Below are 576,716 nucleotides of genomic sequence, written 5' to 3'. Positions count from 1 at the left end.
CGCGCTCTTTGGGGCAGTCCTTAACCTTTGACCCAATAGTTCGACAGGGCTCTGATCACTCGCTTCGATTTCGGCCAATAAAGGGACAGGTGCCTTGGTAGCTGGGCGGTACTTAGCAATCATTGACCTTGGCAGTTGTGCTTTCTGAGTAATGGGAGTGGTGCCGATCAGTCTGTAGCTGTACCGGTTGCTTGAATGGAGTTCTATTGTCCTGGGAAAATGGGCCATTAAAATGCAAACGAGCTGGGGTTTTGATCAGGTCTGGTTACCTGTGCTTTAGATATACATAGGCTGTGTATCTGTCTGAGGCCTGGGTTGGCCATAGTTCCCATGGTCCTTTGCAGGTAGCCATCTTAGATGGCTACAACCGTGCCACCCTTATGTAGTGGCTCATTAACAAGTTGTCCAAAACAATTTGCTGGCCACAATGTATGCTGAGTGAAGAGTTTATTTTCTAGAAAATGAACTTATTCCAGGGGGAGCCCTGCTTTTGATGGACAGGGACGGCCAGGCCTGCAGTGGAATTATGCTGTACTCCTCAGACCACCATCTTCAAGTCTAGCTGGGAAAATATTTGCTGCATTATAACTTGCAGCTGGCATTTGAGCTTTGCAAATTAATCTATTAAAATAGTCTCTCTCCTTAAAAGGAATCCGTTCGGCAATTTAACCTGGGTGAAAACTACAGGAGGGTGGAAATGCAAATGTACAACAATTACACACTGCACAGTTAGATTATCAAACGGTGGGACATTTGTACTGATTAAGAGGCTCATTACCTACTTGAAGAGTGTTAAAGGATCATTGTAACAGGTGTATATTGTTTCTGTGCTACATTTTTGGCACCACTAACACAATATTATCTCAGAATCATCCAAATGGTTTCCTTGGCAGGTCATAAATTAGAAAGGAAATGCTTTTTCAAACAAACGGAAAACAGATATTGCCTTAGCTTTGTCTATTGCCACCCTCATTGTTTAAATGAAGCATACTCCTTACATTACATGGGTCTCAGTCGATTTCGGCGGGAGAGGAGCTGGTTTGTCAATTTCAGCGGTGGCAGTGCGGAAGTGATTGCTGGGAGGTAAGTCTGTGCTTTAAAAACACTTGTCTTTGCAGGGGCAGGCCAGTCGATTTCGGCGGGAGAACAGCTGGTTTGTCAATTTCAGCGGGGGCAGTGCGGAAGTGATTGCTGGGAGGTAAGTCTGTGCTTTAAAAACACTTGTCTTTGCAGGGGCAGGCCAGTCGATTTCGGCGGGAGAACAGCTGGTTTGTCAATTTCAGCGGGGGCAGTGCGGAAGTGATTGCTGGGAGGTAAGTCTGTGCTTTAAAAACACTTGTCTTTGCAGGGGCAGGCCAGTCGATTTCGGCGGGAGAACAGCTGGTTTGTCAATTTCAGCGGGGGCAGTGCGGAAGTGATTGCTGGGAGGTAAGTCTGTGCTTTAAAAACACTTGTCTTTGCAGGGGCAGGCCAGTCGATTTCGGCGGGAGAACAGCTGGTTTGTCAATTTCAGCGGGGGCAGTGCGGAAGTGATTGCTGGGAGGTAAGTCTGTGCTTTAAAAACACTTGCCTTTGCAGGGGCAGGCCAGTCGATTTCGGCGGGAGAACAGCTGGTTTGTCAATTTCAGCGGGGGCAGTGCGGAAGTGATTGCTGGGAGGTAGGTCTGTGCTTTAAAAACACTTACCTGGTCCCTTTTTCGGTCCCTCTTTTCTGTTTTTTTTTATATTTTAGTATTTAAGGCGGGAACAGGAAGTTCGACCAGCGGACCTCTGGGAAGACCCTCACCAATAAATTCTGGTGGAGAGGAAACCCGAGACACTACACGTGTAGTGTCTCCCACCCGTCCTCCTCCTCTAACCTAATAATAAAACCCATTGGTGTGAGGTAAGTACCATATTTTATTATTAACACGAAGAAGGTAAGTAAGTGATTTTTACGCATTTTTACTTTTGTACCTTTTTCAAATTGTGTGTGTGTCGGGGGGGAAACTGAAGTGAAATCACAGAAAAGCTGTGGCCTGAGTGGCTGGTTGGGATTCTACACTAAATTAAAAAAACTGAGCATTGGTAACTAATTAAACATAATTACTTAATTATAATTTAGAGGGATATCTAAGCCAGAGATCGGAGAGTACTATATTTAGCTTTCGCATTTCTATTAGAAATCTAGTGCTAGGAAACAGATAGTCAACAGTAACTTTGAAATTAAAAAAAAATATTCAAAAAAAAATTTTTTTTTAATTTAAATTTTAATTAATTGACGCAATGTCAGTTAGAGGGGTGCTGTGCTCTGACTGTGAGATGTGGCAGGTCCGGGAGGCTTCCAGCGTCCCGGATGGCTTCATCTGCAGAAAGTGCACCCAACTGGAGCTCCTCACAGACCGCATGGTTCGGTTGGAGCGGCAATTGGATGCACTTAGGAGCATGCAGGTGGCGGAAAGCGTCATAGATCGCAGTTATGTAGATGTGGTCACACCCAAGGTGCAGGCAGAGAAATGGGTGACCACCAGAAAGGGCAGGCAGTCAGTGCAGGAATCCCCTGTGGTTGTCCCCCTCTCGAACAGATATACCCCTTTGGATACTGTCGGGGGGGATAGCCTATCAGGGGAAAACAGCAGCAGCCAGAGCAGTGGCACCACGGCTGGCTCTGATGTTCAGAAGGGAGGGTCAAAGCGCAGAAGAGTAATAGTAATAGGGGACTCTATAGTCAGGGGCACAGATAGGCGCTTCTGTGGACGTGAAAGAGACTCCAGGATGGTATGTTGCCTCCCTGGTGCCAGGGTCCAGGATGTCTCCGAACGGGTAGAGGGCATCCTGAAGGGGGAGGGCAAACAGGCAGAGGTCGTTGTACATATTGGTACTAACGACATAGGCAGGAAGGGGAATGAGGTCCTGCAGCAGGAGTTCAGGGAGCTAGGCAGAAAGTTAAAAGACAGGACCTTGAGGGTTGTAATCTCGGGATTACTCCCTGTGCCACGTGCCAGTGAGGCTAGAAATAGGAAGATAGAGCAGCTAAACACGTGGCTAAACAGCTGGTGTAGGAGGGAGGGCTTCCGTGGCTAAACAGCTGGTGTAGGAGGGAGGGCTTCCGTTATCTGGACCACTGGGAGCTCTTCCGGGGCAGGTGTGAGCTGTATAAGAAGGACGGGTTGCATCTAAACCGGAGAGGCATAAATATCCTGGCCGCGAAGTTTGCTAGTGTCACACGGGAGGGTTTAAACTAGTATGGCAGGGGGGGTGGGCACGGGAGCAATAGGTCAGAAGGTGAGAGCATTGAGGGAGAACTAGGGAATAGGGACAGTGTGGCTCTGAGGCAGAGCAGACAGGGAGAAGTTGCTGAACACAGTGGGTCTGGTGGCCTGAAGTGTGTATGTTTTAATGCAAGAAGTATTACGGGTAAGGCAGATGAACTTAGAGCTTGGATTAGTACTTGGAACTATGATATTGTTGCCATTACAGAGACCTGGTTGAGGGAAGGGCAGGATTGGCAGCTAAACGTTCCAGGATTTAGATGTTTCAGGCGGGATAGAGGGGGATGTAAAAGGGGAGGCGGAGTTGCACTACTGGTTCGGGAGAATATCACAGCTGTACTGCGAGAGGACACCTCAGAGGGCAGTGAGGCTATATGGGTAGAGATCAGGAATAAGAAGGGTGCAGTCACAATGCTGGGGGTTTACTATAGGCCTCCCAACAGCCAGCGGGAGATAGAGGAGCAGATAGGTAGACAGATTTTGGAAAAGAGTAAAAACAACAGGGTTGTGGTGATGGAAGACTTCAACTTCCCCAATATTGACTGGGACTCACTTAGTGCCAGGGGCTTAGACGGGGCGGAGTTTGTAAGGAGCATCCAGGAGGGCTTCTTAAAACAATATGTAGACAGTCCAACTAGGGAAGGGCGGTACTGGACCTGGTATTGGGGAATGAGCCCGGCCAGGTGGTAGATGTTTCAGTAGGGGAGCATTTCGGTAACAGTAACCACAATTCAGTAAGTTTTAAAGTACTGGTGGACAAGGATAAGAGTGGTCCTAGGATGAATGTGCTAAATTGGGGGAAGGCTAATTATAACAATATTAGGCAGGAACTGAAGAACATAGATTGGGGGCGGATGTTTGAGGGCAAATCAACATCTGACATGTGGGAGGCTTTCAAGTGGCAGTTGAAAGGGATTCAGGACCGGCATGTTCCTGTGAGGAAGAAGGATAAATACGGCAATTTTCGGGAACCGTGGATGACGAGAGATATTGTAGGCCTCGTCAAAAAGAAAAAGGAGGCATTTATCAGGGCTAAAAGGCTGGGAACAGACGAAGCCTGCGTGGAATATAAGGAAAGTAGGAAGGAACTTAAGCAAGGAGTCAGGAGGGCTAGAAGGGATCATGAAAAGTCATTGGCAAATAGGGTTAAGGAAAATCCCAAGGCTTTTTACACGTACATAAAAAGCAAAAGGGTAGCCAGGGAAAGGGTTGGCCCACTGAAGGATAGGCAAGGGAATCTATGTGTGGAGCCAGAGGAAATGGGCGAGGTACTAAATGAATACTTTGCATCAGTATTCACCAAAGAGAAGGAATTGGTAGATGTTGAGTCTGGAGAAGGGTGTGTAGATAGCCTGGGTCACATTGAGATCCAAAAAGAAGAGGTGTTGGGTGTCTTAAAAAATATTAAGGTAGATAAGTCCCCAGGGCCTGATGGGATCTATCCCAGAATACTGAAGGAGGCTGGAGAGGAAATTGCTGAGGCCTTGACGGAAATCTTTGGATCCTCGCTGTCTTCGGGGGATGTCCCGGAGGACTGGAGAATAGCCAATGTTGTTCCTCTGTTTAAGAAGGGTAGCAAGGATAATCCCGGGAACTACAGGCCGGTGAGCCTTACTTCAGTGGTAGGGAAATTACTGGAGAGAATTCTTCGAGACAGGATCTACTCCCATTTGGAAGCAAATGGACGTATTAGTGAGAGGCAGCACGGTTTTGTGAAGGGGAGGTCGTGTCTCACTAACTTGATAGAGTTTTTCGAGGAGGTCACTAAGATGATTGATGCAGGTAGGGCAGTGGATGTTGTCTATATGGACTTCAGTAAGGCCTTTGACAAAGTCCCTCATGGTAGACTAGTACAAAAGGTGAAGTCACACGGGATCAGGGGTGAGCTGGCAAGGTGGATACAGAACTGGCTAGGCCATAGAAGGCAGAGAGTAGCAATGGAAGGATGCTTTTCTAATTGGAGGGCTGTGACCAGTGGTGTTCCACAGGGATCAGTGCTGGGGCCTTTGCTCTTTGTAGTATATATAAATGATTTGGAGGAAAATGTAACTGGTCTGATTAGTAAGTTTGCAGACGACACAAAGGTTGGTGGAATTGCGGATAGCAATGAGGACTGTCGGAGGATACAGCAGGATTTAGATTGTTTGGAGACTTGGGCGGAGAGATGGCAGATGGAGTTTAATCCGGACAAATGTGAGGTAATGCATTTTGGAAGGTCTAATGCAGGTAGGGAATATACGGTGAATGGTAGAACCCTCAAGAGTATTGAAAGTCAAAGAGATCTAGGAGTACAGGTCCACAGGTCACTGAAAGGGGCAACACAGGTGGAGAAGGTAGTCAAGAAGGCATATGGCATGCTTGCCTTCATTGGCCGGGGCATTGAGTATAAGAATTGGCAAGTCATGTTGCAGCTGTATAGAACCTTAGTTAGGCCACACTTGGAGTATAGTGTTCAATTCTGGTCGCCACACTACCAGAAGGACGTGGAGGCTTTAGAGAGGGTGCAGAAGAGATTTACCAGAATGTTGCCTGGTATGGAGGGCATTAGCTATGAGGAGCGGTTGAATAAACTCGGTTTGTTCTCACTGGAACGAAGGAGGTTGAGGGGAGACCTGATAGAGGTATACAAAATTATGAGGGGCATAGACAGAGTGGATAGTCAGAGGCTTTTCCCCAGGGTAGAGGGGTCAATTACTAGGGGGCATAGGTTTAAGGTGAGAGGGGCAATGTTTAGAGTAGATGTACGAGGCAAGTTTTTTACGCAGAGGGTAGTGGGTGCCTGGAACTCGCTATCGGAGGAGGTGGTGGAAGCAGGGACGATAGTGACATTTAAGGGGCATCTTGACAAATACATGAATAGGATGGGAATAGAGGGATACGGACCCAGGAAGTGTAGAAGATTGTAGTTTAGTCGGGCAGCATGGTCGGCACGGGCTTGGAGGGCCGAAGGGCCTGTTCCTGTGCTGTACATTTCTTTGTTCTTTGTTCTCCCAAGCGTAATGGGGAATCTCAGTTGCTTATTACTTTCCTGTTCCAAGATGGCATATTTAAAAAACAATTACTAATTCTATAGTACGAATACCTACTTGAGTTTGCCTCTTTCTATGCTTTCCTATCAGAGCTGCAAACACTCGTTGATTTAATTGCTGAAAAAAAGACATTTTGTTGAAGCTTTTCATCTTGCACTCATCAGCACCATCGCAAGAATACCAATGTCAGGGAAATAACAACTTTATGCTGTATGGGAAGACAGTGCTGATTGCTTGGCAAGTGGACTCTTTCTACTATGTTACTGGTCATTGACTTCAGGAAGCGAAGGGTCGGATACACCCCTGTCTGCATCAATGATGCCGAGGTGGAGATGGTTGACAGCTTCAAATTCTTAAGTGTGCACATCACCAACAATCTGTCCTGGTCCACCCACGTTGACAATATGACCAAGAAAGCATTCTAGCGCCTCTACTTCCTCAGGAAACTAAGGAAATTCGGCATGTCCACATCGACTCATCCCAATTTTTACGGATGGGCCGTAGAAAGTATCCTATCTTGCTGCATCATGGCATGGTATGGCAACTGCTCGGCCCGAGACTGACAGAGTCGTGAGCACAGCCCAGTCCATCAAGCGAATACGCCTCCCATCCATTGACTGAGTCTACACCTCCCGCTGCCTTGGGAAAGCGGGCAGCATAATCAAAGACCCCTCCCACCTGGGTTATTCTCTCTTCCAACCTCTTCCAATGGGCAGAAGATACAAAAGCCTGAGAATATGCAGTAACAGATTCAAAAACAGCTTCTTCCCCGTTTTTACCAGTCAACTGAATGACCCTTTTATGGATTGAACTGATCTCTCCGCGCATCTTCTCTATTGAGTGGCACTTCACTCCGTATGTTTCACCCGATGTCTGTGTCTATTTATTTACATTGTGCATTTATCGTATGTCCTATGTTTTCCATGTGTGGAGCGATCTGCCTGGACTGTACGCAGAACAATACTTTTCACTGTATCTCGGTACACGTGACAATAAATCGAAATCTAATCTCAACCTAATCTGAAATATTAGTCCAACTGTTCGGTCAAAATAGCAAACAACTGCCATAGAAATCAGAGAATCACTATAGGGCAGAAGGGGGCCATTTGGAGCATCGAATCTGCATCGACCCTCTGAAAGAGCACCCTACATAGGATCAGGCTCCGCCCTATCCCCGTAAACCAGTAGCCCCCACATAACCTTTTGGATACTAAGGGGCAATTTAACATGGCCAATCCACCTAATCTATGGGAGGAAACTGGAGCACCCGCAGGAAACCCACACAGAAACAAGGGGAAAGTGCAGACTCCACGCAGTCACCGAAGGCCAGAAGAACCCGGGTCCCTGGCACTGAGAGACTGCAGTGCTAACCACTGTGCCACTGTGCTGCCATATAGGCATTTTAAGCATCATGCAACCCTAACACAGACAGTAACTTACATGTTTATAGATTAATAGAACCAGAATCATGCACAATTGGCCATCAATTTCTGCAATGTTCTAAAATGTTAGTTGCCTATTTCAATTGGGCTGGTAGGGCTGACATTTGTTTTGTAACAGCATGAACAGACATGAACGGACATTAATCAGTACTACTTGTGCCCTTCAATCTAAGAAGGGAATCAAATCTAGTACAAAATCCAACTAAATTGAAAGAAACTTAATGTAAAATTAAATCTGGATATTACAGTAAAAATCCATTCTACAAGCGATGTCTTGCCGTGCCCACTGGTCATAGGAGACTGTAAATGTGCCGGTGTAGTTTCAAAATTGTTTGCAGTTTCAATTAATATAGTCTTAAGCATGTTTTCTAAAATTGGTGGAAGGCATTTTCATAAAAACTAAGCGGGTAAGCGTTCTCCAAGGCGGCCTTCAGGACGCGCGACAACGCAGAATCGCCGAGCAGAAACTTATAGCCAAGTTCCACACACATGAGTGCGGCCTCAACCGGGACCTGGGATTCATGTCACATTACATTCATCCCCCACCATCTGGCCTGTGAAATCCTACCAACTGTCCTGGCTTGATACAATTCACACCTCTTTAACCTGGGGTTACCCCATCTCTGGATCTGTAAAGATTTAATCACATGCTAATGGTCGCATTCCAAGCATTGTTTGGCATCTTTGAAATTGTCTATATATATGTTTCTGGAACATACCTCTTCATTCACCTGAGGAAGGAGCAGCGCTCCGAAAGCTAGTGACATCGAAACAAACCTGTTGGACTTTAACCTGGTGTTGTAAGACTTCTTACTATAAAAACTAACCCAGTGTTAATGGAAATGAGCCAGATTGGTATCACGGTGGCACAGTGGTCTGCATTTCTGCCTACGGCATCGAGGTTCCAGGTTCAATCCCAGCTCTGGGTCACTGTCCGTGTGGAGTTTGCACATTCTCCCCTTGTTTGCATGGGTTTCACAACCACAACCCAAAGATATGCAGGGTCGGTGGATTGGCCACGCTAAATTGCCCTTAATTGGAAAAAATGAATTGGGCACTCTAAATTTAAAAAGAAAAGGAAATGAGTCAGATTAATCAAGTAAGACAGCCTTAATTGTGAGGCAGTTAAAGAATAAATAATTTATTAACGCTGTTAGAAAGATTGGAAATGTAATTTGGAACACAAAAGTTTATAACTTTTATAATTGGAAACATATTGGGCGTTATTCTCCGACCCCCCGCCGGGTTGGAGAATCGCTGGGGGCTACCGTGAATCCCGCCCCCGCCGGTTGCCGAAGTCTCCGGCACCGGATATTCGGCGGGGGCGGGAATCGGGCTGCGCCGGTTGGCGGGCCCCCCCCCCGCTCGATTCTCCGGCCCGGATGGGCCGAAGTCCCGCTGATAAATTGCCTGTCCCGCCGGCGTGGATTAAACCACCTTTTGAATGGCGGGACAAGGCGGCGTGGGCGGGCTCCGGGGTCCTGGGTTTCGGGAGAATTTCGCCCATTGGCCTGGATTTTCCATTCCGGAGACTCTGTGCTCCTGCCAGCGGAGAATCAGGGCGATCTGGCCCCGGGGGGTGCCCCCACGGTGGCCTGGCCCGCGATCGGGGCCCACCAATCCACGGGCGGGCCTGTGCCGTGGGGGCACTCTTTCCCTTCCGCCTCCGCCACGGTCCCCACCATGGCAGAGGTGGAAGAGACTCCCTCCACTGCGCATGCGTGGGAAACTGTCAGCGACCGCTGACGCTCCCGCGCATGCGCCGCCCGGGGATGTCATTTCCACGCCAGCTGGCGGGGCAACAAAGGCCGTTTCCGCCAGCTGGCGGGGCGGAAATTCCTCCGGCGTCGGCCTAGCCCCTCAATGTTGGGGCTCGGCCCCCAAAGATGCAGAGAATTCCGCACCTTTGGGGCGGCGCGATGCCCGTCTGATTGGCTCCGTTTTGGGTGCCAGTCGGCGGACATCGCGCCGTTTCGGGAGAATTTCGCCCATTGGCCTGGATTTTCCATTCCGGAGACACTGTGCTCCTGCCAGCGGAGAATCGGGGCTGGTCTCCACTGGTGCTAGGCGTGCCATCCAGACATGAGAGCGGAGATTCGGGGCTGGTCTCCACTGGTGCGAGGCGTGCCATCCAGACATGAGTCTTCCTTCTGAACCATGCAGATTATTGCATGCCCGAGAGCTCGCCAGATTCCACTGAGATCCCAGGAGCAGACCATCATTTTGACCAGGTGGCCAGATCATAAAGTCCGACAGCAGGCCCCCTCCCCACAAAATGCAAACCCTGAACCCCCCTGCTAACAAGGAGGGGCATTCTAGCCCGCACCACGAATAACCTGTTGCCTCCCCACCCCAGCTCCCCTATTAACCTCCCAATCAGTGTCCCCTTCAGCCACCCCCTTCAGCAAACCCTTCAGCCACACCCTTCAGTCCACGCCCCCTGGAATTGCCAATGGCGCACTGCCCCCTGGCACCAGTGACACCTGCACCTGGTGCTGGGGAACACAAATGGTGGTCATGGAGATCAGGGCACTGATAATTTGCCCCTCTGCCACTGCCATGTGAGTCCCCCAAGTGTCCTGGGGATTGGCTGGGTTGGGTTTGTGGATGAGGGGTTGACTCCAGGACCTCCCTCGAGAAAGCTTCAGCACAGTAGCACAGTAGTTAGCACTGTTGCTTCACAGCACCAGGGTCCCAGGTTCAATTCCCAGCTTGGATCACTGCCTGTGCAGAGTCTGCACATTCTCCTTGTGTCTGCGTGGGTTTCCTCCGGGTGCTCCGGTTTTCTCCCACAAGTCCTGAAAGACGTGCTGTTAGGTAAATTGGACATTCTCAGTTCTCCCTCAGTGTACCCGAACAGGCGCCGGAATGTGGCGACTAGGGACTTTTCAAAGTAACTTCATTGCAGTGCTAATGTAAGCCTACTTGTGATAATGAAGATTATTATATTACAACAAAAAAATCCCCTGACAGCTTTTGGAATGCTAAGCATCCATTCAAGTTCACAAAACAATACCTCACTGGCCTGCGATTGACAGGTTCATGGATCAGACACATTGGGCGGGATTCTCCCCTAACCGGCGGGGCGGGCTGTACCGGTGCCGAGGGGTGGCATGAACCACTCCGGCGTCGGGCCGCCCGAATCCTCCGCACCTTCAGGGGCTAGGCCAGCGCCGGCGGGGTTGGCGGCGTGCCTGCCGGTGGCGAAGGGCTTGGCGCCGCGCCAAAGGGCCTCCGCCGGCTGGCGCAAGTTGGCGCATGCATGGGAGCGCCAGCATGTGCTGGCGTCATCCCAGCGCATGCACAGGGGGGTTCTTATCCGCGCCGGCCATGTTGGACCTTTACACCAGCTGGCGCGGAGGGAAAATGTGCCCCCACAGTACAGGCCTGCCCGCAGGTTGGTGGGCCCTGATCGCGGGCCAGGCCACCGTGGGGGCCCCCCAGGGCCAGATCCCCCTGCACCCCCCAGAGGCCTCTGCAGGCTGCCCACAGAGCCAGGTCCCGCCGGTCCAGACCTGGTGTATTTTACGCCGGTGAGACCCACCGAAAACAGGGGGCCACTCGGCCCATCGCGGGCCAGAGAATAGCCGGGAGGGCTGCTGCCAACGGCCCCCGACCGGCGCGGCATGATTCCTGCCCCTGCCGAAAAGCCGGCGCCAGAGAATCCGGCAGCCATCGTCGGGGCGGGATTCACGCCGCCCCCCGGTGATTCTCCGGTCTGGCGGGGGGTCGGTGCATCCCGCCCATTGTTTATTTGTGGTTTCACTTCCTCTTTTCTCTTGGCAGAAAGCACTTAGCTGCTTTTGATGTAGTTGGAGCTGTCAGTCATAGCAAGAGTGTTTATGAACATTGTGGTTAGCATTAAAGCAAGGTACTTGAGATGCATTCAGGCATGAAGGGACAGATAAATAAACAATGCACCATGCAGGTTTTAAGAGCCACTGTGGTTTTATCATCGCAATATGCCTGCTTTTATCCCTTAATACTTGCTTGTTTTGGGGGCTGGTTTAGCTTGGTTGACTGGACAGTGATGCAGAGTGAGGCCAATTGCACAGGTTCAATCCCTGTACTTGCTGAGGTTATTCATGAAGGCCTGCCTTCTCAACCTTGCACCTTGCCTGAGGTGTGGTGATCCTCAGGCTAAAACACCACCAGCCAGCTCTCCTCTTCAAAGTGGACCTATGGTCACCTGGGATTATGGAGACTTTACTTTGGTTTACTTGCTTGGTTATGTGCAATTCCACATCCCTTTGACTTTTCTGAGCCTCTGTGGTTTAGCCTGCTGCTGCCTGATTGATAGGAGATACAGAGATTGTTCATTTACACTGCATTTCATGCCCCAATAACTCTCAACAGTTTCCTCGAATGCACAGCTGGGGCCTGGCTGAACTCAGTCTTTTTACAATGGTTTATTTTTCACTCTCCTTTATTGCAGTGCTCTGTGGCTTGCTTGAAAGTTTCCTTCAATGCATACCTGGACTCCACTGGGGAGTGTGGGGTGGCTTGAAGGCCATTGCAGTGACCGGTGATCAGGTACATGGCAGGGTATGTACACTGCCAAGGAACTGGGCCTGAAGGGATGGGACCTAACAGCGGGACCTGAAGGAGCAGGGCCTGTAGGGTGATCCTGGGGTGGGGGATGTTGGTGCCAGTGATTCTGCAGGGCATGTGGGCTGGAGGGGTTGATATTGGCGATCATGTTTGCATGTCTGTGGTGGAGGGGGGGCGAGGGTGGGGGTGGGGGGGGGGGGGGGTGGAAGTATTTAAATTAATTTTGAAATCAGGGCACCCTTTTTAAAGGGCGCTCCAATCTCTTTGAAGGCAGATGTGTTGATTTGTTTAGACCCTGCCCCTCACGATGCTGACCCAAAATGGACTCTATAGCCACTTACATTATGGGAGGAGAAATTGTATCTCTATTGCTGCTCATCGATCTTAACCCTTGCTTCTCAGGCCTTTATAATGAACCAACCTCACCGTGAATTCAAATGAAATTTGGAACTGGGATTACTCCCAACCCAAGTAATTTTTTTTAAATGGCAATGTGTGGGAAGATCCCATCGGGAAATCTGTCTGTTTCTCTGGGGAGAAACACGCCGGTTTTCTCATGGAACCTGACACTTTTGTGTTTTGGGGGGAAATTCCGTCCGTATTTTGAGAAGAAGCATTGCCTTGAAGCTGAGACAAAGTGCGGAATTAGCCAAAAACCAATGGGCTAATTCTTATTTCATTATTGACAAGTTATTTTCCAGGCTAATTTCCAGCATAGGCTAAGGTGGACTTTCAATTTGTAAGTTATGAAAGAAAGGGTCTCATTTTGGGTAAGGGCAACAGAAAGGAAGGGAGGTCAAGAGAGCTCAGAGGGAGGGATGTGAAGAGAGGTTGAGAGAAAGATGTGGGTAGCGAGGTGGAGAGAGATGTTGACGGAGAGGTGTTGAGAGTGGTTTTCGATGTTTTTCCGAGTCGTCACTTCATGATTTGGTCTGAGAAGGGTTGCAATAAGTCTGTTCAATTGCGAAGGTTAAGCTTCCTCCTCTTACTGTTAATTACTTTTAATTGCCATTAATTGACACTTTTCTTTTTGTCTTTCCTACTTATTACCTTTTTAATGGTTAAGAAGCTTTTTGAATTTATCATATAAAGTGTTCTTTCTTGTCATTTGGTTAACTCTTTAGAACTTGCTGTGATTTACAATTGGGGGTTTATTGCAAATAAATGAACCCCGTAAATCTTAGTTCATAAAAATCAAAAGAAACCTTATACGGGGTGAATGCAGATGATCACAAACCAACTTGGGTGCATAGCATGTTTGGAAGTAAGTATAGAATACTTAAGCCTAAAAGTAAATTCTCTATTTAGTTAAGGTGTGGCAGGGATAGGGTTGGGGAGTGGGCCTAGTTAGGGTGCTCTTTCAGAGGGTCGGTGTAGACTCGATGGGCCGAATTACCTCTTTTTGCACTGTAGGGATTCTATGATCTTCGTTTGTGCTCGGTATGACTCCAAACAGTGGTGAGTTTCCCCTTGATTTCCATTGACTCCAGTTTTGTGAGGGCTCCTTGATGGCACACTTGGTCAAATGCTTTCTTGATGTCAAGAGCAGTCACTCCCACCTTCACCTCCTAAATTCAATCCTTTCGTCTCTGTTGAGCCAAGTCTGTAATGAGGTCAGGAGCTGAGTGACCCTGGCAGAACCCAAATTGAGTACGTGAGTTGGCCCATTCCTAAGAAAGTGATGCTTGACAGCACCGTTGATGATTCCTTTGTTGTTAGAGCTCTTTTCACCAAGCCGGTAAGTTTCATAAACACTAAAATAATCATGATACATGGGCTGATGCCAAGTATCATTCCCAGGACAGATTAACCTCTACTACTAACAAAGTAGCATGGAAAAGAGTGGGTCCCATAAAACCCTCGGGTCTCTCTTATAAATGGTGGTCACATTGCATTTATGTTTTCCCTTCCACACTTCCTCCAAAGTTCCGTTACATTAATTTGTTCAGGTACACAAGGTGCATAGATTTAACTGCAACATGGACATACCAGGAATATCCATTGATGATGATGGATCAGGGAGGCTGATAATGCACACAATTATTGAAATATTCAAGGGAGAGTTAGACAGATTTTTGATAGACAAGGGAGTCAAAGATTATGACAACGTGAAGTTGAGACCACAGTCAAAACAGCTATGAATGGCGGAGCAGTCTCGAAGAGCTGAATGGCCAGCTCCTGCTCCTAGGTCCCATATTCTTATTATTTTGTGATTTTTAAAAAAAAGAAATCCGACGGGATTTTGTCTAATTCCTAGCTCCAACCCATTCCTGCCTCTCCGGAGGTGCCCAGCTGTAGCCACAGCTCACAGTGCTGCTCTCAACTTTATTTTTCATTTTCAGTTTATTTGCTGCCACGCTGACAGAATTTTGGAACCTGAAGTATTTCATTCAAACTATGATACAAAAGACTGCCCAAGCCACAGGTTCAGTCATGATTAATCCAAAATCTCTACCATGGCTCAGGCACTGTGGACCACTCTGTCCTGATAAGCCAAAGCATCTATTTTATAAATGAAGTTCTTTTTTAAGTGCTTCTTTGAAATAGATATTTTTAATTACCCTTGTAATGATTAATTGAAGTGAAGAGGCCCGCACCTCATTAATTTTTAAATGAGTTTAAGTCATGGTCAGTGCTATATTTTTAAAGTGGCGACACAGGTTTCAAAAGTTATCGCTCAGCAAATGTAGAAAAATAAGCAAAAGATATTTGCGTCATCGAGATCAATCAGTGGATCTCATGGGAAAGAAAACAGTAACCAAGGGTATTTTTCTACCCCGGTTTCAAAGTACCATAAAGAAGCATCCGGCAGATAGGGCAGAATTTTACCGGCACTGTGGAGGTAGGAATAGCGTGCCGGTAAAATGGTGAGTAGCTGCCTCAGGCCATTTCCCTGACAACTTTTGACCGTTGACCAATTGTACTTCATGTGGGAGCGGGAAAGGATTGACAGATCGGCGGTGGGCAGTTAATTCAGGTCTATACAGCCAATTGTCAGGTATTCTCCTACCTTTTCCTAATTTTATCAATGACACCCGGGATACATGGCTTTGAGCCTTGCCTACTCAAATGAGGTAAGATCTCAGCGGTGGAAGAAACCGGTAGCCATATTGTGAATAAAAGCAAAATACTGCGGATACCGGAACTCAATAAACAGAGACTGCTGGAAAAACAGAGCAAGTCTGGCAGCATCAACGGTTACTGTTTCGAGTCTAAATGTTTCTTCTTCAGATATGGATAATTTGTACTCGAGAGCTGAGTCATACAAACTCGAAACATTAACCCCCATTCACCATATTGTGAATCTGTCAGCAGGCTATATGTTAAAGGAGTGATGTTATCAAGTTTGGAGGCAGCACAGAGAGTGGGGTTCCTGGTGTTGCTACTGGAATTGTGTCTCCCAGGTCCACAGCAGCCACTGGGGGTAGTATAACATTCTTGAGAGGCTCATTGCACTGGAAGCTTCATCTGGCTTTGGACATTAATGCTTTCAGATGTTGACTCCTCCAATGAGGTGGAGAGCAGAAGAGCAATGGGGTTGCAGCCACATGGAGCACTGTGCAACAGCGAGGGCAGCTCCAGGAGTCTGAATAAGCCGCTGGATATGGACGAGGAGGGCACTTGGGGGCAAGAGGACAGTTTCATGCTCACAGAAGGCATTACCCAGCTCAAAGTGTATACAGTCTGAGGGTCGCCTTCATCAAGATGTATAAGCATCAATGTCTATGAAGGTGGAATCTCTCCAGGGAGGTGATGGCAGAGATGTGCGATATGCTTGAATCGAAGTCGATGCCAATGGGAAGTGACAGACCCAATATCTGTAACCTCAAAGGTGACGTTGGCACTCAATTTTGTTTTGCCTGTGGTTCATTCCAGGGATGGTGTAGAGGTCTATTTGCCTCTCTCAGGCAGCAGCCCCTCTCAGTCAGCACCCCATTACTGTACAAAGATGGTCACAATCAATCAGACCAGTCAGGCCAAGAGGGCAGATAGCTTCGATGTCATGATTGGATTTCCTGCAGGTGAAGGGAGTCATTGATTGAACTCAGTTGACCATCAAGATGATCTCAGAGCAGCAAAGCGCCTTTGTGAACAAGCAAGAGTTCCATTCCCTCATTTTTCAAATTGTCTGTGACCACCATAAACAGATAGTGCAGGTGTGTGAGGTTTTGATAGTATAAGGGTCTGGCACAAGGACAACTGAGTACCAAATCACCCACACAGTAATGTAAGAGAACACATGACCCACACCTAGGGGTCAGTGTAGTGTTGGACAGAGCTGTGTGTAGGAGAAAGCATGGAAGCAGCTCTTAGCTTGGACCTTACTTATCCTAGTGGTACAATCATGGAACAACTCAAAACCTCACAGAGACGGCAGGAGAAAATTAAAAGCCTCGAAAACTGAAGGAAAAATCTAAAAGGTTTCATGAGCTGAAGAAAGGCTCAAGCAGCTAAAGCACAGAAGTAAACCACCAGAGCAAAGTTCAAAGAAAAGGCTTGGAAGCTGAAGGCAGTAATTAAATTCCGCACTGAAGCAGAATACTCAAATGAATTCCACGGAAGTCCAGCTTCACTACCTAGTGTATGCAGAGTCAGAAGACCTAGCAAGGATGCGCCAAACCTTTAAATTCCTGGACAATACAAGTTGTGAATGAAAGTTAATTAAATACTGCAGTGGTCAAAAATTATTATTTATATCACATTCCGAGAAACCGGGGGCGAAATTCTCCGATCCCCCGCCGGGTCGGAGAATCGCCGGGGGCTGGCGTGAATCCCGCCCCCGCCGGTTGCCGAAGTCTCCGGCACCAGAGATTCGGCGGGGGCGGGAATCGCGCCGCGCCGGTTGGCGGGCCCCCCCGCTCGATTCTCCGGCCCGAATGGGCCGAAGTCCCGCCGCTAAAATGCCTGTCCCGCCGGCGTAAATTAAACCACCTACCTTACCGGCGGAACAAGGCGGCGGGGTCCTGGGGGGGGGCGCGGGGCGATCTGGCCCCGGGGGGGTGTCCCCACGGTGGCCTGGCCTGCGATCGGGGCCCACCGATCCGCGGGCGGGCCTGTGCCGTGGGGGCACTCTTTCCCTTCCGCCTCTGCCACGGTCTCCACCATGGCGGAGGCAGAAGAGACTCCCTCCACTGCGCATGTGTGGGAAGCTGTCAGCGGCCGCTGACGCTCCCGCGCATGCGCCGCCCGGAGATGTCATTTCCGCGCCAGCTGGCGGGGCACTAAAGGCCGTTTCCGCCAGCTGGCGGGGCGGAAATTCGTCCGGCGCCAACCTAGCCCCTCAATGTTGGGGCTTGGCCCACAAAGATGCGGAGCATTCCGCACCTTTGGGGCAGCGCGATGCCCATCTGATTTGTGCCGTTTTGGGCGCCAGTCGGGCGCCGTTTCCGGAGAATTTCGCCCCTGATCACAAAATCGCAACATTGTGGATGGGCACTGGAGAAAGCAATTCCTTTGATACATGATTGCTCAGGTTTGGATAAAAAGACAGAAACTGAACAAATTGAAACACTGCTTTATTCACCACAGATCCCTATTAAAGGGAGAAAGCAAAACATGCTACAAAGTCAACCCCACTATCCAGTTAGTGAAACAGTACAGAAACAGGGACATACTTGGCCAAAGGAAGCAATACACTAACCAACCAGTAGAGTGACCATGTTAGTCCTGTGTAACAAAGTGCCCCACACGCATAATCAGTAACTGGCAATTTCAGCCCAATGCTTTCACTGTAACAGAATAGGACACTTCGGGAAGCTGTGCAAAGCCAAAACATACAGAAAATCCAAGAGGATTCACAAGGTCAAGGCAGCACACCAAGAGGATACACAACCATGCTTTTTGGCTGAGGAATTATTATATCTCGGTTAATATCCATCATACAAACTTCAAGTTGGACATGCAAGCCAATGTTAAGTATCGTTGCTGAGACACCTCTGATGAAGATGGTATTGTGAGATTCAGCTTATCAGGCAATGATTTGTATGGCAGGGAGATCATTGATGCTTTGACCAGCAGACATTTCACATGTGGACATGCGCAAGGGGCCACTGAAACAAGAAATTCTCTCCCAAAGGTAGCCAGGAATGGCTGACTAGTAATCTCTACCACTCTTACCTCCTGTTACTGACGTGTTAGAAGGATTTTGAGGTTGACCCTCAACCTGTTTGGCCGATTTGTAAATGCACTTTCCTTGGCCATCAAGTCCTAGGGTGGGACTTGAACCTGGAGCTGCTGGCTCAGAGGCAGGGGGCGAAATTCTCCCCCAACGGCGGGATGTCCGCCGACTTGCGCCAAAGCCGGCGCCAATCAGACGGGCATCGCGCCGGCCCAAAGGTGCGGAAGGCTCCGCATCTTTGGGGGCCGAGCCCCAACATTGAGGGGCTAGGCCGACGCCGGAGGGATTTCCGCCCCGCCAGCTGGCGGAAATGGCGTTTGTTTCCCCGCCAGCTGGCGCGGAAATGCGGCGCATGCGCGGGAGCGTCAGCGGCCGCTGTCAGTTTCGCAGCGCATGGCCGCCGTGAATCCCGCCCCCGCCCCCGCCGAAGTCTCCGGTACCGGAGATTGGGCGGGGGCGGGAATCGGGCTGCGCCGGTTGGCGGGACCCCCTGCTCAATTCTCCGGCCCGGATGGGCCGAAGTCCCGCCCAGAAATTGCCTGTCCCGCCGGCATAAATCAAACCTGGTATTTACCGGCGGGACCAGGCAACGTTGGCGGGCTCCGGGGTCCTGGGGGTGAGGCGCGGGGCGATCTGACCCCGGGGGGTGCCCCACGGTGGCCTGGCCCGCGATCGGGGCCCACCGATCCGCGGGCGGGCCTGTGCCGTGGGGGCACTCTTTCCCTTCCGCCTCCGCCACAGCCTCCACCATGGCGGAGGCGGAAGAAACTCTCCCCACTGCGCATACGCGGGAAACTGACAGCGGCCGCTGACGCTCCCGCACATGCGCCGCATTTCCGCGCCAGCTGGCGGGGCAACAAACGCCATTTCCGCCAGCTGGCGGGGCGGAAATCCCTCCGGCGTCGGCCTAGCCCCTCAATGTTGGGGCTAGGCCGCCAAAGATGCGGAACATTCCGCACCTTTGGGCCGGCGCGATGCCCGTCTGATTGGCGCCTTTCTTGGCGCCAGTCGGCGGACATCGCGCCGTTGGGGGAGAATTTCGCCCAAGCAGTGTCACCCTTGCCTCATGGCCCAAGTTTGCTTGCCACTCTGATCCATGCTAAGCTGCTGGGGTGGCATGGAAATGTGGGCATTCAGCCATCACAATGCAGCATTCAACCATCATTGACCATAGGGTTTAGGTGCCAATGAAATGGGCTTTTCTCAATGGATGTTGTTTCATATTTTTGCTCCATGCATGAGTCTACCACTTGGCCTCACATTTTATGGGCCGGTTTTCGGGTTTGCAATTCTAAATGCCACTTACCTTTCCAGAGTGCACTCGCTCATTACATTTCTTCCTGCACAGGATCCAACTTCTCTCAGCCACCCCTCGGCTACTCACTATGTCTGCCACTTCCAGCCTCGTCTTCTTGATGGGACTTGCTAGCCTCCTCCTCTCATCTTCTGGAAACAAGAAGACACCTCTCCTTTCTCTGACTGAGTGTAGAAACACTTCCAGGAAACAGCTGCTGAATCATGAACTGACCTTTCCTTCTACTCAAGCCATTCCTCCGCGGCCTCCATTACTGTAGACTATCTCCTTCTTCCCTGTGTCTTCAAAGTGCCTGACTGCTGTACACGTGCCTTTAAAAATGGCGCCTCTGAACGAACTGCCACACTAGGGTCTGCTTGACACCATTAATTGGCTCTACCCTTGATTACACTTCATGGTAAAATCTTGTGAGGCATCCACCACTTGTCCATGCACACACCACTGAACCGTATTTCCACCCGGCATCGAGCGGTCGGTCCAATTAAGGCCATAGATGTAGGTTCTTTAAAGTACTGGAACTTTAAAAAATGTCCTTATTAATTCTTACATCAGTGCAATTTCCTCATAATTAGCCAAAGGATGCAAAGGTCCTCTCTTACCCAGTGGGATTTTTGTTTGTGAGGAAAATAGTCTAATTGCCCCATCACAACCTTGGAGATATCTCAAAAATGCATATGCTCCCCAGAGTGACAGGGTTTTTATTTATGTATTTGATTGTATAAAGATATGTAGCTGAAAGCAGCTATTACAAGGACAGCTTTGCTCCTGCTGGCTGCTGAGAATTTATCTCCAGATGTAACGAGACAATGCCAAAGACCTCTTTTTGCTAATAAATGCCGCAACAACCTTGGTTAATCAAATGATGCTTAACTCTGCATTCAAACCATTGCATTCAAGGATAAAAGTGCCACAGGATGCTGCAGTCAGGAAATAAGAGTGTGCGACTGTTTGCCGAACACAGACCAGAAGCATGAACATGGAAACATGACATGGGCCCAGCAAGTCTAGCAATACTGCTCTTGTGATTGTACGTGATTGTCTGACAGCCTGGTCACACCTTTGTTGCAGAGGATGGATTTTGACAAGAAATGAGCAATCTTCACTTAACGGCTTTGAACTGCACTCACAAGAGATAGCTCTGTGGCCTTCCAAGCAGGATTATAAAGTTTCATTACTTCACAAGGCATGACTCGCTCATGCAAGAATACATTTTCTTGAGGGTTCACTCAGTTTTTGGAGTGACTTTTGCTGCCGGCTTCATTTAAATGCAAATGCTCCCTTTTCTCCTGCTTGCTGATCACCACGTTGTGGAGATGGATGCTTGAAATCGACAGCTTGTCAGAGATGAGTATGGAACATTACAATCAGGCTTTTCCCTCAGATGTATTGGCCTGATAAAGAGAGCACTGAGGATAAAACAGCACTTCTAAACAAGTTTCATCCTTATTTATCTTGACTGTTTCATCGCCGATGCATTTCTGACAACAAATCAAATCCAGCAGCAATTCTGAGGAGGCTGTAGCGTGTTGTGTTTTTTATTCCAGATGCTTCTTTCTGCGCTAACCACATAGTGGGCAGACATGTTGATGCACGATCAATTGCACAAAGACGAGAGTTGAATACAACTGAGGCTTTATTCCACTGAGATGTGTGGCCTCCTACAGCAGCTGGTGAAATGGTTGCTGTACGGGGAGCACACATATTTATACTCTGCCAACCCGGCGGAGCCAGCAGGCAGGGACTACCCCCGCACCTGTAGTACAGGGCCTTACCACACATCTCCTAATATATACAACAGTGGTGATTACCACATTCACCCCCTGTTAAAATTGAGTCCGGCGGGGGTGGCGGAGAACTATATACAGAAGAAGTTTTAATATACAAAGGCAAAAAAAAATTTGGGAGTCCAGTACATGGTGCTTTAACAGTCCCGAACCAATTACAGGTTTAGCCGCTCCGGGGCCTTGATCTGACGTTGGGAGCGACGCAGTGGTGGTGGCGATTCCGGTGTCAGTCTGGTTCTCGGTGACTCCGGGAGCGTGCCAAAATCCTCCTCATCCTCGGGCGTGGGTAGGGGGAGAACTGATGGTCCCGGGGGGGTTGCTGCTGGGTGCGCCGGGGGAGGGAAGGGTGGCGCCGGGCCGGAGGGGTGTGTGTGTGGGAAACCTGCTGGTGCCAGGTCCCTGAGGGAGACAGTATCCTGGCAGCCGTCGGGGTACGCTATGTAGGCATATTGGGGGTTAGCGTGGAGCAACTGCACCCTTTCAACCAACGGGTCCGCCTTGTGGAGTCGTATTGCTTATGGAGGAGTATGGGTCCTGGAGCTGCGAGCCAAGTCGGGGGCGACACCCCGGATGCGGACTTCCTGGGGAAGGCGAAGAGACGTTCATGGGGTGTGTCGTTAGTCGTAGTGCATAGGAGTGACCGAATGGAGTGCAGTGCATCGTGGAGGACCTCCTGCCAGCGGGAGGCCGGGAGATTTCTGGACCATAGGGCCAGCTGGATGGCCCTCCAGACCGTCCCGTTCTCCCTCTCAACCGTTTCCCCGGGGCTTATAGCTGGTCATCCTGCTGGAGGCGATACCCCTGCTGAGCAGGAACTGATGCAGCTCATCACTCATGAATGAGGATCCCCTGTCACTGTGGATGTAGGCGGGGAAGCCGAACAGAGCGAAGATGGTGTTGAGGGCTCTGATGACGGTGGCAGACATCATGTCGGGGCATGGGATGGCAAAGTGGAATCTGGAGTACTCATCAACCACACTGAGGAAATACGTGTTACGGTCGACGGAAGGGAGGGGTCCTTTGAAATCCACGCTGAGGTGTTCAAAGGGGCGGGAGGCCTTCACCAGGCGCGTGTGGTCTGGCTGGTAGAAGTGCGGCTTGCACTCCGCACAGACCTGGCAGTCTCTGGTGATTGCCCGTACTTCCTCGACGGAGTAGGGCAGGTTGCGGGCCTTGATGAAGTGGTACAACCGTGTGACTCCCGAGTGACAAAGGTTGTCGTGCAGAGTCCGGAGACGGTCCACCTGTGCGCTGGCACATATACCTCGGGATAGGGCATCGGGGGGCTCGTTGAGCTTACCGGGGCGATACAAAATCTCGTAGTTGTAGGTGGAAAGCTCGATCCTCCACTGCAAGATTTTATCATTTTTGATCTTGCCCCGCTGTGTGTTATTAAACATGAAGGCTACCAACCATTGGTCAGTGACGAGAGTGAATCTCCTGCTGGCCAGATAATGCCTCCAATGCCGCACAGCTTCAACGATGGCCTGGGCCTCTTTTTTAACAGAGGAATGTCGAATTTCGGAGGCATGAAACGTTTGTGAAAAGAATGCCACGGGCCTGCCTGCCTGGTTGAGGGTGGCGGCTAGAGCGACGTCTGATGCATCGCTCTCCACTTGAAAGGGTAACATCTCGTCGACTGCGTGCATCGCGGCCTTGGCGATGTCGGCCTTGATATGGTTGAAACCCTGGTGAGCCTCGGCCATCAGGGGGAAAAGAGTGGACTGGATGAGTGGGCGGACCTTGTCCGCATAGTTTGGAACCCACTGGGCGTAATACGAGAAGAACCCCAGGCAGCGTTTGAGGGCTTTGGGGCAGTGGGGAAGGGGGTGTTCCATGAGGGGGTGCATGCGATCGGGGTTGGGCCCCTGAACTCCGTTCTGGACCACATAGCCGAGTTGCTGAGCTGGAGTCTGAGCTGCAGACATTGCGGGGCATTTGGGAGGGAAATATTTACTGAGGTGCTTTGTTCCAGGAGGCAGTCACACACCTTCAGTTAGGTCAATGGTCAGAGACAGGAGGATGTGACAGGCGTGGGGAATCAGCATGTAGTAATGGAGGAGCTTCAGCCCCTGACTTTGTCCAACAGGTCCGTGTGCTTGCTACGGTATCATGGTAAAGGACACTATCAAGTGGAGCAAGTGAAGAGGACTGTGGTATTGAAAGGCAGTATAGTCAGGGGAATAGATAGTGTCCTTGTCAGCCATGACCAGAAGCTCTGAAGGATGTGTTGCCTGCCCTGTGCCAGGGTTAAGGACATCTCCTTGTGACTAGAGAGGAGCTTGAAGTACAAGGGGGAGGATCCAGTTATCATGGTCCATGTGGGAACCGACGACATATGTATAAACAGGAATGATGCTCTGTCAAGAGAATTTGAGGAATTAGGGTCCAAATTAAAAAGCAGAACATATATAGAACCTCTACAATGCAGAAGGAGGCCATGCGGCCCATATAGTCCGCACCGACCCTCTGCCCTATCCCCGTATCACCGTTACCCCACCTAACCTGCACATCCCTGGACACTAGGGGGCAATTTTTTTTTTATCATGGCCAATCCACCTAAACTGTACATCTTTGGACTGTGGGATGAAACTGGAGCACCTGGAGGAAACCCATGCAGTCAAGGGGAGAATATGCAAACTCAACACAAACAGTCATCCAAGGTTGGAATTGAACCCGGGTCCCTGGTGCTGTGAGGCAGCAGTGCTAACCACTGTGCCAGCATGCTGCCCCAATATCATAGGGAATCATCTCTGGATTGTTACCTGAGCTACGTGGCAATTAGCAGATTAGAGAATTGAATGCATTGCATAAATAAAAATGGGGATTTACTTCATTGGGCACTGGCAACAGTACTGAGGAAGGGGTAGCTATGCTGTTGGGATGGGCTCCACTTCAATCAGGTTGGAACCAGTGTCTTGGCCAATCATATAACTAGGGCTGTGGACAGGACTTTAAACCAAAAACGGCAGAGGGGGTATGGTTCAGGTGAAGTGATACTTAGAAATCCAAAGAGAAAGGCTGAGGTATCAGAACAGTACACAATGTGGGTAAAGACAATCAGAGTGGCACAGGAAGGGACAGAGCATTTAGAAACCAGCAAAGGGCCACCAAAAAGTTGATAAAAAATGGAAAAAATAGAACGTGAGAGTAAACAAGCCAAATTGTAAGAGCTTTTATAAGTATAGAAAAAGAAAGAGAGTAGCTCAACTAAATGTTGGTCCAATAGTGTTATTTGAGTTAAGCTTAGAACTTTAACATATCTCATTTTATTTTATTCACATCTCATGTAAGACTCGATTGCCCTCCCATTCACAGGCTCACATTGTCCTGGCCCACCTCAGGATCTTCTCCTTGTCCAAAAACCTGTGCATCCTCACACTCACTGCCCGCGGCGGCTCCCCTGCTCTTGGCTTCTGCCTCTGGGGCTTTGTCCAACACCTTCTCCTCCACCAACCTGGCTAACATCCTCGAAACATACTTCATGGCGCTCGTTCCCTCCACACTCCAACAGTACCGCAATCCACAAATTCTGTCATCTGGATCTTTTCTCCTGCTCCTCCATCTTCCACCACAGCGACTTGCATAGATCCCCTAGGAACCCCACCTCCACCTCCATGGACACAATACGGTCACTCTGGTTGAAAACCGCCTTTTCCACCTCCCGGATTGTCGTCCCTTGCACTTGGAGGCACTTTTCTCCTGATACCCGCGAAAAGGGCCTCTGCTCCCTCAATCACCTTCGACCAGTCACTGTGCATCTCCTTCCTCTGCTGTTGGAATTCCTCCTCGATGAACATAAGAACTAGGAGCAGGAGTAGGCCATCTGGCCCCTCAAGCCTGCTCCGCCATTCAATGAGATCATGGCTGATCTTTTTTGGACTCAGCTCCACTTTCCAGCCCGAACACCATAACCCTTAATCCTTTTATTCTTCATCGGTGATGAAGCTCATCAATTGCTCCATATGAGGCTTTCCTACCAACAGTGACCCTTCGCCCTCTGCTATTTTCACAAGTCTCCTCCAACTCGATAGCCACACCTTTCACTGTCTTCAGCCAGATCTGGTAGCCAGTAATCATGCCAATCCAAGGGAGAATGTCTTCTCTTGCATTTCTGTTTCACGTTTCTGCCAAATCTACCCAATACATGGGTAAATAAAGCCAAAACCAACGCCTTTGAGCCAGAGCAGTCCTGTGTGTGACCACTCACTTCGTGGCTGCCAGCGGAAGTTCCCATGCCTCGGTCATTCTCTTGAGAAACTGCTTCAGCCAAGCCCTGGGACTGAGATGATTGGCCACCAAAAACCAGAACTACCTTGCGTTGTGCTACAACACTTGTCGTTAAAGTCATGGTTGTTGTTTTATGTGCCTGCATGCCATTGTAATGAAAAGGTTCTTGGCAGAGCAAGGGTTAATGTGAAGCTGGAGAATAGCACTGCCCATGGTATGATGTATAGAGTAACCTGGTGATACACTCGGAGAGAACACTCTGGAAGCCTATCTGCATGGAGAAGCAGCCTCATTCATGACAAATACCTGGTATCTACGAATCGCTAAAGATTAACAATGAACAGCTCACGTTTAAACATTCAAGTCTCAAGATCTCCTCATTGAGCTTCTAAAGAACCCATATTACATCACCTGTCACTCACTGATTGACCATTTTTCCACCAATGGAATTGAAAATGAAGAATTCATTTAAATGCATTTTAACCACAATTCATTCTCATGACGTTGTCAAATAAGGAGGCACCTGGATGGAAGGTGATTGATATGCTACCTGGCAGTTGTTTTCCTCAGAAACTAAACAATAAACTTGTCTTGATCATCAAAAGAAATTGCACAAAGACTTGGGTATTAACAAGGCTGAGTTGTGTAGGGAGTGGTGAGGGTGTTTGGGTGGGAAACCTGGAGGTTTCGGTGTCTGCAATGCAATTTAAACACTCAATCCCTTATGCTCACCCATGTTAAACCTCCCCTGCAATACTTTGGAAAGTCTTTTGATTTCAGCTTGCCTTTGAAGAAGGAGATAAAAAAACAAAATGCAGACAGTGAGCTGTTTCGAAAAAGGAAAGCTGAGGGTGATTAACTTTTCAAACAGATGATGATGATTGATGGGAATGGCTGACATGGGATCAGATACAGCACTCCTTCTCCTCCTGACTCCACTTTCAGGCAAGTGTATTTAAAAAGTTTTGTGAGGGCCACAAAGAATCCAGCAAGAGTTTGTAGAGTCAAACAGACAATAACTTTATTTGCAAGGATATGTGAAACAGGGCCAGCCATTCACTACTGGTTCCCTCTCTAGCTGGTACCAGTTCTATTTATAAAGCTAATGCTGCTCATGATTGCCCCACCCTTCTCTCATTGGGGGAGCTCACATTCCTCAAGTAGCATGGGGTAACTAATTGTCCCCAGCCAATACGATCTGGGTAGGTTATAACAAAAAGCTATACCTTCTGGGCAGCAGACTAACAAACAGCCCCTAGACTACAGGTAGACCTGATTTCCCAAATGAAGTCCATGCTAACTATCTCAGGTCAAACCAATCTTGAAGGGGAGCCCGAATCATGTGTTAGACCCCATATTTTATTTTATATGCAAAGGTCTGAACTCCTCTCTCAGTTGTGGGCAAGATATGCCTATTTTAAACTCCTAACAAATGGCTAGTCATGCACCTTCAGCCCATGATGAGTGTTCCTGCCTGCCATATTGGCGGAAATGGAAGCCAATCAGCACTTAAAAACAGCCAATCTCGGAGGTCCATATTTTAGCCAGAGTATGTTATTGCAGTAGACAATAAAGTCTCCTTAGCTTCCACAAACCTACAGTGGCACATCATTACATTGAGCTGTCAATAAAGGTCAACTAGATTGATTTCTTTTCAATGTATGAACTGCTCCACTCAAATTACTTATATGTAGTACTGCTTGTATTGTACAACCATTCTTACTTTGTTCAGCTGGCTTCTGCTACTCTCCAAGTATCAGGAGTACTTTAAAAATCTATACTTTTGTTAGTAATCAGGATCTGGGATGATCTTTTATTATCCTAACTACAAACTTTAGTGAGGTTTTATAAGAAGGAATGTAAAGAGCAAGAGGGTAGCCAGAGAAAGGGTTGGTCCATTCAAAGATATTGGAGGGAATCTATGAATGGAACCAGAGGAAATGGGCGAGATATTAAATGAATACTTTGCCTCAGTATTCACCAAAGAAAGGGACTCGGTGGATGAGGAGTCTAGGGTAGAGTGTGCAGGTATTCTGAGTCATGTTGATATTAATAGAGAGGAGGCGTTGGGCATTTTAAACAGCATTAAAGTAGATAAGTCCCCAGGGCCTGATGGGATCTACCCCAAAATATTGAGGGAGGCAAGGGAGGAAATTTCTGGGGCCTTGACAGTAATCTTTGTATCCTCATTGGCTACAGGTGAAGTTCCAAATGACTGGAGAGTAGCCAATGTTGTTCCATTGTTTAGGAAAACCCGTACCAGCCTCCCCGAACAGGCACTGGAATGTGGCAACTAGGGGCTTTTCACAGTAACTTCATTGAAGCCTACTTGTGACAATAAGCAATTTTCATTTTCATTTCATTTTTCAAAGGCAGCAGGGATAATCCAGGAAATTATAGGCTGGTGAGCCTTACGTCAGTGGTAGGGAATTTATTGGAAAAGATTCCTCGAGACAGGATTTACTCACATTTGGAGACAACTGGACTTATTAGTGGACAGCATGGTTTTGTGAAGGGGAGGTCGTGCCTCACTAATTTGACTGAGTTTTTTGAGGAAGTGACAAAGATGATAGATGAGGGGAGGGTGGTGGATGTTGTTTACATGGACTTCAGTAAAGCCTTTGACAAGGTACCTCATAGTAGATTAGTACAAAAGGTGATGTCACATGGGATTAGAGGAGAGCTGGCAAGTTGGATACAGAATTGACTTGGACATAGAAGACAGAGGGTAGCAGTAGGAGGGTGCTTTTCTAAATGGAAGGCTGTGACTAGCGGTGTTCCACAGGGATAGATTCTGGGACCTTTGTTGTTCATAGTGTCTATATAAATGATTTGGAAGAAAATGTAGCTGGTCTAATTAATAAGTTCACAGACGACACAAAAATTGTGGAGTTGAGGATAGTGAAGAGGATTGTCAGAGGATACAGCAAGATATAAACTGGTTGGAGTCTTGGGTGGAGAAATGGCAGATGGAGTTTAATCCAGACAAGTGTGAGGTAATGCACTTTGGAAGGTCCAATGCATGTAGGAATTACACAGTAAACACTTGCGAGTATTGACAGGCAGAAAGATCTGGGCGTGCATGCCCACCGATCACTGAAAGTGGCGATGCATGTGGATAAGGTGGTCAAGAAGGCATACAGCATGCTGGCCTTCATTGGTCAGGGCATTGAATATAAAAATTGGCAAGTCATGTTGCAGCTGTACAGGATATTAGTTAGGCTTCATTTAGAATATTATGTACAATTCTGGTCACCACGCTACCAGAAGGACGTGGATGCTTTGGGGAGGGTACAGAAGTGGTTTATTAGGATGTTGCCTGGTATGGAGGGCATTAACTAGGAGGAGAGGTCAGATAAACTCAGTCTGTTCTCACTGGAACGACAATGGTTGAGAGGCGACCTGATAGAGGTCTACAAGATTATGAGTGGCATGGACCGAGTGGATAGTCAGGTGCTCTTTCCGAGGGTAGGAGAGTCAAGTATGAGAGGACATAGGTTTAAGGTGTGTAGGAAAAGTTAAGAACAGATGTGCAAGGCAAGTTGTTTACACAGAGGGTGGCAAATATATAGAACACTCTGCCTGGGGAGGTGGTGGGAGCAGGTACGATAGTGGCATTTAAGGGGCATCTAGACAAATATATGAATCGGATGGGAATGGAAGTATACAGACTCCGTAAGTGCATACAGTTTAAGGTTAGGCAGGTACCATGGTTGGCGCAGGCTCGGAGGGCCGAAGGGCATGTTCCTGTGCTGTATTGTTCTTTGTTCTTTGTTCTTTGTTCTTAGGTCTTTGATTTGTACTCACAGCAATTGGCTTTCTCATAACCTGTTAGAAATTGATCAATGCTTTCTCCTTCAGCTCAAAAGCTGCTAAGGGCCCTGATTCTCTGGTCTCGAGATGAATGTACCCCAGAAGATGCACTGGAGACCCCCTCAGAAGGCCCCAAGCTCTGACTATATGGAATTTCCCAGGAAGTTTCAGATTCTGGCCAGGGTAAGTGTACCACCTTCAGTCTCATGCTGCACCCCTTCACACACCCCTTCCACCTCCAATCTTTTATCCAACCACCTCACGGGTGGCCACCACCTGCCATGAAGCCCTCTTCCCTCCCCCCTCCCAATCCCCACGGTCTCCCCAGTATCTACTCTGCTCCTTACATCGCTGCTCCCACTCAAATCCCACTCATGCCGCATCTCATCACCATCTGAACTGGCAAGACTTCCGATACACTCTACCCATCTGTCTCATTGCAGGACAAACAGGAGTATAACAGACATGAGCGGGCACAGCCACCCGGAGTCATGAGCGAGCTCAGAAGCCTCACCCATTTTGAGGAAAGAGCCCTTAAGCTGGCCACGGTGGAGCACGGCCGTGCCTGTGCAGAGGGTGAAGTGGGGGTTGTTGTCAAATGTGAGGTACTTCGGGACACAAAATCATTCTGCAAGCCTCACATGAGTAAATATTGTCCCATCATTTATGCCCCGTGATGCATTAATGCCATCTCCCTTCCCTTGCAAGGCAGGCAGTCAACCAATTGGGACAATCCTCGTGCCCTTTGGACACCACGGATATGAGCAGCTCCGAGGGAGACTCCTCAGTTACCACCAGAGAAGAGGCATCACATCTATCACTCGGACCCTCCACCAATTCTCACACCTCGGTGGGATCAAGTAGTAGGTAGGCTTCTGGGTCACTCACTGGTGAGCATCTCACAATTGAAGATCCACAGCACACGGTGGCAGGGACGTCCCTGGAAACTAGTACTCAGAGGGATGCCGGAGCCCGGAACTCTGCTGAGTCCCTGGCCGGTGACGTGTCCCTGGGTCTGGTTGTCCCAGACCTGCTGGAACTGCAAAGGCAGAGTCGCAAGCATCAGGAAGGGATGACAGCATCTCTGCTCAGACTGCAAGGCTGACTGGAGGAGTTCAATCGCCTTCTGTCCGAAGAGATGGTGCTATCAATGCAACACAGCAAGTCAACACGCAAGGGTAGCGTCTGCAATGGAGACGTTGGTGCTGGAGGAGCACTCCGTGGTGGGGGATGTCTGCTCTATGGCTCAGCTCATGGCTCATGACCTCCATGGTTTGAGCTCCATGGTGCAGGGCTTCAACTGCATGGTGGGAATCTACAAGTGTCTGCGCCATGGATGGCGGGGGTTCTGGATCTCACCCCAGTTGCCCCTCACTCCCATTGATGATTATAGGGAACCCGGGCACCCGACAAGAAGAGGATTGGCAGGAGCCCGGGCCCTCTACCCTCTGAGTGTACGAAGCCCATCTGACACCTTCCTGCCTGTGAGCGACACACCTCGAGATCAGCACACCAAGGAGTAGGGCACAGCAACACCTATGCTGCCTGAAAGTAGGTCTGAATCCTCAAGATCCAGGCGCCCTAGGGGACGCTCACCAACATTATCTCACGCAACAGAATGTGGAAGGCAGCAGGCCGCCTCCCCCTCAGCTGGATCCTGGGGATAAGCCTAGACCTAGCGGCAGGGTGAGGAAGAGTAATAAACGCAAAGCACCGAGTGGGTATAGGTGAACCTTGGCTCTTGTTGAGGTAGGTCACCATTATAATATAGCTCTTGTATAAACATCACTTTGTAAACCTGCAGATCCCCCACCCTGTCATTTCATGGCGCCATGCTCTGCAAACCCCAGCGCACACTCAACTTCATTGAAGCCTACTTGTGACAATAAGCGATTTTCATTCATTTCATTTCATTTCATTGGAAGGACGCTTTCTACTCTCTGTTAGGCAGGAGTCAGACATATCACTGAGGATGAGAGGAGCATCGCTCAGTTCTCAATGCATGTCATCACCATACTCCCACAGAGTCCAGTCAATGGCTTTAGCGCCCTGCCAATGAACTTGGGCATCTTGAGAACCTACCGGTGGCACCACATTACTGATGAGATGTCACACCCCGCGGTGGTAGAGCACTTCACTCCCTAATCTTGGCCGCCCCCAAACTGAGAAGCAATGACGGCATCCCTATCTCTTTGGCCCATGCCCGAGGTGCTTCCTCTTCCTCCTCCGCGGGTTGCCCCTCGCCACCTTCCTCGACCTTATCCTCATCCGAGAAGATGCGTCCCTCCCCGAGCTCCACCTGGCGCAGCTGGTCTCCCTTCTGCAGCACCAAGTTGTGGAGAACGCAGCTGATCACAATAATGCAGGACACACTCTGAGGGCTGTACTGGAGGGCATTCCCCAACCAGCCCAGACCTGATCAACCAACATATGCATTGATGCATGAACATCATTATAGTGAATTTTGCAGGTGTCTGCTGCCCCCACACTGGCGGCATGAACCACCTCCTTGATGGTTAACCCCTGTCTCTGAGGAGTCATCCCTCCAGCCACTGCTTTCCCTCAAAAACCTTTGGGATCTGCGAGTGCCCCAAGAAGGACCTGTCACGGACGCTCCCCAGGGAACGGGCACACACCTGTACTATGCGCATCATGTGGTCACAAACAGGTAGGACATTAAGGGAGTGGTATCCCTTGTGGTCCACGAGTGGCACGGCATGACGCCATGGAGACCACAGGGTCACATGGGTGCAGTCTATCGCACCCTGCACCTGGGACATGCCTGATAAGTGAGCGAAGCCCATGGCCCTGGTGATGTGTTGGGTGCTTTGGATCCGTGGAACAAATCCAGGCTACCAACACTTAAAATAGAACAACACTATTTTATTAAGCTAGAAACTGTTGAACATACTTTCACTGTGGGTTAGCACGATGTTAGATTAAACTGCGACCTATGCCTGTCCTAACCAGTCTGCACATGGTGAAGATCTGTGCTGTAAGCTGTAAGCTCTGTCCTACTGAGAGGCTGCATCCCGAATGAGCGGGAACTCTGATGCCCCCTGTCTTTATAGTGAGTGTGCTCTAACTTGTGATTGGCTGCGATGTTGTGTGTGTTGATTGGTATGCTGTGTGTCCATCAGTGTGTGTGTCTGCACCATGATATACTGGTGTATATTATGACACCTGGCATCCTGGTTCATCCTTGTTTATACACATGTGGAATCTCTCGTAATACATTTGTGTGCAGCTGACTGGGAAAGGCCACACAGATCACCAGTGCTGCCTTGAAACGAGCCACCTGCATAAAAGTTCAACGTGGCGGTGTGTGTCCCCCACCCCATGTGATGCCAAGTCTTGCAGGATGTGGCAACGGTGGTCCATCATCCCCCGGGGCAGAAGTCGTCTTCTCCGTCACTGAAGCTCCAACATCTGCAGGTAAGATGTCTGGCGTCAGAAGAACCTTTGCCGATCGTGTTTCCTCTGAGGCTCCAGCATCATTGGCGCTACTCCTGGAACAGCTGTGGCCCCAGATGCATCCCCTCCTGTGCAGGATGCCTGTCCTGGCCACGTGCAGCGGCACATTGATGTCTCTGTTGCTGCTCGATTACTATGAGTAGAATAGCCAATTCAACTGGCTCCACGATTCTCCAGAGTCATGCACTGAAAGGAAGAGAACACCAATGTGAGCATTGACGATTCCTGAAAGGGCCAAGACTCTTAGCCCTCCTTCCCTCTGGGATGCGCTTCCCCCTTACTGAGTGCCTCTCCACTAAGCCTCACACCCTCTCCTCCTATACTAAAACCATTTCCCCACAGGTGTCCCTCTTAACTCCACCTAAATGAGGTGCGTGGACCTTCATGAATCTCAGTGGCACCTTACCCCTGACCATTTCCCCACACCCCAGCCCTTGCAATAGATGAAAGGGCAGTTGAGTAGATGGATGGGACCAGTGTCCATATCCTCATGGGGGACCTCAGAGACCTTCATGATCTTGAATGGGGTGAGTGATGATAGACATCATCATCATGCCTACCATTGGTTACACATCGGTGTTATCTGCATAACGTTAACACTTTTATGAGCATTGGAGTTCAATGCTTGGGGATAAAGCTTCCAAAGAGTTAAGAAGTTGGCTCCAATCAGTGGCACTGATGTTGAGCTCTGCAGATTTCATTGGGCAATAGACCAGTCAAGAAAGGGTGAGGTAGCATTTCAAAAAAATGACTGCCTTTGGGCCACGCGAGGCACAGCTGATTTGATTGAAGCCTGCAATTAGCATGACAAGCACATTCTGAGAGGGCACCTTTATTCTCCCAGTTCCCGAGAGTTTCAGCGTTGACAAGCCTTCCATCAACCAAGGCCATCCACCCCAACACTAATTCCTGACAGTCAAACAATCCCTGACAAGTGGATTTGAACTTCCATGCAGCTTAACCCCTTTGTCTTCACAGTGCTGTTTGAGTGTGGGGTTCACCTCGCACTGCAGTCGTCCTCGCCCCAGTGAGAGGGTCTCCATACCTCATGAGGCAGAGATGCACATCATTCCTGAGTCCTTGCCATCTTGCCTCACACAGAACCCCACCCAAGAACATCACAGTCTCCCCCAGTGCTGACCCTCTGTATTCACATCCTGCCACCCACTTTCCAGTCCCCACTATGGAAGGACACTCCCTCGGTGTCCATTTGGACACAAAACCAGCAAAGAGGACACAGGAAGCGCTGCCTCCACACAAGTCTTCCACCTCCGCAAGGGTTGCCCGACATGAAGCGTCGGTAAGTTCTACAAGCAGTCCCTGCCCCCAGGTTTGAAAGGAGGTGAGGTTGCCAGGTTCACGTTTATAACAAACTCGTTTTCCGATTCTCTCCGTATCTTGAGCCCACAAAGCGCTGATCCCACGCAAGGCTTCTGCCGACTCAAAATCACCCCCCCTCCCCCCTCCGATCTCTGAACTGACCCTCTTCCAAACACAGCTTTTGCAATGGGAGTGTGGTGCTTGTGTAACAATCCCCACACTATTAGACCGGCTTTGAAAAATCACTCCATGAATTGGGAAGGGAGTTTTAAAAAAACACTTCTATTGAGGTGGAAAACAGCCTCAGTCATTTTGTTGCGTCAGTTGACATCACTCTAATTTCCGATTTCAAAATTAATGGATTTAAATGCACTCTAAAACTTTGCAGTGTTAATGTAAGCCTACTTGTGACACAAATAAAGGTTATTATTATTACTTTGGTGCGTAAATTAGGTTTGTAAGACAGTACAGATTTGAGGGAGCGCAATGGTGTCTGAAATGTTAATGTGCAGAGGAGCTCTTTTTTGACTGTATGTTTAAGTAAATATGCCAGTACTTGGGGAAACTGTTCAGACTACTATTCCTTCATCACTTAAACAGCGATTGACTCGACATTTATCTTGGTAATATTTATTGGATCTCACTAGATGCAAATTGGCTGCTGTGTCTGCTTATGTAACAAAAGCAATTGCATTTCAAAGTAATTCATTCTAAGTAAAGTGCTTTGACATATTTCTGAGAGACATGACAAAATGCTACATAAACGTAATTTTTTCCCATCAACAATCCTTGTATCAAATTAAACTATTTTATAAATTATCTCAAATGTTGTGCCCCTGAAGAGAAAAGATTACAAACAAAATAAATAACAAAAGACAGGAGAGTATTAACAACACTTAATGATTAAGATATAAAATCATATTATCACTTTGGGACTGAACAATGGAAAATCTCCACACTGAACACTTGGGACTGAGGGTTCCTATGGAAACAGAAAGGCCTTGAATTAGAATCAGTTTTCCAAATACCTGTGGACTTGTTAAAGGCTTGTTTACAGGAAAACTATGCATTGCATTTGCATTCAAGGTTTTGATGTGTCCAAAAATCTGTCTATCTCAGCCATAAATATATTCAAGATTGTCGCATTCACGAAGAACCAAATTCCAAAGAACCACAAACATTTGAGTGAAGACATTTTGCCTACTTTCAGTCCTTATCCTGACACTGTGCCCCTTTGTTCTAACTTTCCCAGCCAGGAGAAGCTAACTCTCATCGTCTACCCTGTCAAGATCCTTCATGATCTTGCATACATGGTAGCACAGTGGTTAGCACTAATGCTTCACAGTGCCAGAGTCCTAGGTTTGATTCCCGGCTTGGGTCACTGTCTGTGCGGAGTCTGCACGCTCTCCCTGTATCAGCGTGGGTTTCCTCCGGGTGCTCCGGTTTCCTCCCACAAATCCCGAAAGACTTGCTGTTAGGTAATTGGACATTCTGAATTCTCCCTCTGTGTACCCGAACAGGCACCGGAATGTGGAGACCAGAGGCTTTTCACAGTAACTTTATTGCAGTGTTAATGTAAGCCTACTTGTGACAATAAAATATTATTATTACTATGTTTCAATGAGATAACCTCTCATTCTTTTAAACTCCAGAGGCTGTGACATGAGATTAAGGTAAAGGAGATCCTGGTATGCAGGCTGGAGAGGCAACAGTTGGTAACGAAGAAACAAAGACAGCCTGGGGCACAAACTAAAGAAGCTGGAAATGGACTTTGAGTGAAGTCAGAGAACACCCGCAGAACACCGGCTCCACCTTACCCCAGCTAAGATCTATCCTGAGTGTACTATGGTCAGTGGTGTGAATTAAAGTTCGTAGCCTCTGAAGTGAAATCTCAAAAAGCAGCCAATTAGGTCTTACAACATGAGAACAGGGCTACACGCCATGTGTAGCACCATCGATCACACACGAGGCGAGACGTAAAGAACTTCAATCGAGGCTTTATTGAGCAGACTTGTTCAGACTCGTTCCCCAGCAGCTCAGTCACAGAATGCAGCTGCGGGGAGTAAACCGGGTTCTTATACCCCGCCTATCTGGGTGGAGCCCAGTAGGCGGCAGATCCAATCGGGACCCAGCATCTGTCCTCCAATAGCTCCTCGGCAATCATGGTGTACCGTATTACCCCTAATACATACCACCACACCATGTTTTTCAGAAATACCAAGAAGTATTAGCAAGGAACTATACCACCAATGAAAAATGGATACCTGCCATCGTGTTAGCACAGACAGGATCGGTCTCCTACACCGTTCAAATGCGGGACGATGTTGCATGTAGAAATAACACTAATCAACATTTAGCAGCTCGGTCAAGGTTGCCAGGCACAGAGTCAAGCGAGAGTCTGCAACAAATTGTGCCAAGTGAAAAACTATACCTACCTGAGAGCCTGAAAATACCGGAAACAACTGTGGAAGACAGTATTTCAGTTGAGGACATTTCAACACTGAGTCAGCCTCCGAACACTAAGTCAACTCTGATTGAGGCAACAGTGAACAATGTCCAAACTACACCAAAAACACCAGAGGTTTCACTCAACAAGAAAAAGCAGACGCCTGAGTTTTTCTGAGAACTACACGGGAATTGACGGCCTCCAAAACGTCTAATTTTCTGACTGTTATGTTTGTTAATTGCTCATATTGTAAATTCTGACTGTTAACGTTATAAGACCAAAGGACCATAAGACATAGGAGCAGAATTAGGCCACTCGGCCCATCGAGTCTGCTCTGCCATTCAATCATGGCTGATATTTTCTCATCCCCATTCTCCTGCCTTCTCCCCATAACCCCTGATCCCCTTCTATTGTGCTTAATTGCAGGAACCTCTTGTGCAAAGGGGGAGGGGAGTGTTGTGTATTCATGTTTGTTCCTGGTTGGAACAAGGTCACGTTAAAATTTGGTCATGTGATGTATTGATGTCATCAGCAATTTGGCCGGGCTAACAGTCAGTCTAGTCTAGCAGCCTGTGAGAAAACACCTGTCCAATAAAGCTCTTGTTTGTTTGTACCTTTGTGGTCTGTAAGCCTATACTTTAAAAATACCCAATACCAATTCTCCTTCCTGATTTGTTGAGCCAATATTGTAACCAGTGTCCTTATGCCATCCTCTTTCACCAGTTCTTTCCATCCTTCTTTCCCATTCTGCAGGTCGTTCTGAAATGCTGTGTTCCCTGCAATGTTTACCCCATTTTTTATACTTTCCTATTCCCTCAATTTTTAGCTTTCAATTCCTAAATTGCTCTTCCCACAAACCCTCCTCACCCTCTGTTCATTTAAAGCCATGTTTCCCTACTCTGACCATGGGCACGATTAAGCGGACTCAAGTTAAAGTACACTGAATGGTGCATTTAGCGGGTGTTTCCTGGTGGCTGCACCTCTCCATCCAACGGCACTTTGCCATTTATTTTGGCCTTGAGAGTTTTCTCCCCGCTGAGGTCACACCTCGAGGGATTTCCTCACAGATCGGGGCATCATTATGCCCGGCACCCCGAACGTCTCACACACCCTTTCAGGCCACCCACATGCTTTAGAACCCCCCGCCCACCTTTAGGAGGCACCCGGGAACCCTACCCTCACACCCCTTTTACCTGACAAGCTCCCCCCGGGCCCAACCCCTGGCAGTGCTATACTGGCACCTGGACACCCAGGCACTGCGAGGGTGCCAGTCTGGCAATGCCAAGGTGCCAGGGAGTGCCAGGATGCCACCTGTCCTGGACCATCAGGGGGTCTCCAATGACCTGAGGTACCCACCCCCCCCATATTTATCTGGACCAGTACTAAAGGGAGGCCTGGTGAGGTCTCCTAGACACGGCCGGTGAGTCCCGGGCACTGGGTGAATCCAGCATCCGGGTATTTAAATGAGCAATTATATTCATTTAAATATTCAGATCTGGATCTCGCCCAGCGAGGGTGAGACGTAGATCACACCGGGTGGAGCAAGTAGGGTGACTCGTGCGAGCTTTCGCAACCAGTCAGAGCCCGAATTGGGGCTCATGCGCGATTCACCCGTTGTGTCCAATTCTAAATATCTCGAACCAACAACTCCTCAGAGAATGCCTACTGCACAGGCAGCTTGGTGGCCTTTGCAAGAAAGCACCAGAATCACAGAAAATGCAGTGCAACGGAGGCCCTTCAGCCCAACACGTCTGCACCGGCACATAAAAAACGCCTGACCTACCCACCTAATCCCATTAGCCAGCAATTGGCTCATAGCCTTGAATGTTGTGATGTGCCAAGTGCCCATCCAGGTACTTGTTAAAGGATGTGAGGCAACCCGCCTCTACCACATTCCAAGACAGTGCATTCCAGACCTCACCATCACCCTTGGGTAAAAAAGATTTCCCTCACAACCCCTAAACCTCCTGCCCCTCACCTTGAACTTGTCTCCTCTTGTGACTGACCCTTAACTAATGGGAACAGCTGCTACCTATCCACCCTGTCCATGCCCCTCATAAACTCGTACACCTCGATCAGCTAGCCCCCAACGAAAACAGCCCAAGCCTACCCAACCCCTGAACTGTTCCATCCCAGGCAACATCCTGGTGAATCTCCTTGAACCCCCTCCAGTGCAATCACATCCTTCCTATAATGTGGCATTAGAAAACAATGATTATTTTCCTCCTGCTTCTGCAACAACGCTGGATAAACAAGATGTTTTCCTGCAACTTTGAGTTTGTGGAGCAACAAAGGGGACATTGAATTTGTTGATCAAAATGAGAGTGCCTTATGTCTTTGAATAATATGCCAAGTGTAATTAGTAATTTGCACCGAGTGGCAAAAGGGCTGGTGTTTGGCGGGCATTAAACCAGCTGCTTTGCCAGACTGTTAACAGCATAAGATTTACTAGGGTCGGCTGATATAAAATATGTAAATTTATTCAAAAGCCTCAAAATAAAAACAAAATACATTAGACATTTGCTGAATAGTAAGAAAATAATTACATTCTAAATGGTTTCATTTTGTCCTATAAACGGCTTGCTTTTAATGCCGATGCTTGGGTTACGTGTGTGGGGGGGGGGGAGATGCGGGGTGGGGGGGGGGGGGCAGGGGGGGGGGATATTTGGCTTCTGCACGGTAGCAACAAAAAAAAACAGGGAATAATTTTCCACATGTTTTCAGCACGCTAACAGTTTAGAAGCGAAGCAGGGAAATCTTTTTGACAGCAAGGTTGGTCCAGTGGCAATTATCAAATTTTGGAAGCCACATGACAGCATTCAATGTATGAAAAGAGATACAACATGTCGTATTAGGTACACTGGTATAACATTGACTGCAACTGGATGCAGCAGAGATCAAAAAGATACTCCAGACCTTGAAGTTAGTTCAATCAGGTTTATTGAACTGATAGCACAGTTAGCACAGTTCTCAGTGAGTTCGACTCTGCTAACTGAAGTGTGGTTACTCTGTCTGACTGAACCAGACTAGCTCTTAGCCACGTGGTGGGGGTGTGAGATTGTAACAACACCCTTGACTGACTCCCTAGATGTTCATCAGTGGAAAGAGGCGGAGTGTGAGTGCCTCGTGTCTTTTATAGTCAGATCCCACCCCTGAGTGGCCTGCCTGCTTATTGGTCATGTCCTGTTCTCTGTGTCCATTAGATGCTTGTCTGCATATCTTTTGTGAGGGCCACGAAGAATCCAGCATGGGTTTTAAGGATACAAAGTAATAACATTTATTTACAATAACATATATATATAACAGCAGCAGCAACTTCCCTTGCTGCACACTCCTCCCTGCTGTTTCCAAACTGGCCAGCTTTATTTATACTTGGAGTTTACTAATGGTTTCTCTGCCCCCCTCATTGGGGAAGCTCATACACCCACAGGATTGTGGGATTGTCATTAGTCCCCAGCCAATGGTAAGTAGGCAGGTTATAACATCCCTCCCCCCCAAAGTCCAAGGAATCCACCGAAGACCCTGGCGAAGGAGGGCGTCGGACTCGTTTTGCCGCAGGCTGGACACCATTTGCACGCCGCGCTGGATCAGGCTGCGTGTAACGAGACGGAGACCGGCGCCTCCGAAATGAACGGCGCAACGGTGTACATCCACGGCCCGTGGACCCGAGGATTCCCCCTCTGATGCATCCTGTGTCTCCATCTCAGAGTCAGAGTCTGCTGCCTCCGTCATGTCAGCGTCTCTATCTCCATTCGATTCTGTAACGACCTGTCCAGGCTTCGAGTGAAGCACCAGTGGAAGATTGTGAGGACTACCTTCCCTTGTCTCTGGTCTCTGCGGCTGTAGAAATGAGCTCCGGGGTCGGGGAATCTTTTGAGGGGATAGTCTTCTGGACCGAACGTGGTCTACATGTTTGCGCTGGAGACGACCCTGGGCTTGTACCTGGTAAGATATAGGGCCCGTTTGGTGAAAGATTATACCAGGAACTCACTGGGCACCACCAGCAAAATTCCGAATGAACACTGGGTCACCGGGCGCAAACTGGCGAATTGGCCGATGCCGAGAAAATCCCTGTCCCTGCCGTTCTTGTGTGCGGCGTACTTTTGCGCCAATGTCCGGGGAAACCATACTAAGGCGGGTGCGAAGTCTCCGGCCCATTAGGAGTTCTGCGGGAGCTACCCTGGTCACCGCATGGGGGGTGGTCCGATACGTAAACAAAAAGCGAGCCAGTCTCGTGTCCATTGATCCGGAAGACTGCTTCTTTAGGCCTCTTTTGAATGCACTGTGCGCTCTGCCAACCCATTTGAAGCCAGGTGGTAAGGGGCAGTGCGGATATGGCGTATGCCGTTTCTCTTCGTGAACCTCGCAAACTCCTCACTCGTGAATGGAGTGCCGTTATCCGTGACCAGCGCCTCGGGGAGGCCATGCGTACTAAACGACAAACGCGTCTTTTCAATTGTTGCGCAGGACGTTGTCCCCTGCATCTTATGCACCTCTAGCCATTTAGACTGGGCGTCAATTAATAGAAGGAACATGGATCCTTGAAAAGGGCCTGCGAAATCTGCATGCAAGCGTGCCCAAGGCCGCCCTGGCCATTTCCAGTGGTGCCGGCGGAAGCTTCTGATGCTCCTGGCAAATGGAGCAGTTTTGGGCCACCTTCTCAATGTCGGTGTCGAGGCCTGGCCACCAGACATAACTCCGGGCCAACATTTTCATTTTGGTCACACCTGGATGCCCATTGTGCAAGTCTGTTAGTATCAGCTCCTGGCCTTTTTCCAGGACAATCACACGCGTCCCCCACAAGAGAATGCCGTCTTCCACGCTGAATTCTGACAGCTTGGAGGAAAATGCCCGCAACTCGCCTGGGAGCTGTCTATGCTGCCCACCATACAGGACTATGTGCCGAACCTTTGACAGGACTGGCTCCGGCTTGGTCCACTCACGGATCTGTGATGCCGTGACAGGCAAGGTGTCCATAAAATTTAGGGTTGCAACCACCTCACTGGTCGTGGGGGTCGACATGGGGCTGGTCGATAAAGGCAATCGGCTCAGTGCGTCGGCATTTGCTACCTGCGTACCTGGTTTGTGCTCCAGAGAATACTCGTAGGCAGCAAGCAACAAAGCCCAGCGCTGAATCCGTGCGGAAGCAATGGGCGGTATTGCCTTATCCTCTCTGAAAAGTCCCAGCAGAGACTTATGATCAGTCACGATAGTGAAATGGCGGCCATACACGTACTGGTGGAAGCGTTTCACCGCAAAAACCACTGCCAGGCCCTCCTTCTCGATCTGCGCGTACTTTTTCTCTGCTGCAGACAACGGACGGGCCTGATAATACCCAAACTCTCCAAACGAGTGAGCTCCCCTTCTACCTTCTCGAGCAAGGCGTAAGGCACCGGGTGCGCCCGGAAATAGCGCGGCGTGGCTCCTGGTTCGACTTGGATACGGGCTACGGCCCCTTTTATTTTCCCCAAACCAGGCTGGAATACATCTGGGTATCTTCCTAGCGCCTCAGTCAACCCTTCAGAAACTGTTTGGAGGATGTGCTGCCATTGCAACCGCAAATGGCGCAACCAGTCCCGACCCAACAGGCTGGGCCCATGGCCGCGCACCACGATAAGTGGGAATCGCCCCTCCTGGCGTCCATAAACAACAGGGGTCATTGTAGTTCCTGCAATGTCCAGTGGTTCCCCCGTGTAGGTGGCCAACCTGGCCTGTGAGTCGGTTAAGATAAGGGTTTGTATACCCTGCTTGATGCGGTCGAATGTCCTCTGGGTGACCACGGAGACAGCTACGCCAGTGTCCAACTCCAACTCAAGCGGGTGGCCATTGACCCGTACTGTCACCTTAATGGGGGCCACACGGGGAGCTGCCACACAATGCAACTGCAGGCAGTCGTCCTCCGTCTCCACGTCCTCAGGAGTAGTCGCAGCAGGTTCATCCACATGGAAGGTACATCCCCTGGGCTGGTCCCAGTTACGGCCCCTGGGCTGCTCCCAGGTTCGGTCGGAACGACGGTGCCTCTGGCGCCCCCAGGACCGCCGTCCGCGACGGGGTCGGTGCCTACAAGTCTGACACGGACATGGCTCCTCATCCATTTGTTCTGGAGAAGGCTCCCTTCGGGGAGGAATGTCCGGCGGCCACTGGCGTCGGTCCAGACGTTGCCTCGCCCAAGGTACCGCAGGAGTGCGGGGGGACGTTTTCGGACGGAAGGTGTTGCGCCCCAAGGCATGCACTTCCATTCCCTGTAGCTCCTGCACTCCTCGTTATGCGCTCTCTCGGGACAATACTATTTGAATGGCCTGTTGAAAAGTCAATGTTGGCTCAGCTAACAACTTTCTCTGGGTGGCCGCATTGTTAATAACGCAAACCAAACGGTCGCGTAACATTTCTGACAAGGTCTCACCATAGTCACAGTACTCCGCAATCCTGCGTAGCCTGGATAGAAAATCAGCAAGGGATTCTCCAGGGGTCCTCTCAGCGGTATTAAACCGGTAATGCTGGACTATCGTGGATGGGGTTGGGTTAAAATGTTGCCCCACTATATTCACAAGTTCATCAAACATTTTGGTGTCCGGCGCAGCTGGGTACGTAAGGCTCCTAATCACCCCAAACGTATGCGGGCCGCAGGCGGTGAGCAATATGACCACCTGGCTCTCGTTTACGGTGATATTGTTTGCCCAGAAATAGTAACGCATCCGTTGTGTGTACTGGTTCCAGCTTTCCAGCGCAGCATCAAAAACATCCAAACGTCCGTACAGAGGCATGGTATAGTAGAAAACAACTTCCAACCTGTATCCAACAAAAATCCATGGAGGTGGCTTCAGCAGTGTAGACAGCTATTTACTTTAATCTCCGTCGCATGTTTTGTGAGGGCCACGAAGAATCCAGCACGAGTTTTAAGGATACAAAGTAATAACATTTATTTACAATAACATATATATATAACAGCAGCAGCAACTTCCTTTGCTGCACACTCCTTCCTGCTGTTTCCAAACTGGCCAGCTTTATTTATACTTAGAGTTTACTAATGGTTTTTCCGCCCCCCTCATTGGGGAAGCTCATACACCCACAGGATTGTGGGATTGTCATTAGTCCCCAGCCAATGGTAAGTAGGCAGGTTATAACAATATCATTATGTGTGTGTCCGCATATCATGACATCTCCCCTTTTTTTTATGTTTCGATGACGTATGTGAATGTATTTACAGGAATAGGCCAATATTAACATATATACATGCAGTGGGTGTGAACATATGTACATGTGAAAACAGCTGTCTAATGCGAGAACACAGAACATAGCAAACAGAACAAATGTTCATAAGTCCAGCCTCTGTGGCTTGCGTCTGATCCTGGTTGACCGCCGGAGAGGTGGTAGTGGGGCCAAAAGCGCCTTGATGGGTGGGATTGAAGCCTGACTGGTGGCCTTGTGAGTCGAGGTATCAGGAGGTGGCAAATCAACAGAAGGAAAGGGAGAAGAATGTGGTTGCGGGCTGGCAACTTTGGGCAGTGCCCGTCTGTTTTGTCGCACAGCAGAACCATCAGCCAGCCGCACAACACACGAGCGGGGGGCAGCCTGTGAAACAACGATGGCTGGAGCTGACCAGCCTCCATCAGGGATCTTGACCCGAACAGTGTCTGACGGGGATAACATGGGCAAATCGGTGGCATGAGCATCATAGCCCTGTTTTTGCTGGTCTCGGAGTTGCTGCACCTTCTGCAGCACCGGGAGGTGATCCAGGTTGGGCACATGTATGGCTGGAAGGGTCATTCGCAGGTCCCTGTTCATCAGGAATTGAGCCGGTGACATGCCAGTGGACAGTGGGGTCGCCCTGTACGCAAGCAGCGCATGGTGAATGTCAGATGCAGAATCCGCGGCCTTGCAGATGAGCTGATTCACTATGTGCCCCCCTTTCTCAACTTTTCCGTTTGACTGTGGATAGTGTGGGCTGGAAGTGACGTGTTTGAACTGATACGACTGGACAAACAGAGGCCATTCATGGCTGCTGGAGCACGGGCCATTGTCACTCATGACAGTGAGTGGGATACCATGACTGGAGAATGTCTTCTTACAGGCCTTGATGACGGTCCGAGATGTGAGGTCTGAGAGCTTCACGACTTCAGGGCAATTGGAAAAATAATCAATGATTAACACGTAATCACGACCATTTGCATGAAAGAGGTCGATGCCAACCTTGGACCATGGAGAGGTTATAATTTCATACTGTTGAAGTGTCTCCTTACTCTGCGCTGGCTGGAAGCGTTGACAGGTTGCACAGTTAAGGACCATGTTTGCGATGTCCTGGCTGATCCCGGGCCAGTAGACAGCCTGCCTGGCTCTGTGTCTGCACTTTTCCATACCCTCATGGATTTGACGGAGCACCAAGCTCTGGAGACTGAGTGGAATGACAATCCGGTCCAGCTTGAGGAGGATACCATCAATCACCGTCAGGTCGTCCTTTACATTGTAAAATTGAGGCCACTGCCCTTTCTGCCAGCCACTGGCGAGGTGGTGCATGACACGTTGTAAGAGGGGGTCTTTGGCTGTCACCTCAGGGATACGAATCACCTTCTCATCAGATGCCGGGAGGGTGCTAGCACACAGCTGCACCTGTGACTCTATCTGTGACTCAATTTGCCGGATGACGTTCAGTGGTTCAATAGGCACGGTGATGGAGCGGGACAGTGTATCGGCACTGATGAGCTCCTTGTCAGGCGTGTAGACCAGGTCAAAGTCGTACCTTCTGAGTTTCAGGAGGATGCACTGCAACCGAGGCGTCATGTCATTAACGTCCTTGTGGATAATGTGGACCAGGGGCCTGTGATCCATCTCGACTGTGAATGTTGGCAGGCCGTAGACATAGTCGTGAAACATGAGAATGCCAGTGAGAAGGCCCAGGCATTCCTTCTCGATTTGTGCATACCTTTGTTCGGTGGGCGTCATTGCCCTTGATGCGTAAGCAACCGGTGCCCAGGATGAGGTGTCATCGCGTTGCAGCAGGACCGCACCGATGCCATCCTGGCTCGCATCTGTCGAGATTTTCGTTTCCCTGTCTGGGTCGAAAAATGCCAATACGGGTACAGTGGTGAGCTTGGCTTTCAGCTCCAACCACTCTGCTTGATGGGCCGCCTTCCACTCGAAGGCAGTGGACTTCTTCACTAGGTTTTGTAGGGCCGTGGTGTGTGAGGCCATGTTTGGGATGAACTTGCCTAGAGAATTTACCAGGCCCAGGAAGCGCAATACCGCCTTCTTGGCTGCGATGGCCTTGACCTTGTCTGTGTTGGGGCACACGTCCTGCTGAGAGACCTGGTCTCCTAGGAACTTGAGTGCTGACATGCCAAAGCAACATTTGTCCCTGTTCAGCTTCAGGCCATTGGCGTGGACACGGCGGAATACCTGCTGGAGACGGGAAACATGCTGCTCAGGGGTTGTGGACCATATGATGACATCGTCCACGTACACACAAACCCCTTCGATGCCCTCCATCATCTGCTCCATGATGCGGTGAAATATCTCCGATGCCGAGATGATGCCAAACGGCATACGGTTATAGCAGTACCTGCCAAACGGTGTGTTGAAGGTGCAGAGTCTTCTGCTGGACTCATCCAGCTGGATTTGCCAGAAACCATGTGACGCATCTAACTTCGTGAAAAACCGTGCATGTGCCATCTCACTGGTGAGTTCCTCCCACTTTGGGATGGAGTAGTGTTCACGCATTATATTCTGGTTGAGATCATTGGGATCAATGCAGATGAGCAGGTCTCCAGAGGGATTTTTAACCACCACCATCGAGCTGACCCAGTCACTCGGTTCGGTTACCCTGGAAATGATCCCCTGCTGCTGCAGCTCCTTGAGCTGTGCCTTCAGGCACTCCTTCAGCGGAGCCGGGACCCGGCGTGGTGCATAGACCACTGGCTTGGCATCAGGTCGCAGTAGGATCTTGTACCGATATGGCAAAGTGCCCATCCCGTAAAACACATCTGGATACTCAGCGAGGATGTCAATGCCAGCTTGAAGATCCATGTTGAAGGATGTTGTTGAATAAACCCGCTGCACCAGGTTTAGCTTTTTGCAGGCATGCGCGCCCAGTAGGGGTGCCCTGTCCGGCTTGACAATTTCAAACCTTAGCTGTGCAAGAGTGCTCCGGTTGGAGACCAGTAGATGGCAGGACCCCAGTGCCATGATGGCATTACCGTTATAGTCCAGGAGCTGGCAGGCTGCTGGAAGGACCTTGGGGCGCTTCTTGATGCGTTTGAAATTTGCCAGCTTGAACTGGATGGAGCAGCGATGACCTGCATCACCACACGCCATTCCTTCCTCCGAATCCACAGCGAGGATGGACTGAATGCGAGATGAGTTAGGTGTGGCATGTTCACGTGTAGTAATGATGCCCATTCGGTAGGCGGACTCCAGGCACTCGTCCTCTGGATCCGTGTACTGCCAGGATCAGAATCCTGTAATCGTCGTTGCACATTCTGGATGCGCCGTCGTCGGGATTGGGAGCGCTGGCCTCTGACTGGTGGTGCAGACCTGCACAGGCTGCAGAGTGTCCAAGCTTCCCGCAGTTTAAACATCGCCTGCCTCTTGCAGGGCAGTGTCCCTTTAAGTGGGCATTGCCGCAGTTCAGGCATGTCATGACGTCGGCGTCGTGACGCGGTGTACGTTGTTGCACATGCACAGTGCGGTCGGCAGACATCTGCACCTGCGCAGTGTGGGTGTCGGCCGCTTTGTTATCTCGTTCACATCGCGCATGCGTGGGACTCCAGGAAAAGCGCGCGAAATGGTCGCTGTCTTCAATGCTGAGGCGTTGCATCCAGGAGATGGCCTGCACACTGTCTGCCTCGTGGGAGGCAAGTTTCTTATTTTCAGCCGATTTGTATTGGGAATACCGATTTTTTGCATGCTCATGCACTGTACACGTTTCAATCGCGACTGGCAGGGTCATATGCTGCTCTCTCAGAGGATCAGAGTGAACTTCAAACACAATTTGGTCTCTGATCATGGAGTCAGCAATATCACCAACGTTGCAGGACAGCCCTAGCAGGCGGAGGCTAGTTACAAAGGCACTGAAAGATTCATCTTTACCTTGAAGACGTTGTCTGAATATGTAGCGCTCGAAGATTTCATTGGTGTCCACTTCACAGTGACTATCGAACTTGTCCAAGATGGTTTGAAACTTTGTCTTGTCCTGGCCTTCGGTGAAGTTAAACGAGTTGAAGAGTTTGATGGCTTGATCACCCGTTGTCAAGAGGAGAAGCGCGATCTTTCTTGCATCAGACGCACTCTCGAGGTCTGAAGCTGCGATGTACAGCGGAAACCTTTGCTTGAATATCCGCCAGTTGGCACTGAGATTGCCGGAGGTCCTGAGCTGGTGAGGAGCCTGAATCTTCTCCATGCTGGTCATCACAGAACAGACTGAGGTAAGCCACCTTAAATTAGTAGTCTCCTGGTATCATGTCGTGTTAGGTACACTGGTCTAACACTGGCTGCAACTGGATGCAGCATAGATCAAAAAGATACTCCAGACCTTGAAGTTAGTTCAATCAGGTTTCTTGAGCTAATAGCACAGTTAGCACAGTTCTCTGTGAGTTCGACTCACTGCTAACTTAAGTGTGGTTACTCTGACTGAACCAGACTAGCTCTTAGCCACGTGGTGGGGGTGTGAGATTGTAACAACACCCTTGACTGACTCTCTGGATGTTCATCAGTGGAAAGAGGCGGAGTGTGAGTGCCTCGTGTCTTTTATAGTCAGATCCCACCCCTGAGTGTCCTGCCTGCTTATTGGTCGTGTCCTGTTCTCTGTGTCCATTAGCTGCTTGTCTGTGTATCATTATGTGTGTCCCCGCATATCATGACACATCACACTTATCTGCAGGCAAAAACATGTGATTAAGACCAACGTCTTGCATCTGAAAGATGCCTGAAGGATGGCTGAGCCATTATGGGCTCAGGCCAGTTTTCAGCTACCTGTATCACCCACATAAAATTAAAGCTAAAACTCCTTGCAAGTGCTAATGACGAATCTTATACTTGGTTTACGAATTCTATGGGAAAGTGGGCTGATAAAATGCTCCATAAATTAAATTATTTTCCTTCAAATACCTTTGTGTGCCATTGTAACACGTTATAAAGCATCTCCAGTGTTTTGTCCCTGATTTCAAATAACATTCACAATAGTGTTCATTCCACATACAGCATCTCTATTGGTCCTCGTTGATTGAACATGCCCATAATATTGTAAAAGGTCATGTTTCAATTCTCTGAGACAGATCTCTTCTCATATTGATTTACTTCCAGATATCATTGTTCTATCATTGTAGTAGTCTGTTGATATCCAAATATCTTCTACAAATAGGATGCTTAGAAACCAGCAATCTTTCGTCCCTGACTAATTGTGGTAATGGATGACTAGAATGATGGGGCATTGAGAAAGCAATGGTTTCAGTTAATTTTGGTTTCCGGATAACATCTAGCTTTTTCCAGCAGCTGGGTCTCACTAAAATTCCCTACTTGATATTCCCTGAGTATTCATCAATCTCGAGGATGACTTGGCTGACCTGATAAATAAGTCTATGTACATGACCCAACATAATGCTGGTGAACATGCCATCCATCTCTTTAATGATAAACATTACATTGGATTATTTAGCACTGCAGAGGATCCAAAATATCTATTAACAATATCTACAGAGATCATTATAATCTAGAGGCCAGCAGTATTAACAACAACTGACTCCCCAAAGCCTGTGCGCCATCTACAGGGCGCAAGCCAGGAGTGCGATGGAATACACTCCACTTGCCTGGATGAGTGCAGCTCCAACAACCCTCAAGAAGCTCAACATCATCCAAGACCCCAAAGCAGACCATTGATTGTTACCCTTTCCACATTCAATCCCTCCACCGCTGACAAACAGCGGCAACTGTGTATACCATCCACAAGATGCACAATTGGGACTCACCAAGTTTCCTTCAGCAGCACCTTCCAAACCGATGAACATGACCATCTAGAAGGACAAGGGCAGCAGATACCTGGGAACACCACCATCTGGAGGTTCCTCTCCAAGGCACTCACCATCTTGACTTGGAAATATATTGTCATTTCTTCACCGATGCTTTCTCAATGTGCCATCATTCCAGGCATCCATTACCACAATTAGTCAGGGATGAACATTTGCTGGTTTCTTAGCATCCTATTTGTAGAAGATATTTTGATGTCACATTCTCCCCGTGTCTGCGTGGGTCTCAACCCCACAACCCAAAAACATGTGCAGGGTAGGTGGATTGGCCATGCTAAATTGCCCCTTAATTGGAAAAAAATAGTTGGGTACTCTAAATATTAAAATAAATATTTGCATGTAAACAGACTACTACAATGATGGAACAATGATATCTGGTAGCAAATCAATGTGGAAAGACATCTGTCTCGGAGATTTGAAACATGACTTTTTATAATATTATGGGTCTGTTCAATCAACGATGACCAACAGAGACGCTATGTTTGGAATGAACACTGTTGTGAGTGACATTTGAAATCAAGGACAAAACACTGGAGATAATTTATAAAACATTACAAGGGCACACAAAGATATTTGAAGAAAAATCCTGAACTTCCCTCCCTCACAGCACTGTGGGTGTATGTACACCTCAGCAACTGCAAGAAGGCAACTCACCAGCACCTTCTGAAGGGCAATTAGGGATAAATGGTCGTCTAGCCAGCAACTCCCACATCCTGTAAATGAATAAAAATCTTTATTGTCCCTGCAATATAATAAAACAGTCCAGGACGCTGCACAGGAGCATTACTAAAACAAATCCACCATTGAAGGACATCTTAGGGTCAGATGAACAAAAGTTTGGTCAAAGAGTTAGGTTTGAAGAAGTGCCTTAAAGGAGGCAAGCAAGCTACATAGAGCCATAGTGTTTTTACAGCACAGAAAGAGGTCCTTTGGTCCATCATATCCGCACCGACCAACAAGCCCCTATTTACTCTAATCCCATTTTCCAGCATATGGTCCAGCATATACGATGGCATTTTGTGCTCATCTAAATACTTCTTAATTATTGTGAGGGTTCCCACCTCTGCCACCCTTTTAGGCAGTCAGTTCCAGATTCCAACCCACCCTCTGAGTGAATAGTTTTTTCCTCTAACCATTCCCTCAAAACCTTCTGTCCTTTACCTTTAATCTATGCCCCCTGGTTATTGGCACCTCCATAAACAGGAAAGGTTCCTTTCTAACCACTCTATTTATGCCCCTCATCATTTTATACCTCAATCAGCTCCCCCTCAGACTTCTCTGCTCCAAGGAAAACAACCCTAGCCTATCCAGCCACTCTTTATAGCTGAAACGCTCCAGCCCAGGCAACGTTCTGGTGAATCTTCTCTGCACCCTCACTGATGCAATCACCTCCTTCCTATAGTGTGATAACCAGAATTGCACAGTACTCCAGCTGTGGCCTAATCTGCTCCAATATAACCTCCCTGCTCTTATATTCTATGCCTTGGCTAATAAAGGCCATATGCCTTCTTAACCACCTTACCTATCTGTCCTGCTGTTTTCAGGAATCTTTGGGCATGCACACCAAGGTCTATCTGTACTTCCTATATCCTATCTTGTCTTGTTAGTCCTCCCAAAATGCATTACCTCACACTTTTCAGGGTTACAGAAAGATGGAGAGATGTAGGGAGAGAATTCCAGAGCTAGGGGCCTGGAAAACTGAGCATCATCTGTAATTAATGCTATATCGTTTGGAAATCAAAGATTGTTTGTAATTTTTCCCATGATAATGGTGGCAAGACTTTACTCCTCATTGCTATTGCCCATTTTGGGAATTGTCCTCTTCCTCCTCCTTCGGGTACCATGATGTAAGATGGCATTGGTGACCATGGACTTCCATTGGACTGGTCCATCATTGAAGAATCATAGAATCCTCAGTGCAGAAGGAGGCCATTCGGTCCATTGAGTCTTGCATCGACCCTCTGAAAGAGCACCCTACCCCGGCCCACTTTCCCACAACCATCCCCGTAACCCCACCCAACTAAGGCGAAGTTTAGCATGGCCAGTCCACCTAACGTGCACAGCTTTGGACTGTGGGAGGAAACCCACGCAGGCAGAGGGAGAATGTGCAAACTCCAGACAGGCCGGAATCGAACCAGGGTCCCTGGAGCTGTGAGGCAGCAGTGCTAACCACTGTGACACCGTGCTGCAAGAATGTTCCTTATAGAACATACAGTGCAGAAGGAGGCCATTCGGCCCATCGAGTCTGCACTGACCCACTTAAGCCCTCACTTCCACCCTATCCCAACCCAATATCCCCTCCTAACTTTTGTTTTTGGACACTAAGGGCAATTTATCATGGCCTAACGTGTACGTCTTAGGACTGTGGGAGGAAACCGGATGAAACCCACGCAGACACGGGGAGAACGTGCAGATTCCGCACAGACAGTGACCCAGGAGGGAATTGAACCTGGGACCTGGTGCTGTGAAGCCACAGTGCTAATCACTTGTGCTACCATGCTGCCCAAAGATACTGCAGTGGTTTTCCTTTGCTTTCTGCAGTGTGGCTGACCAGACAACTTTCCTGACCTTAGAGATAGGGACGTTACCACTGTGCCACAAGGCCCCCACTTTGGGAATTGGACTGAACAAGTAATGGATGACCTTGTCTCAACTTAGCATTTGATTTAAACCATCTGTAAACCCGTTGCCTTTATATGCTATAAGAGATGTTTTAGAGCTTATCAGTGTGGTAGATGTGTCTTTCTGACATGTTGTAAGTCCTTTTAATTCAAAATATAGATGTTTGAGCTAAAGATCTCCCGAGAGTCAACCATATCAATAAATAAGGTACATAATCTGCATTTCATAGTGTTATCACAATCTTGATAATTGTTAATCACACTTTAGCCTCTTTGAGCCTTGGCTTTCTTTCTGTCTCCTAGCATCATTTCCATGTTGGCCTCGAGACTTCATTGACCATGCAAGACAGAATTCTCCCATGCCTCAGCCAGCAGGTTCAATGGCAGGCAGGGGGAAGAATTTGGTGGGAATCCTAAAACTCGGTCTTACGCTAGCATGAATTTCCCATGAGATCTTCCACGGGTGCCCGCCATGACAGACTGGGAACCCGCTGGAGGCCCGCGTGAACCAGATGAAAGCCCGACCACTCATGCCTGATTACCCAGACAGCCAGTGGGAAAACATGCCGGTGTAAAACATGTTTGGAACAACATGGCATGCAGATGTTAGGACTCACCTGAACAATGCCTGGGGCTGTCTCTGCGGTTCAGGATGGAGGCGGCTGCCAACTCTGGACCCTGGAACACTACAGCAGTGGTTCGAGGGAGCATCTACAGATGGACCCTCTAAATTCAGTGTCCTGAAAGAAGTCAATCTTCCAGCCTCAGAATGTTCCTGGAAATTCCTCTTCTTTCTTCGGAGGTCCATCTTCCTCTCCTTTGAACACCTCAAACTCATCAGTTGTTTTTAGAACATAAGAACATAAGAATTAGGAACAGGAGTAGGCCATCTGGCCCCTCGAGCCTGCTCCGCCATTTAATGAGATCATGGCTGATCTTTGTGGACTCAGCTCCACTCTCCGGCCCGTACACCATATCCCCGAATCCCTTTATTCTTTAGAAAGGCATCTATCTTTTTCTTAAAAACGTTTAAAGAAGGAGCCTCAACTGCTTCACTGGGCAAGGAATTCCAGAGATTCACAACCCTTTGGGTGAAGAAGTTCCTCCTATACTCCGTCCTAAATCTACCTCCCCTTATTTTGAGGCTATGCCCCCTAGTTCTGCTTTCCCCGACCAGTGGAAACAACCTGCCCGCATCTATCCTATCTATTCCCTTCATAATTTTATATGTCTCAATAAGATCCCCCCGCATCCTTCTAAACTCCAATGAGTACAGTCCCAGTCTACTCAACCTCTCGTCATAATCTAATCCCCTCAACTCTGGGATCAACCTAGTGAATCTCCTCTGCACTCCCTCCAGTGCCAATATGTCCGTTCTCAGGTAAGGAGACCAAAACTGAACACAATACTCCAGATGCGGCCTCACCAACACCCTATACAATTGCAGCATAACCTCACTAGTCTTGAACTCCATCCCTCTAGCAATGAAAGACAAAACTCGATTAGCCTTCATAATCACCTGTTGCACCTGCACACCAACTTTTTACGACTCGTGCACCAGCACACCCAGGTCCCTCTGCACAGCAGCATGTTTTAACATCTTACCGTTTAAATAATAATCCATTCTGCTGTTATTCCTCCCAAATTGGATAGCCTCACACTTGGCAACATTGAATTCCATCTGCCAGACCCTAGCCCATTCACCTAACCTATCCAAATCCTTCTGCAGACTTCCGGTATCCTCTGCACTTTTTGCTTTACCACTCATCTTAGCGTCATCTGCAAACTTTGACACATTGCACTTGGTCCCCAACTCCAAATCGTCTATGTAAATTGTGAACAACTGCGGGCCCAACACTGATCCTTGAGGGACCCCACTAGTTACAGGTTGCCAACCAGAGAAACACCCATTTATCCCCACTCTCTGCTTTCTGTTAGTTAACCAATCCTCTACCCATGCTACCACTTTACCCTCAATGCCATGCATCTTTAGTTTATGCAGCAACCTTTTGTGTGGCACCTTGTCAAAAGCTTTCTGGAAATCCAGATATACCACATCCATTGGCTCCCCGTTATCTACTGCACTCGTAACGGCCTCAAGACATTCTACCAAATTAGTCAGACACGACCTACCCTTTGTGAACCCATGCTGCGTCTGCCCAATGGGACAATTTCCCTCCAGGTGCCCCGCTATTTCCTCCTTAATGATAGATTCCAGCATTTTCCCTACAACCGAAGTTAAGCTTACTGGCCTATAATTACCCGCTTTCTGCCGACCTCCTTTTTTAAACAGTGATGTCACGTTTGCTACTTTCCAATCCTCTGGGACCACCCCAGAGTCGAGTGAATTTTGATAAATTATGACTAGTGCGTTTACAATTTCCCTAGCCATCTCTTTTAACACTCTGGGATGCATCCCATCAGGGCCAGGAGACTTGTCTACCTTTAGCCCCATTAGCTTGCCCAATACTGCCTCCTTAGTGATTACAATCATCTCAAGGTCCTCACCTATCATATCCTTATTTCCATCAGTCACTGGCATGTTATTTGTGTCCTCCACTGTGAAGACTGACCCAAAAAACCTGTTCAGCTCCTCAGCCATTTCCTATTATTAAATCACCCTTCTCATCTTCCAAAGGACCAATATTTACCTTAGCCACTCTTTTTTGTCTTATATATTTGTAGAAGCTTTTACTATCTGCTTTTATGTTCTGAGCCAGTTTACTTTCATAGTCTACCTTACTCTTCTTTATGGCTTTTTTAGTAGCTTTCTGTTGTCCCCTAAAGACTTCCCAGTCCTCTAGTCTCCCACTAATTTTTGCCACTTTGTATGTTTTTTCCTTCAATTTGATACTCTCCCTCACCTCCTTAGATATCCACGGTCGATTTTTCCCCTTTCTACCGTCTTTCTTTTTTGTCGGTATGAAGCTTTTTTGAACACTTTCTTTAGTGTTTCTTTAGTGATAAATGATCCAAAAGTTTGCATATATGGGTCTGAATTCTACGCTCCCCTTGGTGGGTTTTTAGGCGGGAGCGGAGCTGAAATTGGATGAACAGGATTCCCTCTGGGATACCGCCCATCCCAACCTGGACACAATTTCACGGGAGCGTGGAAAGAGCTGCACAATGGCCACTTTAGGGCCTTTTCCCATCCAGACTCAACTTTCATGCTGGCAGATGGCAGATGTCGCAAGGTGGGAAATAAAAAAAGTTAAGAACATCGATCTTGAAGGGGATGGCGGCTCCATTGGAAGCTGCCTTCTGACGGGGGGCAGTCTCCCGTCTTGGACTGGTGTTACGCGAGGGAGATATTAGGAAATTGGGTCCAGAAATGTGACAGGAAAAGAGGCTATCAGACTCTGTAATTGGCTAACAGCTGGTCATACAGGAGTCCCCAGAAGGATAATGGATCTTGAGAAACTCACCCTTACTGAACAGGGGCATCCTGTGCATTCCAACTAAAGAGTTTAAGTCTGAAAGCGACAATGTAACTCCTGCCAGGTGTGGCCGTATCCCTCTGACTCCCTGTAAGCAGTTTTTTTTCCCTCAGTCTGTTTAACCCCTAAATTCCCTGCTACATCTTTGATCACATTTCTGAACCCAATTTACTAATATCTCCCTCGCATAACACCAGTCCAAGATGGGAGACTGCCCCGCCGCCCATCCTCCGTCAGAAGGCAGCTTCAAATGGAGACCCCATCCCCTTCCCGCTCAAGATCGATATTCCAGTGAGTGTGTTGTTGGAGAATTCACACATCTGCACAGTAAAATGTGAATTGAATCTCTTGCTGTTGTGCCTTATGGTGGTGGGGCGGGGGGAGAAAAGTTTGCCGTTATATAGCTCATTTCACAAATATCAGGGGCTGGATACTCCGCTTCCCCCAGCCGTTTCTTTGGCAGCACGTCATTTGCTGGCGGCAGGATTCTCTACTCCCGCCACTTGTCGATGGGATTACTCATTGGAGACACCCCATGCTGCGGGGAAACCCACAGGTGGGGGGTGCGGTGCCAGCGGGAACAGAGAATCTGGTGAATTCCCAAACAGATCTCGCTAAATGCTTTATCGCTAATGAAATACTTTGGGCAAGATTCTCCACTCCTGCGCCGGCTGGGAGAATCGCCTGGGCCGCCAAAATTTCCCGGGACGCCGGTCCGATGCCCTCCCGCGATTCTCCCAAGCGGCGGGAACGGCCCCGTCGAGTTCAGCGGGCCACAGGCCGGAGAATCGCCGGAGACAGCCAAAATGGCGATTCTCCGGCACCCCCGCTATTCTCAGGTCCGGATGGGCCGAGCGGCCAGGCCAAAACGGTGGGTTCCCCCGGCGCCGTCCACACCTGGTCGCTGCCGTCGTGGACGGTGCGTGAACGCTGGGGGGGGTGGCCTGCGGGGGGGGGGAGGGGAGATCCTGCACCGGGGGGTACCTCAAATGTGGGGTGGCCCGTGATCGGATCCCACCGATCGTCGGGCCGTCTTCTCTGAAGGAGGACCTCCTTCCTTCCGCGGCTCCGCAAGATCCGTCCGCCATCTTCTTGCAGGGCGGATTTAGAGAGGACGGCAACCACGCATGCGCGGGTTGGCGCCGGCCAACCCGCGCATGCGTGGATGACACCAGTTATGTGGTGCCGGCCGCATCATCTATGCGGCGCCGCCTTTACGCCGGGCGACAAGGCCTGGCGCGTGTAGATGATGCGGCCCCGATCCTAGCCCATTGTCAGGGCCTGAATCGTTCGGGATCGGGGCCGTTTTGCGCCGTCGTGAACCTCGGCCACTTCGGCGCGGGAGTGGAGAATCCCGCCCTTTTTGTCATGTAATCAGTGTTACGATGTTGCAATGCAGCCTGTGAACATCAAAATCCCAGAAACAGCAATGTGATACTGAGCAAGTAACCTGATTTTGTCATGTTGATTGAGGTAAATATTGGCTGGGACTGCAGGGATAACTCTGCTGATATTTTGGGAGCCACTGTTTTAGATAAAAGGCAATACCTCTGACAATGTAGCACTCCACTGGGGTGCCAGCCTTGACTTTTGTACGCCCGCCCTGAACCAAGGGAAGGGTTTTCCACACACCCTCCCTGCCTCCACCCCCCGCGGCATGGTTTCCCTTGGCGGACGTAGCTTGCCATTGGCTGTCGCTGGGATCTTCAGGCCCCGTCGATATATATATAGCGTTTTGTGGCCTCACCCCTCCCACCGCCGGGGAACCAGCCAGGGGTTGCCTTCAGCAGGTCCGGAAGCTCCTACCGAGAGGAAGGGCAGGAAAATCCCTCTCCTGTGTCTTGAACCTTATGATTCAGAGGAGAGAGTGGTACGAGCTCAACCACAGCTATCAAGGAGTTACTGAAATAATACTGTCCTTATTCACATCGTGCCCATCCATTGAGTCTTTTAAAATTTCTATTTCTCTGCACAGAAAATCATTGACCAAGATTTTGCTTTGGTGGAATAGCCCTGGTGTATTTATACATGAAGGACTGAATGTCAAACATTGTAAAGGTTAGAATCTGTTTTTCTTTCATTTCTACGGGAATTAATTCAAGAGGTAGTCTCACAAATTGTTTCATTAAAATTAATTATTGTGGCTATTTCTTTATCAAAGGTTTAGGCACTGTAGTAAAAAGAGTCGATTGAATCACAATGACTCTTGGTCAAAGGATGAAAAATAAGCTGAGAAGGTCTAACACGGCAGGAGGGACTGAAAGGCAATTAGTTTTCTTTGATTTCAGTTTTGTTTTCTCCTAAAGAGCTATCCCTCAAAGTGAAAATCCATCGAGTTATCAGTCAGTGCTGTTTTCAAGCACACATAATGCTTTAAAAAATCTCCAGGCGTTGGTAATTAAAAAGATAGGAAAGTGTTCTCGTACATCAATCCGAATGGGTTGTGAACCAGAATGATCATTAGTAGATATTTGAGAAGAGACGGGATTGTAATGGCTTCTGCAGTCTGTAAACTCCCTCACAGAGAGTCTGAATCATACAGTACAGGAGGAGGCCATTCAACCATCGTGCCCGGCCATTTCCTTTAAAATCAGCAGCAATCCCTTGCTCTGGGGCAGCCCGGTAGCATACTGGTTAGCACAGTTGCTTAACAGCTCCAGGGTCCCAGGTTCGATTCCCCGCTGGGTCACTGTCTGTGCGGAGTCTGCACGTTCTCCCCGTGTCTGAATGGGTTTCCTCCGGGTACTCCGGTTTCTTCCCACAGTCCAAAGATGTGCAGGTTAGGTGGATTGGTCATTCTAAATTCCCCTTAGTGTCCAAAATGGTGAGGTGGGTGTCATAATATACACCAGTATATTATGGTGCAGACACACACACACACACACACTGATGGACATGCAGTGGGACCAATCAGCATACACAACACCGCAGCCAATCACCAGTGAGCACACACGCACTATAAAGACAGGGGACAGGAGAGTTCCCGCTCATTCTAGTAGCAGCCAGCTCGGAGCACAGAGCTCACAGCCTGCAACACAGACATTCACCATGTGCTGAGTGCATCACCTGGTTAGGACTAAGCAAGGGTCAACAGTTAAAGCTGGTATTGCATTTACCCACAGTTCAAGTATGTTAATATAGTTAACCTTATAATAAAATAGAGTTGCACCACTTCAAGTGTTGGTGACCTGTTTGTGATCCAGAACACCCAACACATCAGTGGGGTTCCTGGGTTACCAGGATAGGGTGGAGGTGTGGGGCTTAAGTCAGGTGCTCTTTCCAAGGGCCGGGGCAGACTCGATGGGCTGAATGGCCTCCTTCTGCATTGTCAATTCTATGATTATCCCATTGCCCTGCAATCTATTTCCCGATACTTGGAGAGTCTTACGGAATGAATACACTTCCACAAACTGAGAATTGCAGAATGAATTCAACAAAATGCTTTTAAGTTTGTGTCATGGGCTGCACATTGGGAGCTTGTGCCTGATTGAAATATGAAAAGGGCTCCCACCACACTCCAGGTCGAGTTACGATGGAACAGTGGAAAGGATGCAGCCTGATGAAAGTACACGCACTTGTCACATTTTTCACTTCTCAGTGAATGAATCGTGCAATGTGGATGGATATTCAGTACTGAATTGTTTTATTAACAGCAGATATGACTGGGCGGGGGGTGGGGGGGGGGGGTGGTAGTCACCACTAATTGTATAATAGTTGTAACGATGATTATTAGAGGTAATATGGTAAGGCTCCTGTACTATACGTATGGGGGTAAATCCCTGCCTGCTCGCTCCACCCAGTAGGTGGAGTATAAATGTGTGTGCACACCGAGATGCTCTCATTCTGGTAGCAGCTGCAGGAGGCCACACATCTCTGCTTAATAAAGCCTCGATTACTCTCTACTCTCGTCTCGTCGTAATTGATAGTGCATCAACTTATTAAGCAGAGATATTACAGCGATGGAACTACACATCAAGCCTGATCGCCTACAGCTGCACCCTCAAGCAGCCAATGCCACGTCGGCCTTCGACCACTGGCGAGCTTGCTTCGAAAGCTACCTCAGATCATCGACCGAACAACCCTTGGACGCACAGAAGCTCCAGATCCTGTACTCACGGGTGAGCTCCGATATTTTTCCCCTTATGCGGGACGCGCCCACTTACACTGAAGTTATGGAGCTTCTGAAAGGACATTATATCCGGCCGATCAACAAACTCTACGCCAGGCACCTCCTGTTCACGAGGCAGCAACTCCCCGGTGAGTCATTAGACGATTTTTGGCGTGCCCTGCACATCCTGGCGAGGAACTGTGATTGCCAGGCAGTTTCGGCAGTCGAACATACGGAATTCTTAATCAGGGACGCTTTTGTTACAGGCATGGGGTCGGCGTACATCCGCCAGCGCCTATTAGAAGGGGGTGCACTCGACCTCGCAGCGACCAGGCTGCTCGCGAACTCGCTAACAGTAGCCTCCCGTAACGTACAGTCGTACACCCCCGACCGCACGGCGCCCTCATGGACATCGTGGGCCCCACCAGCTGCCGCCCCCAGCCCACCCCAAGCCTGCGCCGCCGGGCAGCCAGCCAACCCCGGGGGGCCCAAATGCTACTTCTGCGGGCAGACCAAACACCCCCGGCAGTGCTGCCCGGCATGGAGTGCAATCTGCAAGACCTGTGGGAAGAAGGGACATTTTGCTGCTGTGTGCCAGGCCCGGTCGATCGCTGCTGTATCTAGGCCCAGCGTTCCTGCACCCCCCAACGTGCGACGCATGGGCGCCGCCATTTTTGTTCCTGCAGACCACGTGCGGCCCGTGGGCGCCGCCATCTTCCTCCCAGCAGACCACATGCGGCCCGCGGGCGCCGCTATCGTTAACGCTGCCCGCCATGTGCGCCCCATGGGCGCCGCCATCTTCGGAGACATTTTGGACGGCGCCTCAGGACCCCTGCTCGTTATGGGCTTTGTCTGGCCGTTCATCGCCTGCCACCGCCGCCGACCAGCCCGGGGCCTACCAACACCAGCCGCAGCTCACCTCCATCACGCTCGACCACTCCCGGCCTCACAACCTCGCAACCGCGACGACGACGGTGAAAGTCGATGGGCACAAGACCTCCTGCCTTCTTGACTCCGGGAGCACGGAAAGCTTCATCCATCCCTCTACGGTAAGGTGCTGCTCCCTCGCAGTACACCCCGTTACTCAGAGAATCTCCCTGGTCTCCGATCCCATTCCGTGGAAAACCGGGGGTACTGCATCGCCACCCTCACCGTCCAAGGCGTAGAGCTCAGCACCTTCCGGCTCTACGTCCTCCCCAACCTCTGTGCTGCCCTGTTACTCGGTCTGAACTTCCAGTGCAACCTCCAAAGCCTAACTCTAAAATTCGGCGGACCCTTACCACCCCTCACCGTATGCGGCCTCACGACCCTTAAGGTCAACCCACCTTCCCTGTTTGCAAACCTCACCCCGGATTGCAAACCCATCGCCACCAGGAGCAGACGGTACAGTGCCCAGGACAGGACCTTCATCAGATCGGAGGTCCAGCAGCTTCGGCGGGAAGGTATCATTGAGGCCAGCAACAGCCCCTGGAGAGCCCAAGTGGTAGTAGTAAAGATTGGGAAAAAACACAGGATGGTCATTGAGTACAGTCAGACCATAAATCGGTACACGCAGCTCGACACGTACCCCCTCCCACGCATATCTGATATGGTCAATCAGATTGCACAGTACCGGGTCTTTTCCACAGTGGACCTGAAATCTGCCTACCGCCAGCTCCATATCCGCAAGGCAGACCGCCAATACACTGCGTTCGAAGCAGACGGCCGCCTTTACCATTTCCTTAGGGTTCCTTTCGGCGTCACTAACAGGGTCTTGGTCTTCAAACGAGAGATGGACCGAATGGTTGAACGGTACGGACTGCAGGCCACCTTCCCGTACCTAGATAACGTCACCATCTGTGGCCACGACCAGCAGGACCACGACGCTAACCTTCCCAAATTTCTCCACACCGCAAAATTCCTTAACCTCACGTACAATAAGGAGAAATGCGTGTTCCGCACCAACCGCTTAGCCATCCTTGGCTACATTGTGGAAAATGGAGTTCTAGGGCCCGACCCCGACCGCATGCGCCCCCTCATGGAACTCCCCCTCCCCCACTGCCCACTCATCCACTCCACAGTTTTCCCCCTGACGGCTGAGGCCCACCAGACCTGCAACCGCATCAAGGCAGACATCACCAAGGCCACGATCCACGTGGTCGACGAGTACCTCCCATTTCAGGTCGAGAGCGATGTATCGGACGTCGCTTTGGCCGCCACCCTCAACCAGGCAGGCAGACACGTGGCATTCTTTTCCCGCACCCTCCATGCCTCTGAAATTCAGCACTTCTCTGTCGAACAGGAGGCCCAAGCCATCGTGGAAGATGTGCAGCATTGGAGGCATTACCTGGCCGGCAGGAGATTCACTCTGCTCACCGACTAACGGTCGGTTGCCTTCATGTTCAATAATACACAGCGCGGCAAGATCAAAAATGATAAAATCTTAAGGTGGAGGATCGAGCTCTCCACCTACAATTACGAGATTTTGTATCGCCCCGGGAAGCTCATCGAGCCCCCCGATGCCCTATCCCGAGGTACATGTGCCAGCGCACAAGTGGACCGACTCCGGGCCCTACACGATGGTCTCTGTCACCCAGGGGTCACCCGATTCTTTCACTTCATAAAGGCCCGCAACCTGCCCTACTCCATTGCGGAGGTCAGGGCTGTCACCAGAGACCGCACTTCTACCGGCCAGACCGTGCGCACCTGTTGAAGGCCTCCCGCCCCTTTGAACGCCTCAGCGTGGACTTCAAAGGGCCCCTCCCCTCCACCGACAGAAACACGTACTTCCTGAGCGTGGTCGATGAGTACTCTCGATTCCCCTTCGCCATCCCATCCCGATATGACGTCTGCCACGGTCATTAAAGCACTCAACAGCATCTTCTCCCTGTTCGGTTTCCCCGCTTACGTCCACAGCGACCGGGGATCCTCCTTTATGAGCGATGAGCTGCGTCAGTTCCTGCTCAGCAAGGGCATTGCCTCGAGCAGGATGGCCAGCTACAACCCCCGGGGAAACGGGCAGGTGGAGAGGGAGAATGGGACGGTCTGGAAGGCCGGCCTGCTGGCCCTGCGGTCTAAAAATCTCCCGGTCTCCCGCTGGCAGGAGGTCCTCCCCGACGCGCTCCACTCCATCCGATCGCTACTCTGCACTGCAACCAATGAAACCCCCCATGAACTTCTCCTTGCCTTCCCCAGGAGGTCCACCTCCGGGGTTTTGCTCCCAACGTGGCTGGCAGCCCCTGGACCCTCCCTCCTCCGTAAACACGTGAGGATCCACAAGGCGGACCCGTTGGTCGAAAGGGTACAACTGCTGCACGCGAATCCGCAGTACGCCTACGTGGCGTACCCCGACGGGCGCCAGGACACAGTCTCCCTCCGGGACCTGGCACCCGCTGGATCCCCAACCACGGCCCACCACCCAACACCCCCCCTCCGATTGCCCCTGCGCCACCCACCCTCGCCCCAGCGCACCTCACTACAGATCCGCCCCAGGATGATCCGTCCTCCCACTGGTTCCACCCTGGGATGAAGACGAGGACAACACGCTCCCGGAGTCACGGGTGACCAAGTCGGCACCCGCATCACCACCGGGACCGAGACGCACACAGCGGAGGATCAAGGCACCCGACCGGCTGAATTTGTCAATGTCGCCTGGACTGTAAATGTTTCACCAAACTGTAAATTCCCCCCCCCCTCCCCCCGCTGGACCTGGACTCTTTTTTAACAGGGGGTGAATGTGGCAGTCACCACTGATTGTATAATAGTTGTAATGATGATTATTAGAGGTAGTGCGGTAAGGCTCCTGTACTATAGGTACAGGGGTAAATCCCTGCCTGCTGGCTCCGCCCAGCAGGTGGAGTATAAATGTGTGTGCACACCCGAGCTGCTCCCATTCTGGTAGCAGCTGCAGAAGGCCACACATCTCTGCTTAATAAAGCCTCGATTACTCTCGACTCTCGTTTCGTCATAATTGATAGTGCATCAGGGGGGAATAAGGTTTTGAAAGGGTGCTATTATTGTTTGACTTGATGTCTTTGTCCAAGCAGGAAATATGCTGCCAGTTGGCTGGACAGCTGGTTTGTGATGCAGAACAAGGTCAGCAGCATGGGTTCAATTCCAGTACCGGCTGAGGTTACTCATGAAGGCCCCTGCCTTCTCAATCTTGCCCTTTCCTGAGGTGTGGTGATCCTCAGCTTAAATCACCACCAATCAGCTCTCCCCACTCAAAGGGGAAAGCAGCCTATGGTCACCTGGGACTATGGCAACTTTAATATGATGCAACACAAAATTCTGGCATTTGAAAGTAATATCCATTGTCATTTTCTTTTTTTAAAAAATGTTTTTCCCATTTAAGGGGCAATTTAGCATGGCCAATCCACCTACACTGCACATCTTTGGGTTGTGGGGATGAGACCAGCGCAGACACGGGAAGAATGTGCAAACTCCACACAGACAGTGACCCGGGATCGAACCCAGATCCTCGCCCCGCGAGGTAGCAGTGCTAACCACTGCTCCACCGTGCTGCCCACCAATGCCAAATGAAAGCATCACCAATAAGGCCACTAGTTATTAGTCTGTAGGGTAATATAATGCACAGCTTTTGATGGACTACATTTCTATTTCAAGTCAATTTTATTAATTCTAAATAAAACAAATAGTCTGCTTGGGGATGATTTATACGTATGGACAACTCTAAACCGACTGGTGCAAGGAAACTATGAAAACCTTTTTTAAAACCATGCCCATTAGAAGAAAATAATTAGTGGAGTTCAAACAGACCACAATATATTTTTGTCATGTCATTTCAATATAGTCCAATATTGACAAAGTATATTTTTTCGTATCATAAATTTAATGCAGTTCAATAAAAGGCCAGTAAAGCAATAATATGCGTTACTCGTCTGTATTGAGTTCATTTCACTGTCTTGGATCCAGTAGATATCAGTAACACACAGCATATTCATGCTGACCATCATTCTCCTCTTTCTTCAATTCTCATTATGTTTCGATGGAATGAAACAGAAGTAAGTTAATATAAACAAATGCCAAATAAGAAAATGGGTTTTCACCTAACATGCAGCACGAACCAAAACTATTCTTTGAATCATTCAGATGTGTTTGATTTGCTGCAAGCGATTTTTTGCAACCCACACTCTTCAATCTGCTCTACAAACTTGTCTCGGGCATGGTAATATTTCATGACTCAGAGACCTGAGCTAATAATTCCTCCACCAACCATGGCAGAAAGCCACTTAGTCATACCGAACTGTTACAAAGAATCCACACGTGTGGGCGTGAGAGCCACCCTTGATGGTTTTGAAGAACCTTTTTGATAGTAATATGGAAGTTGTGAGGCAGCGGTGTTTCAGGAGAGAGTTTAGAGTACTGGTTCAAGATGGCTGATGGTTCAGATGGTTCTGCCAGCAAAGGCGGAGTGGGTAGAGTCTAGGCTTGAGTCAAGAGGATAGAGATGGAAGGTTGGCATAGGTCTGAAGAAAGCTGCAGAGGTGAGGATTGGATGAGGCCATCTTTCCTGTCGGGCATCAGTCTCCCATCCTGGTCTACTGTCCACATGCCAATAATTGGAATAACCCCTCTCCCTCTCCAGTGCATCAGAGCAAGGCCATAAGCAGCAATAATACTCTCAGTCGAGTGATAGTTCTGAGTTCTGTTATTAATTATTGTGTTGTGCATTGCCGAGTTGAACAATTGCTTTTGCATCTCTGATTTCCCCCATGAGGCAAGTAAAAGGATTAGGAGTAAGCTATTCTGCCCTGGGGATTGTACTGCCATTCACTTATATCATTGCTGAACCGCATCTTCACTCCATTTACTTCCCTTAATTCTGGAACCTATAATACCCTTGCCTAATAGAAATCTATCAATCTCAGTCAAATTTTCAATTGAACTGGGCAGCACATCTCAAAGTGGTTAGCACTGCTGCCTATGGCACTGAGGACCCAGGTTCGAATCCCAGCCCTGGGTCACTGTCCGTGTGGAGTTTGCACATTCTCCTCGTGTCTGCGTGGGTTTCACTCCCACAACCCAAAGATGTGCAGGTTAGGTGGATTGGTCATGCTACATTGCCCCTTAATTGGGAAAAAAAAATAATTGGGTACTCTATATTTATTTTTTTAAAGTATATAAATTTTCAATTGTACAAGCCTCAATAGCTTTTAAGGAGAAGAGTATTCCAGATTTCCACTACCCTTTGTGTGCCTACGAATATATGAACATAGTATTAGGAACAGAAGCAGGTTAATTAACCTTTCAAGCCTCCTCTGACATTTGTAAAGATCATTTCTGAGCTGATTGTGGCATCAACTATACTTTCCTGTCTAATCTCTATCACCTTTGACTCCCTTGTCAATTGTCAATCAAGAATCTAAATAATCTTAAAAATATTCAATGGCCGCCTCCACTGCAAAGACCAGCAACACACTGAGAGAAAAACAATTATCCTCATCTCCGTCTTAAAGGGGAGTACACTTATTTTTTAAATTGTGTCCCCGAGGCTTAGTATCTCCCACAAGGGGAAACATCCTCTCAGCATCCACCCTGTCAAGTCCCCTCAGGATTTTCAAGAAGGTCACCGCTCATTCTTCTAAACTCCAGTGGTCCAACATGTCCAACCTTTCCTCTTAAGATAACCCCTTCTTCCCAGGAATCAGTCGAGTGAACTTTCTCTGAATTGCTTTGAATACAATCTTACCCTTCTGCAAGTAAAGAGACCAAAACTGTACACACAACTCCAGATGCAGTCTCATCCAAACAATCGTCGTGAAGTTTCCTTACTTTTAAATTTCATTCACCTTGCAATAAATGACAGCAATTTGTCTTCCTAATCACTTGTTGATGCTGTATCAGGGCACCCAGATCCCTCTGGATCGAGGAGTTTTGTAATTTTTCTCTACTTAAATAATAAACTGCTTTTCTACTCTTCCTGCCAAAGTGGACAAGTTCACATTTTCCCACATTATATTCCATCTGCTGATCTTTTGCCCACTCACTTAACCAATTTAAATCCCTTTGCAAACTCTTAATGTCCTCCTCACAATTTACTTTCCTGTCTAATTTCATGCATTCCACAAATTTAGCAACCATACATTTGGTCCCTTCATCCCAGTCATTTATATGGATTGTAAATAGTTAAGACCCCACCGCTGATCCCTGCGGCACTCCACTGGTTACAGCAGGCCAACTAGAAAATCATCTATTTATCCCTTCTCTATGTTTCCTGTTAGCCAATCTATTCTTTCCTAGCCATGATTATATGTTACCCCTTAAATATTGAATGCCAATTTTTGATTGGCACAATATCAAAAGCCTTTTGGAAATCCAAGTACACCACATCTACAGGATCCCCTTTATCCACATTGCTTGTTACGTCCTCAAAGAACACATATAAATTCGTCAAACATGATTTCTCTTTCACAAAACCATGTTGACTGTGCCTGATTGTATTAAGGTTATCTAAGTGCTCATTTATAACCTCCTGTAGACTAACTAAATTACATTGACCTTGTTTATGACTCCTTCCTTTTTTGAATACAAAAGTTGTATTTGCTATTTTCTAACCTGATGGGATCTTTCCAGAATCTAGAGAATTTTGTAAAATTGAAACAAATGCACCTGCTCAGTCACTTTTTATAAGACCCCACGATGAAGTCCATCGGGTTCTGGTAACTTTTCAGTGATTAGTTCTAAAAATGTTCTCAATACCCTTTTCTTCCTGATTATAATTATTTTAAGTTCCTCCCTCACATTCACCATTTGATTTTCAAGTATTTGTGGGTTGTTTCTCCCGCAGTGAAGTTAGACACAAATATCTGTTCAATGACCCCTTATTTCCATTTCCTTATTTTCCATTATTGATTCCTCTGACTCACTTTCTCGCACATTCATGATCACTTTAGTTGCTCTTTTCCTTTTTAAATTCTTGCAGAAACTCTTTCTATCTTTTTTATATTTCTAGTTAGCTTACCCATGCTTTAATTTCACCCACTTTATTGGATGCTAACTTCCGAGTATTGGTAGAAAGCCATGGGGCTGGATTCTCCGCCCCGTCGTGCCACAGTTCTGTTTCACCCCAACGGCGGGATTCTCCGTTACGCCAGCTGGTCAATGGGGTTTCCCATTGTGGGGCTGCCCCACGCCGTCAGGAAACCCCCAAGCTGCCGGCAAAACGGAGCATCCCGCCAGCAGAGAATCCAGCCCATGGTCCGCCAATACTGGAAGAGAAATGTGCGCACTTAAGTGTGTGCAAAAAGTGCGCTAAACTTTCCGGCTCCAGCGGCAGCCTCAGCCTCAGGGCTCCAGCGGGACAGTCTGGACAAGCCCCAACATGACACAGTTTAGATGTACCCACACAACCCAATGTGACGCAGCAGCTACTGGAATGCCATTGAGGGCAGGCATTTAAACTATAGGTTTATATTGATGACAACAGGCAACAAGTTGTACAAGTGTTTTCAAGGTATGTTAAAGTTTAAAACAATTTTTTTAACTCTTTCTTTCCTACAGGCATTGCTGTTGTTATTGGTTCTTTTGAAGTAATTTTTCATACTTTTTATAATTAAAGGTGATCATTTAATATATATATGTGAACATAGATTTTGTTATTTGTTTTATATTTGTGAAACTATTTAAATCTGCACTATATTATTACATAACTTTACTTGTGGCGTACTTAAAACTGTTTGTATGTTTTAATCTAGATTTCAGTCATAAGATTTTAAACGCGATCCAGGTTTTTTTTGCTGACACTGTCCTTGTGACATCCGTTTTTATTTTGATTTGCGTTTATAGAATCGTAGAATCACTACAGTGCAAAAGAAAGCCATTCAGCCCATCGAATCCGCACCGACACTCCGAAATAGCACCCTATCCAGGCCCCCACCTCCACCCTATCCCTATAAACCCACCTAACATTCGGATACTGAGAGGCAATTTAGCAAGGCCAATCAACCTAACCTGTACATCTTTGGACTGTGGGAGGTAACCGAAGCACCCGGTGGAAACCCACGCAGACACGGGGAGAATGTGCAAACACCTCACAGTCACCCAAGGTCCTAACTAAACCTGGGTCCCTGACTCTGTGAAGTAGCAGTGCGAACCAATGTGCCACCATGTTACCCGTGTTTCTGCCTTGTTTACTTCAATTATCTTATTCATTTATAATTATCTCATAATTAAATGTTGTGTTTTGATGCTTCAGTAAGACATTTGGAGAAGCTTGTAAAGTTTAATGGAAAACATTTTTATTTTAATTTTAGAGTACCCAATTCATTTTTCAATTAAGGGGCAATTTAGCGTGGCCAATCCACCAACCTTGCACATCTTTGGGTTATGGGGGCAAACGCGGGAGAATGTGCAAATTCCACACGGACGGTGACCCAGAGCCGGGATCGAACCTGGGACCTCGGCGCCGTGAGGCAGCAGGGCTAACCCACTGTGCCACAGTGCTGCCCCTAATGGAAAACATTTATTAACAAAAATAATGTTATAAACACAACATTTTGAACGCATGTTAACATTTAATGTAATGTCTAACATTCGCAGCTGCTGGATGACATTACTTTGGATAACGACCACAACATTTCCAAACACTTTACAATAGACCATGGGCGCGATTCTCCACTCCCGCGTCGGTTGGGAGAATCGCCTGGGCCGCCAAATTTTCCCGCGACGCCGGTCCGACGCCATCCCACGATTCTCCCAAGCGGCGGGAACGGCCCCGTCGAGTTCCGCGCGGCGCAGGCCAGAGAATCGCCCGAGACACCCAAAATGGCGATTCTCCAGCACCCTTGCTATTCTCAGGCCCGTATGGGCCGAGCGGCCAGGCCAAAATGGTGGGTTCCCCCCGGCGCCGTCCACACCTGGTTGCTGCCATCGGGAACAGTGCAGGAATGCTGGGGGGGCGGCCTGCGGGGGGGGGGGGAGGGGGGATCCTGCACCGGGGGGTACCTCAAATGGGGTCTGGCCCGCGATCGGTGCCCACCAATCGTCGGGCCGTCCTCTCTGAAGGAGGACCTCCTTTCTTCCGCAGCCCCGCAAGATCCGTCTGCCATCTTCTTGCGGGGTGGACTCGGATAGGACAGCAAGCACGCATCCGCGGGTGACGCCAGTTATGCGGCGCCGGCCGCGTTATGTATGCGACGCCGCCTTTGCGCAGTGACAAGGCCTGGCACGTGTAAATGCGCGGCCCCGCTCCTAGCCCATTATCGGGCCCTGAATCGGTCGGGATAGGGGCCGTTTCGCGCCGTCGTGAACCTCGACGGCGTTCACGACGGCGTGGGCACTTCAGCGCGGGAGTGGAGAATCCCGCCCTATATCTTTTTACTTTGACAGGAAGATCAATAAAATATATTTTTTACTTGGACACAATAGTTCTGTTGTCTTTCTGTAAAATAGCGGGGAGGGGCGAGGAGGAGGGAGGGAGAGGAGGAGGATGGGAAGGGAGGGGGAAATAGAGAGGGTTCAATGTCCAAATGCAGAAGCTGCCTGGTGAATTCGAACTGCTGTAGGATTCTGAAATTGAATTTAACGTTGATCATAACACTCAGGGTCCTACTAACTGTGAGACCACTCCTGCTACAAGTGTGTTCAAACAAGATTCACCAATTACTGAGTTATCAAGATGACAGCAGAAATGTCACTTCAGCAAATATTACATGCAGCCACTTCACAGTGGGATATTGAATCTTATTCCGTTGGTGTGCTCTCCCTGACTGAAATTCATCTTTCTTCAAACTTCTATATTCTTTCTGCTTCAGGTATCATTGAAAATCAGGATTTATTAACCCTTTCCAAATCACAGCCACAGTCTGACCAGTGGCATCCCTGAACTATCTTGTCGGTAATGCTTAGATTCTGGTTGGCTAGGTGAGACATGCACAGTGTCTGGTCATCTCCTGATGGCAATTCTTCCAAGATAAGAAGCAAGATTAGTATATTGTCTCAGACTTTGCGTATTTAAAAAAAATAAATTTAGAGTACCCAATTCATTTTTTCCAATTAAGGGGTAAATTAGCATGGCCAATCCACCTACCCTGCACATCTTTGGGTTGTGGGGGCGAAACCCACGCAAACACGGGGAGAATGTGCAAACTCCACATGGACAGTGTCCCAGAGCCGTGATCGAACCTGGGACCTCGACACCGTGAGGCAGCAGCACTAACCACTGCGCCACCGTGCTGCCCAGACTTTGTGTATTTAATGTGAATTCTGAACTTAAATCAGACCATGATATTGTCTGAAGAATTGGTGCTTAGGCATCTGTCTGCTTTTTGGACGGTCTCCTGCTGATATACTTTACTGTGCCAGTTATGTTTAGACTAGCTATTTTACTCTTAGGACAAATTGCAAAGCTATTTATAATTTTAAACAAAGCAATATCAGCGTAATACAGAAGACTACGCAATGCGTAACGCTTAAAAATCTATACAAAGTGTGTGTAAATAAGTGGATGACAATCATGAACATTTAAAGGGTGTCCTGGGTAATATATCTCACAAATTGGTTGTGGTTGGTACAGTCACAGTCACTGAAGTAAAATGGATTGGATAGTTCCAAAACGAATGATCCACTAACAGAGGTTAAACCTCATATGAAAGTGTATGTGTATCCTTTGCTTCTGTATCATTAGTATATCAAACGGTTAACTCCTACACTGCCCTTGCATCATCTGGAGTCAGGGCTTGCACACCTGCACCAGGAAGGATGTCTGCATCAGGCTCCATATTGCCCTCCTCCACTTCTGGTTGCAAGTCTTCAGTCCATGTTGAACGGGAAGGTTGTGCCCTGCACAATATACTACAACTGTCATGAGTTTCATTTTCACTGTTAAGGTAGTGTGGCAGTTAAAGTTTGTCTTCAGGTGCTCCTTCAACATTTCACAAAGGCACCCCTTTGCTTCCCTACTGAAGCACAGTCTCCTGGCACACGTCTCCTCTGGCATAATTTCTTATGATGTCTTTTGCCTGCGCACTCGAAGGGGTGGGCAATTGATTCACTTCCTCACCAGTCAGACATATAGCTTGACTCCAGATTTTGAATCTGCACTGGATTTTGCAAGAGAGATAATTCACATTAGCTCACAGGAGGCTTCTATACATTAACTAAGGCACTAACCTTTGCTAAAGCATTTGACGTAATCATTGAGGCTTGTAAGTATGAATATTACATCGGGGGACTCTGAAATAACGCTGCGTAAAATACATTACAAAATCCATATGTACTTTAGCTCAGGTGGAGGACAGGCGACCTTGAAGGAGCCAAGAACACCAGTATCAAGGCCATGATCATCCAAAACCATCTCTGCTATGCCGGCCATGAGCTTAGGATGTCAGAGTCCCGACTGGCAAAACAAATCTTCTTCTTCCAGCTCAAAGAAGGATCCCGAACAGCAGGAGGACAAAGGAAGCGCTTCAAAGACACCTTGACGCTTTACCTCAGGAAATGCGACACAGCCACCAACACCTGGGAGAACCTGGCTCAGAAGAGACCTACTTGGAGGAACCTGCTGATGGAAATAAAATGAAATGAAAATCGCTTATTGTCACAAGTAGGCTTCAAATGAAGTTACTGTGAAAAGCCCCTAGTCACCACATTCCGCACCTGTAAATGGACACAATTCTTCGAGTCCACCGGACAGCAAGAGGTCATTAATTAGTTCTGCCTCAAGGCACGTGACCAGTTGTAGAACGATTGGCTCGAGTTGGACAATAACATCTCAACTAATCAGGGTTTGCACAACTGTGGCTATTTTATAAAGGGCTATCTCTGTACCTCATCACTATATAACTATCATCAGCCAAGTGCCAGGTGATCTTCTTCAACATGATAGGTGTCAGTTGTCCCTCCATCCACTGAATCAAAGTGCTAGGCTACTTCAAGATGCTGCATCTCATATCTTTACCTAAAAAATAACATGTACCCTTATTTTTAGGATGAAAACAGACAGTGTTAGAAATATTCAGCAGGTCTAGCAGCATCAATGGACAGGACCACAGGGTGAATGGGCTGGATTTTCATGGAGTCCGGAGCCGTCATGGAGTTAAAATAAATGGTGACAGGTGTCATGATATACATCAGTATATCATGGTGCAATCACACACACACACTGACACACTGATGGACATACAGTAGGACGAACCAGCATACTCAACATCGCAGCCAATCAGCAGTGAGAGCACACGCACTATAAAGACAGGGGACACCAGAGTTCCCGCTCATTCGAGCAGCAGCCAGCTCAGAGCACAGAGCTCACAGCCTGCCTCTCAGACATTCACCATATGCTGAGTGCCTCACCTAGATAGTGATAGGACAGGGTCCACAAATAAGCTGGTAATGCACTTACCCAAGCTTACAGTATGTTATTACATTTGAGTTCTTAATAAAATAGAGTTACACCATCTCCAGCCATGTTGACCTGTTTGTAGACCAGAACACCAAAGGATGTGGGCTGGTGCAGGGCTACATTCCCAACCTGGCTGCTTCCAAAGCAGGGATAGACACCTAGTCTCCCGATGTTTTCATGGAGTTGGGCGAACTTTTAAAGGACTTTTAAAGGACTTGTGGTTCACAGCCCCTCAGAGGTGTCGTAAACCATAGTTTGGGTGAGGAAACCTTTTGAAAGGTAAGTTCTTAAGGTCTTACCCATATTTTCCATGCTAATCTATGCCTCTCTAACCACCCCTCATGGCCACTCATATCCTCCATGCCAGGCTATACTGCTCCACCCATGCCACGCCTCCTTTTACACCCCATGCCAAACTATGCTCCTGTACTCACCCCTCATGGGCCCTCGTACCCTCCGCACCAAGCTATGGCACATCCATGCCTATTCATCCACTATGTACTCAATACAGTACCAATAAACTCCACAGTAACAATAGGATGTGCAATTAGGTTATAAAAACAGTAATTCAATCATAACTTTCCATTTTCTTAAAACAAACTCCTTTCACCACAGAAGTATAACATTTTCAATTATCCAGACTCTTCAAGGTATCCATAGCAAAATAAACTAGCACGTGACAACTCTTTGGGATGTGTAAACAAACATTGTGCAAGAGACAGAATAGATCACTGAACTAGAGCGCTAAAAAAATTTAAACCAGGCAGGGAAAGGGAAAATGGGAGGAAAGAACAAATAGGAAGATGGGTACAGGGTGCAAAAGAAGATAAATTAAATGATTAAATGTGGGATGTTTGTGAAAGACGAAATGAACGAGTAATGGTACCAGTAAGGAAACAAAAATGGGACAGAGGTTATGATCCCAAATTGTTGAACTCAGTTAAGCGTGAAAGCTGTGGGACGGGATTCTCCGACCCCCCGCCGGGTTAGAGAATCGCCGGGGGGTGGCATGAATCCCGCCCCCGCCGGCTGCCGAATTCTCCGGTGCCTGGGTTTGGCGGGGGCGGGAATCGCGCCGCACCGGTCGGGGGTCGTTGGCAGCAGCCCCCCCCCCGACTATTCTCCAGCCCGCGATGGGCCGAGTGGCCGTCCATTTTCAGCCGGTCCTGCCGGCGTAAATCACAACAGGTCCTTACCGGTGGGACCTGGCTCCTGCAGAGTCCGCGGGCGGGCCTGTGCCGTGGGGGCACTCTTTCCCTCCGCAACGGCCGCTGTCAACCTCTGCCATGGCTGGTGCGGAGAAGAACCCCCTGCGCATGCGCTGGGATGGCGCCAGCACATGCTGGCACTCCCGCACATGCGCCAACTCACGCCGGCTGGCGGAGGCCCTTCGCCGCCAGTTGGCATGGTGCCAAGCCCCTTCTGTGCCGGCTGGTGCGGCACCAAACACTCCGGCGCCGACTCTCTCCGCACCTTCGGGGAGGCCCGACGCCGGAGTGGTTGACGCCACTCCTCGGCGCCGGAGTGGCCTGGTTCGCGGAGAATCCCGCCCATGTTCTTCAAATCAGACGAACGTTCTGCAAATCAGGCACCCAATCTGCATTTGGCCTCTAAAGTATAGAGGAAACCACCTTGTGAGGAGCCTCTTGGGCCCTGCAGATCCTTTCATTTAGAACTGTTGGAATTATGTTGGCTGATTCAATTGATCTGCTGGCTCCAGCCCATGCATACACTAAACTAGCACCCTTTCTCTCTGTCCAACCGTAATATTGTCATTAAAGCTGCTCTGCTGCAAAGGGTACTGTTGTTCAATATTTGGCAAACCAATCTTTACCTTGAAGAGGCTGAATGCCAAGTCTCTGACACATTGTTCTGCACTAATCCCCCTCCACCCCCCATTACCCTCAGACCATGGCCCCAGCACTGTTTGTAAGATTGTCACTGACCTATATCTCCAGCAGAGCCGCCATTCTCACAGCCCCCCCCCCCACCCCCCCTCCCCCCCCGCCCCGCCAATCTCTGGTAGACCCATCATTTCAGCCTCTTCTTGCTCCACTGAACTGATTTCTTCCTATTTCATTAAATTCTTTATTATCTGACCCAATATCAACCCACCAACAACTGCGCCTACTCCAACATCCTCAACAACTTTAACGGTTTCCAGTTTCTTGGCCCTAATCACCTGCTCTTTACTATGGACGTCCAATCCTTTCACACTTCCATTTCCCATTAGGACAATCTGAAGGCATTCTGCTTCTTCCTTGAATGGAGACCCAATAAATGCCCATCTAACACCTCACTCTGGCTAAACTTATTCTCAAATTGAACATCTTCCCCTTTGACTCCACTCACTTCCTCCAATTAAAAGGTGTTGCTATGGGAACCTCTATGTACTAGCTATGTCTGCCTTTTTGTGCGATACGTGGAGTATTCTTTGTTTCAGTCGTACTTGTTGTGTGATTAAAATTATATAATGGCCGAAATTCTCCGGCCATTGAGATTCTCCTTTCCCGCTGGCAGTGCACACCTGCCCATGGGTTTCCCGGTGGCATGCGGTGGCTTCAATGGGAAATCCCATTGACAAGCAGCGGGAAGAAAGAATCGCACAACCAGCGATTGGCACGCCGCTGAGAAACATGTGGCTGAGTCTGGAGAATCCCCCCCCCCAAGAACTTGTTCTTACTTACTGTACAAGACACAAGACACCATTTTCTCATAAGCGATTGAGTAAGCACATTATAGGTTCACTTATTAAGACTAGGCATGTGAGAACAATTATGCTTAGAAATAAATCTGGAAGATACCAGGGGCGTCATTCTCCGACCCCCCGCCGGGTCGGAGAATGGCCGTTGGCCGCCGTGAATCCCGCCCCCGCCGAAGTCTCCGCTCCCGGAGATTGGGTGGGGGCGGGAATCCGGCCGCGCCGGTTGGCGGGACCCCCCGCTGGATTCTCTGGCCCGGATGGGCCGAAGTCCCGCCCAGGAATTGCCTGTCCCGCCGGCGTAAATTAAACCTGGTATTTACCGGCGGGACCAGGCGGCGTGGGCGGGCTCCGGGGTCCTGGGGGGGGGGCGCGGGGCGATCTGACCCCGGGGGGTGCCCCCACGGTGGCCTGGCCCGCGATCGGGGCCCACCGATTCGCGGGCGGGCCTGTGCCGTGGGGGCACTCTTTCCCTTCCGCCTCCGCCACGGTCTCCACCATGGCGGAGGCGGAAGAGACTCTCCCCACTGCGCATGCGCGGGAAACTGACAGCAGCCGCTGACGCTCCCGCGCATGCGCTGGGAAACTGACAGCGGCCGCTGACGCTCCCGCGCATGCGCCGCATTTCCGCGCCAGCTGGCGGGGCAACAAACGCCATTTCCGCCAGCTGGCGGGGCGGAAATCCCTCCGGCGTCGGCCTAGCCCCTCAATGTTGGGGCTAGGCCGCCAAAGATGCGGAGACTTCCGCACCTTTGGGCCGGCGCGATGCCCGTCTGATTGGCGCCGGCTTTGGCGCCAGTCGGCGGGCATCCCGCCGTTGGGGGAGAATTTCGCCCCAGAACTATGTGTGTGCTCTGCCCAAAGCAAAAGTGAAACTAAGACTGGATCACATGACACTTTTCCCTTCTAGTGATGTCAGGTTAATGCATCTTTTAGTCCTATCACAACCGTACTCAGGGCTCGTCCCTCAGCTCTTTGTCCAGTATATTGATGACTATATCTGTGCTGTTTCCTGCTCTTGCCCTGAACTTGAAATACTTGTCAACATTCATCGAATTCATATCCTTTCATCAACTTCACTTGGCCTATCTCTGAGTTTTCCCTTCCTTCACTTCTCGCTTTCCTTTTCTGGTGGTCGGATGTCAATAACACCCACGATAAGCCTACTGACACCCACGGGCTAATTTGACTACACTTGCCCCCTGCTCCTGTAAGGACTCTATTCAATTCTTCCTGTAACTCCACCACATCGGATGCCCTTGTATCTCTTCCCTTCCCAGCAAACAAAGTCCCAAACACTGTTTCCTGGTGAAGCAGAAATTTGCTTGTATTTTGTTCAGGTTAGTACACCATATTCACTGCTTAAGGTGGGGCGCCCTCTACATTGGGGAAGTCCAAATGCAGACTGGGTGATTACTTTGTAGAAAGCCTCCATATAGTCTGTATGACCTTGAGCTTACAGCCACCTTAATTTTTGTACAGCCTTGCTGTACTCAGTTCCGAGTGCTACGCTGTACTGCACTGTTCTGATGAAGCTCAGCACAAGCTTGAGGAACAGCAAATCATGATTCGATTAGACACTTTGCAACATACCAGATTCAACATTCAGTTAAACTATTTCAGATCATAACCTCTGGCCCCATTTATGTGATGACAGCTATCAGCAACAATTCTTTGATCGCCATTTTCACCTGCCGAAGACACATCTTTTGTTTATTTATACAATAACTCAAAGGAAAGTTGTTGTAAACGAAGGTTAATTTATTTACATATTTACAGTTATCTGCATAATGCAGCAATCCCAGTGCACTCCCAGTGCAATCCCAGCTGGGAGGACTTGTTGCACCTGGCCCTGAGTTGCGCCTGCTTTTATACCTGGTTGATAATGAGCCCGGGTGGTTGGCCTCTGCCCCGTACCTCCACGAGGAGGTCAATGAATTTTTTCCCCGTGGGGGTTATGCCAGTTTACTTGTCGCATCACTGGGCGCGATCTTCTGGCCTCGTCGCACTTGACCCGATGACGCGATGAAGCCGTTAAATCTTACGAAAGACCTCCCGTGAGATTTACGATGTTCATTATGCCTTGCACGATCCAACAGATCTTGTGAGGTTTCACGATCTGGACCTCACCCTCAATGGGCAGGATCCAGATTTGCCTATTCAAGTGAATGGTTAGTCTCACTTGACTATGTCTGTGCCTGATTTACCCAAGGTGCGGAATTGAACAGCCTCGCCTCAGAGATCCCGCACGGCATTCTTCAGCACTGCTTTCCACAAACGTGGAACAGGTGTAATGGCACTTGGGTGGGTCTCCTAAGCGTGGGGCGGGGGGGTCGCCTCGGCGGTCAGAGGCCCCCGGGTGGTCAGTCTCTGGGCAGGGTAGCACTGCCATCCTGGCACCCTTACAGTGCCATGCTGGCACTGCCAAGGTACCCAGATGGCACTGCCTGGCTTGCTGGGGCACGGTCAGAGTGCCAGGCTGTCAGTGCTAAAGTGCCCATGTGCCTGGTTGCCCTTGCCAGGGATCGGGCCCAGGGGTGTTTACTCCTATGAGGTGGGGTGTGGGGGGAGGGGCTAGAGGACCCCCTAAGGTGGCATGGTAGCTACTCCGGTTTCCTCCCACAATCCAAAGGTATGCAGGTTAAGTGGATTGACCGTGCCAATTGGTCCAAAAGGTCAGATGGGGTTACTGGGATAGGGTGGAGGTGTGGGTTTAGGTACGGTGATCTTTCCATGGGTCGGTGCTGACTCGATGGGCTGAATGGCCTCCTTCTGCTCTGTAAATTCAGTTATTCAAATTCAATGATAATTGATAAGTTGAGGCATTGAGGGGTTCCGGACACTGCTGTGAGGCATCGCGAGAGGTCATCAGTGCAGGAAATGAGTCTAAATGCCAGCTCGGCAGGTCGTTCCTCACTGCAAGCGTCGTGAAATACCTTGCTAAAAACGCCCAAAATGGGACTCTGTTTTTTCCCACATTAAATCGCGCTCACTATCTCCATTTGCCAAGCCCCACACTCCCTTTTGTCAGTCAATCTTTTTAACCTTTCACCCTATGACAGGCTTTTGATCTTTTCCCCGTATTCCCGCTGTGTATCTGTCCATATTTAAAACAATTACATCTCAAACTCTTCAAAGTTCTGACGAAAGGTAATCATCTGTGAAACATTAAGTAGGATTTTCCAGCCCAGCCCGTGGTCGGGATCGTCCGGTCACGTCGAAAGTCAATGGATTTTTGGTTGTGCTGTCAACCCTCCTGCGGTGGGTCCCGTCATGACAGGGCATGGAAAATCTTGCCCGTCAATCCAGTTTCTAGCTCTACAGTTGCTGCATGACCTGCTCTGTAATTCTAGCATTTCCTGTTTTTATTTCAGATTCCCATCCTTCACAGTATTTTATTTTCTATGATATAACATGCTAGTACCTCATGCTAACTACTTCAGGGCTGGGGTTGATACCTTTGCTATATTCACAAGAAAGTTTCTAAAGTTCTGTATATTTAGAATGACCTCCATGTATTGCGTGCTTTAGACTCTGCAGGGAAATGAGATGAGATGGAGTTGCGTCTAATGTTCCAACTAAACTCTATGGGTGCGCAGCTGTATTGTAATCTGGAATTTACAACACCGGAAGCAAATCATCCACTCACAACCAATGCTTCTTTTAAGGTGCGCGTATGTTGGTCACACAGAAATCTTAAAGTGACCAAAACAAAGAGGCCATACACAGCAAAGAGAAATTAGAGGCAGCGTTGGTCGCAGCAAGGTAGGATATTCTCACCAAGTAAGTCATCCCCTTACATAGTCAGTCTATTTCTTAACAGACTGATATCATTAACTCACCTCAGAACAATAAAATAGCAACAAATCTGCATAATCTAGCACCATTGTGCCTGAGCTCCATTTTCACAATGAAAATTGGTGTGAGGATAAATCAGAAAACGGAAAATGGGGCAGCACGGTGGCGCAGTGGGTTAGCCCTGCTGCCTCACGGCGCCGAGGTCCCAGGTTCGATCCTGGCTCTGAGTCACTGTCCGTGTGGAGTTTGCACATTCTCCCCGTGTTTGCGTGGGTTTCGCCTCCACAACCAAAAGATGTGCAGGGTAGGTGGATTGGCCACGCTAAATTGCCCCTTAATTGGAAAAAATGAATTGGGTACACTAAATTTATTTCAAAAAAAGCAAACAGAAAATGACCCTGACTGCCGCTGTCCATTTTCTCAAATTCTTGTCAGTGGTTTTGTTCAAAAGGATCAAAATCAGTTTATGCTGCCAGTTCACTTATGCATGCTTGAATCACTTTCGCATGTCTCTCTGCTTGGGATATCTCATGAAGCTGTAGCTACTATTTTAATAAAGCTTCCCTTGAAGATTTGTTAAGCAAGGGATGGCACAATAACATTCAGAATGGTTTGCAAAATAGGCTGGCAGGGAATTCAATCATAGTCAGCAGTCCTCCAATTATTTTGCTGACGATTTTGTTCTGCTGTGTCCTTATGCAGTTGCCTGGATTCATTGACATGTTGTCCTCGTAGAACATGAATGATGGTATCATTTAGAGCTATCATTTTTCAAGATTTAAACAGGCACCGGAATGTGGCGACTAGGGGCTTTTCACAGTAACTTCATTTGAAGCCTACTTGTGACAATAAGCGATTTTCATTTCATTTCATTTCATTTCAAAGGAGATCAATTAAGGTGCAAATATTCTCAATTCTAAACTGTATTGTTGAAATTAATCTATATGACCCATGCCAATTCAACATCCTGGGGCGGGATTCTCCGAAATTGGCGCGATGTCCGCCGACCGGCGCCAAAAACGGTGCGAATCAGTCCGGCATCACGCCGCCCCAAAGGTGCGGAATTCTCCGCATCTTGAGGGGCCGAGCCCTCACCTTGAGGGGCTAGGCCCACGCCGGACTGATTTCCACCCCGCCAGCTGGCGGGAAAGGCCTTTGGTGCCCCGCCAGCTGGCGCGGAAATAACTTTGCCATGCGGCGCATGCGCGGGAGCGTCAGCGGCTGCTCACGGCATCCCCGCACATGCGCAGTAGATGGGGTTTCTTCCGCCTCCGCCATAGTGGAGACCATGGCGAAGGCGGAAGGAAAAGAGTGCCCCCACGGCACAGGCCCACCCGCGGATCGGTGGGCCCCGATCGCAGGCCAGGCCACCGTGGGGGCACCCCCCGGGGCTAGATCGCCCCGCCCCCACCCCCCAGGACCCCAGAGCTTGCCCGCGCCGCCTTGTCCTGCCGGTAAGAGAGGTGGTTTGATTCTCGCCGGCGGGACAGGCATTCCAGCAGCGGGACTTCAGCCCATCACCGGCTGGAGAATCGCCGGGGGGGGGGCCCACCAACTGGCGCGGCGCGATTCCCACCCCCTCCGAATATCCGGTGCCGGAGAATTCGGCAACCGGTGGGGGCGGGATTCATGCCAGCCCCCGGCAATTCTCCGACCCGGCGGGGGGTCGGAGAATCCCGCCCCATGGTTATACTTTACTCTGTCCCTTAAATGAGCACTTTATTCTCCCCTCACCAGTCCAGAGCTATTTTCCACTCGCAATAGCCTGCTCCATTTTTTCTTTTTACAGTCAAGACAACTGCACTTCCCATTGTCCACAGATGTGAACATTGCACCTTCTCAGAAAATCTCTTGACTTGACTGCCTCTTCTCCTCACAGCAAACAAGCCACCCAGGCTTATTGTAAGGCTGAATTCAGAAGTCACATGACCGCTTCATTCCTTCATTTTACCGAAATAAAAGAGACAGCCCCAAAACATAACAATCACAATGTTAAAAGCTCAGTGGAGACCAATACCATTTAAAGGGAAATTTGTACTTCCAGCTATCAGCTGAATGAAGGACACATGACAAGATTTCAGGTTTGAAACCTTTACTGTCACAACTGGAAAGAGAATATTATTAACTAAACACTTTTTTTCATAGGCAACTTATACTTTAAACTACCAAACAAAATTTGCCCCATGTTACGTTTAATGACAACCTAAAGTCTCAATTTCTTTACATGACTCGGTCTCATAAGTAGACATCCAAAACTTCTGGGAACAATCCAAAGTGATTCCAAGGGCTTTCATTCTTTTTTTCCCAAATATCATCTCCCACAGTGAGAGATTTCCTGGAGATTCTCCTTCCAACTCCAGCTGGGCGAACCCTCCAGCCTTGTTTCAACTCCTCGCCAACTCAGTCTTCAAACTGAGCACCAGCCCCTAATCACATTCAATGTGGTGAATAATAGAGTCAGCATTTTCTCTCCTGAAGGTGTGGGCCTGATTGTTTCTATTTCTGTTTTGCTCTGCCTCTTAGTTGACTGCACACCACAAAAGACCAAACTGCAACTGCTTTCCTTCTGTGATATATCTCGGTTTAGATGGGTGTCATTTTGTGTCGCCTCAAAATGGCTTCCTCTGCCTCCTTCTTCATGGCAAGAGTAACCACGTTAGCCTTGTAACTAAGAAGAAATGTTGATTAGCTATCTTTGATCTCAACATCCTTTCATCAAAAGGAATAGATAATAACAGAAATGTTTACAACTTGATACTTATGAAGCCCTTCCAGGCCTGAGGAGACTTAGAATCTCCACATTGTGAGCTTAGAAACAGCTGTCATTGTCCCCAAATGTAAAAACCTAGTGCACGCCTGTCAGTGAAAGAACCCGAGTCTTCCTTTGATCTTTCCATAATTCAATCTCCCAGACATAGTCCAGCACAGGCCACATGATCCCTTCCATATATCCTGAATTTGACAATCCAGTCCCAAACTATAACAATCTTATAAACCATAAGATAAAGTCTTAAAACATAATAATCCTATCCACCTCATAATTGCAATACTTATTAACTTTGTAACAATTTGGACAATCTAATTTGTAGCCCCAACAATCTTATGAATACATACAAAGGTTTAATCAATTTAAAGAGCAAACTTTTGAAGAAAAAAAATAAAATTTCTTGCATTTAGAATCTTGAGATTAAAATGTCGGAAAGCTAATCGTCAAAACAAATTAAACTGGATTGCTTTTGCAAAGAAATGATGAATCCCGATGGGCATATAATAATTCTTTCCTTGAAACTTTACCTTGGGATTATAAAATCTAGCTGAAAGACTTTATGAGAATTATATACTAGGACCTTAATCTTCCTCCAAGAATTTACTTAGCCAGTGATATCAGTAGTCTTAGTAATGAGACCTGAAAGAATTCAACAAAAATTTTGCCTCCATTTTTTTCCACTTTTTTTTGTCTGTAATGATATTCAATTGAAGTTCCAATCAGCCCTAAGCATTTGGATTCTTTTGAATTCAGGAACCATAATTAGTTAAGCCCAAGTACATAAGAACATAAGAACTAGGAGCAGGAGTAGGCCATCTGGCCCTTCGAGCTTGCTCTGCCATTCAATGAGATCATGGCTGATCTTTTGTGGACTCAATTCCACTTTCCCGTCCGAACACCATAACCCTTTATTGCTAACAAGGCAAAGCTGTTCACATAACCAGTAGGAAGAAGCTCACTAGAAAACAGATAGGAGGAAACTGGCAAATTCCGTTGTCAATTGACCAACAGTGGATCTAAACAGTAAATCTATTTGACAGATCTGTTCAATGTTCCTCTTTTGTGTGTATGGCCAATAGAAACATTGATAGAAAAAGAACAGATTACAGAACCTACCATATGAGCTTGGAAGTATATCTCTGTAAATAAACATATGTCATATACATGTATGCTTTTGGTTGTACTTATATAAAGAAACATCTTACTTAAGAGAAGAGTCCAGCAAAGCCAGAGATGCCACATACCCATTCATATCACATATGCACAGAAGAAGCCAAAGTAAAGCCTTGCATTTATATAGTACTTGTCATGATCACAGGACATCACAGAGGCTCAGTGAGCAACTCAGGAGAGCAATGGAAGAACAGCACCAGACATAACTAAAACTGAGCTCCAAACTACAACATAGGTCTACATGCACACCAAACAATGGAAGCAGCATGCAATAGGTAGAGCTAAGTAATCCCACAACCAACAGATCAGATCTAAGCTCTGGGGCGTCATTCTTCGCCGGCGGGAGTCTCCGTTTTGCCGGCGCCCGGGGGTTTCCCGACAGCGTGGGGCTGCCCCACAATGGGAAACCCCATTGACCGGCCGGTGTAACGGAGAATCCCGCTGGCGGGTCGGGGCAGAAATGTGGCGGGGCGGGATGGAGAATTTCGCTCCTGAAGTCCTGTCACATCCAGTCATGAATGGTAGTGGACAATTAAACAGTAAACCAGGGGAGTGGGCTCCATCCTCAATTTCGAGGGAGCCCAGGACGTGAGTGCAAACGACATGACTGAATCATTTGCAATCACATTCGCCCAGAAGTGCGAAATGGATCATCCATGTCAACCTTCTTCTGAGGTCCCCAACATCACAGATGCCAGTGTTCAGACAATTCAATTTACTTTACATGATATCGAGAAAAAGGTTGAATGTACTGGATACAACAAAGGCTATAGGAACTGACAGCATTCCAGCTGTAGTACTGAAGGCCTGTGCCCCAAATCTTGAGCCCCTAAGCTGTTCCAGTACGGCTACAATGCTCATATCTACTGACCACATGGGAAAGTGCCCATGTATGTCCTGACCACAAAAAAAAGCAGGACAAATCCAGTCCACCGTCTACAATACACAAGTCAGGAGTGTGCTGGAATACGCTGCACTTGCCTGGATGCAAGTGGCTCCAACAAGATTCAAGATGCTCAAAACTACCCAGGTCAAAGCAACCCACTTTGATCGACACCCCATTCATCTTAAACATTCACTCCCTCCACCGCTGATGCATTGTGGCAACAGTGGGTACTGCAAGATGCACTGCTGTAACTTACCCAGACACCTTTGAAAGTATCCTCCAAACCCACAACCTCTTCCACCGAGTAAAGCATGGCAACGGATGCTTGGGAACAAAAAGTTTCTCTACAAGCTGCACACCATCCTGACTTGGAAATATATTTCCATTACTCACTTGGCAATACAAAACATGAATATTTCTGAGAAAGAGACATGCTGACAAAGATTTTTGCCTTGCACTCATCAGGACAGATGAAAAATTGCCAGATTTCAAAGCGAGTAACAGATTATACTGTATGTGAAAAGAGTGCTGATTTGTTGGCTAGTCAACTCTGATTAGTCAAAGCATTGCCATGGGAAATCTGTCAGGGAATTAGTCCCTCATGCTTTTGCTTAATTTAAAAAAGGTTCAAGGCCTGGACATGTCCTTTCTGCTTGTAGAGGATATATGTAGCTTCTAGCAAGCGTATATGAGCCGCATTGTGAGCTATATACATTTTTTATGTTGTCATTCCTTCATGGTTTCTGGTTCAAATTCCTGGAAATCCCTTCCAAATAGGATTGTGCGTGCCCAGGTGGACTTCAACGGTTCAAGAAGTATGCTCATCACCCTCTGCTCAAGGACTATCAAGGCTGCGAAATAAATTGCCTGCGACACTCACATCCAACGAATGAAGGAAGCACATTTGAAGTTGTTGTAATGTAGGAAACAAGACAATGGGAAAACGAATGACACGTTTTAATGCAGACTGGACTAAAATGCTTTATTTTTTTCTGAAGTAAGCTACACAATTAATATTTTGCCAGCAGAAGATGCTGCAATGAAAGTTGTGTGTGTAAGGAAGCAAGACCAGATCCTTTCCCTGCTAGTGCTACTATTAGCATTAATTGTTTCTGTTCATGTGTAACATCCATCATCTGTCAATGTTGCAAAACTTTCAAAAGGGAAATTTTGTTACTAATTCGGCAATTAAAATGCCACCAAAACAACAGTTTAAAAAAAATAATAATCCAGCTATCATGATTTGCTTAATAATACGGAATAATTGAATCCTGTTTTGCAACATAAAGTGAGATAACATCTTTAAATAGAAACAATACGATAGTATCTTTGGCTTCCTTGGCCAATGAGGCCTTTGGGTAAAATAGGAGGACTTGGCTTCTCTTGTCCTTCACCAGCCAACACGTTAAACTATTTTCATGGCCTTGGGGTGGTGTTTTCCAAACTTGGTCCATGGTGGCTGATGTTAGTCTGGGTTTGGAAAACACGATGGTGCAACCATGCTACATTTAATGAGTTCAGAATAATACATTGCTGAAGTTATGAGGGATCAATAGCTGTGCAGTTTCATGCAGGATAAGCAAACATGATTTGTACTTATGCATTGATAATTAGCGGAAACAAACTTTCCTTGAGTATTTATTTATTACGCATGTATTATTCAAAGGCATATTTACAGCTTCAGCGGCCTACAATGCTGAGGTCGAAGAAGAAAACTCACGCAGTTAGTCATATGTGCTTTCTTCAGTATAAAAACAGAAATGAGAGGAAAACTGAATGCATAATAAAATGATTTTGTTTCTTTTTGCTGATATTTTTGTAATGTTCTGTGCAGCAAGCCTTAAATTAAACAATGCAATAATATCTTTAAATAATATTGAACAATAATTAAACTATTACTATTTTTGTAGAAAATTCTTTTATATTAAATTACAGCCTTAAGTGAACATGAGGTAATGTTAAACTGCCGCGGAGCCCTTAATGTTGCCTTGTCCGTGGAATTGAACTGCCATTCTGATTCAGTGGTTGCTTGTCTACATTTAAGTTTAATCGATAATTTGTTGGCAGGTACTGTGTGATTACTATTCTGGCAAAGAACCCATGGTGAAAAATCTGCTACTCACCTTCATGGACACATAAGCTACCAAAAGATAACAAAGGGGATGACAGTGTGCAAAAGGTTGAATTCATTCTATTTGATTCTGAATAAATGTTGCCTCAGCTTTCTCTTTCATTTATCTCACTATAACATTGCTTTTACAGTAATATTTGAATGCAGCCAATAACCTAGTGGATTGGTGCAGCGACAGCAATCCACCCCTGTCAGCATCAACGGAGATGGTTAGCAGTTTCAAATTCCTAGGGGTACACATCTCCAAAGATCTGTCCTGGTCCACCCATGTCGCGCTACCACCAAGAAAGCGCAACAGCGCCTATACTTCCTCAGGAAACTAAGGAAATTCAGCATGTCCACATTAACTCTTACCAACTTTTACAGATGCACCATAGAAAGCATCCTGTCTAGCTGCATCACAGCCTGGTATGGCAACTGCTCGGCCCAGGACCGCAAGAAACTTCAGAGAGTTGTGAACACCGCCCAGTCCATCACACGAACTTGCCTCCCATCCATTGACTCCATCTACACCTCCCGCTGCCTGGGGAAAGTGGGCAGCATAATCAAAAACCCCACCCACCCAGCTTACTCACTCTTCCAACTTCTCCCATCGGGCAGGAGATACAAAAGTCTGAGAACACGCCCGAACAGATTCAAAAACAGCTTCTTCCCCGCTGTTACCAGGCTCCTGAATGACCCTCTTATGGGCTGACCTGATTAACACTACACCCTGTATGCTTCAACCGATGCCGGTGTTTTATATAGTTACATTGTATACCTTGTGTTGCCCTATTTTGTATTTTCTTTTATTTCCTTTTCTTTTCATGTACTTAATGATCTGTTGAGCTGCTCGCAGAAAAATACTTTTCACTGTATCTCGGTACATGCGACAATAAACAAATCCAATCCAATAGCAGTGATTGCTATTTTTATCATATACGTCTTAAATAATGTAATCAACACTCGTCCCCTTCAAGAAATTAAAGACATAAGCTGCTGTGATAACCGTTCCCACTTTTCTCTTCACTGTTCTAGCAGACTGGGCAGGTAATTAATTGTTGTCTCAGGTTCGCTCCCTCAGGCCACCTACCCAAAGGAAGATGATTGTGGCTGTTGAAGGCCAATCACCTCAGCCCAGGACCGCACGGCAGGACCTATTCAGGGCAGTGCACAGGTCCAACCACGTTCAGCCGTTTCATCAATGGCATTCCCTCCAACACAAGGTCAGAAATGTGGGTGGCTGCTGATGATTGCAGAGTTCACTATCATTTGCAACTCTTCAAGTACTCTTCAAATGCCCCATGAAGCAAGACCTGGGCAACATTCAGGCTTGGGCTGATAAGTGGCAAATGGCACACGTAGCACATAGGTGCCAGGCAACGATCATCTCCAACAAAAGGGAATCTAATTTTCTTCCCTTGATATTCAACAGCAGAACCGTTGCTGAATCCTTCACTCTGTCAATATTCTAGGGTGCCATTGATCAGAAACTTAACTGGACCTGCCACATAAATGTTGTGACGACAAGAACAGGTCAGAGGCTGGAAATTCCGCAGCAAATGCTTCCTCAAAGCCTGTCCACCATCTGCAAGGCACAAGCCAAGATTATGATGGAATATTCTTCATCTACCTGGATGAGAGCAGCTTCAACAATACTTAAGAAATTCAACATCATCCAGGACAAAACAGCTTGCTTGATAGGACACCAAGACAACACCTTAAACATTCACTCCTTCCACCATAAGAACATAAGAACTAGGAGCAGGAGTAGGTCATCTGGCCCTTCAAACCTGCTCCGCCATTCAATGAGATCATGGCTGATCTTTTGTGGATTCAGCTCTACTTTCACGCCCGAACACCATAATCCTTTATTCCTTTATTCTTCCAAAAACTATCTATCTTTATCTTGAAAACATTTCATGAAGGAGCCTCAACTGCTTCACTGGGCAGGGAATTCCATAGATAAAGTCTCACAATGGCAGCATTCTGTACCATGTACAAAATCTGGTGAACTGGCGCGACGACAATAATCTCTCCCTCAATGTCAACAAAACGAAGGAGATTGTCATCGACTTCAGGAAGTGTAGTGGAGAACATGCCCCTGTCTACATCAATGGGAACGAAGTAGAAAGGGTCGAGAGCTTCAAGTTTTTAGGTGTACAGATCACTAACAGCCTGTCCTGGTCCCCCCATGCCGACACGATAGTTAAGAAGCCCACCAACGCCTCTACTTTCTCAGAAGACTAAGGAAATTTGGCATGTCAGCAATGACCCTCACCAACTTCTACAAATGCACCATAGAAAGCATTCTTTCTGGTTGTATCACAGCTTGGTATGGAGCCTGCTCTGCCCAAGACCGCAGGAAACTATAAAAGGTCGTGACTGTAGCCCAGTCCATCGCGCAAACCAGCCTCCCATCCATTGACTCGATCTATAATTCCCGCTGCCTCAGAAAGGCAGCCAGCATAATTAAGGACCCCACGCACCCCAGACATACTCTCTTCCACCTTCTTCCATCAGGAAAAAGATACCAAAGTTTGAGGTCACGTACCAACCGACTCAAGAACAGCTTCTTCCCTACTGCCATCAGACTTTTGAATGGACCTACCTCGTATTAAGTTGATCTTTTCTCTACACCCTAGCAATAACTGTAACATTATATTCTGTAGTCTGTCCTTCCTTCCCTATGTACAGTATGCATTGTTTGTAGAGCTTGCAAGAAACAATACTTCTCACTGTACACTAATACATGTGACAATAATAAATCAAATCAAATCAAAGAACTGAAGCACCTTGTTAAAGCTCCGTCAATATCACCTTGCAAACCAATGAGAAGAAGGGCAGAAAATGCATAAGAACACCACCATCTGCAAGCTCCTCTCCAAGTCACACACCATCCTGACTTGATAGTTCCTTCACTGCCATTGGGTCAAAATCCTGGAACTCCCTCACTGACAGCACTGTGGGTGTACCTACATCACATCGACTGCAGGGCTTCAAGAAGGCAGCTCACCATAACCTTCTCCAGGGCAATTTGAGATGTGCAACAAATGCTGGCCTAACCATCAACCCCTATGGTCCACTCTATGCCCCGAGAACAATTATTTTAAAAGAGCAAAAACACTGAAAATACTGGAAAACTAAAATAAAACCAGATTTTGAGCAATCAGTATCTGTGAGGAGAAAAGAGAGTTTGAGGATTTGACTTGTAAATACTTACTCAATATTGATGAAATGCATGCAGGTGCAGGCTGACCTACTTAGTGTTTCTGGCATTTTCAGCTTTTACTCCATTTCCAGCGAATGCCACTTGTTAGAACAGATCATTCCTTTAAAACGAGAAGGAGATCTACATTTAATACATTGAAGTAAACATTCTGCACTTAAAGAACTACATTCACCAAAAATTGACCATGGGTTCAATGAGTGGGATTCCTCCCCCCACCCCCCCCACCCCCCTCCCCCCACCACCACCCCCGCCATCCCCACCCCTCCTTGCCATCCCCCCCCGCCCCCCACCCCCCACCACCACCCCCGCCATCCCCACCACCCCTCGCCATTCCCCCCCCCCGCCATCCCCCGTCCCCCCCCTCGCCATCCCCCGTCCCCCCACCCCCATTTTCGGCAGGCGAGAATGGTGGCGGGGCGGAGAATCAAGGGGAGCCCCGAAATGACTTCCATGCCACCAGGATTTTCCAATTTGATTGTCCCCAACCCCCACCAGTGACATGACAGGATTCCCCCCATTAACTTACGCTTAGTGGGCTGTCCCGCTGTATCATCCCCCCACGTATGGAATAACCTGCCCATGCCACCTCCCCATTCACACGATGTTGGCAGCATGACATCACATCGGCAGGGTATAGCAGGTTTTGCAAAACAGGGTACTCGCAAACAGAACTTGCCAGGAGCACATAGGTAAGTACAACCCCCAGGGAGGAGAGGGTCATGCCTGGGCAGTACCATGGCAATGCCGGGGGCACTTCCGGGGAGGACTTCCATTGAGGTGGTTCAGGTTGGGGTGGGTTTCCTTGGGGGCGGGGGGGGTCCCATTTCCATGACGGGGAGGGATTCCTTCAGGGGGTTGTTACCATGTCCATGAGGTGGGGGGGGTTCCTTTTTTTTAGGTCTGGGTATCCCGATCTGTCAGGAGCCTGAGATTGCTGGCACAGTGGGCTCATTCAGACTTGACATGTTGGCATAACGTTGTGCGACCCACCTCTTCACTTTGTTTTCAAAGTGTTTAAAAATACGACAGGAAAGCCCAACGAAGCAGCTGGCAGCATGCCCTCTGATTTTCCCACCGGAGACAACATTTTGAAAACAAATCAGACAATTTCACCCAATGAGTGTAACTAGCAGTTAACAGGCTGCCTTTATTAAAGCAACAGCATCACATAATATGGCGATGTAAACACATATTTGTTTCTTGCCAATCCGAATAATGAGATGGTGCTGTTTCTATAAGTGACAATTTAAATTGTGGAGGGGCAAAAATCTCCTTCCTGACAGTGGGATAAACTGTTGGAATTTTGTTATCCTGAATTCCAAAGCAGGTTAAAGATGGGTCGAGCTTCCTGATGTACAAAGTGAGGAACCCCACCTTAATATATTAGCAACTCGTGCATGCTCATTAAAAGACCACCTCACTGGGATTCAGTTTGTCTTCCAAATTACGTTCCCGACCAATGAGAATTTAGAACATTAATTTCTACATCTGTAGTTAAGTGGCATGCACCTGGTGATTTTTACTTCTTCCATGACTTTGAGCTCAGGAAATGCTTTTGCCATTTTGGGGACCTCGCTTCACTCATATTGAGTGATAGGAGCAGCGCCAAGGGTGAATATGGGATGCAGGCTAAACAGGAAGGTAAGGAGAGAGGGTGAGTGTCCAGTGAGATGGGGAGGGAAAGAGTGTCCAGTGGAGGGGATAGAAGAGAGTCCAGTGGCGGGGATAGAAGGGAGTATCTGGGGAAGAGGGGGGGAGAGAGTCTTAGAGGGTGTGGTCTATGGTGTTAATGTTGAGTGCGGGAGGGGGGAGGATGTAGAGGGGGGGGGGAGTGAACTAAGAGTACCGGTTACAGAAGGGGACAGTCACAGTCTGTCAGGGGAGTGGGAATCGCTAGGGTGGCACTCCAGGATGAGAGTTTGGTAGGTGAAGGTCTCATTAGGGGTGGTGGTGGTCACGGGTCACAGAGGGGGACTATACAAATGGCTCAGATAATAGGAGGGCATGGCGTCAGGATAGACATGGGGATGGTATTGAGCGTCAGCTCTGAGGGGAGGGAAGGCATGTGGAGATGGATTGTGATCGGGTCCAGGTAATGGGGTGGGCGGGGGGGGGGGGGGGGAGGATCAAGGTTAACAGCGGGGTTATTGGGTGGGTCAAAGGTAATGGGGGAAGTTGTTGGGTGACAGGCAGTTCAGAAGATGGTGGACCGAGTCTGGAAGGTGACACTCACTGTTTTGCTAATTTGCCATTGACCTCATTGTTGGTCAATAAGTGGGATCCCTCAAAGTGGGAGAATGGTCTTTCCGGGTGAGTGGAGTATAAGGTCAGCGCAAGTGGCCAATTAAAGTAAAACCTGAATAATTATGAGGCAGCTGGATGTCAACCATACTGTTCTCCTCTCTGTGGTGAAGTCCAAACGGCAGCAGCCTTGTTCCTGTGTCTCAGACATTGAGATCCCAGCAAGGTGTGGAGCTGCCACGCATTCTGCACCATTTGTCATCTGCTGGACTCAGGATGGGCATGTAACCATGTAAGGAAAGAAGTGATTGTGTTATAAGCAGTTCAGAGAAGGTTTACTTGGCTAATACCTGGAATGGTCGGATTGTCTTATGAAGAAATATTGGGAGAGGGTAGGTTTGTATCCACTGGAGGTTAGAAGAGTAAGAGGTGACTTCTTTGAGACCATAAAGATCCTGAGGGGCATTGACAGGGTGGATGTGGAGAGGCTGTTTCCTCTTGTGTGAGAATCTAAAACTAGGGGCCACTGCTTGAAAATAAGGGACAGAATCTTCCAATATTTTTCCAAAGTGTCTCTTTCAGCGAGAAAACTGGAGAGAATCCTGTCAGCATGCAGGCGAGAAAAAGCATCGTATCTTCAGGCACTTAAAAAAAAATTTCACGGGTTTCACACCGTGCTTGTGGTCGCCTGCCTCTGATTCACTCGCCAAGGCATCACTTGACCTTAGCAAACAGGGAGCACACCGTTTCAGTGCTTCCCCAGCACCTGTTCCAAGTCCAATCAGGTGGATGGCAGCTAGGAAGATGGTCCCACAATTCTCTGAGGGAGCCCCAACCAAGATGCTGGATGGGGTGGAACAGAGGCGAGACCTCCGCTACCCTCGAAAGGGGAGATAGCATGCCAGCAAGGTGACCAACCCCAGGTGGCAGCAATAGTGAGTGCCAGCTCACTGCATATGAGGACGGGGATCCAGTAAAGGAAGAAGGCGAATCACCTTCTTCGTGCCAGGGTAAGTCACCCTTCTCATGTGTCCATCCGCACATTTTGGTTTGCCTGTTGCATTGTGACTGGAACAGTACAAGAACCACCTTTGCATGAAAGTTAACAAAAAACATTTTCACGGTGCATTGGCTAAAGCTAATTCACAAATCCAAAATTGCTCAGAACATTTGTCAGAAATTATGTTGTTCAACAAGAGATAAAAAACTAACATTACTAAATTTAAAAAATGGCAATTCAAACGCTCTAACGTTTTCATACTTTAAGCTAGAAGTGAGATGTAAACAACATTTATATTAGTTTTACACTTGCTTCAAGTAATAATTATAGTTTCTTGCAGGATCCATTGCATCTCTGCAGTGTGATGAGGTGGCCCTTCGGCCCATCAAGTCTGCACCGGCCTTTCAAAAGAGCATTCTTCCTCGGCCCACTCCACTGCCTTATCCCCATAACCCCATGTATTAATCATGGCCAATCCACCTAACATGCACATATTTGGACTGTGTAAGGAAAACGCAACACCTGGAGGAAACTCACACAGACACGGGAAGAACGTACAAACCCCACACAGTCACCCACGGCCAAAATTGAACCTGGTCTCTGCCGCTGTGAGGCAGCGGTGCTTACCACTCTGCCACCATGCCACCTTATACCAGGTGCCTTAAACAATGGAAGGAATCACACTCTTTGAGTCGGTCGTAATAGCTTCAGGTTCTAGTTGATCAACTTCATGGGCTGGATTCTCCGTTCCTGCGTCTAAGTGCTGACACTGTGGTTTCATGATGGTAAAATCGGCGTGTCACCCGCACCGATTCTGTTACTGGTGAGGGGCTAGCACCGGCGCTGCGCGAAGCACCCGCAGAAGGTGTGGAAAATGGAGGTCCGTGCTGGACATGTGCAGGGCTGACAAGCTGCAGTTGCACGTACGCCTACACCCACATATACTGATTGTGCCGGAAAAGATGGCACCGGCTGTGTTGGACCGCTTACCCGCCCACCCCGACCCCACAGCCCACTTCCTGGCCACCTACCACCACTCCCCCCAGCCCTGGCAGAAGCCCACTCTGCAAACCGCATGGATCTTGGCCGAGTGTGGCGGTGCTGGACACTGGCCACATGCCCTCTCTCCCTCTCCGCAGCCACCACACCAGGCTGATGACCACTGAGGCCACACGTGGCCCGTGCCGTTGGGAACTCGGCCCATCAGAGGCGGAGCATCGCGTGTGAGCCCGCTAATGAGATTCCAACAGGGCAGCGACTGCATGCGGTGCACGTCTCAAGGATGCTGATTTTCAGGGGGCGGAGCATCGCGACCCGACGTCAAACTGCCGCCTGCTGCAATTTTGGCGCGGGAGCCATTCGCCGCCAAATCGCCGTTCCCGATTTTGCTGTGGAGTGTTATGGGCCAGTGTTTAGAGAACCCTGAAGTGTATCATGGAGTTCACCTGACCCACAACTTTTACTAGATTGTGGTATGGGGAGCTATATACCATTCTGCTGTACCACACTCTACAGGTGTGGTACAGCAGAAATGGAAAAGTATTTTTTAAAGCAAAACAATGTTTATTCTATGAACTCAAGTTAACCTTTTTAAAACATACAGTGAACATCCTAGCAACCATCAATTCAAATACAACCCCCAAAGAATACAACACTAAGTAATCCTTTAAGCTTTCCTTTTAACATCCAAAGGATTTAAAACACCTTTTACCAGACGCACATCAGGTAAAATAACATCAGTTATTAGTTTTAAATTACCAGGATCGATTTGCAGTCTTTAGATTACAGAGAGAGATTCATACACCTTCAGGCTGTGACTGCAGCTATCCAGCTCTGAAAACGAAACTGAAACACACCCTGCAGCAAACAGCCTAAATCGAAAATAAAAAGCTGACCGACAGCCCAGCTCCACCCACTCTCTGACGTCACTGCAGTAGTAAACACCCATTTCTTAAAGGTACTCTCACTACAGATATTTATATACACACCCATTTATAAACACCCATTTTTTAAAGGTACTCGCACATGACAGGGGCAACAGAGATTCCCACACCCTGTGAATATATAAATCTAAAATCATTCTGTTAAGTAAATAGGGATAAAATAGTACAGTGGTAAATGCACACTTTCCATTATTGCACACATTCCATGGGGAGCCATGCTCAAAGAGATTTTGGGTCAGAGATAGTGCTGTAACATGGTATTGTTGTGCTCCTGCAACAAGTCTACATACAGCCTGTGTAACCAGGTGGTAAGGCTTTGCCTGTGGCAGTGAATCCCACTTCAACCTCTTTGCCTCAGGCTCTTTCCAAGGTGCTAACGCAAATATTTCATCTGTCTCTCTGTCTGTGCTCATCAAATGGAGCTAGCAGTGTCGGTGACTCAAATAGCTTTACTGATGTCAGAAGTCAAATTGAGATTTGCTGCAGCAACTGACTTCCTTCACGTGCAGGGGGTCATAGACAACACAAATAGTCAACGTCAGAAAACCAGCCAGGAGCAAAGGAAAGGATTTTATTCCATCTATTTGCAGCCAGTCTGTGATCATCACTGCAAAATAATACAGGTCTGAAGCAGGTTTCCAGGCAGCTGTCATGATCTTCCACCTATTCTATCCATCAAGGAATGCCAGAGAGAGGCAGCTAAGGGACAATGGCTATCTCCTCTGCACTTGGTTTCTGACAGATTTCTGTAACCGCAGCACACATCTGCACAGTTCAGGCACAACCAGAGCCTCGGAGCAAAGGGATAATCCTCAGGCACACATTTGGTCTCTTTAAGCAATAATTTAAGTGCTTGAATATGTCATTGAATCATGGAATTTACAGTGAAGAATGAAGCCATTCGGCCCATCGATTCTGCACCGGCCCTTGGAAGGAGCACCCCATTTAAACCTATGCATCCACCCTATCCCCTAACCCAGTAACCCCATCTAACCTTTTGGACACTAAGCAGCAATTTATCACGGCCAAGACACTTAACCTGCACAGCTTTGGAATGTGGACGGAGGCCGGAGCACCTGGTGGAAACCCACGCATAAACGGGGAGAAAGTGCAAACTCCACACAGTCACCCAAGGCCGGAATTGAACCTGGGCCCCTGGAGCTGTGAGGCAGCAGTGCTAACCACTGTGCCACCCCGTGACTAACTTCAGTACAAGTTGGAGAGATTCTCACGCATTGGGATGTGTGTTACAAGTTGCACAATCTCACAAACCTGTGAGAACTGAACTTAACTGTGCAATAGCATGAAGGTGAAGAAGGAGCTGAGCGAGGATACTGCAAATTATTGAAGCAGGAGATGCCAGGGAGGAGTTGATTGACTTGTGCTTTTGTTGACCTGCTCATTGCCTATAAATATTTCACACTCTCTCTCTGCATTGACATTGCTTCAATAATGGAATATAGATCACGGAAACATAACCTGCTTACGATGCCACACAGCAGGTAAACGTTCCAAATGGGTGAAGTGTTTAATGTCAACAAAAACAATAACCTCAATATTATTTTTCACCCCCAAGTGTCAACCCATCAGGCTTTCCTTCAATATGTTTGTCAATCAATCCTACAACTGCTATGATGTGCTCCCCCAGAAATCTCTTCGTATCTGGCGGATGGCTCCCAATAATTCAGCAAAACATTCCCTTATGTTGTACATTACTCACCTCTGGCTTGCTGGTCTCCCACAAGTTAAGGGCAGCACGGTAGCATTGTGGATAGCACAATTGCTTCACAGCTCCAGGGTCCCAGGTTCGATTCCCGGCTTGGGTCACTGTCTGTGCGGAGTCTGCACATCCTCCCCGTGTGTGCGTGGGTTTCCTCCGGGTGCTCTGGTTTCCTCCCACAGTCCAAAGATGTGCAGGTTAGGTGGATTGTGATAAATTGCCCTTAGTGTCCAAAATTGTCCTTAGTGTTGGGTGGGGTTACTGGGTTATGGGGATAGGGTGGAGGTGTTGACCTTGGGTAGGGTGCTCTTTCCAAGAGCCGGTGCAGACTCGATGGGCTGAATGGCCTCCTTCTGCACTGTAAATTCTCTGATTCTATAAGTCACACTTCTATGTTCCCAATAGGTCAAAATCATGGCATTGTAAAAAAAACTAGTTAATCATCTCCATCTGTATTTATCCTCACATCAGTCAGTCTTATTCTAATCCCATCCTGTTCCCTTCCAAAAGGGTTTATTTGAAGTGACATCAGCTGATTTTGATAGTGATCTATCCTATCAGGATGATTTTACAAACACGCAAACATGATGGGGAACCAGTCACACACATTTGGAAAATGTGATTCCACTCCATTCATTTTAATGAATGCAAATTTGTACGCAGCTCACTCAGGATTTCCTGAGGTGCATGGCTGACAGCTGAGGCTTTTTGCCAGTAGGCTGCACTTGTGAAATTGGGCCTCCTATGTCTAACACTCTGTTGGAGTCATCAGCTGCTGTTTCTCACTTATCCTCCATTATGTCATAGCGAGCTAAATTATAATCCACATGAACATAGTTCCGCACACAGTAACTATGTCAACGTTGTTTGCTTCCAGATTTTTCTGGCTATCTGTCATTTATTATAAGTGTAGGTGGCTTCTATATTTAAAATAATTTCACTTCACATTCACAGAAACACACTGTTCACAAAACACTTCTCGATGATTTCCAGCTGTACTTATTCTTACAGTGTTACTTTCATCCGTAAAATCATTTCATATTTAATCTCGCCATCTTGAATCAGAGAATCCCGACAGTGCAGAAAGAGGCCATTTGGCCCATCGAGTCTGCACCGACCTTCTGAAAGAGCACCCCATCCTATCCCAACAACCCCTAAACCTAACCGACACATCCCTAGACACTAAGGGGCAATTGATCATGACCAATCCACCTAACCTGCTCATCTTTGGACTGTGGTAGAATCCGGAGCACCCGGAGGAAACCCACGCGGACACGGGGAGAACGTACAAACTCCACACTGAGAGTCACCCAAAGCCAGAATTGAACCCAGGTCCCTGGCGCTGTGATGCAGCAGAGTAACCACTGTGCCACCGTGCCACCCCAGGAAGCCAACATTATTACAATTTTTACTCCCATTGTTCTGTTTTTCAAATTTGAACATTTTTTTCATTTTAGCCTGATGAATGTTTGATTTCTTTTTTGTATCTGAACACTTCCAGGTTTTTAAATTTGTGTTTAAAAGTACCAGAATTGGTAAAACAAAATTATTAACTGGAGCTAGTTTGTTACTTGCCAGCATTTAGTTCCAAGTATGCTAGTAAAATACTGACAAAAGGATTTTTTTAAACTCAAGAGCAATTTTAGTTTTACACTCCTCCTGAAATTTAGATTTAATTTAACAAGAGTCTTCATGAGAAAATTAGTTCTCATTTTGAACTTGGTGCTGAATGGCAAACAACAGCTTTTGCATCAATAGTTCAGGAGACAGGCATGTCCCATTTTTTTTTTGCAAAGTAGCATGGGCTCCAATGTTGTTCGACCTTTGAAAAATTCAGGCACGAGATGTGTTAAAATACCAACCATTATGAGACAATTTGGAATATGGCTGGCAATTGAGCAGAATGGGTTTCTAACATTTGCAGTGAGTGAAACAGCCAAGTCATTTATACGAGATACAAGAACACAAGTGAATGTCAGATCTGCGTGATGTTGCAGGAAATTAATGCCTTTCATCATTAACATAAACCCTTTCTCCCAATTTCTTTTCAGCCATTTTAGGATGTTTAATAAATTCGGGATTGCAATGAAATTGGATGGGCACTTGATGGAGATACATTTCATGGCTACCAGGATAGAGCGAGGGCATGGGAATGACTGATAATGGGGATGAGGGAATGAATGGGAATGAGCGAAGGAATGGGAATGGGATAAAGGGCAGCATGATGGCACAGTGGATAGCACTGCTGCCTCACAGAGTCAGGGGTCTGGGTTCAATTCTGTCCTTGGGTGTCTGTCTGTGTAGAGTTTACACATTCTCCCTATGTCTGCGTGGGTTTCCCCCCACAGTCCAAAGATGTGCAGGTTAGGTGGATTGGCCATGCTAAGTTGCCCTTTAATGTACAGGGATGTGCTGTTTAGGTTATGGGGTTAGGTCGAGCTCTGTGGGAGTGGATCTAGATAGAGTGCTCATTCGGAGGGGCGGTTTAGACTTGATGGGCTGAATGGCCTCCTTCTGCAATGTAGGGATTCTATGATAAGTCTCTGATTGAATTACTCTATGGAGAGCTAGCCTTGACTCGGTGATCCAAATAGCCTCCTTCCATGCCTTCAATCACTCAATCGCTCCACGGCTCAATAATAAGATAAGCAGCTTGTTATCATTCCCAATCAGTCTGTTTTGTCAAATTACGCACAGTTCCTTTCTGTTAACTATAACACCCATGACCTATGGGAGTCTATAACTGTGATGGACACTTCTTATTAATTAGAAAATAAAAACAAAAAATGCTGGGTGAACTCAGCAGGTATGGAAACATCTGTGAGTTAATGGGTGAGATCTTCTAGCTGTTCACTCCGGCAGGAGTCTTTGGCTCCACCAACGCCGCAACCCCGCGCTGCAGGTTTCCCGGCGGCATTGGGTGGATTCAACGGGAAATACCAGTGATAGGGACGGGACCAGAAGATCCTGCCGCTGGCCAATGGCGGGCTGCCTCCCACAGCTGAGAATCACACTACAGTGAGGCCAAAGAACATCACCCAACCTTTGAGTCCACATGACCTGTCTAGAGAACAGAAGGGATATATGGACGGCAAACATTAACTCTGTTTCTCCCTCCACAAATGCCTCCCATCCTGCTGAACTTATCCAGCATTTTCTGTTTTAATTCCAGATTCGTGGCATCCAGAGTATTTTGCTCTTATTAATTATCACTGTTTGCTATAAATATTGTCCTTTTGAGGGCAGTGCGGTGGCGCAGTGGGTTAGCCCTGCAGCCTCACGGCACCGAGGTCCCAGGTTCGATCCCGGCTCTGGGTCACTGTCCGTGTGGAGTTTGCACATTCTCCCCGTGTTTGCGTGGGTTTTGCCCCCACAACCCAAAAGATGTGCAGGTTAGGTGGATTGGACACGCTAAATTGCCCCCTTAATTGGAAAATATGAATTGGGTACACTAAATTGAAAAATAAATAAATAAATGTTGTCCTATCATTAAATAAAATAAGTTTAGTCATTTTTGACTCTGTGAAATTATTTGCCTGTGACGTCAAGCATTCTTCGCCAGGGTGCAAACTAAGTCGTGAGGAAAGCAATATTTTTCACATTAATAGTTTTTATCCAGGACTTTCCACTGGAATAATAAGAGCTTATGAGTACGTACATTTTACATCACTCTGAGGAAGCTGCAGGAGTTGAGGTCTGGAATAGCGTTATCCAAAAGTCAGATAGCTGATTAAAAATGAGTATAAACATTGCCCTTATAATGAGTATAAGGCTACCTAATGGGGAAACACAATTCAATTTTTAATGACCTATCAAACATCAGTTTTGATTTTCTTTCTGACGTATTTCCCAGAGTTATAACAGCTGTCAAAGTGCAGTTTTTTTTTTGAAGATTATAATTGTTTTAAAAAGCAATTTTCCAGTATTTCTTCCTTTTAAACTTGAAGTGTGAGTATTTAATTATAGGCCTGCTCTTGGGATATTCAGTTTGAGCATTTTCTTTCTCACACAAAAGCCGTGCGAACAAAGTACCATCGCCATTTCCCTGCCCTTCATAACACAATCTCTGACCTTTTATTTTCAAGAAATGTCAAGCTACTGTCTAAGATCTCAGGCATGGAATTAAAATATCTGCTGCAATATTTGTAATATATTTTCAATGACAATCTTGAGGGGGAATCTATTGAAAACGACATTAATAAGGCTAAGGTACATTACATTGTTGTAGTACCCTTGCGAAATATGTACCAAACTCCGCACTCTGGGCTGGATTTTCTCACAGGCTTCGAGACTCTAACAATGGGGCCAAATGGGAGTTGCGATGCTGCATTTAGTGGCAGTCTCTTCCTGGAGACTGTCTTTTGTTTGGTGCCACCATGCTTGTTGACCTGTTAAAGTGAGCAGAAAGGCTCTTGAGGCTGCAGATCCAATCAGAGTGTTGACAGTACTGGAGATTCATCAGCCCCGCGGTGAGGTGGGCATTGCTGAGGAGGGTCGAGGACTGTGAGGAGACCTCAACATGGAGGCACACTTGGAGGCAATTATTTGAAGTTGAAATTTTAGGTCTTAAGCCATTGGGCCCATTGAGGAGGAGCAGAAACCCACCTGGGTGCGTCATTTGGGCTATAGGCACAGCCTTTCCTGATGACAGCCCTCTCCTTGGGGCATGAAACCTTTGGCTCCACTTGTCGACATGCCTGCTAAGGTGTACCACCTCCATCGTAATGGTGACCTTTGCATACAGTGGGAATCCAATCCATCAGAGGAAAAATGTCAGGGTCCCAGCAAAATTGGACCTAATTGGGTCTGTAATCAGCTTCCAAAGAGAAAATGCTGGAAAACTGCAACAGGTCTGGCAGCATCTTTAGGGAGAGAAAAGCGCTAATGTTTCGAGTCCTGATGACCCTTTGTCAAGGCTAAAAGACCGAGAAAGTGGGAATAACAGCTTAATTGGTTACCTGCTCAGGTGGTACACGCTGCCGATTGGTGGCCCCTGCCTGCCCATGGGAAACTTACCATGGGGCAGGCCGAGTGGGGACCCTGTCTGCCCAACGGAAACTTACCCTGGGGGCAGAAATCATCGCAACATGGCTCCCCACTTTTTTCCCAACCCTTCCTTCTCTGTCTTCCCCCTCCCTCCGCACCCTCCTCCATCCCCTCCACCCTCCATCCCTTGCCCCTCCCTCCACCTCCCCATGCACCCCTCCCCTCTCCCCCTCCCCATCTCACTTCACTCCCGCCCACCCTGCTTTCCCCACTCCTTCCCTGCCCTCCCCCTCTCTAATCTCTTCCCCTCCCCCTCCCTGCATCCAAGGCCACCACCAAATTGCTGGGAAAATGCAGTCCTTTATTCGAGCCTCAATTTGCTAACTGAGATGATGGAATTCTTCAACTGCTAATAAAATGTTTAACTTTCATGAGAAGTCAAGTTTCTCGAAAATATTTTGGAAAAATACAAGACACAGGTAATCAAAGACATGGCTTCAGAGTTTCTTCTGACATCAATGTCATGCAGCTTACATATTAAGGTTAAAGATGCCAGGCAACAGTGTTGTTATAAATAGAAAATGCTGGAAATATTCAGCAGGTCTTTGGAAAGAGAAACCCTTTAGGCTTGAGCAGGTGAAAGCAGAGGAGGGGATACAGTGGGGTTAGGGTGGAAACAGAACAAAAGAAAAATTCTGTGATAGAGTAGAAGTCAGGAGAGATTAAATAACCAATTGTTTAATTGTTCAAACACCCAAGAGAGTGGTTATGGATAAAGTAAAGAAACAGAATGATGTGTCCAGATGAGGTGTGAGCAGCTGGATAGCAGCTGTCCGAAATGAAAGTAAAGATATTGTTGAAGAAAAATCTCCAAAATCAAATCTAGAAATGAATACACAAAGTATAATGGGGGAAGGTGTTATGATTATAAATTGCTGAACTCAATATTGAGTCCAGAAGGCTGCAGAAAGCTAAGTCGAAAGTTGAGATTCTGTCCCCCCGAGTGTGCATTGAGCTTCACTGGAAGACTGCAGCAGGCCGAGGACAGGAAGGTTAGAGTGGGATCAAGGTGCGGGAAGTAGAATGACAAGCAACACGAAGCTGGTGGTCATGGAGATTGAATGGAGGTGTTCCACAAAGTGGTCAGCCAGTCTGAATTTGGTCTCCCCAATGTGGAGGTGGCCTGCATCATGAGCAGGGAGTACAATTTGCAAAATTATAAGACGTTCAGATGAATCACTGCTTCACTTGGAAGGAGCGTTTGAGGCCTTGGATGGTGAGGAGGGAGGAGGTAAAAGTGTACGTGTTGCATCTCCTGTGCTTGCATGGAAAAGTGTGGTAGGAAAGTGAGGAGGTGTGGGGTAACTGAGGAATGGATCAGCGTGTCGTGGAGGGAACGGTCTATTCAGAATACTGAAAGAGGAAAGGAGAAGGTATGGTTGGTGGTGGAATCCTGCTCAAGCTGGAAGAAATGTGAAGGTTCATCCATTGAATAACGGGCCTTTTGGTATGGAGGCTGAGGACAAAGGAAACCTTCTGGAGTGTCACAAAACATGTTGATGTTTTCTGCAAGGGTATCCCAACTCGGAATGGCTGTCAGCGTGAAGCTTTCACATTCTTCTCATGTCTGCTTGGGTTTCCTCTGGGTGTTCCAGTTTCCCCTCTCAGTCCAAAGTTGTGCAGGTAAGGTGGATTGGCCATGGTAAAAGTGCCAGTTGTGTTAGGTGGTGTTACGGGGTTAGGGTGGAGGTGCTCTACTGGGTAGGTAGTTCTTTTAGAGGGTTGGTGCAGACTTTATGGGCCGAATGGCCTCCTACTACATGTAGGGCTTCTATGATTGTGTGGAACACCAGTTCGTCGGGGAGTATAATTTAGTTTTGTTTAGACGGGTGTACAAAGAACAAAGAACAAAGAAAAGCACAGCACAGGAACAGGCCCTCCAAGCCCGTGCCGACCATGCTGCCCGACTAAACTACAATCTTCTACACTTCCTGGGTCCGTATCTCTCTATTCCCATCCTAATCAAGTATTTGTCAAGATGCCCCTTAAATGTCACTATCGTCCCTGCTTCCAACACCTCCTCCGGTAGTGAGTTCCAGGCACCCACTACCCTCTGTGTAAAAATAAAAAAAAAACTTGCCTCGTACACCTACTCTAAACCTTGCCCTTCGCACCTTAAACCTATGCCCCCTAGTAATTGGCCCCTCTAACCTGGGGAAAAGCCTCTGACTATCCACTCTGTCTATGCCCCTCATAATTTTGTAGACCTCTATCAGGTCGCCCCTCAACCTCCGTCGTTCCAGTGAGAACAAACCGAGCTTATTCAACCACTCCTCATAGCTAATGCCCTCCATACCAGGCAACATTCTGGTAAATCTCTTCTGCACCCTCTCTGAAGCCTCCACATCCTTCTGGTAGTGCGGCGACCAGAATTGGACACTATACTCCAAGTGTGGCCTAACTAAGGTTCTATACAGCTGCAACATGACTTGCCAATTCTTATACTCAATGCCCCGGCCAATGAAGGCAAGCATGCCGTATGCCTTCTTGACTCCATTTCTCCACCTGTGTTGCCCCTTTCAGTGACTTGTGGACCTGTACACCTAGATCTCTCTGACTTTCAATACTCTTGAGGGTTCTACCATTCACTGTATATTCTCTACCTGCAATAGACCTTCCAAAATGCATTACCTCACATTTGTCCGGATTAAACTCCATCTGCCATCTCTCCGCCCAAGTCTCCAAACAATCTAAATCCTGCTGTATCCTCTGACAGTGCTCATCGCTATCCACAATTCCACCAACCTTTGTGTCGTCTGCAAACTTACGAATCAGACCAGTTACATTTTCCTCCAAATCATTTATATATACTACAAACAGCAAAGGTCCCAGCACTGATCCCTGCGGAACACCACTAGTCACAGCCCTCCAATTAGAAAAGCATCCTTCCATTGCTACCCTCTGCCTTCTATGACCTAGCCAGTTCTGTATCCACCTAGCCAGCTCACCCCTGATCCCGTGTGACTTCACCTTTTGTACTAGTCTACCATGAGGGATCTTGTCAATGGCCTTACTGAAGCCCATATAGACAACATCCACTGCCCTACCTGCATCAATCATCTTTGTGACCTCCTCGAAAAACTCTATCAAGTTAGTGAGACACGACCTCCCCTTCACAAAACCATGCTGCCTCTCACTAATACGTCCACTTGCTTCCAAATGAGAGTAGATCCTGTCTCGAAGAATTCTCTCCAGTAATTTGCCTACCACTGACGTAAGGCTCACCGGACTGTAGTTCCCTGGATCATCCTTGCGACCCTTCTTAAGAACATAAGAACTAGGAGCAGGAGTAGGCCATCTGGCCCCTCCAGCCTGCTCCACCATTCGATGAGATCATGGTTGATCTTTTGTGGACTCAGCTCCACTTTCCGGCCCGAACACCATAACCCTTAATCCCTTTATTCTTCAAAAAACTATCTATCTTTATCTTAAAAACATTTAATGAATGAGCCTCTACTGCTTCACTGGGCAAGGAATTCCATAGATTCACAACCCTTTGGGTGAAGAAGTTCCTCCTAAACTCAGTCCTAAATCTACTTCCCCTTATTTTGAGGCTATGCCCCCTAGTTCTGCTTTCACCCGCCAGTGGAAACAACGTGCCCGCATCTATCCTATCTATTCCCTTCATAACCTTATATGTTTCTATAAGATCTCCCCTCATCCTTCTAAATTCCAACGAGTACAGTCCCAGTCTACTCAACCTCTCCTCGTAATCCAACCCCTTCAGCTCTGGGATTAACCTAGTGAATCTCCTCTGCACACCCTCCAGTGCCAGTACGTCCTTTCTCAAGTAAGGAGACCAAAACTGAACACAATACTCCAGGTGTGGCCTCACTAACACCTTATACAATTGCAGCAGAACCTCCCTAGTCTTAAACTCCATCCCTCTAGCAATGAAGGACAACATTCCATTTGCCTTCTTAATCACCTGTTGCACCTGAAAACCAACTTTTTGCGACTCATGCACTAGCACACCCAGGTCTCTCTGCACAGCAGCATGTTTTAATATTTTATCATTTAAATAATAATCCCTTTTGCTGTTATTCCTACCAAAATGGATAACCTCACATTTGTCAACATTGTATTCCATCTGCCAGACCCTAGCCCATTCACTTAGCCTATCCAAATCCCTCTGCAGACTTCCAGTATCCTCTGCAGTTTTTGATTTACCACTTATCTTAGTGTTGTCTGCAAACTTGGACACATTGCCCTTGGTCCCCAACTCCAAATCATCTATGTAAATTGTGAACAGTTGTGGGCCCAACACTGATCCCTGAGGGACACCACTAGCTACTGATTGCCAACCAGAGAAACACCCATTAATCCCCACTCTTTGCTTTCTATTAATTAACCAATCCTCTATCCATGCTACTACTTTCCCCTTAATGCCATGCATCTTTATCTTATGCAACAACCTTTTGTGTGGCACCTTGTCAAAGGCTTTCTGGACATCCAGATATACCACATCCATTGGCTCCCCGTTATCTACCGCACTGTTAATGTCCTCAAAAAATTCCATTAAATTAGTTAGGCACGACCTGCCCTTTATGAACCCATGCTGCGTCTGCCCAATGGGACAATTTCCATCCAGATGCCTCGCTATTTCTTCCTTGATGATAGATTCCAGCATCTTCCCTACTACCGAAGTTAAGCTCACTGGCCTATAATTACCCGCTTTCTGCCTACCTCCTTTTTTAAACAGTGGTGTCACGTTTGCTAATTTCCAATCCGCCGGGACCACCCCAGAGTCTAGTGAATTTTGGTAAATTATCACTAGTGCATTTGCAATTTCCCTAGCCATCTCTTTTAGCACTCTGGGATGCATTCCATCAGGTCCAGGAGGCTTGTCTACCTTTAGCCCCATTAGCTTGCCCATCACTACCTCCTTGGTGATAACAATCCTCTCAAGGTCCTCACCTGTCATAGCCTCATTTCCATCAGTCACTGGCATGTCATTTGTGTCTTCCACTGTGAAGACCGACCCAAAAAACCTGTTCAGTTCCTCAGCCATTTCCTCATCTCCCATTACTAAATCTCCCTTCTCATCCACTAAAGGACCAATATTTACCTTAGCCACTCTTTTTTGTTTTATGTATTTGTAGAAACTTTTACTATCTGTTTTTATATTCTGAGCAAGTTTACTCTCATAATCTATCTTACTCTTCTTTATAGCTTTTTTAGTAGCTTTCTGTTGCCCCCTAAAGATTTCCCAGTCCTCTAGTCTCCCACTGATCTTTGCTACTTTGTATGTTTTTTCCTTCAATTTGATACTCTCCCTTATTTCCTTAGATATCCACGGTCGATTTTCCCTCTTTTTACCGTCCTTCCTTTTTGTTGGTATAAACCTTTGCTGAGCACTGTGGAAAATCACTTGGAAGGTTCTCCACTGTTTCTCAACTGTTTCACTATAAAGTCTTTGCTCCCAGTCTACCTTAGCTAGTTCTTCTCTCATCCCATTGTAATCTCCTTTGTTTAAGCACAAAACTCTAGTGCTTGATTTTACCTTCTCACCCTCCATCTGTATTTTAAATTCCACCATATTGTGATCGCTCCTTCCGAGAGGATCCCTAACTATGAGATCCTGAATCAATCCTGTCTCATTACACAGGCCCAGATCTAGGACCGCTTGTTCCCTCGTAGGTGCCATTACATACTGTTCTAGGAAACTATCGCGGATACATTAAACGAGGAACAACATTGGCTATTCTCCAGTCCTCCGGAACATCACCTGAAGACGGTGAGGATCCAAAGATTTCTGTCAAGGCCTCAGCAATTTCCTCTCTAGCCTCCTTCAGTATTCTGGGGTCGATCCCATCAGGCCCTGGGGACTTATCTACCTTAATATTTTTCAAGACGCCCAACACCTCGTCTTTTTGGATCTCAATGTGACCCAGGCTATCTACACACCCTTCTCCAGACTCAACATCTACCAATTCCTTCTCTTTGGTGAATACTGATGCAAAGTATTCATTTAGTACCTCGCCCATTTCCCCTGGCTCCAGACATAGATTCCCTTGCCTATCCTTCAGTGGGCCAACCCTTTCCCTGGCTACCCTCTTGCTTTTTATGTACGTGTAAAAAGCCTTGGGATTTTCCTTAACCCTATTTGCCAATGACTTTTCATGACCCCTTCTAGCCCTCCTGACTCCTTGCTTAAGTTCCTTCCTACTTTCCTTATATTCCACACAGGTTTTGTCTGTTCCCAGCCTTTTAGCCCTGACAAATGCCTCCTTTTTCTTTTTGACGAGGCCTACAATTTCTCTCGTCATCCAAGGTTCCCGAAAATTGCCGTATTTATCCTTCTTCCTCACAGGAACATGTTGGTCCTGAATTCCTTTCAACTGACACTTGAAAGCCTCCCACATGTCAGATGTTGATTTACCCTCAAACATCCGCCCCCAATCTAGGTTCTTCAGTTCCCGCCTAATATTGTTATAATTAGCCTTCCCCCAATTTAGCACATTCACTCTAGGCCCACTCTTATCCTTGTCCACCAGCACTTTAAAACTTACTGAATTGTGGTCACTGTTCCCGAAATGCTCCCCTACTGAAACATCTACCACCTGGCCGGGCTCATTCCCCAATACCCGGTCGAGTACCGCCCCTTTCCTAGTTGGACTGTCTACATATTGTTTTAAGAAGCCCTCCTGGATGCTCCTTACAAACTCTGCCCTGTCTAAGCCCCTGGCCCTATGTGAGTCCCAGTCAATATAGGGGAAGTTGAAGTCTCCCGTCACCACACCCCTGTTGTTTTTACTCTTTTCCAAAATCTGTCTACCTATCTGCTCCTCTATCTCCCACTGGCTGTTGGGAGGCCTGTAGTAAACCCCCAACATTGTGACTGCACCCTTCTTATTCCTGATCTCTACCCATATAGCCTCACTGCCCTCTGAGGTGTCCTCCCTAACCAGTAGCGCAACTCCGCCACCCCTTTTACATTCCCCTCTATCTCGCCTGAAACATCTAAATCCTGGAACGTTTAGCTGCCAATCCTGCTCTTCCCTCAACCAGGTCTCTGTAATGGCAACATCATCATAGTTCCAAGTACTAATCCAAGCTCTAAATTAATCTGCCTTACCCATAATACGTCTTGCATTAAAACATATGCACTTCAGGCCACCAGACCCGCTGTGGTCAGCAACTTCACCCTGTCTGCTCTGCCTCAGAGCCATACTGTCCCTATTCCCTAGTTCTCCCTCAATGCTCTCACCTTCTGACCTATTGCTCCCATGCGCACCCCCCTGCCATACTAGTTTAAACCCTCCCGTGTGACACTAGCAAACCTCGCGGCCAGGATATTTATGCCTCTCCAGTTTAGATGCAACCCGCCCTTCTTTCTAGGTCACACCTGCCCCGGAAGAGCTCCCAGTGGTCCAGATAACGGAAACCCTCCCTCCTACACCAGATGTTTAGCCACGTGTTTAGCTGCTATACCTTCCTATTTCTAGCCTCACTGGCACGTGGTACAGGGAGTATTCCCGAGATTACAACCCTGGAGGTCCTGTCTTTTCATTTTCTGCCTAGCTCCCTGAACTCCTGCTGCAGGACCTCTTGCCCCTTCCTGCCGATGTCGTTAGTACCAATATGTACAACGACCTCTGCCTGTTTGCCCTCCCCCTTCAGGATGCCCTCTATCCATTCGGAGACATCCTGGACCCTTGCACCAGGGAGGCAACATACCATCCTGGAGTCTCTTTCACGTCCACAGAAGCGCCTATCTGTGCCCCTGACTATAGAGTCCCCTATGACTATTGCTCTTCTGCGCTTTGACCCTCCCTTCTGAACATCAGAGCCAGCCGTGGTGCCACTGCTCTGGCTGCTGCTGTTTTCCCCTGATAGGCTATCCCCCCCAACAGTATCCAAAGGGGTATACCTGTTCGAGAGGGGGACAACCACAGGGGATTCCTGCAGTGACTGCCTGCCCTTTCTGGTGGTCACTCATTTATCTGCTGCACCTTGGGTGTGACCACATTTATATAACTGCTATCTATGACACTTTCCGCCACCTGCCTGCTCCTAAGTGCATCCACTTGCTGCTCCAACCAGACCATGTGGTCTGTGAGGCGCTCCAGTCGGGTTCACTTTCTGCAGATGAAGCCATCTGGGACGCTGGAAGCCTCCCGGACCTGCCACATCTCACAGTCAGAGCACTGCATCCCTCTAACTGGCATTGCGTCAATTAATTAGTAAATTAAAGTTAAAAGGTTTAAAAAATGTAAAAAGTGACTGTTAACTATCTGTTTCCTAGCACTAGATTTCTACTATAAATGGGAAAGCTAAATACAGTACTCTCCGATCTCTGGCTTAGATACCCCTCTAAATTATAATTAAGTAATTATGTTGAATTAGTTTACCAATGCTTAATTTTTTAAATTTAGTGTAGATTCCCAACCAGCCACTCAGGTCACAGCTTTTCTGTGATGTCACTTCAGTCCCTCCCCCCCCCCCCTACAACCACCACCACCCATAATTTGAAAAGGTAATAAAAGTAAAAATGAGTAAAATTCACTTACTTACCTTCTGAGGGTCTCAGATGCTCTCAGGTTCTCTCCCTGCAGATTAAAATTTACAAGCCAGCAGAAAGAGAGAGAACAAAACAGTAGGGGAAAAGCACCTTCTCCCACTCTGCACTGAATTACCTCACTGCAGATTACCAAGTTTCAAATTCCAACTCTGGATGTGTCTTACTCACTCAGGCTATGTCTCTTTGACCTGCGCAACGCTTACTGAGTGCGCTTTCTGTCTGTCTTTTATACAGACTTCAGAATGACTCACACTAAAACTTCAAAGAGAAGAATACAATGTGTACCTTTGTGCCCCTAAACAGGCCTCAGGTGACTGCCAGATAACTGCCTCTCAGCAATTAGGGTGGGGGCAGCTTCAGCCAATCAGACACAATCAGACAAGTGAAAACCCCAGTGAGAATAAAGAGCCCGGTCATCATTAAAGACTATTTATCAACGTACAGGAAAGACAAATACACATGAATATGACTGCTCTACTCTACGACAATTAAGGTATGTGGATTATTAAACACACATGCAGTTATGTAAAATATACCCTTTGTTCCAAAATATATCTACGATCCCTGAACACCTTAAGACTTCCCCGTTCCCCCAACCAACATCCAAATTAAATAAATCTAGAAGTTAAAAGCAACTTATAATTACCACACAATACAAGGATGATAATCAAGTCTGGGAAATGTCTTATCCTGGTCCAGTAAAGGAATTTAAATTGAAGTTACGAAGTTTCCTGATTAGTGCTAGCTAAATCATTTAATACTTACACATCAGTTATTTGCTGCCTTCTTCTGGCTGTTGTTTCAATCCTACACTTTTTTGGAGCATTCTGTCGATGTTTTAAGATTCACAGGTGAATAAAGGGTAGCAGGGTAGGTGTTGAAGGGTGTTCCGCTGTGTTCAAGGTTCCTGAACAAACCAGTTTTTTTTCCAGACTTGGGTGGATTAGTAGACCTTCCTCTTTGAATTGAGCGTGACTGTGAGAAGGTGCAGAGGACCCACTGAGTAGGACAAAGCTGCTCAGAGAGGGAGGAGGAAGAAGGGAAAAGGGGTCTCAGCAGGAAGCTGTTTCCATCTCGGATGTTCATGGAGTAATTCTGCACCTTACCAAGGAAGAATGTATGAGGTGCATGCACTTCACTAAGGAGGTCCTCAGTGACATCTGCCGCAAGTGCTACATCCACAACTCCAAAGCCAAGGACTGCATTGCAGTGACTGTGAAGGTGATTATGGGGATAAACTTTCATGAGTTTCTCTCCTTCCAGCTGCTGGTAAATATGTTAGCGACATCTCACAGCTTGGTACCTACTTTTCCATAAGGAAGATATGAGATTATCTGTTAAAAGCAAGCTAGCTTCACTTCATAAAGGTCATTGACCTGAAGCATTAAGCTTGTTTCTCTCTCCATTGATGTTCTCAAGCCTGCTGAGGTTTTCCCGTACTTTCTCATTTTAGCTACATTTTAATGCCTCTTTCCAGAGACGAGCAGACAGAGTGAGGTGGAATCTTCGCTAGGATTACAGGTTTTCCCCTGAGGCAGAGTTCCATTGACTACACACACATTACTTTGTGGGTGCCACATTTCAACTCTGCCAGGTTCCTCAACTGGAAGGGATTCCTCGCCTTCAAAATTCATCTGCTTTGTTATCACAGGCAAAGCATTGTGTTGGCCACTGTCCGCAATCCTGGGAGCAGTTCATGATAGCTTCATTCTGTTTCTACTTGTCCCTGTTGCCAGTGGTACCGGTGGCTGGTGTAGCCACTTAAAATGGCTAACTCCTGATTTAGAATGGCTAACTCCCGATTTAAAATGGCGAACGGCAAAGGCTGATGGGAAAGTAAGCCAACAGGACAAAAACGAGCAGCTGCAGGTTGACTGTGTATTTACCTCTGGAAAGGCCAGACAAGATCGATACCAGCAACCATCAGCATAACAAAACACCAGCCATCTGCATACTAATGAGCAATCCCCGGGAACAATGAGCAACATTTAGACACATAAAGCAAAACCAGACTCTTCGGCGCCAGCAGAAGCCTACACAATGGGAGGTGAACGACCACCTCAAGACCGCCCATCGATCAGGGAACCGCTCCAGCATTGGAGAAAATTGAACCAAGTGATTGGGACAAAGTCCAATCACTCGGAACCAAGTACAGGGTCCGCCCAAAAGGCGGGAAGCCCCTGGGGACTATAAGAATTGAGCCCCAGGTTCAAGGCGCTCTCTTCAGCTCTCTTCCAGCCTCTTCCACCTCTCTCTTCCAGCTCGTTTAACTCTTCAACAGCCACTCAAAATCTGTAAGTCTTACTTCAACGCTCGCTACGAGATAGGCACTCCTAGCTACCAATCTGTACCAACTTTGAATCCCGCAGGCTCAGAAACCGAACGAAAGGCCATTTGTTTCCCTGACCTGGTGGGCCAGTTCCAAGTTAAGCATTGGCCTGTTAGCTGTAGAAGTAGCTTAGACGTAGAATTTGTACATGAGTAGTGATTACTGTGTATAATAAATGTGCTTTGATTTAAATCTTACTAATCGGTGTATTGGATTATTGATCATTACTCGGACTTGAACCACGTGGCGGTATCATAAGGATACCTGGCGACTCAAGAGCAAAGGTGATAAAACAGAGCAATTAAACTAAGGCAAAGTTAGCAACACTGGCATTACCCATGACAGTGGTACGCTCCATGGCCCCCATCAAGCGCCCTTCTGCAGGGGCTACTATCTATGTTGCCCTTAGGTGGGCCACGTGCTGCCCCGCAGGCGTGTGACGGCTAATTTGGGAGGGGCGGAGTTGGTGGGATGAAGAGTGCAGGGTGGTGTGCGGGGCTGGTGGGGTGGAGGGGGGGGGGGGGGCTGGGGTGCAGGGGTGGAGGAGTAGGGGCAGCCATATGGCCGGTGGCATTCTGCTCAACCACGGGCCACGGTGAGCAGTCAGTGGGGTGCGCAGCAAGGTGGCTACCATGCAGGCCGTGGAAATGGCACCCTGATCCTGTATGTGACCCTCAACCCCACGGCCCAACCCCGGTCAACCCCTGCTGCCCTCCCCGGGCCTGTCAGACATGCCCCCCACCCAGCCAGCCCTGCCAGTGACAGGGCCGGAAGCCCAAGGTTGCGCCTTTGCATGTCCTAGCGCCTCGATATCCCTCAACGGCCATGGCGCCTGTTTTCGGATTTTTAAAACCACAAGTGAAACTTGCCATTGGTAATTCTCCCAGCAGAGGGGAGGCCCCAGAGAATACCGGATAAGGCCCACTAATGATATGCGAACAGCGTTTACTTTACGTGTGGAGTAGAACACATTGACGCCGCTGTCAAGTCACCGGAGCATGGCATGCTGAAGAGCACCGGAGCATGGCATGCTGAAGAGCACCGGACGCCCACACGGTTTTGGCTACAGGATCGATTCTCCGCCCAATCCCATTCCCATCCAGTATCTTTTTCATCTCAATGGCTGACAATGTTTTAACCACTTTTGGATCAGCTGCCACCATTTTAATATTGATTACCACCAGGTTGCTGCTGTTGTTCTCATATTCTATTCAATGAAAGTTTCTTCTTCATCTAGGTGCTGGCATGGATCAGCCCAAATCTCCTCCAGCTGAATATGGCGATGATCAAAGTCAGTGGCCTGAATTTTGCGTCCATCGGGTGCCTGCAGGCATTGGGCCTGAAAGCAGGAGCAAAACATGCTGCCATATGTGGTCAACCCCGGAATGCGGTTTCTCACTGGATGGTCAATTAACGGACAGCCAGCATGAAATGCATGCTTGGAAAGGCTCATTGCCACCGGGGAAGCAGCCGCTGAGAAAAGGGAGGGTGCAGGCTGCAGCTTCTAATGTGCTCCCTCAGGGGGATAGCTGCCATGGAGCTGTCTCAGGGAGCTGCAGACCTGTGAAAAATAAATTACAATGGAGAAACTACTGATGCACGATCAATTGCACAAAGACTAAAGTTGGGTACAACTGTGGCTTTATTACAGTCAGATGTGTGGCCTCCTGCTGCAGCTGACGAAATGGCAGGGCACTGGAGGTCATGCCTATTTATACAGTTCTCCGAGGGCGGAGGCAGCCGACAGGAGCTACCGGCGAACCTGTAGTGCAGGTCCTACCTTACATCCCCTAATACAGTGGTTCACCACATTCATCCCCTGTTAAAAATGAGTCCGGCGAGGGTGACGTGAAACTATATACAATTAGTGCAATTATGTACAGTGGTAGGGAAAGAAAAGTCCACGTTGACAGTCCGGAGTCCGTCAAAGGTTCAGCCGGTCCGGTGCTTTGGTGCTTCGTTGGGAGCAGCGCAACGGTGGCGGCGAAGTCGGTGCTGGCGGTGGTGGAGGTGGCACCGATGGCGGTGCTGATGCTGGCCAGTCATCGGGGAACTCCCGGAGCGTGCAGAAGTCCTCTTCGTCCTCTTGTGCGGAAAAGTGGAGGGGAGGGTGGTCTGGTGGGGTCAATATTGGCAGCGCGGTGGGAGGTGGGGGTGGCACATTGGTGGGGGGTGTGTGCTGGGATGGAACCTGACGGTGCCAGGTCCCTGAGTGAGACAGTATCTTGGCGGCCGTCGGGGAACTCAACGTAGGCATATTGAGGGTTGGCATGGAGCAGGTAAACCTTGTCCACCAAGGGGTCCGCCTTGTGGAGTCGGACGTGCCTACGGAGAAGGACCGGTCCTGGAGCAGCGAGCCAAGTCGGGAGCGACACCCCGGATGTGGACTTCCTGGGGAAGGTAAAAACACGTTCATAAGGTGTGTTATTAGTGGCGGTGCACAATAGTGACCGGGTGGAGTGTAGAGCGTCAGGAAGGACCTCCTCTCAGCGAGAGGCTGGGCGGTTCCTGGACCGTAGGGCCAGCTGGACAGCCCTCCAAACCATCCCATTCTCCCGTTCTACTTGCCCGTTTCCCCGGGGGTTGTAGCTGGTCGTCCTGCTGGAGGCTATACCCCTGCTGAGCAGGAACTGACGCAGCTCATCGCTCATGAATGAGGATCCCCTGTCACTGTGGATGTAGGCGGAGAACCGAACAGAGCGAAGAAGGTTCTGATGGCCTTGATGAAGGTGGCAGACATCATATCGGGGCATGGAATGGTGAAGGGGATTCTGGAGTACTCATCGACCACACTGAGAATGTACGTGTTACGGTCGGTGGAGGGGAGGGGCCCTTTGAAATCCACGCTGAGACGTTCAAAGGGGTGGGAAGCCTTCACCATGTGCGCGCGGTCTGGCCGGTAGAAGTGCGGCTTGCACTCTGCACAGACCTGGCAGTCCCTGGTGACTGTCCTTACTTCCTCGACAGAGTAGGGCAGATTGCGAGCTTTGACCAGATGGTACAATCGAGTGACCCCTGGGTGACAAAGGCTGTTGTATAGGGCCCGGAATTGGTCCACTTGTGCGCTGGCACATGTACCTCGGGACAGGGCGTCTGGGGGCTCTGAGTTTACCGGGGCGATACAAAATCTCGTAATTATAGGTGGCGAGCTCGATTCTCCACCGCAAGATTTTATTATTTTGATCTTGCCCCACTGTGTGTTATTGAACATGAAGGCTACCGACCGTTGGTCCATAAGGAGAGTCAATCTCTTACCGGCCAGGTAATGCCTCCAATGCGGCACAGCTTCAACGATAGCTTGGGCCTCCTTCTCGACGGATGAGTGTCGAATTTCAGAGGCATGAATGGTGCGGGAAAAGAATGCCTCGGGTCTGTCTGCCTGGTTTAGAGTGGCGTCGCTTTCTACTTGGAAAGGCAGTGACTCGTCCACTGCGTGCATCTCGGCTTTGGCGATGTCTGCTCTGATGCGGGCAAAGGCATGTTGTGCCTCGGCCGCAAGGGGGAATTGGGTGGACTGAATGAGTGGGGGGGGCCTTGTCCGCATAGTTTGGGACCCACTGAGCGTAGTAGGAAAAGAACCCCAGGCAGCGTTTGAGGGCGTTGGGACAGTGGGGGAGGGGAAGTTCCATGAGGGGGCGCATGCGCTCGGGGTCGGGCCCAAGAAGTCCGTTTTGGACTACATAGCCGAGAATGGCTAACTGGGCCGTGCTGATCACACACTTCTCTTTGTTATAGGTCAGGTTGAGAAGAGTGGCAGTGCGGAGGAATTTATCGAGGTTGGCTTCGTGGTCCTGCTGGTCATGGCCGCAGATGGTGACATTATCTAAGTACGGAAAGGTGGCCTGCAAACCGTACTGGTCGACCATTCGGTCCATCTCTCTTTGGAAGACTGAGACCCCATTTGTGACACCGAAAGGGACCCTAAGGAAGTGGTAGAGGTGACCGTCCGCCTCTAAGGCAGTGTATGGCCAGTCCGACTTCTGGATGGGGAGCTGGTGGTAGGCGGATTTCAGGTCAATTGTTGAGAAGACCCGGTACTGCACAATCTGATTGACCATATCAGATATGCGTGGGAGGGGGTACGCATCAAGCTGCGTGTACCGATTGATGGTCTGGCTGTAGTCCACGACCATCCTGTGTTTCTCCCCAGTTTTAACCACTACCACTTGGGCTCTCCAGGGGCTGGCCTCGATAATACCCTCCTTAAGCAGCCGCTGGACTTCGGACCTGATGAAGGTCTTGTCCTGGGTGCTGTACCGTCTGCTCCTAGTGGCACCGGGCTTGCAACCCACAGTTAGATTGGCAAAAAGTAAGGGGGAATCGACCTTGAGGGTCGCGAGGCCGGAAACGGTAAGGGGGGTAAGGGCCCGCCGAATTTGAGGGTGAGACACTGGAGGTTGCACTGGAAGTCCAGGCCCAACAGGACTGCAGCGCAGAGATTAGGAAGGACACAGAGGCGGAAGTTACTAAATTCTACGCCCTGGACCGTGAGGGTGACTGTACAAAAGCCTCGGATCGGGACGGAGTGGGATCCGGAGGCTAGGGAGATCCTTTGATTGGCAGGGTGGACCGCGACCGAGCAGCGCCTTACCGTATCTGGGTGAATGAAGCTTTCGGTGCTCCCGGAGTCCTGCAGGCACGAGGTCGCGTGGCCGTTGATTTTAACCGTCGTCGACGTGGTGGCCAGGTTATGCGGGCGAGATTGGTCCAGCATCATCGAAGCGAGCTGCAGGTAGCCATCGGATGCTTCGGGTGGCGAGCATGTGCAGTTCCGTTGTCGGGATGTCCGGAGACCCTTTGGGGGACAAGATGGCGGCGCCCATGGTGCGCACATTGCGGGGTCGGGACAAGATGGCGGCGCCCATGGGGCACACGTGGCTGAAGGGGAACAAGATGGCGGCGCCCATTGGTCACACATGGACCCGTCAGGAGAAGATGGCAACTCCCATTGTGCGTCTGGCATGGGGGAGGGGGCGATAGCGGGCACGATCACAGCGACTGCGCGGGCCTGGCACACAGCCGCGAAGTGGCCCTTTATACTTCAGGCTTTACAAACGGCTGTGTGGGGCCGGCAGTGTTGGCGGGGGTGCTTCTGCTGACCGCAGAAGTAGCAGCGGGGACCCCCGGGGTGCGCGGATCGGCGTGCGGCGCAGGCGTAATGCGAAGGCAGGGGCCCGGCTGAGGAGGTCGGCGGCTGGGTCCAGGAGGGGTAGGAAGGAGTAGAAGGGTGGGCAGCGCGGCGGGGGAAGTACGATTGTACGTTACGGGATGCAACCGTCATGGAAAGCGCCAAGGTCTTCGTCTCCGCCGTTCGAGCGTGGCCCCTTCCAGCAATTGTTCTCGTATGCGTTCCAACGCAATCCCCATCATGAAAGCATCGCGCATGAGGAGATTTGCATGTTTGGCGGCCGTGACGGCCTGACCGTCACAGTCCCGGACGAGTGGAAATAGGGCCCACCAGAAGTCTTCGATGGACTCACCAGGTAGTTGCGAGCGGGTGGCAAGTACATGCCTGGCGAAGAGCGTGTTCGCCTTCTGCACGTAGTGTTCTTTGAGGAGTTCCATTGCTTTTGTGTAATTCGTGGTGTCTTGGATCAACGGGAACACGCTGGAGCTCAGTCTGGAGTACAGGACGTTTATCTTCTGAGCCTCCGTTGGCGTGGGGTCCGCCGCGTTGATGTAGGCCTCAAAACATGCTAGCCAGTGAGTAAAGTCTTTCCTGGCGTCGGATGAGTGCGGATCCAACTGCAGGCGAACGGGCTTAATTCGGATATCCATTCTGTGGAAAATCTGACTAATAAATTGATGCACGATCAATTGCACAAAGACTAAAGTTGGGTACAACTGTGGCTTTATTACAGTCAGATGTGTGGCCTCCTGCTGCAGCTGGCGAAATGGCAGGGCACTGGAAGTCAAGCCTATTTATATAGTTCTCCGTGGGCGGAGCCAGCCAGCAGGAGCTACCGGCGAACCTGTAGTGCAGGTCCTACCTTACATCTCCTATTACAGTGGTTCACCACAACTACATACACAGCATCCAGGCACCACAATCAAACACAAATCTCAGTCTCCAGGCATCTTTTTTACTTTTATTTCAGCCCAGACAATTCATCCCCCCCAACACCCTGCCCCCCGCACCCACGGATCAAGGTTAAAGCTAAAATATAATGGCTGCCTGGCCAATCGGCCCATCTGTCAACCATATAAGCAGACGACTCATGTAAAATTGCATTCGATTTGCTCCTTAATGGACTAAATTGCCTGTTTGATTGTTGGCGGGCGTATTTCCGACTCTCGCACCGTGCCCGCTGACTGAAATATTGCATGAGGCGCAGTGACATTGGGATGTGCGCCCAATGTCTTTTTGCATGCGTACAGATTGGCACGCAGTCACCCAAGCAATGTAATATCCTGCCCATTGCTTTTTGACCCGTGGCATAAACTTCACCAATCTGCAGCTGACTCCAATCATTCCCCAGGAGCTTTCTTAGGCTGAATCAAGCTTTGTGAAATCTCAGGGTCCTATTTGTTCAACGTTGAGCTATTTATCTATTCATTACTACCGACGTACCTATGCAATCACCAGCATTGGTGGTCGCTCTGTAATGTCGCCTGTTTCCCTGTTACCTGAGTCCTACTGCCACCAAAACACTTACACTCACTTTTGCTACCTCTAGAATCAGTTTTCCCAATATCCTTGTTGTCAGCCCCATTCTTTAACCTCCACGAACTCTTCGCTGATCCAGTGCTCTGCTGTCCACATTATTTTAGCATTAATCCTACTCACCCATCTCCCCATATTGTTGCTTTCCAATAGTGGTTTCTTGTCTATTGAAGTTGAAGCGCTGATTGTAACCTTCAACCTCTCTTGTTTTACTGTGCCTTTGCAACATCGTTCAGTTTCACATGTATTTTCATACCATTGAGTCCTCGCCAACTGTCCTTTTGTGCATTTTCCCTGTCCACCTTACCATTGGTGATGGAGCATGAAACCAACTTAATCCTATTTGTTGACATTTCTCCCTTTAATCGTTGTACCTCTTAGCTTTCATCACTTCCTATAAAAGCCTCTTTAAGGCTCATCTCGTTAGCCAGCCTTGCAGTCATTTCTGCTAGTTGTTATTTTTAGTGCTCATTACTTCTTTCCCTTGTAAAACATTTGATTGCTTTTATGGAGGTTGGTTCAGCTCACTTAGTTAGACAGCTGGCTTGGGATGTCAAGCGAGGTCAGCAGCGTGGGTTCAATTCCCATACCAGCTGAGGTTACTCGTGAAAGCCTGCCTTCTCAAACCTGCCCTTTACTTGAAGTGTGGCAATCCTCAGGTTAAATCACCACCAATCAGCTCTCCCCCTCAAAGGGGAAAGCAGCCGATGGTCATCTGGGGCTTTATTTGATTTTTTTTAAATTTAAAGATTCAGTATAAATACAAGCTAATACATGTTTGACCATCCATTAACATTTGCTTTCATCTATCGGGTCACCAACTCCAGTTGCGTCCAGAAAGCAAGTTCTCCTTAAGGTTATCCCCTCCCTGTTATGGAATGCTGTTTCTAAGTGTTAGGTGCTCATGACATGATTATTAATAGGTATGCCCAGTTTATGCTAGGTCTTCAGCACTTTCATTTGAGCCAGCCTGTTCCCTCGAGCGAGGAAGAACTTTCAGCTACCGTCAATTCAATTGTTCTGCCAGTGTCTGTAGGCCTCAACAATGTAATCGTTATTTCTCTGTTCCAGCATATAAATGGGAATTTTTAACTCCCAGATTGCACCTTGGATTCAAATTTGAACCCAGTTGGATTTGTTACATTTACTGTGGAGGTGGCTTTTTTCATTATCATTGAACGTTGGCCTGAAAAATCAATTTTTAAATCCTTTCGCAGGACGTGAGCAGTTGTTCATTTGTCCCATATATCCTTATGTGGCTTGGCATTATATTTTGTTTTAAAATGCGCCTGCCATGTGCCTTAGGACATTTCATTATGTTGAAAGAGCCCAAAAATACAAGTTGTTGTTGTTTACAATTAATTGCCCTTGTGTTCCCAGCCTTAACATAGCTGCATGAAAACTATGTGGTGATGTTGTAATATGCCATGGAGCTCCTTTCAGGATATGTTACAGACTTTGGGACCTATAATTAAATGTACATCAGCATGGCTAGCATTATTGTCCATCCCTAATTGCCCTGGAGAAGGTGGTGGTGAATCGCCTTCTTGAACTGTTGCAGTCTTTGTAGCGAGGAGCACCGACCCCACTGTTGGGAAGGGAGTTCCAGGATTTTGGCCCAATGACAGTGAAGGAATGGCAATATAACTGCAAGTCAGGATGGTGAGTGGCCTGGAGGGGAACTCGCAGGTGTTGGTGCTCCACCATGCTCTCCATTTCTTTGTCCTTCCTGATTATTTTTCTGCAATGGTTACTTTGCTCTTCTGGGATAATCTCCATGATGTTCCTCCATTTTATAGTGACACTTTTCTTTCTTTTCCAATTTAACTAATATTTTCCCATTACAGTGGGGAGGGCTGGTTTAGCTCAGTGGGCTAGACAGCTGATTTGTGATGCAGAACAAGGTCAGCAGCGCGGGTTCAATTCCCATACCAGTTGAGAATTCTGAGTTCTCCCTCTGTGTACCTGAACAGGCGCCGGAATGTGGCAACTAGGGGTTTTTCACAGTAACTTCATTGCAGTGTTAATGTAAATCTACTTGTGACAATAAAGATTATTTACATTTACATTATTGATTCTAAGATATTTTTCTAACATGGCATTCATTATTTTTGTGAGGGACCTTTCCGTTTCTAATGGAATACTTATTAACATTCCAAAAGATGGATGACGACTTCTGATAACCAGAATTATAATGGTTTGGGTTCTATTTTGAACATTTGCAGATATGAACTAACCCTAGTTTAAAAAGAGACTTTGGGTAGAGTTTTCTGAAACAAATGGCAAAGTGTCAGGTTCTGATTTAAAAACTGATGTGTTTCTCCCCAAAAAACAAAGCCAGGTTTTCTGACCAGGGGCGGGATTCTCTGACCCCCCCGCCGGTCGGAGAATCGCCGGAGGCGGCGTGAATCCCGCCCCCGCCGGCTGCCGAATTCTCCGGCACTGGAGATTCGGCGGGGGCGGGAATCGCGCCGGTCGGCGGCCCCACCCCCCCGGGCGATTCTCCGGCCTGCGATGGGCCAAAGTCCCGCTGCTGTAATGCCGGTCCTGCCAGCGTGAATTAAACCACCTCCCTTACCGGTGGGACCAGGCGGCGCGAGCGGGCTCCGGGGTCCTGGGGGGGGGGGGGGCGATCTGGGCTACCGATCCCCGGGCGGGCCTGTGCCATGGGGGCACTCTTTTCCCTCCGCATCAGCCATTAGCCTCCACGATGGCCGACGCGGAGGTGACCCCGCCCCGTGCATGCGTGGGGATGACGTCCGCAGCCGCTGATGCTCCTGCGCATGCGCGGACTTCCGCTGGCCGGCGGAGTCCCTTCGGCCCTGGCTGACGTGGCGCCAAAGGCTGTCCACGCCAGCTGGCGGGATGGTAATCACTCCGGCGCGGGCCTAGCCCCTAAAAGTGAGGGCTTGGCCCCTAAAAGTGCGGAGAAATCCGCACCTTTGGGGCGGCCCGATGCCGGAGTGGTTCACGCCACTCCATATCGCCGGGATCCCCGCCCCGCCGGGTAGTGGTGAATCCAGGCCCAGATCTCCTGATACTTTGTCATTAACAAAATCAGTGGACCTGCTTAGCGCCGTCACTCTGGAGCCCACGCGGGGCCTACTGGAGCTGTCAAGCCCAGCTACACAGAGATCAGGGTGCCATCTTTAATAGGGGCCACAATCAGCAAGAATGCTGAACTCCCTCTCACCCCCCCCAATCCCATGGAGGACCCCAACCCACCTCAAGCTACAGGGTGAACTCCCCCCGCCCCCCCCAAAATGGGAGTAACAGAGGGCAATTCCCCCCTCCCTGCATTTTCTGGTGCGTGCCCCTCTCCTTCCCATCATCCAAATGGGGAAGCAACCCTCCCCAATAGAGAAGGGTTTGCTTCTTTTCAGTGCCCCCAGCACTGACCCCTTGCAGTCCCTCCTGTGTCAGAAGGCAGTGCCGGGCAGCACCATCAGGTTAACAAAGAGCACTTCTCAGCCTCAGCCCTCAGCCCCAGGGCCTCCAGCACCTCCCTACCCCCAGCATGGTCATCGATTTCAATTTAGAAAACCAATAGTGAATCGTGTTGCCGTTCTGTCCTGCTGCTGGTGCGGGGGGAGCGAGGGTACATCACATGAGGCTGGAAAGTGCGGCGTAAAGTTTTTTCATTATATTTAACTTTATTTAAAATAATGGAAAATGGAAATCAGGTTCACGCCCTTCTTGGGCGAGAACTTGATCATGTCACCGACAGAGGGTAGATCTCAAATGAAGATCTCCCCCGTGCAAATCCTATGATGGTCCTCTTGTGAGATTTAGCAGCCATAAAGGGATTTGCATGCGCTCCAAACGGGCCCAAAAAACCACGCTCTTTATTTATGAATGCCAATTCTCATTCATGAAACTTTAAATTAAGCTTTCCTAATGCAGCCCTCTTTTGCCTGACAAATAACTGGAATTAGGAACTTTCCACTAGTTGCTAAGATGTGCCACCGCCTTTGTTATTTTGTAACAAATTGTACTGAAGAAACTTACTTAATTATTCTCCAAAATAAACCCTGAGAACCAAGAAATTAATACGCAATTGAAGGAAATAAGTAACTATTTCGAACCAAAGAAACCTTAATATCAATCTCTGGTGAATCAAACAACAATTTTTATGCTGCCTAACCTGTTGAATATTTCCAATACTTTGTTTTTAGTTTATTCTTCAATTCGTTATTATTTTCCATCCGTGGTACAAATGGTCAGGAACTATAGAGGCAGATGCTATTAATGCGTTGTACAAGCCTTTCTATTTTAAAGACTTGTTGGATAAGAAACAAATTAAACTCATAAAGGGCTCTGAAACCAAAGTATTGTAACTGTCAGAGCACTCAGAAATCACAACATCAGAGAAATGCACATCTTATATATGTTGTTACTGCTCTAATACAAAACTTTTCATCTTATTGTTTTATACTTGTGTGCAAACCTGTTATTCACCAGGCAATTAGAACGGATAAATTCACTCGACAAAATAATTACCATTATTGTACTTTAACTAATAGCTTTCTCAACAAGAAAGGGTGCCTGATAACACTTCTTTGTAGTCGCAGTGTTGCTCACAGAAATGTTCATAGCATATTACCATAAAGCATTTGCTATGTCACTTGATCTAAAGGAGGAGATAGCTACAACTTAGAGTCAAACACACTGCTTCTTAGAAAAGCATAAAGAATTTCAATTATAGGTTCAATTAATAATTTTGTCTCTTTCTATTTCACATCAGAATGTGCAGTAAATTAAAACATTTGCAGATTTGAGTGTGCCTAACGTGGGCACACTTGTGATTAAGAAATGCAATTATAAAGTAATCTAAACTGAGATTTCAAAATAATCTTTTTTTCCCCTTCTTTTTAAGAGAAGCCTGCATAATAAATTTCAAGTCAACAGAAACACCAAACCAATTCAGCTTCATAGGCAGAGAGTGTGCTTGATGCCACCAACAAAACAAAGAGCTTTTCATGCTGACACACACAAGTTTTACTTTGAGGCAGTGATGATAGTCGCGTTGTGAAAAATATATTTTATTGGTCTTTTGCTCTAAAGTTTCCTTTTATTATAAGCCAGAACTTGTACAAATACCAATGTGTATTTTTGAAATGGAAACATAACAGGATGTAATTTGTAGAAATCTGCTGTGAAGGAGTTAGTGTGTTGCCCTGCTCAACTACAGGCATGTGGTCAAAACAGTAAATTACAATTCTACCGATAATGCCAACTGTCATGAATTTGCCTGGAGACAGCAGTAGACAGTATCCAATGTGCTACAATTGGTATGCGTCTCTCCCGGTAACAAGTTTAGAATGGCAGTTCAGATAAGAATCAAGTGTGAGTAGCTTATGGAGGAGAAACAAATTATAGATGATTGGGAAGGTCACTGAGATATATACATTAATGTATAGTCAAAGAAGAGGATGGTGGCAAACAGCCAAATACACAGAACGCATAATCAAAGAATAACAAAGGTATAATTGTCCAGATGCTGAAAAGCCAGGAGAGACAGTCACCATCGAGCATCATGCAGGTTTCAGCAACTCAGCTGGAAACCAAGTTTACAGCAAGCAAGCTTCGAAGTCTTAGAGCCAAGGCAGTGCAGAAAACCTTTGTCACAGTAGTTTTAAAATATCTTCACTGGATCAGGAAAAAGATATTTCCCAGATTTGAGTATCATTCTTAAATTGTGCAGCAATTATAGTATGTTATTCAACTTGATTTTTGTTTGGGGAACAGAGGATGTCTTACAGAGTTCAAGTATCACTGGTATATTGTGTAACAAGGGGTATTTTCGATAGGAACTTTGTGTGTTTAGTAATTCATACATCTTAATTGCGTGAGAGTAGAGTTGTACTGTTTGTGTATATTTGTCTTTTCTTTACTGTAATAAATGGTCTTTAATTTGATTTGATTCATTGTCACATCCACCGAAGTACAGTGAAAAGTATTTTTCTGCAGCCGAGGGAACATACACAGTAAGTACATAGTAGACAAACGAATAATCAACAGAGAATATTGACAAATGGTACATCGACAAACAGTGATTGGTTACAGTGCGGAACAAGGGACCAAACAAAGCAAACAAAGCAAATACATGAGCAACAGCAACATAGGGCGCCATGAATAGTGTTCTTACAGGGAACAGATCAGTCCAAGGGGGAGTCATTGAGGAGTCTTGTAGCTGTGGGGAAGAAGCTGTTCATATGTCTGGATATGCGAGTCTTCAGACTTCTGTACCTTCTGCCTGATGGAAGGATGTGGAAGAAAGCAATGCCTGGGTGGGAGGGGTTTCTGACAATGCTGTCTCCCTTCCTGAGGCAGCAGGAGGTGTATACAAAATCAATGTGGGAGTGGCAAACTTGTGTGATGCGTTGGACTGAGTTCTCCACACTCTGCAGTACCTTGCGATCTTGGACCGAGCAGTTGCAATACCAGGCTGTGATGCAGCCGGATAGGATGCTCTTTATCGCATATCAGTAGAAGTTTGTGAGAGTCGATGCAAACATGTCAAATTTCTTTAGCTTCTGTGGGAAGTAGAGACGTTGTTGGTCTTTCTTGATCGTTGCATCAACGTGAGTGGACCAGGACAGTCTGTTGGTGATGGTGACCACCAGGAACTTAAAGCTATCGACCATCTCCACTTTGGAATCATTGATGCAGACGGGAGTGTGTGTCGTGCTACGCGTCCTGAAGTCGATGATCAGTTCCTTGGTCTTTCCAGCATTTAGAGAGATGTTGTTTCGGTACACCATGCAACAAAGTGATTTATCTCCCTCCTGTAGTCTGATTCGTCGTTATTTGAGATACAGCCCACCACAGTTGTATCATCTGCAAACTTATAGATTGAGTTGGAGTTAAATCTTGCCACACAGTCATGTGTGTATAGGGAGTACAGTAGAGGACTGAGCACACATCCTTGCGGGGCCCCGGTGTTGAGGACTATTGTGGAGGAGGTGCTGTTGCCTATCCATTTTAAAAAAATTTAGAGTACCCAATTCATTTTTTCCAATTTAGGAGCAATTTAGTGTGGCCAATCCACCTAGCTTGCACATTTTTGGGTTGTGGGGGCGAAACCCACGCAAACACGGGGAGAATGTGCAAACTCCACACGGACAGTGACCCAGAGCCGGGATCGAACCCGGGACCTCAGCGCCGTGAGGCCGCAGTGCTAACCCACTGCGCCACCGTGATGCCCCTGTTGCCTATCCTGACAGATTGTGGCCTGTTGGTGAGGAAGTCGAGGATCCAGCTAGACAGTGAGGGGTCAAGTCCAAGATTGCGGAGTTTGGCTATTAGTCTTGTTCGGATAATGGCGTTGAAGACGGAGCTGTAGTCTATGAACAGAAGTCTTACATAGATGTCCTTGTTGTCAAGGTGTTCGAGTGTTGATTGCAGAGCCAGTGAGATAGCATCTGCTGTGGACCGGTTGCAGTGATAGGCAATCTGCAGTGGATCGAGACCTTCTGGGAGGCTGGCAGTGATCCGTCTCATGACTAGCCACTCGAAGCATTTCATGATAACAGACGTTAAGGCCACCGGTCGGTAGTCGTTGAGGCAGGCTACCTTGTTACTACACAATGTCACAGGAGCATTATAAAACAAATATGATACCAAGCCACATAAGGAGACATTTATTCTCACTTGTCTCCTCACACAAACAAAATTATACATCCCCATGAACCGGTGTTCCAAGTTGGGATACCCCCACAGATAACATCAGCGTGCTTCATGACAAGCTTAATTCATTTGATCAAGAAGAAGAAATATATTTCAAAAGTAAATTATTTCTTCAATTTGCTACAACTGATAGACACAGCATGCTAGAAAATCTATGTTTAATTGAAAACTGGGCCATTGCAGAGCAGTCTGCAACATGAATGAATTTACATGTCCTGTGTGTGTAATTAGAAGAAAGAAGTAATACAAAATTAAAACAAATCCATCGGACTATCTTTCATGCATGCTTTGGTTGCCTGATACAATCAAGCTAATACACATTTAAGTAAAAGGTTCCGAGGTTTGTAAAATACCGTGATATGAGCTCCATGATATATTACAGCATCACCATGTTGCTTTCATGCAATTAGGTTGAGACTGACAACACAAGGGCAATTAATTGTATGCAATAAGAACTTGTATTTATATAACTCTTTTAACATAATAAAATGTCTCAAGGCATGTCACAGGAGCATTGTAAAACAAATATGATACCAAGGAGATATTAGGACAGATGAATAAATGCTTGATTTGGGGGAACATCTTAAACATGGGGTAGGGAGGTGGAGAGGTTTAGGTCGAGGTGGCTGAAGACATGGCGACCAATGGTGGGGCAATTAAAATCATGAATGATCAAGAGGCCAGAATTAGGGGAACACAGCTGGTGTGTAGGGTTGTGGGGCTGGAGGAGGATTGCACATATGAGGTGTGGTTCACAGTGGTGGGAGAAGGGGTGTGAAGGTGGGGTTGGACGGGAGGGGGGAGGGAGGGCTGGGGGGGTCGCATGGAGAGTTGGAGGGTGGATGCTCCCATGGGGTGGAAGGGTCTAGGATGGGATAGGGTGTTGGTGTCTGCTCACTCGTACTACCCGGTGAAGGTCATTGACCTTCTTCCTGCACTGTGGCCAGTCCTCTTGGTCATACTCCTCGCCCCTACGGCTGGTGGCACCTTGTCCCAGGCAGCACTAGCTGCTTTGTGGCTCACACTCCGGGACCTTGGGGGGAACAGGACATCCCTCCTGGCCTCCACCACATCTAGCACCCTCCCCAGGTCAGTGTCCCCGAATGTTGGGCTGGTCTCCTCGGCATCATTGATGTGAGCTGGCTGGGGTTGACTGAGCAAGTGCAGCTTAAGTGCTGCATGATCTAGTTAGCAGGGGGATGTTGAGCTCGGCCCCGACGAATCAGCTGGTGAGCCTTTATTTGCAGCGAGAAGTCCATCAGGCCTCATTAAGTGGACCAATTACTGTTCAATTGCTTTGCTGGTCTCGCTGGGTAGAGTTCCGGGAAGCCCACGGCAATTCTCGCTCGCTACCACACTTAGAAATCTTTCTGGAGAATTGCGTCCTAGGTCTTTGTTCCTAGTCAAACTGCTGCTTCCGAGCTGTTGTCAGGGAAAAGGAATTTGCAGTCTTACAATTCCCCCCTTCAGGGTGAGGAGTCTCTGACTAGCAGAGGTCTAGACGCATGACCTCTTATCAATTCTGAAGGTCACCAGAGACTCCTCGAACATTTGGGATAATAAAGTCACCACACAAACCTTTTGAGTGTCTTGAATAAACATCACTTGTTCGGAAAAGGCCAGGATACAGGACAGAGGGATGAGTAAAGAAGAGCGGTGAAGACTATCGACAAAAAAGGTACATAACTTCTGTTCTCATGTCTGTAAGGTGAGATGAGTTTGGCTGACTCCTTAAGGGAGGGTTGACTCAGTCTTTGTCTCCTGGCTGCCTTCATGGGGATCTTCATTAAAAACCTATGTAAAGAGCCTACATGTTTGCTCCTTGTCTACTTTTCCAAATCTAACAGTTGCGAATGGGCTTATTAGTCTCTGTCTGTTCCCAATGGGAGGGATGGATTTGTTATCTAGGGAACAGACATTGGAGCGGGGGACAAAAAACAATGACTTCAGAATTCTCAATATTTAATTGGAGGAAATTGCTGTTCATCCGTCACTCGATGTCAGAGAAGCAGTGTGATAATTTAACAACAGTAGCAGAGTTGAATTACCAGTGATTGTGGAAAGGTGCACTTACTTTCAACAAAGATAATATCCATAGTTTAACTTGCATACTTGTCAACTGGGCACTTCAACTTTTTATAATAAGACCTGTTTAGATTTCATATTAATTGAACTTTGTAACTCTCGTGATGGGTTTGAGGGGATTTCACTTACATTTTGACCTTGTCTATGCTTGGTGCTCAGAGTTCAATGGAACATTTCAATATTCCTTGTTTATGTGGTGGACAGGATGAGGGAGAACTGCTGGAAACACGGTCCCTTTCCCAACTGTCCGTAACCAGTCAGGTTTTGAGAGGAAGAAACATTTGTGGTTTTTAAACTCCAAGTATGTGGGTGTTTTGAATAGCTGGCAGCAAACCTTGTGAGGTTAAATAAAGAAAGTCGATTGTTTATTTAAGCATTCAATCTAATTCTGCGACACCCCCTAACACAATCACACACAGAAACACACGTAAGGAAATTTGGAGAGAATAGTGTTTTTTACAAGTGAGTAAAAATAAATTCTTGTGCTTGACTTGTCTGGGAGAAGCAGGCCTGAGTGGAAGGCGTTCTCCACTCTTGAAGTGTGATTTATGTAAATTCAACAGCCACAGTCATGTGCCAAAGGTATTTACAGCACTTTCTGTAGGTCGAGTCAGCCTCTTGTAGGCTCATTACCAGGGAATCAGTTTGTTGCATCGAAGGACCCAAAATGGAAGAGCTTGCAATGTTGAAGTTTTTGGACCTTTCTCAAGCGTATATGTTAGTGCCTGTTCCCTTGTGTCACTGTTTCTGAAAGCAGCATTTACAGATTAAAAGGGACAAACATGGTTGCCCCATCATGTGACTCCTGTGGTTCATTTACCAAATATGGTGATGTGCTTTGATTGATCAGCCACATCCCACTTTAATGTTTTGAGACATTCACCTTGATGAGTTCTGAAGAAGTATCATATGGACTCAAAATGTTAACTCTGTTTCTCGCTCCACAAATGCTGCCAGAGCATCCACCACACTTTGGTTTTATTTGAGACACTTGCATTCTTTATTTCAGAAGTCTATTCCATTTAGGAATGACTTCTGATGGCCTTTCGGACATGACGGCATGGTTAATTATCACCCTTTACTCTGGAATGCATCTTTTATTGTCCTGTTGACAGGGAGTCAGTTGTTGAGAACACAGACCAGGGGCGTCATTCTCCGACCCCCCGCCGGGTCGGAGAATGGCTGTTGGCCGCCGTGAATCCCGTCCCCGCCCCCGCCGAAGTCTCCGCTCCCGGCGATTGGGCGGGGGCGGGAATCCGGCCGCGCCGGTTGGCGGGACCCCCCGCTGGATTCTCCGGCCCGGATGGGCCGAAGTCCCGCCCAGGAATTGCCTGTCCCGCCGGCGTAAATCAAACCTGGTATTTACCGGCGGGACCAGGTGGCGTGGGCGGGCTCCGGGGTCCTGGGGGTGGGCGCGGGGTGATCTGACCCCGGGGGGTGCCCCCACGGTGACCTGGCCCGCGATCAGGGCCCACCGATCCGCGGGCGGGCCTGTGCCGTGGGGGCACTCTTTCCCTTCCGCCACCGCCACGGCCTCCACCATGGCGGAGGCGGAAGAGACTCTCCCCACTGCGCATGCGCGGGAAACTGACAGCGGCCGCTGACGCTCCCACGCATGCGCTGGGAAACTGACAGCGGCCGCTGACGCTCCCGCGCATGCGCCGCATTTCCGCACCAGCTGGCGGGGCAACAAACGCCATTTCCGCCAGCTGGCGGGGCGGAAATCCCTCCGGCGTCGGCCTAGCCCCTCAATGTTGGGGCTAGGCCGCCAAAGATGCGGAGACTTCCGCACCTTTTTGCCGGCGCGATGCCCGTCTGATTGGCGCCGGCTTTGGCGCCAGTCGGCGGGCATCCCGCCGTTGGGGGAGAATTTCGCCCCAGGAGTGCGGATTTACCGACCACCCTGCCGCGTGTTTGTGCAGCGGGGGAAGTGGCCCGCCAGCGGGTTCTACCGGTCCTGCTGTTGTCAACTGGATTTTCCATTGACTGCAGCCCTCGTCGCCAGGAAACCCATGTGCCGGCGTGGGACCGGAATTTGCCACCAGCATGAACAGCCGGTAAATCCTGCCCAGAACTTCGACAGTCATATTTGTTTCAGCACCTTGTCCATTCAAAAAGAAGAAAATCAATTTAAATGATTCCACACTGAATAAAGTTTGTAAAATCTGAATTTCTGAATATGGCATGCCTTTAATGGCCATGACACTTGTCTAATGAAAACCTGCAATTAGGCCTGGATTAACAGTCTTACTTTCTTGAACACTTGGAAGAAAGATTACTGCAACCAAATTCAAAATGAATGTCTTTAATGTTGAATAATTGGCTGAGTGAAATGATTTGATTTCCATGGGTGTGCTTATATAAGAGATGGTTATTCAATTAACATTTATGATAATAAACTAAATACATTTCAATAATGTCATGGGCTTGATGTTGCTCTTCAGGGATTTATCTGACAGTCAGAGTCTCTCAGTGGAAGTCACGTCGGGGTGATATAGAATACATGTTGATGAATGTGGGATTTCATGCTGCCAGTAGGAAGGTATATTTTACTTTGTTCACGGGTGAGACAAAGTTTAGTTGGGTATTTGTATCCATGCTGTCATGGGCAATGGATCATGACCCCGAATTGCAAAGGACATATTGAAATTATAAATAAGACATGTGTTTTTTTAAAGTAAAAGGACTTACAATCAGAAACTAGCTGAGACTGCAAAGTAACTGCTGCAATTCCTCTGTGGATTATATTCAGTCCCAGGAGAGACAACAGAATATTGTACCCTTGTTCAGAGACATTCCAAAGGAAAAAGCAATGCAAACACTGAATTGTAATCTCCTGTGGAGATAATGGGAGCTTGTTACTCTCTCAGCAAGAAACTACCTCCGTGAATAATATCCCAGATATATTTGTGGTTTTCCCCTTCCAGGAATACGCAATAAAATGGGTTACACACCAACCGCAACTCTGGTCTCTTTGTGCTAGTTCCACTGTGCTAGTGTGAGCTGCGAGGATCACAGCTAAAGAATAATCTCCAAACAAACTACTCAACTGCCGTAGTCAGCATTGCCAGTGGCAACTTTTCACCATCTACTCCTCACTGACAAACAAAAATTGAGTCATGTATCTATTTAACTTTTACTTTTGGACTCACTTCCCATTTCAAATTTGTGCATATGTGTCATGTATTTTATAATTTTCTTCTTGTGTTTTAGTAACCAATAAACTCACTCTTTCTTTCACTCAAGAAAGCCACGTTAAATTGGTTCCTTTTTAAGCATAAATGTATTTGGAGTGGGAAAATGCATCCACAAGGGATCCTTTTTAAATTAAACTTTTATGGCCAACAACAGGGTTGAATAAAGACGGAGAGCCAGTTCATCTCTCCTAACCCAGGAGTATAACGATTTGGGATTTCCGCTGGTGGTATTTAGGGGATGGACATACCTAAGGTGGCTCCCGCTAAGGTACTGTTTTTGCCCAGTTTCTAGGGTTATTTTTGTTTAAAACCCCACTTGATTAATGGAATAAGGTGCCCACCGAAGGGAAATGCCCAGAAGGACCAAGGGGAAGGAGCTTGAAAGCAGATATTCTTCGACTGAATCAGAGGCTTCTCGGGGGCTCGGCAGTGGAGAAAATGGCGCAGGCAGTTTCTGTAACTCCGGCCAATCCACTAACGACCGAGATGCTTACCAGCACCTCGATGGCTGAATTTGAGAAACAATGGCGGGTTGTGTTGGAAGATCTCCGCAAGTCAATGGAAGAGGTCCTGGCTCCCATTTGGTTGGCATTGGTGAATCCCCGCCACGAGTAGTAATTGTGACGTTTCACAGCTTCCAAGATAAAAAACTGGTCCTGAGATGGGCTAAGGATCATTGTAACTACAAATGGGAAGGGCATTCCATCAGGCGTTATCAGGATGTTGGTGTCAACCTGGAAAAGAAGCAGGCAGCATTTAACAAGGCCAAAACCACCCTGTATTAAAGTGGAATCTGATTTGGGGTGATGTATCCGGCATGGCTCAGAGTGACATTTGAGGGGAAAGATTATTTTTTTCGATACGCCGGAGGAGGCAGATTCCTTTGTAAAAAAGCATGGGCTAGGTGCAGGTTGATTGATGCTTTTGGATGTTGGGGGTGGGCATGTGGATATGGGGAGTAGTTGAGTTCCTTGCTCATGTTTGCATTTCCTAGTTCTTATGTGGGTTGAATGTTTCAAAAGTTGCACTTGGGCGGGGGGTTTAATGTTGTGGAGGTTTTGTTCTACTTGCTATAACTGTTATGAGTAATATATAGCTCTCTATTGGAGTACTATGTTTTAAGGGATTTTTAAAAGGTTTTGTGTCTTTTTTCTGTTAGCATTTTCCTTCTCTCTGGGCAGGGGCTGCCCTGCTAGCCGAAGAGTTAGTTAACGGGAATGGAACGATGGGAGTGACTGCAACTCATTATATTAGTTTTGTTTCAGGTAATGAGCTTTGTATGTTCATTCTGTTTGGGGTTAGGGTTAGTAGAAGTAGGTTTTAGAGGTTTTTGTTCACCAAACTGTTTTTTCTGTATTTTGGCATGGTATTGTTTTAAGGTCAGAGAGATGGGGGGGGGGAAGGGTTGCAGCACAGGGATAGCTTGCTGGTAGTGGCTACAGATTTTTCTGTTTTGTCTTGCGAGTTGATTTGGTGGCCATCTTTGATGGGCCTGGTACCTGTACTGTCTATTTAACTGTAGGATAATCCCCCTTGGTAGAACTGGCTGACTTTGGATCGAGCGGGGGGTGGGGGAAGGCGTTGGGAAGGCCCAATTCACTTGGTAACCTGGAATGTAAGGGGATTGATTGGCCCAGTGAAATGGTAAAGGTTAGAAAGTTTTAATGCTGATGTGTTTCTGCAGGAGACCTGTTTGTGGGTCAGAGACCAGACAAGGTTGTGGAAGGGGTTGGTGGGACAAGTTTTTTTTTTTGGACTTTGATGGTAGGGCCCGGGGTGCGGCAATTTTAATCAATGAAAGGATTCAATTTTCTGCCGCTAAGATCTTGACTCACCCCAATGGGAAACAAGTGGGTCCTTGGTGGGCACCTTAGTGGTGTTATGGGCCAGGGTTTAGAGAACATCAAAGTATATCATGGAGTTCACCTGACTTACAGTTGTTTATAGATTTTGGTTATAAGGAGCACATGGGCCTACTCTTCAGGTGTTATGCAACAGAGGCCTTAAGCACTTGTAATCAAAACAAGTTAATTCTATGAATTCAGTTGACATTTTATAAACACACAGTAAACATTTTTATCAACTACAAACATAAATTCCCCACACAGCTACAATACTCTATATTTAACCCTTAATAACTTCCCTTTATAACATCCATAAATCAGACAATCCCTTTTACCACAAAACAGTAGGTTTGAATTCCTTCCAGAACACAGGGTCATGTGAGAGCGCCTTTAAGAAATGGATGTTTAAGCAATGTACCTTTAAGAAATGCAGTGATATCAGAGTGTGTGTGGAGCTGGGTTTTAGATCAGCCATTTTGCAGTTTTTAGTTTCAGTTTTGAGGAAAATAGCTTGGGTGTGTCTGTGTTTGCAGTGAGCTGGATCTGCTGTGATCTCTGCCGTGAAAGACTATCTCTGGATCATTTGGGTGATTTAAACTCATAATAGTAATGCCGTTAACCTGATGTGTTTCTGTTTAAAGGTGTTAAGTCTCTTGAATGTTGAAAGGAATAACTGAAGGATTATTTAGTGTTGTATTATTTTCGGGGTTATCTTTGAAGTAAGGGGTGTTAAGTGATCCAATGTTTATTTAAAAGGTTAAGTTGAGTTCATGGAATAAACATTGTTTTGTGTTTAAAAACCCACGTGTCCATATTTGTAATCCCACCCTGGAGAACAAGCCGTGTGCTTCAAAATCAACAAGCCATTAAAGGGGGAGGTTGGTTGAACTCCATGATACATTTTGGGGTTCTGAAAACACCTCGCCCATAACAACAGTTATTACTTTGAAGTTATCAAGTGATCTGGAGACACCTTTTTAACATGCAGAGAGAGAGACTCCAAAATCCTTGTAGTCTGAATACAGCTTCCAACTGTCTAAACTGAAAGTAAAGCTCAGAGCCACAAACAGCTTCCAGCTCAGAACGAAAGTAAAATCCATAGCCAGAGCCCAGCTCCACCCACATAATGACATCACTGCAATCATTTGAGAAGACAAACATTTCTTAAAGGGACATTCCCATGACAGTGGTTCTGGTTAATATTTATGCTCCAAATTGGTACGATAAAGGGTTTTATTAACAAGATGCTAGCCTCCATCCCTGATTCGGACTTGCAATAGCTAATCTTGGGGTGACTTAAACTGTGTCCTGGATCCCAGGATGGATCGATCCAGGCTCAAATCTCTGACTCCATCAGGGGTGCACTCCATCATTGTGGCAAAGGAGTTGTTGGCTTTCAAGGAGAAGATGGGTGGGGGGGGGGGGGGGGGGGGGGGAGAGAGCGGGGAGCAGATCCGTGGCATTGTTCACACCCGAGGGGTGAAAATCTTTTGTTATTCTCCCATGCCCATCAGGTGTACTCATGTATTGGCATTTTTATGGTGGGTACGTCTCTCCTCCCTTTAGTGGAGAGGGTGGGGTATTTGATGATTTTGATTGCAGATCATGCCACACATTTTGTGGATTTGATACTAGAGTCAGCCCCCCCCAATGTCCACCATAGAGATTGGATATGGCATTGTTAGCGGACAAAACATTTTACAAAGGCATGTCCACCAACATTGGGGAATATATGAAATTTAATAAAGTGAGTTTATCTCACCTTCTATGTTGAGGGGGGGGGGAAAGATAATTTCCTACAAAGCACACATTGAAAGGACTGTGAATGTGGAGCGGCAGAGGCTGGTGGACGCCATCCTGGAGGTGGACCATCAGTACTCACTTGTCCCTACCCCAGAGTTGCTTGCGAGTAGGAAAAAAAAATCACAGACACAATTTGAATTATTATCAACAGGTAAGGTGGTGGACCAGCTGCAACATTCGAGAGGGGTATTTTATGAAGACTAGGAGAAGGCATTTTAGCTCATCAGCTGAGGCAGAAGGTTGCTTCCCGGGAGAATGTGCAGATAAGGGACTTGAGTGGTAGTTTTGTTTCTGCGCCGCCTAAGGCCAATGATACATTTTCTTGGGATCTCTGTAGATTGGAGCCCACGGCGATGTGTTCGACCATGACGGAATTTTCTGGATGGGTTATCCATTCCAGTGCTGGAGAGGGAGAGGCTGGAAGAGTTGGAATCCCCACTGGGCCCTGAGGAAATTCTAAAATGCATTGGATTGATGCAGACAGGTAAAGCTCCTGGCCCTGATGGATTCTCCATTGAGTTTGAGAAGAGGTTTTCAGGACAATTGATCCCTCTAATCTTAGGTATGTTCAATGACTCCTTATCCTGGGTTCATTGCCCATTGCCTTTGCACATGCCTTTATTTCAATGGTCCTTAAGAAGGACAAGGACCCTATGGAATGTAGGTCGTACCAACCTATTTCACTTTTGAATGCAGACGCTAAATCGATCGCAAAAGTGTTGGCACTACAATTGAAGTCCTGCCTCCCAGAGGTGATCTCGGAAACCAGACAAGTTTCGGCAATTGTTGGCCAATATACGTCGGCTATTAAATATTATCCTTTCCCCCTCTCCAGTTCCTGATCCGGAGTGATTGTTTCCCTGGATGCAGAAAAAGCGTTTGATGGGGCGGAGTGGGATATCTCTTTGAGATTCTTGGGAGGTTTGGTTTGGGCCAAAAGTTTATATCCTGGATTCATTTACTGTCTAGGGCCTCTACTGCTCGTGTTCACACAAATGCCTTGAACTCAGGCTATTTTCCGCCTAATGGGGACATGAGGCAGGGATGTCAATTGTCTCGGCTCCTGTTTGCTTTAGCAATAGAATCATTGGCATTAGCGTTAGGATCTTCCAGGAAGTAGGAGGGGATAAATCAATGGAGAATTGGGAGTCCTTGAACGCAGATGATCTGTTTCTTTATATTAGGGACCCAGTATCCACTATGGATGAGATAATGAAGCTACTTCGGAATTTTGGCTCCTTCTCTGGGTATAGGTTGAATTTGGATAAGAGCGAATACATCCCGGCCAATCCCCCGGAGAGGGGAGGCCCATCTGGGACGTTACCCTTTTGTATTGCCAGATCTAGCTTTTGTTATCTGGGTATCCAGGTGACCTACGATTTGGCTTCGCTTCATTAATTAATTGTGCTAGTATGGTTAATGGGGGCAAATCGGACTTGCCGAAGTGGGATAACCTCTCCCTGTCCTTGGCGGGCAGGGTTTGGACTGTTAAAAGTAATGTCCTCTCGAGATACTTATTTCTTTTTCATGTCTCCCCACTTTTCTTCCGAGTCCTTCTTTGTCAGAGTTAACAAATTAGTGTACTCTCTCATTTGGGTGGGTAAGACCCCAAGGATCCATAGGGCGCTCCCCCAGAGGAATAGACAGTCTGGTGGTCTAGCTTTACCCAATTTGTTACTTTATTATTGGGCAGCCAATATAGGTTCAGTGATCTGAGTTCCATATGGGGGAAAATGGAGGGGAGTTCTTGTAGGGGTTCTAGCCTAGGTCCATTGGTAACTGCCTCGCTGCTGTTCTCTCCTGCAAGATCTTCTGAGAATTCGGTAGTGGTGTCCACACTGAGAATCGGAAAGCAGTTCAGGCGCATTTTAAATTTGGCTCCATGTCTTTGTTGCCCCTATCTGCAATAATCACCGCTTTCTACCAGTGGGTTTAGACTCGTTTAGGTCATTGGGGGGGGGGGGGGGGGGGGGGAGGTTGGGGGGGGGGGTTGGGGGGGGGCATTGAGAGGTTTTGGAACTTGCTCATGGAGGGAAGGTTTGCAAGTTTTGAGGAGGTGTCGGAAAAATTCCAAGTCCCTGGTTCTAATCTGTTTAGATGTTTTCAGATTTGTGATTTTTCGCTGAAGGCTTTTCCCTCTTTCCCCTTGGCACCACCATCCACCCTGTTGAAGAGGATTCTGTCTTTGGCCAGGTCTGGTGGGGGGTGGGTTGTGTATTTACAGCCAGATCCTATCATTGGAGTTGGCTTCATTGAATGAGTTCAAAATGAAATGGTAGGGTGAATTGGGTCATATTCTGGAGGATGAAATGGGGAGTGAGGCCCTTTGCTGGGTGAACCCACATTCTCTTGTGCTTGACTTAGTTTCATCCAACTCAAGATGGTGCACAGGGCTCATCTGTCCAAGGCAAGGATGAGTGGATTATTTTTCTGGGGTGGAGGACAGATGTGAGCGTTATTCTCAGAGGCTGGCTAACCACACTCATATGTTTCTGGTCTTACCACAAGTTAATAAGCTGTTGAAGTTAGGCCAAGGGAAAATTTCAAAACTTGGGCTGGCAGATTTTTATTGGACAAAGGTGTTAAAGGTTATGAACCAAGGTAAGTAGATGGAATTAATGTACAGATCAGCCATGATCTAACTGAATGGTGAGTAGGCTTGAAGGATTAAATGGCTTGTTGCTGACCTTACCACATTCCATCAGTGTAACAGCACATCACAACTGAGCATTGCAGAGTTCACACCTTTGACGTCTGCAATGCCATTCTGCTAATCAACCCAGATTAATCAGATGAAAAGTTTCCTGAATATTTTGTGACAAGGGAAACTAGGCTCCAGTGGTGAGGCCATTCTTTGCGTTCTAATATCTAAGTTCACACTTTTTGATGCCTGCTCATTTTCTCATCCATTTTCAATTCATCTGGCCGAGAGCTAATGCTCCCTTCATTTATTGAGTCCCCATGGAAGGGTAAGGCATCTTTCTCCTACTAAGATCTGTATAACTGTTAAGTTGCTGTGAATTTGTGGTTCTTCTGAAAGTTGGATGAGATCATTTCCCATTTATTCAATAAAATAGCTGTCATGGGGGAGGAGGCCTCCAAGCTTGACTAGAATCAGAAACTTTCCTTTTCCATTAAGATTTCCTGGAGAAGATTCTTTTTTGACTAGAAACCCAAGTGTGGATTGTTCTTCAACAGTTAGAATAATGTTTGAAAAAAGGCCACTGATATGAAAGGTTAACAAAAATTAAAAAGGCAAAACTCAATTAACCTTTCTTATAGGAGTCATCTTCAGAAATCAAAAATATGTGGTGAAGAGCACATTTCAGACCATCAAAGTCCCAAACTGTTTTAATACTAATCTTTATTGTCACAAGTAGGGACTTGTGGGAGGAAACCGGAGCACCCAGAGGAAACCCACACAGATTAAGGGAGAACGTGCAGACTCCGCACAGACAGTGATCCAAGCATGGAATCGAACCTGGATCCCTGGCGCTATGAAGCAACAGTGCTAACCACTGTGCTATTTTGAAGTGTGGTCAGTGTAATCATGTGGGAAAAGCAGCAACCAATTTGTGCACAGCAAGCTCCCAGAAATGGCAATATTACAATGATCAGACCATCAGTTTTTGTGATGATGATTGAGGGTAAATATTGGCCAGGACACCAGAGATATTTCCCCTGCTCTTGGTCTTTTACATTCACCTGAGAGGGCAGATGAGGCTTCAGCTTAATGGCTCACCTGAAAGACCGACACCTTCAACAGTATCACATTCCCTAAACTCTGTACCATACTGGAGCATCTGCTGTAACCCTCACACATTCCTCATGGGACACTACAGTGAACTTCCACCTTTGAATGCTTTTGTGACTGTTCTGCGCACTCAATCCTGAGCAGCATTCTCGCTGTGTCCTTCTTGTAAAAAACAAGCTATTACATATTCAAAATTTAAAACATGGAAGTCAACACTTGTTTAGTATCCAATTATATTTAGAAGCACAAACAGTGCCATTTACCTGCATTATCAAAACTCTGGGATGTAATTAACTGGAACATTTTGTTGCTAAACGAAATAATGATACAGTTTTTGCAGGAACAGGATTTAAGTCTTCTCCAAGTACAGCAGACAACACAATGTTTGCCATTTACATTTCCAAGATGCTTTATACTGAAATAAGGATGAGGGAGATGATTTGAGTATGACTGCTTTAATGAGCTTGAGGTCCTCTATTTCAGTTAGAAAACACAGTAAAATAAAATGGCTCCTTTTTAGCCAACAGACATTTCAAGATTCAATGACAATCGAATAATGATAAATATGCTTTGCAGCTGTGGATTCAGAACTTGTGGGGTGGATGGTGGGGGTGGGGGTGGATCGAGGAACTAGTAAAGAGGTAGTAGTCAGTGTAATCAACTAAATTAAGCAAGGAGCAACGTATGGACTAACAAAAACACATTTCAGGCTTCATAAGCTCACAGTAAGGAATAAGCAAGAATACAGGCCATAGATCAGGGTTTTCTTTTGCATTTTTTATACTGAGCATAATGAGCATATTTGAATAAATTGCACAAAATGCTTTCTCAAATATTTTCCTCAACGACATTGAGTGTTGCAGTAATGATATATTATGTCAGGGGATTTATGGTTCCATTCATAAATGTAAGTATCGCATCAAATGTTATCAAGTGTTGGTACTGTATTAACAGCTGTTATAATGGAGGATGTTTAATAATTAGCATGAATAATCTCATCATTTGCGTGGATAAGTAAAAAAATACATAAAGCATCCTGAGCATGGGTTATAGCAAACATTTTATATCATTAAGATCAAAACCTTGCAATGAAAAGGTGAGTTATACAGTAATGGGTAATTCGTTAGCTGAAGCTGAATGGTTCAAACAGTCACAGTTATTCAGTGTTAGTCCATCTCACTTTCTTTGCTGTTGTCAAGAAGTAGATAGTTATTATTGCTCATCACGAACAATGTTTTCCTTCTCAAATTGATGTTGAGTAGTCAGACTCCGTAGCTTTGTGTGATATTGTTTTACTTTCAGACTATCTATTCATGAGTTTAAACTGCTATTTTATAGCTGATTTGCGCTCTGATGATACGGACAAGCATAGCCATAGCAAATGAATTGGATAGCTATCCAATTCATTGTCAATAAGACCTAGCTTTCAACAGGAATAAGAAGTGAGGACTTTTGAGAGGCAATTTTCGCTTTTTCATCGAAATGTTCATCACAGAATAGGTCGAACAATGAATAATGTTCGACCTTGGCAGGGTGCTTCTGTCGCTCCAGTAATGGTTGAGGTGCTGTACTATATATATATATTTCCCTGATTAAGTAGTTTTCAAAATATTTCCTCTTAATTTGTCTTTTGCTGTTCCTTTTTTTTTGCTTACTTCCCAACGGGTTTTCTGGTAATCTACTGCAGGTGGTCCCTCAATAAACCTGAAGTGTCTGTCACATAATCATTAATCTTCAGGATGGACATCACCAGTCCAAACTGGGTCAACATCTACATGATAATTGGAGTTGGAGGGGATTAAAAAAAAGTAGAATAGGAAATATAGAACCATAGAATTCCTACTGTGCAGAAGGAGGCCATTTGGCCCATCGAGTCTGCACAGAGCCTTTGAAAGAGCACTCTACCCAGGCCCATTCCCCATAACCCCATCTAACCCACACATCTTTGGACACGAAGGGGCAATTTACCATGGCCAATCCACTTAACCCGCACATCGTTGGACACGAAGGGGCAAAGTACCATGGCCAATCCACCCAACCTACACATCTTTGGACACGAAGGGGCAATTTTCCACCTAACCCACACATCTTTGGACACGAAGCGGCAATTTACCATGGCCAATCTACCTAAGCCACACATCTTTGGACACTAAGAGATAATTTACCATGGCCAATCCACCTAACCCACACATCTTTGGACACAAAGGGATAATTTACCATGGCCAATCCACCTAACCTACACATCTTTGGGCTACTACTTGAGAGCTTTCTTGCCCCTCCTGAGCTACAAATGTACACTTTGTGCTATAACTCGAAACTCCCGATGACATTGCTGATTTACGACAACGCACAAATATACCTTTTATTTAATTTTTCAACTGCAATAGGTAAACATTTAAACTGACTATTCCCAAACTGACTTTTTTGAGGTATTTTTAAGAGTTTAAAGGAAAGCCGTCATTTTAATGAATAATTTATTCTTTCAGATCATTCTCATCTGGGACATTGTTCAACTAGACCGTAATGCAAATGTATATTGTGAAACTGTTAATGAGTCCCTGCAGTACAGCCTTCCTGTCTGCAAACTTCTCGCTGTCCTTTGGTGTTGAGCAGGCAATGGCAATTAGCTAACCTAGCCCTGATTGTGTCACCGAGAAATTGGCGGATTCGTGTGCAAACGTACCCCCCCCCCCCCCCCCTTCCCCGTGGGCCCATCGTCCCTCCTGGAGGAAATGCAACAACAACAAAAGATCTGGTTCCATCAGTAACAAGTTACGATCTAATCCTCCTTTGAAACCCTCCTCTCTGAACAATGGGCTTTCGATCAGTTTCTTCTTGGCGGGTGAATTGAATAGAAAGAATATGTGGCTGGGAGTTAAAGGGGTTTTCATTCGACCTTTTTGCCTGTTGCCAAGGGGAGCAACTTCACCCTCCTCCTGCTTTGATTTACGCTCCATTTTGGTCTGAATGCGCCTCTTTGTGAAGCGCTTTTCCTGGAGGTGACACCAGTCAGTCTCAGTGAAGGGCAGTCACCATAATCGATGCCTGATTTAGTGAAAAAGCCTTAAGGGTGGGTGATCAGCCTGCACTCCGGGCTTGTGTCGTGTTAATTGATGATGTTGTTGCCAGTACTGAACGGGTCAGTCTGGGACGCCGCCCCCGGCTTCAATGCGAGGAAAACAACTCAACTCAACTTTTTCCGAAGGAAACTTCGAAGACAGCCTTCCACCTCCCACCATAAGGTCCTAGCGCCTGGCCATGCCACACGCGGAGGTTCACTCTCTCCATCCGCCCCTTTCCCAGCATGATTCCCGTTTTACAGCTTGGCCGCTGCTCACACTTCCAAATCTCACGGTGACCTGTCATGTGTCCACTGCCTGAAGCACTGACGGAATTACGCAGCTGTCAAATGTCTGTAACTTTTGCCTGTCGTGAATTTGATTTTGTGTGACATCGCAGTTTGAAAAGAAACAACCAGGTTTCTTTTCACCCGTGGAAAGGGTCAATGAGCGATTTCACCTTTAAGGATGAGTTCTCCCTCGTTTGTGCAGTCGATGCAATTTGAAAGCTTTGAAGTCCATGCCTGCTAAAATGTTAAAACAATTCGCATTCTCTCTTACTTACCGCGAATAACCCCTCCCCCGCGCACACACACAGGGGATTTTGTGAAAATAATTCAGCCCTGGAAGAAATATGGAAAGGAAAATGACTCAGGGCCATTGACTCTTCGTTTTATTCCCCCCCCCCCCCCCCCCCCCCCCACCAGCAGTTTTGTCTCAGGAAAGAACAAGTGTGACCTGTATGTGTGAATGTGTGTGCGTGTATGCGTGTAAATGAATGTATGCATGTGTGTATGACTGTGTGCATATGTTTGTGTATATGAATGTATGCATGTGTGTATATGAATGTATGCATGTGCGTATGAATGTGTGTGCATATGTGTGTGTATATGAATGTACGCATGTGTGTATGAATGTGTGTGCATATGTGTGTGTATGAATGTATGCATGTGCGTATGAATGTGTGGCATTACACGGCAGATGGGCCGACTGGTCTCCTTCTGCACTGTATGGATTCTGTGGTTCTTTGTGTACGTGTGTATGTGTATGTATATGTGCATGTATACGAGTGTGTATACGTTTGTATGTGTGGGTGTATGTGTGTGTGCATGTATGCATGTGTGTGTGTGTATGTGTGAGTGCGTGTATGTATATGTGTGGGTGTATGTATATATGTGTGTGTACGAGTATGTATACGCATGTGTGCATGTATATATGTGTGTGTACGAGTGTGTATGTGTGGGTGTGTGCATGTATATGTGTGGGTGTATGTATATATGTGTGTACGAGTATGTGTATACGTGTGTGTGCATGTATATATGTGTGTGTACGAGTGTGTATGTGTGGGTGTGTATATATGTGTGTGTACGAGTGTGTATATGTGGGTGTATGTGCGGGTGTGTATATATGTGTGTGTACGAGTGTGTATGTGTGGGTGTGTGTATATGTGTGTGTACGAGTGTGTATGTATGGGTGTATGTGCGGGTGTGTATATATGTGTGTGTACGAGTGTGTATGTGTGGGTGTGTGTATGTATATCTGTGGGTATATGTGTGTGTGTATGTATATATGTACGTGTACGAGTGTGTATGTGTGTGTGTATGTATATATGTGTGTTTAAGAGTGTATGTGTATGTATGTATATATATGTGTGTGCGAGTGTGTATGTGTGTGCGTGTAGTGTCAGTGGGAGGTTTTAGGACCCGGAAGATACTTCGCAGTGAGTGGGTCGGGCTGCCACTGCGCATGCACACAATTGTATTCCTGAAAATAAGAATTTAAGAGAGGGAGAAAGAGAGGAAAACGCTGGGAAGTGGAAAGGCAACAGGAACAGCATCAGAAGAGCAAGCAGACAGTAAGAGTGGAGCCAGATACCGTCCTCGACACTGAGCATTGAACGAGGCAGCAGTGGCACGGTGTACATGGTGTTGGTTTCTGGAGCTCTGCACTTTGCCCAGTTTGCTACAGGAGCGGATCGTGCGGAAGGTGAGTTGATGCCTCCGTTTAGTAGCAAATGAGATGCTGCAATTCAGCTCGCTTCACTTTGTACAGGCTGAGCTCTGCCGTGTAATGCCACCCTCCCCAGCCCACCAGGCAGCCCGGGATTAATGGGAAGTTGCTGGCAAATTCCTTCTGAGACAAATATCCTCACTATTCCAGGACAATGTGCTGATCAATCTTGGGAATGGGAAATGCCACACACAAAAAACAAACAACGCGCGAGAGGCGAGCATTCAGGGTTGAGCGGAGAAGTGTCGGACTGTATAATAGACAGTTCCTGCTTTCCACACAAGAGGACGCAGACTTCCCTATCTCAGCACCGTATAACCCTGGCAGTGAGCGGCGAGGCGAGCCACCCTCAAACAGGCCACCCCCACCTAGAAAAGTAACGTGGGATTAACAGGTAGAAACGTTCACTTGTTATTTCCTGACAAAACTTGGAAGGTCAGCTCTCTTCCCCGCGGCATAATCTTTTGTGGCTTTTGAGCCGATCACTGAAGTAATCTCCCCGCTTCCAGGCTTCGGACGGTGGAAATGTTTTCCATCCGTCACTTTTAACAGTCTATTGCGACACTTGGCAACTCACCAGGCAATATGCAAATTCGTCTGATACCCCTTGCGATTAGGAGGGGGGGGGGGGTAGGGCTAGTTTGGGAGAGTAAGTGTGTGGGGTGTGAGTGTGAGAGAGGGGGAATGTGGGTGTGGGTATGTGGGCTGTGTGTGGGTGTGGAGGGTGGTGTGTGTGTGTGTGTGGGGGGGGGGGTGAGTGGGGAGTGTGAGTGTGTTTGTGAGGGGTGTGTGTGTGGGAGGGTCTGTGTGTGAGAGAGAGGGGGGAATGTGTGTCTGGGTCTGTGTGTGGGGTGTGTGTCGGGTGTGTGTGTGTGAGGTGTGTGTGGCGGGGTGAGGGGTGCGTGTGCCGGCAGTGTGTGTGAGGGGTGTGTGAGTGTGTGTGAGAGAGGGAGGAATATGTGTATGGGTGTGTGAGTGGGTGTGTGGGGAGTGTGAGAGTGTGTGTGTGAGGGGTGTGTGTGGCGGGGGTCTGTGTGTGAGAGAGAGGGGGGAATATGTGTCTGGGTCTGTGTGTGGGGTTTGTGTGGGGGTGGGGGGGCGGTGAGGGGTGTGTGTGTGTGTGATGTGTGTGTGGGGGTGTGAGTGTGTGTGGAGGGATGGGGGGGCGGTGAGGGGTGTGTGTGTGTGAGTGGGTGTGTGGGGGTGTGAGTGGGTGTGAGGGGTGTGGGGGCGGTGTGTGTAAGGGGTGTGTGAGTGGGTGTGAGGCGTGTGTGTGGCGGCGGTGTGTGAGGGGCGTGTGTGTGTGTGAGAGGGGGGAATATGTGTATGGGTGTGTGTGTGGGCTGGGTGGGGGGAAGTGTTTGGTCAATGTGAAACTGACGTGAAATTGTCAGGAGGCGGCTAAAGATGGAGAATGAAGCAGTAAAATTGTTTGATTCCTGTTGCAATTTTAAAAGACAGACACGGGGTGGGGATAAGACAAAGCTGGTTTGTGCGGAGTGCACACGAGCTCTAATTAAAATGTATTCAATTAAAATGCTTTTTTGTGGGACCCCACTGACAGCCCATGATTTAATGACGCGAATCAGCAAAGAGGGTCGCCTTTGCCCACCCCCTCCCCAAACTGTGCAGAAGATGATTGGGATGACGGGGGTGGGGGGTAGCAGAATAACACACATGCCGCATTATCTTATCGCCGACCGACGCATTGGTATTTTATCCAAAAGAAGAATGATCTGTCCCTTGCCTGTGGGGAGCGAGCCCTCAAATGAATGGGCAAGGGGCGATTCCGAAACGGATCCGGGTAAGTACTTTTCCAGCCTGTGTCTGGGATTAAGGCGCATATTCTGCTTGGACCAATTTAAACAAACCGAAATCGGAATTGCGAATCTGGTCAGGTTATAACGCGCGCCGCTATTAAGGACTGGCGTCAGTCAATTCTCCTGAATTTCCGAGTTTGCTTATCGAGGAGGTGAGCGAACGGGCGCAGGGTGAGGCTTGAACTTCCCAAGTGCTCCTCGCTGCACTTTCCAATTTCCCAGCACAGCAGCACGCACTTTATAACCCGCGCACCCCCCGCAAAAAAAAGACCATCTATCAAAGAAGGAGCCGGGAAACCCACACCTTACTGTCAAACCTTACAGATGTATTTGGGAGCTAAGCACAAGTTGCTGCGTCGACATTAGATATCCCAACATTTAGGTCGGGAATATGCCCTGTTCTAAATTTGTGCAGGGCGTTCTCAGCTGGATGTGCCCCGGTCTTGTTACAGATACAGGTTAAATGGTCACACAGCTTCTGGCTGAGGGAGCTCTGCTCATCGCTAGTATCCAACTCATTGGCTTCCTAAGATTGCGAGAGGGCCGGCAAGGTGCAGTTTGAAATGTTACTTTCACAATTATGACCGGTAGCGATTGGCAGGAAGAAATTCTCAACAGGGGGCTTTGAAACATTGATTTTCATCTGAATTTTGAGACGGGGACTATTAATTGAGCTCTCCCGCTTCCCGCCCACCCAGGGTCAAGGCCGAGTCTGCAGCACTTTCGACCCAACTGTTGCTGTGCGGATGGTTTCCCACTTTCCTGAACCCCCATCAACAGTTGAGCCACTCAATTCACTGAACGAGTGATAAGGTTCTGATTGGCAGTGTGTACTTTCCACAGTGCCACTGTGAGATTGCCCAACAGGATATCATTCCTCGCAGCTCAATTGGAGCTGAGCCGTATAAAATAGTGTATTTTCTATGGAAGGTATGGTCACTCTTTTCGAAGGCAGTGGTGTGATGCCTCTGGTTAACCGGCTGCAGATTCATTACATAAATAATGGAATTCATCTCAATTCGCCGCTCTTCTTACAAACATGGGATTATTCAGGATTTAATAGGAATCCATTCAGGCATTCGTAACTCACATATATTTGCATAATTACATTTTCGAGCAACACCAATAGCGAGAAATTGCATTTAAAAGAGTAAAATAAGATCAAATTACCGCGGATGCCGGGATCTGAAACAAAAGCAGAAAATGCTGGACTATCTCAGCAGGTCTGGCAGTATCCGTGGAGAGAGAAGGGAGCCAACGTTTCGAGTCTGGATGACTGTCATTTAAAGAGTGTTTTTATGATCAGCAAATTCAGAGGTGCCCAATCCGATTAAAAATTGACACGGCCACTAAGCTATTAAGATAGATGACCACAAACTTGTTCAGAAAGGTACGTTTTAATGCGCGTCTTAAAGGATGCAATAGCTATTTATTTATTTGAGCGAACAGAATTGTACAAAGTCGCAGTATTCCGCACGATGGATATGTGCAAAACTGGGCGCTTTTTCATTCCAGAGACTCCAACCCATCGTAAGCCCGTGGAAAAGAGTTAAGTGACAGAGAAAGTGCATTGGTAGTGGCAGGTTAGAAAACACAAATCAAGTTAACGAAGAAAGTCATTGAAAGGGTTCAGGCAACAGGAGGTGGCAGTGAGAGTTGAGAGTGCGCTACATTCTCACTGAAAGCACCAAATGGAGAAGGTTTTATCAAGGAGGAGAGATTATCAACTCATGTTTGGCAGTATGCAACGCAATGGAGGTGAAATTTCGCAGAATAAACAACGTTCTGCATTCAGTAAAATCAATATAGTTGGTGTACATCACCTCAGGTTAGACCTATCGAAGTTAGTGGTAGCAGTTTTGGGTTGAACAATTTTGATGGTGGTAAGTTTTGTGACAGTTTCAATATCGGTGGTGCTTCAACTTGGCAGGTTTTATGATCTGTCGAGTGTGTTGTCTGTGGCTAATGTTGCCCCGGGCAGAAAAGTGATATAATGCATAACGACTATTATTTGGTATATTAAAGTATTGCGTTTGTTATAGAACATGGGTGGTTGCGGTCATTGAGTGACCTGACTTGGGTTGTCACTTTCAGCAACAAGAACACATATTTCCAGAGCTCTTTCACAGAAAGATACCTCACACACACACAGCATATCACAAATTAATTGCAGATGTGAAAGGTAATTTTAGTTCAACCATTCAAAAGGACCTGACATGTATTTCCTCTCCATCTTCCCCCCCCCCCCCCCCCCCTACCGTGGCCATACATTGTGGCATGTAAATGATTCATAAGGAGTTCCAGGGGTTTCAGCATTTGGGGATGTACCAACTATCACAGACCTTTAGAATAAAGGGCTGGGGGAAACTAAATGGACACAAAGCTGGAGAGAACAAAGAGAAAGTGGAGAAGGTTGAGGACATCCAGGCAAAGTCAAAGTAAAGGGGTTTGAGGAGATCTTTGAATGGAGACAGGAAGGTGTTACAAGTTGGAAGGATATATATGTCATCCAGTGGGCAGAAAAACTTTGTTTAAAAGCGATTGCTTAGGGAAGGTTGAGCGAGAACTTGGATGATTTTAAAAGGAAGGATGAAGATCTTCAAGTCAATGCACAGGAGCATGGGGCACAAGTGGAGCGTGGGGAGGATGGGGCAATAATGTGAGTGAGGATGTGGAGGGCATTTTAGTGACTTGCAATTTGTGGAGTTTCGAGGCAGCGAGGAAATGGTAGCGAAATGGAGAGGAAAGAGAAATGAGACAGAGCAGATGGTGGAGCTTTTACTAAATGCATCAACCATTTTGGTGTTTGTCACAAAACTATATACACAACCTGGTGAAGTAGAAATAAAGTGTGTTGGAGTTTGTTGAATCAGATTTATTCTTACAAGTTCTATGAAGCATTAAGTTAATCTTGACTTTTGTGGATATGCATACAGTGGTCTCATTAAAAGATGCGTTTAAGCTATATGAGAAAGATCGCTTATCCTATTGAAGCTCAAGTCTTTGGTTCTTTAAATCTCTCAACACATCCAGTAGTATTTTTCTGGAGTGAAAATTGCGAACTTCATTCCGTCTTCGCATATCTTCTGCAGCTTTGTAATGCTACAGGTCGGGTTGAAGAGGGTACATTTTCTGAATCCTTGTCTGCAGTGGAGCAGCCTCCACGTTTTGTTTCAATTCATTCTCAAGGTGTGTGGATCATGGGTAAGGTTGGCATTCTGCCCACCCCTTGTTGGGTTGAGAAGATGGTGACGGGCCACCTTCTCGAACCAATTAAGGTGATTTGGTATGGCCCAATTAATTACGAGGTCACTTCAGAGGGCAGTTAAGAGTCAACCACATTGGTGGGGGAGTGGAGATACATACTGTGGCCTGATTGGGTATGGAGAAGAGATTTATTTCCCTCAAGTACAGCAGTGACCCGCCCATTCGTTGCATTTTTATGACACCTTTACGGCTTTGAGGCCACAAGCAATTCTCAGACTGCCGAAGTGAACTCTGTAGATTATTAGTTCAGACATCCAGATTACTAGTCCAGTAACACAACCATTACACTATATCCACTTGCTGGGAGCACTTGTTGGAAGATTAATAGCTGTGATCTCCTAATGCATGCTCAATGTGGACATGCGCCCTGCTTCGGGGAAAACTTTGGGGAAAATTCAGCCTCGCATCTTAACATTCGTTTGGATGAAAGTGGCCCCTTAATATAATAATAATAATCCTTATTGTCACAAGAAGGCTTACAATAACACTGCAATGAAGTTACTGTGAAAAGTCCATAGTCTCCACATTCGGTGCCTGCTTGGGTAGACAGAGGGAGAATTCAGAGTGTCCAAATGACCTAACAGCACATCTTTCGGGATTTGTGGGAGGAAACTGGAGCACCCGGAGGAAACCCACGCAGACACGGGCAGAACGTGCAGACTCCACACAGACAGTGACCCAAGCCGGGAATCGAACCTGGGACCCTGGTGCTGTGAAGCAACAGTGCTAACCACTGTGTTACCATCACACCCATTATTCCCAGGTCCTTTATTTAAAACAAAAATTCTTGATTATGAATGTTATTCCCAGGCCCTTCATTTAAAACAAAAATTCTTGTGCTGATTCATTTCAATTCAATATACTTATGACCCATATTGTGAACTAATTCAAGTTCTAAGTATTTGTCTGTCCAATTACATAATTGGTTTCAACCTTCAGCTTCTGTCTCTCTTATTTTTAGATGCACCTGAGGCTTGAGAGCAATATTTTAGATATTTTCAACGAGCTTAATGATGTCTAAGGCTTAGTTGCTTCTTTCCTGCAAAATGCCTTACTTAGTGTTCTTTTTAAATCAGATGCCAGAGTGATTTGATCTTTGTACCTCTATGAGTATCAATTTATGATAATAAAAGCCATGCATTGCATGATACAATTTTGGCTCGTAAAAGTTTCCTTGATAGTATTATGCCTGAAGATATGTAGAAACTGTTTCTTCTTGTCTTTGTTCATAAATTATAACTTAGGATGATTTTGATTAAAATTGTAATGCCATCCATTTCGCAAGCAGCTCCTGTTCAGAGGGGCAGGAAGAATATAACATAACTGAATGGTGGTTTGAGCTCATAGCCATGACCTCTGCACTGACAGCTCCTGATCTCAGTCAGCCCTGTGAAGAAGAATAGTGCTGAAGCAAGAATTCCTTCCCAGAGGGAGCAACGCGGAATCAGTGGCTGTCGTCCCCTGTCCTCTTTGCTATAGCTCTCAGAAAATGGACTTTAGAACAACATTGGCAGAGGCCCACAGCATGTTGTCTCCTTGTCTTTTCAGATAAGCAATGGCATAAGGTACTGGGTCGGTGGGCTTAAAAGAAAGAGAAATGGCTGAAAATTGGTAGAATTAAAAATAGTGAGTTCACCGGTTATCCAGGACTAATTACATGACAACAATCTCATTGAATGGTTCAGATTACTGTCACCTGAATCCCAGAACAAGATTATAGCCTTGACATTCAACGGCAATACCATCGCTGAATCCCCCACTATCAACATTCTGGGGGTTACCATTGACCAGAAACTAAACTGGACTAGCCATATAAATAGAACTCCCACAGCACAGAAGGAGGCCATTCAGTCCATCAAGTCTGCACCGACTCTCTGAAAGAGAATCCTACCCAGGCCCACTTCTCCACCTAACCTGCACATTTTTGGACATCAAGGGGCAATTTAGCATGGCCAGTCCACGTAACCTGCACATCTTTGGACATCAAGGGGCAATTTAGCATGGCCAGTCCACCTAACCTGCACATCTTTGGACATCAAGGGGCAATTTAGCATAGCCAGTCCACCTAACCTACACATCTTTGGACATCAAGGGGCATTTTAGCATGGCCAGTCCACTTAACTTGCACATCTTTCGACTGTGGGAGTAAACTGGAGCACCCGAAGGAAACCCACGCAGACACGGGGAGAATATGCAATCTCCACACAGACAGTTACCCGAGGCCGGAATTGAACCCAGGTAGCTGGCACTGTGAGACAGCAGTGCTAACCACTATACCACCATACTGCTCCTGTGGGTCCAAATACTGTGGGTCCAAGAGCAGGTCACCTCCTGACACTCCCAAAGCCTGCCTGTCCACTATCTACAAGGCACAAGTTAGGAGTGTGATGGAATACTCTCGACTTGCCTAGATGGTGCAGCCCCCAAAACATTCAAGAAGCTTGATGCCATCCAGGACAAAGCAGTCCGCTTGATTGGCACACCATCCACACACATTGACACCCTCCAGCACTGACGAACAGTAGCAGCAGTGTGGGCCACCTACAAGATGCACTGCAGGGACTCAGTAAGTCTCCTTATACAGCACCTTCCAAACTCACTACCTCTACCACCTAGAAGAACAAGAGCAGCTGATACATGGGATTACCGCCACCTGGACGTTCCCCTGCATATCACTCACTATGCTGACTTAGAAATACATCATCATTCTAAACAGAGGTACAACTTTTACCTTGGCAAAAGTAAGTTTGTATAATCAAACACAACTGATTATAAAATGTGTAATTTCATTATGATCTAAGTCCAATTTATCAGATTTTCGGAGGTAGAAATGATTATTGAATCACATCCTCTTATTGCTGAGCCCTGTCACACTATTATTAATAAAGTATCGTAAAGCATTACATTTGGATTAGCAGCAACTTCTAATAGTACAAATAAATCATATAGAAATATTAATTGAATGTCAGGGTTTACAGCAAAGTTCCTTTTGCATTTATGCACGTGGTGATATAGTCAAAATTCTGGAATTACTAACAGCACTGGGGGTATACCTACACCACGTGAATTGGATTGGTTCAAGAAGACTTGAACACCACCTTGACACATCACCACCACCTTCTCAAGGGCAATTAGAGATGGGCAATAAATGATGGCCTTGCCAGCAATGTCCACATACTGCAAAAAAAAAAAATTAATAAAAAGTCACTCCAGTTGCCCATTCTTTTATTTATATATAATTTATAGACCATAAAGGACTTATGAAAGTATTTATTTTTTTGTCAGTGTTCCTTTTCATTAATTTATCATTGAACACCATGGTCAATGCTAACATGTATCCACTTTTCTGAAGTTCATGAGTGATGCACATACTGTGGCTGTGTGGCACCACTGGAGGTTTAAGTATCAAATCACATTAGATTGCTCGGGAATAAGAATAGTCACATATAGGTGGATCCATTTCAGGGCACTCTTTGTTCAAAAAGCTGAAAACTAGGCCTATGTTGATGAAGGGGTTAATGCCTTAAGGTATTGGTTTTGGTCATGGATCTCAGCTGCAGAGAGAGAAAACGCCCCTGTTAACTTCATCTCTTTGTGAGCTAACATGCTTCTCTTGGGAGGGAATGGATATTTTCCCATCTCTATCTTGCAGGAAACCTGATTAGAACTTTCAGTGAGTGAGAGAGAGAAGAGTGGCCCCCAGGGTGGTAGTGATTATTAGGGTTCGTTTTTGGTTTAAGGAGAGGAAGTCTCACATTCCGCGGAATGTACTGCCAAGCACAGATTCAACCACACAACGTGATTTTGTGTTGGTCAATAAAAATGTGTGGCCTGAGGCTTGGCAATCAGATTGCTCAGGAGCCAGCTATTGACCTGCTCTTCATTATCACAGCCTTTTGTGGCGTAGCAATAAATCTGTGAATGCAAATGTGCCTAAAGCAATACAAGTTATAAATCAAAAGAGATAGCATTCCCACATGAAATACTAGCTGCATCTTTTAATATAATAGGCAGCAATCAATACAACTCACATATTTCACTTTTCCATTGAAGTGTAGTCCAAAACTAGCTTCAAGCTGTTGTTGTTGACGTAATGTGTTAACAAATGGGATATTTTTGACACTGCATCCACAATCAATGCGTGTTTTAAGATGATAAAGGCATAGTGAGGATTTTCCATATGCAGTTTTAAAAAAATGTCTAGCACCCACATTCCTTATATAAATTAATGTTTCATTCGGCTTACATTAACAGTGCAATGAAGTTACTGTGAAAAGCCCCTAGTCACCACATTCTGGCGCCTGTTCGAGTACACAGAGGGAGGATTCAGATTGTCCAAATTACCTAACAGAACTTCTTTCGGGACTTATGGGAGGAAACCAGAACACCCGGAGGAATCCCACGCAGACACAGCGAGAATGTGCAGACACCGCACAGACAGTGACTCAAGCTGGGAATCGAACCTGGCACCCTAGCTGTGAAGCAACAGTGCTAAGCATTGTGCAACCATGCTGCCCATGTTATAATGTACATCGATGCATAAGGAGCTTTGCAGTGAAAACTGACATTGGATTAATATTTCTCCATGATTATTTATATGACTCAAAGTTGCGGTTAATCCTGTTTTAAACTACTTTATTAGTAACAATGTGACAGGGCTTAGCAATAAGAGGCTGTGATTCAATAATTATTTCTACCTCAAAAAATCTGATGAATTGGACTTGGACCGGAATGAAATTACACATTTTAAAATCAGTTGTATTTGTACAAAATTACTTTTGCCAAAATAAAGTTTTACCTCTGCTCCCACCTCTGTTTAAAATTTAAATCTGGTGGGAAACAAACTTACTAACTTGTATCAAAAAATACACTAAATTCAGTTCTGATTTTCTTATCTTGCTAGACTTAGTGATTATGCATAAAAAATTTAAGATGTACGAGCTTCTGTCTTTAGGCAGTGGTTTGTTAATATTCAGTGTTGACCTTTTTATAAGTTAAATGATAAGGAATGTTTGGTTGGATAAGGATTATACATTTATGCATTTATTATATATGGGTCAAGAGTTCTGAGTGTGAATTTGGGAAATTGATTTGATGCATTGAAATGCCACTTTTGGATCAGATCAGACTTTTGGCTGGATTAGAGTTCCGTTGCCTTGGATCTGATAGCTAAACACAGAATCTGCTTTTGATATTTCAGCCATGTCGCCACATTGTGTATGGAAGCTTCCCAATGTGCCTAATGCCAGATTCTGAAAGGTGGCAATGCACGCTGTTTCTTAGGTCAGCTCAGAGGTATAAACATTGATATCTCATGTCGCATGGCAAGGTTGCCCTTATGATTTTCTCATCAAAGGGAAGATGGCACATAACAATAAAAATAATAGCAAAGCAAAGTTGAACTTTAGGTGACAAATGGTGAAAAATGTGCAAGGTCAACATGTCTGCCCCCAAGCATAAGCAAGTTGGTAAAGAAAATCATGGTCTGGGTGCTTGTGGAGGACTGAAATAGCTTTACTGATAGTCCCATCTATATTGACTTTGGAGACTTCCTACTTTACAAAATATAGGTATGCAGTAGGTTAGGATATGAGGAAAGAATGAAGTATGACTAACTGGATTCTCTTTGAAAGAGTCAGTGCAGAGTTGATAGGCCATATGGCCTCCTCTTGTGCAGTGCGGTGCTATTCAATGATTTCAGGAGGGTATTTTGTATCAGGGTCGATTAATTCAAGGAGATTCAAAATTGGCGACAAACATTTGAGTACACTGCACAGAAATGCAGCATTTACACATATTTAAAGATGCACAGACCAGAATGTGGAAAATTAGACTTCCCAGAGATATTTTTTGCCAATATTAATCATCCCAGTTCCAGGATATCACTGTAAATGTTCCTCAGGGTAGTGTCCCAGGCCTAACCATCTTCAGTTGCTTCATCAATGACCTTCCTTCCATAGGGTTAGATGTGGAATGTTCGCTGATGATTCCACAATGTTCAGCACCATTTGCGACTCCACAGATACTGAAACAGTTAATTTCCTGATGCAGCAAGACCTGGACAATGTCCAGGCCTGGGAAGGCAAGTGGCAAGTAACATTTGTGCCACACAAGTGCCAGTCAGTGGCCATCTCCACGAAGAGAGAATCTAACCATCACCCTTTGACAGTTCATGGCATTACCAACATCAAATCCCCCACTATTAATACGTTGGGGTTACCATTGATCAGAAACTGAATTGGACTAACTATATAAATACTGTGGCTACCAGAGCAGGTCAGAGGCGAGGAATCGTGCAGTGTGCAACACACCTCCTCACCCCCGCAGAGCCTGTCCATCATCTACAAGGCACAAGTCAGGAGTGTGATGGAATATTCTCCACTTGCCTGGATGAGTTACGCTCCAATAAAACTCAAGAGGCTTGACACCACCCAGGACAAAGCAACCTTCTTGATTGGCATCCCATCCACAAATATTCACTCCATCTACCACTAATGCCCAGTGGCAGCAGTGTGTACCATCTACATGATGCCCTGCAGGAACTCAGCAAGGCTCCTCAGGCAGCACCTTCCAAACCCACGATCGCCACCATCTAAAAGGACACATGCATTAGAGACCTGGGAACACCACCAACTGGAGGTTCCCCTCCAAGTCACCCACCGTACTGTTCCTTCACTGTCGTTGGGTCAAAATCCTGGAACTCCCTCCCTAACAGCACTCTGGGTGTGCCTCCACCACATGGACAGCAGCGGTTTAAGAACACAGCTCACCACCATGTCGAAATTAGGGATGGGCATTAAAATGCTAGCCTAGCCAGTGTTACCCACATCCCATAAACAAATAGAAAAAAAGGTTTCCCCACTTATTTCTGACTTTCAGAATCTTGATGCCATGGCTCTTTGAAAGGATTCACAGCATTGTGTGAAATCATTTGACCTTTTATTCACAGCAGTCGAAAATCTTAATGTACTAAGAAGCCATAAACTATCACAACCTTGAAACCTGGCAATGCGCCAGTCAGCCCTGCTATGCACAATTGCATGTCCACATACTTTATACTCGATCCCTTATTAAAGGGGCATCATAGGTGACTCATTAGTGCATTATGGATTCGCTCCACAATATGTGTTGGAGTTGTCAACCTGCTTTCTGACTTAAGGACAAGTAAGAGTTGGTCACAGAAGTAGAACAAAACTTTTTTTGACAAGTCACTTAACCCTTCAGTACTATTTAAATTTTAGTTGTGTGTGTTTTGCTGTTTGTTTTCAAACAAAAGCTTAGGGTTTACTATTTTTGTGGACAACAGCAAACACATCTCAAGATAGCATGTATAATTTTCCTCTTGAAATATGTGAAATTTGAATTCAATGTTGGGAACAAAAGAGAACTTGTCAATTTGATTTGATTTGATTAGATTTATTGTCACATGTATCGAAGTACAGTGAAAAGTATATTTCTGCGGCCGAGGGAACGTACACAGTACGTTCATGGTAGACAAAAAGAATAATCAACACAGTCCATTGACAAATGGTACATCGACAAACAGTGATTGATTACAGTGCGGATCAAGGGGTCAAACAAAGCAAGTACATGAGCAAGAGCAGCATAGGGCGTTGTGAATAGTGTTACAGGGAACAGATCAGTCTGAGGGGGAGTCGTTGAGGAGTCTTGCAGCTGTGGGAAAAAGCTGTTCCTGTGTCTGGATGTGTGGGTCTTCAGACTTCTGTACCTTCTGCCTGATGGGAGGGTCTGGAAGAAGGCAATGCCTGGATGGGAGGGGTCTCTGATAATGCTGTCTGCCTTCCTGAGGCAGCGGGAAGTGTATACAGAATCAATCACGACACATCCTCAATAATTCTGCTTTCACAGTTTTCAAGCATCTAATTGGTCAATATTGCATTCACCCAGTTTTTTCAGTGTGCAAAGCTTAACTAAGAAAAGCATAGTACATAAAGTCAGAGAACTCATGGTACAAACCAAAGTCCTGATTGCCAGCATAAAATTAGAAAGACACACACAATCGTTCAGCTTGGAAAGGGCGAGGTGGTGTACCATAAAGCGAGAATGAACCCAAGAAGTGACAACAGTTGACCAACAGGAAGACCTGGGAGAAAAGGAACAATGGTAACGTCATTAGACTAGTGATCCAGAGACCTGGAGCACATTCAAATCCAATCGTGGCAGTTTGTGAATACGAATTCAAATTTTTTAAAAATTGGAAATAAAATGCTGACATCATTAAAATGTAGCAACAACATGTTCTGCTGATTCACTGATTCACAAATGGCCTAGAGGAGGGAAACCTACTGCCCTCATCACACCTATAAATGATTCTGACCTCAGCTGACTCTTAACTGTCCTTTTAAGTCATTCAGTAAGTCCTATTGAACATGGGTGTCCTAAATGCCAACCTTGCTGGTGAAGCACACATTGCAAGCATAATAATCATAATCTTTATTGTCACAAGAAGGTTTACATTAACACAGCAATGAAGTTATTGTGAATAGTCCCTAATCACCACATTCCGGCGCCTGTTCGGGTACACGGAGGGAAAATTCAAAATGTCCAAATTACCTAATAGCACGTCTTTCGGAACTTGCGGGAGGAAACCGGAGCACCCGGAGGAAACACATGCAGACACGGGGAGAACGTGCAGACTCAAGACAGACAGCGACCCAAGTGGGAATCAAATCTGGGACCCTGGCGCTGTGAAGCAACAGTGCTAAGCACTGTGCTACTGTGTCGCTCATAATATAAGATAATAGACACATTCATTTATATGGAGGTGGATATATGGGGGTGCTTCTTTTCAGTGGATTTTGTTAAAGGAATCTATTATATGAATAAAATTCTTACACACTCAAAGATAGGATACAACATCAAGTGACAGACCAGCCTCCGTTGCTGGCTCACAGTGTTATTATGGTAGAATCAGGCATGTATTGAACACTAAGTGAAGATTTGCAGGAGGCACTGGGCCATCTCAGAAGCTTTCAACATATCATCAGCACGATATTTTAAAAAAAAATGTATTCCTTCAGAACATAGAACAGACAGTGCAGAAGGAGGCCATTCAGCCCATCGAGTCTGCACCAACCCATTTAAGCTCTCACTTCCACCCTATCCCCATAACCCAATAACCCCTCCTACCCCTCCTAACATTTTGCACACTAAGGGCAATTTAGCATGGCCAATCCACCTAACCTGCACATCTTTGGACTGTGGGAAGAAACCGGAGCACCCGGAGGAAATCCACGTAGACATGGGGAGAACACGCAGACTCCGCACAGACAGTGACCCAGCGGGGAATCGAACCTGGACCCTGGCGCTGTGAAGCCACAATGCTAGTCACTTGTGCTACTGTGCTGCCCATGCTTTCTTAGAGTTACAAAGCTAATGCACAGAGTGGGCAGGGTAAGTCCTTAATCCATCTCCTTGCTTGCTCCAAAACCAATTCAAATTGAATCCATTTCATGGTCCTCACAGGAGAGGCATACCAGATCCAAGCTGACAAGAAAAGGCATTACACCGGATCTCATGCTTGATCTTAGCCAGAAGGGCGAGAGGCGTAGTGCCGTATGTTGCAATTCATAGAGAGGGGAGCTTTGGGTGAAGTGGGCTTTCAAAAGATTGAAGTGTTGTTCAAGCCACCTGGCACACACAAATTAATTTAAAAACGTTGTTTCATGTGGTCCATCAGTGTTCCCGTTCATAGACTGTGTTGAAGTGATTTGTGGGACATTTTATTGAAGAAACAATATCCAAATGATGCTTGCATGTTAGTGAAGCTTTAGCACAATGGGTGACTGCTGAAAGATCGGATGGTAGATGGAGGTCCAGCATGCTAGTTGCCGTAGGATGTAGAATTTATTGGGCTTGCTTTCCAACTGAAATATTAGTCTTGGTCAGGTGCTAGGTCAAATTCCTGGAGTCCCCAATCGAGCAGCACATAAACTGCAGTGGTTCAAGAAAGTTCATCGGCGTCTTCTCAAGTGCAATTAGGAATGGGAAATAAATGCTGGACTTATAGCCCACATCTCCAGAATGAATAAAACAACATATGTGTTGATGTAACAGATAGATAGGTGTTGTTTTTGGTTCAGCCTGGCATCAAACACTTGAGCAACACTTTTGATGGCTGCATGCTGACTGCACTAACACAGGCCATTAACAGTTGGAGCATTGGACAATGCTACAATGAGACCAAAACATCGATGAAGCATTGATGGTTAACTTCAACTCGCTGTTTGAAGAAAGTAATCAGAAGTGATACAAAGATCGCAAGACTGCCATGTTTTACATACAGACAGATCATTGGACATCAAGTCCAAGGAATGGATAGAGAAAAAGAGAAACATAGAAAATAGGAACAGGATTAGGCCATTCGGCCCTTCGAGTCTACTTCGCCATTTACTATGGTTATGGCTGATCCTTTATCCCAACACTATATTCCCGTGCTCGCCCCATACCCCTTGATACCTGGAAATCTATCTATTTCCTTCTTAAATATATTCAGTGATTCGGCCTCCACAGCCTTCTGTGGTAGAGAATTCTACAGGTTCACCACCCTCTGAATGAAGATATTTCTCCTCATCTTCTTCCTAAATAGCCTACCCTGTATCCTGAGACTGTGACCCCTTGTTTTAGAACACCCCCCGCCCCCTGACAGAGGAAACCAGGGGCGAAATTCTCCGGTATCGGCGCGATGTCCGCCGACCGGCACCCAAAACGGCGCAAATCAGTTGGGCATCGCGCCGCCCCAAAGGTGCGGAATGCTCCGCATCTTTGGGGGCCGAGCCCCAACCTTAAGGGGCTAGGCCGGCGCCGGACGAATTTCCGCCCCGCCAGCTGGCGGAAAAGGCCTTTGGTGCCCGGCCAGCTGGCGCGGAAATGACATCTCCGGGCGGCACATGCGCGGGAGCGTCAGCGGACGCTAACGGCATTCCCGCGCATGCGCAGTGGAGGGAGTCTCTTCCGCCTCCGCCATGGTGGAGACCGTGGCGAAGGAGGAAGGGAAAGAGTGCCCCCACGGCACAGGCCCGCCCGCGGATCGGTGGGCCCCGATCGCGGGCCAGGCCACCGTGGGGGCACCCCCCGTGGCCAGATCGCCCCGCGCCCCCCCCAAGGACCCCTGCGTCGCCTTGTCCCGCCGGTAAGGTAGGTGGTTTAATCTACGCCGGCGGGACAGGCATTTTAGCGGCAGGACTTCGGCCATCAGGGCCGGAGAATCACGGGGGGGGCCCCCCAACCGGCGCGGCGCGAATCCCGCCCCCGCCGAATATCCGGTGGTGGAGAATTCGGCAACCGGCAGGGGCAGGATTCATGCCAGCCCCCGGCGATTCTCCGACACGGCGGGGGATCGGAGAATCACGCGCCATGTTTCCATGGCACTAACCTTACAGAGACACCTCGATGACTCTGTAGCTCTGCACAAATACCCTCAGAAAGCAATAAGACCCTTTGTATCTATAGTGGAAGGCACACTCTTCACTGTTGTACATAAGCTGGAAGTTGTTGCACTGTCATGAGGGGGCCTTGTAAAACAGCAAGAACCTGACATTTGGCTCAACAGTCAACCATCACTGCCATTCCCTTAGTGAGAGCCATATTTAAGAATGGAACACAGGCAATATACAGGAGCACAGGTTAGGTTTCAACTTGGTGTTAAATTGTAAGGGTCCTTCCTCTTTATTCCATATTTCCCCCTTTTATTTTTTCGTTCTTATTTCTGATCCATGGATGATTAATGGACATGTAACTCTAAGGCAAGCAGCAGAATTCTGGGCCGGGATTCTCCCCTACCCGGCGGGGTGGGGGGGCCCGGCGGGATGGAGTGGCGTGAACTACTCCGGCGTCGGGCTGGCCCCTTTCTCCGCACCTTTAGGGGCCAAGCCTTCACCTTGAGGGCCTAGCCCCGTGCCGGAGTGTTTGGCGCGCCGCCAGCCGGCGGGAAAGGCCTTTGGCACCACGCCAGCCAGGGCCGAAAGGACTTTGCCGGGCGGCGGAAGTCCGCGCATGCGTGTGAGCGTCAGTGGCAACTGACGTCATCCCCACGCATGCGCAGGGGGGGTTGTCTCTTACGCATTGGCCATCGCGGAGGCTGTGGCCGAGGCGCAGGGAAAAGAGTGCCCCCATGGCACAGGCCCGCCCGTGGATCGGTGGGCCCTGATTGCGGGCCAGGCCATCGTGGGGGCACCCCCTGGGGCCAGATCGCCCCACGCCCTCCCCAGGACCCTGGAGCCCGCCCGCACCGCCAGTCCCGCCGGGAAGGTTGGTGGTTTGATTCATGCCGGCGGGACTGGCATGACAGCAGCGGGACTTCGGCCCATCGTGGGCCGGAAAATCGCAGGGGGGGGGGCCCGCCGGCTGGCGCGGCGCGATTCCCGCCCCCGCCGAATTTATGGTGCCGGAGAATTCGGCGGCCGGCGGGGGCGGGATTCACGCTGCCCCCTGGCGATTCTCCGACCTGGCGGGGGGTCGGAGAATCCCGCCCCAGAAGTTACAGGGTAGAACACTCTGCTCGTCTCTGCTGGTTTGAACAGGAGCTGCAGAATTGTGAGCACCAGAGAGAGAGAGATGGGGTGGAACTCGGCTTGACTGATTGGCTGGTGGCTGATTAGATTGCCCACAAGGCTGTACTCTGCCCGGTAACAGGTGGTGATTGGCTCCTATCCCAGTGGAATGATTTTCAGAGTCCCAAGGAGGTTCAGTTTGTCTCCTGGCAGCACAAGGCCAAGATCCTACTCTCCTCCATGTTTTCCTGGTCCTGCAGAGAATCTGAATAAAGGAATCTACAAAAAAAAATTAGAGGCTGCAAAAAAAGACAAAAGCCTTCTCTCTCTCGCTCCAGAAGGGCCTGTGAGTGCTGCACTTCTGACACTACAGAGACCTGACTGAACCTACAATAAAAGCACAAACTAAGAAGCAAGGTTTGAAGAGAAGTAGCGTCATGGAGTCATGGATGTTTACAGCATGGAAACAGGCCCATCGTCCCAGCTGGTTCATGCCGCCCAGTTTCTATCACTAAGCTAGTCCCACTTGCCTGCATTTGGCTCATATCCCTCAATACCCACCCTGCCCATGTAACTGTCTAATTGCTTTTTAAAGGACAAAATTGTACCAGCCTCAATCACTGCCTCAGGCAGCCCATTCCAGATGCTCACCACCCTCTGTGTGAAGAAATGCCCCTCTGGTCTCTTTCGTATCTCTCTCCTCTCACCTTAAACCTATACCCTCTAGTTCTAGACTCCTCTACCTTTGGGAAAAGATGTCGACTATCAACCTTATCAATGCTCCTCATTATTTTATAGACCTCTGTAAGATCACCCCTAAGCCTCCTACGCTCCAGGTAAAAAAGTTCCAGATTATCCAGCCTATCTTTATAACTCAGGCCATCAAGTCCTGGTAGCATCCTCGCAAATCTCTTCTGCACTCTTTCTAGTTTGACAATATTCTTCCTATAATCGGGTGACCATAACTGAACACAATATTCCATGTGTGGTCTTACCGATGTCTTGTACAACTTCAACAAGACGTCCTAACTCCTGTATTCAATATTCTGACCAATAAAAGCTAAGTAAGGTTCTGGAAACCATCATTTGAAACAAAAACTCTTTTTCTTTTTACTTATGATTTTCTACCTCTTTCTTCCCCTCTGTGTTAGTCTGTCTTGTGTGTGTGTAGAGGGCGGGGGGCGGGAGTCAAAATGGGGAATTAGGAATTGGATAATAGTTAACCAGTTGTGTTTGTTGCATATTTCATTATAGTTCTTGTTATTAATAAACAGCAGTTGTGTTTACATTTACAAACCTGGTGACTGTAATTATTGGGCAACCAAGTGTCAAAGACGTTGGGTATTTTCTAAGAATTATTGGTTAATGCACTTGTGGTGCGACGCTGGGTCATGTGGGGCTGGAATTGACTGTACACTAGCCCAGGGTGTCGTAACAAAATGCATCAAAAACAATAAATCTTGATGATTTGCACTATATACAGTCGCAGACAACATAAATTATGATTCTCTTGATATGCAGAGAAAACGAAATACCATTTATTCAAAAACTGCAGAAAATGAATATAAGTATGGGCCTGAATTCTCAAGCCGTTGCGATTCGCTTTTCTTGTGGGCAGCACACCTTCGCTCATGGGCTCCCTGGCAGCTTTCGGTAGCTTCAATGGAATACCCCATTGACAAGCAGCGGGAAGCTAGAATCCCACCGCCAGAAAATGGCCACCACTGAGACACACGCAGCTGGCGGACCTGAAAAACAAGCTGAGGATGTTTTTCCCCTCTGTTTTTCAGCCGGGGAGTATTCAATAGCTGTGGGGAAAACAAAAAAGGGAGCAAGGTTTTATGTTTCCTTTGCTTTGGCTTGTTCTGGAGGAGAGCTTCTTTGGGCAGAATCTTGTTAACATTCAAATAAAAGCAAAATACTGTGGCAGCTGGAAATCCAAAATAAAAAACGTAAATGCTGGATAAACTCAGCACGTCTGACATCATCTGTGGAGAGAGAAAAAGAGCATGAACTTTTCGAGTCCATTCAACCCTTCTCCAGCATTATCCAGTTATCCAGCATTTTCTATTTATTAACATTCAAATTGACTCGGAGTGCAGCCTTGGTACCTCCTCCTCCTCCACCAATACCAGACACTCAGATGCTTGGCCTTTATACCCCACCAATATCCCCCCAGGTCAGAGAGAAGCAATGGAGGATCTCAAACGGTTAGTGCTTTTTGGTCTCAGGCCGCCCACTGATCTTTGGGAATGCTGGTCTTCTCCTGATGTTTTTTGGATGGAACCAAAGGGCACTGTGATTTGCAGTTGAAATGTTATCTTCACCAATAGGCATCAGAGCCGTTAAAATGCTGCTACACTTACCACAGAGGAAATCATCTTCCTTCCTGGCCACCATATTTTTATTGCAAATATCTAAAACTGATTGAGTAATTTATGTTATTATCCAGACAATGTGTTTATTATTAGCTATTAATTTTTATTATTCAGTTTATGGCTTCAGTGTCCCAATTGCACATTGGAGGAAAAATATCCTCATGTGCATGTTATGTGCCTCCTGTGCTGTTGATGACTGGGGTATGGCGATATTATCTGTGGAATATGGCAAGATAAGGTTAAGCAACGGTGATGTTAGGAAGGGTGAATATTCCGGGATTAAAAAAATTGCCTCCTGTACTTATACACGGCTTTCCCTCAGGACTTTCGATAACGCTATCTACGTTAGAGAAAACACGCTCTGTGAGAAGAATTTGTTTGATGAACCAATGGCCTTTTATATTCCACCTGTCAGTATCTGCCCCGAAACGGTGGGGGGGGGGGAGAAAAAGAATAATCTGATGAAAATCTGACATTGTAATATGCAATGTATCAATTGTATGTGGTTATAAATAAAACATAGAGCCAGTACAAAACATTTCCTAAATTGGACCAGTGTGTCTGAGCTGCTTGGGAGTTATTATCCATCACTTAGTGATTTTGGAACTACGCACCAGTAAATCATGAGGTGATAATCAGACCTTATGACTGATGGATTATGCAGACAAGACTGAGGAAATCATTTAGCTTGTTAAATCCTTCTCCCATATATACAGCATTCATAACAGGTGTTTAAATCAAACACAATTTATATGAAATGCATCATTTATTAAGAGTCGCTATTTGAAAACAATCACCATGGGTATTGACTGCTGCTTATGTGGGGGTAATAGTGAGTTTGCAGTTAGGCAATTGATAATTAATTTGCATTTTCTAGGACTCTGGGTCAGTTTGATTTCTCTGAGTATTTTAATAATTTCCAATTCTAAGGTTTACTAATCTGTTTATTCTATGATTATCAATCAGCACTTTGTTTCAAAACAATCTGATTTTATGCAGCACTGAATCAGCTGTGAGTAGGAATGGCAAAAGAAGTTTTTAGGGAGAAACCTTGAGGCAGATGTAGAGTATATGGATGGAATCTTCCGTTGTGGAGTCAAAGTCTGCTGCTTGGCAGGAAAGTCAGCATTCCTATTGGATGGTGGGATGGCTGAACACGCTCAATCTTCCGCCATTCAGCTGATTAATTATGCGTCTGCAAAGAGCACGGCGAATCTCATGCCGGGGCAGTCAGAAGGTCACCTGTCCCACTGTTATCTCATGGGGTTGAAGGTCCTGGTACCACATCTAATTGGCACCCAGACAGCCATTCATTCAATGCAGGCTAGGAGCGCTGTATTAATCCTCCAGAGTTTTTGCTGATACAGATTATACTGAAGAAACTGGTAGATGTGATTAACTACACCCTGAAGATGCCCCGGGCATTGCCTTTCGCTGATTTCTAAACAGAAATACTGGCTGCGATGCACCCATGCTCAGACCAATGCTCGGCATTTCAGTAGACCCTGTTCGCCAGCAAGTTGACCTTCTTGAGGCATGCTGCTCAGGCTCTTGCTCCTACTGTCCCTGTGTCAAAGTGCGATGGGCCCTTCTTCTCCTCATCTGGATGAGTGTCAGTACCAAGGCAGGGTTGCGTGCAGCCTGCATTATCAACGCCTCAGTATATGTGCAAACAAATTGAAGTGATAAATTTAATGAGCATATCCTTTACAGCTTTCCTTCCATCTGAAAGCCAGCAGGCCAGTGCTAAACCCTTCACCTGGTCTTCATCTAGACTTGGCATCCACACCCCACCCCTTCTAGGTAAAGGACATCCTGGAGGTCCAGAGGTGTGTGTTCCTAGAGTACCCAATTATTATTTTTTTCCAATTAAGGGGCAATTTAGCGTGGCCAATCCACCTAACCTGCACATATTTTGGGTTGTGGGGGTGAAACTCACACAGACATGGGGAAAATGTGCAAACTCCACACGGACAGTGACCCAGGGCCATGATTCGAACCCGGGTCCTCAGCGCCGCAGTCCCAGTGCTATCCACTGCGCCACTTGCCGCCCTCTAGAGGTGTGTGTTCCTGCGCATGATGATATTGTTGTTTAATCAGGGTGCTAAGCGATGTGTGCAAGAAGCCTCCCTCTGACATTATTCTACTTGCCTTCACTACTCTCAAGACTGTATAGGGATACCATTGCCGTGGAAGCATGGACATTCTAACAGTATGAGCCCTTGTCAGCCATGACAATTCATCTGGGAGAATGGAAGTTTGGAGTCACAAGTCGACTGCTGCCCACAAATTATGCCTCCCGGGAGTCATTCTCCTCCCTCCCTTCTTCCCTTCATCCCTGCCTCTGACTGCAGCCGATGGTACAGCAGCTCTGCACCTTGCTGGGATCTCAATGTTATGAGAGTCCTGAGTCAGCAGCAAGCCTGCTGCCGTGTGGGTTTCGCCATAGAGAGAACACATGATTGACATCAGATTGCCTCATAATTATTAGAGTGTCCCTTTAATCGTCCACATGCTAACCTTGAATTCCATTCACCCAAAAAGACCCTCCTCCCTTTTTGAGGGATCTCACTGATAGACCAAATGCTTGGTCAAGGTCAAATGGTGCGTGTCTCCTTCCAGACTCAGACCACCTCCGACACTCCCCGTCACCCACTAACTTCCCCCAACACCATAGACACATCCAATACCATTCTTCCTCTCCCTCCCCATTACCTGGGGCCTCTCATGATTCACTCCACATGCCGTTTCTCCCCTCAGAGCTGACACCCGTTCGCAGCCTCATGTCCATCCTGACACTGTCTCCTGCTGTTATTTATGCCATCTGTCTAGTACCCCTCTGTGGCCCCCCCCAACCCACCATGAGGCATTCACCTCCCACTCTCATATGGGCCTGTCACCCGACCACATGCCAATCTCCCATCTGACTGTGACTGTTCCCTCCTGTCACAAATACCCTGACAAACACTCTCTTCCCCCCCTACCCCACTCACCTTTCCTTAGACAGTTTTTTCCACCAGCTCCCCCTCCTCCTTCCCCTGCTTAGCCTGTCTCCCGTGCCCAGCCTTTTTGCAGCCTTTGTTCCTGCCATGTTCCTGCCAATATGAGTGAAGTTATATGAGGGCCCCGAGACATCAAAAGCGGCGTCTGCACAGCTCAAAGTCCCGGAGGAGGTGAATGTCGTCAGGTGCATGTCAGTCATACAGAGTCATAAAACTGAACATTCTAAATTCTCACTGGCAGGGAACTTAATTTGGAAGACTTCAACTTAATTCCGGCGAGGGGGCCTTTTAATGGGCATGCACGAGATGCTAATTAATTAAAATGGGATTCCAGACATTGTTCGTCAGGAAGCTTGGCCTATATTTGACCTGGAAGAACAAAATTCCAGCAGTCTATCCCGCCAATTGAAGTTCCCATGCCCTCCGTAATTCCCGCCGCTGGCGGGAGCAGAACATTCCGCCACTTCATATAGATGCTGCGGAGTCACAGCTTTCACAGCAAATGAACTACTTGTTTGACTGCAGTCACTTGTGCAATGTGACCAAAAACAGCTTCCAGTTTTTGGAATAACAAAGTCCAACAAATGAATGAGATACAGGGTGGAATATTGGGCCCCAACTTCCACCCAATGGCGTAAAGTGATGTCCAGCTGGAATTACAAGAGGTTAAAGAACACTTACAAGTCTTTGGAAATCTTTGTTCCAATTTCTAATGGTTGGCGCTGCTGTGGGCCTGCAGTGAAATAATCCCGGAAGGCCTCGCTGCAAGGTAACACCGGCCACAATCCCTTTTTCTTACTGCACTGACTACCGGAAAGCAAGGAGGTTTAAAGAGCCCAGTGAAACTGACAATCCAGAGAGAAGGTAAGTGTCCAGGTAGGTGGAAGTGCTTTGGGGGTCTGAGGGGAGAGTCTCCTCTGGTGGGGTGGATGGGAAGTGGGGGAGGGGACGGAATCTGTGTGTGTGTTTGCATGTGTGATGCACGATCAATTAAACTCAAAGACGAGGTTGTAACATAACTGAAGGCATTAATCGATTAGAACTGTTCCCCAGCAGCTTCGGTACAGAAAGTGAGGGCTGCTGAGACGGCACCGGTTCTTATACCCCGCCCGTCAAGGCGGAGCTACATACCAACAGCCAATGGTAAACTCCTAGATTTAACCAATGGTCTTCAGCCTCTTGGGTACTGTAATACCTGATAATACCACATTTACTCCTGTTAAAAAAAAGTCCAGCGGGGGTGGTAGCCAATGGTTACAATTGCATCTACATGATATGATCAGATATGGAGGTACCCTGATACCTCTTTACAGAGTTGTCGAGAATATTTTACAAGCGTGGAAGATATATACATTCAGTGTTCATTTACAGTTACAGTTACAGTGAAACAATCAGTCGGTCGGGTGATCTGGTCGTCCTCCTGGATCGTCTGGGCTTCGGTGGTGATTCTGGTGGGGGTCCGGGCGTCTGCGACTCCGGGAGCGTGGTTTGGGCCTCCCTGGCAGCTTCGTCATCCCTAGACGACGGTGGTGGGGCCAACGGTTGGGCCGAGAGGGGGGCGCCTGTAGGGGGCGTCGGTGGGTGGGATGGCCTAGGTAGGAGTGGCGGGAGGATTCTTGGACCGTAGTGCCAGTAGAACGGCCTTCCAGACCGTTCAGTTCTCCCTCGCTACCTGCCCGTTTCCCCAGGGGTTGTAACTGGTCGTCCTGCTTGAGGCGATGCCTTTGCTGAGCAGCAATTGACGAAGTTCGTCGCTCATAAAGGAGGACCCCCTATCACTTAATGATAGGGAAAAGTGGAAAAAACGATTGACCCCTGGGTGGCAGAGGTCCTCGTGGAGGGCTCGGAGGCGGTCCACTTGTGCGGTGGCACACGTGCTGCGGGGCAGGGCATCAGAAGGCTCATTTAGCTTCCCATGACGGTACAAGATCTCGTAGTTGTAGGTGGAGAGTTCTATCCTCCACCGTAAGATTTTGTCGTTCTTTATCTTGCCCTGCTGTGCATTATCAAACATGAACGCCACCGACCGTGGTCAGTGAGGAGAGTGAATCTCCTGCAGCTTGATAATGCCGCCAATGTCGCACAGCTTCTACTATGTCTTGCGCCTCTTTCTCGACCGAGGAATGGCGAATTTCTGAAGCATGGAGGGTACGGGAGAAGAAGGCCACGGGTCTGCCCGCTTGGTTGAGGGTGGCAGCCAGAGCTACGTCGGACGCGTCGCCCTCGACCTGGAAGGGGAGGGACTCGTCGATGGCGCGCATCGTGGCCTTTGCAATGTCTGCTTTGATGTGGCAGGAGGCTTGGCGGGCCTCCATTGACAGGGGGAAGGTTGTGGACTGGATTAGGGGTCGGGCTTTGTCAGCGTAGTTGGGGACCCACTGTGCGTAATAACTGAAAAACCCGAGGCAGTGCTTTTGGGTCTTGGGGCAGTGAGGGAGGGGGAACTCCATGAGGGGGCGCATGCGTTCAGGGTCGGGGCCTTTAACTCCATTTTGCACTACGTAGCCGAGGATGGCTAGACGGTCGGTGCTAAATACGCATTTATCCTTATTGTACGTTAAGTTAAGGATTTTTGCGGTCTGGAGAAATTTCCGGAGGTTGGTGTCGTGGTCCTGCTGGTCATGGCTGCAAATGGTGACGTTATCCAGATACGGGAACTTTTGCGCGTAAGCCGTATTGGTCAACCATTCGGTCCATCTCGCATTGGAAGACCGAGACCCCATTAGTGACACCAAAGGGAACCCTTAAAAATTGGTAGAGCCGCCCATCTGCTTTGAAGGCAGTGTATTTGCGGCCACTAGTGCGGAGGGGTAGCTGATGGTAAGCGGACTTGAGATCCACCGTGGAAAAGACCTTGTATTGCGCGATCCTGTTCACAAGGTCGGATATGTGGGGGCAGAGGGTATGCATCCAGCTGCGTAAACCTGTTGATGTCTGACTGTAGTCAATGACCATCCTATATTTCTCCCCGGTCTTCACCACCACTACTTGAGCTCTCCAGGAACTGTTGCTAGCTTCAATGACCCCTTCCCTCAGCAGCCTTTGGATCTCTGACCTGATGAAGGTCCGGTCCTGGGCACTGTACCATCTGCTCCTGGTGGCGACGGGTTTGCAATCCGGGGTGAGGTTCGCAAACAGGGAAGGCGGGTCGACCTTAAGGGTCGTGAGGCCGCAGACAGTAAGGAGGGGTATAGGGCCGCCGAATTTAAAGGTCAGGCTTTGCAAGTTACATTGGAAGTCCAACCCCAGGAGTGTCGCCGCGCAGAGGTGCGGCAGGACATAAAGGCGGAAATTGTTGAATTTCCTGCCTTGGACAGTGAGGTCTGCTAGGCAGAACCCCTTTATCTCCACCGAGTGTGACCCGGAGGCCAGGCAGATTCTTTGGTTTACAGGGTGGGTAACAAGTGAACAGCGCCTTACCGTGTCGGGGTGTATAAAGCTCTCCGTGCTCCCAGAATCGATCAGGCAAAACGTCTCGTGGCCGTTGATGAACATCGTCATCGTTGCAGTCGCGAGTGTCCAAGGTCGATTTTGATCCAACGTCACCGAGGCCAGATGGAGCAGTTGCGGGTGGTGATCGGGCAGCGTGTAGTCAGCCGTGCTAGGGGCCTGGGGCCCCATCTAAGATGGCGTCTCCCATGGATCGCACATGGTGGTCGGGGATGGACAAAATGGCAGTGGGGATGGACAAAATGGTGGCGCCCATCCTTCAAGCATGGTGTCCGAGGGGCAAGATGGCCATGCCCGTGGGTCGGAGGTGGCCCTAGGATAGGGGGGTGGCGGTGAGTGCTGGCCACCTGGGGCCCGAGGGGAAGATTGCCACGGTGGTACGGAGTCGCTGGAGACTGCGGCCACAGCTCCTGCTTGGCAGACCCCCACAAAATGGCCCTTCTTACCACACCCTTTGCAGGTGGAGGTGTGGGCTGGGCAGCGCATGAGGGGATGCATCGCCTGCCCGCAGAAGAAACAGCAGGGCCCGACGGAGTTAGCGGGCCGACTTACAGCGCAGGCCTGCGGGGACACGGGGAAGGTCAGTGGGGCCGCCGCTTTGGGATGCCACGCAGCCCAGGGGGCTGCCGCACGGTCGGGTGCAAAGGACTGCGCGTTTCTGGAGGCAACATCCATGGATCCTGCCAGGGCCCGTGCCTCTCTCAGTCCCAGTGTGTCCTTTTCTAAGAGTCTTTTGCAGATCTCTGAGGAGCTCATACCTGCTACAAAGGCATCCCGGATTAGAAGTTCCGTGTGCTCGCTGCCTGAAACTTGTGGGCAGCCACAGTTTCTGCTCAGCACAAGTAGCGCACGGTAGAAGTCCTCCAGCGATTTCCTGGGGCTTTGTTGTCTAGTGGCGAGCAGGTGACGTGCGTAGACCTGGTTTACAGGGCGGATATAATGTCCTTTTAACAGTTCGATCGCAGCATCATAGTCCTCCGCCTCCTCGATGAGGGTGAAGATTCCAGTGCGTACTCTCGAGTGCAGGAGATGCAGTTTCTGTCCTCCTGAGGGGGTGCCTCAGGCCGTCTCGAGGTAGCCTTTAAAGCACGCCAGCCAGTGCTTTAAATATCGCCCCACTGACCTTCCCCGTGTCCCCGCAGGCCTGCGCTGTAAGACGGCCCGTTAACTCCGTCGGGCCCTGCTGTTTCTTCTGCGGGCAGGCGATGCATCCCCGCATGCGCTGCCCGGCCCACACCTCCACCTGCAAAGGGTGTGGTAAGAAGGGCCATTTTGTGGGGGTCTGCCAAGCAGGAGCTGTGGCCGCGGTCTCAAGCGACTCCGTACCACCGTGGCAATCTTCCCCTCGGGTTCTCCGCGCGGGGGTTGAGTTGTAGACACTCCGGCTTCATTCGGAGATCCATTCTTTCAGCTTAAGTCTATACGATTAAATTGATGCACGACCAATTAAACTCAAAGACGAGGTTGTAACATAACTGAAGGCTTTAATCGACTAGAACTGTTCCCCAGCAGTTTCGGTACAGAAAGTGAGGGCTGCTGGGGTGGTACCGGTTGTTATACCCCGCCTGTCAAGGCGGAGTTATGTACCAACAGCCAATGGTAAACTCCTACGTTTAACCAATGGTCTTCAGCCTCTTGGGTACTGTAATACCTGATAATACCACAAATGTGTATGGGATGTGAGGGGGGTTCCGTACCCGCTCCAGCGGGTGGGTGAATCAGGGCAGGGAAGGGGGAACTGCAAGAGTCGGGCCCGCAGTTAGGGGCAACCCGTGCGGCTGGAGGTCGGGTGGTGGGGGAATCCTATGATGAGAGGTTCAGGGCCGGGGATTTGATTCGTTTGGGCGTTGGAGCTCTGGAGTGAGGGTTCGATCCGGCTCTTTAAAACAGTTCTGCAGAAGTTCGAAGTCGTGTTTTTTCTTTCAGAGTAAATATTGGTGTAAAAACTAGAAGAAACATCCAAAGTTAGTGATTTAAATCACTTTCTGAGATGGTTCCCAGTACAAAGCAATGACCCAGGGAAAATTAGCACTTCTGGACAATTGCTGTGTAAACCCTTACCTCAGAACCTCCGAGGGGGATTCTCCTGCGGATCCTTGAGATAGCCCCCAAATCCGACGCTGGGGAGCCAGGAAGTTATTGACCAATAATATGTTATGAGGCTAAAGTAGAATTGTTGGGCAGGACAATGGGAAAATACCACTATCCTTGTTCCAATAATGACATCTTCCTTCTCTATCTCCTTGAGAGGTCATACAGGGTCTCAATTTAATTTTTCATCTGAAAGGCAGCACCTCTCTCATTCCTGCCCTGAAGTACCAGACATGGTGATGTTCTCAAATCATTGAAGTGGGCCTTCATCCCTTGCGTTTAAATGTACAACCACTGGGCCGAGACTTGTCCATGTCTTTTTAAAAAAGAATTTCCATTAGTACTTCTTATCAGTTGAAAAAATTAATTATTGCTGATTCCATTTTTTATCTTCTGCAGTCATCACTTCTGAAGTTTTTGAGAGAATGGGGAAGAATGATTGATACTGAAAGGGAGAGGTGTCCCGTTGTGTTAGCTGACAGTCATTTCATCAATTTGCTTAAATCATTCGATATTTTCATCAGGTGTTTATTTGTTTCAAGGGGTACAACGTACATTGCTCATACCTGCTAATAAATGAATTATGTGGGCTGAGTCTTGCCTGTGTTATTTTTCCTTGTACTAATTTTGACACTAGCCAGTGTGATTTCACACAGCAAGGTGTGAAGACATTGCAATTTGGCTTGATCATGTAGGATGATGTCGTGGTGCACATTGGTACCAATGACGTAGGTAGGAAAAGGGGTGTGGAGGTAATAAACGGGTTTAGAGAGTTAGGCTGGAAGTTAAAAGCCAGGACAGACAGAGTTGTCATTTCTGGTTTGTTGCCGGTGCCACGTGATAGCGAGGCTAGAAATAGGGAGAGAGTGCAGCTGAACACGTGGCTGCAGGAATGGTGTAGGAGGGAGGGCTTCAGGTATTTGGCTAATTGGAGCGCATTCTGGGGAAGGTGGGACCTGTACAAGCAGGACGGGTTACATCTGAACCAGACGGGCACCAATATCCTGGGAGGGAGGTTTTCTAGTACTCTTCGGGAGGGTTTAAACTAATTTGGCAGGGGAATGGGAACCGGATTTGTAGTCCAGCAACTAAGGTAGCCGATATTCAGGACGCCAAAGCCTGTAGTGAGGCAGTGGGGAAGGGAACACTGACAAAGGAGAGTACTTACAGGCACGGAGATGGGTTGAAGTGTGTATACTTCAACACAAGAAGCATCAGGAATAAGGTGGGTGAACTTAAGGCATGGATCGGTACTTGGGACTATGATGTGGTGGCCATCACGGAAACCTGGATAGAAGAGGGGCAGAAATGGTTGTTGGAGGTCCCTGGTTATAGATGTTTCAATAAGATTAGGGAGGATGGTAAAAGAGTTGGGGGGGGGGGGTGGCATTGTTAATTCGAGATAGTATAACAGCTGCAGAAAGGCAGTTCGAGGAGTATCTGCCTACTGAGGTAGTATGGGTTGAAGTCAGAAATAGGAAAGGAGCAGTCACCTTGTTGGGAATTTTCTATAGGCCCCCCAATAGTAGCAGAGACGTGGAGGAACAGATTGGAAAACAGATTTTGGAAAGGTGCAGAAGTCACAGGGTAGTAGTCATGGGTGACTTCAACTTCCCAAACATTGAGTGGAAACTCTTCAGATCAAATAGTTTGGATGGGGTGATGTTTGTGCAGTGTGTCCAGGAAGCTTTTCTAACACAGTATGGTGATTGTCCGACCAGAGGGGAGGCAATATTGGATTTGGTACTTGGTAATGAACCAGGGCAAGTGATAGATTTGTTTGTGGGGGAGAATTTTGGAGATAGTGACCACAATTCTGTGACTTTCACTTTAGTAATGGAGAGGGATAGGTGCGTGCAACAGGGCAAGGTTTACAATTGGAGGAAGAGTAAATACGATGTTGTCAGACAAGAATTGAAGTGCATAAGTTGGGAACATAGGCTGTCAGGGAAGGACACAAGTGAAATGTGGAACTTGTTCAAGGAACAGGGACTACGTGTCCTTGATATGTATGTCCCTGTCAGGCAGGGAAGAGATGGTCGAGTGAGGGAACCATGGTTGACAAGAGAGGTTGAATGTCTTGATAAGAGGAAAAAGGAGACTTATGTAAGGCTGAGGAAACAAGGTTCAGACAGGGCGCTGGAGGGATACAAGATAGCCAGGAGGGAACTGAAGAAAGGGATTAGGAGAGCTAAGAGAGGGCATGAACAATCTTTGGCGGGTAGGATCAAGGAAAATCCCAAGGCCTTTTACACATATGTGAGAAATATGAGAATGACTAGAGCGAGGGTAGGTCCGATCAAGGACAGTAGCGGGAGATTGTGTATTGAGTCTGAAGAGATAGGAGAGGTCTTGAATGAGTACTTTTCTTCTGTATTTACAAATGAGAGGGGCCATATTGTTGGAGAGGACAGTGTGAAACAGACTGGTAAGCTCGAGGAAATACTTGTTAGGAAGGAAGATGTGTTGGGCATTTTGAAAAACTTGAGGATAGACAAATCCCCTGGGCCTGACGGGATATATCCAAGGATTCTATGGGACGCAAGAGATGAAATTGCAGAGCCGTTGGCAATGATCTTTTCGTCCTCACTGTCAAAAGGGGTGGTACCAGGGGATTGGAGAGTGGTGAATGTCGTGCCCCTGTTCAAAAAAGGGACTAGGGATAACCCTGGGAATTACAGGCCAGTTAGTCTTACTTCACTGGTAGGCAAAGTAATGGAAAGAGTACTGAAGGATAGAATTTCTGAGCATCTGGAAAGACACTGCTTGATTACGGATAGTCAGCACGGATTTGTGAGGGGTAGGTCTTGCCTTACAAGTCTTATTGAATTCTTTGAGGAGGTGACCAAGCATGTGGATGAAGGTAAAGCAGTGGATGTAGTGTACCTGGATTTTAGTAAGGCATTTGATAAAGTTCCCCATGGTAGGCTTATGCAGAAAGTAAGGAGGCATGGGATAGTGGGACATTTGGCCAGTTGGATAATGAACTGGCTAACCGCTAGAAGTCAGAGAGTGGTGGTGGATGGCAAATATTCAGCCTGGATCCCAGTTACCAGTGACGTACCACAGGGATTAATTCTGGGTCCTCTGCTGTTTGTGATTTTCATTAATGGCTTGGATGAGGGAGTTGTAGGGTGGGTCAGTAAATTTGCAGACGATACGAAGATTGGTGGAGTTGTGGATAGTGAGGAGGGCTGTTGTCAGCTGCAAAGAGACATAGATAGGATGCAGAGCTGGGCTGAGAAGTGGCAGATGGAGTTTAACCCTGAAAAGTGTGAGGTTGTCCATTTTGGAAGGACAAACATGAAAGCGGAATACAGGGTTAACTGTAGAGTTCTTGGCAATGTGGAGGAGCAGAGAGATCTTGGGGTCTATGTTCATACATCTTTGAAAGTTGCCACTCAAGTGGATAGAGCTGTGAAGAAGGCCTATGGTGTGCTAGCGTTCATTAACAGAGGGATTGAATTTAAGAGCCGTGAGGTGATGATGCAGCTGTACAAAACTTTGGTAAGGCCACATTTGGAGTACTGTGTACAGTTCTGGTCGCCTCATTTTAGGAAGGATGTGGAAGCTTTGGAAAAGGTGCAATGAAGATTTACCGGGATGTTGCCTGGAATGGAGAGTAGGTCTTACGAGGAAAGGTTGAGGGTGCTAGGCCTTTTCTCATTAGAACAGAGAAGGATGAGGGGCGACTTGGTAGAGGTTTATAAGATGATCAGGGGAATAGATGGAGTAGACAGTCAGAGACTTGTTCCCCAGGTGGAATAAAGCATTACAAGGGGACGTAAATTTAAGGTGAATGGTGGAAGATATAGGGGTGATGTCAGAGGTAGGTTCTTTACCCAGAGAATAGTGGAGGCATGGAATGCACTGCCTGTGGAAGTAGTTGAGTCGGAAACATTAGGGACCTTCAAGCAGCTACTGGATAGGTACATGGATTACGGTCGAATGATATAGTGTAGATTAATTTGTTCTTAAGGGCGGCACGGTAGCATTGTGGGTAGCACAATTGCTTCACAGCTCCAGGGTCCCAGGTTCGATTCCGGCTTGGGTCGCTGTCTGTGCGGAGTCTGCACGTCCTCCCCGTGTGTGCATGGGTTTCCTCCGGGTGCTCCAGTTTCCTCCCACGGTCCGGGGATGTGCAGGTTGGGTGGATTGGCCATGATAAATTGCCCTTAGTGTCCAAAATTGCCCTTAGTGTTGGGTGGAGGTGTTGACCTTGTGTAGGGTGCTCTTTCCAAGAGCCGGTGCGGGCTCGGTGGGCCGAGTGGCCTCCTTCTGCATTGTAAATTCTATGATAATCTATGACAAAGGTTCGGCACAACATCGTGGGCCGAGGGGCCTGTTCTGTGCTGTATTTTTCTATGTTCTATGTTCTATGATCATATGAGTGACGTTTGCAACGTTACAATGAATATTTTACACTTAATTAGTGATTTTTCATTGTACACAGTTGGGGTACAGAGATGAAAGTAAAGTGGGGTTAGAGAATGGGGATAACTGCTGGTCGAAACTTGGGGAAAGAAGACAGATCGTGGGTGGTAGTGGAAAAAAGGTGGGAATAGGACTGTGAAGAGAAGTGGAGGTAATGGAAGAGCATGGGTGACGGGTAGAGTGTGAGGTGTGTTAGGAGAAGGAGGGAGGAGAGGAGAAGGATGTTGCACAGTGAGAAAGAGAAGAATGCACGTGATATTGTGGAAGCGGAATTAGATAGAAGACAGTGGCAATGGAATCATGGGAGTGCAGAACTACAGGATGATGTGCCGATGAAGAAGGAGTGAAAGAGGTTTGGATGGTTACTGATTGATGGAGGGGAAGGTGGTGTTCGTGGAACAGTATAACAATAATCGCTTATTGTCACAAGTAGGCTTCAATGAAGTTACTGTGAAAAGCACCTAGTCACCATATTCCGGCGCCTGTTCGGGGAGGCCGGTACGGGAATTGAACCCGCGCTACTGCCTTGTTCTGCATTACAAGCTAGCTGTTTAGCCCACTGTGCTAAACCAGCCCCTGCTCAGGACAGGAGGAGCGATGGTGGCCCAGATACACTTTGCCTACTCACTGTGGAGGTAAGCATTATAATGTTCCAAAGTCAGTTTTCTTTTCTACCAGAGAGGTATGGAGTTAGGTGTGTGGGTGCCAGGGTTGGTAATGTTGGAGAGGCTGGTAATCTTGGGGGAGGGGGGTTGCGGCGCCATTTGGCGAGAATCATTTCCCTGCTCAATGCAAATAGGGATTTAGTACGGTGCTGGATTCATTGATTATTTTGTCCTGCTGAAGGAGAGAATTCCAAAGGAAGAAGTCTTGGTGAATGAGGGGAAGGTGGCAGGGGATCTGCAAGCCAAATAGTTAGTTTGGGAATAGAGAATAGAGTGGAGAATAATGGCAAACTAGTGGGCCATGACAACTACTTTCATTTCCATAGTATCCCTTTGTATCCCAAAGTGCTTCACAGGAGTGTTATCACATAGAATTTGATACCGAGCCTAATGAGAATAGATGTGCAGAAGGGTTAGGTTTTAAGAAGCGACTTAATGGACGAGAGAAGTGAAGAGGTTTAGGGAGAGGATTTCAGAGTTCAAGAGAGCTGATGGTATGGCTGCCAATGGTGGAGTGTCAGAACTCAAGGAGGCCAGAATTGGAGGAACTCAGAGATCTTGGAAAATTGAAGGACCGGAGAAGATTACCGGAGAAGATTACAGAGAGAAGGAGGGAGGAGGTCATGGAGGGTAATTTTAGAATCAAGGCACTGCCAACGCAGGAGCCAGTGTAGGTCTGAAAGCATTGGGCTGAGGGTGAAGTGGGCAGTTTATTAGATGTCGGTTGCAAAGAACTAACCTTGTTGCTGGGTAACTGAGCTGTTGGTGTCACAGATCTGTGATGAAAGCCTAGCCTGGGAGAAGTCTACATAGAATCATGGAAATGGGGTAGGTGAAGCGGGAGGCCCTATTGGGAAGATCTCAAGGCCATAAATTCATGTTGTGCTTTCCCGTATCTCCTACTTGAAGCCTTGGGTTTGGATGACAAGTTTGGCGAGGATCTGCTCAGTCCTTAGGTCTTCAGTGGTAAATAGGCACTTCAGATAAATACCATAGAACATATTTCCAGCATGACCCACATTGTGTCTCTTCCTGCTGCACCAAAGGGAAACTCAAAATTACCAGTCATTACATTTTCATATGCATAACGATGACCTGCCATTGATTTCACAAAAACTGATTCTAATGTGAACGCAATATAAATATGCCCCGGACTTCTAATCATTAGTTATTAATAAACTTTAAAACTTAACCGATGATTTTGGTACGAGCTCCCAATATGTTACACGGCCACTTTAGCAGTTAAAATTGTGTGACATTGCACATGGAACATTTTTAATATAGCACCACTTAAAGGTGTAATAAATACTAGCTAAAGATTGACACGTTTATAATGGGTTTTCTTATTGAGGCAGTCAGCAGGAATTCACTTGGAGGCTCTTCTCATTGATAACTTCAGCAGAAATCTTGTTCATCCCACAGAAACCGGATTTCCACTGACATTCCCCAGAAGTTACAAGAGCCGATCAAAGCAGCCACAGGAGCTTCCAGGAGAGTATGACACTGGACTACCAAAAATAAATCACAATATAAATGCACATTGTTGTTGTTGCATGCAGTAATCATAAATTGTTCAGTAATCTCTGGGCAGGTCAAGAAAAGACGTGACCATGACAAAGATCCATTGATTTGCAAAAATACTTTTCTCGAAAGTATTCCATAAAATCCTTCAGTGCCATTAATTAGAATCATGCTTTTATGCTGTCCGGTTGCATAACAACGCTGTCAGCAACACTAATGTAGTTTAACAGTGGCAGAGTAATAATAAACATTAATCCTAATTTCCTAACAGTAAAGTAAAAACACAATGAGAAATTATTGACCTTTGTTGTCCATTCAGCCAATTGAATCTACTCCGTCCAATTGATATTGGACAATTATATTGTCATAAACTCTCCCTAATTCACTTATCCCTGAAGGATGTTATTTATACAGGAAGAACTACCACTAAATATTTTGAAGTAAACATTAACTTCAAACATAAGCAAAATACTGCGGAAGCTGGACCCTGAAACAAAAAATTGAGAATGCTACAAAAACTCAGCAGGACTGGCAGCATCTGTAGTGAGAGGGAAACAGAGTTTACGTTTTGAGCCTGTTTGGCTCTTCATCAGAACTGAAGAGAGAGTAAATGTGTTCGATACTCAATTGTAGCTGGGAGAGATTGCAACAAGATGTAACAACCTTAAGAACAAAAGACAGGTGGCTGAGCGTAGGGAAGGGGGGGGGCGGTGAAGGGAGGGTTTTCGCATTGAGACAATTCATGTACGGGATACTTTTTAAAAAGAGGGTTTAAGATGGAGGAGAAAGGTCACGGTTTAATGTTAAGGGTATCGGTTGGACTGGGCAGCAGGACTAAATCATGCCCTTCCAGTTATTGGTTGGCAAATTTCATATCACAAAACATGACTACTCTTACTACTTGCAAATGTGACAATCCTGGCTGTGCACTGTCAAATGTGATGCAAAGAAACCCTCATTAGAATTAACTATCTGACCTAAAGTAGGTGAGAGCTCAGTCTTCTACTGGGTCTTCCACTCAGCCCTCTGAAGTGTTGGGTACTCTGCTACACATGGTAGAATGGTACAACGCAGTTTTATTTCAAACATCTATTTACACTGGTAAACTGTTTACTGAGGTTTGATCATGACCCTTGATTCTGTGGACCTATTCCTAATTCTATCGTGTAGTGGCACTCAGCACATGGTGGATGTCTGAGTGGCTTGTAATGAGCTCTGAGCCCTGAGCCGTCTCCTGCTCGAGTGCCCAGGAAGTGTCATGTTCCCTGTTTTGTACTGTGTATGCTCTTGCCTGTAATTGGCTGTCGTGTTGTGTGTGTTGATTGGTCCATTGATCTGTCCATCAGTATGTATGTATGTATGTGCAATATTTACAGCATGTACATGGGGCTAAACTATATACAAGGGGCGATGTCGGGTGCGACATAACAACGAGGTTGTACCATAAACAAAGAACGGGGAAATGTTGAACGACAAAACAAATTCCTGTAACGATAAGAACAGAAACATATTAACACAGTGGTAGTATGAGTTCAATGTACAAGCAGTCTCATAAGTCCAGTCTAGTAGGTGGGCGACGAATTCTGGTTGACCGTTAGGGTGGCACACCATTCATCACCTGGATTGATCGTGTTAGCGTGCACCGGCTGGTGGGTCCTGGCTGGAGACATTTGGTTCCCACCAATGACCGCAACACGGAAGGCGTCCCGGTCGTCTGTGTCACTGGTCTGGATATCGTCTGGGCACGACTCGTAATAAGGAAGTCCGCATGTCCCTGCGAGGTTGTCAGAGTTGGGGAACATTGACAGGTTGAGCTGCTCGACAGCAAGCAGCGTAGTGGCCCACCTTGCCACAGCGTAGGCATTGTCGGGTTCTTGCGGGACATTGCCGCTTTAAATGTGCGGCTCCACAGTTGCCGCACGTCGTGACGTCATGGCGTTCGTTGCGCCACTGCGCATGCGCAGTTCGGTCTTGCGTCGAGCGCGCCTGCGCATCACGTTCCTCAGTGTTACCGTAGTTTTTGGCGCGCACAAGCGCCGGAGGCCTCGAAAAGCGCGCAAAATGGCCGCCCTCATCCGAGCCGCGGGCCGGGAGGAATTCGATCGCCTGGACCCGTTCGGCCTCGTAGGGCGCCTGCCTCACCGATCCGGCTGCGTAGGACCCCTGCCGCACCGATTCGGCTGCCTGAAATTGGGTATAGCGGCTAGCCGCGTTTTCGTGCAGGACACAGGCTTCGATTGCGGAGGCTAAGGTGAGGCCTTTTATTTTTAAGAGCTGCTGGCGTAGGGTGCCCGAGGTGACCCCAAAAACGATCTGGTCCCGAATCATGGAGCCTGAGGTGGTGTCGTAACCGCAGGACTGCGCGAGGATGCAGAGATGCGTAAGGAATGACTGAAAGGGCTCATCCTTACCTTGCAGGCGCTGCTGGAAGAGATACCTCTCGAAGCTCTCGTTGACCTCGACGTTGACGTGTTGGTCGAGCTTGAGAAGGACCGTCTTGTATTTGGTCTTGTCCTCGCCTTCCGCGAACACCAGGGAGTTGTAGACATGGATGGCGTGCTGCCCTGCGGTGGTGAGGAGGATGGCGATCTTTCTGGTGTCTGAGGCGCTTTCCTTTTCGTTGGCTTCCAGAAAGAGGTGGAAGCGCTGCTTGAACAGCTTCCAATTAACGCCGAGGTTTCCAGCGACTTGCAGCGGCTGTGGTGTGTTGACGGTGTCCATGGCGCAGGTGGCAGATTCCGGAGGATTTGTAGGTAGGTACCAAAGTCACTCCTGGTACTATGAAGTGTTGGGTACTCTGCTGCACAGACGAACCAACATGGTTGTGAATGGTACAACGCAGTTTTATTTCAAACATCTATTTACACTGGTAAACTCTTTACTGAGGTTCGATCATGACCCTTGATTCTGTGGACCTATTCCTAATTCTATCGTGTAGTGGCACTCAGCACATGGTTGATGTCTGAGTGGCTTGTAATGAGCTCTGTGCCCTGAGCCGTCTCCTGCTCGAGTGCCCAGGAAGTGTCGTGTTCCCTGTTTTGTACTGTGTATGCTCTTGCCTGTGATTGGCTGTCGTGTTGTGTGTGTTGATTGGTCCGTTGATCTGTCCATCAGTATGTATGTATGTATGTGCTGTGATGTTTACCTGAATATCATGACACCCTCTGCTCAGTATTGTTTCTTCACACATCTGCTTTTCCTCGCCCACTCGTTCAGGATGACCCTGATATTGATTCCCATGACCTCCATCTACTGCAGAATGGGAGAAAGCCGACTTGGTATCTTCCACTCGCACATCTCACCCCACACAAACTGTCAATTCCATCCATCCCTAATAAATGAATGTTGGTGCAATCACTCCTATTCAAGGCTTTGTTGTACCCCTAGCGCCCTTCCGCACAGAAACTCTGGAGGCCGCTGACACCGTGGCTTACCCAGCATCACCCAATGTCTAACCTTATGCATAGTGCAACTGCTGTGCCACTAGGGCAAGGAAGCCATACCAACATCACGGTTGCATAGTTAATAGTTTTATGCTGTTCTTCAAGCCAAAGGCCTGACCCCCTTGGGTGTGGACAATGGACTTTGATCTGGTCTCACAGAGATAAAATAGATATTGATGGATCACTGGAGCACGTGGTACGCATAATTTTGGATTGGGAAAGCTTCAAGAGGATGGATGCTTTTTTTGTTGGGCTTCCATTGTACCACCCAGAATCCTCCACAACAACAATGGTCCTGGTTCTATGTTGAAGGAGCTGATCCCACCTCCATGCCTGATGGTTATTAGCACATTGCGGTGTCAACTCAATGGCCAACCATCTTCTTCCTCCCCTCCCTTTGCAACCATCCAACTTCCTGATTTAAGTAAGCTTTATCATTCACTATAAAAAATCTGAATTTGAAGAACCATAACTATAAACGACCCTCCAAGACTCTATTGAACCTCTGATACAGGACACACAGTGCACCCAATGATAGCTGGAGAATGCAGCTAACTTCCTTATACATATATTTTAAAATTTGATTTGGCTCAATTGTTAAATAGACATTGGGAAAGTGCATCAGACAGGCAGAAAGTCCTGAAGCCCAGGTTGATGCAGACTTTGCAGATTTCAGGCAACGCATCAGCAAGAGACACTGCAGTTGGCCTCAGTACCCTGAACTAGATGTAGATGATTGTATGGCATCTAATGCTATCCCGTATCTCCTACTTGAAGCCTTGGGTTTGGATGACAAGTTTGGCGAGGATCTGCTCAGTCCTTAGGTCTTCAGTGGTAAATAGGCACTTCAGATAAATACCATAGAACATATTTCCAGCATGACCCACATTGTGTCTCTTCCTGCTGCACCAAAGGGAAACTCAAAATTACCAGTCATTACATTTTCATATGCATAACGATGACCTGCCATTGATTTCACAAAAACTGATTCTAATGTGAACGCAATATAAATATGCCCCGGACTTCTAATCATTATTTCTGAAATATTTTTGATGGAAAAAGTCAGTTCCTACTTCTTACATCTGAAAGATGCAAGTAATAGTTGTCATCTTAAACTCTTCCATGCACAGCCACCAACTACAACATAAAACACAGATCGTCCCGATGAGAAACAGCCTTAATTACATGACCGTCATAGAGGCACGGTTCACAGTAAGTTATAGAATTTGAAGAGGAACCATGTAAAAAGATGCGGAACAATGCAGATTCCTGAGTCTGGTCCTGACCAGAAGATCATGTTATGGGCATAAAGGCAAATTATCAGAGATGTTGGAAATCTGAAATAAAAACAGAACACGTTGAAAATCTCAGCAGGTCAGGCAGCATCCATGGAGAGAGAAACAGAGTTCACATTTCAGCTCCGTGACCTGAAATGTTAATGACGATAAGCGTGTAGGCATATTCACAGGTGAAGCTCTGCTATTGTCTACGATGAAGTAATGCTTATTTTTATCAAATACTCTGCCAGATAACCTCGGGATTGTACTGCAGAGTAGTAATTCCATAATGAAATGAAATGAAAATCGCTTATTTTCACAAGTAGACTTCAAATGAAGTTACTGTGAAAAGCCCCTAGTCGCCACATTCCGGCGCCTGTTCAGTGAGGCTGGTATGGGAATTGAACCCGCGCTGCTGGCCTGCCTTGGTCATAGAATCATAGAATCATAGAATTTACAGTGCAGAGGGAGGCCATTTGGCCCATCGAGTCTGCACCGGCCCTTGGAACTAGCACCCCACTTAAGCCCACACCCGTAACCCCACGACACTAAGGGCAATTTAACATGGCCAATCCACATAACCTGCACATCTTTGGTCTGTGGGAGGAACTCGGAGCACCCGGAGGAAACCCACGCACACACAGGGAGAACGTGCAGACTCCGCACAGACAGTGACCCAGCCGGGGATTGAACCTGGGACCCTGGAGCTGTGAAGCAATTATGCTAACCACTGTGCTACCATGCTGCCCCAGTCTGCTTTAAAAGCCAGCTATTTAGCCCTGTGCTAAACCAGCCCCTGATAATGGGGTTTAGTTGTCATACTTTGACCACTTTGAGGAGTTTACCTGCTGCGACTGCAGCTCAGAGTTCATTTCTGCCGAGTTAATGGATCTTTAAAATTATCCCTCAGTGGACCGGTTTATAAAACTTCAAAACATAGATTAAGTTACTGCCTTGCTACTGCCCTGAATCTGTGCTCCTATTTATTGTAATGAATCCCTGGGAATGAATAATATTCTATCCATAGGCAGCTTTACTACTTCCTGATGTGCTGAGTTGAATGATAACAGATCCTTATTTTTTCTAATCTGCTCCCAGCTGTTGATGCTGTGCTCATTATTTCTGAGACAGTCATCATTTGGAGGAAGAAGCAGCAAGTCTGGGGGGTTGGAATAGAGATGTTATCATCGACTGTTTCAAAGTTTGGATGGTTTCCCCATAATCAATTCTATTCCTGTCAGCATCATTTACTTCACAGAGCAGTTCGTAGTGGATTGAAACATCTTGAAAACCATTTTGCACAAGAATTTCATTGATTGGATAAATCAGATGGAAACGGTTATCCTAGCTTTTGTGTAAAAGACTTAAACTTTCTGTACACCATTCAAATTATCGGAATATACTCTCTAAATATCTTACTTTGTGTTGTAGAGTTTATTATGAATGGGCTCAGCTTTATTCTTTCCTGACAAGAGACCCCAATCAAAATGAAGGGTAGTAAGCATTTCAAAAGGGTTTGGAAAAAGTTATGGGCCAGCTGAAATAAAGACAGTTATTGCATATGTAGTAAGGGAATACAGAGGCCAAAATGCCATCCATGGTTGTTGTGCTTTCATTTGTTTTACTCTCAGGCCCAGTTTTGTTTATGGTTAGTTTGAAACCCAAGAGCAAGTTTTGACTCTGTTCCACCTGATTGTTTGGGCTACAGATATTGGTTTGCCTACAAAATGGCATCCTGGTGCTAAACATAACAGTCAGCATGTGGGTGAGGACATTAGCAGAAATGGAGTGAGCTCCGCAGGATGTATGCAGAGCAGGCAGGTCAACGGACTGATTTGATCCTCGAAGCTCCAACTAATGCCCTCTTTTAACTTTGCACAGCTGAACATGAGTTTAGCAGCAGGTAGAATGCTATTCAAAAGGGATCATCAATTACTCTCTAATTAATTGCTCTTTGATGTCTACTGTCTCGTGCTGTGATTATACAAGTATTTGGTGGCTTCTAGAGTTCTTTAAGGTAGTTGTAGTCTGTAGGTCGGCGTGTGGCATGTACCGTAGGACTTTGTCCTGACTTCAAGTAGTCTGCAAAAAACACTTTCTCCCAGATGTGGATGCAGTTGTGTCTACAGCATAACAGCTAGGGAGAATGATCAGAGGTCACACAGAGCACAACAAGCTGCTGGAAGAGGAGGAGGGGAAGAAAGGCTCTCAACAGGAGGCTGTATCCACCCAGAATATTCAGGGAGCACTTTATCTACCTGATCCTCAGTATCAGATGCCTCAGCTTCAGTAAGGACATTTTTGTTAAATCTGCAGCCACAGTTGCAGCTACAGAGCCAGGAGAGGATAGCATATCTGCAGGTTCTGAATGGGACCACGCTCTTGAACTTTGGTATATTCAGCTCTTTCCAGGCAGGCGATATTTGTCATCCACTGTTGTATAAGTGTTGTCCCTGAGGTTCTGTATTCCAAGAGAGCTCAGTCCATTCCATTCTCTCTTCTCTCTGGGGGTGCAGAGTGAGCAAGCAGCTGTACCAGAGGTCCCCAGGCTGCAGGATGCTCTTGACTGCAAGCATGTGGCTTTGCTGGTGCTGCAGGTCAACTCTGAACTGTAATACAACTAGAAAGGATTCCACTTCCTCTCTACATCACCCCCACCCCCCATCCCACCACTATGGATAAATGACTTGTCTTCTCCCCTCCATCTCCTGCGCCAAGGCCTCCAGTGCAGCTTTGGAAAATCTTGGAGCCTACTCTCTGCCATGTCGTGCCATCTCAATGTTTGGCCCAGGCCATAATCAGCTGTGGAATGATATCCAGCCTCCTGCTCCAGACCCATAATGCACTTCCCCTATAACAGATGCAGGCTGGCTTTAAACTCCCTGAAAAGACATGCAGGCACTCAGCAGCACACTGGCTACACGTCACCGTCACTTAAATTGGCAAGCAGCATGATGTTTGTGTGTTGCTTGAATCAGAAGCAACCGGCATGTAATCCCAATGCCCATTGTCAAGAGTTATTTTGTGGCCTCAGTCTTTGAATTGACCTGTGGGGAAACGTAAGGTTTGGGAGTATTTTGTCTGCTACATAACTTTACATAGCTTTGGGAGACATCTAAACTGTTTGTTTCATGAATTGTTGATTTAATTCCAAGGTATTTATGTAATAGATGCCAGCAATTCTCTGATAAAGATACATATATTTGAGCTTACTCCCCAGTGGATGAAGCACTTTCTGCAAAGTACAATTACAACATATTGGTGCGGCTTTCAGCCCATGTTAGCTATCGGTGAGAAGGTGACGCAGGCAGAAAACCCCACGAGAATCAGGAAATGTAATTCCTGCCGGCGAGATCGTGTTGTCCAATTTTTCCATGCCCATGCCCAGAAAGGGCGGGAGGCTCAATTAAATACGTTTCAATATCCTTACCTAACTGGGTGCAATACAGCTCTCATGTTGCACCCAGCGTGGAGCCAGGTGAGCCGGCTGAATCCCAGGAGAATTCCAAACCGGGCTCTGCGCTGGGCACCGGGCCGCTCGCGAGTCACTGGGCGTGATTCAGACAATGACATTTAAATTCACCATTAGGTTCATCTAAATTACCGGATTCACCAGGCACCCAGGAGTCAATGGCCACAGAGACGAGACCTCGTTAGGGTGTCTTTTAGTGCTGGTCTACACAAATGTGGACCAGGTGTAATGGCACCTCGGGGGTGGGGGGTATCAAAGGGCATTAGAGACCCCAGGGAGGTCATGGATAGTACAGGGTGGTACACTGGCACTCCCCAGGCAGTGCCCGTGTGCCCAGGTAGCAGGTTAGCACTGCCCGGATTCGGGCCTTGCCAATTGGAGGGGGTGGGGGCGGTGAGGGGGTGTTTTCAGTGGCCTCACCGAGTTTGGGGGGTGGGATTACAGAAATCAGGGGGGACCTGAGGGGGGGGGGGGGGGCTAGATTGGGGCTGCCATTCAAAATGGCACCCCGATCTATGAACAGCTGTTCCTGCTGGCTCTGCGGCAGCCGAGGAACATCCCGCCAATCACACCCTATAGCGGACTTAAACTTTTCTCCACTGAATTGTGCCCAAGAAGATCATACGATGGAGGAGCAGAAGTAGTCCATTTGGCCCATCGAGTCTGCTCTACCATTCAATGAAATCAATGTCTGATCTAATATGATAATCCTCAACTCCACTTTCCCGCCTTGTCCCCATAACCCTTGATTCCCTTACTGATTAAACATCTGTCTATCTCAGCCTTGAACATACCTGACAGCCCAGCCTCTACAACCCTCTGCAGTAAATAATTCCACAGAGTCACTACCCTCTGAGAGAAGAAATCCTTTCTCATCTCTGTCTTCAATGAGCAACCCCTGACCCTGCGAGTATGCCACCTGGTCTTGGACTCTCCCACAAGGAGAAGCAACCTTTCAACACCTACCCTGTCAAGCACCCTGAGAATCCTATATGTCTCAATAATGTCGCCTCTCAATCTTCTGAACTCCAATGTGGATGATAGCTGAAGGTAATTGGTATGCTTTTTAAAATAATTGTTTATTTATATAATTTCACTTCAGAAATTAATGAACAATGCGCATTGTCGGGAATTGACTTCCTTGCATGCCAACGACAGGGAAACATAAAGCATTCCACTGAAAAGCCAGATTTTATTGCTAGTAATAATATCTGTATGGAATAAACAGAAAGTGATAACATGAACTTACTAATAACACTGCTGAATGTTTTTCTCCCTTTTATATTATTGACTGTATTCAGTAAAATAGTCTTATGTGGGAATTTCTATTGTGTCTGGCCCAAAGTAATAATATAATAATTGCTTATTGTCACCAGTAGGCTTCAATGAAGTTACTGTGAAAAGCCCCTAGTCACCACATTCCGCCGCCTGTTCGGGGAGGCCGGTACGGGAATTGAACCCACGCTGCTGGCCTTGTTCTGCATTACCAGCCAGATATTTAGCCCACTGTGCTAAACCAGCCCCTGTACAAGTACAGGTAGCTGATGGAAATGCCCGGTTGTGAAAAATATAATAATGTAGATTTTGCAAGGTACCTTTCCGCTCAACCTTTCCCAGAAAAGAGTAAGCAACCTGCGGGGTTGTAGTCGCAGAGAGTCCTTCACATATTGGAGAACCTGCTTCAATATCTGTATTTAATCAGAGATATTTGTTTGGAGATGTTGCAGACAAAAGTTGTCAACCATGTCACAATAGTGTTGTGGCTTTCATCCCGAGCTCCAGTCACTCAGTTTGAAGTTATTATTCGGTTACATCTGTCATTCGAGGTCTTTTTATAAAAAAAAAATTTAGAGTAGCCTATTCATTTTTTCTAATTAAGGGGCAATTTTAGCCTGTTTAGTCCACCTACCCTGCACATCTTTTGGGTTGTGGGGGCGAAACCCACGCAAACACGGGGAGAATGTGCAAACTCCACACAGACAGTGATCCAGAGCCGGGATCGAACCTGGGACCTCGGGGCCGTGAGACTGCAGTGCTACCATTATGCCACCGTGCTGCCCTGTCATTAGAGGTCTTAGGCTAATTGTTGGTGTGGTAATTTTAAAAAAAATCATGATTTTGTATTCTGTTTGAAGTGCATGATAAATAATTTAAAGAGAACCTGGCACTTTTCCTAATTACACTCCCAGAGCATTCAAGTTTCAATAAAACTCAGAGCCAACAAGCCCCTCAGTTTAGCCTGGCTTTAACAACCTGTTCATCATGTTTTCTTTTAGAAACAAAAATCTATTGCTTCACCTTGCCCACAAGGAACCAGAAAGAGAAAAATAATAATAACCAAGCATCTGACGCTTCTCCACCCTTGGCTCAGATTCCGACAGGTTTTGCCAAGCAGCGTATCACTGCTTCTAACTGCTTAGGTGTAAATCACAGACTGGGCTCTGATGGCATTGTTGGTAGAATTAAGGAAGATCCCAACAGTTTGACATGCATGTCCTTGTCACTTGTGGTTTTAACAGTGAGCCTAGCCAGATCAAGTTGGAATTGGAGTCAATCCCCTGGCGCTATTTTAACAACCCCTTACCCCCGCATTCTGCTTTCTATCAGGAGCTGAATTTTCAGCAGGGGTGCAGGCGTGCATTGAAATTTGCAGAGCTTGGCGCCACTAATTGGGCATTAAGTCTGCCTCTGACTCAATCAGGGCTATCACATTTGAAGATTGCATCGCATGAGCAATGCAGACGTAGCACTGGATTGGGCCCCGGAAATTATCCGGGTGTCAGGCTCCCGATTCCGAATTGAAAATCGAGCCAGTGGAAATAAAACTGAAGTAAGTCAGAGAGAGGAGCAAAAGAAAATAAGAGTGGCAAAGTTAATCACAAATTTCAGAGACAGGAAGGTGCTGTACCATTTTGGTTGACCTTTTCATAGGCACAAACCTATTTATAGGCTCGAAGAAAATGCCCCCAGGACAAAATAAACCTTTGGACAGTCAGCCTTCGTTTTAATGTAATTAAATAAAACATGTTGTTTTTATATGCAGACTAAGCATATGGGAGTTCAACAGACTTTAACAATCTTTATAACAAGGAAGGCATTTCCCTTTTTTAATATCTTTCTCCCATTGTAATAATTTATATGCAGACAATTTCCTCTGCCAAGGTTCTGAGCAACACACTAATGTTTTGTGATGAAATGAAGCTTTCAGTCTGGCAGCAGGGGTGGTGATTGGTGGTATGTATGGCGCAGTCGGGGAAGGATGATGTCAACATGTCTACAATGTGCTCTATATTCATGCCAACATATTGTCCATTGGATTTTGGATCCTTAAAAAGACACTTTTTGACAAAAAAATAAAGACGGAAGATGCTGGAAACACGCGGCAGGTCTGACCACATCTGTGTTAATGGGCTGAATTTGATATTCGAGATAGGGTTACTGTCCATTGGCTGGACGACTTGTGGCAACCCCAAGTTGTCGGAAGGTCCAATGGAACTTTATAATGATCGGGCGCTTACCTGGGCAGTGCCAGACCTCCTGTTGAATTAAGCCAGTGGAATCCTGCCTCGGAGAGCTCCCAGTCGATTAGAGGTCGGCAGCACCACTGGGAAAAGTTGTCACTGTCAGTACTCCACAGGGGCCTTCACCAGGCATCAGTGGTGGAACCCTAGGGAGAGGTAAGTTTGGATGAGATGGGGGTAATAGTCAGGGGGGTGCTGGCAAACATAATATGTAGGGTCAAATGAAATAGCAGGGATATAGTTGTCTATAGCTGTCTGTGTGGAGTTTGCACTTGCTTCCTGTATCTGTGTGGGTTTCCCCCCCGGTGCTCCGGATTCCTCCCAATGTCCAAGGAGGTGGACTGGTCATGATAAATTGCCCTTAGTGTCCAAAAGGTTAGCTTAGGTTGGGTTACGGGGATAGGGTGGAGGTGTAGGGTGCTCTTTCCAAGGACTGGTGCAGACTTGATGGGCTGAATGGCCTCCTTCTGCACTGTAAATTCTATGATTCTATATGACTTCCCACAGTGTCCACACTTCCCAATGCTGGATCCTTCAATCGGCACAGAGTGTCTGAATATGAGGGATTTCCCCCCTCTCAGGCTGATGGTAAACCTGACATCCTCCTGCTCAATCAATTCGTTCCACTGCCTCTAACCCGGACTCCAGGGGGTTGGGGGGAGGAATAAAATTCCCCCTCGTGTTTCAGGTCAATGGCTTTTCATCAGAACTGAGAAAAGTTACAGATGCATTGGGCGGTATTCTCCGCCCCCCCCCCGCCGGGTGGGAGAATCGCCGGGGAGCAGCGCGAATCGTGCCACGCCGCCCGACACCCGCACGTGATTCTCCCACCCCCCCCCGAAACCAACGGCGCGAGAATTGCACCGGGCTGCTCGGAGAATCACTGCAAACGGCGAGCGGCGATTCTCCGGCCCCGATGGGTCAAGCGGCCGGCGAAAGAAATGACAGTCCTGCCGGCGCTGTCCACCCCTGGTCGCTGCCGGCGGGAACTGAGCGGGAATGCTGGGGTGCAGCCTTTGGCGGGGGAGGGGGGCTCCTTCACCGGGGAGGCCTCCGATGGGGTCAGGCCTGCGATCGGGGCCCACTGATTGGTGGGCCGGCCTCTCCCCCCCTGGGCCTACCTCTTTCCGCGGCCGGCCCCAGACCCCGGCGCCATGTTGGTGAGGGGCCGGCGCGAGTAAGAAGTTCCCCGTGCGTGCACTGGATGGCGCAGCCCAACTGCACATGCGCAGGAATGAGCCGGCCCAACTGCGCAAGGAGGCTGAAGCGGCGTGAACCGCCCCAGCGCCGTGCTGGCCCCCTATGGGGGCCAGAATCTGTTGTAACCGGGCCCGGTTCGCGCCGTCGTGATACGCGACGGCATTCACGACGGCGCGGGCACTTAGTCCCGGGAGTGGAGAATCCCGCCCATTAGATTTAAGTAGGTGAAAGGGGCGAGGGTGGATAAAGAACAAAAGGGGGAGGCTATATGAAATGCCCAGCAGATGGAGAGGAAGACCATGTGGCATCAGGCCACCACCGCCGTCAGGGACCCAAGAAAACTCTCGCCAGGGTCAGGTTATGCGATCTGAGGCAGTCATGGTTGTTTGACTGAGAGAGTAACGAGAATCCCAAGAATTCTTTGGCAGGGCCCAGACGAGCATCGACAGTGCACAGTGAAACTTCAAAAAAATGTTTTTTTGCTTTGTTTTTGCTTACCTGGTTGCATTCTGGTATTGAATCCATGTTGTGTCAAAATCCCCAGCACTGTTTCCATTGTCGTACAAGGTTCTGCCACATACGGGGTTAATGTGGGACTGAGTACCACTACCTCCACATAGTGATGGAAGAGAGCAAATGACCTGCACCTAGTATGTTGGACATAACCACGTACAGATCTAAAAATAGAGACTACTCCTAGCTTGCACCTTTACTGTATATTTGTAAATGATTTTGGTAGTTAATACAGACTTGCAGTTAACCTGCTAAAGACTATGAAGACTTCATTAAACCTATCAAGATGCAACCAACTACACACAATAGCCATTGTTCACATTTGTGCAGCAAATGGGATTAAAGAATCAATGCCAACAGATCCCAATTCTTTAAAATTCAAGAGACTCTTAAAGGGCTTAGGAGTCCTAATTCAGGATTCTCTTAAGATTAACATGCAGATTCAGTTGACAGTTAGGAAGGCAATTGCAATGTTAGCGTTCATGTCGAGAGGGCTAGAATACAAGAGCAGTGATGTACTGTTGAGGCTGTGGACGGCTCTAGTCAGACTCCATTTGGAATATTGTGAGCAATTCTGAGCCCCATATCTAAGGAAGGATGTGTTGGCCTTGGAGAGGGTCTACAGGAGGTTCACAGGAATGATCCCCGGAATGAAGGACTCGTCATATGAGGAATGGCTGAGGAGTCTGGGTCTGTACTTGATGGAGTTCCGAAGGTTGAGGGGGGATCTCATTGAAACTTACAGAATACTGAGGCCTAGACAGAGTGAACGTGGAGATGATGTTTCCACTGGTAGGAGAAACTACAACCCAAGGCCACAGCCTCAGACTGAAGGGACAATCATTTAAAACAGAGATGAGAAGGAAGTTCTTCAGCCGGAGAGTGGTGAATCTGTGGAACTCATTGCCACAGAAGGCTGTGGAGGCCAAGTCACTCAGTCTCTTGCAGACAGAGATAGTTATCTTCTTGATTAATAAGGAGATCAAGGGTTATGTGGAGAAGGCAGAGGATTGGGGATGAGAAACATATCAGCTATGATTGAATGGTGGAGCAGACTCGATGGGCCAAATGGCCTAATTCTGCTCCTATGTCTTCTGGTCTTAAGCATCCGTCTCAAAATCTTCACTTGCCTCCTGCTCTCGGGGAGTTAAAATAGCAGCTGGAAAAATTGCCACGCCTTTGGCGAGGTAGCGTCTCAATCCTCTCACCCACATGTACCATTCCTGTTTGGATGTGGTGGCGAGGGGGCTTGGCTGGTAAAAATAAGTGTTTTGTTTTCTCCACTAGTCCATCGGAATACCAGGGGTCAAGACCAGCAGCAGATTGTTGCTACGTTTATCCTGAGCCATAAAGAAAGCCACGAAGAAAAATGCAACCTCCCACCGCACCCTCCAGTAAACGTAGGGTAGCCAAAATGCACAGCCGCTCCTTAAAAAAAAAACCGGGCCAACTCTGGAAAACTTAATTTGAAATGAGGGCATAAATAAATTGGGCGGAATGTATCTGGCGCGAGAATACATTTCAGAAACTTCAATGCTGATCTAGATTTTGGTTGCCATGGGCTGAATGAGACCCATGAGCTGGGCAACTGATGGAAAAGTAGCAAACGGTTTTCTCTCGTGGCAGGGCCCTGCATGAGCTTGAAGCATTTTAGCGTGTGTATCTGCCCAGTATATAATCCCTGCACTCCAATGCACTTGCATTGATGGACTTGTTGATAGATGCTACTTTCGATTGAACATAATAGGTCGAAGTAAGCAAGAAGCCTGAATGCACCCACTGTAAAAATCACTGTTCAGTTAAGTTGAACAGAAGTCTTAGATCTTGAAAGATTCGGTGTAAGTAATGGTCTGTGTTTTTTTTAACATTAGCAAAGAAAATTACTTCACTTTCCCCAGAGGCGTTCACACATTCTACCTTGAATAATAAATGATTCAAACCTTAAAAAAAAACAGTGCCATTTTAGTGCTGAAATAATAAACTGGTCCAGTGTCCATTTATAGTAAGGTCTGATGCCCTGCAAAGCCAATTATGCCGTATGATAACACTTGTCCGAATGTCAGACTCATGGAAGTAATTCAGTTTGCACAGCATTTGACGCGAGTCTTGCAGATGGAGCTTTGCAGCCTATTAACTGATGTTTTTAATGAATGCTTTTGCTCCCGCTGACCCCAACCTCCAACATTCTGTCAACAGCAATCAATTTTAATAAACTAAAATGGACAGTATGCTAACGGCTGAGGGCATATAAAGGAAACCTTTCCAATTAAAGCTCCTGTGCAAATCTCTAATAAAAATTTATCTCAATTAAATCGAATGCTTGCCCCCCCCCGCCTTCCCCGCTTATCTCAATGAGTAAATGTAATGCTCGAGTGTTGCATTGAACCATACAAACTGGGAGATCCTCAAGCCCCCCCCCCCCCCCCCCCCCGCCCCCCCCGAGTAGACTGATCTTGTTCAAGGTGGCAGTGAAGTTGATAACATTGACCTTATTTTTTTTTAATGCTTTCCACTGCCTGCCATTTAGACGTTATCTACTTTCTGTAAAACCATCTGTGTCAGGGGTGATGCTTTCTGTCACTGGCAACCTGCAGCATTTCTACCTTGGGTAAGTGAAGCGGCAGTTCCTTTTTTCAATTCCCCAGTACCTTTTAAAGTTTCTTTAATGAGCGTGTCAGGTTGCTATTCTCTAAAATATGAAGTAATTTCAGTTTTTGTTGTAAATTGTAGTCTCACGCCACAGTAATAATTCTCAACCCCTGTTGCCACCGACACAAGCTATGATTAGAATTATACCTGAGGAAGGAGCTGCACTCCGAAAGCTAGTGATTCTAAACAAACCTGTTGGGCTTTAACCTGGTGTTGTAAAACTTCTTACTGTGCCCACCCCAGTCCAACGCCGGCATCTCCACATCATAGAATTATATTGCCCAATATGTCGGATTCGTACTCGCCCAAACATGGTATCACAGTCACATGGGACAAATGGTTGGACCCAGAAAGTCTTCACCTGTCTTGTCAGTTAATTAAAGGTTGTTCAGGTAATTTAAGATTAAATTGGAGCTTTTTTATTCTGGTACAAATTGTACAATTTAATAAGTTGTCTGAGGAAGCTAATAATAATAATCTTTATTTGTGACACAAGTAGGCTTACATTAACATTGCAATGAAGTTACTGTGAAAATCCCCTAGTTGCCACATTCCGGCACCTGCTCGGGCACATGGAGGGAGAATTCAGAATGTCCAATTCACCTAACAGCACGTCTTTTGGGATTTGTGGGAGGAAACCAGAGCATCCGGAGGAAACCCACATAGACACGGGGAGAACGTGCAGACAGGAATCAAACCTGGGTCCCTGGAGCTGTGAAGAAACAGTGCTAACCACTGTGCTATCATGCAAACCAACCTGTATCTTGAGGATTAATGTAAAGTTTATGTCATAATATACACCAGCATATCATGGTGCAGATACACACCGATGGACACACAGTGGGACCAATCAACATACACACAGGGCAGCCAATCACCAGTGAGAGCACACGCACTATAAAGACAGGGGGCATCAGAGTTCCCGCTCATTCGAGTAGCAGCTAGCTAGGAGCACAGAGCTCACAGCCTGCAACACAGACATTCACCATGTGCTGAGTGCATCAACTGGTTAGGACAAGGCAAAGGTCTTTAGTTAAAGCTAGTATTGTGTTAACCCACAGTTCAAGTATGTTTAAATAGTTAACCTTTTAATAAAATAGTGTTGCACTACTTCAAGTGTTGGTGACCTGTATGTGATCCAGAACAACCAACACATCAGTTTATGTGACCAGAAAAATCCATGTTCTCAACTCCATGCTTTAATTTATGTAACGCAAATTTATAAAGACAAAGTATTACTTCAAAATGACTTGCTGAGATACACTTTGAGGTAGTGTAATATGCGTAATAGCCTTTTATTGATTTCCTTTCATCACTTTTCTCAAATAATAGCATTGACCAGGAATATCAACACCTGAAAATTGAGTAACAGTCCTCTCAACTATAGGACAGTGATCTGTTCAAAATAAAACAGGCAACAGACATGAATCTTTGAAGTGTTTGGATGTTTTTTATTATTGTAAACTCGACTTTGTAGGTTTATACAACCTTGTTTCAGTGTAAATCCTCAAGAGGCCCAACCTTGGCAGCAACAAAATAGAAAAAGCTGCAAATACCTATGTAATATACACCCAATTAAATCATACATCATGCTGTGCTTTATAAAAAATTTGAGGCTTACAGTGTAATTGTTCAAAAGTCTATATTAATGACCAAAGCAGCAACTCAGTCAATTTATAAGATTAATCAATTTTAACTCTATTTTCACACTATGGAACATGAGTAAATTTACTCCTTATAATTTGGTAAATGAGTAATCCTTTCAGAAATGTTGTACATGCACTATAATCCAAGCTGCAAACGCATGGTGGTAACATAATCCTAGTTAGGCTTTTGTATCTGTGTTCCTATTTTGTTAGAATTTTCATGGAAAATAAATATCTGTCTTCACCCTCTAGTGGATTGGAAGGGTAACTATTGTATGAACACAAACTGCCAACCATGATACTCTAAAATGCATTTAATTACATTTGCAACGGGAGTAATTTTAAAAAAGATCCCTCACAAAATGTTTATAAAATTCACTCTTATTTCTAAGAATATCATTCATAAATTAAAATTCACTTTCCCGTATGGAAATTAAGAGAGACTGAATTGTTGGTTTTACGAGGTGTGAGTTGCTCTTTCCTCCATCTCTACCAAATACATTATGATCAATTTTTAATAGATTGTAATTTGTAATATTTATTGATATGATCTTATCAAGTTTAAACTGCCCTTAATGATCAAAGGACATGTGCATATAATTAAAAATGATACTTAAAATGATAACATACTTTCTGATATGGCTTTCTTTAAGCTTAGAATGCACAACTACTCATATTTCATTCAAAGTATTAAAATGAAGTATATCAATGCTGAACAATTCAAATAGATGGCAGTTCACCACCACCCACTCTGTCTGCGGCAACTGGAGATGGACAAGAAATGCTAATCTTCTTAGCGAGTCTATGATCCCAAGAAAGGAATTTAAAACAAGGAACAGAGGGTACAGTATACATTTAATAAGTTGGGAATATCTGGAAGGAAAGTGTTGAGACTCCTATTTTACCTTCTGATAAGAGTTGATAGCCCCATTGATTGGGGGTGGGATTCTGTGATCCTGAGGCTAAGTGTTGACGCCGTCGGAAACGCCGTTGCGTTTCTCGACGGCGCCAACACGGCCTCAGGGTCAGCAATTCTGGCCCCTACAGGGGGCCAGCATGGCACTGGAGTGGATCACGCCGCTCCAGCTGCTGATCCCGGTGTCAACTGGGCACTGCGGGATCCGCGCATGTGCAATGGCACCGGCACCAACGCGCGCATGTGCAGTGGCTCCCTTCATCGCGTTGGCCCCATCCCAACATGGGGCACCACTACAGGGGCCGACACAGAAGAAAGGAGACCCTCAGCCAGAGAGGCCGGCCGGCCGATTGGTGGGCCCTGATCACGGGCCAGGCCACATCGGAGGCCCCCCACCCGGGGTCGGACCCCCCCCTCCCCCACCACAGCCCACCCCCCGACCCTTCCACGCCAAGTTCCCGCCAGCTGCGAGCAGTTGTGGATGGCGCCAGCGGGACTCGGCCTTTTTACGTCGGCCGCTCGGCCCATCCCAGGCCGGGAATCGGCGGGGTGGGCCGTGCAGAGCAGCCCCCGACTGGCGGCGTGCCAACCACGCCGGCACCAATGGTGCTGATTCTCCGCTCTGCGGAGAATCGCGTGCCAGTGTCGGGGCGGCTTGGCGCGATTCGTGCCAGTCGTGGATATTCTCTGGCCCGGCCCCAGGCTGAGAGAATCCCGCCCTTGATGTCTCAAAATACTATAATTTTTTTGCTAATTATTCACTTGAATACACTTGGTTAAGAACTGAGTTAAAAGTTAGAAATGAAATATCAAATGATACATTAGAAAGGTGAATACATGGCAAAAATCATAATGAAATCACTTTAACACAAACAGAGAGATGATTCAAGAACCCAGAAATTCAGGAACAAAGACCTTGTTTACTCTCATTGGTTTCTAATTCTCAGCTGAGTTCACCTGGTTTGTTCAAATGAATGTCTGTTACTTTGAGGATGGTTTATTAATCAAACATTGGATATTACTGAAGATGGACTGATGCCTATTAAAACTAGCTCAGTGTCTGCATGTGCAGTCTTAGGAAAATTACTGGATACGTTTCTCACACTTTCCATGTTACACAGCTCGGCCCAGTGATATTGCTGTAACTAATTAGTTGATTCATTCTTTGTTCTGAATACACTGGAATACAATGGCTAATTCATTATGTGAAACAATGACTGGATTCCCGCAGTCAAGACACCTTTAATAATTTTTGTCTCTCAATCACATGCATTCAACAAGCACCTAAAACTATGCCTCTATCAGAAATGCAGAGACAGGGCTGACAGAGTTCTAAGGAGTTCAGTGGTGGGGCGAGAGGATAGGAAGGAGGTTTGTGAGATTAGTCTCCATCACAAATGCTGAGCGGGTGGAAAATGTCAGCAAGACAGGAGGGTGGGACCATTTGAGGTTGCTGCTTGTAAGGAGACAGTGGGTAGTGCCTCGATTGGGCCTTTTTCGAGAATGCAGAGGAGGAGAGCAAGAGCTTAGCTCTGGGTTTATTCAAGCCTATAATGATAGATGGACAGTAGCAAGGCAGAGGAGCAATGATGGGCTGGGGTAGGGATGGAGACAGCACAATACCCAAGAGGGAGGAACTTAAGCTGGTATGGCTGGAGGTGGTGACAAGAAAGGGTGAAGATGGAAGACAATTTTGTTGTATGGAAGGATCGAGATAAAAGTATCGGGTTTGGATTTCCATGTTTAACCCGTACATGTGCAAACTCCAGAAGTTTGCATTAGGTATCCTCCTTTATTAAACTGATAGCCTCACGATTGTTCTCATTGCAAATTCTGGGTCATACAATAAGTGAGATGATGAATAACGGACTTTAACTGAAGCAGAAATCAGTTCAGAAGACAATTAGATGTGTTTATAAAAAGAGACTCAATCAGGATCAGGGAGAAGTCAGAATATGTTTGAAAAATAAACGACGGGTGCGTGTCGAATCTGTTCCAACTTCAATGTCCCCAGTCTTATGAATGAACTTTCAGAAATCTAATAAAAAATAAATATAAATCCCCCAAAAAATTCATAACGAAAACTTTATTGAAAAAATGTGTCAGCAGATATAAGATCATAAGATCAAGGAGCAGAATTAGTCAATTTGGCCCATCGAGACCGTTCCAGCATTCAATAATGGCTGATTTGTTTCTCATCCCCATTCTCCTGTCTTCTCCCATGACTCCTGATCCCCTGATTAATCGAGAACCTATCTATCTGTGTTTGAAAGGCACTCAGTGACTTGGCCTCCACAGCCTTCTGAGGCAGAGTTCCACAGGTTCACCATCCTCTAATTGGACAAATTCCTCCTCATCTCTGTTTTAAAGGATTGTCCCTTCAGTCTGAGGCTGTGCCCTCGGCTGTCTCCTTCTAGTCGAAACATCTTCTCCACGTTGACTCTATCTAGGCCTCTCATAGATTATTATGACATTCTTCACTAATATTTTAGACTGCACTTTAATGAATGGATTCTTATTTTTCCTGTGGCTGTGACTGTTTTATGAACATTAGCTGTCTATCCATAGACAATATAATGAAAGTATTCAGCAGTGAATTACAGCTCAAGCCTTGCAGCAGATAAAGTTTCTCACATGCATTCTTATATTTATTCCTAATATTATTCCAGTACCATCCAAGTGCAGTGATGGATCTTTTTAATTAACAGCCATGTATGGTCAGTCAACAAACAACTACAGACTGCTTGAGTGGTCTCACAAAGATTTGTCAAGGTTTATCAAAACGTGATTCTATTCAAGCCATGACCTCCCGATTCAGCATCCTGCTGAATTTGAAAAATAGATTCTGCTTCACAAAAAATTAGATCACCAACAGTGTGCAGGTCTAACCAGGATACCGTTGCTATGGTGATTATATCAACAACACTGCAATAGTTTTCCACTGCAATTCCAGCTTTATTTTACATTGAGTTAACATAGAATAGAACATAGAATTTAGAGTGCAGAAGGAGGCCATTCGGCCCATCGAGTCTGCAACGGCTCCTGGAAAGAACACCCTACTTAGACCACGCCGTTACCCTATCCCCGTAACCCAGTAACCCCACCTTAACCTTTTTTTTTGGACACTAAGGGAAATTTAGCATGGCCAATCCACCTAACCTGCACATCTTTGGACTGTGGGGGGAAACCGGAGCTCCCGGAGGAAACCCATGCAGACACGAGGAGAACGTGCAGACTCCGCACAGACAGTGATCCAAGCCTGGAACCAAACCTGGGACCCTGGAGCTGTGAAGCAACTGGGCTAATCACTGTGCCACCTGTGCAACCATGCTGCCCACAAGAGTCTGATCATTTTAAATGTTGCTAGAAAGAAATGACAGAGCGGTCACGAGATATTCTGCAGTCTTGGTATAGTGACACCTGTACTGATGTAGTTTGATTCTCCAGGTGGGACTAACCAGCCTCTCCCCCCCCAACGCAGTTGCGTGTTTCTCGGGGGCACACCATTCACTGGCAGCGGGATCCTCTCTTCCCACCACTGGGCAATGGAATTTCCCATTGAAGCCACCCCATGTCTGCCGGGACACCTACTGGCGGAGGTGCGCTGATAGCAGGAAAAGAGAATCACAAAGGCTGGAGAATTCCGGCCTCCATCTCACTTCCTTTCCAGAAGGAAAAAAACAGTAAAACGGGAAATAAGAATATTAGTTTGAACCGACCTTGTCCACATTACAAATGGAACACCAGTGAAACGGGGCAGCAACAATACTTGTCCAAACTGTTTTTCCTTTTGGGTTCTAAAGCTCGAACACTTTCTCCCTCCCAATCTTTATGTCTTTCTGAATTCACATACAACGGCACTTTCAAAATCTAAACCGTCTACCCTTTGGTGATCTGTTCCCCACAACATTTCTCCAGCTATTGATAGGCTCAACCACAACTTCACCTCCACCTTCGATGGCCCAGCTCCCATTATCATCATTACTCTCTCATCCTGAACACTTCCTTGGCAAAGCCCTCATATTTGCTCACATAGGTCAGAGGGGCGCAGATGTAAACAGGCATGGTGGACAACTGGTTTTATTATTCACTGCTGGATCTGGCTACAGAGTCAATGCCCATCATGATCATTTTACCAGAAAATGGGTTTATCAATATTTTTCCCCATGGTGACCCCTAAGGACCTAACCTTTCTTACCCCCCTCCCCCGTCCCCATGCGCCCCTCCAATGACACCTGAAATCACAGTACCCGTTTCCACATGTACACTGACGACACCTTTCTCTATCTCACCACCATTGCTCTTGACTTCCCACCGTCACTAAATTGTCAGCCTGCTTGCCTGGTGCCCAGCACTGAACGAGGAGAAAATTCATCTGAGGAAATATTGGGGAGAAAGAAACCATTCTACCCTGTCCCTGCCACATGTTCCGTTCCCAAATCACCAACTCCATGCCTCTCCCTGGCAACTGTCTGAGGCCCCACCACACTGTTTGCAACCACCTATCTGTGCCATCATTAAGATTGCCTATTCCCACTTGGGTAGCATTGCAGTACAATTTGTTTGTGTAAAGAGGCAAAGTAAATGTGTAAGTGAAGTCGCGAGCGATGGAGGGATATTTGAGTTGTGCAGCTGCCTAAACTCTCAGCCCCAAATACCCTCCCTAAACCTTTCCACCTCCTTGCTGTCTTCTCCTCCCCTAGGATGCTCCTTGGTAATGCTCCCATTGACGTAAGGGCCATTTTACTATATTAATGCCACATATAAATCACAGTACTGAGGACACGGCCCTTGGACTTCATGAAAGTATGCTTTGATAGTTGCACATGGCTGGGATTTCTCTTATTTTTACAGACTGCAGCTCCAAAGTGCTACACTCTCTACTTTTACCTAACTTATATTAAATTAGCTGTCATCACAGGTTAGATGAGTGGCAAAGGAAGCAAGAGTTAGTGCCGTCTTGCAGTTGAGGACAGGAGTGTCATGAAACAGTGCAGAAGAAATAACTTCAACCCTGCATTAGCTGATATCTGGAAGTGTTCGAGATTTAGTGCAATCAATGGTACAACAGCAGCATCATCAGATCAATGCGCATTCTTCACCATAGATTTGGTGGATCATTACTGGGTAAAGGTTCCCCATAAGCGTTTTGACAAAATCATTTGGATTCATGCAAACAAATGAGGAAACATGCTTCTATTTTCATATAATGCACTTGGTGTCCAGGAGTTACTCATCATGAATCTCCATGCATCTCAATGCTATGAAATGCGGGCAGCACGGTGCATTGTGGATAGCACAATTGCTTCACAGCTCCAGGGTCCCAGGTTTGATTCCAGCTTGGGTCACTGTCTGTGCGGAGTCTGCACATCCTCCCCGTGTGTGCGTGGGTTTCCTCCGGGTGCTCCGGTTTCCTCCCACAGTCCAAAGATGTGCAGGTTAGGTGGATTGGCCAGGATAAATTGCCCTTAGTGTCCAAAATTGCCCTTAGTGTTGGGTGGGGTTACTGGGTTATGTGGATAGGGTGGAGGTGTTGACCTTGTGTAGGGTGCTCCTTCCAACAGCCGGTGCAGACTCGATGGGCCGAATGGCCTCCTTCTGCACTGTAAATTCTATGAAATCTATGAAATCACAATAGTGCAAGGCCAAGTTATGACCCAGACCTACCTCAGTAGGCACATTACTGTTGGCATTATTAATCATCACATGCTTACCTGTTGAACTCACCGCACCCCAACCCACTCATTGTCTTATGTCTAGATTGCCATTACTTTCGGATTGTCACACTCTTCTATATTTAAACATGGTGGCTGGAGGGGTTGGCGTGTGAAACCGCCACAAAAATGCAGCCAATGACTGCGTAGGTAAAAGAACCAGTGGCAACGTGAGGGAAAATGTCATGGAATCCCGACAATGCAGAAGGAGGCCATTCAGCCCACCCTCTGAAAGAGCTCCCTGCCCAGGCCCACTCTTTCGCAACTCCATCCAACCTTTGGACACTAAGGGGCAATTTAGCATCCACCTAACCTGCACATCTTTTGACTGTGGGAGGAAACCGGAGCACCCGAAGGAAAACCATGCAGACACGGGGAGACGTGCAAACTTCACACAGACTGGAATTGAACCCGGGTCCCTGGCGCTGCGAGGCAGCAGTGCTAACCACTGTGCCACCGTGCTGCGCTTCTTTACGCAGATACAAAGTGCATTGCCTGTTATGGAAACAGATTCAATCGGAATATTCAAAAGAGATTTGGGGAGACATTTGAAGGGAAACAATAACGTGTTCGGAGTTGAGGTAAAGGGCAGGAGCGTGCAGCTAATTGGATAGCTCGACAAAAGAGCCACCATATGTCTAATGGTCCAATTGGCCGCCTCCTGTTCTGTATCAATCTATAATTGGACGACGCTTTGCTTCTGCCTTGTGGATAAGTTTTCAAAGGTTATCAGCAGGGATGATTTATAACAAGTCATGTTTTCACCCCCTTCTTGCTCTGGGCATTAAAGTGCCATCTGTGTTCTGTGTCTGATAATTGGCTCGCAATATTATGAGCTTGTTCAGAGATTTGAGTTTCAAAGTCGCCATCCCGCCCCCCCCCCCCCCCCCCCCCCCACCAAACACCACCACCACCACCACCACCACCAATATCTCCTCCCCACCATCACCAATACCCCACCCCCAACTTCTGAAGCAGTTGCTCTGGCACACAGTGATGGATTAAATTGATCAAACTGCTTCTGTTGTTTATCGTGAAATCTGGCGACAGGTCATGGATCCATCTGTCCTGCTTGTCATTAGCTGCCAGACTGAGCTTCACAGTAGGAGGCTGCTTTGGATAAGAGTCTGTAAAGAATCACATGCATAGTGCAAATTCAGATCAATTTGACAGAGAGCTGCATTGTCCTTTTTCAAATGAAAGGGAAGAAATGATATAGATCACTACTTTCCCTTCCTGGTTGCCTTTTATGTCTGGTCTTTCGTTACAATTATCTGCTCCAGAAGTAAGTCCAACTGGTAAATTGTCAAAATGTTGAAAGGGTCTCAGGAACAGAAAGACCTTGAGGTGTTCACAGATACAAATCTTTGGGTGGCAGGACAAGGTGAAAAGGCTGTTAGAAATGCCGAAGGAGTTCTTGGCTTTCCAAATAGAGGCACAGAACACAAAAGGAAAGAGATGATGCTGAACCTTCAGAAATCACTGGTCAGGCCAGGCTCACCTGGTGTATTGTGCTCAATTTTGGAAGAATGTCAAGGCCTTGGAGAGGCTGCAGAGGGGATTTACCAAGATGACACTTGGGATGAGGAACTTAAGTGATGTGGGGAGACTTGAGAAACTTGGATTGTTCTCCTCAGAACAGGGAAGGTTTGGGGTGATTCACCAGAGGTGTTCAAATTATAGAACGTTTCGATAGAGTAACTCAGGAGAAATTGGGTGGTTAAAGGGAGACAACATGGAAGCCGGATTTTGTATTTGGGTAAGTCATGGGTTTTTGGTCAGGGTAGGATGGAGGACCTAGGTTGGGGGGGTGGGGGCGGGGATGGTCGGGGAGATGGAAGAGGGCGTAGGGATGCGTCATGTGTTGGAGACCAGGAGGTAGTCACAAAAGGCAAATGACATCTTGTGGGGAGATGGAAGAGGAGATGGGGTGGGGCTAGGTCAGATTTCTGGAGGCCAGGGGTAGCCACAAAGGGGAAGTGGCATTTTCGTGTGGGGGGGAGGGGTGCCCCTGATGGGCACAAGACATTGCCCACCAACCCCAAAAGGAGTCTGGCCTCCTCTGCTCCGCATTCACCTACTCACCACATTATTGTGGGTGGAGGCAGAAACAGGCCATTAACCGGCCATTAATTGGCCAGTTAAGGGCCTACATAAACCTAAGAGGTGGGCAGGCTGTGTGATGCCTTACCCATCTACTGTATTATGAGAAACCAGCTGAAGGTAGACGGGAAGGCAGTGGGCTAGCCATCTCTCTTACTTTGTGTGTTCCCTCCACGGCAAATGCAGAAGCTGGCGGGGAGGGCATGGGGGAATGAGGGACTGCTAAAATTCCCCCCCACTGTTTCCACTGGCAGAAAGGTCCCGAACCAGAGGACACAGAGTTAGTAATTGGCAGAAAAATCTGAGGGAAGATGAGTTTTTATGCAGAGGTTTGTTGTGGTCTTGATTGCCTGTAAGAGCAGAATTGTAACTTCCGATATATATGTATGCGCAAAGGGAAAGTTTCCAGGACTATGGGGAAGGAGCAGGAGAGTGGGATGAATGAGATGGCACTTCACAACAGCTAGCACAGGCGCAGTGGGCTGAATGGCCTCCTTTTGTGCTGAATGACTCCGCGCATTGTCAGCATGAACTCAAATGAACAGGTAAAAGAAACATTGCTTGACTCTCCATCCACATCTAGATATGAGGCTGGATTCACAGTTGCAGCATCACCAGATAGTTAGGTTTTCACGCAAAACTTGATGAAAAGATAGAGCTCATTAATCTTGATTATTTTACAGATATTTTTTGCCTGGAATTTTGAACAGTTTGAAGTTTTCATAGAATTTACAGTGCAGAAGGAGGCCATTCGGCCCAACGAGTCTGCACCAGCTCTTGGAAAGAGCACCCGACCCAAGGTCCACACCTCCACCCTATCCCCATATCCCAGTCCAACACGAAGGGCAATTTTGGACATTGTGCTATCAACAATGCTACCGTACTGCCCTTTTATTGGTGCGATGCATACAGCGAGATATCAGCAGCACTGCTGTCTCTCTGGGAAGAATGTCTTAATGTCACAGATACATAGGGTGCGATTCGCACAATAAATGACTAAGTGCCATTTTGGTTGAGTTTGGCGGGGTGATTCGCACCGGCATTTTCTTTTGAACATAATTTAGAGTACCCAATTCTTTTTTTTCAATTAAGGGGCAATTTAGCGTGGCCAATCCACCTACCCTGCACATCTTTGGGTTATGGGGGTGAAACACACACAGACACGGGGGTAATGTGCAAATTCCTCGTGGACAATGACACAGGGCCAGGATCGAACCTGGGTCCTTGGCGCCATGAGGCAGCAGTGCTAACATCTATGCAACACTGCCTCCCCTCACACGGCATTTCCGTTGAGATCCCTGGTATTCATCCACATTTAGTCTTTTTTGGGGGAGTTTGGGAAAATTCTCACCGGTAAATCCCACATTTGGAATTTGTTTCTGTCATGGGGCACTAAACCCCCCGGCAGGTCCAGTTACTTAGAGATCGGGGCACCCTTTCTAAAAGGTGCTCCGATCTTAAAGTGAGGTTGAGGGTCTCCCACACCTCCCACACATGGACAGTGCAACCCAACGCAGATATGGTCAACACTCCAAACCCTCAACCCCCGAGGGGCAACCTCCTCCCATCACTTTTAGCGTGTGCCCCCTCCCACCATTGAGGCATGAGGGTGAACCTGCCCCACACCGATCCATCCTGTGGGCATCGGGATATCACCCCCGACATGGCCCCTCCCTTTCCCCCAATGTGAACATAGCCCGCTATGGGGTCGCTGAGGGATCCGACCTTTAGGGCTTCAGCCCCCCCTCCTTTCAGTCCTCCCCTTTCAACCTGCCCCCGACTTGCAGGCCCCCCTTCACCCAGTCACTTTTCATTCGCCCCCTTCAACCCCCTACATGGACATGGAAGCCCTCAGCTGCCACCCCTTAGCACTGCCAACCTGGGACCATGGCAGTGCCACATTGGCAGGTCTATGGGGGTGGGGGGGGGGGAGCAGAGCTACAGAGTGCAGTTAATTGGGCAGCTCTTTCAAAAGATTTGCACAGGTGTAAGGGGCCAAATGGTCTCTGGAAGTGGACAGCCACCAGAAAATCGATCTGGAGTGAGGCAGAGGTGGCCCTAAGCCCCCCTTTGCTGGCTGAGGAAGTTACCATTTCAGGAAACATAAAACCATAGCCGAGCCACTGTGATAAATCGTTGGAGAAGTTTGCCTTGCATTCCACTAGACTTCAGTCGCTTGCCAACATAATTCCTCTCAGAAAGTCCAAACAAGTTCTTGGTGTGAGCTTGAACCATCACAATTGGCGGCTATCAAATTTGGAAGTTTAGCGAAAGTCGGGCAGAAAAGCTTATTGTCGGCTTACCGTTCAAGTGCAACTTGAAATTCAGCTGCTACCTGATCACAATATTTACAACACAATACGACATATATGGCCATCCTGTGAAACCCCCTAAAATAGCCTGTTCGTAGCCTTCTATGGTCTCAGCTCACTCTCAAATGTGTGGTTGAATATTGAAAAATTAGATGAAATAGATGAGGGAATTTTATCAGATAATGAGGTAAAACCAATATTTTAGGGTTTTGATTATTTCCCATGGGTAATGCATTTCCAGGCTAAGCAAATACCATCTAGTACAGTGATATTTATCAAAGTGTAAATTCATGTGTAAATTAGCAGAGAATGAGAAAATCTATTCCCCTTCCATCCAACTTTTAAACAGCACATTGGAAAAATAATTCAACAACAGACTTCAGGAGAACATAAGCAGACTGGTGAATTGGGATGGCACATAAAATGGATGGAATTTTATGTGGAGAAGTGTGTAGTGATATGCTTGCCAAAATCCTCTTCCATGCCTTTGTTATCTCGCAATTTAATAATCCCTGTGCTCTCTTGGGAGGCTTCCAATCCTCCAATCACTGTAACCATCAGCTCTTCCAAAACTCTCCTGCCTCTATTCGATCCCACACCAAGCTCCATTCACTAGATTATTCCTGTGTTTGCTCACCTCAGCTGGTTTGTAATCCCTAACCTCTCACTTTACAATTCTCAACCTTGTGCTTAAATGTTTTCATGGCCTCTTTCATCCTTATCTTTCTAACCTTCTGTAGCTGTACAACAAACAATGACAACAACAACTTGCATTTTTGGAGTGGCTTTTGACGTAGTAAATAGGCTGATTTCGCTTCATGGAAGTTTTGGCAAACAAAATTGAACCGTAAAGTAGAAAAAGAGGTAATAAGGCAGATGACCAAAAGATTGGTCAAAGAGGGGGGTTTTAAGGGCTGTTTTGAAGGAGTAGGAAGAAGTAGAGAGGGCTGAGGATTAAGAACAAAATTCCAAAGCTCAGGACGTAGGCCGGCGGGAGCATGGCTGCCAGTGGTGGAGTAGTTAAATGGGAGATTTGCAGGAGGCCAGAATTGGAGGGGCATGGAGATTTCAGAGGATTGTAGGGCTGGAGGCGATTACAGAAATAGGGAGGAGCAAAGCCATGGAAGGATTTGAAAACAGGGAAGCTAATTTTCTGGACTAGGAGTCAATAAGTGAGCAGAGGGGACAGCGGGTGACTGGTATTTAGTGTGCATTACGACATGGGAGCAGACCACTGATATCTTTGTGTTCATCCTACTCTGGTCACATGCAGTCACCACTCTTTATTTGTCCCATCCATAGTGGTCACCATTTTAGAATTACCTCCATAAACATCTCTGCCTCTTGTTACGAGCCAGGGTTTAGAGAACACTAAAGTATATCATGGAGTTCACCTGACCCACAACTTTTAATTGATTTTGGTTATGGGGAGCACAAGGGCCCACTTTACAGGTGTGAAGCAACAGAGATCGAAAGTATTTTAAAAACAAAAAACTGTTTATTCTATGAATCCAGTTAACATTTTATAAACCCACAGTAAACATCTTACCAACTACCAACACTGATAACCCTCCAAAAAGATACAGTACTCTTTAGGTAACCCTGAGTAACTTTCCTAACAACATCCATCAGCCAAAACACTTTTTAACAAAGACAGTAGGTTTGAATTCTCTACAGAGAACAGTTATCACTTTTAAATTATCAAATGATCTAAACACCTTGTTTAACAGACAGAGAGACACCAGTATGCATCTGCTTGGCTTGAATGCAGCGCTCCAACTGAAAGCAAAACTAAAACACACAGAGCCAAAAAGAGCTTCCAGCTCAAAAGAAAGTAAAAAGCAAACTCACATTCCAGCTCCACCCACACAATGACATCACTACAGCCATTTGATAAAATACACTTTTCTTAAAGGGACTCTCACATGACACTCTGTACCTCTCTTCCTTTAAGACACTCCTTGCAAGCCATTTATTTGTACAAGTGTTTAGTAATCCCTCCCAAATTGGCTCCCTCTGTTGCTCTGTTTATCTGGTTATAAATATGGCGGTCAATATGGTTGCCTTTCTTAATCCTAATTATGTGTATACTTTCAGAGTCGCCAGGTATCTCTCGATACCACCACAAGGTTCAACCCGAATACTGGTCAAAGAGCCAATACACCAATTAGTTTGTTCAAAGTCAATAATATTTATTTACACACACAGTAAGATTTACTCATGCACAACAGTACTACAACTAAACTATCTCTAACGCTAACGCATATATTTAACTTCGGGTGCCCACTTAGTCAGAGGAACAATGGCCGTTGTTCGGATCTGAAGCTGTTAGGTTCGAAGATATACAGGAGAACAGCTAAGGTCGTCCGTCTGGTAGCGAGCGTTGACCTTGAACTTACTTGCTTCTGGTGATGCTGGTGGACGGGCCTCTCTGCTTTGAGAGCCAAGTCCAAGAGAGCAAATCTCTCGTGGGGGTTCCTTCTTATACTTGGAGGGGCTTTGTGGGCTTTTAAGCGGGCCTTAAACTTGTTCCCAATTAATTGGGCCGCTTCTCGATCACTGTTATCGATCTTGACCAATAAAGGGGTGGGTGCCCTGATGGCTGGGCATGTCCTAGGTGGCCGTTGGCCTTGCTTTGTTTGTACTTTTCAGTTGGGGAACTGGCACCAGGATGTCTGCAATAGTATCGGTTACCTGAGTGTCATTCCTTTGTTTCCCAGAGATGGGCCATCAATATGCTAATCGACCCATAGTTTCAATTCCGTCTGGGAGCTGTTTCCCAAATATACATTCAGGCTCAGTGCCTGCTTGTTTTCTAGCATTGTCCACAGTTCCCTATATTCTTTGCGAGAGTCCATTTTGTATTCTGGAAGTGGCCATCCCAGATGGCTACACCTCTAAGCTTGTGCATTAATTGTTGATCAGTAAGTTTTGTTTTGAGACACCAGAGGAAATATTCCTATGGTAAAAGGGTTACATAAATTCAGGTTGAGATTATTGGCAACTGGTTTCACAGCCAATGGAATCTGAACTGTTATTGATAGGGGAAAATCATAAACACAAGCTGATCGATCTTGGTCCTGTAATGTGAACATTTACAAACCACATCCAGTGAAGAAGAATGTAAGAATTAAGATTGGAGTGGGGGAACTCAACTTTAAAAGGGTTAAGGGAGGGAGGGTGGTTGTATAAACAATAGTGAATTGTATATGGAATATCTGCTGACTTCAGTACAGTAACATTTGATTTTACTTGTGCCTAGCTCTAAAGTGGGAGCAGCTTCCAGTTCATTCCAGATCCATGTTTGAACAATGAAGAATTAGCATTTAGCCGAATGGGGTTAGAGCTGCCACCACAGCTTTAGACGCCTCTCATTGGCAGGAAATGGAGAGATATTTCCCCGGAACGGTTTGGGCACGATTCCCACTGCTCTAGTGGCCTGTGCAATCTTTGCCAGGGTGTGTTGTTGGGCAGCCAGAATGCTGGCAATTGTTAGCCCCATTAAAATACAAATTGGGGTCTGAAATCGTTCACAGCTCCCCCTTTTGCATTAGTAAGTATAATGCCCACTGTACATGCTGTGCCCAGAATCAGCTGATGATCAAGCTGGAATGGAGCTGGTGTTTATTTTTCTTTGTGGCGTAGTCCTCTACCTTTGTCCACCATTATTTGTAGTACCCCACTCCATAATCCCAAGATTGGAGCTGCTGGCCAATATTGTGGAGGACCAGAGCTGCTGGGCTCCCCTGGCGACTTGTCACTTCCCACTCACAGCCTATCAGCTGAATTTGAATGTGGCTTCCTACCAGAAAGATTAAACAACTGGCTGGTCACTCCTCAGACCAGTTACCAGAAGTCCATTTGGGCATGTGATGAATGTCAAAATTGTTATTTGTTACATTTCAAATTTGTGCCAGCAATGTTCTTAAAAATTCCGGTTTAAAATACATACAGATAGTGCATCCTTAAAGCTATAATTAAGGTGTCGGAAAAGGTGAGGTAATCTTGTTTACAGAGAGATGGCTAGTGGAACAGAGATGGCTAATGGAACATTGTTTTGATTGCAGGAGATTCCCTGGATAGTAGACACTTTATGAGGGATTTTATTTAGTCCTAGCCAAGCAGGCAATGGGACATCTTAGTGGGATACAGATGATATAATTAACGGGAGGAGCCAGGTCTGTATCTAGTTTGCAATTTTGCCAAATGCTCTTAGGTTGAGCAGAAGAGTCTGACAAGTGAGCATGTTTTCAGGTTGTTCCTGAAAAGGAACTCTGTCTCCAAAGGTCTGCATAGATACACGAGTAAACCTGTTTTGTTAACTTTATTTATAAGTGCCATTTGAACTGTATCGGGTTGCTTTGTGAAGTTGCAATTGGTTTTCACGAGAGGGCACTCAGATGAGCACGTTGACAGGGTAGTCTAAGAAATACACTGGTGGATAAGCACAATGAAATGTGTTGTGCATTGAGAAAGCGGCCAGAAAGCCTGTGGCCATTGTCAAGAAGGCATGCATGATTTTGGCTTCAGGGCTTTGCGCAGTGCGTGGGTCTCTTGCTTCCAGTATAGAGGTTTTCACCAACTACATTCACACACTTGTGGATGCAACCATGAAGCAAAGTCTGGCCAATGTTACAGCTTCCTTCGGTTCTTGGTCAGCCAACATCAGAATGCTGCAGTGGAAGCTCACATGACGGTCATGCCGTCATTTTGCTGCCATGTAATCTAAGACTGCTGCTGTCATGCCTGCGCGTTACAGTGTGTGGGGTAGGGGGTGGGTCTCAGTTGCCCAGCTAGCTGCCCTTCAAAAAATCACTAGGACTGCTCAGCATGACCATGGGGGAGCGCCAGTCGCTCCACAGAGGATGAACCTGCTCTCCTCTCTCTCAGGAACCCAGCCTCACACCCATGCCACACTGCCAGTGTCTTTGCTGCTGCCTGTCAACCCACTAGTTCATTCTGCAGCTTCCCATGCTGATGTGGTGCAGTCGCCAGTCTTGACCTTCTAGGGACAGAGCAGCTTGAGGTTGTCCTTCAAAACCATGTGCGGTCTCCCTCACTGAAATTCAGCAGACTTTCATCAGCCATGCTGCAGCCACTACGATAGTCTTGCCGAGGAGCATTTGGACAGGCAAGGGCAGAGGGAAGACAGACTGAGGGGACGCACTAGGATGATTCATTTGTATGCAATACGATATGGTTTGATTTATACATTTGGTTTGGGGTTTATTTTGCATTGTGGTCGAGCGGGACACTTGGATGGTTTGCGGCGGCGGGGTGTTTGTGGCGGAGGGGTGTCTGGGGCGGAGGGGAGTTTGTGGCGGAGGGGAGTTTGCGGCGGAGGGGAGCCTGCGGCGAAGGGGAGTCTGCGGCAGAGGGGACTCTGCGGCGGAGGGCAGTCTGGGGCGGAGGGCAGTCTGGGGTGGAGGGCAGTCTCGGGCTGAGGGCAGTCTGGGGCGGAGGGCAGTCTGGGACGGAGGGCAGTCTGGGACGGAGGGCAGTCTGGGGCTGAGGCCAGTCTGGGGCTGAGGGATGTCTGGGGCGGAGGGCAGTCACGGGCGGAGGGCAGTCTGGGGCTGAGGGAAGTCTGGGGCGGAGGGCAGTCTGGGGCGGGGGGCAGTCTGGGGCAGAGGGCAGTCTGGGGCGGAGGGCAGTCTGGGGCTGAGGGATGTCTGGAGCGGAGGGCAGTCCGGGGCGGAGGGCAGTCTGGGGCTGAAGGGAGTCTGGGGCTGAGGGGAGTCTGGGGCGCAGGGGAGTCTGGGGCGCAGGGGAGTCTGAGGCTGAAGGGAGTCTGGGGCTGAGGGGAGTCTGGGGTGGGGTGGAGTCTGGGGCTGAGGGGAGTCTGGAGCGGAGGGCAGTCTGAGGCGGAGGGCAGTCTGGGGCGGAGGGCAGTCTGAGGCGGAGGGCAGTCTGGGGCGGAGGGCAGTCTGGGCCGGAGGGCAGTCTGAGGCGGAGGGCAGTCTGGGGCGGAGGGCAGTCTGGGGCAGAGGGCAGTCTGGGGCGGAGGGCCGTCTGGGGCGGAGGGCAGTCTGGGGCGGAGGGCAGTCTGGGGCGGAGGGTCGTCTGGGGCGGAGGGCAGTCTGGGGAGGAGGGCAGTCTGGGGCGGAGGGCAGTCTGGGGCGGAGGGGAGTCTGGGGCGGAGGAGAGTCTGGGGCGCAGGGGAGTCTGTGGCGAAGGGGAGTCTGTGGCGGAGGGGAGTCTGGGGTGGAGGGGTGTCTGGGGCGGAGCGGAGTCTGGGGCGGAGGGGAGTCTGGAGCGGAGGGGAGTCTGGGGAGGAGGGGAGCCTGGGTCGGAGGGGAGCCTGGGGAGGAGGGGAGTCTGGGGCGCAGGGGAGTCTGTGGCGAAGCGGAGCCTGGGGCGGAGGGGAGCCTGGGGAGGAGGGGAGCCTGGGGAGGAGGGGAGCCTGGGTAGGAGGGGAGCCTGGGGAGGAGGGGAGCTTGGGGCGGAGGGGAGCCTGGGGAGGAGGGGAGCCTGGGGAGGAGGGAAGCCTGGGGAGGAGGGGAGCCTGGGGAAGAGTGGAGCCTGGGGCGAATGAGAGCCTGGGGAGGAGGGGAGCCTGGGGCGGAGGGGAGCCTGGGGAGGAGGGGAGCCTGGGGAGGAGGGGTGCCTGGGGTGGAGGGGAGCCTGGGGAGGAGGGGAGCCTGGGGCGGAGGGGAGCCTGGGGAGGAGGGGAGCCTGGGGTGGAGGGGAGCCTGGGGAGGAGGGGAGCCTGGGGAGGAGGGGAGCCTGGGGAGGAGGGGAGCCTGGGGAGTAGGGGAGCCTGGAGTGGAGGGGAGCTTGCGACGGTCAGTGAGGGAGGATGGTCAGTGAGGGAGGATGGTCAGTGAGGGAGGACGGTCAGTGAGGGAGGACGGTCAGTGAGGGAGGACGGCCAGTGAGGGAGGGTGGCCAGTGAGGGAGGACGGTCAGTGAGGGAGGACGGTCAGTGAGGGAGGACGGTCAGTGAGGGAGGACCGTCAGTGAGGGAGGACCGTCAGTGAAGCTGCTTGCTTTAGATCTGGTGGCCAGGGCTGTCTGCTCATGCTGGCAATGCTGTGTACCATACAGCAGATCACCATGAATTTTGATATTTTCTCAGCCAGGTACTAGAGGCCTCCCCCAGATCAGGACCGACAGTGGGATAGTTGTGCCAGTGCACCAACAGTCCGGTCTGTCACATTTTTGCTGGTAGCATGGTGTCGGCACACTTGCTGCGAATGACATTTTCGGATACGAGAGACTGATGTAGCACCCGAACATATGATCACTAATGATTCCAATTTTTCACCACTTATTTTGATTTACATCCCATCCAAAGACAACACAGCACTCCCTCAATATTGCACAGCATGGCCAGAACTCGCCGTCCGTTGGGATTCTCTGTTCCCGGCGGCAGTGCACTCCCCCCCGTGGGTTTCCCGGCCACGTGGGGTGGCTTCAATGGGAAATCTCATTGACAAGCGGTGGGAGTAGATAATCCCACCATCAGAGAACAGCGCGCCTCTGAGAAACACGCAGCAGGGGGACCGGACAACCCAGCCCCAAGTGTCAGCTTACATTATGAATTTAAGTCTCTTTAACTCTCTGTTTAAAGTGCTACCACTAATCCACTGCAAGAATCTATGCAATGAAGAGAAGGACTGTCAGGCCAAAAATCCAAGACACAAAATGTGGGGAATATACAACAGATCCATCAACGTTTAAAAGGAAGAGAACGGGTTACGTTTTCAGTTTGGGTGTCGAGAGCTTTTGTGAAATTTGTGGTCACCCATATTTCTAACTTCTATTACTAGAACCAAAAAGAAAATGCTGGAAAATCTCAGCAGGTCTGGCAGCATCTGTAGGGAGAGAAAAGAGCCAACGTTTCGAGTCCAGATGACCGTTTGTCAAAGCAGGTCACCTGGACTCAAAATGTTTGCTCTTTTCTCTCCCGACAGATGCTGCCAGACCTGCTGAGATTTTCCAGCATTTTCTCTTTGGTTTCAGATGCCAGCAACCGCAGTAATTTGCTTCTATGACTAGAAGCTGCCTACAGGTTGTGATGGAAGAGGCAGAGGTGCAGCTGGGATGAACTATCCCAGGATGTTGTCACAGCCATTAAAAGATACATGCTTCGATCCTCACATTAGCAAGCAAGTGGAGATGAAGGCCTGATAGGCTGCGTTGCCGTTAAGGCAATCTCTTGCCAGATCTTTGTGTGAGACAATAATGGACAGCACCAATTCGAATTCACACATGGAATTTGTGCAGAACTGAAGCTTAGGAACCGGAGCTGTGACTCAATCAATAGGACGTGGCGCTTACAAAGCAACTGAAAAGTTTAACAAATTTCAAATCCTGTAACCTGGTGAATTAACAAAAGCAAAATACTGTGGATGCTGGAAATCGGAATTCAAAAACAGAAAATGCTAGAAGCACACAACAGGTCGGGTATGTGGAGAGAGAAACTGAGATGACGGCTGGGAGTTTTCGACTGCACCCGCTGCCGGGATCATCCGCCCCCATTGAAAGTCGATGGAACTTTGGCTGCCTGCCCATCCCCCCACAATTGGCTGGAAAATTCCAGCTGGCGTTTCAATGAACTTTCCTTTGAACAGTATTCATACATTTATACGGTATTAATATGATATATTGAATGTCAGCCATGGCTCAGTGGTATGTCTCTTGAGGAGTTCAAAGCCTTGCAATGTGGTTTTGGCTTTCTATTAAGTTACATCTGCTGCTTTCTACATATCTGTCTGAGGCAGCAGGTGTAAGGTACAGGTGACTGAAAAAGCAGTGGTTTTATTTTCACTGTTTCTGCCTGGACTGCCCTTTAGTTCTCTCAGTGGAGCTTTCCTTCTGAACTGTTTTCTCCTAATTGCTTATTGGAAAAACTTACTAGGTCTGCCGCATCTGTGGAGAAAGAAACAGAGTTCATGCTTTGAGTCCGTATGACTCTCTCTCCTAATTACTCAGTGCTCAGGCAGAATAACATGGGGCGAGATTCTCCGACCCCTCGCTGGGTCGGAGAATCGCCGGGGGCTGGCGTGAACACCGCCCCCCGCCGGTTGCCGAATTCTCCGGCACCGGATATTCGGCGGGGGCGGGAATCGCGGCGCGCTGGTTGGCGCCCCCCCCCCCCGACGCGATTCTCCGGCCCGGATGGGCCGAAGTCCCGCCGCTAAAATGCCTGTCCCGCCGGCATAGATTAAACCACCTACCTTACCGGCGGGACAAAGCGGCACGGGTGGGCTCCGGGGTCGTGGGGGGGGCGCGGGGCGATCTGGCCCCGGGGGGGTGCCCCCACGGTGGCCTGGCCCGCGATCGGGGCCCACCGATCCGCGGGCAGGCCTGTGCCATGGGGGCACTCTTTCCCTTCCGCCTTTGCCACGGTCTCCACCATGGCGGAGGCAGAAGAGACTCCCTCCACTGCGCATGCGCGGGAATGCCGTCAGCGGCCGCTAACGCTCCCGCGCATGCGCCGCCCGGAGATGTCATTTCCGCGCCAGCTGGCGGGGCACCAAAGGCCTTTTCCGCCAGCTGGCGGGGCGGAAATTCATCCGGCACGGGCCTAGCCCCTTAAGGTTGGGGCTCGGGCCCACAAGATGCGGAGCATTCCGCACCTTTGGGGCGGCGCGATGCCCGACTGATTTGTGCCGTTTTGGGCGCCAGTCGGCGGACATCGCGCCGATACCGGAGAATTTCGCCCATGGTCTTTTCCACTTTCTGTAAATGTACACATATTAATATTTAATATGGTGCTAGTCCAGCTGCCTCTTGATTTAATTGGTATCTGAACAAAGACATCATCTGCTTTTCCATAAACCACCTCCATTTTGAAAGTTAGCAGTGTTAAGCAAACTCTGTTTTTAACTCTTGTCATTTAAAAAAAATGATGCAGTGGAGTTCTCAGCCATTCCAGCTGCTCACCACTCTATAAAATGTGATTGGAATATTTCGCTGTTCCGAAAAAAAACCTGAAGCATTTGGAATGGGGGGAGGTGGGAACGTTTAGATTGTATTTCCAATGGTGCCTATCATTTTTAAATTGAATAAAGGCTTCTTGAAGAACACTTGCTTCATACTTGGAAATAAAAATTCGAAACCCAAGGAGCCTCCAATAGTGTCAGCATTCGAAAGGAATGGAGATGTCCTTAATTTTGATGTCCTCATTGACATCATTGGAAGTAAATAGATGGGACTGGGCACCTTTGCTCATTTTCACACCTCTAGGATTTCCTTTCAGAAATTATGAGAGATGCTGCAAATATTTGTCCATTTTTGGAGGAAGGCATTGTTGTGAAATGCCTTTAAGGGATAGCAGCATGACATCGCTAGAAGGGAAGTATGTCATGCAATCCAGTCTTAGTTTCACATTTTCTTTTGAGCATTGCATACACACAGCTTTGCTGCTGATGTCTTCAACCTTTCTACCTACGTATAACTGTTCTTAGTGTGTAACCTAAATGAATGCACCCAGAATGTGTTTACCTTATCCCTTGTGAACGCTTGGTGCCTTTACATCATTATAAAAACATGACGGGCATATTAAATTAAAATTCCAACGACTGCAATAATCAGCTGATGTGTCGACTTTCATTTGATCCAGAGCTGTCCATCAATAGATCCTTGAATGTCACCAGTCTGTTCCAGAAGGAAATCCACTGGGTGTAAAATTGGTCAGCAGTGTGATCGAGTGTGTCCTTGTCTCTTAACTACCACCTCCCTACTCACTGCTTGCCCTAGTTCCAAATCATAAATGAGCAGAGGAGTGTAGTTGCAGCAAATTGAAATATTGAAAATGTGACCTTTACTGCAGAGTAAATGCCTATCAAAAATTTTTAAACTGAGAAAGGTCAGAGGTACTTATCTTTTACAACAAATATGCATATATGGTGGGTAAAAGCAAATTACTGTGGATGCTGGAATCTGAAACGAAAGAGAAAATGCGTGAAAATCTTAGCAGGTCTGGCAGCATCTTTAGGGAGAGAAAAAAGCTAACGTTTCGAGTCCAATGACTCTTTGTCAAAGTTGACAAAGTGTCATCGGCCTCAAAACGTTAGCTCTTTTCTCTCCCTATAGATGCTGCCTGACCTGCTGAGATTTTCCAGCATTTTCTCTTCTGAATATATGGTGGGGATTGGTTAGCTCAGTTGGCTAGATGGCGAGAGTGTGATGCAGAATGCCAACAGCATGGGTTCAATCCCCACACTGGCTATAGTAATTCTGTAGGCCTGCCCCTTTGCCTTTATGTGGAGTAGTGCCCTCCAAACAATATAACCAAAGGAAGATGGTTGTAGTGGTTGGAGGTCAATCATCTCAGCTTCAGGACTTAACTGCAGAGGTTCCTCAGGGTAGTGCCCTAGGCCCAACCATCTTCAGCTGCTTCATCAATGACCTCTCCTTCCATCATAAGGTCAGAAGTGGGGATGATCGCAGGTAACTGCGCAATGTTCAGTATCATTTGTGACTCCTCAGATACTGAAACAGCCCATGTCCAAATGCAACAAGACTTGAACAATAGCCAGGCTTGGGCTGACAAGTGGCAAGAGATATTCGTACTACACAAGTGCCAAGCAATGACCATCTCCAACAAGAGGGAATTGAACCATCACCCCTTGACATTCAATGGCATTACCATTGCTGAATGTCCCACTACCAACTACCTGGGGGTTACCATTGACCAGAACCTGAACCTGAACTGGAAGCCATGTAAATAGTTTGGCTACCAGAGTAGGATAAGGCTCGGAATCCAGCTACGAGTAATTCATTTCCTGATTCCCCGAAGCCTGCCCACCATCTAAAGGCACAAGGGATTTGGGAGGGGGGTGGGAATTGGACCTAGGTAGGGTGCTCTTTCGGAAGTCAGTACAGACGCAATGGACCGAATGGCCTGCACTATTGGGATTCTATGATTCTCAGTCAGGAATGTAATGGAATACTTTCCACTTGCCTGGATGAGTGCAGCTAGAACAACATTCAAGAAGCTCAACATATCCAGGAAAATGCAGCCCACTTGACTGCTATCCCTTCCACAAATATTCACTTCCTTCACCATCGATGAACTGTGGCAGCAGTGTGTACCGTCTACAAGATGTACTGCAGGAACTCACCAAGGTTCCTTAGGCTGCACCTTCAAAATCCATGAGTACTACCAGCTAGAAGGACAAGGACAACAGATACATGGGAATATTACCACCTGGAGCTTCCCTTCCAAGCCATTCAACATCCTGACTTGGAAATATATCGCCGTTCCTTCACACTGTTCCTTCACTGTCGCTGAGTCGAAATCCTGTGACTCCTTCCTTAAGAGCACTGTGGGTGTACCCAGGCCACATGGACTGCAGCGCCAGGGATCCGGGTTCTATTCCTGTCTTGGGTGACTGTGTGGTGTTTGCACATTCTCCCGTGTCTGCGTGGGTCGCCTCCGGGTGCTCCTTCCACAGTCCAAAGATGTGCATGTTTGTTCGATTGTCCATGCTAAATTGTCCATTGGTGCCCAAAGATTAGGCGGGGTTGCGTGGGAGTGGGCCTATGCAGGGTTGGTGTAGGCCTGATGGGCTGAATGGCCACCTTCTGCACTGTAGGGATCCCATGATTCATTCCACGCTCCAACCGCTGTCTGGGTGAAATATACGTTTCCTCAATTTTCTTCTTACCTGAAAATAAATGATGCATTTGACATCATTTCAGCCATATTTTGCAAATCATTGAGAGTCTCAGTTATGATACAGTGAATGCCGGACCAGGTAAGGACAGCAGATGTTTTTTCCAGAAAGTACATGAGTGAATCAGATGGGTTTTCTACCACAATCGACAATAGTTTCATGATCATCATTAGACCTTTAAGTCCAGATTTTTCTTGAATTCAAATTTCACCAAGTACCATCGTCGGATTCGACCCCGGGTCCTCAGTGCATTATGCTGGGTTACTGCACCACCACCTCTCCTTTACTATGCATAAGCTATAAACTAATTGCAAGTTAACGTATTGTTGGGAAATGAATAACTGAAGAGAAATAAGGACAAATTCAAATGTTTATTTTTTTCTCGTTAGGTTCCAGAGCTGCTTTTGGACTCATTCGTCCTTCGTTCAGGCTTCGGCATGCATTGGCTAAACACCTATCTGAAAAGAGAGGATTATAACACGGAAGAAGCATTTTTTCAGTATTTGGAAATGTCGCACATTTATACGTGGTGATGTGTGCTGCTCCCTGATGCCGCTCAAAAAGAAGGAATTTCAAGTTCAACAAAATGCAGTTTTTTGAGAACCTCAACAGAATGGAATGATTTGCGCAGCCTCAAAGACTAACCGTGCTTGAGGTGGAAGCGAGGGGTGAAGGGCATGGCCAAACCCTTTGTCAGACTACAGAGATTTCTCCGGCGGACACCCATACTTTTCGTTTTCCTCATTGTGGCCTACCTGATGGCTGGCAGCCTGCTGCTATTGCAGCGGTCAGGCTTTTCCATCCAACTGGGCCCACGTGGTGTCTCCAACAGCCAGGCAGTGCCAGCTTCCGCCACAACTCTCCTAGACAAAGATATCCCTGGTCACGAAACAATATACAGCATGAAGTACAAGTCCAAAATGGCAGTAAGCATGCGGGTGTGGGAAGAGCCAGTGCTGAACAGGAAATTTGGACCGCGTTGGCTGATAACAGGACATCCCGAAATTGGCCATTTGAGACAGAGGTGGTTCAACAGCTTTGTGAAGGAACAAGAGTCGAGGCAAAGGCTGGAGATTGGAACAGTGAAGAGAACTATTGGAAGCAAAGGTATTGATCATATAAATGCTCATTTGTTTTTACTTACTTCTTCTTATTCCTGTGGCTGTTTCCTCTAAATCGCTCATTGATTTCTATATATAGCATTTTCAACAGACTAAATATTGAAATATATTGCTTTTAGTGTGAGGAAAATCATAACTGAATTAAGGTGAGCTTCGAGTGGTGTTGATGATGTGGTGGTCTTCAGGATGTAGGGATGTGTTATTCTAGTAACTTTTTGTAACTATTTACAATTCTATTTACTATTTACAATTTATGATTCATAATTAACTATACACTTTAAAATGAAGCAATCAGTCGTTCGGGGGCCCTCGCTGTCCTCTGCGATCATCGAAGCTTCGGTGGTGACTCCGGTGGAGGCTCGGGTGTCTGTGACTCCGGGAGCGTGGCCTCGATCTCTGTGGCAGCTTCGACACCCCTAGACGGCGCTGGTGGGGAAAATGGTTGACCTGAAAAGGGAGCGTCTGCGGGGTGCATCGTTGGGTGGGGGGGCCTAGACAGGGCCGGCGGAAGGACCGATCCTCCTGTAAGGTGCACTGGTGGGAGGATGGGTGGGACTGGTGGCTGGGGTGTGCATGGGGCTCCGATGGGCGGCAGGTCTCGTAGGGAAACCGTATCTTGTCGGCCGTCGGGGTACGCCACGTAGGCGTACTGGGGGTTAGCGTGGAGAAGATGTACCCTCTCGACCAACGGGTCCGACTTGTGCACCCGCACGTGTTTTCGGAGCAGGATGGGCCCGGGAGCTGCCAGCCAGGTCGGGAGCGAGGTCCCAGAGGAGGACTTCCAGGGGAAGACAAGGAGGCGTTCGTGAGGTGTTTGGTTGGTTGTGGTACAAAGCAGAGACCGGATGGAGTGGAGGGCATCCGGGAGGACTTCCTGCCAGCGGGAGACTGGGAGATTCCTGGACCGTAGGGCCAGTAGGACGGTCTTCCAGACCGTTCCGTTCTCCCTCTCTACCTGTCTGTTACCCCAGGGGTTGTAACTGGTTGTCCTGCTCGAGGCAATGCCCTTGCTGAGCAGGAATTGACGCAGTTCGTCGCTCATAAAGGAGGACCCCTTATCACTATGTATGTGAGCGGGGAACCCGAACAGTACAAAGATGCTCTGGAGGGCTTTGATGACGGTGGTTGCGGTCATGTCGGGGCAGGGGATGGTGAATGGGAACCGGGAGTACTCGTCAATCGTGTTCAGGAAGTACGTGTTGCGGTCGGTGGAGGGGAGGGGGCCTTTGAGGTCCATGCTGAGGCGTTCAAAGGGACGGGAAGCCTTTATCAGGTGCGCTTTCTCTGGCCGGTAGAAGTGCGGTTTGCACTCCGTGCAGATTTGGCAGTCCCTGGTGGCTGTCCTGACCTCCTCGATGGAGTAGGGCACGTTGCGGGTCTTGATAAAGTGGAAAAAGCGAGTGACCCCCCCGAGTGGCAGAGGTCCTCGTGGAGGGCTCGGAGGCGGTCCACTTGTGCGTTGGCACATGTGCCGCGAGACAGGGCATCAGGAGGCTCGTTTAGCTTCCCGGGACGATACAAGATCTCGTAGTTGTAGGTGGAGAGTTCGATCCTCCACCGCAAGATCTTATTGTTTTTTATCTTGCCCCGCTGTGCATTATCGAACATGAAAGCAACCGAACGTTGGTCAGTGAGGAGAGTGAATCTCCTGCCGGCCAGGTAATGCCTCCAATGTCGCACAGCTTCTACTATGGCCTGGGCCTCCTTTTTGACTGAGGAGTGGCGGATTTCGGAAGCATGGAGGGTACATGAGAAGAAGGCCACGGGTCTGCCCGCTTGGTTGAGGGTGGCTGCCAGAGCTACGTCAGACGCGTCGCCCTCGACCTGGAAGGGGAGGGACTTGTCGATGGCGTGCATTGTGGCCTTTGCAATGTCTGCTTTGATGCGGCTGAAGGCCTGGCAGGCCTCTATCGACAGGGGAAAAACTGTGGATTGGATCAGGGGACGGGCCTTGTCCACATAGTTGGGGACCCACCGGGCAGAGTAAGAGAAAAACCCTAGGCAGCGCTTCAGGGCCTTGGAGCAGTGACGGAGGGGGAACTCCATAAGGGGGTGCATGCGTTCAGGGTCGGGGCCTATAACTCCATTTCGCACTACGTAGCCGAGGATGGCTAGGCGGTTGGTGCTAAACACGCATTTATTCTTGTTGTATGTAAGGTTAAGGATCTTTGCGGTCTGGAGGAATTTTCGGAGGTTGGTGTCGTGGACCTGCTGGGCGTGGCCGCAGATGGTGACATTATCGAGATACGGGAATGTTGCCCGTCAACCGTACCGGTCAACCATTCGGTCCATCTCGCGCTGGAAGACCGAGACCCCGTTGGTGACACCGAAGGGAACCCTTAAGAAGTGATAGAGCCACCCGTCTGCCTTGAAGGCAGTGTATTTGCGGTCACTAGTGCGGATGGCGAGCTGGTGGTAGGCGGACTTAAAATCCACCGTGGAGAAGATCTTGTAATGTGCGATCCTGTTTACCAGGTCGGATATGCGGGGGAGAGGGTACGCGTCCAGCTGCGTAAACCTGTTGATGGTCTGACTGTAGCCGATGACCATCCTATGCTTCTCCCCGGTCTTTACCACCGCTACTTGAGATCTCCAGGGACTGTTGCTAGCTTCAATGACTCCTTCCCTCAGTAGCCGTTGGACCTCTGACCTAATAAATATCCGATCCTGGGCACTGTACCATCTGCTCCTGGTGGCGATGGGTTTGCAATCCGGGGTGAGGTTCGCAAGCAGGGAAGGCTGATCGACCATGAGGGTTGCGAGGCCGCAGACAGTGAGGGGGGTATAGGGCCGCCGAATTTGCAAGTTAGACTTTGGCGATTACACTGGTAGTCTAAACCTAGGAGTGTGGCCGCGCAGAGGTGGGGAAGGACGTAGAGCCAGTAATTTTTAAACGCCCCTGGACTGTGAGGTTTGCTTCACAAAACCCCTTTATCTCTACTGAGTGGGAACCGGAGGCCAGGGAGATCTTTTGATTAACGGGGTGGACGAGGAGAGAACAGCACCTTACCGTGTCGGGGTGTATGAAGCTCTCCGTGCTCTCAGAGTCGATTAAGCAGGACGTCTCATGCCCGTTGATTAGTACAGCTGTTGTAGCAGTTGAGAGTGTTCAAGGCCGGGACTGATCCAGGGTCACTGAGGCTAATCTCAGCAGTTGAGTGTTCTCTTCGGGCGGTGTGTGGTCAGCCAAGCTGGGGTCCTGGGAGTCCATCCAAGATGGCGGCACCCTTTGGTCGCAAATGGCTGGGGGTGCACAAAATGGCGGCGCCTGTCCATCGAACGTGGTGAGGACAAGATGGCGGTGCCCGGGAGCCACACGTGGCCCTGGAATAGGAAGATGGCGGCACCCGCTGGCCGCACGGGGACTGTGGAGAGGTTTGTGCTGGCGGTCCGCATTCGCCGCCGGAGACCGCTGCGACCGCACGGGCCTGGCATACCACCACGAAGTGCCCCTTTTTACCGCATCCCTTGCAGGTGGATGTGCGGGCCGGGCAGCACTGCCGGGGGTGCTTGGCCTGCCCACAAAAGTAGCAACGGGGCCCCCCGGGGTTGCCAGGCCACCTTGCAGCACAAGCTTGTGGGGGGATGGAGGATGTCTCGGGGTCGGCTGCGGAGGGGTTCCATGCTGCCCAGAGGGCTGCCGTGCAGTCAGGAACGTATGTGCGGGTGTTTCTGGAGGCCACATCCAGGGAGCCTGCAAGGGCCCATGCCTCCTTGAGGCCTAGGATGTCTTTTTCCAGCAATCGCTGGCGGATTTGGGAGGACAGCATACCTGCCACGAAAGCGTCCCGGATCAAGAGTTCTGTGTGGTCGCTCGCTGAAACCTGCGGGCAGCTGCACTTTCTCCCCAACAACAGGAGCACATGGTAGAATTCTTCCAGCGATTCGTCAGGGATTTGTCGCCTCATTGCTAGCAGATGTCAGGCGTAGTCCTGGTTTACCGGGCGAATATAATGTCCTTTTAGCAGCTCTATTGCTGCATCGAAGTCTTCCGCGTCCTCGATGAGGGTGTGAATTTCCGGGCTCACCCTCGAGTGCAGGACTTGCATTTTCTGTTTTCCCGTGGGTGTGTTTTTGGCTGTTCCGAGATATCCTTTAAAACACGCCAGCCAGTGCTTGAAGTTTGCCGCTGAGTTCGCCGCGTGGGGGCTGAGTTGCAGACACTCCAGCTTGAATCAGAGCTCCATCCTTTTAAGTCTAGCTTATTAAATTGATGCACGATCAATGACCACTAAAGCGAGGTTGTAGTCCAACTGAAGGCTTTAATAAGCTAGATGTTTCCCGTAGCAGCTCAGGTACAGAATGAAGGCTGCTGGGGCGGCACGGGCTCTTATACCCCACCTTGCAGGGCGGAACTACCATACAGCTTGACCAATAGGAAACATACAATATCTACCAATGGTGTTCCAGCATTACCAGGTACCGTAATACCTCTACACAGACTACCACAGTTGTTTAATAGGTAGGTGGATGAGGTAAGTGGGTAGGTGAGTAGATCACATCTGGGTAGGATGGTAGGTGGGCGAGTGTGCAGGTGAGTCTTGGGAGGAGTCAGGGGGTCAAGGGAGGTGGAATTAAAGGTGGTCAGTGTGAGTGATTAAGGGGGCAGTTGGATAGTTACCTAGGAATTAGTCTAGGACCCTTCTGTCCAACACTTCCTGGGTAATATTTCACGTTAGTAAGTCAGAACTATCAAAGTTTTTTTGGTGGGTCCTGGGAAGCGGGGGAATTTGCCCAAATTTCCTGAACAATTCTCATGTAATCAGGGGATTAGGATTTCTGGGAGCCTCAAAGTATATAATGGGTTATAAGCCCAGTCTCTGGTGATCTGGGGACCTGAGATCTGGGCCATTGTCTCCTTATTAACAGACGAGCTGCTGACACTGTTTGTTGGGAAATCAATTGTCAGGAAGGGTGTCCAAGGCTGCGATTCCTGACTCATTTCGACCTTCACTGCCTGACTGCCAATCTGGTGTAACAGATTGGGTACCAGTTGTATTATTTGCCCAACTTTCAGCTTATTGAAGTCAAAACAGGATGAAAATAAAATGGATTGGGAAACAGTGAGCAGCCTACTCTGCCATGTCCTCAGTCAGGCAGTGAAGGTGGAAATCAGTCGCTGTGAGAGGTTCACAGCATGGGTACTTTGGAAGCATACAGTTGAATGCCCCAAAAAGTCCTCTTCATCTGAGCACATCTTAGAATTTTACAAATGATTGGCAAGGGTTGGGAGGTCTGAAAGAAGGAAGAGGAGAAGAAAGGTTAATTTACTTCCCCACTCTACCCAAAGGGAATTTGGCTCTTAGTTGATCCAGAATTTATACAACAGGGAAGAAAAATAGGTTTCATTTTGCTTTTGACCTACTTGGGTTGTCTTCATTGCTGATGACTGCACACTTATGTGAGTTAAAGTGGTATCTTGTTTCCCAGGGTGTTTTGTCCTGCTGTACATGATGCCTGCTTTCGCTTTCCCCCAGAAGGAAGATGAGTTGCAGCTGTCAGCTAGAGGAATAGAGCAACCTGAGCTACATTTCTCCATGACTGCCTCTGATTGGGCTTCATTGCTGGTTGACAGAAAGCAGGATTGCTGTGGGGGGTCTGACAAATGGTGTCAATTTTTCTCTCTCCTAATTTGGAATGCCCTGGTACCACAGGACTAAGTGGCCTGGGAAAGGGCGGCAACAATCAGGAACTTAACTGATGCATTTCCTCAACAACACACATCACCAACCTAAGCACTCTCATACCTCTGTGCCATTGGGTTATATATGAAGTGTTAAGTACAGTTGACAGATGTTTGCTTTCAAATTTAATGGAGTGTTGCTTTTTCTTTTCTTATTCTAACTACGTAAATTAAACGTTTTACATATTTTCATAGACTGGGTGTGTTATCGTTCAAAATTGGGACAGGAGGCGAACATTTAACTTTCTCAATGTTTGAATGACCGGTGTAGGTCGAACTTGCATAAATGTCAACCCCGTGATGGTTAACAGGAAAAAAGGGGGCGGGATTGTATCCCCCCCCCCTCTCAGCCATGTGTTTCTCAGCAGTGCACCGTACGCTATCGGCAAGATTCTCTACTCCCGCTGCTTGTCAGTAAGGTTTCCCATTGCAGTCACCTGGGGTTTTTGCCGGGAAAGCCACAGGCAGGGGTGCGCTGCTGCCGGGACCAGGGAATCCCAACGGTGGGAGAATACCGGCCCTTTTCATGCAGCATGAGTATAATTAGACCCTAGATGTTCAGGGATCAAACTGGAATGACGAACTTGTCGTATGAGAAACGGCTCAGGACTCTGGGTCTGTACTCGTTGGAGTTTAGAAGGATGAGGGGGGGATCTTATTGAAACTTACAGGATACTGCGAGGCCTGGATAGAGTGGACATGGAGAGGATGTTTCCACTTGTAGGAAAAACTAGAACCAGAGGACACCATCTCAGACTAAAGGGCCGATGCTTTAATACAGAGATGAGGAGTTGTTTCTTCAGCCAGAGGGTGGTGAATCTGTGGAACTCTTTGCCGCAGAAGGCTGTCGAGGCCAAATCACTGAGTGTCTTTAAGACAGAGATAGATAGGTTTTTGATCAATAAGGGGATCAGGGGTTATGGGGAGAACGCAGGAGAATGGGGATGAAAAAATATCAGCCATGATTGAATGATGGAGCAGACTCAATGGGCCGAGTGGCCTAATTCTGCTCCTATATGTTATGGTCTTATGCATTGTGATTAATAATAACTTACCAGTAATCACTGCGGTTCATTAATCTAAAGACATGCGGGGAACCTTTAGATTTTTCCCACCGCCAATTCTAGCGGCAACCTCCCAGCCACTTGACACGTCAAATATGTACCAAAAGATCATCAAGATACCTTGCAGAAAGAATAACCAGTGCACAGTGTTGCTAACTTTTGGTTGGTTCACTTGGCTCTGTTTTATAACCTTTGCTCTCGAGTCGCCAGGTATCTTTATGATACCGCCACGAGGTTCAAGTTTGAGTAATGACCAATAAATAACTCAATACACGATTAGTAAGATTTAAATCAAAGCACATTTATTATACACAGTAATCGCTGCTCATGCACAAATTCTACGTCTAAGCTACTTCTACAGCTAACAGGCCTGTACTTAACTTCGGACTGGCCCACCAGGTCAGGGGAACAAATTGCCTTTCGTTCGTGTTCTGAGTCTGCGGGATTCGAAGTTGGTACGGATTGATAGCTAGGAGCGCGTATCTCATAGCGAGCGTTGACTTAAGACTTACGATTTCTCGGCGGCCGTTGGACCGGTCACAGTCAATGTTGGTTCGCGTTGCTGGGTGACCCGGTCAAGAAGAACGATTTGAACTTGGGGGCTTAACTTTATAGTCCCCAGGGGCTTCTCGCCTTCCGGGGCAGACCCTGTACCTGGTTCTAGGTGATTGGACTTTGTTCCAATCGCTTGGTTCGATTTCTCCAATACTGGAGCGGTTCCCTGATCGATGGGCGGTCTTGAGGTGTCCGTTAACCTCTTTTGTGTTGGCTCCTGCTGGCGCCGGGGAGTCTGGCTTAATTTTGTTTGTCCCAAATGTTGCTATTGTTCCCAGGGATTGCTTATTAGTATGTAGATGGTTGCTACATTATTATGCAGATGGCTGCTAGTATCGATGCTGTCTGGGCCTTTGCAGAGTTAAATATACAGCAAACTTGCACCTTCTGGTTTATGCCTGTGTTGGCTGAATTTCCCTTCAGCCTTTGCCGTTCGCCATTTTAAATCGGGACTTGGTCAACTCAGGTGGCTACAGCAGCTCAATTTAAGATGGAGGAAAAAGTAGAAGAATGGATTAACGAGTAGCAGCAAAAGAGTCACATTATCACCCGCAGAGCCATCTGACTCTCTGCTCTCACAGAAGGGAAGAAAGATTCTGTCCCAGAATTCAATCCTGATGGTGCAAAAGATTCTTGAAAGGAGGGATTTTATTACTTCATCAGACAATGAAAATTTCACAATGGCCACAATTTAGCGGAAAGGTTTCAGTGTCATTGTGAGCCAGTTTGGTAGGGTGTTTCGCATCGGCCTCATTGACAAGATCCCGGCCCATATTCAACTGCACTTAGTCCCAAAAATTACTCCCCACGCGAATCTCGACATTCCTGACTCCCACTTCGTCTGATTTGCTCGACATGTCTCAGCTGTTTGCGGTTAACTGGGGGAACTGCTTTCAAACGTTCCCTCAGCACTCACCCCCAGTCAAGAGATGAGGATGGCAGCGCAGTGACTTGCTCCTTGCTTTGGGGTTGCCAACCTGGCCATGCTTCTCAATGACGTCGAAGTGAGGCGGGGCATCCTGTTGCCCCCGAGGAGGTCGGACAACCATCAGCAGGGTTAGTAATGCCGTCTAGGAGGCAGTGGCAGCTGCAGTGAGTACAGGTTGCATGACCAGGCGGGCTGCTATCCAATGGCGGAAGATGAAGGACCTCCAACCAGCTGCAAAGGTAAGTTGCAACCTCTCTTCTGGCATCAGTCGCGCCTACCACCCCTCAATTTTCAAACCTCCTCCCCGCACTTCCTACCCCCCCAATCCAGCAGGGCAGCACGGTAGCATTGTGGGTAGCATAATTGCTTCACAGCTCCAGGGTCCCAGGTTCGATTCCGGCTTGGGTCACTGTCTGTGCGGAGTCTGCACATCCTCCCCGTGTGTGCGTGGGTTTCCTCCGGGTGCTCCGGTTTCCTCCCACAGTCCAAAGATGTGCAGGTTAGGTGGATTGGCCATAATAAATTGCCCTTAGTGTCCAAAAATTGCCCTTAGTGTTGGGTGGGGTTACTGGGTTATGGGGATAGGGTGGAGCTGTTGACTTTGAGAAGGGTGCACTTTCCAAGAGCCGGTGCAGACTCGATGGGCCGAATGGCCTCCTTCTGCACTGTAAATTCTATGATAATCTATGAAATCCATTGGCTGACACCCTGCACCCTCCCAACATCTGATCATCAAGCTGGTTCTTCAGAACCCCTTGGCACCCACCAGAAAACCTCCTTCATGTCGAGGTGCACTGCCCACACATGCCACCTGCAGTAGACACCCCTGATCCATCAAGCCTCTCTTTCTCCCCACAGGAGAAGAATGCCCATAATAAGAGGGAAAGGGTGAAGACGGGTGGAGGAGTATCAGAGATCCGAGTTCTCAACACTTATGAACCCTGGAGATCACGGGGTCGCCGAGGAGAGAACAGTGACTGGACAGTAAGGTCAGTCTGCACCAAAGATGTGAGGATCCACTGTCCTTTCATCCAGATAACCTGTCTCAAGTGAGTTGTTGATGTCTCACAAAATGATCCTTCCTTCTCACTGACCACATGTCCATTCTCACGCAGGATCACTGATCTGATGAGGCCGGGCCATCCGGAGTCATACCCCCTGCCATCCAAGTGAACAACTCAGAGGAGAGCTCATTAGAAAAGGAGAACAAAGGTGCTGTATCACGGCAATCACGCCCACCTTCCACCAGCGCAGAGACACACATCTCGGTGGGCGACATAGGTGGACAGGCTTCGGGGGAACAATCTGGTGAGCAGCACACAGCTGTTGATGCACATCAGGTGGAGGGAGGAACATCTAAGAGAGACAGCAGTCGGAGGTCGGCTGACTTCTAGGACACAGCTGGTCCCAGACAGATGTCGCGACTTTGGACAAGGTTCTCCCGGAGCTGATGTAGATGATAGGCCAGAGCTGCGATATTCAGGAGGGAGTGTCAGCTACATTCCAGCGACTGCAAGGCTATTTGAGGAATCCCAAAGCCTTCAGGCGCAGGAGATGGTGCACTCAGGTCAACGCTGCTAGGGTGGCACCCAGGTCAACGCTGCTAGGGTGGCACCCAGGTCAACGCTGTTAATGTGGCACCCAGGTCAACACTGCTAGGGTAGCACCCAGGTCAACGCTGCTAGGGTGGCACTCAGGTCAACATTGCTAAGATGGCACCCAGGTCAACACTGCTAGGGTGGCACCCAGGTCAACGCTGCGAGGGTGGCACCCAGGTCAACGCTGCGAGGGTGGCACCCAGGTCAACGCTGCTAGGGTGGCACCCAGGTCAATGCTGCTAGGGTGGCACTCAGGTCAACGCTGCCAGGGTGGCACCCAGGTCAACGCTGCTAGGGTGGCACTCAGGTCAACGTTGCTAGGGTGGCACCCAGGTCAACATTGCTAAGATGGCACCCAGGTCAACACTGCGAGGGTGGCACCCAGATCAACGCTGCGAGGGTGGCACCCAGGTCAACGCTGCTAGGGTGGCACCCAGGTCAACGTTGCTAGGGTGGCACCCAGGTCAACATTGCTAAGATGGCACCCAGGTCAACACGGCTAGGGTGGCACCCAGGTCAATGCTGCGAGGGTGGCACCCACGTCAATGCTGCTAGGGTGGCACCCAGGTCAACGCTGCTAGGGTGGCGGCCGCAGTGGAAAACCTGGATTACGATGTCCAAATCTTGAGTGGTGATGTCCAAAGCACGGCTTAGAATGCCTGAAGGCCTCAACATCATGTCCCAGTCGATGAGGGACATGTTCCAGATGCAGGTGGACATTGCTGAGGCATCCCAGAGCGTGGTCCACTCACCGAGGACCATCACTGGCACCATAGTGCAGACAATGGAGAGCCACCAGGGCTGGCAGAGCCAGCTGACTCGGAGATTTCTGGAACTCACTCCTCCAGCTGTCTCTCCATCTCATGGAGTACTCCAGGGCCCGATGGGCACTCTCAGGGGTGAGGAGGTGTTGGAACCGAACACGAGACCTCCACCAAGGAGACTATGCCATCTCCAGTTCTTCTGGTTCCTCCCCTCCTGACACGGGCGCATCTCAAGGACAGTGGGCAGAACAGGGTGGCAAGGCAATGCCAGTGACACCAATAAGTCGGTCAGGGCCCTCTTCTCAAAGCCCACCAGAGGACATCCACCAAGGGCATCAAAGGCCACAGGGTGCAGAAAACAGCAGGCTGCCTCCACCTCTGATGTGCAGGCTGTGGACACACCTAGCTATAGCAGTAGACCACGGAAGATCATGAACTGTAAGGGGCACTAAGTGGCCATTGGTGAGGTCACTATCTGTAGCTAGGGCGATGGCTATCTGTCACAGTCAATTGTCCACCATTAACCCATGTCAGACCAGAAATATATGAAGCCGCTGTTAATCTTCATAGTGGGTCTTCCGGCATCCCCAATCCCTGAGAACACCCCCCCCCCCCCCCCCCCCCTGCGTCCCCCACCCCCACCACTCCAGGCACAGCCGTCCAAGATCAAAAGCCCCCATGCAGACCCCATTCAGAGGATGGGTGTGAGCGCAGTGTCAGCAGGAAGACAGGAGTCAGACTTTATCAGATCCTGAGGAGCACCAGAGCTTTCCTCACAGCGAGTTATTGTCACTCTCCAGCCTTGTCTAGTGACCCACTGACAGTACCGACACGGGCCCATCGCCCTGGAGTGGTGTCACACAGGCCCGAACAAGATGGTCGGGTGATGGCGGTGTGATGGGGGTGGGGGAGGGAATTTTTGGGGGGTGAAGGGAAGGGCGGGGGGATGGAAATGGGGGTGGGTGGGTAGTTGAGCTGATAGACTCATAGGACTGGGGTGAGCACAGTAAGAATTCTTACAACACCAGGTTATAGTCCAACAGGTTTGTTTTGAATCACTAGCTTTCGGAGCACCACTCCTTCCTCATGTGAATAAAAAGGTATGTTCCAGAAACATATATATATATATAGACAAAGTCAAAGAAGCAAGACAATGCTTTGAATGCGAGTATTTGCAGGTAATTAGGTCTTTACAGATCCAGAATTAGGGGTAACCCCATGTTAAAGAGGTGTGAATTGTCTCAAGCCAGGACAGTTGGTAGGATTTCGTAAGCCCAGGCAATATGGTGGGGGATGAATGTAATGCGACATGAATCTTTTCTGTCGTTTCTTTTGTGCCCGTTTGTGCTTCTGCCCCTGACAAAATTCCCCCTCCCTTTTTTTAACCCAACATTTTCAGCTTCAGTCTTGCGTCTCAAAACTGTGAGCTAATGGCAACAACTTTGTTTCATTTTTATTTTGCTTTTAGTTAATGTATTGAAGGCCCAATGTTGAATAGTAATACTGCTAGCAAGTAGCGATTTAAACAAAATAGATGCTGGCAGGAACTACGGTCCTGCTGTTCTACTGCACTGCTGGTTTCTGTGGTAAAGCAGCAACGTAGGTTGAGCATGCAATGGAGTTTACGAAAGTAGAGAAAGCAAGCGGGGTAGATTAGGGAAGGAAGAATTCTCTACAGAAAATGGTCCTATTTTGCTTCACGATCTACAGCTCGGTAATCCTACCTGCGGACTTTACCAGATCTATATTCAAAACACATTCTCCCCGCCCCCCCAAGAAAATATTAGAAGGCCTGGAATTTAAATAGCAGCACCATCGGCCTCCTGATGCATGCTGGGTCTTAGTCCGGAACACCAGATCAGAAATAATGAGAAGGAAATTGGATGAGGAGTTAAGAGAGACAATTCTCTAGAAATGGGAATTAGGACTCACCAAGGAATACTTAACTTTTGAATGATTTGTGAACAGAATAAAAATCAGGAGAAAAGGTATCAGCACTTCACAGATGATGAGAAAGTGTTTGACAAGGTGAAACATGAAAGGCGGAACAAGGTTCAGCGAAGAGTCATAGTTAATGGAAAGACCTGAGATTTATCATAAGCCTTTACTGGGAACAAAATAAGAGTTAGTAATGAGCTGCATAAACCAGCTCTAGTAGCAGCTTCCAGGAGGTGTGCTGGGTCCGGCCCCTGTGAAGAAATCCTGGGCTCGCTCACATTTTGAAAGAATTAAAACGAAATTGCAAAGATTTCTACAGGGTCCTGTGTCATGATCCCTGTCTAGCTCCCTAACCAGAGCACACTTTCGTCATCGGTCAGCCTAGCACACTGGTCTCAATAGGGATCGCAACACCAATCCTCGGCCATGTCACCCCTGGGGAAAATGTACGGACTCCCTGTGACCCTCCCCTTGTTGCAACAATGACATTGTTTGGAGAGGCGTAGTGTGGGGGGGGGGGGGGCAGAGATTCTGTCTCCTAAATCCCCAAAGTAAAACCAGGTTTCAACCTAAAGCACTTCCAGCAATGTGTAAATGCCTTCTTTGTCCATCTCTTTGAACTTGAAATAACACTGCACCCAAGCTATTTGGTGATGTGCCCGCTGCTGCAATTGTTGGTAACTCTGGGTTATAGCGGAGTAGAATTTCCAGTGAAATGAAGAGATTTTTGATCTTGTCAAAAGCATTTTGCTGGTCCATATTCCAGCACCACTGTTGACCTAGACGCAACAGCCATCGTAACAGCTCACTAATGTCCGTCAGGTTTGGTAGTCAGTTGCCTCCTTGACTCCCATGAATGAATATGTATCAAAACAACACTTATTTGACAATCCCCAGGAATATTTGCAATTCTGTGATTCACTCTGCAGGAATCTCTGTAATTCTGTGATTTTTTTTTTAAGGTTGGGGGATTTCTGTGGCTCAGTCGTAATCCCCAAAGCTTGCACAATGTGGCATAAGAATTTTATCTAGGCTTTGCAAATTCACATTTGTCGATTAATGTCAAACCTGCCTCTTGTAGAACTCGGAGGACTGCTCTCAACTGTCATGTTCTATCCTTAATGAGCCCTGTGTGAAGAATGTTGCCCATATGGTAGATGACTCCTCCCGTGTCTTCCATTGTCTGAGAAATCCTTTAGAATATCTGAGGTGCCGAAACAATCAAAATGGTGAACAGTTAAAACTATAATGACCAAATGGGGCGATAAAAGTAATTAGTAATCTGGATTCTTTGTCATGGGGCAACGTTCAAAAGCCGCAGCAAGCATCCAGTGTTTCGAAGAGGGTAGTATTTTCATAATTTGGTGAGACTTTCATCCACTGATAACAACGGGTGAATCTCGTGCTCTGTTTCTTCTGTTTAATTGAGTCACATCCACACACATTCTAATTGAACCATTAGACTTTGATACTGTGATCAATCCAGAACACTACTTTGTTGGTATGGTTACTGGAGAGCTGACCTCTTGTTGAAGTGTATGTTCAACCTCTCTCTCGACTCTGTCTCAGAGTGGGTGAGGGACCTTCCTCGCTGTGTGGAATCATATCGGCTTAGCAGCTGCCCTTTGGTTCATGCGATATTCTGTTTTCAGCATTGCTAAACTTTCAAATCGGGATGTAAATTAATTCCTGAATACCTCACTAGACTGCTCGTCAGCAATTTAATCAACCTTGTAAATGGACCTCCGCTGCAAACATGTTTTTCTGCTCAGTAATGATAACTCCAGGTTCTGCATAACTTATGGGTGCTCCACATCTCTTTCCCTCGTTTCTTAATATTGTCAAGTGCTGGCCTATTACCTTTAGTGCTGTCCCCCCTGGACCTTGCAAATGGATGGAGGATGGCTGTAATGTGATATTTTTAAGCCATTTTACTTCATAAGATAATATTGAAGCGCTTGTGTCAGTGTCTAGCTTGAATACTGTGGAGTGACCATCGACTTCAAATTTAATGCTCCAATAATTATTTTCTCTTCTGTTAACCCCTCCTGAGAAGCTCTTCCACTTCTTGAATTTTACGTAGTTTTGTTGTTATCTCTTCATCCTATGAGTTACAGGGATGTTGGATCTGCAGACTATTTTGAAATGTCCTAATTTCCCATATATGTGGCACTTGGCTCCCCCTGCTGAGCATTATTCCCATTTGTGCAGGGTTTTCCCGCCACAACAAGAGCATCTCAAGATGGCAGTTTCTACACTTTTTCCAAATTTTCACAGGTTTTTGCTTCACTGCGCTTTCCCTTTTTTGTTGGATATATTGAATGTCTTGACTCTTTTTTTTTCCAAGGGGCTTAATTTCTCCCCTGGACAACTATTCTGTTTAGCTTCCTACGCTATGTCTTTCGTGCTATCTATACTGACTTTGTGAGAGCTAAATCTTCCCTCATTTGCAGAAAATCTGATGTGGTTTCATCTAAGACCCCAACAACTATATGATTATGTATTAATTAATCTCTGAGCATCCCATAGTCTCAATCCTCTGCGATTCTCTACAGGTCATTTATAAATGAATCCATGGATTTACCCAGTTTTTGCCCCCTCTTATTACATTTCCATTGCTCAAATATCACGTTTCTTTGACCAAATGAAAACCGAATTGAATGCCCAGAGGCCTCCCTCATATGAGCTTGAAGCCTCACTAGTGCCCTGTCTTGCAATAATGTTTTCTGCTATGACTCCTATTGCATAGAATAAAGTACAGATCTGATCCTCCTGGTTCCTCTTATGCAAGCTGTTCCGTATCTGGAGAATCACATTCTCCAATTGCCCCAGGGTTGATCCGATTGCAAGCCTTCAGTGCTTTGCATAGTGGGAGTGGCAATGTAGAATCCACACTTGGCGGACAATTTGGATCTATTGCTACTTCAGTGGCTTAGCTTGTAGATTGCGATCTGTTCTAATTGTTGCCTGGTCTCTGCCTCTGTGTGCCTGCTTGCATCTGCAGCATCCACGATGCCCCATTGTCAGGTGAGTCGTCGATCTTTTTTCCTCTTGTGCTTTATCCAAGGATTTGAAGATGTTTCAGGTCCGCAGTCTTCTCTTGGACTATTTTCTGGATCATTATGTTCTGTCTGCTGCCATTACGGCTGCCACCATGCATCCGATGGGGCACATGGGCAGTCGGCCTAAACCAGCAGCTGCCACCATGTTTTATTTTGGATTGGGGTCTGGAAGGGATTTCTTTACCTGTTATCCTAAGAATGTTACCCTGGAATGTTATTTGTAAAATGCAGTCTTGTTTATTTGCAGATCTATGTATATATCAGTACGCTACACAAGGTTGTACTTCTGCTTCCCACCAGATCTCAGTCTCTTAGTCATGTGACTTTGCATCATCGTTACATCAGTAACAAGTTACATTAGTATCAAGTGCCCTTGATGCTGACCCTTCACTCTACAGTGTTTGGTATTGTTACTGGCTGGTCAAATTGACAAAAACTAGATCAATAGGCATATTGTGACTGGGGCAGCACAATGGTTAGCACTGTTGCCTCACAGCGCCAGGGATTCGGATTGAATTCAAGCCTTGGATGACTGACTGTGTGGAGTTTGCACGTTCTCCCTGTGTCTGCATGCGTTCCCTCCGGATGCTCCGGTTTCCTCCGACAGTCCAAAGATGCGCAGTTTGCTTGATTGGCTACGCTAAAATTGCTCTTAATGTCCAGGATTACGGGGATAGAGCAGGGGCATAGGCGCTCTTTTAGAGGGTCGGTCCAGATTCGATGGGCGGAATGGCCGTCTTCTGCACTGTCGAGATTCTATGAAGTGAAATGAAGGACTGGGAAGTATAGCATCAAGGTCCGATACAATCCATCTCCATGACTATATAGAGTACACCAGGTCACTAGCTGTAACGTCTGGCCTGCCTCCACCACTCTACAGGTGGTGAGTCTCATGAAAGCAACTGCTGAGAAAGATGTGCCACGGGATTCCATGCATAGGATTAAATATGTGCATTAATACTGTAAAAGTACATGCATGTGAAATGTCACGTTTGTGTTTTATTGCAACAAAGTGATGAAAGGCTAAGAAATTGCAAAACATGGTTCAATAAGTAAAATTTGGAAGAGTAAAATTTAAGCTTACAATGGTCAGCATAAAAAGTTAAGAATTTTTTCAACAAACAAGAAATGACAATAGGTCTAGCCCTTGCTATTGTACCTTTCAATTCCTTCTCTCTCCAGGTATACATTCAGTTGACTTTTGGATTTGTTTATACGACTTGATTCAGCAATCTCCCTGGTTATTATTCCAAAGCACAGTGCAGTGCTTACACATAGCGACCTATTATTTTCACCTCTATTATTTAAATTATTCACCACAGAAACCAATCTGACCTTTAAGATTAGATTGTGATCTTGAAGTTACTCGCTGCTGTTTATTGTTGTTTACAATGTGTATATTTTATGTGGCATTTTAGACCACTTATGAACCACCGGTGATGTGCAGTTAATATTGCATCTTAAAATTTTAATTAAGTCAGACATCCTTGTTAAAACTTGGCACGACTGATGAGAGGGCAGTACATACTGAGTTGTTGAATAGTAAAGTTAAAGGACATCACATCGTCCTAAACAATATAATCACAAGTTTAGCTCCTGCATCTACTTACAAGTGTGTATGAGTTCCAGTTTCATGTTCCTTTGCTAAAGTTAATCAAGCTTACCTTTTATTGGCGAAGTTACATGCCAGCATACAATTTAGGAAGAGGAGTAGAGCATTCGGCCCCTCAAACCTGCTTTGCCATTCAATATGATCATAGTTGATCCAATCATGACTTCATTACACATTTTGCCTGCCTTTGAAAACCATAGTTTCTTGACTTAATAAGAGAGTCAATCTACCTCTGCCCTAAAAATATTCAAAGACCCTGCCCCCACCACTCTACAGGAAAGAGTGTTCCAAAGATTCACGTCCCTCAGAGAAAACATTTCTTCTAATCGCAGTCTTTGTTGTAAAGGGGAGGTAAGGAGGCTACAAAGGGATATATATATATATATATATAGGTTAAGCGAATAAGCAGAAATCTGGCAAGTGGAGCAGAGTGTGGGAAAATCTGAAATTGTCCATTTTGAAAAGAAGAATAGAAAAGCAGCATGTTATCTAAAAGTTGGGAGATTGGCGAGCTCTGGGATGGAGAGGGTTCAGGGTGTCCTAGTGCATGAATCGTAAATGTTAGTATGTAGGTACAGCTTAGAAATAGGAAAGCTAATCCAATATTATAATTTTTATGAGTGTAATTGAATGCAAAAGTCGGAGGCTATGCTTCAATTACACAGGGCAATGTTGAGACCACATCTAGAGCACTGTATACAGTATTAGCCTCCTTATTTACTGCACTGGAAGCAGTTCAGAGAAGGATTTCGAGACGAATGCCTGGAACGGGCAGTTTGTCTTATGAGGAACAGACAGACAGGCGAGTCTTGTATCCACTGGCGTTTTGAAGAGTAAAAGGCACCTTGATCGAAGCCTTGAAGATTCTGAGGGGTATTGACAGGGTGGATGTAGAGAGTATTTTTCCCCCTAATTGGAGAATTGAGAACTAGGGGTCACAGTTTAAATGTAAGGGGCCATTCATTTAAGACAGCGATGAGAAGAATTTTTTTCTGAGGTTCACGACTCTATGGAACTATCCTTGTCAAAATGTGGTGGAGGCGACTTCTGGTGACGGCGGGCGGGAGGTGGCCGCACAATGGAGGGCTCCCGGTCGGCAACGGCATTTTCGGGGCTTTAAGCCCGGTCCCAGGGTCCGCGGAGGCGGCAGAAGAAGGGAGAAGGCACGGAGGAGGCACAGTGAAGACACAGGCGGAAAAAAGGCACAGCGAAAAATGTCGGGGGTGAGCAAAAAACGGCCGAAAAAAAACAGCTGGAGTTCCGTCGGGGAGTGGAAAGGTCACCGCGGGGTCACCAGGAAAAATGGAGGCTGGAGCACCAGGGAAGGCCGCACTGCTTACGGCTGAAGAAATAACTAAGGTGATGGCTGCGGAATTTGAAAAGCAGTTGGTGCAGATTGCGGAATGCGTGGAGACGGTGAGGAAGGAGATGAGGGAGGTTTTGAGTGTGCTGGTGGAGGAGGCGGTTTCCCCGGTGAAGACGGAGGTGGCGAGCACAGTGGCGGAGGTGCGAGAGCAAGGGGAGGCGCTGAAGGAAGTAGAGGAGATGTTATTGCAGCACGGTGATCAACTTGCCTCGATGGGGAAACAGATGCGGAAGGTGATGGATACTAACAAGGATCTGTGAGGAAAAATGGAAGACCTGGAAAACAGATCCAGGCGACAGAATTTGAGGATTGTGGGGCTGCCCGAAGGAGTTGAAGGACCGAAGCCGACTGAGTACTTTGCCGCGATGCTGGCAAAACTATTGGGGGAGGGGGAGGATCCCTCCCGATATGAACTGGATCGGGCTCATCGATCGTGGAGGCCTACACCAAAGGCGAGTGAGCCGCCAAGGGCAGTGACTCTGTGCTTCCGTAGGTACAGGGTGAAGGAGAAGGTCCTGAGCTGGGCCAAGCAGAAGCGGGTGGTGCAGTGGGCTGGAGCTGGTATACGTGTATACCAGGACTTTACGGTGGAGCTGGCAAGGAGGCGGGCTGCCTTCAACCGGGTGAAGAGGGCACTGTACATTAGCAAGGTGCGGTGCAGCATTGTATATCCAGCGAAGCTGAGGGTGACTTACAAGCTCAGGGACTTTTATTTTGGAACGGCGGAAGCAGCGGAGGAGTTTGCAAAAGCAGAAGGACTGTGGCAGAACTGACAAATTGAGGAATGGCCATGTGCCGATGTAACCTCATGACTGTATTTTCTTCTTTTTTGTATCACTGCGCGCGGGTGTAGAGATTAAAGGAGCCAATGTGGTATATATTTGGACAAGGGAAGGCACGGGACTTTCACTCGAAATGAGAGTTCTTTGGGGTGTAGGTGGATATGCGGGGTTTGTGTGCTAAAAGGGGATCTTTGGGCTTTCCTAGGGCCGGGCAAGTGGGAAAGGAGCCCGGGCGGGGGCCTCCACGCTGGCCGGTTTAAGCCGGCCAGTGAACGGGAGTGAGGTGGGGGGAGGGGCTGCGGCCATCGGAGCCTGGCAGAACAGGGTCCGAGTGGTCTAGCCGGGTGGAAAGTTGGGGGGAAGGAACCGAGGTTGGGAGGAGGAGTTTCACAAGAGGCAGTGAACAGGAGGAGCTGGAGACCTGCGGTGGGGGGTGGGGGGTGGGGGGGGGGGGGGGGTTTGGGGGGTGGGGGAGAGCTGTGTCAGATTAAGTGTGACTACAGGTAATCCCTGATTCCTTTTTGCCATTTGTTTATGTAAACATGCGGGTTGAGGTTTGGGGGTTAGTGGGTAGATGGGATCGTTGTTATTATGGGGACTGACATATCTTGCTGATTATTGTTTATTGTTGATGGATGTAAATGTGGGAGAAAATGTGAAAAAGGAGGAGAATAAAAAAAAAAATTTTTTTTTAAAAATGTGGTGGAGGCAGAGCTGGATAGATTCTTGCAAAACAAGGGGGTGAAAGGTTGCCAGGGAAGGCAGAATGTGGGGTTGAGGTTACAATCCGATCAGTAATGATCTTATTAAAGAGCGAAGCAGGCTCAAAGGGCTGAGCGGCCTACTCCTGCTCCTAGTTCAAATGACCTGCTGGACGGTGAACTCAGCCGGCTGGAGAACTTGGCGATTATTTGCCCAGTTCAGTTCGCGGAATGGGCAGCCCCAATGACCCCGGTGCTGCAGCCAGACAAGACCGTCCGCTTGTGCGACGATTGTAAAATGACGGTGAATAAGGCTTCACGTTTGGACGAGTACTGAATGCCGCATGTGGAGGACCTCAAAGCGAAGTTGGCTGGGGGTCATTCTTTCTCCTAGTTGGATACGCATACCAAGTTGGACGCGGCGACCAGGAGATATGTGACCATCAATACCGACAAGGGACTGTATTAATACACCAGGCTCCCATTTGGATTATCACCTGCCTGTGGTGGGGAGGTAATGGGGAGCATCCTCCAAAGGCTGCGGTGGCGGTTACCTGGATGATGTATTGATTGCAGGAACCACCATGAAGGAACACCTAGATAACTTAGAGGAAGTTCTTGGAGGTAGGTGTCCTCCTAAAAAGGGGCAAATGCGTCTTCCAGACAGGAGAGGTCATATTCCTGAGGTGCTGGATTGACAAGTATGGTTTACACCCGGCGGAAGAGAAAGTTTGAGCCGTCAAGCAGGCCCCTACACCTGAGAATACAAAGCAGCAATGGCCATTCCTCGGGCTCGTTAATTATTGTGGAAAGTTCGTCCCAAATCTGGTGACAATACTGGCACTGTTACATGCACTCTTACAGGAGCACCTGAAATGGGCATGGAAGGTGCCACACGAGGAGGCATTCGGCAAAGTAAAAAACCAACTGTTATCTTCTAAGCTACTAACACATTACAACCCATCTAATCTGTCGTGTTGGGTGTTCTGGTGTACAAACAATCCAACACGGCTGGAGATGGTGTAACTCAATTTTATTTACTACTTAATTATAACAGCACACTGCTAACTTGGGTACGTGCATTACCAGCTAATCTGTGGACCCTGTCCTATTACTATCTGGGTGAGGCACTCAGCACATGGTGAATGTCTGAGTGGCGGGTTCTGAGCTCGGTGCTCTGAGCTGGCTGCTGCTGGAATGAGCGGGAACTGTAGTGTCCCCTGTTTTTATTGTTCGTGTGCTCTCACAGGTGATTGGCTGCAATGTTATGTGTGTGTTGGTTGGTCCTACTGCATGTCCATCAGTGTGTGTTTGATTGCACCATGATGTGCTGATCTAAATATCATGACATAATCCACTTGTAATCACCTGTGATGCCTCCCCAAATGGCATCGGGGCGGTGCTGTCCCATCAGGGGGACGATGGGACAGAGAGGCCAATAGCCTACGCTTCAAGAACCTTGGCTATGGGCAGAGTGCAGGTACGCTCAGATTGAAAAGGAGAAACTGGCTGTGATCTTCGCGGTTAAAAGGTTTTATCAATACGTCTATGGATGGCACTTCACAATCATCAAGGATCACAAACCTTCACTCGGTCTTCTCAAAGAAGACAAGGTGATACCATCAATAGCTTCAGCCTGGATCCAGCGATGGACATTGCTGTTGGTAGTATATGAATATGCCTTTGAGTATCACCTGGGCTTGCGGATCACGCATGCTGATGCCCTTAGCCAACTCAATTTGTGTATATGCCCCCCTGTCCTTGCTAGTAGCAGATGAAGTTGCGTTGGCGCTAATATTTATGGACACGTTGCCTGTCACAGCCTCACACATTTGTGTGTGAACGCTAAAGGATCCTACATTGGCAAAGTTGCACCATGTCATGCTCCATAGGGGACTACAGCTGAAGAACTACTAGCATTCACAGACAAGCCACAGGAGCTTAGTATTGAAGACAGGATTCTCCTGTGGGGAGTCGTGTATTAGGTTCCAAGGCAAGGCAGGAAAGCCATTCTAGAGGGCCGGCACAAAGGACATCCGGGGATGTCCAAAATGAAGATACTCACCAGGAGCTAGATGTGGTAGTTGGGGCTCGATAGTGATATCGAGAGTTTGGTACAGCAGTGTGCAACGTGCGCACAGGAGCATCAAAAACCTTCACCATCAGCCTTGCTCCAACCCAGGCATTAGCCAGAGTGGCCTTGGGTGTGTTTACACGCTGACTTTACCGGGCCCTTCTTAGCATCAATATTCCTACTGCAAATTGACACCCACTCGCAATGGATGGATGTATACCGGATGCCGTCCACTACTTCACGGACCACCATAGAGCAGCTAAGCCAATTGTTCAGCATCCATGGGATCCCAGAGATGCTCGTCACCGAAAATGGCATCTCCTTCACGAGCGAGGAATTCTTGAGGCTCATGCAGGTGAATGGAACTAAACACATTTGGACTGCCCCATACCAGGGCAGCTGAGCGGGCAATTCCAACTTTCAAGAGGGACAAGAGAGACAAGCCACAGGGTCAGTTTCAAGGAAACTGATATACTTTTATTCAACTATCGGACCGCACCACATATGACAACCGGGGTAGCACCAGCAGAATTATTGATGGACCAACGACTATGAACCCGTCTGAGTTTAACATTTCCCAATCTTGGTGGGAAGGTGGAGAAGAAACAAGACATCTAGAAGAAGTATTATGACACCTGAAGCAGGACAGAGGGTTCAAGTCAGGGGACACTGTGTACATCCGGAATTTTGGGGACGATAACTGGTGGGTACTGGGGACCATGGTGGAGAAGACAGGACTAGTCTCTTACATGACCAGAACCAGAGAACGGACTGTGCGCAAACATGTGGACCGCCTCAAAGACAGGGAGCACGCACCAGGAACAGCCCCACCAGATAAATCAGTCCCTCTCCCCCTTGCCCACCATCCATAAGTCAGGGAGAACCATTCCCCAAGGGTTAGAACACAGGTCTACACGAGATGGAAGATTCTGGTTCAGATATGGGGATGAAATCCTCCATAATCTTGGATCTCAGTTTGGTCAGGGAGGGACCGCCGACGGGACCACTCCGACGATCGGCACCGACGTAATGCTCCCCAACACATTACAACACCCACCACCAGCCCACCCCCACCCCACTAAGCCCCACAGCCATTGGAAGCACAGCCATGGGCAAACCGGTGAAGGAGGCTTCCTCTGCTTCCAACAACAGAGGGACCTAAGGACTTTTGGGGAGGGGTAAGGGGAGGGATGTAATAACACTCACAAGGCCCATGGGGAAATCAATTTGGGTGACCCCATAGGTCTCGTGAGGGTTATTACACCATCATAATACTGCTATAAGATATGTCAGTTGATTCAATTACTTAAGGTCCCTTTTGTTAACTGAGAAATTATTATAAAATACACTCTCTCTACAAGCTCCATTTGTAATTAATAATGTTCTGGCAAGTCCACAAAATGTTTCCTTTTTAAAAATTCAGCTACAATCCAATCATTTCCTTTGTATACTTTTTTCTTTTTGCTGTTAGATTGCTCTTGCCTTCTCAAAGTCACTAAGCCTATTTCTGAATGCCAAATTCTCTCACATCAGTCTTCACTCTGTACTGGTTAATGGTTTTTGACTTTCAGCTTTTCCCTTTAGTATTTCTCTTTAACCGGTGCCAAGATTGACTTCCTGTCTGTCCTTATTCACCTCAGTTATTAATATTTATTGCATCTTTCTCCTTCTTCAAAATTCTTAACTCCTGAGTTTCCATCTCCCTTCCTTTAAGTGTCTCCCCATGCTTTTTCTGTTGCGTTGTAAAACTATACCAAGGGGATACCAGTTCCATTTCTTAAGGCTATGCAGCATCAATTGATGAACAAAGGGGATGAAAGACTATCGAGGGTCGGCAGTAACGTGGGGCTGAAGTTACAATCAGATTTTATTGAATGGTGGAACAGGTTTGAGGGGTCGAGTGGCCTACTCTAATTCATATGTATGTTTGAATGTATATATGTCTGGAACTGATTGCCACGGACGATTGAAATGAATATTCGCGGCACAAAAAAGGGGAGAAATTAAATGCCCTTAAAACATCCCTGCTTGCCCGAGTGAGTGATAACTTCAGACATCAGGGCCAGCGTTTTATCACACACCCCTGCCACACCTCCCCACCACTGGAATTGGGGTGTGGGTGATGGGGAGGATGATGTAAAATAGGATGGGATGGTGGTAGCTGCTGCACCCACTGCTTACTCGCCTCTGTTGGAATGTTACTAGCGTGAGAGTAGAGATGTCCCCTTCTGCCCACTCCGTGTACCAAGGCAACCAGGTAAACACTGGTGGACTGACTGCAGCCTCGAGGTTGTGGGGTGGAGCTGGTCACTCTTGGTCAGGAACCCTGTACCCCACAGAGGGACCTCCGCCCCCCCACCATCACCACCGCGTACCACAGCAGAAAAAGCCACCTTGTTCCTGGTGATGCTGCAACAAGCCTTGTGCTTGACGTCTGGATAGGGTTGCTTTAGGGTTTGCCTGTTATCATAGACTGTTATTCATAAAAATGAACATTTGTGTTTATTTACAGACCATGTACATCTCAGTACGCTTCATGGGTCTGTGTTTCTGCATCCCTACAGATCTCTGTCTCTTAGCCATGTGACATTACATCATCATTACACCAGTAGTTATTATCAGGTGCTCCTGATGTTAACTCTTTACTCTACAGGGACATCTTGCCTCATGGGAGTGGGCGCCACAGTAGTATAAGGGTGCAGCACATAGCGGGACGTGTGGGACTGAGTACAGTACCACACACACAGTGATGTAAGAAGCCAAATGATGCAGACCCAGGGTCAGCGCGCTGTTGAGTAGAGATGTGTAAAACGTAGATACTAGGAGCAGGAGGAGACTTTCAGTCCCTCAAACCTGCTCTGCCATTCAATATGATCATGGCTGACCCACAATCTCAATGCCACATTCCCACTTTCTTCCCATGCGCCTTGATTTCATTAAGATCTGAAAAAAATTGTTCTCTTTCTTGAATACATTCAGTGACTTAGTCTCCACAGCCTTCTTTGGTGGAGAATTCCTTTGGTTCACTACCTTTTTAAAAATAGATTTAGAGTACCCAATTCATTTATTTTCCAATTAAGGAGCAATTTAACGTGGCCAATCCACCTAGCTTGCACATCTTTGGGTTGTGGGGGCGAAACCCACGCAAACACGGGGAGAATGTGCAAACTCCACGCAGACAGTGACCCAGAGCTGGGATCAAACCTGGGACCTCGGCGCCGTGAGGCCGCAGTGCTAACCCACTGCGCCACCTTGCTGCCCTTGGTTCACTACCTTTTGAGTGAAAATATGTTTCCTCACCTCAGTCCAAAATGGTCTACTTCATACCCTTAGACTGTGCCACCTGGTTCTAGATTCCCCAACCAGGGAAATCATCTAAGACCTAAGCATGGAGACATCTCCTAGCTTGTATTCTTTTTGGTACATGTGTAAGTAGTTTTAGTACTAAACTTGCAGAAGACTATGGAGGTTTCTTTAACCAGAACCCTATCACAAGCCACAACTTCAGGCAAATAATTGCCTAAGAAGCGTAAAGTCCGGACATCGTTTCCAAGGCCAATTTAGGGGACCATGGCTAACATTTACAGCTATGGTTTATTGAATTTATGCTTTTTCCTCGGACTTGAGCTGTGCACTAACATAATGAGGTCCATCCAAAGCCTAATTATCAGCATGAAGACTATTAGTATGTCAACGCCATGGTTAAGTTGTATCGATCAATCTGAGGATGTCCTGTAATGTTAGCTTCCAATGTTGTAGTTGTGTGCTGTATACAACACAACTTTGCTTTACCAAGAGTTGACTGAATGGAACTGAAGTGGACAAGCAGCATCACCTCTCTTGCTGGCTGTCCACACTGCGGAGGATCTGGTCCTGACAAGGTGGCATGCCATCCTGGAATATTAACTGTGCATTCCTTTCATGTACTAAGTAGTGATTTGTGAAAAGCGGATTGAATGGTACCCAGGTGATCAGTAAAGTCTGTTACAAGGGTTCTTGAGCAAACACAATACCCCTGCAGTGTTGAACAGTCGCTGCTGGTGAACACCTCTACCCCAGTGCTATCGGCAGCGCATTTTATGATGTGATTTCAAGTCTGCACCAAAACCTGGTGCTCTCCCAGAATTGTCCTTTCAGAAACAGGACGAGTAAGACCTAGAGCTGGAACCATCAGCTGAGAAAAGAGGCATTGTGACTCTGATCACTAACATCTTACCACCACTTGCTACCAGTTGTGCTCTGCAGGAATTTCCAGTTCTCAGATTGCAGGAGCAACATGAGATATGAGACTTATACTGAAAGGAAAATACGCAAGGAATTATGTGAATGTGAGGATCAGAAAGAGCACGATGCTGCTTCATACACATTTATCATAAACAATATGAGAGAGGTTATTGTAAATCACGGACGTGTGGTGTGACTAGGGGATGTGTTGGTGTAGTGGTATTGTTACTGGATGAGTGATCCAGGGTAATGCACTGGGGATCCAGGTTCGAATCCCATCACAAAATTTGAATTCAGTAAAAATCTGAAATCAAAACTCTAATGATTGTGGTATTATCGTAAATGTAAGAATTGCAAGGATTAATGATACTTAGCTAATGTCTAAGAACAGCCAGTAGAGGGAGCTAGAGTTAAAAGTATACTAATAATAATAATTGCTTATTGTCACAAGTAGGCTTCAATGAAGTTACTGTGAAAAGCTCCTAGTCACCATATTCCGGCACCTGTTCGGGGAAGCCGGTAAAGGAATTGGACCCGCGCTGCTACCTTGTTCTGCATTACAAGCTAGCTGTTTAGCCCACTGTGCTAAACCAGCCCCAGACCCTATTTAAGACATTGTGAAGGAGTAAAGGTGAAGGAGTTAGCTCAAGGCAGACTGAGGTATAGATAGTGTGAGTAAGAGCAGATCATAGTTTATAATGGTACAGAGATTAGCTGTAGATGAGTGCAGTTTATATGTTAGTAATCAGCTGTGTATTATTTAGGGTTTTGTGTCAAATCCAGATTCGTAGTGTCAATAAATTTATACCTTTGTTCAAGTTAAAACTATTTTGTGGTCTTTGTGAACACTATGCCAACCATCCTAAATTTAGCAACCCAAAGAACATCACAACGATGACCATGTTGTTGTAAAAACCTATCAAGTTCACTCATGCCCTTTATTGGAAGGAAATCTGCCATTCTTACTTGATCTGGCCTCCAATATAGTTAAGTGTAAAATGCCTCTCAAATGGCCTAGCTAGACACTCCATTCAAGGGCAACTTGGGATGGGCAAAAAGTGCTGACCCAGCCAGCGACATCCACACCCCATGAATGAATTTTAAAAATAATTAGTTCCTCTTACCTGGTCTACATGAGTTATTGGATTTGGTATTTTCTTCAATTCAAAGAGGGTACCTATCCTCCGCCTGCCCACCTTTAGCAGCAAAACCCAAAAAGGAGGGGACTCTGTGCCCTATAGGTGATTTCAATGACACTTCTGCCCTGTGGGTGACTTCAATGACAGTTTTAGAAAAATCATACGCATGCGTGCTCCACCGACATTACAGATGACGCCTGCCCTAGATTTTAAGCTCCTACAGACCTTTTAGTCTCGCCGCACATGACTCTGCATCCTCCAGTGGCGACAGTGCTGACGAGGCCGGCAGGTACAATCCTGGCACGATAGCCGGGATCACTATCCAAGGATCTTCAGGGCCATGAAGCTCAAAAATAAATTTTAATTCCACACATCAGTTCAGCTTGCACATGCTAATTGATGAAAGAAATTGCATTTGATTCAGTTGCTCAAAATGTCTCTTACCATATGCTAGCACTGGAGTCTCTGGCCTCGCATAAATTGTCTGACTAATGTGTTTTGCCTGTAACTGTGGAAAGCATTCTGAAATGAACCAGAGCATTCAACTTTTTCAAGTAAAATTGGACATTTGTAGAGGAGTGGGTTGGGAGGCCAGGATATCTTTATGAATATTTATAATATGCAACATGATGGCAGCATTTGAATCTGCATAATTTACTGTTTACTGCCTGCACCCCTATCAGTGACTTACCATCTAGGGCAAACTGAATATAAAAAGCAAGGACTGGCTGTGACTTCTAGCTGAATTTCCCATTCTCTGATACGATGGATTAACTTAATAATAATAGCTTATTGTCACAAGTAGGCTTCAACAAAGTTACTGTGAAAAACCCCTAGTCACCACATTCCGGCGCCTGTTAGGGGAGGCTGGTATGGGAATTGAACCCACGCTACTGGCATTGTTCTGCATTACAAGCCAGCTGTTTAGCCCACTGTGCTAAACCAGCCCCTAGATTCTTCAAGATGGGAGATTGGTGGGGATGGTGATCAAAAGGTGGAGATATTGTATTGAGCAAGCCAGATTTTACACACCGTGGCTGATGATTTCTATTGGTTTGGGCCATCGATGCATTTTACCATCAAAAAATTAAACAAGTTGAAATTTAGCTTTAGAGCTAGGCTTCATTTTTGGAAACAGCGACAGATACAGGCCACCTTTAACATAGGAAAAAATATCCCATTGTGCTTCGCAGCCACGGTGATTGTCCCTTTAAGGGCAACACAGCAGAGTAAGGGTCACCTGGCCTGGGTGACCAATCGGGACTCAGAGCGGGGAATTGCCCCAGCAGGAGGAGTTCTCCTCGGGCAGAGATATTTTAGAATTAACTGCAAACATGCTGCTGTTGAACATCACAGTAAATAAATCCCTTTTTGTCTACTAGCGAAATCTCTGAAAGTGCATCATTACAAGTAATAAGATGGAAAGGTGCCTCTATTACCGGATCATGCAAGGGTGACCTTATCTCATTGTCTACATGCAATCATTAATCGCAAGCTGTGGATACCAATATTGTGACCATCTGGATGCCGTATCATTTTTATGTCCTTTTTCATATTCCTATTTGCATTTTAGACGCTTGTGACATTCTCCCTAAATTACCTGGACTATTGGCTTCGACCACATTATTGTATTTCCAAACATTGTGCATTGGAATTGCACCTGCAACTGAAATACTTGCACTGAATGTTAACTGCCGCACTCAGCAGCTAGAATGGTAGACATATTCATTGGTGATAGATTTACTGGACTAATTGACATTCACTGCTGCAAATTAAAAGCTTCTTGATTGCTTTTTAATTATCTTTAATAAGCCTTTAACTCATTCTAATTTGGTAAATGGTATAACAATTTGTCATTTTGCCCTGTTGACATTTAAAATGCATCGTACAAATTAGGATCAGATGAAAGGTGCATTTCAAGAGAGCAACTGCACAGCATTAACCTCCTTTGGCGAGGAATCCACTCTTCTGTCCACAAATTAACAATGTTCGTGCCTTCTGTAGCCATAGTCCGAAGGAAAACCCAGCAGGGAAGAAACTGAGCTCTCGGAGTAGCTGTTTATTTCATTAGGAACTGTTCTTCAAATAATAAAGAAAGGGCCAAAAAGAAATAAGTGTTTCATTGTAATAGTGTAACTGTTGACAATGGGAATCCAACTACAATACTTGAGTGAGTTTTAATGCTGACTATTTATGGTGAAACACCGATATGCCTATTATCTGAACGTTCCCATTTCAAAGACAAAATCATTTACGTTTTGTTACTTCTATGTGAAGAATAATCATTGTTTACAGTTTAATGTTTGATTATGGGAAAGGTCATTCATCAATCAAATGAATGGAAAAGCATTGAGGGATGTTGTGAGATAGATTGCCATACATAGACGGGCATATTCAAAATAGGTCATCCCAAGGCATACGTGCTTCACATTAACGAAGGGGAGGAGAGAATAGAATAGAGTCAGAATCAAACAGAATATTGTTAAAGCACTTTGAAGTTGGTGAATGCTTTGATCATTTTTAATAGAATCATACAGTACAGAAGAGGCCCATCAGCCCATCAAGCCTGCACCGATGCAAAAACGACCCTAAATCTACACTAGTCCCACTTGCCAGCACTTGGCCCATAGCCTTAAATGTTATGGGATTTCAAGGGCTCATCCAAGTGCTTTTTAAAGATTGTGAGGTTTCCTGCCTCAAACTACCCTCAGTGCATTCCAGATACCCACCACCTTCTGGGTGAAATTCACTTTGCTCAAATCGCCTCTAAATCCCCTGCCTTTCACCTTTAAATTATTCCACCATGACATTGACCCTTCAATTAAGGGGAACAGCTACTTTTTATCCACCTTGTCCATGCCCCTCATCATCTTATACACCCCAATAAGGTTCCCTTTCGCCCATTTCTGCTCCAAAGAAATCAACCTGAGATTATCCGGCCTCTCTTCATAGTTAAAATGCTCCATCCCAGGTAACATCCTGGTGAATCTCATCTGCACCCCCTCTAGTGCAATCACATCCTTCTATAGTGCGGTGACCAGAATCGAGCACAGTACTCCAGCTATGGCCTAACCAAAGTTCTGTACAGCTCCAACATAATCTCCCTGCTCTTGTAATCTATGCCACGACTGATAAAGGCAAGTGGCCTGAATGCCTTCTTAACCACCCTATTCACCTGTCTGCCTTTGGGGATCTGTGGACAAACAGCCCAAGATCCTTCTGTTCCTCTGAGCTTCCTAATATCCTGCCATTCATTGAATACTCCCTTGTCGTGTTACTCCTTCCAAAGTGTGTTACTCCTTCCAAAGTGTATCACCTCACACTTTTCAGGGTTAAATTCCATCTGCCACTGTTCTTCCCATTTGCCCATCCCGTCTATATCCTCCTGTAACCTAAGACATTCTTCTTCACTGTCAACCGCCCGGTTAATCTTATTGTCATCTGCAAAATTAATTATCATCCCCCCCACCCTCCACACACATATTAGTCGACAAACAAACAATAAGGGACCCAGCACTAATTCCTGTGGTACACCACTGGACACCAGCTTCCAGTCACCCAAACAGCCTCCTACCATCACCCTCTGTCTCCTACCACTAGTCCAATTTTGGATCCAACTTACCATGTTACCCTGAATCCCATGTGCTTTTACCTTCTTTATCAGTCTCCCGTGTGGGACCTTGTCAAAGGCTTGTCTGAATTCCATATAAATTACATCAATTGCCCGACCCTCATCTGCACATCCATTCACCTCCTCAAAAAATCCAATCAAATTTGTTGGGCATGACCTCCCTCTGACAAAGCCATGCTGACTATTCCTGATCAAACCTTGCCTCTCCAATTGGAGATTAATACTGTCCTTCAGAATTTTCTCCAATAGTTTCCCGACCACTGATATGAGCCTCACTGGCCTGTAATGCCCTTGTTTACCTCTACCATTCCTCTTGAAAAGTGGAACAACATTATCTGTTGTCCAATCCTCTGGTACCTCCCCTGTGGCCAGAGAGGAATTGAAAATTTGGGTCAGAGCCCCTATAATTTCTTCCCTTGTCTCCCACAGCAGCCTGGGATACAACTAATCCGGACCTGAGGATTTGTCCACTTTCAAACCCACCAATACCTACAGTGCCTCCTCACTCCCTATGTCAAATTGCTCAAGAACCTCAAAGTCCCACTGTCTGAATTCTGCACCCACATCTTCCTTCTCTAAAGTGAAGACAGATGTGAAGTACTTGTTTAACACCCTACCAATGTCATATGGCTCGACACACAGATTGCCCCCTTGGTCCCTAATGGGTCCTACTCTTTCTCTAGTTACCTCTTCCCCTTGATATACTGATGGAACAGCTTGGGATTTTCCCTAATCTTACCTGCCGTGCTTTTTAATGCCCTGTCTTTGCTCTCCCAATTGCTTTTTGAGTTCCCCCTGTACTTTCTAAACCCCACAAGGGTTTCTGTAGTTTTTTTCCCTTTAAACCTGTTAAAATCTTCTCTTTTCCTTCTGATCCAGTCCTGAATATTCCTAGACATCTAAAGCTCTCCTACATTTCACCCTAAAAGGAACATGTTGGACCTGCACTCTCGCCAATTCCATTTTGCGCACCTCCACTGCTCTGCTATAGATTTATCCACAAGTAGCTGTTCCCAGTCTACTTTGGCCAAATCCTGCCTTATTTTAATAAAATCAGCCTTCCCCCAATCCAAAACCATTTTTTACAGACCATCTTTTTCCTTTACCCTGACAAATTTAAAATGTCGCTGTCACTGAAATGCTCCCCCACTGCTACTTCGAACACCTGTCTGGCTTTGTTCCCCAGAACTAGGTCCAACACTGGACCGTTCCTTGTTGGACCTTCGACACATTGATAGAAATGTATTTCAAGAAATCTGCTCCCTCTAAACCCTTTACTATCTGACTATCCCAATTAATGTTGGAAAGTTGAAATCCCCTGATATAACTTCTCTATTTCTGTTTTTACACATTTCAGTGAATTGTCTACATATCTGCTCCTCTATTGTCTGCTGACTATTTGGTGGTCTATAATACATACCCACCAGTGTGGCTGCCCCCTTTTTATTCCGAAGTGCTACCCACAAAGCCTCAATAGAAAACCCTTTCAAGATATCATCCTTACTGAAGTAACAGACTCCTTAATTAATAATGCAACACCACCTCTTCTTTTACAACCTCCCCTCTCCTGCCTGAAGATCCTATACTCGGAATATTGAGCTGCCAGTCCTGTCCCTCCCTCAACCAGATCTCTGTGATGGCAACAACATCACAACTCCACAAGTCAATACAGGCCCTTAAATCATCTATCTTACCTATGATACTCCTGGCATTACAGTAGAGGCCCCCAACCTCACCTTAATCCCTTGAGGCTCAACATGTCCCCTCCCCTTGCCGAACCAGCTTTAATCCCTCACAACAGCACTAGCAAACTCCCCTGCATGGACGTTGGTCCCATTCTGGTTCAGGTTTAGGCCGGCTCGCTTGTACAGGTCCCACCTTCCCCAGAAATTATGCTAGTGATTCATGAATCTAAACCCCTCCTGCACCAACTTTTGTGCCATGCATTCATCTGCCCTATTCTCCTATTTCAGTACTCGCTAGCATGTTACCGGGAGTAATCCAGAAATTACAATTGTTGAGGCCCTGTTCTTTAGTCTACTGCCTTGCTCTCTAATTTCATGATGCAAGGCCTCATCCCTCATTCAACCTGTATCTTTGGTCCCAATGTGTACCACGACCTCTGTCTTATCACTGTCCATCTTCAGGATGACATGCAGCCGTTCAATGACATGCCTGACCCGAGCACCAGGAAGGCAACACACTATCCTGGAGTCACAGCTGAATACCCTATCACTATCACTCCTGGTTTCTTCTTCCTCCTCTCCTGTACTGTCAAGCCACTGGTGGTGCCAGAAGCTTAGCTCTGTCTGAACTCTCTTGAGAAACCAGTGCCCTCATCAGCTTCCAGAATGGAAAACTGATTTGTGAGCATGACCCCAGGGGACTCCTGCATTGCCTGTCTATTTCTTTTTGACTGCCTGGTGGTCACCCATTCCCTTTTTTTCTCAAGGCCCTTGAACTGCGATGAGACCACCTTTCTAGATGTGCTATCCACGTAACTCTCAGCCTCGCGGATGCGCCACAGTGTCTCTGGCTGCCGCTTGAACTTCAAAACCTACAGCTCAGGTTTCTGCATTTGGGACCACTTCCTGCACACACTGTCATGTAGGATGCCGGTAGGGTCTATGACTTTCCACATATGACAGGTCATACTTTCCACTTGGCTGACCTCATCTGCCATGACTAAACTTGGACTTACTGAGTCCTATGTGCTAACTTTGCTAACTACTTAATCTTAAAGGTACTCCCCTAATTTTAACTACAACCTCCTTCTCTTAGTCTCTAACGTTTTACTTATCGCTTCTCAGTTAACCTCTTAATGATCTTCCAGCTTCTTGGGTCTTGGTCCTTGGTCTGCAACTGCCCCTTCTGACTTGTGAAAGTTGTTTGGAAAACAAGACAGCAGAAAAGAAACAAAAGGGAAAACCCTCCCCCCCCACTTCACCAAACTCCTACACTTAACAAACTGTTAACTCCAGTCACTGCTCAATGCAATCTGTTAATTTGTTGCACTCTGTTCATTTGTTGTTCATTTGTGTTGTGTTGCACAATATTGGTTTTTATTATTGATTCACAGGATGTATATGTCATTGGATAAACCAGCATTTATTACCCATCCCTAATTGCTCTTGAGAAGATAGTGGTTAGCTGCCTTCTGGAACCACTGTAGTCCATGTTTTTAGAACATAGAACATACAGCACAGAACAGGCCCTTCGGCCCACGATGTTGTGCCGAACCTTTGTCCTAGATTAATCATAGATTATCATTGAATTTACAGTGCAGAAGGAGGCCATTCGGCCCTTTGAGTCTGCACCGGCTCTTGGAAAGAGCACCATACCCAAACCCAAACTCAAACTCAACACCTTCACCCAACACCAAGGGCAATTTGGACATTAAGGGCAATTTATCATTGGCCAATTCACCTAACCCGCACATCTTTGGACTGTGGGAGGAAACCGGAGCACCCGGAGGAAACCCACGCAGACACGGGGAGGACGTGCAGACTCCGCACAGACAATGACCCAAGCCAAAATCGAACCTGGGACCATGGAGCTGTGAAGCAATTGCGCTATCCACAATGCTACCGTGCTGCTTTGTATCAACACCCACAGTGCTGTTAGGGAGGGAGTTCCAGGAACTTGACCCACCGACAGTGAAGGAACAGCAATATAGTTCCAAGTCTATGTAAGCGTGTGGCTTGGATGGGAACTTCAAGGTGGTGATGTTCCCATGCATCTGTTGCCCTTGTCCTTCCAGGAGGTCGAGATCGGGGGTTTTGGAAGGTGCTATTGAAGGAGCCTTGGTGAGCTGCTGTAGTGCATTGTGTGGATGGCACACATTGTTGCCTCTGTGTGTTGGTGGTGGAGGGAATGAATGATGAAGGTAGTGTATGGGTTGCCAATCAAATAGGTGCTGTTTCCTGGATGGTGTCCAGCTTCTTGAGTGTTGTTGGAGCTGCACTCATCCAGGCAAGGGGAGAGTATTCAATCACATTCCTGACTTGTGCCGTGTAGTTGGTGAACAAGCTTTGGGGAGTCAGAAGGTGAGTTACTCACCGCAGAACTCATAGCATCTGACCTGCTCTTGTAGCCACAGTATTTATATGGCTAGTCCATTTCCATTTTAAGTTAATGGTGACACCCAGGATGTTGATATTCAACAATGGTAATGCTGTTGAATGTCATGGGGAGATGGTTAGGTTCTCTCTTGTTGGTGGTAGTCATTGCCTGCCACTTGTGTGGCGTGAATGTGACTTGCAACTTAGCGTGCCCAAGCCTGAATATTGCCTCTGTCTTGCTGCATATGAACACAGACTGCTTCAGTATCTGAGGAGTCACGAATGGTGCTGAACATAGTGCATTCATCAAATTGCACTATATAAATGCAAGTTTTTAAGAGTGATTTACTTTAACGTCCACGAGTGCATTTGTTCTTAGGATCAAAATGCAGCATTTCTTGACACATGTTCCTTTCTAAGTGCATCCTATAGTAAAGAACTTAATTTTCAGCTTGTGCTTGGAATCCTAAGATATGAATGTTTGAACCTGTGTCTTTTACACGGTGTCGCTTTGACAGTCTCTACCATATCCTCCCTTTGCACTAATTTTCAAAAAAACGATTAAGCTAAAAGCTATGAAAATGTTCAGGACTTATAAATATCTCTGCTGTACTTGAACAAAGTCTATATTGTAGCGGCAGTAGATAATTATCGTTTTATGTCTTTGAGGGCATTTCTCAAGGTGCTAATTGTGGGAAGGAAAATATAAATTACATCATCATTCTTCTGATAAATCCAGATTATTATTAAGGAGCAGCAATATTGTCATAAAGTTGGGAATTAACATATGATTGAGATCCATGCAAATCAAGTGAAAATATAATTGAAATGGGGCAATCTTCGAATGCTATTCAAATTAAGTGGTAAAAATGCCAAAGAACTTTCTGAAATCCCTTTCATATTAATACTTTTGAGAAGTCAGTCAAAATGGAAAAATGTGGATATACTTTACACAGGTAGCTTATTGGGAAATCAGTTTTAGATTCAGAAGCCCAAAGCGAAAGGCTAGATTCTGTTGTATCGAATATTAATAAAGGAGTCTTCAATCAGTGGAAATGGGCTGAGATTTGCTGTGCAAGTGACAGTGAGGACAACGGCATTTTCTATTATCAACGTGAAAATCGGCCAATAAGTTCTAGCAACCACGCATACGCAGTTAACAACATAGTCAGGAAGTTTTTGTCCGAATTGTCTTGCTCCTCCAGACTCCTTCAGAGAAAAGCAGCTTGCCAACTGATTCACAATGGTAATGTGAGGAGCGCTGTGAAATTGCAGTACTTATCCCATAGGTACAGATTAAACTTTCCACAAAAGGTTAGGACTAGCGTATTCCAATATAATAACCTTTTGATGGAGTGGTTGGTCTTAATTACTGCCAAACAATGTCCCTGATACAGAAAAGTAACTTTTTTTTACAAGTGTGGAGTCTCATTTTTTCAGATTTTAATTATTGCTGGAGTTTTAAAAAAGTGTAAAGGTATTTTGTTTTACTTTTTCCTTTTGTTTCACTTCATCCCATCTTTTTTTCCCATCTTTATTTTGCTTTGACATTGTATTAAATATTCTAAGGTACTCTTCCTGCCTGAGCTTCTCTGCTCCTCCTTAATGATTCTTCAACCTGATTGGTTAAGGAGACAAGCCAGGCCCAAGTCCCCTGGAGAGGATGCTGCCCCAAAATAATGAAAAATGAAAATGAAAATCGCTTATTGTCACAAGTAGGCTTCAAATAAAGTTACTGTGAAAAGCCCCTAGTCTCCATATTCCGGCGCCTGTTCGGGGAGGCTGGTACGGGAACACTCCCATGCTCAATTCACAGCAAGTTCCTGTGTAGTCTGTGGAGCATGTGAGTGTGTAACGAAAACAATTGTTTGCACTGTGAGCTCAATCTAACACAGTGACAATGAAAGGCCATGTTTATAGTCTACAACAGCATGACTTCCATAATCACTAGAGATAGGCAATATGTTTGAATAATTTAAAGCAATTGTCAGCATTTGAAACAAACTGAACTAGTGGAATTTGGCTGAAAAATGTAAATATTGTTGAGAAAAGAGGTATGCTTGCACCCATCAACACAGAGGTAATTGTAAAGGGAACAACAATTTATACTACAAGAGAAGAGAGTGCCAATTGTTTGACAAGTGGATTCAGATTGGTAGAGACGTTGCCATTAAAAATGCACCAGGGAACAGTTAACTGCCAAGCTTCTACCAATAAGAATTTAGTTCCAGACTTACATTTTTAATTGAAAAAAATATGGGGCTGGATTCTCCGTCCTGCCGCGGCAGATTTCTGGTTCAGCACACCGGCGGGACGCTCCGTTTTGCCGGCTGGTCAATGGGGTTTCCTATTGTGGGGCAGGCCCCTCGCAGTCGGGAAACCCCTGGGCTGCCAGCAAAACAGAGCATCCCGCCGGCAGAGAATCAAGCCCATGAGCTTTTCTTGGAACTGTTAACCCATAGAATTCTCGAGCGGTGATAGCACGCTATATATAATGAGATGTAGAGCTTACAGTTACATTGTTGTGTTTTTCAGCCACGCACATAGGGTGTTTCAGAGATGAATCCAAGGAGAAGGCATTGAAAGGAGCGGTGCTTTATGACTTTCGAAAAATGACCGTTTCACAGTGTCAAGATAGTTGTGCTGAAAGGTAAGGGAACATCTCACCAGTTTATCTTTTGAATGTTATATTCATTTTACAGCCTCCTTTGGCGCTTCCACATTTCCTCCTCATTCCAATTCCTCTGTCAATATGATTTAAGCCCCGTTAAGGTGATTTTTGATTTGTTAGAAAATCAATTTTTCGTGAAAGAATTTTGGATATTCTCCTCTCCTCTCAGAATTCAGTGGTGGGAATTCTCCGAAATCCCGACCAAGTGTTGACACCAACATCAAAACTGGTGTGAGCGACGTCGGCGGCAAGGGGCCTCCAGGCCCAGTTATTCTCTCCTTCCTCAGGGGCTAGAACGGCACCGGAGTGCTGTACGATGCTCCGGCGCCAAAGCCGGCCCAACATGGCCGGCGCAAGTCCACACATGCACACCACGGCCGGCGCGGGTCCGCGCCTGCGTGCCACGCCCATCTCCGTGCCGGTCCCCGGGCAACATGGTGGATCCCTACAGGGTCCTGGCGTGGAGGGACATAGGCCCCCCGCCGGGAATGAGCGCACCCACCGATCGGTAGCCCCCGATTGCGGGCCTGGCCACCGAGGAGGCCCCCCTGGAGTCGGAACCCCCCACCCCCCACCCCCCTACCAGGCCCCTGCAGCCAGAAAGCCGAGGTCCCGCCGGGTGGGACCATATGTAAACCACGCTGGCGGGACTCGGCAGAACTCAGCCGGCTCTCGGCCCGTCGAGTGTGGAGAATCGCCGCGGGGGCTGCGTTCAATGGCCTCCGACCGGCGCGGCGGTGCCGATTATCGCGACCCCCCGCCGATTCTCCAACCCAGCGGCCTATATGTTTCAGAAGATAAAAATGCAAAACAGTCTTTCAGTTCGAGCCTCTAGTTCTCAACTTCATCAGGGTGGGGGACTGAGCTGCGAACCTGGGGCAGCATGTTCCTGTGGGCTTCTGAATCCCGGAGTTGGGTTCAAATGGGGGTCAGAAGCCCACCCTGTGAGGGAAACAATCACTCACCTGTGATTTTCCTCAAATTGGCCAGTCCAATTAAGGATGGCAAGCAGGCTCTGGAAGCTGGAGGCTCCCCAGTTGAAAGCAGCAGCGGGATGCAATGGCCTCTAAGCGAGGGGGAGGATGTCCCAAATAATGGAGGCACGTTGTCTCCAACCTTATTTAAAATAAAAAATGGCCTTTGCAGCCTGGCGAAAGGGAGAAACCCAGGCTGGTAGGAAGGGAGTCCAAGCCTGTCACAGGTACCGTCAGGAGTGCTTACCCCCCCCCCCCCCCCTCCACCTTCCTTCCCTCCTCTACCACTCCTCTCCCCAGTTCTGACACTTGCAAGAACTTAAAAGCCAGCTGAAAAGTTTCATTTGGCCTATGAAAATAGGCCTCCTTAGGCCCTTAACCTGCTGATTTGGTATCCAGCCAGTTGCAGGCAGATGGCTCCTTTCAAACTCCAGGAAAGGGGCCCAGGGGCAGGTTGGAGATGGGGCAACAGAGCTCAGACCAGCAGCATGAATATTGTGCCAGCTTACCTATGTCCCTGCATGATTGAGGCGGACCTAAAAAGCCCAATCAGAACATTTCCTCGCTCTTTTTTAAATCATTTATTTATGTTTTAGAATTTAGAATAACCAATTAAGGGTCAATTTAGCATGGTCAATCCACTTATCAGGCACATCTTTGGGTTGTGCGTGTGCAACCCACGCAGACACGGGGAGAACGTGCAAACTTCACATGGACAATGACCCGGGGCCATGACCGAACCCAGGTCCTCGGCGCCTTGAGGCAGCGGTGCTAACCACTCTGCCACCACGCCGCTCAGCTCTTTTTAAAAATCCTGCTTCTTGCTTTGTAATCTGACAGCAGATTTGTTTCAACAGAGGTTATCTCTATGCTGGTCTGGAATATGGTGCTGAATGTTACTGTGGAAATCGAGTTACTTCAACCAATGCAAGGCAAGAGGATTGCAACATGGAGTGTAAAGGAGAGAAGCACACAGTCTGCGGTGGAGTGAATAGACTGTCAGTATATAAAGTAGAAGATCTCCGACCAAGCAACAAACGATGTATGTCTCTTTCTTGGAAATATTTAAAAGAATGTCATACATCAGTGTTTGTAATTGTTCAGTAATTATGCACCAATATATACTATAACCCCCATTTAATAAAGACCCTTCACAGCAATAACATTTACTTCAACCTATTTATCAAAGATCAGCAAGGACCATGGGTGCAAATTTTTTGCCCAGTAGCATTGCTGGGTTTGGTGGTCGGGTGATGAAACAATGAGGACAGCCCTCTCCTTCTGGCATGTCCTGCACCAATTGCATGTTGTGATTGGTGACGATGCATAAATCTGATACAAGCAGATTGGGCAGATTGTGATGATCTTCAGCAGAGTGACACAGTGGTTAGCACAGCTTCCTCACAGTGCCAGAGACCCAAGTTCGATTCCTGCCTCAGGCGACTGTCTGTGTGGAGTTTGCACGTTCTCTCCGTGTCTGCGTGGGTTTCCTCCGGGTGCTCCGGTTTCCTCCCACAATCCAAAGATGTGCAGGTTAGGTGGATTGGCCATGATAAATTGCCCTTAGTGTCTAAAAAGGTTAGGAGGGGTACTGGGTTACGGAGATAGGGTGGAAGCATGGGCTTAAGTAGGGTGCTCTTTCAAGGGCAGGTGTAGACTCAATGGGCCGAATGGCCTCCTTATGCACTGTAAATACTAAGATTCTATGGTTCACCAGCTGAACAATCAATGATAGATTTGTGTCACCATTATTGAAATTAGGGGCAGGATTCTTTGATTAGGAGGCTAAGTTCTCCCACCGAAGCAAAATCACTTCTGGCCTCTGCTGGTGCTTGGAGCATTGCCCTTTGCCATGCTACGTTTTGATGGTAGGGAGCACCTGCGATTCCGTTCCGAATTCTGCTATCGGGCTGCCATTTTGCGTGAACGGCCCAATACCGAGGTCTGGTGGCTGCCCCCCCCAATGCAAATCCTGCCCCCGGCCCCACCCCCATGGCTGATGAGTAGGGGCATCCTCCCTGCCCCCCTCCGCCCCAACACCATGGGAATTACTGGGGCACTTTAAAGAGAAATAGCTTTCAACAGCCTGTAATTAACAGGGAAATAGCTTCCAGATAGCCGGGTGTCTGGATCGTTTATTTTCATTTCCCTTCATGCTTTACTGCACTCCACATACCCTGCTATGAAGCTAACAACCATGCTTCTAAACAGCTAGGAGATGTGCTTTCACTTTCTCTTTTTCTCAGCAGAAAGCACTTAATTGCTTTTGAGGTCGTGACCACCTGTCAATCATAACTAGATGTTTATAAACATTATGATACACAACAGTGTGGTTGAAACCCTAGCAGGGCACTCGAAATGCATTCAATTGTGAAGGTAGATGAAGTGGCTATGTGCTCCCACTGCCTTCACATTGTCAGCTTTGAGGGTCTCGTAGCACCCTCCCCCCAGTGGAGAAATTACCTCTTTCTTCCTTTTCAAGTCCTGCATCAGAGCCTCCCGTGCTACATCTGAGAACCTAGGAGCATTCTCTATCTGGCCTGCTGCGTTGTTACTCTAGTTTCTTCCCACTTAGAAGCTCTTTCGCAGCCACTTTCAGCACCTGCAGCAACTAGATTGCAACTCCCCTTTAAGGGCTGCAGGCCACTTTTAGTTGGTGAAAGCATTGAGAAAGTAACCACTCAGCAGCATGCGTGGCCCTCAACGCCACACCATGATCATGGACAAAGTTTGCATGTTGAAAATACTTCCAAATTCTTGCTGGTTCTATTGGGTACCAGGACACCTCCAATTATTTTGTCTCAACCAAGTAAACTAAATTAAATAAACCGAGGGACAAATTAAAAGGGGCAGCCCCTTAAAGGGATACTGCCTTAAACAAAAGCAAATCGCAATTGAAATTTAAAACACCAAATTGAAATGTGATTGAGAGGTACAATAAAGCACCCCAGTCCTGCACTACCCAGCGCTCCCAAAAGCGCTCAATGGTGGCCGTGGTCTCTGCATGCTCCCTCTCCAGGGGCACCCGGCCGCGAATGTAGCCACAGTAGAGGGGCGGACAGTCAAGTCGCCTGCTACCTGGATCAATTTATGGCAAGTTTGGCCAGGCTCAGGAGCAGGTTTACCAGGTGGTTGTCCTCCTTCCCTGTTCCTCTCTACACCGGGGACATGTAGATCAGGAGTGTGGGGCTGAAGTGCAAACAAATCCACAACAAAAGGTTTTAGCGGTGTAGCCTAAAACAACTTAGAACACATGGTCCACCGACTCCACAAGGCCCCAAAAAGGCAGGACCTTGGTGGTCTGTGAACCAATGCAGTGTGCGGTTCTATGGGACTGCTGTGTGCAACACCCTCCACCCCGGTCCCCAAGTTTAAGTGGGGGAGGATTTCTCCATAGAGCGACATCCAGAGGGGGCAAGGACACCTCCATCGGACAGGGGGTAATTGACCTCGGCACTTACTGATAAGTCATCTCGGGATTTCCCTCCCGTGTATGATGAACTGATTGCTTGTGGCTTATTCCTCTGGTTTATGTTTCAATTAATTATTTTCTTAAACATATTTCATTGGAAAATTATTTGTATTCATTTATATATGTGTATTCTGTGTACCACAAATATGATGGAGTTTAAGGTAAGGCACACGTGCAGGAAAATCAGAGGAATGATTGTTTCTTCAGGGGATTTTTCATCCAAAACCCAAATGGTCTGTCCTCATTGTGTCTATAAGGGTCCCTTTGATGAATCAGCTTCAGTTCTTTTGCATCTGCCATTGGCATTAGTCCCAGCAGAAGCCATCCATCTTGTGAGAAACCCTTTCAAAATAAGTATTGTAGTTTTTGCTTTGTCTACACTGTATTGTGTCTCTCCCCTTTCTAAAAGGACCAAATCTGAGACTCAGAAAACTGTACCTTTCCAAAATAAGATAAGTGTTCGCCATGGTCGATGTATTGACATGGACATAGACCTTAAAATTAGTTAATATTCAGCAGAAAATAGAAACATTTTATGTCTCTAAATTTTGGACAAGTGCAATCAATATCAGTCTCTTCAAACTAAGTCATTACAAAATGTCTGTCTGTGATTACACATGGGCATTGCCTCGGTTACTGGCTGATCTAGCTGTCCTCCCTGGAGCTGGCCAAAGAAACAGTCTCTCAGTGGGTGGCACGGCAGCACAGTCGTTAGCACTGCTGCTTCACAGTGCCAGGGTCCCAGGTTCGATCCCCGGCTTGGGTCACTGTCTGTGCGGAATCTGCACGTTCTCCCTGTGTCTGCGTGGGTTTCCTCCGGGTGCTCCAGTTTCCTCCACAGTCCAAAGATGTGCAGTTTTGGCGGATTGGCCATGCTAAATTGCCCTTGGTGCCCAAAAGGGTTAGAACATAGAACATAGAACGATACAGCGCAGTACAGGCCCTTCGGCCCACGATGTTGCACCAAAACAAAAGCCATCTAACCTACACTATGCCATTATCATCCATATGTTTATCCAATAAACTTTTAAATGCCCTCAATGTTGGCGAGTTCACTACTGTTGCAGGTAGGGCATTCCACGGCCTCACTACTCTTTGCGTAAAGAACCTACCTCTGACCTCTGTCCTATATCTATTACCCCTCAGTTTAAAGCTATGTCCCCTCGTGCCAGCCATTTCCATCCGCGGGAGAAGGCTCTCACTGTCCACCCTATCCAACCCCCTGATCATTTTGTATGCCTCTATTAAGTCTCCTCTTAACCTTCTTCTCTCCAACGAAAACAACCTCAAGTCCATCAGCCTTTCCTCATAAGATTTTCCCTCCATACCAGGCAACATCCTGGTAAATCTCCTCTGCACCCGCTCCAAAGCCTCCACGTCCTACCTATAATGCGGTGACCAGAACGGTTAGGCGGGGTTGCTGGGTTGCGGGGATGGGTGAAGGTGTGGACTTGGGTCGGGTGCTCTTTCCTGGTGTTGCTCTTTCTAGCTTTAGTCTATTTGCTCTGTTTAGGTCACCTTTGCTCATGAGTCGCCAGGTATCTTTATGATACCGCCACGTGGTTCAAGTTCAGGTTATGATTAATAACACAGCACACTGCTTAGTAAGGATTAAAACAACGGTCATTTATTATATACAACAAGCAATATTAATACCCTAATACTACTATTTATATAATAAACCTATCACTACTGGCCAACACTTAACTTAGGAAGAGCCCACCAGGTCAGGGAAACGAACGGCTTGTCCAATCAAATCTGGCCCGCGGGATTCAAAAGGCTGCTACAGGTCGATGGCTAGGTGTCTCTACCGGATAGCGATCGTTGGATTCAAACTTACTATACTTGCCGGTGGCTGGTCTTGCGAAGGTCTCGAGCAGGCGAAGATGAGAGAGAGCGAGATCTGAACTTGGACCTTCACTTTTATAGGGCCCAGGGGCTTCCCGCCTCCCGGGGCGGCCCTTGACCCTGAGTCCCAAGTGATTGGATTCTGTCCCCAGTCTCTGGGGTCGATGTGTCCAATGGTGAGGCGATTCCTTGATCGGGGGGTGGTCGCTCAACTGTCTTTGTTTCGGCCACTGCAGGCGCCGACAGGTGTGGCCTGGTATTCAATTGCTAATATGTTGCAATTGTTCCCGGGGATAGCCGATTTAGCTGTGGATGTCTGAGTAGATTAGGTGTAAACAGTCCTGAATGCAACTGCGGATACCTGGGTTGATGGGCTGTTGATAGCCCTGAGTAGTATCGATCTGGGCTACGTTCCCCGAGCTGAAGCTGCAAACCTGTCTGCAGCTGCCTGCTTGTGTCTTCTTGGCTGCTTTTCCCAGCAGTCTTTCGGGTTAGCCGTTTTAAACTGGGTTTTGGCCAGATTAATCGGAACGCAGCCATTTTACATGGCTACATTCCCGCCTTGTGATCCTAACGCGAAGCGTGAAGGATCACATAAATTTTGTCCTCTTCGTTTCCCGACTGGGGGGACACCTCCCACATGGCCACTACTCTGACCCTAGCTATGCACAAAAATTTACCTAAACAATTCTTGAGGGCGCTATGTCAGGCAGGGGCATGTGTCTGGAAAAAGATAAACTGGGAACCTCTAATTTTACCTAAACAATTCTTCAAACTTACAGTCTTATCTCTCTATACAATAACAATTACAACATTTAATATATTCTTTCCTGGCTTGGCAGTCAAGCTCAGGATCATACATTTCCACACATTCTCTTTTTTATTTACAAGAAAAACAAACAAACCGCCAGTGCATGTTTTATTATTCAGATGTCGCGGGGGTCTGGGGTCTGGTCATAGTCAAATATCGGGGATCGGATCCGATAGACCGGGGTTCGAGCGTGGTACGCTCTCCTTTTCCATTTGCGGAGGCGCATGGTCTGTACTGCACAACTGAGTATGGCCAATGCCAACAGTGCCTCAATGATGTATGATAGAGAGTACCAAGTTATGAACTTGGCACACCAGGATAATGCAGCGTGGTTGGTGACTGGGCCCTCGGTACTACGGGGCAGTGAAGCGTTAACGGCAGGGGGGTTTGGAGTAATGGGGTCCGCGTTCCCGCGCAACCAAAACTCCATAATAAATATGTTGAGCACGAAGAAAGGAGTCCTCATGGCTGTCTTCTTTCTTTTCCTTTTCCTTTTGACTGGTTTTCTCCGGACTTGGAGCTTCTGGAGTTCTGTAAGACAAGCGTAGTGTGTTTAAATACTTCAGTTTAATAACTGGTGTGTTAGTGTGTCTGTCCTTCTTCGGGCCAATTAAACCCTTATATTTGGTCACAGCATGTGACTCTCCCCCCATTTTTTTTTTCAAAAAGTGCTAACTTTATCATCCAAATGCTCTAGGATGTAAATAGCGTGTGGCAGCAACCCAAAGGTTGCCTAAATAAAATAAAACTGTTTTTGAAAGTAAAGTTAGAATGGGGTGCGTGTGGGCCGTGGCGGGTACGATTTGGGTGGAGTCCCTGGGTAGGACGGCTACCAATAGCGTATCTTCCCTACCCGAGCGTTTTGACCAACGGGGGGTTTCCCCAGGCAGGGTGGGTCTCACACCGTTTCTCCACTGCCTGAGCGACCAAAGAACGGACAAAAATGTAGTCATCATGGTGGGGTTACTGTTCTGATTCCACCATCAAATCAGAAGAGTAGCTACGATCGGGTGTCCGAGGCAGGTCCTCAGAGGTATCGGCCGAATGGGCGTGTGGCCGCGGTGGGTGTCAGTGGGAAAAATTAAAAAGTTCAGGTGAATGGGTGTGGGGCGGTGAGAAAATTCTCCTGTAGGACGAACAACATTTAACAAACAGACAGACAACGAACAACATTTAACAAACAGACAGACAACATAAAACATTCTGCAGGTTCCATCAGAAAGGACAACACTTTTCACCAAGTGTCTCCTTTAAATCATCATGTGGACACCTCAGTTCTCGGTCGCTACGGGCTCTGCCTTTTTCTTATCGAGAGTGCTTGTCGGTTGGGCACTCTGTGGTTTCTTAGGGCCATTGCATTCTCTAGCAAAATGTCCCAATTGGCCGCAATTGTAGCACTCTTGCGGTTTGGCTGGGGGGCTGTTCTTTCCCTCGTTTACCCAGACGGGGTTGTGGAGAGTGGTTCTTACTGCCTGCACGTCTGCGGCAGCTTGGTTTTCCCCGGGTGTTCTAGTGGCTGATTTACCGTGAGCCGCTTGTTCCCAAACGCGGGACAATCTCTTGACCACCCACTTCTCATTATGAGCCTCCTCCGAGGGGTCATAATTGCTACAGGCATTCTGTCCTGCTTCCGTGGCATGGGAGATAAGGGTGCGGGTCCACTTGGCCATATTGTCTGCGGACAAATGGGCACGATCTACGTTGCCGAAAACAGCTTCAAAGTGAATCCACAAGCGTCCTGCGAACGCTGTGGGGTGTTCAGACTTTTTCTGTCTGCATTTATTCACACCGTCTACGGGGTCGCCCCGGTTGTACCCGATCGTATCCAGGATCGCGGTATGCATTTCTGCAAGGGTGCCTCCCCCTACATTTTGTGGGTCGGGAAGGGCTGCTGCGACCGATGGGTCTAAGCTGAGGACCTTGAGCTTTACCTGCTCTTTCTCATCCAGGCCGTACATGGTCGCCTTGTGTTTGACGGTGGCGAAGAAATGGTGTGGGTCTGAAGCGGGGAGGAACGGTGTGATTTTGGCACACGCGTCCCGTAATTGGGTCACTGTGAGGGGGGTGGAATATAAGACCTCTGCCTCGTCTGCTGTGGCGGTGCGGTGGTTTGTTATAGGGTTCATGGGAGCCTGTATTATCTGTTGTGTGGGGGGTGGGGGTGCTTTCCTCCTTTGGGGTTTTCCCTGCGTACATGCTCCCTGAACATATCGCTGCGCTGTCTCTTGCAATTCTTCCCAATCAGGGCCGTCTTCCTGTTCTAACTTTCCCCAAAGGTTTCTTGAAATCCCTTTTGGACAGAAAGCAGTGCTTTCAAGTCTGCAACCTGCTTTCGGCACTTTGTATGGTATAAAGTACTCTGCCTTTGTTCTGTTGTTGTGGCGTGGAGTGCTCTCAAGGCTGCCTTGAGATCACTGCATTGTTTCTGGAGCTTCTCTAACTGGTTTTCTGTTTCTTTCTTTACCAGGACTGCACGCTGCAGGTCCTGATAAGCCTTCTCATACTGTGACTGGAAACTACTCAAGTGCGCCAGACAAGATTAGTGACCCCGTTTGGCGTCAGCCACCTCTTCGTCTTTTGCTGCTAATTTCCCTTTCAATTCCTGGTTCTCTTTCTCAATTTCACATATATCGGTTTTACTTATCCGATGTATGCCTTCTATTTCCTTGCTGAGCGTCCTGACGACCTCCTCTGTGCCTCGCAATTGTGCCAGACAGGACACAATTGCCATCGGCTTGCGCGCTTTTGCTAAACTCTTTCTGTGAATCTCACTCAGATTCTCCCACCAAGTATGCCCTATACTTCCAGGACCTGAGTCGTCGCTATTGCAGAAATCCTTCCACACGGGCCATCCTTTGCCCTGCAGAAATTTGCGGATTTCCACCTCCCAAACGGGACACTGTCCCGCTCCTACGCTGCTGACTGGTGCGACAGCACAATCTTCGGGGTTCATGAGGCGCTGCATCGCTTGCATTGCCTGCATGGCTCTCTCTTATCTGATCGGTACGTTCGAATTTGGAACAGGGGGCCAAGATGGTGCGGTAGATGCGGGTACGGCTTGCGCTAATTTTCGAAATAACAACTGCCGATAGTTTTGACGCAACAAAAAGTCTATCAGTTTTGCCTTATAACCCTGTTAGTTACGCATGCATATACACACTTCCGAATTGTGAATTATTAACCAGAACCGCTTGAACACTTGTGGGTTTTTTTTTTGTTTCCGATTGGATTCTAATTCAAAATGTTGGGGTTCTCCCAGAGTGGTTTTCCACTTCTAAGTCGGGTCCCGTCAGGAAGTCGCCAATTATGTTGCTCTTTCTAGCTTTAGTCTATTTGCTCTGTTTAGGTCACCTTTGCTCATGGGTCGCCAGGTATCTTTATGATACCGCCACGTGGTTCAAGTTCAGGTTATGATTAATAACACAGCACACCGCTTAGTAAGGATTAAAACAACGGTCATTTATTATATACAACAAGCAATATTAATACCCTAATACTACTATTTATATAATAAACCTATCACTACTGGCCAATACTTAACTTAGGAAGAGCCCACCAGGTCAGTGAAACGAACGGCTTGTCCAATCAAATCTGGCCCGCGGGATTCAAAAGGCTGCTACAGGTCGGTGGCTAGGTGTCTCTACCGGATAGCGATCGTTGGATTCAAACTTACTATACTTGCCGGTGGCTGGTCTTGCGAAGGTCTCGAGCAGGCGAAGATGAGAGAGAGCGAGATCTGAACTTGGACCTTCACTTTTATAGGACCCAGGGGCTTCCCACCTCCCGGGGCGGCCCTTGACCCTGAGTCCCAAGTGATTGGATTCTGTCCCCAGTCTCTGGGGTCGATGTGTCCAATGGTGAGGCGATTCCTTGATCGGGGTTGGTCGCTCACCTGTCTTTGTTTCGGCCACTGCAGGCGCCGACAGGTCTGGCCCGGTATTCAATTGCTAACATGTTGCAATTGTTCCCGGGGATAGCCGATTTAGCTGTGGATGTCTGAGTAGATTAGGTGTAAACAGTCCTGAATGCAACTGCGGATACCTGGGTTGATGGGCTGTTGATAGCCCTGAGTATCGATCTGGGCTACATTCCCCGAGCTGAAGCTGCAAACCTGTCTGCAGCAGCCTGCTTGTGTCTTCTTGGCTGCTTTTCCCAGCAGTCTTCGGGTTAGCCATTTTAAACTGGGTTTTGGCCAGATTAATCGGAACGCAGCCATTTTACATGGCTACACTGGGGTCAGGTGCAGACTCAATGGGTCGAATGGTCTCCTTCTGTACTGTGTATTCTATAACTCAGTGTGCTCCAGCAACTAGATATCGTTGTGAGCGTGGAAAATTCACAATACTCAATAAAACCACCACGTTCACCAGCGGTAGGTTAGCAGAGGGAAGTTAGAGGATTTAATGCTGAACCCTTCTGTTAGTTTGGCCCAGAATGCGCACGAGGCTTCACACATTTCAACCAATATACTGAAAATAGTAAATATTCATGTAAAACCAACTTGGGGACGGGGGTGGCGGGGGGTGGGGGGGGGGTGCGTGAAGAGAGAGGGATTAGGGGGATTGCTCCCAAACATTTTGTTACGAGAGTTATTGCATGATTAGCGCAGGACCAGTGACTTCTGGCATAACGTCAAGCCCACGCAAACCCTCTCTGGGCAGAATTTTACGGCAGAGGGATTTTACAGTCCCGCCGAAGTCAATGGACCTTTGATTGTTTCGCCGCCTTTTATGGAGGCACCCCGACCATCATGGAGTAGTAAAACTCTCCAACCGCATATATCACCACAGATTTAGTATATGCTGAGAAATTTGATTCCTGCTGATTTCTAGATTTGACAAATTAGACCCAGTGCTACAGAAATTTGGGTAACAGGAGTGCAAATTGGGCATCAAGATAAGCGTGTTGTACACAAGTCTCCAAAAATTACACGGGGTCTGCTGATCGCTACATGTCTGAATTCCCTGTCATGGAAACCTCTGCACCTGAAACGCTCTAACTCATAAATTCCTCCTTTGTTTTCAAACTATTGTCTCATATACCAATACCTGTTAATGATATCAGGTAGCACCAGCATCTAACTCTCCATGTCAAAGCTGCCCCTTAATCCCCATACAGTTCACAATTTACCGAAATGAAATTGAACAAGCAACGTGCAAAGTACATCGAGATTATGGATCACTATTGATTTAGTTCCTTAATCATATTTGCAGAAACTCTGAGTCCAGTTTAGTTGGTGAAATGCACAAGGATTAATGATTTGTAAATCATTGCAGATTATTCCATTGATGTCAGGTAACACCTTTTCATTTCAGGAAACCAAGGCTTGTTGTTTCCGTTCATTTGAGCTGTTTCTCACCCTACAAAACTGGCCAGGCCCAGGAATGAATTAATCACCATGGCAGGTTTCCAGTAATTGCAACTGTTTGTAGGACATTAAAAATACTTTCGAAATTAAGCTGGTTCTACTGGGAGCAAGAAGACCAATCGGAACATTTCAAAAACGTGAACCTATTTTTCTAATTACTAAGACACTCGGTAGAATTCTCCCATTGCCACCACCGGCAGGATCAAGCAGGTGGGTGGGGGGGGGGGGGGGGGGGGGGTGCTAGAATTTGGCGTGTGGGCTAATATTAGGTTTCATGCCAGTGTGAATTTCCAATGGGACTTTCTACTGATGCCCGCCTCGGCAGATTGGGTAACCCTCTGGAGGTCGGTGTGGAACTGATTTGCATCCCGCTAATTGGATGCAGGTGTACCTCGTAACCAGGGGGAAGACGCGCCAGTGAAGAACACATCTGGAACAACTTGGCGTGCAGGTGTTGGAACTTATTTGAACAATGCCTGGGACTGCCTCCAGAGTTGGGGGATGGAGGCCGCCGGCAACCCTGGACCTTGAAACACCACAGCAGGGGTGAGGGGATTATCTACAGGTGGATCTGCCAGATTCAGTGTCCATCTCCCATCCTCCAAATGTTCCTGGAGATTCATCTTCTTTCTCAGTAGTTTCCATCATCCAGTCTCAGAGTGCTCCCAGAGACCCATCTTCATTTTCAGGAGTTCCGTCTTCTTTCTTCAACAGTGGGTGGGTGAAGTTGGGCACCTTTCCAATGTGGCACCTGGATACGGCCATGGACCTCATGCCATCAATTCTATCCCGACACGGAAAATGGGACAAAACACCCGCCTCCACCATTTTCCCACCAGCCTCCACAACAGTCCACGTTCCCACCCCACCATGGGACTTAGTCCCCGGATGGAAGAATTCTGCCAAATGACTGCGGAATATGCGTCGTTTTTAAATCATTTTCAGTAAATTAAAACAGACTACTCACAGAGGTGGTTGTCATGGAATCTGCAGTTGCCAAGCTTAATTTTTGAGGCAATCCCGAACAGAAAAGGGAATGTGAAAAAGAAAACAGAAGTAACCAAACTGACCCTGCCACCCAGAAGGAAAAGAATACAGTAATACTTGGGAACTTTGGGGCAGCACGGTAGCAAAGTGGATAGCACAATTGCTTCACAGCTCAAGGGTCCCAGGTTCGATTCCGGCTTGGGTCACTGTCTGTGCGGAGTCTGCACGTCCTCCCCGTGTGTGCGTGGGTTTCCTCCGGGTGCTCCGGTTTCCTCCCTCAGTCCAAAGATGTGCAGGTTAGGTGGATTGGCCATGCTAAATTGCCCTTCGTGTCCAAAATTGCCCTTAGTGTTGGGTGGGGTTACTGGGTTATGGGGATAGGGTGGAGGTGTGAGCTTGGGTAGGGTGCTCTTTCCAAGAGCCGGTGCAGACTCGATGGGCCGAATGGCCTCCTTCTGCACTGTAAATTGTATGTATGTATGAAATGATTGGTACTGGTTCTTGCCAGACTTCCATTTCAAGGTGTACAAAATCAGTTCGAAGCAGTCCCAGTTGCATCCCAAGTTATACTGGTGTCTAATGAAACAAAAGGCTGCAGCTGAGATTTGGAGATCAAAACTCCTGGGCAGATTGAAACTGATTGAGACCATATGAAGGGATGCAGAGCCACCCAAGCCCAGTAGTAGCAGTTGCTGAGTTGAGTGGCGCAGTACAGACGACAGGGTTCAGATCCAGATGCTGATAATGAGCTGTTTCTGTTACAGGAGACTGCCACTGGTGGATCTGTGCCACCCTGATTGGGTGGGTGGAGGAGGTTCTGCACATGTGTGTATTTGTGGTGAAGTCCCTGGCGGGCAGAGGGAGCTTGTGTACCGGGTGCAGCCTCCTCCGGCGGTCCCCCCGGTCCCTGGCGGTCAGAGGGAGCTCGTGTACCGGGTGCAGCCTCCTCCGGCGGTCCCCCCCGGTCCCTGGCGGGCAGAGGGAGCTCGTGTACCGGGTGCCGCCTCCTCCGGCGGTCCCCCCGGTCCCTGGCGGGCACTTGGAACTCCTGGGCCGGGTGCAGCCTCCTCCGGCGGTCTGCAGTCGGCTCCGAGAAGGGGCAAGCTAAAATTCTTAGTGAGGCTGAGTTTTGAAGAGCTTTTCAACTGAGCTTGATGACATATATGTGGCATGTCCTATCACACAAACTCATAGGATCTGTCTTGGTTGTATCTGCCACTTACAGTGTAATTTATGGTTTATTGTCCACCACAGTTTGCTTGTTCATTCATGTTTAACTTATGTTGATTCTGGATAGTAGAATAAAGGACTTATCTTAGTATTTTGAATGTTATTTAAATGGAGGAAGCCTACAGAAAACTGCAGCAGAGAGGGATTTGGGGATCCTCATGCACAAATCACAAAAAGCTAGCATGCAAGTTCAGCAAGCAATTGGAAAGGTACATGAAATGTTGGCTCTTATTTCAAAGGGAATGGAGTATAAAAATAGGGAAGCCTTGCTAAAACTATACAAGGCACCCATTAGACCACACTTGGAATACTGTGATGCACTATCAATTACGACGAGACGAGAGTAGAAGTAATCAAGGCTTTATTACACAGAGATGTGTGGCCTCTACAGTAGCTGACGAAATGGCTGCTGTTCGGAGAGCACACACATTTATACTCTGCCTACTGGAGTACAGGGGCCTGACCGTAATACCCATATATACAATATAATACAACAGTGGTGACTACCACATTCACTCCCTGTTATAAATGAGTCCAACGGGGGTGGTGGAAAACTATATACATACAGATTGGTTATAAAATTACAGAGAAGGTGACAAATTCAGACGATCGGTCGCCTTGATTGTCATTGAGAGCGCCGCAGTGCTGGTGGTGACTCAGGTGTCGGCTTGGTCTTCGGTGACTCCGGGAGTGTGTCGAAATCCTCTTCATCTCCAGGTGGGACCAAGGGGAGGGCGGGTTGTCCTGGAACGGGGGCTGTGGTGGGGTGCACTGGGGGGAGGGAGGATGATGCTGAGGCAGTGTGTGGGACCCAGCTGGTGCCAGGTCCCTGAGGGAGACTGCGTCTTGGCAGCCGTCGGGGTACGCTACGTAGGCGTACTGCGGGTTTGCGTGGAGTAGCTGTACCCTCTCAACCAACGGGTCCGCCTTTTTGAGCCGCACGTGCTTGCGGAGGAGAACGGGTCCTGGAACTGCCAGCCACGTTGGGAGCGAAACCCCGGAGGTGGACTTCCTGGGGAAAGCAAAGAGATGTTCATGGGGGGTTTCATTAGTCGCGGTGCACAGGAGCGACTGAATGGAGTGAAGTGCATCGGGGAGGAGCTCCTGCCAGCGGGAGGCCGGGAGATTTCTGAACCGTAGGGCCAGTTGAACGGCCTTCCAGACCGTCCCATTCTCCCGCTCCACCTGCCCGTTTCCCCGGGGGTTGTAGCTGGTCGTCCTGCTCGAGGCAATGCCCCTGTGGAGCAGGTACTGGCGCAGCTCATCGCTGATAAATGAGGATCCCCGGTCGCTGTGGACGTAGGCAGGGAAACTGAACACAGCGAAGATGGTGTTGAGGGCTTTGATGACGGTGGCAGACGTCATATCGGGGCATGGGACGGCGAAAGGGAATCGAGAATACTCGTCGACCACATTAAGAAAGTACGTGTTGCGGTCGGTGGAGGGGAGGGGCCCTTTGAAGTCCGTTCAAAGGGGTGGGAGGCCTTCACCAGGCACGCACAGTCTGGCCGGTAGAAGTGCGGTTTACATTCCGCGCAGATCTGGCAGTCTCTGGTGATAGCCCTTAAGTCCTCAATGGCGTAGGGCAGATTGCGGGCCTTAATGAAGTGGTACAAGCGGGTGACTCCTGGGTGACAGAGATCGGCGTGCAGGGTCCGAAGTCGGTCCACTTGTGCGCTGGCACATGTACCTTGGGACAGGAGTCGGGGGGCTCGTTGAGCTTACCGGGGCGATACAAAATCTCGTAATTGTCGGTGGAGAGCTCGATCCTCCACCTCATGATTTTATCGTTTTTGATCTTACCCCGCTGTGTGTTGTTAAACATGAAGGCAACCGACCGTTGGTCAGTGAGGAGAGTGAATCTCCTGCCGGCCACATAATGCCTCCAATGTCGCACCGCTTCAACAATCGCTTGGGCCTCCTTTTTGACGGAGGAGTGACGAATTTCGGAGGCATGGAGGGTGCGGGAAAAGAATGCCACGGGCCTGCCTGCCTGGTTGAGGGTGGCGGTCAGAGCGACGTCTGATGCATCGCTCTCGACTTGGAAGGGGAACATCTCGTCGACCGCGTGCATCACGGCCTTGTTGATGTCGGCCTTGATACGATTGAAGGCCTGGTGAGCCTCGGCCGTCAGTGGGAAAGTGGTGGACTGAATGAGTGGGCGGGCCTTGTCCACATAGTTTGGGACCCACTGGGAGTAATACGAAAAGAACACCAGGCATCATTAGAGGGCCTTGGGGCAATGGGGGAGGGGGAGTTCCATGAGGGGGCGCATGCGGTCGGGGTCGGGCCCTAGAATTCCGTTCTGGACCACATAGCCGAGGATGGCTAACCGGTTCGTGCTGAACACACACTTCTCCTTGTTGTAAGTTAGGTTGGGGAGTGTGGCGGTGTGGAGAAATTTGGAAAGGTTAGCGTCGTGATCCTGCTGGTCATGGCCGCAGATGGTGACGGTATCCAGGTACGGGAAAGTGGCCCGTAGCCCGTACCGGTCAACCATTCAGTCCATCTCCCGTTGGAAGACCGAGACCCCATTGGTGACGCCAAAGGGAGCCCTAAGGAAATGGTAAAGGCGGCGGCCGTCTGCTTCAAACGCAGTGTATGGGAGGTCCATCTTACGGATGGGGAGCTGGTGGTAGGCAGATTTCAGGTCCACTGTCGAGAAGACCCGGTACTGTGCAATCTGATTGACCATATCAGATAGGCATGGGAGTGGGTACGCGTCGAGCTGCGTGTACCGATTGATGGTCTGACTGTACTCAACGGCCACCCTGTTTTTCTCCCCGGTTTTCACCACCACCACTTGGGCACTCCAGGGGCTGTTGCTGGCCTCGATTATACCTTCCCGCAGCAGCCGCTGAACCTCAGACCTGATGAAGGTCCTGTCCTGGGCGCTGTACCGTCTGCTCCTGGTGGCGACAGATTTGCAATCCGGGGTGAGGTTTGCAAACAGAGCAGGCGGGTCAACCTTAAGGGTCACGAGGCCGCAAACAATAAGGGGTGGGAGGGGCCTGCCAAATTTCAGGGTTAGGCACTGGAGGTTGCACTGGAAATCCAGGCCGAGAACGCAGTGGTTGGGGAGGACGTAGAGCCGGAAGCCGTTGAACTCTACACCCTGGACAGTGAGGGTGGCGATGCAGTACCCCCGGATCGCCACAGAATGGGATCTGGAGGCCAGGGAGATTCTTTGGTTAGCGGGGTGTACCGCAAGGGAGAAGCACCTTACCGTATCATGGTAGATGAAGCTCTCAGTGCTCCCAGAGTCCAGAAGGCAGATATCTCGTGCCTGTCGACCTGCACCTTTGTCAAAGCGGTCACGAGGTTGTGCGGTCGAGAGTGGTCAATCGTGACCGAGGTGAGGCGCGGTTGGTCGTCCGTGGTTGCAGGTGATGAGCGGCCCGATGAGGTGCCCGACGGGCAGGGGTCGTGAGGCGGGTAAGATGGCGGCACCCACGGGCCGCACGTGTCCTGGGCAGGCAAGATGTCAGCGCCCACGGGCCACACGTGTTGTGAGTGGAGAAAGATGGCGACACCCACGGGCCGCACGTGGTCTGAGGAGAGGAAGATGGCGGCGCCCACTGGCCGCACGTGGGGGATGCCGGGAGAATAGCAGCGATTGAGCGGGCCTGGCACACTGCAGCGAAATGTCCCTTCTTGCCACAGGCCTTGCAGAACGCGCTCCGTGCCGGGCAGTGCTGCCCGGGGGTGTTTTGTCTGTCTGCAGAAGTAGCACTTGGGTCCCCCGGGGTTGGTTGGCTGCCGCGCGCGCAGGCGTGGGGTTGGCTGAGAGCGTTCGCTGATGGGGTCCACGATGGTGTGGGCGCTGGCGGTGTCCATGATGCACAGGGGGTGTGGGCCGTGCGGTCAGGGGCATAAGCCTGTACGTTGCGCGAGGCAACCGTGAGCGAGAGCACTAGTTTCTTGGTCACCGCGAGGTCAAGCGTAGTCCCTTCTAAGAGGCGCTGGCGGATGTAGTCAAACCCTATGCCCATAACAAACGCGTCTCTCATTAGCAGGTTTGAATGTTCAGTGGCTGAAACGGCCTGGCAGTCACAGTCTCTCTCCAGGGCGAGCAGGGCACGCCAGAAATCTTCCACAGATTCACCTGGAAGTTGGTGCCGCGTGGACAGGAGGTTCCTGGCATAAATCGTGTTCGTCTGCTGAGCGTAATTCTCCTTCAGTAGCGCCATGGCCTCTGCATAGGTCAGTGCATCCTGGACGAGGGTAAAAACGTTGGAGCTCCGCCGCGTGTACACAATCTGGAGCTTCTGTGCTTCTGAGATTGGGTCTGGTGCAGACCCGATGTATGCTTCAAAGCAAGCTAGCCAATGTTCGAAGTCCTTTTTGGCGTTGTCTGCTTGAGGATGCAGCTGCAGGTGATCCGGCTTGATGCGGAGGTCCATCTTTGTAAAATCTCTGCATGATAAATTGATGCACTATCAATTACGACGAGACGAGAGTAGAGCGTAATCGAGGCTTTATTACACAGAGTTGTGTGGCCTCCTACAGCAGCTGACGAAATGGCTGCTGTTCGGAACGCACACACATTTATACTCCGCCTACTGGGCGGAGCCAGCAGGCAGGGATCTACCCTTGTATCTGTAGTACAGGGGCCTTACCATAATATCCAAATATACAACATAATACAACAGTGGTGACTACCACATACTGTAAACAGTTTTGGTCCCCTTATGTATGGAAAGGTATACTGGCATTGGAGGCAGTCCATAGAAGGTTCACTAGGTTGATCTTGGGTATGGAGGGAATTTCTTATGAGGACAGATTTAGTAGGTTGGGTCTGCACTAATTGGAGTTCAGAAGAGTGTGACGTGACCTTATTGAGCTTGATGACATATATGTGGCATGTCCTATCACGCTAACTCATAGGATCTGTCTTGGTTGTATCTGCCACTTACAGTGTAATTTATGGTTTATTGTCCACCACAGTTTGCTTGTTCATTCATGTTTAACTTATGTTGATTCTGGATAGTAGAATAAAGGAGGTTATCTTCGTATTTTGAATGTTCTTTAAATGGAGGAAGCCTACAGAAAACTGCAGCAGAGAGGGATTTGGGGATCCTCATGCATAAATCACAAAAAGCTAGCATGCAAGTTCAGCAAGCAATTGGAAAGGTACATGAAATGTTGGCTCTTATTTCAAAGGGAATGGAGTATAAAAATAGGGAAGCCTTGCTAAAACTATACAAGGCACCCATTAGACCACACTTGGAATACTGTAAACAGTTTTGGTCCCCTTATGTAATGAAACTGTGACTGAGGACTAATGGCAATCCCACAATCCTTTGGGAGCATGAGCTTCCCCAATGAGGGGGTCGGAGAAATCATTAGCAGATTCCCTGCATAAATAAAGCTGGCCAATTTGGAACCGGCTAGAGGAGAGTGAGCAGCAAGGAGTTGCTGCCGGTGTTGTATATATATGTTATTGTAAATAATTGTTATTTCTTTCTATCCTTCAACTCGTGCTGGATTCTTCTTGGCCCTCACAAAAGAAAGATATACTGGCATTGGAGGCAGTCCATAGAAGGCTCACTAGGTTGATTTTGGATATGGAGGGAATTTCTTATGAGGACAGGTTTAGTAGGTTGGGTCTGCACTCATTGGAGTTCAGAAGAGTGAGACGCGACCTTATTGAGACATAGAGGATCCTCAGGGGGCTTGACAGGGTAGATACTGAGAAGATGTTTCCTCTTGTGGGAGAATCTAGGATAAGAGGGTTTTATCTCAGAGTAAGAGGTCGCCCATTTGTCATTTGAGAGTGCCTTTAAGAATTGGATGTTTAACTGTGTGCATTTCTTAGTAGATGGTGCAAAAGTGAAAAATGAAACTATCTTGAAGTTGATGGTTTATTTTTTTTTCTTGGGGGGAGTGAGAGTGCCTTTAAGAATTGGATGTTTAAGAAATGTACCTTTAAGAAATGAAGCTGATCATATTACTGAAGTGATGTCACAGGGGGGAAGCTGAGCTCACTTCTGCTTTTGGTTTCAGTTTGAGGAAAAAGCTGGGAGTGTCTGTGTGTTTTGCTGAGAGCTGCAGGAAGAAAACATATAGCTGGTTTGTTGATGTCTGCAAATCCAAAAACTATAAATATATTGAATGTAACCTCATGTCTGTTTTGAAGGTTTGAAGCCTTTTGGATGTTTAAAGGAACAGTTTGCAGGATTGGGTAGTGTTGTATTATTTTCGGGGTTACCTTTGAAGTAAGGAGTGTTAAGAGATCCAATGTTTATTTAAAAGGTTAATTTGAGTTCATGGAATAAACATTGTTTTGTTTTAAAAACCACATGTCCATAATTGTAATACTACACCTGGGGAACAAGCCTTGTGTGCTTCAAAAGCAACAATCCATTAAAGGAGGGGTGGGGGGGGGGGTTGGTTGAACTCCATGATACATTTTGGCATTCTGAAAACACCTCTCCCATAACAATTGAGGGCTCGAGGGGGATAAAGTCTATCTATTGGATTGGCTTTTGTGAACTTAAAGACAGTGAAGAATTGTTGCTTTTCCGGTGTGGTATTTTAGTTTAAGTGGGGAGAGTGTTGTGAACAATGGCTCTTTCGGAGGCTCAGAAGATTTTTGGGTGTGGACAGGGTAACACCTGATACCTGACTGACAGAGACTAAAAATAGACTGTTAGGTTTGGCAAAAGCATGGCAGTTAACACTGCCCAGCAAAATACGAAAAGATGAGGTACTTAACGCGGTATCTGCGCATTTACGGTTGCCTGTGATACATTCTGACTCATTAGATATGGCAAAGGTCCAGTTGCAGATTAAGCAATTTGAACATGAAAAAGAATAAAGCAACTTGAACATGAAAAAGAATAAAGCAACTTGAACATGAAAAAGAATTTAAGCGGCTTGAATATGCAATGAAAGAAAGAGATAGAGATAGAGAGGAAAAAGAAAAGGAGAGAGAAGAAAGAAACAAAGAAAGAGATAGAGAGGAAAGGGAAAAAGACAGAGAGTTTGAACTTCGGAAAATGGCTCTGAAACATGAAAATCAGTTAAAATTGGCAGATGCAAATGGACATGTACAGTTAGAGGAGATGAATGAGGATAATGAGACAGAGCGTCATAGTCGAAGACATGGTGGGGACCTATTTAAATATGTCCAAGCATTGCCAAGGTTTGACGAGAAGGAGGTAGAAGCCTTTTTTCATTTCATTTGAAAAGGTAGCTAAACAAATGCAATGGCCACAGGACATGTGGGTATTAATGATTCAAACAAAGCTGATAGGTAGGGCTAGTGAAGTGTTTGCATCACTACCGGAGGAGGTATCTGAAATGTATGAGGATGTGAAAAAAATCAATTTTAAGTGCATATGAGCTAGTGCCTGAAGCTTATAGCCAAAGGTTTAGAAATTTAAGGAACGAATTTGGTCAAACATACATGGAGGTTGAAAGGCTCAGAGTAATTTTGATAGGTGGATAAGGGCTTCGAAAATAGACCAAACGTATGAAGCTCTCAGAAAAATTATACTTTTGGAGGAGTTTAAAAATTCAATTCCTAATGTAGTGAGAACTCATGTGGAAGAACAGAGGGTTAAAACTGCGAGATTAGGAGCAGAAATGGCAGATGATTATGAATTAATTCATAAATCAAAGATTGGTTTCCGACATCAGTTTCAGTCGGTGAGGGATAGAAACTGGGGACATGAGAAATACTCAAGTGATAAAGGTGATCTAATGGGAGACAATAAAGAGAGTGTACCTCAGATTAAGAAAGAAATCCAGGAGGGTGGAAAAGAAATCAAAAGTTTCAAATGTTTTCACTGTAATAAACTAGGCCACGTAAAGTCACAGTGTTGGTGGTTGAAGAAGAGCACTGGAAAGGCTGATGTGGTAAAACAGGATAAGTGGGATCTGTTAGAGTGGTAAAGGAAAGCCCAAGGGAAGCGAAGGAGGTGCAAACGATTGTACAGCCTGTAATTATTAAGAAGGTGCCAGATGTCTTTAAAGAATTTACTCATGTGGGTAAAGTTTACTCATGTGTATCAGGAGGAGCAGGTAAAGAAGTCACAATTTTAAGAGATACAGGGGCTAGTCAATCATTAATGGTAAGAGATGAGGAATTATGTAGATTGGGAAGAATGTTGCCAGAAAAGGTGGTGACATGTGGAATTCAAGGTGAGAGGAATAGCATTCCATTATATAAGGTAAGGTTGGAAAGTCCAGTGAAGAGTGGTGAAGTGGTAGTCGGAGTAATAGATAAACTATCTTGTCCAGGAATACAGTTTACCTTGGGTAATGATATAGCTGGATCGTAGGTGGGAGTGATGCCTACTGTGGTTGATAAGCCAGTGGAAAATCAGACAACTGAAGGGTTGAAGGACGAATATCCTGGGATTTTTCTGGATTGTGTAGTAACAAAGTCGCAAAGTCACAGGTTAAGACAAGAGGAGAAATCAAAGAGTGAAGATGAAGTGAAGTGCAATTATCAGAAACGATTTTTGATCAGATGGTTGAAAAAGAACAAGAACAGGTGGAGGATGAGGCGGATATTTTTAGTTCAGGAAGATTGGCGGAGTTACAACAGAAATATGTAGAAATAAACAGGATATATCAGAAAGCATATACGGAAGAGGAATCTGAGAGTATACCAGAGTGTTATTACCGTAAAAGTGATGTCTTGATGAGAAAATGGAGACCTGTACATGTGCAGGCGGATGAAAAGTGGGCAGAAGTTCATCAAGTAGTATTGCCGGTAGGGTGTAGAAAGGAGGTGTTGCGAGTTGCACATGAGGTACCAGTGGGAGGTCATTTGGGAATAAGGAAAACTCAAGCTAAAATCCAGAAACATTTTTATTGGCCTGGACTACATAAAGATGTAGTTAAATTTTGTCAATCATGTCACACATGTCAAGTGATAGGGAAACCTCAAGCAGTGATAAAACCAGCGCAATTAATACCCATTCCAGCATTTGAGGAACCTTTTACAAGGGTCCTAATTGATTGTGTAGGACCGCTTCCTAAAATAAAAAGTGGGAATCAATATCTTTTGACTGTAATGGATGTGTCGATTAGGTTTCCAGAGGCCATTCCAGTACGTAATATTACAGCTAAAAGGATTGTGGAGGAGTTACTTAAATTCTTCACTAGATATGGACTACTCCCAGAAATTCAATCGGATCAAGGATCAAATTTCACTTCAAAGTTATTCAAAGAAGTTATGGATAGCTTCGAAATAAAACAATTTAAATCAACTGCGTACCATCCAGAATCGCAGGAAGCGTTAGAAAGGTGGCATCAGACATTAAAGACGATGTTGAGGGCGTATTGTCAAGATTATCCAGAGGATTGGGATAAAGGAATCCCATTCGTATTGTTTGCAATTAGGGATGCACCTAATGAGTCCACCAAATTTAGTCCTTTTGAACTAATTTTTGGTCATGAGGACCCCTTAAATTGACTAAGGAAAAATTGTTGGGTGAGAAATCGGAAATTACACTATTGGATTACGTGTCAAATTTTAGGAAACGATTAAATAGAGCAGGTGAATTGGCTAGACAACATTTGAAAGTTGCACAAAATGTGATGAAACGGGTAGCGGACAAGAAATCCAAAGTTCATAGTTTTGCCAATGGAGATAAAGTTTCAGTGTTGTTACCAGTGGTAGGTGAGCCTTTAAAAGCTAGGTTTTGTGGACCATATCAGATTGAAAGGACATTAAGTGAGGTGAATTATGTGGTAAAAACACCAGATAGAAGGAAGACTCACCGAATGTGTCATGTGAATATGCTTAAAAGGTACTTTGAAAGGGAAGGAGAGGAAAAGGAGGTTTTAATGATTCTAACTCAAAGTGACGAACCAAATCCAGATGACTGTGAATTTGACATACCTCAAAATAAATTGGAAAATGAGGATGTTCTTAAAAATTGGGATGAATTGTTAAGTTACCTTCCAGAGGAAAAAACGAACTGACCTGAAAGAGTTATTGATGTCACATGGGCAAGTTTGTAGAGATAAATTGGGAAGTACTAAAATGGCTATACATGAAGTTGATGTGGGAAATGATGTTCCTCTCAAACAACATCCAGAAAGACTTAATCCTTTAAAATTGACACAGGTTAACAGAGAGATTGAGAGTATGCTTAAAAATGGCATAATTGAAGTGGGTTGCAGCCAATGGAGCTCACCCATAGTGATGGTACCTAAACCAGATGGTACCCAGCGGTTGTGTGTGGACTATAGAAAGGCGAATGCAGTTACAAGAACGTACTCTTACCCTGTCCCACGTTTGAAGGGTTGCATTGAGAAAGTGGACAATCTGCTTTTATTTTCAACTTCCAGACATGGAAAGAACATTTTAAACATCGTATGGAGTTCTTCGATCGACTTCAGGCGGCGGGTTTGATGATGAACCTAGCCGAAAGTGAATTTGGAGAAGCCCGAATCACTTTCCTTGAGGAGTTTCCGATACCTTCAAGACGAAGGGAAATAATGCGATCTCTTAGCATGAATGAATTTGATCGAACCTTTGTGCAAAAGATTTGTAGCGTGGTTGCTCCAATTGCTGAAGAAACAGAAAAAATTTCAATGGACAGGGGACTTTCAACAGGCATTTTACTGCCTGAAAGCTGTGATCACCAATGCTCCTATATTGGAGAATTGCAAGTGGCTCTGTGGTCAGATTGAACTAAAGTATCTGATTCTAAAGAGAAATGCCGAGGAGTAGAGGGATGGATGGATCGTGCAGAGACTTTCTTGTTCAAAGAGATTGTCAATCGAGAAGGTTTTCGGTTGGAGGAAGAAGAACGGGAAAGATGGACTTTATTATCATGCCTGTTTGCGTGTGTTGTTTTTTTTAAACAAAAACGTATATTTCCTGTGTGCATTTCTTAGTAGATGGTGCAAAAGTGAAAAATGAAATTTTCTTGAAGTTGATGGGTTTTTTTTTCTTGGGGGGAGTGAGAGTGCCTTTAAGAATTGGATGTTTAAGAAATGTACCTTTAAGAAATGAAGCTGATCATATTACTGAAGTGATGTCACGGGGGGAAGCTGAGCTCACTTCTGCTTTTGGTTTCAGTTTGAGGAAAAAGCTGGGAGTGTCTGTGTGTTTTGCTGAGAGATGCAGGAAGAAAACACATAGCTGGTCTGTTGATGTCTACAAATCCAAAGACTATAAATAAATTGAATGTAACCTCATGGCTGTTTTGAAGATTTGAAGCCTTTTGGATGTTTAAAGGAACAGTTTGCAGGATTAGGTAGTGTTGTATTATTTTTGGGTTTATCTTTGAAGTAAGGGGTGTTAAGAGATCCAATGTTTATTTAAAAGGTTAATGAGTTCATGGAATAAACATTGTTTTGTTTTAAAAACCATGTGTCCATAATTGTAATACTACACCTGGGGAACAAGCCGTGTGCTTCAAAAGCAACAATCCATTAAAGGGGGGGGGGTCATTGGTTGAACTCCATGATACATTTTGGGGTTCTGAAAACACCTCTCCCATAACACATTTCATACAGCGATGAAGTGGAATTTTCTCTCTCAGAGGATAGTGAATTTGTGGAATTCTTTACAACAGAGAGCTGTCGAGGCTGGGTCATTAAGTATGTTAAAGGCTGAGATAAATTTTTAACCAGTAAGGGAATCAAGGGTTACAAGGATAAGGTGGGGAAGTGGAGTTTTATGGTCTTATTTAATGTTTGCTGTGGTTTGACTCTTGTACGGTAAAGATCCTTGTGTTTTAAACTGTGGTCTTGAGGGTTTATTCTTTTCATAAATAACTGGGATTTCAGATTTATTTTAAAGAAAATGACACTGGCCCCTATCTAGATCATAGGATGGAGGATTGAAACTGCGACTAATAGCTTTTTTGGATAAACCACTTTTCATCTATGTTCATTAAACTGCTTCTAGTTACCACTAGCATATCAAGGAATATTTTGAAAGTACCATTTTTCAAATATTTCTTTTAAAACACTGATGACACTGACTTGGGGCAGATTTTACCTTCAGCATATGTACGTCAGCCTTGACCAGAAACCCGATAAAGATCACTGCTTGAATTGAATGCAGTTTGCCCCCAAATCAGTCATAGTGACCAAAACAGAACCTCTGTACCCAGGCATTGGCATTCCAGTTATTGCTTCTACTCTAGTGTGAGTTGATCACTCACATGTTGTGGTACTTTACCAAGAAGTATAGTATTAAGAGTATTTGAAACCAACTATAATCATTTGTTTTCACTTCTCTTGCCAATACTCTCTAGTTTACACTTAGATGTTGTTTTGCTTCCTGAATTCCATTGAAGGTTTGTACTGTACGAAATCTTGCTTAATACTCTGCCATATACTTTAATTGCAGTCACTAGTGAATTTACATCTTGTGGTTTCTTTTGGTTCAATTTAAACTTTCCGCGTGTTTGAAATACAAGTACCTCAAAGAAGTGTGAGTGAGAAGGCTGGACTGTCAGATAAGGAAAGCATAAGCTGTAAATGCAGCTCAGGTTGGATTGGGAATAGAGTGGCAGAAGGAAACTTCACCGGAACCTGTGGTTGCCAAGCTTGTGTTTTTTGAAGCAGTCACTAACAGGAAAGAGAAACTGAAAGAAATAAAGGAAAAATAAACAGATCGTGCCATTCCTCTGTGTTATAACCCCAATTGAGGTCTCGGGATCAGGACCATACGATTTCCCATGTCCTCCCCAGGAATATGAACTTCCCCTTTAAGGCAGGCAAGACTTCCCCTTTAAGGGGGTGGGGTTTCCCCTTTGCAAGGAGCCCCCCAGCTGTATATAAACTTCGGCCGAGCTGCAAGTTGGGGAAGGAGACCCTTAGGGGAGTGCAGGAGTATTGTAACTGTGTTAGAATAGACCTTGTTTTTTCATTTCTACCATCGTCTATGCGTTCCGCTTATCGCGGATTCAACACTCTGCCAATTTGATGATATACATTTTTAAAGACTAACTTATCAGGCTGAGAGTTGGAAATTGGCAGGGTTGAATTAAGTTCATAGCTGGGAGAGCAGATGTAAAATGGAGCCACACGTTCTGGCTTTAACCCTCAGGTACTGAGTAACAACAGCATTGAGGCACCGAATAACAACACCCTCGAGGCACTGAGTAACAACACCCTCGAGGCACTGAGTAACAACACCCTCGAGGCACTGAGTACCAACACCCTCGAGGCACTGAATAACAACACCCTGGAGGCACTGAATAACAACACCCTCGAGGCACTGAGTAACAACACCCTCGAGGCACTGAATAACAACACCCTCGAGGCACTGAGTAACAACACCCTCGAGGCACTGAATAACAACACCCTCGAGGCGCTGAATAACAACACCCTCGAGGCACTGAGTAACAACACCCTCGAGGCACTGAATAACAACACCCTCGAGGCACTGAGTAACAATACCCTTGAGGCACTGAATAACAACACCCTCGAGGCACAGAATAACAACACTCTCGAGGCACTGAGTACCAACACCCTCGAGGCACTGAGTGACAACACCCTCGAGGCACTGAGTAACAACACCCTCGAGGCACTGAGTACCAACACCCTCGAGGCACTGAGTACCAACACCCTCGAGGCACTGAGTACCAACACCCTCGAGGCACTGAGTACCAACACCCTCGAGGCACTGAGTACCAACACCCTCGAGGCACTGAATAACAACACCCTCGAGGCACTGAGTACCAACACCCTCGAGGCATTGAGAACCAACACCCTCGAGGCACTGAGTACCAACACCCTCGAGGCACTGAATAACAACACCCTCGAGGCACTGAATAACAACACCCTCGAGGCACTGAGTACCAACACCCTCGAGGCACTGAATAACAACACCCTCGAGGCACTGAGTAATAACACCCTCGAGGCACTGAGTGACAACACCCTCGAGGCACTGAGTAATAACACCCTCGAGGCACTGAATAACAACACCCTCGAGGCACTGAGTAATAACACCCTCGAGGCACTGAGTAATAACACCCTTGAGGCACTGAATAACAACACCCTCGAGGCACTGAATAACAACACCCTTGAGGCACTGAATAACAACATCCTCGAGGCACTGAATAACAACACCCTCGAGGCACTGAATAACAACATCCTCGAGGCACTGAGTAATAACACCCTCGAGGCACTGAGTAACAACACCCTCAAGGCGCTAAATAACAACACCCTTGAGGCACTGAATAACAACACCCTCGAGGCACTGAGTAATAACACCCTCGAGGCACTGAGTAATAACACCCTCGAGGCACTGAGTAACAACACCCTCGAGGCACCGAAAAACAACACCCTCGAGGCATTGAGTAACAACCCTCGAGGCACTGAGTAACAACACCCTCGAGGCACTGAGTAACAACACCCTCGAGGCACCGAATAACAACACCCTCGAGGCATTGAGTAACAACACCCTCGAGGCACTGAGTAACAACACCCTCGAGGCACTGAGTACCAACACCCTCGAGGCACTGAGTACCAACACCCTCGAGGCACTGAGTAACAACACCCTCGTGGCACTGAGTAATAACACCCTCGAGGCACTGAGTAACAACACCCTCGGGGCACTGAATAACAACACCCTTGAGGCACTGAGTACCAACACCCTCGAGGCACTGAATAACAACACCCTCGATGCACTGAGTACCAACACCCTCGAGGCACTGAATAACAACACCCTCGAGGCACTGAATAACAACACCCTTGAGGCACTGAATAACAACACCATCGAGGCACTGAGTAACAACACCCTCGAGGCACTGAGTGACAACACCCTCGAGGCACTGAGTAACAACACCCTCGAGGCACTGAGTACCAACACCCTCGAGGCACTGAATAACAACACCCTCGAGGCACTGAATAACAAAACCCTCGAGGCACTGAGTACCAACACCCTCGAGGCACTGAATAACAACACCCTTGAGGCACTGAATAACAACACCCTCGAGGCATTGAGTAATAACACCCTCGAGGCACTGAGTAACAACACCCTCGAGGCACTGAGTAGCAACAACCTCGAGGCACTGAGTAACAACACCCTCGAGGCATTGAGTAACAACACCCTCGAGGCACTGAATAACAACACCCTCGAGGCACTGAATAACAACACCCTCGAGGCACTGAGTACCAACACCCTCGGGGCACTGAATAACAACACCCTCGAGGCATTGAGTAACAACACCCTCGAGGCATTGAGTAACAACACCCTCGAGGCATTGAGTAACAAAACACTCGAGGCACTGAGTACCAACACCCTCGAGGCACTGAGTACCAACACCCTCGAGGCACTGAGTACCAACACCCTCGAGGCACTGAGTAACAACACCCTCGAGGCACTGAATAACAACACCCTCGAGGCACTGAGTAACAATACCCTTGAGGCACTGAGTAACAACACCCTTGAGGCCGTGAGTAACAACACCCTCGAGGCACTGAATAACAACACCCTCGAGGCACTGAGTAACAACACCCTTGAGGCCGTGAGTAACAACACCCTCGAGGCACTGAGTAACAACACCCTCGAGGCACTGAATAACAACACCCTCGAGGCACTGAGTAACAACACCCTCGAGGCACTGAGTAACAACACCCTCGAGGCACTGAATAACAACACCCTCGAGGCACTGAATAACAACACCCTCGAGACACTGAATAACAACACCCTCGAGGCACTGAATAACAACACCCTCGAGGCATTGAGTAACAACACCCTCGAGGCACTGAATAACAACACCCTCGAGGCACTGAGTAAGAACACCCTCGAGGCACTGAATAACAACACCCTCGAGGCACTGAGTACCAACACCCTTGAGGCACTGAGTACCAACACCCTCGAGGCATTGAGTAATAACACGCTCGAGGCATTGAGTAACAACACCCTCGAGGCATTGAGTAACAACACCCTCGGGGCACTGAATAACAACACCCTTGAGGCACTGAATAACAACACCCTCGAGGCATTGAGTAACAACACCCTCGAGACACTGAATAACAACACCCTCGAGGCACTGAATAACAACACCCTCGAGGCACTGAGTAACAATACCCTCGAGGCACTGAATAACAACACCCTTGAGGCACTGAATAACAACACCCTCGAGGCACTGAGTAACAATACCCTCGAGGCACTGAATAACAACACCCTTGAGGCACTGAATAACAACACCCTCGAGGCATTGAGTAACAACACCCTCGAGGCACTGAGTAACAACACCCTCGAGGCACTGAATAACAACACCCTCGAGGCATTGAGTAGCAACACCCTCGAGGCATTGAGTAGCAACATCCTCGAGGCACTGAGTAACAACACCCTCGAGGCATTGAGTAACAACACCCTCGAGGCACTGAGTAACAACACCCTCGAGGCACTGAATAACAACACCCTCGAGGCACTGAGTAACAATACCCTCGGGGCACTGAATAACAACACCCTCGAGGCACTGAATAACAACACGCTTGAGGCACTGAGTAACAACACCCTTGTGGCACTGAGTAACAACACCCTCGAGGCACTGAATAACAACACCCTCGAGGCACTGAGTAACAACACCCTCGAGGCACTGAATAACAACACCCTCGAGGCATTGAGTAACAACACCCTCGAGGCACTGAGTAACAACACCCTCGAGGCACTGAATAACAACACCCTCGAGGCATTGAGTAACAACACCCTCGAGGCATTGAGTAACAACACCCTCGAGGCACTGAGTAACAACACCCTCGAGGCACTGAATAAGAACACCCTCGAGGCACTGAGTAACAATACCCTCGGGGCACTGAATAACAACACCCTCGAGGCACTGAGTAACAATACCCTCGGGGCACTGGGTAACAACACCCTCGAGGCACTGAATAACAACTCCCTCGAGGCATTGAGTAACAACACCCTCGAGGCACTGAATAACAATACCCTTGAGGCATTGAGTAACAACACCCTCGAGGCACTGAGTAACAACACCCTCGAGGCACTGAGTAACAACACCCTCGAGGCACTGAATAACAACACCCTCGAGGCACTGAGTAACAACACCCTCGAGGCACTGAATAACAACACCCTCGAGGCACTGAATAACAACACCCTCGAGGCACTGAGTAACAACACTCTCGAGGCACTGAGTAATAACACCCTCGAGGCACTGAGTGACAACACCATCGCGGTATTGAGTAACAACACCCTCGCGGTATTGAGTAACAACAAATAGAAACAGGGCTATATTCCTTCTCAATTTAATTTGCTTCAATGTCCAATTCTATGATGCTGCCTTCTTAATCACTCCCTTCATGCTCCAGGCAGTGACAGGGGTATTTTAACTAGGCCATATCCCAAATGTTCTCATTTGAGATCATATTAAATGTGTACAGGAGGATGCTGCTCACTGTTACCTGGATGCAAATTGTTAGAACAATCATCAGCAGAAAGCTAGAGTGGAACAAGACTTAAGTTTGAGATTAGACCTTCATAGACATTTTTTTAATGCACTCTGGAACTTAATTGGCCTGGACCAAGCACATTTAACTCCGAGTTAACAGAAGCTAAACAAAAAGTCAAAAAGAACTCTGCACTCATTCAGTGTTGCAGTATAGAAGGCATTGTGGTAGCAACCCTGGGCTGGATTCTCCGTACCCCGATGCCAAAATCGCGTCCGGCGCCAGGGCGGAGAATCTACTTTTGCGCATGGAAGCGGGACCGGCGCCGGTTCCCCGATTCTCCGCCCCTGAAAAGCGGCGTACTCGGGGAGTACGCCACGCGCGTATCCCCTACCTGCGGCCATTGCTGGAGGCCTGCCCTGCCATTCTCTGCCCCCGACCAGCCGAAGTCCCAACAGTGTGGATCTAATTTGGTCCAGCCGATCGGGATACTCGTGAGTCTGCAGCCGCCATGGTCGGAGCTGGGTCAATTGGAGGACCGGGGGGGGGGGGGGCGCCTCATACGGAACTGGACTATTTTGGGGCAGGTGGTCCGGGTCGGACGCACGGCCGATCGGGCACTATTTAGGAGGTCCAGCTCTGCGGTCTGAGACCACCTTGGAGTATGGCGCAGCCGCTGGAGTCCACCGCCATGCGCATGCGCAGCCTCTGACCTGGAAGTGTGGGGCCCATATCTGCAGCTAAAGCTGCTAAAGCTGATGGGTCCCTGCTAGCCCCCTGCAGGGCTATGAATATGTGGCCTTTTCATGCCAGTTTTTCTGACATGAAAGGCCAGTTTTTACGACGACGTGGGGACATAGTCCATGAAACGGAGAATCCAGCCCCCTATCTCTGAGTCAGAAATTCTAGGTTTGAATCCCACGCCAGGATCTGTTGGCCATGGAAGGTGTGTTCAGGATGCAGTTTAACAGGCTGATATCAGCTTGAGAATTCTTTGACCACCTCTGTTATTCCCATTGGGAAAAAAATGTGTGTGAAGATACATTTCAAAAATCTTTATGGCCATACAAACAAAGGTTTTCCATGAGTAAGATACCAGAACAATTTCTAAATGTACCCTGAACCAGTACTAACAGCATCAGTTCTGTTTTACAGGAATGGTGTGGTCACAAAGAGCTAGACTTTGTGATTAGTGGCACTGACCTCGAAGAAAGCTACTTACAAAGATCTAGTGATCTATGTGACGTGGGTTTCTCCTTTGCCTGAGCTCAGGTTAAAGCTGGGGCCAAATCAAGTGACTCTCCATGCATCCAGAGCAGTGATTTCAGCAAGCCAGCTAAGCCACCAATCACATTAAAGTATTCTCACAGACAACAAACCAGTAAGTTAAAGACGATGGTTATCTTTCATTTTTAGTTTAAATTTTCAGATTGTGAAATAAATGCTTTTGATTGGATTAAGATAGAAACGTAAATGTTGCACATTTTAAAAAGCATCCTTTTTTATAATGGTGAAATCTGACATTCCAAAAATATAAAATTAACTTTTCTGGGCCAGTGAATCTGTTCAGCAATAATTATGAATTTAGTGCTTTGTAAAAATCCAGTTAAACCTCATTTAACCAGGTAACTCATTCAAGGGTTGTTATAGTGAGACTAACAATATAAACATGGAGGTACTCATTAATTCACTCACTGTTCGCTTAGGGATTGCACATAAAGGTGAACCTCATGGTGTACTGTCCCGGAACTGTGCCGAATCACTGACAGCAACTTCTGGATTTCCTTGTTATTTTGTGTACTGTCAACTCCTGAAGCTGCAGCCAGTTTCAGTGGAGTAATGAGGGCAAATGCTGAAAGTTGCACTGTTACCACCACCTTGAAATTCAGGCCTTTGGCCAGGATTTTCCAGCTCAGCCATGCCAGACACGGTGAGCCAACCAAAAAGTTCATTGATTTTGGCGTCACCGATAATACCTGCCAGCAAGTGGGACCGGATGATTTCACCCTTCAAAAAAGTTGTTGCTCTCTAACTACAGGCCACATTGAATCACCTGCAGGTAAAGTTTCTGGATAGAATACAATAATTTATTCCATTTGCCCTCCAGGAAAGGACTGATGCCCGTTCCTCGAACTTGACATTTTCAGAAAGAACAAGATATGGAATCACATTATTTATATATATTCAAAGATTAAAGATAGAGGTGCCAAGATTGACACCGCTATTCAACAGTGCTTAGCCATTTTTTGGGGGCCTCGGACAGTTTCTTCCTGTCAGGGTCACACTTAGGAAGATTTCCTGCATTGGGGTGCTGAACTACCAGCAGGGCCGGCTCGTCACAGATCAGGGCGCCATTTTCAACAGCTGCCCCGATCTCTACACAACCCCCGATAGGACCCTTTGCTTTCAGGAAACCCCCTTCACCTCCCCAACCTTTCTTTGGCCACTTTCTTATCCCACCCTCATCCTTTCCTTTGGGGCATGGCCCCTCCAGGCCCTGACCGCTGACGGTGCCATCCTGGCACAGCCAGGCTGGGAGTACCAAGATGCCCCGGTGCCAGGGGGAGTGTTAGTGTACCACACTGCCATGCCCCTGAACCACCCGGGGGGCTCTAGTGGCCTGAAAGACTTCCCGAGGTGCCATCACGCCTGGTACACGATTGTGGAAACCAGTGCTAAATCCAGATGACATCACGCATAGCAAGTTGGGTGACTTGTGATTGGCCCAGCATAAAGCCCGATTTGCACCTCTCCCAGGATTCACCCGTTGTGCCCAGCTCCGTGCTGAATGTTTGCCCAATCGCTCCCAGAGTGTCAGATGGAATCAAACAGTTAAGGATTTATCATTTTCTCTCTTGTGCTATAACAACATAAATCTTCTTGGTCTACGCTGAATTAGAAAATTAGAGGTTGCTGTCCTATGATTTCCTGTACATTGCAATCAGTGGATGGGAAATTCTGAGCAATTATCTGCTAGGTGCTGCTAGAGAGAAGGTTTGGGAATGCTGCCATTTTCCCCCGCCTATCCTGCTAATCTTCAGTCTGTTCATTTCTTATACCAGCTTTATCCTTTTCACTCCCGAAGCTATCAGCTCCTTCTGGAATAGAGCTCTTAATGCCAAATGATCTTTGATATCGCACCCAACCATCCATATTTCATATATGAGTATTAAATAAATTAGTGTTGCCACTGCATTTGACAGCCAAAATCAATCCTGTCCCAACATACTGCAGACCCACTTCCAGCAGCAGTTGCTGAATAATGATCCAGAATGTGAGCCCAGATTGAGTTCGCCCTCTCTAATTCAAGAATAATATGGTGAATAGTCACGGCTTACCAATGACTGAATGGATAGGGGAATGGGCGGCACAGCATACAGTGGTTAGCATTGTTGCTTCACAGAGCCAGAGTGCCAGGTTCGATGCCCAGTTTGGGTCACTGTCTGTGCGGAGTCTGCGGAGTTCTCCCCGTGTCTGCGTGGGTTTCCTCCGTGGTGCTCCAGTTTCCTCCAATAAGTTCCGAAAGAGGTGCTGTTAGGTGAATTGGACATTCTGAATTCTCCCTCTGTGTACCCGAACATGCGGCAGAGTGTGGCGACTAGGGGCTTTTCACAGTTACTTCATTTCAGTGTTAATGTAAGTCTACCTGTGACCAGTAATAAAGATGATTATTATTACTAAACAGTTGCTAAGGATTGAACCTCAGACTTTTCCAGTCTGGTATGTGTGGGCTGGGTATTCTTAAGTAAACTTGCTGAGCGGGTGTTTGATCTTTTTTTCAATGAGAGAATCAATATTTATTTTCCCAGTGTACACTTCATATTCTCTATCTCTTGACCACTAACCAACATTTATTTTCACTTATATTAGATGGTTTCAATTAGGGTCTTTCTTCACCTTATTGGCCTCAGCATCTTACTGAATTCAATCTGAATCCCAAGTAGACTTCTTTTCTCAACCTTCTCCCATCCTCAGACTTTTGAAGCCCAACTTGGTTGATTTTTCCATTTTCCTTTACCAGTTCAAACCTTGGTCCCCAGTTATAGACACAACCTTTCACTTTGGTTCCCTCAACATAAAAAATGTCAAGAGGTTTCTCTTTTGTGCCGAATACATGTACCATTTTCAAAAATTCTTAACTTTCTATCAAGCCGAGGATATTCAAAACTTGGATTGCTCCCTTATCCAATGGGATATACTAGCAGCTCAAAGAAGTACCAAGTTATTTTATTTCCTTTGTCTACACTCTTTTCATTGTTCTTCTATTTTATCGATATTGTACCACTGAACTTTTGGAAAACCCAGGCCATGTCTACTACTCTAACTCCCACTTTCATGGGATTGCAAAGCTTATGAATATCGTATCTCCCTCGACGTACCTTTCATTTTCCAATCTTCAGATCTTTAATGCCATTACCTCATCTGTTTTGTCATTTTAAATGCTAATGGTGTCCTGTGCCGCAGATCTTGGGCGTTCACCTTGCTTTCTGAGTTTTAAAATACAGACGGCCCCTTTGTGAAGGAGTTGATCAGCTTTGAATAATTGCTTTCAATGGGACTATTTTTCACAAATCTACCACCGTGGGAATGGAATGTTTTCAATCTCCTTTGAGTCTTGTTAATGTTTTATGCCAACGCTTTACAGTTTCGCAAATGTAGTTAAAGTGAAATGAACTAGTTACACCTATGTTATCCATATGGCGTATATTTCAGAAGTACTGGTCATGTTCCTTCTCAATTTTCTTTCCGCCAAAATTCAATTCTACGAGCTTGCCGTCTTAGCTGCACTTTTCATGTTCAACAGTGGCACAGTGCTACCTCACAGCACCAGGGACCCGGGTTCAATTCTGCCTTTGGGTGACTGTCTGTGTGGAGTTTACATGTTCTCCCCCTGTCCACGTGGGTTTCCTCCGATTTGCCCCCACAGTCCAAAGATGTGCGGGTTAGGTAGATTAGCCATGCTCAATGCGTGGGGTTATGGGGATAAGGAGGGGGAGTAGGCCTCCAGTGCTCTTTTGGAGGGTTGGTGCAGACTTGAAGGGCTGATAGCCTCCTTCTGCACTGTAGGGATTCTATGGATTCTGAACAGTGTGAGGAATATCTTTGGCTGAGTTAGAAGATTTTGGTCATGCTTTGAGCATTTGCTGCAAATATCGAGGCAGAATTTGCTGTCTACAGCAGCTGCAGGAGAGGAACTGATGTAAGGTTGGGCCACTCCATCATTAACTTTGTGAAAATGGCCTCTTGTTGTCTGGTTCACCTTTGGAAGGCATTGAACGGCATGATTTCTCTATTTGCATGGTCGGTACAAACTAAACTCACCACTGATAGTTACATTTTGTCCATTTCAGTCTGATTATCCCTTTGAAATCAGGAGGACTTGTGGCCCAGTGGATAGCATCCCTGCCTATGAGCCAGAAGCTCTGGTTTTGAATCCCACCCCAGGACTTGATGGCCAAGGAATATGTGTTCGTAACATGACCAAAAGGTTGAGAGTCAACCTGAAAAATCCTTCCAACGAACACCAATGGGAGGCGATAAGAGCGGGAGAGATTACAGATCAGCCATGCTTGACGCGGAGTGGCGCCCCTCAAGCTATAAGCCTCTGGTGCTATAAGTGACCTGTTCCAGGTAAAACCTTGCTGTGGGAGAAGATAAAAGTCTGCCTTGTGCACCACTACGTGTGGGAAGAGTAACAATAACAACAACCGCTTTGATGATGTAATAAACATCAACCTCTTTGGCATTGCAAATTAATAATCACATGTGTGGCGCATCATTCCTTCAGGTATTAATTGTTGCTGGAGATTATAAGCACCAAATTTTAAATTTAATTTTACTTTACTTCCTTTCACATACTACGATCTTTATTTCCTCCTCTTTGATCTGCGTTTTAGCCCCTCAAAATGGTCGGATTGTGCTGGGTTGGAATGTTGGGGTGGAATTTCCGCCGGTGGGATTTTCCAGTTCACCAAAGTCGATGGACTTTTGAATGGCTCATTGCATTTACCAGCCATGCCCCTGCCCCAATGGAGCCGGAAAATTCCGCCCGTTATAGCTTTAGAAACCCAACAGGGGCAAGGTGAACCAGCAAATCTGTTCCCAAGAGGCGGGTTGGCCAATTAAATGTTTCAGTGAAGCTGGCAGCCTCTGACTTGCCTTTCAGGTTTAACAATGGCTGCCTGGGTCTCCCAGAAAACAGTGGAAGGGAGACAGGAGCGAGGACAGGCTTCAGTCAAAAGTCAAGTACTGCCTCTCAGGCACCAAGCTAATTTTCCCTCTTTCCGGGTTGAGGTGTAGTGTAGGTCTGCAAACACAAGGATGATGAAGAATGGGACTGTGAGCTGGAATACGGGCAGCAGGGTTTTAGACTGGTACAGTTTCATGGAGGCTGCAATGCAGATGGTTTACCCGGAAAACATTAGAATAGTCGAGTCTGGATATAGCAAAGGCATGGATGAGGGTTTCAGTAGCAGGTGGGTTGAGGCAGGAGTGGAGATGGATGGTATCACGGAGCTGGAAGTGGGTTGTCCTGGTTGTGGAGGTTGGAAGCTCAGCTCAGGTTCAAGTGGGTCATGGATGTTGCGAAGAGTCTAGTTCAACCTCAGACCATCGTTCAGGATGTGGCTGAAACCAGCTGGAGCAGGGAGCGTCTGGCCTTCTAGAAACATCAATTCATTGGTATGTTTCCTTGAAGGAGTGGCGGGGAAACCTACCAGCCGTGGTTAGCTGGAAGCGCTCTCGTCTGAGGGTTACAAGATTCACGGAACATTCCAGGATTTAAGCAAAATCAAAGTTGACCCCCGCAGTGCGGTACTGAGGGCATTTTGCCCTGCCGGATGTGCTGCCCTTTGGATGCGCCATTAAACTGGGGCACTTTCTACCCTCTAGAGTGGATGTAAAAGATCCCTTGGCACTTTTTCAAAGAAAGGGAGTTATTCCCCCATGTTTCAATCAATATTTATCCCTCAATTGACATCACAAAACCAGGTCACCTGGTCCGTTTTACATTGCTGTTCGTGAGAGCTTGCTGTGCATAATAGAACAACTTGCAGCTGTATAGAACCTTAGTTAGGCCACACATGGAGGATAGTGTTCAATTCTGGTCGCCACACTACCAGAAGGATGTGGAGGCTTTAGAGAGGGTGCAGAAGAGATTTACCAGGATGTTGCCTGGTATGGTGGGCATTAGCTATGAGGAGAGGTTGGATAAACTCGGTTTGTTCTTACTGGAACGACGGATGTTGAGGGGCGACCTGATAGAGGTCTACAAAATTATGAGGGGGTGAATAGTCAGAGACTTTTTCCCAGGGTAGAGGGGTCAATTACTAGGGGGAATAGGTTTAAGGTGCGAAGGGCAAGGTTTAGAAGAGATGTACAAGGCAAGTTTTTTACACAAAGGGTAGTGGGTGCCTGGAACTCGCTGCCGGAGGAGATGGTGGAAGCAAGGACGATAGTGACGTTTAAGGGGCATCTTGACAAATACATGGATAGGATGGGAGTAGAGGGATACGGACCCCAGAAGTGTAGAAGATTTTAGTTTAGATGGGCAACATGGCCGGCACAGGCTTGGAGGGCCGAAGGGCCTGTTCCTGTGCTGTACTTTTCTTTGTTCTTTGTTCTATAATGGCTTCTGACCTTTCTCCGCTACAACAAGGACTACATTTCAAAAACATTTCATTGGCTGGAAAATGTTTTGAGACGCCTGGTAATCAGGAAAAGCGCTATATAAATGCAAGTCTTTCTCTTCACCAGGAGTGAGGGACTTTTTTATGCGGAGAGACTAGAAAAGCAGAGATTATTCTCCTTGGAGCAGATACAGTTAAAGGAAAATTCAATCATTTCAACATTATGAGGGTATAATGGAGTAAGTCGGGGAAATCTGTTTCCACTGATGGGTGGGTGGATCAATGACAGATTTATGATTAATGGTAAAAGATCCAGAGAGGAGATGAGGCAAAATATTTTTTGCAATGAGTTATTATGATCTGGAATCCACTGCCTAAAGGATGGTGCAAGCAAATAAATTCAACAGCAACTTTCAAAAAGGCGGTTGGAAATATATATATAAAGGAAAGCTTTGGGTGATTATGAAAATGGAAGTGGCACTAATTGGACAGCATTCTCAAAGAGTTGGCATCGGCATAATGAACCAGTTTGCTTCTTCCTGTGCTGTACACTATTAGGAAAGCCCTTTAATTGCCACACTGGCAGGGAACAAATATCACACCAACCCAGGAAATGTTGCCTCAACAAATGAGCGGTATGACATTCATCAGTTCAGTTTTGTAATTAAATAATGTAGAAATGCCGTTGTTCATCGTGTCTTTGACTGAAAGACATTACTCATGAAGTGACTCATCACTGTGACTTAATGGACCAAACCGTGCTTGAAGAATAACAGCGTGCTAATGACACAAACCCATTATCAATGCGCAAATCGACCAGCAAATCCACGAGATACTCTGAGTTTTCAGTGCCCCAGGGCTGGCTTATTGATTTACGCCGCTCCACCTTTTGATTCAAAGAAATGGCATCTTGCCTTTCGCCTTCCTGTTTTTAAGGAGTTTCTGAATTTTCGTAGTAAGTTCCCATTGGGGGGGGGGGGGGGGGGGGGGGGGGGGGACTGGGGAGGTAAATACACATTTGGGTGCCAAAGAACAAAGAACAAAGCTAGGGCTGGTAATTAACGGCAGAAGTTCCATTTCAACTTCATGAAATTGTTAAAGCAATGTCAATCAATATCACCCAGCAAGGTTTTAATAAAAGGATTTGTATATATTCATCTATTTATGAGTACGGTTGAGGCTGTACTCATGCATGCGGAACTTGGCTATCGGTTTCTGCTCAGCGATTCTGCATTGTCATGCGTTATGAAGGCCACACGACAACTGGGATCTTGGATTCATTTCCCATTACATTTAACCCCCCACCATCTGGCCTGGGCTTGTGAAATCCTACCAACTGTCCTGGCTTGAGACAATTCACACCTCTTTAACCTGTGATTATCCCTCTCTCCAGTCGCTCCGTCTGGACCTGTAAATACTTAATTACCTGCAAAGACTCACATTCAATGTATCATCTTGCATCATTGGCTTTGTCTATATATGCTTTGTTTGTGTAACCTACCTCTTCACTCACCTGATGAAGGAGCTACGCTCCGAAAGTGCGTGATTCCAAATAAACCTGTTGGTTTTTAACCTGGTGTTGTAAGGCTTCTTACTGTGCTCACTCCAGTCCAACGCAGGCATGTCCACATCATTACTCCCCATCGACAAGCATGGAGGTTGTAGATTCCCCGTGGCCATGGCAACACTGTTATTATCTCATGCTTCTTGCAAGTTATGCTGCAAAATAATTGAGTTGAAAGGGGCAAGAAAATATCTTTACAAAAAAAAACACCAAGTTCCTCTCCCGAAACCCCCCCCCCCCCCCCGCATTGTCTGATATGTTCTGTATCATGAACTGTGCAGGTCAAGAGATAGACAATGGAGGAATGCTAATGAATGCTGACTTGGTGACAGGGTTGGGGTCGATGCTAGGGAAAAGTTATTTCCGCTACTGAATAGTGATTTGATTGTGTGAGAAGGTTTGTTGTTAGCGATAGAATGTTAAGGTTATGTATCATGAATTAAATAATATAATGCTGTCCGCACAATACAATGATATCTAATAATATCTGATTCCTAACAATATAATGTACTGTAACTGGCTTTATACAGTCCAGTCTAAATGACACCACACTATCCTAGCTCACATTAGAACTTTATTGTTTTATTTTACTGATCGACATTCAGTAATTTTGTTGCATACCTTTTGAAATGGAGGTCAATTTGATTCTTTCAATTCAGCTCTTCTTTTTTTATTCAGCTATAATGATAGTCTTTGTCCTTGCTGTTAAGAGCAAAGATAATGTGGTGGCTGACTCAGAATTTCCCAGAGGGAAGGGAGGGATGGGGGGGCTGGAATATCTGAGATGGGAAGACAATACAATGGGTTAGCAATTGTATTATGTAATGTCGCAGCAAGAAATACGTCGCAGGATGACTCATCTATCAATTATCCTAAAAGAGAAGAAAAAATTACAGACGGACACCTCCTTCCCTGCTATTCAGAATACTTAATTTCATTTCTTTGGCATATTGCACTGGTGATATGCAGACATGAGGCTAGATTCTCTGTTCCTGCATCTAAGTGCTGATGCCAATGGAGGATGGTGTTTCACGATGGAAAAGTCGGCGCCATGAGGGCTAGCACCGGCGTAGTGTGGAACGCGTGACAAACAGTGGGAGAATCGCCGGGTCCGTGCTGGACATGCGCAGCGCTGACAAGCTGCAGCCACATGTCCGCCTACATCCCCACAAAGGCACCGATCATGCCATAAAAGATGGGGCCTGTTGTGGTGGACTGCATACCTGTCCACCCGACCCCGCAGCCCACCTCCTGGCCCCACTACTCCTCCCCACCCTGGCAGAAGCCCCCCCGGCCAGTGGCATGGCTCTCATTGGAGTATGGCGGTGCTGGACACTGTCCGCACACCCTCACTCTCTCTGCGCAGCTGCCGTGCCACATTCACGACCGCTGAGACGTACGTGGCCCGCGCCGTCGGGACCTCAGTCCATCGGAGGCGAAGCATCGCGGGTGGGCCCGATAATTATATTCAAACAGGGTTGCGACTGTGCGCGGTGCATGTCCAGATGACGCCAATTTGGAAGGGGCGGAGCATCGCGACCCAACGTCAAACTGGCGCCTGCCGCGATTTCGATATCGGGAGCCATTCTCAGCCTGTTCGCTGTTCCCGATTTTAGTGTCCATGTTCTTTTGTAAAGATGTAGGGGTGGATTCTCCATTGCCCAATGCCGCGATTGGGATTTCCGATTAGGCTCAGAATGAACGGTCCCCCCAAAAATGGGTTTGCGCCGGTTGCAATGCTCTGGTACCCTGCTGGCATCGTCAGCGTGCTACCCATCCCACACCGGCGGGAGAGTGCAAATCACCGATTCCAATTTGATTAACGAGCTGGAAATCCGATTCATCACCCCCTGCCCCCCTTATGTACCAACTCCCACAGGGGGAAATCCACCAGGTGGACTATGGTGCAAATTTGCCCAAGCGTGGCCCTGACGTGGTGGACACAGAGGTGGTTCAAGGGGGTCAGTGCATAACTGAGGTGCCTCCTAAAGTCCATTGGAAGGATGTTCAGCCCCCACCCATCAGACCCCCCCATCAGTCACCCTCAAGAGACCACCATCAGGGACCCTGAATAGCAGTCCAGGCAGTACAGTGGAACATCACTGCATTTTCACTCACCCTTCCCTAACATCTGCCACCTCAGACAAAAGTGTTTAAAGCAGCAGTTGTTACAAATGTCAGAGGCTTCCTCGAAAGCCAAGGGCTGGATTCTCCGCCGGCGGGGTGCTCCATTTTGCTGGCAGCCCGGGGGGTTCCCGACGGCGTGGGGCTGCCCCATAATGGGAAACCCCATTGACCGGCTGGCAAAATGGAGCATACCGCCGTCGGGGTGAAACCAAAATGTGGCGCGGCGGGCCGGAGAACCAGCCCAAGTACTTTGAGCCAAAGGGCTTCAAATCTCCTCACAGCCTTTGAAATGCAAAACACCTATTCAATTTCTCACAGCTAAACATTGCACTAGCTAATGATTGACAGTTTCATTACTCCAGAGACAGATTCTTGGTGGAATGTTTATCAAAGTACTTTCTGCTGTGAGTTAGAGGAAGTGAAACCACTTAGCTCCTTATGATGTGGCAAGGAGCTATCACTCATAGGGTGTTTATTAAAATTGTGGTTAGCATCAAAGTAGGATCCTGTCGTTGCATTCAAACAGATCTTTGATGGGGGTCTCTGATGGCAATGGCAGGTGGGGGTCTCTGATGGGGGTCTGGTAGTGAGGGGCGGGGTCGGATCACCCTCATGCGTGTGTGCTTGGGGGAGGGGTTGGCCTGTTATTGCCTTGGTTGGGGGGAGGATGCTCCTCCCTGTTAGCGGGGGACGTGGTTAGCATTTTTGGCAGACGTGGACTGTAGCCGGACTGTGGATTGGGTTGTCGGCTTAAAATTGATATCCTACGATCTCTCCTCCCTGCATATATTTATATGGTTAAGTAGAGAGACTTGCACCTAAGCACCTAAGCTGCGCCTCCAGCGTCCATGGAGAGCAGTCCCCATTCTCCGCTGGCGGGAGCACTTAGTCTCCAGAATGGAAATTCCAGAATGTAATATAAAATTACAGAGTTCTTTCCCTATTGCCGTTCTTGCATGTTGGGCTGGATTCTACGCCGCATCCGAAACTCTGCCACTGGCAGCGGGCAGCAGAGAATGCAGCGGTGGGCAGAAAACGGGATTGGTGCCCGACGCCGAACTCGTTCCGATGGTCCAGTTCCTCGCTGGCGTTGGGATTGGGGTTCCCACCCCGTACCAGCGGGAGGATGCAATTGGATTATTAAGCCCCGTTTTCATCCTATTGAAGGGCCAAGCACCCGGTCCTCTGGGCTGGGAATCACCTGGGTGCGAATTGGTGAAGTTCTTGACAAACGTGGCTCTGACGTGTTGGACCTCGCAGTGGGCCAAGGGAGCAACTTTTTAGGGAGATGCGCCCAATGTCCATCGGTAGATTTCCCCCCCCCCTACAGTGCAGGACCAGTCCACCCCCCCTCACCAGAGACCCCCCAATTAGAGAAGCCCTCATCAGACACCCAGTAATTAGAAATGCCTCCCCAAAGAGACCCCCTAATTATAAGGGCCCCTCCAAGAGACTTCCTAATTAGAGAGACCCAACCAGTGACCCCTCATAAGAAAGAATCCTGCCTGGAAACCCCCCATAAGAAAGACTCTGACCTGGAAACACCCCATAAGAATGCCTCCTGCCTGGAAGACCATCCATAAGAAAGACCCCTGTCTGGAAGCTAACGAGAAGGCCAGACAGAGGTAATATTACAAAAAAAAAATCACCTGTGCAATACACCTGCTGGCTCAGGCAGAGGAAGCAGCGCCTGTTAATCCCTGGAAAGGGAAAACCAGCCAGCTGGGTTTAAACCATCAGATCTATGATCTGCAAGCCATTCATTCATTGCTCTGTGAAATAAATCTTACTAGACAGTGATTGACAACTTCCACAAAGCCATCCGCATTATTTCATTCATCTCCATTCATGTTTGAGTGGTTTTGAAGTAGTCAGCTGTGAAACTAACAGAGAAAGCACTTAACTGTCTTTGATATGGTCCAGCAGCTGTCAATCACCGCTACATGTTTATCTACATTGTGGTTAGTTGAAACTTCAAAATGAATCAGATTGTTTCTTTTTAGAGCTCTGCAGGGTTCCATTAAGTCAGGGTAGCAGCTGTTTCTCTGACAAAAATTCTTTTCATGAGTCTGCCTCTTTGTTCTCGAGGAAAGAACACTTTCTGGGAAGCACTCGAGAACAAAGAAGCAAACTCATAAACAATTGCATTATATGTTGTTCTACCCATCTGAGACATCGGCAGGACCAGAAGATCCCACCAGCGACCGGTGGTGAACCACCTCCCCCATCAGAAAGTCCCACCCCAAGAATATAATGCGCATTCTTACTAAACAGAGCAGCATTATCGCTCCCAGATTGGCTGTGCTTCTATGTTCAGCATTCATTCTTCAGATGAAAGGCCTGTGTGTTTATTGTAATGGTCCAGGTGGACATTACAGATCCCATGCCCATCTGGAGATGAATATCTGGTTTCGGAATCCTGCGCCAAATTGCCACCATTGAAAGGATTAACTGACCATTCAGCTGTTTCTGCAACATCGCTGGGACAGAACATCTACACATCAAAGTGCTTTCCGATGCGAAGCTCTTTGAGACATGTCGACATGACAAGGCACCTTGTAAATGCGATTATTTTTGTTGCTGTCACAGTTTACTCAGTCTACAGCATAGTGCAGGAGAGTTGAGAAATGCGCACAATGCCAGACGCCAGTGAACTATCAAATTGTCCTCAGTACACAGGTTGGCAACCTTCCAGATTGTCTGAGTCTCCAGAAATTAAAGATTGATTTCCTAGATGCTACTGTGGGTGGTAAAGGCCTTCAAGAAATTGTGTGGGTTCATTTTTTTCATTTACTTTTAACACAATTGTTTATTAGTTAAAGTATTGCCGATAGGTAAGACAGGCTGTTTGACTGGGTGGGTGGTTGGGGGTGGCAGCTCTTGTGAAACCAATGCTGCCAACTCACCGGTTGTGCTGCACATCAGATCGACTGGCAAAAGCCCAAACTGCTACTGAGATAATTTTTTAAAAATAAATGATTTTGTATTGGGTTTTTGAACAAAGTATATTTACCGTTATGTACACAGAGTAAGATATATATATGGAGAGAAGAGAAGGGCACACACAAACATACCATTAAAAAAAATAATGATAAAAAATAAATAAAAAATAAAGTAAAATAACTGGTAAAATATTATGCACCAGCTCAACAGCAGCAACTCTGTATAATTGGCAATATTATTTCCAACACATAAGTAGGCATCTGTTTGGGGGGGGGGACTGGGGAGGTAAATACACATTTGGGTGCCAAAGAACAAAGAACAAAGAAAATTACAGCACAGGAACAGGCCCTTCGGCCCTCCCAGCCTGCGCCGATCCAGATCCTTTATCTAAACCTGTCTTCTATTTTCCAAGGATCTACTTCCCTCTGTTCCCCGCCCATTCATATATCTGTCTAAAGAACAAAAATGTGTATGTGTGTCTGTGTATGTGTGTGTCTGTGTGTGTGTGTGTGTATGTTTCTGTGCGTGTGTGTCTGTGCATGTGTGTGCGTCTGTGTGTGCTGTCAGCCTGGAGTCACACAGAGGCAAGACTGAATAAGGACGGCAGATTTCCTTCCTAAAGGACACTGGAGAACCAGATGGGTTTTTATAATAGTCACTATTCCTGTGATTAGTTTTAAATACCTGGGCCGGAATTTTCCAAAATTCCCACTGAAAGTCAATGACATTTTGCTGGTTTGTCAAATTTTCCATTTAGTCTGGAAAATCCCAGCCAGATTTATTTAATTAATTGCATTTAAATTCACCATTTGCTAACAGACAGGGCAGGGTTATCACCTTTCCTGTGTTTGTGCTGTGCATAGATTACATAGATTACATAGAACATACAGTGCATGTTGAGGTTTTCTGGTAAATTGTGTTCTACGTGTGATGGTGAGTGAAGGCAGGAATGGAGTTCACTCATTCGACAATCTCCTGCTGAATGCAGTCCAGACTGACAGATCCGAGAAATCACAAGCTCGTAACAGAATACTCGAATGGGTTTGGTGTTTGTGTTGTCACTTGCTTCTCCCGGACGGATTTCGCTGCCGTCTCACGCTCACCTCCGCTTCAGCCGTTCGTCCCGTCTTTCGCCTGTATTCTCCTTGCTATCTGTTCCTGTAGATGCCAAGTTTGGTATCGTTTCCCGTGCCCTCCTTCTGGCTATCATTTCCCTGCCTCCGCCCCCCCCCCCCCCCCCCAACTCCCTGGTTCTCCTCTATTGTTTCCTGTCTCTTCACTCTTCCCCACCCCCCCCACTTCTGCCCCCTTACCCCCTCCCCCCCCTCCTGTGGTTCGCCTTTCTTTCCTCTTACGTTTAGCTGCCCCCCCCCGCCCCCCTCCCCTCCCCCGGTCTATCTCTCCCTCTCATGCTTTTGCTACTTTCCCCTGATTCTTGGTTGCCTGGTTATTCTTCTGCTTGTTCGTTGGCCACAAACAGGTCCCGGAGCAATTGGGTGAGTGATTCACACGTCCTGTGGAAGCCATTGTCTGACCCTCGGATGGCAAATTTGATTTTCTCCATTTGGAGAGATTCCGAGAGGTCGGACAGCCAGTCTGCAGCTTTGGGTGGTGCTGCTGACCGCCAGCCGAACAGGATTCTCCGGCGGGCGATCAGGGAGACAAAGGCAAGGGCATCCGCCCTCCTCCCCAGGAATAGATCTGGCTGGTCTGATACCCCGAAGACCGCCACTTTCGGGCATGGCTCCACCCTCATTCCCACCACTTTGGACGTTGCCTCAAAGAAGGCTGTCCAGTACCCCGCAAGTCTGGGGCAAGACCAGAACATGCGGGTGTGGTTGACCGGGCCTCCTAGGCACCGTTCACACCTATCCTCCACCTCCCGGGAGAACCTACTCATACGGATTCTTGTTAAGTGGGCTTTATGTATCACTTTTAGCTGCGTCAGGCTGAGCCTTCCGCATGTGGAGGTGGAGTTGACCCGATGCAGTGCTTCACTCCAGAGTCCCCACCATATTTCAATCCCCAGGTCTTCCTCCCATTTCTTTTTCATTGCGTCCAGCACGGGGTCAGCCCTTTATACCAGTCAGTCATACATCTCGCTACAGTTCCCTTTATCTAGGATGCTTGTATCCAGTAACTCTTCCAGTAATGTCTGTTGTGGCAGTTGTGGGTATGTCCTTGTCTCCTTTCGTAGGAAGTTTTTGAGTTGCAGGTACCTTAGCTCGTTCCCCCTGGCCAGCTGGAATTTTTCTGTCAGTTCGTCCAGTGTTGCGATCCTGCCATCCGTGTATAGGTCCCTGACTGTCAGTGTCCCTCCGTCCTGTCCCTACTTTTTGAAGGTGGCGTCAGTCAGCGATGGTGTGAACCTATGGTTGTTGCAGATGGGAGCTTTGCCCGACATTTTGGTCAGGCCAAATTGCTGCCGTAGTTGGTTCCAGGACTGGAAGGTGGCTGTCATCACCGGGCTGCTGGAGTGTTTTTTGGGTGGGGATGTGTGTGCCAGCGTGGAGCCGGAACGGAGGGAGGTCCCCCTGCAGAAGGCCTCCTCCGCGCGCACCCACTCGGCATCTGGCTCCTTGATCCACCCCCTTATTCGCTCGGCCATCGCCGCCCAGTGGTGGAATTGTAGGTTTGGGAAGGCTAGCCCCCCCCTGGATTTAGTTTTTTGTAGGACCTTCTTTGGGATCCTAACATTCTTCTTTCCCCCCCCCCCCCCCCCCCCCCCCCCCCCCCCTAAGAACGCCATGATTAGTTTGTCTAGTGCTTTGAAAAAGGTGTTGGGGATGTAGATCGGGATGGATCTAAGTAGGAAGAGGTACCTGGGCAGTACGTTAATTTTGATCCTCTGGACTCTCCCCACGAGCGAGAGTGGGAGTGTGTTCCATCTTTGCAGGTCCTTTTTTACTTCCTCTGCCAGACTGGTGAGGTTCCATTTGTGGATCCCTTTCCAGTCATGGGCTATTTGGATTCCCAGGTAGCGGAATTTGTGTCGGGCTTGTTTAAATGGCAGTCCTGTTACTGCTGCCCCCCCCTACTTGTGGGTGTACCGGGAAGATCTCTCTTTTGCTCATGTTGAGTTTGTAGCCCGAGAAGGTGCCAAACTCTTTCAGGAGCGCGATGACTCCGCCCATGCTGCTTTGTGGGTCCAAAATATAGAGGAGCAGGTCATCTGCATAGAGTAAGACTCTGTGCTCTCTGCTGCCCCTTTGGATCCCCCTCCAGCTTTTTGCTGCTCTGAGCGCAATTGCTAGTGGCTTGATCGCTAGAGCGAACAGCAGCGGGGACTGTGGGCATCCTTGTCTGGTGCCCCTGTGCAGCTGGAAGTATCGGGAGTTGGTGTTGTTGGTCCGTACGCTCGCCATGGGAGCGTTGTATAGGAGCTTTACCCAGGAGGTGAACCCTGTTCCAAGCCCGAACAGCTCCAGTATCTCTATGAGGTATTTCCATTTGACCCTGTCAAAGGCCTTTTCTGCATCTAGGGAGACGATCCCCTCTGGTGTTCTCTCCCCGGAGGGGGTCATAATCACGTTTAGCAGGCGCCTGATGTTCGAGGAAAGCTGTCTACCTTTGACAAAGCCCGTCTGGTCCTCTGCGACGACCTCTGGCATGCAGTCTTCTAGCCTTTTGGCTAGGATTTTGGCCAGTATTTTGGCATCTGCATTCAGCAGTGAGATGGGTCTGTATGACCTACATTCCGTTGGGTCTTTGTCTTTCTTAGGTATCAGCGAGATTGAGGCCTGCGCTAGCGTGGGTGGCACTGTGCCCCTAGCTAGCGAGTCTGTGAACATCTCCCGCCGGTGCGGGGCTAGTGCTGTAACACATTTTTTGTAGCGGGTTCCCAGCGCCTTCCCCGCCTGCATGGAGCTAATGCTGTCCATGATCTCTCCCAGTGCTAGTGGTGCTTCCAGGCCCCGTTTTCTGCCCTCCCCCACGACTGGTATGTCCAGTCCATCAAGGAAACATTTCATCCCGGACTCCCCCATTGGGGGCTCTGAGATGTACAGCCCTTGGTAGAAGGCCTTGAAGGTTTTGTTGATCTTTTATGGTTCTGTTTCTAATGTGCCTCTCGTATCCCTAATTTGTGCAATTTCTCTGGTGGGTGCCTGCTTTCTCAGCTGGTGTGCCAACAGGCGGCTGGCTTTGTCTCCATGTTCACATAGGGTCCCACGTGCTTGGCGGAGTTGAAGCACTGCTTTCCTGGTGGAGAGCAGATCAAAGTTCCTTTGTATCTCTTTCCTCTCCGCCAGGAGATCTACGGTCGGGGTCGCTGAGTATTTGTGGTCTACCTCCGGTATGGAGTCGACCAGCTGCTGCCTAGCCCCCCTTTCCTCCCTATCTCTTCGCGCTTTGAAAGCGATAATTTCCCCTCTTAGTACGGCCTTTAGCGCTTCCCAGAACGTGGAGGGTGAGACCTCCCCGTTCTGATTGTTCTCCGTGTACTCTGCTATTGCCTGCGATATCTTTCCGTTGAAGGCCTTGTCTGCTAGCAGGGCAATGTCTAACCTCCATGGGGGGCGTTGGGCCCTGCCCGTCTCCAGCCTCACGTCCATGTAGTGTGGAGCATGGTCTGATATCACAATTGCATTTTGTCTATCCCCGGAAGCACTGTTTTCCCCACCACAAAGAAGTCAATTCTGGTGTATACGTTGTGTACTGTGGAGAACTCCTTCTCCCCTGGGTGGGTAAACCTCCAGGGGTCCACCGTTCCCATTTGTTCCATAAAGTGACCGAGTTCTACTGAGATAATTTAACATTAAATAATAAACTGACTAAGGTAAGAGAAATAAAATGCAAAGAAGACTTATACAGACTCAAAACGCTAACTCTGTTTTTGTCGCCAAAGATGGTGCCAGATCTGCTGTGTGTTTTCTGTTTTAGTTTCAGCTTTCCAGTGTCCACAGTGTTTCGCTTTTGTTTTGGTGAAAGAAAATAGCCTGTTTTTCAATGAAATAGAATCGTGCATCATATTTTTAAAATATTCATTCGCAGGCTGGCTAGGCCAGCATTTATTGTCCATCCCAAATTATCCTTGAGAAGGTGGTGGTGACCTGCCTTCTCGTTGCAGTCCATATGGCGCAGGAACACCAGCTGTGCTGGATTTTGATCGAGCAACATTGAAGGAGCGGTGATAGAATTCCAACTCAGGATTGTGTGTGATCTGGAGGTGAATTTGCAGATGGTGGTTTTCCCATGGAACTGTTGCCTTTGCCCTTCGAGGCAGTAGAGGCAATGCGCTGGATTCTCCGATTTTGCGGCTATGTGCTGACGCCGGCGTGGGAACTGGAGCATTTTACGATGCCAAAATCGGGGCCGAACCCTCGCCGATTCCGGGGCCAGTGAGGGGATGGCAGTCGCGTGGGATAAAACTACTGACTCATGCTTCAAAAACGGCCAGAGAACGGCCGGATCCGTGGCCGCGCATGTGCACGGTGACGACCTGCAGCGGTCGTGTGCGGTTCCAACCTGCCAAATACTGCCCCACAGAACAACCCCTGGCCACTCTCCACCAGTGTCCCCAGCCCTCGCGGAAGCCCCCCCCCGGCCAGCAGCACAGCTCCCGGCCGTCTGTGGCGGCACTGGACACTGTCCGCGGCAGCCACTCCAGGTTCCCGACCGCTCAGACCACACGTCAACCATGCAGTCTGGAACTCAGCCCATCAGGGGTGGAGCATCGGGGGTTGGCCTTCCGGTGACCCGCCGACGCTGTGCAGTGCGCAACGTGTGCGCCATTTCGGACAGGGCGGAGATGAGAGAACCGTGTCAAACCGACGCCGCCCCCGATTTGGGTGTCGGAAGGGATTCTCCGCATGATCGCTGATTACGATATGGCCATTGGGCAACCGAGAATCCCGCCCAAGGTGTTTGGAAGGTGCTGTCGAAGGAGCCTTGTTGAGTTGCCACAGTGTATCTTGTAGATGTACACATGGGCTTCCGGTTGCGGCGATGCTCAGCTAAGCCGCACGTTTCGGCGGCTCCAGTCTGACGGACTTTTGGGCTCTTTTTGAGAGCCCCAACAGGACATTTTCGTGACAAAACCCGGTGTGGGGTGAAGCAAAAGGGAGTCCCCCCCCAGTGTGAAAGAAAAAGATCGGCGGCAGTAGCCAGATCACGGAGGATCCTCGAGCGCAGCAGCAGAGGAAAGAAAGAAACAAGATGGCGTTGGAGGGAGCCCAGGCGACATGGGGACCAGACCAGGATGAATTACTCAGACGGTGTGTGGAGGTGTTAGAAAAGGAGGTGCTGGCCGCGATGTTACAGGCAATCGAGGGGCTTAAAGAGACACAAAAGGCCCAGGCGATAGAACTCCGTGTGGTGGAGCAGAAGGTAACTGATAACGAGGACGAGATCTTGGGCCTAGCGGTCAAAATGCAGACGCACGAGGCGCTTCATAAGAAGTGCATTGAAATAATTGAAGCCCTGGAAAATAGATCAAGGAGAAAGGACCTCCGGATCCTGGGTCTCCCCGAGGGAGTGGAAGGAGCGGACGGCGGGGCTTATGTGAGCACGATGCTACATTCCCTAATGGGAGCTGAGGCCCCCTCGGGCCCCTTGGAAGTGGCAGGGGCCCACCGGGTCCCTGCGAGGAGACCAAAGGCTGGAGAACCACCAAGGGCGATGGTCATGCGATTTCACCGCTTCAACGACAGAGAGGTTGTTTTGAGCTGGGCCAAGAAGGTACAAAATAGCAGATGGGAGAATGCAGTGATACGAGTGTATCAGGACTGGAGTACGGAGGTGGCGAGAAGGAGGGCGAGTTTCAATTGAGCCAAGGAGGTGCTGCATAAGAAGAAGGTAAAGTTCGGGATGTTGCAGCCGAATGGATGGGTGGGACAGGTGTTCCACTCAGGGCTGGACGCAAAGAATAGAGGGGTGGCCATATTGGTGGGGAAACGGGTGGCGTTCGAGGCTAGGAACATTGTAGCGGACAGCGGTGGCAGATATGTGATGGTGAGTGGCAGACTGCAGGGAATGGAGGTTGTGCTGGCCAATGTATATGCCCCGAACTGGGATGATGCGGGATTTATGAAGCGGATGCTGGGACGTATCCCGGACCTGGAGGTAGGAAACCTGGTAATGGGTGGGGGGGACTTCAACACCGTGCTAGACCCAGGGTTAGATAGATCGAGATCCAGGACCGGAAGAAAGCCGGCAGCGGCCAAGGTGCTTAGGGGGTTTATGGACCAAATGGGGGGAGTGGATCCGTGGAGATTTGCTAGGTCGCTGGCCAAAGTGTTCTCCTTTTTCTCCCATGTCCATAAGGTATACTCCCGGATAGATTTCTTCATTTTGGGAAGGTCACTGATTTCGAGGGTGGAAGGAACGGAGTACTCGGCCATAGCTGTTTCAGACCATGCCCCACATTGGGTGGATCTGGAACTAGGAGAGGAGAGGGAACAGCGCCCACTCTGGCGACTGGATGTGGGATTATTGGCGGATGAGGGAGTCTGCGGAAGGGTGCGGGGATGTATCGAAAGGTACCTGGAGGCCAATGATAATGGGGAGGTCCGAGTGGGGGTAGTATAGGAAGCGCTGAAGGTGGTGGTCAGGGGAGAGTTGGTCTCCATCAGGGCTCACAAGGGGAAAACAGAGGCCAAATAGAGGGAAAGATTACTGGGGGAGATTTTGAGTGTGGATAAAAGATATGCGGAGGCCCCGGACGAAGGACTATATAGGGAGAGGCGAAGACTCCAGACGGAGTTTGACCTGCTGACCACAGGGAAGGCAGAGGCACAGTGGAGGAAGGCACAGGGGATGAGATATGAATATGGGGAAAAGGCAAGTCGCCTGTTGGCCCACCAGCTTCATAAGAGGACAGCGGCGAGGGAAATAGGGGGAGTTAGGGATGAAACGGGAACTACGGTGCGGAGAGCAGGGAAGGTAAATGAGGTGTTTAAGATCTTTTATGAGAGGTTATATAGGTCCTAACCCCCGGAGGGAAAAGAGGGGATGCAGCAGTTTCTGGACCAACTAAGGTTCCCGAGGGTGGAGGAGCAGGAGGTGGCAAGCCTGGGGGCGCCAATTGGGGTGGACGAGGTGACCAAAGGGCTGGGGAACATGCAGGTAGGGAAGGCCCCGGGACCTGAAGGGTACCCGGGGGAATTTTACAGGAAACACGTGGACTTGTTGGCCCCGCTGCTGGTAAGAACCTTCAACGAGGCCAGAGAAGGGGGGACAATGTTGGAGGTGACGATATCACTAATCCTGAAGCGAGATAAAGATCCGCTGCCATGCGGGTCTTATAGGCCTATCTCGCTCCTGAATGTGGACGCCAAGTTGTTGACAAAAGTGCTGACAAAGAGGATAGAGGATTGTGTCCCGGGGTGGTGCACGAAGATCAGACAGGGTTCGTAAAGGGGAGACAAATGAATGTCAACGTGCGACGGCTATTGGGGGCGATAATGATGCCCCCAGCAGAGGGGGAGGCAGAGATAGTGGCGGCAATGGATGCAGAGAAGGCATTTGATAGGGTAGAGTGGGAGTATTTATGGGAGGTGCTGAGGAGGTTTGGGTTCGGAGAGGGGTTTGTCAGCTGGGTTAAACTCCTCTATGGGGCCCCAATGGCAAGTGTAGTCACAAATCGGCAAAGATCGGAGTATTTTCGGTTACATAGGGGCACAAGACATTACTGTTCGCGCTGGCAATTGAACCACTGGCCATAGAGCTGAGAGACTCCAGGAAATGGAGAGGGGTGATTAGAGGGGGAGAGGAACACCGAGTGTCACTCTACGCAGATGACCTACTGCTGTATGTGGCGGATCCAGTGGGGGGGATGACAGAGGTTATGCAGATATTGAGGGAGTTTGGAGATTTCTCAGGATATAGGCTTAACATGGGGAAGAGTGAGCTTTTCGTACTACACCCTGGGGACCAGAGTAGAGGGATAGATGGCCTGCCGCTAAGGAGAGTGGAAATGAACTTCCGATATTTGGGGATTCAGATAGCCAGGAGCTGGGGAAACTTACACAAACTCAATCTGACTCGGCTGGTGGAGCAAATGGAAGAGGATTTCAAAAGGTGGGATATGCTGCCGCTGTCACTGGCGGGCAGAGTGCAGGCGATTAAGATGATGGTCCTCCCGAGGTTCCTATTTGTGTTTCAATGTCTCCCCATATTGATCACTAAGGCCTTTTCCAAGAAAATAGATAGGAGCATCATGAGCTTTGTGTGGGCAGGGAAGGCCCCGAGGGTAAGGAGGGGGTTCCTGCAACGTAGCAGGGACAGAGGGGGACTGGCGTTGACGAACTTGGGCGACTATTACTGGGCCGCCAATGTGGCGATGATCCGCAAGTGGATGATAGAGGGAGAGGGGGCGGCGTGGAAAAGGCTGGAGATGGCGGCCTGTAAAGGAACAAGCTTAAAAGCGCTGGTGATGGCGCCACTACCACTCTCCCCGAAAAGGTTTACCACAAACCCAGTGGTGGCGGCAACATTAAGTATCTGGGAGCAATGGAGGCGACAGAAGGGTGTGTTGGAAGCCTCGGTGTGGTCCACGATCAGGAACAACCATAGGTTTGCCCCAGGGAGGTTGGACGGAGGGTTCCAGAGCTGACACCGCGCAGGAATTAGGAGAGTGGGAGACTGATTTATAGATGGGACATTTGCAAGCTTGGGAGCGCTAGAGGAAAAGTATGAGCTGCCTCCGGGGAATATCTTTAGGTATATGCAGGTGAGGGCGTTCACGAGACAACAGGTGAGGGAATTTCCGCTGCTCCTGACACAGGGGATTCAAGATAGAGTGCTTTCGGGGGTGTGGGTCGGGGAGGGCAAAGAGTCCGAAATATACCGGGAGATGAGAGAAGAGGGGGAGGAGCTGGTAGAAGAGCTGAAAGGAAAATGGGAAGAAGAGCTCGGGGAGGAGGTTGAGGAGGGTTTGTGGACTGATGCCCTAAGTAGGGTAAATTCCTCTTCCTCGTGTGTCAGGCTTAGCCTGATCCAATTTAAGGTGCTACATAGAGCACATATAACGGGAGCGAGGTTGAGCAGGTTCTTCGGAGTGGAGGACAGGTGCGGGAGGTGCGGGGGAAGCCCGGCGAACCACACACATATGTTTTGGTCGTGTCCAGCACTGGAGGGGTATTGGAGGGGAGCAGCAAGAGTGATCTCGAAGGTGGTGAAGGTCCGGGTCAAGCCAGGCTGGGGGTTAGCTATATTTGGGGTAGCGGATGAGCCATGAGTGCAGGAGGCGAAAGAGGCCGATATTGTGGCCTTTGCGTCCCTGGTAGCCCGGCGAAGGATTTTACTCATGTGGAAGGAAGCGAAACCCCCCGGCGTGGAGGCCTGGATAAACGATATAGCAGGGTTCATAAAACTGGAACGGGTGAAGTTTGCGCTGAGAGGATCAGCTCAGGGGTTCTCCAGGCGGTGGCAACCGTTCCTCGACTATCTAGCGGAACGTTAGGGGGAAAATAGATAGCCAGCAGCAGCAGCCCAGAAGGGGAGGGAAGGAGGGGGGCGGGGGGGGGGTAAATTGTTTTTGTTCTAGATAGGGTGGAGGGGCGGAGGGGGAGCACTATTTTGTGTTATTTTGTTAGTTCACTACTTTATTTAAACAATGTTATCTATTAGTTATCATGTTACCGCTTTTGTTGATTTGTAAGGAGGAAAAATTGTGTTTGAAAACTTTAATAAAATATATATTTTTTTTAAATGAAAAAAAAGTAGATGTACACACGGCTGCCATTGATTGTGGAGGGGTGAATGTTTGAGGTGCTGGCTGGGGTGCTTTGTACATGGTGGACAGGCTTTGGGGAGTCAGGACAGGAGCTACCCATGCATTTTAAAACTAATCTCAGCAGATTAATTCAGCAGAAATCTACACTGGGATCTTGTTTTGAACCAGGACAGCGTTTCTTGTCTCAGCTACACAGTCAGAACTTGGTTTCATGTAGTAGTTTTAATGTAGAACATACTCCAATCTGACCCACAGAAGTACAAAATGGGCACCTAATTTAGGAGGAATAACCAAAGCTCAGTCAAACAAAAGGGTTTTAAGGAGGTTCTCATAGAATAGAATCCTTACAGTGCAATAGGAGGCCATTTGCTCCAACCCTCCGAAAGAATGCCCAACCTAAGCTCACTCTCCCACCCTATCCCCGTAACCCAACCTAACCTGCACATCTTTGGATGCTAAAGGCAATTTAGCATGGCCAATCCACCTAACCTCCAAGTTTTTGGACTGTGGGAGGAAACCGGAACACCTGGAGGAACCCACGCAGGCACAGGGAGGAAGTGCAAACTCCACCCAAGACAGTCACCCAAGATTGGAATTGAACTCGGACCCTTGGCACTATGAGGCAGCAATGCTAACCATTGTGCAAGTCCTGCCTCAGAGAGAACTGATGGCCAATCACGTCACTGAGAGCAGTGGCCACTGCTTGTACTCCAAGAAGTCTCCAAAATGTCAATGTGCCAGGGGCCCACAGGACACAAGGAAGTTCGAGGTCTTGGATGACTTGGGAAGGGGAGGCCCAGAGATGGGGAGGATTGTGGGAGGGGATTACGATTTGAAGGGCATGCAGGAGGGAGCACCTAAGAGGCCAACACCTTTGGGAAGTGGGCCTGTAATGGAGATGAAACTCCCCCCCCCTCCCCCCCCTCTTCCCCCCAACCCCTATCCCACCGGCACGCTGCCTGAGGCCTGAGCAGGTCACCTGCTGGGCATTTCCCCACCATTCCTGGAGCCCACCTGTTGGCCACCGATTAACCACTTAGGACTTCAACTGGGGTGAGGCTGGTGGGTCACCCATGCCTTGCCTGCCCCTATAAGATCGCAGACAGATCGGGAGAATATGGGAGGGCAGAAGGAACGGCCATCTGAGGAATTTCACACGCCCCCTGCCTGCAAAGCTGCCAGTGGGACCCATAACATTCCTCCATAATTTCCAGAGAACACTGCCATTGCATTCTGTTCTTTTATTTAATTTTCATTCAACCAAAATGTAATTTGTGGGATCATCAATTGTAACTAACAGTTGCTAGACTTTGTTTGATAACTGATCTACAGTAAATATTCTGCTATTCCCGCACACGGCAGATTCTTCTGTAGCTCCAAATTGCATTGATATATTTTCATTGATTTCTTGCACTGTGCGCTGTCCTCTGTTGTGTCAACAATCAAGTCCAGCTTTATCGCCCTCTTAAATTAGTCAGGAAATGTTTATTGCCTATACCTCAAGAGACAATCATAATGGGTTCACAGTATCATCAATTATTAGTTAACAAATGATCTTTTTAAAAAAACTTTCAGATATTTTTTTAAAATTCCAGAACCTCTTTCATCAAGCGTTTTGTCACCTCTTCGAATATTTCCTCATTTTCTGTTCTGATTACACTTCTGGAAAGCACCTTGGGATGTTTTTCTATGTTTAAATGCAAGTTGTTGTTTCCCAGATGCACTGAATGTGCATTGACGCCTGAGATAATTGAGGGAGAAACCCATGTTTCTACCAAAGGACTGACAGGATTCTGGAGCTGTTTCCTTGTTGGTAAGCAGCACTTTGACAGCATTTGCAGTATCACAACCCCATTCTCACACACTTACTTTAGGTGGGTGCAGACAGCAGAGGGTGTTATTCTCAAATAATTGTGCTTGGCCCATTGTTGTTGATTTAAAGTAATATGCACTTTATGTTGCTTCAGATAGGAATGTTCTCTATCGAGGATGTTTCAAGATACCCAGGAATCTAACTGCAACGTTCCCCGTCTATTCAATCCAGTCTAACATGACCGTTGCTAAATGCACTGAATTCTGCACTAAAAAGGTAAGTGTGGATGGAGTCTTTCATTAAGGAGGATAATGGATATAATTGCATATCATGGTTGGGCCATTGTTTTCAATGTGAAAGTGATGAGTTATGTGGAAAATGCAGAGGTTAATGGGCAGCACGGTAGCATAGTGGTTAGCGCTATGGCTTCACAGTGCCAGGATCCCAGGTTCGATTCCTGCTTGGGTTTGTGCGTAGTCTGCATGTTCTCACCGTGTCTGCGTGAGTTTCCTCCGGGAGCTCTGGTTTCCTCCCACAGTTCAAAGATGTGCAGGTTAGGTGGATTGGCCATGCTAAATTGCCCTTAGGTTAGATGGGGTTGCAGGGTCACGGGGATAGGGTGGAGCTGTTGGCTTAAGTAGGGTGCTCTTTCCAAGAGCCGGTGCAGACTTGATGGGCTGAATGGCCTCCTTATGCACTGTAAGTTCTATGAAACTCTATAATGAAAGTTTAGATTGCATTTGAACATTGGTATTATCTGTGCGAGAGGGTTTGTCCGAATTCCCAGCAAGGTACTTGGTGACAATTCCGAGCAGAGTTGAACAGTTAATCCTGGCATGGTGATCTTCATGTCAATAAGTCTGAGGAAGTCACAATGCTCTGGCCACCACTGCATGGAGCAGGATTGATTTAACTGTCTGGCCTTTTCTGGCCCAATAATTTTGTATCTTTGCTCTTTAAAGACACGAGCAAACCTACTGTATCTTTCCAGTATTCTTGTTTTCACTTCACACTTTTTTGGACTGAGAATTCTTTTGTTTTAATGAAATGGTAGCCTAAACATGAATACCACTGAATATAAAATCCCAATGAACACAGAATTGACATCGCTTACAATCTAAGAGCTAAATGAGTGTAGAACTGCCTTATCAGATATGGTGCAGAAATTGAGCTATCGTCTAGAAAGGACTCTAAGCTGGTTAGCACTGCTGCCTCACAGCACCAGAGACCTGGGTTTGATTCTGACCTTGGTCGAGTCCTGTGTGCAGTTTGCCCTTTCTCCCCTTATCCGTGTGAGTTTCCTCGGGTGATTTGGTTTCCTCCCATAGTCCAAAAATGTGCAGGGTTGGTCGATTGGCCATGTTAAATTACCCCTTAGTGTCGCTTAGGTTAGATGGGGTTTACAGGGATAGGTGCGGGCCTAGGTAGGATGCTCTTTCAGAGGGTTGGTGCAGACCCGATGGGCCTAATGGCCCCCTTCTGCACTGTAGGGAATTCTATGACAGGGATTAGCTAGTCATTAAATACGAAAACTGAAAAACACACAATGGATGTGAGATAAATATAATGATTGTGAAAGCTACTTCAATTAATTAAAGGCACAAGATGGTTTTTCTTTTAGATTTAATATCCAACGACAGAAGTGAACGACGTATACCAGCAATAACATGCGTATACCAGCAATAACATGCTGCTCATGTTGCAAGATCAGGGGAGGGCATGGCCCAGCTGTGAGGGAAGAGAGTGTTTGGCTCATGGGTCAAACTTCCACCAGGAAGCAGATTGACTGCGTGGAGACAGCAATGTGGTTTGATGGGACAGCAGTGCATGGTGAGGCTCAAGCTCAATGGGGACACCTATGACTAAAATGTGTCAGCTGGTCTAGACTAACCTGCAGGGTAGTCCGTTATCCACATTGTACTACCAGTATCATGAAAGGTCTCTAATACCCTCAATCTTTATTCCACAAGCTCCTGTCAGGTACACACATGAGTTGCCGGTTCATTTTTCTCTATGCCTGCTAGTAAAGCATTTGAAATCATGAGAGATTATATCCCTGCCCGTCCAACAGAACATTTAAGAGACTCACCGGCTTATCTGCTTAGATCAAGATTATTTCTGACCGTTTGCCATGTTATCCTGTGGGATTCACTTATATTTAGGTGGTTGCCATTCTGTACCATATACAATCCAGCAAAAACAATGAGAGACTATCTAGCTAATTTAACTATTAGGTACGGAATGAATTCTAACCACAATACCAAGGCTCTTTTGTTCTTTAACTTGTACTCTATCCCCCAGAGGAGTAAACGAGATTGTGGCTTAACATGCCTTGAGAAAGACAGCACCGCCAACAGTGCAGCACTCCTCTGGTACTGCACTGAGGTTAATATTTGTGCTCAAGTCCTGGAATTGGACTTGAACCTAGAACATTGTGAATGAGAGGGCTGCCAACTGAGCCATGGCTCAACAATAAATCCTGCACAAACTAGATTGATGTTTCTGCATTTTGTCTCTGCTCTTGGCATTCACTCACCTTCTGTAGTATCGGAGACTGGCGGGATGATGTCAGGTTGTGACCCAATGTCATTATGCCATAATTTACGTAAGCAAGGAGGTCGGGGAGTGGGAGTGAGGGCGGCAGGCACTTGATTTATTGCCTTAAAATCCAGCCACATGTGTCACCATTATAAAAGGACTGGATTGAGAATCAGCTGGGCTGTGTTCCATAGCAGATAAGCCAGCAGTTGCACATAACGTCTGGCAACTTTGATGATGAGTCAGAGAACTGCTGCCTTCAATGGTTTTCTTCCTCAGCATGATATTCTTTAAGAAGTGGGGAAAACATTCAAAGAATCTGTAGGTATTTCAGAAATTTCATCTGTACACATACTTTATTCTGCATTTGATGACCCCATGCATGGTAGCATTGTGGATAGCACAATTGCTTCACAGCTCCAGGGTCCCAGGTTCGATTCCGGCTTGAGTCACTGTCTGTGCGGAGTCTGCACATCCTCCCCGTGTGTGCGTGGGTTTCCTCCGGGTGCTCCGGTTTCCTCCCACAGTCCAAAGATGTGCAGGTTAGGTGGATTGGCCATGATAAATTGCCCTTAGTGTCCAAAATTAACCTTAGTGTTGGGTGGGGTTACTGGGTTATGGGGATAGGGTGGAGGTGTTGACCTTGGGTAGGGTGCTTTTTCCAAGAGCTGGTGCAGACTTGATGGGCTGAATGGCCTCCTTCTGCACTGTAAATTCTATGATTCTATGATAATCTATGATAATCTATGATGCTGACATATTTGTGTTTACCGTAAAGCTTTAGATGAGGTGCTCCTGGTGGTTATGGTTGTTGCAACCGGGTGAGAGTGGCTAGCGTAATCTAGTCTCATAACCCCGTAAACGGATGAACATTAATATCACGTTAATTTTTTTAAGGCCACAGGCGAACACATTATTAACAATGAGAATGATTATTACTTCCTCTGAAGTATTTGCAAGCTTGTCTGCAGTAGTGGAAATCTAGCTTCAAATGTTATCATGAACAGATCAGGACAGTTTCTCTCTGAAGACATTTATTCAGTGGAAATAGAAAAAACAGTAAAAAAATAATCCTTTCCTTGCATATATGAAGTACAGTTTACTGGCGAGATGTTGCTTTTGCCATTCGAGTTGGCAAGGATAACCTGGACTTTGGTTGAATATGAATTTATTTGGGTCCACAATGCAGAGATTTACAGCTCGGAATTAATATTGATACTCTCTGGAGGTATGCGTTTGAACAAATGCTACTCGAATTATACCAAAGTTGCCAGCAAAGAATCAGTCACAAGCTCCACGTCTAAGATTCCACCTTTGCATCATCGCTGCCTCATTCCTTACCCTTCACCCCTTTTTTGTCGGGTCCCAAAGCAGACAGGCAGCATTTGAAGCATTGTGGAAGTAAATTTCAAATGCCAGAGAGATTAAGTGAAAGGGCAATGCTGTGGTCATTGGAGTATTACATAGGCAAGGTGAGGCCATCCACTTTGGACGTCCAAAGATGTGCAGGTTAGTGGATTGGCCATGATCAATGCATAGGGTTGCAGGGGATAGAGGCAGGGGTGGACCTGAATAGAGTGTTCATTTGGAGGGTGGGTGCAATCTCGATGGGCCGAATGGCCTCTTTCTGCACTGTTGGGATTTGATAAAGGATAAAACAGAGTACTTCCTGAATGGTGAAAATCTAGTAACAGTGGACATCCAAAGAGACTTGGTGGGGCAGGGGGAAGTAGGGGCTTGAGGGTGGGTCATGCACAAGAGCATTAATATGTCATGAATCAATACAGAAAGTAATCAAAATGTCCAACAGAATTCTGGCCTTCATATCTGGAGGTCAATGGTGATGAGGTGCACTGGGACAAAAGTCATGCTTTAGCAATACAAAGCCCTGGTTAGACCACACCTGCAGTATTGTGAGCAGTTCTCAGCACCACTCCCTCGCGAAGATTAAATGAGCCTTCCAGGGAGTGCAGTGTACATTTACCTGAAGGATTGAATTACAAGGAGAGATTGCTGTAATTACGGCCCTATTCCCTGGAATTGAGAAGGTTAAGGGGTGAGTTGGAGAGGCAGTGGCGTAGTGGTATTGTTACTGGAGTAGTAATGCTCAGGGCTCCCAGGTTCAAATCCACCCACTGCAGATGGTGACATTTTGAATTCAGTAAATCTGGTGATGACCATGAAACCATTGGCAATTGTCGTTTACTATCTGCTTCACTAATGTCCTCTGGGGAAGGAAATCGGCCATCCTTACCTGGTCTGGCCTACATGTGACTCCAGATCCACAGCAATGTGGTTGACTCTTAACTGCCCTTCAAGGGAAATTAGGGATGGGTAATAAATGCAGCCTGTGCTGCCCACATCCCATGAGCGAATATTTAAAAAAACAAGATATTAAGAGTAACTGATAGGGTAGACAGAGAGAAATGGGGCGGGATTCACCATTGGCTGACATTGAAATCACAAAATGCGATTGGATGGAGAATAGCCTCCGCCGCCAAAATCACGGTCGGCACCGGTTTGACAACAAATCGGGATCCTCCTGCACCCTTAAAATGGCGTAAATGCCACGTGCTGTTTAAGCACCGTTGGCGTATCATTAGTGGGCCTGACCCTCTATTCCCCGGGGCTTCCACGATTCACCGCTGCCGATGGGCCGAATTCTCAACGGCGCGGTTCACTTGTGGTCTCAGTGGTCAGGAAGCTGGCGTGGTGGCTGCAGACTGTGCCCAGCGCCGCCACAGTTGGCCGGGAGCCGGGCTGCCGGCTGGGGGGGGGGGGGGTTCCGTAAGGGCTGGGGGGACTGACGGGGGTGGCTCGGGGGGCAGTATTTGGTAGGTCGGGTCCACGCATGGCCGGTGCCATGTCCTACGAGGCGACCTCTGCAGGTCATCGCCGTGCGCATGCGCGGCCATGGGCCCGGCCGTTCTCCAGCCATTTTTGTCGTGGGAGCCAGGGTATTACTCGGCGTGGCTGCCAGCCCCTCACTGGGCGCAGGATGGGTGAGCGTTCGGCGCCGATTTTTCCAGCGTAGAACGCCACAGTTCCTCCGCTGGTGTCAACACTTAGTCTCAAAAATGGTGAATCCAGCCAATGATCTCTGCTGGTTAGGAAGTCCAGGACTTGGCGGGGGTGGGGAAATAATTTAAAAATCAGATCCCAATTCAAAGTGAAATTAAGCAATGCTTACACACAAATGGTGCAGAAGTTTGGAATAGTCTTGGAAATATATGCCAGATTGATTGTTGAACATAAAACTGAGATTAATAGACCTTTACCTATGATATTGAGGAATATGAATCAAAGATGGGCAAACAGAATTAACAGCAGTGATCTCATTGAATGGCAGAATAGACCAACTTAATGGCTTAATGACCAACTCTTGATTCTGTGTTTCATGGAAGGGAACAAGCAAAGTGGTGATAGTGAGGGCAAGCGGACAGGGATGGAGTGTGAGGGTGGGTGGGAGGGAGAGGGGGGTCAACTACTTGAGTTCTGAAGTTGAATTTGATTGTTAATATTCATCAAAAAACCTTGCATCTCCACCTGATAATAGGCAAAAGCAAGTGGGAAAATACTTTTCTCGCTCAGCTCTCATTTTAGAAGCTTCCAGAAAATGCTGACTAAATAGGAGATCGATGACTATACCCCATCCACGCTGCGAGTCCTATGAAAATAAAGTATGGGTTCAAAGTGGGGTAAGAAGGCACTTTTGAACTTCCATTGACTTGTGGTTAGGAGGATTCTGTGCCTTTTAATTCTGTTCGTGACACCTTTGAGCTGTGGCATTACAAGACGAATCATGATCCCATTCGCAGTGCTACAGATGCCAGATTACTAGTGATGCCCATGTTCCCGCTTCCTTCAAAGCAAATGAGCCATCAGTCTGGGGACTGATATAAAATGTAAGCGAAAGTGCTGGGAAAATAAAATCTAGTCTTATCTCCTTTGAACCAGTTTTGGATCGCACAATGCCAATGCGATTCCTTACTGACTTTTTGAAGGACACCTTGAATAAGAAGTTGCATGATTTTTGGTTTGGCACATTCGACATGTGCAAAACCTGCATCCTCTCGAAAACAATTTGTCATGAAAAATTAATCAAGTGAAGAGCATAAATAGCCAGGATGACTTAGTCCATTTTGTGCTGGTTTCTTTGGGCAATTAGTTTGTGATGCGACATTGATATCTTAAAGATTCCATCCTATTACTGCGAGATATAATGGTCCCAGCTCAGTAATTTCTTATCTATTGGCACTGTGGCCAAAGTAGATGTTTGATTACAATTGTGACCCCAGATCAGCTGAATCTCTTTGGATGAATGCTTTCAACCTTGTATTTTCTTACTTGCAAATACGGCTGCTGGCAATTCTGCAGATTGTGCATGGAGACATTAAATAGTGAACATTATGTGCTCCCTTCACGACTTTGATCATAAGGTCGACACCGTACACGGCAACTGAGCTCTTATCAAGTGTCAGCTGTGGCTCGGAGATGACACGCTTGGTTCTGAGTCAAATGGGATCAACTTCACAGCAAAGAATTGAGCACCAAATCTTGGCTGACTTTCCAGTGACAGTGCAGTCACTGGCGCCACATTTGGGTGACATATTAAGCAGGCGGTCCTGCCTGCCCTCTCAGCTGGACCTTAAAAGTCCCATGACATTGTTTTTAAGACAAGCAAGTGGTGATCCCTTGTATCCTGAACTGTACTGAGAAAAGCAGGTTAGCTGGTCATTATCACATTGATGTAGAGATGCCGGCGTTGGACTTGGGTGGACACAGTAAGAAGTCTTACAACACAAGGTTAAAGTCCAACAGGTTTATTTGGAATCACGAGCTTTCGGAGCGTAGCTCCTTCATCAGGTGAGTAAAGAGGCAGGTTACACAGACACAGTATATATAGACAAAGCCAATGATGCAAGATGATACTTTGAATGTGAGTCTTTGCAGGTAATTATCACATTGTTGTCACATTTCTTACGCAACAATGGTTACATTTCAGAAGCACTTCATTGGCCGTAAAGCACTTTGGGATGTTCTTGGTCTATCATAGATACTGTGTAAATGCAAGGCTTTTTATCTCAGCTAAGTTGGCAATGTGAGAGGACACCACATTTAGTCATCTCAGTGCTACTGAGATAAGGGACACAATTCTACACCCGGCGCGGCGGGTAAATCATGGGAGAGGCGCAAAACCTCTCACGGGTCAGCCGACTCACGACACGATCTGAATCAGGCTTCAACCGGGCGGCGATTAGTACTGGTCTCCACAAGCAGAGACCAGTAATGATAGCCACTCAGGGGTCTCGGAGACTTTTAGTGCCCCATTGTGGTCAACCACGTTATTGTGTTCATTGTATTATATTCACTGTGCTGTGTTGTACATGTCTGGGCTTGTCCAGGCTGGCTCCCCCTATGGTTCCTCCCCTCGGGGCTTCTGTATAAAAGTGGCAAGTCTCCGCTTCTGGACCCAGTTTGGATCCAGAGGAAGGAGGCTTGCTGTTTAGTGTATTAAAGCCTCAGTTACGTTTATCACTCGTCGTCTATTATTGCTGGTGTATCAATTTAACACACTAAACTTCCAAAGATGGACTCTTCACTCAAGATGAACTCCTCACTCAAGCCTGATCGTTTGCACCTGGACCCACAAGCAGCTGATGCTACAGAGACTTTTGAACACTGGCTAAGCTGTTTCAAGGCCTACCTCGCATCTTTCAACAAAGACTTCACGGACCTCCAGAAGAAGCAGGTCGTCCACGCACGGGTGAGCCCAAGAGTTTTTAACCTCATCAGGGACGTCCCCTCGTACACGGAGGCGATAACGCTGCTAAAAGGACATTATGTGAAATCCGTCAACCAGGTATATGCTCGGCACCTCCTCGCCACGAGACGCCAACGCCCTGGGGAATCACTCGCGGAATTCCTGTGCGCCTTGTGCATCCTCTGTCGAAACTGTGACTGCCAGGCGATATCGGCTACCCAGCACGTGGAGCTGTTGATCAGGGACACCTATGTCGCGGGCACGCACTCGAACTATATCCGCCAGCGTTTATTAGAAGGGGGGACACTCGGCCTCCCAGAGACAGTCCAGCTCTCCAACTCACTGGAGGTGGCCTCTGTTATGGGAGAAGTGTTTTCAGAACCCCAAAATGTATCATGGAGTTCAACCCCCCCCCCCTTTAATGAATTGTTGCTTCTCGGCCTTTTGGCTAAGATCAAGTGTCTGTAGATTGAGCCTTTGGGTTCAGATCTGGTATGTCTCTCTTGTGGGGACCATGAATTTGATTCAATTTGAATTAGTTTTTTTGGAGCAGGCGAGGAGCTGGATTAGGGGTTCGCCCTGACCCACACTCTGAGCCCTGGCTTGGTAACTCAGAAAAGGAAAAATAAAAAATAAAAAAAGTATCATGGAGTTCAACCCCCCTTTAATGAATTGTTGCTTTTGAAGCACACAGCTTGTTCCCCAGGTGTAGTATTACAATTATGGACATGTGGTTTTTAAAACAAAACCATGTTTATTCCATGAACTCAAATTAACCTTTTAAATAAACATTGGATCTCTTAACACTCCTTACTTCAAAGATAACCCCGAAAATAATACAACACAACACAATCCTGCAAACTGTTCCTTTACACATCCAAAAGATTTCACCTTCACAAAAACAGTAACACATCAGGTCACAGTTAATATCTATTTTCTGTTGGATGGCGGAGATATATCAGCTTGGTTGACTTCAGCTCCAGCACCTTGCTTTTCTTCCTGCAGCTCTCAGCAACACACACAGACACACCCAGCTGCTCTCTCAAACTGGAACTAAAACTCCCAAAACCAGAAGTGAGCTCAGCTTCCCCCCTGTGACACCACTTCAGTAAAATGATCAGCTTCATTTCTTGAAGGTACATTTCTTAAACATCCAATTCTTAAAGGCACTCTCACATGACACCTCCCAGAACATGGAGGCCTACACCTCCGACCGCGTGGCACCCTCGTGGGCCTCGTGGGTGCAGCCATCAACTGACCTGGGCGCGACGCAAGCCTACGCCCTGCAGCGGCCCGCCAACGCCGGAGTCCCGAAGTGCTACTTCTGCTGCCAGGGTACTCACCCCAGACAACGCCGCCCGACACGGAATGCCACTTCTAACGGCTGTGGGAAGAAGGGCCACTTCGCAAAAGCCTGCCAGGCCCGACCCCCCCTAAATCTTCTAGGCCCAGCAGCGCTGCCTGCTGCCAGTCGGGGCCACCACCAGCTGCCACGCCACCTGCCATGTGCGACCCATGGGCGCTGCCATCTTTAATCTCAGCCGACACGTGTGACGCACGGAGGCTGCCATCTTGGACACCATCTTGCACCTTGTCCGCCACGTGTGACCCACGGGGGCTGCCACCTTGGACACCATCTTGCACCTTGCCCACCACGTGCGACTCATGGGGGCCGCCATCTTGGGGCACCTCCGCTGCCTCCCGGGAACCCCACTCGCCCGACCGTACGCTGGCCGCTGCTACCGCCGACCGGTCCGCCGACCGTCTTCCGACACTCGCCTCCGTCACACTGGACCAGACCTGGCCGCACCACCTCGCGAAGTCTACAATGACCGTCCGGATCAACGGACCTGAGGTGGCCTGCCTTTTCAACTCCAGGAGTACGGACAGTTTCATACACCCGGATACGGTAAGGCGCTGCTCCCTCCCCATCCTACCCGCGACCCAGAAAATCTCCCTGGCTTCCGGATCCCACGCAGTGGAAATCCGGGGGTATTGTGCTGTGACCCTCACTGTGCACAAGTACACAAACTTTAGGCTCTACATCCTCTCCCATCTCTGCGCTGCCCTATTACTGGGGCTTGATTTCCAGTGCCATCCCCAGAGCCTTACCCTAAAGTTCAACGGACCCCTGCCCCCCTCACCGTCTGTAGCCTCACGACCCTTAAGGTCGCCCCACCCTCCCTCTTCGCAACCTCACCCCAGACTGTAAGCCCGTCGCTACCAGAAGCAGACTCTACAGTGCCCGGGACAGGGCCTTCACCAGGTTAGAGGTCAAGCGACTCCTGCAAGAGGGGATCATTGAGGCTAGTAACAGCCCCTGGAGAGCCCAAGTGGTGGTCGTTAAGACTGGGGAGAAGCAGCGGATGGTTATCGATTATAGCCAGACCATCAACCAGTACACGCAGCTCGATGCGTACCCCCTCCCCCGCATATCTGACATGGTCAATCGGATTGCGCAGTATTGAGTCTTCTCTACAGTTGACTTGAAGTCTGCGTACCACCAGCTCCCTATCCGCCCGGAGGACCGCCAATACACTGCCTTCGAGGCAGACGACCGCCTCTATCACTTCCTCAGGGTTCCCTTCGGCAGCACCAATGTGGTCTCGATCTTCCAAAGGGAAATGGACCGAATGGTTGACAAGTACAGGCTGTGGGCCATGTTCCCGTACCTAGACAACGTCACCATCTGCGGCTGTGACCAGCAGGACCATGACGAGAACCTCTGGCACTTCCTCCACACTGCGAAACTCCTGAACCTCACTTATAATAGAGAGAAATGCGATTCACTCTCCTCATTGACCAATGGTCGGTTGCCTTCATGTTTAACAATACACAGTGAGGCAAAATCAAGAACGACAAGATCCTGAGGTGGAGGATCGAGCTCTTCACCTACAGCTATGACATCTTGGATTGGCCCGGGATGCTCAATGAGCCGCTAGATGCCTTCTCCCGCGGTACATGTGCCAGCGCACAAGTAGACCAACTCAGAGCCCTCCACAACGACCTCTGTCACCCGGGGGTCACCCGCTTTTTCCACTTTATCAAGGCTCGCAACCTGCCCTACTCCATTGAGGAGGTCAGGTCTGTGACCAGGGACTGCCAGATCTGCGCGGAGTGCAAACCGCAATTCTATCGGCCAGACAGAGCACATCTGGTAAAGGCTTCCGCCCTTTTGAGCGCCTCAGCATGGACTTCAATGGGCCCCTCCCCTCTACTTACCGTAACGTGTACTTCCTCAACACCATTGATGAGTACTCCAGATTCCCCTTCACCATCCCCTGCTCTGACATGACCTTTGCCTCCGTTATCAAGGCCCTGCACAGTCTTTTTACCCTGTTCGGGTTCCCTGTCTATATCCACAGTGATCGGGCTCCTCCTTTATGAGCGACGAGTTGTGTCAGTTCCTGCTCATCAAAGGCATCGCCTCCAGCAGGACGACCAGCTATAACCCCCGGGGAAACGGACAGGTGGAGAGTGAGAACACGATGGCCTGGAAGGCTGTCCTCCTGGCCCTACGGTCAAAAGTCTCCCAGTCTCCCGCTGGCAGGAGGTCCTCCCCAATGCACTCCACTCCATCCGGTCGATTCTATGTACGGCCACTAACCAGACTCCTCATGAGCGTATGTTTGCCTGCCCCAGGAAGTCTACCTCCGGGGTCTCGCTTCCGTCCTGGCTGACAGTCCCAGGGCCCGTTCTTCCCCGCAAGCATGCGAGGAGCCATAAAACTGCCCCCCCGTCGAGAAGGTCCTGTTGCTCCATGTGAATCCCCAATATACCTACGTGACACACCAGGACGGGCGGCAGGACACGGTCTCCCTTCGGGATTTGGCTCCTGCAGGCTCCCCGGCGACAATCACTACCACACCCCACCCTACACCGTCTCCCCCCCACCTCCGCCCACCTCCCTCTCGAACTGACTCCGGCAGCCCCACCGAGGACGAGCACCACCACCCCCGCCCATACACCGCCGCCCCCTTCGCCGACTCAACATCTGGGTGAAGAAGATGACAACACGCTCCCGGACGCGCAGGTCTCGACGCCGGCGCCAATACCACAGCCGGAATTGAGGCGGTCACAGCGGAAGGTCAAGGCCCCCGACAGGCTTGACCTTTAACACCACTTCACCCCCGCCGGACCTTTTTAAACAGAGGGTGAATGTGGTAAACCACGTTATTATGTTCATTGTATTATATTCACTGTGCTGTGTTGTACATGCCTGGGCTTGTCCAGGCTGGCTCCACCTGTGGCTCCTCCCCTCAGGGCTTCTGTATAAAAGTGGCAAGCCTCCGCCCCCGGACCCAGTTCGGGTTTGGAGGCAGGAGGCTTGCCGTTTAGTGTATTAAAGCCTCAATTACGTTTATCACTCGTCATCTATTATTGATGGTGTATCACCCGTTTAGCGCGGGGTCGGGGAACCCCGCCCAGTAAGTCTCACTCAAATGTGCAGATTCCCGAGGTACATGAGGCTTTAGATTTCAGCCCCTTCGCCTCGGAGACCTCGGGCAAGCGCCATTCAACACTGGTCCCTATAAATAGGGACCAGGCAGAATGGCATGCGTGGGGTCTCCCAGAGGATTGGAGGCCCCCAACTACGTAGTCTTGGGGCAGAGTTGTGCCTGGCACTGCTGGTGCCATTTAGGCACCCTGGCAGTGTCATCTAGGTGCTAGGCTGGCATTGCTAAGGTGCATGGCATGGGGGTGCCCTGCGTGGATGTTGAAGGGGTGCGGGGAGGGGCTGGGTCCCCTCTCATAGTGCGTTCGGCCTGGGGGAGAGGTCGGGAATCATTTTGGGGGCCTCGACCTCTCACTACACTGGGGAGTTCCGGCGAGCGGAGCTCCTCACTGTGCAAAATGGGGCTATGTGTGGCCTCGGTCGCTCATCCCCAGTTGAGGCCCCTTGTACAACATGTGTTTCTTGACACTGCGAGTGTCGTGAAACATGCAGTTAAATTGAGCCCTAAGAAGTTTTTGGGTGAATTGTGCCCAAAGAAATGAAAGGCACTCAATGTTCCCCCTTCTCATTGCTATCTGATGACTACTGGAAAGTGTGATTATCATCCTACTTGGATTCCAGCACATCGGTACTGGTTTTGCATGCCCATTGTGCCACTGGGTAAATGTGAACCTGCCAAAATGGACAAGAAGAATAGAAAAGCAGAATGCTATTTGAATGGAGAGAGTCTGCAGAACTCACTGGTACAGAGGGATCTGGGTGACCTGGTACATGAATTAGGAAGATGGTCGTGATTAGGAAAGCAAATGTAATGTTGGCTTTTATTGCTAGGGGAGTAGAATATAAAAGTAGGAACCTTTTACTGCAGCTGTACAGGGCCTTGGTGAGACCACATCTGGAACATCGTGCACATTTTTGGTCTCTTTGTTTGAAAATATATATTACTGCATTAGAAGCCATTCAGAGAAGATTCCCTTGACTCATTCCTGGGATGAGTGCTTTATATTATGAAGAAAGGTTGAACAGGTTAGGCCTCTACCCATTGTAGTTTTGACAAATGAGAGGTGATCTTATTGAAACATATAAAATCTTGAGGGGGCTGGATTGAGTAGATACCGGATGGGTGTTTCCTCTTGTGGGATAAACTAGAACTTGAACTTTAAGAATAATACGTCTCTCTTTGAAGGCAGAGTTGAGGATTTATTTTTTCTCTGAAGGTCATTAGAGTGTGGAATTCTCTTCCTCAGATGGTAATGGAGGCTGGGTCTTGAGTTTGGTAGATTGTTATTAGACAAGGAAGTCAAGGGTTATGGGGGCAGACTGGAAAGAGATCACAGATCAGTGTGGTCTTATTGAATGGTGGTGCAAACTTGAAGGGGCAAACGGCCAACTCCTACTCCTAAATGCTAAGCTCCTATGATCTCCATTTCAATATCCCTGCACAAATTCAAGCTTGTGTTGTCCACTCATGTTCCTTGATTCTGGAAGATTCAAGGTGCCCTTATAAACGCTCCCCCTATAGACATATAATGGGATTAGAATTAATTTAGTCATCAAAACATTTGAAGAATCAAATACTGCATGAGTGGGACCTTTTCTTTTATATGCCTAATATTGGAATTAAACAGCAAGGGCAGAATTTACTGAGAGTGGGCCATCAAAACTGGCAACATCTTCACCAAGGTAATCTCCGGGAGTCCTGCCATCCGGGCTTCCAACTCCGCAGGGAACATTTCATTTCTGCACTTGCCCCCAGTAGGACAGAAATTCGGCTATCAGCCCACTATAGGCCGTCACCTGTGCCTTGCCTGCAGAACCCTTCACCGGGGTTCATCGTTGGATTCCCGGAGAAAGGTAAGGGATCACAGGGAGGGCATTTCCAACTAGGGGCGGGAGGGATGTAGGAAGAAAGGGCAGGAAAGTGGCACTGTGTATTTCAACAAGCTAACCTTCGACCACCTGCAAAGAAGGCCAGTTGGGTTTGCATGTTGATTTCCCAACATGGTCAGTTCCCCGTCCATTTCATTTAAAGGCTTCAGTTGGTGGAAAGCCTTCCAACCCTGCACTCCCCCACCTAAACCACCCCTTACCTACCTAGAAACTCGCCTCCGAGGTGGGGGTGCGTGGTCGGGATGCGCTTATTAAATTCCACACATAGAAACAAGTTGTTGATTAAACTGTGAATTGCAGAAGTAATTTATTCCTTTGTTTCAGTGATAACCATTCAGAATATTTACACAATAAATTCAGGAGCCTGCCAAAATGTTTGCAATCTTTACTCGTGAATTCAGTTGTATGCATGTTCAATGGTGGTTAGTGCTGTAGGATTGTAATCTTTGAAGTGCTGCTTGCATTATGAGCAGCTTCCTAAGCATTAAACATGCTGCATAATTAGTGTGACAACTGAAGATATTTGTTGTTAGATAAAGGGCTTTTTGGATCTGGAAAGCATGGCTTGAAATGATGGCATAAGCGTAGATTCAATCACAGTTTTCAAAAGAGAATAAGAAAAAGGAAAAATGTAGAGTTGTGCTGGAAAGGTGCGGCAGTGGGTCGGATTGGTCGAACTTTGAGAGGGTCAGCAGAGGCATGATAGGCCAATTGGCCTCCAACTGTGCTGTATGATGCTATGGCTGGTTTGTACTGCAATGAGGAAGCTGTAACAAGCCCTTCTACTTAAAACAACCTTTCAGGTCCAAATTTTAATTTCTAACATTAGGGCGCTCAGTTGGGCTTGACCTACAAGATACAAATAACTAGTATTTTTGAATCAAGTAGAATTTATTAAGCAAGATACTACATATACTTAACAAGAAACAGTAAAGGCAACGTAGACGTTTTTAATCTCTCAAGCTCCCAAGAACTTTGGTGTTGTCAGCACAGATGATGAGCAGGATTCACTGTTGCTTGACGCCGATATCGTAATCGGCAATCCGGCGGAGAATTGATTCCGACGCCGGAATCGGGGCTGGTGCCGGTTTGATGCCTGTTTGCGGTCCCCCACCCCCTCCGAAATGGCGTCACTGAGACGCGAACCGCGCGCAATCGCAATGCCGTTGGAACCTCATTGACCAGCCCACTCGCGATGCTCCACCCCCAATGGGCTGAGTTCCTGACTGCCCGGGACACGTGTGTTCACACAAATCGTGGGCCCGGCGTGGTGGCTACGGACCGTATCCAGCGCCGCCACACTCAGCCGGGATCCATGCCGCTGGCCGGGGGACTTCTGCGAGGGCTGGGGAGACTGGTGGGGGAGGCCAGGGTGTGGGCTGTTGGGTCGCGGATGGCGGGTCTGGTCCGTGCGCAGCAAGCGCAATGTATGTACAGCGTGACCGCCGCAGGTCATCAGCCATGCGCATTCGTGGTCCGGGACCCGGCCATTCTTCGGCCATTTTCGCGCGGGAGGGGGAAGTTTTGGTCGGCGCTGTGCGCTCATCGGTCCCAGAATCGGTGAGTGGTTCGTGCCAATTCTTTCTGCGTAACACTTCCGCGGATTCTCCATTCGAGCTGGCACTGAGCCGCAGGAATGCAGAATCCTGTCCGATGTCTCTCTTCCTTGTCTTTGAAGTGATGATGAGCCGTGTCCAGAAGAGTCACAGCCCAGAAGCCATGGTATCACGGTGCCAACAAATATTACAATTTCTCAACTTTTATCCCCCAGTCTCCCATTCCTTCTCCCTTTTTTGGAGATGGTACAAATTCACTCCTCCTCACAAACGGACACACATTTTCTTCCAGATACAGAGAAGCAATAAATAAAGTCACCTTCTCTAATCAATATATCTTGACCTAAACTGCACACAAAAGCTATAAAAATCAACAGCTAGGTTATCATAATACCAGGGAATAAAGGTTTTCCTCTCCAGCACAGATCAATTAAAGCAATGCATGGTTTGTTTAAACAGTGTCATCTTACGTTCAGCCTGATTTTAGCTATTCCTTCAAACTGATTTAAAAACAAACACCTAATTGTATTTTGGTCATTAATATGGTTTCAGCTCAAGATGTAAATGCGCTCCATCATAAAACAATATTGAATCTTCACAAACAAACTGCTTTCCTGATCCCCAGTTACTTTAATTGACCAACAAAAAGTCAAAGCTGAAACACATAATTTTAAACTACAGTTACAAAATAAAATCCATTGATACAGATTCTAAAAATCAGTAAAATCTTACATTGCAGGCAAACCAACCTTCTGCCAGTCATTATTTAATGAGCAAAGTCCTAGATAACAGGCTGAGCTATAGACTCCTTCAGTAAAGGGGATGACCATTTGATATGATGAGATAAGAATCGTATGGCAATGGGTAACTTTGACCTTTGTTTTATTCTTTCATGGGATGTGCACCTTGATGGCAAGGTCAGCATTTTCTCATCCCAAATTGTCCTTAAACTGAGTGACTTGCTAGTCCATTTCAAGGTCATTTAAGAGTCAATTGCATCACTGTGAGTCTGGAGTCGAATCAGCCAGATTTGGGAACGACTCCGGATTTCCTTCCATACAGCCTTTAAACTGGTTATCATACAAGTTTATGCCCTGACACAAGATCACAGTGGTAGGACATGGAGGCATTTGTTGCTGATATCCTGAAGTGTTACGATCAAGTTAAACCATCTAATGTGGTAATTGTAATGGGTGACTTAAGGAACACCAAGACGCATGTTGGTCAATGTGACCTTGGATCGAGAAATGAAAAAGGAGAGACAAACTTTTGTCAAGAAAACGATCTGTTGGTGGCAAATACTTTCTTTGAGCAACGTAAAAGACTTTACAATTGGAAGTCCAGGTGTTGTGTATATCATAGAATCCCTCCAGTGGACTTCCGGGTGCGGCTATGCAGAGCTAGGTCGCATATTCGGTAGCTCCCGCTTGGAACGGACTTTTGTGCTCTTTTACAGGGCCCCCACGGCATTTGTTTGACATTTCCCGGTGTGCCAAGAAGACGGCAACATTCCCCTGACAGTGTCCCCCAGGAATGTTATGTCTTTTGGCTACCAGACCCGGCAGAAACAGTAAAAGATTTGGCTGCAACAGGATAAACAGGGCCACTTCCAGCATGCAAGCGGGGGAAGGGCAAGCTTAAAGCTGCAAACTGACCTGAGGGCCTTTATCAAGGTGAATTCTAACAGCAGAGAGAACAACTGTGAAAAGATCTCACCAAGGCCACTGACGAAGCGGGGACGAGGCTTCCGGTGGCAGCCATGGAGGAATAGGTCACGCATTCGGCAGCTCCCGTCTGGAATAGACTCTTAGACCTTTTTCAGGAGTTTCCACGGACATTTTGGGGCAGATTGGTGAAGCGAACACTGCCAAAAGGATTCCCTCTCGAGACTTCCGGTTGCGGCTATGCGGAGCTAAGTCAGACATTCGGCGGCTCTCGCAAAAACGGACTTTTGGGCTCTTTTCAGGGCCCCCAAGGACACTTTTTCGATGTTTCCCGGTGTGGGAAGGAGTTAATAATAGCTCCCCGTCAGTATATGGCTTTAACTAGGAGTGGGGTGACAAAAAAGGTGGTGGTGGACCAGAAGAAGGGAGGGAAGAAGAACAAAATGGCGGCGGGCGGAGACCAGGCAACGTGGAGGCAGTGGGCGGAGGAGCAACAGGAGGGTATCCAGCGCTGCCTCAGAGAGATTAAAACGGACCTGCTAGAGCCGATGAAGGCTTCTATTGATAAGCTGCTGGAGACACAAACGGCCCAGGGGGTGGCGATCCGAGAGGCTCAACAAAAGATCTCTGACAACGAGGACGAGATCTTAGTCCTGGCGGTAAAGGTGAAGGCGCACGAGGCGCTCCACAAGAAATGGCAGGAGCGGTTCGAAGAGATGGCGAATCGGTCGAGGCGGAAGAATCTGCGGATTCTGGGCCTCCCAAAGGGGCTGGAGGGGCCGGACGTGGGGGCCTATGTGGTCACCATGTTAAACTCGCTGACGGGAGCGGGGTCCTTCCAGGGGCCCCTGGAGCTGGAAGGGGCCCATAGTGTGTTGGCGAGGAGGCCCAAGGCTAACGAGACTCCGCGGGCGGTGCTGGTGCGGTTCCATTGGTTTGTTGATCGGGAGTGTGTGCTCAGGTGGGCCAAGAAGGAGAGGAGCAGCAGGTGGGAGAATGCGGAGGTTCGGATATATCAGGACTGGAGTGCGGAGGTGGCGAAGAGGAGGGCCGGGTACAATCGAGCGAAGGCGGTGCTGCACAGGAAGGGGGTGAAGTTTGGCATGTTGCAGCCGGCGCGACTGTGGGTTACCTACAAGGACCGGCACCATTATTTTGAGTCTCTGGAGGAGGCGTGGGCCTTTGTTCAGGCCGAGAAGCTGGACACAGACTGAGGGTCGGGATGGGCGATTGGGGACTGCGGTGGATATGTTGTGCCTATTTTTGGTTTGGGGGGGGGGGCCTTTGCATTGTTTTGGGTTTCTTTTTCTCTGTGTTTTTCTCTTTCGGGTTGGGGAGGGTGGATGGGGCGGGTTGGGCACTGTTTTGGTTGGAATCGAGTTGCTGCTGCTAAGATCAAGGAGGAGCTGGAGCGAGTGGGGTGGGTCGAGACGTGGGTATGCCGCTGTGGAGAACGGGCCGGGTGTGGGGTGCGGGCGCGTGGCTGGCCAAGGAGGGGTCATGGCTAGTCGGCAGGGGAGGGGGGCGGGTAGCCCCCTGATCCGGCTGATAACCTGGAATGTAAGGGGACTGAATGGGCCGGTGAAGCGGTCCCGCATGTTCGCGTACCTGAAGGGGCTCAAGGCGGATGTGGTTATGCTCCAGGAGACACACTTGAAGGTGGCAGACCAGGTAAGATTGAGGAAGGGGTGGGTAGGTCAGGTGTTTCACTCGGGGCTAGATGCCAAAAATCGAGGGGTGGCGATCTTGGTGGGAAAGAAGGTGTTATTCGTGGCGTCGAGCATTGTGGCAGATAATGGCGGTAGGTACATAATGGTAAGTGGTAAGTTGCAGAGAGAGAGGGTGGTACTGGTCAATGTGTATGCTCCGAACTGGGGCGATGCGGGTTTTATGCGGCGTATGTTGGGTCGGATCCCAGACTTGGAAGTGGGGGGCCTGATAATGGGGGGAGATTTTAACACGGTGTTGGATCCTGCACTGGATCGCTCCAGGTCTAGGACAGGTAGGAAGTCGGCGGCGGCTAGAGTGTTGAGGGGATTTATGGACCAAATGGGAGGGGTGAACCCTTGGGGATTTGCAAGGCCGGGGGCTAGGGAATTTTCATTCTTCTCACATGTCCATAAGGCTTATTCTCGAATCGACTTTTTCATTTTGAGTAGGGCGCTGATAGCGAGAGTAGAGGATACCGAGTATTCGGCAACAGCCATTTCGGACCACGTCCCGCATTGGGTGGACTTGGAGATGGGGGAGGAGAGGGACCAGCGCCCACTGTGGCGCTTGGAGGTGGGGCTGTTGGCGGACGAGGAGGTGAGCGAGCGGGTCCGAGGAAGTATAGAGAGGTACTTGGAGACCAACGACAACGGGGAGGTCTGACTGGGGATGGTATGGGAGGCACTGAAGGCGGTGGTGAGGGGAGAGCTGATCTCCATCAGGGCCCACAAGGAGCGGAGGGAGTGGGGGGAGAGGGAGAGGCTGGTGGGGGAGATGGTGAGGGTAGACAGGAGGTATGTGGAAGAACCTGAGGAAGGATTGTTGAGGAAGAGGCGCAGCCTCCAGGCCGAATTCGACCTGGTGACCACCAGGAAGGCGGAGGTGCAGTGGAGGAAGGCCCAGGGGGCGGTCCACGAGTATGGGGAAAAGGCAAGCCGGATGCTGGCGCATCAGCTTCGGAAGCGGGACGCAGCTAGGGAGATCGGGGGAGTTAAGGACAGAGGAGGGAGCGTGGTGCGGAGTGGGGTTGGCATCAATGGGGTCTTCAGGGACTTCTACGAGGAATTGTACCGATCCGGGCCCCCACGGGAGGAGGGATGGATGGGCCGTTTCCTGGACCAATTGAGGTTTCCAAAGGTGGAAGAGGGACTGGTGGCGGGACTGGGGGCCCTGATTGGGCTGGAGGAGCTGATCAAAGGGATAGGAAGCATGCAGGCGGGGAAGGCACCGGGGCCGGACGGTTTCCCGGTCAAGTTCTATAAAAAATATATGGACCTGTTGGGCCCGCTGTTAGTTAGGACCTTCAATGAGGCAAGGGGGGAGGGGTTTGTCAGGTGGGGGCTTTACCCCCGACGATGTCCCGGGCACTGATCTCCTTGATCCTGAAGCGGGACAAGGGTCCCCTGCAATGTGGGTCTTACAGACCGATTTCCTTGCTAAATGTAGATGCCAAGGTCCTGGCGAAGGTCTTAGCCACGAGGATTGAGGATTGTATGCCGCAGATCATCCATGAAGACCAGACGGGGTTTGTGAAGGGGAGACAGTTGAACGCGAATGTGCGGAGGCTTTTGAACGTTATCATGATGCCGGCGAGGGAGGGGGAGGCGGAGATAGTGGTGGCGATGGACGCTGAGAAAGCCTTCGATAGGGTAGAGTGGGGGTACCTGTGGGAGGTGCTGAAGAAGTTCGGGTTTGGGGAGGGGTTTGTCAGGTGGGTTAGGCTGTTGTATGAGGTCCCGGTGGCGAGTGTGGCCACAAATAGGAGGAGGTCCGAGTACTTTCGGTTGCACCGAGGGACGAGACAGGGGTGTCCCCTGTCCCCCCTGCTCTTCGCACTGGCGATTGAACCCCTGGCTATGGCACTGAGAGAGTCGAGGAACTGGAGGGGGTTGGTGCGGGGTGGGGAGGAGCATAGGGTGTCGCTTTATGCGGACAACCTGCTGCTGTATGTGGCGGACCCGGTGGGAGGAATGCCAGAGGTAATGAGGATCCTTAGGGAATTCGGGGACTTTTCGGGGTACAAGCTCAATATAGGGAAGAGCGAACTGTTCGTAGTTCAGCTAGGGGACCAGGAGAGGGGGATTGGCGAGCTCCCACTAAAAAGGGCGGAGAGGAGCTTCAGATATTTGAGGGTCCAGGTGGCCAGGTGCTGGGGGGCCCTGCATAGGCTTAACTTTACAAGGCTGGTGGAGCAAATGGAGGAGGAGTTCAAGAGGTGGGACGCGTTGCCGCTGTCCCTGGCGAGTAGGGTGCAGTCAATCAAAATGACGGTGCTCCCAAGGTTTTTGTTCCTGTTCATGTGCCTCCCCGTGTTTATCCCAAAGGCTTTTTTCAGGCGGGTTAACAGGAGTATAATGGGGTTTGTGTGGGCGCGAGGGACTCCGAGGGTGAGAAGGGTGTTCCTGGAGCGGAGTAGAGATAGGGGGGGGGCTGGCGCTGCCCAACCTCTGTGGGTACTACTGGGCCGCCAATGCGACAATGGTGCGCAAGTGGGTGATGGAGGGGGCTGCATGGAAGAGGCTGGAGACGGCGTCCTGTGTGGGTACGAGTCTGGGGGCGCTGGCAACGGCGTCGCTGCCGCTCCCTCCAAGGAGGTATACCATGAGCCCGGTGGTGGTGGCGGCCCTCAAAATCTGGGGGCAGTGGAGGCAGCAATAGGGGGAAGTTAGGGCCTCGGCGTGGACCCCATTACGGGGGAACCACCAGTTCGCCCCAGGAAGAACAGGTGGAGGGTTTTCGGGGTGGCACAGGGCAGGGATACGTAAGTTGGGGGACCTGTTTGTGGACGGGAAGTTCGCGAGCTTGGGTGAGCTAGAGGAGAAGTACGGGCTCCCCCCGGGGAACACCTTCAGGTACTTACAGGTAAGGGCGTTTGCCAGACGGCAGGTGGTGGAATTCCCACGGCTACTGCCACACACAGTACAGGACAGGGTGCTCTCGGGGGGGGGGTGGGTGGGAGTGGGGAAGACCTCGGAAACTTACCAGGTGATGCAGGAGGAGGAGGAGGCCTCGGTGGTGGAGTTGAAAGGTAAGTGGGAGGAGGAGTTGGGAGAGGAGATCGAAGAGGGGACGTGGGCAGATGCCCTAGGGAGGGTGAACTCTTCCTCTTCATGCGCGAGGCTCAGCCTCATACAGTTTAAGGTGCTGCACAGGGCACACATGACCGGGACAAGCATGAGCAGGTTCTTTGGGGGTGAGGACAGGTGTGTTAGGTGCTCAGGGAGCCCAGCAAATCACACCCATATGTTCTGGGCATGCCTAGCGCTGGAAGAATTTTGGAAGGGCGTAGCGAGGACGGTGTCGAGGGTGGTAGGATCCAGGGTCAAACCGGGCTGGGGGCTCGCAATATTTGGGGTGGCAGAGTAGCCGGGAGTGCAGGAGGCGAAAGAGGCCGGAATTCTGGCCTTTGCGTCCCTGGTAGCCTGGCGAAGGATTCTCATTCAGTGGAAAGATACGAGGCCCCCAAGCGTGGAATCCTGGATCAGCAATATGGCAGGGTTCATTAAATTGGAGAGGGTGAAATTCGCCTTGAGAGGGTCGGTACAAGGGTTCTTTAGGCGGTGGCAACCGTTCTTAGACTTTCTGGCAGAACGATAGACATTGATCAATGGCAGCAGCAGCTCGGGGGGTGGGGGGAGTTTACTTTATTTTTGTTTATGTTATTTACACTGGAAGGGTCTGAGGGGGTGTATACACCTGTTGTCTTAAGTCAGGGTGTTAATGTTAATTTATTATTTAGGTACGGGGGGGGAGGGGTTTGGGGGGTTGCTTTTTTAGATTGTGTTTTGTACTTAACCCTGTTGGGTTCTTTTTTCTTTCTCATTTTGTTATTGATATTTTATGAAAACCTTTAATAAAAATGATTTAAAAAAAAAAATAGAATCCCTCCAGTGCAGAAGGAGGCCATTCAGCCCATCAAGTCTGCACTGACGCTCTGAAAAAGCACTCCACCTAAACCCACTTCCCCACCCTATCCCAATAACCCCTTGACCTAACTTGCACATCCCTGGACACTAAGAGGAAATTTAGCATGGCCAATCCACCTAACCTGCACATGTTTGGACTGTGGGAGGAAACCAGAGCATCCGGAGGAAATCCATACAGACACGGGGAGACCATGCAAACTCCACACAGTCACCCAAGGCTGTATTTAACCTGGGTCCCTGGCGCTGTGAGGCACAGTGCTAACCACTGTGCCACCATCATGTGATGGTGATACAATGTTGTAGAAACGGCATGAAGAATGCTCATATGTAGGCCAGCATGGATATAAATTCAGATCATTTTCATGGTAATATTTGTCACAAGAAGACGCTGAAAATATCAAAGAGAAAAAGACGTGCGCCCATTTGGACCTTGACATGTTGAAGAATGAGAGCAGAGACACGTTTGCTCTTCATGTGAAAAATAAGTATCAGTGTCTCAGGACTGAGGAAACAGAACAAGAAAAGGTCTCAGAATCAGAAATATAAAGCAAAACATGAAAGAGAGAGCATTAACATGCTGCAAAGGAAATATTATCAGAACGGAAAATAAAAAGACACAAGGAATGGATGACAGATATCAGCACTGATGTGAGAAAGGGGAATAAAATGGACATACACGAAGATGGCGAAATTGAAAGAAACCTTGTAGGCAGGCTAAAGAGAAATGGTATAATAAGATGGACGATGAATTATTAGAACTGGAAAGACATCACAAAATGAGGATTATGCGCCAGAAGCGAAATCTTTGACACACGGAAAGAAAGAGACAACAACAAATAAAAGACAAAGATGATAAGATATTATTTGAAAGGGTTGCAATAGCAAAATGATAGACAGAATACATAAGTGTGTGTGATTAATAGTTGTCACATGGAGACGCTGAAAATATAGAACAGAAAAAGATGTACGACCATTTGGACCCTGACATGTTGAAGAATGACAGCAGAGACACATTCGCTCTTCAAGTAAAAAATAAGTATCAGTGTATAATTGTACGATGTTCCAAATTGAGGTAGCCCTCAATATATAGAGGCAAATGATTGGGATAGGGTGGGGAAGTGGGTATAGGTGGAGTGCTTTTTCAGAGCGTCAGTGCAGACTTTATGGGCCGAATGGCCTCCTTCTGCACGGTAGTGATTCTATGATATACACAAATGAAAGAACAAACATTGTGATAAAGGAAGCTTTGAAATTGATGAATACAGAAAAACATCCAAGTAAGATTAATTTACTGCAGAACATCTAAAAGCCCCAGGAGAAACAGAATTAGAAGTGACAACAGAAATTTATGATCTAATATATACCAAAGGATATTCCAAGTGACTTGTGACATTCAATATTATTAAGTTGCCTAAGAAACCTAAAGCAATGGAGTGCATATTATTTTTGAACTAAAACTTAACTAGTCATGCCATTAAACTGACCTTGAAAACCATAATAAAAATAAATAAGAACAAATTTGAGAAACACAGTCTGGATTTAGACCCGGAGTAAGAGGGGGAATATTTAACTTATGAACAATCATTGATAAATATTTTGAATATATACATATGGAAAAGCTTCATGGAGTATGAAATAGCATTCAATTGTGTTCATGTAAATTGTTATTACACAAAGCTGATAGTTGTGCTGTTGAAATGTGAAATTGACAGCAAAGACGTGGGCCTGGATTCTCCATTCTGAAGACTGAGTCCCCACGCCGGCGTGAAAACGGTGGCCTTTTAGGGCAGGAAAACTGGCGTATAATGGCCACCGATTCCATATTCCGGGGGAGGGGGTGGCGGAGGTGCTAGCAGGCAGGCAGCTGCTGATACGGCCTGGAGAATTGCCGGTCCATGGCCGCGCATGCGCGCAGCGGTGGCCTGACATGGCTGCACCGTGCTTCTTGGCGGATGCCGCTTGCGGACCCAGCCCACAAAATAGTGCCCCCCTTCGGCCGGCTCGCGTACCCCTGACCGCCCCACCATTGTGCCCCGAGCTCCGAATATGTCCGCCCCCCTGCCGTGGATTGACCTTTCCCCGACTGTGGCGACGCTGGACTGAGTCTGCAGCCGCCACGCTGCGCTCCCGACGGGTGAGACCACACACGGCCCATGCCGTCGGGAACTCGGACGGTCGGGGATGGAGCATCTAGGGGCGGGCCTCAGCCAATGTAAGGAGGGCGTGGTTACAGTGCTTTTCGGGGGCGGAGCATCATGAAAGCAGTGCCGCCTCTGATTTTGGTGTCATCGGGGATTCCCTGCCCCGTCGCTGAACGTAATTTTGGAGTTGGGGTTCGGAGAATCCAGCCCTTGAGATTTAGCCAGAGCCTCTATTCGGACCAAATAGTGAGAATTAGGCTAGAAGGTGCACAATCAAGATATGTTGAACATGATGAGAGGAGTATGAAAAGGCTGTGCACTGTCACCAAAATTATTCAATCTGTTCAGGGGAAAGGTATTCAGAAAATTAAAAGCACTTCCAGGAATAAAAACTAGAAGCAAGAACACATGTAGCACACTAACAATACAGGGCTACTTGTAGTATCAGAAGTCTTACAAAATAGTATAGAGCAAGTAAAATCTAAAAAAATTAAAGTATGGATTGATATTGAACATCAAAAAGAAAAAGGCAATGGTAGTTAGAAGGAATACATTTGCAGAAACAAGAGTGAAGATTGAAGTGGATGGTGTCACACTGGAAAAAATAGATAAATTTGTCTATTTATGACAGAAGATGGTGGATACACTGCCAAAATGAGAACCAGGATAGAGATAGCCAAAAGTAATTTTGTGAAGATAAAGGATGTTAACAACAAGAACACTTGAGCATGTAACACAGAATAAAAGCTCGTAAGATGTTATATTCTATCCACTTTCCAGTATGCCTCGGAAACCTGGACCAAACAAGAAATCTGTGACAGAAAAGAGAGGCTTTGAAATGTGGATGCTAAGAGATATGCTGAAAATTCCACATACAGACCGTAGGACAATGAAAGGTGCTTGAAATTGCAAGAACAGAAATAACTCTAGAATGTGACAATGAGAAAAGAATATGTCAGTATTTCGATCATTTGATAAGAGCTACAAAATACTACAAAGATTTCTTCAAAAGGACAAAGTGCAGGGCAGCAAAAGGGCGAGTCATCTCGGCTTAGTTGGATGACAGACATCAAAGAGGGGTTACAGATGAGCTACAGTGGATGTGTAAGGATAGTGCATGACACACCGTGACAGAAGATCTCTTGGTAGGACCAACAAAGGACATTAGTGAACTCGATGGTTTTCTGATGAAAATGTCATGGTCGCGATTACTGAGACTTTAAGATTTCAATTTCATATTATACCAATTGAGTTTCAATTCCATCATCTGCTGTGGTGGGATTTGGCACAGCATTAATCTGGACCTCTGGATTATTAGTCTCGTGATATTACCATTATGCCATTGTCTCCCCCTCAATCTAACCAATCCAATACTAATACGAAACCTCGAATAGTAGTGTGCCAATTGATGCAGGACTGGCAATTACTTAGGCCATTTATTTGAGCCTTTACTTAACACAATGTATTGGGCATCCCGGTAGTGATCTAACGGACAGAGAAATAACATGCAAAAATGTTGAGAAATTATCCACCAATAATTTTAGGTTAGGTTTCATATATCAAGATATTTTGCTTGAAGGAAAAATGCATTGGCCGGGATTCTCCGATCCCGCAGCCAAGTTCTGATGCCGGCGTCAAAAGTGGCGCGAGCTACTCCGGCATCAACGGGCCTCCAGGCCCAGGTGTTTACCCCTTCCTAGTGGGCTAGTACGGCGCCGGAGTCGTGTCCGCTGCTCCGGCGCTTGAAAGCCGGTGCGCCACGGTCGGCGCAAGTCCGCACATGCGTGTGGGTTCCCGTTTCCGCGCTGGCCCCTGGGCAATATGGCGGAGCCCTACAGGGACCCGGTGCGGAGGAACATAGGCCCCGCATGGAATTAGCCCGCCCGCCGATCGGTGGGCCCCGATCGCGGGCCAGGCCACCGTGGTGGCCCCCCCCTCCCCCCAGAGTCGGATCCCCCCCCGCCCCCCCACCAGGACAGCCCCCGCAGCCAGAACTCCGAGGTCCCGCTGGGTGGGACCATACATAACCCACGCCGGCGAGACTCGGCCGAACCCGGCGGGCAGTCGACCCGTCGAGGTGCGGAGAATCGCCGGGGGGGCTGCTTTCAATGGCCCCCGACCGGCGCAGTGGCGACCTCACAAGCGCCGGAGATTCGGCGCTGGAGAATCGACGGCCCGGCGTCGGAGCGGCGTGGCGTGATTCTCGCGCGCCTCCGGCGATTCTTCGACCCGGCGCGGGATTGGAGAATCCGGGCCCTGATCTATCAGTTTTATTGAATTAAATACATTTTTAAGAGATTTGCAAAAGATTTCTTCAGACTTCAGTCAATGCATATATGTTGTTACAATTGGGTGAGGAGGGAGGAAATTACTACTTTAATCTGCCACTCCAGGTTAATCTGTAACAGGGTCTTTTAAAATTATTTTAGAGAGGACATACTTTGCCAATTCTTCACAAGTTCCACTATTTACATGTTCAGATTGTAAATCATTAGTCACACAGTTTTTCATGGGTTACACAAAGAACAGGATAAGTTTACTGAAACTATGCCCTGAACTAAAAAAAACTAGGTAAATCACAACCACCATCCATACGTCACATGCATTTGTGTGAACACACACACACATACACACACACACCAACAGCGAGCGAGGCAAAGAGAGCACACAGCTTCAGCAGCCTTCGATTAGCTCAGCATTGTCTTTTTTCTCTCTCTCCTGCTTGGTAACCTCCTCAAAGTACCTTACTGGTTATATATTCCAGAGGAATTCTATTAGTTCATGTCTGCTGCAGTTATTGTTTCAGAACAGGTAATTACATTTTGATGTCTCATTTCAGAAACATTTGAAAAGGCACAGGAGGATGTGAAGTCAATAGGGAATAAAGTCTTTCATGCTGCACAGGGGGTTGAATGTCTTTTTTAAAAATTTACTTTGTGGAATATGAAGTTATGCATTGTTGCAGGCTCGGTTGTTTGTTATCATCTCGAGGGTTCCAGTTTTCTTTTTAATACAGCAAGAAAAAAGAAAAAAATAGAAATCGAACCTTTAAAAGCACATCCTTGTAATAAGGTCATCCTGTAAGATCTTCGGAAGTAAATTATACCTGTACTGTGTATAAACAATCTTATCAATTTTGAAAACCAAGGTCTGAAAATAGTACAATGCACAAGCCTTTCATGACTCAGGAGATTTGTGAGGTGCAGCGCAATGGAACTGCTTTACAGCAGCCAGCAAAAGGAGGAAGAACATTCTTCCTCAGTTGACGATACAGACTCATCAACACGGGGTACTAGCTTTAAAAAAGAGATTCAGGGGCTCATGTCACAATTTCATGCAATTTTCCTTGACAGGAATTTCCCCTCGTTGTCATCAGGAGGACAGAATGTTACTGTGGATTTGCCACAACTCACTTCACACTTCATGACATGGTGAACGACCAACTCTGTGGCAAGTTGTCAAGTGACACAACAACAGAGTTCTTAGGAGGTGAAAATTATTGTGTTATCTACCAGACTCCAGTTCAAGGTAAATCTGAAAGATCACATTCTGTGGCTTAACAGCGACATGTTGATTTGAATCCTAACTGCAATATATTTTTGATCTGCTCCGAATTCAACGAGTAGATGTGTAACCATATATCATCAGGATATTTGCATTTATCCAGCAATTTAATGTTCATACATTTGTTTCAGAATTTTTTCTGTTTATGCATATGAGTTTCAAGGAATATTAATACTAGGGAATGAAAATGTTCCATTGAGTGCTATCATTGAGAAGAGAGGTACAGTACTGCTTTCACTTATAGATTCATAAACCATCAGAATTGTTCCATAGACCCTAATTCAGAAGAGCACCCTCTTACTGAGCACCTGTGGGACATGTTTCTATGCCTCACAGTAGTCAACATAGAACAAACAATGCAGAAGGAGGCTATTCGGCCCATCGAGTCTGCATCGACCCACTTAAGCCCTAATTTCCACCCTAACCCCACCTAAACCTTTTTTGGTCACTAAGGGCAATTTATCATGGCCAATCCACCTAACCTGCACATCTTTGGACTGTGGGAGGAAGCCCACGCAGACACGGGGAGAATGCGTAGACTCCGCACAGACAGTGACCCAGCGGGGAATCGAACCTGGGACTCTGGTGCTGTGAAGCCACAGTGCTATCCACTTGTGCTACCGTGCTGCCTTATCCACTTGTGCTACCGTGCTGCCCATCCTTTGACACTTCTGATTAAGAAGAAACATTTTGAGGTCAAATTGGTGAGTGATGTTCACCAGATTGTAGATCAAAACTGCTTAAACTCACTTCATATAACATCCTCACTGGCAGAAGACAGGGGAATCTTTCACTTAATAGTTTATGCTGGATTTGAATCTGAGTCAGAAAACCAAAAGTGGATTCATCCTAAATACCAATCACCCCGTGTTAATGCTTCATACACATGTCCATCTATGAATTGCAGTAGGTATAAAACAGGAAGAAAAAAACATTTAAAGAATAATCCATCCAGGATTAATACGGCACATATTAATGTGCTCCAGTTTTAAGGAAAATTCAAACAACAGAAAATGCTGTTGGGGTAGGGGGAGAGTGATTCCACAGGGCCTTTAGCGGGAATTGTGATGGCCCAGTGAACAAGAAATGGGGGCAGTACTCAAACAGAGCACTTTGTCTTTCCAGGCAGCTCTTCAGAACAGAGACGGCCTCTTTAAAAAAAAAATTACACTTAGAAAGAACAGCTGGGGGACTTTCGGGTCGCGGCGACGCGGAGCTAAGCCGCGCGAGTCGGCAGCTCCCGCAGAAACGGACTTTTCGGCCCGCTAACGGAGCCCCAACGGACCTTTAAAAAAAAAATCAACCTGTGGGGAAGAACGGAGGAAGTCCCCTACAGACCTGCATGGACCGGACCCGCAGTGAAACGGCGAGGAAAGCGGCCCTGAAGCAGCGGGAGAAGAAAGAAGAAAAAAACAAAATGGCGGCATCCATGGACAGAGAGGAGATGAAAGAGTTCATCAAGTGCTGCTTCGAAGAGCTGCGTAAGGAGATGGTGGCGCCTATACTGGCAATGGTGGAAAAACTTGGAGCAACCCAGAAAGCCCAAGAGGTGAAGATTCAGGAGATCCAGGAAAAAGTGAGTGAGAACGACGACGAGCTCGTGGGCCTGGCGGAGAGAGTGGAGCGGCACGAGGCGCTGCACAGGACATGGGCGGGAAGACTCGAAGACCTGGAGAACAGATCAAGGAGAAACAACTTGAGGATCCTGGGTCTCCCAGAAGGAGTGGAGGGGGCCGATGCCGCGGCATATGCGGGCACAATGATCGGGACGCTGATGGGTGCGGAGGCCCCCCCGGGATTGCTGGAGCTGGATGGGGCGCACCGAGTGCTAGCGAGGAAGCCCAAGACAAAAGAGCCGCCAAGGGCGATGGTGGTGAGATTTCACCAGTTTACGGACAGAGAGAGGGTCCTGAAATGGGCCAAGAAGGAACGGAGCAGCAAGTGGGACAATGCGGAGATCAGAATATACCCGGACTGGAGCGCGGAGGTCGCTAAGCGGAGAGCGGGTTTCAACCGGGCCAAAGCGGTGCTGCATCGGAAAGGAGTGAAATTTGGAATGCTGCAGCCAGCGTGACTGTGGGTTACACATAATGGCCAACACCACTACTTCGAAACGCCCAAAGAGGCGTGGACCTTTATATTAGCTGTAAAATTGGACTCTAATTGAGGGTTTGTGTGGGAGGGGGGTGTTTGAGGGTTGAAGTATGACGGTTGTTGTACATAGGGGGTCAACCACGCGCAGGAAAGGATATATGGGCTGGGGGAGAGGGCGAAGGCCATGACAGGAGCTGCACCATGGGGGGCGGGGCAGGCTTTGGGAAGCGCGGGGTTGTCTTTCCCGCGCACGGCAAAAAAAGGCGGGAAGGGGAACAAAGGAATGTACATTGATTGGGAGATTCCCACACGGGGGGGGTTAAAGGGATGGCGGGGGAAGCCGGGGTCAGCGGGTGTCAGCTGACTTACGGGAGGGATATGGGGGAGCAATAAAGCTAGACGGGGATCTAGCGGGGGGGGGGGAGCGAGGGGAGAGGAGGGAGGGGGGGAAGGGGGGGGGAAAGGGTTGCTGCTGCACTGGCCGAAAGAGAACGGGACAAAGAAGAGGTGGCTGGGGCGGGGGTCCCCCAACTGGGGGACTGGCGAGTGAGGGAGAAGCGGACAAGGGACTGGCCCAGAAAAGGAGATGGCTAGTCGGCGGGGGTGGGGGGGGTGAGAGTCCCTCCAATCCGGCTGATAACGTGGAACGTGAGGGGCCTGAATGGGCCGGTGAAGCGGGCTCGAGTGTTCGCGCACTTGAAGGGACTGAAGGTAGATGTGGCAATGCTCCAAGAGACACACCTGAAGGTGGTGGACCAGGTCAGGTTAAGAAAGGGATGGGTAGGACAGGTATTTCACTCGGGATTGGACGCAAAAAATAGAGGGGTGGCAATTCTGGTGGGAAAGCATGTGTCATTTGAGGCCAAGACTATCGTAGCGGATAATGGAGGGAGATATGTGATGGTGAGTGGTAGGTTGCAAGGGACGTGGGTGGTGTTGGTAAATGTATACGCCCCAAACTGGGATGATGCTGGATTCATGAAGCGCATGTTGGGGCGCATTCCGGACCTGGAGGTAGGAAGACTAATAATGGGAGGGGATTTCAATACGGTGCTGGACCCAGCACTGGACCGCTCCAGATCAAGGACGGGAAGGAGGCCGGCGGCGGCCAAGGTACTTAGGGGGTTTATGGATCAGATGGGGGGAGTGGACCCATGGAGATTTGCAAGACCGCAGGCCAGGGAATTTTCTTTTTTCTCCCACGTGCATAAGGCTTACTCCCGGATAGATTTCTTTGTTCTGGGCAGGGCGCTCATCCCGAGAGTGGGGGGGACGGAGTATTCGGCCATAGCCGTTTCGGACCATGCCCCGCACTGGGTGGAACTGGAGCTGGGAGAGGAGAGGGACCAACGCCCGCTGTGGCGGCTAAATGTGGGACTTCTGGCCGATGAGGTGGTGTGTGGGAAGGTGAGGGGGTGTATTGAAAGGTACTTGGAGGCCAACGACAACGGGGAGGTGCGAGTGGGGTGGTATGGGAGGCGTTGAAGGCGGTGATCAGGGGAGAGCTGATCTCCATCAGGGCTCATAGGGAGAAGATAGAGGGAATGGAAAGGGAGAGGCTAGTGGGGGAGATCTTGCGGGTGGATAGGAGATACGCAGAGGCCCCAGAGGAAAGATTACTTGGGGAAAGGCGACGGCTCCAGACGGAGTTTGACCTGCTGACCACGGGCAAGGCGGAGGCACAGTGGAGGAAGGCGCAAGGGGCGACTTACGAGTACGAGGAAAAGGCTAGTCGGATGCTGGCGCACCAGCTCCGTAAGAGGGCGGCAGCAAGGGAAATAGGGGGAATCAAAGATGGAAGGGGAGCCACGGTTCGAAGGGCAATGGAAATAAATAAGGTATTTAAGGACTTCTATGAAGAGCTGTACAGATCCCGCCCCCAGGAGGGGAAGGGGAGATGAGGCGATTCCTGGACCAGCTGGGGTTCCCGAGGGTGGAGGAGCAGGAGGCGGTTGGTTTGGGGGCACCAATTGGGTTGGAGGAGTTGAGTAAAGGTTTGGGGAGCATGCAGGCGAGGAAGGCCCCGGGGCCGGACGGGTTCACGGTGGAATTCTATAGAAAATATGTGGACCTGCTGGCCCCGCTACTAGTGAGGACCTTCAACGAGGCAAGAGAGGAGGGAACCCTGCCCCAGACAATGTCGGAGGCGACAATCTCCCTGATTCTAAAGCGAGACAAGGATCCACAGCAATGTGAATCGTACAGGCCGATTTAGCTCCTCAATGTGGATGTTAAGCTATTGGCGAAGGTACTGGCCACTAGGATTGAGAACTGTGTCCCGGGGGTGATTCACGAAGACCAAACGGGATTCGTAAAGGGCAGGCAGTTAAATATCAATGTGCGGCGGCTCTTAAACGTGATAACGATGACATCGGAGGAGGGAGAGGCGGAGATAGTGGCAGCTATGGACGCGGAAAAAGCCTTTGACCGAGTAGAGTGGGAGTACCTCTCGGAGGTATTGCGCAGGTTTGGGTTCGGGGGAGGGTTTATTAGATGGGTTAAGCTCCTTTACAGCGCCCCGGTGGCGAGCGTAGTGACAAACCGGTGGAGGACGGAGTACGTTCGGCTGTACCGAGGGACGAGACAGGGGTGCCCCCTGTCCCCCCTCTTGTTTGCATTGGCGATCGAACCCTTGGCCATATCACTTAGGGAGTCTCAGAAATGGAGGGGGATAGTCCGCGGGGGAGAGGAGCATCGGGTATCGCTATATGCGGATGACCTGCTGCTATACGTGGCGGACCCAATGGAGGGGATGGTGGAGGTCATGCAGACTCTGAAGGAGTTTGGAGAGTTCTCGGGCTACAAGCTTAATGTAGAGAAGAGTGAGCTTTTTGTATTACAGGCAGGGGACCAAGAAAGAGGGATAGGGGACCTACCGCTGAGGAGGGCGGAGAGGAGTTTTCGGTATCTGGGGTTCCAGATAGCCAGAAGTTGGGGGGCCCTACATAAACTTAATTTGACGAGGGTGGTGGAGCAAATGGAGGAGGATTTTAAAAGATGGGACATGCTCCCGCTCTCGTTGGGGGGTAGGGTGCAGTCGGTCAAAATGGTGGTCCTTCCGAGGTTTTTGTTCGTGTTTCAGTGCCTCCCCATCGTGATCAACAAGGGCTTTTTCAAGAGAGTAGGTAGGAGTATCATGGGGTACGTGCGGGCAAATAAGACCCCGAGGGTTAGGAGAGGGTTCTTGGTACGCAACAGGGACCGAGGAGGGTTGGCTTTGCCAAACCTAGAGAGTTACTACTGGGCAGCAAATGTGGCGATGGTCCGTAAGTGGGTTATGGAGGGAGAGGGGGTGGCATGGAAGAGGATGGAGATGGCGTCCTGTAAAGGAACGAACCTGGGGGCGTTGGTAACGGCACCGCTGCCGCTCTCGCCGACAAAATACACCACAATCCCGGTGGTGGCAGCAACACTAAAGATCTGGGGCCAGTGGAGAAGACACAGGGGTGCAATGGGAGCATCGGTGTGGTCCCCGATCAGGGGTAACCACCGGTTTGTCCCAGGGAAGATGGATGGGGGGTTCCAAGGCTGGCATCGGGCGGGGATAAGAAGAATGGGGGACCTGTTCATTGACGGGACATTTGCGAGCCTGGGGGCACTGGAGGAGAAATTTGAGTTACCCCCGGGAAATGCATTTAGATATATGCAGGTGAGGGCTTTTGTGAGGCGACAGGTGAGGGAATTTCCATTGCTCCCGGCACAAGAAGTTCAAGATAGGGTGATCTCGGGGGTATGGGTCGGGGAGGGCAAGGTGGCGGAAATATACCAAGAGATGAAAGAAGAGGAGGAAGCGCTAGTAGAAGAACTGAAAGGTAAATGGGAGGAGGAGCTGGGGGAGGAGATTGAGGAAGGGCTATGGGCCGACTCCCTGGGTAGGGTTAATACCTCATCCTCGTGTGCCAGGCTCAGTCTGATACAATTTAAGGTGGTTCACAGAGCGCATCTGACGAGGGCGAGGCTGAGTAGGTTCTTTGGGGTAGAGGACAGATGTGGAAGGTGCTCAGGGAGCCCGGCGAACCATGTCCATATGTTTTGGTCATGCCCGGCATTGGAGGGGTTCTGGAGAGGAGTGGCGGGAGTAATATCCCAGGTGGTGAAAGTCCGGGTCAAGCCAAGCTGGGGGCTCGCAATATTTGGAGTGGTGGATGAGCCGGGAGTGCAGGAGGCGAAAGAGGCCGGAATTCTGGCCTTTTCATCCCTAGTAGCCCGGCGAAGGGTCTTGCTATTGTGGAAGGAGGCGAAGCCCCCTAGCCTGGAGGCCTGGATTAACTACATGGCGGGGTTCATAAAATTGGAGAGAATTAATTTCGCTTTGAGAGGGTCTGCACAGGGGTTCTACAGGCAGTGGCAACCGTTCCTAAAATATCTCGCGGAGCGTTAGAAGAAGGTCGTTCAGCAGCAGCAGCAACCCTGGGGGAGGGGGAGAGGGGGGAACGAGAGACTGTTTGAGGGGATGGACGAGCGGGAGATAGCATGGAGGGTGGGAGGAAACGGTACGCGCGGCCAAGAGCCAGTGTATAAAGCTATGTAAATATACCATCTTGCCATGTATATATCTTGCTCAGGGAGAATTTGCGTTATTTTGTTACCGGGGGGGGGTGATTGTAAGGGGAAAAAAATTGTGTTGTGAAAAAACCTTAATAAAAATTTTTTTTTTTTTTAAAAAGAAAGCACAGCTGGGTAAAAGAGGGAGTACTTGAGAGTTAATGGACCCCTGCAGAGTTATATAAATAAACAATGGGAAGCCTTCTTTTGAAACTGCCTGGACCTGGCAATCAAGAGATTTTTAAAAGGCCATGAAATTGAATGTAAACAATGCAGTTGAAAGCTTTTACGCTTCTATGCTTGCAGACAGGGTTGAATAAGTTAAAGGGCAATTAAATTGATAGTGAAAAAAAACTTTAACGGTTTCCACCATATTAAAGGGACTCCTTCATTGTACAGATCTTTCATTTTGACATGGTGGGAGAGAGTTTAAAGGTCTTAAGGCTCCAGATATGAATACTTTCACTTTCTTCTCACAAATCTTTAATAGTGACATGCTGGGACACAGCTCAAAGGATTAAAAGGCTACCAATTGGAAGATGAGCCAAACAACACCTACCCAAGAAAGACCCCTGACCCAACTGGAGCTCCTCACAGACCGCATGGTTCGGTTGGAGCAGCAGTTGGATGCACTTAGGAGCATGCAGGTGGCGGAAAACATCATAGCTAGCAGTTATATAAATGTGGTCACACCCAAGGTGCAGGCAGAGAAATGGGTGACCACCAGAAAGGGCAGGCAGTCAGTGCAGGAATCCCCTGTGGTTGTCCCCCTCTCGAACAGGTATACCCCTTTGGATACTGTCGGGGGGATAGCCTATCAGGGGAAAACAGCAGCAGCCAGAGCAGTAGCACCACAGCTGGCTCTGATGTTCAGAAGGGCGGGTCAAAGAGCAGAAGAGCAATAGTCATAGGGGACTCTCTAGTAAGGGGCACAGATAGGCGCTTCTGTGGACGTGAAAGAGACTCCAGGATGGTATGTTGCCTCCCTGGTGCCAGGGTCCAGGATGTCTCCGAACGGGTAGAGGGCATCCTGAAGGGGGAGGGCAAACAGGCAGAGGTTGTTGTACATATTGGTACTAACGACATACGCAGGAAGGGCGATGAGGTCCTGCAGCAGGAGTTCAGGGAGCTAGGCAGAAAGTTAAAAGACAGGACCTCTAGGGTTGTAATCTCGGGATTACTCCCTGTGCCACATGCCAGTGAGGCTAGAAGTAGGAAGCTAGAGCAGCTAAACACGTGGCTAAACAGCTCGTGTAGGTGGGAGGGTTTCCGTTATCTGGACCACTGGGAGCTCTTCCGGGGCAGGTGTGACCTATATGAGAAGGACGGGTTGCATCTAAACTGGAGAGGCATAAATATCCTGGCCACGAGGTTTGCTAGTGTCACACGGGAGGGTTTAAACTAGTATGGCAGGGGGATGGGCACAGGATCAATAGGTCAGAAGGTGAGAGCATTGAGGGAGAACTAGGGAATAGGGCCAGTATGGCTCTGAGGCAGAGCAGACAGGGAGAAGTTGCTGAACACAGCGGGTCTGGTGGCCTGAAGTGTATATGTTTTAATGCAAGAAGTATTACGGGTAAGGCAGATGAACTTAGAGCTTGGATTAGTACTTGGAACTATGATGTTGTTGCCATTACAGAGACCTGGTTGAGGGAAGGGCAGGATTGGCAGCTAAATGTTCCAGGATTTAGATGTTTCAGGCAGGATAGTGGGGGATGTAAAAGGGGTGGCAGAGTTGCGCTACTGGTTAGGGAGAATATCACAACTGTACTACGGGAGGACACCTCAGAGGGCAGTGTGGCTATATGGGTAGAGATCAGGAATAAGAAGGGTGCAGTCACAATATTGGGGATTTACTACAGGCCTCCCAACAGCCAGCGGGAGATAGAGGAGCAGATAGGTAGACAGATTTTGGAAAAGTGTAAAAACAACAGGGTTGTTGTCATGGGAGACTTCAACTTCCCCAATATTGACTGGGACTCACTTAGTGGAGGGGCTTAGACGGGGCAGAGTTTGTAAGGGGCATCCAGGAGGGCTTCTTAAAACAATATGTAGACAGTCCAACTAGGGAAGGGGCTGTACTGGACCTAGTATTGGGCAATGAGCCCGGCCAGGTGGTAGAAGTTTCAGTAGGGAAGCATTTCGGGAACAGTGACCACAATTCAGTAAGTTTTAAAGTGCTGGTGGACAAGGATAAGAGTGGTCCTAGAGTGAATGTGCTAAATTGGGGGAAGGCTAATTATAACAATATTAGGCGGGAACTGAAGAACATAGATTGGGGGCGGATGTTTGAGGGCAAATCAACATCTGACATGTGGGAGGCTTTCAAGTGGCAGTTGAAAGGAATACAGGACTGGCATGTTCCTGTGAGGAAGAAGGATAAATACGGCAATTTTCGGGAACCTTGGATAATGAGAGATATTGTAGGCCTTGTCAAAAAGAAAAAGGAGGCATTTGTCAGGGCTAAAAGGCAGGGAACAGACGAAGCTTGTGTGGAATATAAGGAAAGTAGGAAGGAACTTAAGCAAGGAGTCAGGAGGGCTAGAAGGGGTCACGAAAAGTCATTGGCAAATAGGGTTAAGGAAAATCCCAAGGCCTTTTACACGTACATAAAAAGCAAGAGGGTAGCCAGGGAAAGGCTTGGCCCACTGAAGGATAGGCAAGGGAATCTATGTGTGGAGCCAAAGGAAATGGGCAAGGTACTAAATGAATACTTTACATCAGTATTCACCAAAGAGAGGGAATTGGTGGATGTTGAGTCTGGAGTAGGGTGAGCAGATAGCCTGGGGCACATTGAGATCCAAAAAGACAAGGGGCGTCATTCTCCGATCCCCCGCCTGGTCGGAGAATGGCCGTTGGCCGCCGTGAATCCCGCCCCCGCCGAAGTCTCCGGTACCGGAGATTGGGCGGGGGCGGGAATCGGGCTGCGCCAGTTGGCGGGACCCCCCGCTCAATTCTCCGGCCCGGATGGGCCGAAGTCCCGCCCAGAAATTGCCTGTCCCGCCGGCATAAATCAAAGTTGTTATTTACCGGCGGGACCAGGCGGCGTGGGCGGGCTCCGGGGTCCTGGGGGGGGCGCGGGGCGATCTGATCCCGGGGGGTGCCCCCACGGTGGCCTGGCCCGCGATCGGGGCCCACCGATCCGTGGGCGGGCCTGTGCCGTGGGGGCACTCTTTCCCTTCCGCCTCTGCCACGGCCTCCACCATGGCGGAGGCGGAAGAGGCTCTCCCCACTGCGCATGCGCGGGAAACTGTCGGTGGCCGCTGACGCTCCCGCGCATGCGCCGCATTTCCGCGCCAGCTGGCGGGGCACCAAACGCCATTTCCGCCAGCTGGCGGGGCAACAAACGCCATTTCCGCCAGCTGGCGGGGCAACAAACGCCATTTCCGCCAGCTGGCGGGGGGGAAATCCCTCCGGCGCCGGCCTAGCCCCTCAATGTTGGGGCTCAGCCCCCAAAGATGCCCGTCTGATTGGCGCCGTTTTTGGCGCCAGTCGGCAGACATCGCGCCGTTTGGGGAGAATTTCGCCCAAAGTGTTGGGCGTCTTGAAAAATATTAAGGGAGATAAGTCCCCAGGGCCTGATGGGATCTACCCCAGAATACTGAAGGAGGCTAGAGAGGAAATTGCTGAGGCCTTGACAGAAATCTTTGGATCCTCATTGTCTTCAGGTGATGTACCGGATGACTGGAGAATAGCCAATGTTGTTCCTCTGTTTAAGGAGGGTAGCAAGGATAATCCAGGGAACTACAGGCCGGTGAGTCTTACGTCAGTGGTAGGGAAATTACTGGAGAGAATTCTTCTAGACAGGATCTACTCCCATTTGGAAACAAATGGACGTATTAGTGAGAGGTAGCATGGTTTTGTGAAGGGGGGGTCGTGTCTCACAAACTTGATAGAGTTTTTCGAAGAGATCACAAAGATGATTGATGCAGGTAGGGCAGTGGATGTTGTCTGTATGGACTTCAGTAAGGCCTTTGACAAGGTCCCTCATGGTAGACTAGTACAAAAGGTGAAGTCACACGGGATCAGGGGTGAGCTGGCAAGGTGGATACAGAACTGGCTAGGTCATAGAATGCAGAGAGTAGCAATGGAAGGATGCTTTTCTAATTGGAGGGCTGTGACTAGTGGTGTTCCACAGGGATCAGTGCTGGGACCTTTGCTGTTTGTAGTATATATAAATGATTTGGAGGAAAATGTAACTGGTCTGATTAGTAAGTTTGCAGACGACACAAAGGTTGGTGGAATTGTGGATAGCGATGAGGACTGTCAGAGGATACAGCAGGATTTAGATTGTTTGGAGACTTGGGCGGAGAGATGGCAGATGGAGTTTAATCCGGACAAATGTGAGGTAATGCATTTTGGAAGGTCTAATGCAGGTAGGGAATATACAGTGAATGGTAGAACCCTCAAGAGTATTGAAAGTCAGAGAGATCTAGGAGTACAGGTCCACAGGTCACTGAAAAGGGCAACACAGGTGGAGAAGGTAGTCAAAAAGGCATACGGCATGCTTGCCTTCATTGGCCGGGGCATTGAGTATAAGAATTGGCAAGCCATGATGCAGCTGTATAGAACCTTAGTTTGCCCACACTAGGAGTATAGTGTTCAATTCTGATCGCCACACTACCAGAAGGATGTGGAGGCTTTAGAGAGGGTGCAGAAGAGATTTACCAGAATGTTGCCTGGTATGGAGGGCATTAGCTACGAGGAGCGGTTGAATAAACTCGGTTTGTTCTCACTGGAACGACGGAGGTTGAGGGGCGACCTGATCGAGGTCTACAAAATTATGAGGGGCATAGACAGAGTGGATAGTCAGAGGCTTTTCCCCAGGGTAGAGGGGTCAATTACTAGGGGGCATAGGTTTAAGGTGCGAGGGGCAAGGTTTAGAGTAGATGTACGAGGCAAGCCTTTTACACAGAGGGTAGTGGGTGCCTGGAACTCGCTGCCGGAGGAGGTGGTGGTAGCAGGGACGACAGAGACATTTAAGGGGCATCTTGACAAATACATGAATAGGATGGGAATGGAGGGATACGGACCCAGGAAATGTAGAAGATTGTAGCTTAGTCAGGCAGCACGGTCGGCACGGGCTTGGAGGGCCGAAGGGCCTGTTCCTGTGCTGTACTTTTCTTTGTTCTTTGTTCTTTGTGTCTCTCCAGCCTAACTCAAGCTCTCTGCTGCCCCACCTTCCCTGAAGGACCTCCCTCCTTATCCTGAATAAGTGTAGGGAGGGTACTCACCACCTTGACCTCCCTCCTTAGTGCTGAAGGAAGGCAGGGGAGGGAGGGGGAGTGGAATTACTATTAGTTCACCTGCTATTCCCATTATAGGTGCAATCTGTGATGATATTCACAATTATTATAATGTACAATTCACACTGTGTGGCATCTTACTTGTTTCTAAAGGTTGAATAATGACACACTGACATGCACATGTCATACCGGGATAAAAAGTCCATCTTAAAACACATTAAGTATAGTCCACACATCATAAATCTGTGCAGTTAGGTTTGAAGAGGTCACACAGCATGGTCCTGCAGGGGTTGCATGAAAAACAACACGTTGTCACCTTGGTCAGGACAAGCAGCAAAACCAATGCTATTGGTCCTAATTGGGCTGATGCAAATCACTTTGAACGCTGATTCTGAATTTAAATGTCCTGTGGTTTTCTTCATTTCTGTTAAGCAACTTACATACGCAGATAAATAAACTGTCCCAAAAATCTATCTAGCTATTAATTAAAAACCCATTCTTCCTTACAGGGTTGTTCCTTTTAATCCAATCTATAGTATTTTAATCTTTGGATGAAGGTATTGCATATGCAATCATATCCCTGCCAAGTGTACTGTTCTGATTATCTGGACACCACAGTTCTGAATGTGATAAGAGGATACACAATTGTGGGTGCTGTTGTATGACAGGCCCCTACTGCGGCAGTGATTGAGTGCATCGTACCTGGTGCCATTGACAGATGGAAGCAATGATGGAAATTAAGCAGCCAAGAAAGCAAAGGGGGAATAAGACTTTCCGTCAAAATTCAAAGGCTGATAAAATACCAAAAATGCATGGGTTGTGTGTAGTGTAGCAGGAAATTGAGGAACGTGAGTCTGATTGAAGGACACGACCTGATAATCTCATCCTTCAAAATGACCTGTCTATCCTCAACTCCCAATATGATGCAGCACTTCATGATTTCTCAGTTCTGGCCAGGTTAAAAGGTTAATTTTTCAGATTTGAAAACAGCTGCCAAGTGCCCAGTTTTCTCACAATTAAACAATTTTCACATGCACATGATTCATGGTCTACTAACATTGCACCAAGTTTATGCTCAAATTAATTCTTCATTAGAATTAGCAAGAATATAATTCTTCACTAATGTTAGCAAAAATATAATACTCACAGAAATGCAAAAAAACTGGAGAAAATAGAAGAGAATAAGGAAGGAACAATTTCTGCTTTTTAATTTGAGCTCTTTTGGCAAGTCGGAGATACGCATTGATTATTGTTCTGTTATCAGATAGAGAATCAAAAGAAAAAAAGCAGTAGGAATGAACAGTCACTATATTTTTAACACCGCACCCTAAATCCCAAAGAGGCAGGTATCCAAACTGAAAATACAACATTCAAACCAGCTCCAGAGAAAAAAAATCCAAAAACAAAATGGAGGCACCTTCATCAGAGAAACACTCACTAGAGTGAAATAGAAGTAAGTTTTCATTGATCAATCCAGGACAATTGCATACCACGGTGGAATAACATCACAAAGATTGCCAGAGTAGAGAGACCAAAAATAAACATCTTTAACTAAAAGACAACAAATAATTTTGTCATCTCCTTTCACTCAAGATCTACAGGATATGCAACTACACAATGTCTTTATGGGATTGCATATTTTTAGGAATAAATAGAAGAAAATCATTCCACTGCCCACGTGCAGAACAATTTACTTTCAAGCTCATCTTCCTCCAAATCATTCCGATTTCATTCAAATTAAATTAAATGTTTTTTTTCTTTCTCTTGAAACTAAAATGTGTAATCCAGTTGATTTCTGATCCTGCCTAGAAGACACTGTCAGAAAAAACGAAATCAGGAATTATGACAGATTTCATCGAACTTCACTTCTTTTCTAGACACCAGATGTACAGATAGGAAGTTCCTGCCTACAAAAACAAAGGTAATGGTTGCTCTCTCCAGCTTTCCGGGTGCTGGAAATACATGGGCACGACATTTGATAGAACATGCCACCGGATTCTACACTGGAAGCTATTATTTTGACGGGACTCTTTATAACAAGGGTATGTGGTATTCTTTGTTTTTCTAACTGGCTTGCTGGAGCCAATCTTTGCACATATTTATATACCGAGTTACATGTTACAAGCATATACCTCCTAATCCAAAAAAATGATAGTTTTAGTCTGTGTCTCCTTATAGGTGGTTGAACAGAATGGCCAATTAATGCTTACCAGCTGCATGCAATGAAACACAATTACTATGCAACTAACATTCTTTGCCTTGTTATTTATTCAACAACTATTTGTATGGACCACAAGCAAAAATTGTATCTTTAGAGAACCTTCAGGCTGTTCACACCTGTGGGATTTTCCTGTGCCCCCAACAATGCACCCCTCCCACGGGTTTCACGACGGCGAGGGGTGCATTCAATAGGAAACCCCGTTGACAATGGCGGGACCCAGAGGATCCTTCCATTGGTCAATGACAGGCTGCCGCCCACCTCCCCAAAACATGCAGCGGGATGCACAACAAATCCCACCCTTAAATGCTCAAAGCTTTATTGGGTAAATAACACATCCATAAATTATACCGAGAATATTTAATTGTTCGCCAGTTACAGTGTTGACAATCAATCACAACTATAAAGAATCTGTTTTATAAAGGTTAGGTATCGATGCACAGAGGCAGTCAGCACTTTTGAAACTCTGAATTTGTTGTTGGATATCTCGAATCGTATAATTCATGTGAACTTTAATTACAAATTGATAAGAAATCAGCTCTTCAATGCAAAACCAAAGGATTGAGCAGTGCAATTTTGCACGTCTATTTGTAAAATAAAATGGCTCTGATAAAAGGTTGATTTTACTCCACTTAGAAAGCATTTTTGTAAACCTACATCTAAAGCAATGCATGTAAATGGATTAAGGTGGACTCAAAATGTATCCTCTGATTGGATAGAGTCAATGTGCATTTATGGAAAGGAAGTATTTGACAATTCTATTGGGAGTTTTTTGAGGTTAGAACTAGCAGTGTAGATAAGGCAGAACCAGTTATGTGGTGTGTACAGACTTCAAAAAATGTTTGATAAGGCGCTGTGCAAAAGGTAATTAAACATAATTAGGTTGAAATGGATTGGGGAGCAACATATTAGCATGAATTCAGAATTGGACAGGAATAATCAAGTCATATTCAGATTGGCAAATTGTAACTAGTTGGGTGCCACCAGAATCAATGCTTGGGCCTCAGCTGCTTACAACCTACATCAATGACAATTTAGTTGGGACAGTAAGCTATGAGGAGGAAGCAGAGGCTGAAAAGTGGTAGAGACAGGTGAAGTGAATGGGGAAGTGCATGGCAGATGGAATATACTGTGGAAAAGTGTAAAGTTACCATCTTGGTTGGAAAATTAGAAAAGCAGAATATTTTTTTAAATGCCGAGGAATTGGGAAATATTGGTATTCAGAGGGACTTGGGTCTTGCACATGAATCACAAAACGTTAAAATGCAGACACAGCAAGCAATTAGGAAAGGAAGGGACTTCTAGTTTTTATTACGAACGGATTGGAGTGCAAGTATTAAAGGAATCTATTATAATTATATGGACCTGGGTGAAAACGCATTTGGAATGTTGTATTCAATGTTGGTCTCCTTACCCAAGAAAGGATATACTTTCCTTTAAGGGACAGCAGTAAAGGTTCATTGTATGGGATGAGGGAATTGTCCTATGAAGATAAACTAAGCAGACTAGACCTGCTCTCTGAATATTCAAATTGTAACATATAAATTTCTTAAAGGAGCTTAGAAGGATAGATGTTGGAAAGCTATTTCCCCCTGTTCAGGCAACCAGGACTAGGGGTCGCAATACCACAACAAATGAATTAGCCATTTAGGACTGAGATGAGGAGAAATTTATTCACTCACAGGGTTGCAAATGTTTTGAATTCTCTATCCCAGACAAGTGTGGATGTCAGTAATTGATTATAATCAAGGCAGTGGTGGATAGTTATTGGATACCAAGGGAATCAAAGGATATTGGAAGTGTGGGAAAGTGGAGTTGAAACAGACGATGAACCATGTTTTTTTTGAATGGCTCAAAGGCGTACTTTATGCTCCTATTTCTTAAGTTCCTTTAATAGTGTTTTATGGTTTTTTCAGTATCCCCTGAATAACTGAAGCCTCAATGTTATAAATGTAACACTTATTTGTTGTTACATCCAATTATACAGAATTTAGTCAATTCCTGAGCACATCAATTCATAAGATACATTCGGCATCTTATTTATCATTCACTAGAAAGGTGGCTGTAGGATTTTAAATTGAATCTGACTCAGGTACCAATAAAACGATATGAACTTATTAGCTTAAAATGCATAAGCACCATAAAATGGCTGAGTACCTTCTCTTCTTCTGAACTTGTATTTTTAACTATCTTTGGTATAATTATTTCTTGCACCTACTGTTTTGTTTCTAAATTTATGAAATCGTGTTGTATTTTGCATAATATGTCAAAATGAGCAGCACCCAATAGACTTAGTCAGGACTGAACACCTAACAATCAGAATTGATTTACTACCGCAATAATCTCATTCATAAAGATATTTGTAACTTGTCACGTACAAGAAGTTATTATGGTGGCGTTAGCCCTGAACCCATTTTAAAAAATTCCTCTCATGGGATGTAGGTGGCTCTAGCAAAGCCAGCATTTGTTATCCATCCCTAATTTCCCTTGGACCGAATGACTTGCCACACCATTTCAGACGGGCAGTTAAGAGTTAACCGCATTGCTATGGGTCAGGAGTCACATGTAAACCAGACCAAGTAAGGAGGGCCGATTTCTTTAAAACAGAGATGAGGAGGAATTTCTTCAGCCAGAGGGTGGTGAATCTGTGGAACCCTTTGCCACAGAAGGCTGTGGAGGCCAAATCACCGAGTGTCTTTAAGACAGAGATAGATAGGTTTTTGATTAATAAGGGGATCAGGGGTTATGGAGAGAAGGCAGGAGAATGGGGATGAGAAAATATCAGCCATGATTGAATGGCGGAGCAGACTCGATGGGCCGAGTGGCCTAATTCTGCTCCTATGTCTTATAGTCTATTTCCTTCTCCAAAGTACATTAGTGGATCAGATGGGGATTTACGACAATGGTTTCATGATCACCAAGACTGAGATTAGCTTTTCAATTCCAGATTACTATTGGAATTCAAATTCCATCAGTGGGATTTAAACCCTTATTCCCAGAACATTAGCCTGGGCCTCTGGATTATTAATCCAATGACATTACCATCACACCACTGTCTCCCGAAGAAGTTCAAATTTTAGATTCCTTTTGAATAAGCTGTGCCTATGTTTTTAGGAGTATGTAGTGATGCTGTCCAATGCCCAATTGTTAACTTCTTTATCATTGATAGGTTTCAAAGGCGAAAAGGACTACTGGAAAAGTGGGCGGACTATCTGCATAAAAACCCATGAGAGTGGGAAAAGAGAAATAGAAACATTTAATGCAGCCATCTTGTTGGTCAGAAACCCTTACAAGGCTTTGATGGCAGAGTTTAATAGAAAGCGTGCTGGTCACCTGGGATATGCATCGGAACGCCACTGGAAGAGTAAAGGTAAAATGGCAGGTCCCGTTCTAACAATTTCTGCAAATGAGCATAGATGATGACACCCACCACTGTTAAGTATTAACAGGCCTGATGCTTGTCATGTTAGTGATCACTGAGTCATTTTGATAGTTTTCTTTGTGCTGTGGCAGCATTCATGATGTCCTGGCTCGAGGGCCAGTTTCTGCTTGGGACTTCCCACTTGGTGACTTCCCAAGCATCGCATGGAAGCTAAAGTAATTTCTGAAATGAGTGACAGAATTTCTGACTCTCCTGATAATTGCATTTATAAGGACGGCATGTGGCGCAGTGGTTAGCACTGGGACTGTGGCACTGAGGACCAGGATTCAAATCCCGGCCCTGGATCACTGCCGGGTGGAGTTTGCACATTCCCCCCATGTCTGCTTGGGTTTCACCCCCACAACCCAAAGATGTGCTGGTTAGATGGATTGCCCACGCTAAATTGACCCTTAATTGGAAAAAGAAAAACAATTGGCTACTCTTAATTTTTTTTTTTTAAATTTGCATTTATAACGGCCTTTAAAGCAGAAAAGGTTATCAGGTGCGTCACAAAGGATGAGAAGAATGGGCAGAATGTCTTTGTCAGGGAGTACTGAGAGTTGACTAAGCTCAGCCAGATCAATTAATTTTCAGGCTCCCTTTCCATGCTGGGTTTTAAAGGTACAGAGATTTTTTTTAAATAAATGCAGTTGGGTGTAGCCAGGAAGGTCAAGTTATATTGATGAAACGGCTGGATTGTGCCTTCAAATGTGAAGGGAAGGAAGCAATGGATCTTCCACATATACAAAGAGCCAGGGTTAAATGGCCATAGATAAGAGACACGAGGTTGAAGATGTTGGCAGAATAAGGTAGGAAAGGCAGAGAGAGATGGCGGGGGGGGGTGGGGGGGGGTGGGGGGGGGGGTGCGCTGCGGGGTGATGGTGGGGGCGGGGATGTGGAAATAATGAACCAGCATAGCGACTTGGTGAAAATGACAAAGATTTGGACAAGCTGTAGATTGTAGAAGTCAATAAGGTTGGCTAGTGAAACACTGATAATCATGGTGCCAAATCTTTTGCGCGTCGAAGAAGAATTTGGGGCTGGAAATTGTTCCACTGGGTGTCAATAAATGCTCCTGCTCAGATTTAGTCATTGTGTGCAGCCTCTTTACTGCAATGTGTGGTCACAGAATCACAACAGCACAGAATCACATTGCAGAAGATGCTCTTTGGCCCATCTAGTCTGCACCGACCAGTGAAAAACACCTGAGCTACCTCCCGAATCCCATTTACCAGCACTTGGCCCATAATCTTGAATGTCATGCAGTGCCAAGTGCCCAACCAGATACTCTATCAGTGCATTCAAAACCGTCACCACCCTCTGGGTAAATAACCTTTTCCTTAAATCCCCCGAAACCTCCTGTCCCTTACCTTGAATCTGTGGCCTCATGTCACTGACCATTCAACTAAGGGGAATAGCTATTCCCTAATCAATGCTGTCCACCCCCCTCAATCTGTACACATCGGTCAGGTCACCCATCCGTCTTACCTGCTGCAACGAAAACAACCAAAGCCTATCCAACCTCCCTTCATAAACTTAAATGTTCCATCCCAGGCAACAACCTGGTGAATCTCCTTTGCACCCTCTCTGGTGCAGTCACATCCTTCCGATAATGTGGCGACCTGAACTGCACATAGTACCCCAGTGGTGGCCTCACTAAAGTTCTGTACAACTCCAACATGACACCCCTGCTTTTGTAATCTCTGCCATGATTGATAAAGGCAAGTGTCCCATATGTTTTTTTCAAAACCCTATTAACCTGTCTTTCAGCCTTCACGTTTCAGAACAAACACGCCAAGGTCCCTTTGTTCCTCCGAACTTCCTGGTCTCATACCATTCATTGAAAACTTCCTTGTCAAATTTCTCTTTCCAAAGTATATCATCACACACTTTTCAGGGTTAAATTCCATCTGCCACTTCTCTGCCCATTTGACCATCCCGTCTATATTTTCCTAAAACCCAAGACACTCAGCCTCACTGTTAACCACCCTGCCAATCTATGTATCATCCTACCCCCAGGGACTGATGAATAATCGGGGGCCCCACACAGATCCCTGTGGTACGTCACTGGACACTGGCTTCGTGGTCCTGGGTCACAGGCAGGGGCTTCCTGAGTCAGGTTGGGCCGGATCTGCTCTGCTCCTTCCCTGGTGGCCTGGTCGGGCGCTCCTGGAGTGAGGCCTTGGAGTAGACCTCGTCGGGCCTCCTCATGGATTCTTCTTTCCTCCATCCTTCGCCGGAGATCTTCGCCTGTCCCAGTATAGCTGTCATGCACGCGCCCTGGGGTAAGCATGCACACAGGTGCAAGACCCTGAGATGGTGGTCGCACACCAGTTGAGCATTCAAGGAGTGGAACCCCCTACCTGTTAATGAAGGGCACTCCCTGATGCCACGGTGTGTGCAAGGTAGCATATGTGCCATCAATTAACCCCCTCGACCTGGGATACCCGACAATGGCGGGGAATCCTGCTGCCCGGGCATCTTGATTCACTTGGTCTACGTCAAAGTTGACATAGTCAACTGCCCTGGCATACAGAGCATCCATGACCTCATGGATATATTTGCAGGCTGTAGATTGAGAGATGCCGCACAAGTTCCCGTTCGAGACCTGGGATCATCTGGTGGCATAAAAATTCAGGGGGCGTTCACCTTCGAGGCCACTGTGAGCAGGTATCCTCCTCCTCCATGGGTTGCCAAGTCCGCGAGGACATGGCACATAGTGCCACTGCCTCACTGTCTCTTTGCTGAGATGGAGCTTCCTGCGACACATTCTGTCCATCATCTCATTGAACAACCAATGACGCCTGTACACCTTGGGCCATCACCGGCGTCCCCCTCTGGGTCCTTCCTCGTCATAATGGGCAGCCAGGCCTGCAGGGTGTGCGACAGCCCCCTGCTCATGGGGTGCTGCCTCTAGCCTGCTGCTTTCTCCAAAGTCTGGCCACTTGGGCTGCCACCAGAGCCGCAAGGGCAGGCGCTGAGGGGACGACAACAACATCAATTGTGGTATCTGTAAGGAATTGGAGAAGGAGAGAGATTGAAAATCAGTTCGGGCTTCCACCCCGAGATCCTGGGATCCCCCCAGCCTCCCCACCCTTACATGTCCCACCTTTTCTCAGAGTGTCTTCCACCAAGCCAGTTGTGCTGGAGAACCTCACTCCGACACTCACCCCCCAGCCAAGGCATGAGCCCCTAGACCCCAAGCCCCTTCCAGGGACCATGCTCAGATGTCCTCCCCTAATCCATAGATTCACCCTTTGGTCGAGGGGATAGCTCCAGACCTCAAGCCCAGCTGCTCAGTGTCTAATTGTTGGCCGCTGCCTCTCTGGTGGTGATGCCTCCAGGGTTCAGGCAAAGTGTCCAGGCCTCACAGTTTGATTGGAATGCTGGGCAATAACACTTGTCCAAGTGTCCCCACAAGAATGCACACTCGAGTAATATTTTAGTAGCAAAAACGGTCAACAGTAACAAAGATTTGAAAATCAACTATGTAACATTACACACATCACAAAACAAGGAAACGCCATTGTTCCATATTCTTATCAATACGAAGCTATATCACCTCATTTGCACAAAAAAAAAGACAAACACACGGCATCACCCCTCGCAGGTTCCGCAACAGAAATGGAGGATTTCGCAAGAGTGTTTTATCAACTAGGACTTTGTCATAGAAATGAACAGTTCATCAATGTATGACTTGTTGGCTGTGTCAGTGCCATTCTCCGTCCAGGAGCCGCAGCTGTGCAGGCCGCTCCCACACGGCCCAATCTCATTGGGACCAAATCCACATGGTGCTCAAGGTGCAGTTGAACATCTTTGACTTCCAGCGTTTTTAACCCACGGCAACACGCCAGTTACATGCAGCACTCACTACACCAGCAACAAAGCATCAGCAATCTGCGAAAGCATTTCTTCAACATCTCCATCAGGTTGCTCATTTGGATCAATGTCGCACACCAGGTCCGACAGCGTCATCTTCTTGATTCAAACCGGATTGCCTTCTTAACTCCTAGGTCCCCTTGAGCACGGTGTTCCAGGGCCCAGGTACCTTAGAAAAAATTGACCTTCTTTCCGGCGAAAGAAAAGGAAGGAAACAGAAACAGCAGCCTCCAGACATTCGCAGCCAACAGCAGGAGCCAGCATCAAACAGAACTTGCAGCTGTGAAGTGCTCACATAACTCGCAATGCTAATTCTTTATTTGCAACAGTCTTCAACTGTGAAGCTAGAGGCTGCTTACAGTCAATGGGAGTTAAAGTGACCTGCAGCATATAACCAAGAGCAGGGTTGGAAGTGTTTGGTCGGACAAACAGGCAACAGCTGTTTTTGCCCCTGATGCGGGCATACACAGTACTTTAGTGTGGCTTATTGGCCCCGCAGACACTAAGCCCCTCACCCCCACTCTCCCACCCCCCAGCTCAGGGGTGAATCCCGACCTATGACGCCCAGTCCCCCGACCAGGCCCAAACCCCCTGGGTGACCCCACCCCGCCCTCGGGCATCGGGGAAGCAGCGCCAGCGCACTTGGGCTGCATGCCGGAAAATAGAAATGGCTACTCACTTCCTCGGTCCCCCTCAGCAGTCATTGTGCCAGCTTCATGCTTTTAACAAGGAGTGCTAAGCGACAACCACGGGATCTCTCACTGTGGAGCCAGTTAGTTCCCGGGAAGCTGTTACATTGGACTTTATCTTGATAATGAGATGGAGGTTTCTGCTCACTGGGGTCAATTATCTTCTCGCCATGTTTGGGCGTGATCCGGAAACCTGCCACCAGATCCGGACGGTTAGATGGTGAACTGATTTGTGCATGGCGCTGATCTCGAATTTGGCATCTCCCACGATTTAACTGCTGGGCCCAGAACAACGCTGGGTGCAACGCGGTGGCTAAATTGCACCATCATCTCTCTTTACTGCAGTAACTGACTTCTTAACTAATAATGCAATTCCTCCTCCTCTTTTACCCCCTCCCCTGTCTCGCCTGAAGATTCTATATCTCGGAATGTTGAGCTGCCAATCCTGGCCCTCCCTCAACCACATCTCTGTGATGGTTACTACATTACAAATCCATGTGTCAATCCTCGCCCTTAACTCATCCGTTTTACCTGTGATACTCCTGGAATTAAAGTAGAGGCCAATTAGGGTTGCCTTAATCCCTTGAAAATCAATACAGCTGTACTCCCTCTGACTTGATTACTTTACTGTATTATGCTATGCCCCTATTCTTCTAATAGTCTGTGCGACACCGCCCCCTCCCCCCGCCAAATTAGGTTAAACTCCTCCCAACAGCACTAGCAACCCGCCCGCAAGGATGTTAGTCCCGCTTTGGTTCAGATCTAGACTGCCCTGATGGTACAGATCCCACCTTCCCTGGAAATGGTTCCATTGATCCAGAAATCTAAATCCCTCCTTCCTGCACCAAACCTTAAGCCATGCATTCATCGGCACTATTCTCCTATTTCTATGTTCATTAGCATATGGCACTGGGAGTAATACAGAGGTCCTGCTTTTTAGTCTACAGCCTAGCTCCCTAAATTCTTGATGCAAGACCTCATCCCTCTTTCTACCCATGTCACTGGTACCAACATGTACCATGACCTCTGACTTACGACCCTCACCCTTCAGGATGTCCTGCAGCCATTCAATGATTTCCCGGACCCTGGAACCAGGGATGCAACATACAATCCTGCAGTTACATTGATAGCCACAGTAGTGCCCATCTGTTCGCCTGTCTATAGAATCCCCTATTTCTATTGTTTTTCATCTCTTCCTCCCTTCCTGTACAGACAGGATGCTGGCGGTGTCAGAAGCTTGGCTCTGTCTGCACTCCCTGGAGGAACCATGCGGATTTGTAAGCGGGACCCCAGGGGACTCCTGAAATATCTGTTTCTCTTGTACTGCCTGGTAGTCAACCATTTCCTTCCTTCCTCAAGCCCCTTCAGCGGCTGTGTAAATGTGCTGTCCATGATACTCTCAGACCCATGGATGCTCTGCAATGTCCCAGCCACCTTTCCAGCTCTGAAACCCAAGCTGGAGCTGCAGCTGGACTCACGTCCTGCACACATTCTGGTCCCAGGTGCTGGAAATATCCATGGCATCCCACGTAGAGCAGGAGGAGCATACCATGGTGTTGCGCTCTCCTGTCATGAGTAAACTCTTTAAATTTAAAACTCTAGAAAACTTTTAAAAAATCAAATAAGTCTATACCCTTGCTTAAAAAATGACTTACAATTTAATACCCACCAGGACTTACTCACCAATCAGCTGCTCCCATTGGTCCCACGTCACTTTCGGAACTGTGATGTCACTTCGGAACGCTGCTGTCTGCTTCCATACTGCTGACGCTGACTGTGGCACGACACCATTCCCAGACTGCCTCACTGTGGCGCTGACTGTGGCAAGACACCATTCCCAGACTGCCTCACTGTGACGCTGACTGTGGCAAGACACCATTCCCAGACTACACCACTGCGACGCTGACAGTGGCAGGACAACATTCCTAGACTACTCCACTACGATGTTGACTGTGGCAGGACACCATTCCCAGACTCTGTCACTTTAAGATTACTGTATGACCACATTTGCGCACGTTAAAGGGAATGTTGGTCATCTGCGGCTTGTTTGCTTGCCTGCAAAATATGTTGCCGATTGCTGTGCAGTCACTCAGCCATGCCACTTGGAGGGAATTTCAGTCTCCATCCTCTTTTCCCCCCTACATTGGGAAAATCAGTTTCCTGCTCCCACCTGTTCACGCAGATATCATCAAAACAGCTAAGATGACAATATGCCCCAATCCCCAGCACGTTTACTTACAATTCTCCGTCTAAAGTACACCTGCATAATGCAAGGAAATTGCATGTGTTAATCAGTTCTTGGTGGGACTGGGACAGAGACTATTAACTGCAAGAGCCAGTTTTGGAAAGTCAGAAGGTGGAATGATCTATTGTTGCATTGGAAAAGTGGCCAATTTAAATCCAAAACTTTCTTTTAAAATTTCTGATGTTCCTCAGCTGCAATGACCCACTTGCATGCAGAGAAGCATGGGATCATGGGGAGATATTCCTGACTCCTCCAGGGTGGACACCCTGGGAATCCTGGAACTGGCATGACCCCACCCTTCTGAGGAAGTGACCCTGATGCTTGAGCCAGAGAGCAAGGTAGAATGATGTCTGGTGGCCATGCCCCTCTGTGGAGTTTAGCCCCAGGAATTAAGGGGCATTGGGTCAAGAGGTTATGAATGCATTGATGAGGCCTCAGCGACTGTGGGGAACTGAGGCAGCGCTGCAAAGATGGAAGTAAGCATTTCTTGCTGACAGATAAGACACATTATGGAATCTTAGCTTTTGTTGGGAGTATTATGGTTGACATTTCGGACAGAAACGCAGGAGAATTTTCCCTGTCCTTAGCAACAGGGGAGCTGAGGTCAACTGAGGCTATAATTCAGCATTGGTGGTGGTGCTGCCCACTACACCTTGCCTGCCTGTCAATTCAGAGTCAGCAACAGCAGCCTCATGGGAGAAGCTTTGAAGCAGAATGTCATGGTAGCTTTGCAGTGTGGGTTAAGGGTGGGAGGGGTACTGCAGCTCTATGCTCTGATATATGCAAAATTGCTGAACAAAATTAAAATTTCTCTCTCTGCAGAATGGCCAGAATTTGTAAATACTTATGCCTCCTGGTGGGCCTCCCATACTTTGGATTGGTTAAAATATTGTAATCGAGTGCTGGTGGTTCACTATGAAGACATGAAGAGAAATCTCTTACCGCAGCTGAAGCGTATGGTGGAGTTCCTGAACATTACTGTGTCGGAAGACAGACTACTGTGTGTCGAAACTCAAAAGGACGGGAACTTCAAACGATCTGGGCTGCGGCAGAAAGATTTCGATCCGTTTACACCCGAAATGAAAAGTGTAATTAATAGTTATATAGAGATGATGGATGAGGCTCTCAAAATGAAAAATCTCACACGACTACCCAAGGAGTACCTGCCCAGATGATGTAGCTAAAGAGGTAAACAGTGTATCATCTCTTCGAGCCTGCATTCCTAAGGTAGTGTGAAAATGAGAACAGCATCAGAAGGTCAGAAAAGAGGGTAAAGAGGAGGGCGTTGTGACACGGATCGATCAATAACCTCATGCTGCAGAGGAAAAGGATCTCGAGTCAAGGAAAAGTATGTCTTATTTAATTGGATTACGTGACACAAAGTATTTTGACCCAAGTCTTTTTGCCTTGGTCTCTGAAATTTTTATAGCAGTTAGATGCCCTTTAAAACTCTTTCCATTCAAGGATATTTCCCTGCAAAATAAGACCGGAATCAGAAAGAATTTGTCGCCTGTTTACAGTAGCATACAATTAATTTTTCTAAGGAATGTGGAAATGTTTCCAGCAATTCATTCAGACATCCCAGAAGGTGTTCTAACATTGACCGTTGCATTACTAATGTGTCAAGTCAACAACTCTCCTCTCATTTATGGTTAACATTTGCATTTCAAGGACTGTTAAGAGTGGAGATTTGCTTGAAAAGGTTTAACTGAGTTGTTTTTCTGGGGAAAATACTGACAGATCTCAGTGAAATAAAACTCACTGGGTGAAGCCTTCAAGCGGATCAGTCAGGCGGATATCTGCACACTGAGGAGATCAGACGAGTGGAGCTCCTCCGTGCAGGAAGAGATTGGGGCGCCATTTCTAAATGGTGCCCCGATCTCTTGACCCCACAATATGACCCTTGGACCCCCTCCCTTGTGGGGATCAGTGCTAAGTCTCCTCAGAGAGGCCGGTGGATGCCGGGTTCGATCCAACGTAGACATAGTTAAGTGAATTTCTGAACTCACTGTGGGCGAGATCCAGAGTGTGACGTGTCACGAGATCTGTTAACGACCGCCAGGAATCCCGGGAGAGGCCTATCCAGGGACCTATCGGCTGCGTCCCGACCCAATTCCGGCGGGATGCAACCTGGAAAATCACACCCACAGAACCATTTAAGTGAAAATAGTGGACAAAGGAATATCATGCAATGGTGTTAAAAATATGGCCACTGACATCGGGGGCGGGGTTCTCCGACCCCACGCTGGGTCGGAGAATCGCCGGGGGCTGGCGTGAATCCCGCCCCCGCTGTGTCCCGAAGTCTCTGCGACCAGAGATTCGCCGGGGGCGGGAGTCGCGCTGCGCCGGTCGGCGGGCCCACCCCCGCCGATTCTCCGGCCCACGATGGGCCGAAGTCACGCTGCTGGAATGCCTGTCCCGCCGGCGTGAATCAAACCACCTTTGAACGGTGGGACAAGGCGGCGCGGGCGGGTTCTGGGGTCCTGGGGGAGGGGGGGGGCGATCTGGCCCTGGGGAGTCCCCCCACAGTGGCCTGGCTCGCGATCGGGGCCCACCGATCCGTGGGCGGGCCTGTGCCGTTGGGGCACTCTTTTTCTTCCGCCTTCGCCATGGTCTTCACTATGGAGGAGGCGGAAGAGACCCCCTCCCCTGCGCATGCGCGGGGATGATGTCAGCAGCCGCTGACGCTCCCGCGCATGCTCGGACCCGCGTCGCTCGGCGAAGACGTTTTGGCCCCGGCTGGCGTGACGCCAAAGACCTTTCCCGCCAGCCGGCGGAGTGGAAACCGCTCCGGCGCGGGCCTAGCCCCTCAAGGTGAGGGTTTGGCCCCTAAAGGTGCGGAGACTCCCACACCTTTGGGGCGGCCTGACGCCGGAGTGGTTCCCGCCACTCCATCGCGCCGGGACCCCCCGCCCCGCCGGCTAGGGGAGAATCCCGCCCCATGTAATTTCCAGGCTGTGATATTTGAAAATTCCAGGGGCGAAATTCTCCCCCAACGGCGGGATGCCCGCCGACTGGCGCCAAAGCCGGCGCAAATCAGACGGGCATCGCGCCGGCAAAAAGGTGCGGAAGTCTCCGCATCTTTGGCGGCCTAGCCCCAACATTGAGGGGCTAGGCCGACGCCGGAGGGATTTCCGCCCCGCCAGCTGGCGGAAATGGCATTTGTTGCCCCGCCAGCTGGCGCGGAAATGCGGCGCATGCGCGGGAGCGTCAGCGGCCGCTGTCAGTTTCCCAGCGCATGCGCGGGAGCGTCAGCGGCCGCTGTCAGTTTCCCGCGCATGCGCAGTGGGGAGAGTCACTTCCGCCTCCGCCATGGTGGAGGCCGTGGCGGAGGCGGAAGGGAAATAGTGCCCCCACGGCACAGGCCCGCCCGCGGATCGGTGGGCCCCGATCGCGGGCCAGGCCACCGTGGGGGCACCCCCCGGGGTCAGATCGCCCCGCGCCCCCCCCAGGACCCCGGAGCCCGCCCACGCCGCCTGGTCCCGCCGGTAAATACCAGGTTTGATTTACGCCGGCGGGACAGGCAATTCCTGGGCGGGACTTCGGCCCATCCGGGCCGGAGAATCCAGCGGGGGGTCCCGCCAACCGGCGCGGCTGGATTCCCGCCCCCGCCCAATCTCCGGGAGCGGAGACTTCGGCGGGGGCGGGGGCGGGATTCACGGCGGCCAACGGCCATTCTCCGACCCGGCGGGGGGTCGGAGAATGACGCCCCAGATTCCGAATTTTCTTTATAACATGAAGCATATTTTTCTTTGCACCTTTTTTCCCATTTGTTTTCTAGACTAGATGAGTGGGCACATCTCCAACCCAAACATTTGCCTTAAAACAAACATATAAATGACCTTTCAAAAATATTTCACATTTGATTGAAAAACAATTTCAGCATTTTAATATATTTCCATCTTTAATTTCAGTGAATAATTTAAACATGTGACCATTCTGAAGATAATAAATAAGCTAACCCCAGCGCAGCCTGTCTGGATTTAGTGCTATTATCAGGATTGCATCAAGCAGGAGATAAAACCCTTTGTCATTACCTGACTTAAAATGGTCATAATCCAGTGATTTAGTTGGATGTTCCAACAGTTAATAGGTTAGGGACAAGTACTTAAGCTGCGCAGTTGGTGGAAAATACAGGCAGCAGTGTTTTTCTTTGTTGGGTTCCCACCGAATGTTGTCTTAAGACTGCAGTTAGCAGAGTGGCACCAGTAACTGGATTTACAAAGGCATTGAAGGCATTGCTCCTTCCACTTGGCCAAATGGAACTCTGAGTATGATCTGTTCGCTGTGAAATTTTAAAAATTAGAAAAACATTGACTGGAATTGGCCAGAACCCTCCTTCCTGACATCTTGGGCGGGATTCTCTCAGCCCGCGCCGGTTCGCAGAATCGCCGGGCCGTACGCGATTCGCGCGACGACATCCTGACGCCGGTCCACTGATTCTCTGGTGAGCGGTCGGCGTGACGCCGGTTAGAGCAACCCCCCCCCGACGATTCGCCGCCCGGGATGGGCCGAGCGGCCGCAAAAAAAATCCAAGTCCCACCGGCGCCGTCCACGTGTGGTCTTACCTGGTGGGACATCGGCGTGCATCCTTTCGGGGGCTGCCTGGTGGGGGTGGGAGGGGGGGTCCGACCCTGGGGGGGCCTCCACTGTGGCCTGGCCCGCGATCGAGGCCTACCGATTGGCGGGCCGGCCTCGCGGGCTTGGGGCCTCTTTTGCTCCGCGCCGGCTCCTGTAGCCCTACGCCATGTTGCGTCGGGGCCGGCGCGGAGAAGGAAGCCACTGCGCATGCGCGCAATCGCGCCAGTCACAGTGCGCATGCGTGCATTCGCGCTGGTCGCTGCGCGCATGCGCAGACCCGCAGCGCACATTTGAAGTCGGTATCGGCAACTGGAGCGGCTTGGGTCGCTCCAGTGCCGTGCTGGCCTCCTGAAATGCTCAGAATCGCTGTTCCTGGGGGCCTGTTACGACAGCGTCAACACTTAGCCTCAGGATCAGAGAATCCTGCCTCTCAAGTTTTAAACTCCATAGACTCCAACCTCTCCCCACCCCCATAATCCTACTGCCTGAAGATCCCATTCACCTATTTCTCCCTTCGCTTGCAATTCTCTCTTGACCTCCCATTCTTCAGTGCATTGACCTGGAAATTCTTGACTTCATATTAAAATGACCCTGTCATTCTACTCTAGCCCTCGGCCCTTCCAAATCTTGGCTGCTGAATGTCCCCAACTAGATCCACCCTACCTTCAGCGGGAGAGCCTCCAATCATCTCGAGCCCCACACACTGAAACGGTCGCCCTTTAAATCCCTCCATCTTTCTACATTCCTCCCTACCTGCACAAGCCTTATTTAAATGTATTGGCAGTTTTCGAAGTTTACAGAGACAGATAAGTGAAAGTTGTTCTAGTTATTGTCGTTAAAGATCCTGTCGGCACTTCACTAATATAAAAAGAATGAGATATGGGGCGAAATTCTCCGGAAACGGCACGATGTCCGCCGACTGGTGCCCAAAACAGCGCAACTCGGGCGAAATTCTCTGGAAACGGCACGATGTCCGCCAACCGCCGCCCAAAACGGTGCAAATCAGTCGGGCATCGCGCCGCCCCAAAGGTGCGGAATGCTCCACATCTTTGGGGGCCGAGCCCCAACCTTAAGGGGCTAGGCCCGCGCCGGACGAATTTCCGCCCCGCCAACTGGCGGAAAAGACCTTTGGTGCCCCGCCAGCTGGCGCGGAAATGACATCTCCGGGCGGCGCATGCGCGGGAGCGTCAGCGGACGCTGACGGCATTCCCGCGCATGCGCAGTGGAGGGAGTCTCTTCCGCCTCCGCCATGGTGGAGACCGTGGCAGAGGCGGAAGGGAAAGAGTGCCCCCACAGCACAGGCCCGCCCGCGGATCGGTGGGCCCCGATCAAGGGCCAGGCCACCGTGGGGGCACCCCCCGGGGCCAGATCGCCCGGCGCCCCCCCAGGACCCCGGAGCCTGCCCGCACCGCCTTGTCCCGCCGGTAAGGTAGGTGGTTTAATCGACGCTGGCGGGACAGGCATTTTAGCGGCGGGACTTCAGCCCATCCGGGCCGGAGAATCGCGGGGAGGGGGGCCCGCCAACCGGCGCGGCGTGATTCCCGCCCCCGCCGAATATCCGGTGGTGGAGAATTTGGCAACCGGCGGGGATGGGATTCACGCCAGCCCCCGGCGATTCTCCGACCCGGCGGGGGGTCGGAGAATCTCGCCCATCAGTCGGACATCGCGCCGCCCCAAAGGTGCGGAATGCTACGCATCTTTGGGGGCCGATCCCCAACCTTAAGGGGCTAGGTCGGCGCCGGATGAATTTCCGCCCCGCCAGCTGGCGGAAAAGGCCTTTGGTGCCCCACCAGCCTGGCGCGGAAATTACATCTCTGGGCGGCGCATGCGCGGAGCGTTCACGGCCGCTGACGGCATTCCCGCGCATGCGCATTGTAGGGAGTCTCTTCTGCCTCCGCCATGGTGGAGACCGTGGCGGAGGCGGAAGGGAAAGAGTGCCCCCACAGCACAGGCCCGCCCGTGGATCGGTGGGCCCCGATCGCGTGCTAGGCCACCGTGGGGGCATAGGGAAGGAAGGAGAGACTGCAGAATGTTATGTTACAGTCATAGCTAGAGTGTAGAGAAGAGATCAACATAATACGAGGTAGGTCCATGCTGGCTGCCTTTCTGAGGCAGCAGGAATTGTAGACAGAGTCAATGGATGGGAGGCTGGTTTGCGTGATGGATTGGGCTACATTCACAGCCTTTTGTCTTTTCCTGCGGCCTTGCGTATTCTGATCAATTAGTTCTCATGTGCTGATTGAATAGCTGCAAACAATTTCTTGTGCTGCATTGCTTGGACTCTTGTTTAGCTGTATGGGGCTATTAATATGACACAATTTATGATGTGGAAACTGGCCAAACTTATTTTAATATACTTCTCTGCTTTCCTAATTGTGAGTGCGTCACTATAATATTGATGGTCGTAGAATTTTATGATTATAAATGTAAATAATGTTAATCTTCAAACTTGTTAACCCAATTACCCAAACAGTCATGTCACTGGAATTGCAAAACAAACATATTTTAGTGGAAACTTACAGCTCATCCTTCTGAAGGGTGCATGTCCTCTTGTTTTCTGAGAAAAGGCTGCATATTGAGGTGGGTTTTCAACTTGCTATCCAGGCAGAAAACCAGCAAGGCAAGATTGTGTGAATTTCATTTCTTCTGGGAAGTTAAAAATCCACCCCATGGCATCCTTCATGGCTTTGACCATATTTGTTTAAAATGATCAATTACTTCAGGAGAGTGCAGATGACCACCAGATCATAATCCCAATGACAGTTGAATCATTATTCCCCTCAGCATCTCAAGAGTCATTTGTTTGCTGATTGTGGCTTGAAGCTTTTTACCAATTGAGGACAAGCTCCCATCCAATTCAAAATTTTACAGAATAATACAAAAGTTCAGGTTACTTTTTTCACCAAAAGAAATACTAATAAATGCCACGAAAAATATTAAATTAGTTCGACGTAACACAAGGGTTTGGTTTCTGAATTATAAATCATTTCTGATCCCAATATCAGTTTTTTATTGTCTCTGCATAGCTATCAATATGCCAGTGGTGATTGAAGTGCATAATATGCTCAACAGCCCATTCCCTACCTTAAACATCCACTCCCTCTACCTCCATCATTGGTGGACTGTTGCTGAGGTGCATACCATTGATAAGATGCACTGCAGCAAGTCACCAAGGAATCTTCGACGGGACCTACCAAACCAAACCTCCTTTCACCTGGATGGATAAGCCGAGCAGGTGAATGGGAACATCATCACCTCCTTGTTCCTCTCCCAAGTTGCAAATTATCTTGAATTAAAAACAGAATATGCTGGAAAAGCTCAGAAGGTCTGACGGCATCTGTGGAGAGGGAGAAAAGGGCGAACATTTAAAGTCTAATATGACTCCTTCAGAACATATTATCTTGACTAGGCCATGAATTGCTATTCCTGCCTTGTCATTGGGTCAAAATTCCCAAGCAACAGCACCATGGGGGCACTTTCACCACATGGACTGCAGTGATTTATGTAAAAGAAGCACCACAATCTTCTAAAGAGCATCAAGTGATGAGCAAGAAATGCTAGCTTCACCAGTGACACCCACAGTCCAAGAATTAATTTCAAAAAATGTATTCAATCATTTACTTGAACAGCAAAGGCTATTGAGGTCAGTTATTTTAATACAGATCCGCTATTGGCAAAGTGAGCTCATATCAGGAAAGAGGTGGTTGAGAAGCAGCAATGCAGAAATGGCAGGTAGCAAATTTGCAATTCATAGAAAGGAACATCAACACAGCAGGATGCCAATTCATAACGGCCTGCTTTGCTCCAATGTTGAAGTTGAATATCGCCCCAAGGTTTCTACATATACAATTTTGCACATAATTTTCTTTAATTCAATGTTTTCCTCTTTTTTTCCATTAATTAATTGTCAATATGATACCATAAAATTAACAAGTATATTTTTTTAAATTTGAAATGGGGTAACACCTATTGAAATAGTATCAATAATGACTTTGATAATTAGTTGCGTTCATTTAGAAAGGCAACATCAACCTCTCCCATTGATAGTGAAAAAGTATTGTGTCACCACCAGGGTATATTTTCATTTTAAAAAAGGCTAGGGATCACTGACAAGTGACGTACTTTAGAAACTGCTCATCTCAGTCACCTCAAATATTTCTTTACAGCAACAAATCTCCTGTATTAATATAAATGGATCACTTGTACAGCATCTGAGCCATATTGGGTATAAACATCAAAGGCCACATAGCATTCCTCACCTGAAGGAGCTATGCTCTGAAAGCTAGTGATTCCAAATAAACCTGTTGGACTTTAACCTGCTGTTGTAAGACTTCTTACTGTGCCCACCCCAGTCCTACGCCAGCATCTCCACATCACACAGTATTATATAGTGAGGTGAATGCAAGACCACATCTGTATCACAGTTCCACCCACCCTTGATTAGTTGTACATTATATTTTATAAGCTAATTTTTTTTGACAGTTTTGTTGTCATTCTTATATAGATGCAACTTTTTGTACATTCTCATGACTGGAATGAAATAACCACCAATGATTGCACATTCCAGTTAAATATTTTCCTGGTTTGCTCTATAAATACTAAAAACAGATGGTAATGAGTTTCTTTTTAAAATATGAACCTCACTCTCCGAGTCAGGATTTAAGTCAGGGTATATGAACAAATTTACTGAATTAATGAAATGACAATACAAGAATTGAAAGATAATACTACTTTATTATAACCATCATAACATCCATTCCATCAGGGATTACTGAAAGCAAAGTCACATTCAAGTCCATTGAGTGGTCAATGCTTAAGAGTTTTGCTCATAATTCCACTGATTTATGGTAGGGTTAAGAGCATTAATGTGACATTTGGTCAGCACTGATCACCAAAATGGCAGAATTTTGACAGATTGAGAGTTTGAGTTGTTAAATTGGTCAGCCCGCATGTTGAGCTACAAAGGACTTGCATTCAGCTTAAGCTATTGTTTGAGCCTTTTTAACTTTCTGTGGCTTATCAGTTATTGGCCAGACTATTAGGTGGAGTGATCTTTTAAGGTTGAGAGAACTCTTCTCTTGCCTTATTATGCAGTTCCATTGATGACAGCTGTAGTAAATGAATCTCTGTTCAAAATTGACCAAACTCTCTGCAGAGGCAACATAGACCCCGACAGTGAATATATTTGGAACAAGGTGTGCTAAATACTAATATGTGCACATATCTTTCACATTATTGCTCTGAAATGATGCAATACTGATACAGAGACATTGCACACATTCATCTGAAATAATGCAGAGGGGATTCCAGGAAAATTTGTAAAGCACCCAAACTGCCCCAATATGGAAAGTGAGAGACCACTTGCATATTTTAGGCCTATGTGTAGAGATTTAAACAATTATTATAACTTTTTATATATAATTATTTGACATGGAATAGGTGGGAAATTCTGTTTATTGTTGTAGCTATTTCCCCTCCCCTCCTTCTCCCCTCCTTCCCTCCTCCCCTCCCCTCCTCCCCTCCCCATCTCCCCTCCCCTCCCCTCCTACTCTCCCCTCCTCCCCTCCCCTCCTCCCCTCCCCTCCTCCCCCCTCCCCTCCTCCCTCCCCTCCTCCTCTCCTCCCTTCCCATCCCCCTCCACTCCCCTCCTCCCCTCCCCCTTCCTCCCCTCCCCTCCTCCCTGATGTGTTGGGTGTTCTGGATCACAAACAGGTCACCAACACTTGAAGTGGTGCAACTCTATTTTATTATAAGGTTACTATATTAGCATACTTGAACTGTGGGTAAATGCAATACCAGCTTTAACTGTTGACCCTTGCCTAGTCTTAACCAGGTGATGCACTCAGCACATGGTGAATGTCTGTGTTGCAGGCTGTGAGCTCTGTGCTCCGAGCTGGCTGCTACTAGAATGTCCCCTGTCTTTATAGTGCGTGTGCTCTCACTGGTGATTGGCTGCGGTGCTGTGTATGCTGATTGGTCCCACTGCATGTCCATCAGTGTGTGTGTGTGTGTCTGCACCATAATATACTGGTGTATATTATGACATCCCCCCTTTTATATAAAGAACATGTGCCTGCGTGACAATAAATATTGTGTAGTGAATGTACCTGACTATGTGTGTGCATGTTATTTACATGACTATGTACATGAGGCTAATCTATTTACACGGGAAGGTGCCTGGTGCAGAGAAATAGGGTGTCACACCAACAACAAAATGAACATTATATACAAACTACTGGAACGATGAAACAGGATAACAGAACAGATCAAAGAGTCCAACATTGTAAAACTCATAAGTCAAGTCTTTGAGGTGGGCAACAAATTCTGGTTGACCGCCTCAAGGGTGGGTCAGGAGCCACCGGTTGAGGAATGGGCTGGGCCACGGCAGAGTGAGGAGGATGCAGAGTATTCGGAATCTCCACATAGTCCAGGTTGGGGACAACAGGAGGGCGTGGCACCGGTGGAGGATTACGTAGCGAGCGTGGAACGAGACGAAGGGCACGCCGATTGCGGCGGCGAATGGAACCATCTGGCAGACGAACCAGGAACGAGCGGGGAGACACCTGCCGAAGAACCACAGCAGTTGCAGACCAGCCACCCACCGGAAGTTGGATGCGGATGTTGTCATCCGGCGCCAGAGCAGGGAGATCAGTCGCCCGAGCGTCATGTGCCGCATTGTGTTGTGCACGAGACTGTTGCATCCGCTAAAGGACCGGAACGTGGTCGAGGTCTGGGAAATGAATGGACGGCACCGTGGTCCTGAGGGTGCGACCCATGAGCAGCTGGGCTAGCGACAGGCCCGTGGAGAGTGGGGCCGAACGATAGGCGCCAACCAAAATCTTTCTCTGCTCCTGGATTTCGGCCTCGAGGTGAGTGCTGGCACTTCTCTTAACCTTTCTTGCTGGTTGGAGTGTGTTTTCCTCACCGTATTTGCCGAATTTGTCCAGGACTGCCTGGAAGTCACTCCTGTTTTGCCCCTTGGAGAACTTGAGTTTTTTAAAGATTTCTTCTGCTCTGGCACCGGCGATGCTGAGGAGAAGCTCTGTTTTTTCAGGATCGGCCAGGTTTTCTAGTTCGGCTGCTCAAATTTTTGCCGGAATGCCCGCCAGTTTTCGCGGAGATCGCCGTGGCACTGGAGCTGCTGCGGAACCCGGACCTTGAACATCTTGCCTGGGTATCGTTGCTGGTTGTCACTGTACGCTGAGGTATGGCTATCTGGATTGAACCAGTTCACGCCTGGTATCATGATGTGTTGAGTGTTCTGGATCACAAACAGGTCACAACACTTGAAATGGTGCAACTCTATTTTATTATAAGTTTAACTTTATTAACATACTTGAACTGTGGATAAATGCAATACTAGCTTTAACTGTTGACCCTTGCCTAGTCCTAACCAGGTGAAGCACTCAGCACATGGTGAATGTCTGTGTTGCAGGCTGTGAGCTCTGTGCTCCGAGCTGGCTGCTACTAGAATGAGCGGGAACTCTCGTGCCCCTATCTTTATAGTGTGTGTGCTATCACTGGTGATTGGCTGCGGTGTTGTGTATGCTGATTGGTCCTACTGCATGTCCATCAGTGTGTGTGTGTGTCTGCACCATAATATACTGGTGTATATTATGACACTCCCCTCCTCCCCTCCCCTCCTCCGCCCTCCTCCCCTCCCTCCCCTCCCTTCCTCTCCTCCCCTCCTCCCCTCCTCCCCTCCCCTCCTTCCCTCCCCTCCTTTCCTCCCCCCTCCCCTCCCCCTCCCCTCCTCTCCTCTCCTCCTCCCCTCCCCTCCTCCCCTCCTCCCCTCTGCTCCCCTCCTCCCCTTAATTTTCACCATAGCAGCAAGCAGCTTTCTTCAAAGATCTTAATAACAAAGGGCCACATAAAAGTGCCTTCAATGTACAGCTCTGTAAAGCTCCAAGTAGAGCACATTTAAAGTGTTGCATCCAATTCTGGACATACATCTGAAAAAGGATATAACAGCCTTGGGATGGGTGCAACACAGATTCAACAAACTGATACTTGGGTCAAAAAGTTTCAATTATGAAGATAGATTGCATAAATTAAGCAAGAATTCCCTTGAATACAGAAGGTTAAAGAACTGCTTATGATAATTAAAGGAGTTGATTAGGCGAATGGAAACTATTTTCTCTTGTGGGGCAGTGAAGACTAAAAGGGTATATCTTTAAAATCAGATCTAGCCATTCAAGAGTGGTTAGGTTCCACACAAAAAATAGTGGGAATAAGGACCTTTCTCCCCGCATACTGAGGCTCGACCAACTGAAATTTCCAAAACAAGATTGATTGTCAGACAAGAGGATTGCCCTCTGCTGGGTAGGGAGAGTTTATATGCAGATCAGCCATGATTTAATTGAGAAAACTCAAGGGGCTGAATGGCACCTTACTCTTACATGGAACATAGAGTGCAGAAGGAGGCCATTTGGCCCACCGGGTCAGCACTGACTCACTTAATCCCTCACTTCCATCCTATCCCTGTAACCCAATAACCCCTCCTAACCTTTTTGGTCAAAAAGGGCAATTTAACATGGCCAATCCACCTAACCTTCATGTCTTTGGACTGTGGGAGGAAACCCACGCAGACATGGGGAGAACGTGCAGACTCTGCACAGACAGTGACCCAGCAGGGAATTGAACCTGGGACCAAGGCAATGTGAAGCCACTAGCCACTTCTGCTACCGTGCTGCATACTCTTCCTATGCCCTGAGCTGTATATAATACAACAACATTCTGTCTTTGTATCCTCGCACCCGCTGACCAATCCCATGGAAGACCTACTGCAATGTGCATGACAAACTGGCAACACGCAATTGTAAAGTGGTTTCTTTCTTCTTCATGTCACAATCAAATTCCTCCTGCCTGAAGAAAAGACCTACTTCCACTTTAGACTAGCTCCATTTCTGGCTGATGAAAAGTGTGTGATTGATGTATTAGAACGTGTTGGACTGTGTCTATTTCTTTTTCCTCACTGCGCCAAATTGCTGGGAAAAAGGCCAGGCACCTCCCAAGTGAGCGAAAGGAAGCTCAGAGGTCAGGTTCCCCCATAACACAGCTTCTGCCAAGCACCAACAAATTGACCACTGCCTTGGCTATAGGGTGGCAAATGGGACAAATCAAGATGTCCCGAAAGAAAATAGAAAAGTCAAAATAATGGTAAAGGTGCAGCTGATTCTTTCGTCCCTGTGATTTTGCTCCCTTGCGATACGTTTTAGTGCTCTTTCTGTATATTTGCACATGGTGATTTTTTAATTGTTGGAGTAGTTTCATTATTTAACTGGTTAATCAAATATGAGCTTCATTTGCTGCAGCATAAGCATTGCCTGAGGGCATACAGTATAGTGGCAACTTAACAGATTTCTAAAAAGACTGCCTAGCAAAATCACGGCTTTCAGTAAGGCTTCCCAGATGGAGGCTCATCACTCGGACATCACAGTTACTGGGTCACTAAAAATAAACAGCTTAAATACATATGAGACAATTTATCCAAAGTATCCATTCGGCTAAAATGAGGAAAGCACACAACCAGTTCTAAATGTATCTTGAAATAGTGCCATACAAATGTCAGCGAGAAAAATAAAATTACACATTTTCTAAATGAGGGGTAAAATGAGGTTAGTTGATTCGGCTTCTCCAATAATGTACCGTATTGAGAGCCTGTACTAATGTGGGAGAGGTGAGTTGTTAGTTTTTTTTTTTACTGTGATATGCTCCGAGCCTGCAATTTAGAATGCTTGGCACACCTCTCTTAAAAGCCTCCAAACTTAATCTCCCTATTTTAGCCGTTCTCGTTCTCTCTCTATTGTATTAATCCAATGCAAATGACGCTCTCCTGAGCATTTCTTCCTTGCCCCTGATTTCTAAATATTGGCTCGATGCTAACATCAAACAAATGTACCCATGAAGCTACCAAGGTGAGACTTTCGGCTGCCTTGCGAGAGGATTCCTTCCCAGCATTGGCTGCAGCACTGCATAGCATGGACAGAAAAAACATGGGCAAGCAGTTGTAAGTGTCCCTGTTGCAGTCAAAAGACAATGGAAAACCAGATTAAGTAGACATGATTGATTTAACAGAACTAAAAATGTACACTTTTCTTAAAACAAACAATATAGACAATTCTAAAGGTACAAAACGTTTGATCGAATAAATCAATTTTAAAAAATGAGACCTTAAGCTTCTGATGAATCAAGTTTTAAAAGTTGTGGCTTTTTAATAAGATTCATCAGACTTTTCAAATGTTTCATTTTTTCCAAAAATCAATCGATTTTAACGTTTCAAGAGCCCTTCTAGTGTGAAACTCCTTATTCAGTATTCACACATTGAGATGAGGCCCCTTTATGCCGAAACTGTAATTCATTTTAAATTAGTGGGAAATTGGATCAAATATGTGCTGGCTCCACACCCACTGTTTGAAATCGTAAACTCGCAGGGGTGGCTTTAGTTGACCCACTGCAATTTTCGAATTTGTGCACTATGGTGTGCTCCAGATATTGCTTCTCTGACATCCGGTCACAGCAAACACTAAGCATGTCAGTTGGTGGCACACAATCTGGCCAAGATGTTTTGTACCAGCTGTTTCGCTTCTTTGCGGCATCGCTGTGCTAAAATCAACTCATTGCACTGTCGCCTTGTACTCAGTCACTTTCTTAGGACTTCAGAAGGGCTCCTTTGTCTTTAGCTTCTTCCCAGAAGGCGTTTCGAATCTGAGCACCTCACTTCTTAACTATTGCTTTCTCGACTCTCACATCCTCTCTGCTGTTCCTTGCAACCTTTTTTAAAATAAATTTAGAGTACCCAATTATTTTTTTCCAATTAAGGGGCAATTTAGCATGTCCAATCCACCTACCCTGCACATCTTTGGGTTGTGGGGGCAAAACCCAAAGGGGAGAATGAGCAAACTCGACACGGACAGTGATCCAGAGCCGGGATCGAACCTGGACCTCGGCGCCACGCCTTGATGTCCTGCACTATTGGGCTCCGCTCTTTCCCCCTCGGTTTACCATTAAAACAATCAGAGATTCTTGGTGATCCACTTGATTATCAGATTACCAAGGATTATCAGATATCCAAATTATTGATCCTTGAGTGTTGATCAATCGCAAAATATTGTGCCTGTCGAGTTCTCTTTGGATAATGCCTGCCTGTAAAATACAAAATTACATCAAAAAGACAGTAAATTGCCCCTGACCTCTCAAATTCTACAGGACTTTTATATTATTTTAAAAATCCTGGGAATAAAGGAGTAATTTTAAGAGCTAAAAGCAAATTACTGCAGATGCTGGAATCTGAAATGAAAGAGAAAATGCTGGAAAATCTCAACAGGTTTGGCAGCATCTGTAGGGAGAGAAAAGAGCTAATGTTTTGAGTCCGATGACTCTTTGTCAAAGCTAACAGACAGAGAAAGTGGGAAATATTTATACTGTGGAGTGAGAATGAAAGATGAGTCATAGCCACAGAAACCCAGGGAAACCAGGTGCTAATGGCCACAGAAACCAAAGGGAAAGAGTGCTAATGGCAGTCCCCAGATTGGACTAAAGATATGAAAGGTCAAACAGCAGAGAAACTAACATCAGAGGATGAACTGTGGATGTGGGGGGAGGGGAAGGGGGAAGGGGAATTTTAAGAGATAATCTTCCCTCAGATTTGAATGTTCCCCACAGCTCCACCCACATTTGTTTTCATGGTTCATGATGCCATCCAAATTTATCAGTTAGATTACAGCCTGGAATATCACTCTCCTTGCCAGGGTTGCCAACCTGTCAGGATTGGCCTGGACTCTCAAGGAATTGAAGATCAATCTCCAGGACACTGCTGTGAACAACCCTGAAGGAAGGTCACCAGGAGGGTAAAAGAGATTGCAATTTAATGCCATTTTCTTTCAGCATTTCTTTAAAAAAAAAAAAAAATTCCAATTAAGTGGCAATTTAGCGTGGCCAATCCTCCTACCTTGCACATCCTTGGGTTGTGGGGTGAGACCCACGCAAGCACAGGGAGAATGTGCAAACTCCACATGGACAGTGACCCGGGGACGGGATTGAACCTGGGTTCTTGGCGCCGTGAGGCAGCAGTGCTAACCACTGCACCACTGTGCCGTCCAGATTGAAAAATATTGAAAAGGTGAGGGGGGGGGGGGGGGAAGGCAGATGTTTGGCTGACAGTCAAGTGCTATCCAATTGGGTAATGAGTCTTTTTGCTTTTCTATTGCGTAGGAAGGCAGTGTGTCACATGGATGGATGTGTTTGGCCAACTAACGACTGGAGCATGGGGGCAAGTCATGCGATGAAACATCCAGGAATACATTTAATCACAGCTGTCAACCCTAGAATTATGGTGAGATGGAGGGTGGCACCTGCTCCTGCAGAATTTCAGTGCCTGCATGTTTTTCAATTTACGAGTTCTGGGCATCGCTGGCTAGGCCAGCATTTATTGCCTATCCTTATTTGCCTTTATTGCCTATCCTTATTTGCCTTTGAGAAGGTGGTGGTTGAGCTGAATCTTGAACCGCTGCAGCCTATGTGGTGTTGGTACACCCATAGTGCTGTTCAGAGGGAGTTCCAGGATTATGACCCAGCGTCAGTGAAGGAACGGTGATATATTTCCACATCAGGAAGGTGAGCAACTTGGAGGGAACCTCCAGGAGGTTGTGTTCCCCGGTGTCTGCTGCCCTTGTCCTTTAGATGTTAGTAGTTGTGGATTTGGAAGGTAATGTCTTAGGAACTCTGATGAGTTACTGCAGTGCGTCTTATAGGTGACACACAAGGCTGCCACTGTTCATCAGTGGTGGAGGGATTGAATGTTTGTGGAGGGGGTAGCAATCAAGTGGGAGGTTGAGGGGAGATCTATTAGAAACTTACAAGATAATGAATGGCTTAGATAGGGTGGACGTAGGGAAGTTGTTTCCATTAGCAGGGGAGACTAGGACTCGGGGGCACAGCCTTAGAATAAAAGGGAGTCACTTTAGAACAGAGATGAGGAGAAATTTCTTCAGCCAGAGAGTGGTAGGTCTGTGGAATTCATTGCCTCAGAGGGCGGTGGAGGCCGGGACGTTGAGTGTCTTTAAGACAGAAGTTGATAAATTTTTGATTTCTCGAGGAATTAAGGGCTATGGAGAGAGAGCGGGTAAATGGAGTTGAAATCAGCCATAATTGAATGGTGGAGTGGACTCGATGGGCCGAATGGCCTTACTTCCGCTCCTATGCATTATGGTCTTATGATTTTATGCTTTGTCCTGGATGATGTCAAGCTTCTTGAGTGTTGTTGCAACTGCACTCATCCAGGCAAGTGGAGAATATTCCTGACTTGTGCCTTGTAGATGGTAGACAAGCTTTGTGGAGTCATGAGGTGAGTTACTCACCACAGGATTCCGAGCCTTTGACCTGCTGTAATTAAGCCACAGTATTAATATTGCTAGTCGAGTTCAGTTTCTGATGAATGGTAACCCCCAGGATGTTTATAATGGGGGATTCAGCGATGGTAATGACATGGAATGTCAAGGGGCGGTGGTTAGATCCTCTCTTGTTGAGGAAGGTCATTGCCTGGCACTTGTGTGGCACGAATGTTGCTTGGCACTTGTCAACCTAAACCTGCAGATGTTCCTCAGGGTAGTGAGATCCAGATCATTGTTCAGATCATGCTGCATTTGGACATGGACTTCTTCAGTATCTGGGGAGCCATGAAAGGTGCAGTACATTGTGCAGTCATCTGCGAACATCCCCATTTCTGACCTCATGATGGAAGGAATGTCATTGACGAAGCAGCTGAAGATGGTTGGGCCTAGGACACTACCCTGCGGAGCATCTACTGTGATGTCCAGGTTTCAGATGTTTGACCTTAAACCACCACAACCATCTTCCTTTGAGCCAGATATGACTCCAACCAGCGGAGAGTATTCCCCCTGATTCCCATTGACTCCAGTTTTGCTAGGGCTCCTTGATAACTTACTCGATCAAAGGCTGCCTTGATGTCAAGGGCAGTCACCCTCTTTAGCTATCTATAGGTTTCTGTTACTCTTGGCTATGACGTATTGTGACGTAAAGCAGACAATTATTTTGTTTGTCAGTCTTAATAATACATCAGATATATATTTTTTAATACCAAAGCAAGTCTGGACAAAATGTATGAACTGAAGCTCAACAACCCAGAAGGGGTGAGGATTCTGTCAGAGCTAAATATCTTTGCAAAATTAGAAGTAGGAACTCAACTCACCTCAAACCTCGATCCATTTCCGGTTTTAATGCAGGTGGGATGAGGAATGGACGCCCATCCGCTTGTAGGAAGTGGGTTGATCATTTAAATATTATAATGAGGCTGCCTACCTTAATTTTAACAGTTCTATTTTTACCACAGGCCCCTATGTTTCCAAGATCTTGGGAAACCTGGCAGGCAAGAGGAGGTGATAAGAGTTCAATCTATGCATCCAATCTCCCAAACCACCATCTGTCTCTCAACTCCCCACAGACACCATCAGATTCCTCCAACCTTCAGATCCACCCTCACCCGACTATTATCCTAACCATCATTGGAATCCCCCCAGACCACCATTCTGCTTCCCTGACCATCACTTGCCTCCCATACTCCCATGACCACTATCGGAGCCACATCTCATGAGAGACCCCCACTTAAGATTGGAATTTGCATCCATGATAGGAACGCTCCCCTCACCCCATGGTCAGACTCTTCTTCCCTCAGCCTTGCAAGCTTTCCCCACCCTCAGCTTGCCCCCTCAACCTACCTTCTCAGGTCAGTTTGTCTCCAGCCTCTTGCTGTAGGAGGCCCTGCCTGAAAGGCCTGCAGCCTGACGCTGTCCATCAGGCCGGCTGTGACTAGAAAACTACGATAGCTACAGGAGATATGGGAAAACCTCAACAGAGTACTCCCTCCAAAACCACCCATCCCTGTGATCCCTACAGAGCTTCCTCTTTGTCTTCAAGCTAAACTCTTCCGTTCCCATTCAACAAGTTAATTTAAATGTTAAAAGCAACACAAACATGCATAAAAATGATTCCCACTTATTGTAGCACCGTCAATATGATGCGAGGCAGGTTGCGGTAATGTCAATTGAAGGCTTTATTAAGCAGAACTTTATCCCCAGCAGCGTGGTTACAGAATACAACTGCTGAGGGAAATGGAGGGAAAAACTGGGTTCTTATACCGACATTTCTGGGTGGAGTCCAGTAGGTGGCAGATCCTATCAGGACCTGGCATCCCTCCACCAATAGCCTGTCGACACGTGGTGTACCGTATTACCCCTAATACATACCACCACACTTATCTTTTCATATATCGCTTTTATTTCATTTTCACATAAAACCAGAGAAATTACTGTCAGCAATGATGCTGTTGAACAATTACTGCAGTAATATCAGGTTCCTCTGTCTAGTATTTTGAAAGAGGTATTAACTTGTTTGATTGGATTAATGCTGCTGTCAAAATAGCAGTGAAGAAATAGTGTTGAGTATTTTGTAGCAATTTGATACCAAGATCTAATGTGTTCAAAATTCATTGTTAAATGTTTAATAATACAGCCTGTGTGAATAGGGAAGGAACCCAGGCAATTCTCTGAAACAAAAGTCTCAAATCTTGCGATGCACTTACACAGATTATCGATGACTGTTATTTGATTACTTTTGAGGTAAGATCTTAAAATCTGATATTGCCATTTACTAGGGTGAATGTAATAATTTTTAATGCATTCTGTGGTATGGGCTGGGGCAGTTGTTCAATGCCTGCACTTTGTTGAGTTCCTTAGCCATTAGAATATTCAGAAACATCGAGCAGAAGTCAAAGATGAGAAAAGTCAATGTAGCCCACTGAAATTCATCCCCTTCGCAACTGAGCTCTTCCATTCCAGCTGTATGAGTGTCCTTGATGCTTTTTAAAGGGAGATGCCCTTGAACCGCTTATGGGCAGTTCTTCTGACACCAGGCATGGAGCACGATCAGTGAAAGTCTGGAAATCAGTTACTCACCCTCTTTGCTGAGTTGTAACAATCTGTGGTAGCTACTAAAAGAAAAGTGGATTGTGGATCCTTCACAACAATAAGAACGCCCACTGTCTCTTGTAGAAACAGTGCAGCATTACCTCCCTTGAGACAACACATCAAACAGCATCAACAGTGCTTTTTCATCCGGACCTAGACATACATGACTATCTGAATATTTTCTCCAAATACTGATCATAGTCAACAAAAGGTTTTGGACCACAAAAAAAGAAATGCCTCCTTTATTTAAGCAATTATCTACAGTTTTAACAGGCACCAATATCCGTTGAAATAGCTTGAACTAAACTAGCAGATAAGGAAGCTCAGATGGAGCAAGCAATGCTGCTGCAGTTACAAGGTTGCATTTATGCCACTATTACCAGAGGCGAATAATTATCTTCATGTAAATTATTGTGCTGTTTCAGTTAAGGAGCTTAATTCCCACACAGCTCTGCTCTACTGTTGTAATAGTTACTTAAGTGTGTTGTGACAGAATTTATACGGCAAGATTACATCATTCACATTTGGATAGCAGATTAAATTCACACCATAGCTAATGAGATGCATGTAAGAAAGTTATCTGTGTGTGAATATGATATTAGCGGAGCTCAGGAGATATAAAGCAGCTTCACAATTGTTGTTTAGCTGTTAATCTTTTAAAATTATAGAGTTCTTATTAACTGCAGTACCATTATCAGATAACGTTGATGAAACTGCAGAGACCAAGCACAGGTGAAAATTCACAATATCTAGAAGAACATGGGAGGCTGTTTAGAGGCAATTATCAAAGTGATTTCAACAGGAAAAACAATTAGAGGAGCAGGTTGGTTGCCAAGTTAATGATATTTCTCACAACACTTGGCCTGCAGGAGCATGCGACCTACCACAGGTGGAACAACACAAAAAAATGAATTTAAAAAAAAAATAGAAATAGCCAACTACAAAGAGAAATAAGTCAAGGCGATTCAACGAAAGGCTTTCCCTCACCACAAAGAATAAACAAATCAAGGCAATATTAGCAAATAAAGTATTGGCTTCAGTATAGCAAATGCCATTGATTTTTCCCTCATTGAATTAGGGTAAGTAATATTCAATATTTTTATCCCATCTCAGATAACGCAGAATCATTAGTTACAGTGGACCCATTTATTGCAGTGGGATCTGATATCGTCTGCTCTAATCTGCTATCGAACTTGTCTTTCTCTTCTAAAGCAAAATGCTGCTACCCAGAAGTGATTTGGGAAGTTCTCACAGATTGAGTCAAGACGTGCGCAAGGCCGGTAGGTGACAGCCATTAATCAGAGCTGTATCCTACAGGGAACCAGTCAGCGGTCAATACCTGTCTAATAGTGTCTGTGTACAACAGCGAGGCGGTATGATATTACCATCTCATCTCACCATTGGGAAGGAGGTAATTGTCCCCTTCACCGTCTAGAATCAGCACAATTTTCATCCCATTGTTTTTCACTGATTAACCCCCCCCCCAGTCCAGCTACCTAAATAACATTTTGTCTTGTGAGTTTAATGTTATTTGATAGAACTCCACGTCGTCCTGTAGATGCATGTCACTGTGCATGGATATCTCTTTCGATCGCGGCAAAAGGTCAAAAACAAATACAGAATATATTTTTACTCGTTATCCAGCTCAGACATAGACTGCAATGGTGAGCTCCCACTGTCTGCTTCGTTGCATATAGTACCAAACAGCAGAAAGATTTCCTATGATGTTTCAGGTAGGATGCTCTGTGGATGAAATGTGCTCAGCCTGAAAATAATGGCATCAACAACCTTGATGTATGCTTAGCTGACATGTGCCTATTTTTATGCTTGTATGAAATTTACATGTCCAATATTTTAATGAAAGCTATAATTAAATTCAAATAACTTAGCTTAACCCTTCTTAAAATTACAGACAAAAGAATTTCATGTAAACACATTAAACATGAGTACGTTAGTATTGCACCAAGTAATTTCAAGACAGTCACAGTTTATGTGGTTCTTTTGTATCATCTTGTGGAGGGGCTGGGTAATATTGCCACAAACACAATTTTGTCCCCTCTTTTGGCTTGAGATTTAAGAACATTTGCTGGTGATATCTTTAATTAGCATTGGTATTATCTGTGCATTTGAGATGATTGTGCAGCTGCTCCCTACTTCAATCAGACCGTGCTGTTTATGTTGTGCCCGTTTAAGAGATTACACAGTATTTTTTAATACAATCCAAAATTATAGAATCGTTGACTCACAAACGTTTATAGCACAGGAGGCCATTCAAACCATGAAGCCTGTGCTGACCCTTTGAATGATCTGCCCCGTGCAAGCCCACATGCAGATTTTCCCCCATAAACCCTACAAATTAGACCTCTTCAGGTACATGTCTTTTGAAAGTTTGGATGGAATCTGATTCCATCACCCTTTCAGGTCGTGACTTTCCGTCCTCAGCAGAACTCTGTGTGGATACAATTCTCCTCGATTCCCTCTGGTTCGTTAGCCAAACATTTTAAATTTGTGATCTTTGGTTACAAATCATATCCCTAGTTTCTCCTTAGCCTTTCCGTGCTACATCAAAATCCCTCATAATTTTGAATATCTCTATGAGGTCGCCCTTAATCGTTTCTGGTCTAAGGAGAAGAATCTCATCTTCTCCAATCTCTCCATTTGACTGAAGTTCCTCGTCCCTGTCATCATTCTGGTAGAGCTCCTATGTACCAATTTCAAGGACTTGACATCCTTCCTAAAGTGTGGTGCCCAGAATTCTACACAATACCTGAGCTCAGGCCAAATGAGAGATTTTTGAAAAGGTTTCGCACAACTTCCTTTGTTTTTATATGTACAAGGCATTCATGTGCTGAGATCTTGCCTGTAATGTCTAATGCTGATTGGTGACAGCTCCCTTTATCTATTGCATGCTTTTCACATTAATCCAGCAAATGGGAACCAAGTCACTGGGTCTATTGCGGCTAATTCAGAACTAGGGGCAGCACGGTCGCACAGTGGTTAGCACTGTTCCTTCACAGGGTTCCAGGTTCGATTTTGGGCTTGGGTCACTGTCTGTGCGGTGTCTGCACATTCTCCCTGTGTCTGCGTGGGTTTCCTCTGGGTGCTCCGGTTTCCTCCCGCAAGTCCCGAAAGACGTGGGGCATCATTCTCCGACCCCCCGCCGGGTCGGGGAATGGCCGTTGGCCGCCGTGAATACCGCTCCCGCCCCCGCCGAAGTCTCCGCTCCCGGAGATTGGGCGGGGGCGGGAATCGGGCCGCGCCGGTTGGCGGGACCCCCCGCTGGATTCTCCGGCCCGGATGGGCCGAAGTCCCGCCCAGGAATTGCCTGTCCCGCCGACGTAAATCAAACCTGGTATTTACCGGCGGGACCAGGCGGCGTGGGCGGGCTCCGGGGTCCTGGGGGGGGCGCGGGGCGATCTGACCCCGGGGGGGTGCCCCCACGATGGCCTGGCCCGCGATTGGGGCCCACCGATCCGCGGGCGGGCCTGTGCCGTGGGGGCACTCTTTCCCTTCTGCCTCCGCTACGGCCTCCACCATGGCGGAGGCGGAAGAGACTCTCCCCACTGCGCATGCGCGGGAAACTGCCAGCGGCCGCTGACGCTCCCGCGCATGCGCTGGGAAACTGACAGCGGCCGCTGACGCTTCCGCGCATGCGCCGCATTTCCGCGCCAGCTGGCGGGGAAACAAACGCCATTTCCGCCAGCTGGCGGGGCGGAAATCCCTCCGGCGTCGGCCTAGCCCCTCAATGTTGGGGCTAGGCCGCCAAAGATGCGGAGCCTTCCGCACCTTTGGGCCGGCGCGATGCCCGTCTGACTGGCGCCGGCTTTGGCGCTAGTCGGCGGACATCCCGCCGTTGGGGGAGAATTTTGCCCATGCTCTTAGGTGAATTCGACATTCTGAATTCTCCCCACCGTGAACCCGAACAGGTGCCAGAATGTGGCGACTAGGGGCATTTCACTGTAACTTCATTGCAGTGTTAATGTAAGCCTACTTGTGACAATAAAGATTATTATTATATAGGAAATGTCGAGGAACTTAAATGTGGTGAGCACAGTTTCTTGTCACATTGCTGGCTTTAGGATGGTAGAATACCAATAGTGGAAACCCAGCGTAGAAGCATTCTCTTTGCCCCAGGCATTCTCTTTGCTCCAGGCCACAGTTGGAAGTACAAAGTACTCAAGTGCTGTGGTGTTTATGGGTGTTTACCCTGGCAAGAGCCAATCTCAGGAAGAGATGATGGGAATAAGTTGGTCAGATAGGAACCACGAGGTGAGATCAACGTCCTTCCTTGAGTAAAAACCAGTGCTGTTTTTTGCTACAGTAAAGTCAACCTCGGATTCACTTCAGAGGTATGAGTAAACATGAATTTAATTTTAAGAAATAAAAGCCAAATAAAAAATGATGGGAATACTCGTTTGGTCCTTCAATCAGAACTGAAGAAAGATTGAAATGTAAGGCCGGAATTTTCCGGCCACCCCGTGCCGATTTTCCGGCAGCAGAGGTGGCTCGTCATTGGCTGCTAGCGGGATCTTTCTGCCCCGCTGAGGTCCATGCCGTTTGGTATGGCTGGTGGGAAGGGACTTCTTGGAGTTTTATTTTTACCTATTTTCCGTTCTGATGAAAGGTCATCTCCACCTAAAACGTTAACTCTATTTCTCTCCACAGATGCTGCCTGACCTGCTGAGTATTCCCATCATTTTTTTTTAGTCTGTTTTTATTTCAAATTTCCAGCATCTGCGATATTTTGCTTTTTCCCATTTTAAGAGCTCCCTCGAATTGAAAAACACTGGGGAAGCTGTTGGAAATCCCTACGTCAAATTATTATGTCACGTAATCTACTCAATAGGTATTATTAATTCCTAACAGTAATGTTGCACATGTGAGAAAGGCACATAGAGCTAGCAGTTCCATGTGCCATTTAGTAATAATTCTTTAATTTAAATTAATTTGAGTGTAACAAGACTCAACTGAGGTGACAGCATGAGCCTTGGCCCAGTAAAACAAATACTAGTCATCCCATGGCTTGATTGAATTTTATTCAAAATGGCACGGTTAGTGGAGTGTTCCTCGCCACCTGCAGTGGCCATGCTATTTGATGACACTTTGCCATTTTGTTTAGCCTCAGTGAGGAGCTCCCCATTGAGGCCACTCTTTAAGTCATTTCATGCATTGGCGAGCTGAGCTTGCCAACGCCGGAAGACTACTTGCGGATCGTGGCGTCAATTTTAAAGGCAACCCCGATCTTTTGACCCCTCTCTGCGGCCCCCACCGAGGCCTCAGGACCTCCCCACTTCGCCCAACCTACCTCTTCTGGGGACCTCAAGCCCTGCCTCACCCCACCTCTTATGCCTGACCACAAGCATGGGCAATCTGAGACCTGGACATCTTGCCACCCGGGCACCCTGGAGTGCCAAGGTGTTTGGTTAGCACTGCCAGAACATCAGACTGGTAGTGCCAACATACACAGGTGCCAGGTTGCCACCATGTCCAGTACCCGACCACCCGGGGCCTCAAGTCCCCAGTGAGACCCCCCACTTGAGGTTCCATCATGACTGGTTCACAACTTTGTGAACCAGCATCAAATGGCGCCCTGTTGAGGCCTCACTAGCAAGGCCGGTAAATCCCGTGCCCCGGATGAATTGGGTGAGTGCATATTTAAATTAGCCTAATGGATCATTTAAGTATATATGCCTGGATCTCTCGTAGCGAGAGCGAGATCCAAATCATGACACCTCACGAGATTCAATGGAATCTCGTGAGTCATTTCGAGCGTCGCAATTCCTGATGGAGGTCTCTCGCAAGATTCAATGACTTCACCCTGACACCAAGTTGGGCGTGATGAGATCGTACCCATAGTATTCTACTTGCCTATTGAGTATTCATTTTTATCATGACTTTTTTTTATTGCTGAAACAAAGTTTTCCCTTAATTGTTGCCGTATTTATTAATTTAGCTGTGTATCGTCACAGAGCCAAACAATAGCCTTGTCAACCAACAGCTAGATGGAGTTCTTTAAGCCCAACTTCAAGTTTAGTCAGCAGACACTCCTCAACAGAGTGAGTCATTAGTTGCACCGTACCACAGTTGCAGCTTGGATGGTCTTGGTGATCCTATTGACTCTGGGTGGCTGCACAGAAGTCTTTGTCCACCCGGCAATGATAAAGGGCCCATTGTTGCAAAGGGAGATGAAAATTGGGTGGACGAGCAGTAGGATCTATGATGAGTGAGTTGTTTCTGGTGGATGTTTTCTCCTGCTGTAGGTCCTCAGCTGTTACTCCATGGTATAGTGGTTTAACCACATGGGATGAGGGAAGGCGTACTGCTGTTGTGATTGGGATGTCCTTGAATAACGACAGTCTTGGGTTGGAGGAGGCCTACTCCAGTAGCTTGCCTGTTGCACTTACTCACATGATGTGGGGGTAGGGGGAAATGCTGGTGCAACATTGTTCAGGACTGGAAGCCAGGGGAGGTGATTGGGTCAATGAGTACCCATGGTGATGCACATTGTTGAGTTGAGTTGCACACCGATACGTTTGGTATGGGCCAATTGGTGCCATGCTGGTGTGCCGTGCTCTGCAGTTGAGTATGTGGTGGCAAAAGCAGAGATCCTTTCGGTATTTGCCGTGATTCCCATGTGGTGCCAGCTAGCTTACTGGGGAGGTTATTGTGGCTTTCAATCTTTTTTGCAGTCTTGATGAGGTGCTGTCTGTACATAAAGGTTCTGTCAAGGTTGAAACCTAGGGCAGGGATCAAGCGCTCTCAATCCAGAGTGATGTTCAGTTCCCTCTGCTGGCATTGTGAAGGTGGAATGTGCTTGAGACTGTTTGACGAGCGCTCAGTTTTAAGCACCAGGTCTTGCAGCAGTCAGCTAGATTTACAATATCATTGTTTAGTGTGTCTTCCAGTTCAGGGATAGTCTGAGCTGGTATACCGCAGCTGATGTTACCTGCATAGCTAAACGTCCGCGACTGGGCTGGGGTGGTCTTCGGTGTACAAATTGAACATGCTTGGAGGTAAGACAGACCCCTAAGATAGCCCATTTGTCTGTTTCCTCCAGGCGCTCGCTAACCTTGTCAATATGCACCTGGAACTGTCTGTCCCGGAGTAGGAGTTCAATGTATGAGTAACCGGGGGGGGGGGGATACTTGGTGTTTTGGCAAATAAGCCAGATTGTATCATATGCTGCAGTGAGGTCAAGGAAAATTGCTACATTTTTAAGATTCGTTTGAAGGTGAATCGTAATGAAAGCGGTTAAGGAGCTGATCACATATGAAATGAAATGAAAATCGCTTATTGTCACAAGTAGGCGTCAAATGAAGTTACTGTGAAACGCCCCTAGTCGCCACATTCCGGCACCTGTTCGGGGAGGCTATTACAGGAATTGAACTGTGCTGCTGGCCTGCCTTGGTCTGCTTTCAAAGCCAGCGATTTAGCCCTGTGCTAAACAGCCCCTTTCATATTGCTGATGGGATAGATTTTTACCCTTTTTAAGGTGTCTTCAATGCAAAGCGGACTGGCCTGACCCAACATTGCCTGAAAAGGGAATTTCTCTCCATTTTTCTTGGGAGTCAGTTCAGACAAGCCTTGGTGTCCAATTTACACTTTAAGGTAAGAATTGGTTTCGCATCAATGCTAAACCAAGGGATCCTACGTAATTGTAGCAGGCTACCAGTGGGCTGAAAATGACAGTCCACCACATACTGCCTGACCCATTCCCATTTTCGGTATCGCTCTCACCATTTATTTTGACATAACCATTACTGGCATCAATCAGAAATTGTCTGAGGTTATGTAAAGCATTTGGTAGTGTGACAAAATTCTTTCATTAACTTTGTGACAATTGCTTTATATTAGGGGTTTAACATTATGATGTTTGGTTTTGAAAATTTAGGAAATGGTGGAATGACCAACGTCATTAGCCTCTTCCATAATTTGACCAGACAATACACATTGAGCGGGATTTTCCAGCCCTGCTTGCTGTCACAATCGTCCGGTCCCACTGAAAGTCAATGGACTGCAGGCTAGCCCATCGCGTCCCCCACTGCAGGTCCAGTCAAAGCGTGGTTGGAGAATTCCGGTCCATTGTTCTTCATTTATGTTTACTTTCTACTCTAAACTTCGGAGCATTTTTCTTTGATTGATTGTGGTCTCCACCACATAAAATAACTGCTTGTGATTTAATTCAGTGTGAGATTGTGATATTTTGAAATGACCAAGACTTCTACCATGCTGTTGAGCCCCACTCCCTGTAGCTGTACGGCAAGGCAGGAGCCTGAAAGTCGCTGACCAGATGATAAACACGTCAAACCCTTTAGGTGGCTGTGCATGCACAGCTGCACAATAAAATTTAAAGGGGTCACGCACTTAAATAAATTACCCACGCACTCCCAAAAAAGTGGTGCAGAGGAAGTTCGATTTCATTACATTTTCATGTATATTTCTTGTCTGGATATGTCACTGAGGACAATCCTTTTGGGGCCACAGTGATAATGCATCCATAACAGAAGCAGTCAAAAATAGATTGTGATATTACCAGGTCTTCTTTCATAATCAATAAATTCTAAATTAATTTACCAATTGCAATTGGGACTTTAGTGTACTGTGTGATATTAGTTAACATCCCCATTTTCTGACTGATGTTTTAACAGAGACTTAAAATTTTGACAACCCATCCGCCCCTCTGATTTAGACTGGGCAATATGTTTGATTTTTAAAAATGAGGAGACTCCTAAATAAAAACAGAAACTGCTGGAAAAATGTCCGTTTTTGGAGAGATCCTGCCAGATCTACGTAGTCAGCATTTACGGCTTTGCATTTAGGATTTCCAGCATTTCCGTCTTACTGAAGAAATTCAGGCCAGGTCGGAGAATCCCCGGGAGGGCGCGGGAATCACGCCACGCCGCCTCACCGATTCTCCGGTGCTGATTTTCGGGTGCCCGCAGGATCGCCACCGCGCCGGTCGGGGGCCGTTGAAAGTGCCCCCCCCCCCCGGCGATTCTCCGGGCCTCGACGGGCTGAGTGCTTGCCGAGTTCGGCCGAGTCCCGCCGGCGTGGGTTACGTGTGGTCCCACACGGCGAGACCTCGGAGCTCTGTCTGCGGGGGCCGTCCTGGTGCTGGGGGGGGGGGGGGGGGGATCTGACCCGGGGGGGGGGGGCCTCCACGGTAGCCTGGCCCGCGATCGGGGCCTACCGATCGGCAGGCGGGCTGGTTTTGTGGGGGTCTATGTTATTCTGCGCCAGGCCCCTGTAGGGTGCCGGGCAATATGGCGAACTCACGCCAGCCATGGCGCACCGGCTTTCGGGGGCCGGAGCTGCGGAGACTACTCCGGCGGCATACTGGCCCCCTGGGAAGGGGTGGATAGCTGCCAGGTGAGGCCCGTTGACGCCGGAGTGACTCGCGCCACCTTTCACGCCAGCGTCAGAACTTTGCCGCAGGATTTGAGAATCCCGGCCTCAATTTGGATTCACTAACTCACACATAGAAACATAAAAACTAGGAGCAGAAGTAGGTTGTTCGATCCTACATTCCTGTGCTGTAATTTTCTTTGTTCTTGTTCTTTGTACAAGCCTGCTCCACCATTCAATATGATCATGGCTGATCCTCTATGTCAGTGGCATATTCTCGCTTTCTCTTGCAGGTTAATACCTTACAATGGGGGTAGATATTGACTTTGTGAGCTGATGTAAACAGGGGATGACATAACTGGGCAGTCAATGGAAATATGTAAAATGAGCTCCTGACTCACAATCACCTGTTTTGCACTATTGCACAAAGATTTACCACAATACAATTTTGTCCCAACTCTGACTCAGTAATTAAAATCTGTGCTCAGTTACCTGACCTCAGTCGAAGCAACCCTAGCTGTGTTATAAATGATCTCGATACTTTTCGGAAGGGGGAGGAGAGGGTGGGGGCAATCAATGGTCATCAATCCTGATTGCTGACACCCAGTGTTTGTGTCACGTGAGTCGAGAATAGGATGGGGCTCAAATCTGCTGTCTCCTCTCAATTGAAAAGGTTCACTCATGGGTAGTGGCCGCCTGCATGTGGTATTGATTGGGGGGCCTGCTGGGGTCGTAAACCTGTACTTGACAAGGCCACGAGCTTCAGGAGAGAGCAGGAGAGAATTGTGAATGGGAAATGCTTCTTAAAGCTCTCTCAAAACCACACTCGATGTGCTTAGGTTCTTATTAAGTGTACAACTCATCATGAGAGAAATCATTGCATTGAACTCTGTGCTTTCACAGTGATTAGATAAGTAGAATATCAACTTTTGTGGCACACGAAGACAGAAATATTTTGGATTGTTACTGTATATTTTTATGTGAAAAATGGTTAGAAATAGGCTATTGCTTATATGAAATGAAGAAATAACTGATTATGTGAAATGGTTTGAACATTGGTATTTTAATAAGTTTAACATGCTGAAAGTTACAGTTCATGTAAGAAGATGATGAACATTGCATTTATCCTTTTGTATCAACAGAATTTATTTTTGTACAAAGCACTTTTGTATAGCAGCTTTGAATCATGTATGATAATGTAGAAATAAACATTTTGCAAATACCAAAAAGTTTGTTTGTCTTTCTCTAATCCTATCTCTTTTATATTTGCGTGAGTGCAAGTTGCACCCTATCTTGTTAAGGAGTAGGTCAATTATACCTCACATTTCGCCTTGATGCAAAGTGGATTGGGCCTTGAATAATCTATTTAACTGTGAAATTCCCCAAATAGTAGGGACACCACCTTATGGTAGTGATCTCAAAGCACTACAACTTCTTTCTGGTTCCGACATGAGAACCAAAATCAAGCTGAGTTTAAAAAGCTCGAAGGGACCACAAATTGCCCTTCTAATACTTTTGATGTTAGCAGAGAAATGACAGTTTTATCTTGGGATTTTTTTCATTTTGTATGTCTTAAATGGAACTCCCCTTTCTCTGTCCAGAAAGCAAAGCATAGCCAAAAGCATGTCAGTGGGAGAGATGGTGGCATAGTGGTATTGTCGCTGGGTGAGTAATCCAGATAGCCCAGGCCTGGGGACTCGGGGTCAAATTCCACTGCAGTAGCTGGTGGAATTTAAATTAAATTAATAAATTCTGGAATTGAAAAGCTAATCTCAGTGATGGCGATGATAAGACTATCAGTGGTTGTCATAAAAACCCATTCAGGTACACTAATGTCCTTTGGAGAAGGAATTCTGCTGTCCTTACCTTGTTTGCACTACATAATAAAAATAATCTTTATTATTGTCACAAGAAGGTTTACATTAACACTGCAATGAAGCTACTGAGAAAATTCCCCTAGTTGCCACACTCCGGCGCCTTATCGGGTACACTGAGGGGGATTTCAGAATGTCCAAATTACCTAATAGCACATCTTTCAGGACTAGTGGGAGCACCCGGAGGAAACCCACACAGACACAGGGAGAACGTGCAGACTCCGCACAGACAGTGACCCAAGCCGGAAATCGAACCTGCGACCCTGGCGCTGTGAAGCAACAGTGCTAACCACTATGCTACCGTGCCACCAATGTGACCGGGAATCCCTCTGAAACAGCCTAACGAGCCATTCAGCTCAAGGGCAACAAATGCTGGCCTTGCCAGCAATGCCCACATCCCATACAATAAGAAAGAAGGTATAGGTTGGGCCTGCTGCGTTTATCTAATTTTATCCATGTATGAGGAATGTCTAAAACAGACACCCTAAACAAGTTTTTTGAAAGAATTGTCCACTTATATATACAGTACATATATAGTACATTATCAAAAATTATAAAAGTTCCCAACAGATTACAAAGCCGTGGGAATAAAATAAATTCAGTTGAGTAAGCTCATTTATTGTGTTCTAACCATTTGATCTGGTTCTGTTTGTTTGACCTTTGTTCTCTGTTAGAGTGTGCATGTTCTCCAGCCTGCCAATAAATTGTCTGGCCCAAGAATTATTTCCTCTAAGTGTTAGCCGTCGTGGTAGCACTTTCACCTCTGAATCAGAGCCAGCGCGTAATCCAAACTGAAACTTCAAAGGAATGTTGCACTGTCTGAAATGCATGATATTATTAAACCAAAGTTCTGCCTGCCCTCTCAGGTGGATGTAAAAGATCACAGACGACTCCCAGTCAAGTCCTCCCTGTGATTTGAAATGAAAAATGAAATTGAATGAAAATCGCTTATTGTCACAAGTAGACTTCAATGAAGTTACTGTGAAAAGCCCCTAGTTGCCACATTCCAGTGCCTGTTCGGGGAGGCTGGTATGGGAATTGAACCATGCTGCTGGCCTGCCTTAGTCTGCTTTAAAAGCCAGCTATTTAACCCTGTGCTAAACCAGCGGGTTGACATTTATCAATTAGCAAGCACCTACAAACTGATCATCTCGTGCCATTTTTTCCAAGGAACTTGTGTGCAAAATGGCTATCACACTTTCTACATTTTGACAGTGAATGCACTTCAGAAGTGCTTTTAATTGGTTTTAAAGGGATGTCCTGAGGTTGTGAAAGATGCGATATAAATGTCGGTCTTTCTCAAAGTGTAAGTGAATACTGACCTCTCGAGTGAAATACTGGAGGGCATTGAAAACATGCAACCTTGCATCAAGACTGAAGGAGGTGAGTGGATATTGAAAATGTTTTGTCTTGCGGTGTATGTAACAGAAAATGGGGTTTTCAAAGACCTTTGCGTAAATGCAAATTATTTGTGTTACTTTTGTTTAAAGTCTTTTTTACTCTTTCATGGGAGGTGGGCGTGGCTGCTCGGGGACAGCGTTTATTGCCCATGCCCAATTGCCCTTGAATTGAGTGGCTTGTGAGGCAATTTCAGAGGGCGTTTAAGAGTCAACCACATTGCTGTGGATCTGGAGTCACATGTTGGCCAGACCAGGTAAGGATAGCAGACTTCCTCTCCTGAAGGGCACGAGTGAACCAGATGGGTTTTTAATCAACACTGGCTTCATGTTTCAGTAGCTTTCAATCACAGATCTTATCCCGCCAGTTTCCGTGGTGGGATTTGACAAACAAACCAAGAACATCAGCCTGGATCTCTGGATTAACAGTCCAGTGATATTTCTTGGGTCTCTGGATTACTCTTCCAGTGATATTACCAGTCCGCCACTATCTCCCCAGAAGCCCTTGCCTTAACTATTAAAAGGACCTACAGACCATCAAGACTTTTAGGCTCAGGGTCTCTTGCTAGCATGCCTTTTGAACAGAGGCATCCATTTCTTTAGTAATTTTATCTAAATAATGAAAAATAAAAACTGCAGTACCTTGAGCAGTTCAGAATCCTGTCACAAGGTTAGGACAATAAAATTAATTACTTAATAAATAGTCATTTTAATTTTTTAAAAAACTACACCGATTAATTAGCCTAGGGTTGGATATTCCACGAGGGATAACCTAGTAAATAACTCATTAATAGTTCCATAATAGTTTTCAGCTTTTAAAATGTCAATATAATGGTTGTATTTTCCCCACATCTTTTTCACTTCAAGAAGCGCATGGTAGCACAGTGGTTAGGATGGTTGCTTCACAGCGCCAAGGTCCCAGGTTCGATTCCCACTTAAGTCACTGTCTGTGTGGAGTCTGCACATTCTCCCCGTGTCTGCATGGGCTTCCTCAGGGTGCTCCGGTTTCCTCACACAGTCCAAAGATGTGCAGGTTAGGTGGATTGATCATGTTAAATTGCCCTTAGTGTCCAAAAAAGGTCAGGTGGGGTTACTGGTGGAGGTGTGCGCTTAGGTAGGGTACCCTTTCCAAGGGCCGGTGCAGACTCGATGAGCTGAATAGCCTCCTTCTGCACTGTTAAGTTCTATTTTGCTCTATGATACTCTGTGAAGAACAGCTACCGAGATGAAAGTAAGAACATCAGTTTTGAGATCTCATCGCTGAAGACTGCAAAGTGGGATTTGAATATGAAATAAATCCAAGAGGTATTCTCACAATGTGTTTGGTTTCAGAACTGCAGGCAATGTGCAGCTAAGTTTGAAATGCCCCCAGGTGGTCCATTGAATAGGTTAGGAACTTTTAAAATCACGTTTTTAATCATAGCACTGCTGGCTGGTTGCTGATGCCTCTACTCATGCTCAAATTGAATTGGCGCTCTGATGCAACTGATATTCCTGCACAGAACCCCTCCCCCCCCAACCCCCACCCCCACCCCAGGCACTTGTCCAAGTTCTACAATCCTCCGAATTTCTGAGCTCCTCCGATCCTGGCCTCTTGAGCATTCCTGATTCGAATCAGTCCACAATTGCCTCAGTTGCCTATCCTTAAGTTCTAGAACTCCCTCCCTTAAACCTGTCTGCCTCTCTACCTCTCTTCCTTTAAGACACTCCTTAAAACTCCTCTCTCGTGACCAATCATTTTGATTATTTGTCCGAATATATCCCTACAAGGCTCAATGTCAAATTTAGTGAAATGCTGTGAGATGTTTTGCTAGTTAGGAGTGCCGTGTAAAATGTAAGTCAATTTCCGTCCCCCCCAACTCCATCCCCCGTGGCGGAGGAGGCTCTCTGTCGGCCACCGGTGGGATCTTCTGGTCCTGCCAATGTCGACACCATTTTGCATGGCTCACCCATTCCGTGGACAGGAAAGCCACCACTAGGGGGTCGCCATCGGCGGGACCGGACGATCATGGCGGTAGGATGGGTCATGGCGGTAGGATGTCTGCCAAACTCCCATCAATATCAGTGGATAGCAGTCTCAAACCAGCTTGCAGTAAATGCATGGATACTTTTATCTTCCGAACCAGATAATGAAACAAAAATGTAACGTCTATGGAAAAGTACAAAGTTCCAATTACTTTGAGTTATTTCTCGATCAATTGACTCAATCAGTTGGTACAGTGATCTTCTGATCATGCAATCAGCAATCCAGTAGGTACTGCAGTTTCATTTATACCTGCTATGTGCTCACAAGACAGATATGTTGCTCTGGTGAATGGGTCAATAACCAATGGTCGAAGATTTAAAATCATTATCAAAAGATCTAGAGGGAAGATGAGTTTTTCACTCAAAGTTATCAGGACCTGAACATTCCATCTGAAAAGGCAGTGCCACTGAATCTATTAGTAATTTAAAAATTGAACTTGCGGGGACTTGACGTTGAGCAATTTAGAGAGGACAAAAAGAAGGGGTGTGAGACGAAGCACAGCTTCTCTTTCAAAGAGCCAGCACAGGTATGGCAGGCCAAATGGCCTCCCATCTATGCCGTAAGCTTCGACGATTCAATGTTTTTCAGTAACAGAGGGATGCAGGGAAGTGGCACTGCTGTTAAAAGAGTTCTGGAGAAATGTATCATGTGAAGGAAACAATATTGGGTTCATCGCAGCTAGTTACTCCAAGGGGTTGTTGCTCGTTTTAGCCTTAGTTTAATTGTCCTTGTTCTATCACCTTTGCTCTTGAGTCGCCAGGTATCTTTCTGATACCGCCACGTGGTTCAAGTCCGAGTAATGACCAATAATCCAATACACCGATTAGTAAGATTTAAATCAAAGCACATTTATTATATACAGCAATCAATACTTATACATTAATTCTACTTCTAAGCTACTTCCTACAACTAACAGGCCAATACTTAACTTTGGAAATGGCCCACCAGCTCAGGGAAACAAATGGCCTTTCGTATGAGTTCTGAGCCTACGGGATTCAAAGCTGGTACAGGTCGATAGTCAGGAGTGCCTATCTCGTAGCGAGCGTTGGAGTGAGACTTAGTATTTCTCGCGGCTGTTGCCGAGGGTCAGCAGAAGGGTCTCGAAGGGTGCGGAGAGGAGAAGAAGGGTCGATTTGAACTCGGCCCCTATTCTTATCGTCCCCAGGGGCTTCCCGCCTCTCGGGGCGGACCTTGTACCTGGTTCCAAGTGATTGGACTTGGTCCCAATCTCTTGGTTCGATATTCTCCAATGCTGGAGCGATTCCTTGATCGAGGGGTAGTCATTCACCTCTCTCTGTGTAAGCTCCTGCTGGCGCCGAAAGGTCTGGGTTGGCTTTGTGTTTCTAATTTGTAGCATATTGTTCCCGGGATTGCTACTTACTATGCAGATGGCTGGTGTGTTGTTGTGTTGATGGCTGCAGGTATCGATTCTGTCTGGCTTCCCCAGAGGCGAATACACTGTTTTACCTGCAGCTGTCTGTTTGAGTCCTGTTGGCTGATTTTCCCATCAGCCTCTTCCGTTCGCCATTTTAAATCGGGGTTTGGCCATTCTAATCGGGAGTTAGCCATTTTAACCGGCTACAGGGTCATATGTCCACTTCAGTTGGAAAACAATGAGTTGCATTCAAACCAACTATTAATGGGTTCATATTCAGGGTGACGCATAAAATTCAAAGCAATAATTTGAGGTCACAGCCAGTTCTTATCTTCCAATCTCTGCCCATAGAACTGGAATGGGACTGGTCAGTCCAGACACGTTTAGGTGACATGGAATATAATGTGCCCTTACTCAGATAGATTGCAGAAAGCAGAAGTTATTGTATACTGAACTCACAATGAGATGAAAGACACATGTTAGGGTAATGTGGGGGGGCAGAGAAGCAGGACTAATTGGGATAGCTCTTTTATAAAGAGACAGGACAGACAGGACAGGCTGAATGGCCTCCTTCAAAGCTGGAAGATTTAATGATTCAGCTTATATATCATTGCCAAAAGTTAGAGGCATACCTATGTTTATTTAACAAGGTGAGGTTAGGCTATAAATTTCAGTGAATGAAAAGATTGCAATATCTCTCACTCATCGCCATTTCATATTAAAAGCACAATTTTGAATACTTAACGTGGAAATCAGTAAATGTTGAAGGATATTAGACTGATGTACAATTGTGGATCCAACGATCATGAGAACGGGAACATTGTAATTGTCTGAAATGCACTTCTCATAAGAAACCAATGACCTTGACATTAGATTAACTCTATTACAACAAAGAATCCTTTAATGCCACCTTATTTTATAGGAATCAAATCAGTTAAATTAATAGCCACAATTTCATTTACTGCAATGATATGTAAGCTGTGGTCCTATTATTTGTGTGATTTCAAGGTGAGGACAAAATCAATTGGTTTGAGCTTTTATATTTGTGCCAAGTGAAGCATTTCACAACAATCTTTTATCATCATTGCTTCCATTTAAAGGAATCTGTCTCTCCATTTTTAATGGTTAATACGTTAACTGGGGAAAGAAATTCACATTTTAAGATTGAAAAGCAGAATATTGTGGATGCTCGAAATTTGAATAGAAAATGCTGTAAAAAAAACTCAGTAGGTTAGGCAACAGCTGTGTCGAAAGAGAAACAACGTTAGCCTTTCATCGGAATTGCCAAAGGTTGGCAATATAATGCCAAATTTCCAGATCTGGCTGAACAATACTTATCCTCTTTCTCCCCCACCTTGTCCAGGTCATCAGTTTATATTGGTGGCATTGCCGTGCGTGGGAGAGCAGAGTGATGAGTTCTCAGTTGCTTCCCCATGGGGAGTTCACATGGCACAGAACCATTTTGGAGTGGAGTTGAACAATCGCTCAGAAGCGTAAGTTAGATGTCATCATTCTTCTTCAGCAATGCTTTCACTGTATGTACTCCTCTTTCAGCTACATCGTTGGTTTGATGTTCATAGCATTGGGCAGGATTCTCCGCCGCCGCTAGTAGAGTTCCCAGTGCAGCGGAAAATCGAGCGTCGCAGAAAATTCGGCGCCAATCCTGTTCGGATGCTCTAGATCCCCGTCCGCATCGAGGTTCGCACCCCGTGCCAGCATGAAAATGAGTTCTTGAGACCACTTTGCATCTGTTAACAGGCCGGGCACTGTATTCACTGGGCCCTCGTGATTCTCCAATCTGCTTGGCCAGGAATCATATGGGTGAAAATTGATGCGGTTCTTGCCAAGCGTGGCCGTGATGCAGTGGACCTCACGATGGGCCAAAGGGATAACTCTTTATGGGAGTTTTCCCCAAAGTCCATCGGAGGGTCACCCTCCCCCCCTCGCACAATGCAAGACCTGCCTACCCCACACCCACCAGCCTCTCCCCACACCCCCCTCCCCACCAATGTCTGTGTGACTTCCTGCCGAGGAGTTGGGTAATTCCCGCTGCATTCGACTTCAGTGTTGTTAATGATATTCTTGCTATTTTGGGGCAAGATCCAGAACTCGCCATTGGTGAATCGCAAAATTGTTGAATCTTGATTTTACAATCTCTTGCTATTCACCCGGCATGCCCCGATCAGTGCTGGTCGCAACCCGGTTGCTGAATCGCGCCCAATATCTATCTTGTGCTCTAAAATTCCGGGTTATTATGAGGTGCATGTAAATTAAGAGGAAATCTCTGATCTAACAACCACACTACACATTAATAGCAAATGTGACCATGGATTTTTCAACAATCTTCCAAGGCATCAGTAAACACTGTGAGTCAACTCACGGCACAACCTCAGCACCAACTGTGAAGTACAACTTCAGCTCTTTGGCCATGCTGAGCAGAATACCATTGCTCCCAATGGGCTGCAGCATGGAGTCACTAACCTTCTGCAGGCACACTAGGCTAGTCCTCAGCCTGAAGAACTATAAAATTCTGCGGTCCCCATATAGGACTTGTTTCCAGTCCACACTGGAAACGTGGAAACCCACAAGGCATATTGGAACTTGGAATTGCCAAACTCTCGCTCGATGGGAAGATAAGCAAGATCTCATCACAAACCCCTTGGGAGAAAAAAAGCCTTCATCATAGTGAAGGTTCTTACACAAAGACTTCCCAATTTATTTCCAAGAAGACATTCACATCATAAGCTTCTAACAATTAACTTGTTACATACTTTAAAGATAAAGGGTGAAATCTAATTGCCTTGTCGTGACCGAATTGATGACAATAGATCTCAATAGACATCGCAATCTGGATCTCGCCCTTGCTGAATGAGATCCAGATTAAAATATTTAAGTGAGCCATTAGACTCATTTAAATATGTCTACACCAGATTGTCCTGAGGCCCAGGAACTAACAGCCTCGCCTAGGAGACCTCAACATGGTGCCATTTAGCACTGGTCCACACAAATGTGGACCAGTTGTAACAGCACCTGAGGGTCTCCTAGGCCATTGGAGGCCCCCGGTTGTCGGGTTCTGGGCAAGGTGGTACCCTGGCACTCCTGCTGGCAGCCAGGCACCTTGACACTGCCAGACTGGCACCTTGGTACTGCCAGCTACAGACTCTTGGCAGTGCCATCCTGCCAAGGCACTGCCAGGCTGGCAGGCCACTGCCTGGGTGCAGGGCTGGCAGTACCATAGAGCCAAGGATCCACGTTGGCACTGCTGGGGATCGGACCCAGGCGTGCCCTGTACTTAATAGGTGGGGTGATGGGAGGTGGCTTGAGGATCCCCGAAGAGGTAAGTTGGGGCAGTGGGGTGTCCAGAGGTGGCGGTGGGGTGGCTGAGGGGGGGTCAAAAGATTGGGGTGGAATTTTAAAATGATGCGCCGATCCATGAGTTAATTGAGCTAAGTGCAGCCTCAGTAGGGCTGAGGCCACCAAAAGGCAGAGTGCCGTTAGATAACGGGGTCGGTTCAGCGCTACAGGCATTGAGAAACACCCTGCTATACACGCCCAAAACGGGACTCTGTTTTTTGAGCATTTTGTTGCATACGTAAACATCTCAAATTAGAAAGATTTAACCATGACTAACACCAATACATGTAACAAGTAGGATTAGCAGGATTTAAACATCACAAAATTACCATAACTCAAAATCTGCCTTTTCTACTACACTCTTCCTTTAAATCTGTACAGAACAGCAAATGCATGTTTATTTTCCATAATCTTTTCAAAGTCAACTAAAGATAGTGAAGAGACACTAAAGTTTTCTTTAGAAGTATATCTTGACCAGCTTGTATTTCTATTTTGTACCATGAGTTTTCAACCTTTCTGGTGTAGCTGCAAACTGATACTCTGGTGGTCTTCCCCTCTTCACATTTGGATGCAGTTTAGTCACACTATTTGAAAGAAATGAATCGCACAGGTTTCTCAAGTTAAATACAGAAGAACATAGGGGGCTGGATTTTCCGATTTTGAGGCGATGTCTGGAGGAAGTGTCTAGTACTACAATGAAGAAATTGGCGAGGCCCCAGCACCGACCCTCCGACCGATGAGGGGCTTGCAGTCGCGCCATGTAAAATGCACTGCCTTTACTAAATCAATGGCCGGAGAATTGCCGGGTCTGTGGCCGCGCATGCGCACGGCGCCGACCAGCAGCGGTCGCGACATGCAACGTGTCGACGGCCGCACGCGGACCCGACCTGCCAGATAGTGCCCCTCTGGACACTCCCTCGCCACACCCGGACCACCCCCCCCACCAGAACCCCAGCCCTCGTCGAAGCCCACCCTGGCCAGCAGCATGTCTCTCTCCCCCCCCCCCACCGACTGTGGCAGCGCTGGTCACAGTCCGCAGTCGCCACGCCAGATTCACGAAAACTGAGAGCACACGTGCCACGCGCCATCGTGAACTCGGCCCATCAGGGATGGAGCACCTGAAGAGGGCCTTAAGGTAACGTCCTGAGGCTGTCCCAAAGGCGTGCGACGTTCTCCCTGAATTCGCTATTTTGGAGGGGGCGGAGCATCCAAAAAAAGATTCAGTCATAAAAGGGATTCTCCACCGGATCGCCGATTACGAAATCGGTGCCGAGGGATGGGAAAATTCCATCCAGGGTTTTTCTTACTCTTCTTCGCTGTTGGTGGAAGCAGCCCTCAGTAGGCCCTTTAGGTTTGCTATGGAAACTGTGATTGTCTGATTGACAGCGAGCTTCAAAATTATCTTCCTCAATCACTTCCTCCATAAGAAAACATTGTCGTTTCACAGTTTTAATCAAAACGAGATGAATAACCCTGCACTGAGAGAGTTTTCCTCTCTTTGCTTGAGATGTTTGCCTGTTTATCCAAGGGATGAGCTGCAGCTTTCTGCACACATTCATATTCTTCTCACTGATGGTTGAAAAACGTAACCTTCATCTCCACCTCTTTCGCAATTTCATCCAGCCTGACTTCAGTCCTCAATCGCCCCCACCCCAGCAATGAAGACCACTTCTTTGCAGGAACTCTCTCCTGAGGTAGGCTGGCTGAGCTAGGGACTTTCCCAACTCCCACAATCCGCTTCAAGAATGAAAATCCAGGCCAGTGTCTTGAACAAAATAAAACACCCCAAACACCTTCTCACAGGAACAGTATATAAGAAAGTATAACACAAAAGCCACATAAGGAGATATTAGGTCAGATGACCAAAAGCTTGGTCAAAGAGGTAGGTTGTTAGGAGGTAAGTGAGGTGGCAAGACGGAAGGTGAACGGGACTTACCTTGTGCTCAGAATCAGGCAGCAACGTTTTGGATGATCTCAAGTTCACAGGTGGCAAAGGATCGGAGGGGCGGCACGGTAGCACAGGGGTGGCATGGTAGCACAGTGGTTAGCACAGTTGCTTCACAGCTCCAGGGTCCCAGGTTCGATTCCTGGCTTGGTCACTGTCGTCACGGAGTCTGCACGTTCTGACCGCTCCTTCAAGAAGGGGAGTAGAGACAACCCCGGTAACTATGGAGCCTTACTTCTGTTGTGGGCAAAGTCTTGGAAAGGTTTATAAGAGATAGGATGTATAATCATCTGGAAAGGAATAATTTGATTAGAGATAGTCAACACGGTTTTGTGAAGGGGAGGTCGTGCCTCACAAACCTTATTGAGTTCTTTGAGAAGGTGACCAAACAGGTGGACGAGGGTAAAGCAATTGATGTGGTGTATATGGACTTCAGTAAAGCATTTGATAAGGTTCCCCACGGTAGGCTACTGCAGAAAATACGGAGGCATGGGATTCAGGGTGATTTAGCAGTTTGGGCTAGCTGGAAGAAGACAAAGAGTGGTGGTTGATGGGAAATGTTCAGACTGGAGTCCAGTTACTAGTGGTGGACCACAAGGATCTGTTTTGGGGCCACTGCTGTTTGTCATTTTTATAAATGACCTGGAGGAGGGCGTAGAAGGATGGGTGAGTAAATTTGCAGATGATACTAAAGTTTGTGGAGTTGTGGACAGTGCGGAAGGATGTTACAAGTTACAGAGGGACATAGATAAGCTGCAGCGCTGGGCTGAGAGGTGGCAAATGGAGTTTAATGCAGTAAAGTGTGAGGTGATTCATTTTGGAAGGAATAACAGGAAGACAGAGTACTGGGTTAATGGTAAGGTTCTTGGCAGTGTGGATGAGCAGGGAGATCTCGGTGTCCAAGTACATAGATCCCTGAAAGTTGCCACCCAGGTTGAGAGGGTTGTTAAGAAGGCGTACGGTGTGCTAGCTTTTATTGGTAGAGGGATTGAGTTTCGGAGCCATGAGGTCATGTTGCAGCTGTACAAAACTCTGGTGCGGCCGCATTTGGAGTATTGCGTGTAATTATGGTCGCCGCATTATAGGAAGGATGTGGAAGCATTGGAAAGGGTGCAGAGGAGATTTACCAGAATGTTGCCTGGTATGGAGGGAAGATCTTATGAGGAAAGGCTGAGGGACTTGAGGCTGTTTTCGTTAGAGAGAAGAAGGTTAAGAGGTGATTTAATTGAGGCATACAAGATGATCAGAGGATTGGATAGGGTGGACAGTGAGAGCCTTTTTCCTCGGATGGTGATGTCTAGCACGAGGGACATAGCTTTAAATTGAGGGGAGATAGATATAAGACAGATGTCAGAGGTAGGTTCTTTACTCAAGAGAGTAGTAAGGGAGTGGAATGCCCTGCCTGCAACAGTAGTGGACTCGCCAACACTTAGGGCATTCAAATGGTCATTGGATAGACATATGGACAATAAGGGAATAGTGTAGATAGGCTTTAGAGTGGTTTCACAGGTCGGCGCAACATCGAGGGCCGAAGGGCCTGTACTGCGCTGTAATGTTCTGTGTTCTATGTTCTCCCCGTGTCTGCATGGGTTTCCTCCGGGTGCTCTGGTTTCCTCCCACAGTCCAAAGATGTGCTGGTTAGGTGGATTGGGGATGCTAAACTGCCTTTAGTGTCCAAAAAATGTGTTAGCTGGGGTTACTGGGTTATGGGAATAGGGTGGAGCTGTGGGCTTAGGTAGGGTGCTCTTTCCAAAGGCCGGTGCAGACTCGATGGGTGGAATGGCCTCCTTCTGCACTGTAAATTCTAAGACAAGCCAAGGATGCATTGAAATAGTCAGGCCTAGATGTAATGAAGGCATGAATGAAGTTTGGGCAGCTGACGTGCTCAGGCAAGACTGATGTTGGATGATGATATGTGGATGGAAATAGGTGGTCTTAGTGATGGTACCAATATGAGGGTTGGAAGCTCACCCCAAGGTCGAATATAACACCAAAGTGTGCCTTTCCAGACCTCTTTGTAAGTAAAATGAACATTTCCAAGTTGAATGCCAACCCCCCCCCAACCATCCCTTAATTATTTATTCATCTAATTGAGACTCAGAAGTGTAGGAATTGAATTAGTCATACAACAGGAATGATCGGTTTAGTCTGGAGATTGTCTATCCAACTTTTGACAACCTGCAGTCCTATGCTGCAGGATTAGATTTATCAAATTTTCTTCCACAGTGGTTTCTGGAAACCCTTTCGGCACATAGTAACATAATATTCAGCTCTCAATTAAATGAAAGTTGAGGCATTCTGATCTGGACGATTTGAGTGGAGCGATATTCCATTTGCATCAGTTTACTTTCTTGCAAATGGTTATACAAGTGTGCACAAATGCTATTATTTCCACATTGTGCTCATGACATTAAGTTATGAAGAGGAGCTCAGAGGGCAAATTTATTCTCATTGGAAATAAAGAAGATTAAAGAGGATATGTTTCCAACTTTTAGAATGATGAAAAGAACCAATAGATTAAATATTCATGCAAAATGAGTATAGAATCCCAATGGAACATGATTATAAATGGAGGAATTCACAAGTTAAACTTACTATGAAGAACAACACACCATCGGCTTATGGAGCAGACTAACACGTAGTACAGTGAGCCGTGACTTCATTCAAGCAGCTGAAACACATGGGTATACAACACGACAGGTGCTGTATAAGGATATCAGTGGGGAACACGTGGCTGAAGACGCACATTACCCTGTGTTGTACACTGGGGAATTCCAGCAAGCGCCATTTTAAAATGGCGACCCAATCTCCAAGGTCCCCGAAGCGACGCCCAAGCCCCCTCCCAGCACCCATGCAGGACACTCCAGGCCCAATCGCATGGGTGCAAAAAAATGCCAGCTTGGCACCTTGGCAGTGCCAACATGGTTGTACCCATGCCAGCTGGAAGAGCCATCTGCATACCAATATGCCACCTGGGTGCCATTGTGGCACTGCCAGGATGCCCAGATGGCACTGCCAAGTGGGACCAGCAGTGCCAGGGCACCACCTTGCCTAGGGGTATTCAGCTGGGGACCTCCAATGCCCTCGGAGACCTCGAACAAGCACCATTCCATCTGCTCCCCATTTGTGTGGACCAGTGCTGAACAGCTCTCACCCGAAGCCTCCGAGGCGAAGGGGATGAATCCCAAAGCTTCATTTCTCTGGGAATCTGCACATTAGAGTGAGACTAACTGCGCAAGCTGCTTTCCAGGAGCAGCGTGGCCATAGGATCATGCCCTGTATGTCACAAAGTACAAAAAAGGCAGCGATACGATGGGCTGAATGGCCTCCTTCTCTGCTGTAACCAATGTATGATCCTATTCTTTGCAATATAAACACTTTTACCACAGCCTGATTCCGAATCAAGTTCAGGTTGGACAAACTCACTTTAATTAAAATCCCTAGCTGTCAGATGAAAGAAGTGTTCATCCGACTTATCTAAGGAGGATGTATATCTCCTCGTGAAAGGATTAGCTCACAGCACCAAATCCCATTTTTATCACGAATTAACCTATGGTGAGAAATTTCATGCATTTTCCTCTACTTTTAGTTTCATTATACATCGATTATTAATTGAGGGAAATTAGAGGGAATTGTTGGTCAAAGAGTATTCACAGAATTTACTGGAGGTTCACTGTGTCATAATATACACCAGTATATTATGGTGCAGACACACACACACACACTGATGGACATGCAGTGGGACCAATCAGCATACACAACACCGCAGCCAATCACCAGTGAGAGCACACGCACTATAAAGACAGGGGGCAGGGGAGTTCCCGCTCATTCTAGTAGCAGCCAGCTCGGAGCACAGAGCTCACATCCTGCAACACAGACATTCACCATGTGCTGAGTGCATCACCTGGTTAGGACTAGGCAAGGGTCAACAGTTAAAGCTAGTATTGCATTTATCCACAGTTCAAGTATGTTAATATAGTTACCCTTATAATAAAATAGAGTTGCACTACTTCAAGTGTTGGTGACCTGTTTGTGATCCAGAACATCCAACAAATCATGATACCAGGAGTGAACTGGTTCAGTCCAGATAGCCATACCTCAGCGTACAGTGACAACCAGCAACGATACCCAGGCAAGATGTTCAAGATCCGGGCTCCGCAGCAGCTCCAGTGCCACGGCGATCTCCGCGAAAACTGGCGGGCATTCCGGCAAAAGTTTGAAATCTTCCTGCTGGCAGCCGAACTAGAAGACCTGGCCGATCCTGAAAAAACAGAGCTTCTCCTCACCATCGCCGGTGCCAGAGCAGAAAAAATCTTTTAAAAATTCAAGTTCTCCAAGGGCCAAAACAGGAGCGACTTCCAGGCAGTCCTGGACAAATTCGTCAAATACTGTGAGGAAAACACACTCCAACCAGCAAGAAAAGGGAAGAGAAGCGCCAGTACTCACCTCAAGGCCGAAATCCCGGAGCAGAGAACGATTTTGGTCGGCAGCCATCTTTCTAAAGGGACTGCACTTGTGCAGTTGAACGACGCCGCGCATGTGCAATCACGAAAACGGCCATCAATAAAGGAACCGCGATCTGCGCATGAGCATTCGCCTCCTACGTGCACGTCATGACCTTCAGGGCCAAGGAGTGCTCTCCAGAGTGACGGAATCAACCGACTGGGTCAGTTACATGGTGTGCGTAAAGAAGCCTTCCGGCGAGCTCCAGATCTGCATTGACCCAAAGGATCTGAATCGCAACATAATGAGGGAGCATTACCCTATCCCCAAGCGCGAGGAGATCATGTGCGAGATGGCTCGGGCCAACATCTTCACCAAAATTGACGCCTCAAAAGGATTCTGGCAAATTCAACTAGACAGGTCCAGCTGAAAGCTGTGTACCTTTAATACCCCGTTTGGCAGATACTGCTACAACAGGATGCCGTTTGGGATTATATCGGCATCAGAAGTATTCCACCGAATCATGGAGCAAATGATGGAGGGCATTGAGGGTGTGCGCGTCTATGTTGACGGCATCATAATTTGGTCCACCACCCCGCAGGAGCATATCAGTCGCCTCCAGCGCGTTTTCAAACGAATACGGGACCAAGGCCTTCGCCTCAACAGAGCCAAATGTTCCTTCAGCCAGACGGAACTCAAGTTCCTAGGGGACCACATCTCCCGGTTGGGTGTGCGGCCAGATGCGGACAAGGTGGCAGATATCACGGCCATGCAGAAGCCAGCGGATAAGAAGGTGGTCCTCCGATTTTTGTGCATGGTCAACTTCCTGGGGAAGTTCATCCCCAACCTCGCCTCCCATACCACAGCTCTCCGGAACCTGGTCAGGAAGACGACAGACTTCCAATGGCTTCCCGCCCACGAGCGCGAATGGGAGGAGCTTAAGACCAAGCTTACCACAGCCCCGGTATTGGCATTTTATGATCCCACGAAGGAAACAAAAATTTCAACGGATGCCAGCCAATCCGGCATTGGGGCGGTGCTCCTGCAACGTAATGAGGCCTCATCATGGGCCCCCGTTGCATATGCGTCACGTGCCATGACCCCCATGGAACAGCGCTACGTGCAGATCGAAAAGGAGTGCCTGGGCCTGTTGACTGGGGTCGACAAATTTCATGATTACATGTACGGCCTCCCCCAATTCACTGTTGAGACCGACCATCGCCCGCTGGTCAACATTATACAAAAGGACCTGAATGATATGACCCCTCGCCTCCAGCACATTCTGCTTAAACTCCGGCGGTACAATTTCCAGCTCCTATACACCCCGGGCAAGGACCTGATCATAGCCGACGCTCTGTCCAGGGCAGTCAACAGCCCTTGTGACCCACAGGGGTTCGTCTGCCAGGTTGACGCCCATGTGGCCTTCACGGCCTCCAATCTGCTGGCCACGGATGAACGCCTTATCCACATTCGCCGCGAGACTGCGGCCTACCCCCTACTACAGCATGTCATGCGCCACATGAAGGACGGGCGGCTCAAGGGCCAATGCCCGCAGTTCTACAATATCAGAGAGGATCTGGCAGTAGTCGATGGTGTCCTCCTGAAGCTGGACCGCATCGTGATCCCGCACAGCATGCGCCAGCTCGTTTTGGAACAACTACACGAGAGCCATCTTGGCGTGGAGAAGTGCCGCAGACGGGCCCGAGAGGCTGTGTACTGGCCCTGCATCAATGAGGACATCGCCAATACAGTGCACAACTGCCCCACCTGTCAGCTGTTCCAGCCAGCCCAACCACGTGAAACCCTACAGCCCCATGAGTTGGTCACGTCCCCTTGGTCTAAGGTAGGTGTTGACCTGTTCCATGCGCTCGGCAGAGACTATGTTTTGATTGTAGACTATTTTTCGAACTACCCGGAGGTCGTACGCCTGCACGACATCACATCATCGGCGGTCATCCGTGCCTGCAAGGAGACCTTTGCTCGTCACGGCATCCCACTCACTGTGATGTCGGACAATGGCCCCTGCTTCGCGAGCAAGGAATTGTCCAACTTTGCCAGCAGGTACAACTTTGTGCATGTGACATCCAGTCCCCTGCACTCCCAATCCAATGGCAAAGTGGAAAAGGACGTCTACATCGTCAAACGGCTCCTCTGCAAGGCTGCCGATGCAGGATCTGACTTCTACCTCGCCTTGCTGGCCTATCGTTCGGCCCCACTCTCCACGGGCCTGTCACTAGCCCAGCTGCTCATCGGTCGCACCCTCAGGACCATGGTGCCGTCCATTCACGTCCCAGACCTCGACCACGTTCCGGTCCTTCAGCGGATGCAACAGTCTCGTGCACAACACAAGGCGGCGCATGACGCTCGGGCGACTGATCTCCCTGCTCTGAAGCCGAATGACAACATCCGCATCCATCTTCCGGACGGTGGCTTGTCTGCAACTGCTGTGCTTCTTCGGCAGGTGTCTCCCCGCTCGTTCCTGGTTCGTCTGCCAGCTGATTCCATTCGCCGCCGCAATCGGCATGCCCTTCATCTCATTCCACGCTCGCTACGTGATCCTCCACCGGTGCCACGCCCTCCTGTTGTCCCCAACCTGGACTATGTGGAGATTCCGAATACTCTGCATCATCCACACTCTGCCGTGGCCCAGCCCGTTCCTCAGCTGGTGGCTCCTGACCCACCCTTGAGGCGGTCAACCAGAATTCGTCGCCCACCTCAAAGACTTGACTTATGAGTTTTACAATGTTGGACTCTTTGATCTGTTCTGTTATCCTGTTTCATCGTTCCAGTAGTTTGTATATAATGTTCATTTCGTTGTTGGTGTGACACCCTATTTCTCTGCACCAGGCACCTTCCCGTGTAAATAGATTAGCCTCACGTACATAGTCATGTAAATAACACGCACACACATAGTCAGGTACATTCACTACACAATATTTATTGTCACGCAGGCACATGTTCTTTATATAAAAGGGGGGATGTTATAATATACACCAGTATATTATGGTGCAGACACACACACACACTGATGGACATGCAGTGGGACCAATCAGCATACACAATACCGCAGCCAATCACCAGTGGGAACACACGCACTATAAAGACAGGGGACAGGAGAGTTCCCGCTCATTCTAGTAGCAGCCAGCTCGGAGCACAGAGCTCACAGCCTGCGACACAGGTGAGTGCATCACCTGGTTAGGACTAGGCAAGGGTCAACAGTTAAATCTGGTATTGCATTTACCCGCAGTTCAAGTATGTTAATATAGTTAACCTTATAATAAAATAGAGTTGCACCACTTCCAATGTTGGTGACCTGTTTGTGATCCAGAACACCCAACACATCACACTGCACTGTTTGGTATCATTGTTTCCCACGGAAAGAACCTTAAATTAAAATGTGCTTACTCTGGAAACACCTCTCCCATCTTCATTGTTTAATTAGAGAAACTAGTTGTGGCAGCTGAATACGAGAATGTCCAAGAAAACTCCTGGGGCGGGATTCCCCGTTGGCTGATGCCGATGCAATTGGGCGGAGAATAGGTTCTGCTCTAAAATCGCGGGGGGTGCCAATTTGATGTCAAATCGCAATTCTCTGTCACTTCGACAGCAGTGAACGCACGTACAGCAAACACAATTTGTATATCATTAGCGGGCCCAATCCGGTATTCTCCGGGGCCTCCGCGATGTTCTGCCTCTGATGGGCCAAGTTCCCGACGGCGCGGTTCACTTGTCTTTTAAAAATCATGTCTGCCGAGGGAGAGAGAGGGGATACGGGAAGTGTCCAAATTCGCCATAGTTTGCTGACAGTTCTGCCACTGGCCGGGGGAGCTTCTGCCGAGGTCAGGGGGAGTAGCCGGGGGTGGCCACGTGATGGGCTGTGGGATCGGAGTGGATGGGCACGGAACACCATTGCCGCAGCCGGAAAGGCAGCCATGCAGCTGCACACGCCGCGGACAGCTCACTGTGAACTTAGCGCCACAGGTCGTATAGGTGTATCCCTAGGGTAACCCCCTCGGTGCCCTCGGGTCCCAACCGACCCATCAGCTGCATGGGCACGCTCCAGCACAACCAGTGCCATCTTATTGGCTGGGATGATTGTGTGTGCGGATTGGAATGAGCATATGCGGCTGCAACTTGTCAGCCTCTTGAGTGTCAATCACGGACCCGGCGAATGGATTGTGTTCCACGTGGCGCCGGTGCTAGCCCCTCCACAGTCGATCCAGGTTTGGCGCTGGTTTTTCTGTCGTGAAAGTCCACGAATTCTGCGTCGTGCCAACGCTTAGTCTCAGAAACGGGGAATGCCACCGCTGATGTCAGTCTCCAGGTTGATAGGTCAGCACCATGACCAGCTTTACTGGAAGTATAATAGCATTCTTCTTTTCCTCTGCATTTATTGCGACGTGCGAGTTTTCAAAGAAAATTTTGCAAAGTACAATTAGATATGAATGATGCAAAAGGTATTTATTCGGCTAGACATGAGAAATGAATGCAGCATAATGGAGCTTTACAACCTGTTTGTAGCCAATGGGTCAAAATCTCTGAAGGGGAAAAACAAATTGCAGTTGCTGTGGTGATGGAGAATGTTGTGTGTCCTTAGTCTAGTTCAGTGTCAAATGCAGCTCACAAAATACCATAAGCTGCCAACAATGCCAGAGATCCCAAAGACAAATTTTAATACAAGTTTTATCATCTTATATCACAGTGAATGTAAAAACAGATTTAAATGTTTACTTCTTGAACAAATATTTTAGCCTTAAATATTCATATCAGAATTCAACATGCATTGGTGCGTTTTTAAAAATAAATTATGTAAAACCAGAATAGTTAAACAGGAAATAAAGGCTATCGCTTATGAAATTACATTTTCTAACCTTTTGTGTGATGCAATGAAAAAATGCAAATGACGATTTTCTCAGTTTAAATCATTGCCGCAACATTTACACATGAGGGTTATAAAAATTTAATATTTCAACATGACATTTCCTACATGGCTATTAATTATGCAGGATCTTATATTTTGAATCGTATTGATTTTTTTTTTCCAATGGCATTGTAGGATTTGTGTTGACAGAACCAAATTATAACCTTTTGTTCGTGGCAAAAATTCTGGATTATTATCATCTTTTTCAGAGCACAATAATGTTCTGATGATCTGCGTGAGCTGATACAGGATAGCAATGAAGCATAGACTGTTGTATTGCACACATATCTTGAGACTCCTAAATAAAAGTTTTGCAGAAGACATCAGTTAGGACCTTGAATTATTTAAAGCCATGGTGTATTAATCACTTTACAATCTATGGGTTACGTTAAATGATCCGTTACCAGTGATATATGAACAAACGTGGGAAGGAATTTTCACATGGCAATGTCCAACAGGAAGTAAATGAATCAATCGGCAGATAATGGGCAGGATATTCCTCCCACATCCCCGGCATGTTTACTGACGGCAGAAGCAGCACGACAATGGCCGCCAGCGGGATCGATGTCTACAGTTTTCTGTGTGGCCCGCCCATCCCACCGCCTGGGAATCTGCCGCAGGGAAGATTCCATCGGTGCCAAGTGCCAGAATATCCCGCCCAATATGTTTTTTTTTCTGATCGTGATATGTATTGGTTAAGGGAAAAATATCGGGCAGGACAACAGCCAACTCCACGTCCACCTTTTCCATCCATCAAAGCAGGTAGTTGTGCTTCTGTTTACCTTTTCATGCAAAAAGCTGTGGCGACTCTAACCAGACGGAGAGGTGGGCCCAAGATTCTCCTGAGATTGGTCCTTGGACTTCATTCCAATATGGCTGCCGTGTCTTCAGAGGCAGTTTGCCTGTCCAAGTATTTTCAAATTGGGCTAACTGCCTTTCCTGTTATGTAAGAAGTCTTACAATGCCAGGTTAAAGTCCAACAGGTTTGTTTCAAATCACTACCTTTTGGAGCGCAGCTCCTTCCTCAGGTGAATGCTTGAGGGAGGAGCAGTGCTCCGAAAGCTAGTGATTTGAAACAAACCTGCTGGACTTTAACCTGGTGTTGAAAGACTTCTTACAGTGATTAAAAAGATACACTTTAAAAAATGTCACTATCATCTCCCTTAACTTGCAAAGCAAAATGGGGTGGTAAGGTTTTCTCCTGAAAGGGCAGATGGATCTGGACACATTCCCAATTGTTGCCAGGAAGCAGTCTCCAACCGTACGGAAATTTGAAGTGTGATCTGATTCTAAATGAAATGTGCCATCCCACGAATCATAAAACTTTGGGAACGCACGTGGATTTTAAATCATAAAACTGGAAGGTAAAATCGTGGGGTTGCATGGTCTTAAATGGAATTTATTTATCCAGATTCTAATCTGAATTGAAAAATTTACAAAGAATACTTTATGCACATTTATGACCCTGCAGTTTCCCAGGCCGATTAAATAGTTTCTCCATTCATTGGCCATTGATGTTTATTTACTGAACCAATTTTCTAAAGGAGTTATTTTCATCCACCAGATAATGTGGCCATTTAAGTTGCATGGCAGTAAGCTACATTCTCATTTAAATCTCATTTGACAAAACCACAGTGATGGTTAGGAAAGGGATTCGAAATGTTGCAAACGTATTTTCTGAATTGCTTTACTGAGGCCGATGTTAAGAAAATATTGGGGAATTTGCCAAGGCCCATTTCTGTCTCCCATTGTGGCAAAACAATTCACAAACCTTTGAGCTGCCTGTTTTTCCCAATCAGCAGTCAACCCAATATGGCTGTACACAACAGAGGATCCAGCAGAGTGCGTGGCTATCGCGGCGATCTTGACGACAGCCTGCACTCTTAAGGTTGCTTTCATGTATCAGGAACTGCTGAAAAAAGGTTCCCATAGGCTTGCCTGCAAGGTAAAGGACAACAATCATAACAATAAACTAGAGATTGCTCCCAGGTTTTTCGATGAGACTTTGATTAATACGGAAAGGAGGAGAGATGTCAAGTTTTTGAGAGGACAGAGGGACCCTCAAGGCACATACTTCCAAGAAGGAAGTAGGAGCTGAAAATCAGGAAGGCCTATTCCCAGATTCTGACCTGAGGACCTGACCGCAGTGTTGCAATACCTGAGACCTTGCAGGTGTTCAAGGCCAGTGAATGTGTCTTCATGTGGCATCTCCCACGCATCACACAACTAACCTCTCACACTTCTCAGCCCATCACAGCCCCATCACTCACGGATCACCAATCCGGACTCATTCAGATACTCCAATTTCCCCTTACGCACCTTCCAATGCTGCCAGGCTCGCACGCACGTCTTGCTGCTCCCACAGAACTCCAGCTCTATTTAGCTCTGCCAGACCCATCACCCAAACAGGCATTGATGTTCATTCCCCCTCTCGTGCAGGACCTGGTGTCCATAAGAGGAAGGTTCAGGGGACTGGGGTGCATCTCCGTAATCCTCCTCCAGAGAGCACTTCATCAACGCACCGACTGTGACCGAAGCCATTGCATCCAGCATCACCGGAAATCCTGGATGACGGTGCGTTTCTGGTCTTTTTCAAATCCCACCTCACCCTCATCCGGTTATGTGACATGAAGGGTAAGCTGCAGCTGTTGTGAGCATGGATGTCTGGCTTTCCAACCTAACCCCACTTCCCTCAAACCAACTCTGCATTTCTGCTTTCAGGTACCCAAGAGCTGCTTCCTGGCCAGCCAGTGCAGCTTCATCATGAAGGGTACGAGCTCTGTTGAAAACGCACTGTCATTTGATCTGTCCATCCAAGTAGATTTTGCACTGCAAGAACTTTAGAGATTGCTGCAAAAATGGGATCAGCATGGGGCGAGTCACCAGCCATAAGTGGCTGTAGCAAGGCCAGGGAAAAGGATCATTCACATGGCAGCTTGCTGCAGGGTGCGACCACAGAGAGGTTGGAGCGTAGATGAGCATGCACATTGCGATGCTTGGTGCATTGTCAGGCCTGGCAGACTCATCTGGAGTGCAGCATCTCGTGGCCGATAACCCGGCTTCCAATCACATCTTACTGCAGCAATGGGAACTCAGGCTGGGCAATGAGAGCCTGTCGCCCTTCAAGCCCAGCTTGGCACCATGCGGGCTCAGACTGCTGCCATCATAGCCCTGTGGATGGCAGTGCTCAAAGGGACAATACAGGCTCTCACAGTAGCCCAGCAATCTGTCCTGCAGCAAGATCGCCAGGATTGCTGAGGTCCCACACCAGGGGAGTTCCAGCGGCTCCATGACATACAAATCAGCACTGCCTCGCCACTGCTTCTCTTGGCATTGCCTTTCAGCCAGCCAGCCTAGACTATAACTTACATAAAGCTACTTTTACGACTGAGTGTGAAAACAATGCCCAGTGGATGCAGCGACCTTCCAAGATGAGCGTAAAAAGGAACTCATTTTGAAAGGTCTGGGATGTTCCTCAGAAGCCCATTAAATAGCTTGAGCTATTGACTCCCTAGACTCCCTTCTTCTGTGCTCCTGAACATCCCCCCCACCCCGAACATACCCCAGCGATTGACATTGCAGGAGCTCAAACCAGGCAAGTTGCTTTGGACACTTGTTCGTGCCTTCCAGATGGTTTACCCTTGCCTTTTGTTGGTCTAAAGGTGTCTTTGGCTAAACTACTTCTCAAGCCATTAAGTTACACTTTGGATGTTAATGTGTTCAAACAAAATTTCTAAAGTGATTCTAAATCTAAAATGACGCACAAAGCATCATAAAAAATCAATTTGCAATGAAGCACATTTTCTGAGTAAGGACTGCACTGTCTTCTCTGAAGGCTAAAGTACTATTATGACTTCAAGTACTTGGCAAGTGGCTCTCCACCAATACATGCTGTTATTTATACTGTGGTCCAAATGATTAACAAGAATGTCGAAAGATCAAGCAGAAATATCTACAGATATGATGCCATCTAGTGACATCTAAAGTAATTTCCAAATCCTGTGTCAAGCTAATTGTCACTGCCAGGGAGAAATGGTCCAAAAACCTTTCAACTGGTGCCAGTTAAAAATTATCCAGATTTTCAGCCTTAAGCTTCTTTGTATCAGGGGAGTGACTGTGTACACTTATATTGTCAATATTTTCCCTTCATATCCCAATAGCGGGAGGGGGTGAGTTTATCATCTTGGCTTAATTGGTAATACTCTCCATTTTGCATTCAAAGTTTGTATGTTCATGCCCTATTATAAAATTGAAGACATAATTCTGGTGGCTCAAAATATACACTGGAGGTTTCTAGTAGTAAATTAAATGGGTTTATTGATGAAAGGCAAAAGCATGCAGGTAACAGGCAGAGAACACTATACACAGGCATTTAGTCTTCAGCTCTCTGGTCCACATTGCCTGGGGTCATGCTCCCAGGGCCCTGTGCAATTTTCCCATTCGTCGGTGTTCACACGCTCCTGCTCCAATTGGCTCCGAGCTGGTCGCGTGGACAGTAGATCTTGCCCCCTTAAAGGGGCCTTGCTATCACATCCTTCTCCCTTTAAATCCCTTACTACACTTTCCCCATAACGATGCACAAAAGTCACAATTGTTAACTGGGACAGCCGAAGAATGAGGGTGTGATCCAACGGAAACGTTTCTAAGTGTGGTAGCGTGGAGGAACTGCCGGGTGTTTTCTGACCCAGCAAGGCCATCACCGGTATCCAACGTTAATTAGGGCACTTAATGATGCCCCATGGGCTTCACGATGGTAATGACTGTCCCACCAGCTGATTTGCCTGGACCGTGCTCGGCAGCTCCCTGCTAATGAAGGGGAGCAGCACGTAAACAGATGCCGCAGAGCAAATCCCAGACAGCACCCTACCATGCCACCATGCAGACCAACCCCACGTTTCGGTTATGCTGAACTGGCCTCACTGTTGGACACAGTGGAGTCCAGACAGGATACCCTGTTCCCCCAAAGGGGTTGGAGGGTCAGGCACAGGGCAGCCGGTGCCACTTGGGAGGCAGTGGCAGTGGACTGGGAGTGTAATCAGCATGTCCCAGTCATTGGTGGATGTGTCCCAGATGCATGGGGGCCTTGCAGAAGTGTTGAGGAGCATGTCACAGTCCCAGTTAAGCATTGCCGTGGTGCACCACAGCATGTCCCAGTCCCTGATGAACGTGTCCCAGATGCAGGTAGACATTGGCGTGAGGCACTGCAAAGTGTGGCCCGGTTACAGAGGGGCAGTTAATTAAGCAGCTAAACGATCTCCACCAGCCCGCATGGGTGATTTGGCATTGGCTCCCTGGTACCATCCCGCCTGTCACACCCGGGTGACCCCACCTGACGATCCTCTGGTTGGCACCGCACCAACCCCTCCCCCAGGACAATACCACACCTGTGCCCCAGCACACCCTGGCAACACCTAAGCACCCCACCCATGCCCAGCAGCGGTACCCATGCCCAGCAGCGGTGCCCATGCCTGACCCCAGCCAAAGCCACCCCCCACCCCGTGATGCATGAAGCATGCGGCTCACAAAGCCTCTCTTTGTCCCCCCACAGAAGTTGGCCCACAACAGATGTGAAAGGGCCCAGACAGGCAAAGGGGTGCCAGATATCATAATCCTCACCCACTGCAAGGAAAGGGCCTTGGAGATCACTGGGGTGGCCGAGGGCAGATTGTTCACCAACGTCGAGCTTGGCCTGCGCCGCAGAGGTGAGTATTCACCGACCCCCACACAGATGACACGTATGTTGTTCATGCCAGCATGACGATCCTTCCCTCTCACTGGCCACATGTCCATTTTCCTGCATGACTTGCACCCGATGTTGCCGGCCCATCTTGGAACACCTTGGAGGAGAGCTCCGAGGATGCCACCGTTGAGGCGTCACAGCTGTCATCCCCACCCTCCACCAGCGCAGATGCACACACCTCGGTGGGCGAAAGTAGTAGACAGGCTTCTGGGGCACCATCTGGTGAGCACCACACAGTTGCAGATGCCCATCAGGTGGAAGCAGGAATTTCCAGGGGCGACAGCGGTCTGAGGTCTGCTGGACCCCAGGACCCAGTTGGTCCCTGTCCAATGTCGAGCCTCATGACCTGGCTATCCCGGAACTGATGCAGACACTAGGGTGCAGCTGTGAGATTAAGGATTTTAGTGACAGTCCAGTGGGTCCATAGCCAATAGGAAGAGACTTAAAGGCTACGGGCACAGGAGATGGCGGCGTCAATGTATGGCACTGAGGTCAAAAATGCTAGGGTGGCGACCATAGTGGAGGGTCTGGTGTACGACATCAACAGCATGAATGGTGGTGTCCAAGGTGTTGCTCAATCAGTGACGGTCATGGCTACGGGCCTCAACAGCATGTCCCAGTCATTAGTGGACGTGTCCCTGATGCATGGGGGCCTTGCAGAAGTGTTGAGGAGCATGTCCCAGTCCCAGTTAGGCATTGCCGCGGCGCACCACAGCATGTCCCAGTCCCTGATGAACATGTCCCAGATGCAGGTGGCCCGGTTACTGAGGGGCATCGCTGAGGGCAAAGAAACCATGTTGCAAACAATGGGGAGCCACCAGGACTGTCAGAGGGAAATGACGCAGGGACCTCTGAAGCTCAATCCAGCTGCACCTCCATGCTAAGGTTACCCTCATGGCTGTATGGGCACCGACTAGGAGGAAGGAACGTTGCAGGCTGATCCGGAGCCGCCTTACAGGGCGGGCGGAGCAGGGTAGCACGGCGAGGCATGTACCACCGGCAAGTCGGCCGGGCATTCCGGCTCCAGGCCCTCCAGACGATGCTCACCAGAGACATCAAAGTCCCAAAGGTGCGATCAGGAACAGGCTGACTCCACTTCTGATGTATATCCTGGGGAACACCTAAATGTAGCAGCAGAGCATGGCGGGCTAAGAAGAGTGAGGATCACTGAGAGGGCACTCGGTGGGGGAAGAGGGGAATGGCACCATTGGTAGCTAGGGACAGTTAGGGTCACAATTGTACACCATTAAAACATATTGGGCGGGATTCTCCACTCCCACGCCGAAATGCCCACGCCGTCATGAACGCCGTCGAGGTTCACAACGTCATCTACACGCGCCAGGCCTTGTTGCCGCGTAAAGGCGGCGCCGCATAGATGACGCGGCCGGCGGCACATAACTGGCGTCACCCGCGCATGCGCGGGTTGGCCGGCGCCAACCCGCACATGCGTGGTTGCCGTCCTCTCTAAGTCCGTCCCGCAAGAAGATGGCGGACGGATATTGCGGGGCCGCGGAAGGAAGGAGCTCCTCCTTCAAAGAGGACGGCCCGACGATCGGTGGGCACCGATCGCGGGCCACCCCACATTTGAGATACTCCCCGCTGCAGGATCCCCCCTCGGCTCCCCGCAGGCCCCCCCCCCCCCCCCCCCCAGCGTTCGCACGCTGTTCCCGATGGCAGCGACCAGGTGTGGATGGCGCCGGAGGGAAACCGCCGTTTTGGCCTGGCCGCTCAGCCCATCCGGGCCTCAGAATACCGGGGGTGCCGGAGAATCGCCATTTTGGGTGTCTCCGGCGATTCTCTGGCCTGCGGCCTGCGGAACTCGACCGGGCCGTTCCCGCCGCTTGGGAGAATCGCGGGAGGGCGTCGGACCGGCGTCCCGGGAAATTTTGGCGGCCCAGGCGATTCTCCCAACCGGCGGGGGAGTGGAGAATCTCGCCCAGTACACCTGAGACACGTGAAGCCTCTGTTACATTATTCTTCACTGTGATCCGCACAGAATTGCACCATCTTCACATGCTAACTTGTCTTGATGAGTGAAGTAGCGCCTTAGCCGTTCACATTTCCCGTATAGCCAGCCAATCTGTATCATTTCTTTAACCTTTGAAAGAATAAAGGGTCTTTCTGGGTCAAGCTGACAGGGTGTCTGATGCGCTAAGCGTCAAGAACCACAAAGACATGTGAGACTTTAACTCAGGCTTTAATATACTACATGGGAGGCTTACCCGACACAGACGACCCCAGACAGAATGGGGCCTGTCCCAGAAGAGGTTCTTATACTGACTCCCGGGGGAGTGGCTAAGGCGGAGCTCTCCGTGGCCAGGTCGGGTTACCTACCAGTGACCGAACCTCTGCAGAGTTACAGTACAATACACAGTATTACAGGGCCACGTTACGCACAACTATTATATACTATGTACAATGGTAGGGAGGTACAGTGGTATATCACCACAGTGTCTAAGAAGTTTAATGCCAGAATGGTCTCCTGGGGTACCAGTAGTGGTGGAGCGTTCTTGGGGAGGAGGGACAGGCAACGCAATGGATCGACATGATCAATTTGCGTCCCAGGCCGGTGCTGAAAAGCATAGTTGTAAACTGCAAACAGCAGGGCCCAAGCTACACCCTTGCCAAGGTTATGGGTGGTATTGGTTGATCTTCCCTTAAAGGCTCAACTTGCATTGCCACCATTGATTCCTCCTTCAGAGTAGGTGTAATGGTGCTAATGCTGTGGCTGGCTTGGGAATAAACTTCCATTGTAATTGACCAAGGAAGGACTTAAGCATGCTGACATTTTTGGATGCAGGGAGATTTCATTTGGCCTTAATCTTTTCTTCCAAAGTTGCATCGACGCATCATCCTAGATATGTTACTTCAGAGGCCTGAAAAGTACATTTTATGCATTTTAGATGGACCCCTGCATCACATTAAATCTTTAAGACTTCCTCTAGGCTGTTCTTCCGGTTTAGTGCCAGTGACTTAATAACTTCATTGCAGTGTTAATGTAAATCTACTTGTGACAATAATAAAGATTATTATTGTTATCAAGGTAAACCATCACTTTTGGACTTCCCTGGAGGAGAATTTCCTATGTGCGCTGGTCGATAGCACTGGCTGAAGTGATGCCAAATGGCAATCTGGTATACTGGAAGAGACCTTTGTGGGTATTGATTGTAGCAAGCTTCTGAGACTCCTCGTCCAACTCATTTGCAGGTGGGCATGACTGAGGTCCAATTTTGTATAGGTGAGGCCTCCCACCAGCTTGGCGTAGTGGTCTTCAATTCAAAGAATCAGGGGCGAGATTCTCCGACCCCCCCGCCGCGTCGGAGAATCGCCGGGGGCTGGCGTGAATCCCGCCCCTGCCGGTTGCCGAAGTCTCCGGCACCAGAGATTCGGCGGGGGCGGGAATCGTGCCGCGCCGGTTGGCGGGCCCCCCCGCTCGATTCTCCGGCCCGGATGGGCCGAAGTCCAGCCGCTAAAATGCCTGTCCCGCCGGCGTAAATTAAACCACCTACCTTACCGGCGGGACAAGGCGGCGCGGGCAGGCTCCGGGGTCCTAGGGGGGGGCACGGGGCGATCTGGCCCCGGGGGGTGCCCCCACGGTGGCCTGGCCCGCGATCGGGGCCCACCGATCTGCGGGCGGGCCTGTGCCGTGGGGGCACTCTTTCCCTTCCGCCTCCGCCACGGTCTCCACCATGGCGGAGGCAGAAGAGACTCCCTCCACTGCGCATGCATGGGAAGCTGTCAGCGGCCGCTGACGCTCCCGCGCATGCACCGCCCGGAGATATCATTTCCGCGCCAGCTGGCGGGGCACCAAAGGCCTTTTCCGCCAGCTGGCGGGGCGGAAATTCGTCTGGCGCCGACCTAGCCCCTCAATGTTGGGGCTTGGCCCCCAAAGATGCGGAGCATTCCGCACCTTTGGGGCGGCGCGATGCCCGTCTGATTTGCGCCGTTTTGGGCGCCAGTCGGCGGACATCGCGCCGTTTCCGGAGAATTTCGCCCCAGATATTGATCGAACAGGGCAGTCTGGTTTATGGTAATCTCATAGTCCCCGCAAATCCTTATCAACCGATCAGGTTTAAGGACAGGAACTATCAGCGCAGCACACTCTGAAAACTGAACTGGCTTGATTATACCCAGCTCTTCCAATCTCTGCTTCAACCTCCTGATGTAATGCGTATGTAACTGGTCTGGCCCTGAAGAACTTTGGTGTAAAATCCGGATTGACATATATCTTGGTTTCTACGTCCTTAATTCGGCCCAATTTCTGATGAAAGGCGTCGTCATACCGCCTCAAGACATTTTGGAGGACACCGTCAGATATTTTGATGATCTCCAGCCAGTTGAACCTCAGCTTCTGCAACCAGTCTCTTCCCAACAGACTGGGTCTATGTCCATGCACAACAACCAAAGGTGGATAGGTCTCCTACACTCTGTAGGCAACTGGAGTATTGGCTGTTCCGAGGATCTTCAAAATCTCTCCAATGAATGTCGAAAGTTTGGCTGTCGTACTCTTTGAACTCAAAGCTATGTTCCTGTACATAGAATCAGAGAATCGTAAAATTTACAGTGCAGAAGGAGGCCATTCGGCCCATTAAGTCTGCATCAGCCTTGGAAAGTTCACCCCACCTAAGACCACATATCCATAAGACCATAAGACATAGGAGCGGAAGTAAGGCCATTCGGCCCATCGAGTCCACTCCACCATTCAATCATGGCTGTTTTCAACTCTATTTACCCGCTCTCTCTCCATAGCCCTTAATTCCTCGAGAAATCAAGAATTTATCAACTTCTATCTTAAAGACACTCGGCGTCCCGGCCTCCACCGCCCTCTGTGGCAATGAATTCCACAGACCCACTACTCTCTGGCTGAAGAAATGTCTCCTCATCTCTGTTCTAAAGTGACTCCCTTTTATTCTAAGGCTGTGCCCCCGGGTCCTAGTCTCCCCTGCTAATGGAAACAACTTCCCTACGTCCACCCTATCTAAGCCATTCATTATCTTGTAAGTTTCTATTAGATCTCCCCTCAACCTCCTAAACTCCAATGAATATAATACCAGGATCCTCAGACGTTCATCGTATGTTAGGCTTACCATTCCTGGGATCATCCATGTGAATCTCTGCTGGACCCGCTCCAGTGCCAGTATGTCCTTCCTGAGGTGTGGGGCCCAAAATTGCTCACAGTATTCTAAATGGGGCCTAACTAATGCTTTATAAAGCTTCAGAAGTACATCCCTGCTTTTATATTCCAAGCCACTTGAGATAAATGACAACATTGCATTTGCTTTCTTAATTACGGACTCAACCTGCAAGTTTACCTTTAGAGAATCCTGGACTAGGACTCCCAAGTCCCTTTGCACTTCAGCATTATGAATTTTGTCACCGTTTAGAAAATAGTCCATGCCTCTATTCTTTTTTCCAAAGTGCAAGACCTCGCACTTGCCCACGTTGCACCCCATCCCCGCAACCCAGTAACCCCACCGAATCTTTTTGGACACTAAGGGCAATTTAGCATGGCCAATCCACCTAGCCTGCACATCTTTCGACTGTGGAAGGAAACCGGGGCACCCGGACGAAACCCACGCAGACACGGGGAGAACGTGCAGACTCCACACAGACAGTGACCATAGCTGGGAATCGAACCTGGGACCCTGGAGCTGTGAAGCAACAGTGCTGCTGTGCCTGTTCACCCACTATGGCACCGAAGCCCCGGTGTCGACTTCCATTTTAAGGGGTCTGCCATCTGCTCTTATGACAGTTTCAATTGGAGCCGTTTTACTCGCTGGGATTTCGTTCAACCAATGCATCAAATTCCTTTCTCCAGCGCTCTTCTCCACTAATGTTCTCTGGTGCTGTGGACTGCTGCTGCTGTTTCTTTTCGCAATGGCGTACTTCCCCTTGAGCGGCAACATGCCTGAATACTCCCCCTTCAGTTGCTGCTCAAGGGGAAGCACACAAACTCTCGGTTCACCTCCCCTTCAGCCACCCATTGAAACTCAGTGGTACCTTTCATGGCGCACTCTGCGCCATCTCAATCACTTTTTCCAACGTCATTGTGGTGCCCGCCAGAAGCTTCTTCTGGATATTAAGGTCATGGATCCCACAAATCAATCGGCCATGCGCAGTCCCAAACTCGCAGTGCTCAGCAAGCTGGCGAAGCCTGGCTATGAAGGCTGAGGCAGACACTTCATGGTCCCTCATTGTAGAGTTGAACTTTTAAAAAAATTATTTTTATTCAAAGCATTTTCAATTTATATACAAATCCCGCATGCACAATCAATTTTATCGCACATGAGTCTGTTTTTTTTCCAGAGGATAACACTGGATGGTCGGCAGATCACACCCATATGTTATGGCCCTGCCCATTTCGAGAATCCTTAGTTGATCTTATAATATTGGAGGATAATTGTGGGCTTCGGTTTGTATATTCTTTAAAAAAAAATATTTTTAAATTTTTCCAATGAAGGGGCAATTTAGCATGGCCAATCCACCTACCCTACACATCTTTGGGTTGTGGGGGTGAGACCCACACGGGCAAGGGCAGAATGTGCAAAGTCCACACAGACAGTGACCCGGAGCCGAGATCGAACCTCGGTCCTCGGTGCCGTGAGGCAGCAGTGCTAACCACTGTGCCACCATGTCACCCTGGTTTGTAATGCTCTTTAAAGGGGCCATGCTACCACAATAATCTAGCCCAATGCTTCAGTGCAGCATTGAGAGAGGGCTGAGATAATGTAGACGCCATGATAAAAATTAGTTAGCAACAGAGATCCTGTTAGCTTGCTCAGTTGTAGGTCAATGACCTCACGTCACTATTGGAACAGAACAGTGGGTTTTTCTGGTGTGCAAGCCTACTAACAGCATCAAAAAGCAACTTATCTTGTCATTCATTTATTTACTATTACTGTATGTTCCAAAAACCAATATAATCCACTGATTACAATTCCCATTGCAGCATCCTCCATAACAGCACCACATTTTTGAGCTTTTTAGAGTGGATGTCTTCCTTGGATTCAGCACAATTGGCCTTGGGTGTAAATAGACCTCAGATCCCTCAGAGAATGCTTCTACCTGCCCAATATCAGGATGGATGTCGTGAGGCCCAAGGTTCAAAGAACCTTTGACTCCCAACTCTAATTTACGGAAGTCTGCCACTGATCTTTTCTTTGAGAGCAGAATTTACCCTCAGACCACAGGTCAGCTATAATCCAGCAGGCAAATCTATTTCACAATAAACAGATACTAATAGTTTATTTACAATAACTGCATGCATATTTTAAACTATTTCATGGGATGTTTTCATCGCTGGTAAAGGCAGTATTTTTTACCCATTCCTAACTATCCTTGAACTGAGTGGCTTGCTAGGCCACTTCAGAGGGCAGGTAAGATTCGACCTTACTGCTGTGGGTCTGGAGTCACATGTAGGCCAGACCAGATAAGGACGGCAGATTTCCTTCCCTAAAGGATATGAGTGAACCAGGTGGGTTTTTACAACAATCAGTGACAGTTTCCTGGTAACCATTACTGAGACTGTCTTTACATTCCTGATTTTATTAATCCCCCATCTGCTGTGGTGAGATTTGAACCCATTAAAAAAGGGAGGTAGAGAGAAAACAGGGAATTCTAGACCAGCCAGTCAGGCAGAGGTAGTGGGAAAAATTTGAGAGTCAATTATGAAAGAATTGTCATAGACTCCCTACAGTATAGAAGGAGGCTATTCGGCCTAACATGTCTGCATCAGCTCTTGGAAAGAGCACCCAACGTAAGCCCATACTTCCATCCTATCCCCGTAACCCAGTAACCCTACCTAACCTTTCAGACACTAAGGACCAATTTAGCAATGCCAATACACCTAACCTGCACATCTTTGGACTGTGGGAGGAAGCCGGAGCACTCAGAGGAAACCCACAGGGACATGGAGAGAAAGTGCAAACTCCACACAGACAGTCACCCGAGACTGGAATTGAACCTGGGACCCTGGAGCTCCGAGGCAGCAGTGCTATCCATTGTGCCACCATGCTGCCCATTAATAGCAGAGTACTTGGGAAACTGTGCTGCTCATTAGTAACAGAGTACTTGGAAAACAGTAGAAGAATCGGAGTGCAGTCACACGCCTGAGTGATTGGAATGCACTTAGTACTTGAAATGCACTTACCTCTCTTTGATGTGATCAATGTTTACAAACATTGATATTTCACCACTTAGGCCACTGAACCGTGAAAATGGATTAATGAATCAAACCTGCAAATGGTTTGTAGAAGCTGTCAATCACAGGACACTACTAGAAAAATATGGATGTCTTGCAGCTATTGGAACTGTGGGGAGTGAAGAGTCTGTTGGAGGGTGGCCCCTTTAGGCAGGGCATCCTTGTGGAGGGTCTCACTATTACAGGAGTCCCTGTGGGGGAGTCTCCCTACTACAGAGGTCCCTGCGGAGGTGCGGGGGCAGATTATGTCACCCCCGTACTTAACAATCCAGGGTGGGGTTCAAGGTCGATTTGTGGTGCGGGAGCTGGGGTCTGGGGCCGATATGCGGTATGGATGAGGCTGTGGCTGACAGCAGGCCCTCACTATCGGGTCGCCCGCTCAAGACGACGGCCCAACAGCAGGGTTCCCTGGGAATCCCTCATATTCCACGCCATGTATAAATTTGATAAATTTGCATGGCAAGGAATACAGAATTGCTTGCCAGTTCGCGCTCCCATGGGGGGTATGGTAAACCAGTTGTAATTCAGCTCTGGCGGGAGAGCATAGTCTCCCAAACGAAAAAAAACCCGCCCTGTATGTTTTCAATAAGGGAGTTAGATATAGCTCTTGGGGGCAAAGGGATCCAAAGGATGTGGGGGGAAGGCAGGAACAGAGTTGGATTGAGTTGGATGATCAGCAGGATCATAATGAATGGCGGAGCAGGCTCAATGGGTCAAATGGCTTCCTCCTGCTCCTATTTTCTATGTTTGTATGTCCCCAGAGCATTAATCTTGGATTACTAGTCTAGTCACATTATCACTATACCACAGTCTTTCCCAATTATCATTATTAATCTCAACAAAACGTTGACACTAATAATGGTGCTTTCCCTCTGTGACCTCACAGTTTACAACTACCTTCAGATGAATGGATCCTTCACTTCTAACTTGGATTTCTCTACCATGAAGCCCTCTGACTACCCTGGTACCAAGATTACCTCAAAACGACCACAAACGTGCTGAAATATAGCTTCTAATTTAAGCATATTCCAGAACAAAGGACAGTAAATATACTATTGCTCATAATTAGATTTAGGCAGACACTTGAAAACAGCATTTGCCCACACTACCACAGCTGCCAAACAAACATGTAAACACCCTCGCAGGATCCTTGTAATTGTATAAAACGGCATGGCTTCTTCCTGCAAAACTCATTTGCCTGTTCTCAGCACTTTCAGTAATCTGTGCGATGAGTTACTTTCAAAGGCAATGGCCACCTCAAACGTTATAGGAGAAATTCAATCAGCCCTTATTCCCATGGATACTGGAGATGAATAAGGTAAATAACAACAGACTAGTATTTCAGTATAGTTAATCCAATGTTATAACCCTCCACATCTTGCAGAAAAATCGTATCAAAAAATAAAATGTAACCCTGTGTGCAGTCAGGTCAGCAAGAAAAAGTCTATTTCATAATCCAACAGAGGTGGAAATTTGGAATGAGAAACTTTAATCGTTAAATGTTGATTGGCATTTCATCAGAAGTCACTTTAAATCACAACAAATTTTTGTTCCAGAGTTTGTTCTCAGAACATCTATTTAATGATGCTGAACTACTCTTGGCTGCTTTGGATATACTAGTTTTATTACAATCCTCGGTGGTCTTGTAGGTCTACCTTTGTAGTCAGAGGTGATCAAGGAGCAATAAAGAAGGCAGGCAGCATGCAGGAACAGCTGGGAGGATAGTGTAGGAGAAGACATTTTTTCCCGCTAGTTTCTGAAGATGTGTTTGGATTTCAGTGGACTTGCACTAGTAGCAGGAGTCACCGGCCCGTATAGTGGCATTGCATTTGTCAGCCTTCCATTTTTTCAGAAAAATCTTAAAGGTAGATTTGAACTGTTGCCACCAGGCAAAAAATGGGCATCAGTGAGTCTGCTGCCTCATGAAGAAAGAATAAAGTAAGCCTTGGTCCCAGATGACTATCGACTTCTTTTCCCTTTGAGGGGGAGAGCTGATTGGTGGTGATTTAACATGAGGACCCTCACACCTCAGGCGAGGGGCAAGGTTGAGAAGGCAGGGCCTTCATGAATAACCTCATCTGGTACAGGGATTGAACCATGCTGTTAGCCTCACTCTGCATCACAAACCAGCTGTCCAGCCAGCAGAGCTAAATTGGTCCAATGAATACCCTGCTAACCAGTTATATAGCACCTTTCATACCCTCAGGATTCACCAAGACACGTTCCAGCCAATAAAGTATTTCTGAAGTGTAGCCACGACTGTAATATGGACAATTATAGCAGCTAATTTGCCCACAGCTAACAATGAGATACCTGTCAGTTTGAGGATGAGAAATGTGGGTCTGAAAATAGAGTCTTGAACTTGAATAAAGACAATCAAAAGGGTGTGAAGACAAAGTTGGCAAAAGTGGGAAAATAGGTTAAAATATAAAATGGTTGAGAAGCAGTACGTGGAAGACATTTAAGGGAATATTTCTTGAATCTCAACAGAGATATATTCCAATCGGAATCAAAGACTCCAGAGGAAGGGTTCACCATCCATGGTCAACTGTGATAGATAAGTCTGTTATCAAATTGAAAGAAAACGTGTACAATGCTGCAAAGATTAGTGATAAACCAGGAGATTGGGAAAATGTAGGTATCAGCAAAGGATGACTGGAAGAATAATGAGGAGGGAGAAATTGGAGTATGAGTGAAATCTAGCAAGAATTAGGAAAGCAGATAGTGAAAGCTTTGATAAGAATGTAAAAAGGAAGAGAGTAGCTAAAGCGAGTGTTGGACGCTTGCAGAGTGAGACTGGGGAGTTAATAATGGGAAACAAAGAAATGGCAGGGATTTTATTTTTGTCTTCACTGTAGAAGATACCAAGTACATCTAAAGAATGGTGAAAAAGTAAGAGGCAAAGGGAAGGAGAAACTTAAAACAATATAGTGATTGTTTTAAGTTTCTCCTTCCCTTTGCCTAAAGGCTGACAGGACCCCTAGATCTAATGGCCCACATCCTAGGGTCTTAAAATAAGTGGTTGCTGCGATAGCGGATGTACTGGATTGTAAACTTCAAAAATTCCCTGGATTCTGGGAAGGTACCAGCAGGTTGCAAAACCACAAATATAACACCTCCTATTCAAAAAGGAGGGAGACAGAAAGCAGGAAACCATGGGACAGTTGGCCTAACACCTGATATTGGGAAAACACTAGAATCCATTATCAAAGAGGTAGTAACAGGACATATAGAAAATTATAATACAATCACGTCATGAAAACATGGTTTGTGAATGGGAAATTATGCTTGGCAAATATATTAGAGTTCTTTGAGGATGCAACAAGCAAGATAAAGGGACATGAGTAGATGTAGTGTATTTGAATTTGCAAATGTATTTGATAAGCTGTAATGTATTTAGGGCAGCACGGTAGCATAGTGGTTAGCACAATTGCTTCACAGCTCCAGGGTCCCAGGTTCGATTCCTGGCTGGGTCACTGTCTGTGCGGAGTCTGCACGTTCTCCCCGTGTGTGCGTGGGTTTCTTCCGGGTGCTCCGGTTTCCTCCCACAGTCCAAAGATGTTCAGGTTAGGTGGATTGGCCATGCTAAATTGCCCTTAGTGTCCAAAATTGCCCTTAGTGTTGGTTGAGTGGGGTTACTGGGTTATGGGGATGGGGTGGTGTGGGCTTGGGTAGGGTGCTCTTTCCAAGAGTCGGTGCAGACTCGATGGGCCGAATGGCCTCCTTCTGCACTGTAAATTCTCTGAAAAACAAAAGCTGCCATATAAAAGATTAATAATAATAATTAGTATTATTTTTATTATAATAATAATTATTATTATTAATGGTAAAATGAATTTCCTTTTACGAATGTCAAAGGCATTTGCCTCATTTGTCAACAGAGTGTAACCTTGAATTGGAACGGCATCGCATGTTCAATGCATGCAAAGTTTCAAGAAAATTTCAATTTTCGCAAATGCTCACTGTCTGGTCCAAATCAACACTGGAGCCTTGGTGCTTCCCATTCCGAGAACTGCACTGGAGTAATTGCCCCAAGGTCTTTCATATGTATCAACTCCACTTCAACTTTTTGGTGCAGAGCATAAGGCACTGGGCACCCTTGCAGAGCCAGTGTGGCACTGCCAGTGTTCCAGTGTGGCTGTGCCAAGGTGCCCAGGTGGCATTGGGAGTGCCAGGGTACCCTGCCCAGAGCCCCATCACGCAGGGGCCTCCGATCGCCTGGGAGACCCCCTCAAGTGCCAAAATGCCGAGGCCACGTTTGTGGAATCCAGTTAAACGGCACTACGGGGAGGTCTTGGAGGCCAGCTGTTCGATCCCGTGCCTTGGGTGACACCAGCGTAGATATTTTCAAGTGAGACCAACTACTCACTTGAATATGCAAATCTGGATCATGCCCATTGAGGCTTCGCACGACATTTAATGGCCCGAGTAGGGCATGAAGGGGCCGGTAGATCAAGCGCATCATGTTTGGCAATGATGGTACTGCAGCAATTGTAACATCTGGTGCAACATGAACTTGCCCTATCTGCCAATGTGGCAACACCACAGATTCCCACTAGGGCGATAATGTCTTCTTAATGCTGCCTTTGGCAGTTTAAAAGTACAATGTAAGAAATCAATAGAATGTGTGAAACTTGGAGAAACTAGAACCAGCACGAGGCTGTTCAGCCTCTCTCTGCATCAAAAATTATGATCATTGTCTCATGTAGTTATAAAAAAAATTTGGAGTGTCAGAGCAGTTCTGGACTAAAAAAACCTCGTTAAAGGGGGTGAAAAATATTCTCACAGTTAACTTGCACAAAACTATCTCCGCTCTCCCGCCCCCATCTCCTGCCATTTCTTGATTCCGAATTTGGCTTTTGTAGGGGTAGGTTAACCAACAAGGGGTCAAGACCTTCCAGGTCAAGTCCAGAAAACAGACACGCACTTTGTAAGTTCAAACTAAGATGGTGGCATTCAATGGCAAAGTTATTCCTCCAATCACTTCAAATGAGTGGATAAAAATGGTACCTTACGTCACAAATTTCAAAGTGAGATTGGAACCAAAGATGAGTTAAGTGTAAAGGAGGCCTATTGGGGCAAAGGACGGAGATTTCTCCAGCTACTGGGTTTTACAGATGGCAGAAGACTTGGACGCGGTAAGTTTTATTTTTCAGTTTGAAGAGGATTTGGCAGAGGTGTTTTGTGTTGAATGGCTAGTTGAAATCGTGCAATTGTTTGACTTTCCACCACCTGTTTTTTTCTCACAGTGTTTCCTATGGTTAGGTATGGATCTAGCCTCTCACGATAATGGGATTGCGCCTTTTATTAAATGTTTTAATTGATTGGCTAACGTGTAATATTGGTCGTGCTACGGAAAATTGCTTCATGTGGCTGGCTGGGTTTACATGCATCGCCCGAGTCATGAGAAAATGATGGAATGGACATGCGTACAAGCTTCTTGACAGCTTGGAAGCCAGTTTCAATGATACATATCCTGCGAATCCCTCACATTGATGTTTACTTTAGATATCGCAAGCAGGCCTGTGCTTCAATGCTACTTTGTAATCTAATGGCAATCTATTGGTGTGTAAAAGCACTGCAAATATCACCACAGAATTCTATCTCTGATAATTGTGAATGGCTTGTGAATTGAATCGGTTGCTATGGTAACATTTTAACATCTTTCAATGGCTTGAAGTAAAAATCACAACTCTTGGAGCCGCAAGGTCTTGCAGTCAAAATCTTACTTTCCCACAATGTGGCATATTTTATTCTTGAGGTAAACTAACATTTTCTTAAACCTGATGACATTTCTCAGTTGACGGATGTTGCATATTCACAATCTGCCCAGCACTTTGCAAGAGAAAGATTCTTTCAGCTGTCTGGCATTTATTAAAGTTTTGCGATATGGTTCCTGAGGCACTTCTGCAATGCTTATGCAAACTGTACTTAAAATAGCAAAATAGAAATAAAAAATGCACACTCCGTCTGTGCACGTTTGAGAAGAAAAAGGATAGATTCGGCTTCAGGAAGAACCCCTTTGCTAGAACTCTGAATGCTTTTCTTTTCCATGTACTGGAGGGTGTCTGCCAGAGACATTAATTTGTCTTTTATTCAGTTGCTGACAGGCTTGCTGTGTGTTTTCAAGGAAAGGCAGTTTTTATTTAAATCTCATCTGAAAAAGTACGTTCCTCTTGGGTTTCACACTGAGAGGATGTGTCTGTTTTCCTTTTTTAAATTGTGTATTTAGATGTAAATTCAAGGCACTTGTTCTTTGAAAGGGCACAATTATTTTTTTTCACAATTGATTTGAAAAGAATCTGAGGTCTGCCTGGGTAAAGCAGTTTATTACGCAGATGTTCAGATTGTTCAGAATCTGAGGTCTGCCTGGGTAAAGCAGTTTATTACGCAGATGTTCAGATTGTTCAGAATCTGAGGTCTGCCTGGGTAAAGCAGTTTATTACGCAGATGTTCAGATTGCCAACAGCGGCGGCAACCGAATGACATTCTGCCAAGGAAATTGGAGCAGGTTGAAAGGAAGAAGAAAAGATGTGCATTTATGTAGCACTGTTCACGTCCTTGGACCCTCCAAAGTTCTTTGCAGCTAATGAAACCCTTTTGAAGTCACTGTTGTGATAAAAGTAATGCTGCAGTCAAGCTGTGCACAGCAAGATCTACAAACAGCAATGTGATAATGATCAACAATACATCTTTGGTAACATTGATTGCGGGGTAAATATTGGCCAGCACAACTGAGATAATTCCCCTGCTCTTCCTTGAGATAGTGTAGTGGGATGTTTTATGCCTACCTGAGAGAGCAGAAGGGCCGTAGTTTAATATGTCCTCTGAAATGTGGCTCCTTTGACAGTGCAGCATCCCATCAGTATTGCCTGGATATTCATGGTCAGTTTTAATTCATGGTCATGGGGTGTGGGTATCGCTATTAGGCCAACTGTTATTGCCCATCCCTAGTTGCCTTTCGGGAGGTGCTGGTGAGCAGTCTTCCTGAACCGCTGCAGTCCCCGAGATGTAAGTACACCCACAGTGCTGTTCGGGAAGACATCTCAGGATTTTGACCCAATGACAGTGAAGGAAAAATATATTTCCAAGTCAGGATGGTCAGTGACTTCGAGGGGAACCTCCAGTTGATGTGTTCTCAAGTATCTGCTGCTCTTGTCCATCGAGATCACTGTTTTTCAAACTTTTTTTCCAGGGAAACACTTTTGCCAAACGGCCGACCTTTGGGACCCACGGCGGCCGACCTTCAAGATCCACGCTGGCCGACCTTCGCGAACCACGCCAAACGATCTTCCTGACAAATGCCACATTTGCTTACCTTTAATATGGAAGAGGAGCCTGCTTGGTGCTAATGCTCTAACTTGAATCAGGCTCAAACTAGGAGAAGGCAATGCGTATATCAGGTGCAGACTTCAGCTTGTTCCTTTGTGCCGCCTCATCTTTATGAACATGAAAAATGCAAACTCGCACATGCAGGTTGTTGTAAAGGGCAATAATAACAAAATGCATGTTTTATTCAGCACTGGATACTCCTGGGAGATGTTACACTAGAAGGCTGAAGTCTCATGGGCTTTTGGGTGTGTTTTTAATGTGGTATTACAGGTCAGTTACAGCAGCATAGTCTTTTAATTTGGAGTCAGCTGTAAGTTAATAACTGACTCTGCAGTGTCAACCTCAAAAGGAATTTTTCACCCACCAATTCTCTTTCAAAGTCTGAGGGCGGGATTCTCTCAGCCCACGTTGGGCCGGAGAATCACTGGGACAGGCGCGAATCGCGCGCCGCCGCCCCGATGCCGGTCCACTCTCCGGAGAATCGGCTCCATTGGTGCCGGCACGGTCGGCGTGTGCCGGTCGGGGGCCGCTCTATATGCCCCCCCCCCCCTCAGCGATTCTCCGCTCGGGATGGGCCGAGCAGCCGCAAAAAAAATCCAAGTCCCGCCGCCGCCGTCCACGTGTGGTCTTACCCGACGGGACCTCACCGTGCATCCATCCGGGGGTGGCCTGGTGGGGGGGGGAGGGGTGGTCCGACCCCGGGGGTGCCTCCGCCGTGGCCTGGCCCGCGATTGGGGCCTACTGATCGGCGGGCCAGCCTCTCAGGCTGGGGACCTCTTTTGCTCCGCGCCGGCCCTTGTAGCCCTACGCCATGTTGCGTCGGGGCCGGCGCGGAGAAGGGAGCCACCGCACATGCGCGCAACCGTGCCAGTCGCACTGCACATGTGCGCATTGGCACCGGTCGCAATGCGCATGCGCAGACCCGCAGCGCCCATTTGACGCCGGCATCGGGAGCTGGAGCAGCATGAGCCGCTCCACTACCATGCTGGCCTACTGAGAGGCTCGGAATCGTTGCTCCTGAGTGCCTGTTGACGCCGACGTAAAACACAACGGTGTTTACGACGGCGCCAACACTTAGCCTCAGGATCAGAGAATCTCGCCCTGAAACGTCTCTTCTCATTTGCCAGTACTACCCTTCAAGTAACACACATGGGCTTTGCATCTTTATTTGCATCGACACAATTGACAAAACCATACCTCAATTTCTTCTTTGTCAGCTGTTAACCAGAGGTGCTGGAGCTCTGTACAGAGCTGACATTAGCATGGTTCTGTAATGCCCTGGATTCTTCTGAGCAGCTCTCTCCAGCAAATTCTGCTGAGGGATCCAGTTCAATAGATAAACTGCCTATTTGTGTCTCTGGCCGTCTCTTACTTTTAAGAAAACCATTCATCTTCACACTTCACTTGCCTTGCTTAGCAGCAGCTGGAAAATGGAAGCAATACTGCTCATGATTTGGCACCAAAAGCACATACCTTAAGGGCGCTTAATGTCAAGTGTGCATGCAGGACATGTGACCAGGGGCGTCATTCTCCGCCGGCGGGAGTCTCCATTTTGCCGGCGCCCGGGGGTTTCCCGACGGCATGGGGCTGCCCCACAATGGGAAACCCCATTGACCGGCCGGTGCAACGGAGCATCCCGCCGGCGGGGCGGGGCAGAAATGTGGCGGGGCGGGATGGAGAATTTCGCTCCTGGTCTCTGCTGCCACATCTGGCCGGAAACTTCACACAGCCTCATTTATTTTCATTTAAAAGGCAGCAGCGGCCACCATTCTCTTTTCTTTTGTTTGCAATAAATATTTTATTTTGGACAGCCAGGCACCAGAGATCCCAACATAACCAGTAGCAAAGAGCATTGTTTCAGCTGGTATCACAGCCTAGCTTTAAAAACCCATTCTTTTATCCAGAATGCAATTTCATTGCAATTCACATCAAAATGCAAAAATGCTAAATTTCTTCAATAAGAAGTCTTACAACACCAAGTTAAAGTCCAACAAGTTTGTTTCAAATCACTAGCTTTCCAAGCACTGCTGCTTCCTCATTCACCTGAGGAAGGAGCAGTGCTCCGAAAGCTAGTGATTTGAAACAAACCTGTTGGACTTTAACTTGGTGTTGTAAGACTTCTTACTGTGCTCACCCCAGTCCAACACCGACATCTCCACATCAAATTTCTTCAAGGTAGCAATTTTGAGTCAAGACCACAGAAGTTTAATGTTTGAGAAAGTACACCACTGAAGCCGGTATTCTCCAAACATTACCATTACGCTCTTCTGTGCGAAGACCACAATAAGCTGTACACTTTTCAGGGTTCATGTCGTTATACACCTGGGTCCGGTTTATATCAGGAGATCCGGGGACGAGTTTCCAAAATGGAATTTCAGATACCAAACTAAAATGTATAAAGCAATGGATCAACTCCTGAGAATAGCCACTTTGACTTAATTTCTGAGCTCGGCACTCAGTAACCCCTCTAAAACCAAACCACAAACCACTGGCTGGGTCTCACCCTGAGCAGGTGGAGGGGAGGGAGGGGAGGGGGGGGGGGTGCTCAGTCACCAGGGCCTTGGGTACAAGTGCACCAGTAATCAGATCGCCGATACTCATGGGGGGCTGGGGGAGGTGGATCTTCCTCCCGACCGTGGGCATGGAGCGGCCTCATCGCCCAATCACTGGGTCTCATGCTCCCCGAGCGTGCAGCGCAAAACCTCTCGGACACCAACCAACGCTCCGATGACTCCTCAAAAACCGGGGGTGAGCCCCGAGCTGCAGACATTTATGATTCTCTCTCCACCCCGCTGACCTCCCCGCATTGCGGACTCGCCCTCTCTGTCGGAGCCGTGGACATTTTCAAACCTGTTCGCCGTTCTAAATTTTAAAGATGGTTGCGACCGTTGGCCGCTTCTCCTGCTATCAGCAACACTATGGGAACAGCGCGACCTATCGCTCATCGACCCTCCCATCATACGCCCGCATGTCACAACCCTGACTTTGTAAAACCCTGTTCTTGATGGCAGTGGTCGTGGGTTTGGAAGGTGCTGCCTAAGGAATCTTGGTGAGTTCCTGCAGTGCATCTTGTAGATGGTACACACGGTTGCCATTGTTCAGTGCTGGAGGGATTGAATGTTTGTGGAAGGAGTAACAATCAAGTGGGCTGTTCTGGGGTCCTGGATGAAGTTGAGTTTCTTAACTGTTGTTGGAGCTGTACTCATCCAGACAAGTCAAGAGTATTCCATCACACTCCTGAATTGTGCCTTGTAGATGGTGGATAGGTTTTGGGGAGTCAGGAGATGAGTTACTTGTCATAGGATTCCGAGCCTTTGACCTGCTCTTTTAATCACAGTATTTAAATGGCTAATCCAGTATGGTTTTTGGTCAATGGTAACCCACAGGATGTTTTGAGTGGGAGATTCAGCGATGGTAATGCCATTGAATGTCAAGGCATGATGGTAGATCCTCTCTTGTTCGAGATGGTCATTGCCTGGCACTTCGGTCGCGCAAATGTTACTTTTCCAAATGCTGGAGTGGATCTGGAACTCACAACATTCTGACTCGAAAATAGTGCCCACTCGGTCCACAAATCCTGGGCAATTGCAGGCAGGGTGCTTGTGGAGGTTGCTTTTCTGAATAAAGATTCATGTACTGGGCACTATTTGCAGGGACAGAAAGTAATTCCATACCCTCTGTTGACACAGTCTGAGGCTCACTCAGACGGGTTACAACCTCAGTGTCTTATCATTGATATTCCAACCCCATCACCTCTTCATCACTATGACTGTCTACATCCAGCTCCATGATATCACTTGTGTTCACCTTCATCTCAGTCCATCTGCTGCTCAAATTCTCATCCCTGTTTTGGTTACCTCCAGCTGCAACTACTCAAACTATTCTAACAACTCCTGCCAAACTTTGCATCTTTCACTGGAGTCCATCCAAACCTCAGCTGCCCATGTCATTCACCCAACGTCTCTTTGCTTGCACCTCCCTGTCACAAATCCCCAAATTTAACATTTACGTCCTTGTCTTTGAATCCCATCATGACCTCACCCCTCCATATCTATGCAACCTCCCAGCCCTACAACTCTCCTAGAACTCTGTATTCCTCCCATTCTTGCCTTTGAATATCCCCAATGTCCTTTGCCCCATAATTGATTCCCGTATCTACAGCTGGCTAGGCCACTATTATTGTCGTTATTGGTAGTCTTTAGAAAAATATGCGGAGTCCTTCCAGTATCCTGGACAACATCCATTTTCAACCAATACCGACTACCAAAACAGATTAGCTTCTCTTGCATCTCAATGCTGTTTGAGAGACCTTACGTCATCCACAGAACAACAGTGATTATCTTTCAAAAGTAACATTTTGTCTATGAGCTTTCCAAGGTTGTGAAAGCTCTTTTCTAAATTTTCTTAATAAGCTTGAGCTACTGTTACTCCTTTATTCGCTCTTCACATCACCTTAGAAAACATTTACAATTTGTTTGACCTTGCAAAATAGTCACGTCACTCTGCCCAATACGTACTAAAGTTAATTATGTTTGCTATTGTACACGCGTTTGTAAATTGGCCTGAGATATTGCATCAGCAAAAAAAAAAGCCACAATTCATAACATAAAAGTCAAAAACATCTGGCCCACAGATATGATAGATTAGCACAGGGGTGTGCGATGGAATGAATAAAGATTTTTTTTCGAGGTATGATCTGGGCTATTGAAATTAATTTGTTGACCAGAACAAATAGTGTGCAATAATTAGGTAGCACTTTCTTTAAAGTTTTCCACTGACAACATCAAAAAAAAATCTGCTTAATTGGCCAAAAACTTGCAGGTTGTCATTTTATTTACATCCACAATTTGATTATAAAACCTGGAAAGGAAGTTCTACGTGGTGAACAGGATGGCTGTTTATACCCCTGGGGTGCAGTCAAACATCTGCGGCATACATTTGTGCGTGCAAATGAAGCAAAATATATTTACTCATTACCTAGCGGGGAAAAAATGGATCCTTTCTTGTGGTAGGTCTTGGAAAAGAGTAACAAGAAGGTTTGCAAGTGTATGAATTCCAGCTGGATGGCTTAGATTTGTTTATCAAAATATTTGTTCAGGTATTTTAAAATTAAATGAAGGGATCTATAACACCTGGGTGGATTATTACAGGGCATTGTTCAATGTAACTGGAACCTCTATACTCTAGAACAAATATTGAATTTTAAAAAAAATCATTCCTTATACGAAACGGTGATTCCATGATCATATACTGAGAATAAATAAAAGATATCCATGAAAATGCATATATGCCAACTTAGCAAACTAGCAGAAGCTGATGTGCAGATTCAAAAAGAGTTGACAGCTTAACGTCATTGAAACTCTTCCCATCCTTCAGTCTCAATTCACATTATTTCTTTTTCTTTGACTAACCTCTCCATGTTACACTCATACACTACTGCTATTCCTTCCTCCAGTCCATACTGGCACTCATTTACTCCCATGGTTCATCAGATATTTTTTCCCACTGTGATGATGGATGTTACATTTAAAATATTTTTTCAGAATATGATGGTATTCTATAAAGAAATCTATGTGTGTATCCATGATTAATTAAACTGGAGGACGTTTAACAGAGATAGCTTGTCTGTGAGAGCTGGGAGATTAAAGCATAACGATGTAAAGTTCAAGCATTTGTAATGAAGAAGCTGTAGTGAGGTTGGATTTACAAGTAAATAGGTTGGGTCGAAGTTCTGAAGTGGCAAGGGACTTTTGTAGCTTACAAAGGTGTATTATATTTTACTGACCCAAAATTGGAGGGAAAATAGGAAAACACAAACGATTCTTGAGAAGGTGTGGAGGTTGTAAATTTGAAGCAGCTAGCCAGGCAAGCCAGAAAAGTGGGAGTGTTTGAGGAGGCTTAAGGTTTACCTTTATTGAAGTGACAGCAGTTCTGTGCCTTGCGTAATATTGCCCGATTTTTATAGTTAAAAATCCATAAGGGAATTGTCTACAAAAAGGGAGTTTACTTGTGTGTATTGACCAAGTGGGGCTTTTGGGGGTTTCTATGTAATTATTATTGTGTAATTATTATTTGTTAATTGTGTAAGTTTAATCTTAGATGCTTATTAAAAAAAATTTTTTAATCCTTTTTTAAAAGTTTTTTTCCAACTAAGGGGCAATTTAACCAATCTACCTACCCTGCTCGTCTTTGGGTTGTGGGGGTGAGACCCACCCAGTCATGGGGAGAATGTGCAAACTCCACCTGGACAGTTACATGGGGCCGGGATTGAACCCGAGTCCTCAGCACCGTGAAGCAGCAGTGCTAACCAGTACGCCACCATGGAATTTTAAAAATCCTACAGCTGTTATCGGAGTTCTATGCTTTTGGGTTCAGTAGCTCCCTTTCCGCATTTTCAAACTACAAAGAAAGAAATGGGCTATGATCCATAAGACAGGGTTCTCCCTGAGATCTCGCTTGCTCAGCAAATAAAATCTGCTGGAGTCATAACACCACGATCCACATGTGACAACTTTTATTTCTGTTGCATATTGTAGGCAGGAATTCCTCATCTCTCTAAACAATCTCAAGATCAGGAATTTTTAATTCCCTTCCTCGGCCTTAGGTGTGAATAACATTTATTTTATTATTTATGACAGTGAGGGCGAGGTCCAGATCATGATGCCTCGTGATATCTTGCGAGATCTCATTAGATCTCACAGGCATTCCGAGTGTCGCAAATCTTGCGAGAGCTCACGTCACCGAGTCGGGCCCTTGGTGAATGGAGTATGGCCCTTGCTAGGTTGGTAGGAGGTGCATGTAATTCTCATTATCACCAGAAAATTACAGATAGGCAAGACTATACAGCCCATGTTAGTTTATCTATGCCGAACGTGGTATTAACATAACTATCAACATTACAAGGGTTAATGTAGTGTCGAGAGTAGCCACTAGAGGGAGCTGCAAATACAACAAAGAATGAAGAAAAGTACAGCACAGGAACAGGCCTTTCGACCCTCCAAGCTTGTGCCGACCATGCTGCCCATCTAAACTAGAATCTTCTGCACTCCCGGGGTCCGTATCCCTCTATTCCCATCCTATTCCTGTATTTGTCAAGATGCCCCTTAAACGCCACTATCGCCCTGCTTCCACCACCTCCTCCGACAGAGAGTTCCAGGCACCCACTACCCTCTGTGTAAAACAATTTGCCTCATACATCCCCTCTAAAACTTACCCCTCGCACCTTAAACCTATGCGCCCTAGTTATTGACCCTTCTATCCTGGGAAAAAGCCTCTGACTGTCCACTCTGTTTATACCCCTCATAATTTTGTAGACCTCTATCAAGTCGCCCCTCAACCTCCGTCGTTCCAGTGAGACCAAACCAAGTTTATTCAACCTCTCCTCATCGCTAATGCCCTCCATACCAGGCAACATCCTAGTAAATCTCTTCTGCACCCTCTCTATAGCCTCCACATCTTTCTGGCAGTGTGGCGACGAGAATTGAACACTATGCTCCAAGTGTGGCCTAACTAAGGTTCTATACAGCTGCAACATGACTTGCCAATTCTTATACTCAATGCCCCGGCCAATGAAAGCAAGCATTCCGTACGCCTTCTTGACTACCTTCTCCACCTGTGTTGCCCCTTTCAGTGACCTGTGGACCTGTACACCTAGATCCCTCTGACTGTCAATACTCTTGAGGGTTCTACCATTCACTGTATATTCCCTACCTGTAATAGGCCTTCAAAAATGCATTACCTCATATTTATCCGGATTAAACTCCATCTGCCATCTCTCTATCCAAGTCTCTAAATCCAACAATCTAAATCCTGCTGTATCCTCTGACAGTCCTCATCGCTGTCCACAATTCCACCACCCTTTGTGCCATCTGCAAACTTACTAATCAGACCAGTTACATTTTCCTCCAAATCATTTATATTTAATACGAAAGCAAAGGTCCCAGCACTGATCCCTGCGGAACTCCACTAGTCAGCCCTCCAATCAGAAAAGCACCCTTCCATTGCTACTCTCTGCCTTCTATGACCTAGCCAGTCTGTATCCAGCTTGCCAGCTCACCCCTGATCCCGTGTGACATCACCTTTTGTACCAGTCTAACTATATAAGGAAGTGATGCTCGACCTTAGGGGAGGAGTGTATGCAGGAGACAGCTGGTGAAGGTCATAAGAGCAGTGAGAAGGTTCGATTAGAGTTTATACCAGTAGTGAGATTAGCAGATGAGTGTAGTTAGATGTTATTGATCAATTCTGTATTCTCAAGGACTAAATGTTGAATCCCAGTTTAGTAGTGTAAATAAAGTCAAAGCTTTGTTTAAGTAAAAGCTATACTGTGGTGTTTGTGGAACACTATGCCAATCATCCAAATAAGCAGCACAAAGAATACCAAAGCAAAGAGCCAATGTTGCATCCAATTGTTTCATTCAAGATTTTATGTTGTTTTTTTCCCCTCCACCAATTTGTCAGGATTTTGGCTCGAAGTGTTGATTACTCTGAGCTGCCTGACATCAGTCCAATGTTCTTTTGAACCTGTATCCCCCACTCTCATAATCTAATTGAAATTAATGATCGACATTTACCTTTTCCACACCATTTACTGAACACCTCTTTCCAGGTCGAAACACTCACGTTTTTGAATTCTTACTTCACAACATAGGATCCTGGTGTTGGAATACCATTTTAAGGGGATATGCAATTGAGAAAGTGACCAGGATGTAAAGCAGCATGTAACCAGCAGCGAGTAGTGTGCATGTTGAGATTGCGGCTGTGCTGTCACGGTGAGTAATGGTTGCTGAATCTACAAAGTAGATCTGTCGGCTGAGATATTCTGTCCTGCGTCTTCAAACAAACTAAACCCAACCATAGTTTACCAGACCTGGTTTGAGATAGGTGAGCTTGTGTAAAGAACACACCGAACCACATCACTTGGCACTAAGGATTGATGTACTGTTCTGTCTCCAGCACTTGAAAATCCCCGAAGCCTTCCCCACCCTTATGTATCCTGCCTTCTCTCAGAATGCCTTCCACCGAGCCAGTTGTGCTGGCAAACCTTGCTCTGCGCACTCAACCCCGGCCACATCAAGAGCCTTTAGACCCCAGACATCTGCCAAGAACATTAGGGAGACAGTGCTCAGGTGCCCCCTTCTGATCCTCACACTTACCCTTTGGTCACGAGAGGATCCTCAGTGCTGAAGCTCAGCTCTTGAGTCTTTGATTGTTGGCTGGTGCCTCTGATGCTGACACTTCTAGAGTTCAGGCAAACTGTTCAGGGTTCAAAGTTTTATTGAAACGCAATGCAATAATCATTGTCTCAGACATGGCAAGTGTACCTACCCGAGCTGCAAAGTGCTCTCACAACTAACAAAGCAAATTTCTTATTATCAACAGCATTCAGCTATGAAGCTAGAGGCTGCTCACAGTCAAAGGCAGTTAAAATTACTTTCAGCATAGAACCAAGAGCAGGGCCCTCTCCTAGAAGTGTTTGGTAGGACAGACAGATAGGCAGCAGCTGCAGTTAGCCCTGGTATCTGCAATATTTAAAGATGGCTTGAAGGCCTCACAGACAAAAAGCCCCTCACCCCCTCCCCTGGCCTAGGAATGACCCCCCAACCTGCAATACTTCAGCCCCCTGACAAAGCACACATTCGCTGAGGGGTGACCCCCCCCCCCCACCCCGAGCACTGGGCAGCAGCTCGGGGTCTTTGAGCTTCACGACAGTAAATGGAAATGGCTACTCACCTCCTCAGTTCCCATCAGCAGCCAAAGTGCCAGCTTCACATTTTTAAAAAGGAGTCCTAAACGACACCCGTGTGATTCTTCGCTGGGGCGTCGGTTAATTCCACGGGGCCATTGCTTTCGACTTCAATCTCACAAATGAGATGGAAATGAATGCAAAGGAGGGTGAATGATATTCTCGCCATATTTAGGCGTGATCCGAAACTTGCCAACGTGAGCGGACCGGTTAGATAGCAACCTGCCACGCCTGGCATGAATCTCGATTTTGGCCTTTCTTGCTATTTAACCAGCACGTCCAGATCCCTAGCGAGTACAACGTGGTGGTTAAATCCATTGAATAAAAAGTCACAGTTTGAATGTGTTGCAGCAATTCAACCAAATATACCTATACATTTAGAACATAGAAAATACAGCACAGAACAGGCCCTTCGGCCCACGATGTTGTGCCAAACCTTTGTCCTAGATTAATCATAGATTATCAAACATTTCTCATACATTCTTTCAAGGTGGAATTATTTAACATTATTGTACAATAATAACATAGTATTTAGAGAAAATTCCTGCATGCTGAACATTTTATTCAGGATTGTAATGTCAGAAATGTGTGGTCGTGACATGGCGTCTTGCAACTGGGGCAATTGGATGCAAGTGAGCAAGATCATGGAGCTTTCAGGATGTTAATGAATGTTTCCTGTGGTAATTGGATTTAACACTCTAATCAATGATACTGATTATGTCTGCGATAAGAAATTCACTGGGGGGGAAACTCGACAACTTCCACAATACTAAAAGCCTAAGGTATTAATTAATGTAAAGATTACCTGCCAACCATGGTCATTTACAGAGGTTGCAAAAGTAACCCAGTAATGGTTTCAAATACGTTTATTTCAGATCTCTAATGTAAAATTGATTCAGGCTCTTCGTGTCGTAATTGATATATTTTGGCGGCAATTTCTCAGGAACACCTATAATTGTCTTGAATTTGAAAGTTTGGTCAAAGATTCTTTTTAATGGATCAGCTGCTGAAAATTTATTTTCAGATAGTGGTGGGTTTTCAGGTAGTGGTCAGATAGTGGTAAGGCCTTTTACAAGGTCCCTCATGGCAGACTGGTACAAAAGGTGAAGTCACACGGGATCAGGAGTGAGCTGGCAAGATGGATACAGAAGTGGCTAGGTCATAGAAGGCAGAGAGTAGTAATGGAAGGGTGCTTTTCTGATTGGAAGGTTGTGACTAGTGGTGTTCAGTAGGGATCAGTGCTGGGACCTTTGCTGTTCGTAGTATATATAAATGATTTGGAGGAAAATGTAACTGGTCTGATTAGTAAGTTTGCAGACGACACAAAGGTTGGTGGAATTGCGGACAGCAGTGAGGACTGCCAGAGGATACAGCAGGATTTAGATCGTTTGGAGACTTGGGCGGAGAGATGGCAGACGGAGTTTAATCTGGACAAATGTGAAGTAATGCATTTTGGAAGGGAATATATAGCGAATGGTAGAACCCTCAAGAGTATTGACAGTCAGAGAGTTCTAGGTGTACAGGTCCACAGGTCACTGAAAGGGGCAACACAGGTGGAGAAGGTAGTCAAGAAGGCATACGGCATGCTTGCCTTCATTGGCCGGGGCATTGAGTATAAGAATTGGCAAGTCATGTTGCAGCTGTATAGAACATTAGTTTGGCCACACTTAGAGTATAGTGTTCAATTCTGGTTGCCACACTACCAGAAGGATGTGGAGGCTTTAGAAAGGGTGCAGAAGAGATTTACCAGGATGTTGCCTGGTATGGAGGGCATTAGCTATGAGGAGCAGTTGAATAAACTCGGTTTATTCTCACTGGAACAACGGAGGTTGAGGGGCGCCCTGATAGAGGTCTACAAAATTATGAGGGGCATAGACAGAGTGGATAGTCAGAGGTTTTTCCCAGGGTAGAGGGGTCAATTACTAGGGGGCATAGGTTTAAGATGCAAGGGGCAAGGGTTAGAGGAGATGTACGAGGCAAGTTTTTTACACAGAGGGTAGTGGGTGCCTGGAACTCGCTAACAGAGGAGGTGGTGGAAGCAGGGACGTGTGGTAAACCACTGTGTTCTGATATTAGAGGTTGTACGGTAGAACCTACACTACAGGTTCACCTGTGGCCCCTGCATGCTAACTCTGCCCAGGAGGTGGGGTATAAATATGCGTGGCCTCCAGCTCGCAGCCATTTCGCCAGCTGCTGTGGGAAGCCACAAATCTGATACTAGTAAAGACTCAGTTTGGATTCAACTTCGTCTCCAGTCAAATTGATCGTGCCTCAATTTATTAGTATCAGATTCAGAAGATGGACCTCCGGATTAAACCAGATCGACTGCAGCTGGATCCACACGCAAGCGACGCCAGAAAGGACTTCCAGCACTGGCTAGCTTGTTTTGAAGCGTATATCAACGTGGCGCTGACTCCTGTTCCAGAGGCTCAGAAGATCCAGATATTGTCCTCCAGACTCAGCTCCAAAGTCTTCCCGCTGATCCAGGATGCACCCAATTATGCTGATGCCATGACTCGACTCAAAGAAAATTATGAACATAAGACGAACACACTCTTCGCCAGACACGCGCTCGCAACGCGTACTCAACTACCTGGTGAGTCAATCGAGGACTTCTGGAGGGCCCTGATCCCAGTAGTTTGGGACTGTGACTGCCAAGACATTACAGCTAAGGAGCACTCAGATTTCCTTTTGAGGGACGCTTTTGTAACTGGGATTGTGTCTGATATTATCAGGCAGCGGCTCCTAGAAGAGGCCACACGCGACCTCGCAGAGACTAAAACACTAGTGCTCTCCATGACGGTCGCCCTGCGTAATGTCCAGTCCTACGCCCCCAACCGCGCGGCCCACTCCTCCTACACTTCATGGGCCCCACACGCAGCTGTCCCAGCGGGGTCGCTACCCACCCAATACGCCTGCGCTACGCGCCAGCCAGTGATCCTCGGGGGGCCCGGATGCTACTTTTGCGGCCAGCAAAAACACCCCCGCCAACGCTGCCCGGCCCGTGCTGCCCTTTGTAAGGCCTGCGGGAAGAAGGGCCACTTTGCTGCGGTGTGCCAGGCCCGCTCAGCGGCCACGGTCGCCCCCATCCTCGCCCCCGGTCACGGACAATGGGCACCGCCATCCGCCTCTCCCCCCCAGGCAATGTGCAACTAATGGGCACTGCCATCTTCTCCTCTGCGCAACACGTGCGCTTCATGGGTGCCGCCATCTTGCTCCACCCCCACAACGTGCATTCCATGGGCGCCGCCATTTTGTAACACCCAAGATCCCCGGGCGCCGCCATCTTGTCCACCCCACAGCACATGGACACCAACGGCGTTCCAGGACCTCAAATCAACAGCCGCCTCACTACCCGACGATCAACCACGGCTCGCCTCCATGGCAATCGATCAGTCCCGACCACATAACCTGACCAACGCATCCACCAGCGTGAAAGTCAACGGCCATGTTACCTCCTGCCTACTGACTCCAGGAGCACTGAGAGCTTTGTACACCCAAATACGGTTAGGCGCTGCTCCCTTAAGGTACACCCTACCAATCAAAAAATCTCCCTGGCCTCCGGATCCCATCGCGTAGCGATTCGCGGGTACTGCACAGTCACGCTTACAGTCCAAGGCGTAGAGTTCCATGCTTTCGCCTCTACGTCCTCCCTAACCTCTGCGCTGCACTTATCCTCGGCCTGGACTTCCAGTGCAACCTCCAGAGCCTGACCCTTAAATTCAGCGGACCCTTACCACCCCTCATTGTGTGCGGCCTCGCGACCCCAAAGGTCGATCCTCCTTCCCTCTTTGCCAATCTAACTCCAGATTGCAAACCCGTCGCCACCAGGAGCAGACTGTACAGCACCCAGGATAAGGCCTTCATCAGGTCCGCGGTCCAGTGGTTGCTTCGGGAAGGCATCATCGAGACCAGCAACAGCCCCTGGAGAGCTCAAGTGGTAGTGGTTAAACCTGGGGAGAAAAACCGAATGGTCGTGGACTACAGCCAGACCATCAACAGGTACACGCAACTTGACGCGTACCCCCTCTCATGCATATCTGACATGGTTAACCAGATTGCACAGTACTGGGTCTTCTCAACAGTGGACCTGAAATCCGCCTACCGCCAGCTCCCCATCAGTAAATTGAACCGTCCATACACCGCCTTCGAGGCAGACGGTCAGCTATATCACTTCCTTAGGGTCCCCTTCGGCATCACCAACGGGGTTTCGGTCTTCCAAAGGGACATGGACCGAATGGGCGACCGGTACGGTTTGCGGGCCACGTTTCCGTACCTAGACAATGTGACCATCTGCGGCCATGACCAGCAGTACCACGGTGCCAACCTTGCTAAATATCTCCGCACCGCCACTCTCCTCAACCTCACGTATAACAAGGAGAAGTGTGTGTTCCGCACAAACCGCTTAGCCACCCTTGGCTACCTGGTCCAGAACAGAGTTTTGGGGCCCGATCCCGACCGCATGCGCCCCGTCATGGAGCTCCCCCTCCCCCACTGCCCCAAGGCCCTCAAGCGTTCCCTGGGGTTCTTCTCATATGACGTGCAGTGGGTGCCAAACTATGCGGACAAGGCCCGCCCACTCATACAGTCCACTCACTTCCCCCTGACGGTCAAGGCCCAACAGGTCTTCGCCCGGATCAGAGCTGATATTGCCAAAGCTGGAATGCACGGCGTAGACGAAACACTTCCATTCAAGTAGAAAGCGACGAATCGGAAGTCGCCCTTGCCGCCACCCTCAACCAGGCAGGCAGGCCTGTGGCATTCTTTTCCTGCACCCTCCATGCCTCTGAAATTCGGCACTCGTCCGTCGAAAAAGAGGCCCAGGCTATCGTTGAGGCTGTGCGGCATTGGAGGCATTACCTGGCCGGCAGGAGATTTACTCTCCTCACTGACCAACGGTTGGTAGCCTTCATGTTCAACAACACACAACGGGGCAAGATCAAAAATGATAAAATCTTGCGGTGGAGAATCGAGCTCTCCACCTATAATTACGAGATTAAGTATCGCCCTGGCAAACTCAACGAACCCCCAGACGCCCTATCCCGAGGTACATGTGCCAGTGCACAGGTAGACCGACTCCGGACCCTGCACGACAGCCTTTGTCATCCAGGGGTCACTCGGTTGCACCATTTCATTAAGGCACAAAATTTACCCTACACCATCGGGGAAGTAAGGACAAACACCCGGGACTGCCAGGTCTGTGCGGAGTGCAAGCCGCACTTCTACCGGCCGGACCACGCACGCCTGGACAAGGCCTTCCTCCCCTTTGAACGCCTCAGCATGGATTTCAAAGGCCCCCTCCCCTCCTCCGATCGACACACATATTTCCTCAGTGTGATCGATAAATACTCCCGGTATTGACATTTAAGGGGCATCTTGACAAACACATGAATAGGATGGGAATAGAGGGGTATGGACTCAGGAAGTGAAGAAGATTTTAGTTTAGACGGGCAGCATGGTCGGCACAGGCTTGGAGGGCCGAAGGGCCTGTTCCTGTGCTCTATTTTTATTTGTTCTTTGTTCCTGTCAATGCTCCCCCTTTTCTGAACAGTACAATTTATAACATAATTAAAATGTAGGCTATGTTTGAAGAGACTATTGTATAAAAAGAATAATGACACAGTTAACATAGCCGGGCGACATTCGAAAAATCAAACAATGACATAAAATATTATTGTTGGAGATGTAGCATTGATAAATCAGCTTGCTAGCAGCTCCAGCTCAAGACTGTAACTCCACAAGAACCAGAATGTTCAGCACCATTGACGACTCCTCAGATAATGAAGCAGTCCATTCTCAAATGCAGCATGATCTGGACAATATCCAGGCTTGGGCTGACAAGTGGCAAGTTACATTCGCACCACACAAGTGCCAGGCAATGACCGTCTCCAACAAGAGAGGATCTAACCATCGCCCCTTGACAGTCAATGGCATTACCATCGCTAAATCCCCCACAATCAACATCCTGGGGGTTACCATTGATCAGAAACTGAATTGGACTAGCCATATTAATACAGTGCCTACCAGGGCAGGTCAAAAGCTCGGAATCCTATGGCGAATAACTCGCCTCCTGACCTCCCAAAGCCCGCTCACTATCTATAGGGAATAAGTCGGGAGTGTAATGGAATACTCTCCACTTGCCTGGATGAGTGCAGCTCCAAAAACACTCAAGAAGCTCGAGGACAAAGCAGCCTGCTTGATTGTTCCTCCTTTCACAAACATTTAAACCGTCCACCACCGATGAACAGTGGCAGCTGTGTGTATCATCTACAAGATGCACTGCAGGAACTCACCAAGATTCCTCAGACAGAACCTTCCAAACCCATGATCACTAGCATCTAGAAGGACAAGAGCAGCAGATACCTGGGAATCCCACCACCTGAAGGCTCCCCTCCAAGTCACTCATCACCCTGACTTGGAAATATACCGCCATTCCTTCACTGTCACTGGGGCAACATCCTGGAACTCCCTCCCTATCAGCACAGTGGGTGTACCTACATCCAACGACTGGAGCGGTTCAAGAAGGTCACTCACCACCACCTCCTGAAGGGCACCTGGGGATGGGCAATGAATGCTGGCCTGACCAGCGAAGCCCACATCCCACATATGAATTTTAAAATCCTGACATCATGGGCGGGATTCTCCGACCCCCCACCGGGCCGGAGAATCGCCGGGGGGGTGGTGTGAATCCCGCCCCCGCCGGCTGCTGAATTCTCTGGCGCTGGGGTTTTGGCGGGGGCTGGAATCGCGGCGCGCTGGTCGGCGGCTGCAGGCAGTGCCCCCCCCCCACGGCGATTCTCCGGCCCGCAATGGGCCGAGTGGCCGCCTGTTTTCGGCGGGTCACGCCGGCGTAAATCACAGCAGGTCCTTACCAGTGGGACCTGGCTCCACGGGCGGCCAGCAGAGTCCTCGGGGTGGCGCGGGGGTATCTGGCCCCGGGGGGTGCCCCCACGGGTGGCCTGGCACGTGATCGGGGCCCACCAATCCGCGGGCGGGTCTGTGCCGTGGGGGAACTCTTTCCCTCCGCACTGGCCGCTGTCAACGTCCACCATGGCCGGTGCGGAGAAGAACCCCCCTGCGCATGTGCTGGGATGACGCCAGCACACGCTGGCGCTCCCACGCATGCGCCAACTCGCGTCGGCTGGCGGAAGCCCTTCGGCGCCGGTTAACATGGCACCAAGCCCTTCTGTGCCAGCTGGCGCGGTGCCAAACACTCTGGCGTCGGCCTAGCCCCTGAAGTTGTGGAGGATTCCGCTCCTTCAGGGCGGCCTGACGCCGGAGTGGTTCACACCACTCCTCGGCGCCGGAGTGGCCCGCTCTGCCGGTTCGCGGAGAATCCCGCCCCATAAATGTAACCATTGTATCTGCGAATAAATACATAAATGTTAACCACTGGTGCAGATCTATTCCTATGAAAGTTAGTTTTGCTACAAGACAGTCATGGATTTAGAGCACAATTGTGATCTTTAATTGTTCAGATGGAGTTGGTCAATCCCTGCAGAGCAACTGGTTCAGATACATTCCGATGGAAAACTAGTTTGAATTGATCCACGCCAAAATCAATTGCAGCGAATTGCAGAAGGAAACCTCTGTAGAATGACAATTGCTCGTAAGTCCTCCATCTCTTGGCAAGATATCGGAACACGAAGATCAAAAAAAGCAGCTGGAAAAGTTATTTTTATTTACATTTAGATTTAGATTTATCATCATGTGTACCAAGGTAAAGTGAAAAGTATTGTTCTGCGTACAGTCCAAACAGATTGCTCTATACATGAAAACATAGAACATACAATAAATACATGAAGATACAAAATGAAAATACATAAACATAGACAGCGGGTGAAGCATACGGAATATCGTGCTACAAATGTAGAGAAGATGCATAGAAAGGTCAGTTCAGTCTGTAAGAGGGCCAGTTAAGGCTCTGGTGACAGCGGGGAAGAAGCTGTTTTTGAATCTATTGGTGCGTGTTCTCAAACTTTTGCATCTTCTGCCTGATGGAAGAGGTTGAAAGAGAGAATAAGCCGGGTGAGAGGGGTCTTTGATTATGCTGTCCATTTTCTCAGGGCAGCGGGGGCTGTAGACAGAGTCAGTGGATAGGAGATGGGTTCGCGAGATGGATTGGACTGTGTTCACGACTCTCTGTAGTTTCTTGTGGTCTTGGGCCGAGCAGTTGCCATACATAGATACAGAGAAGATAGGAGCAGGAGGAGGCCTTTAGACCCTTCAGGCCTGCTCCGCTATTTATCACGATCATAGTTGACCATCCAACTGAAGAGCCCAATCCTGCTTTCTCCCCATAATTATTGATCCCGTTCGCCCCAAGTGCTATATCTAGCTGCCTCTTGAATATATTCAATATTTTAGCATCAACTACTTCTTGTGGTAATGAATTCCACAGGCTCACCACTCTTTGGGTGAAGAAATGTCTCCTCATCTCTGTCCAAAATGCTTTGCCCTGATTCCTCAGACCGTGATCCCTGGTTCTGGACACACCCACCATTGGGAACATCCCCCCTGCATCTACCCTGTCTAGTCCTGTTAGAATTTTATAAGTCTTTGAGGTTCTCCCTCATTCTTATGAACTCCAGCGAGAACAATCCCAACCTAGTCAATCTCTCCTCATACGACAGTCCCGCCATCCGTGGAATCAATCTGGTAAACCTTCGCTGCACTCCCTCGAGAGCAAGAGCATCCTTCCTCAGAAAAGGAGACCAAAACTGTACACAATATTCCAGGTGCGGCCTTACCAAGGCCCTGTATAATTGCAACAATGCATCCCTGCTTCTGTACTCGAAACCTCTCGCAATGAAGGCCAACATACCATTAGTCTTCTTTACCACCTGCTGCACCTGCATTCTTACCATCAGCGACTGATGCACAAGGACACCCAGGTCTCATTGCACACTCCCCTCTCCCAATTTACTACCAAGCTGTGATGCAGCCAGATAGGATACTTTCTATGGTACATCTATAGAAATTGGTAAGAGTGTTTGTGGACATGCCGAATTTCCTGAGGAAGTATAGGCGCTGTTGTGCTTTCTTGGTCGTAGCGTCGACGTGGGTGGACCAGGACAGGTTGTTGGTGATGATTGGTTACTTTTACATTTTATTTTGACATCTAAGGTGTGGCAGGTGTGTTTCAAATGAAAAAAGAAAAAGTAGACTTGCCATAGTTCCAGATGGCCATAGACTACTTTCCCCTTTTGAGGGGGAGAGCTGACTGGCGGTGATTTAACCTGAGGATCACCACACCTCAGGCGAGGAGCAAGGTTGAGGAGGCAGGGCCTTGATAAATAATCTCAGCCAATATGGTAATTGAACCCGTGCTGTTGGCCTCACTCTGCATCACAAACTAGCTGTCGGGCCAACTGGGCTAAACCACCAGGTAGAATAAGATTGACAGGCAATGCATATGTTAAACTATTTGACAAACTAGTCATGGAACTATGAAACAAATGACAGGATTACTGTCACATCTGTCAGTCTAGCAGAGCTGGAGGAAGGTCTGACCGGTTGACCTGACATTCTCTTGGATTCAGCACCTCTTTGAAGCCAATTGTTCCTAAGACGTCACCATCGCAGTAATCTTTAAAAAGAAAATCAACAGAAATTAATGGAAAGAATGAGAAAAATATTCACCTGAATTTTTCAACATGCAATAAAATTATCACCTTACTTCTCAAAAGCATTACTTACTGATAACGGCAGCCGCTATTAAAAAAATTATTTCCCCTAACATAACCACAAATGTAAAAATGGTCCACAACAAATGTGTGAAGGAACAGAGCAACTGGGAGACGAATGCAATGATTACCTTGCCTCCAACTTTTGATATTCGACAGCTAATATCTATTATGAGAGCCCACATTTATACATATTGGGCGTCATTCTCCGACCCCCCGCCGGGTCGGAGAATGGCCGTTGGCCGCCGTGAATCCCGCCCCCGCCCCCGCCGAAGTCTCCGAAGGGAGAAAAGTCGGCGGGGCGTTAATGGCGCCGCTGCCGCGGAGAATGTCACGGGTCTGCGCAAGGCAGCCGATTTTCGGCCTGCCGATATTCTCCCTTCCGGATGGGCCGAAGTCCCGTCGACGTGATGACCGTTCACGTCGACGTGAATCAAACCTCCTTTTCATCGGCGTGACCCGGTGCTCCAGGCTCACCAACGAGGAGGTGAGTGACGGCCTGGGGGGTTGGCTCTGGGCAGGAAATGGCGTGGCCGCAGACTGATTGCGTGAGGAGAGGTGTGTCTCGGCTTGTGTGTGTGTGTGTGCGGCCGGGGGGGGGGGGGGGAGAGGGGGGGGGGTGGTTCGAGTAGGTTGGGCTCCGGGGGAGTGCCGGGAGGGGGTCCGTGCCGGGGTGGAGGTTGGGGGGGGGTCCGTGCCGGGGTGGAGGTTGGGGGTTGGGGAGGGGGTCCGTGCCGGGGTGGAGGTTGGGGAGGGGGTCCGTGCCGGGGTGGAGGTTGGGGGTTGGGGGGGGGTCCGTGCTGGGGTGGAGGTTGGGGAGGGGGTCCGTGCCGGGATGGAGGTTGGGGGTTGGGGGGGGTCCGTGCTGGGGGGGAGGTTGGGGAGGGGGTCCGTGCCGGGGTGGAGGTTGGGGAGGGGGTCCGTGCCAGGGTGGAGGTTGGGGGGGGGGGACCGTGCCGGGGTGGGGGTTGGGGGTTGGGGAGGGGGTCCGTGCCGGGGTGGAGGTTGGGGAGGGGGTCCGTGCCGGGATGAAGGTTGGGGGGGGGTCCGTGCTGGGGTGGAGGTTGGGGAGGGGGTCCGTGCCGGGTGGAGGTTGGGGAGGGGGTCCGTGCCGGGGTGGAGGTTGGGGGGGGGGTCCGTGCCGGGGTGGAGGTTGGGGGTTGGGGGGGGGGTCCGTGCCGGGGTGGAGGTTGGGGGGGGGGGGTCCGTGCCGGGGTGGAGGTTGGGGGGGGGGGTCCGTGCCGGGGTGGAGGTTGGGGGTTGGGGAGGGGGTCCGTGCCGGGATGGAGGTTGGGGGTTGGGGGGAGGTCCGTGCTGGGGTGGAGGTTGGGGAGGGGGTCCGTGCCGGGGTGGAGGTTGGGGAGGGGGTCTGTGCCGGGGTGGAGGTTGGGGGGGGGGGGTCCGTGCCGGGGTGGAGGTTGGGGGTTGGGGGGGGTCCGTGCCGGGGTGGAGGTTGGGGGGGGGGGGTCCGTGCCGGGGTGGAGGTTGGGGGTTGGGGGGGGGGGTCCGTGCCGGGGTGGAGGTTGGGGGGGGGGGTCCGTGCCGGGTGGAGGTTGGGGAGGGGGTCCGTGCCGGGGTGGAGGTTGGGGGGGGGGGTCCGTGCCGGGATGGAGGTTGGGGGTTGGGGGGGGGTCCGTGCTGGGGTGGGTGATGGGAGGGCAAATGAGTTGGTCCACCTGGCCAGGTGCCAGCCTCCAACAGTTGGACCCATGCGGTCCATGCCACCTGGCTGGGGGGAGGAGGGGATATGGGCAATGATGACATGTCGTCGTTCCCCTCCCCCCCACCAGGCCGTCAAGTTTTCAGACCATCCAGCGATGTTGGCCGCTGTGGTGGCAGCCGCTCATGTCTATGTTGCCCTGGATGAGGAGGAGGAGGAGGAGGAGCGTGCCAGAGAGGCGGCGCAGGCTGCCGCAGAGGGGCAGGCGGCAGCCGCCCAGGCTGGAGGGACACCTGACCGACAGGACGAGGAGGGGGAGGAGGACGTCGCGGCCCCACGGCAACGGAGGCACCCGAGGGCGCCCCGTGTGTACCGGCCCCGGCAGTCATACCAGGACCTCACGGACCGGGAATGCAGGAGGAGACTCCGGATGAGCCGGGAAACCGTGGCACACATCTGCCACCTGCTGGCACACCTGTCACCGCGTGGCACTGGCGGGGGACACCCTCTCCCCGTGTCCGTCAAGGTTACGGTGGCCCTGAACTTTTATGCAACGGGGTCATTCCAGGCACCGAGTGGGGACCTGTCCGGCATATCGCAGACATCGGTGCACCGGTGCATCCGGGCAGTGACAGATGCCCTTTATGCCATGGCGCACCGCTACATCCGCTTCCCCGTGGACCGGGCCAGCCAAGATGCCCGGGCCGTGGGCCTCTCTGCCGTTGCCGGGTTCCCCATGGTCCAGGGCGCGATCGATGGGATGCACGTCGCCGTGCGGCCACCTGCAGAGAACTGGGCCGTGTTCACTAATAGGAAGGGGACCTATTCAATGAACGTACAGGTGGTCTGCGACCACCGCATGATGATCCTGCACGTCTGCGCCCGTCACCCAGGCAGTGTACACGACTCATTCGTGTTGTCGCGGTCATCCATCCCCGGCATGTACGAGGGACGCCATCCCCGGCTGAGGGGCTGGTTGCTGGGCGACAGGGGCTACCCATTGCGATCGTGGCTGATGACGCCTATACGGAGGCCACGCAATGAGGCGGAGAACCGCTACAATGATGCCCATGTAGTGACAAGGGGAGTGATCGAGAGGTGCTTTGGCGTGCTGAAGATGCGTTTCAGGTGCCTGGACCTCTCTGGGGGCGCCCTCCAGTATCGGTCAGATAGGGTCGGCCGCATCATTGTGGTGTGCTGCGTCCTGCACAACATAGCCCAGCAGAGGGGCGATGTGCCGCAGGCAGAGGAGGGCGGAGTGGAGGAGCAGCAGGAAGAGGCCCAGTCCTCCCCAGATGAGGGGGATGGGGGCAATGGTCAGGGCAGACGGGGTAGACACAGACGGGTGGCTGTCCACCGTTACCGGCTGGCCCAGCGGGCACGGGACAGACTGATAGACGCCCGCTTCACTGACTAGATGGGCGTGGGAATCGGGTAGTATGGCCACAGACCGCACACCATGACAACAGCCGACCACCCACACCCCCCACCCATCCACCCACCCAGCACCCTCACCCCCCTCCCCAACCCCACACACCCCACCCGCATGCACACCACCCCACCACCCCCAATTGCCGATCCACCGGCGGCACAACGGGCCGGGCTCACCCAGTTGCGGGTGGACGCGTGTCTATCGCAGGCCATGGAGAATGATGACAACCCGCCCTGCGATGAGCTCCTGGCTGTACATCGTTGGACTATGTCTGACCCATGGCCACAGTACCACCATCCACCCGGACCATCCCTGCATGCGGCTGTGACACTGCAGCGCACGGTCCCGTCCTCTGCCCGGGGGATGTTGATGGCAGCCCAGGGGGAAGGGGGCAGACTCACCTGGGGCTGAGGTAAGACCACCCCTCACACACACACTTGCGCTCAACGTACATGACACCCCCGCACACTTTGGACAGAGCACAAAGGCAGCTTCGGTAGGTGTAACATTGACTTTAATAACCAAAGGAGTTCATGCACGTGCCCTAGCGCCTAAAGCTCATCTGTGCCCTGCACCCGTGCCAACTTACTCAGTGTCTAATTGTTTGGCCTTACGGGCCCTTTGACTACGTCTACGTGGTTCCCCAGATGGTACAGCAGAACTGGAGGTGGACTCCTGTGATTCCTGCCCTCTGACACTGGATCCCTTTGGCGGCCGTTTCCTGGGGCGTCCTGGCCTAGATGGGCCAGGCTGCGGCCCGGGCGACTGGGATGGCGAGCTGCCAGCCTGTCCTGCCCGTTGCCCACCCGATGCACCTGGGACGGAAGGGGGGGAGTCCGAGGTGTCGCGGTGTACCGGGACCTCCCCTACAGAGGGAGCCGGGACGGACCACACCACCTCCTCCTCCCTCGGGGTGCCCGATGGCCCCCAGGCCTCTACATGGGTGGGGGATGCAAACGGACTGGCCATCCGACGCGCCCCCGACATCTGGCGCTGCCAGTCCTGGAGGCCCGTGCTGGTATCGACAGGGGTCTGCAGGTTTGCAGCCATGGAGCCCAGGGGGTTGTCGAACCCTGTCTGCGACAGTGCGACGCCAGCTCGCACATGGCCACTGGCGCCGATGCCCTCAGCGATGGCCTGCTGAGACTGGGCCATGGCCTGCAGAGACTAGGCCATGGCCTGCAGAGACTGGGCTATGGCCTGCTGAGACTGGGCCATGGCCTGCTGAGACTGGGCCATGGCCTGCTGAGACTGGGCTATGGCGTGCTGAGACTGGGCTATGGCGTTGAGCGCCTCTGCCATCTGGCGCTGGCATTGGCCTCCTGTGAGAGGGCAGCCATTTCCTGGGCCACAGACGCCGCCTGCACGGAAGGCCCCAGGCCTCGCAAACCGTTCCCCATGTCTGACACCGTCGCACCCATTGCCTCCACCGCGGACGCCACCCGTGCGGTCTCAGCCTGGGTGGCACGCATGACCGGGACCACTCCCAGCTCCTGGACGCGGGTGGACTCCTCCACCTGCGACCGCAGCCGCCGCAAGCCACCCGTCACCCTATTCGCTCGTCTCCGTGTCAGTGGTTGCATCGGATCTATGAGTGGGTGTGGTAACTGCAGGAACCCGGGATCCATCTGGGCGGCAGATGTTCGATTGGCCTGGGCTGCCCTCCGACCGCCCGGTCCCTCTGCTGCTCCTACCTCCACCTGCTGTACCGGGACGGCTGTGTTGTGCGCACCAGTGAGTGTACCAGACGGCTCATCACTAAAGTGCCCAACCGTGGTGAGTGTTTCTGCGATGGTGGAGGGTGTTGGTGACAGCAGTGGCGTTGTGTCGTGCTCTTCGTCCCACTCTGAGTCCATGGCACTTTGGGGTGGGGGTTCGTCTCCACCCATCCACTCTGAGTCACTGTCCGGTATTTTGTCTTCCCGGGTAGGGGTGTCCTGGGTAGTGCTGTCCCGGGTAGTGCTGTCCCGGGTAGTGGTGTCCCGGGTAGTGGTGTCCCGGGTAGTGGTGTCCCGGGTAGTGGTGTCCCGGGTAGGGGTGTCCTGGGTAGTGGTGTCCCGGGTAGGGGTGTCCTGGATAGTGGTGTGACGGGGGCCTGTGGCTGCCCCCCTCATCGCTGGGTGGTCGCTCCTGCACGTGACGGGGGTGTTGTCTCCCTGTTGCTCCAGGTCTCTCAGTCTCCCGTGGTGTGCGAGGGGCATCCTGCGGGCGTCGCATGCTGGAGGGTCCGGGTCTCTCCGTCTCCCGTGGTCTCCGAGGGGCACCCTGCGGGCGTCGCATGCTGGAGGGTTCGGGTCTCTCCGTCTCCCGTGGTCTCCGAGGGGCATCCTGCGGGCGTCGCATGCTGGAGGGTTCGGGTCTCTCCGTCTCCCGTGGTCTCCGAGGGGCATCCTGCGGGCGTCGCATGCTGGAGGGTGCGGGTCTCTCCGTCTCCCGTGGTCTCCGAGGGGCATCCTGCGGGCGTCGCATGCTGGAGGGTGCGGGTCTCTCCGTCTCCCGTGGTCTCCGAGGGGCATCCTGCGGGCGTCGCATGCTGGAGGGTTCGGGTCTCTCCGTCTCCTGTGGTCTCCGAGGGGCATCCTGCGGGCGGTCTGCATCTGCGGGGATGGGTGCCTGGACGTTTGGTCCTGCGATACACAATGAAGCATGCATGGTTAGACATCAGGCAGTGATCAGGTGATACGGGGTAGGGGGATATAGGTGAGGGGGGATATGGGGACGGGCTGTTGGTGTCTCACTTGCTCGTGGGGCCCCGACCTCTGCATCAGCAACCTCCCGGTCCTCAGGTCCGCCAGCCAGTTCCAGGGCCCTTTCCTCGTGTACGGTCAGTGGCCTCTCATCAGCGGGCCCTCCTCCAGTCCTCACATGCTCCCTATTGTTGTGTGCGCGCTTCTCCTGGGGGGGGGGGGGGGGTGGTGGCAGGGGTAAAAGGCAACAGTGTTAGGCAGGTATATGAATGCACGCCATCGGTTGCGCGTGCATTGCAGAGGTTAAGGTTAGGGCTGGATTCACTTGGGGATATGGGGGATATGGGGGAGGGGGTGATATGGGGGAGGGGGGGATATGGGGGAGGGGGGAATATGGGGGATATGGGGGAGGGGGGATATGGGGGAGGGGGGATATGGGGGAGGGGGAATATGGCGGATATGGGGGAGGGGGGATATGGGGGATATGGGGGAGGGGGGATATGGGGGAGGGGGGGATATGGGGGATATGGGGAGGGGGGATATGGGGGATATGGGGGAGGGGGGAATATGGGGGATATGGGGGAGGGGGGGTTATGGGGTTATGGGGGAGGGGGGATATGGGGGAGGGGGGGATATGGGGGAGGGGGGAATATGGGGGAGGGGGGATATGGGGGAGGGGGGATATGGGGGAGGGGGGAATATGGGGGATATGGGGGAGGGGGGGATATGGGGGAGGAGGGGATTTGGGGGAGGGGGGATATGGGGGATATGGGGAGGCTCACCCTGCCTGCTCTGACGAGGTCGTTCACCTTCTTGTGGCACTGGGTGCCTGTCCGTGGTGTTAGGGCCACAGCGGTGACGGCCTCTGCCACCTCCCTCCACAGACTGTGGCGTGGGGCAACTCTGTGGGCTGCCCGGGATACAGGGCGTCCCTCCTCTGCTCCACCGCATCCAGGAGCGCCTCCACATCGCGTGACTCGAACCTCGGGGCTGAGCGACGGCCAGCCATCAAGTCGGGTGTTGTGGTCGGCTGTTCCGGTCGGGTGGGGGGGGAGCTGCGCGGCCTTATGAGCCGTCACCCCGTGCAGCGCGTATGACGCTGCACGGCGTGAACCACTGCGCAAGCGCGGATCCCGTTACGTCGCTGCTAGCCCATTTCGGGCCGCAGAATATCGGCCCATTTTTATGACGTGACGCAAGTGGGATTTGCGCCGTTTTTTGCGCCGATCGGCGGACTTTCCGCCGATAATGGAGAATTTCGCCCATTAAATGTCCCAGGCTCAAGATCTAACCTTTAGAACGTGGGCTGGAGTCCAGACTAGACTTATTCTCCTCTCACTGCCTCGTGTGGTCATCAAGGGAAAGCACAAGGTAAGTAATGTTGTGCTTGGGTGTACAGGGCTGAGGGGAAGGAAGAAAGGCAGATGGAGTTTCAGACATATGAGATGAGATTCTCCCGAATCGACGCGATGGCCGGCGTAAAAAACGGCACGAACCACTCCGGCGTTGGGCCGACCGGAAGTAGTGGAATTTTCCACAGTTGCGGGGGCTAGGCCGGCCCCGGAGGGGTTGGCTGGACCAGCCTGCGCCGAAGGGACTGTGCGAATGAGCGCATGTGCAGAACCGTCGGCGTGGTTCAGCGCATGCACAGACCGGCCGGCGTATTCTGCTGCATGCGCAGGGGAGTGTCTTCTCGTCGCCTGCCATGGCGGAGCCCTACAGGGGCTGGTGTGGAAGGAAGAGGTGCCCCTATGCCACAGGCCCGCCTGCAGATCGGTGGGCCCCAGTCCCGGGCCAGGCCACCGTGCCCCCCCCCACCCTCCCCCCCCCGGGTCGGATCCCCCCCGCGCGCTCCTGAGGACCGCACCAGCCAACTTACCTGCCAGATCCCGCCATGTGGGACCATGTCCAATCCATGCCGGCGGAACTGGCCTGAAACCGATGGCCGCTCAGCCCATCGGGGCCCAGAGAATTGCCGGGGGGGTGGGGGGGGGAGGCGCTTCTAACAGCCCCCGACTGGTGGGGTATGATCCCCAACCCCGCACGAAAACCGGCGCCAGAGAATACAGCATCCGGTGCCGGAGCGGCAGGGCGGGATTCACGCCGCCCCTGCCCCAGGGATTTTCCGACCCGGCGGGGGGGGGGGGTTGGAGAATCCCGCCCATGTTGTGGGGAAAGCATGGGTAGACGAGGACCAAACCTTTCTTCTGAGGCTTGAAGTGTAACTGATTAAGGATTTCTCACTTGGATGATTCATCTTACTAGTCTGTTTCTGACTCAGCCACCGAAAGAGGGAAAGCGATCTCCCTGGATAGAACAATAAGCGGCTCTCACTATGGAAGGTAACCTTCAGTGTTCTGAGTAGGTAAAGCACTATAGGTTATGACCTCATGGAGATTGTCCGGGTAAATCGCTCACACTAAGTCGTTACCGTTTCAGCAAGAATCCTTGTCTCTTTAATATCCTAATGAGCTTCTAGGAACTTAAACTTACTCAACATAACACATGCCCAGTTGTGTTGCTTAGTGGGGTTTTATTACAAACATTTTAATATATAAAACTGATTTATGGAGCCTCCAAAATGTAAGTCTGCTAACAGTTTGTCATTACTAAAAGAGAAATATACTTAAAAATGGATATCCAAACCTTACTTCAACTTTAAAATTTTTAGCAAAGTAAGAAAGTCATACTTACAAGTCCAGAATGACTTATTTGACGAAACAGGCAGGAACGGGATCAATAATGACCTTGACTCCTCTCTCCTTCTCGGAGAGATTTTCAGACAAGGAGTGCTGTTCCAATCGAATCTTTGTTTTATATGTGGTTGTTTGAATAACCTGATAGTAAGTGGCTTGTTCCCGGCTGTCCTAAAGACGGCTTTTCACATTTGAAGGATTATTTTATTATTTTAAGGATGGTCGACCTTCACAAGACATGTATCAGTATTTAAATGCGGTGCTGGTGTCAAGACATCTTGAGATGTGGCCAGAGCAATAGCCATGTTATCTCTGTTAGCTGTGAGCCTTTTTACTAACGATGTTTCTCAGTTCAGAATAATTTTTGTTTATCAACTCAAGATCCTGGAGTACAATTTACTCTCTTCGTTACATTCACTGTTTGGGGTAGTTTAAACAATTTAAGTCTTATTCATAATTCTATTTGATAGGTATCTATCCCAATGGGTATTAGGAATTCTGAATGATAATTACACGATACAGGTTTCATTTGTACTATTTTGCTATCGGAAACTGGTGGCTTAACTGTCTAACTGCGCAGCTGCACACTCCTGCTGGTTTCTTTTCTTTTATAAATTTACAATACCCAATTCATTTTTTCCAATTAAGGGGCAAATTAGCATGGCCAATCCACCTACCCTGCACATCTTTGGATTGTGGGGGCGAAACCCACGCAAACACGGAGAGAATGTGCAAACTCCACACGGACAGTGACCCGGAGCTGGGATCGAACCTGGGACCTCGGCGAAGTGAGGCATGAGTGCTAACCACTGCGCCACCGCGCTGCCCCATGCGTGCCGGTTTCTAGCATGGGGCGATGGGTTTGGTTCGAAAAAAAGCTTTTACTTCATGTGGTTTTGTGGTCACTGTGATATTCATCACAGAAGGAGTGCCATTACTTCACCTGGTACCCAAGGAATTCAACCTAAAGAATAAAAAATCAACTTTCCTTTATTTCTTCTGCCCACTCTGCTGTCTCCAGCTACTTTTGTCTGGCAGGTTTGCCGCGGAGTTCCCATACACATAGTTTTGCATTGCCAATGACATCATTGGTTCACAACTTATAAATTTCAATTTGTTTAACCACCTTGAAAATCAATGAAAATAAAGTGGGGGCAAAGGAATGGTTTCGGCCAATAAATTATGAACTCACTCAATTTTAACCCAATCCATTCACCATCTTCACTTGACAGGGATTATGAGATTCAAACCAACCCTGGTATATTTGTTTATTCAACTTTATTCAAGGGTTTTGTTGAACAAAGTAACAGGTTTTTTAACCTTCTCAATTAGCTCCCTTGACTGAAATTCAGGCAACCAACTTGCCCAAAATATTAAGCTATTAAATTGGATGTCAAAGTTTTCCCACTGTCTTACCCTTAGTGACTCACACCTGTCACTTCTGACAATACGATAGCGAGCAGTTTGGAGAATGGCAATATCTGATAATTGGTGTTGCTACCACATAGACATCATTCATAGAACAACTGGCACATACGCTCACAAAAAAGATAGTCTCGGCCAAAAAATTCTTTACTGTCTCAGGCCACACTTTGATCATACCATGTAGATCACAATATTCACGCTCTTCATAAAATTATACATTCTGCCAAGTGGGCGATCGTGTTAACAGCAGTATGCCTGCCGATACTTGATCATATTGTCCCTTCATATGACAGTTTGATTGCCAATGCCTTGGAGGAAATTGTTTGCTGCCTGAAGACATTGTTTCGGAGTATAAAACCTACAATTACTGAGGATTGGCGTGTTTCAGCTTCAGTCTTCAAAATTATTCTTCCTATCAGAGCTATTTTGTGATACCGACATTCTGATCTCACAAATTACCCGTGTAGTTGTTGCAGGAATAAATTAAAAGTAATGAAATTGAAATCACACTGCAATTTTAGCAATGGACGTATTGAATATTTTTATCTGTCATTTTAATAAAAACATTAACTTGTTCATAATATGAGTTAAACTAACAGGAAAAAGGATTTATTACAACTGTACTGAAGATGACCATTACTATATTAATTTCTTAAAAATACCGTTGCACATTTCAGCCTGGATTCATTTTCACTCGTAAAATGGTGTTGTGAGATATTCTGTAGTTCAGTGATGGGCAACCTGGGCTAGTGAACGGACCTCATGAGTGGCCCTTCTTCATTGCAGTGGACTGCAAGATTGAAATCAGGCTTGTGAATTAACAATGCACCCAGGAATAAGATTAAATACATTTAATAACTATTATCAACTTCAAATGGTAAAAACACAAGAAATATTTACACTTTGGATGCACAGGGAGTGCCCGGCTCTCGCAATCATTGTGAGCAATTAGCACGCACCTCACGTCACTTTCCCTTGCTTTATGTGCGAATTACTTCGGTCATAGATAGAAATAAATTAGCGGACGGAAATCAGCGGAATGTGGCAACCCCTCACATGGGCGACAGTCAACAAAATGTCTCATGGGCTGCACTCAGAATCTAGATGGGCCGCATGTAGTCCCCAGGTCGCAGGTTGGCCACCACTGCTTTGGATCCTTGTGTACCTGCCTGCCCAGAGCACATGTTTCTTCAAATGGAGCCAGCTTGAATTAATGGGAACAATTTTTCTCTTTCAACTCTGTGTACCCCTCGTGACCCTTCTGTCAAATGTCCCCTCACTCTCAAAGGAAAACAATCGCAGCAATCCCAATCTATCCGTGGAACTGAAGTGTCCCATCCACAGGGACCAATCTCGTCAGTCTTTCCTGCACACTCCCTAAAATCTTCGTTACCTCTTCCCTGAAGTGCAGTACCCCAGAATTAGACACAATAATCCTGAATTGACTCACAAAATCATCCACCACCTTGTTGGATCTGTGATTGCTGAAAGATGGAGCTGTAAGTGGGACTGTAACAAGGAGTAAAAGCAACGAAGGTATCAGAGAATCTAACATCATAAAATGGGGCCCTTCGTGCCTGTGCCAGGATTTGAGAGCTATCCAATTGTGTCCAGTGTCCTATTCTTTTGCAATAGTCCTGCGACTTGGAAAGAGTATGAAATCTTCTAATTTAAGCTTCCTTATGTGGGAGAAAAGTAAATTGAAAGAGATTTTTTTCCAATCCTTAAATCATTGCAAGGTGTCACTTAACTTCAATTGTGATCACAGAAGTAAAGTGCATGAGCAAAATTTTCATGTGGGACTACTGAGATTAGAAGATCTCTTTTGCCATGCAGTCAGTAATATGTGGACTTAACTCTTGCAAACACTTTTAATGCTATGCTAATAAATTCCCTGAACTGAGATGAACTGAATAATGAATAGAGGAATTAGGTAGGTGGCTGGCTAAGAATCAGATTGAAATTTATAACAAATCATTTGTAGACAGATAATAAAATATTTAGAACCTTTGGAGGGAAAGAAACAAATCCTCATAAAAGTTAAATAAATAGTCTGTCATGAGGTGTGTGTTTAATTTGAAGAATCAAGTTCTATTGTCTGAAAAAAACCATTTCGCACTCTTTCCAAGTCGCAGGATTATTGCAAAAGAGCAGGGCACTGGACACAATTGGATAGATCTCAAAGGCTGGCATAGGCACAATGGCCTCTCAACCCGCCTGAAGCAACCCCCTGAGCCCCCGCAACACCCCATCTCACCTAAAAAGGGGGTCATCGAGACCTAGCACCCACCTCACACAGGCAGACCTTTCCAGGCCCAATCCTGGCGTGCGCAAAATGCCAGCCTTGCTCCTTGGCACTGCCAGCCTGGCACATTGGCAGTGATCCTGCAAGCTTGGCAGTGCCCAGGCTTGCACCAGGTGGAACTGCCAGGGTACCACTGCCAGGGCCCAAGGCTGACAGTGCCAAAGTGCCTGGGTGTCAACAGCAGTGCCAGGGTGCCACCCTGCCCAAAGGCCGGCCTTTGATCGCTTGGGAGACACTCCCCTCGCAAGTGCTGTTCCACTTGGTCCCTGTTTGTGGGGGCCAGTACTGAACGGTGCCGCTGGGGTCACGTTAGCGACGCCGATAGATGCTGGGTGGCCATTAGATCCGGTGAGAGCACACTAAGTAGGTTCATAAACTCACTTAACCATGCGAGACTGGGTCCGAAACATTATGGACAGGACCCAGATCGAGACATCTCGCGAGATATGGTTAAATCCCGCGAGGTGTAACGGTCGTCGGGAATCCCAGGGGAGGCCTCTCCCGGGATCTATCGGCCACATCGCGCCTTGGTTCCGGCAGGACGCGGCCAATAGATTGCACCCTAGATAAGCATATGAGAGGAAAATGTTCAGAAAGAAATACTGAGAGATATGTTGAAGCAAATGGAATCGGTGGACACCCATATGGAGCGTAAACACCAGCAGAGACATGTTAGCCTGTTTCTATGCTGTATGTCCTATGTATGTGATTGACCTTTGAGATAATAATTCATTTTGTGTGAATGTTTGTTATTCATATCCATCTTCTTTTGATGATTTTGTTCATTTGGAATGAAGGCACTTGTATTTTTGGAGGAATCTTCAGCTCTGCAGTCTTAGTCCGTCGCACGCGGGCAAGTCTGACCAATTGTCACTGGATGGTGGAACAGCTGAACGTGTGCAATCATCTGTTGTCCAGCTGATTAATTATGCATGTACAAGGAGCTTGATGAATCTCGTGGAGGGCAGGTGACTTCCTGAGGCTACATTATGGAAGGACCTGACGCCACTGTTTAAACAGCACCTGGACAGCCATTCACTCACAGCAGGGCAAGGGCTACGGATCTGCATGACCAAAGGGATCAAAGAGAAGAAAACAACCTTCGACCCCACAGTTCAGCGGTACCTTGCTGAATACTGGGGCTCATTTAGCACAGTGGGCTAAATAGCTGGCTTGCAATGAAGAACGCCAGCAGCGCGGGTTCAATTCCCGTACCGGCCTCCCTGAACAGGCGCCGGAATGTGGCGACTAGGGACTTTTCACAGTAACTTCATTGAAGCCAACTTGTGACAATAAGCAGTTATTATTGTTATTATTAAGACACTCCTCCAAGCTGTCCAGGAAATGTGGGAGGTGCTGTTTCTGCGGGATGGCAGCAGGAAGCTCTCTCACCTGTCCACAGTAGCCTCGGGAGGAGGTTGCTGGCGTCAATTATGCCAATGGGGTCCATTAAAGAACTCGCCTGAATTGCAGGAAAGGAATGAATGATCTACTGCAGTCCACCAGGGTTAGTGCACCATCTACTCACTGCAATCTCTCATTCTCATTTTTAAAAAAATCATTTATAGTATTTGGGCATTGCTGGTTCGGCCAGCATTTATTACCCACCCTACTTCCCCTTCAGAAGGTAGTGGTGAGCTGCCTTCTTGAGTTGTTGCAATCCCTGAGGTACAGGCACACGCACAGTGCTGTTAGGGAGCAAATTGTAGGATTTTGACACAGCGACTGTGAAAAAACGGTTCTATATTTCCAAGTCAGGTTGGTGAGTGTCTTGGAGAGAAACCCCCAGGTGGTGGGGCTCCCAGGTATTTGTTGCTCTTGTCCTTCTAGATGGTAGTGGTCATGTGTTAGGCAGGTGCTGCCTAATGAACCTTGGTGAGTTCCTGCAGTGTATCTTGTTGATGGTACACACGGCTGCCACTGTTCGTCGATTGTGGAGGGATTGAATGTTTATGGGACGAGTAGCAATCAAGCGGGCTGCTTTGTCCTGGATGGTGTCGAGCTTCTTGAGGGTTCTTCGAGCTGCACTCATCCAGGCAAGTGGAGAGTATTCTATTACACTCTTGACTTGTACCTTGGTGAATATGCTTTGCTGGGTCAGGAGGTAAGTCACTTGCTGCAGGATTCCTAGTATTTGACCTGCTCTGCTAGCCACAGTATTTATTTGGTTAATCAAGTTCAATTTCTGGTCAAAAGTAACCCCCAGGATGTTGATAGTGGGGGAATCAGCAAAGGTAATGCCATTGAATGTCAAGAGGTGATGGTTAGATTTTGTCTTACTGGAGATGGTCATTGCCTGGCACTTGGGTGGCGCCAATGTTACTTGTCAGCGCAAGCCTGGATATTGTCCAGGACTTGCTGCATTTGGGAATGAACTGCTTCAGCATCTGAGGAATCGCAAATGTTGCTGATCATTCTGCAGCCATAGAACCATAAAAATGTTACAGCAAGAAGGATGCCATTCGGCCCATCTTGTCCATGCCAGCCAGTGGACCCCCCTAGGTGCCCTTTCTAACCCCACCTTCCTGCACCCGGTCCATTGCCCTGTAGCTTACCGCACTTAAGGTGCAGATCCAGGTACCTTTAAAAAAGAGTTTAGAGTCTCTGCCTCCACCACCAACTCGGGCAGCCAATTCCAGACACCCACTACTCTCTACATTAGAAAGTTCTTCCTCACGTCCCCGCTACACCTTCTGCCACTTATTGTGAATCTATGTCCCCTGGTTCTAGAATTCTCTGCCAACGGAAACAATTTTGTCCTGTCCACTCTAATTGATATGGAAAGAAGGCATTGATGAAGCAGCTGAAGATGGTTTGGCCTCAGACACTCCACACTCTGCTGAGGATCTTCTGCGGTGATGTTCTGGAGCTGAGATAATTAACCTCCAACCACCACAATCCTTTGTGTCAGTTATGACTCCAACCAGTGGAGAGTTTCCCCCCGATTCCTATTGACTCCAGATTTGCGAGGGCTCCTTGATGCCATACTCGGTCAAATGCTGCCTTGATGTCAAGACAGTCACTCTCATCTCTGCCACACGAGGACAGCGACAGTGAAGAAACGGCGATATATTTCCAGGTCAGGATGGTGAGTGACTTGGAGGGGAAAGTCCAAGTCGTGATGTTACGGGGTATTTACTACTCTTGTCCATCTAGCTGGGTTTGGAAGGTGCTGCCTAAGGAACCTTCGTGAGTCACTGCAGTGCATCTTGTAGATGATAGATAGGGCTTATATCAATGGAGAAAAACTGCAGAAAGCTGCAACACAAAGGGACTTGGGGGTACTTGTGCACGAAACACAGGAAGCTAGCAGACAGGTGCAGCATCATCAGGAAGGCTAATGGAATGTTGGCCCTTACTTCAAGGGGATTGGTGTAGAAGAGTAGGAAAGTCTCACGCAACTACACAAGGTACCGGTGAGAGCACATCTGGGATACTGTAAACAGTTTAGGTCACCTTATTTAAGGAAAGATATTGGGCACGATCGAACAGCTATGCTGCACCTCAAAAGCAGCATACCATGGGGCAACATGGCTGATAGAAGCCGGGAGACTTCGCTCCCAGGATCTACCCAGCTCTCAATGCTTTAGGAGATCTAACGCGATATCGAAGGCGTTGTGATGTGAATCCTGCCCATTGTGGGAGGGATCACTTATTGGCAAATCTACATATTAGAGCTAGACAGCTAGTCTCACTGTAATATTCAATTTCTCGAGGCACCTGAGGCATTGTCCTTCGCCTTGGAGACCTTGGGTGTGTGCCATTCAATACTAGTCTCCACAAATGTTGGCCAGATGGAACAGCACTAGTGGAGGACTCCCAGGAGATTGGAGGCCCCGAGGTGCTTGTTTTTTAGGCAGGGAGACACCCTGGCACTGCTGGTGTCACTTGGTCACCCTGGCAGCACCAGCCTGCCACCCTGGCAGTGCCACCTGGGTGCCAGCCTGGTACTGCCCAGGTGGCACTGACAGGGGCACTGCTAGGGTACCAGGTTGGTGGTGCCAAGCTGGCATTTTTCTGCGATGGTGATCGGGCCTGGGGTCCCCCTCATAGAGAGTTGGAGCATTTAAAAATGGCGTCCCAATCTCTCGCTACACTGAGGAATTCCGGCGAGCGGAGCTCCTTAGTGCAGAAAACGTGCAATGTGCAGCCTTGGCCACGCGTTTCCCACTGAGGCTCCGTATCTAACCCGAGTGACGTTAATTAGCATTGTGTTTCTCGGCGCTGCGAGCGCCAGGAAATATGCGGCTAAATGTACTCGCTGTGGAACTTTGTTCCCATTGAGTTAAATCGCACCCATTATTTCATTGGAGGCGGTTCAGAGAAGGTTCACTCGGACGATCCCCAGTATGGAGGGATTATCTTATGAACAAAGGTTAAACAGGCTGGGACTCTACTCATTGGAATTTAGAAGAATGAGGGGTAATCTCATTTAAACATTCTTTAAGGGCTTGACTGGGTAAATGCTGAGAGGAAGTTTCCTCTCATGGCCGAGTCTCGGACCAGAGGGCAAAGTCTCAGAATTAAGGGGTGCAATCAATTGCTTTCCTTTATAGGGAATGCATTAGTAAATAGTCAGGCAGTAGTTGGTTCCAACCTGATATTCATAAAAGCTGCATTGTAAAAAAAATCTTTAAAACTGTGAAATCAGGAGAATGAACAGAATGGGTCCTACTCTCAAGAACATCAATGGAAATATAGGATTGAGCAAAGGCCAACACCAGTAGCCTGCATTAAAATTTAAGAAGGAGGTGAGGAGGAACTTCTTCTTTCAGACGATTGTGAGTCTTTGGAACTCCTTGCCACAGACAACTGCATAGGCAGAGCCCTTGGCCGGGATTCTCCCTTCTGGGACTAAGACCCCACGCCTGCGGGAGAACCGGCGCCAATCACTCCGGTGTCAACAGCTCCCGAAAGTGCGGAATGTTCCGCATTTCGGGGGCTAAGTGGATGGCGGAGGGGTTGCCGCCGCTCCAGCCGGTGGCGAAGGGACGGCATGAGTTCGCGCCTGCGCCGAACGGCCTGCGTAATCTCGCACATGGGCGGAACCACCGGCGTGGTTCTGCGCATGCGCAGACTGGCTGGCGTCGGGGCGAGATTCACGCCGCCCCCTCGGAGATTCTTCGACCCGGCGGGGGGTCAGAGCATCCCGCCCCTTGTGTATATTTAAGGCTGAGATAGATAGATTCTTGATCAGTTAACGAATCAAGGGTTACCGGGAAAGGGCAAGAAAATGGATGTGAGGAATGTGGGATCAGCCATGATCCTATTGAATGGCGAAGCAGGTTCGAGGGACTGAAAGGCCAACTCTTGTTCCAAATTCTTACAGTCCAAAGCGTAACTGGGTGTCTCAAACCAGAAGTTCCCAAAAAACAGAAAAGGGTGGAAACAGATCAGGTCAATGAACATCAATGGGGGGAACAGACAGTTGATGCTTCCAATTTACTCCTTGAACCTAAACCCATGAACTGGTGAGCTTTCATCAAGGGTGCAACCCTAAAGCAGCCAGACTATAACTGAGAATACAATGATGCTGAACTGTCACTGAAACGTTATCTTGTTTTTTTTCAAAATTGCCACAATTGTCCTTGAAGACTTGTGGCTATTTCTAAGATACTGCATTTATTTACTCTGTGCAGCCCCTTGGGCAATTCCCCTATAGATCTTTCTGAAAGTAGAACAGGAGGGTAACAAATAGACATGCAGATACTCAGGCTGTATGAGGAATGATTGACATCTATCAGTGATCGCTACCACACCAGATCATAATAAAGTATTTATTTGCTTTGTGTCCCCTGACTGATTAACTTTGTGATTTTTGCTACTTGAGATAACTGATTTAATTGAAGGTCTGTTGAGATGAACCACTCCCCCTAAACTTTAGCTGCATTCTCCATTTAATAGGGAGCTTTTGATCCATGTGGGCCTTTGCTCAATCCTACATTTCCATTGATGCACATGAGAATAGGACCCATTCTGTGGGTTCCCCAGATTTAACAGTTTTGACGTTTTTTTGTTTACTTTGCTGTTTTTTATGAATATCAGCTTGGCACTAACTGCTGCCTGTCTATGTTGCAACATATTCCCTGTAAAGGAAAGCATTCGATGGCATATCTTGATGGGGTTGAGATTGGATAATCCCAGTGCATTGGTTTACTGCAACATATTTCCTGTAGCACTGTGCATCACTTCAAATTGTTACTTAACCATATTACAACTCATCTGGCACCCCCTTGGCCCATCCATTTGATTTGCCCAGATTCCCTTGTAGGCCATCAATCAAATTACAAGATGAAATGTCCTCAATATGAATTATGAACAATGTAAATAGAAAGTAAATGGAGCCGCCAATTTCCTTAACGGATCTCCAAATTTGGCAGAAGGGGAGAAGATTACTGAGAAAATTCTTGGCAAGCGACTCTTAAAAATGTCAGTATTTGCAATGACACCCCAAGCAATATTGTCTACCTTAAAAGAGTCTTGCTAATTATTTTCAATCCAGCTTATACTGTAATGTTTCACCATCTTCAAAAGTTTCATGCCTCCCGAGCAGTGGAAGATAGTCAGTGTTGTCACATGTCCTCACATTTCCAATTACATTTAATTTGATATTAATATGGAGAAGCCAAAATTCATCCAAGATTCTATTGGTCCATGGGGAGCATCAAAAGGTCACGGGAGAAATCTCTGGTCTGTATGCATCACTTTTCTTTCAGAGTCAGGAGACTCCTCGAAGCCCTGTAACAGAGTTAAATCTCCTGACAAAGCAAATGACAGCAAGGGGATGGGACCAGGAGTGCAAGTGTGGCATGGTAGCACAGTGGTTAGCACTGTTGTTTCACAGCCCCAGGGACCCGGGTTTGATTCTTGGCTTGGGTCTCGGTCTGTGCGGAGTCTGCACATTTTCCCCGTGTCTGCGTGGGTTTCCTCCGGGTGCTCTGGTTTCCTCCCACAAGTCCCGAAAGACGTGCTTTTTAGGTGAATTGGACATTCTGAATTCTCCCTCAGTGTACCCGAAAAGGCACCGGAATGTTGCGACTAGGGGCTTTTCACAGTAACTTCATTGCAGTGTTAATGTAAGCCTACTTGTGACAATAATAAAGGTTATTATTATAATTGAAGATGGCTGAGAACTCATGCGGTAGAAGGGTGCAGCAAATAAACTTAAGAGCAAATGGCTTTTCTCACTCATTTCAAGGCTGATTTAGTTCAGTTGGCTAGACACCTGGGGCGTCATTCTTCGCCGGCGGGAGTCTCCGTTTTGCCGGCGCCTGGGGGTTTCCCGACGGCGTGGGGCTGCCCCACAATGGGAAACCCCATTGACCGGCCGGTGTGACGGAGACTCCCGCCGGCCGGTCGGGGCAGAATTGTGGCGGGGCGGGTAGGAGAATTTCGCCCCTGGTTTGTTGATGCAGAGCAAAGCCAACAGTGCACAGGTTCAATTCCTGTACCGGTCTGCTGTTGATCATGAGGGCCCAGCTTGTCCCTTGCTTGAAGTGTGGCGTTGTGAAGCAACAGTGCTAACCACCATGCTACCGTGTCGCCCCATTAACGGTAAGACCAGTGCTGCCAGGCAGTTGCCGATTGATGATTGACGAATTGTAGCAAATTTGAATTGATGAAAAATAAAATGATCAAGTATTCAACCTGTCAGTGAACCAGCTGGCAAGCTAGAGTACAACTGGCAGAAGTTTCTCAGTTCTTGCTGATTACAGGAAAGGAGCCTCCAGCAACACTAATTACACTAACAACAAATGAGCAAACAATGACAAGCCGTAAAGGATCTTAATTGCTGAAAACTCAGTAAATAGCACCATATTAAGATTAAAACTGGAATGCATGCACATCACATCCAACGATTCCCAGTGCTACCTTGCAGCAGAAGTGATGAATGCTGACCAATACATTAAGCCAAGGAACATAGAAAATTGGAGAAACAAAATGGAGTAAAAAATGGAGATTAGCGAACGATTGAGTCCCCCAACTGAATCCTATTATCCTCCTTCTATTTAATATATTATCACATCTACTTTTGCCAGCTTGATCTATTCCTGCATACAGTTGTTTTAACTAATTTGTTGGAAGTTTAGTGAAATGAATTTCTAAGTCTCCCAAAACACTCAAAAAACATCTAAAAAAACAATCACTCTGTCAACTCACATTGCCCAACACAAGGATTTTTTTATTCCAGCCGACAAAGATGATTTAGCTAAATGGACAATGCACCTTGACGTTTCATTAACAAATCAGAGAAATTAATAGTTTGTGTTTCAATTTACGGGAGAAGTTGGGACCTAGTGCCACACCAAAGTCTGACAGGATGAATATATTTCTCTTTCCCACTCGTGAGGTCAACTATAACAGAGAGTTTGAGATCTATTTTAGAAAATGTTATTTTTTTTCAATGCGATATGTAGTTGACCTAGTTATAGAAAGAAAGAAGCCAGCCAGATCTCTTGCATTAACAAGTGAGGAGTTAGTTTTATTGTTTAAAAACTCACTCAGGTAAAGTTTTAAAAATATCTTAAAAGGTAAACACACAACCCAACCAACACAGCCCACACACAAAAGCGTGCAAAATCCAAAGTTATAAAATAGAGAAGGTTAACTTTTAGGTCAAATTAAGATTGAATGACAAAAGGCAAATAAATAGAGTTCACTGATTGTGAGTCATTTGCTCTTGTTCATCGTTGAGGCAGTTCTTCAAATGGTGGTCCTTTCATTTTTCCCTGGAAGTGTTGCTTTGAAACTTTGAAGCCTTCTTCAGAATGTCTCTGTCTGTTGCCCCAGTGTGATATTAGCAGCTGGAGTTCACATTAGAACATAGAACATAGAACAGTACAGCACAGAACAGGCCCTTCAGCCCTCGATGTTGTGCCAAGCCTTGTCCGAAACCAAGATCAAGCTATCCCACTCTCTATCATTCTGGTGTGCTCCATGTGCCTATCCAATAACCGCTTGAAAGTTCCTAAAGTGTCCGACTCCACTATCACAGCAGGCAGTCCATTCCACACCCTAACCACTCTCTGAGTAAAGAACCTACCTCGGACATCCCTCCTATATCTCCCACCCTGAACCTTATAGTTATGCCCCCTTGTAACAGCTACATCCATCCGAGGAAATAGTATCTGAACGTCCACTCTATCTATCCCCCTCATCATCTTATAAACCACTATTAAGTCGCCTCTCATCCTCCTCCGCTCCAAAGAGAAAAGCCGTAGCTCCCTCAACCTTTCCTCATAAGACCTATCCTCGAAACCAGGCAGCATCCTGGTAAATCTCCTTTGCACCCTTTCCAATGCTTCCACATCCTTCCTATAGTGAGGTGACCAGAACTGCACACAATACTCCAAATGTGGTCTCACCAGGGTCATGTACAGTTGCAGCATAACCCCACGGCTCTTAAACTCAAGCCCCCGTTAATAAACGCAAACACACTATAGGCCTTCTTCATGGCTCTATCCACTTGAGTGGCAACCTTCAGAGATCGGTGGACATGAACCCCAAGATCTTTCTGTTCCTCCACATTCCTCATGACCCTGCCGTTGACCCTGTAATCCGCATTCAAATTTTCCCTACCAAAATGAATCGCCTCGCACTTATCAGGATTAAACACCATCTGCCATTTTTCGGCCCAGCTCTGCATCCTATCAATTTCTCTTGCAGAGTACAACAGCCCTCCATCTCATCCACTACTCGGCAAATTTACTGACCCACCCTTCAGCCCCCTCCTCCAAGTCATTGATAAAAATCACAAATAGCAGAGGACCCAGCACTGATCCCTGTGGTACACCGCTGGTAACTGGTCTCCAGTCTGAAAATTTTCCATCCACCACCCTCTGTCTTCTATGTGATATCCAGCTATGTATCCAATTGGCCAAATTTCCCTCTATCCCACACCTCCTTACTTTCTTAATGAGCCGACCATGGGGAACCTTATCAAACACTTTACTAAAATCCATGTATATGACATCAACTGCTCTACCTTCATTTACACACTTAGTTACCTCCTCAAAGAATTCAATCAAATTTGTGAGGCAAGACTTACCCTGCACAAATCCGTGTTGACTATCCCGGATTAAGCTGCATCTTTCCAAATGGTCATAAATCCTATCCTTCAGGACCTTTTCCATTAACTTACCGGCCACCGAAGTAAGACTAACCGGCCTATAATTACCAGGGTTATTCCTATTCCCTTTCTGGAACAGAGGAACAACATTCGCCACTCTCCAATCCTCTGGCACTATCCCCGTGGTCAGTGAGGACCCAAAGATCAAAGCCAAAGGCTTTGCAATCTTATCCCTTGCCTCCCAAAGAATCCTAGGATATATCCCATCTGGCCTAGGGGACTTATCGACCCTAAGGTTTTTCAAAATGGCTAAGACATCCTTCCTCAGAACATCTACCTCCTCCAGCCTACCCGCCTGTATCACACTCTCATCCTCAAAAACATGGCCGCTCTCCTTGGTGAACATTGAAGAAAAGTATTCATTCAATGCCTCTCCTATCTCTTCTGACTCCATGCACAAGTTCCCACTACTGTCCTTGACCGGCCCTAACCTCACCCTGGTCATTCTTTTATTTCTCACATAAGAGTAAAAAGCCTTGGGGTTTTCTTTGATCCGACCCGCCAAGGACCCCTCCTAGCTCTCCTAAGCCCTTTTTTAGCTCATTCCTTGCTACCTTGTAACCCTCATTATTTGAAAGAGGGAAAGAAGCATGAAGCCATATTGATGCAGTTGTATCTTTTCTAGACGGCTATCCTTTTTAGTCTTACTGTAACCAATAGACAAATATATTGTAGTGGAGCCTCCAGCAGCAGATGGTGATGATGGGAGAGAGCACTGAGCAGGGGAACTGGTCAATCCTTGTGAGCCCCTCCCTGCAGAGAGTGGCATCTTTGACAAGTTGTCGGGCTTGTCATGAAGTCAGAACAAAAGCAGCAAGGCAGGGCTAGGAGAGCATCTTGAAACCATAGAGGTGGCTGGAGACAGGAAGGAGAATAGGAGAGAGTGAGAAGTACTGCAGCTAGGAGCTGGAGCAGCAGATCAAGCCTGGAGCAGCAAATTAATCCTAGGACAGAGATCTGGAGCATTGGTGGTGAATATTCTTTGTAAATAGTTTGTTTCTTGATTTACACTTTCCTTTGAGAGTGTTTTACAGTTTTAATTCCGGTGGAATAAAGAAAACGTGTTTATTAAAACCCCATGTAGTCCGGAGCTTAAATGCCAGAATACAATGTTCAGAGGTGGGGGATGCTCTCCATTGCATAACAAGATGTTTTGCGAGGGCCTTTTAATGGTCACTTACAAAGTATGCAAGAAATATCCATGTTAATCTCCATTGCACCTCAGCATTTCCTCCTTCCATCAATTTCTGCAAACACATTTCTCTGTTCTCTGGTTTCCCCGTTTCCTAAATGTTCACACTTGAAGTCACCTATGGAACTGCCTGTCATTGCCACTTTGGGGTTGGCATCTTGATGTTCCCTGTTTAACTGGTTTCTGCAGTATCGCCCGGTCAATGGTTGACCTCATCGTACTTTCCAAGGTATGAACAAAAAAATGGAGCTCTTTTCAAAGTTAACTGAAGGCGGGAGTGAAGAGGGGCATTCGCAAAGCAAAAAACCCACTGAACGGATTTTGAGGAGAGTCTTTGAGCTGGCAAAGAAGAAAATGCCAAATATGACAGTAGGGGGGGGGGGGGAACAGAGGGGCATGAGTGGGCAAAAATTAAGGGAATAGTCACATTTAATTAGCAAAATTGCTGTAGAATTGTGCAACAGAATGAAAGGAGTCTTTGTCAAGAAATCAAGGGGAGGCAGTACACATTTTAATGGCTGCTACCTTTTGACCAAGATTTTTTTGTAATGTTGCCCAATTTCCTCTTTGTTTTATTCTGTCTGTTTATTTCTCTGTGATGAGTTACTTCATGAAAGGCTTCACATAAATATTGTCATTTACAATTTAATCCGCAGCTATTTTTCTCTTTATATTTTAAACACTTGACTTTCAGATTTATTGGCCTGTTTTAATTTTATATCATTTTGAACTTGTTTGCCTGTCTTTTATCATTATTTGTGGTTCTTGCCATTCTCCCCATCCTTCCAGCCCAATCAGCCTTTCCCTATCACAGTGGCCTGGCTTTCTCTTTCCATTACTTGACCAGCTCTCTAAATGTCTCCAAATTGCTCACTCACAGCAGATTAGGAAGATTAGTGTTTTTCCTTCTCATCTCTGTCTGCCATGTCGGAGTTACAGGTCACTGACAGAAAACCACAAATTGTTTCAACATTGTCTCTTTGTAACCCACACAACTCCAAAATAAACTCAAAGCAAATACTCAATTCTTCTGTTACAAGAATGTTGCCAGGGCTAGAAAGATGTAGCACCGACGAGAGATTGGATAGGTTGGGGTTATTTTCCCCGGGACAAAGAAGGCTGAAGCGGTGACTTGATTGAGGTGTACAAAGTTCCGAGGGGAAGAGATGGAATGGATAGGACAAAATTGTTTCCCATGGTGGAGAAATCTAGAACCAGGGAACGTAGATTCAAGATAAAGTGGCACAAGGTGTAGAGGGGACATGAGGAAGAGCATTTTTCCGTAGCGGGTAGCGGGAGTCTGGAATTCGCTGCCTGGGTGGATGGTGGAGTCAGAGACCCGAAACTCTATTAAAAAGAACATGGATCTGAACCTTAAGTGCTGTAAGCTACACGGCTATGGGCCGGGTGCAGCAAGGTGGAATCAGAAAGGGCACCTGGTTGTCTTTGTGGTGGGACAAGATGGGCTGAATGGCCTCCTTCTGTGCTGTAACGTTTCTATGGTTCAATAGCAGATAACGAGTAGGTCCCAGGCTTAACCTTGTGTTTGACTTCTGGCAGTTCTATGGCAGATTTGCAGTAATATTTCCACAGGTATAATAAAATCCAGCTGGTAAATTAATTCATCATGTCAGCTGTGAATGGATTAATAACTGAATTAGGGACAGGATAATGGAGGAACATATGCTACACATGTTATTTTCCTTGCCTGTTCCAGCATCAAATCATTACATGGTGAAAACCAGTTTCCACGTGATCTCATCACTTCAGAGCACTATAATTCCCAACTGCGAGAAACACACCTTTTTTATTCATTACTATGAATATTAGAGTGAAAGTAATCATTATTTACGTGAGTTATCAAACAAAAGCGACAAAAGAGACAAGACAAAGGTGTGTCAGCAATGGCTCAGTGGGTAGTACACTCACCTCTGATTCTAGAAGGTTGTTGAATCAAATTTCACCCAGAACCCTGCGCGCAAAAACCTAAACTGACATTCCACCGCAGTACAGACAGATTGCTGGATTGTCAGAAATGCGCTCAGTCTGCGCTTCAAGGTGAATAAAAGATCCCATCCCTTTCAAAGAAGGATAATGATACTATTCCATCACTCACCATTACTGGTGGGAGGGTTCACGTAAGAGTGAGCCTGAAAAAGGGTGTATTTTAAAAATTCATTTTACGGGATGTGGGCATTCCTGGCTAGGCCAGCATTTATTGTCCCATCCTTAGTTGCCCTTCAGAAGATGGTGGTGAGTTGCCTTCTTGAACCGCTGCAGTCCCTGCGCAGATAGGGAGGGCGTTCCAGGATTTTGACCCAGCAACAGTGAAGAAACGGTGATATGTTTCCAAGTCAGGATGGTGAGTGACTTGGAGGGGAAATTCCAGGTGGTGGGGGTTCCCAGGTATCTGCTGCCCTTGTCCTTCTAGATAATAGGGCCTTTCGTTTGGAGGGTGTTGCCTAAGGAACCTTGATGAGTTTATGCAGTGCTTACATAAACAGGGGTCCGCGTTCCACGTTTATGTAGATTGCCCGAGGTTGCAATCCCTTTTTGGTTATTTGAATGGGCCGCTTCTTAACCTTTGGTTGCACATTCGCCCCACGCTCCTAACCATTGATCACCCGGTGTGGCCGAGGGGGCAATGGACCTCCTTGTAAGCCTGCTTCTGGGACAAGCGAACATGGCTGTGGGCGGTCGATGGGATCGTCCAACCCAACTGCCTGCCCCTCTACTGCGGCTACATTCACAACGGATCCACCGGTGTCCACTGGCACACTTCTGGCCTTCTGCGACTGGTGGGCACCGTGGGGGCTGGCTGGAAATTACATTTCGACTTAATTTATGAAGTTTCCTTTTGACGTTTTATTTCAGTTATAGTGCCCCCACAGGGGCTATCAGCCCTGTAACTTGTGTTTACTTAACTGATGTTATTGTCCTCATCGAAAGAGTGTAAATAGGAGTTGGCTGGTGTCGGACTGCAATCCCATCAGGAGTAGCGGCTTTCAGCAGAGAGCTGCTGCTGCGGAATCCATATCTCCGTCAATATGGATTCAGATGGTTGGTGGAAGAGAAGGCTTAGGCCTCTGGGGTGACCAGAGTTGTGGATGTGCCGGGTGACGGAGGAGAGGGGGCTGGATGACGCTGCAAGAATTAGCCAGGTGCTGCATCAGTTAATGTCCAGTTCATGGTCAAAGGCACTCACAGCCTGAAAACCATGGTACCGACAGCACTCGTGGTGTTGAGGCAGCTCAAGCGTGTGTTGGACTCCCATCCGAATGGGGGTCGGTTCGGACGTAATTCTACATCAGTGCTGCAACCCAACATCTCCCTCGGGAGCTGCAACCTCGCAATTTGAGCCGTCTGGCGGAAATTCCCTCCGTGCCTTCCCACTCACGGTTTCCTAAATGGCCAGCTGCTGCAGATTCCTCTACATTATCTCCTTCCTCCATCATTAGGTGTTCTGTTCAACCACCTGGCAGTGGTGGAGGTCGCCAGTGGAGGGCTCTCTATGTGGGAGGCTTCCTTTTTTTCCATCAGGGATCAGGGGAGAGATTCTCCGACCCCCCGCGATCGGGGCCCACCGATCCGCGGGCGGGCCTGTGCCGTGGGGGCACTCGTTCCCTTCCGCCTCTGCCACGGTCTCCACCATGGCGGAGGCGGAAGAGACTCCCTCCACTCCCTCAAATGACATCTCCGGGCGGCGCATGCGCGGGAGCGTCAGCGGCCGCTGATGGCATTCCCGCGCATGCGCCGCCCGGAGATGTCATTTCCGCGCAAGCTGGCGGGGCACCAAAGGCCTTTTCTGCCTGCTGGCGGGGCGGAAATTCGTCCGGTGCCGACCTAGTCCCTTAAGGTTGGGGCTCGGCCCCCAAAGATGCGGAGCGTTCCGCACCTTTGGGGCGGCGCGATGCCCGTCTGATTTGCGCCGTTTTGGGCGCCAGTCGGCGGACATCGCTTGATGGTGTGGCAGGTTTGACATGCATCAGTGCCATGTAATCAGAAATTAATGCGGTTCACTGGCCGTGTGTGTTTTCATGCAGCCAAGGGGAATTTGTGTTCCACATCTATGTAGATTGCCTACGGTTTCAGCCCCTTTTTAGTTATTTGAAATGGCTGCTCCTTAACATTTGGTTGCCCCTCAGCCACATTCTCTTAACCTTCAGTCATCCGATGCGGAGGAGGGGGGTGTGGGAATGAAGCGGTGGGGACTTGTCAGCCTCTTGAGCGTCAATCTCAACCCTGGCAAATCCGACAGCATTTTCCATTGGAATTGATTGTGTTCCACGTGGTGCCGGGCTAGCCCCTTAACGGCCATTGAATCAGTCCAGGTGCTCCGCCAGTTTTGCTATCGGAGAAGTCCACGAATCCTGCCCGGGCGTCAACACAGTCTCTTCGTTTTAACTTCTCCAGCCAGCTTGGATTTTATTAACACTCTGTACCTAAGGAAGGTTATACTTGCCTTTGACGGGGTGAAATGAAGGTTCTTGAGACTGATTTCTTGGATGAGAGGTCCTGCCTACGAGGAATGATTGAGTTGACCATCCCTATATTTTCTGGAGTTCAGAAGAATAAGAGGTGAAATTCTCAGAGAACTTGATGGGATGGATGCTGGGAGGATATTTCCTGGTTAAGTGGGGCCATACGTTCAGGATAAGGGGCAACATTCTCCGAGATCCCGCCGGGTCGGAGAATCGCCCGGGGCTGGTGTGAATCCCGCCCCCGCCGGTTGCCGAAGTCTCCGGCACCGGACATTCGGCAGTGGCGGGAATCGCGGCGCGCCGGTTGGCGGGCACCCCCGCTCGATTCTCCGGCCCGGATGGGCCGAAGTCCCGCCGATAAATTGCCTGTCCCGCCGGCGTGAATTGAACCACCTACCTTACCGGCGGGACAAGGCGGCGTGGGCGGGCTCCGGGGTCCTGGGGGGGGCGCGGGGCGATCTGGCCCCGGGGGGTGCCCCCACGGTGGCCTGGCCTGCGATCGGGGCCCACCGATCCACGGGCGGGCCTGTGCCGTGGGGGCACACTTTCCCTTCCGCCTCCGCCACGGTCTCCACCATGGCGGAGGCGGAAGAGACTCCTTCCACTGCGCATGCGCGGGAAACTGTCAGCGGCTGCTGACGCTCCCGCGCATGCGCCGCCCGGAGATGTCATTTCCGCGCCAGCTGGCGGGGCAACAATCACGTGCGGGGGTTGGGGCGGCGTGGCACGATTCGCGTGGCTCCCCGGCGATTCTCCCACCCGGCGTGGGGGGGGGAGACTAGCGTCCAAGGTCTTCCTTTTTAGATCTGACATGGGAGTGCTGAATGCTGACACTGCAGGGTCAAAATTGAATATATTTCAGTTCCCAGAACTAACAGTTTTCACTTTGATGAGTGCAAAACTCACCAATTGTGTTCTTACAATCATTGCTAATTCAGCGCTTTGGCTGTAACTACACCACGAGACTGGTAGAAAATCAGTTCCATTCATTCACAGCCTTTCTTGGAATACAATCAACTCTTGTTAAGTGGTGAAAACCTCAACCACCCATTTCAAAGCATCGTGAGAGGTGCAGGGCCAGGGGTGGGGATCTGGTGTGCTGAGTGCCTTAATGCCAAGTGAGATGACACTGACTGGCCTCATGAAATAGATGGGCTGAACTAAGCCAGGGGAGTAGCCTTGACTCCCAAATGAATTTTCAAATCATTCTGTTTTAACTTGCACAGGATACCATCAGAAATCTGCCTTGGGTCTAGGGGAGGGTGCCCTTGGTAACACCATCCATCACCAAAGTCTGCCAAGCATTGAATTTTCAAACTGCATGGAGCATGCAACCTCTCGATGTACCAATGGCGCTGCTTGTGCCCACGTCAAATTAGGTGCCGCCCCGCTGACCTTGCAAACTTCAGTGAGGTTAACATTGCATGGTACTAGATAAGCTTGATAGCAGATTTACAGAAACAATACTCATTACCTAAGTTGTTACGCACCCTGCGCGGGATCCAAAACCCAAATTTATTGAATGGCCCCCAATCCAAGAAATTGCCGAAAGGGTTTGTAACTTTTAATTGAACGTGAACCAGAATCAAACATCACTTAAAAGGCAGACTGCAGTCGATACGATCTATAAATTATACTTGGAATAGTAGACGCAGCAAAGATTATCTCATGAGATTCTAAGCATTTGGTTCGCTCCCCACACAATTTAACACCACTTGAAATTTCAGTCTTCCCAACTTGGTCTCTGGTTTGTCAGATCTCTGACATTTCTCACTCAGTAGATTTAGGGCACGATTTAACAGGAGAAGTTCTAAGTGCCGTATCGAGCGCGACTTTCAGGGTGCTTCCTGACGACCGAGTAGGCGAGACAACGAACCGTATCTCACGGCAACTAGGGCTGGAAATGGTGCCCCACGGTGGAAATGGCTGTCCCGCCAGCTGATTTGCCTGGACTGTGCCCTGCAGCTCCCTGCATACAAGGGGGAGCTATTAGTAAACACTCCCTCCGAGTCCGCTCTCAGGCAGGACACAGCCATGCTCCCATAAAGATCTGCTCCACACTTCCGGGATGCTAACCAGGCCAGATATTGGATGCCGTGGAGGTGAGACACAACACCCTGTTCCCCCGAGGGGGTCGGAGCTCCAGACATAGAGCCGCTAATGCTGCCTGGGATACTGTGGCCGTCAGTTCGGTCAGCTTGACCAGGAGGATCCCAGTCCAGTGCAGGAAGAAGACCAACAACCTCCACCAAGCGGCTGCAAGGGCAAGTTAGCACCGATGGCCTTGCATAAGTCCCACCTGCCCCTTCCCTGACTTCCCTCACGCAACAAATCGGCGGCTGGAACCTCAGACCACACCCTCTCCCGCCAGCATATCATTGCACCTTTGACCCAGCACACCCTGGCACCCACCAGCACAACCCCTCCATGCCCACGGACGGTGCCCAGACAAGCCACCTGCCATAGACCCCGTCCCGATGTATCAAGCATGCGACTCACAATGCCCCCTCTTTAGCCCATAATAGGCTGGAAAGGGCCCAAATGGGTGGTGCGGTTCTGGATATCAGAGTCCCCCCCACACAATGAGAAATGGCCCTGGAGATCATGGGGTTGACTGAAGATAGAGCAGTCACCGACATTGAGGTTGGCCTGAACTGAAGAGGTGAGGATCCACTCACCCTTCTCCGATTTTGAGGCTATGTCCGGAGGAAGTGTCTAGTTTTACAACAAAAAAATCGGTGAGGCCCCAGCATTGATCGTCCGACCGGTGAGGGGCTAGCAGCCGCACCACGTAAAACGCATGGCCTTCCCGATATAAACGCCTGGAGAATTTCTGAGGCTGTGGCCGCGCATGAGCACGGCGACAACCTGCAGCAGTCGCGCTGTAAACACGGCGCCAGCCGGACTCGGACCCGACTTGCCAGATAGTGCCATTGGGCTCCAGTGCCCCTGGGCTACACGCCCAAAAATGAAAATGGCTACTCACTTCCTCCGATCCCCTCAGCAGCCATTATGCTAGATTCCCGTTATCCCGTTAAATAGGTATGCTAAACGGCACCCATGTGACCTCCAGCTGATGAGCCATTTAGTTCCCAGGAGGCTGGGGGATGGAAATGACCCTTAATTGGTCTCCATTGATGTCTCGCCAGATCTGGGCGGGATCCGGAACCAGCCAACGGAAGCTGGCCGGTTACATCGCAAACCAATTGGCGCTCGGTGCGGATCCCGACTTCAACCTCATTACAGTTTAACCGGCGGACATGGATCCGCGCTGGGTGCAATGTGGCCGTTAAATCCCACCCTTATTCCGCAGGTTACCTGCAACAGTCGTTCCACTCATTCCAACTTCCCAAAAGGCAGTTGTCCCCTTGGTGGCACACTCCTGCAGAACATCATTCTGCTCACAGCAGTCTTGACAGCACAGTTTCCTCAGAAGTCACTTTATCCGACTCCTTTAATAAACCTTTTAAAGCAGTCTGGCCAGCTCTGGTAAAACTGAAGCAGAGCAGTAGAAATAGTCTGATTCACAATCCATGAAGCCCTCTGCTTCTTTTAACTATATTGAACACAGCCTCTTGTAAATGCGTCTCCTCTGTTTGCTATGTGTATTAATCTCCTTGCTATTGGTACTGCTTCAAGGTCAAGGGTCGCCTGGTCACTTGGACCTGTATTTTCTATTGTCCAAAAGAATTACAATTCATCTCTTTTACTATTCCTTTACTACTAGGGGTCATTTTTGTGATATTCAAAGATCTTTAAAAACAGTTACAGGTTCCACAGACACTTGAAAGAAATTACACATTTTCCTTACTGTAATTCTTCATGGTCAATGGTCGCCACAAAGTGCAATTATTTTCAAAGTTAGACTGGAGAATTTCATCTGAGACATGCTGCAAAGTTGGAAACATAAATAAAATACTTTTAAAATATTGTTACAAAAGGTAAAAAGCCTATCTGTTCCCTGTAAGACTAATTTTACACTGGAGATCGTAAAAGTGACAAAAATTGCAACCCAGGATTTTACGAATGGCTTGATTTGTGTACCATTCCATTCTGCTTCCATATAATACAGGGATTGTTTGTTGAAGTTAATTGGTAGAAGCACCATTTGCAGATAGTTTCGTTGGTATTGAAAGCAATCAATATTCCCTTGCCGTTTTGAGATTTATTTCACTTGCAGAAGTCTTTTGATTTAAGTTTTCCCAATTGCAAGCGCTGCTTTAGAGAATATGACATTCACTGTCTGCTTATTTGAGACTGTTGATTTGACAACTAGCAACAAATGAACTCAACCATTTACTTTCAATGTACCGATGTCAGCTTTCACAAAAGACAAGCCTATTCTACAACCTCCTCAGCAAATAATCCTTAAAGCTTCAGATGTTTTCTTTTCATCCACAGTTTTCCTTTGTGTTCCATGTGGAAAGAATAGAATTTTGCAATGCTCTACAAATTCAGGAGTAGATGTAAGAAACAAAGATTCTGCACTTGCATGGTTCTTCAAGACCTCAGGATGTCCCATTCAGTGAGGTGCTATTTGAGTGCAGTTGGTGTTGTGATGCTCCCTCAGTCTACAATGCAATAATAGTCAAAGAAAATAACAGCGGGAGTCAGCCTCCAGGCTGCTGCAGCTGCTCTATTCAGTAACATCATGGATGAATTTATACATTGATTCCAGTTTCCTGGCCCAACCCTTGATTCCCGTAGTCCAAAAAAACATTAAATTGCCATCTTGAATATACTCATTGACCAGATATCTACAGTCCACAAAGTTGAGAATTCCAAAGTTCCATAAGCCTCTGAATGAAGAAATATTTTTCTCATCTTTGTCCAAAATGGCCGACTCCATGGGCGGGATTCTCCGACCCCCAAGCCGGGCCGGAAAATCGCCGTGGGGCAGCGTGAATTCCGCCCCACCGTTGGCAGCCGGGTTCTCCAGCGCCGGACTTTCAACGGCGGCTGGAATTGCTACGCGCCGGTCGGGGGCTGTTGGCCATGGCCCCCCCACGGTGATTTTCCGCTCCGCGATGGGCCGAGTGGCCGCCCGTTTTTGGCCAGTCCCGCCGGCGTAAATCAAACAAGGTCCTTAGCGGCGGGACCTGGCTCTCCGGGCAACCTGCGGAGCCCTTGGGGGGGGGGGGGGGGGTCTGGCCCCAGGGGGGGGGGGGGGGGAACAGTGGCCTGGCCCGCGATCGGGGCCCACCCATCTGCGGGCGGGCCTGTGCTGTGGGGGCACTCTTTCCCTCCGCGCGGTCGCTGTAACGCTCCACCATGGCCGGCGCAAAGAAGAACCCCTCTGCGCATGTGCTGGGATCACGCCAGAAGACGCTGCCGCTCCTGCGCATGCGCCAACCCGCGGCTGCCGGCGGAGGCCCTTCGACGCCGGTTGGTGTGGTGCCAACCCCGCCGGCGCCAGCCTAGCCCCTGAAGGTGTGGAGGATTCTGCACCTTCCGGGCGGCCCGACGCCGGAGTGGTTCACGCCACTCCTCGGAGCCAGTACGGCCCATCCCGCTGGTTAGCGGAGAATCCCGGACCTGGGGCGAAATTCTCCAGAAACGGTGCGATGTCCGCCGACTGGCGCACAAAACGGCGCCAATCAGACGGGCATTGCGCCGCCCCAAAGGTGCGGAATGCTCCGCATCTTTGGGGGCCGAGCCCCGACATTGCGGGGCTAGGCCGACGCCGGAGGAATTTCCGCCGCGCCAGCACAGGCCCGCCCGCAGATGGGTGCGCCCCGATCGCGGGCCAGGCCACTGTTCCCCCCTCCCCCCCTGGGGCCAGACCCCCCCCCAAGGGCTCCGCAGGTTGCCCGGAGAGCCAGGTCCCGCCGCTAAGGACCTTGTTTGATTTACGCCGGCGGGACTGGCCAAAAATGGGCGGCCACTCGGCCCATCGCGGAGCGGAAAATCACCGTGGGGGGGCCATGGCCAACAGCCCCCGACCGGCGCGTAGCAATTCCAGCCGCCGTTGAAAATCCGGCGCTGGAGAACCCGGCTGCCAACGGTGGGGCGGAAATCACGCTGCCCCACGGCGATTTTCCGGCCCGGCTTGGGGGTCGGAGAATCCCGCCCATGGAGTCGGCCATTTTGGACAAAGATGAGAAAAATATTTCTTCATTCAGAGGCTTATGGAACTTTGGAATTCTCAACTTTGTGGACTGTAGATATCTGGTCAATGAGTATATTCAAGATGGCAATTTAATATTTTTTTGGACTACGGGAATCAAGGGTTGGGCCAGGAAACTGGAATCAATGTATAAATTCATCCATGATGTTACTGAATAGAGCAGCTGCAGCAGCCTGGAGGCTGACTCCCGCTGTTATTTTCTTTGACTATTATTGCATTGTAGACTGAGGGAGCATCACAACACCAACTGCACTCAAATAGCACCTCACTGAATGGGACATCCTGAGGTCTTGAAGAACCATGCAAGTGCAGAATCTTCGTTTCTTACATCTACTCCTGAATTTGTAGGGCATTGCAAAATTCTATTCTTTCCACATGGAACACAAAGGAAAACTGTGGATGAAAAGAAAACATCTGAAGCTTTAAGGATTATTTGCTGAGGAGGTTGTAGAATAGGCTTGTCTTTTGTGAAAGCTGACATCGGTACATTGAAAGTAAATGGTTGAGTTCATTTGTTGCTAGTTATCAAATCAACAGTCTCAAATAAGCAGACAGTGAATGTCATATTCTCTAAAGCAGCGCTTGCAATTGGGAAAACTTAAATCAAAAGACTTCTGCAAGTGAAATAAATCTCAAAACGGCAAGGGAATATTGATTGCTTTCAATACCAACGGAACTATCTGCAAATGGTGCTTCTACCAATTAACTTCAACAAACAATCCCTGTATTATATGGAAGCAGAATGGAATGGTACACAAATCAAGCCATTCGTAAAATCCTGGGTTGCAATTTTTGTCACTTTTACGATCTCCAGTGTAAAATTAGTCTTACAGGGAACAGATAGGCTTTTTACCTTTTGTAACAATATTTTAAAAGTATTTTATTTATGTTTCCAACTTTGCAGCATGTCTCAGATGAAATTCTCCAGTCTAACTTTGAAAATAATTGCACTTTGTGGCGACCATTGACCATGAAGAATTACAGTAAGGAAAATGTGTAATTTCTTTCAAGTGTCTGTGGAACCTGTAACTGTTTTTAAAGATCTTTGAAAATCACAAAAATGACCCCTAGTAGTAAAGGAATAGTAAAAGAGATGAATTGTAATTCTTTTGGACAATAGAAAATACAGGTCCAAGTGACCAGGCGACCCTTGACCTTGAAGCAGTACCAATAGCAAGGAGATTAATACACATAGCAAACAGAGGAGACGCATTTACAAGAGGCTGTGTTCAATATAGTTAAAAGAAGCAGAGGGCTTCATGGATTGTGAATCAGACTATTTCTACTGCTCTGCTTCAGTTTTACCAGAGCTGGCCAGACTGCTTTAAAAGGTTTATTAAAGGAGTCGGATAAAGTGACTTCTGAGGAAACTGTGCTGTCAAGACTGCTGTGAGCAGAATGATGTTCTGCAGGAGTGTGCCACCAAGGGGACAACTGCCTTTTGGGAAGTTGGAATGAGTGGAACGACTGTTGCAGGTAACCTGCGGAATAAGGGTGGGATTTAACGGCCACATTGCACCCAGCGCGGATCCATGTCCGCCGGTTAAACTGTAATGAGGTTGAAGTCGGGATCCGCACCGAGCGCCAATTGGTTTGCGATGTAACCGGCCAGCTTCCGTTGGCTGGTTCCGGATCCCACCCAGATGTGGCGAGACATCAATGGAGACCAATTAAGGGTCATTTCCATCTCCCAGCCTCCTGGGAATTAAATGGCTCATCAGCTGGAGGTCACATGGGTGCCGTTTAGCATACCTATTTAACGGGATAACGGGAATCTAGCATAATGGCTGCTGAGGGGATCGGAGGAAGTGAGTAGCCATTTTCATTTTTGGGCGTGTAGCCCAGGGGCACTGGAGCCCAATGGCACTATCTGGCAGGTCGGGTCCGAGTCCGGCTGGCGCCGTGTTTACAGCGCGACTGCTGCAGGTTGTCGCCGTGCTCATGCGCGGCCACAGCCTCAGAAATTCTCCAGGCGTTTATATCGGGAAGGCCATGCGTTTTACGTGGTGCGGCTGCTAGCCCCTCACCGGTCGGACGATCAATGCTGGGGCCTCACTGATTTTTTTGTTGTAAAACTAGACACTTCCTCCGGACATAGCCTCAAAATCGGAGAAGGGTGAGTGGATCCTCACCTCTTCAGTTCAGGCCAACCTCAATGTCGGTGACTGCTCTATCTTCAGTCAACCCCATGATCTCCAGGGCCATTTCTCATTGTGTGGGGGGGACTCTGATATCCAGAACCCCACCACCCATTTGGGCCCTTTCCAGCCTATTATGGGCTAAAGAGGGGGCATTGTGAGTCGCATGCTTGATACATCGGGACGGGGTCTATGGCAGGTGGCTTGTCTGGGCACCGTCCGTGGGCATGGAGGGGTTGTGCTGGTGGGTGCCAGGGTGTGCTGGGTCAAAGGTGCAATGATATGCTGGCGGGAGAGGGTGTGGTCTGAGGTTCCAGCCGCTGATTTGTTGCGTGAGGGAAGTCAGGGAAGGGGCAGGTGGGACTTATGCAAGGCCATCGGTGCTAACTTGCCCTTGCAGCCGCTTGGTGGAGGTTGTTGGTCTTCTTCCTGCACTGGACTGGGATCCTCCTGGTCAAGCTGACCGAACTGACGGCCACAGTATCCCAGGCAGCATTAGCGGCTCTATGTCTGGAGCTCCGACCCCCTCGGGGGAACAGGGTGTTGTGTCTCACCTCCACGGCATCCAATATCTGGCCTGGTTAGCATCCCGGAAGTGTGGAGCAGATCTTTATGGGAGCATGGCTGTGTCCTGCCTGAGAGCTGACTCGGAGGGAGTGTTTACTAATAGCTCCCCCTTGTATGCAGGGAGCTGCAGGGCACAGTCCAGGCAAATCAGCTGGCGGGACAGCCATTTCCGCCGTGGGGCACCATTTCCAGCCCTAGTTGCCGTGAGATACAGTTCGTTGTCTCGCCTACTCGGTCGTCAGGAAGCACCCTGAAAGTCGCGCTCGATACGGCACTTAGAACTTCTCCTGTTAAATCGTGCCCTAAATCTACTGAGTGAGAAATGTCAGAGATCTGACAAACCACAGACCAAGTTGGGAAGACTGAAATTTCAAGTGGTGTTAAATTGTGTGGGGAGCGAACCAAATGCTTAGAATCTCATGAGATAATCTTTGCTGCGTCTACTATTCCAAGTATAATTTATAGATCGTATCGACTGCAGTCTGCCTTTTCAGTGATGTTTGATTCTGGTTCACGTTCAATTAAAAGTTACAAACCCTTTCGGCAATTTCTTGGATTGGGGGCCATTCAATAAATTTGGGTTTTGGATCCCGCGCAGGGTGCGTAACAACTTAGGTAATGAGTATTGTTTCTGTAAATCTGCTATCAAGCTTATCTAGTACCATGCAATGTTAACCTCACTGAAGTTTGCAAGGTCAGCGGGGCGGCACCTAATTTGACGTGGGCACAAGCAGCACCATTGGTACATCGAGAGGTTGCATGCTCCATGCAGTTTGAAAATTCAATGCTTGGCAGACTTTGGTGATGGATGGTGTTACCAAGGGCACCCTCCCCTAGACCCAAGGCAGATTTCTGATGGTATCCTGTGCAAGTTAAAACAGAATGATTTGAAAATTTATTTGGGAGTCAAGGCTACTCCCCTGGCTTAGTTCTGCCCATCTATTTCATGAGGCCAGTCAGTGTCATCTCACTTGGCATTAAGGCACTCAGCACACCAGATCCCCACCCCTGGCCCTGCTCCTCTCACGATGCTTTGAAATGGGTGGTTGAGGTTTTCACCACTTAACAAGAGTTGATTGTATTCCAAGAAAGGCTGTGAATGAATGGAACTGATTTTCTACCAGTCTCGTGGTGTAGTTACAGCCAAAGTGCTGAATTAGCAATGATTGTAAGAACACAATTGGTGAGTTTTGCACTCATCAAAGTGAAAACTGTTAGTTCTGGGAACTGAAATATATTCAATTTTGACCCTGCAGTGTCAGCATTCAGCACTCCCATGTCAGATCTAAAAAGGAAGACCTTGGACGCTAGTCTCCCCCCCCACGCCGGGTGGGAGAATCGCCGGGGAGCCACTCGAATCGTGCCACGCCGCCCCGACCCCCGCACGTGATTCTCCCACCCCCCCAGAAACCAGTGGCGCGCAATTCGCACCGGGCCGCTCGGAGAACCGGCGAGCGGCGATTCTTCGGCCCGGATGGGCTGAGCGGCCGCTACGATGCGACAGGTTCCCGCCGGCGCCGTCCACCCCTGGTCGCTGCCGGCAGGAACGCTGGGGGGGGGGGGGTGGGGGGCGGCCTGTGGGGGAGGGAGGGGGGCTCCTTCACCGGGGTGGCCTCCGATGGGGTCTGGCCTGCGATCGGGCCTACCTCCTTCCACGCGCGGGCCCAGAACACCGGCGCCATGTTGGTGAGGGGCCAGCGTGCGTAAGACGTTCCCCGCACATGCGCAGGATGGCGCGGCCCAACTGCGCATGTGTGGGATTGGGCTGCCCCAACTGCACATGCGCGGGTTGGCGCGGCGCCCATTTGCTGCCGCGTAAGAACACTGGAGCGGCGTGAACCGCTCCAGCGGGGGCCAGAATAGGTTGTGCCCGGGCCCTGTTCGTGCCGTCGTGAAATGCGACGGCGTTCACGATGGCACGAGCACTTGGCCTCCATATCGAGAATCACCCCCCTTGTATTTTCATCAGGCTTCTCATGACCTCTGCACAATTCACAGGGCTTCACAGGTGATTGTTACTTTTTAAAGCTTGCTCACTGTTGTAATCTAGCACAGTTAGAAATAAAGTGAAGCTGTCCTGTCATGTGAGAGTACCTTTAAGAAATGGGTGATTTTTATAAAATAGCTGTAGTGGATGTATCTTTAAGAAATGGGTGATGGAGCTGCAGCCAGCCAAGGAATGGGTAATGTTGTTCTCTCTGCCATATAAAGACTATCTCTTGATCATTTGGTGAATTCAGAGCGATAACTATTCTCAGTAGTGAACTTAAACCTGATGTGCTTCTGTTAAAATTTTTTTTAAGGTCTTATGGATGTTAAAAGGAAAGTTTAAGGATTACTTAATGTTGTATTCTTTGGGGGGTGTATTTGAATTGATGGTTGCTAAGATGTTCACAGTATGTTTTAAAAAGGTTAACTTGAGTTCATAGAATAAACATTGTTTTGCTTTAGAAATTACTTTTCGTTCTCTGCTGTACCACACCTGTCGAGTGGGCCGTGTGCTCCCCATACCACAATCTATTAAAAGTTGTGGGTCAGGTGAACTCCATGATACATTTTGGGGTTCTCTAAACCCTGGCCCATAACAGTCTCTATCCTGTTCCAACATTGCATCTTGGCTACAGCCTTAATTGCCATAACCCCCACGAGGACCATGGGGAAACCATTCTTAATCTCCCTGTGGGGCTCAAGGAGCGGGATTCTACGTTGGCCAATGCTGAAAGTGGGAATGTTGATTGGGCGGAGAGTAGCTCATGACGTCAAAATCGCCCCCGCCCAAATTACGTCATTGCGGCGCACGCTGCGCGAGGTTGAAAACCTGTTCACATCTCATTAGTGAGCCCATCCGCGATGCTCTGCCTCCAATGGGCCGAGTTCCTGATGGCGCAGTCTGCGTGTGCTCTCAACAATCGTGAACCTGGCGTGGTGGCTGCTGAGAGAAAGGGCATGCGGACAGTGTCCAGTACCGCCATAACTCCTCATGGGAGTTATGACAATTAAGGCTGTCGTCAAGATGCAATGTTGGAACAGGGTAGAGTCAGCTTCATTTTATTTCTAACTGCACTACATTAAAACAGTGAACACACTTGTAAAAGACAGTCATGCCGCTGGCCGGGGGGCTTCTGCCAGGGCTGGGGGGTTAGGGTGGATGGGTACACTGTATGGACAGACCAGCACAACCAGTGCCATCCTTTCGGCCGAAATGTGTGTGTGTGGCCCAAAGCAGGGTCTAGACAGACTAGTCCTCCCAGCAAGAATTGTACGCAGAACTTGTATATCGTTGAAATAACTCTTAATGTTCAATTATCGCCAGCTTCCTCAGGTTACTATAACAATAAATGCCTCTCTTTTCAGTTGCATGACCCTCCTTGTTTTCGTTCCTCACACGCAAGAAAAACAAGGGAGGTTGCAAGAGACTTTGTTGGTCCACGAGATCTTGGAGACGAGGGGGTCTTAAAGAATGGGCAGCACGGTAGCATTGTGGATAGCACAATTGCTTCACAGCTCCAGGGTCCCAGGTTCGATTCCGGCTTGGGTCTCTGTCTGTGCGGAGTCTGTACATCCTCCCCGTGTGTGCGTGGGTTTCCTCCGGGTGCTCCGGTTTCCTCCCACAGTCCAAAGATGTGCAGGTTAGGTGGATTGGCCATGATAAATTGCCCTTAGTGTCCAAAATTGCCCTTAGTGCTGGGTGGGGTTACTGGGGTTGACCTTGGGTAGGGTGCTCTTTCCCAGAGCCGGTGCAGACTCGATGGGCCGAATGGCCTCCTTCTGCACTGTAAATTCTATGAAAAACCTGTCACCCTGTAGCTTTCTCTGGAGATGTTTCCAATCTTTTACTCTTGTTCTCTGCTGTAGCTCAAACACGAATGGCAAACTTACTTCTTCTGGGATTCTTCAGTCCAACCGGCAGAGAAGAATTTTATCATTAAGGGGCAGATTTCGCACCCAAAAACAGTCTAAAGCATCTGGTAATGTTCAGAGAACACACATAAATTCTTATCATTTGAGTTTAATTGGAAAAAACATAATCAATTATATGCCCTGGAGTCAAATCCTGGATGAAATTCAAGCCTAACATTTATTTAAAGTTATCAATTTCATAATGGAAACCACAATCAAGCTTATTCAATCTACGGGATCTTTACAGAGCTTGTTCAAGTGACTGACTCCTAACAGAATGGAGGCAAACAGTTCTGCTAGTGTTTGGATAACCTGGGCGTCATTCTCCGACCCCCCCGCCGGGTCGGAGAATGGCCGTTGGCCGCCGTGAATCCTGCCCCCGCCCAATCTCCGGTACTGGAGACTTCGGCGGGGGCGGGGGCGGGATTCACGGCGGCCAACGGGCTTTCTCCGACCCGGCGGGGGGTCGGAGAATGACGCCCCCTGTTCCAGAAAATGAACATCAGTTTGAATGAGGTGAGTGGCACAATTGCCCTTTCTGCTACATTACAGCAATATAAATGGAAAAGTAAATTATTTGTGAAAAATAAGCCTTTGATTCACCCACCATTAAAAATGTCCATTAAACGAATAACCTATTTACTTTCAAAGTATGACCCTTGGGCCATGTGTTAATTCTCTTGTTTAAGCTCGAATACCCAGCAAAGCCTTTTCACATGAAGTGAATTTGCCCTTATCGACAACTTATAATTAGTTCATGTGAAAGCAGGTCTTTATGAAATTTGTCAATGGGTTTTCTATTATCATTGTGTTTAGGAGGTAATAATACATTTCACACAATCTTTCACTGTATGGAACCTTCCTGATCAACACACAGCGATTTCAGACAATAGATAGTTCACAGACCTATATGGAAATCAACTTATTTCCTCCTGACTAGCCTGCATCATGCTCACAGACACTGTTGGTTGCAAGCAGAGGGAGGGGGTTGCCCTCTCCTCAATGGGTCGTCAATCCCCTCTTCAGCCAATCTTGGAATCGCCCTTGTCATCTTTCCCCTCACCCCAATGTGCTACACCTCTGGCCTTAGCATTGACATCTTAGCATCTGGCATTAGCATCTATTATCAATAGTCAGTACCGGAAATCATTTCAATGCGAAGTGCGAAAAAGTATTTTTGTTGACTATTGCTCATCGCACAGATTTTAAACAGTTTCAATGGATTAGCTAGCCCTTTAAAGGTAAAACTTCCATTCCTATCTTTGCGTCAGAGTGACATTGGTTCATATGTATTTAGGTAAGAGTGTGCTAGACATGGGGAAAGATACATTTGGTGCACAGTGTTAGCATCAAGTATTCGAGTAAGATGTATCAAAAGTTTGAAGTGGGGTTAAACTCCTAATGTCCACTGCACACCTAATGAAGCATGTTGGAGTTTAATTTATTTTAATGGTAGGGCTTCATTTGAATAGAACCAGCAATAGGTGCTGTATGCTGCATTTGGGAGAATATTTCAGAGAAGTTGAGAACAATTAAAATGAACACAGTGTGTTGTGACAATATTATGTTCAAAGGTTTACTGTACAGTGACTCATTCTTTCAGAACGTCAGTGCAGAAAAGATGGGCTGAATACTAATAATCTTTATTGTCACAAGTAGATTTACATCAACACTGCAATGAGGCTGTTTAGCACAGGGCTAAATCGCTGGCTTTGAAAGCAGACCAAGGCAGGCCAGCAGCACGGTTCAATTCCCGTAACAGCCTCCCCGAACAGGTGCCGGAATGTGGCGACTAGGGGATTTGCACAGTAACTTCGTTTGAAGCCTACTTGTGACAATAAGCAATTTTCATTTCATTTCATTCATTCATTTCATGAAGTCCCTAGTCGCCACATTCTGCTGCCTGTACGGGTACACAGAGAGATAATTCAGAATGTTCAAATTACCTAACAACACGTCTTTCGGGAATTTTGGGAGGAAACCGGAGCACCCGGAGGAAACCCATGCACGCACGCACGGGGAGAACGTGCAGACTCTGCACAGAAGTGACTCAAGCGGGAATGGAACCTGGGACCCTGGCGCTGTGAAGCAATAGTGCTAACCACTGTGCTACCATGCCACCTCCTTTTACACTGGGAACTTTATGGCTAGGGGATGAAAGCTGGACAGGCTAGGCTTGTATCTGGTGGAGTTCAGGGGCGAAATTCTCCGGAAATGGCGCGATGTCCGCCGACTGGCGCCCAAAACGGCGCAAATCAGTCGGGCATCGCGCCGCCCCAAAGGTGCGGAATGCTCCGCAACTTTGGGTGCCGAGCCCCAAGCATGAGGGGCTAGGTCGGCGCCGGATGAATTTCCACCCCGCCGGCTGTCGGAAAAGGCCTTTGGTGCCCTGCCAGGTGGCGCGGAAATGACATCTCCGGGCGGCGCAGGCGCGGGAGTGTCAGCGGCCGCTGACGGCATTCCCGCGCATGCGCAGTGGAGGGAGTCTCTTCTGCCTCCGCCATGGCGGAGACCGTGGCGGAGGCGGAAGGGAAAGAGTGCCCCCACGGCACAGGCCCGCCCGCGGATCGGTGGGCCCCGATCGCGGGCCAGGCCACCGTGGGGGCACCCCCCGGGGCCAGATCGCCCCGCGCATCCCCCAGGACCCCAGAGCCCGCCCGCACCGCCTTGTCCCGCCGGTACGGTAGGTGGTTTAATCTACGCCGGCAGGACAGGCATTTTAGCGGCGGGACTTCGGCCCATTCGGCCCGGAGAATCGCGCAGGGGGGCCCGCCAACCGGCGCAGCGCGATTCCCGCCCCTGTCGAATCTCCGGTGCCGGAGACTTCGGCAACCGGCGGGGGCGGGATTCACGCCAGCCCCCGGCGATTCTCCAACCCGGCGGGGGGTCAGAGAATCTCGCCCCAGAAGTGTACCATTTTGGACGGGATTCTCCGGTCCACCAGACGCATTTTCCTGCACGGTATGCCCTCGCCAGCACCAGGATGCTGTGTTCCGGCAGCTGGCCAATGGGATTGCCCAATGTGGACACCCCACGCCGACGGGAAACCCGCAGGCGTTGGTGCACTGCCTGCGGAGCAGGTGATCCCCGACCGAGAATTCCACAGAGATCACCTGACCGAGAATTCCGCAGATTAGACCCTGAGGGGTCTTGACAGGATGGATGTGATGAGGATGTTTCCTCTTGTGGGGAAATCTAGAACAAGGAACCATTGTTAAAAAATATGGGGTTATCCATTTAAGACAGAGATGAGGATTTTTTCTCTCAGAGGGTTGTGAGACTTTGGAATTCTCTTTCTCAAAAGACAGACGAGGAAGAGCCTTTGAACATCTTTAAGGCAGAAATAGACAGATTCTTGATAAGTAAAGGGGTGAAAGGTTATCGGGGTAGGCACGAATGTGAAGTTGAGGTTAAAATGATCAACCATGATCTTATTGAATGGCGGAGCAGGCTCAAGGGGTCGAGAGGCCTATTCCTGCTTCTAATTCGCATGTTTGTCTGCAAAATTCAATTTTTGCCGGTGGTGCAAAACTGTATAGTTGTGGATTGGCCACACGTTGTCTACCTCACCGTTATTTTCCTTCTCTCAATATTAATGTGAAGAATTATTCGGTAGAGTAGCAGGCAACTGATCTATTACTGCCCAGTGTGTCTCTGACATTGAATTTCACCCCATAATTCCTCCAAAACAAAAATGAGGGGAAATGGCTCTCTATTGTGGCAATAAGCCTGCATGCTAAGTTTAATGAATCAGCTGTTCAAATACCAGGTTGACATTACCATTTTCTACACCAGTAACTCTGATGGCTTCTCAGAGTGAGATTTTCCGCTTGTTCTGAATCCTGTTGAGTTTCAGAACACAGACCATAGAACAGTACAGCACAGTACAGGCCCTTCGGCCCACGAGGTTGTGCCGGCCACTTATCCTAATCTAAGATCAACCTAACCTACACCCCTTCAATTTACTGCTGTCCATGTGCCTGTCCAAGAGTCGCTTGAATGTCCCTCATGACTCTGACTCCACTATCTCCGCTGGCCGTTCACTCCACGCACCCACCACTCTCTGTGTAAAGAACCGACCTCTGACATCTCCCCTATACCTTCCTCCAATCACCTTAAAATTATGTCCCCTCGTGACAGCCATTTCTGCCCTGGGGAAAAGTCTCTGGCTATCCACTCTATCCATGCCTCTCATCGCCTTGTGTATCTCTATTCAGTCACCTCTCTTCCTTCTCTCCAGCGAGAAAAGCCCTAGTTACCTCAACCTTTCTTCATAAGACATGCCCTCCAGTCCAGGCAGCATCCTGAGTAAATCTCCTCAGCACCCTCTCCAAAGCATCCACATCCTTCCTGTAATGAGGCGACCAGAACTGGACACAATATTCCAAGGGTTTTATAAAGCTGCAGCAAAACCTCACGGCTCTTAAACTCAATCCCCTGTTAATGAAAGCCAACACACCATAACAACCCTATCAACCTGGGTAGTAACTTTGAGGGATCTATGTACGTGGACCCCAAGATAAAAGCAAATTACTGCGGATGCTGGAATCTGAAATCAAAAGATCCCTCTGTTCCTCCACACTTCCAAGAATCCTACCTTTAACCCTGTATTCAACATTCAAATTCGACCTTCCAAAATTAATCACTTCACATTTATCTAGGTTGAACTCCATCTGCCGCTTCTCAGCTCAGCTCTGCACCATGTCAATGTCCTGTTGTAACCTGCAACAACCCTCAACACTATCTACAACTCCACCAATCTTCGTGTCATCGGCAAACTTACTAACCCACCCTTCCACTTCCTCATCCAAGTCATTTATTAAAACCACAAAGAGCAGAGGTCCCAGAACAGATCCCTGTGGGACACCACTGGACACCGACCTCCAGGCGGAATACTTTCCATCCACTGCCACTCGCTGTCTTCTTTCGGTCAGCCAATTCTGTATCCAGACAGTCAAATTTCTCTGTATCCCATGCCCCTGACTTTCTGAATGAGCTTACCATGGGGAAACTTATCAAATGCCTTACTGAAATCCATATACACCACATCCACTGTCCGACCTCCATCAATGTGTCTCGTCACATCCTCAAAGAATTCAACGAGGCTCATGAGGCATGACCTGCCCCTCAGAAAGCCATGCTGACTATCTTTTATCAAACTATGTTTCTCTAAATAATCATAAATCCTATCTCTCAGAATCAGTTCCAGTATTTTGCTCACCAGAGATGCAAGACTGATTGGTCTGTAATTCCCAGGGCTTTCCCTATTCCCTTTCTTGAACAGGGGAACAACATTCGCTCCCTCCAATCATCCGGTACTACTCCAGTGGAGAGTGAGATCGCAAAGATCATCGCCAACGGCGCAGCAATCTCCTCCCTCGCTTCCCGTAGTAACATTTGGTATATCCTGTCTGACCCAGGGGACTTATCTATCCTGATGCTTTTCAAAATTTCCAGCACATCCTCTTTCTTAATATCAACCTGTTCGAGCCTATTAACCTGGTTCACACTGCTCTCATGAGCAACAAGGTCCCTCTCTCCAGTGAATACTGAAGCAAAATATTCATTTAGGGCTTCCACCAATGTCCTCAGACTCTGGGCACAAGTTTCTCCACTATCCTTGATTGGCCCTACTCTCACTCTGATCATCTTTTTATTTCTCGCATAAGTGTAGAACGCCTTGCCAGGGTTTTTTGATGCCCCCTACTAGCTCTCCATTTTTGAGTTCCTTCTTGGCTACCTTGTAACCCTCTAGAGCCAGTCCGCATCCTTGCTTCCTCAACCTTACGTAAGCTTCCTTCTTCCTCTTGACTAGAAGCTCCACTTCTCTTGTCATCCAAGGCTCCTCACCTTACCATTCCTTCCTTGTCTCAGTGGGACATAACTACCCAGCACTCACAGCAAGTGCTCCTTAAACAACCCTCACATTACTGTTGTGCATCTGGTCCCAATTTATGCTCCTTAGCTCCTGTCTAATAGCAGTATAATTTCCCCTCGCCCACTTAAATACCTTCCCATACTGTCTGTTCCTATCCCTCTCCATGACTATGTTAAAGGTCAATAAGGTGTGGTCACTGTCACCGAAATGCTCTCCCACCTGGCCTGGTTCGTTTTGTGTTTGAACTTATTCCCATCAAGAACTGTACTGAGCGTGTCCAACCTCACTCCACCCAAGACTCTCGGGGCTGAATTTTATGCGGAAGTGGTTGCAGTACCCACTGGCTGGAAAGTCAAGGCAAACCCACCTCCAAAGGCCTGGGAAGCCAGCCCTGGATATTACAGTTGAAAGGCAGCTAATTGCCGGTCGTGGCATCTGCCCCCACAAAGGAGGGTGCCTGGTTTCCAAAAGCTGCCAGCAAATCTGAGAGACGGCAACTGTCCAGACCCAGCAGCATCAACGGGAGCAAGGATTAGGGTTGGGACTACAATCAGCCCCCAGCAGGAGTGGGTGGGAGGCTGGACGTGAAGCTGAGTCGGACGACTGTAGGGACTCCATGATTCTGTAGGATCTGCACTATAGGGGTTCTATGATTCGGCATGGTGGCACAGTGGTTAGCACAGCTGACTCACAGTGCCAGGGACCCAGGCTCAATTCCAACCTTGAGTGTCTGTCTGTGTGGAACGTTCTCCCCATGTCTGCTCCGATGTCCTACCACAGTTCAATGATGTGCAGGTTCAGTGGATTGGCCATGCTAAATTGCCCCTCAGTGTCCAAAGGTTATGTCGGGTCATGGGAATAGGATGCGGGAGTGGGTCTAGTTAGGGTGCTCTTTCAGAGGGTAGTGTAGACTTGTTGGACCAAATGGCCTCCTTCTGCACTATAGGTATAGTGGGCGAGATTCTCCGATCCCCCGCTGGGTCGGAGAATTGCCGGCAGGCCGCGCGAATCACGCCACGCCGCCTCGATGCTGGGACGTGAGAGCAGAGAATCGGCGCCATTGCGGCCGGCGTGGCGCCGGTTGGGGTATGCGACGACGCTCCGGCCTAGGCCGGCATGGGCTGGCGCACTGATTCTCCGGCCCACATGGGCCGAACAGCCATCATCAAAAAACCGAGTCCCGCCTGCGCCATTCTAACATCCTCTGAGCCGGCGGGACCTCGCCGTTTAAGGGTCCGGGGGCGGCCTGTGGGGGGGTGTCCAACCCTTGGGGGGGGTGGGGGAGGGGCTTCCATAGTGGCCTGGCCCACAATCGGGGCCCACTGATGGTCGGGGGGCCGGCCTTTCTGTTCCCCGGTTCCCCGGCCTCCTTACCTCCCCGCCGGCTCCTATAGCCCTGCGCCATTTGGCGTTGGGGCCGGCGCGGGGAAGAAGGCCACTGCACATGCGCTAGTTGGTGCCGGCCCAGCTGCACATGCGCTGACCCTGTAGCGCATGTGATCCCGGAATGGACACCGATGCCAGAGTAAAACACTTAGCTGCCCGATGGCAGAATATTGCCCCGTATGTGCAAGTAGTCCAAATCTACAAATTGAGTTGGTCAGGTTTTCTTCTGACTCTGGTTGATCCTCTCAAAATTTGACCTTGCTGCTCAGTACTTGCAGATTCAATGTTTTCCATGACATTCTCATGCTCAGGAACTGCTGAACTATCTGGCACTGCAGCTGACCTTGTATCTGACGTAGATTCGTCATCCATCGCGTAGTTGTGAAAGTCTTCTCTGGTTTTCAAGAATGCGTGACAATTTCTTCTTAAAACCGACACTTCCTCTCTCTGTACATTGTAGGGGTCACTGTCTGTGCGGAGTCTGCATATTCTCCCCGTGTCTGCGTGGGTTTCCTCCTACTGCTCCGGTTTCCTCCCATAAGTCCTGAAAGACCTGCTTGTTCGGTGAATTGGACATTCTGATTTCTCACTCTGTGTACTGAACAGGGGCCGGAATGTGGCGACGAGCGATTTTTCACAGGAACTTCATTGCAGTGTTAATGTAAGCCTATTTGTGACAATAATAAAGATTATTATTCTTATTTTACCTTCCATTGAAATCCTATAGCCCAGGAAACCAGAAACTGAAGAGCCCAGCTCTGTAATAGGTTCTTGTGGGGGAACATAGAATCATAGAATCCGTACAGTGCAGGAGGAATCCATTTGGCCTATCGACTCTGTACTGACTTTCTGAAAGAGCACCCTACCTAGGCCCATGCCCCGTCTTATCCCCATAACCACACATAATCTTTTGGACACAAAGGGGTTATTTAGCATGGCCAATCCACCTTGCACATCTTTGGACTGTGGGAGGGACCTGGACAAAATCTAGGCAGACACGGGCGAGAAAGTGCAAACTTCATGTAGACAGTCACTCAAGGCCAGAATTGAACCCGGGTCCTTGGCGTTGTAAGGCTAACAATGTGCCGCCAATTGAGCATTCCAAACAGGGATAAGGTAGAAAAGAGCGGCAACTCATTAAGAGCTTCTGTGAAAATTCAATGAATGAAGCCACTTAAAGGCACGTAAAAATAAAAGCACAATATTGCAGATGCTGGAAATCTGGAATACAAACATAAAATGCTTGGTAAACCCAGCAGGTCTGCCAGCACCTGTGGGGACTCGGTTCTGGAATTCCCATCTCATTCCCATTTCCGACAATTTTTGGTGGCATGGTGTACGTAGCACTCCGTCCTTTTCCAGTTCCATTGCAGGCATTAACAGTACAACACCCACAGCCCACATCCCCAGAATTCTTTTTTTTCTGATTCATTCAAAGGATTGTGTAAATGTTAAGATGTATTAGTGTACTTCTCCCATTTGGAGAAATGTGTGCATGCATTTGAAACTGAAGAAACTGCTTGGGATATCAAATGTAATTATCTGAAGTGTTTTAAATGGCCACGGCCGTTTTAAATTAAAAAAAGCTTCTGTAGCTTTCACCTCGAGAGAATTAAAACAGCCAACTGCTCTTGGAGTACTTTGATTGGTAGGGCATCTGGTATAGCTTAGAAAAATAGACCATTGGCTTTTTAAAAAATCAGTTTCAATACACTCTATTGCTTAGATTTCACTATATTTTCCTTGACAGCTGAACCCATTATGAATCCCTGGGGTTGAGTTTCAAAGGATCATTGGCTAGACCAGCATTTATTACCTATCCCTAATTACCCTTGAGAAGATGATGGTGAGCTACCTTCTTGAACTACTGCTGTCTATGTGGTGTAGATGCACCCACAGTGCCATTAGGGAGGGAGTATCAGGATTTTGCCTCAGCAATAATGAAGGAACAATATATTCCCAAGTCAAAATGGTGAGGGACTTGGAGAGGAACTTCCAGGTGGTGGTGTTCCATGTGTCTGCTCCCTTGTCCTTCTAGATGATAGTGGCTGTGTGTTTGAAAGGTATTGTCGAAGGAATTTCTGGAGTTGAACCCCTTCTGTATATTGACATGGTTCATGGTTTTGAAGGGGATTTATGAACCATGAAGAAGCTCCAGACCCACCTGGGGAACAGAAAAAAAAACCCTGCTCCTGGAAATCTTTCATTTTGACAATTTTGAAATAAAACTATATTATTTTAGTTTCAAATAAGTTATGTGTGTTTTTACTGCAATGATTGGTTTATAGGGCTCTTTCAGGTAAAGTTAAGCTGACCATTACATTGACCAGCATTGTGTAAATGTTAAGATGTATTAACGTACTTCTTCCATTTGGAAAAATGCATTTGAAACTGAAGAAACTGCTTGGAATATCAAATGAAATTATCTGAAGTGTTTTAAATGGCAACGGCCGTTTTAAATAAAAAAAAGCTTCTGCAGCTTTCACCTAGAGAGGATCAAAACAGCCAACTGCTCTTGGACTACTTTGATTGGTAGGGCATCTGGTATAGCTTAGAAAAATAGACCATCGGCTTTTTAAAATCAGTTTCAATACACTCTATTGCTTAGATTTCACTATATTTGCTTTGACAGCTGAACCCATTATGAATCCCTGGGGTTGAGTTTCAAAAGCTGATGAAACACTTATCCCAATAGGCAGCAGTCTTCACATTTTAATCGACAATTTTAAGATGATATTAAAGGATTATCTATCTTTTATGTAGTCAGTGAATAAAGGTTTGTAATATTTTTGAATGGCTTTTAGGAATGAGAGTTTTTTTCCCAATTTGTTATGTGTTTGAATGACAGCTTTAATATATTGTTGGAAGTTTTTCTTTAATGTCCACTTGAAAGACATTCAGAGGGCTGCTCAGTATGGATTCTGAGTGAGGTGGCTATGGAGGATACATGAAGGGGGTATGTCGGGTAGGAGTGAAAGGTGAAGCTTTGCGGACATAAGAATAATGTTGAATGCTGGATTGCTATCTCTGAACACTGAAGCAGGGTTTCTAACCAGCCCTTTTGCAGCAACACACCTCCCACACTCCTTTCACTTTGCCGCACAGATCAGAAAGCCTCACCTTTTCCTGCCCACATCTCTGAGACAGAAATATGGCAGGAAAGGGTTTTTGAGGTAGGCGAACGTGTCAGAAGCTGTAAATGTATCTGGCTCATATCATCCATCCCTAATAATACAACCTTATCAATTTAGATGATAAATTAAAAGGGACTATGAATGGATTCATGGAATATACCGAGATAACTGTCAGGCAGCGTAAGAGAACCATTTCAGGAGATGCCATTGTTGGATTGGAACTGACAGGAAACAAGCAACAGAATGGCTCCAGTGAAGTAGACTGTGGAATAGAGGCTGGGCAACAGAGTCCAAATTGCAGTGATTGAGAATAATGAGAGGGGACAGTGTCTCGGTATGGTTGTATGGAGGACATCTGTCACACAAGAGCTTGGAAAGAGATATAGAGCAACTGAGGAACTCATTGGATGCAGGCTGTGTTTCTAGGGTTTAATGAGAAACAATAGGTTTCTGGAAAACCTGTGAAGGCAGTGCATCTGAGTGAATAGCACAGAAATATGCATAACTATCTCCAATTAAGTATGGTTGGTGAGAGGTTAAGTATGGATGGTGATAAAGGAGAGTGCAAAGGGTGGAAGATGGAGGAGGTGGCTGGTTGGTGGAGAAGAGGAGTTAAGAATTATAGACTCTCTCTATAAATAACAGGTTTTAACTACTTGAAGTAACCAAGCCTATCCTGCATTGCCAGCCTGCTCAAATGATGTGTGCTTATCCAAGGAATTTGCCATGGGGGGGGCGGTGATTGTGGCAGGAAAAGGAAACTAATGTGCATTACTTGATGATATTATGTGGCAAATGTTAGATTATGTTACTCATAATCGTCATGCGCCTTTAAGCAGTGGACTTAAGCTGAGGCAGCCTGCTAGTCAGGACAGTGTGTTCCAGGATTTGTTTTTGCAAAGGGGAAAACAGACCCGTTGGTGCCAAGGGAATATTCAGAGTCAGATTTGGAGGAAGTTGTTTCGATTGGCTGGCTGGCAACCTGTGTGTTGGCCAGGGACAGTGTTCTGGCTGACAACAGTCAGTGATTGGTTCCTGCGGGATGCTTCTGAGTGAGCTGGGAAGAAGTGATTCGACCTTGAATGAGGAAGGATGTCTCTCTCTCTCTCTGCTGAAGTAAATTTAGTTATGGTTCTGTGGCACATTTTCACTATATAGTTGAAATGATCTTGAATCTACAAAGAAAGTGGACAATCTTGCCAGAAAAAATGTCTCAAGTTTAGAATGACGAAGCATCAAATCTCCTGAACTCCTGAAAGACTTTGGGCGGGATTCTTCGACCCCCCGCCGGGTCGGAGAATCGCCGGGGGGTGGCATGAACCTCGCCCCCGCCAGCTGCCGAATTCTCCGGCGGCGGGGATTTGGTAGGGGTGGGAATCGCGCCGCGTCGCGCCGGTCGGCGGCCATTGGCAGCGGCCCCCCTGGCGATTCTCCAGCCCGCGATGGGCTGAGTGGCCACCCATTTTCGGCCGGTCCCGCCAGCGTAAATTACAACAGGTATTTACCGGCGGGACCTGGCTCCGCGGGCAGCCTCCGGGTTCCTTGGGGGGGCGCAGGAGGATCTGGCGGGGTGCCCCCATGGTGGCCTGGCCCATGATCGGAGCCCACCGATCCGCGGGCGGATCTGTGCCGTGGGCGCACTCTTTTCCTCCGCGCCGGCTGGTGTAACAGTCCGCAATGGCTGGAGCGGAGATGAACCCCCCTGCGCATGTGCTGTGATGACGCCAGCACACACTGGCGCTCCCGCACATGCACCAACTCGCGTCGGCCAGCGGAGGCCCTTCGGCGCCGGTTGGCGTGGCGCCAAGCCACTTCCAAGCCGGCCGGCACGGCGCAAACCACTCCGCCGCTGGCCTAGCCCCTGAAAGTGCGGAGGATTCCGCACCTTCGGGGCGGCCCGATGCAGGAGTGGTTCACGCCACTTCTTCGCGCTGGAGTTGCCTGCCCCGCCGGTTTCCGAAGAATCCTGCCCTTTAACTGGAAACCATCTTAGTGTATTGTAGATCTTTTATCCGTTTTACTTTACCATTATTTTTTCTTCCCTCTCCACCACCCTTTCCCTCTATGTATGTATAGAGTGGGGCAAGTTGGAAAGGGGGCTTGGGTAAGGAGCATTTGCTCGGCAGTTACATTTTTGTCAGTTTAATTGTTTTACTGTTAATTAATATAAGGTCATTTGTGTTAAGTTTATAAACCTGGTGACTGCAGTTTACTGGGCTCAGCCAAGAACCTCGGGTATTTTAAAATAATATCTAATTTCACTTGTGTTGCCACTCCAGGTCAAGTGGGGCTTGAATTGACAGTGCACAAGTCCAGCGAGTCATGCTACAAATCACTAAATGCCAGTTCATACATTCAAAAAGAGTAATTAAACATTGGCCTGTATTTCAAGTGGAGTTGGAAATCAAAAGCGATGTTTCAATTGTACTTGGTCAGATCTCCTCTAGTGTATTTTGTTCAGTTCTGGACTCTGGCAGTTCTGGCAGCTCAAAGAACGATATACTGGCCCTAAAAGGAGGCAGCGCACAGATTCAACTGTATGACCCCAGAGATTAAAAGGCTACATTATGAGAGCAGGTCACAAAATCTGGTCTGGTTTTCCATTGAGTTGAGCAGGTTGAGGGGGAGATTGAATTGAGGAATTCAAAATTATAAAGGGATTCAATAGCGTAGATGAAAATAAACTATTTCCTCTGGTGGGGAAACCAACAATGGACCAGAATCTTAAAATTAGAGTTAGACCATTTTTAGAAGCATTTTTTTTTTCAAATAAAAGTTGATGGCAAGCTCATTCTCCCAAAATGTTGTGGATACTGAATCAACCTGAGACAGAGATTGGTGTACTTCCAATGGACATGCAACAAGGGCAGAAATACAGATCAAGCATGATCTCGTTGAATGGCATAATGGGTTTGAAGGGCTGAATGGTCTCCCATTATTCGTAGTTTCCTGCATTACAAATTTAAAAAGGCTACAGAATGTTGCAAATGTTCTTACTTTTAAACACTGAAAATATATTTTCACAAATCAGAATAACCATCCATGTACATTTGGGCAAAGTGACAACTGCTTCGCCCTCGCAATTTAAAATGGGTGATTGATGACACAGTGATGAGCAGCATCAGAATGCTTTGTAAATAACATTATTCAAAAAATGTATTAAGGAACAGATGAAGTCTCGGGTATGAAATTTTTTTTTAAAGGAATCATTTTAGACCTAGTGGGTGTTGTCATGCTTAATGCTTCGAATCCTGCAATTTGCTTAAAATTAATTTTTGGAATTACTTTTGTAAGCTAGGTTCATCTGTCTTTATAAAGGCTGATAGAATTATGACTGAGAAAGACTGTGTGCAGAGAGAGTACTTGTGGTGGTGGTGGTGGTGATGTGCAATAACCTAAACTGCTATAGGTAGTAATAGATATGATGGGTAGATTCAGACCTACACTAATTCGAGTTTAACAGTTATCTTACCTTATCGGGTTACTCACATTTACCAGCAACAATATCTCCATTCTTGCCAAATTAAAAGCTCTGTGACCACAGGGAAGTGTATATCTGTTATAATGTACATCTTGTGTTCATGACCACACAAAAAGAGAGCTTTTATAAATGTGTACACTCAGTTAGCATCATCCTCATCATCTCACTCATAGACCCAACACGTTTGTGCCAGGAACACAAATTCCTGAAAGATATCCTAAAATGGATGTTACGACTTGGGGATAAAGTTGTTGAACTAAAAATGCTTCATGATTTTGCAGCTGATGCGGGTTCACTTCAAAGAGGTAGGTTCATTCCATTTGTTGGACTTCAGACCAGCTACACTAGATTTACAGCTGGTGCACTCGGGAGGAGGTAGTGGCACAGTGGTATTGTCCCTGGTTTAGTAATTTGGGGACTTGGGTTCAAATCCCACCACAGCAGATGGTGAAATTTGGATTCAATAAAATCTGGAAATTAAAAAAAGGTCTAACGATGGCCATGTATCATTGTTGAAATCCTAATCTCCTTTTGGGAAGGAAATCTGATGCCCTTATACGCTCCGTCCTTACCTGGTCTGGCCTACATGTGACTCCAAATCTACAGCAATGTGGTTGACTCTGAAATGCAGGGTAGATAGGGTTGGGCAATTTTTTCCTGTTTCCTCCCACAAATCCCGAAAGACATGCTGTTGGGTAATTTGGACATTCTGAATTCTCCCTCGGTGTACCAAACCGGCGCTGGAATGTGGCGACTAGGGGCTTTTCACAGTAACTTCATTGCAGTGTTAATGTAAGCCTACTTGTGACAAAAAAGATTATTATTATTATTTTGGCCCACACAGTTTCGCTCATGTCCCATAAATGAGTTAAAAGAAAACACTTTGAATGTAACTTTTAACGTTTTTGAATATAATTTTTAAAGTTTTTCCAAGTTAGCAGAGGACTATTTCTTCAGCTCCGCTAGTGTTACAATTTAGGTTTCATTTAATTGCTAATGAATGGAGCTCTGCCTGTGCGTGCAAGCATCCATCAGGGAAGTTCCATTTTTTTCTGACTACAGAGCCATTTAGAGATAATGGTATGACACAAGTCTTACAATTGTCCATTGATCCAAGAAGTTATTTGTGTCAAACCAATCCTTTTAGTATAATTGCATTCTAAACTACCAGTATTTTAAAGCAGAATCCCAACATACATATTACATCACACACACAGTATATATAACCAATGCACAACATTATTACATCTCAAATCTTCCTGTAGATCTACCCGAAGCATTTATTTTGTGAAAAAGTGAGCATCTCAAAATAAAACACCATTTACTTATATCATAATGCAGTGGAAGCTGTTGATTAAATTTTGATGAAACCAACCTCCTGTGACAAGGCTTGATAGAAATTACCACTTTTGAAGTCTTAACGAGCTTAAATCAACATTTCCAAGCAGTTCTAAAAAAATAATTAAATTTTCCGATGGTTCCTGTCGGCCCAATTATTTTGTAATTTTGAGATTCTCACAACACCAAAACCAGGAAAACAATATTATTTCTGACAGATTCAAAACAACTGTAAGTTGATAGCAGAGTTTATAAGATTAGCAAGCACAGCAGAAGAATAAAGGGCTTATCCTGAATGAGAAGAATGAAATATCAATGCCGAGGAGAATAGATCATTGTTACCGAGGAAATGTGTTGTAGATTCTTTCCAAAAAGGACAGGGAAGAACTGCACGCTCTGGAAACAGCTCATGGAGCATTATTGCAACCTAACCTTGCATGTTCTATCCAAAACCATGGTTATGCCATTCTTTAAGACCCCCTCGTCTCCAAGATCTCGTGGACCAACAAAGTCTCTTGCAGCCTCTCCCTTGTTTTTCTTGCCTTCATCATTTCCTTTTTCACCTCCAAACCATCCACCAGCAGCTTCTGCAACTGGCGAAAAAAATACTCAAGGGGGCGGGGGGGGAGGGGGAGAGGGGAGGGGGGAGGGGAGGTGGGAGGGGGGTGGCGTGCAGCATGCTGCTCACCTTTGCCCACCTAGCAGCAACAATGCGCTGAGCGGACCCTTAACAAGGTGAGGGTCAGACTTCCACCCCTCGGTGGCAGAAAGAAGTCCCATTCCCTCGGGAGCCGCCAGCCAATCAGATCGTCTGGCAGCTCCTGAGGTCCTAGCAATGCCGGGAGGGAGTAGTGGGTGCTGCTGGGTCTGCAAGGAGTCCCACAAAGAAGTATCGTGGACACTAGACAAGGTGAGTTTGGGGTTTTTTGGAGGGGAGGCGAGATGGGTTGGAAGGGTTTGTGTTGGAGGTCAAATGGGGAGGCACCGAGGAGGGCTATGATCTTAGCAGGACTACTCCCAGTGTGCACAGCATTAACCCCACCACCGAGGGTACCCCTCTTCCATCCTGCCCTCTCTTTACCCAATGTATTATAACTGTGGAGGCAGAGTGAAGCTATTGATTGTCACTTAATTGGGCAATTAAGGGCCTCAAAAGGCCTGAGGGCGAACGACCGAGCTAATGTCAAAGAAAGGTCATAAAACCTCTGCAAGTTTGCTTTTGCTAATATCACAAGGTGTATGTTTTCTCCTCTTGATTTTATCAAACAAATTATGGGGACCAGGTCAGGGGTGGGGGGAAGGCGGTGAACCCCTCAGCAGACCTATTTTATGTGCCCCTCTGCCTACAACATATCTCCCGGGGAGAGCGGGCTGTAAATTTTATGTCATCATTGATGCTCTATCAATTACGACGAGACGAGAGTAGAGAGTAATCGAGGCTTTATTACACAGAGATATGTGGCCTCCTGCAGCTGCTGCCGAAATGGCTGCAGTTCGGAGAGCACACACATTTATACTCCGCCTACTGGGTGGAGCCAGCAGGCAGGGATCTACCCCTGTACCTGTAGTACAGGGGCTTTACCGCAATACCCTTGTATGCAGTGCAGTATATACAATATAATACAACAGTGGTGACTACCACATTCACCCCCTGTTAAAAATGAGTCCAGCGGGGGGGGGGGGGGGGGGGGGGGGTGGGGCTGGAAAATTATTTACATACAGGTTGTCATTAAAATTTCAGAGAAGGTTACAAATTTAGACAGTCGGGCGCCTTGATCCGTCGTTGAGAGCGCCGCAGTGCCGGGAGATTTCTGGACCGTAGGGCCAGCTGGACGGCCTTCCAGACTGTCCCGTTCTCCCGCTCCACCTGCGGTTCTCCCGCTCCACCTGCCCTTTTCCTCAGGGGTTATAGCTGGTCGTCCTGCTCGAGGCAATGCCCCTGTTGAGCAGGTACTGATGCAGCTCATCACTCATAAAAGAGGATCCCCGGTCGCTGTGGACGTAGGCGGGGAAACCGAACAGAGCGAAGATGGTGTTGAGGGCTTTGATGACGGTGGCAGACGTCATATCAGGGCATGGGATGGCGAAGGGGAATCTGGAATATTCGTCGACTACATTGAGAAAATACGTGTTGCCGTCGGTGGAGGGGAGGGACCCTTTGAAGGCCACACTGAGGCGTTCAAAGGGGCGGGAGGCCTTCACCAGACACGCACGGTCTGGCCGGTAAAAGTGCGGTTTACACTCCGCGCAGACCTGGCAGTGTCTGGTGACAGCCCTGACGTCCTCGATGGAGTAGGGCAGATTGCGGGCCTTAATGAAGTGATAGAAGCGGGTGACCCCTGGGTGACAGAGGTCGTCGTGCAGGATCCGGAGTCGGTCCACTTGTGCGCTGGCACATGTACCTCAGGATAGGGCATCGGGGGGCTCGTTGAGTTTACCGGGGCAATACAAAATCTCATAATTAAAGATGGCGAGCTTGATCCTCCACCGCAAGATCTTATCATTTTTGATCTTACCCCGCTGTGTGTTGTTGAAACATGAAGGCAACCGACTGTTGGTCTGTGAGGAGAGTGAATCTCCTGCCGGCCAGGTAATGCCTCCAGTGCCGCACAGCTTCAACTATAGCTTGGGCCTCCTTTTCGACGGAGGAGTGCCGAATTTCGGAGGCATGGAGGGTGAGGGAAAAGAATGCCACGGGCCTGCCTGCCTGGTTGAGGGTGGCGGCCCAGAGCGACGTCTGATGCATCGCTCTCGACTTGGAAGAGGAGCGTCTCGTCGACCGCGTGCATTGCGGCCTTGGCGATGTCGGCCTTGATACGGTTGAAAGCCTGGTGAGCCTCGGCCGTCAGTGGGAAAGTGGTGGATTGAATGAGTGGGCGGGCCTTGTCCGCATAGTTAGGGACCCACTGGGCGTAGTACGAAAAGAACCCCAGGCATCGTTTGAAGGCCTTGGGGCAGTGGGGAAGGGGGAGATCCATGAGGGGGCGTATGCGATCGGGGTCGGGCCCTAGAACTCCGTTTTGAACCACATAGCCGAGGATGGCTAATCGGTTCGTGCTGAACACACACTTCTCCTTGTTGTAGGTTCGGTTGAGGAGTTTGGCGGTGTGGAGAAATTTGGAAAGGTTAGCGTCGTGGTCCTGCTGGTCATGGCCGCAGATGGTGACGTTATCCAGGTACGGAAAAGTGGCCCGTAGTCCATACCAGTCAACCATTCGGTCCACCTGCCATTGGAAGACCGAGACCCCGTTAGTGACACTGAAGGTAACCCTAAGGAATTGGTAAAGGCGGCCGTCCGCTTCAAACGCGGTGTACGGGCGGTCTGCCTTGCGAATGGGGAGCTGATGGTAGGCAGATTTCAGGTCCGAGAAGACCCGGTCCTGTGCAATCTGATTGACCATATCAGATATGCGTGGGAGGGGGTACGCGTCGAGCTGCGTGTACCGATTGATGGTCTGACTGTAGTCAACGACCATCCTGTTTTTCCCCCCCGTTTTCACCACTACCACTTGGGCTTTCCAGGGGCTGTTGCTGGCCTCGATGATACCTTCCCGCAGCAGCCGCTGAACCTCAGACCTGATGAAGGTCCTGTCCTGGGTGCTGTACCGTCTGCTCCTGGTGGCGACGGGTTTGCAATCCGGGATGAGGTTTGCAAACAGAGAAGGGGGGTCGACCTTAAGGGTCGTGAGGCCACATACAGTAAGGGGTCGTAGGGGCCCGCCAAATTTCAGGGTTAGGCTCTGGAGGTTGCACTGGTAGTCCAGCCCGAGTAGCAAGGCAGCGCAGAGGTTGGGGAGGACGTAGAGCCGGAAGCCGCTGAACTCTATGCCCTGGATGGTGAGGGTGGCGATGCAGTACCCCTGGATCGCCACGGAGTGGAATCCGGAGGCCAGGGAGATTCTTTGGTTAATGGGGTGTACCGCGAGGGAGCAGCGCCTTACCGTATCGGGGTCGATGAAGCTCTCAGTGCTCCCGAAGTCCAGAAGGCAGGATGTCTCATGCCCGTCGACCTTCACCTTTGTCGTCGCGGTCGCCAGGTTGTGCGGTCGGGACTGGTCGATCGTGACGGAGGCGAGATGCGGCTGGTCGGCGGCGGTTGCAGGTGATGAGCAGCCCGATGCAGTACCCGAACGGGCAGGGGTCCTGAGGTGGGGAAGATGGCGGCGCCCACGGGCCGTACATTTCCTGAGGCAGGCAAGATGGTGACGCCCTCGGGCCGCACGTGTTCTGGGCAGGCAAGATGGCGGCGCCCACGGGCTGCACGTGTTGTGAGGGGAGCAAGATGGCAGTGCCCACGGGCCACACGTGGTCTGAGGCGAGGAAGATGGCGGCGTCCACTGGCCGCACGCGGGGTTGCAGGGGCATTAGTGGCAATTGAGCGGGCATGGCACACTGCAGCGAAATGTCTTTTCTTGCCGCAGGCGTTGCACAGTGCGCTCCGCGCTGGGCAGCGCTGCCGGGGCGGGTGTTGGCTGTCTGCAGAAGTAGCACTTGGGTCCCCTGGGGTTGGTTGGCTGCCCTGCGGCGCAGGCGTGGGGTTGGTTTGGGGCGGTCGCTGATGGGGTCCACGATGGGGTGGCCGCTGGCGGGGTCCACGATGCCCAGGAGGGGTGGGCCGTGCGGTCGGGGGCATACGCCTGTACGTTGCGTGAGGTGACTGTGAGCGAGAGCGCTAGTTTCTTGGTCGTCGCAAGGTCAAGCGTAGCCCCTTCTAAGAGGCGCTGGCGGATGTAGGCCAACCCTATGCCCTTAATGAACGCGTCTCTCATTAGCAGGTTAGAATGTTCAGTGCCGAAACGGCCTGCCAATCACAGTTTCTCACTAGGGCGAGCAGGGCACGCCAGAAATCTTCCACAGACTCACCGGGAAGTTGATGCCGCGTGGACAGGAGGTGCCTGGCGTAGATCTTGTTGGTTTGCTGAGCGTAGTTCTCCTTCAGTAGCGCCATGGCCTCTGCGTAGGTAGGCGCGTCCTGGATGAGGGGAAAGACATCGGAGCTCAGCCGCGTGTACAGAATCTGGAGCTTCATTGCTTCTGGGATTGGGTCTGTCGCTAGCCAATGTGCGAAGTCCTTTTTGGCGTTGTCTGCTTGGGGATGCAGCTGCAGGCGATCTGGCTTGATGTGGAGATCCATCTTTGTAAAATCTCTGTGTAATAAATTGATGCACTATCAATTATGACGAGACGAGAGTAGAGAGTAATCGAGGCTTTATTACACAGAGATGTGTGGTCCCCTACAGCTGCTGCTGAAATGGCTGCAGTTCGGAGCGCACGCACATTTATACTCCACCTACTGGGTGGAGCCAGCCGGCAGGGATCTACCCCCGTACCTGTAGTACAGGCACCTTACCATAATACCCTCATATGCATTGCAGTATATACAATATAATACAACAGTGGTAACTACCACAATCATCCCCCAGCTTCCCAGCACATTCGCCAACTCCCAAATCTGTCTCTTCTACTTCTTCAGTGACGCTGGTCAAATTCTCTTGATTGCAGTATCTTACACTTGCTTCTGCTTTTCTCCCTTACAGTACCCATGCCACCCAGTAAGCACTCAGCTTTACATACTAAAATCTGTGTGCTGCAAGAACTCGGGTGTTCGCCGCTCGACTTGATGAGGTAATATTGTATTTCTTTTCACACTCAAACTCTTGTTCTCGATAACTATCTGGAAAGATATGGTGAGGATGTATAAAGTTACCTGACAGATCTATTGACACAATGGGGCCTAAATTCATCAGCATCCTAAATCATATATGATTCAACTGACCAGAGAAGTCAAAGGACTGAATTCAATTGGTTCTTTGGCCTCACCACCATTATTCAAATGTTACTGGTTCCAAGGCCCACAAGCGAAGCTGTCAAGGCCAGGAAGTTGCTTGTGTGTGAGAGAGAGAGAGAGAGAGAGAGTGCCTGTCAGATGTTTGGTGGGACCAAGAGGAACAAATATACTCCTTTCAATATCAGCAAAACCAAACCTTCAAAGGTTTTGAGTTTTCTTTGAGCGCTCTCATGGTCCTTTTAACGGTGTTAGGCAGCTCAAGACCTGGACATACAAGTTTGCAATCAAATTTGACAATATTGAAATGAAACCTGTGCTTATAGCAATGGCCAAATTCCTTTGCGGATTAGGCATTGGACTCTATGCTGCTAAATGCGGGGCGGGATTCTCCAATAATGGGGCTATGTCACTTTTAAAATTCTTACTGTAACAAACTAACTGAAAGCAACATAATCCGAACATTTAATTAACAGGCTAAGAATATTTCAAATAAAATGATAAATTTCACTTGAAATACTCAATTACAAGCACCTGCATTACTTCTCACACAAAGGTGAAATCACGTTTGATGTCACAACTTCGTTTTTTTCTTTGGGATCCCTCAATTCTCATTCAATCGTTTTGGCCCTTGAACTGCATACACGAGCAACCATGTTCTATCTGAAGACCCTGGAATGATTAACACTGACAAGGCGCATGTCTATGAACCCTCGTTCACTAGGATGATGTCAGTCCTGATGGCACAGAATCCACCCCCCCCCCAAAAAAAAAACTTCTTTGTCCCTTTAAAGGGCTTGATAGGTTTTGGCAAACTGAAAGAACAATAAAGGATCTTGTCTAATCCACAATCATTTTTATATCCTGTCTTCAGTTCTCTGCTCTTTCAAACTGTATAACATGTACGTCTCTGCTCTATTCTCAGAGCCTTCTTTACTACCACGATCTGTCAGAAAAATGGCAAATAGAAAATTTTTCCAATTGGAGAGAACCGTGCTGGTTTTCTCTCACATTAATTCTCAGTGTGTTCTGAACTGCCACAGAGAAAACACTGGCTTAGCTAATCCGTCTACTTTCTATTTACCATTTGCTCCTTAGCTGTTCACCCGAACGCAACTTTAAGTCAAATAGAAATTTCTTAGAACCAAAGATGTCATAATGTGGAAACCAATTAAACCTCTTTGAGAATATTCCCAAGCCAACTTTATTCTGAAACGAACACTGCGCAAAAGAAAATAGAGGGGGCTGGATTCTCCATTATTGGGACAATGTCCCCATGCCGGCGGCAAAACGATGGAGCTCTACTCCTGAAAATCCTGGATGAAAGGGTCATGAATTCCCAGGGGGGGCAAGCAGGTACCCGGAGTAAATCTCACAGCTTTTGCTGCAGATACGGACCCCGGCACTTCCGTCCTTGGTGGACTGTGACCACGGAGGTAGACCCACAAAGGAGAATCCCTGATCGGCCGCGCGCCTGACTCTCAACCCCCGCACAAGGGGCGAAATTCTCCCCCAACGGCGGGATGCCCGCCGACTGGCGCCAAAGCCGGCGCAAATCAGACGGGCATCGCGCCGGCAAAAAGGTGCGGAAGTCTCCGCATCTTTGGTGGCCTAGCCCCAACATTGAGGGGCTAGGCCGACGCCGGAGGGATTTCCGCCCCGCCAGCTGGTGGAAATAGCGTTTGTTGCCCCGCCAGCTGGCGCGGAAATGCGGCGCATGCGCGGGAGCGTCAGCGGCCGCTGTCAGTTTCCCAGCGCATGCGCGGGAGCGTCAGCGGCTGCTGTCAGTTTCCCGCGCATGCGCAGTGGGGAGAGCCACTTCCGCCTCCGCCATGGTGGAGGCCGTAGCGGAGGCGGAAGGGAAAGAGTGCCCCCACGGCACAGGCCCGCCCGCGGATCGGTGGGCCCCGATCGCGGGCCAGGCCACCGTGGGGGCACCCCCCGAGGTCAGATCGCCCCGCGCCCCCCCCAGGATCCCGGAGCCCGCCCACGCCGCCTGGTCTCGCCGGTAAATACCAGGTTTGATTTACGCCGGCGGGACAGGCAATTCCTGGGTGGGACTTCGGCCCATTCGGGCCGGAGAATCCAGCGGGGGGTCCCGCCAACCGGCGCGGCCGGATTCCCGCCCCCGCCCAATCTCCGGGAGCGGAGACTTCGGCGGGGGCGGGATTCACGGCGGCCAACGGCCATTCTCCGACCCGGCGGGGGGTCGGAGAATGACGCCCAAGCATTCCCCAGCCACCTAAAAGGCCCCCCCTGGCCTCCGATCCGCCCGCCCCCAACCAGAGCGGCCGTGGACTGAGTCCGCAGCTTCCACGCGAGTATCCCGACCGGCAGGACCAGATTAGATCCACGCCGTCGGGTCTTCAGCCGGTCGGGGGCGGAGAATGTTGGAGCGGTCTTCTGGCAATGGCCCCAGGAGGCGCAGCGTACTCCCCAGTGATGTCGCTTTTTGGTGCCCGGAGAATTGGCGAGCTGGCACTGGTCCCGATTTCTGCGTCAAACTGGATTCCCCGCCCCGGTGCCGACCACGATTTCGGCGTCGGGGGGGCGGAGAATGCATCCCAGGCTTTTTCCAGCACATGGGACATCCCCTCAAAATAAAAAAAGCCTTTCAAAATACGAAAGATTTTAACATGGTAAACATTTTTAAAAACAACCTTATTACACACTGTACAAATAATATGTTCCTGTTGTCACATTTTAACGTTACATACTTTGCACTGGCAACACCCTAAGGTTTTAAATTGTAATTAAAGCAAGCAGATATAACACTTAGAACATAGAATTTACAGGTCAGAAGGAGGCTATTCGGCCCATCGAGTCTGCACCGGCTCTTGGAAAGAGCACCCTACCCAAGGTCCACACCTCCACCCTAAGGGCAATTTTGGACACTATGGGCAATATAGCATGGCCAATCCACCTAACTCGCACATCTTTGGACTGTGGGAGGAAACCGGAGCACCCGGAGGAAACCCACGCACACACGGGGAGAACATGCATACTCCGCACAGACAGTGACCCAAGCTGGGAATCGAACCTGGGACCCTGGAGCTGTGAAGCAATTGTGCTAACCACAATGGAATTCTAACATCATGGAAGCATTATAACTCGGTATTCCTTCTCTTCTATCCTTTTCAAACTCTTGGTAGAACATCAGCAATTAAATTGCTCTTTCTAGCAATATACATAAATTTTCTGGTAAATGGTGGAGCATTAAACTTCAGCGAAATAGCCTGAGGTTTTTTTTGTTCTAATCTTTTCGAAGAACACAAGGGGAATGTGGTCGGTACAGATTGATATCTCCCCCAGACCACTGGTCACGTGCATTTCAGTTTGTTTGTTTTAAAAAAAATGTTTTTATTCAAAACGTTTCAATAATTTTTACAAACCACCACAAAAGAAAATATAATGCAAAGAGAACAAAACAATATGCCAACAAAAACAACTTAACCCTCTAACAAATTAACAATTTAACAAACAAAACAAAACAAGGTGGGGCATTTGCCCCTTACAAATAAAATGAAATCAACCCCCCCCTCTGGATTGCTGCTGCTGCCGACCTCCATCTCACGTTCCGCGAGACAGTCTAGGAACGGTTGCCATCGCCTGGAGAACCCCTGCAAGGACCCTCGCAAGGCAAACTTCATCTTCTCCAACCTGAGAAACCCCTCCATGTCACTGACCCAAGCATCTATGCTGGGGGGCTTCGCATCCCTCCACATTAACAAGAGCCTTCTCCGGGCTACCAAGGAGGCAAAGGCCAGAACGCCGGCCTCTTTCGACTCCTGCACTCCCGGATCATCCGATACCCCAAATATCGCTATCCCCCAGCTCGGTTTTACCCGAGTGTCCAAGACCTTGGACATAGCCTTTGCAAAGCCTTTCCAAAATTCCGTCAGTGCCGGGCATGTACAAAACATATGGGCGTGGTTCGCTGGGCTCCCTGAACATCTCACACACCTGTCCTCTACCCCAAAGAACTTACTCATTTTCGCCCCTGTCATATGCGCCCGGTGCACCACCTTAAACTGAATCAGGCTCAGCCTGGCGCAAGATGAGGAGAAATTGACCCTGCCCAGGGCGTCAGCCCACAGGCCCTCATCCAGCTCCTCAACCAGCTCCTCCTCCCACTTGCCCTTCAGCTCCTCCACCGAGGCCTCCTCCGCCTCCTGCAGCTCCTGGTATATGTCTGATACTTTGCCATACCCCACCCACACGCCCGAGACCACCCTGTCCTGTATCCTGGGGGCAGGTAGCAGCGGGAATTCTCCCATCTGCTTTTTCACAAACGCCTGTACCTGCATATACCTAAAAGTGTTCCCCGGGGGCAACCCAAATTTCTCCTCTAGCGCCCTCAGACTGGCAAAAGTCCCATCGATAAACAAGTCCCCCATCCTTTTGATTCCCGCCCTGTGCCAGTTTAGGAACCCGCCGTCTATCCTACCTGGAACGAACCTATGGTTGTTCCGTATTATCGGGGTCTAGACTGAGGCCCTTACCTCCCCCCTACGCCGTCTCCACTGCCCCCAAATCTCCAGTGTCGCCGCCACCACCGGGCTCGTGGTATACCGTTTCGGCGGAAGTGGCAACGGTGCCGTCACCAGTGCCCCCAGGCTAGTGTCTGTACAGGACGCCGCTTCCAACCGTTTCGACGCCGCCCCCTCTCCCTCCATTACCCATTTCCGAATCAGAGACACATTCGCTGCCCAGTAATAGCTGCACAAGTTCGGCAGCGCCAACAGGCCCCCCCCACCGACTGCGCTCCCAAAACAGTCTCTTAACCCGCGGGGTCTTATTTGCCCACACAAATCCCGTAATACTCCTATTTACCCACTTGAAAAAGGACCTGGGCCTGAGAATGGCAGGCACTGGAAGACGAACAAGAACCTAGGGAGGACCGTCATCTTTACGGACTGCACCCTGCCCGCCAGGGAGAGCGGCAGCATGTCCCACCCCCTAAAATCCTCCTCCATCTGACCCACCAGCTGCGCTAAGTTGAGCTTGTGCAAGACCCCCCCAGCTCTTGGCCACCTGGATGCCCAAGTATCGAAAGCTCTCCCAATCTCTTTTCCTAGCCCCTCGCATGCACCACAAAAAGGTCGTTTTTTCCCACATTTAGTTTGTATCCCGAGAAGTCTCCAAAATCCTTAAGTATCTGCATGGCCTCCCCCATCCCCTCCACCGGATTCGCAATGTACAGAAGCAGGTCATCCGCATACAGTGAAACACGGTGCTCCCCCCCCCCCCCCCCGAACCAACCCCCTCCAGTTTCTGGACTCCCTCAACGCCATGGCCAGTGGCTCAATCGGCGGGCAAACAGCAGGGGGGACAAGGTGCACCCCTGCCTCGTTCCACGATATAGTCTAAAGTACCCCGACCACCGCCGATTCGTCGAAACACTCGCTACCGGGGCCTGATACAACAATTTGACCCACCCTACGAATTCCTCCCCAAACCCAAATCTGCCTAACACCTCCCACAGGTACTCCCACTCCACCCGGTCAAAGGCTTTCTCCGCGTCCATTGCCGCTACCACTTCTGCGTCCCCATCCTCCGAGGGCATCATGATCACATTCAGAAGCCTCCGCACATTCGTATTCAGCTGCCTGCCCTTCACAAACCCCCCCAGATCATCATGAATCACCTCCGGGACACAGTCCTCATTCCTAGTGGCCAAGATCTTGGCCAACAGCTTGGCATCCACATTAAGGAGCGAAATCGGCCTATAGGAGCCGCATTGCAGCGGGTCCTTATCACGCTTGAGGATAAGCGAGATCAGAGCCTGCAACATCGTTGGGGGAAGGATTCCATTTTCCTTAGCCTCGTTAAAAGTTTTCAACAGCAACGGGCCCAACAGCTCCGAGAATTTCCTGTAGAACTCTATTGGAAACCCATCCAGCCCCGGGGCCTTGCCCGTCTGCATACTCCCCAACCCCTTCCTCCATCTCAATCAGGGCCCCCAACCCCTCTACCCGCCTGATGCACGATCAATGACCACTAAAGCGAGGTTGTAGTCCAACTGAAAGCTTTAATAAGCTAGATGTTTCCCCCAGCAGCTCAGGTACAGAATGAAGGCTGCTGGGTTGGCACGGGTTTGTATACTCCACCTATCAGGGCGGAGCTATCATACATTCTAACCAATAGAAAGCATACAGTTTCCACCAATGGCGCTTTAGCCTATCAGGTACCGTAATACCTATAATACCACACTGCTCTTCCTCCACCTTTGGAAACCTCAGCTGGTCCAGGAACTGCCTTATCCCCTCCCCTCCCTCCGGGGGTTCCGACTCGTATAATTTACCATAAAAGTCCTTAAAGACCTCGTTTATCTAAGCTGAGCTCAGCACCATGTTCCCCCACTATCTCTAATTCACTCAATCTCCCTCGCCGCCTCCCACTTCCGCAGCTGATGCGCCAGCATCCGACTTGCCTTCTTCCCATACTCATACACTGCTCCCTGTACCTTCCTCAACTGAGCCTCAGCCTTCCCCGTGGTTAGCAAGTCAAACTCCGTTTGAAGGCTCCGGTGCTCCTTCAACAACCCCTCCTCGGGAGATTCCGCATACCTCCTATCTACCCTCAGTATCTCCCCCACCAACCTCTCCCTCTCCATCCTCTCCCTCTTCTCCCTGTGGGCCCTGATTGAGATTAGGTCCCCCCTGACCACTGCCTTCAGCGCCTCCCAGACCACACTCACCGAAACCTCCCCATTATCATTGGCCTCCACATATCTTTGGATGCACCCCCGAACCCTCCCACACACCTCCTTGTCCGCCAGTAGTCCCACGTCCATTCGCCACAGAGGCGTTGGCCTCTCTCCTCCCCCATCCCCAGCTCCACCCAGTGCAGGGCATGGTCCGAGATCGCAATGGCCGAGTACTCCGCCTCCTCCACTCTCGGAATTAGCGCCCTGCTCACCACGAAGAAATTTATCCGCGAGTAAGTTTACATGGGAGAAGAAGGAAAACTCCTTCGCCCTGGGCCTGGCAAATCTCCACGGATCCACTCCCCCCATCTGGTCCATGAACCCCCTTAGGACCTTGGCTGCTGCCGGCCTCTTACCCGACCTCGACCTAGTCTGATCCAATGTCGGGTCCAGGACGTTATTAAAGTCCCCCCCCATTACCAAACTACATGACTTCAGATCCGGAACCGGCTCAGCATCCGCTTCATGAACCCTGCATCGTCCCAGTTCGGAACATACACATTCACTAGCACCACCCGGGCCCCCTGCAGCCTGCCACTCACCATAACATAACGACCCCCGTTATCTGCCACAATACCCATCGCCTCAAATGCCACCCGCTTACTCACCAAGGTTGCGACTCCCCTGTTTTTCGTATCCAGCCCTGGGTGAAAAACCTGTCCCACCCGTCCCTTCCTCAGCCTGGTTTGATCCACAACCTTCAGGTGTATTTCCTGTAACATGGCTCCGTCTGCCTTTAGCCCCTTTAAGTGCGAAAACACCCGGGCCCTCTTGACCGGCCCATTCAGGCCTCTCATGTTCCATGTGATCAGCCGGATCGGGGGCCCACCCCCTCCCCCTGCCAACTAGCCATCTCCTTTTTTAGGCCAGCCACCTGCCCGCGCCTCCCGCACCCTCCAGCCCCCCAGGCGAAGGCTCCCCGCCCTGACCCTCCCTCTTACCATCAATTCCCCCTCAGTTAGCACAGCAGCAACCCAGTCCCCCCCCTCCCAACCCCCCCTCCCAACCCCCCTCCCCCGGCCAAGCAACTGCTTAACCCCCCCCTGCACTCCCGTAAGTCAGCTGACTCATGCTGACCCCGGCTGCTCCCGCCTCTACCTCCAATCCCCCTGTGGATTCCCCATCCAAATCTCCAGCTCCCCCCGCCCACCTAAGCAGGGTAAAGAAAGTCCCCCCCCTAAACCACATATGAACCACTGTGGACATCGAACACAGTATCGTCCCCTGCTTCAGGTACCGCTGCCACCATTTCGCGGGGGAAACCGCGCTCCCAGCCTGGGCCGACCCCACCCCCTGTGACGCAGCTCCTCTCAACTGCGACCTCACCCAAATCGTCATCCAAATGCCACTGGAGCTCTGTGCGACCTACCTAGGCATAGCCGCAACCGGATGGTCTGCATTTCAGTTTGTTGAAGAACAATCAAAACAAGAATCAAAACTTTTTTCTTGAAAAAAGTACTTTCTTTGATGCTGATTAAACTTCCTAGAGAAGTATCTAGTTTGGCACTCCAAGTCAACGTCACCGTTTTGGAGGAGCATATCTCCTACGTTTATGTCACTGCTGGTGATAGCCACCTTGAATGGTTTACTAAAATCTGGGTGTTGATGGAAAGAGCCCATTTATCAAATTGGCCTGTAATTTCTCGAAGGCCATCTGCCAGAACACTGACCGATCAAATCTCACATTTTTCTTCAACGAGTTCATTTTGGGTCTGACCATTGTGCTGAGATTGGAGACAAACTTCCTGTAGAAACCAAACATATCCAGGAATCAGAATGCCTTCAGCCTTTGGAACCAACTCTTGATCTTCACCAAAGATATGGACCAAATAAGTGACCTCGGCCTTGGGAAACTCACTTTTTGCCAGGTTCATGACAATGGTAGCCTTGTCAGTTAACCAAGTGGAGCACCCACATGCCTACCATGGTCACTCCAAGTATCGCTCTACATCAAAATGTCATTAATGTACACTCCACACAATTACTCAACCCAACAATCATCTGGCTGGTTGATGCTTAATATAGTATAAGAACAAAGAGAGCAAAGAACAAAGAACAATACAGCACAGGAACAGGCCCTTTGACCCTCCAGGCCTGTGCCAATCATCATGTCCTAACTAATAAAAAAACCTCTGCTCTTACTTGATCCATATCCCTCTATTTCTTCCCTATTGATGTACCCATCTAGAAAAGAAATAAAACAATAAGAACCCACCTCACTTGTATTTTCTGAATGATACAGTTTTTGAAGAGAGAAAATCCCCGGACATTTATAATATCCGGGAAGTTATAAGGGTGGCACGGTGGCAAAGTGCAACATGGTAGCACAGTGGTTAGTACTATGAAAGCCAACATACCATTTTCTTTACTGCCTGCTGCAGCTGCATGCTTACTTTCAGTGCCTGGTGTACAAGGACACCCAGGTCTCATTGCACATTCCCCTCTCTCAATTTATAGCCATTCAGGTAATAATCTGCCTTCTTGTTTTTGCAACCAAAGTGGATAACCTCACATTCCTCCACATTATGCTGCACCTGCCATGCATTTACTCAACTTGTCAAAATCACATTAAAGCATTTCTGCATTCTCCTCACATCTCACCACTCCCCCACCACTGCCCCCGCCCCAACCAACCCCACCCAGCTTTTGCATCAACTGCAAATTTGGAGATGGTACATTTAGTTTCCTCATCTAAATCATGAATATACACTTGCTTTTATGCCACGAGCAGTCACTCACACCTCACCTCTGGAGTTAGCTCTTTCGGCCATTTTCGGATCAAGGCTGTAATGTCAGAAGCTCAGTAGCTCTGGTGGTACCCAAGCTGAGTGTGAGTGAGCAGGTTATTACTATGTGGTACCACTTGATTGCAGTGTTGATGATGCTTTCCATCATGTTGTTGATGATCCAGAATGGACTGATGGTGCAGTAATTGGCCAGGTTGATTTTGTCCTGCTTTCTGCAGACCAGACATACAGTTTCCACATTGATATGGAATTCTATAATTTTAATGCGGCAGTATAAAAGTACCTTCAGTAACTACCTAACTAATTCTCCTACTTCCACAAGTGAAATATTTTGATCATCATGGAGCTGGTTTAGCACAGGGCTAAATAGCTGGCTTTTAAAGCAGACCAAGGCAGGCCAGCAGCGTGGGTTCAATTCCTGTACCAGCCCCCCCCCCCCCTGAACAGGCGGCGGAATGTGGCGACTAGGGTCTTTTCACAGTAACTTTATTTGAAGCCTACTTGTGACAATAAGCGATTTTCATTTTTTTTTTCATTTCATCTGGTCTCGCAAAGGAACATTTTCTCACAATAAATCTCAATTGTTTGAGTTCATAAAAGTGATCACCAGTTTCAATAACTAACATTTCAAATACCTTTAGGGATCTGCCTAATTGTAGAATGCAGGATGCTAGTTTACGGTTTGGGAAAAGACCGAATTCAGCATTACATAATATCTGGAGGTTCAGGACTGACCACTTATGATTGTCTCCATCGATTCTGAAGAATGTCTCAGTTGCTGTTTTCTAGTCACTTTCCACGTTTTAGATTCATTTGTCCATACCTTTGTAGTTCTTGCCTGCTATTCTGCATTGAGCCCATCAACAAAAGGCTACAATGAAAGAACTGCGGCTAAAGTATAACACCACTTGCGTGAAGAGAATGAAGTGTGAAGACTTTGTGGATACTCAACAAGTGTTAATGCTGCCTCATTCCTGGCAGGTTACTGAAATGCTCACAACCATTCCAGAAGAGGTTTTATTCATGTGGAATTATTTCTCTTTTCTTCTTTGAAATTGATGAAAATTGACTTATAATAAGCTACAGATTGATTTATTTGTATTGGGGCATGGGTCATTGAATTTATTAAAAACCATGTTGTCTTCAATGTAAGAGTGCCCATCAGAGTTGGGGAAGCATGCATGCACGTATGCGCGTGTCCAAGAAAATATCACGGAGTGCAAGGACGTTATGCGATATTGTAGTGATACCTCGGATATGTGCATGGTGTGTTATGTATATGAGTAATTGCTGGGAGATAAATGATGTGGACAAATTGTAGAACCAAAATATGTTTTTAATCTTGGATGGGCTTTAATCTGTGGCCCTGACATCAGGGGTGAAATTCTCCTACCCGCCCCGCCACATTTCTGCTCCGACCGGCCGGCGGGAGTCTCCGTAACACCGGCCGGTCAATGGGGTTTCCCATTGTGGGGCAGCCCCACGCCGTCGGGAAACCCCCGGGCGCCGGCAAAACGGAGACTCCCGCCGGCGGAGAATGACGCCCCAGGTCACTGAATTACCGTGACTCATATTTTGGGGTAGAAGCAACTCCTGGAGTGAGTCCACACTTGGGCCCTTAAATGTGGAAGTTCAGAAACTGCTGTCAGTCGTTCAATGCTTCTCCATGAGATGCACTATTGAAGATCGCCAGAAAGCAATCAAGTAGAAATCACTGAATTGGTGTGACCTTGCCATGTTGCACCGTGAATCTCACAGTTAAAAATCCCTTAAAAAGTGAAAATTTAAAATGAGGCCTAATTTGGTTCACCGTGTAGAAAATTCATAATTACGACTAAACAATCTCTCAGGCCTGAAAGGGTTATTTTATATTTATTGGATGTTAAATTTCTCTACTTTGATAAAAAGAAAATCACATTTTAAAAATAATAACTTTAAAAAATGTTTATTTTACATTTGCTTCTACCTAAGCCTAACCTGTATATTCAGATCATTTATTTTGCTATCTGTAAAATTTAACATGAAAGTGAAGGGATTCAGTGTCTTTAACTTTCTATCCGTGAGAATACATCCAAGTGATTGGCTGCTTAATCTGCTTTCTGGCATCTCTATTACTGAATGGCTGGTTCAAACAGACATTGGGAAGGGGGAAATCTATGACAGAGGGATGGCTAGATATGTTGCAGCATCAGCAGTGGGTGCCATTGCTTTGTCATTGAGCACAAAAACCTAGTCTGTTAATTCATAACATACCCAGCAAAAAAGTTCTTACTCCCTCGTACCGACGCTTAAAATCAACTCATTTGGATCTGCCGGGAAGTCTCCCAAAAGCACCGACAGAGTTTGGTTAAGTTGCATTCCATTTGTAATATCCGTGTTTTAATTCATGATCGTGATTGAGTTTAATTTTGTGGAAGACTATTATTCTGGCCTCTTACAAACCCATGATTTGCATTGCTCCACTGTTGATGGCTATGCCATCAGCCAACTAGGCCATCTGAATTTTTCCCCCTGAATTTCTCCCCCTGAATTTCTCCATCTCTCTAACCCACTCTGTTCTTTAAGTCGCTCCCTAAAACCTAACTCTTTAACTTCGCTGTCGGTCACCTCGAATCTCCTTGTGTGGCGCCGTCTCCCATTCTGGCTGATTAAAACGACTGAATGGAACATCTTGGGATGTTGTCACTACATTAAAGGTGCAATATAAATGCAAATGTAAATGTTGTTGCTTCAACCAGTGATCTCAGGTTGATGAAAGAATGTCGCACCTAAATAAAATCAATCGTGTAGGGCAGGAATTTGGAATTCTATTAGTCAAATATATGAAGCACACAAAAGACATTAAGATTTTTTTACTTTGTGACTCATTGTGAAAGTTATTCCAATAAATTGTCAGACAAGTAGGACCAGAAAGCTGATTCAACAGAATTGAAATACATTAGGGTGAAGTCTTTGATTGTAATTAGAATGGTCATGGAATCAAACACTTTCTTTTTTTCAGGTCAGTTGAGATCCTCTGCATGAGAGATATAATTTAACTGACAGCTGGCATTTTAAAACATAACTTGTCATGCATTTAGGGGTAGATTTTATGAATGCGCCCTTCATGTGTGGAACCTTACCAGATAAGGAAACATTCAGGATCGCCTTGAGATTTCTTGCCATTTTGGTAGCTGAAGAGTTATTAAGTTTATTAAGTTTCCACTTTTGCCCTTCCCAGGTACCAAGACCAAACCGTACTTTGCTTCAAGCTATGTCAGGAAGTGCATGACATATGACAGAACTGACAAGTCAGCCAAAATGTCAGTGCACTCTCCCACGTGAAGGGGTCTGTTATTAAAACTAAAGCTGAATGGAACACAAAGAAAGGACAAGTGTCAACCTTTAGAACAGGCCACTGGGGAATGACTAATGCCTGCTGATCTAACAGGAGTGGGTGCACAAGGTGCAATGCTCTTACTGATGATTCACAAAACACCTAAATATTCTCGACAAAGCACACCTTTTTCAAACAATTTCCTATTATAGTTGGACATTAGCAAACAAAAGGCATGGGTTTAATTGGATGCTGGACATTTGGGAAAACCAATTATTTAGTAGAAGCTTTCTTGATCTGTTGTTATTGCTGCGCTGACCAAGAAATTAGACAACCGAGCATACTTGGCTGACCAAATAATCTGTCACTTAAGGTGTTAATGTGAAATGAATGCTAAGCTAAAGCTAGTTATATCCTACATTGGCATTGGAATGAATGTGAGGCAAGACAGTTTAATGCCAGCGTAACCATCACACTGGCAGGCAGAGAGTGACATCTGGCCACATTGGACGGTAGATTCTTCTTTGAGTTGATAATGAAAATCTGTCATGGGGTTTTTATATTTTCTGATTACCTGCTCTGTCAGATGTTGTGAAGATATATCCAAGCACGCAATGTCCCTTTGGATGGGAAAAGATGAGACCTGAAGGTTTGATGGCAGCGAAGCCACAATTAAAGAAGGGCCACTGTGTTGTGCTGAGATATTTATATTTTTCTTTTGTATATCAATTGGCGGCAGTCACCGACTCCTATATTTCTATTTCAAAGTAGCTATTTGCAGATTAGCAGTGACTATGTACAGACACAAGGAGTATATGATCATGACATAGGTTCCTGCTTCGTTTCATAAGGAAAGAGCCAGAAGTTACGAAACATTTAAAGGGCTGAAGCATAATTTATATTTATTAAACATCCATAAAAGGCAATTGGAATAAATCCTCGGAGATCTCTTGGAGTCTTAATTTCTGTAGATTGCATTTGGACTTTAATTTATGCTTTATATTGATGTCACTGCAATTAATATACGTTTGTTTGTGGTACAACATGGGTATATTTTTGCTGCATTGTAGAGGTAGAATACAGGATCTTACTTATGTATTATTCTAAAGTATCAGCCTTGGCTGGGGTTAATGGCTTGATTTTTTTTCTGTTAGTGGTAAAGTAATGACACTGACCTCTGGCCTTGAATCAAATTGGCCACGAGCGATCTTTGCCGAGTGGATTTCGCTTTTCCTGGTATTAATTTGGTTCATGGCACCAACTGTAGGGATCTCGGTAAGAGTGAACTAACCAAGCAAGTTCAGCTGCCAATCAAATTGAAGAATTCTTCCAGTCAGTAAAGCAGGAAGTAAAATGCAGTGATTATCCATTGCTATTTAATCATTTTACATAGAGCAACATAAAGATTGCTATGTAAACATGGGATTAAGTTGAAATCTGAAATATTACAAACTTTAAAAAAGTATATAATTTTTTATCATATCAGAGATCTATGGAGTTTTTATTGTAGTAAAGAAAATCAACATTCCAGAAAAATAAAATTAGTTTTCAGGGCCAATGAGTTTGTTCAGAAGTGATTATGATTTATTACATGATTGAAGAACCTGGTTGCACCTAATTAAACAATGCATAACTTTTTGCATAATTTTTACAAAGGTGTTTGGTCTCCTTATCTAAAAAGAATATACTTGCCATAGAGCGAGCGTGGCAAAGTTTCAGCAGACTGATTCTTGACTTGGCGGAACTGTCGTATGAGGAGAGATTGGGTCGATAGTGCCTGTATTCACTGGCGTGTAGAAAAATGAGGTGGTATCTAATTGAAACATATAAAGTTCTGACGGGCTGCAGAGACTGGATGCAGAGATATTGTTTCCTCTGGCTGGGGTCCTGAACAGGTCACAGTCTCAGGATATGGAGTAGGGCATTTAGGGATGAGATGAACTTTTAGGGATGAGATGAACTTTTTTCACTCTGAGATGAACCTATGGAATTCTCAACACAGAAGGTTGTAGAGGCAAAGCCACTGAATATTATTAAAAATGAAATTGATTTTTCAACTCAAAGGTATCAAGAGCTATAGGGGGCATGTGGGAGTATAGCATTGAGATAAAATATCAGCCATGATCATATGAAATGGTGGAGCAGCTTTGAAAGGCCAAATACATAGATGCATAGAAAATAGAAGCAGGAGAAGGCCATTCGACCCTTTGAGCCTGCACTGCCATTCATTATGATCATGGTTGATCATCAAGTTCAATACCTTGATCCCACCTTCCCTCCATATCCCTTGATCCCTTTAGCCCCGAGAGCTATATCTAATTCCTTCTTGAAATTACACGTTTTGGCCTCAATTATTTTCTGTGGTAGTGAATTCCACAGATGCAACACTCTCTGGGTGAAGAAGCTTCTCCTCACCTCAGTCCTAAAAGGTTTATCTCTTATCCTCAAACTACGACCCCTATTTCTGGACTGCCTCACCATTGTGACCATTCTTTCTGAATCTACCCTGTCTAATCCTGTTAGAAATGTATAAGTTTCTATGAGATCCCTTCTCACTCTTCTAAACTCCAATGAATACAATCCTAACCGACTTAGTCCCTCCTCAAATGACAGTCCCGCCATCCCAGGAATCAGCCTGGTAAACCTTTGCTGCACTCCCTCCATAGCAACAACTCCCTTCCGCAGTCAAGGACACCAATACGGCTCGCAATAGAACATAGAACATTACAGCGCAGTACAGGCCCTTCGGCCCTCGATGTTGCGCCGACCTGTGAAACTTCTCTAAAGCCCATCTACACTATTCCCTTATTGTCCATATGTCTATCCAATGACCATTTGAATGTCCTTAGTGTTGGCGAGTCCACTACTGTTGCAGGCAGGGCATTCCACACCCTTACTACTCTCTGAGTAAAGAACCTACCTCTGACATCTGTCTTAGATCTATCCCCAGGTGTGGCCTCACCAGTGCAATTGCAGTAAAACATCCCTGTCCCTATATGCAAATCCTCTGGCTATGAAGGCCAACGTACCATTGGCCTTCTTTACTGCCTGCTGTACCCGCGCGCCCACTCCTGGTCTACTCCTGCTCCTATTTTCTATGTTTCTATTAGAGTACAAGAATTGAAAGCTCATACAAATTCAAGTGATTTTTAAAGATTTCTGTCTGCCGGGACTTCAATAGAGCCCCCTGTGCAGAGAAAGGGATTAATTGACCATAACCTCCAGATCTCCGAGTTTAACTGAGCGCATACGGATGTTGCTTTCAATTTCAAGTTTGGAATAGTAGCGAGCACGGGCAGATTTGGCATGATTACAATGGCAAACTCTGGACTGTTGGTTTAGGTTTCTTACTTAATATCTGTGTACAGAGGCAGTCCACAGCAGCTGTCACAAAATAATTACTTCTTTGGCGAGGTGCCTCGACTTATGTTTTGAAATTAGTTTGGCGTTCAACCACAGCCAAAGTGATCTATCTTACCTTGTGTCCCAAAGGGCTTCAGAAATTTTAGGACTCATTAGAAATGCTTGCTTAGCTGTGACAAAATGTGAAGGTAACAAAATTCCTCATTGGTCGTGTTTTATCTCGGATCTACTCTAATAACATTTCTCGTCCTTTATGCAGTGATTAAAAAAAACTGCTAGCAATACAGAATATACGAAGCAATTATTTCCCTGCCTTCGGTCATAAAATTTCAGTTCAACTATTTTATAAACTTTCCCAGTTTTGTGTCGTCATTGTTATCATCCAACTCAGTCATGGTTGAGCTTGAGTAAATAAAGTGGTCTTCCTCAGGGATATCTGCAACAAGGTTTTACAGCAACCTGATTAACAACAAGAACAGGCCAGATTGCTGCCGGCCATGGCGAGGTGGTGATTTCCAAAGTCAGGCCTGCAAGCCCAGAGCGGCTAAAGTTCATCCTGCAAAGTCATCTGCGGCTCACACCATCACCACCACCACAGTAGCCTCAGCTGTGCTGCAAGCACTGGGGTAGCACCAGGCCAGGAAAAGGCACACATAACACGGGAGCAAAGGGAATGCCGAATGATGATTAGTTGACCTCTCAATGGGGTTTGGGTGGTTTGTTTTCTGGCCGTTAGTCCAGCATTGTCACCTAGAGGATGCTGCGTTAGTCAGTGACAGAGGTGTAGAGGGAAGCTAACATGTTGTTGGATTGTTGTTGAATAAGAAATTGGGTTGTATTTATCTGATTGAAACATACAGAGTTCTTACAGGGCTTTGTAGAATAGAAGCAGGAAAGATATTTACCCTGGCTGGGGTAGGATGTTTTTTGGGGGGTTGCAGGGGGAGGTGTGATGGATGTGAGGGTCTAACACCAGGGAAACAGTCTCAGAATAAAGGGTAGGTCATTTAGGACAAAAGGCGAGGAAGAATTTCTTAATTCAGAGGGTGATGAATCTTTGGAATTCTCTATTCCAGAGGACTATGGAGGCTCAGTCATATTCAACGCAGAGATAGATGGATTTCTAGATAATAAAGATATCAAGGGATATGGGGAAGATGCAGGAAAAGGGCAATGCAGCAGATCATCTGTAATCTAGTTGAATAGTAGAGTGCAAGGGGCTGAATGGCCTACTCTTGCTCCTATATACTATGGGCGGGATTCTCGAAAATGGGGCTATGTCCCCATGCTGGCAGGAAAACCAGTGTCAACAACTCCGGCGTCAATGGCCCCCCAAGGTGAGGAATTCTCACCTTTCTAGGGGGCTAGGTTGCCACCGGAGTCATCCCTGCTGCACCAGCCGGCGCCGCATGGCCGGCGCGAGTTTGCACATACGCGGACTGGCCGGCGTATTTCTGCGCATGGGCAGACCGGCCGGCATATTTCCGCTCATGCGCGGGCGTTCTCTTCTCTGCGCCGGCCCCCGGGGAATATGGTGGAGCCCTACAAGGGCCCGGCGCAGAGGAAAAAAGGCCCCCACAGAAACAGCCTGCCCACAGGATCAGTAGGCCCCGATCGTGGGCCAGGCCACCGTGGGGGTCCCCCCGGGGTCGGATCCCCCCCGAACCCACCCGCCCCAGGACCGCCCCGCACACTTACCTGCCAGGTCACACCGTGCGCAACGTGAGTAATTCACGCCGGGGGGACTGGCCAAAACTGGACGGCCACTCGGCCCTTCGGGGCCCGGAGAATCGCCAGAGTAAATTGCCGGAGAATCGCTGTCAATGGCCCCTGACCGGCGTGGCGGGAATCCCGCCGGCCCCCGAAAAGTGGCGCCGGAGGATAGAGCAGCCGGCGGCGGGGCGGGACTCGCGCCTCCCCCCACCCCGGGGATTCTCCGACCCGGCGCCGGATCGGAGAATCCCGGCCTCCGTTCCTGTTCCCTGTAAACAGCCAGAAAGAGGGTCGTGGATAACCTGGCCTAAAAGGGGCTTTGTTGATTGCCCCTTCCCTTTTTCCGCATCAACCTCTTCCTCCACCTCAACTGTTTGCTGTATGACTGGTGGCATTGGCATGGACTGTGCCCTCAGAATGGTGAGAATGTGCAGCATATAACAGACCTCAATGTATCATGAGACGTGCTCTGGAAAATCCTGTCAGGCTCCTCCAGAGGGTGGCCAGCAGCAGATGCATATGTGACAATGTAACCTCAGTGTTAAAACTTCCTTGGACGTGAAACAAATTATGCTGGACAAGCTCTTTTCCTTCCTTTGTGACAGTCCTTAAAACCTACCTGTGAGCAAGCATTCAGTTACCTAAACTCATATCTCATTTTGCAATTTAGGCAGGAGAATTGGAAACTCAAAGTCCCTTTCCCCAAACTCAGCACCTATCATTTTCATGATGTGGAGAGGTCGGCGTTGGACTGGGGTGGTGTTATGAGCCAGGGTATAGAGAACCCCAAAGAGTATCATGGAGTTCACCTGACCCACAACTTTTACTAGATTGTGGTATGGGGAGCACACGGCCCACTCTACAGGTGTGGTACAGCAGAAATATAACAGTAATTTTTAAAGCAAAACAGTGTTTATTTTATGAACTCCAGTTAACCTTTTTAAAACATAGAGTGAACATCTTTGCAACCACCAATTCAAATACAACCCCCAAAGAATACAACACTAAGTAATCCTTAAACGTTCCTTTTAACATCCATAAGACATTAAAAAAAACTTTTTAACAGAAGCACAGAGGTTTAAATTCACTTCTGAGAACAGTTATCACTCTGAATTCACCAAATGATCAAGAGAAGTCTTTATTTGGCAGAGAGAACAACATTACACATTCTTTGGCTGGCTGCAGCTCCAACACTAAAACAAAACCAAAAAACACAAACACACCCAAGCTTTTCTCAAAGTGAAACTACAAAGCAGAACCAGAGCACAGCTCCACCCACACTCTGATGTCACTGCAGTAACTTGAGCAGACAAACATTTCTTAAAGTGACATTCTCATGACACCTCCCCCAAGAAAAAAAAATAAACCATCAACTTCAAGATGATTTCATTTTTCACATTTTCACTCTCCTTTAAGAAATGCACACAATAAATATATTTTTTTGTTTCAAAACACAACAAACGCAAACAGGTATAACAATATAGTCAATTTTTTTTTTGTTCTTCTTCCTCCAACTGGAATCCCTCTCGATTGAAATCTCTTTGAACAAGAAGGTCTCTGCACAATACATCCATTTCTCTATGCCTCGGCATGTGAGTGGCACGGTAGTCCACTGGTTAGCACTGTTGCTTCACAGCACCAGGGTCCCAGGCTTGATTCCCCACTGGGTCAGTGTCTGTGCGGAGTCTACACGTTCTCCCCGTGTTTGCGTGGGTTTCTTCTGGGTGCTCCGATTTCCTCCCACAGTCCAAAGACGTGCAGGTTAGGTGGACTGGTCATGACAAATTGCCCTTAGTGTGTAAAATGTTAGGAGGGGTAGCAGGGGTTATTGGGGTACGGGGATAGGGTGGAAGTGAGAGCTTAAGTGGGTTGGTGCAGACTCGATGGGCCGAATGGCCTCCTTCTGCACTGTATGTTCTATGTTCTATGTCTCTTTAAAGTCATATACTTTAGTTCAATCTGATCACAGAGTCTCTTGTAATTCTCCAACACAGGAGCATTGGTTATCACAGCTTTCAGGCAGTCAAATGCCTGTTGAAACTCCACTGTGCACTGAAATGTTCGATGTTTCTTCAGCAAGTCCATCAGTGGAGCAACCACGCTACAAAAACTTTGCACAAATGTTCGATCAAATCCACTCATGCCAAGAAATCGCATTATTTCCCTTTGTGTCAAGGGTATTGGAAACTCCTCAATAACTTTTGTTTCACATCCCATGGGACCATTCGACCCTGTCTAATTGTATGGCCGAGGAAAGTGAATTGGGCTTTTCCGAATTCATTTTTGGCTAGGTTTATCACCAAACCCGTATCCTGAAGTCGATCGAATAGCTCCATCAGATGTTTTAAATGTTCTTTCCATGTCTGGCTGAAAATTAACAGATCGTCAATGGATACCGCACAATTGGGTAATCCTGAAATGACTTTGTTAGTTTACAGTTGAAATGTGGCTGGGGCGTTTTTCATGCCAAATGGCATAACTGTGAATTGGTATATACCATCTGGAGTCACAAAAGCTGAAATCTCCTTCGCCCTTTAGGGTAAAGGTACCTGCCAGTAACCTTTAAGTAAATTCAGTTTAGAAATAAAAACTGATTGCCCCACTTTCTCAATGCAATCTTCTAAACGTGGGATAGGATAAGAGCCTGTCCTTGTAACTTCATTAACCTTTCTATAGTCCACACACAACCGTTGGGTACCATCTGGTTTCCGTACCATCACTATGGGTGAGCTCCATTGGCTGCAACCCACTTCAATTATGCCATTTTTAAGCAGACTCTCAATCTCTTTGTTAACCTGCGCCAATTTTAAAGGGTTAAGTCCATATGGATGTCGTTTGATTGGAACAGCATTTCCCACATCTACATCATGTATAGCCATTTTAGTACTTCCCAATTTATCTCCACAAACTTGTCCATTGTGATTTCAATAATTTTTTCAGGTCAGTTTGTTTTTCCTCTGGAAGGTAACTCAACAATTTATCCCAATTTTTAAGAACATCCTCGTTTTCCAATTTAATTTGAGGTATGTCAAATTCAAAGTCATCTGGATTTGGTTTGTCACTTTGAGTTAGAATCGTTATAACCTCCTCCTTTTTTTCTCCTTCCCTTTCAAAGTACCTTTTAAGCATATTCACATGTCACACTCGGTGAGTTTTCCTTCTATCCGGCGTTCATACTACATAATTCACCCCACTTAATTTCCTTTCAATCTGATAAGGTCCACAAAACCTTGCTTTTAAAGGTTCACCTACCACTGGTAACAATACTAAAACTTTATTTCCACTGGCAAAACTACGAACTTTGGATTTCTTGTCTGCTACCCGTTTCATCACATGTTGTGCAACTTTTAAATGTTGTCTAGCCAATTCACCTGCTCTATTTAATCATTCCCTAAAATTTGACACGTAGTCCAGTAGTGTAATTTCTGATTTCTCACCCACCAATTTTTCCTTAATCAATTTAAGTGGTCCTCTTACCTCATGATCATAAATTAGTTCAAAAGGACTGAATTTGGTTGACTCATTAGGTGCATCTCTAATTGAAACAGTACGAATGGAATTCCTTTATCCCAATCCTCTGGAGAATCATGACAATAAGCCCACAACATTGTCTTTAATGTCTGATGCCACCTTTCTAATGCTCCCTGCGATTCTGGATGGTACGCAGTTGATTTAAATTGTTTTATTGCTAAGCTATCCATAACTTCTTTGAATAACCTTGAGGTAAAATTTGATCCTTGATCTGATGGTATTTCTGTGCGTAGTCCATATCTAGTAAATAATTTAAGTAGCTCCTCCACAATCTTTTTAGCTGTAATATTACATACTGCAATGGCCTCTGGAAACCTAGTAGACACATCCATTATTGTCAAAAGATATTGATTCCCACTTTTCATTTCAGAAAGCGGTCCTACACAATCAATTACGACCCTTGTTAAAGGTTCCTCAAATGCTGGAATGGGTATTAACGGCACTGGTCTTATCACTGCTTGAGGTTTCCCTATCACTTGACATGTGTGACATGATCGACAAAATTTAACTACATCTTTATGTAGTCCAGGCCAATAAAAATGTTTTGGTATTTTAGCTTGAGTTTTCCTTATTCCCAAATGACCTCCCACTGGTACCTCAAGTGTACCCTACCGGCAATGCTACTTGATGAACCTCTGCCTACTTTCCATCTGCCTGCATATGTACAGTGCCCCATTTTCTCATCAAGACATCATTTTTATGGTAATAACAACCCGGTATACACTCAGATTCCTCTTCCTTGTTTGCTTTTTGATTCATCCATTTGATTTCTATATCTTTCAGTTGTAACTATGCCAATTTTCTTGAACTAAAAATATCTGCCTCACCCTCCACCTGTTCTTATTCTTATTCAACCATCTGATCAAAAATCATTTCTGATAATTGCACTTCAACTTCATCTTCACTCTTTGATTTCTCCTCTTGTCTTAACCTGTGACTTGGCGACCTTGTTACTACAGGATACTCGTCCTTCAACACTTGAGTTGTCTGATTTTCAACTGGCTTATCAACCACAGTAGGCATCACTCCCACCTGCGATCCCGCTGTATCATTACCCAAGATAAACTGTATTCCTGGACAAGATAGTTTCTCTATTACTCTTATTACCACTTCACCGCTTTTCACTGGACTTTCCAACCGTACCTTATATAATGGAACACTACTCTTCTCACCCTGAATTCCACCTTTTCTGGCAATATTCTTCCCAAACTACATAACCCCTCATCTCTTACCATTAAAGATTGACTAGCTCCCGTAACTCTTAAAATTGTGACTTCTTTACCTGCTCCTCCTGATACACATGAGTAAACTTTACAAGTAAATTATTTAAAGACATCTGGCACCTTCCTATCAATCACTTCTTGATCAGGCTGTACAATCTTTTGCACCTCCTTCGCTTCGCTTGGACTTTCCTTTACCACTTTAACAAACACCACTGTCTTATCCAGTTTTACCACATCAGCCTTCCCAGTGCTTTTCTTCAACCACCAACACTGTGACATTACATGGCCAAGCTTATTACAGTGAAGAAATTTGAAACTTTTCATTTCTCTTCCACCCTCCTGGATTTCTTTTTTAATCTGAGGTACACTCTCCTTATTATCTCCCATCAGATCACCTTTGCCTTTACCACCTGAGTATTTCTCATGTCCCCAGCTTCTGTCCCTCACAGGCTGAAACTAATGTAAACCAAGCTTTGATTTATGAACTAATTCATAATCATCTGCCCTTTCTGCTGCTAATCTCGCAGTTTTAACCCTCTGCTCTTCCACATGAGTTCTCACTACATCAGGAATTGAATTTTTAAACTCTTCCAAAAGTAGAATTTCTCTGAGGGCTTCATACGTTTGATCTATTTTCAAAGCCCTTATCCACCAATCAAAATTACTCTGTTTGATCCTTTCAAACTCCATGTATGTTAGACCAAATTCTTTCCTTAAATTTCTAAACCTTTGTCTGTGGGCTTCAGGCACCAGTTCATATGCACCTAAGATGGATTTTTTCACCTCCTCATAGGTCCCAGATACCTCCTCCGGTAGTGAGGCAAACACTTCACTCATCCTACCTACCAGCTTTGTTTGAATCAGTAATACCCACATGTCCTGTGCCCATTTCATTTGTTTAGCTACCTTCTCAAATGAAATGAAAAAGGCTTCTACCTCCTTCTCATCAAATCTTTGCAATGCTTGGATATATTTAAATAGATCCCCACCAAGCCTTCGACTTTGACGCTCTTTCTCACTATCCTCATCACTATCCTCAAACTGTACGTTTCCCTTTAAATCCACCAATTTTAATTGACTGTCATGTTTAATGGCCATTTTCCAAAGTTCAAACTCTCTCTCTCTCTTTCTTTTTCCTTTCTCTCTTTTTCTTTTTCCTCACTGTCTTTTTCTTTTCCTCTCTATTTCTTTCGTATTCAAGCTGCTTTAATTCTTTCTCATGTTCCATTCGTTTAATTTGTAACTGTATTTTTGTCATTTCCAATGAGTCAAACTGTATCTCAGGCAATTTGAAATGCTTACCACTGCCATAATTACCTCATATTTTTGCATTTTGTCAGGTAATGATAACTGCAATATTTTTGCCATATCTAACAGTCTGCTTTTAGTCACTGTCCGTAAGGTACTGCGTGTGACTGTCTCCACACCCAAAAACTTCTGAGTCTCTGAAAGAACCAGTGTCCACAACACACACCCTACTTAAACTGAAATATCATACCTGAAAAGCAACCACAATATGCGCACCCCTCCTGTCTTTAAGTTCACTAAGCCAATCCAATAGATAGACTTTGATCCTGGACGAGCCCCCACTTTGGGGTTTACAGAACCCCAAAGTGTATCATGGAGTTCACCTGGCCCACGACGTTTATTAGATTCTGGTATGGGGAGCACATGGCCCACTCGACAGGTGCGGTACAGCTGAAATCTAACAGTAATTTTTAAAGCAAAACAATGTTTATTCTTTGAACTCCAGTTAACCATTTAAAAACATACAGTGAACATCTTAGCAACCATCAATTCATATACAACCCCCAAAGAATACAACACTAAGTAATCCTTAAACTCTCCTTTTAACATCCATAAGACATTAAAAAAAACTTTTAACAGAAGCACATCAGGTTTAAATTCACTACAGCAAACAGTTATCACTCTAATTTCACCAAATGATCACAAGATAGTCTTTACATGGCAGAGAGAATAACATTACACCTTCTTTGGCTGGCTGCAACTCCAACACTAAAACAAAACCAAAAAACACAGCTGCACCCAAGCTTTTCTCAAAGTGAAACTAAAAAGCAGAGCCAGAACTCAGCTCCACCCACACTCTGACATCACTGCAGTAACTTGAGCAGACAAACATTTCTAAAAGTGACATTATCATGACAGTGGGCACAGTAAGAAGTCTTAAAACACCAGGTTAAAGTCCAGCAGGTTTATTTGGAATCACGAGCTTTCGGAGCGTAGCTCCTTCACTCACCTGATGAAGGCGCGATGCTCTGAAAGCTTGTGATTCCAAACAAATGTGTTGGACTTTGACCTGGTGTTGCAAGACTTTTTGCTGTATCATTTTCATGGGAGCAGGAATGGATGCAGGTCATGTTTTGCACATATGCATTTTGAGGAGGCAGCTGCCCATATAAATCAGCAGCTGCCTCCATTCATGTCTAATTTTGGTGACCCTGGGGTGCAAAACATGAAATGTGCAGGTTCGACCTGGTAGGAGCAGGTCTAAACTTTGTGCACACCTGTGGTGAGGGCAAGGGTCCCGTTCTTTGAGAGGTAGGGTTTCCCTTTGCAACTGGTCTCAGGACACTTTTGGGGGAGGTCAGGAGCTCTTTGGAATTCTTAAAATTAAGCATGAATGTGCATAAACCCATTAACTATCAAGCTCATTGGAATTGTCAAAAGGAACTGTCAGAAGCAACTGTCACGTGTTAAAATGAGCAGCCAAAGGTAACTGTCAAGCCGGAAAGGCGTTTTCAATTCCTATGTTTAAATCTTTGAATTCACAAGCTATTTCATTCTCTTTGTTGACAGAAACCTGAGGAGAACCATTACTGGATTAGTAATGACTGATTTCACAGCCTTCCATATCACAACAGGATGCCTGCCATTCCAGTTTGATTGACAGTTCGAGGTGGTTAAGATGGCGAGATTTTCTGCGCGGTCCTGCAGCATGTTTCGTAGTAGCGGAGATGGCCCCCCATTGGGCGGGGGTGGAATCTCAGCTGAGTATACCCCCACTGCTGGGAAACCCTCTGCGGGGTTGACCATCAGCACGACCCGAAGATCCCGCCAGTGAGAATGCCCAGAAAATTCCAGCCAGACTCTTTAAAGTGGGACAATGAATTCCAATGCTTATTTTTAGATGGCATTATGCACTTGATGACATGTTTGTGCTCATAAAGGATTCTGCAATTGAATTAATGCAAATGTAGCAAATTGGTTTTTTTATGAATGAGTGGTTTTCTTTAAAAGGCTGTAATAGACACTTAGAACTATATATTGGCTGGAATTCTCCAGCTGCTGGGATACTCTTTTCCCACTGGCAGCGCACCCCTGCCCATGGGTTTTCCGGTGGCGTGGGGTGTCTTCAATAGGAAATGTCACTGACAAGCGGTCGGAAGGGAGACTCCAGCTGCCAGTGAATGGCACACTGAGAAACATGTGACTGAGGGACTGGAGAATCCATCCCATTACTTTATCTCTGTATGTCTCCTGGAGTCTGCCTACGGTGGATACTGGATAAGTTGGCATAGTAGGTGTAAGGGCAAAAGGTGGTGGGGCATGGGCTAGCACTAATTTGGCATAGGGCTCAAGGGTATGAGAGGGCATGGAGGGTGGGTAGAGATGGAAAGGTTGTGTTATGACACCCTGGGCTAGTTCATAGTCAATTCCAGGCCCACAAGCCCTGGAGTCACAACACAAGTAAATTAACCAATTATCCTTATAAAATTACCCGAAATCATTGGCTCTTGGCTCTCCAATAATTGTAGTCACCAGGTTTGTCAGTTTAAGCACAATTACTGTTTATTTATAACTAGAACAACTATGAAATATGCAGTGAATACAGCTGCTTAATGTCAAGCTAATACCTGACTCCCCCTTTAACTACCCCACCCTCTATCCACACGTGCAAGACAGACAAACAAAGAGGCATGGAAAGGGGTAGAAAATAATAAGGATTAAGGTCAAAAGATAAGTGAATTTGCGTCAGATGATGTGTTCTTCAGCGCACTTTCTTCACAGTATGAACGTGATTTAAAGTCTCTGGTACACAGCCTGTAATAATCTTCCTTACAGCTAGAATACCTTACATCTTTTGTAGAAGAGGCCCTTGGCTTCACAGCAACCTGTTCTGCACAGAGAGTTATCAGATTCTGATCTCTCTTGCATCCACCTTTTCTGCAGAGAGAGTTAGTCCCCACAGTGGCCTTCTGGTGCGAATTTGCTGGTTATTTCTGGAAGCACAGAGTGGGAAAAAGAGACGTCTTCTCACTTGGCTGCCAAAATGAAACTGAAATCTCGTTAGGTTTCTTTAGGTCTCTGAACCATTTCAGTCGGAACAGAACCAATCACCACCTGTTAGGGCAGAGCATCATCTTTTAGGCCAATTCATTGGCCACCCGACGCGTGTCCACAATTTGACACATGTTTGGGTTGGACACGTGCCCGCCAGATTAACCTAACATTCTTGCCATAGTTCTAAGTCAGAATCGTGTGTGACTTGGAGAGGAACTTGCAAGTGGTGGTGTACACGGTTGTCTGCTGCTATTGTCCTTCCAGGTGGTAGAGTTTGCAGGTTTGGAAGTGTCATGAATGGAGCCATGGTGAGTTACTGCACTGCATCTTGTAGATGGTGCACACAGCTGCCATTGTGTGCCAATGGTGGGCGAGTTTAATGTGATCGATCAATTTTGATCACCTGGGCTGCTTTGACCCGGATGTCATCAAATATTTGAGTGTTGTTGGGACTGCACTGATCCCACCATTGGAGAGTTTTGCCCCCAATTTCTATTGACTTCAATTTTGACAGGAATCCTTGACTCCACACTCAGTTACATGCTGCCTTGATGTCAAAACAGTCACTCTAAGCTCACCTTTGTGTTTCAGCTCTTTGGTCCTTGTTTGGACCAAAGCTGTAATGATGTCTGCAGCTGAGTGGCCATGGTGGAACCTAATCTGAGAGTCAGTGGCCAATTTATTGCTGAGCAACTGCTGTTCGATAGCACTGTCAGTGACACCTTCCATCACTTTGCTGATGGTTGAGAGTAGAACAATGAGGTGGTAATTGACTGAATTGGATTTGACTTGCTTTTGTGGGCAGGATAATGAGCAATGTTACGTATTGTCAGGAAGATGCCTGGGTTGTAGCTGTACTGGAACAAGTTGGGTTATAATGTGACTAGCTCTGGAACACGTCTTCAGTACTACTGCTGGGATGTTGTCAGGCCTCACATACTTGGCTGTAAACGCTGCCTTCAAGCTGTTTCTCGATATCATGTGAAGTGAATCAAATTGTCTGTAAACCTACAACCATGAGGGCGAGGGCTTCAGGAGGAGGCCAAGATGAATCACCAAACAGGCACTTCTGGCTGAAGATGGTTGCAAACATCACAGCATTGTTTTTTGCCTGGATGTGCTGCCCCGCCAACATTGAGAGGGGTGCACTCCTCCTCCAGGTAGTTGTTTAATGTCCACCGCCATTCAGGACTGGACGTGGCAATACTGCAGAGCTTTAGAACTAACCTGTGAAGAAGAGGTTCTGATCTGAAGTCAACTGTGGGTTTTAAAAGCCATTATGTTGTAGAGGAAACAATCAACAGTGATAAAGACCTTTGCATTTTAGAAGTGCTCAGAAAGTATGGTTAAGATTAGGAGATAAATTGATCCATCTTTATTTCTGTCAGCATGCAGAGAGAAAGAAGAGTTTGAGGAATAGTGCACTTGCAATTCACAAGGAACTTGAAAGTAAAATTCAGAACATCATTGGCAGTGTAAGTAAATTGAGATTAGCAGTTAGAAGTAAGTTAAGGATTATCCATCAGATGAGAATCTGGGGCGGGATTCTCCGATATCGGCGCGATGTCCGCCGACCGGCACCAAAAACGGCGCGAATCAGTCCGGCATTGCGCCGCCCCAAAGGTGCGGAAGTCTCCGCATCTTGAGTGGCCGAGCCCTAACCTTGAGGGGCTCGGCCCACGCCGGACTGATTTCCGCCCCGCCAGCTGGTGGGAAAGGCCTTTGGTGCCCCGCCAGCTGGAGTGAAACTGACTTTGCCGGGCGGCGCATGCGCGGGAGCATCAGCGGCCGCTCACGGCATCCCCGCGCATGTGCAGTGGAGGGGGTCTCTTCTGCCTCCGCCATGGTGGAGACCATGGCGAAGGTGGAAGGAAAAGAGTGCCCCCACGGCACAGGCCCGCGCGCGGATCGGTGGGCCCCGATCGCGGGCCAGGCCACCGTGGGGGCAGCCCCCGGGGCCAAATCGCCCGGCGCCCCCCCAAGGACCCCGGAGCCCGCCCGTGCCGCCTTGTCCCGCCGGTAAGAGAGGTGGTTTAATCCACGCCGGCGGGACAGGCATTCCAGCAGCGGGACCTCGGCCCATCCGGGCCGGAGAATCGCCGGGGGGGGGGGGGCCCGCCAACTGGCGCGGCGCGATTCGCGCCCACGCCAAATATCCGGTGCCAGAGAATTCGGCAACCAGTGGAGGCGGGATTCACGCCAGCCCCTGGCGATTCTCCGACTGGCGGGGGGTCGGCGAATCCCACATCTTGAGCGGCCGAGCTCTCACCTTGAGGGGCTAGGCCCGTGCCGGACTGATTTCCGCCCCGCCAGCTGGCGGGAAAGGCCTTTGGTGACCTGCCAGCTGGCGCGGAAATTACTTTGCCGGGCGGCGCATGCGCGGGAGCGTCAGCGGCCGCTCACGGCATCCCTGCGCATGCGCAGTGAAGGGGGTCTCTTCCGCCTCTGCCATGGTGGAGACCATGGGGAAGGAGGAAGGAAAATAGTGCCCCCACGGCACAGGCCCGCGCATGGATCGGTGGGCCCTGATTACGGGCCAGGCCACCGTGGGGGCACCCCCCGGGGCCAGATCGCCCCTGCACCCCCAGGACCCCGGAGCCAGCCCCCGCCGCCGTGTCCCGCCGTCCCAAAGGTGGTTCAATCGACGCCGGCTGGCGTGGGTTGACAGCGGCGGGATTTCGGCCCATCGCGGGCCGGAGAATCGGCGGGGGGGGGGGGGGGCCAGCCAACCGGCGCGGCGCGATTCCCGCCCCCGCCGAATATCCGGTGCCGGAGAATTCGGCAACCGGCAGGGGCGGGATTCACGCCAGCCCCGGCGATTCTCCGTCCCGGCGGGGGGTCGGAGAATCCCGCCCCTGGTCTTTATAAGGTAGAGCACGGTGTATTCGAGCATTGTTCATAGACTCTGGGGGTTTATTATCGGTGCACAGAGTGCTTTTGAAGTCATCTGAAGAAATAACCATCAACTTGTAAACGGGAATAGTTGGTATTGCATTCAGTGTTGGCTGCCCCATAATAGAAAGAATAAGAAAGCCAAAAGGGAATATAAAATATAAATACATCAAGGTGATACCAAGGATGAAATGCCTCAATTTTAAATGGACACAAGACATTGGAGCTATTCTCTTGGAGAAGCTAAAGCTGAAGCTTCATTGATGTTTTTAATATTTCTGAAGAGTTTTGGTAGGATGAATAGTGAAAGACTGTTCATCTGATTGCAAAGTGAGAGTCCAAAGATGTACAGATTAGGTGGATTCGCCATGCTAAATTGCCCCTTTAGTGTCCAAAGATGTGTCGGTTAGGTGGGGTTATGAGGTTACGTGGATAGTGCGAGGGAGTGGGCCTAGGTGGGATGCTCTTTTGAAGGGTCAGTGCAGACTTGGTGGGCCGAACCCACTGCAGGGGTTCTGTGGATTCTGTGGACAAGCGATCTTCGAATTAAAAATCATCCCTAACAGTTCGTTGGGGGAGATTAGTAGATTTTTGTAATGTAGAGAACTGTTCGAGGATGGACTGCTTTGCAATGGGGTGGTCTGGTAAATTTTGCATTACTTTATGGGAAGAGCAAGTAGATAAAGGGCCCCGGACAGAGAGAAGGCAGTGGGAATAATTTCAGATGAATGCAGCAAGAAGTGGGCACAGAAAAGGTGGGCTGAATGGCCACCTTCTCTGATGTAAATGTCTACAGCTCTACATGTAGATGAAGCTGAAGGGACCACTGGGACCCTTCTGAAGTTTTCTGATCTTTAATTTGAATGTTCTGAGATGTAATCATTTCCTGTTTGAATGTATTGTCAGCATTCTTCACAGTAATCTGAAGATGTTGGTCTGAATGCACAGTTAACCAGGAATTGATAGAAATGATCCCCAGCTTCTTCATTTTCCTTGCCAGGCAAGCTAACAACATAACATCGTAGAACGATTTCAGATTTGCCATTTGTCAACGCTGTGAATAATGAATAAACTGATGATCACAAAGTACTTGCCACATGCTCGTTTCTGAAATTACATTTTGTATATTTCAATATTTGCTGGAACATTTCAATAATAGAATATTTGAAGAGAAATGGCTTCTGTTGGAAAAACCTTGTATTGTATAACATATTAATCTGACATTGCCTCTTTGTGAATTCTTCCCAGGCAGCTTCAGATTATTTTTTTGGCATTAGATCAGGAGAGTGTCTGTTTGAATTTGAATTAATCTCGTGTCAGATGCAGTACTTTAACATCACACGGAATCTTCAAAATTAGCTCTGCATCAAATAATCCATTGATAGAGGTATGGTTGAAGCAATGTTTCAGGAGCTGATCTGTGCATTGGTTCCAGGTAGGGTGGAAATTGGGCAGGTTTTCTGCTGTGAATCAATGTCCAATGAACACTGCTGGGAGGTGTGCGCATGTGTGTGCACATGGGTGTCTGTGCATTTGTGTAGGTGTGCGCTTGCATGTCTGTGCGTGTGTGTGTGTGTGTACATGAGTGTGTGTGTGTGTCTCTCTCTGTGCACATAGCCATGCATGTGTGTGTGTGTGTGTGTCTGAGTGAGTGTGAGAGTGTGTGTCCATGTGCGCAAGTGCAGGGGCATCTGAGCACATTTGTGTGAATGAGTGAGTGGGGTGAAAGTAACTGTGAGTATGTGTGTCCATACGGGATATGTGTGCTAAACATTGATCAAATCCAGCAACTCAAGACCGGGCATCCTTGAATCACTACAGGCCATCGGCAGCAGCAGAATTGTATTCTACCACAACCTGCAACCTCATGGCCTGGCATATCCCCCACTCTACCATTACCACCAAGCCGGGGGATCAACTCTGGTTCCATGAAGAGTACGGGAGAGCATGTCAGGAGCAACATCAGGCATACCGAAAAATGGGGAGTCAACCTGGTGAAGCTACATCACAGGGTTACCTGTGTGCCAAACAGCATAAGCAATAAGTAACAGACAGAGCTAAGCGATTGCACAACCAAATGATCAGATATGAGCTCTGCAGTCCTGCCACATTAATGGTGGTAGACAATTAAATAACGCACTGGAGGAAGCAGCTCCACAAATATCCTCATCCTTAGTGATGGAGGAGCCCAGAGCATATGTGCAAAAGACAAGGCTGAAGCATTTGCAACAATCTTCAGCCAGAAGTGCCAAGTGGACGATCCATCTCGTTCTCCTCCGGAGGTCCCCAGCATCACAGATGTCAGTCTTCAGCTAATATGATTCACTCCATGTGATGTCAAGAAACGGCTGAAGGCACCGGATGTTGCTAAGGTTATGGGCCCTGACAATATTCTGGCAATAGTACTGAAGGTTTGTGCACCAGAACTGGCCGTGCCCCTAGCCAAGCTGTCCCAGTACATCTACAACACTGGCATCTCCCCGGCAATGTAGAAAATTGCCCAGGTGTGTCCTGCACACAAGAAACAGGACAAATCCAACCCAGCCAATTGTTATCCTAACCATCTACACTCCATCATCAGCAAAGTGATGGAAGGAGTCATCAACGGTGCTAGCAAGCGGCACTTACTCAGCAATATCCTGCTCACTGAAGCTCAGTTTAGGTTCCACTGGGATCACTCAGCTAGCTCCTGACCTCATTACAGCCTTGGTTCAAACATAGACAAAAGAGAGGAATGCCAGAGGTGAGGTGAAAGTGACTGCCCTTGACATCAAGTCAGCATTTGACCGAGTATGGCATCAAGGAACCTTAGCTAAACTGGAGTCAATGGGAATCAGGGGGAAAACTCTCTGCTGGTTGGAGTTGTAACTGGCACAAACAAAAATGGTTGTGGTGTTTGGGGGTCAATTATCTCAGCGCCAGGACATCACTGCAGGAGTTCCTCAGGGTAGTGTCCTCGGCACAATCATCTTCAGCTGCCTCATCAATGACCTCCCTTCCATCATAAGGTCAGAAGTGGGGATGTTCGCTGATGACTGCACAATGTACAGCACCATTTGCGACTCCTCAGATAATGAAGCTGTCCATTGTCCAAATGCAGCAAGACCTGGACAATATCCAGGCTTGGCTGACAAGTAGCAAGTTACATTTGCACCATGTAAGTACCAGGAAATTAGCATCTTGTATAAGAGAGCATCAAACAATTGCCCCTCGACATTCAATGGCATTACCATCACTGAATCGCCCACAATCCACATCCTGAGGGCTACCATTGATCAGAAGCTGAACTGGACTAGCCACGTTAATACTGTGGTTACCAGAGCAGGTCAAAGTCTATGAATATGTCGAGTAACTAACCTCCTGACTCCTCAAAGGCTGTCCACCATCTTCGAGGCACAAGTCAGTAGTGTAATGGAATACTCTCCACTTGCCTGGATGAGTGCAGCTCCAATAACACTCAAGAAGCTGAACACCATTCAGGACAAAACAGCCACACTTGATTGCTCCTCTTTCCACAAACATTCAGTCCCTCCACCACCGACATATTGTTGCAACTATATGTACCAGCTACAAGATGCATTGCAGGGATTCATCAAGGTTCTTTTGGCAGCATCTTTCAAACCCACAGCGACTGCCAGCTAGAAAGAGATACCTGGGAGCATCACCACCTGGGGGTTCCCCTCCAAGTCACTCACCACCCTGACTTGGAGATATATCACCATTCCTTCACTGTCGCTGGGTCAAAATCCTGGAATTCCCTCCCTAACAGCACAGTGGGTGTACCTACACCTCAGTGACTACAGCGGGTCAAGAAGGCAACTCACCCCCACCTTCTGAAGGGCAACTAGCAATGGGCAGTAAATGCTGGTCTAGCCGGCGAGGCCCACATCCCATAAATGAATAATTCAAAAAATATAAAATATATCTGAGATCGGTACTGTACTTTGTTGTGAAGGTACAAATCAGTCGAGTTATTGAAGAAAGAAAGAAAATACGAGAAGGAGAATTTTCTCTTCAGGAACGACATATTTATTCAACTAATCTATTCCATTGCATTTTACAATTTGAATTTTTCTAGGTCACAATCCATTGTCCTGCATATTTCAATTTGAATCAGCTGCTATACTGCACAGAATTGTATTCATGTTGGCCTTGAAGTTTCAAAATAAAATTGCATAGTGTCATGTGAGAGTGCCTTTAAGAAATGGGTGTTTATAAATGGGTATGTATATAAGTATCTGTAGTGCGAGTACCTTTAAGAAATAGGTGTTTACCACTGCAGTGATGTCAGAGAGTGGGTGGAGCTGGGCTGTCTGTCAGCTTTTTACTTTCATTTTAGGCTGTTTGCTGCAGGGTGTGTTTTAATTTCGTTTTCAGTGCTGGATAGCTGCAGTCACAGCCAGAAGGTGTATGAATCTCTCTCTGTAATCTAAAGACTGTAAATCGATCCTGGTGATATTAAAACAAATAACAGCAGAGACTTTAACCTGATGTGCTTCTGGTAAAAGGTGTTTTAAGTTGCATGGATGTTAAAAGGAAAGCTTAAAGGATTACTTAGTGTTGTCTTCTTTGGGGGTTGTAAAGATGTGCACTGTATGTTTCAAAAAGGTTAACTTGAGTTCATAGAATAAACATTGTTTTGCTTTAAAAAATACTTTTCCATTTCCATATTATTTTCAATGGATACAGGTAAATCCCTTCGAAAATGTTTTACTCGAATGAAGTTGCTGGCATTCATTTTCCATCCCAAGTTAACATGAATTCTTTGTAATGGTTTGAGAGTTTTGCTAGGAAACGTCTGAGAACAGTGATGAGTTAAGTTTTACTGATACAGCATTTTGTTTACAGATTTTTTAAAAAATCATTTAAATTTTCAACTGCGATATTCTCAGCATTACGTTTCTCTGGACTGATAGTCCAGTAACATAATTGCGAAAATACCATTTCCATATTTAGTACAGTAAGTCCTCACTTAAATTTATAGTTGCAGTCCACAAAATAGAGACTTTGGGCGAAATTCTCCGTTTGGGAGACTACAGGCTGGATTCTCCGATTCTGCGACTAAGTGCTGACGCCGGTGGGGGAACTGTTTCATTTCACGATGCCAAAATCAGCGTCGAACCCTCACCGATTCCAGGACCGGTGAGGCGCTAGCAGTGGCGCTGGGTAAAACCCCCGGCTCCCGCGGCAAAAACGGCCGGTGAATGACTGGGTCCATGGCCGCGCATGAGCACGCCGGCAGCCTGCAGCGGGTGCGGTGTACAACATGGCACCTGCCGTGCGTGGACCCGACCTGTCAAATATTGCCCCCCCTGGCCACCTCTTGGCCATACCCCCACCAGTGCGCCAGCCCTCACGGAGCACCACCCCTGGCCAACAGCACGGCTCCCGACCAACTGTGGCTATGCTGGACGCTGTCCGCGGCTGCCACACCGGGTTCCCGACCACTCAGACCACATGTCAACCACGCCGTCGGGAACTCGGCCCATCAGGCGAGGGCCTTCCGATGTACGCCAACGCCGTTCCAACGACGTGCGACGCGGTGACGGCATTTCGGAGGAGGCTTAGACGGGAAAACCGGTGCTGGCCTCGATTTGGGCGTCGGAAGGGATTCTCCGCCCGATCGCCGATTACGATATTGCCGTTGGGCAACGGAGAATCCTGCCCAAAGTGTTGACGCCACTGAATTGCATGCTGTTGGCATTCCTGTTGGGGGCACTATTTCTGAAGCAATTCAGGCATGCTAATGAGCCAGCACTCTACCCATGTAAATCCAGAGCAATTCTTATTCCCACTGGCATCGGATTCACTGGGGTCAGTAATGGCACTGAAGAGCTTGACAAGCTGGAGCTGCTTATCAGCATCCCACTCCCCACGCACTCTTATTCCAGCCAATAAGATGGCTCCACGAAGAGCAGCACCATGTCTCACGGTCACGGAACGCAATAGAATGTTGGGTGTGGTGGAAGAGAGGTGGGACACCCTCTTCCCCAGGGTGGGCAGGAGGCTAATGCCCGCAGCCGTCAATCGGGCCTGGATAGAGGTGCCCGAGGTGGTCAGCACTTTGAGGCTCCCTGCGCCAAACCCCAACGCTTGAACTGTCCGCTTTGGTCACGTGCCTTGCACACACATGCCGCCAGCTACAGACCCACCATGTAACTCAACTCCATGTGTCTCACCATGTCCTTATGTGTCCCCTAGGAAAAGATGGCCCTTAACAGAAGGGAGCAGGAGAAGACTGGAGGGGTTGTCCCAGACCGCCGGGATCTCACCCCCGCTGAGCAGAGGGCAATGGCACTATCTGGGTTGGCGCAGGAGAGGGTGATCTCCAAGGTGGAGATTGGCATGTGACAACCAAGTGAGATGCTAATGTAAAATTATGCCGCTAAAGCAAGCAAGCCACCGTCTCCCCTAGACCACTTCTTCCCAAGACCTCACCATGTCTTCTGTCTTGCAGGATAGCCATCAGACCATGCTGGCCAATCTTGGGTACTTTGTCCACAGCACAGCCCAGAGGACCAGTACGGGTATGACACCGACCTCTTGGCACTGCACCCTCCACCACCGCAGAGACTATCACCTCGCTGGAGCATTTAGTGAAGAGGCTCTTGGGTTACCTTCTGGTGCACACGTCACACGGAGCACATCATGCAGTACTTCAAGTGGGGGTAGAGCAGACAGTCGGAATACTGCCTGATCCCGGGAAACAGCTGTTGTCCGGACAGGTATCACACTTCAGGAAAGTATTATCCCATCACTGGTGGAGATGCAGACACAGAGCCAGGATCTACAGGAGGGAGTGTCAGCAACATTCCAGCGCCTGTAAGTGCAGTTGGAGGAGTCCAACCTCCTTCAGCTGCAGGAGATCGTGCTGACAATGCAATTGCACCCAGGCCAACACTGAGCGAGTGGCGTTTGCATTGAAAGCCTTGGGTCAAAATGTCACAGCCGTGGGTCAAGACATCCAAGGCTTGGGGCACACAGTGAGGCCAATGTCTGAGGTTCAGGACAGGGGAGCCCCGTCACAGGCAGCCATGTACCAGGCCCACATGGACATTTGCTGCAGCACACCAAAACTTGGCCTAGTCACAAAGGGCCATGGCCGAGGCAGTGAGGGACATGACTCACACTGCGGAAGCCGCCAAAGGCATCTCAGGTCAGAGGACGAGATACGCAGCAGGCCAGCCCCATGTCTGATGTGCTGTATGGGGTCACACCTGGAAGGAATGATAGGCCACATAAAATGAGGAAGTTATACACCAGCTAAGTTGACACGGGTGCAGTACATAGGTTAGAGTTAAGGATCAAGGCACAACAATATAGTCACGATTAAACACCTTTTCACCAACATTCCAACCTGCCTCAATCCACTGCCTGCATTGTGAGAGATGGGCTGGGCTGGGTGTGCCGTGTTGTGAATGTTGGAGGTGGTGTGGGTGGTTTGGGATGTGGGTGTTTGAGTGTGGAACAATGCAGGGCCCACTGGACATAGGTTCATAAGATATAGGAGCAGAATTAGGCCATTCAATCCATCGAGTCTATCGCCATTCTATCATTGTTACCTATAATGTTACAGGCGAAGAGCTGGACATTGGTCACCCTCAGAGGCAGCATTTCATTAACTCCGGTTTTGCTAGGGCTCATTGATACCCGGTCACATGCTTCTGTGATGTCATGGGCAGTACCTCTCACCTTACTTCTGGCATTCAGCTCTTTTGTCCATTTTAGAACCAAGGCTGCAAGGAGGGCAGGAACTGAGTGACTCTGGCGGAACCCAAACTGAGTATCCATGAGCAGATTATTGTTACCTAAGTGCCGTTTGATAGCATTGATGGTGACTACTTCCATCATTTTGCTGCTGAAGAAGAGTAGACTGTTAGGGGGTAATTGGCTGGGTTGGATTTGTCCTGTTTCTTGTGTACAGGACATACCTGGGTAATTTCCCTCATTGCCGGGTAGATCCCAGTGTTATGGGTGCACTAGAGGTGCGGCCAGTTCTGGAACACAAGTCTGCAGTACTAATGCCGGAATATTGTCAGGACCCAAAACCTTTGCAGCATCCGGTGCCTTCAGTCGTTTATTGATATCACGTGGGGTGAATTGTATTAGCTGAAGACTGACATCTGTGATGCTGGAGACCTCCGAGGAGATCGAGATGGATCATCCACTCGGCACTTGAGGTTGAAGATTGTTGCGAATGCTTCAGCCTTGCCTTTTGCACAGATGGTCTGGGCTCCTCCGTCACTGAGAATGGGGATATTTGTGGAGCTGCCCCCTCCAGTGAGTTGTTTAATTGTCCACCACCATTCACGGCCGGATGTAGCAGGATTGAAGAGCTTGGATCTGATACATTCCTCTGCATATTACTTACTGCTTAAGCTCTTTGGCACACAGGTAATCCTGTATTGTAGCTTCACCAGGTTGACACCACATTTTTCGGTATGCCTGATGTTGCTCCTGGCATGCCCTCCTGCACTCTTCATTGAACCAGGGTTGATCCCCTGGCTTGGTGGTAATGGTAGTGACATTGAGCGATTCTTGGTGATGGACATTGAAGTCCCCACCCAGAGTATATTCTGTGCCCTTGCCACCCTCAGTGCTTCCTCCGAGTGATGTTAAACATGGAGGTGTACTGATTCATCAGCTGATGGTGGCTGGAACGTGGCAATTAGCAGGAGGTTTTCTTGCCCTTGTTTGACCTGAAGCCATATGGTTTATTAACTGCTCTTTCCACCTGTCCTGCAACCTTCAATGATCTATGAACATCTACAAACAGGACCCTCCTCTACCCCTTTAAGAATTTTACCCTTTATTTTATATTGTCTCTCCATGTTCTACCTAACAGAATGCATCATCTGATACTTCTCTGTATTGAACTTTATCTGCCAGTTATCTACCCACTCCACCAACTTGAGCATGTCCTATTAAAATCCTACACTGTCCTCTTCACAGTTCATAATATATCCACGCTTTGTGTAATCTGCAAACTTTGAAATAGTCCCCTGCACAGCAAGATCATAGAATTATAGAATTTACAGTACAGAAGGAAGCCATTCAGCCCATCAAGTCTGCACTGGCCCTTGGAAAGAGCACCCTACTTAATCCCACCCCCCACTCTGTCCCCGTAACCCAGTAGCCCCACCTAACCTTTTGGACACTAAGGGGCAATTTATCACAGCCAATCCACCTCACCTGCATATCTTTGGACTGTGGGAGGAAACCGGAGCACCTGGAGGAAGCCCACATTAGCAAGATGAGTATTACCTTGCCCACCCAGATCCAACAGACTACATGGTGACCCTGAGTTGCGCTTCAGCTCCGCCCTCCACATGACCCCCAAATTCACCCCTCAGCCGTTCCCCTCGATATGTTGCCTTCCACACTGAACCCCTGTTCCCATCAGTGAGTGGCACCAGGCCTGTGATGTGGGGAGCCTCTAGCCTCACCCCCTGTCCCTGTCAACTGGAGTAAGATTGGCTGCTTCAACCCGTGTCAGTGATGATTCTGCGGCCCCTGTCCTGTCTCCCCAGTGGGGTCCATTGTGGACATCCTCATTGGATGGGCCGTGTTATCCCGCCAGCACGATGGCACTGGGTGTATGGCACAGAGGGTCACTGTGTGCCATCAATTGCCTCCCTGCTTAGAGGCTTGTGTGTGGGTGGGTCCTACAGATTGAGGTGAGGCAGGGAAGTGTGTGTGTCTGATACGAGCGTAGCTACAGTGCAATTTGGGTTCTGGGTGTGACACATAGGTTGTGACAACCTTCCCGGGGGCAAGATGGATGGGAGCAGAGGCAGAGTGGACAGGCAGGACTTGGAGACAGTGGACGTTCCTGTGGAGTGGGTTAGCTGATAGTTTCACTGGTGAGGCCTCTGCCCTGAGAGGGACAGTGTGCAAGGGAGGATGCCAAAGGCCACGGCGCCTGTGTCCTTTGTTTAGAGTGAGCTCTGCGATTCCCCTGCTTCCTCTGCATTGGGGCTGCATTTCCGATGAATGAACTGAGGAGTGCCAGCAACTGGTGTGCCCACTGATGGAACTTGGCCACACCCATCCCCTTGATGGGGCAGCTGGGGTTTGAGGGTTACCAGAGGGGTGGCCTAGGTGGGCTCCCAAATGACCAGAGGATCTGTGAACATTTACAGGACACAGTGAGCAGTCAGCAGAGTGAGCAGCCAGGGGCCTGTAACTTATACAAATGGGTGCGTTTACTATAACCCTGGCGGCCTGTGGCAGGACCCCGATCCCGAGGAGGGCACCCCGAATCCACCCACCTGTCAGCAGGTTGGTCTCCGCTTCTCCCCAAGCCCTGGCAGCCACCTCCGAGCAAGCGGTGCAATTTTTAACAGCTTTTAAAACTTTGCTTACCTTCTCTCTCCCGTTCAGCAGGCATGGTGAGCAATCCCCGTTTGTAAATACCTGTAGTAAACCGTACCCGCGTGACTTCCACCTGTGCTGGCCGGAGCATCGAGGAGGTCTGGAGCATAGTGGGTCAAACATGCTAATCACATTGAAATGCATGCAAATGCTGGTTTTGCATTCTGCCACCGACAGTGGGGCACAAACCTCGATATCGGCACCAGTGAGGGATTGGAGGATGGCACCTGAATCGCTACTGGGCGCGGACCTCTATTTTGGTCGAACGCCCGATTCTCCGCCCGATCGCGGATGCGGCCCTCGTGAGGCAGAAACTTTCGCCCTTTAAGTGAAATGACTTTAAGAAAATCAAAATATCCCACTGAAACCGAGATGAAAACAATAGCTTGGTTCAGTAGGAGCATCCTCATCAGAAAACAATTGAAACCACTATGCTCTGCAAGGTGAAATACTTTACATTGCTAAATTCCCATATTGGTAAATGCATTAACTTCTAAAATAAAGAATTAAAAAATATAGAGGAAATACAGTTTGCTACCTCTTTCAGCTTATCACCCACTCACTGGGCTGGATTCTCCCAAAATGGGGCCCTGTCCCCACGCCGGTGTAAAAACGCAGGCGTTACACTCCCGAGTTTCCTGGAAAAAAAACAACCCGATTCACTGACCTTCAGGCGGCCAGCAGGCACCCGGAGTGCTTCACGCAGCTTTGGCTGCAGGTAGGGGCCCTCGCACTTCCGGTTCCAAGTCTGCACATGGCAGCGGCCTCCAGCGGCCAACATAAACAAACTAGGCCCCCCCCCCCCCCCCACCACCCCCCCACCGGCCGCGTGCCCGAGGATCCGTCCAGCCTGATCGCTGCCCCGACCGCCCATAAAGCCCCTCTCCCCGGTGCTCGATCCCCCTGCCCCCACCAGGGCGGCCACGGACTGAGTCCGCAGCCGCCACGCGAGCATCCCGACCGGCCATAACATATTGGTTCCACGCCGTTGGGAACGCGGCCGGTCATGAGCAGAGTATTGCTGGGCGGGCCCTCTGCCAGCCACGCTATGTAATTCGCGGACGCGCGTTTATTCGGAGCCCGGAGAATCGCCGGAGTGGGGACGGGCCCGATTCCGTCGGGAACTTTGATTTCCCGCCCCCGCGCCAAACTCGTTTTCGGCGCGGAGCTGCGGGGAATCCAGCCGCCTATCTTGCCTTACCTTTCGACACAGGCCAGTTGGATGCAGTGCATCCCCAGATCCGAGCATCAAAGTGCAGCTCTGGTGAAATGAGGGAAGCTATGCCCCCTTATTACTACACTAGCTCCAGTAAACCAGCTGAGGAAATGGTCTAGTTAAGTTTAAATGCCCTTGCCAAGCCAGAGAGAGGATAAGTGAATAAGGTGAGTGGGTACAACTTTGTAGGGGTCTTGCGTTATAGGGATGGGATGTTTGTGGGTGGAGGGGGGTTGGGGGCCAGTTCTCTGGGGATGTGGGGTGGTTCCAGCCTCCCGAAGGGGTGGTGGGGAGGGTTTAGTGGTTCGGGGCTGGTGGGTGTGTCAGGCCTTTGGTGAATTTTGGTGGGTGTCAGACCTCGGGGCTGTGGAGAGGGGAGGGCTGGTCAGGGGTGTCAGGCTTCAGGGGGATCTTTCAGAACATGGGGTGGGATGTCGGGCCTTGGGAATGTTGATGATTGGACCTCTGGAGGGGTCTCAGGCCTTGGGGAATGGGGTTAGGCCTCAGGAAGGATGTCAGGTTAGTTTGTGCCAGTTTAGGCCTCTGGAGGTGTGGAGGGATGTGGTATCAGGTCTCAGGATGGGGTGGCAGGGATGGTCAACTTGGGTCAGTTCGAGCCTGGGGATGGGATGTCAGGTCAGGTTGGCTTCGGGTATGTGAGAAGTGAGAAGCAGGCCTGGCAGAGGAGAGAGTCCCAATGGGATCCGGGTGCGGGGGCGGGGGGGGGGGGGGGTAATCGCCAGGGTTTGGGGAGTTCCTGTCTGGGGTATAGTTTGTTAAGGGTAGGTAAGTGCCATGAATGTGTAGTCGGGGGCGAGGGTTGCAGGAAGACTCTCTGGCGTTGGGGGTGTGGGATCTCCTGTGGGGTGGTTGGTGGGAGGCCACTGGGAGATTCGTGGTAGGGGAGTCTCTAGGTGATTCCCCTGGCTGAGGATTTAGAACCAAGGAACACAGTCTCAGAATAAGGGGGCAGTCCTTTTGGGCCTGAGATAAGGAGAAATTTCCTCACTCAGAGGGTGGTGAATTTTTGGCATTCTCTCTGCCAGAGGGCTGTGGAAGCTCAATCATTGGGCATGTTCGAGACAGAGTTGATAGATTTCTAGATTATAGTGATGTCAAAGGATAGCATGGGGAAATGGTGGGCAGCATGGTAGCACAGTGGTTAGCACTGTGGCTTCACAGCGGCAGGGTCCCAGGTTCGATTCATGGTTGGGTCACTGTCTGTGCGCAGTCTGCACATTCTCCCTGTGTCTGTGTGGGTTTCCTCTGGGTGCTCCGGTTTCCTCCCACAAATCCCGAAAGACATGCTGTGAGGTGATTTGGACATTCTGAATTCTCCCAAACAGGTACCGGAATGTGGCGACTAGGGGCTTTTCACAGTAACTTCATTGCAATCTAAGTCTACGAGACAATAAAGCTTATTATTATTATTAGGTAGGTAATTGGCCATGATCTAGTTAACTGGCAGAGCAGGAATGGGGGGCTGAATGGCCTACTGCTGCTCCTTAAGTCATAAACTGAATGAACTGTAATCTGTAAAAATGCACTCTGTTCAATCTTGTGTGCGAACGCGTGCATGGGTGAGACTGAGGACCCGATTCTCCAGCCTCCCAGCCCCGTGTTTCTTGGCAATGGGAGCGCACTGTTCGCTGGCAGCGGGATTCTCTTCTCCAGCCGCTGTCAATGGGAATTCCCACTGGAGTCACCCCATGCTACCGGAATACCTTGGGGAGGGGGTGCACTCCCGACGGGAAGAGAGGAATCCCAATGGCAGCGAATGGCCGGAGAACTCTGCCCAGAGTTTGCAAATTTATATTCATTCCGATTAAGTGTGTGAGGATAAATAACTTCTTTATATTTAAAATCACAAAAGCTTGCTGATTAATTCTTTAATTGGAGATTCTTTAAGGGTAAAAAAATACCCACCTGCTTCACTTCAAAACATACGGATCAGGGGCAATAAGAAAGCAAATATTTGCTGTATGTGTCAATATATGAATCAGGGATTGGAGTTGGACATCTCTCAAAAGGACATTTTTCCCATCTTGACTTACATAACGGATGACTAGTTTCTGCTAACTGGATTTGGGTAGATTGACTTTGTTGATCCACATTAAAATACATTTGTCTAAAATAACAATTATTCCATGATCTAACTTTTTTCTCTCTCTCCTTACTTCAGCCTGGACCTCCGCATTTTATTTTGTGCTACAATTTTATCATCATATAAATGTATTAAAATAATACTTGGCAATATAATTTCAGATTGAATTTGTTTGAGGAAATGCTGATACCAGGAGTGATTTCAGGGCGACAATTATAGAGAAAGGTGCAGATGAGATCATTTGCCATTACGACAATGCTTGAGAGATTAATAATCATCGTCTGAACCCTGTGCTGAGATTTCAGTTTTGAATCCATGCCAGGGGACGATAATTTGTTAATAGAAAAAACCTGCTGCTTCCCCCACCATGTAGGTGACCAGGTGGTGGCAGGCACCACTAGCTCTAGGTTTCTGGAATATTACATTTGTTCTGGGGTGGAGAGGGCTCATGGGGATGTTGTCGGATGTTTCTGCCAACCTTGGCAAAGTCATTTCGGGCTGTAAGCTTTAAACCAAAGCTCCACCTGTCCATTTAGTTGAATGTGGAGGTCCCAGTGGCATTCTTCAAAAAAAGAAGACCTGAGATTTCTTTGAATAAAGTTCTTCCCTCATTGGCCACAAGCAAAATCAGGGTGTCTATTCCATTGCTGTTTGTAGGGCCATATAATGTCAAACACGGGCAGCAAGTTCACCCCAGATAAGGGAAGTGCTGATGATTGTTGTGTGTTAAATACTTTGGGTATGTTTCAGATAAAATGCTAGGTGAGATCAACTTTCTGTTTGTCTCTCTCTCTACCTCTGTTGGGTTACTCAGCCTTTAGCTTCACTAAATCCAGTGGTCTTACAATTATTTTGTTCATTTCATTCGGGAATTTACCTGCACATATCAAAAGGAGGTTGTTGAGTTTAATTTTTGCATTAAGTTACTCCCATTAAAAGACCCTCCAGTGTTTATTTAATAAAATTCAAGTCCAATACGCATCAAGACCACTTATATTGTTGTCAGCAGCTCGGTGTGAATGCTAAGTAGCCATTGTGGTCCCTGTAGTTCAGCATGGTGACATTTGGGCCGAAGTATTAGAAATCGTGACCAAAATCACAGCAAGTCTATTATGCGATAATTAACAGGACATCATCCAAGCATGTGCGTGACGTGAGTGAAACTGTGTTGCTCAGAAAAGATTTTGCCCATGTGTTTAATCAAACCTTCTGGACTGATTCTGTTCCATTGAAGATAGAGAGAGCTCCTGGTGTGAATGCTCCTGTCACTACAGCACTGTTACAGCTGCTGCACTTCCAACTGTTGGTCCCATTTAGTACAACCTACATATGTGTAGCTAGATTTCCATCAGTGCTGAATATGAAAACAATGTAGTGAGTCCAGATAGACATTGACCATGGCATTGGCCAATGCTTATTGAAGATGCCTCCTATCTTGACCGTATTGTTGCTCAGCTCCAGCAACAAATTTCACATTCAGTCAGTAAAGCAAAAATAGTCACAAGTACACATGCTTAATTTCATAACTAAATTTTATACATAAAAAACATATTCACTGTATGGCAGTCCCTGGAATTTTTGTGACGTAGAGGGAGTCGGTGGGGGGGGGGTTGAGGCGAGGTAGCCCTCAGTGAAAAAAGTTGAGAACACCCTTGTTCTAGAACACAGTGGCATTTATCATACTAACAACATGTTTATTTCTTTGGCCTTCAAGTCCTGATGATAGAACCCACCAAAAAAGTCAGTTGCCAAGTGTCTATGTTGTAATATTCTTTTTAATGTGACATCACTCAAAGGGAAATGTACCCTGTGATCCAGTCTTAGTTTGACTTTTGCTTTGATTAGAGGGCACAGATGCATAACTCTGATGTCTTCAATAAATACCTTCAATAAGGTTATAGCTATGGTTATACTTATGTATAACTGTTTTCAAGTGCTTGTGGGTGGTACAATAGCACAGTGGTTAGCACTTCACAGCGCCAGGGTCCCAGATTCGATACCCACTTGGGTCACTGTCTGTGCGGAGTTTGCACGTTCTTCCTGTGTCCGCGTGGGGTTTCCTCCCACAAGACCAGAAAGACGTGCTTGTTGGGTGAATTGGACATTTTGAATCCTCCCTCTGTGAACCCAAACAGGTGCCGGAGTGTGGTGACTAGGGGATTTTCAGAGTAACTTCATTGCTGTGTTAATCTAAGCCTATTTGTGACAATAATAAAGATAAAGATTAGTCTTAATAAGTGAACCCATAATGTGTTTACCAAAATCCCTAATGAGTGATTTGTGCCTTATGTCTTGTATCGTAAATAAGTCCAAGGCATTGTATCATTATAAGAACACAACATGGTGATCAGCAGTGGTCAAACCTGTGGCAGCAATATTAAGTACATTTACAACAGCGTGCTACATGGCACGAAGACACCCTTGACATTTTGGTCAGGCTGCAACAAGGTCACAGTATGGGAAGGAGCTGAAAACACATTGTGATGACTGGGCAGAAAAACCTTCAAGGCACAATGCCAGTGTTCAAGTAAAGAGCTGGTAAGCAGAGAGATTCCTCATCATGAGATTGCAGTTCCAAGTGTAGGGCAGTACATTGAAGGGAACAGCACTGAATTAGCTCAGTTGGGAAAGGTGTGTCACCAAAGCATGGGCTGGATCCATAGTGAGCAAGGGAGAATAAAGCAAAAGAAAACATTTGGGCCAGAGGAGGTTGGGATTATAAGGGAAGCTTTGAGAGTTGCCGAACAATGAAATGAATAAAAAGCAAAGAAACCATTTCTTCATGGTGGTGCTTGGGCCACAGCTTGTCTTCGTGGTGGAGCTTCAGGAAGACACATAGGCACAGTTGCAGCAACACCCATCCCAGGTACTACATAACAAAGAAGGTCAGATGGATATTTTATAATGGTAGTAAATTCCCCAGTTTAAATTGGGATATAGCTGACCTGAAACCCAAATTCAAAATGTTTAAGAGAGTGCGGAGCTATGCTGTGGGATTCTCCGTCGGCGGGATCCTCCGCTTCGCTGGCAACGCACCCACGACCACGGGTTTCACGGCAGCACAGGGTGGCCACAATAGGAAACCCCATTGGCTAGCTGCGGGAACGGAGAATCCCGTTGCCAGGGGGAGTGCCCCTCGCTGGAAAACGGGGCTGGCGGGATGGAGAATCCTATCCATGATTTCTTGACTCAGGCATGTCTGAACCTGACAAGCATGCCATAAAGATTCGGCTAGCAATTAGAATGAAGATATACATAGGCTAAACCTGTCAGGATTAACAACAAAAGAGTTCAAGGATATGCACCCCATTGGAAGAATGAGGTTAAAATTCCTTATTCATCAACTAAAGTACATATGATTTCAACAGGAGCCTACAGACTGCATAGGCCACTTTGTCAGCAAATGCAGAGGAAATGTTATGTGCTGTAATTCCACAAAGAGAGCTAACGGGTAGAATTGTTGAATTGGTGATTGCATCCACTTCAATAGAAGCATTCTAGATAGATCTGTGAGATGAAATCAAAACGTACAGCATCGAAGAGCTACTCAAGGATGGATGCAAGTACGAAGCGAATATCACAAGTCAATGAAGCTTACATGTCCCAAGTACGATCCCAATTGTTGATGCACTCACTCGAAAACCCAAACCTAGTAAGACATGTGGAACATGTGCCCTTCTGCATGCACCAAGGTAATGCACAGCTTTTCACCAATCCTGCAAGGCATGTGGCAGAAAGAGCCATTGACAGTGGCAGTGGGCACCAGAGCAAAGGTTAATGCAGGTACACAATGGGTACCTTGAAGCAATAAGAACAACCATCTACTATCCTGTCAGAAACACATACAGGGGGCGAATGACATCACAGATTATCTACCCCTGCAAAAAAAGAAGTTAACTTCATTGACATCAAACTTGGAGATACTCTCCAAACTGACCTGTGACTATTTGCACATTGCAAATGTCAGCTGTTCCAAGAAGAATTGATGAAAAATTCTACACAATGGAAGCTGTATAAAATCATAACTGAAGGCTGGCCTGATTCAATTCAGCATGCCCACGAACAAGTGAGGCCATTTTGGTCTTATTACGACAAGCTTGGCACCTCTAGAGGAGTCATTTTCAAAGGCAGGCAGGTCACTTTACAGGAATCATTGCGACCTGATAGTCTTCAACAACTTCATCGCTCACACATGGACATAGGTTGGATGAGAAGACTGATATGAGAGCATATCTCTCGGGGCAGCATGGTAGCATTGTGGATAGCACAATTGCTTCACAGCTGCAGGGTCCCAGGTTTGATTCCGGCTTGGGTCGCTGTCTGTGCGGAGTCTGCACATCCTCCCCGTGTGTGTGTGGGTTTCCTCCGGGTGCTCCGGTTTCCTCCCACAGTCGGAAGATGTGCAGGTTAGATGGATTGGCCATGATAAATTGCCCTTAGTGTCCAGAATTGCCCTTAGTTTTGGGTGGGGTTACTGGGTTATGGGGATAGGGTGGAGGTTTTGACCTTGGGTAGGGTGTTCTTTCCAAGAGCCGGTGCAGACTCGATGGGCCGAATGGCCTCCTTCAGCACTGTAAATTCTATGATCTATGAGAGGCAGTCAGTTGGCCGGTTATGAACAATGTCATTAAAATCACCACAGAGAAGTATGAGGTAAGTCAAGAGAATATGCCAAGTCAACCAAAGCACAATTGATTCCACATGAGGTTCCTACCCATCATTGGTCCAATATTGCATCCAACCACTTTCATGTCCACGGTTCTGACTTCATCGTCGACTACTTTACCAAGTACCCCATTATTTGACAACTGCACAATTTATCAAGCACAACGGTCAGTTTATTTGGTGTGCCTCGATAGATCATTGTGTATAACAGTACACAATTTATTGGTAAGACATTTCAGGATATGTATGAGAAGTGGAACATCAATCACACTACTTCTCCTCATTACCCTACATCTAGCAGCCTAGCCGAATGAGAGATTCATATGGTGAAATCCCAAATTCTCAGATGTAGACAATCCAAGCAAAATCAACACATGACAGTGTTACATCTGAGGGTGACACCTCTAAGTACAACTATTCCATCACTCACCGAGCTCATGTTTGGAAGTGCATACCGATTTACCTACTCTTACCCATTCTACCCTCTCAGAAACTAGACAGCAACATTTAAAACTACAACAGAAGATGACCAAGGTGCACAATTAAAATGCAGGTATAGAGTTGCAACGTTACATTTTGGACAACATGTTTGCATCCAGGATCCCACAGAAGGTTCATAGCAAGCAGCCGTGGTGACAAGGTTTTGTTACAACCAAGGATCTATGAAGTCATTGCACAAAAAGGTGCCTTGATGAGGCATAACCAAGGACAAATCAGATCCATTCCAGCTCCTCAGTCACTACACTGTCCTATTACTAACACGATCTCCTGCGACAAAAGTATTTGGGACTCCTCTATTTGGCCTTACAGTCAGAGGACTGTCACTGATACCCCCTCCTGGTATTCCCTGCTTTGCCTTTCCATCTCAAACAGCTGAGGGACAAATGTGTCCCGAGGCACCGCAGCTGATTGGGGCACAGCTGAGTCCTGGGATGCAGCAGACCTCCAACTGCCCAATGCCTGGGACGTTCCTGCTTCTACTCGATGTGCATCAGAAGCAGTGTGCTGTTCACCAGATAGTGACCCAGAAACCTTCCTGCTAAGGTCGCCCACCAAGGTGCGGGTCTCTGTGATGGTGGATGGTGCAGGTAATAGCCATGATGCTTCTTCGGTGTCCTCCTCCTCCGACATCTCCTCCAAGGTCATGTTGAGGGTGGATGGACCAGGTTCTGATGGATGGACCAGGTTGATCGGGTGATGTTCCTGCAAGGAAAGGAAGATGGTATTAGTGCATGGCCTGATGAAAGGCCTGGGATACATTGTACTCCCTTGATTTCGGTCATCTGGATGAAGGTGCAGTGGCTCCTCATTTTTCTCTTGTAGGCCCACCTCATCTTCAGCACAGGCCTACTCCTGCTCTTCTCCTGAGAGCTCAAGGGATTTCTCCTCAAAAGGAGTCAGGATCGTCAGCTCAGGCATCACACTGCTGTCTTCACTCACTCACGGTGGTTGTGAGCAAGCTTATCCTGTAGGGACACAAAACGGGGGTGATGTGAGCTGACATTTGTGATGATAGACAGACTATCATCTGTATATAATATGAGCAGTTCATCATCACTGTAAATTCTATGATCTATGATCTGCATGTGTATTATAAGTTATGTTTTACTGTTGTAGTTCTAGCATCCGACCAGCAAGTGGGGCGAGTACAGAGTCCCCGGACCCGGATGCACCATGTGTTCCTTCAGAAGCTGTTTGTTAGGAGTTGATAGGAGTCGCATATTGGATTGGATTGGATTTGTTCATTGTCACGTGTACTGAGGTACAGTGAAAAGTATTTTTCTGCGAGCAGCTCAACAGATCATTAAGTACATGAGAAGAAAAGGGAATAAAAGAAAATACATAATAGGGCAACACAACACAACATGTAACTACAAAAGCACTGGCATCGGATGAAGCATACAGGGTGTAGTGTTAATGAAATCAGTCCATAAGAGGGTCATTTAGGAGTCTGGTGACAGTGGGGAAGAAGCTGTTTTTGAGTCTGTTCGTGCATGTTCTCAGACTTCTGTATCTCCTGCCCGATGGAAGAAGTTGGAAGAGTGAGTAAGCCGGGTGGGAGGGATCTTTGATTATACTGCCCGCTTTCCCCAGGCAGCGGGAAGTGTAGATGGAGTCAATGGATGGGAGGCAGGTTTGTGTGATGGACTGGGCGGTGTTCACGACTCT

The 576,716-nt window shown here is 47.8% G+C and overlaps 1 protein-coding gene and 1 long non-coding RNA gene across 2 annotated transcripts; one reads left to right on the top strand and one right to left on the bottom strand.

Annotated features, from left to right (window-relative positions):
* Positions 1–144,636: 144,636 nt before the first annotated feature.
* wscd1a (WSC domain containing 1a) lies at positions 144,637–375,105 on the top strand. Its single transcript, XM_072469546.1, has 9 exons — positions 144,637–144,842; positions 221,791–222,508; positions 260,240–260,354; positions 262,207–262,391; positions 319,313–319,434; positions 348,157–348,331; positions 362,130–362,294; positions 365,640–365,840; positions 373,527–375,105. Exons 2-9 carry the CDS (start codon positions 222,079–222,081, stop codon positions 373,877–373,879), a joined length of 1,746 nt encoding a protein of 581 aa, XP_072325647.1. The 5' UTR covers positions 144,637–144,842; positions 221,791–222,078; the 3' UTR covers positions 373,880–375,105.
* An 87,532-nt stretch (positions 375,106–462,637) lies between these two features.
* Positions 462,638–540,464, bottom strand: LOC140387270 (uncharacterized). Its single transcript, XR_011933818.1, has 2 exons — positions 540,340–540,464; positions 462,638–464,554 (listed from the first exon to the last, which is right to left on the bottom strand). It is a non-coding gene; the product is annotated as an uncharacterized lncRNA (long non-coding RNA).
* Positions 540,465–576,716: the final 36,252 nt, after the last annotated feature.

This window comes from Scyliorhinus torazame, chromosome 12, assembly GCF_047496885.1.
Source record: "Scyliorhinus torazame isolate Kashiwa2021f chromosome 12, sScyTor2.1, whole genome shotgun sequence".
NCBI lineage: Eukaryota > Metazoa > Chordata > Chondrichthyes > Carcharhiniformes > Scyliorhinidae > Scyliorhinus > Scyliorhinus torazame.
The sequence above is the reverse complement of the archived record's forward strand: the minus strand, read 5'-3'. Positions and strand labels throughout refer to the sequence as shown.

Bases quoted from the DNA above. Each gene is read 5' to 3' on its own strand.
- wscd1a (XM_072469546.1), top strand. From the start codon at position 222,079: ATGGCCAAACCCTTTGTCAGACTACAGAGATTTCTCCGGCGGACACCC. The intron at 319,435-348,156 runs GTAAGTGTGGAT...TTTCCTTGACAG, and splicing joins CTGAATTCTGCACTAAAAAG to GAATTTCCCCTCGTTGTCAT. The intron at 362,295-365,639 runs GTATGTGGTATT...TATCATTGATAG, and splicing joins CGGGACTCTTTATAACAAGG to GTTTCAAAGGCGAAAAGGAC.